Raw genomic sequence first — 560,442 nt, forward strand, 5'->3', positions numbered from 1 at the left:
ATGCCATCTTGGCTCAGTTAACTAATCTGCAATTATTTGCTGAATAAAGTATTAACCATCAGCACATTGCTGGTTGTTCAGGATGAAGGGAGTGAAAAGAAAGGAACAAGGGTTTTGCCCTCCAAGAGATTACAGTGCAGCCGGGAAGAGGAGAGAAGCGCAGGGGGGAAACAGGGAACTCACAGATTATGGCATCCGGAGCCGCTTTTCAACTCGGTGGCTGAATTGGCTTTTACTCACTCCTCTCCAGACACATTCCCCTTTGAGCTCTCATCTTTCCAGAAAGTCAGGAAAGAAGGCAGAGATCTTTCCAAAAAGAAAGCCGAGGCACGGATCGGCATTCCCACAAATCAGGGACCACCCAGGGAACAAAACTCAAGGAGGGTTAGCTAGAAGCCAGTCCCTCACCAGAAGACAACATTTCCAACTCCTCATCGTGGGGCTCTTTCTCTGCCCCCAACCCTGCTTCCCATAGGTGCGATTGCCGGCTAAGCAATGGAGAGAGGAGAGTCAAGAATGCAAAGGGCTCTGTCGGGGCAGTGGGATATGGGAGCTCAGGATATCAGCCAAGCCTTTGAAATGACTGTGTGCCCTCTAAGTGACCAGAGCTCAGAGGAGGAGGGGGGACTCAGGTTCCACATCCAAACTTAAATCATCTCCAAATGTAAAATTCACAAACAGAAACCCCTTTCCCAACAGCCACCCACTCCTTCCCAGCACTCATAATAACTTGTCTGGTAAAAGATCTGGTGCTCGCAAGTTGGAAAAGCAGGGTAGGAGTTGGAGAGGCAGGAAGGCGCTAGGCTGCAAAGACAGAAGGGGAGAGAAGTTGGCTTGGTCACACAAAGACATGGAGACAGCATGGGAGGCAGAGCAGACAATGAGCTGTAGGTGAGCTACCTGTGTGGAGGCAATGAGGTGGGTGCTTCAGTGGGAGGGTCTCAGTCTCCTATGCTGGCCTCCTGAGACCCCTGCAGGTTCCAGGGGTGATGGTGGTCTGGTCCTAGTAACAGCCTCCACTCTGCTCCTGCTTCAGTCCTGCCAGGGGGTCCAGAGCTACAGAGAGCCCGTGCTCAGGAACAGAGGGCGGCCTTCTGGGAGCAGCCAGTGATGTCACAGGCCATGAGCAGAGGAGAGAGGAGGAGGGAGGTGTGCATGGGGCTGACAGACACCGGCCCCGAGGCAGAGCAAACCACAGCCACTGACCCATTCTGTCCTTCCATGGGAAGTCCTCAGAGCCCACCTTGTGTCTACCTGCCACCATAAAGCAGGTACAGAGCCATCTTCCATGCAGGCCCCCCTGGACCCAGAGTGCACCCACTCAGGGGCCAGTACTCCTGAAGGGAATGGAGAATATGGAGATGGGGGAATTTCAGACTATATCCTCAAGGCTTGGAATGCACAGAAGCCCAAGGGGGACTTCCAGAACCACAGACAGCTTCCCAGCCAGAATGTACACGCCAGGGGTTTGGGATCAACTCCTGGGTCTTGTGTGTATTACTAGCAAAGATAAATGGGTATACAGACTGATACCGAATACTGGCCAAGTTGACCTCTAACTCTCCGAGAGAACGATGGTACATGTAGAAAAGCACGTGTCACACAGCACCAGCTCTCTCCACAGAGCATCTTCACCAATGCTCCAATTGGCTCCTTGACTGAGGTGACACCAAGGGTGAATTTTTGCCTAGAAATAGGGGGACCCTCGACTCTAGAACCCTGGCAACAGTGGTGATGGTAATGAGCCTCTAAGGGTAGTTAGGATGTAGGTGGGGTGTTTACGAGGAGGAATGCAGCTTGGTTTTTATTCTCTCCATCTCTAGATGTTAGCAGGCTCCATTCTACTAGGGATTTGGTGCTATTAAACTCTATGTTATAAATGACACTCCTGTTTCCACAGAGGACACCAAAGGTTATCTGGATCACTGTTGGGGTGGGGGAAACCAGTAGTTGGCTAGGTGGTTCTTCCGGAGTGGGATGCTGCAGGTGAAAGAAACACAGCCCTAGCGATGGAAGCTTCATGGCCACCATGGTTTTGGGCAGATCCTTCATGAAGGAATCAACACGGGAAGTCCTTTGGGTCCATTCCATACCTTGGATTCTGTGAAACCCTCTCAGAAGTCAGGCTGAAAGTAAGTAGGGTGTAGGGCAATAAGAGTAGCCCCAGAGGGTGGAAGAATGGATTTCGCTGGCCAGTGCTCTGGTTTGGGGGAGGAATGGGGTGGGTTGTTGTACATTCAGCTTGATCCTTGGATTGAGAACACTTGTTCTCAAAACAGGGCCAAATGTGTCACAGAAATGGATTTTCTGTCTTACCCCCATTTGTACTCCCCTCCTCTTCCAGCCTCCTTCAGCACCCTCAGGCTGGCCTAGAGCCCCTGGCCATGGGGGGAGACTGTAGCACGTGGCTTTTGCATCGTGGGTAGGACAGCACATACTCTAGTGCCCATAGAGCCCATTCAATCTCTGGGCAGCTGGGTCGGCTGCTCACTCTACTCAGCCATGCCTGGGTGAGAGAGGGTCCCATGGAAGTCCTGCCCTTAGTCCTCCTTTTCTGCCTCATCCCTTCCCCCCACATCTGCCCCTGATCTGGGGGCGCAAGTCCTGACCCGCTATTCTCATAGACAGCTGCATGAGGGTGGAGATAGGGGTATCAGGGGGAGAAGGGACAAGCCCTGGCAGATGGTGGTGGCAGCGATTTCCCCCATAAACTACCCTCTCCCCCCCCACCACCTTTACAACACGCTCTTGGGTCTGAACAAACAGAGTCTTTCGACCCAGAGATGATGAGGGGAGGGAAAAGAGAGGAAGGGCCCTGGCAGGGGGGCCTAGCCTGCCCAAAGGCTCAGCCACTCAGCCCTCTGCCCAGCGCACCAGACTGTTTGAGGAGCAAATATCTGCCCTCACCGTCTGACTCTCTCAACCTCCCCCACCAGGTTTGGGGCTAATTGTCCCTCATTAGCTAGGCCCAGGCTGCTACCAGCCCCCGCCATCTGCTCGAAATTATACATTAACTCAGAGGTCTTGCCACCCGCCAGCCAGGCTGTGCGCCCCTCTCCAGGCCACCCGTGGCCATTCCAGCCTGTCCCTCACCCTGATGCAGAGCCCCAACTGCTGGCTTCTTCTGCCCTCAGGACCTCCGAGTATAAAGCCCAGTGGCTGTGGGAAAAGATCTGTCCTCAGGAGAGGTGGCAGGAAGTCCCCTGCCCTCCTCAAGGGGCCAGAAGACAAGACAGGCTCGTGCGTAAAGCTGGAGAGGGCAGGGCGCAGCCAGTGCGGAGTCCGGGGCGGGCGGCTTTGGTCTGACGCCTCACCGGGGGTTTCTCGCACTCACGGGGGGAGGTAACACCAATTCCAGGCTGTTTCCACCCCTCTCTGTGGCATCTGTTAGTAGGCTGTGGGGTTCTGTCTCGCATCTTCCCTCTCTCCAGCAAGCACCATCTCATACCAACCCTCAGCTTTCCAGAGCGCACTGTTAACCGCCACCTCTCCAAAATCCCTCTCTGGGAGCGCCTGCCTCCTGGTTTAAGGTCACTAGTTTCCTTGCTACAAAAACATGGGGAATCTTCAAGTGCTCTGGATATTCCTAGGCTTGACATTGAATTTGCAACCCCTCCTCACCCTCAAAACTTGATGTAGTCATCCTGCTCTCCCCACCCTGACCCTGCTCTTTTTCACTCAGTTTCTACAACGCTATCTGGCTCCCTCCCTCCCAATGCGCCTGGGAGGCAGTGAAGAGCCCATCCTCACAACTGTGGCTTTGAACTGGGGCACAGAAAATGCCCCTCTTGCCCAACCTCCTTTTTACCATGAGCCCCTAGCTTCTGAGCTCAACCCTTCCCCATGTTTCTCTCAGGACTGGGCTTCGCTGGGTAGGGTGGGGAATCTGCACTCCCCTGGAGAGAGCCGGAGAGTTCAAACGTTAGAACCAAGTGCCTAGGGAGGCCAGGCAAGGAAACCCACGGGGACGTGAAGGGCAGGCGAGGAAGAGCCCAGCCCAGAGCCACCGGGACCAGCACTGCGCGCGCCTCAGACCCCAGCCGACCGGGGCGCTCAGATAATGCTCTGCGCGCAGCCTGTGGCGTGCGTGTTTGGGTCCGCATGCGCACCAGCCCTGCCAGTGGGGAAGGGCACCAGCCCTGGGGAAGGCGCTGCGCTCGGGCTGGGCCTTCACACCCACCCAGTGACCTGAAATCCAGTCTGTTCCCAGGAGACCGGCAGCTCCATGCTCCCCAAAGCTTCCCTCCTCACCCCCCCCCCCCTCCCCCCGCCAGGTTGCAAGGGGTAGGGGATCTGGGAAGGCAGAATAGCAGGCCAGGGTTTTAAGTACACTTGATAACCTTTATGTTTTTAGAGCAGTGCTAGATTTACAGAGAGCTTTCAAAGATAATACAGAGAGTCCTCATATACCTCACACCCAGGTTCCCTGATTATTAATATCTTACATTAATATTGTATATTTGTGGTAATTAATAAACCAACATTGATATGTTATTATTAGCTAAAACCTATTCTGTATTCAGATTTCCTCAGGTTTTCCCCTTTCCGGGAGCCATCCAGGACCCCGCTTTACATTTACCTGCCATGTATCCTTGGGCTTCTCTTGGCTGTGACAATTTCTGTTTCTTTTCTTGTTTTTGGTAACTTTGAAAATGTTGTAGAACTTCCTTCCATTGGGATTTGTCTGATTTCTTTTTTTTTTTTTTTTTTTTTTTGAGAGAGAGAGAGGGTGTGCACATGGGTGTGTGCAAGTTGGGAAGAGGGGGAGAGAGCGCGCACGCGCGCACTCGAAATTCCCAAGCAGCCTCTTTGTTCAGCACAGAGCCTGTTGCGGGCTCCACCCCAGGACTCTGGGATCATGACCTGAGCTGAACTGGACTACCCAGGAGTCCCTAATGTTTTCCTAATGGTTACACTGGGCTTATGAGTTTTGAGGAAGACCAGAAAAGGTAAGTGCCATTCTCATCACATTATGGTAAGGGTACATGTTGTCAGGGACTCCCGGGTGGCTCAGTCGGTTAAGCTTCCGACTTTGGCTCAGGTCATGATCTTGCAGTTTGTGGGTTCAAGCCCCGCGTCGGGCTTGTACTGACAGCTCAGAGCCTGGAGCCTGTTTCAGATTCTGTGTCTTCCTCTCTCTGCCCCTCCCCCCTCCCCCTCCTCCCCCTCCCCTGCTTGTGCTCTGTCTCTCTCTCCCCCCCCCCCCTCAAAAATAAATTTTTTAAAAAAGGGTACATGCTGTCAAATGACGGATCTCTCTTGATGTTGACCTTGATCACCTGGCTGAGGTAGCGTTTGTCAGGTGTCTCCACTGAAGTTACTCATGTGCCTCCTTTCCGTACAGTGCTTTTCTGAAGAAAGTCCTCACACGTGAGGGGGGAGTTATGTTTTCAGCTCAAGGGTGGAGTATCCACATAAATCGTTGGGATTTCTGCTGCCCAGGAGATTTCTCTCTTCCCTCTCATTTATTTATTCAATAATTTCTTTATATCAATATGGATTTGTGGATAATTATTTTATTCTTTGCATTATAATCCAGCGTACTACTTTATTTTGTTGCTCAAATTGTTCCAACTTTGGCCATTAGGGGCTCTTTCAGTTTGACCCCTGTATCCCTTTGGCATAGCCCCATTATTGTGGAGTTTGGTTTTTATCTCGAGCCTGTGTGTGTGTTTCCTTACTTTTTGGCGCTGGAAGAGGACCCAGGCTTATCTTGTATATTTCCTGCCCCAGGGCTAGACTCAGCCATTTCTCCGGGAATCCTGGGACCTTTTGTTGAAGAATGGTGTGAGAAATAAAGATCTGGTACTAGATAACGTTTGCTGCTATTGGGGTATCAAGTGTTTCGAGGTTCTCTCAGGTGACAGAGCAGAGAAATGGATGTGCGTGGACTAACCAGTGTCTATAGACATGTCTATAAATAGTTCTATATGTAACCATTTGAATCTATATTAAACTACACGCATTTAACTAAATGTGATGTCTCCAGCTCTGATCCATTATTACATGGATCCTCCCCTCCTAGTTTCTGTGAACTCTTGCATAATATTGATGTACAACTTACTTTCTGTTCGTCTTACAGACTCCACTCATTTCCAAAGATACCTAAATCAGCACCTTTTCCCCCACTCCCTTCACTGAAGCTGTTCCACACATTTGCAATACAGTTAGATTATTTTGTCACATTCTGGATTTCGTCTTAGGAGCCCCTGACTTCTACATCATTTTTTAAAAGTTTGCATACATTAAGGTTCACTCTTTGTGCTAGAAAGTGCTATAGTATGTGATAAATGCATACTGTTATGTATCCACAAGTATAGTTATTGTACAGAGTAGTTTCACCACCCTGAGAAATCCTCAGTGCTCCACCTATTCAACCCTCCTCCCTGCCCCCAAGCCCCTGGCAACCACTGATCTTTTTACTATCACTATAGTTTTGCCTTTTCTAGAATGCCGTGTAAGGGAGCCATGCAGTATATAGCCTTTTCAGACTGGCTTCTTTAACTTAGCAATATGCATTTAAGTTTCCACCATGTCTTTTCACCGCTTGATAGCTTATTTCTTTTTAGTGCTGAATAATATTCCACTGTCTATATATACCACAGTTTCTCTCTCCATTCACCTATTGAAGGACATCTTGCTTGCTTTCAAGATTTGGCAATTATGACTGAAGCTGCTACAAACATCTATGTGCAGGGTTTTTTGTGGACGTAAACTTTTAGCTCCTTTTGGTAAATAACAAGGAGCACAATTGCTGGACCATAGAGTAAGAGTAGTTTTGTAAGTAACTGCCAAACTGCCTTCCAAAGTGGCTGTACCATTTTGCATCCCACCAACAATGACTGAGTTTTTGTTGCTCTGCGTCTTTTCTAACGTTTGGTGTTGTCAGTGGTCCAGAGTTTGGCAATTCTGTGTTGTGGTATCTCATTATTGTTTAAATTTGCATTTCCCTGATGACCTGTGATGTGCATTATCTTGTCATATGCTTATTTGCCGTCTGTGTATATTTTTTGGTTGGGGGGGGGTCTGTTAAGGTCTTTGGCCCATTTTTTCATCAGATTGTCTCTTATCGTTGAGTTTTAAGTGTTCTTTGGATATTTTGGATAATGGTCCTTTATCAGATGTGTCTTTGGCAAATATTTTCTAACAGTTTGTGGCTTATCTTCTAATTTTTTGACATTGTCAAAATTTGCGATGTTGTTGACAATAAAATTGAAAATTTTATTTTCAATTGTAATAAAATCCAGTTTATCAATTATTTCTTTTGTGGATCGTATTTTAGATGTTGTATCTAAAAAGATATCACCATACTTATAGACTTCATTTTTTTAGAGCAGTTTTAAGTTCACAGCAAAATTAAGAGGAAGGCACAGGAATTTCCTGCAGACCCCCTACCCTCCACAAGGCATAGCCTCCCCTATTTTCAGTATCCCCCATTTGTTACAACTGATGAACCTAAGCTGTAGATTGTGTGGATATTCTTTATCAGGTTGAAGTAGTTTCTCTGTAATCCTAGTTTCCTGAGAGTTTTTATCATGAATGGATTTTGTTAAATGCTTTTTCTACGTCAGTTGGTACAACTTTTTTTATTCTTTAGCCTACTGATGTGGTGGATCATATTGATTAATCTTTAAAATGTTGAACCAGCTTTGCATACCTGGAATAAATCCACTTGGTCACGGTGTACAATTCTTTTTATACATTACTGGGTTCAGTTTGCTGATATTTTGTTGAGGATATGTTAATAAGACATATTGGTCTTCAGTTTTCCTTTCTTTTATGTCTTTATCTCCTTGGGTATTAGGGTAATTAATGTTGGTCTCCTACATTGAGTTAGGAGGTGTTCCCTCAGATAGCCAACTTTGAGAATGAAGGCATAGTCTGTAACTATAGTTACAGTAACTGTAGTCTGTGTAGTTAGAGTAACTATAGTCTGTAACAAGCGGATGTAACTCAGGCTGAAAGAGACACACAAAGCTCGTCTCCTGTAAGTGCATCCAGGGCAGTTCGACTCAGTAATTAACAGTGGGACCTTTCTATCCATCAAACCTCAATTCCTATCCTATCCCTGCTATGTTAACGGCATGATCTTGGACCAATTCACTGTTAATTTAACAAATGATTATTGAACACCTACTATGTGCCAGACACTGGGGATAGTGGCAGGGAATAGTCAGAGAAAGACGCTTACCATGTGATTTCACTCATATGTGGAATTTAAGAAACAAAACAAATGAGCAAGGGAAAAGAAAATAAGAGAAAGAGAGAGAGAGAAACAAGCCAAGAAACAGACTACAGAGAACAAACTTATGGTTACCAGAGAGAAAGGGGGGTGGGTGAAACAGATGATGGGGGATTAAGTAATGTACTTGTCAGGGCGCCTGGGTGGCTCAGTCGGTTAAGCAGTTAAGCTTTTGATTCTTGATTTCAGCTCAGATCATGATCTCATGGTTCATGATTAGTTCAAGCCCCCAGTTCAAGTCTGCTTCGGATTCTCTCTCTGCCCCTCCCCTCCCATGCTGCCCCACACGCTCTGTCTCTCAAAATAAGTAAACACACTTTAAATGAAATAAAAGAAAAAAGAAGTACACTTATGATGAGCACTGGGTTATGTATGGAATTATTGAATCACTATATTGTGCTTCTGAAACTAATAAAACACTGTATGTTAACTATACTGGAATTAAAATTTAAATTAAATTAAATTAAATTAAGAATATAGGGGAGCCTGGGTGGCTCAGTAGGTTTATTATCCGACTCTTGATGTCGGCTCAGGACTTGACCTCATGGGTAGTGGGATCGAGCCCTGTGTTGGGCTCTGCACTGACAGTGCAGAGCCTGCTTGGGATTCTCTCGCTACCCCTCTCTCTGCCCCTCCCTCAATCGCGCGTGCTCTCTCTCTCAAAATAAAGAAATAAACTTTAAAAAAAATTAAAAAAGAAAAAGACTAATCCTAGCCCTCTTGGAACGTGTCTTTTTTTTTTGGCTTACATCTTAAAAATTTCTGTGCTTCAGTTTCCACATCTTTAAAATGGGACTATGGTAGTACCTACCTTGTAGGACTGTTGTATTATATAAGTTAATATACATAAAGAACATTCTATATGAGTATTATATTATTATTGTTATTACTGTTATTACCACTACTGTTGTATGCCAGTAAGTAATACCATTATCTGTTGACTGAGTTCAGTAGTTCTAGTCTAGGAAATTCCTAGTGCCCCCCGCCCCCCACTTGTTGCCCTTACTCTGCACTCCTGTCATTTCTGCCTATATGCTTCTTCAGTTGACCCTCCTGATCTCTGGGCGCATGAAGCCTATTGTATGAAATTCCTTCTCTGACCTAGAGTTACCTTACTGGGAGGTAGTTGAGTGGCTATCTTTCTGCTGCCTTTGAAATACACTAAAAGTTTTGCATTTTTGAAAGGGAGGGGGTGAGGAACAAAAGTCATCAGTGATCCAAGGTCTTTGCTTGTATGTTTTCTGAAGGTTGTGGGCGCTTGGTCGGGCCTAGGACAGAGTGAGAGGGGACTGTGTTACTTTAATCTAGCCATCACTGAAACTAGATCTGTAACAAGTCCTACGTGAGAGAGCTCAGTGCTCCCACTTGGGTAACTTTCCACTGCTTTGCAAGACCAAAGGCAATGGGGAGAAAACTCCCTCCCTAAGGATAAGGATCTTACCTCTGTCCCAGAAATCCAGAGCTCTTAATCTTTTTTTTTTTTTTTAATGTTTATTTATTTTTGAGACAGAGAGAGACAGAACATGAGCAGGGGAGGGGCAGAGAGAAAGGGAGATACAGAATCCGAAACAGGCTCCAGGCTCCGAGCCGTCAGCACAGAGCCCGACGCAGGGCTCGAACTCACGAACTGTGAGATCATGACCTGAGCCGAAGTCGGACGCTTAACCGACTGAGCCACCCAGGCGCCCCAAGAGCTCTTAATCTTTAATGTGCCTCCAAAGACCTCCCAAGCAACACCTGCTCGGGCCAACAGAAGTCACTACCCTATCCAGAGATCAAGCTATGTAAAGACAGGTGGTTGTAAAGAAAGTCTCATTATTGTCTCTGGCTTGGCACCATCAGACACAATAACCAGACTCTGGATGGTCCATGGTCCCAGGTTTCATTGTCAGCCCACCTGGCATCCCCTTTGCCACCATCCTCAGCTCACCTGGACCATCCTTTCTGGTCCTCGGGTCCACTCACTCTTGGTTCTACATCAAACTGCCCTCACTTTCAAGTCTCCACTATCTGGAATCAATGATTTTAGCCTTCCCTGCATTGCAACACATTCCCCGCCCCCCCCCCCCACCTTCTTTTTTTCCTGGAAGACATGCAGCACTAATGCTTAGGGGAAGCCTCTGTTTATTCTCTAGTTTGCTTTCCTTCTCCCACTCCCCAGCATGTAGAGCGCCCACTGCAGCCCTGATTTACTCCACCCACTATGCCGCTTTCTCTTCAGTCACCTGGCACCTTGAGTTCTTTCTGTCTCTTAGTTTTCATTATATTTTTTTATAATTCAATGTATAATAATAATTGCTCCAACCAAACGGTGGTTGGAGAGAAAGCTGGGTATTGCTGCTTGACCCCGCTGAGATCAGTCACTTGGGAGCCTGGCAGATGGAGGAGGCGGCCCTCTGTGTCTGCAGGCGGGCTCCCCCTGCAGCCTGCCCAGCGCAATGCGTTTGGTGCGGACAGCCTGACAGTAGCTATGGGTGACCCAGAAAGATCCCATCTCACCTGAAAGCCTGAGCAGAGTGACTGTCAGGGGAGTGAGCAGTAGGTCAGAAGGGTCAAAGAAGATACACACTTGGGAATGACTTGGCCGCTGCGAGCGCCCTGAAGCACCAGGTCCCCTCCAACCCCACTTTCTCCCAGATCTACTCCCCACATCTTGCATCACGTGTCTTTCTGCCTCCAGGGATGGAATTGAAAAGACAGACTCTGGAACCCAACAGAGTAAAATCTTTGGGGTATTATCGTCACTGTTAGAGGAAGCAGGTTTGAGAATAGAATTCCCCCCTCATTTTTTTTTTTTTTCAAAAGAAAGCAGGGAATTTATTTTAAAACAACCAGTACAAGTATCAGCCAAATTATCTAATATAAATGCCCAAAGGTATTAATCTTGGTAACTCAGAAAAGAAAATTGTAATTATGTAGGATCAGTAAAAATGTTGATTTTACCTCTGGTGATTTTCTTTTTCCATCGCATGAAAATATACATGACATAAAGCTTACCACTTTAACCATTTCTTAAATGTGTGTAAGTGTGCAGTTCAGTGGCATTAAGCCCATTCACAATGTCATATCATCACTCTCCATTTCCAGAACTTTTCATCATCCTAATTTCTGCACCCATTAAATAGTAATTCTGCATTCCTCCCTCCCCCAAGCCTTGGAGCTCCACACTACTTTCTCTCCATGAATTTGCCTATTCTGGGCACCACGTGTAAGTGGGATCATGCAATATTTGTCCTTTTATGTCTGGCTCATTTCGTTTGGCGTGATGTTTTTGAGAAGGAAGCTCTTGAACGTGCTTCCATGTTCCCTCCTCCTCATTACCTTGGTGTCAAAAACTTAAAGCTGTTTTGGGGATTGCTGCTGGAGGCTTGAGGAAGAATGGAGGTGTCAGTTTATGAAGATAATGGGTAAAAACAAAGCAAGTCTGTAAAGATGTCAGTGTATGAAACAAGAGCCAATGCCCTTATAGGTCTGAGTTCATATATCTTGAGTACTGGGAGAACCCCAGCTGAGAGAGAAGACAAGGCCAGAGACTGTAACAAAATACCACAAACTGGGAGGCTTAAACAACATAAATTTATCTTCTCATAGTTCTGGAGGCTAGAAGTCTGACATCAAGGTGTAAGCAGGGCCACGCTGCCTCTGCGGCTCTGGGGCAGGACCTGTCTTAGGTCTTTCTCCAAGCTTCTGGTAGTTCATTGGCTTGTGGCTGCATAACTCCCGTGTTCACATGGTGTTCTTCCCGTGTATCTATCTCCTCGCAAGGCATTTTTCATTAGGACACCTGTCATATTGGTGTCTACCATACTCCGGGATGACCTAATTTTAATGAAACTACATCTACAATGACCCTGTCTCCACGTACAGTCACATTCTAAGGTATTGGGGGCAAGGGCTTCATCACATGAATTTTGTGGGGGACACAGTTCAACCCATAGCAAGACCGATTCCATTGTTTCAATCAGAACCTTTCCTAAGGTAACCTCTGAGCACTGAGGCCTGGAGAGAGATAATTAGGCCAGGAAGGACCTAAGGTAAGGAGGAGATCAGGAGCTATCCAGGGTCCATATGATAAAAAGTCCTCCAGTTAACTGACTGCATCCTGCAAACACCTTGACCATCCTATGACATCTGGAATATGTGACTTGGGATGGAGAAAGAGGATGTGAGCTAAGCACTGGGCACGCCCTGCCAACAAGGCTTTGCTGGGCAGCCAGAGGGGAGTATTTGGCCATCAAGAGGGGGCAAAAGCCCTGGATGTGGGGATAGAGCTGGAACAAGCAAGGACTATTAAAGCAAATCTCCTCCTTAAAAATCATTCCCAGGAGTTCCAAACCTTCTCAGATATTGTCAGCTCTGCCTGAACCCAAGAGGGAATTTAGAGGAGATTCCCTCTAATCTCGCTGTGTAGGAACAGAAAATTCTTTGGCAGAAAAAGGACAATCAAGTTGGAGAAAATGGAAAAAAATTTCCCAAGGAGCTAGATAAGTTTCTGTAGGAGGAGCACAGAGAATTGCCACAGCGGCTGGCAACAATGACTCACCTCACCAGCATTTTTTTTCTAGGACTGAAATAAAAAGGATCATTTGATGGGGAAAATAAAAGATAAGCAGGAAGGCTTGTGAAGTAAGAAACATGGGCAGATAAATAAGGTGAATGTTATTAAATGGAAGTCTTTGACAAAGACTTCAACCTTTGGGTGGGGTGGGATGGACTCCTAAGGCTTCCAAAACAATGCTTCGTGAATAGATTAGCTGATAGAAGGATTAAGATCTTGAATTTAGTAGTCAAACGGAGCTGAGCTGGAATCCTGTCCTGAGCCTCAATGTTATTGTCTTTACAATGGAAACATTCCCCCATGGGATTATTTTAGCAATTTCAGGAGATAATATAATATATTCAAAATACCTAGTACTATGCCTCCTACATTGTAGAGACTGAATAAAAGGTAGTGTTTGTAATTTACAGAAGCACCAACAGAAGGCAACAAGAAGCTTCCTTGTTACCAAAAACGATGAACATGTGGGTTACGCAGGCATACTGAAGTGATGTCATACAAAATCAGGCTAAACAAACAGCTCAAGTGGGAAAGAGTCTTCTGCAGTTTTTCTAGGCTGATGGTTTACAATCACATGGGGCTCACTCCTATTCATTCTCCCTCATCTGGGTGGATGCTGAGCTAAAAGCTAGAAAGGTGTAGCTATCAATCATTCTGCCACTGGGGAGAAGCAATTTGCTCTTTTTCCATGGTGTTCTCTGGATTGTGCTGGCCAGTAGGCAGGGCTGGTGCAACTGAGTCCTGCAGAGTGGCCACAACACTGTCTGAATGAGTGATCAGGGCTGAATTTCTGGGCTTTTCTATAGCATTGTAAGCCGGCACCCCCCAGAGGAGTGCTGACTCTTAAAAATGCTCTCCCTACAGAGGCTGGGGGTGGGAGGGAGGTGAGGTCCTCTGTGAGCACCCAAACACTTCAACATTGCCTTGTTGGAGAAAAACTCTTCAGTACCACCTGCTTCCTAACCTCCTAACCAATTACAACCCTTTTCTCTTAGCATTTATTATGCTCCCACTATGGTTTTTTCTTTTTTTATAATTTTTTTTTAGTTTATTTATTTATTTATTTATTTATTTTTTAATTTTTTTTTTCAACGTTTTTTATTTATTTTTGGGACAGAGAGAGACAGAGCATGAACGGGGGAGGGGCAGAGAGAGAGGGAGACACAGAATCGGAAACAGGCTCCAGGCTCCAAGCCATCAGCCCAGAGCCTGACGCGGGGCTCGAACTCACAGACCGCGAGATTATTTATTTATTTTGAGAGAGACAGAGACACCAGGAGTGCAGGAGGGGCGGAGAGAGAGAGAGGGAGAGAGAGAATCTCAAGCAGACTCTGCACGGTCAGCACAGAGCCCGACATGGGGCTTGAACCCATGAAACCGTGAGATCATGATCTGAGCCGAAACCAAGAGGAGGACACTTAACCAACTGAGCCACCCAGGCGCCCCTGCTCCCACTATGTTTTGACTCTTTTTCTGTCTCTTGCATTTCCTGGCCCTAAAAAAGTTCTTATATTTTAGGTTGAAAGTCTTAAGAGAAAAAAGCTTGGGGGTGGACTTTTTGTATTGGGGGTGTCTGATTACAATGTGTTTGTTTTTAGTTTGGGGAAAAAGACAAAGTCATTTAGGAAGGTGAAGGAATCATAAGCAAGAAGAAAGAGGAATGAGAGGAAGAGAGGAAGGAAGGGAAATGAATGATTAGGGGTGTCTGGGCAGCAGTAAACATTAGGGTAAGTGAAAGATTTTTCCACTGGTCTGTCATAGCTAGGAAGAAGAAGTTTGTCCCACATCTTAGAGAAGAGCAGCCTGGAGATCTAACCTCACTGGAATCCCATGGATAATAATTCCTGGGAAGAGAAGCCACCTTAATCTTTCCAGGGGAACTCAAACATTCAGATGTAAAGTGTCTAAAGTTACAGTTAAAATGAACTGACATCCTCGCATTTGCCCCTAAATCTGAGAATCCAGAGTTCAGGAGAGTTAGTGGCCTTGTCCTGCCCACAAGCTCTAGATGGGAGTGGAAACATTTATGTTTGTTTGGCTATCACAGTGAGAAAGGTTGAAAGCCACAGGTTCAAGTAGAACTTGGTTTGGAGCAGAGGTCTGAGACGGGGAGAACAGAGTGATTTGCTAACCTCTTGTTAGAGTTTGGGTCCCAAATGATTAAGTTGGACTAGGGTACTCGAAGAATAAAGAGTTTACTCTTTTAAGATTTGTATTTTATCTGTTGGTTTACAATTATGAATTTCTAAGCTCTGGGAGCAGGAGAATTTTCCCAAGGTTAAATCTCTCACCCTCCTATCTCATTTTGGATTAGGATAGCATGTAAATGGCTACAATCCCAAAAGATGCACTGAAGGGAGACAAATGAAATGATTCACAGTACCTCTAGAATTGTTGCTATGGATGTGATTGGTAAAATAAAAAGCTCCTGGAATACAGGAGAATATCTTCATGACAAATGCCAAATATACATAATTTAAAATGCCAGCCCCCATTAGAAATTAGGGAAATGCAAATTAAGACAATAATGAGATACTGTCGTGGGAGTCTAACTTGGTACAACCACTTTGGAAAAAGTTTGGCATTATTCACCAGGGTTAAAGATATTCACAACCTATGGCCCCCTCTTACTCCCCCAAAGAAATTCATGTGCATGAATTTTTGTTTATAATATCTAAGAATTATATACAATACTGTTCTAGACACTGTTTCTGTGTTTTCAAACAATCCAAACTTAGAGGCATAAAACTCCCACCATTTTGTTACACTTATGGATTCTGTAAGTCCGGAGTTCAGAAAGAAAGGACCTAAAGAAGATTGCTTGTCTCAGCTCTGTAATGTCCGTGGCTTCTGCTGCGAGGCTCAGAGGCTGTGACTCAGTGGTGAGGGGCTTGAGTCATCCCTGTTCTGGCTGTTGATGCCAGCTATTGACAGGAATTCAGCTGGGGCTAGGGACCAAAACACCTGAACGCAGCTTCTCTGTGCTTTCTCATAGCATGGTAGCTATGTTCTGAGTACAAGCATCCCAAAAGAGCAAGGTGGAGGACATACAGGGCATATTTTATGAAGTGACTTAAGAAATCAGTTTTGCTGTAGTCTATGGGCAGAGGCAGAGTAAAGGTTCACCCAGATTCCAAGGGAGGGGACATAGATTCCACCTCTTACTGGGAGGAATGTCAAGGTCACTTTGTAAAAGGACCGCGTATGTTGAGAGATACGTCTGTGGCCATCCTTTGGAAAATACAATCTGCCATAAGCCAAATGTCCGTCAACAGTAGAATGGATAGATTGTGGTGTATTTGTTACAATGGCACACCATATGACAATGAAGATGAACAAACCCCAGCTACATGAAAGGACAGGGATGAATCCCACAAACGTAATGTTGAGTAGAAAAAGCCACACAAAGGAATGCATATTGTTTAATTTCAGTTATAAATTTGTAAAAACACGAGCAAAATTACGGTGTTTTGCGATCCATGCTCAGAGAGAGCAATAATTAGGAGAGAGGGTTCCGGGGATGCTGCTGTCATTTTCTCAGCTTGGGTGATAGGTAATTAATTACACTGGCGTTCACTTTGTGATAAATCATTAAGTTGTACATTTTTGTTTGGGGGACTTTCCTGTGTGTTATATTTCACAATAAAATAAGAAAGTGATTTCTATAATTATATGTGATTCTTTCAAAATAAGAAATGAATCTCTTGGCACTGAGAACTAGGTTTATTTGAAAAAGAATTCATTATGAACATTAGAAACAATAGCCAGAAAACTGACACATCATTAAACTCTATTAAAAATTCTGTTGAGGGGGCGCCTGGGTGGCTCAGTCGGTTGAGCGTCCAACTTCAGCTTAAGTCATGATCTCATGGTTTGTGGGTTCAAGCACTGCATCGGGCTCTGTGCTGACAGCTCAGAGCCTGGAGCCTGCTTTGGATTCTGTGTCTCTCCCTCTCTCCACCCCTCCCTTGCCCGTGTTCTGTCTCTCTCAAAAATAAAAATAAATGTTAAAAAATTTTTTAAAAATTATTTTGGGTTATTTTAATATATATATATATTTTAATGTTTATTTTTGAGAGAGAGAGAGAAAGAGAGAGAGAGAGAGAGAGAGAGAAAACAAGTGGGGGAGGGGCAGAGAGAGGGAGACACAGAATCCGAGGCAGCCTCCAAGCTCTGAGCTGTCAGCACAGAGCCGGATGCAGGACCTGGACTCACAAACAGCGAGATCATGATCTAAGCCAAAGTCAGATGCTTAACCAACTGAGCCCCCCCAGGTGCCCCTGTTGGGTTATTTTTAATGTAGGTATGTCTTCTTGTCTCGTTATAATCAATATGTAGAACTCTTTCATGTCCTGGGCACTATGCAGATAGTTTACACACATGTCATTTTAATAGCTACCTAGTATTTCATTGTGTTTACATACCACATATTTTCTTAACTATTTTCATATCTTTGGGGCTGTAGTGACTTAAAATTTTCAAGATCATCATCATCGTCATCACTTTTACCAAACTTATTAAGAGCTCCCTAGATCCCAGGCACTGTAAGTAGAACTTTTTATTCATTGTCTCATTTAACATCACAACAACCTAATGAGACAGGTTCTATTTTTATTCCTATTTTACAGATGAGGAAACTGAGACTTGAAGAGGTTAAGCAACTTAGACATTTTGCAAAGTACAAGTTTCGCAAACAGTTCATACTCTGGCAATCACATCCCAGCGCCCTTACTCTCTACCCCTTTGTCAGAATACTTGATTTGGACTCCTCCCACCCTGACCTGGAACATTTTTTTTCCTTGGGATTTCCCAAAGTGGAACTGCCAAGTTAAACGTCTTAAGCAATTTTAGAAGGCTCTTATACATCTTCCAGATTATTCTCCATACACTCCAAACCCATTTAAAATGACATTGGGAGAGTTTAGTGAAAGTTCAGGGTCACGTCAGGTTTAGGGAATCCAATTATACAGCCTCTCCATATACCTTCCCCTAGCAAAATGGTACGTGCCGGTGAATGATTTAGCATTATTCTCCACACTCGACCCACTTAGAATATTATAGGTCTTGTTTTCCCTTTCTTACATGTTTTGCTTGACTGTCAGTACCTGGAGTTAGATATTTTGCCCTCTTTTTTCAAGCATATTTTTTTTCCTTTATAATGATTGCAGCTTCCTTTCAAACTCTTGCTGAATTACTAACCAATAGGATTTCTTTAGGTTTTATGTGAACTTTTTATAAGAAAGAGCCACATTTCTGCATTTCTTCCAAAACTCTGCTAAAAACATCACCCATTATATTACTCATTGATTGCTCTTTAGATACGAGTCATGTAATGAAAACTTTCTAGAATGCAATGTCAAGGGAAAAGTTTGTCTCTTCCCACAAAATAATATGCTTCCTTTAGTCAGAGAGTGAGACACATATAACCTTAATGTGTCTTTTTTAATTTTTGCCTTTGTTGCAAATACCTCTCATCCAAATTTGAAGTTCAGCCATCATAATTATCCCATCCCAATTTTCTAATATTAGAATGTAAGCTCCCAGAAGGCAGAGATTTTGTCCCTTTTCTTCCTTGTTGCAGGGAAAGAGCTCCAGGCAGAGGGAAACTGCTCAAAGGGCTTGCACCGAAAAAGAGAGAGAGAGAGAAAAAAAAAAGGAATGTAAACATCACATAACTCTATGGTTGTTTAGCCTGTTTCAATTGCAGCATAAAGCAACATCCTGTCCTCTGAAGTACTCTTAAGAGAGCAAACTCTATTAACTGCTCTCCACTGAACAACAGGGTGTAGTATAATTTTAGAATTATCTTGCCTTTTCATAAAATCATTTCTTATTGGAATTTATGCCACTCTCGGATGCATGAAACAAAGACTTGGGTGAAGAGGAAAGTGAGGTGATTTTTCTGACATCAAAATGTCCCTGTGGAATTATGTGGAATGTGACTGTACTATTTGACTTGAAATAGCTTTCTTTCGAGTGAATTAAGCTGGGAGAAATCCCGAACAGAGTACCTGAAAAAAAAAAAAATGCATGGATCGTCCTGAAGTTCGAGCCCCTTCAAGCTGCCACCTGAACCCTGGCCTCTTGCCTTAGCTCCACCCCTGCTCTTTCACCCTCATCAGATGACAAGCCTGCCTGGACTCTGGTCACTTAACTCTGGCAGCTCCAAACCCCCCACATTCCAGTTGCCCTGTCTCTGTTCCCCAAGCCCAGTGCCCAGTTCCCAAGTCCTCATGTTTCCCCTACATTCCGCACCATCATCTCTCCCCTAGATCCCAACCTCTTGCAAGTGGGGCCTCTTTGTCATTCTGGCCCCTCAGCTCTGGCCGTTGACACTGGCTGTCCTGGTGGGGACTGCTGGCTATTCCAGGCCACAGACCTCCCTGGAAAGGGTCTCCTCATCAATCCCGGAGTCACTGCTTCCACAGGAACGCATCCTGTCTGCTGTCTCCCAAGTTCTCCTGACTTTGTGTAGAAGATTGAGAACATCCAACGTGACCACCTCATTGTCTTTCTTCTCTTCCACAAAATGTTTCTGCATCATTACATAATCCCTCTTCCTTTGCTCTTGACTTTAAAGGACAGTTCTGTTAGAGTCCCTGTTAATGTACAGAAGAGCTGCAACCAGCCGGGGCCTTTGGGTGACTGTGCGGCTGGGCTGCTATGTGAGAGAGAATTACACCTCTGTATTATTTAAGTCACTGAATAATTGTTGTTTCTTTTGCTTCTGCAGCTGGCCAACCCTGCCTAAGCAGAGGGAAAACTAAAGTTAAGGTATATGTGGTTGCCAGGGTTCAAGAAGAGGTGGAGACACAGACGATTGCTGGCAGGAGTTAAATCAGATTCACACCTCAGTTGAACTGCCTTGTGTCTGGACTTGTCCGCTGATAATACCCCCCACTATAGTCCCCAACTTCCACCTTAAACACCCCAACATTCTCAATTTCGATTTCTAGCAAACACAAAAAGGGGCACCTGGGTGGCTCAGTCGGTTGAGCTTCCGACTTCAGTGCAGGTCATGATCTCATGGTTTGTGGGTTTGAGCCCCACACCGGGCTCGCTGCTGTCAGCACAAAGCCTGCTTTGGATCCTCTGTCTCTCTCTCTCTCTGCCCCACCCCTGTTCGTGCTGTCTCTCAAAAATAAATTTTATTTATTTATTTATTTTAAATGTTCATATTTGAGAGACAGAGATAGAGACAGAGAGAGAGAGAGAAAGCAGAGGAGGGGCAGAGAGAGAGGGAGACACAGAATCCAAAGCAGGCTCCAGGCTCCGAGCTGTCAGCACAGAGCCTGATGCGGGTCTCGAACTCATGAACTGCGAGATCATGACCTGAGCTGAAGTCGGACGCTTAACCGACTGAGCCACCCAGGCACCCCATCTCAAAAATAAATTTAAAAAAAGGGGCGCCTGGGTGGCTCAGTTGGTTGGGCGGCCGACTGCAGCTCAGGTCATGATCTTGTGGTCTGTGAGTTCAAGCCCCTCATCGGGCTCTGTGCTGACAGCTCAGAGCCTGGAGCCTGCTTCCAATTCTGTGTCTCCCACTCTCTCTGCTTCTTCCCTGCTTGCTCTCTGTCTCTGTCTCTCTCTCTCTTTCAAAAATAATAAACATTAAAAAAATTTTTTTAATAAAGAAATTAATTAATTAAAAAACTTTCAAAAAAAGTTTTTTTTTTTTAAAGCAAAGTGGCATAATGCAAACTTAAAAAAAAAAGAAAACACAAAAAACTATGTGATGAAATATGGGAAGAAAAGAGAAGGTAAATAAGGTATCTCAGTCATTCATACAGACTGAATACTTCCATTTAATTCAAAATACACTCACTACACTCACTAAATAAGAGTGCTTATTCTTTTTTTTTTTAATTTTTTTTTAACATTTATTTATTTTTGAGACAGAGAGAGACAGAGCATGAATGGGGGAGGGTCAGAGAGAGAGGGAGACACAGAATCTGAAATAGGCTCCAGGCTCTGAGCGGTCAGCACAGAGCCTGACGCGGGGCTTGAACTCACGGACCGTGAGATCATGACCTGAGCTGAAGTCGGACGCTCAACCGACTGAGCCACCCAGGCGCCCCTAAGAGTGCTTATTCTTTACAAGGCTGTGCCAGGTCTGTAGGGAACACAAAAACTAACAAGATGCAGAGGAGCCTGTTATCAAAAGGCTCACTGGCCAGTACAACCGTTGCACAAATAACTGTGACACAGGAAGAGTATAGTACACACAATTGGAAAGGTATGACCCGAGGGGTCTAGGGATACAGGGGAGGTAGAAGTCATTTCTAATTGCAGGTGTCGCAGAAGATTTTATAGGAAAAGCTGTGTCTGCACCGAATGGAAGGGCAATCCAAGTGGAGGGAATTGGGTATATTTAGACTGAGTTTTCTAGTGCTGCTAGAGCCGCTGCGGCCACGGTGAGCAACATAGGGCAGTGCAACACGTGGTTCTGGCTCAGTGACTAGAAGGCTTTTCCATAGGCAGAGAAGGTGGACAAGTGGAGGAAGTCCGCATTCCCTCCCCTCCACAGAGGCAGGGCCTTTCATAGAGGAGGTTACAGTCCAGAGACCGCAGAGATGAAAGACAGGCTTTCTGCTTTTGGCTTTTTTAGTCTGGAAAGCATGAAGGGACAATATTCTTCCTTGAGGAAGGAAATGGGGCTTAGAAATAGGCCAGGGGCGTCTGGGTGGTTCAGTCAGTTAAGCATCCGACTCAGGTCAGGTCATGATCTCATGGTTTGTGAGTTCGAGCCCCGCATCGGGCTCTGTGCTGACAGCTCAGAGCCTGCAGCCTGCTTCGGATTCTGTGTGTGTCTCTCTCTCTGCCCCTCCCCGCCTCTCACTCTCTTAATAAAAATTAAAAAATTAAAAAAAAAAAAAAAAAGAAATAGGCCAGAGTTCTAGGGAGGGCAGACCAGGGCCAGAAGCAAAGAAGATGTCCAGTGCTCGGGCCTGCCCCAGCATCCATTCTGGAATCCTTCTCCATTGTCAATCTAAGGGCCTTCTCAGCCTCCCCTGGAGCAACGTGAAGCCTAGGCCAGAGACTTTGGGAAGACTTTTGCTTTCCTGGTAAAAATGGGCAGGTATTTTTGGTACTGGTCTTTTTTCTCTTTCTTGCCTTCTTCTCACAGTGTCTGGACCTGAAGCAGCTATTTTGCAACCACAAGGGAAAAGCTAACAGGATTACAAAGATACCACCCTGAGATGGTTGAGCCTCTAAACAAATAACCTCCAACCTCTTGATCTGTGAAAGAAAAAAGTATACGCTTAATCTATGGTTCCTCTAGTTTGCTATGACTTGCTCGAATGTTCCTAACTCTTGAGTTGGCTAGCCAGAGACTCCAGGACTTGAGGACAGAGAAGAGGAATCCTTGGGTTCCATCCCTGCTTGACCATCTCAGGTTGCAGGGAGGAGACAGATTCAGAGCAGCAAGCTGCTCTGTGATAAAGATGGCCCCTCTGGGACGGTCCTTATGCTTTTTTTCTTAGAGGTTTGAGTAGGGCAGGGAGGTCCAAGGTGACAAAACTCAACAGTGGTTAAAATGATGGCTGTAGCAGGAGAAAAATCAATATACAATTATCTAAGGCTGCTGAGAACCCAGAGGCGTTGATTAATGGCATTTGGGAAAATGGAATTAAGGTTGGTCTTGCCATTACATGACAACAAAACAGGGTACAAAGTTCATGCACTAACTGAAATTTTGTAACTTTTGCCCAAAGAATTAATATAGTTGCATAAATGTGTATTACATCTTTTGAAATCCTTGACATTGACTTACTATATAGACAGGGCAAATTGGGAAGCGCACATGATCTTTCTTAAGTTGATAGGAATTTTGTCCTAAGGTTTGTAAAGTTTGAGAAATAATGTCTAAGTCTCAAGCACAGGATAATTTCTCTTTCTTTCTTTCTTTCTTTCTTTCTTCCTTTTTTCAAACAGGACTTAAGTTCTACTTTTAATGTTATAAACTTATTTTGTTGTTTCTTAAGTTTTTTTTTTTTAAGGGTGCCTTAAGCATTTTAATCATGTTTGGACTACACAAGGAATATAGAAATCACTTAATTTAAAAACTTATGTAGAAAATTATGGCATCAGATATTCAAGTGTAATCAAGATTCAAGGTCAATCACCTACACTAGTGCAGTGTAATAATACATTAGTCACTAGCCTCATGGAGTTATTTAAACTTAAATTAATTGAACTTAAATAACAATAAAAACTCAGCTCCTCAGTTGCATTAGCTGAATTTCTTTCTTTCTTTTTTTTTAATGTTTATTTATTTTTGAGAGAGAGACAGAGACGGAGTGTGAGCGGGGGGAGGGGCAGAGAGAGGGAGGCACAGAATGTGAAGCAGGCTCCAGGCTCTGAGTTGTCAGCACACAGCCCAATGTGGGGCTTGAGCTCAAATTGTGAGATCATGACCTGAGCTGAAGTCAGACGCTCAACCAACTGAGCCACCCAGGTGCCCCTGCACTGGCTGAATTTCAAGTGCTCATTAGCCACGTGTAGCTGGTGACTACTGTGTTGGGCAGAGCATATACAGAATATTTCCATCATCGCAGAAAGTTCTTCTGATCAGGGCTGATCTGGACAACTTGGGTTTGGAGGCTTTTCTTTTAAGTAAACATACAGTGAAACTTTGTACCGGTCAGTTTGGACTGCCATAACAACATACTACAAAATGGGTGGCTTAAAAACCAGAAACATGTTCTCATAACTCTGGAGGCTAGAAGTCCAAGATTAAGGTGTCAGAGTTGTCTGGTGAGAAGTCTCCTTCTGGCTTGCAGACGGCCATCTTCTCCCTGTGCCCTCCAATGGTCTTTCCTCTGTGCGCCTGCAGGGAGAAAGAAAGAGATCTGGTCTCTTCCTCTTCTTCCTCTTTTTTTTTTTTTTTTTTTAACGTTTATTTATTTTTGAGAGAGAGAGCGTGTGCATATGAGTGGGGGAGGGGCAGAGAGAGAGGGGGAGACACAGAATCTGAAGCAGTCTCCGGGCTCCAAGCACAAAGCCCGACGCAGGGCTTGAACTCACAAACCATGAGATCATGACCTGGGCTAAAGTCAGACACTTAACCCACTGGGCTACCCCGGGGCCTCTAGTCTCTTTTTCTTCTTTTTTTTTTTTTTAATTTTTTTTTCAACGTTTTTTTTTTTATTTATTTTTGGGACAGAGAGAGACAGAGCATGAACGGGGGAGGGGCAGAGAGAGAGGGAGACGCAGAATCGGAAACAGGCTCCAGGCTCCGAGCCATCAGCCCAGAGCCTGACGCGGGGCTCGAACTCACGGACCGCGAGATCGTGACCTGGCTGAAGTCGGATGCTTAACCGACTGCGCCACCCAGGCGCCCCTCTTTTTCTTCTTAAAAGGACACGAATCCTATGAGATGAGGGCCTTATTCTTTCGACTTCACTTAACATTAATTCCTTCCATAAAGTCCCTGTCTCCAAATTCAGTCACACCAGGGGTTTAGGCTTCAACGTATGAATCTGGGGGAGACACAATTCCTTCCACAATAAACATACAAAACAAAGAGGCGGAGAAAAGGAAGAGAAGGAAGAGAAGGAAGAAAAGCAGATCAGGGCCAGATTATAAGGGCCTCATGTGCTATGCTGTGGGGTTGAAAGTACCCTGAAACAGAAAGGGAGCCACTGCAGTGTTGAGGAGGGTTTCTGTGTCACTGGGATTTGCATTTTATTTCATTTATTTTTCATTTTTAATGTTTATTTTTGAGAGAGAGAGCACAAGCAGGGGAGGGGCAGAGAGGGAGGGAGACAAAGAATCTGAAGCAGGCTCCAGACTCTGAGCTGTCAGCACAGAACCCAACACGGGGCTCAAACTTGAGGCTTGAACTCATGAACTGCGAGATCATGACCTGACCTGAGGTCCGACACTCAACCCAGATACTGAGCCACCCAAGCGCCACTGGGATTTGCGTTTTGAAAGAATACCAGGTAACAGTGTGGATGATGGGTTGAAGTTGGAGGTGCATCAGGGAGAATGGAGGCAGGGTTACTCTAGTGCTGAGATTTCTCCTGTTTCCCTCAAGGAAGGTTACTGGAGAGTTGAAAACTCCTTCTTTGCCCAGCCTCCAGATCCTACAAGTGCAGGAGGAGGGCATGCTTGGTCACCTTAGAAGTCGGTTGGTTACATAGTTAACAGCAGACTATGGTCAGAAAGTTCTGGGTTCAAATTTTGATCCATCCCTTATTTGTTATTGACCTAAAGTTGGCTGCTTACCTTTTCTAAGCATTATGTCCTTTGTAGAAAGAGATTGATCATATCCATTTCAAAGGGCTGGTCTACAGATTAAAACATGTGAGGCAGATAAAAGCATTTATTTATTTTTAAAAATTTTTCAATGTTTATTTATTTTTGAGAGACAGAGAGAGACAGAGGAAGGGGTGGGGGCAGAGAGAGAGACACAGAGTCCAATGCAGGCTCTAGGCTCTGATCTGTCAGCACAGAGCCTGATGCGGGGCTTGGACCCACAAACTGAGAGATCATGACCTGAGCCGAAGTTGGATGTTTAACCGACTGAGCCAACTAGGTGTCCTAGATAAAAGCATTTAGCACAAAGTCTGTTGTTATTTATTTATTTATTTATTTATTTATTTCCCCTCCCCTAGTATAAAGTCTGGTGCTTATGTTTAGTGCTTAATATATTTTGGCTAATATTACTACCAGGATATATTTCCTAAATTTGCTCTCGAAGGAATACAGGAAGCAGGGTGTTTTGTTTGTTTGTTTAAATGAGTCTTGTCTGTCTCTAGACTCTGTGTGTGTGTGTGTGTGTGTGTGTGTGTGTGTGTGTGTGTGTGCCGCGTGCACCACACAGGAGTTACCTTTAAGGATTTCAAAGTCTCTTTCTCTCTTTTTTGCAAGTGGCTCCACTTATTTGAGTGAATAGCTTGTAAATAAATCATTGGTAAACATTACAAAATTAAATACCTTTTCAAAATCTTGCCAGTATACACAAAATTCACAAACATACTAGATCCTTTAAAAAATAAAATACATACAGAGCAGCCATGATATAAAATGCCTGACCCCTGTCTGGGGCCAGGGCCACCTAGAGACATCTTACAGCAGGTGTTTCTGCGGGGAGGTGGAAATGGGGGCTTTTAGATGGAAGGAAGTTTGTACTCTGGCCTTTTACCCCATCTGCTTGCATCTGACTTTTGATCCTTTTTCAAGGAGCTGCTACATGACTGAGAGAGGTGGCTCAGGTGCCCCAGGCTTAGTTCCAAGCAAGGGGTTGGGGTGCACCATTAGGACCAGGAGCCTCACTATATTACACTAGGGGAAACCAGAGATTCAATCTCTACCATGTTTCTAAAACAGCAAATGCTGCTCTATCAACTTTCTTGAGAGAAGGTGAGGATTTCTCACCTCTACACCTGCTCGGTACTGCGTTCACCCACTGCCTCTGGTCTAATGCTGCCCAGGCACAGAAGTGACCAGAATCTACTTCTAAGGAAGATCAAAGTCTCTTTCCTTCCTGTAAAGGCAAAGTGAGCATGAGCTTTAGAGTCACAAGAACTGGTGTCAAATCCTTTCTCTGCCACTTACTTGCTCTGTGACCTTCAACAAACATCCTCCATGAGGCTCTAGCTCCTTATAGGTAAAATCAACATGATAATACTTTGGTCTCATTCATTTATTAACAAATATTGGCCGACCAGCTATGTTGAATTCCCAGACATTGGGTTGGGGATTCCACTGTCAATAAATCAGACTGAGTCTGATGACATTTTAGAGGGCAAAGAGACAATTACGTTCCAATCTGATAAGTGCTTTGATAAACCAAAAATAGGAGGCAAGAGAACTAAACCTGTCATCTTCTCAATGCCTTTCAGGGGAGAAAGGGGAGAATGGTTTCCAAGTAGGAAGTTGAAGGATATGGAGGTGGTAGTCACGTGGAGTGAGAAGGGTGGAGAGGAGGACAAAGGGGTGGAAAGAGCGATCCAGGCAGACACAAAAGTATGTGCAAAGGCCTGGAGACAAGTGTTTCCTTGAAAGACCAAAACCAAGTTCACTTGGTCTGTTAGCTGTTTGAAGGGTAGAGCTGTGACAGGAGATCTGGGGTGAATAAATCACATGAGGGAATCAAGGAGAAGAGAAATGAGCAGATCTGCATTTTAGAAATGCCACTTTGACTACCGTAGCAAGAATGGATGGGGTATAGGTAGGGAAGACTGGCATCGGGGATCTCTAGGATAAGCCTGGTGCAGTAGTAGTTCAGGTAAAAATAAGCCAAGTTTAAGCAATAGGATATATTAAATAATCATCATAAAAGTTTAACAGAGAGATGATCCAGACAGTGTTCTATGTGTTTAACATTTACTAATTCATATAATCTTCAAGACCAGAACAACCCTAGGAAGAAGGTCCTATTATCATCTTTATTTGACAGAGGAGACAGCCATCGAACAGAGATACATATAACTTACTCAAGGTTATACAATGTTGGGATGTGAACCCAGGTGGTCAGTTTCTGGGGCCTGTGTGCTTGACTGTGCCGCTGTGGATCTAACATTTCAGAGGTTGACTAGGAAGTGAGGAATGAGAAAGGGGAGGTGTCACTGATGATCTCCAGATTTCTGGTTTGCAACTGGGTAACTTCTGGTGTCATTATTGGGGCTGTGACAAGTACTAGGGAAGAGCAGGTTTGAGAGGAAAGATAATGAGTTTCTTGTGAGACATGTTGAATTTGAATTCCCAAGGTACTAGGTTATTATTATTGAACATAGGATCTGCAGCTGAAGAAAGATTTAGACAGGAGCTATATACCTATATTTAGGAATCCTCAGCATGCAGCCAGGGGAGTGGCTAAGATGTCTTAGGAAGAATGTTTCAATGATTATTTATTTTTGAAAGGGGGGGGCGGGCAGTTGGAGAGGGAGACATAAATCTGCCCAGAGCTGTCTGCCCAGAGCCTGACGCAGGGCTTGAACTCACGAACCATGAGGTCACGGCCTGAGCTGAAGTTGGATGCTCAACCAACTAAGCCACCCAGGTGCCCCAGGAATGTTTCAAATGAGAAAGGAAGACGCTTTGAGAAGAACCCAGAGGAACATCAATATCAAGTAGAAGCAAAAGAAATCATTCACAATGGCGATGAGGAGGAGCAGCTAGATAGATGGGAGGAATACAAGGAATGTGGGAAGGAAAAAGGCATTTGGAGGAGCAAATAGTGTCACATGTTACGGAGGAGGTGTGAGGTGCGAGAAGGAGGAGGTCAGTATTGACCTTGGAGAGAACAGTTTCAGCAAATTGATAAGAGCAATAGTCAGAGTGCCAGTGTGCTGACAATTGAATGCAGGGTGAGGATATAGAAAGCAACAAAGAATTTCACAGAGAGGGTTTGTCTGTGAAGGGAGGAGGAGAGCTATCGAAAGAGGGACGTGGAGAAAGGGAAGATTTATTTAATTATTTTCACTATGCAAGAAATTGGGAGAATATTTAAATGCTAATAAGAAGAATCCAGATAAACTGAGAAGCTGTAAAAACAGGAGAGAGAATTATCTATTAAGAGAGTTCTTGACAAGGTGGAGGGGGGGTGGATCCAGAACATAGATAGAGGGGTTAGCCTAAGCAGTAGGGGGACGTTTTTCTTTGTAATGAGGAAGAAGGAGAGGGATGAGAAAAAAGGTAAGGTTTCAGATTTGGTGTGGGAAATGGAGGCAGTTCTCGATGGCTTTTATTCTCTCTCAAGTAGAAGGCCTATCACTATCTGAGAGTGTGGGAGCCAGTGGAGTTGGGAGTTAAGAGGGAAATAGAGAAGGTTTAAAACAGACTCACTGCTATTTATTTTATTTTTAAGTTCATTTATTTACTTTCAGAGAATCCCAAGCAGGCTCTGCACTGTCAGCACAGAACTCGACGTGGGGCTCCATCTCATGAACTGTGAGATCATGACCTGAGCCAAAATCGAGAGTCGGAGGCTTAACTGACTGAGCCACCCAGGTGCCCCTTATTTTATTTTTTAATATATATATATTTGCAACCTCCCTCTCCCTCCAGACTCACTGATTTTTAGGGCAGTGAAACTACTCTGCATGACATCATAAAAGTCCATATGTCATTATACATTTGTCCAAACCCACAGAATGTACATCAAGAGTGAACCCTAATGTAAATTATGTCCTCTGGGTGATTGTTATGTGTCAGCATAGGTTCATCCACTGTAGAAAGTGCACCACTCCGGTGAGGGGTATTGATAATGGCGGAGGCTATGCATGTGTATGGTCTGGGAGCATATGGGAAATCTCTACCTTTCCCTTACTACTGCTTTAAACCTAAAACTGCTCTCAAAAAATAAACTGAACAACAGCAGCAACCAGACCTAGCGACCAAAGTGACTGAGGAAACAGAAGAACTCCAGGCAATGTGGGAGGGCCCATGAATTCACTGTGGCACCAATGTGCGCATTTGTGTGTTTTCTGTAGCTAAGTGGTAGGTTTGGAGAAGGCAGAAGGATCTAGAATTGGAGTTGTGACAGGTAGGTCGGATGGAAGACAATGGGAATTAGAGATGAGGACACTGAGAAGAGAGAGCAAAATGACAAGAGTCTAACCAAGGATCCAGGAGAAAGCAAAAGGGAACAGATTACAAAGATAGAGAGGTTCAGGGACTTTGAATTCTATGTAAAATTAAGTAACAGTGTGTGATCGGCAGCGTCTAAGATGATCCCCAGTGATCCTGCCTCCTAGTATTTATGCCCCTGGATAATCCTCTCCCCTTGAGAGTAGGCTGAACCAAATGACTTTTCTAAGGAACAGCATACAGCAAAAGCAAAAGCGATGGGATGTTACTTCTGAGATTAGGTTCAAAAAGACTCTGGCTTGCTTGTCTTCTCTTGCTCTCTCACTTGCCTGCTCTGATAGAAACCAGCTACCAGGTGAGCTGCCCTATGGAGAGGCCCACTAACAAGGAACTGAGGCCCTCAGTCCAATGCTCTTGAGGAACTGAATCCTGCCAATGACCATGTGAATGAATTTGGAAGTAGAGCCTCTGTCAGCTAACAGACCTGCATGAGAACCCAACTCCCGATGATACCTTGATTACCGCCTTGTGAAAGACCTCGAGGCAAAGGTATTCAGCTAAGCCACGCAGAGATTATAAATGATCATTGTTTAATACCTAAGTTTTGGGGTAAATTGTTATGCAGCAATAGATAAGACAAGGTGTAAGAGAAGTAACTAAGTGAGAAAGTAGAAAGGACAGCAATTATGATCAGAGAATGGGGTATCTTGGAGTTCACAATTTCAGCTATGGAACAATTGCCATACTTTATCTGTACTGAACAGGGTGGCTAAACGGGGTGTACAGAGGTGAAGTTCACTGAAGATGAGGTAAAGGAGCTGAGAGGCCAGGGTATTGGACAAGTCAGGCTCATAAATGTTGAAATCATTCAGGATCACCGGGTGGAGAAGCATGCGCCAGGTGTTGATTTCAACGAATGACAAGGTGGCAGTTAAGGCAGAGAAGACAAGAACCTTAATGAGGTAAGAGTGGTATAAATCTGGTGGAATGAGCCTTCACAAAGTTGTTGTTGTTTTTCTGGAGAGGGTAGCAAGTTAATGGTATGGAAAGGGCAGCACTAAGGATCTAGGAAGATTGGTGGCCCCACTGGGATATGTGAAGTGTGGAAGTATAGACAACCTCTTCTCAAAAGAGCTACAGGTGAAGTGGTATCCTCAATGCGGAGCCAGGTTTGAAGATTAAGATTAAACAGCATAAGGTCCTTGGCTCCACGTAGTGAGCACTTGACGGATTATTAGTTGCCTTTAAACATTCACTTAAACATTTGTATGTCCTTGCTCCGCACGCCTCTCCCCCAATCTCTTTATTCAGAAGAGACTAGGGCCAGGTTAAGGGATGGGATCAGGTGGTTGGAACCGGCATGGATCTTCACAAGCGATCAAGGGGACTGCCTCCTCTAGGCCCAGGGAGAGCTTGTACCATGGCTTTCCCTAACCTTCATTGGCGAAGCTGAGAAGAGCCCGAAAACGAGGGCCATTCTCTCCCGTGCACAGGGCACATCACCGCCTAAGAGAGATCTATCCTCCCCCCCTCCCCCAACATTAATCGAGAACCTTGCAAGTGCCGACACCTGCGACACAAACACGAGAGAGATACACTCCCAACTACAGGAAGGGTGCCTGGCCGCGTTCCGTCAACGCCAGCATCCGCAGATTTAACGATGCTCAGACTTTTCCAAGTCCTCCCCACACTTTTAGCTGACGTAAAATGTCGGAATTAGGTGTGCAGCCTGTACGGAGATTGTTCAGATCCTCGCCTCCTTGGCTCCGGATTCCCCAAACCGCGGTCCCCAATCCGGGTGCGCCCTCCTGGAACTCAGCAGTACACGTGGGCTCCCCGCTGGCCCGCGGGGCGGGGCGCAATGGGCGGGACTAGACTGGAAGGAGAGGCTGTCCCCGCCCCCGGTGCTCCCATGGCCCCCCGCGCCCCGCGGCCAGATGCTGACGTGTCCTTTCCTTCCCACTACACCTCCCGACACTACCTACTACGGCTGCCCCGGAAGTCCCGCCTCATACATAACCCGTCACCGCAAATCAGCTCTTTCAGCGCTTCCTGGAGCTTGCCACCCGTTTTGGGACTAAGGGGCGGGGCTCCGGGATCAGGGTGCCTATTGGCTTGAGGTCCGGCGGGCTCTGGGTGCTAATTGGCTGGAGGGCGGTGGCGCTCTGGCACGCTTGCGCGGCGAGTAGAACGTGTGGCGGCGGCGGAGAACGCGTCCCCTCTTTCGCTCTCAGTCCCGCTGCTGCTCTTGTGAGCGCCTGCCGCGTCCGTGCCGTCCATTGCCCGAAACCCGTCGCCTGCCAGCTCCCTGCCGCGGCGGCCTCCCACCAACACCGACACCCACATTGACACCTCCAAGCCGGCCCACCGCCTTACTTGCTGCCTTTCTATCTCTACACATGGCCTCCTCCGCGCAGAGCGGCGGCACCTCCGGGGGACCCGCGGTCCCCACCGTGCAGCGGGGCATCGTCAAGATGGTGAGAGCGGGGACCCGGACACTGACCCCACCGCCCGCCTCCGGGCGGGTTTTGGCGCTGGCTCTTCTTCCCCTTCCGCCAGTCTGCGTGGTCTCCTAGATCCCTTCTTCTACCCCTTTTCTCGCTTTTCACCCATTCTCGGAATTCCCTTCCTAGACGGAACCCGACACGGTCTCCCCTTGGTACTTTGCTTCCCGGACACCCTGGCATCAGGGGTCACAGTGATTTCCGTGGTCGCGGCATTCAGATCTGCTGTTTACTAGGACAGATCGATTACTTAATTGATTAACGGAGATAATAAATTGATATCTGCCCTCCCATCCCCCCGTTCTTCTGTTTGTTTTGACATCTGCTGAGCAGTTTGCAGCTTTTCGAGATCCTGACATCCGCTCTTCTCTGAAACTAAGCACTTGGCCATCTTGAAGATTTTCAGTTTCCACCGACGCTCACTTAACTCCCAAGTTTTCTGGCTCTTTGGCCCTCATATTCCGTCTTTTTCTCTCCACCTCTGGTGTCAAGTGTGCAATCCCAAGAGCTTTTAGTATTTGTGTTCCCTCTCCCTTTGACCCTTAAATGTTAGGCCAGTAGAAATCTTAGAGATCATTATTGTTCCTCCACCTCTTACGCCTAAGGAGACTGGTTTGAAGAGGGCAGTGACTTGCCTAAGGTCATCGCATGGTGGTGGCTTGGATTAGGGCCAGGACCAGAGCCCCAAGTGTTCGGATTCCCAGTCCACCGCGGTAACACTTGATTCTGCCTGATTTTTATATACCCTCACTCTCTAAATTCTTGAATTTTGAATTTAAAACCCTGCAAGGCTCATTTTTAAAAATTTACTGCCAACTCCATGATAATTTTGTAGTATAAATTCTTATTGTCACTTGTCTCCTCTTTTCTCTCCCAAATGCTCCCAAATCCAGGAACTTGACATTTCTTGGTTAACAGATTTTCCATTTGTGATGACCACAGACTAATAGATTTCATTTCAGACTTCAATACTGACTTCCTTCTGGAACAACAGATATTCTTTGTGACATTTTCACCCAAAGCTCCACAGTTTTTTGTAGTTGCAGGAAGTTTAAAGAACATTTTGTTTTCTTGGCTCATTGTCAGGGTTAAAATGTTCTTTAGCTTGCATGTTGTGTGTGTGTGTGTAAAAATTAGATTTTGAGATTTTTCTCCCCAGCCTGATTCTCATGTGTTCATTTCTTGGGTGATATTCTGCCACCAGTTGAAATTTCCAAGGTTTTCAGTATTGTTTCCCCCTTTATACATAATTGGAGAGTCAGAATTTATTAGAAACTGATTGAGAAGGGAATTTCCAAGGTTCACATATTTTCCCTTCTTTGAAATATTGATCTGACCCATGAGTAGATCCTTTTAAATTAGCTTTTTCATTTGCACTGATCTTTCCCTTCACCATAAGGACACAGCATTGCTTGGCTGTCTGGTGGTGCGATTGGCAGCATTGAGTGGATCTGAGTGTTTTCCTTTGCTAAGGCTTGAACTTTTCTTAAAGGTCCCTCTCATCTGTGGCGTGGGAATGAGGCTGAACATGTTTTTGTTTCTACCAATGCTAGAGGCTTCCAGGGTATCTGGATTCTATGAGGTGACCATGCCTGACAGATTACCCCCATGGATACTGAATATCAACATCACTTGTTTATTAAGGGTCACGTCTTGTGCTGAGTGTCCTGTTTATATTATTTCATTTGTAACACCTAACAAGTAGACAGCATTTTTGGCTGCATTTTACAGATGTGTAATCTGAGGTTTAGAAAGACTAGTTCACACAAGGACAGGCACTTTTTATTGGTAATAAGAGGCAGAGATGAGACTTGAACCCAGGCCTGTCTACCAAAGCATGTACTGTTTGACATGCTATGCTGCTTCTGCCTCCAGGGCAAGACTTTATAATGTGGAGGGTGGGGCCAGTGATGTATGACCACAAAATTGCAGGAAAGTGAAGCTGACTGTAATCAAGTTAAGGAAAGATTAGATGTTACTCCTTGCCTTATCCTCGAGCTGTTATTGTGGTCAGAGGCTTCATTATGTGCTTAGGAGAGTAGTGTGGAAGACACATTTGAATCTGGGAGGAAGCTTTTATTTTAATTTATTTATTTATTTGGGAGGAAGCTTTTAAAATTCAGCCATTGAGTAGTCTATACTGCTGTTTTTTTTTTTTTTGTTTTTTTTTTTTTTTTTCCTGTGACCAAACTGCAGGGATGGGTGGGTGAGTTGAAGTAGGGATTAGGGGAGGGAAGCTGGATGAACTGCAGAGTGACTGGCCGATTTATGCCAGGTGTAGAAGCCTTCTCTGGAATGAAAAATCGACCACTGGAAAATTGCTCTGTGTGAAGCTCTTCTGCTAAGCAAAGTTTTATTTTCCTGGAGAGTCATCATTTCCAGTGGTACTAGGAACTGCTTTGTAAGAAGTCCAGAAAGGAAGATGGAGCTCTGTGACAGGAAAGTGAGAAGGAAATAATAGTTTGAAGAATTGGAAAATAGTAGTTACTGCCACTGGGAGAAGGCTGGAAACCGGAACACTGACTAACCAGAGGTGTGCTTTTCAGGGTGAGCCCTCCACATGTGTCTGCACTCGGGCCGAGTTGCAGGTCTGAAATGGTCTAGGGATGAGCTTTGCTGCAGTGAAGAGGAAAAGTCCTTCCTCTGTTTGAGGGGGCAAAACTCGGATTATAGGGCCACGGAAGGTGCAAGTTTCTAGTAAGTCCTTTGTTACTTTTTTAAGGTTAAAGAAGAATGAACTTGGGAATCAAGTTGTAAAAAAAAATCTTTGCATTTGACCAGTTTTTAAAAACGATGGCGAAGGTAGAGGCTCTGTCTGCTCTGAGAGTGGGAGCAAGGGGACAGAAACAGAGTTGGTTCTGGAATGTGTTTAAGGAGGAAGTGGGCAGTAAGTTGACACAAGCATTTTGGAGCTGTTCTGTTACTGAAAAGGCAGGATGATGGAAAAACTGAAGGTGGATTTATATTTCTTGAGTTGGGATGAGACTGGCAGGTGTGTGGGCAGACAAAATATAACCTGGAAAAGTAAATGTCTTTGTCAAGTCAGATACTGTTTTCTCAAAATCCTGAAAGATTCTAACTCTGGATTTCTTTGAATGATATGCTAGACTTTCTGTTATCTCAGCAGATTATTTTCAGCACATGTTAAATGGATGAGGTTGAGAGAAGTCTTGGGGTACTTAGTATAGAATTTGGTCACCACACTTAGCAGCTATTAGAGATGGCTGTTTTCTCTGGTTTTATGCACCTGATTTCCTTTCTGTTTTGAGGTTAGAGCCCTTTTCTATGTCTTTTCACCCTAATTTCCCCATCTAACTTGTGTTTGTGTGTCTTTCCAAGCAGGAGCACATGGATTGCTTTCAGGACAGCAGAGTGAGTCTGCCATGGTTCTTGAAGCTGTGTGCTTAGCAGAAGTGGCTATGGAAGCAGCATATCTGCACCTGCTTATGGTGTAAAAGGCCAGAGAGAGGACAGTGCGAAAGCTCAGTGCATTTCACCCCACCGCATTTAATTGCCTAAGGAGAAAGGAATCCCTCTGCCAGTCTTTGGTTTTGTGCTAAGAACCAAGATTCTCACTGGAAGACTAAGGCAGAGGGTCATCCAAAGGAGAAGATGGCCACAAGTTTCCTCCTTCAATGGGAATTGTGCTGCCAGGTTGTTCTAAAGTGGGAGGTAGGCTTCCTGGTGAGTAGCTTAGTGGAAATTTCTCCAGTGTACAGCTTGTAGGAAATGCTGTCTGTAATTTAGATCTTAGGTTTCTGAACTAAGAAGTATGTGTCTTTCCAGAGTGTAGTGGGGACAAAAGTAGTAGTCCGTTGATCTGCTCCTTCCTACGTGCACTTAGCTCATGCAGACTGAAAGAAAAAAAAAAACACATCTTTCCTAAGCTACTTAAAATAGTCTTATTCTGCTACTCAAAGGGACAAGGTGGCTGAATAATATTTTAGTAGAGCCATTTGCAAAGAACTAGGTAGAATAGGATGGCAGGCTTTTCCCTATAGTCTTTTTTTTTTTTTTTTTTTAATTTTTTTTTCAACGTTTTTTATTTATTCTTGGGACAGAGAGAGACAGAGCATGAACGGGGGAGGGGCAGAGAGAGAGGGAGACACAGAATCGGAAACAGGCTCCAGGCTCCGAGCCATCAGCCCAGAGCCCGACGCGGGGCTCGAACTCACGGACCGCGAGATCGTGACCTGGCTGAAGTCGGACGCTTAACCGACTGCGCCACCCAGGCGCCCCCCTATAGTCTTAAAATTGCCCACATCTCAGCAGGTGAGCATGGTGGCTTCCAATCAAGATTGCGAGTAAAAGAGTACTAAGTTTTTACTGTATCTTAAATGTTTTCTGTCATTTTTTTTCTGTATGAAAAGGAAGCATCCAGCTGGCTCTAGTCATGCTAACAGTGGCTGCTGCCATGTACTAACTAATGGTACAGAATGATGAGCAATCATACTTCCTTTCTTTCTTGAACAAATTGTGCATCTAGCTTTGTGTGGGTATTGGAGAAACAGTAGTAAAAAGTAGACCAGATTCCTGCCCTTATGGTTTATGAAGGAGACAGACAATAAACAAGTAAACAAGACATGCACGATATTATGAGAGAGTGATTTCAGGTAGGGGAATGGGACGGGGTGGTTGGGACTAAGAGAAGGAGTGGCTCCGTTAGATAAGGTGTTTAGGAAAGGTTAAAAAAATGCTGTTCGTCAGCATTTGTGCTGAGATCTGATGGACAACAAAGAATCAACCGTAGGAGAAGGGTGTTCTTGGTAGAGAGAACAGCAAGTGCAAAAGCTGTAGGGTCCCCATGGATGTTTATCTTCAGTATTTTTGTAGTATCTCTTTAATTTCTTCAAGTTCAGGGTGCCACATAAGTGGTATGGGTTTAACGTGAGCTATTCATTTGTGTTTTAAGGTGATAGAAGGCAAAAACAGCGCAGGTGGTTGTTCTGGTACCTTGGTGAGATCAGTATCTGACATTAACTTCACTAAATACATGTAAACAGTGGAGAACTGATAAAAAAAAAAAATTGTTGTTGGTCATAGTCATGTCTCTTAAGGGGCCAAGACTAAGCTTTTTCGACTTCCGGTCAGCCAGTCCTGTGTATTCCTAAGGTTACCATCTTTCAACGAAAGGTACTTAGCTGAAAAGATAAATGCCAAGAGCAGGCTCAATGAGAGTTAAATAGCATGCAGAACTTGTCCTTGTTTATATTTCTGTTAGCATTTTATTGCTACATGGAATAGTCTGCTGCTCTGGCCTCTGGCAGTACTTTTTAAAAAAAATTTTTTTTAATGTTTATTTATCTTAGAGACAGAGAGAGCACAAGTGGGGGAGAGGCAGAGAGAATCAGAGACAGAATCTGAAACAGGCTGCAGGCTCTGAGCTGTCAGCACAGAGCCCAATGCAGGGCTCGAACTCACAAACTAAGAAGTCGAGCTGAAGTCGTACATTTAACCGACTGAGCCACCTAGTTGCCCCCCTCTGGCACCACTTTTAACCTAGCAAGCTGTAAGGAACAGTGATGGTGAAGCACAGAGTAGCGTGCTTCAGAGCTCAAACTAATGGTCAGAAAGGAACTAGCTCATGCACAGTGTGGCTTATTATCATGAGGGAAGACTCCTAAGGTTTGGTGGTGATCGGTGCTGGTAATAAATGGGCAAATGATTTAAAAAAAATTTTTTTTTTTACATTTATTTATTTTTGAGAAACAGAGTAAGACAAAGCATGAGCAGGGGAGGGGGCAGAGAGAGAAGGAGACACAGAATCCGAAGCAGGCTCCAGGCTCTGAGCAAGCTGTCAGCACAGAGCCTGATGCGGGGCTTGAACCCACGAACTGTGAGATCATGACCTGAGCTGAAGTCGGATGCTTAACCGACTGAGCCACCCAGGCACCCCTAAATGGGCAAATGATTTGGTGGAGTCTATGCCTCAGTTTACTTGGAGGGTGAAATTTGGGAAATGAGTGAAGGTTCCAAGGCCTTTTGTGTACCCACTTTCCAGTGGGTTAGCGGTCTAGCTGACAGGTGTGGTTCTAGCAGGGGGTGCAGTAGATATTCTTTGGAATCTGGTCTTTGGATTTATTTTATTTCATTTCTCCCAGGAACAGCATAGCTAGTAAATATTGTAGGAAATTCTTTGTCTTATTCAGGACAAGGAATGAAGGGATTCAACTCTTAAGGGGCTTAATGTAGCTTTTCCTCTTATTTCTTGTTGGGAAATGGATAGACACCCAGTTTCTGTTGCTAATTCCTCTCTTGGGAGACTGACATATGCTTTTTGTTTTTACAGCACAAATTAATGCAGAATCACAGGTTGTGAACATTTGATGCAGATGGAGTGTTGTGGGATTTCACTTTCAGTGAGACTCAATATGATACACTAATGTTTTTTACACTTAGCTCTGATGTTTGGGGAAAAAAACAGTGGTTTCTGTTGGCATTTTTTCAAAATTAGGAAGGAAAACAACTTCTAGGTGAACATCATATGAAAATTTAGGTGACATTTTCACATGTCATTTTTGAGATGTTCAGTCAGTGATATAAACTGGACTTGGCACATTGTCTCCGTTTACAAGCTTATGACGAGTGATTTAAGGCATCATCTCCTCTCTTTATGCCTTAACACATTTTGAGGTGCTTTGGGTTCTCTCTGTGTGGGAAGTAGTCTCCTTGGGATGGGCTTGTAACACCAACCTCCTGTGTAAGGGGAGGAATTGAGGAGACTGGAGAATCTGTGCTTAAAGTTAATAAACTTTATTAATTTATTAACATTAATATGAATTTATTAACATTAATTTATTAACTAATTTCTTAACATTGTCTCTGGGAAGCAACCTGGCAGAGAAGAGAGATCGTTGGCCTAGGATTCAGGGGATACAAGTTCTAGCCCAGATGCTGCTATTCTCCACTTGGGTGATGTGGGGTAAGACATTTCACCTCTCAGTCTCCCTCCCTTCCTCCCTCCTTTCCTTCCTAGCTTATTTATTTCAAAAGAGAGAGCGAGAGCGAGCAAGTGGGTACGGGGCAGAGAGGGGGAGAGAGGATCCCAAGTAGGCTCTGTGCTGTCAGTGCAGAGCCTCGCGCAGGGCTCAAACCACAAACTGAGATCCGTTACCTGAGCTGAAATCAAGAGTCAGATGCTTAACTGACTGAGCCGCTTGGGTGCCCCTCAGACTCTTTCTTTTTTAAACGAAGTGGTAAACCTGTTGTCTCTAAGTTCCCAACAGTCCCAAAGGCTGTGATTGTATAAGAAACCTTACAATGCATGTCTTTTAGGCATGATGAACCCAAACTGAGAAATCTACCTTATGGTAGGCTTCACTCTGAGTTGCTGCTTATTCTGCATGAAACATGTTTTCTGTTCCTGTTGCTTGTTTTTTTTTTTTCTTTTTTTTTGAGACAGTAGATTATGAAATATGAAATGTGGTAATGTGGTTTTTGTAGTGTGGAAGACGAGAGTTAAAATTTGAATCAGACTAAGTGATTGGATAGTGGACCGGGTTGAAGGTGGATAGAAATGAGCTAGGGAGGTTCCTGGCTTCAGTAGTGGTATCAGGATAGACTAGTGGGAGTGCTTGTTGGGGACCTAGAGAAACATGCCAGTGGTGGGTTTTAATCACACAGTCTCACCTCTGCATTGGAACACCCTGACATTCTCCTGGGGCTATAAGTCTTGAATTGAGAAGGGTAGAGATGAGGAGGGCACCCTGGGAACCTGTAGCTCATGGGGAGAGTTTATTCTGGCCCTGCTCTTAATTGGAGGAATCTCGGGGGGCTTGGTAGGGTTCTTAGCTTTTTCACACTTCAAGGCTGAAACTTCTTCCTGTAGGTGATCCTAATTGTCTTTTGCAGATCTTTTCCACTTTGTTTAATGTGCAAGTATAGGAATCATAATCTGTTCTTGGTAGTTCCTCACATGGTTTCTTTTCTTTTGAATTTATTTTTTACTGTATGCTTTCTTAAATCCTTTCTGAGAGTAGATTTAGAGAGAAGCCTCCCAGTGATTTCCTGAACAGATCCATGCTTCAGGACCACCTAGAAGGGCCTTTCAGAGGCACAGAAATAGAATCTCTGTGAGTGTGGCCTGGGAATCTGTTTTTTTTAAAAGCCTCTCCTAAGTGTTTCTGAAAGAGTCGTTTTTTGGTTGGATCTGGGGACTGGCATTTGAGACCCACTGATCTTGTTTAACTCCTTTTCTGTATGTAGTTGAAGGGGCAGGACACAAATGACAGAAGGAACATAGTGTGTGGGGGGCGGGTACATCAGAATTTAATGAGGGGAGGATACTAGTTTCGCTTTCTTTTTAGCACTTATCTTGATGGCTGCCAGGACACTTTGCATTGCTTTTAATCTGTACTTCAGTATTAGGCTGATATCCTCAGGGGTCTGTTTACAGTGACTCCGAGATCATATTCTTGGGTCATAACTGACAGCTGAGAAGTTGTTGTTTTCTATGCCTGATTTAGGCCATATGCTCATTTTAACACTCATCTGCCACTTTTCCTTTTATTTGCTTAGGTTCCTAGGATCTTCCTATAATTTGGCGCCAATAACTTGGCACATTATTACTCTGGAAGTCTTTAGTGTCCTCTACAAACATGATTCTGTGCTGCTCACTTTCTGCTTTTGTAATCCTTGGGAGCCACACACTTAGGCCTTCTGGTTTGTCTCTATCCTGTTTCTTGTTTATAAGCCCCATTGTTAACAACCTCAGTAAAACCCCAAATGACCTCTTTGGTGGTCTCAGTTTTTACTTTTTATTCCACTTGTTTGTCTCATATGGAAATAAAATTTTCTTTATAATTCTCAAGTCTTTGAAGTCCTTATGATTAAGGGTTACATCTACAATTCCCTTTGTGGCTTTTCCTTGTTTTGAGCAGCAGTTTCCTAGTTCATCCCTGAATTCCTTCAGAATGTTCAGGTGAATGCCAACTAGCATTAATTATTTAATAATTACCAGTATTTAAGTTTTGGACTTAAAACCTGCTCATAAGATTTCAAATAGCGTAGAAGTATGTAAATTAAATATAAAAATCTCCCTCTGACCTTCTCGGTTTTCTGTCATTCATTCTCATTCCCCTAAGAAAATGTGTTTCCAAACTTTTCATGCAGAAATGTAATACATGCTCCCTCTTTTTAAGAAACAGAAATGGGGTGATAATATATGTTTCCTGCAACTTTAAAAAAAATTGTCATGGCTATCTATTATATCTCATTATAGATCCTACCTCATTCTTTAATGGTTGCAGAGTATTCCATCATTTGGGTGTATTTACTTACCCACTTTTTTGCTGATGTATGTTTTAAGTTTTTCATGATTCTAAACACTGCTACACTGACTGAATGTTGTTTTTACATCTTTGTGTTCTTGTTATTGGCATTTCTGTAAGATACATTCCTGGAAGTGCAGTTGCTGGTACGCTTTAATATCAGTTAATGGTTTTGGTAGTTGTAGGAGGACTTTACTTAAACTTAACCTGTTTATTTCTTACAAATACCATCTTAGATAAAATTTAGGGCAAAATACAGCTTAATATCTTATTATTCATTAATCACTGCATGTTTGGTAGTCCTGTTTCTCCAGGGTATCCTTGAAAACCATTTTATCTCTTTGGCAGAGGGCAGGGCTTAACCACCTGGGGATCATTAAATAACTCCTTTTTACTTGCTTGAAGACCTTCAATTGTTTCAAGGTCCTGGTGTTTATTTATTTATTTAAATGTTTATTTATTTTTGAGAGAGAGAGAGACACAGAGTGTAAGTGGGGGAGGGGCAGAGAGAGAGGGAGGCACAGAATGGGAAGCAGGCTCCAGGCTCTGAGCTGTCAGCACAGAGCCTGATGCGGGGCTCAAACTCATGAACCGCGAGATCATGACCTCAACCGAAGTCGGATGCTTAACCGACTGAGCTATGCAAGCATCCCAAGGTCCTGGCATTTAAAGGAGAGTAGGCTCTTTGACCTTTGGCCTCATCTGCTTTTTCTGGGTTCTAGAGAGCTCCATGACTAAGGAAGTGTGCAGCTACTGAGCTACAGATGACATGAGGAGGTGAGAGGCAAGGTCATGTGGGAGGTTTGACTTTCCTGTGGCCTGGTACACAGCTTTTCCTCCTTTTTCTTCTCGGATGAGAAGGTGGGGATGGGAGGTGGTGGTAAGCATGACCACATCCTGTATGGGGAAACTGCCATTTTTAGAGTTGTTTGGAGAGACTGAACCAGGGGAGTTAGTGTTGGCAGCCTCTCAGTCAAGTGCTGATCCCAACCTTGGTGTTATGGGTTACCTCAGGTTTGCTGGGCTTCAGATGTGTGTGTATTCCTACCATGGTTTTGGCATGGGAACACTGCCTCTGCTTCTATTTCGTTTGAAAATCTTTTGGCAATCAACTATTCTAAAAATTGGAGTATTATTTTATTAAAGAAACTTTTTAATGTTTATTTTTGAGAGAGAGAGAGAGAGCACAAGGCGGGGAGGTGCAGAGATTGAGAGAGACAGAGACAGAGGATCTGAAGTGGGTTCTGCTCTGACAGCAGAGTGTGATGCAGGGCTCGAACTCAGAAACCGTGAGATCAGGACCTGAGCTGAAGTCGGATGCTCAAATCACTGAGCCACCCAGGCACCCCTGAAATATTATTTTTAAAGCAAACTTAGTATCACTGTCGACAATGGGAAACCAGTGTTGCTTGCCATACCTAGAAAGTACCTTAAAAAATGCACAATGAAAACAAAGTGTTATTAAATTCTAGCTTGGTATGGTGTTTTGCAGAAGGCTATGAAGAAAGTTTAACAAGTGATGAAGATGTGCTAAAGGCTTCTTGCCACCAGACTGGAACTTTCTTCTTCATTTAATAGGAATGACTGAAGGAGAATTGGAAAGGGGACAGTTCTTATGTGTGTGTAAATATTAAATTCTGGTATATATAGCTGTTTTTCACTGCGTTGTAAAACATTTTCTATTTTCTTTATCCCCAAGGGGAACCAAATAATCCAAATTTGTTTGGGGGTTTTTTGGTTCTCTATGCCAGTTCCCTAAACCTCCAGTCTCCCAGCAGGAACATAAATTAGTTATTTGCAAGGAACAGCTCCTTTACCTGGCCTTGGCACCTTTGTAATGACAGGGCAGCTTCCATCCCAGTCTGCCTGGGCTCTTGCTGTTCACACCTGTTGTCTTGGCATAATTATCAGTAACACCTCTTTTCACTTCAGAGTATGTGATTCCAGTGATGAAATGGATGTTTACTGTGCTTAGTAAGAGCAGTTAAATCTGGGAGAGTGTGGGGTCACAAAGTTCACAGAGACCTAAATAAACAGAAGGTAGGTGTTTCTGTAAATCTAGCAACTAGGATGGCTGAGGGGAGGGTCTCATGGCTAAGGAAAGCCTTTAATGGAGAGTAGGCAGCCTAGGCTTGAGACCTCAGGTTATGTGCTTGGTTCCGGGTAAAGCTTTGGTCTGATGAAATTTTAGTTGTCAGTCTTATTAAAATGTTGCTGTTAAATAGAGGTAGGTAGCTTTGTTTTATGGTGGAAAGGGGAACTTGTGAATTTAAGTATTGATGTTTTTTGGAGAATGGACACATTGGAAAATCAAATGTCATATTTTCATATCCATTTGTTTTAAAAATCTTTTCTGGAAAGGTGGTGAAAGTGACAGGTCTTGACAGAGGCAGAGGAATAAAATGGGTGAGATGAAAGGCAGGAGAAATGGCTAAGTACAGGTGGGAATACTCAGATGGTCTTGAAAGCAGCTGTGAGTAATCTGGATGCAATGTGTAAGGTTAAGGCAACTTGCCTAAAGTGACTAAGCGTTGCTGGAAGTTTGTAGTAGAGAAAGGAACAAGAAGCGAGGCTCTGAGTCTTTGTTCCTAGTCTCTGGGATGGGAGGTTAGTGAACTTTTAAACTTTATGAATTCTGTTCCAGGAGAGGGAAAATCCATTGTTTTATAGCCTTTAATACCAGGGGCATTTTTATTTTTGGTAACAACCCAAAACAGTGAATTACTATGCCAAGTGTAATTTATCTGCTTACCTAATAGGACTCTCCAAGGTCTTCATGAAAAGTGGTGCATTCTTTCCCTCCCTCCCTTTCCTTCCCTCTGTGGAAGGGGGGACTCTGGAGTGCCTGGGTCCTGGAATCCTGCTGAGATCTATTATTCTGTGTGCAGTAATTGCTTGTGTTATTACTCCTGGCAGGTGAGCCCTTTCACAGCCCAGAGGCCAGGAGGTTGCCTCTATTACTTTAAAGCCCAGTTATCTTGTTAAACTCCTCTCTTGTGAGAGCTTTAGAATCTCCTGAGACCTCCCGCAGGCTCTCTGTGGGGCACAGGCCCAGCTCCTGCCTGGGTAAGCCCTGCCCTGCCCCAGTGTCAGTCATCAGATTCTAGCTCTGGAGGAATAACTTTCCTTTACGTGGCCAAGCAGCTATAGGGCTGTTGGCTCGACTGCTTGGTTTCCATTTAATTCTTAAGTGTTCCCTTATCAGTGCTCTTGATGAGAGTATCTTTTCTGTCTCTTGTGTGGTAGAAAATGCGTTTCTTTGATTGTCAACAGGAGAAGCTGAAAGCCAATGTAGGGACAATAAGAAGCTTGGGACTTAGATTATCTGAGGGACAAGAACTTAGAAAATTGGTTTTTGAAAGTGGTTGATGGTACTGCTGAAAGTAAAGATGCTCTGTGTCTGTGAGCTGTCCGTAAACTTGGATTTGAAATTTCTATGCTTTATATGTTAAAGAACTGTATTTATTTTGTTATTCATTAGAGAGTGTGCTCCCCCAAAGGTGAGGGGAATCAGAGAGCTGGACTTTATGGTTAGCATAGGATATGTAGAATATTATGGATGTTTTTAATAAAAATGGAGGGGCAGTACCTGCAGTGAAGATAATGCAAGGAAATTCCAGATAGGCTAGATACCTTCTATTTAGCTTCTTGAGGAGGTATGCAAATCTGTGCCTTGTGCTGGAGGATGGAGGGGCTAGGCTGGGCCACCAGCAGGTAGTAGGGTGATCTCCAGGTGTGTTCGATGATAGGAGACTTCCATTTTTAATCCCCCATCATAGTTTTCCTAGGATTTTAATTATAAGAATCCTGGGATGGTGCATTAATTTAGCAATAAAGGACTCTGAAATGTTTATGGTAGATTTGTGATTTGTACTTTATTTTGACATCTAAAATTGACCATGAACGTTTCAAATAGGAAAAGTTTCCAAACAAATCTGGAAAATAAAATGGGAAAATTAATGTTTTTCATGGGTAGCATAGAAATTGAAGTGCATCCTAAGTTCTGCAGTCAGTCCTGTATATAAATCAAAATAAACGTATTAGATGTCCTTTAGAGATGATTCACTCTGAATAGTGCTGAGTATTCTGCTTTATAAGCTGGCATCCCTATTGCTGTAAGTTCATTCTGAGGAAAAATGCATAGGACTTCGTGGAAACAAGCCTGAGAAATACTCAAGGTACTAATCTTCATTTCTCTTGGGTATTTCGGGATCTCTGGTGTGCTTTCATTTAGCTGTTTCTAGTGTCAGCCCTCTTAACTCTCCTTATCATTGGACTATGATGTGACCTATTGTACTCAGGGCCACTATGCCAGCAGTGCTGTGAGAAGTCAGGGATGGCAGCCACGGGAGCTGCCCTCTGGCCGCTGCCTCGCTGGATCAGGAATCATGGGGGTACTTCCCTCCTTCCTCTGAGCATTGGTCCTGAGGAGGAAGGAGTCAGAGTGGGGATGAGGGCTGGATGGATCCAGTAACTGAGGAGCTCCTGGAATGCACTCCCAGGCTTCTCCACCCTACCTTGGCCACTGCTGGTTCACCTCTCAGTTACTGCGCAGAGGAGGGGAGGTCTTGTTTGCGATCAGGAACAACTTTTTCTTGGGTTTCCTTAAGAGAAGAAGCCTGTGTCTTTGGGGAGTTGCCTCCACTACCTGTGGTGAACACACAGAAGTTCAAGAGGCATATGATCTTCAACCCTCCTCTTATATGACTATCCGTATGCAATAGTTCTGAAATGCAGAGTGGGCATGTATATGAAATGTATGGAAACAGAAAAACTGCATCAGTTATTGAAACCCGTAAGATAGGCTGAGGCCAGATATCCTAGAAGTGTGTATTTTGAAATGTTTAAGAAAAAGTACAAATCTGTAACTTAAAAAAATTTTTTTTAATGTTTATTTATTTTTGAGAGAGAAAGAAACAGAGCGCAAGTAGAGGAAGGGCAGAGAGAGGGAGACACAGAATCTGAAGCAGGTTCCAGGCTCTGAACTGTCAACACAGAGCCCGACGCGGGGCTCAAACCCACGAAGCGTGAGATCATGACCTGAGCCAAAGTTGGAATGCTCAGTCGACTGAGCCACCCAGGCGCCCCCACAAATCAGTAACTTTTGAAAGTGCTTTTAGTGCTTTAAAATTTCTGATAGTCCCCAACCAAATCTTTGGATTAGGGCTCCTGTCCATCATTGTTTGGTAATCACTGTTACAGGTTGGGATGTGGAAAACATTCAGAAGGCACAGGCCTTGGAATTGTTAACCCTGCCCATGACCCGCACAGGAACACATCTATAATACAGTGCTTCATCAGAGTCCTAGAGTATAGAATTTGATGTTTTTAGTGGCTGCGTTGGACTCCAACTGGGATCTGGTGGTGGTGGGGGGAGGGTGGGAAAGAGTGGGGGGGGGTGGATTATGAGCCTGCTGCCAACAGCTGTGAGCAGCTGTGAGCTGGCTTGATGGTGGCCTAAGCTTGCCGGTGCCTTCTCTCAGCACTTCCGTCCCTGTCATGGTGTGTTCTTTTCCTGTCTGCTTACGTTTCTCTGTGAGTTGCTTCTCTGATGATTAAAAGGAAATAGTGTTACTTTCGTTGCTACCAGTTAAGGAATTCAAATATGTTTTTGTTACCTTAGGTATTTGGATATAGACTTTGGGGTGTAAATCTACCGAGAGATGCTTGTCTGTTAAATAAGAATAAATATAAGAATCATGGAGAATATAATCATAGATGAAATTACTGCATTTGCTTAGTGTCCCTTTGGGGGATATGGGAAATGACTGAGGAAAGTGGGAAGGCAATTGAATATTGAACAGTTAATTGGGAGATTCTCCAGTGTGGTCTGGGATATAGGTTTGAGTGGTTTCTGTTGAATCGAGTAGACTTGACAGCTCACAGGAAACAATCAATTGAGTGGTTAGAAAGGAGTCAGGTAAGACATTCTTGAAGGAGGTAACAAGGGAAATTCGACATCACGTAATAAGAGGATTGCTGAGGGAAGGGGGTGCTGAGGAAAATGTTCTCAGCAGCAGCACAGGCTTCCTAGCGGAGAATGGAACGATGCCGAGGACTTGGAGCTGCGTTATAGAGGGCAGAGAGAAGGCTGGACAAGGGACTGAACTCCGGCAGTGGAGAATACGGGATGAAGCGGACTGGGTGAGGCCATGCCTGCCTGTGGATCATGCCAAGGGGGTGGGTGGAAGGCCTTGGAGAACATTTGGGCTACCTGTTGTCATTTGGCAGAGAAATAGGAAAACAGCTGTGCGTGTGGCACGTGCTCTTGAGATCCTGGCTCTCGTTAGCTCTGGCAAAAATCCACTAAGCTAGGAGTTGTTTAAGGACAAGGACCATGTCTTGATTGTTCTTGTCCCTTCTCTCCAGAATCTGGCACTGTGCTTTTTACACAGTAGGGCCATTCATTTGTTCAAAAAACACTTATTGAATGCTGACTTTGTCTCTGGTCTTGTTTTGGGCTCGGGGGCTATCAGGGTGAGTAACATAGACCTGGTCCTTGCCGTTATAGATCTCGTAGCTTAGAGAGGAAAGCCAGTACTAAACAACTATACTATTTAGTGTTGAGATAAATTCCATGAGTAGAAGTATGGTGTAGTCAGAGAGCACACGTAGCAAGGCTTTCTGACCCAGTTCGGGGATTTGGAAGGCCTCTTTGTGGAGATAGTTTAAGCTGAATTTGCTGGAGAACATGTTTCTAAGCCAGGGAGTTAGGGTGGGGATAAAGAGGCAGGGAATTAATAACTTTATTGTGCATACCCATCACTCAAGGATCTTATTGAAATGCAGGTTCTGCTTCTGTAGGTCCTGGGTGGAATTGGTGTGTCTGCATTTCTAACAGGCTCTCCCGTGATTTCTGGCCTGTAATTTTTTTCAGAGGCTTTCTGTGCACCCTTCTCACTTCTGCCTTTTTTATTCTTTTGTTTCAATTGAAAGATGATGGGACTCAACTGAGTCATTTTTCTCTCTAGTCTGTAGCCATGGTGGCTGCAGTGACATAACTGTTCAGTGCTTTCAAGCTATAGTTGATTAGCAGTAGAGACTCTTCTTCCTGTCCCCTCCACATGCTGGCTGAAAATACTACTCTACATTTTGATGTGGACAATCCACATTGTGGAGAAGGGCAAAGGTATGGAGGACGGGAGGAGGAAATTACAGAATTTGGTTAAGAACAAAAGAAAATCCTGTGTCTTGCAAATTAACAGAATTTCTTTTGGCATCTCCCAAAACCACTCCTTGTAGATTAGAGAGGGGGGACTCAGGCATTGTTTTTGATAATCCCATTCCTCTATGATGATAAGGCCAACTCTGAGAGGTAAAGAGATTACAACCAAGATTCCAAGGCTTCACTGAAACCAAAAATGTGGATGGTGCTCTCCTCTCTTACAGAATGTTCTTAATTATTGTAACTGAACTTCCATCAGTTTTTCCTTAAAACTTTAGAGACGTTGAGGAGCTTCTGGCTTTCCTGACTATACAACCTAATTAGACCACATATGTAAATTTTTAAAATTCCCACCAGATAACTAGCATAGGAAGAAAGAGGGACTCTCTTTAAAACCCAAGATCCTTTTTGGGTGTGATAGCCTTTTTGAACTGTGTGCTTAGAGAAGGTTTCAATTCTGTGATTCCAAAGCATTTTAGGGGTGCCTGGGTGGCTCAGTTGGTTTAGCGTCTGACTCTTGATTTCAGCTCAGGTCATGATCTCACGGTTTGTGGGATCGAGCCCCATGTTGGGCTGTGTGCTGAGTGTGCAGCCTGCTTGGGTTTCTCTCTCCCTCTGCCCCTTCCGTGCTTGCGCACTCTCTTTCTCTCCCTCAAAATAAAAATAAGAAAAAATAAATTTAAACAGCAAAATCTCCAACAAAAAGCCCTGCTCACTACAGTAATTTTTCATCTTTAATATAGTGTGAGTACTTGACCTTAAGCATTTGGTAGAGGGGTCAAAATCCGTTAAGTGATAATCTTTTATGTTCCGAAGTCAATTTTTGCTTCTTTCTTTGGTAATTTTCGCACGTGACTGTTGCCCACTTTGAGATTTTCTTTTGACAACTGAAATGGATTTCTCTGAAATGACACATTTGCCTGACATACAGTTCTTCCTGAGTTCTCTTATTTCTGCATAACTGTGTCTCGATCTCTGGATCCTTGACAACAGCGGGGCTCAGCATTGAGTAGTGAGAACTTGGCTCTGCAGAGGACCATCATCCTGGGTACATCCTGGTACAGGCTTCCTGGAGATTGAGTCAGTTCCTTGATGGTGAGGCTTTATTTGTGCAGAAGTTACAACCTTGGTGTTTTATGTAAGCTATATATTAGTATATATATTAGTTTCGGTTGTACGGCATAACAGTTGGATGTATAAAATGTTCACAATAAGGCTAGTTAGAATCTGTCACCGTACATAGTTACAGATTTTTTTTTCTTGTGATGAGATCTTTTAAGCTCTCTTTGCACCTTTCAAATATGCAATACAGTAGTTGCCATGCTGTGCATTGCATCTCCACGACTTACTTTGTCTTATAATTAGAAGTTTGTACCTTTTGACTCTCTTCACCTATTTTGCCCTCTGCCACCAATTTTTGACTCCCATTTCACATATATTTAGTATTTGGGGTTTATTGGAAGTGTGCTGGGAAGACGTGTGTCCTAGCTCTGATGCCATCGTATAAGTGCCACAGTTTCCTCAGAAAGTGAGGAGAATGGTGCCTGCTCTGCTTCCTCAGAGCATGGTTGTGAGGATGCAGAGGGGTGGAGGATAGGAAGGGAAGGGAAAGGGAAGGGAAGGGAGACCAATGTGCCCTTAATGTTACTGAGTACCTGCTAGGAGTCAGGTGCCGTGAGGCGTCTCACTTAGTCATCCTCACAATCCAGAGAAGACGGTGGTCGTAGTATTGCCCTCATTTATACAGGAGGGAACATCACAGTGCTTGGAATGATTTTTACTTGAATTTGTTTTCAGACTCAAGACTGATTTCAGAGTTCACGGTCACCTGAGGCTTTGATCGCCACCACTCTTTGTCAGGGATGAAGTTCAGTGCAGACTTAGGATATGATACTTAACATTACCTTTGAGGACAAAAGTTCTGACAAACACATAACATTTACCTCTCTAGGGAGGGGGTATCTTAGCTGGCAAATGAGGAAGGTAGATTATGGGTTATTTAATCCTTTTTTTAACATATAAATAATACGAATTTAATAGTAATAACATTGGAAGTTTTTGAGCACAGACTTGTTCACTTCTTTAAGTCAATAAATTATTACTTAAGGAATTTTACATGTGGTTCCTTCCAGTGCCAACCCCTGCAGTTCCTCCAAAGTCAGAATCATAATCTTCAAAATAGCCCTTTTGAAAAGAATCAATCCATGGTTGTCACTGTCAGCCCAGGGTTCTTTCAGTTCGGCTTCTTTGATCTCCACTTGCATATGGACGTTCTTCAGATATTCCCCACCTGTAATCTTTGTGATCCAGTTCCTTTACCTTATGGTCCTAGAAGTAAAATTGTAGGAAGTACATTGATTGCTATTTTGGCAAATGATCTAAAATTATTATTCTTTAGTTCCTTCTGGTATTGAAAAGTTTTGTTTACTTCCACTCTGCTTCATGAGCCTAGCAGAAAGTGTTACAGGTCTCATTGACACCACTTCAATAAACTTGCTGTCATGGAAGCATCCCCTGTGTCTCAGTGTAGCCACTATTTAATCCTTTTTGACTGAATTCAGTTGTGGGAGAATTTCCATGATTTTGATACCTTCTTTTATACTCCTGGAGGAAATGTCCACCTTTTTCTATTGTACATACTCTTACAGTCTTTACTTGTGACTACAGTCTGAGCTGTTTTCTTCTTTTTTTTTTTTTTAAATGTTTTTAAAAGTTTATTTATTTTGAGAGAGAGGGAGAGCATGCACAGGAGGAGCAGAGAGAGAATCCCAAGCAGGCTCTTCACTGTCAGCGCAGAGCCCAACGTGGGCTCCCAACCCATGAACCGTGAGATCATGACCTGAGCCAAAATCAAGAGTCTGATGCTTAACTGACTGAGCCACCCAGGCTCCCCTCTTTTTTGTTTGTTTATTTTGAGAGTGAGTGGGCACAAGTGGGGGAAGAGCAGAGAGAGAGAGAGGGAGAGAGATAATCAGAAGCAGGCACTCTGCGTGTTGTCAGCTGTCAGCGTGGAGCCCAGTATGGGGCTCCATCTCACGAGCCACAAGATCATGACCTGAGCCGAAATCAAGAGTCTGCCACTTAACTGAATGAGCCATTCAGGTGCCCCTTGAGCCATTTCTTATAACGATATTGGCGTTATGTATTGGGTCTTTTGACCAGCCTCTGTGCTCAAGTGCTTTTATTCTCGTTTAGGTTTCGTAACAACTCTCGTGGGTATTCTTACATGTTTTGTGAACATTTGTAAATGAGGAAACTGAGGCTGATAGAGCCAATTAACCACTGACACTGCTTTGATTCTGAAACTAAATTCTTATTGTCATATACCTCTGTTCTTCTCCGATTTCGAAAAGGAGCAGTTTGTATAACTTGAAGTGGTAGTCCTGAATTTATTTTTGCTGTGCACTTGCTATTTAGACTTCCATAACACTAGTTTTTATCTCCTTTCCTTGTCATGTCATAATATATAAGAGGTTGGCAAAGTGACTCTGTAAAGGGCCAGGTAGTAAATATTTTAGGCTTTGCAGGCCATACGGTCTCTGTTGAAGCTACTCAACTCTGCTGTTCCAGTGTGAAAGCAGCCATAGACAATTATGTAAATAAATGATCTTGGCCATGTTCCAATAAAACTTTATTTATGGACACTGAAATTTGAATTTCATACTCTTTTCATATGTTACATAATACCCTTTTGATTTTTTTTTTCCCCCAGCCATTTAAAATGTAAAAACCATTTTTAGCTCTTGGGTTGTACAAAAGCAGGCAGTGGGATGGATTTGGCCAGTGGGCTGTAGTTTGCCAATCCTGTTTTTATCATTCTGGAGTTTTCTTCCTTTGTGCTTCTTTTTTGGGTGTTCTTTTGTAATATTAGACTCTTAAGTCTCTGCTTGCGTTGCATATGGTGGTATTTAACAAGTGTTGGTTTGATTTGGAGCAGTAAGCTCATGGAAGCTTTACTTGCTTAGTCTTCGACACCTGCTCTGCTGACACATAAAAATGGAGATTTTACTTGGGCAAAAGATCTAACCAGTAGGTAACTTCAGATACTGTTTTAATACACGTCAGCCCCCCCCCCCCCCCCAAAAGCTTGTTTCTACATGCAGCATGGTGGAACATCAGGATTGGGGGACTTTATGTCTAGTCCTTGCTCGGCCGTCAATACTTTATTGTAAGCAAAAGTCATTTTACTTGTTTTGCTGCAGATTTTCACCTCTAAAATACAAGGGCCTGGATGAGATCTTCTCTTAGTGGCCCTCTCTCTGTAGATGACCCTTCTGGTCCCTCTGAGATGTAAAGTCCCCAGATTTCAAACTGAGGACCTTGTGGTATAGCTGGCCCCCGGAGCAGCTGCTCACTTACACTCATCTCTGCTGGATGAGCTGGTGCGCCTGCAGCAACTGAAATGGCCTGCCATGAGTCCAGGGGCTTCCAGTTCATTGTGTTTGATTGCTGGCCCTCTAATTTAGGTTTGCCTCTTGCTGTTGCCAGAAAAAGAAAGAAGAAGCTGGCTGTGTTGGCGAGTATTCTGGGAAAGACCTCCCAGACCACACAGCTTATGTTCTTTTGGGATTGCTTGCTCTTTGTCTCAATGACTTTTTAATTTTCAAGAGATGATTCTTCTTGTGGAGGCAATGGTGCTGGCTGCCAAGAAGTTTTTTCCTGATATACTTTTTCCGAAATTTTCCACAATTTAGTTTCTCTTCAGTTACTCTTACTTTAATCCTGTTTTTTTTTTTTTAATAGTTTTTTGCTTCATGAAAATGTATTTAATAAAAGCTTTCCTACCCCATCCACAACAGCTTCTTCTTGATCCCCTGATGGTATTTTCAGGTAAAGAAGATTTCTTGTCCAGGGAAGGGTCCCTGGCCTGCTTCTCTGTCACTCTGACATATAGCCCCTGCACGTGCAACCTGGGTTGTGGCAGTTGCATGCTTCCAGATGGCACTGTGGATCTTTCAGCCCAGTGACTTTCCTCGTTCTTCTTTCTGTGCCACAGAGGGAAAGGAGTGCATTCTCATTGCTGTGTGGTTTCTCAGAAAAAGCTTCTATTGTTTTCAGCCATTTTCATCATTTTTGAGCTTTGTAGAATTTGCTGAAGTCCTGCTTCCTTCCTGTCACTTCTACCTTGTTATTTCTAGAGGACTGGAAAGTTTACAGTGGCCCTCCATTCTTTGGTGAGTCACCATGGCTGGCTTTTGCTACTGAGTCAACTGCCTTTTTTAAAACATTTTTTTGTTAGGGTTGTTCAGCTGAGCACCTAACCTTCCTGCTAGATATGGCAATCCTCTGTAGCAAAGTATATGTTTTATATCCTCAAGTTTTTGTACTTCCATGTTGGATGTTAAAAAAGTTTTTTCTTTAGAAATAAATTCACATACCATAAAATTCACCCTTTTAAAGCATACAATTCAGTGGCTTTTCCTGTATTTATACAACGTTCACCATTGTCTAATTCTAGAACATTTTCATCAGTACTGAAAAGAGAAAGAAACCGTAAACCCATCTGCTCCCCTCCCTCCAGTCTTTGGGAACCACCAATCTACTTTCTGCCTATGGGTTTGCCTATTCTGGACATTTCATAGAAATGAAATCATTAAGGGTGTAGCTGTTTCCGTCGGGCTTCTTTCACTTATTGTAATATTTTCAAGGTTCATTCATGTTGCAGTATCAATCAGTACTTCACTTCTTATTTCTGAGTAATATTCCATTTTATGGATAGGCCACATTTTATTTATCCGTTCATCACGTGATGAACATTTGGGTTATTTTCCACTCTTCTTGGCTATTATGAATAACATTGTAATGAACATTTGTGTACAAGTTTTTGTGTGGAGATACTTTATTCTCTTGGGTATATACCTAGGAGTGGAATTGCTGGGTCCTGTGCTAATGCTTTGTTAAACTTTTAAGGCACTGCCAGGCTGTTTTCCAAAATGACTGCATCACCAACAACGTATGAGGGATCTAATTTGTCCACATCCTTGCCAACACTTACTATGGTCTCACTTATTGCTTATAGCTTTCCTAGTGGCTGTGAAGTGATATGTCATTGTGGCTTAGATTTGCATTTCCATGTACTTACTGGCCATTTGTAAATCTTCTTTGGGTAAACGTATTCCTATCTTTTCCCCACTTTTTTTAAAGTTTGAGAGAGTGTGAGCAGGGGAGGGGCAGAAAGAGGGAGAGAGAGAACTCCAAGCAGGCTCTGCATGGAGCCTGATGTGGGGTTCTCATGAACTGTGAGATCATGACATGAGCTGAAATCTAGAGTCCTACACTTAACCGACTGAGCCACCCAGGCACCCCTTTCCCATTTTTAATTGCGTTGTTATTTATTTATTTTTTTTATTTATTAAAAAAAAATTTTTTTTAATGTTTATTTATTTTTGAGACAGAGAGAGAGAGAGAGCATGAACAGGGGAGGGTCAGAGAAAGAGGGAGACACAGAATCTGAAACAGGCTCCAGGCTCTGAGCTGTCAGCACAGAACCCGACGCGAGGCTCGAACCCACAGACTGCGAGATCATGACCTGAGCCGAAGTTGGATGCTTAGCCGACTGAGCCACCCAGGCAGGCGCCCCAATTGCGTCGTTTTTTAAATTGAGTTACAGTATTTCCTTATTCTAGGTACTAGACCCCTATCAGATATGTTTTGTAAATATTGTCTTTTCACTGTCTATAGTGTCCCTGAGTCACTGTTTTTTGTGTTTTTTTTTTTAAAGAGCATGCCAGCGGTGGAGAGGGGTATTGGGGGGGGGGGGAGAGAGAGAGAAAGAGAGAGTGAGTGAGTGAGTCAGGAGAGAGAGAGAGAGAGAGAGAAAGAAAATCTCAAGCAGGTTCATCATGCTCTGCACAGAGCTCATTGCGGGGCTTGATTCCATGACCCTGGGATCTTGACCCTGGGCGCTTAATGGACTGAGCCACCGAGGCACCCCTGAGTCACTGTGTTTTAATTTTGACGGCCATTTTATCTTGTTTTTGGTTACTTGTGCTTTGTAAGATGGTGTCTTATCTTAGAAATCATTACCAAATCCAAGGTCATGAAGATTTATACCTGCATTTTCTTCTAAGAGTTTTATAGTTTAACTCTTAAAGTTGGATACTTTCTGAGCTAAGTTTTGTATGTGGTATGAAGTAGAGGTCCAACTTCATTATTTTGTATGTGGATATTCAGTTTTCTAGCCCATTTTTGTTGAAAAGATTCTTTTCCCACTGAATTATCTTGGCACCCTTTTTGAAAGTCATTTGGCTGTAAACATCAGGGTTTATTTCAGGCCTTTTGGGAACATGTTAGTGTTCATCAGGTGGCTGCCCTTATTCTTTATATTAATTAGGTCTTCATATTGGCAGGTGTTGCTAAGATATTTCTCTTGAATCTTAACAGGCAGATACATATGTTAAGCTAGTTCTTCTTGAAGAGCTTAATGAGATGTTCTCAGCTAATAAGATTCCATTCTCAGGCCAAGATGATTTTTATTCTTGGTACTATGGAAAAAATACTGGCTTTACTGATATACTTAAATGGATTTCTGTACCATCACCTTCTTAACGAGTATACATGCTAAGTGTAGCATGACTAGGGTTTTCTGTAAGTTTTCTGTCTTCCTCATGTCTGTGGTCTGGGGGTTTAAGACTTATGTGCGCCAAATTGTCAGGGTCTAGTGAAGATTTAATGTGTTCTGTTGCTGGGCAACATGTTAGTGGCTGCCCATAAAGTGTTTGACTTTAGGTAACTCTCCCAATAAACCTGTATGTGGGTGTGAACAGTTTGAGTTCCCATTTTCCTTCTCAGCTGGCTTGTCTCAGCCTTTGTCACCGTCCAACTTATGCCCTGAAGCCGGGTCCTCTGAATCACACCACGTCCCTTTGCAGCCTTTATTGGCAGAGCCGAGAAATGTCTAATCCATTATCTCAATCAAACTGATTCATTGTGACAGCTGTTTTCACAAACCTCCTGCTGTATCAGGTAGGGCTAAGATCATTTTTCTAGAATATGTCATTTTATTAATATAATTGGATAAAGCAGTTACCATATGACTTGCTTTCTATGCCCTATAAATTAGCAATTAAGGATAATTACTGCATCCATGAAAGTTTGCAACGTGAATCAGTACAGCTTTGGCAGAACAATTATCCGTGACAGTTTCCTCTCAATCTTAACCTTATTCTTCTGAAATTAAAATTCTGATAAACTAACAATGTATTTTATTTACTTGTTATGTTTATTGTTTGTCTCCCCCTACTAGGATGTCCGCTCTCTAAGAGAAGATTTTTTGGTCTGTTATATTTCACTGAGTATGCCACTAGCCTGGAACGATACCTGGCACATAGTAGGCACTCATATTTGCATTGAATTAATCAATGAATAAATGAATCAGTCAATGAATAAAATTTAAAAAATTAATCCGCTTAGATGTCAGGTCTTTCACAGAGGAAAAAATGACTTGTTTTGGTGCTATAGGAGATACAGTTTAAATTTGATGTATAAACCTTGGTCTTTTTAAATTTTTTTCCAATGGAGCTACTTCTCCTTGGCTTTATTTGGTGAAGAACGTTGGATAAGAGAAGGCCATTAATATATTTTTATTGAGGAAGAAGTTGAGTAAAGACTATTGGCAAATGAGGCAGGTGAAAGGAGTTTAACAATTCTTAGAAGGAGAAATGGAGATAGCAAGAAGGAGGTGTAGTGTGTGTTGAACTATTTCAGTTCTATAAATAGTAGGAAGGAAACTAGTTCCTCTCTTATAGATAGGTCTCTTCTTTCTTAATGGTCTGCAGATGGTCTTTTCCTACTTTTCTACCAAGGCCATGCCTAAATGAGGGGGAGCAAGTTTCACTGGAGAGATGTACACGTGTCAGCCTTTTCCTCCTGGGGGGATAGGAATGGCAGTGTCTCCCACGATGAATATCTATTCTTGTTGCTTAGGAGGTTGAATTGGTGCCTGCTGCTTGAATTTGTATACTCAGTAGTATAAAAGGTGTCAAGCAACCTGTAAAGTAGAAGTCTTCTCTCTCTAATATTAATCCAAGCATTGACTGTTGTCTGAATGGCATATTTGGTGCAATAATGCAGAGATGTTCTGACAGCAGTCTTCAGAATAGCATTCAGGGAGAGGGGAAGAGGTACAAAGGAAGTTTTGCAAAATTCCTATGCACAAGTTGTTTGCCAGGGTAATAGTTATAGACCTATTGTCTCCCAGGGACCTAGGTTATTCAGTAGAGGCATTAGAGATAGCTCCTTTCTGATATTTAGGGGACAAAGGAGGGTTCTTCTCATCATTCTGTTCTTGAGCTTTTCAGTGTGGTGTGTGTTTGTTTTGTTTTGTTGGTTTTTTTTTTTATTTTTTTATTTTGTTTGCTTTTTGGTCAGACTTGAGAAATCAGGACTTTTTTTTTTTTCCTAGCGTGGGTCATTGCTCACTCATCAGGGTTTAACCTTGATCAACCAACGTGGGTTTTCTTATACGTGGGCCTTAGCTTTTCCAGCTGGGCTTACTGAGAAGCACTAGGTCTCCTGGGAGTACTTTATTACTTTTTGTGAAAAGTTGACTAAAACTGAGGTGCAGGCATTGGGGACAGATGCTCTGGTTTGTATGCTGGATGTAGTTTGGCTCTCCTCAGCCCCATTTGGAATTTGTGCGTCAGTGATTTCAAGTACAGGTACTCTGCAGTGTGCTATTCTCCTGATTATGACGAATTGACTATAAATGAATCAGATGCAGACTCTTTTCCTTTACTTCCTTTGGTGCTTCTCATTTCAGGAACCCCAGACATCCTGTGCTTTAGGATACCTGTTCTTTCCTGGCTTCACTTTGAGAGCTTGTCTTTTTTAGGGTGTCAGTTCCCAGGGATGATGCCCAGGGCATGGGTTCTCAGGAGAGGCAGTTAGAAAGGCTGTCTGGTTGGAAGCTATAGAGTTTAATTGCTGGTGACTGGTGACACTTGATCAGAAAGGATATAAATGAAGAGCAGGACTTGCCATATATAAAGAAGACCATCATTTATTATATGTGTCCTGGTATAGCCAAGGAAGAGCCATTTAGACCAAGGTATGTGCTTCAGGTATTGGTGATACTGAGGCATTCATCAGAACGCTATTTTTTTTTTAATTGGAATGTGTATATTTGTTGGACAGAGTTTCTGTAAGAAGGTAGTAGATTGGATAAATATGTTCTATTCATACAATGAAATATATAGCCATGAAAGTGAATAAACAGGTGTTTTACATCAACATGTATGAGTTTCACCAAAACAACATCAACAAAAACCCAAAACAGAAACAAAAAACAAAGGGCAAAAGAAGCAAGTGACATATGGGCACACGCAGTAGACTCACTTTATAGAGAGTTCGGAAATAGGAAAAATGAAGCTACATTGTGTAGAGATGTATACCTAGATGGTAAAACTGTACAGGAAAGTAAGGGAGGGGTGGTCATAATGGCGGTGGGGAAGGGGCTACAAGTAGAGTGGGGCACAGAAGGGAGCTTAGGTTCTAGCATGTTCTAGTTCTTCACTTGGGTGGTGGTTATTCAGTTTGCTCATTTTTTTAAGTGTACATAGGTGCTTAAATGTGCTTCTGTATTTATATTAATGTTTCATAATTTAAAGAATTAATTAAAGTGGAGAGGTGAGGGAGAAATGTCAGCTAAGCAAATGTACATAGGGGTGGCTTCCTTTCCAAGCATCGTTCCTTCACGGAGAACTCTGCGGTGCTGTGTACCGAAGGGCTCTATGTTGGCAGATCTCGCCAGCCTATCACTAATTTTTCAGCACCTATTCCTTGTTCTGAAGCGTGAGATTGGGAGTCTTTTAGATCTAGTGAAGCCAGTGCTCCAGTCCATCTGTTCATTAAATTGTGCCTTGCTGAGCAAAGACAACTTGAATAGCTTGGGTGACGTTTGTCATTTTTTTCTATACGCCTTTTCTTCTGTTCTCCCACTTGAGATCCTCCCTTCTCCCCTGCAGATATTTTAAGTTAAATCCTAGTGAGCTTCAGAGCTCTTTTGCAAGTGGGTTCTATGCCTGATGCCTTTGATTAGAGAGATAAAAGGAGCTACTGTGCTTGGGAGCTATAAGGTGCCTCTCAGAGCTAGAAGGTTTTAATCCTAGAGAGCGTGGATTTTCTGGATCACTTTGTGTGTCTCTCTTGGCCTAGACTGAGTGCTGTCCGCAAGGGACGTGTAGCATTGGGTGTACTTGGCCTCTTGTGGGTGGAGTGTAGGGGCTTCTTCCTTCAGCTTCCCCTTTTCTTAGGCCTTCCGTTGCTTGCTTCCCTCCTAAACGGGATGTGTGGGTGGAGACATTAACTTCTTAATAATTGAAAAGAGCATGGGTGGTGGTGCTTGCTGGCATGAAATTTCAGAGGTCCTTCATCTCCATGTCTCACATGCCCTTTATCCTGAACAGTCTGTTTCTTTTATGACTTTTCTGTTGTTTGTTTAATTCCTACTACTATTTCTGGGTCTGTCATTTCAGTATGTAGCCCAACATTTCCTGTGGGTGTTTCTCATAATGAAATTAAGAACAATCCCATTCGTTTATTTGAATGCCTCCAGGGTGCCAAGTATGTTGGGGATACGGTGAGGGAACACCTTACATTATGGTGAGATTACCTCTGGACCACTAATTTTCTCTTTTTCTCCCCCTCCGTAGGTCCTCTCAGGGTGTGCTATCATTGTCCGCGGACAGCCCCGTGGAGGGCCTCCTCCTGAGAGGCAGATCAACCTTAGCAACATTCGAGCTGGAAATCTTGCCCGCCGGGCAGCTGCCACACAGCCTGACGCAAAAGATACACCGGATGAGGTGGGTGCTTCCAGAGGCTTCCCTGAGGCTGTGGACCCGGGTTCTAGCCTAATGTCTTTGACTGATGCACATTTGTACTCTTTGTTTTCCTGTGTATTTTGAGTATTTTTGTGTCACAGGAACGATGACTCTGGACGCACCCGTGTGGCTGGCAGAGTTCACACACTCAACATCGCTAGCAGTGAATCCCTGGCCCAGCCTGTCTCTCCTGCCTTTTCTGCCTTTTCCGCCTTTTCCGCCTTTTCCCATAGGCTTCCCACCTCTGCACGCTTGTCGGCATTGTCACTCCTTCTCTTGGGACATAGGTTGGACTATTTCCTAGGTAGTCTCTCAGCCATTGGAGGCTGCCGTTGGTTATGGCAGCGTTCTTTTATTAATTTGTGTTTGAATTCTTCATTCACGTTCAAAATTCAGAAGGATATGGAGTGAAAAATCCAGTTCTCTCCAGGGACTACTGATGTCATTAGTGTCTTGTGTCTCCTTCCAGAGATACATTATCGCCTGTCCAAGCAGACATTCTCACTTCCATAAATGGGAGTGTATTGAATGCCTGTGCTTTATTACAGATTCCTAATCTTGGATCGATCTGTGAACCCCTTGAAATTGTTTGCAAAGTTTTGTGTAAACATGCATTGTTGAGGGAGTTTTTTGATTTATTTTTTATTTTTTAACATTCATTGTTGAGTGAGAGAGACAGGGCGTGAGTGGGGGAGGAGTAGAGAGAGGGGGAGACAAAGAATCCGAAGCAGGCTCCAGGCTCTGAGCTGTCAGCATAGAGCCCGAGGTGGGGCTCAAACCCATGAACCGTGAGATCATGACCTGAGCTGAAGTTGGACGCTTAACCCACTGAGCCACCCAGGTGCCCCAAGGGAGGGAGTTTTTAATTGGTTTCTCAAGGTAGCTTAGGGCTCAGTAATCAAGAACCATTGTGTTATGGCGATTTGAGAGACTTACGAGCTTGTCCTGCCTTCCCCTCCTTTGCCCTATCACTCTACCTCTGTCTGTGGTCTACCTTGAACTCCTTGAGTTCTTCCATCTCCTAGTAGCTGCTGTGAGTCCAAATTTGGTATGGTCTAGTCTTCTTGGCTCCTATACTTTGAAACCTCAGTTCTTGTCTCTTCTTAAGTAGTGCTTTGGCTATCATTAGAAGTGAAATTTCTGGGTTCTAATTACTTGTCCTTTCCCCAACTTGATGATGTTGGGCAAGTTTGGTAGCTCAGCTTTCCTCTGCTGTTTCCTGACGTGGAAGTAAAGAAAAAAAGGCGGTTCATGGCGGATCTTCTGTTTAAGGAAAACATGTGTTTTAAAGAATCTATAATAAAAGGGGCATTTTGTTTGAATTACAATAGTGAAGCAATATTATAGAAAATAGTGATAGAGACAACTTGCCCATAGTTCTGCTGTCAACAGTAATCCAGTTAGATTCTTGGGATAATGACAAAGTAGATCAAAGAAATTCTTTTTCATTGGTCCTCCGTCAGTGACCACAACTGTTGGGAATAGTGATAGTGTAGACATTGTTTGGGAGACTTAAACAAGATCATGTGAAGCACTTAGCACATGTCTATAATGTACTTGATGAATGTTACTTGTACTCTCTACTGCTATTTGTTAATTTGTTATAAATACTCCTAGTACTGTTAGACTTAATCCCTGAAGATTAATTCTCTCATAGCACTTTTCAAATTTTGCATGCTATAAGTGCTTTTCTTGACCAGCATTTTCAATAGTTCTTTACCTTTCAGTTGTGTGTTGTGTAACAGCTTGAGTGCTCCTGTGAGGAGAAGAGTTGACCCTGGCTGGCTAGGGCTGATCAAGTTCATTGCCCCAGAAGAAAGAAGCAATGTAGTCTCTAAGAAAGAAGGGTTGGGTTTTAATTTCCTGTTTCGTGGATGGGAATCTAGGGCAGAGAAACACAAGGCCAGTTGGAACTTGTTCTAAAATATTTTAACTGTATCCTATGTAACAGTACAATAAAATCTTACAGGAACTCTTCTAGCTGAGAGAATACTCCGTGATCTGATCCCAGCCCTTATTATAGCTTCATGTATTTATACAGTGTGGTGCTTTTTTTTTTTTTCTTCCCCCTCTTTCAGAGCAACCCTGTCTCACTAAGTTTCTCCTGGTAACTCTTCAAAGGTCCCTGAGACATGAAGTATTTGATGGCTACAGATTTCACCCTTTCTTAGCCACAGTCACTTCTTCTCTGTCCTGATAATCTAGTCTCTCTTTTCCCTGCTGTGATCTGGTTTTCTCCCCTTACTGTGCTTTTGAAGCTGCTCCGGCTCAAGGGACCAGTGATGCCCACTGATAACCCAAATCAGAAACCTGATTTCCCTTGCTGTCCCCTTGCCTTGTGACGTCCAGGCCTTTATCAAGACCTAGAGAGTCTGCCTCCTTTAAGATCTCTCTTCTCCATCCTTGAAACTTCATTACTACTCCTATTGTTCTTTGTTTCACTCTGATAGTGTGCTCGGTATGCTGAAATAATGGTGCTTCTGCCTTCAGTCTCCTCCCCTCTAACCCTTTCTCTATATGCTCCCAGATCTTTTTGAAACAAAGTTTCATTTATTCCCTTGCTAGATATTATTCTCACATTCATTCCTTGCTTATATGTCTTTCTCTGCAACACTGTAAGTTCGTCTAGGGGAAGGACCTTATCTCTCATCTCTCTTCTTGTGCCCAGTCAGTGCCCAACACAAAACTGATACACAGTGAATCAACATGTGAACAATGAGGGTAAAAAACCTGAGCGTTTCCTTTGGGGGATCAGTGGATTGTGGAATGTGGCAGTACCCTTTCTTTCTGGCTTTTTGCTGTTTTGGAGCAGGTTGTCCATTTTTTTCACATTCAGGTAGAGTCCAGGATGGTATTGCTCATTTGCTTCCCTTTGTATCACTGTCCCAAATATCATTTAGTTGCTTATTCTCTGCCTTCCCACATCATACTTCCCTCATCGTATCTTCTTTCAAAGAGGCTCAGCTCTCCCAAGCCGTGTGGCAGTAAAAGCGGCTCCACTGTATGTTCCCAGGCCTCTCTGCCCTGTTGCAGGCTAATCTCCAGTGTTGCCTAGCTACTCTAGGCAGCCTAGATACTGCATTGATGGGCATTGTGGGAATTACATACTTATTTCCCACAGATTTATTGAGTTCTGTTATGTGTGAAGCTCTGTGTTGGTTTCAGGAGAAATACAGAAATGAGTGTTAACAGTCCTGCTTTCAGTGGGCCTTTTGAGAATTAGGGTGGTAGGGTCGTGGGGCCTTGAGGGATTAGTTACATACACATGTGGCACAGTGGGTGGGGTGATAAGAAGGTGGGACAAGACGTATTGAGCACAGGGCCATGGCCAAAAGTAGCTAGTTTTAAGGATTTACACTCTCACAGTAATTCAGCAGTCCATCTGGTTCGAAGAAAAGATGGGAATTAAAAAACTCATTTCATCGTGGTAGACCTCAGACCTTGCTTGAGGCAGGGAGCAGAGTGCAAGCTGCTAGATTGCCAGCCGTTGGGCATTCTAAAGGGAACAGGGAATTTTGAGTCTCAACTACTTACTAGCCATTTGCTTCTTAGATTGAGCTCTGAGACATCGTGAAAGGACCACAGCTGTTCTTCCTATTAGGCCATTCTGGAGCTTCCTTGATAAATGCTTTGGGCAACTTTCCCATTCTTGTTCCTAGAGTTGTTCTGGGAGGCTGTGTTGGGATAGCCCTCTCTAGCAGACAGCCGTCTGCAGGCTGTCCTCCGTATGGACACTTGCACAAAGATTTGTCCTGGAATGCTCTGTTGCCCTTGTGAGGAGTGGTTTGATCAGTAGCTCTCATGGGTCCCTCAGTTGCCTCTCTTCATAGCTAGTCTTGTGCAGTTAGTGAATTTGCCCAACCCTAGATGGAACACAACTTGAGAAGGCTGGTTTAAGAAAGCAAGATTACAGAAATTAAATTCGTTTTCCTATAGGATTAAGTATATGTCCTTTCCAAGACCTAGAGCATGGCTTTCTCTTATTGCCTAGTGACTGACCAACTGTAAAACATGAGGTCCTAAGAAAAGGGTGCTCCTTCAGCAAGTCTTAAAATCTGTTAGTAATTTTGTTTAGTTGGTAGAAATTGGAGGTTTCCTCATAGGTGCTACATAGTTCCTTGTGAACTGACCCGTGATAAATGAGTTTTTAATCAAGTTCCTTTAAGATTACTTGTTTTGTCAGAGCTTATCCAAGTTTTAGGCAAAACATGTATTACTGAATTTTAGATATTTATTAGCGTGCTACTCAAAACTGAATCCTGAACATCAGACCTGTAGCCGAGGATGTTTTTTTAAGTGGATCACTAAGGTAATAAAAATGGAGGACGCTGTGCTAGTTTATTCAGTACTGTTTTTGTGATGTGGCTGATAATTGGGCTCATTTTTCAATTATTAGACTCTTTTTGGTGACAGGTGGCTGTTTTCATTTTAAGGGGGTAGAGATGGGACATGAAAATGCGGTGAACTTACTATGACCGTTGAGTAATTGGCTCTTTTGCTCTTGGGTGCTTTGAGGAGAGAGCGTTAGATGAGTGAGGATAAGCTTGTTTTTCTGTCTCTGAGAGCACTTACACAGGATCAGTTCTTCCTAGAAGCGTTCAGAACTGATGTTATACAACAGTACTAGTTTTGTGAACACCAGTCCGGCGGGTTGGTGAACTGCCATCTTTTGATTGACTTCTGGTTTCTGGGAAGTCATATGGGCGTTTTCTTTTAGAAAAGCTTGTTGGATAACTCCATGGAATAATCTTAATGGCCTGAAAAGGTTAGCAGAGGCTTCCTTCCCAGGCCAGTGATGTACTGTTTGCCTTTACTATGTGTAGCCCCAGCCCTGTGGCTCCAGGTGATTGTAACAGGCAGCGTACGCATGTTGTATATACTTTTCCTTTTTGTACTTTGCATTTTTCCTGCACGTGAGCTCCTGCAGATCATATATTCCTTGAACTCATATGCCCTCCTTCCTCATTTCTGTTCTGAGGGAACTTGGGGGCACTGAGCTAGGTCTAGACTGTAAATTCAAGTGCAGGTGGCTGCTGACACAGGACTGCTTCAGAGGAGACATCTCCCTTTGTACCATCCTAGAAGTGATGGGGTGGGGATCTGGAGGTCACATGGAGACTCCTTGGCATTATGTGGATATGTGGCTCACCTCCTGTGTCAGAGCCTTAGATGGGTGACAGGAAAGAACCACAGTTGTCAAGATGACCCCTTACCAGGACGTGTTACTGGTGTCTTCCCTAAGGTTGTGGGACCTGGGTCCCATGGGCACAGCCTCAGACTACAGCAGGAAAAGGAGATATTTTGGGGAGAATAGATCTTGCCCTTCTCAACTCTGTTGTTCTTAAAAAAGGTAGGGGGATTGGGTATAAGCAAGGCTCTTTCTTTTTTTTTTTTTTTTAAGTTTTTTTAATGTTTATTTTAGAGAGATAGAGACAGAGCATGAACGGGGGAGGGTCAGAGAGAGAGGGAGACACAGAATCTGAAGCAGGCTCCAGGCTCTGAGCCGTCAGCACAGAGCCCAACATGGGGCCCGAAACCACGTACTGTGGGATCATGATCTGAGCCGAAGTCGGATGCTTAACCGACCGAACCACCCAGGTGCGCCAGCAAAGCTGTTTCTTGAGCAGGATACTCACTCTGGGAAATAGGATCACTAGAACCTTGCACTTACTCTGACAGTGCCTTGAGCTGCTTTCAGGCTAGTTTAATAATTTGTGAAAGCACTTCGCAAACTGGAAAGAGGCAAACAAATAGAGGTAGTTGTTCTTTATGTTTTCCCTTTGACTAGGTGAGTTCCTGGAGCCTGGACTTCCCATTCAGGAGTGGGCTGATAAATATAAAGCATTTAGAGTAGTGGCTGGCTCATGGCAAGTGCTGTAAAATTATTGGCAATTATTATTCATGAAGTACACTATAGATGTGAATAGAAAGTGGTGGAGGAGAAAGTACTACTGTCAATATCTGGGAAGCTGTGAGGCCTGTTTTCAGGGCCTGTGCTAGTTAAGTCAACTGCTAGATTCTCCTTTTTTATGAGCCCCCTGAGTGTGCAATCTGTGTTGTGTGCATTTCATTTTTATATTCCCCTCAGGGCTTAGCATAGGGCCAGGGTATTGAAGGAATGAAGTTGCTTGAATGCTGATTATAGTCGGGAACTAGGCAGTTCTTACGTGACACGTTTGTTTTGTCTTTCAGCCCTGGGCATTTCCTGCCCGAGAGTTCCTTCGGAAGAAGCTGATTGGGAAGGAAGTCTGTTTCACAATAGAAAACAAGACTCCCCAGGGGCGAGAGTATGGCATGATCTACCTTGGAAAAGGTGAGTTAGCAAGGAGAAAAGGACTCCTTTCTATCTGTGTCTAAAGTTTCTCCAAAGATCTGATTTTATCTGGTGGAAGGCCAGTGTGAGTTCTGGTGGCGGGAGTTCTAGGACAGTTGGCTGTAGGTGTAATTGAAGTCCTTTGAGTACCAGAGGTCATGGTGCAAAGGTGCAGGGGATCGCTCCCGATTCCTGCTCCTTGTTTACTCCTGTGTCTGCTTTCCTGGCCTGGTTTAAATGTGTGTACTACACCATAGCATTCTTCCTTATATTAGCCATCAGCCTGTGGAACTCCGTGGCTCTGTGCTTCTAGGTCATAGTGCTAATTGAATTCCTATAGATTTCCTATTGCATCTTCTATTTCCTTTATCTGTCTTGTGGCTTTTCTTCTCCTGGGGCTTTTTAAGAAAGGAAGAGTTGTTTGGGGCTTGTGGGATTTTGCAAGCCACTTGGTTTGTAATGAAATGGAAAGAACACAGGCTTTGGAGTTTTGTAGACGTGGGTTAGAATTCTGGCTTCTGTTGGGGTGCCTAGGTGGCTCAGTCGGTTAAGCATCTGACTTCAGCTCAGGTCATGATATCGCAGTTTGAGGGTTCGAGCCCCACGTCGGGCTCTTTGCTGGCAGGCAGTTCAGAGCCTGGAGCCTGCTTTGGATTCTGTGTGTTCCTCTCTCTCTGCCCCTCCCCTGCTCACACTCTGTCTCTCTAAAAAATAAATAAACATTAAAAAAAAAAAAAAAAAGAATTCTGGCTTCAGTTACCGTGTACCCTTACTTAAATCTTAACCTTTGTAAGTTCTCGTTTCATCTGTAAGCTATTGAGAGAGTTGAAAGAGATAGTATATGTAAAACAGTTGTAAACCAGATAGTATATGCAAAACAGCAGAGTATGTACTCAGCGTATGTGCGTGGGCGCACATATACCTATTGTTTCACTGGGCCAGATGGCTCATGGGACATTAGGTGTTCTGATCTTTTTTGGATTAGGTAGAGGGAGAGGAGAGTATGATTGTGGAATGGAGTTTGGACAGAAATCGGACATAGAAAGGATTGATTGGTAGGATATTCTCCATAAAGCAGCCATTTTGGGAGTTACTTTGGGAGCAGATAGGGTTTTGTTTTGTTTTGTTTTTTTATAATCTTTGATTAAGTTCTGTGATTCTTTTTTTTTCTTTAATTTTTTTTTATTGTTTATTTATGTTTGAGAGAGAGAGTGACACAGACTGTGAGTGGGGGAGGGCCAGAGAGAGGGAGACACAGAATTGGAAGCAGGCTCCAGGCTCTGAGCTGTCAGCACAGAGCCCGACACAAGGCTCGAACCATGAACTGTGAGAGCATGACCTGAGCCAAAGTTGGACGCCCAACGAACTGAGCCACCGAGGCTCCCCAATTCTGTGATTCCTTGATGTAGTAACCTTCCTACTGAGCTGCTTTAGATAATCTTTTGACTTGGGTAGCAAGTAGTTGGAAATAAGTAAACAGGGTATGTGGCATGGCTAACAGCATCCTCTTAAGATTCTAAGTGTAGAGGTCTTAGAAAAGTGAGTTAGGGATGACCATGGAGTTGTCTTGTTTGATTTACCCAGCAGACAAACCCCCTTTTCACCCTCTCAGACAGATGGCTACCTGCTTCTCGATTGCATGGGAAACTGTAGAATTAGTCATCTTTTCAGAAAGATACAAATTTGCTTTTTACCCAAAATTCAAATAACATAGTAGGATATAAAACACTTAAGCGTTATTGTTGGATGGCTACCAGTTAGAAAGAACGGAAGACAGAAGTGCACGGTCTTCAAAATGCAATCACTCAAGGATTTTATCACCTAAAAAATTGCAATTCCACAACAGCTGGTCAGTCTTCTGTCGCCCTGCCAGAGACCTCACTGAAACTACCGAAAATGTCAGGCATAGGTAATTTCTGTAGGGACCACCTTTAAGAGTTCTTTTAAGTAAACTCAGCCTTCAGCTAAAATGGCCTAAGTATTTATGTTGAGGGAAATTGACATTTAAAGTCTTTGTTTTTAGAAAGTTTATTTTTAAAACTGACCCCAATTATAAACTGGGTTTTTAAAATAAAACCTGGTACATGGGAGGTGATCAATAAATATATACCGAAAGAATGTTTGGAATTACTTACATCTTTCAGTTTTAAAGGTTTAAATGACTTAAAGTTTAATATTTTCACTTAACTCTTTTATCTCAATGCCATTTGTAATGAAATGTAATGAAATCTCAATGCCATTTGTAATGAAAGGAACAGTGGCTTAGATAATTAGTATCCTTATGTGTATCCTATTTCATGGTTTCTCCCTTTAAATTTTTTTAATGTTTATTTATTTATTTTGATTTTCTTAAATGTTTTTATTTATTTTTGAGAAAGAGATAGTGTGTGAGCAGAGGAGGGGCAGAGAGAGAGGGAGACCCAGAATCTGAAGCAGGATCCAGGGACTGAGCTGTCAACCCAGAGCTTGATGCGGGGCTGGAACCCATGAACCTTGAGATCATGACCTGAGCTAAAGTTGGATGCTTAACCAACTGAGCCACCCAGGCGCCCCTCCTTTTTAATTTTTTAAGTTTTACTTTTTATTTTTAATTTCAAGAGTGTGTTTGTGCTGTGCGTGCTTGAAGGAGTGGCAGAGGAAGGGAGGGAGGGAGGGAGGGAGAGAATCTTAAGCAGGCTGCATGCTTGTGCACAGCCCAACATAGGACTCGATCCCACAACCCTGGGCTCATGACCTGAGCCAAAATCCAGAGTTGGACCCTCAACCAACTGAGCCAGCCAGGCGCCCTACTCACTTCTTTTTACGTCGTGGAAGAATGGTAGAATTTGGGAATTTGTGGTTGATTTAGAACTTACTGGGGAAAAAAAAAAAGATTAGTCCTCTGACATTTGGAGAAAATACAGTCCACTTGCTCAGAATATCGTCCCAATTGTGACTTGATCAGTTTTATAATTTGATAAGTAATAAGCAAAAGTCAGATCCTTGGCCTACAAATTCCCCATTTCAGTATTCTATCCACCATGTTTTGTTGCTTCCTTTGGGAGTTCAGCCCAGGGAAATGTATTTTTCTCCCTTTTGAAGGAGCAGTCAGAACTCACTTTTTAGAAGTGGGTCAGCCAACAGCCGTTTCATCGTGCTCTGTGCCAGGAAACTGAAAGCTGTTGGGTGTGCAGCTAATTGGCTGGCTTTATGACCACACATCTTGTTTGTACCTGGGCTTTCTCATGCTTTCCACCCCTCTGACCTCTTGGCACCTTACTGCTCAACTTTTTCTTTTTTTTTTTTTTTAAAGTTTATTTATTTTGAGAGAGAGTGTGTGTGCGTGATTGGGGGGAAGGGTAGAGAGAGAGGGAGAGAGAGAATCTCAAGTAGGTTCGTGCCGTCAGTCTGGAGCCCAACGTGGTGCTTGATCTCATGAACCATGAGATCGTGGCCTGTGTGGAAACTGAGAGTTGGACACTTAACTGACTAAGCCACCCAGGCACCCCTCAACTTTTCCTTTAATTGTTAAACCCTTAAAAACCCTTCCTTTTGACTTTTCGCTCTTTGGGATTCTTGTTGCTTTGAAATAACCAGTGTAATACTTGCTAATGTCAGATAGTTCTGTGTGTCTGTGTCTGGCTTCAACAGTAACCTCAGTGGAAAGGTTCTTATGATCCGTGCTCAGCCTCAGAAGCTGAGAATTCTTTTTTTTTTTTTGAGGGGGGCGGGTGGAGGGGCAGAGGGAGAAGGAGAAAGAGAATCTTAAGCAGGGTCCAGGTGCATCACAGAGCCTAATGGCAGGGTTTGATCTCAATTGTGAGATCGTGACCTGAGCCGAAATCAAGAGTCAGATGCTTGACTGCCTGAGTCACCTAAGCGCTCCAGAACCTGAGAATTCCTTGTAGAAATATCATTCATCTGAACTTTCCTTGGTAGGAAAAGAGGTTTAATTTGATTCTGTAGAAATTTGGGCAATGCTAATGGCAAGGCATTTAGGCTGGGTTTGGGGGTGGTGTGTATATTGTTAGTGCTTACAGAAGTTGATATATAGTGTATCGAATATAAATCTAAATAGAATTTTATTCTGTGCTGACATTACCTATCAGCTAGACTCCTGTGTTTGTTTATCTGGGACCTTTGTTCTCTGCCATATTAAAGATTTTTATGTGGCAATTCCTTTATCACTTTGTCTGACAAGCAGAGATTTAAGGGAATACACAGTCTGAAACCTTTTTCAATAGCATGGAAATGCAATTAATGTTTCAGGTGCCCAGGTAGAACCTAATCAGATTGGGTTTTAAGTTTAACTTCATTTTTCTTGCCTGCTGCTGTATGACAGATTAGAAACCTAGACGTTACCTCTGCCCCCGTGTCTCCCAGAGCAGGAGAAAGTCTTTGACAAACGGTGTAGCTTGTCTTGGTGTCCTCTTGGAGCAGATAATAGGACATCCTGGGAGGAATTGGACTTTCTGTGTAAAACGTGATAGACATTCCTAAACGAAGCCATATGATTGTACAGGTGTGACGACTCATTTGATTTGTTTTTAATTCCTGCTGTTGTGCTGAGTGCTGTGCTAAGAGATTTACAGACATTGTGGTTTAATTCTCACAAAAAGCCACGTGGCAGGTACTCTTCCCTATTTATAGATGAATAAATTAAGATACCGAGAGACCTTGTCTAAGCTAGTAAGTGGCAGAATTTGTATTCTGCCCCAGACCTCTGCTGCTTAGGTCAGCGTTCTTTATACTCTCCTGGGCTGCCGTATATGCCTTGTTTTCCTTCAGTCCCCAAGATTGCCTTTTGCCTGGGAGATACACAGGAAAATTGGAAACAAAGTCCTAAGAAGATTTATAGACCTTTGGGTCTTTGCGAGTAGACATTTTAGGAGAAGAGGTTTTCTGAAAAACCCAACACTGTATTGCTGCCTTGTCCAATTCTCTGGCAACATCATTCTCCTTGAAGAGCTAAGGGTTAAAGTGGTTCCATTTGAGCTCTGCTGCTGCTGGAGGGAGATTTGAATCTTGTGTTTAATTCCCTTTTTCCTCCTCAGATACCAATGGGGAAAACATTGCAGAGTCTCTGGTTGCGGAGGGTTTGGCCACCCGGAGAGAAGGCATGAGAGCTAATAAGTAAGTGTTCATTACTCTTCTGTCCCCTTCTATTCCATTGTGAGAGCTGGAGTTACTCAAGTGGGGTGGGTAGTCAGCTCTACAGTGGCTTGCTGCATTTTCTTTCCTATCCCCTGGCATACAGTGGGTAACTTCTGGTGCTCTCCTGCTTTTTGGTACATTCCTGCCCCAATGTGGATTATTCTGAGCCAGGAAGTAACTCAGCATTCATTAGTGGCATTTGACATGTATAACGCCTTTAAAAGTAGGCTTTGAGACAAGAGACTTCCATTCTTTACATTCATAAGAGCCAATAGGCTATGTCTTATACCACTGACCTTCAGTTACAGAGTATTTATCCATCCATCCCAAAAGATTTATTGAGCACTTACTATGTGCCAGGCTGTGTTCTGGGCACTGAGAGTATAGCCATGAACAGAGATAGCTTCTGCTAACATTTTAATGGGGAGACAGACAATAACCCAATAAACAAATAAATATACAATATAGCATGCACAAGAAGTAAGTGCAATAAAAAATAAAGTGAAGTGAATAAATAGAATTCAAAGCAAAAGCTGCTGCGTAGAAGAAGCGAGGGTAACTGATAAGGGCTCAATTGTTCTGTTTTTAAAATCAGGGAAAATCTGTCTCTTTCCAAAGCCTTATAAGTCTGTTTTGGTCCGTAGATCTGTAGATGGTTAAGTAATAGGTAAAACTGTATTTGTTTAGCTAATGGCAGTGTGAACTTAATGGAAATGAGTGTTAGTTATGTAAGCTTTATAGTACATGTATCGTGTTCAAGTTCACCAGTATTGGCTTGCAGTAGGATGGATTGCAGCTGGCTTTAATTAACACTTTAGTCTCTGAAAAGTGATATGTTACATCAGTAATTTGGAGGTTAAAGATGCTGTTTAAATCGTTAAGTCCTTGATATATTATATGTGACTGTTGTTGGTGCATAAAAGGCCTTAGGTAAATATTTGCATGAACTCAAGGCAAGAATGTACTTTTTGCATTCTTCCTGCCTTCATAAACTTTGGGGCCAGCCCTTTCACCATACACTTCTGAGGGTCCTTTTTAACTGCAGAAAAACATTTGCTGGAGCCTGTACTTGGGGAGTGAGCATGTGGGAATTTAATGAATAAAAACATTTGTCATAGGTGGTGTTTGGAAGCATGCTGAAGTTATATCTTAAGGACTGTTGGCATGATTATTGTTGGCAGTAGTTTTTAGGAATCCAGTTTGCAACTAGAATGAAAAATTTTTCAGAAGCCCATACCTATATTGTACCATCTCAACAAAGAAATCTCCCCTGGAGTCCCAATCTTTTTTTCTCTGAAGCTGTCTTTACTTAAATTCTCCTTTTCTCGGTTTCTATGTTTGCTTCTTTCTATCTCTGAAGTACATTTTTTTATTGAATTCTGTTTGCAATCTTGGGTCCCCAACGATGTGACTGTCCTTTTTGGGGGGAAGGGGTATACAACAGTACTGAAGACTTCTGGCTTGAGAAATTGTAGGTCAGGGATCCCTGTTCCGGTATCCCTACTGCTCATTGTGGGAGACTGAATTTATGCATACAGCCATTAATGTCACCATTAAGGTATTGAGATTGTGGAAAGGCCCTGCAGTTCACAGTTTCCTTTATCTCATGTGTGTGTGTGTGTGTGTGTGTGTGTGTGTGTGTGTGTGTGAGAGAGAGAGAGAGAGAGAGAGAGAGAGAGAGAGAGAGAGCGCGCACGTGCACACGCGCAACCGAGCTAGCGAGAGCATGCACTTTATTTTTTGGTCTATCTTTTGGCTTTCTGGCTGTTCTCCTATATATTTGGTTTCTTGCTTCATGAAGAAGGAGTCTTCCATTTTCAAAATGGAGGTTATTCAAACTGTTTTTGCTGAGCTGGTCTTATTGAATGTGTAAGTAGTTTTGGGGTGACATCTATAATAACAGTATTTGCTCTGCATTCCCCAGCCCTGTTCTGTAGACAAGAGCAGTAAGGATGATTGTTAGTCCCTTTCTTTGTGCTGTGTCCTGCTGAGCTCTGCCTGGATTCCAGTTCCTGATTCTGGGATGGTTAAATGAAGCTGTACCCCCTGGAGTGGCTTCCCTGTGAGCCACCAACTTGTTCTCTTGTAATCACTGATGGTGGCAGTACTGAGATGTGTGTTCTTTGTATCTTCTCATTAAATGCTCTTACGAGCGAATCTGTTGTTTGAGGGAACAAGTCTGGAATCCGGAAATTGCACTCATGGTGATTTTCTGGTTATAGGCTTGGGTCTGCAGCCATAGATCTGAAACGAGTGCTTTGGTATCTTCAAGGGGAGCAGATGCTGAAGAAAGAGTTCAAAGAAGAGCCTGATTTTTTTTCCTTCTTGTTGTGAACTCACTAACCCACACGTGTTTATTTTTCACGTCCTAGTCCTGAGCAGAACCGGCTTTCGGAATGTGAGGAACAAGCAAAGGCAGCTAAGAAAGGGATGTGGAGTGAGGGGAACGGTTCACATACTATTCGGGACCTCAAGTACACCATTGAGAACCCAAGGCACTTTGTGGACTCGCACCATCAGAAGCCTGTCAATGGTGAGGCTAGTGGGAAAAGACCGACATGATGCAGGGTGATTTCTGTTTGCTCTCAAGTTTCTTGAGGTTTACCAAAACTATTTTACTTGGTATCTAAAGGAATTGTTAAGAGTGCAACAACACCATGGTATATTGGAAGGTAACTTGAATGCAGTTTACATAGGTTACATCAGGTATATTTTGACAGAAGTTAGTCCTTTGCTGGTGCAGGGTAGTAAATTGCTGGTAATTTTCCACATTGGGGATCTTCCTGTTTTCTAAAAGATGCTGCTTAAATAACTTCCCTGAAATGTATATTCTGTAAAGATGTAAACACACACACACACACACACACACACACACACACACACGCTATAGTTCTTGGCCCAGGTTTGAGACCCGGTTAACTACAGACTGAGTAAAATTATTAACAGATCTGACCCATTATTTTTTTGCTGGCACCTGGTACTCAGATAAGCATCCTAGCTTACGGATAACAAAGCTCAGGGATGAGCCGTGAGATCCCAGGAAGTTCAGAAGATGGAGAAGTCAGTCTAATCTGTATTCCCAGGAGTAGTTTGTAGAAGAGTCTGTTGTGTGCACACTTGTGATCTCCCAGTGCTTTGTCACTTCTCAGAGGGAGGCTTTCTGAGGGTTTTGGGGAGATGAACCGTGTTAAATGCAGCTTGGTTGGGTATTGTTCATTCCTGGCATGACTTTTGCTAATGACTTAAGCTATTTTTTCTGTCACACAGCTATCATCGAGCATGTGCGGGACGGCAGTGTGGTCAGGGCCCTGCTCCTCCCAGATTACTACCTGGTTACGGTCATGCTGTCAGGGATCAAGGTCAGACCATACACTGGGCTATGGGGTGGATATAGGGTTTGTAGAAGCGTTCAGTGACAGGTGGATTCTTCTACTCTGGGATTTTGGACTTATTGACTCTTCCTAGTATGGGCCATTAACATTGACTAGAGTACTGTATACTGTAAGCTTTGCAGTGGGACTGTTCTCATTAGATCAAATAAGATTAGAAAATTATTTTAAAGATTTTTTAAAAAACTATTTTAAAGTACTCAGTGTCTGTTTGGAGTGGGCTGTGTGGAGAGGTTGTTGAGACCCAGAGAGACGGGAGGTTCTGATGTTTGCTGAGAATGGTTTGTCTCAATGTGGGGTATCCATTTTTGATTTTTAAAAAATCAGGAATTTAAAACCTAGGCATTGATGAATCTTTTCTTGGCAAGGGGTCATTTTCAACTATAATTTAAAATTTCCTCATGATAGTGACCTGAGTTTATTTGCCTTACCAAGAAGTCTGAGAAGATCTATTTCTAGTCACTTTTACCAATATGTTTTAAAAAAGGGGTTACAAGGCCTGATTTGAGACCTTACCTGGTTTAGCTTTGTGGAGTTTGTGGCTTTGGCTGGTTTGGTGTGGGGTGAGAGTGCCTGGCACTCACATTTAGGCTGTACTACCCACCTACTTTACCTTTGCTTTAGTGCCCAACTTTTCGACGGGAGGCAGATGGCAGTGAAACACCAGAGCCTTTTGCTGCAGAGGCCAAATTTTTCACCGAGTCTCGACTACTTCAGAGAGATGTTCAGATCATTCTGGAGAGCTGCCACAACCAAAACATCCTGGGTACCATCCTTCATCCAGTGAGTGTGCCCATGCAGACTGGGCTGTGTGCGGTTGGATGGGGGTGGGGGCGTGGGGTGTGCATTTGGTGTTTGATGGCCTGTGGTTTGCTTCTCTTCTTTTTCTCTGTATTTAAGAGCCATTTAAAGATCTTGGCAGGATCATCATCTGATTTTTGAGACATTTTCTAGGGAGATATTAGTTAGCTGATAGAGTTGGACAAATCTGCTGAACTACTACTCACTTTTAGAAAGTGGATCTCAACTTTTGAGTTCGTAAGAAGAGGAGCTCTTGACATTTCCTCAAGTGTTGGTCCTTGATGTTGAGAAGAGAAAGTTGCGAGGCTGCCACACAGGTGAGAAGTGGCACTGAAACGTGTGGAATAGGATTGCTGAGGTTTATATGTAGGTCTAGAAGGTAGCTTTTTAAAGTATTGGTAGAACTATGATGAGGAATCCTTTCTATGGAAAAATTACTTTGTGTACCCCAGGCCTAATCCAGTTACCTCCTGACTCTGCTTTTGAGTCGGAAATAGGTTCTTTATGTTATTTTAGTTGTGATTATCCGTTCTACCTGGGCATAGACTTTGGTAGGTGGATTTCTCCCGGAAAGGAAATGACCTTGTTTTATAACACCCAAGTGTAAATGCATTTTCATTATTGTTCCCTATGTCCAGTACAGAATAAACTCCGGTTCCTCTTATTCTTTGGCTGGAGAATTCTTTCATGATGGCCGTTGTGGAAGGCTGGGACACTTGGTTTGGAGTGTGCCAGGGTCATGTCTGTTTCTTCTGGAGTACTCGCTGTCTGCCGGGGCCCTACCAGATGGCTCTGTGGCACAGTAGAATGGGAGTTGTAATTCATTGGGCAAAATGCAGCTGAAGTTACTCCTTTCCTGAGCCTGTTCTTCAGCTCTCTCCTTATGAAAAGGGGAGTAAGTGCTGATCTTAGGGAAGGAAATAATGAGGTGTAATCTCTACTAAAGATTAACATCCTCCTCTGCCCACAAGAAGAGCTATTGAAACGTCAATTCCATTCAATGCCATTAACATTTATCTTACTCCTGTTAAGTGAGAGTTACTGTGTTAGGTGTTGTGGGGATGGGAAGCCAAGGCTGTTAGGAGGAGCCGCAGAGTGGGGTGTCTCATCTTGGGGCTGGTTTCCTAATGAGAGAAACTCTACCCTCTCCTTTCCTTCCTTCCTTCCTTCCTTCCTTCCTTCCTTCCTTCCTTCCTTCCTTCCTTCCTTCCTTCTTCAGTGAACCGCAGTATAAATTGTGGCTGTTAATTTCAGAAGTCTAGAGAAATGGATTCTCTTATGCCTGCCTTTTCATGTGCCTTGTTTTTCAGAATGGCAACATCACAGAGCTCCTCCTGAAGGAAGGTTTTGCACGCTGTGTGGATTGGTCGATTGCAGTTTATACTCGGGGAGCAGAAAAGCTGAGGGCAGCTGAGAGGTAAGGTCTGTTAGGGAAGCCTTCTAGCCCAGGGATCTTATTTAGGATTTTTAGGGAAAGAAATCTATTGGTCTTTTCTCCCCTATCTGTGTCAGTATTTGTTACATTTCAGTAACGGATTAAGGAAATTCCACAAAAGGGTAGGATCTTACAGAGGAGTGGTTTACTTGTAAGTCTTTAGTTGTCTGATTCTCTGCTGTACATTGAGGGCCTAGATTTTCACTTAGAAATTGTTCTTCACCAGATTTGCTGCTTTAATGTTTTTGGGTCACTTTTTGTCCAAGCATCTCACTTAAATTCTGGATTTTAGGCATTTGGAATGAAATAGCTTGAGGCTCGTTTGAAGATGATGCAGTCACTTACTGGCTGCTCCCTAACAGGCAGGCTGGAGCCAGGGGTAGGATGGAAACATAGAGCCTGTGGGTCCTAAAACAGGACCGTTCAGTGTTGTTATGAAGCCTCATGCCCTCATTTATTGAAGCACGTGTCAATTAAAAATGCTAATGCAACTATGAGATACTGTTGTCATGTTTTCAGCTTGGTGCCTCATGGTTAAAGCAGATGTAGAAGAAACTTATTTCCAGGAAAACAGTAGTCGATATTCCAAAGATTAGGTGGCTGTTTCAAGTATTGAGGTCAAGAATTTCTGGGCGTAGGTGAATTTCATTCACTTGACAGGGTAAATGGAAGACCATGAAGCAGGTAGCAAGAGTAGGTGAATAGAGATGATATTTGGGGAAAGTCCTGGCCACCATCTCCCAGGGTGCATTTAAGCAGAACACCACCAACCACTGATGACAATGATTCACTCTCAAGGTGTGTTGTATGGCTTGTTTCAGAATCATAGAATTATAATGGTCTGGATAACTTTACATTTTTGGCCTTTGAGGTACACAGCTCAGAGATACACAAGAACATGAATTGTATGACCATAATTTTCTTCCCTTGGATCTTTCATATCCTTCTTTGCCTATAAGCAGAAATAGTTGTAACTTTTTATAAAAGTAGATTATAATCTGGGCCATTAGATATGGCGTATCTGATTTAAAAACACCATGGTTCTATAACATTTTTTTAGTCTTTATGTTCCACAGCTAAATTCAAAAGATAAAATACTCTTACAAATACAGCTTTCCAAATACCTCTGATTATTCTGTGATGCTCAGAATTTTTTTTTTGTTTTCAGAAAACCCTGTAAATCCATTATTCTAAATATAATTTTCGTTGATAATTTTTTTTTGCATTAAGGTCCTGCCTCTCTTTGAAGAAAGTGAGTACAATGGCAGTAGTATCTACATGTTTTATAACATCTGTAGATTTTATGGATTTTTAGGAGGGCACATCATTAAAAAACAGGTTTAGACTAAGGAATGCAAATCATATCTCAATAATATGTGATTACTTGCCTGCTGTTTTGCATGCTGTATTTGACTTGCTTGCATTGTTAAATCTCTATCAAAGTATTTTATGTATTTTACAGCCACTACATGCTACTTTGTCTTTTTCTCCTTTTAGTGCTTCTTTTAAAAAGTGGCAGTACTGTTTTCAGAAATAATCATTCCTTTCCCTTTGACCTGTATCCGTTTATTTGTAAAGACTTGTAATTACAAAACACAAAAAGCTTATTTGTAAATCTAGCTGCTCATTGGCTTTAAAAAATTTTTGCACATATTCCATTTCCCTCTCTTAGCCTGACTGAAAAAAATGCCTGATGGTTTTAGTACCATGAAACAGATTTTTGCCAACAAGTTTTTGCACTTTTGTCAGTGAACTCCTAGTGGCTTCTTATCCCTTTTCTTACTCTTCAGGTGTACTACAAAGGTGATTTGGTTAGCTGATAGTCTTTTTTTAAATTCAAATGGAAATTGAGCAGGCCTATGCTTTTTAAAAAAATACATTTGTTTGTTTGGATGTGGGTGTTCTTCCCACTTGAGAGCAGTTGCTCTGTGTTTGTCATTCCAGTGCGTGGCATTTACTAGTCACTGAGGAGATGCTGGATAAGCTAAAGAGCTGATTCAAGGTGGACTTGCACTGTCCGGGCTAGAAAGGCTGCACACCTAGATCCCGGTCAGCCAGCCAGGGGCGTGTATGTCTTGGATGCCAGTTGCGGTACACTTCTTGTTGCTTTCATACTCTGTTCTGGTTTGACCGGTGGCCTTTCCCTTGGGTGTCGTGTCTCTGAGTTAGAGAAGGATGCTGTACTCTTTGCTCCCATGGTGATGGCGGGTTCCATTTGCTGACCTATTCTGTCTGAATGATGTGCATCCTTGTTTTTGTTGCCAGGTTTGCCAAGGAACGCAGGCTGAGAATATGGAGAGACTATGTGGCTCCTACTGCTAATTTGGACCAAAAGGACAAGCAGTTTGTTGCCAAGGTGAGTCATTCTCAGCGTCTTGAGATGCATAGTGGACATTGTCAGGCTAGTGACAATACAGTGATCTCTGAACCATCAAGCCAGGCCTGGAAGCATTTCTGTTTTAAGGCAAGCCAGTGGTGTGTGGATTGTGTGTGTAAGGGTTGTGTACATCCATGTGTTTATTGCAGGGGAATTAGAAACCATAAGAACTTGTCATAAATTTGCGTAACTTCATTAGGAGTTCATGAGTTAAAGTTGTGGACCTTGCCACCTTGAAAGATCGCTCATATTGTAGGGCTTCTATTTGCCTAGCAAATGGCTTTCTCTTAGAGTTCCCATGTCAAAGTGTGTGTGACCTCAGGTTTCTCTTCTTTCTGTTTTGGGACTCTCGTGGTTTTGAGTTTTTTCTCACGTGATGTTTTTTTCCAGAGAGCTCTCCTGAAGTGTCCTGGGATGGATTCCTTTGACAGGAACTAGTGCTACTCAGTAGATTGGGTCCATCAGCAGTGCTGAGTGTTTTCTTCATTGCTGGCTTTGGTACCGTGAGCGGTAGACCTGTTTTCCTCACTTTACCAAAGTGCTGTCATGTTTTCCAATCTATTTTTACTTTTGGCAAGAGATGCTTTAAGCTTTGTTTTCCTGAACTAAAAGAAGTTAATTAACATATCTATATCTGCTGAGAGGTGGCTGTCCCAAATGAGTTGAAGATGGAATACCACTAGGTGGCGCTGTCAGCCTAAAAAATCCAGGACTGGTTTCTCTTCGAATGGTCAAATTTTAACAGTCTCTGAGGAATTGGCTGAATTTCTTCACTTTCTTTTTTATGATGCCCAAAGCAATAAGTCACAGAGTGCTCAAGTGGCTTCCTTCCTTCTTGTCGTAGGTGGTCTCCAGGCAGCTGTCAGGTTAACCATAATTGGGTCTTTGAGACCTAACCATAATTAGGTCTTTTATCCTATTTAGGGAAAAGTTCCTGGTTGGATACTCCCCCATGCATCTTCCAAGTCTTGGTACAGACCAGAATGAACCCCTGCTTCCTTTCTGTGTGAGGACCGGTCGCACTAGCTTGGAAACTTGGACATGGCTGTTCTACCTAATTGGAACTTACTTGGTTTTGCTTATGTTTCCTGTCATCTGTTCTAAGACTGTAGCTACACGGTGAAAGGGCGATCATTCACTCAGCAAGGGAGGCATGTCTTCTGTTTTTCACCATCATCACTCTGAGAGGGTCTGATATTTGTGATATAGATGAGGCTTAGGAGGGTCCCCGTATCTTGTACTGTCCCTGCTAGACCGTCTTCAGTTGAAACTGAGTTTATAGAGGGGTGCCTGGGTGGCTCAGTCGGTTTAAGCGTCCGACTTTGGCTCAGGTCATGATCTCATGTTTCGTGAGTTCGAGCCCCACGTCAGGCTCTGTGCTGACAGCTCAGAGTCTGTAGCCTGCTTTGGATTCTGTGTCTCCTTGTCTCTCTGTCCCTCCCCTGCTCATATTCTGTCTCTCTGTCTCTCAAAAATAAATAGACATTAAAAAACAAAAAAGAAACTGAGTTTATAAGAGAAACCCAGAAAATTTTGCAAGGTTTTAGGCTTTTGCTGGTCAAGGAACTAATGCATTGCTGAAAAAAGAAATTTGAAAGAGTAGATGATTGAGTCAGTAGCTTTGTATTTTTCTTAAATATGACTTTATTGGTAACTAGAGAAGAGCTGGCACATTTTCTCCTGGTTGTTTTTTTTGTTTTATTTTTTGTTTTGTTTGTTTGTTTATTTGTTTTAATCTAGGATCCCAGGATATGTATATATGTTTTGTTTTAAAACAGAGTGAGGCTTTCTTCGTTACAATGAAGTTTCATTTGTTAAAATGCTGAGTAGAGGAAATTGCCTCTAAAAACCATCTGAGGGTTAAGGGGAATAGCCATTCTCCTGTAAGTATCTTTAATATAAATTTAGGTCATTTGGATATAGGCCTGCTTCTAGAGTAGAGAGAAATGTAGGTAGGTAGGTAGGTAAATGGTTTCAAAACTTCTTGAGTTTTAGAAATTCTTCAGCATTATTATTATTTTTTTAAATAGAAAGCATGAAAAGGAGAAGGAAAAACACTCATACTAGATGAAACTACTATCACACAGACTTTTTTTTTTAAGTTGATTACACTGTTTATCCCAGCGGTTGACAGATGATGGCCCATGGGCCAAGCCTGGCCCTCCACTTGTTTTTGTATGGTCTGTGAAGTATGGGTGGATTTTACGTCGAAAAAAATGTTTTGTGGCACATGAAAATTATATGAAATTTAAATTTCAGTGACATGAATACATTGGAACATACCATGTCTGTCCATTTCCATGTTGTCTGTAGCTGTTTTTGTAATACAGTGGCAGAGGTGAGTAGTTGTGACAGAGACCAGAATCGTCTGCAACGCCTAAAATATTTGATATCTGGCCCTGTACAGAAAAGTGTGCTGACCCTTGATCCTTCCCAGTCCTATTCGTAGTGCCTTGATAGGATATAAGGCGCTTGAGCCAGAATGTAAATCAAGGCATTGCTTCTTTCATCAAGAAAAGCTTGCTACAGAAAAAATACCAGCAATGTTCTCAGTGATGTGGTTGATTTATGTTCTGGTACAAGCTCCTACTCTCATTGCAGGCTGGCAACCACTTTTGAGTAGTACTGAGCTATATTCTTTTGTATATAATTTTTAAGTTTTTATACTTTTATTTTTAATGCATAAAAGTTTAAAGAACTCTGTGGGCTTATTAAGAAATGTACTAGTCTGTTTTCCTTTTTCTTGAGGCAGCCATTTTCAGTTCTTGGCTAGTCCGTATCTTTGAATAAAATGTTTATGTTGCCTTCTTAATTTTTCAGTTTTAGGCACAACCCTTTTCCTTCATACCGTGGAAGATGAGGATTCACATGGGTGTGCATGTATTTTTCCTAATCCTTGCAATAGGACTATATTCTAATTCTGGTTCAATGTTTACTTTGCAAATGCTAATAACTACTGAGCCCTATAGCATATTGTGGCTACTTTTCATTTTCTGCAGAACTTTTTGTTTGCCCTGGATTTAATAATTTTAAAAGTTTGTTTTTTTAATGAACTTATTAATTCAACCCCTAGACTCTACCTAAATCTTCTCTAAAGACATTGATTCAGCCTGTTAATTTTATCTTTTTCAATTATATTTTCCAGGAACCTTGTGACCTATACCAATCTGGACTAGTTCTTTTGTTCTTCTTCTCACTGTTCTGGAGCTGTCATCTTTGGATATCTTCACCATTTGCCTCTGAAACCATTCTGATTTCTCCTCCTCAGATGATTTGGTTTTTCTTTCCGCAAGGTCTTAGCACTTGCTTTTTTATCCTGAAATTTCTCAGTGGTGCACTGTTTTAGCCATATGTGAGCGTATTCTTTTTAGTTTTAGCTCTTTGTGTCTGGTCTGGGAACTTTAACTATTTTGTTGTTGATTTCCAACTAGCTTCTCTGCTATTTTCTGGTACTCCTGTTTGGATTTTTGACTTTGTTGACTGGTCTTCTAATTTTTGCCTCCTGTTTTCATCTTTGTCTTTTGTTCTTCCTAAATTTCTTCGTATTTACCTTTTAGCCCTGCTACCAAATGTTTTCTTTATGATACTGTATTTTAAGACCTTTCTGGTCTTTGCTCCTCTGAATGGCTCTCATTTTTATTGAAATGTAGTTGGCATACAGTATTATATTAGTATCAGGTATATAACATAGTGATTCAACAGTTGTATACATCAGTGCTTACTGTGATAAGAGTAGTTACCATCCATCATCATATGAAGTTATTACAACATTATTGACTATATTTCCTATGCTGTACTTTCTATCCTCATTATTTATTTCTTTTATAACCTCAAGTTTGTACCTCTTAATCCTTTTCACCTATTTTGCCTTTACCATTTCCCTTACTTTCCCTTACATTACCCTCTGGCAACCACCAACTTGTTCTCTGTATTTATGAGTCTGTTTCTGTCTTGATTGTTTGCTTGTTCACTTGTGTTTTTTTGTTTGTTTGTTTGTTTTTTTAGATTCAATCTAAAAAGCGAAATCATATTGTACTTGTATTTTTCTAACTGTTTCATTTAGCATGATACCCTCTAGATCCATTCCTGTTGTTGTGAATGGCCATCTTTTTATGGTGCAGTAATATTCCACATCATATATATAGTATATATATGTATATCTCACATCTTTATCCATTCATCTATCAGTGGGCACTTAGGTTGCTTCTATATCTTGGCTGTTATAAAGCTGCAATAAGCAGGAGCGCATATATCTTTTCAAATTAGTGTTTTTATTTTCTTTGAGTAAATAGCCAGACATGGAATTACTGGGTTGTATGGTATTTCTAGTTTTGATTTTTTTTTTTTTTTGAGGACCCGCCATACTGTTTTCCACTGTGGCGGCACCAATTTACATTCCCACCACTAATGCACGAGGGTTCCCTTTCCTCTGCATCCTCTCCAACATTTGTTATTTCTTGCCTTTTTTTTTTAATGTTTACTTATTTGTGACAGAGAGAGAAAGAGAGAGAGAGACAGACAGACAGAGCATGAGCGGGGGAGGGGCAGAGAGAGAGGGAGACAGAATCCGAAGCAGGCTCCAGGCTCTGAGCTGTCAGCACAGAGCTGAACTCACAGACTGTGAGATCAGGACCTGAGCTGAAGTCGGACGCTCAACCGACTGAGCCATCCAGGCGCCCCACCCCCCTTGTCTTTTTGATACTAGCCATTCTGACAGGTGTGAGGTAATATCTCATTGTAGTTCTGATTGGCATTTTCCTGGTGATGAGTGATGTTGGGCATCTTTTCATGTGTCTGTTGGCCATCTGTATGTCTTCTTTGGAGAAATGTTGTTCAAATCCTCTGCCCATTTTTAAATTGTATTATTTTTTGGTGTTGAATTCTATGGAGTTCTTTATATATTTTGGATATTAATCCCTTATCAGATATTTTATTTGCAAATACCTTCTCTTATTTGGTAGTTTGCCTTTTCATTTTCTTGATGATTTCCTTTGCTATGTAAAAAGCTTTTTAACTTGATGTAGTCCTAATAGTTTGTTTTGCTTTTGTTTCCCATGCCTGAGGAGACAGATCCAGAGAAAAATACTGCTAAGGTTGATGTCCAAGAGATTACTCTGTGTGTGTGTGTGTGTGTGTGTGTGTGTGTGTGTGTGTGTTTTAGACTTTTATGGTTTCAGGTCTTCCATTTAGGTCTTTAATCTATTTTGAGTTTATTTTTGTGTGTAGTGTAAGGAAGTGGTTTATTTCATTCTTTTTGCATGTAGCTGACCAGTTTTTCCAACACTGTTTACTGAAGAGACCATCTTTATTGTATATTCTTTTTTCCTTTGTTGTAGATTAATTGATCACATAAGCATGAATTTATTTTGGGGCTCTTTATTCCATTCTGTTGATTTATGTGTCTATCTTGTTATTTTTTAATAGTAATATCACTTCTTCCAGAGATAAAATATCTTCTATTAACTTTCTGAAGAATCATAATTTTTTGAAAAATTTCCTTGCATAGTCTATATTTTCCATGTTGTTTTTAATTCTCTTCGGTTATTTTGGTCTCTTATTTTTCATATTAGAGGCTTTCCTTAGATGCCTGGCGATCTTTGGTTATCTTTCTTATTTAAGAATGAGGTCTCAAACACTGGGTTAAAATTAGTGAACCTATATATGGGAATTATGGTATATATCTTAAAATCCAGGTGCTTCTTACATAAACCAAGTCTAGGTTTTGGTCCCATTTTCATCTCTACTTGAGATTCCTGATTTGACAGTTTCTTTGTCTTGGTGGGTGGGGGAAGTCTGCAGTATAAATCAGGTTGGCTATTATGTTTTCTTATCACTGGCTCAGGATTTAGCTTTTGTGAATCTGTGAAGTCTGTTACCACTCATCCATCTGCTTTCTAGCTTCCAGTGTTTTGTTGCCATAGTCTTTTCTCCCATTATATTTGTCCTATTGGACTTAGGGCCAACAACAACAACAAAATCCCTTTATTTTTGTTTAAAGGTATTTAGGGAGGGCGCCAAAGTAAATGTTTGAGCTTGCTTTAGTTTGTTCATAATGTTCCATTGTGAGCCTGCATAATTTATGTAACCAGTCCCCAATAGGTCGATATTCATATAGTGTATAATTTTTCCATTATTTAGAAAACGGAATAAATCTCTATGTAAATGGCAATTATTTCCATAAGAATGTTTTCCAGCATATTTGCCAAATAGTTTTCCAGGAATGTTAACCATGTATTTCCCTATGTGTGTTCATTTTCTAATATGTTGTAGAACATAGGTTGACCAATTTTTTCTTAAAGGACCATATAGTAAATATTTTACATTTGGTGGGCCATGTAGTCTCTGTTGAAGCTATGCGACTTTGCTACCATAGCGAGAAAAGAGACTAGAGACAGTAGTATGTAAGTGAATGGGCCTGTTTACGTTCTAATAAAACTTTATGTTCAACAGCAGGCAGTGGGCTAGATGGCCCTTGGGCCATAGTTTGCCATCCTCTGTTGTAGAGCACGGGATACTACCTTATAGCCAGTAGGAAAAAAAGTGATCTGCAATTCTTTTCATAACCTAGAATCCAGCGGTTTTGTAGTCATATACCTGATTTAAAATGTCTGTTAATACTGTGCTACTTTTTCAAGAGAACCTAGAGGTGTCCTAAGGTGCCCTGGGACTTCACAAACACTCTGACCGTCCTACAAGTTTTTGCTAAAGGATACTTCTCTGAGGCTCATGTGACTGTAAGGCCTGAACAAATCGTGGTTCTCTCTTTCGCAGTCGCCTGCCCTGTCCCCTAGAAGTTAATTGTATAGGGAGCAGCTAAATAGCCTGAAAAGCCTGCAAAAGGTAACCTGAACTCTTGAACTGGGTGCCTCTCAGGTCCTGTAGGTGATTTTGGGAACTGATACTGTAGATGAGATGTGCTGGCCAAGAGTCTCACTTCTGAGAAACTTGAAACTCAACAAAGTATTGATACATGGTGTCTACTGAAAGAATGTGTTCCATCCTCTGCTTAAACTGTGTCACTTTTTAAGGAAGGAAATGCAAGCGAGGGCTCTCCTTGTCTCTCCAGGTTAGCAGAGAAGCATGTTCACTTCACAGCGATTAGCTGAGCCTGCTTGAGACTTTTGTGCCTGTCGTGGCTTGCCAGTTTCCTGCCTGCCTTCCCTGTGGCGTTTTAGCTGAACTGTGCTGTTTGTAGCCATATGGTCCCCTGAGCACGTGGCTTGGCTTCCCTGTCCCTGCTGCTGGATTCTTGGGCCTTGCTGATTTTATAGACCTGAATAACACTCAGGGGTGGTGGCAGGGCTGGGGAGTGACAGCATGTCTTCAGGAGGTGGAGTCTTCTCACTGCCCTGCCTGGTTAGAGGACTCTTGCTCAGTTCTCTTACCAAGTGATTGCTTAGAGCCCTTCTGCTTTGGGAAGAAGCAGAAGAATGAGAAGTGGTTCCTGCTTTCAAGGAGCTTGCCCTCTAGGGCTCCATCTGGGAGATTACTCTAAGTAGTTAACTGTCTGGACTTGTGGCCACGTGCAGTTTTGGAGGTCAGGTTGAAGCTATCCATGGATGCACACAGTGGACTCTAGGACTTACTTGGTGTGGCCCTGATAGCTTTTTGCTGTGCTTCTGGTCCTAGCTCTGAATGGAGTTCACTATCATGTCTCTCGGAGATGGTTTTTAAGCAAAGACACCTTTTAATATTTTTGGCATTATTTAGACTCTTCTGTTATGTTTGCATTTGGTAACGTGATGAGAATTTCCTGGGCTTCGGCCATAGGGCTTTCAGGTGAAGAGGAAGTTCTGGGGATGGTTTGGTTTGGAAGGTGACCTCTGCACCAAAAAGAGATCAAGACTTGGTTTGTAGCTTACATTAGTAAACTGATTTGCTGATAAGAAAATAAAAATTGAATTAGAAAAGATTTGTAAAAAACACTTACCTGGCCTTTTCAATTCAATAAAATAAAAAATTTTATTTTTTAGAACAAGTTTTAGATTCACAGAAAAATTGGGCAGATGGGGCAGAGTTCCCACATTACCCCTGCCCTCATCCCAGTTTGCTCTGCTCCCTGACAGGAGTATGGTGCAGTTATTATAGTTAGCGTACCGGTATTGGTATGTTATTATCAACTGAGGTCCATACTTTAGTCGGATTTCCTTAGTTTTTCTCTAATCTCTGTTTTTCTGTTCCAGAATCTCCTCTACCATGGCACACTCGATTTAGTTGTCATGTCTTGTTAGGGCCCTTTTGGATGTGGCAGTCTCTCGGACTTCCCTTGCCTTTTTTTTTTTTTTTTTTTAATGTTTATTTATTTTTGAGAGAGAGAGCGAGCGAGGGAGGGGCAGAGAGCTTCAAGCAGGCTTCTGTGCTGAAAGCACAGAGCCCGACATGGGGCTCAAACTCCCAAATTGTGAGATGATGACCTGAGCCCAAGTCTGATGCTTAACTAACTGAGCCACCCAGGTGCCCTGGACTTCTTTTGCTTTTGATGACCGTGACAGTTTTGAGAAGTGCTGGGCGGACATGTTGAAGAGTGCCCCATCTGTTGGAATCTGTCTGATGCCTGGTTTCCTTTTAAGTATTTACTATTGACTAGTCTGCTTGCTCATGCTCAGGTGCCTGGACTTATTTGTATCAAGACATTGTCATGCTTAGTATTTTGTCAAGGGTACAGGCTGGCAGCTGTACCCTTCTGGGGAACAGCTCCAGGCCACTGCTGTAACAGTTGTGGCGTACTTTTAGTCGCTTCCTTTTAGTTGCTTCCGGTGCTGCTTCAGTTGTGTTTCCATGATTAGCTTTGGGGAGATGAGACCTAGCATACAGTCGTAGGGAGTAGGAGAAGCAGCCCAGTGTCATGATTTCAGATTTGGTGTCCCATTCTCAGTGGCCCCGTCAAAGCCATTCCTTGGTGGCATCCATAGAAGCCCCAGTGTGCGCTGATGGTCCTTTTATTTTTGTCCAGCACTGATAATTTAGGCAGCTTTGGGAGTATTGGTAGTTGCGTTTGGGGAGCTATTCTGAGGATCTCTGAAGCTCAGGAAACTGTTGGCTCTTTTTGCTCATTTTATATATGCTGCAGGGGTTTATGAAGCTGAACAGTAGTTTCTTGGCCTCCCAGTGAGCACGGTGGACAGGCTCTGCAGATGGGGAGTGTGGCAGCTGGCCAGAGATGGGAATGGATGTCGCTTGCCCCTGACAGAACTCCGCAGTTCTCTTGACTTGTGGCAGCCCTTAGCCTACACTCATCATCATTAAGCCACTCATTTTTTCCTTTTACAGCTGGAACTTCAAGAAATGGAGACATTGGGTTTAGGTCTAGTGTTTCGAGTCCAGCTAGTGACTTTGTGCAGACTTCTGCACCTGTCCCTTAGGTTATCTCCTGGAGTGTGTGGTATGGTAGGTGTGTATAGGGGTGGGCTGATTAAGGATCTATTGGCTTGTGGAGAGAGTGAGCGATGTAGACATACATGGACTTATCCAGGTGAAAAGCACCGTAAGAAATATCACGGTTATAAATGCGGTCTGCAACAGTGCTGATGAGTAGGCTTTGAACAGTAATCCACTCTGCATTTTACTTATTGCACAGTACGTGACTATAACCACTATTTTATTGCTTCTTCCGTGTCTCTGCTCAGGAGCTGCTTGTTCTCTGGACAGTAATGACACAATTTAAAGAGGAATAAAAAGTCGTAAGCCTCACTTATACACACATGGGCACACACACACATGCACTCACCACACACCTCTTCATCCAAAAGCCGGGCCTCGTTCAGTTGCCAGCATCAGAGCGTGCAGTTCCTGAAGAGGAGGTTTCTAATCAGGGAGATGCCGAGCAGAGAGGCTGTTGCCGAGGCCTGAAATTTACAGCTCTAAGAATCCATTTGCTGCCGCTGCTGCTAACACATTATAAGGGGTGACGAATGCCAGTAACTTATCACAGGGGTACGCTTAGATCTTCACGTTCTATAATCGGGGTGAAGATGTGAGCACTACGATGCTTTCCCTGGTTTTATTCCTCTCTGAGCACAACTAGGGGGTGGGGAATGTCTAGATATTTCTCACATCTTGATTATGGGAATTTCCCTATGTTTTTGGCACTTGATAATTTAATAAGAGTTTTGGTGGGAGAGGAATGTGTAACTCTGTCCATCATTGAGATTTAGCAAATACTGTGAGGTGTGTGCATTGGAGATGGTGGTCCTGTACTTTTGAGGGAGGAGCAGTGTTGATTTGCTATACTAGCTACTTTGCTTGGTGTGGCTTTATGGAATTTTTCTTCTCTTTGGTTTGAAGGTAGGATAGCAGAATAGCATGTATCTTGGATTCTTTGGCCCATGAATGTTTTATCATCCATTTTATGATACTTCTCCTTTTACCCAAATGTGGGATTTTGAAGAATAGAGAAATCATTAGCTGTGGTCTGTCTCTTTTGTGCAGTTGTCCAAGCTGCTACTGGTGCCTTTAGGGAGTGGGAGGAAGATTCCATCGTGATGGGCATTTTTGCTTGGCATTAATGTCTAGATGGCAATGGGAAGGTGTGTTTTTTCTTTCTGTTAGTGAATCTGTATTTTTGGTTGTACCTTCTGGGCTGTTTTCTAAGTCCTACATGATTGGGCTGGTGTAAGGGGCTCTTTGATTTGGAGGGTCCTATAGACGTTGGTACCACCCATATGCAGGTAACCAGCCCTGACCTTGTGGTCCTCATGTCACCCACCACAGCTCATGCTTTTGATTGCCTGGGGACTTGACTAATTTTTTCTGGCCAGGTGAGTTTTGGGTTCTGGCTGTCTGGGTTTTAGTGTTTAGCCTTTGCGATTCTCAGATCTATCAAAAAGGTTAAAGCAGAATGGCTGTGGCAATTTTAGACTAGCTTTTCTAGTCTAACTAACCTACTAACTAACTAACTAACCAACCTACATTGAGGTTTGCAAGTTAATCTTACGTACTTGAAAATTAAAAATACCCTCTCTCCTAATCTACACTGTTGGTTCTCAGACCTTTCATTACTCTTCTGATCACTGGCCTGTTTTTCCCTGCACTTGCTGCTCATTACTTATGGTAGAACCTGGGGATGCCTTCCCATCTGCCAGTCATAGTCAGCCTTCCATGGACTACAGCTTGATTCCAACTGTCATCTTTCTTTTTTCATTCATTCTGTCTGATGGTGCTTTTTTTCCTGCTATTTCCTGTCATGTATAATTTCTCACTTGGTTCAGATTGTTCGTTAAATCAGTCTTTTCTTTCTGGTATGTGGTTGGTTGGTTCTTTGGAACAGCCATTTTTTGGGGGTGGGGGGCAGGAGTCTGCAAGTAAATGGGTGTATTCTGTTTTAAAAGATATGAAGCCTTCTAGAGAATAGTGAGGGCTCTTTTAGGATACTTATCAGTGTGATATCCACCATAGCAAAGGCGAGTCTAGCTCCTTTTGTTTCTTGCTTGAAAGAGGAGGGAAATTTTGCGAGTCTGCCCTCACTGTGGCAGCTGACCTTGTAGTTTGTTCAGCTGCCTGTTGGCTCCTGATGGGGCCTGATTGAAGCCTGGAAGAGTTGGTTTTGATTCTGCAGACAAAGTGGATGGTGACAGTGATATGTAGTCAATAGCTACCTTGTAAAAAAGTATTACTGGTTTAAAAAAAACCAAACAAACAAAATAAAACCCCCCAAAAAACCCCTGAATAGCCTTGTAACAACAGGCTCTGAATATAATCAGGTGAATTGTAGACCACTAGCTGAATTACGGGTTCTAGTTGTAACCCTGATGTGATCCTAGGCCAGTTTCAGTGCGATTTTATTCTGTACACCTTGGTGGAATGTTCTAATAATCTCCTCAGAGGAATATTTGTGCTTTTGCACTTTGAATAGATATCTTTGGAAGTTACCCAAGAGTGGAAGTTAATCTTTTTTAGCTGAGAGTGGGCTCCAGTGTTTCTGATACTGGGGTCTAAAACAAAGTTGCCCATAGTAGTGCTCTGAAAAGTTGGCTTTTAGAGTAGTTGAAGTAATATATTAGCAATTTAATGTTTCTGCCCCGAGATTAACAGCTGAGCCTCTCCTTTACCATGCTGTGATGACAATTCTTTTTGCCCTTCACTTGCCTTTGATTTTTCTGCTCTCTTTTGGGGCATCCTGTTTTGGTTCTTACCTAGTGCTGATATCTTCTATCCAGCCCTTGCTTCATCTCCTAGATTCACACTGAGTAAGGAATTTTGATTTTAGAATCTGTTTCAAGGAAAATCATGAATAACATGTAGAGACGAGATTTCCAGTTTGTAAGCTTTGTAGTTAACTACATGTCTTGGTCAGTTAACTTCACATCTTTGTGAACGATACAGATTTTGCCTCATAGGGAAATCATAATAAGGTCTTTGGGGACTGATAATTATAGCATTGTTCTCTCCAACATTGTTGTACCGTGAAGGATGATATTGAAATGCCCCAAATGGCTATTGATCTGACTTTTCTCCTTATGACTGTGGTGGGTCTTTCTCCTTAGCATGTGTGCTATGAGGTGGGCCATCTGAGCAGGTCTGAGCATTTTTGCCTCTTGCCCACAGGTGATGCAGGTGCTGAATGCAGATGCCATTGTTGTGAAGCTGAACTCTGGTGACTACAAGACCATCCACCTGTCCAGCATTCGACCACCGAGGCTGGAAGGGGAGAATACACAGGTGAGAATGGGGAAGGAGTGGAGCCTCTTTTCAAAAATCAAAAGGAAGGAGCTGGAGAATACTTAAATATGGTACATATGTGTGAGAATGCTCACAGACGATATTTTAATTCTCCAAAGTATTATTTCCTAGTATCTGCAGCCTGGCTGGGCAGATGTCAGTTTCTTCTGAACCACATTCACTGATCTGCTTTGTTTTGGGTGGGCATTGCTGGCATTCTGCTCTAAGGGGCTTGAGAGGGGTTAGGGCCAGGATACATGAGGCGGCAGTAAGTTTTGTTAACAAGATTTTCTTCTCTGAGAATAAGGAGAGGAGAAGGTCTATATCTCATGTGTATGAATGGAAGGCCTGTTTCTACTGGTCATTTTGATTTGAAAGTTCTGTATGTTTTTGTTCGAGGAAGAAATGAATCTTGGCGTATGTATTCTCTGGGGTCACCTGCTTCGTCTGTTGCAAGTGGTAACTGAAATTATTAGTTATACTGTTTTGTGCTATTTGTTGGATCTTTTGGCAGCAAAGGTGCTTCCCTAACCAATGTGTATTATTGGGGTATATCAGTTTTGAGAAATACTTAGGAAGAAAACTATTGAGTTGGTAGTCTGCAGGCAGTTTTGCTGTAAATTTTCTGCTCATTTTCTTTCCATTGTTATGAGTGGTGAGAAGTTGGAGATACAGACTGAAGTTTTTGTTGAATTACTTGTTTGGTGATATCTTGTTTTTACAGACCACTTTCCAACTTTTATTTTTGCCTTCTCGTGAAACTACAGTGTGTAACTGGTTATAGAACTGGGTCCATTGTGAGAGCTGGTGCCACAGGCAGGTGTTTGGACAGTTTTCGGAAATTAAACACAGCATGGTTTACGTTAGTGCTCTGTGCTTTAATTTATCCCTTTTGTAGTTCTAAAGAGGAGAAATTTGCTTTTCTGATGTTTTGCACGTATACATGTCTTGGTGCATTTACAAGTTTAAATTCATGCCCTGTTTTCATTTGCATGAGAGTTTACAGACAGCCCATAAGAGTAAAATAAAAATATCGTGATTGTCTTTTGAATCTGATTGTGCGTAAGAAACACATACAGGAGGGGTTCTTTGAATGTCTGGCCAATCAGTTCGTTCTCTCTTTTAGTCCCCCCACAGAGGAGGCAATTTAATGCGGCAAATGGTATTGTGGTAAGGTTGAGAATTTAAATGCATGAAAGTCTAGAAATGCCAAAATAAGGTTCTCTCAGTAACTGTAGCTGTGCCTCATTGCACAGAGTAAATAGACATCTCCAGTTTTATCAGTATTGGGAGTACTCCACGATTCGCATCTGTGCCATGCAGTTGGAATTAAGGTTCCCACGGCAACCACAACTTTGAAATTCTTGAACGTTAATTTTTGTGCCTGCCTCATTGGCCAAAGCATTATGTTAATGTAGACTGTGTAGCTGAATTTCAAGCAGGTTTTAGGAGGGTGGGGATGTTATAGCTCAGGTAAGGTAATAGCAGGTGTTCAAGAGTAGGAACTACTACTGAGAATTTTTAGCTTTTCCAGGAGCCTTTGGAACTCTTCAGGGGGTAATGGATGGATTTTTCCCTTAGCCTACTGGATAATGGGAAGTTGTTGGAATATATTCCCTAGTTTAGGCAGAGTCCTGTTTATAGAATTCCTTGTTCTTTACCAAGGAAGGTTATTTCTCACTTTGTGTTTAATTTTATTTTTAACTTCTGTTCACTCCAGAGATCTTACACCATTTTAAGGAAGTTTGAAGTAAGGCTTAGCTGTAAGAGTCTACAATATACGGCTTAGATGAAGTGAAGAATGATTTTTCTTATTTCTTCATTAAATTCCTTTCAAAGATTTTAATGAGGCAGTCACGTAAGACATAAGTTAACATAATGCACTCTGAGTACATTGGCGCAGGGTGCCGTGAAGAACCCAGCTACAGTGGGCACTCGGGAGTCTCCCCAGGAGCAACTAAGGTTCCTCTGTTGAGTGTTCACGGATGAGAAGTTAGTGGATGGAAGAAAGGGCGCTCTAGACAAACACCGACTGCTCCCTAGATCTATAATGCAAGCCACACAAATGAACTATATTTGTTATTTAAAATTATCTGGTAGCTATATTAAAACCATCAATTTTAATGCATTTTATTTTACCTGATATATCCAAAACAGTATTATTTCAACACTTAATGAATGGAAAAAGTTAATGAGAGATTTTACTTAATTTGATATTTAGTAAGTCTTTGAAATCTGGGGTATAGTTTTATACTCGGAACACATTTCAGTTTGTTTTAGTGTATTTCTAGAGCTCAGTAGCCACCTGTTGGTAGTGGCTTCTTAGAATGGACAGCATAGATTGAGAAATTCAAATGAATGCCGTTGATAAGTATTTACCAGGTATCTGCTTTGCAGCAGATGCTATGGGAATGCAGCAGGGAAAAAACTTTCATGGAATCACCCTCATGGAACTTTAATTTAAAACCTAGTAGGGGAGATACACAAGTAATTCCATTTATGTGAAATGCTATGAAAGAAAAGTTTAGAATTTATAAGAATGTACAATCTGGGAAGGCTTCCTGGAGGAAGTGATGTGTAAAGTATAAAGCCTCAAGGGTGACTAGGACTGAGCTAGGTAAAATGTGGGGAGAAGATAGTTCCTGACAGAAATGGCAGTAATGACAAGAGTTGGGTGAGTTTGGGAAGAGGGAATAATAGGCACTGTGGATAGTGCATGAGGGGTACGATGCCTGTGGTACAAAGTGTAGGCAGGGCCAGATCACACTTGTCCTGTCAGCATCTCGGGATACTCAGAGACTATGGGGTATTTTGTATGACTGGAATAGAGGGTAGTTAATGCTAGGGAGTAGTAAGAAATGGGTTTGGGAGTTAGGCAGGGGCCACATGCTGAAAACGTGTGCCATACTTTTAGATTTTTGTGTGAAGAATTTTAAACTAGGCAATGGCATGTTTGGATTTGAGTACTCTTGCGTTGGTGGCTTGCATTTACAAAACATGAAAGTAATTTGCATTTATAAGGGAAGATCATGCTAGATGAAAACTCATCTGTAGGAAGGAGTTGTGGTGTTTCTTTTGCTAAGCCCCAGTTGACCACGGCCCTGGGGGCAAATGGAGTGCTGACTAGGAACTTGTGGATGTTGTTCTAGCAATTTCTATACAGGAGGATTCAGAGTTCTTTCCTTTCTACTAAAAGAATTCCCCAGATCTGTGCTTACTTTAAAGTTATCAGAGATTTACAACGTGGGTCTCGGAAAGTAAATCACCCGGGGATCCCAGTGAATCCATAACTTCATGTATGTAATGACTGGGAGAGCAGGCATCTGCTTGGAGTCTTTGGTTTTTAATATTCTTTACTGTATACCATCTGTTCTTGTAGCTACAAGGGGAGTCCAGTCAAATACTCAAGGCATAGATGTTGGGGCCGGGACCTCTGTTAACCCATATGGTGCCCTTGTGCAAATTAGAGAGGGGTGCCCCCTTCTTCCAGGGCACCCCTTGTCGGGGCACATGGCTTGGCGAGCAGAATGGCGGTTGAATTTCAGCTCCCATTCAGCCTCTGTCTCCTTGGCCAGTGCCCTTGTGCACAAGAATATATGGCTGTCCTAGTTAGAACAGGGCTGATTAGAATCTCCAGTGAAAATGTTGGTATGTTTGGGGAATTGAAATGGTCTTGTAGTTGCAGAAATGCAGCACGCTTGAGGATTGTCCGGAGACGACGGATGGACTGCGGAGGGCCTCAGATGAGACACTTAGATTGCCTTCTGCCTCATCTGGGGGAAACTTTCTGAAGATGATTGACTTTGAAATGGAGAAAAAGATAATCTTACAGTTTATGGTTTTGGAGCCTGCTGTATGGTATTAGAGCAGAGTGGGAGAAGGTGCAGGTTAAGGAACTGGAGGAGCAGGTGAACAGGGAAGCGAAAGTGTTAGCATGACCTTCCTCAAGGGCAGGCAGATGGCGGGCAGTGTCTCCTGCTGCGGGCTAGGCCTCCCTACAAGCTCCCAGATGATGACCCAATGGGGCTTGCCCTTCAAGTTAGGAAGGGAAGATTCTTTTAATGGTTATCTTCCCCAAACCCTAACAACTCTAAAAACCTGTCATCGACTTAATATAGATCTTCCAAGACATCTATACATTGTGGGGATAGTAGGGCAAATTGGATTTTCCTTTTTTGAACACAGAGACAAGTTCATTTCTCTTAAATTATACATGAAGGCAAGGAGGTTTTGCCCAAGGCTAGCCGTATACTCCACTCCCCTTTTTTGGGTAACTTTGTGATGCAGCCAGAGGAAGGGCTCTGGACAAAACAGCATGATCAAAGGACCTGTTTTCATCCTAGGCAGCTGCTTTCCAGTAATATCCAGGAATTCATGGGTAGCCATTGCTCCCAGAGTTTGGTTAAAACTGAACTTTTTGCTGGAAAGTTTGTCAGGAGAGTTAAAAGCAAGGATGTGTAATATTTTCCTCAAAGATTACAGTTAGATAGATGCCTGATGCTGTTGATTCTATTTCTGTGGCATTGATGCTTCTGGATTATTTAGGGTGAATCCAGTGTCAACTCTTTGCGATCTTAACTCCTTCAGGCTGAGGGCCATTTTGGACACCGATGTGTGGTGTTCCTGAGTACCTAAACACGTATCAGGGTTTCTCTAAAGGTACACTGGAGTTTGTTTTATGCAGTTGTTTGCCGCAGAGAGACAAGTGCTAAGTGTTGGAGGAAGACTGTGGCTTTTCTGAGCTACTGCCTTAGAGGAGACAACACACTGTGTAATCCCAGGACTTCTAGAGAGCACTTGACTTTGATCCGGCATTGGAAAACATAATGCTCCTGGTGCCCAGGGCTGCCATGGCTTTGTGTCACACTTGGAGTGTTAATGACAAAAGATACCCCTCTGGCATCTGATGAAGGGGCTGACTTTTTCCCCCTTAAAGTTGGTTTGGCCTGCGTAGTGCTGTTGTGGTGGACAAAGATATAGAGCTGGAATTTACCTCGAAAAAGGTACATGATTTACCCAACGCCCAGGTGTTAAGTGTAGAAAGTTTGCTTTCAGTTGCAAGGCTTTTTTTTCCTCAAACTCCTGTCTATAGAGTCTCTCTCTCCCTCTTTCACACATGCGTGTACACACACACACACACACACACACACACACCCCCTTCAGCTTGGGCCTCTGGGAAGTGTGGAAACCTGAAGGTGGAGCCTTTCCCCTGACCTCACAAACCTATGCTTTCAGTTTGTATTTGATTCTATCACCTTATCTTTCAGCCTCCTCCCTGTGGAATTTACCACATAAATGTTCTTTCACAGCGGGCCTCTAAATATTTAGTCGTGGGCACCAGAGGATCAGTTTTGTTAAAGCTGTAATCTGCCTAATCTCCCAGTGTCCTTGCTGCCTTTTTTGGGGGTGTTTGTTTCCCAGGCCCGACCCCACGGGGTCTCTTCTGTAGGCAGTCATGGTTGACAAGCTGCAGGTAGGCCCGTTAGTGATGCCCTGGGATTCCTAAGGGCGTTTTCTCAGAGGCAGGGCAGTTTCGGGTGCTAATAACTCCATTTGTTGTACAGGGCCCCAGGGTGCTTTGCCATTTAGACACGATTAAAAGCGGTTCTCAACCTATTCCCTTCAGTTGAGATTTTTGAAAGCAAGATGACTGGTCCCTCTGGACCCTAAAGCAGACGATGCTGCCACTGAGATGCACACCAACAGAGAGCTGTGGGGCCGCAGTCCCTAAGTGAAGCCAGGGCAAACCAATAAACCCACTGACTGTGATCTCGCGCATGGGACTGGGAGCATAAGGCAAATAGCAAATTAGAGCGGACTCCAGCTTGGCATTAAGGACCTTGGAGAAAAGCAAAAGCTCTTTGAAATGGATATAGCATTTCACCGGTTTCCAATGGAGAGACTTGGGGACTGCAGCAATGTGATCAAAAGACGTAGAATATGTCAGAGCTCTGGCAGAGGCATTCTGTACCAGTTTCCGATTTGTTTGATCTGGGCGTTTTTGAGAAGAACACTTGAAACCTTCTTTGTGAGAGGATTGAAAAAAATTACCATTCGGAGACTGTGGGTGGGTCTTAGCTCATCTATTTAAGATTCAGGATGTACGTACTCTGTCATTTTTAAAAGATTAATTCCTGTTCCTCTGCTGGGGAGGGCACTGGGGACAAGCCTGACTCTTCTTGAGGTCAAGACATTTGCTATCTGGGTAGATAGCAGGGTTCCTCAAAATGTGAATTATAACTGGGAAAAGACAGCAATTGCCTGTTTCCCTTTGATTTACCTTCTTCTCCATATTACTACTTACATTTTCTTTTGTTTCCTTTAGTTAATGCATCCCCTTTCTCATGATTTTGCCTATCCCCTTCCAATAATTTTTGTAGGATTTGAACAGTCTCGTGGGGCCTGGTGCTTAATCCTTCCCCGAACCGTGTGCATTTACCTTTTTCAATCCATCTTCCTCTCTTTCTTCTCTCTCCATTTAATCATCACTATTACACAGTTCTATATTTTCAATTTATCTAAATCTTCCGAGTGCTGGCGTGTTCATATTTCTTGCCTCTTTTCAGTCCTGTGAGCTGCAGTAATTCTCTGTTGTTTCCAGAGTTGGCAGCGCTATCATATTTACTGTCCTGTGACCATTTACCATAGCTGCTGTGCTGAGGTAACTGTCTTTCTTGCCCTGGTTCTTGAAAGCTCCTTTAGGCCAGAGATTTCCATACCCACAGTCTTTCCCTCCTCTGTCTCATCCTGTACTGTTACTTATGTCCAGCCCGCTTTTGGTTACAAAGCCTAAACTCCACTGTGAGCCAGAGTGGAACTGGTTTTCTCAGCTTCATACCCCTCTCTTTCAGAATCTTGCAGAGTGCTGTGAATGCAGCAGGTGTTTAGTCAATGTTTATATCAAAAATTACGCTGAGGCTTAAGACCTAATGCATGTATTGCTTTTGAGTGGTATCATTGTTATCCAATCCATTTGCTGCCTATAGTCATTCCAAGTTGAGGCAGCGTGTCCTGGTGTTGAAAGGTCCTGGGAGGGAGTGTTTTTTTCTCCTTCCTAATTGGATTGCTTGTTGTTGTTTTTTAATGTTTGTTTATTTTTGAGAGAGAGAGAGCACGTGCACAACAAGTGAAGGAGGGGCGCGCACACACACACACACACACACACACACACACACAGAGAGAGAGAGAGAGAGAGAGAGAGAGAGAGAGAGAGAGAGAGAGAGAGAGAATGTGAAGCAAGCTCCAGGCTAGGAGCTATCAGTGCAGAGCCTGATGCGGGCTCAAACCCATGAATCGTGAGGTCATGACCTGAGCTAAAGTCGGACACTTAACCAACTGATCCACCCAGGTGCCCCTTGGATTGTTTGTTTTGATAGCCAGGTTACCCATGGCTTCCTTTTCTGTAGGCACTTCCTCTTTCCCACTCCCAGGTTTCAACCTAGTTGATGCATTTGGATTGCCTAGCCCTGCCCCTTTCTGAGCCCTGGTTTTCCTCATACTGGCATTCCATTAGCACAGTATGGACTGGGTTCAGTCCACCAGAGGGGCTAATCTCAGGATTTTAAGTGATTTTGCCGTTGGTCCCCAATTGCCTTTCTTTTAACACCTCCACCCTTATTCAGGCTTTCCCAGATATCTTTCCTTCGTGGCAGTCCAGGTGTCTTGATTCATTGGAGTTTTTAGGTGCACTTTTTCCCCAAAGGCTATATATTTTTTTACTGTTGTCGACCTTGTTGGTTGTCAGATTATTTCTTTGCTTGGAACTAATTTTAAAATCAATTAGAGAGCTTTCCCTTCATCTTTCTCCTTTTATTTATGAGGTACTGATTGCAGAGCTACCTACACTGTGTTTAGATAAATTACTTTTTTTTTTTTTTTCCCCCCGCATAACATTTATATTCAAGGCAAGTTTAGTGCAGTCATCAGTGCTTTCGACTTCTGCAGGCCAGGGCTGTAGGTTTCATTCCTTGGTGGGCTAATTAGCTTTTTACTTGGAAAATTTGAGTTAGTTCAAAAACCAAACATTTCAGATCCTCATGTCTTATAGGTGCTATGGATCTAGGAAGTTATTTTTATTAGGGAAGTGTTGATAATTTTAGAAACGGAATTTCTAATCTTGACCATTTGGTGTATGTTGTGGTCACAAGGTGGATTTCAGACCAGATGATAGATTATGGAGGAAGAAGCCTCATTTCATGTCACTGCTTTGGAAAAGGCTTTTCAGAACTGAAACTAGAAGGGGAAGCTGAAGGACACAGATGCTTGCTTTTTTTCCTAGTAAATGACAGGTCTATTGCTTAGGCATATTTTTGATGTCACTTTTTATTTCAGCCCTTCTTTGAAAAGCTCCGGTCACTTTCTGGGTTGTTCACATTTCAGAGGCCTTCATTTCACCATCTAGTCTGGTTTTGGCTGCAGATGCCTTTGCCTGGTTCATTGTTGTGTGGTGGCCACCCTGGCACATTGCTGTCCCACAGGAGGGTCTCTAGAGAGAGAGAGGCCAGTTGATAATGCTCTCCCTTATCCGTGTTTCACTGCATTGGGTCCTTTGTGAGGCTGAGTGGAAATCTCCTCTTTATGTGGCATCTGCTGCGTTTTTGTGTTCAGACGCTGGTCCCAAAATTTGGTTCCTTCTGCTGTCCTGCTGATTCTGGATAACCCACACAGTGGCTGCCTGTAATTTCTAGTTTCTGCTTTGTAAAATGCTTTTTCTCTTCCCCACTCCCTCCCCGCCCTTCCCTACTAGGTTTTTCCAGTTTGGTTTTTCTGCATCAGGTAGATTCCTCATTTCTTCATATCTGTTGCTAGCTCACTTCCTGGCACATAGTTGATACTTACATGTTTGTTGCATAATGGCTTATTTCATTCTCACTGGCTGTCTTTTCACTCCTTGTTCATAATTTGGGAATGGGGTATGGGCAGAATACACCAACACTTGATTTTCGGAGTCTGTAGCTCTACCATTGGTAGGACATTTTTCTCATCCTTACTAGGGAGGCTGATAGGATTGTTTGATTTTCTGTGGAGTTATCTTTTGTAAGGTGGCCTGGAATTAGGAGAAAGCCACATTCTTATTCATATGGAGCTGCCTTTAGCATCTGCTTATCCAGCTGGAGGGGCTTGTTTTAGAAACACTGCCTTGCAGAAAGCTGTAGGTGGATCTCTGTGGAAGGGCTGCTGATGTGTTGCATGCCCTGGGCTCCCTTTGCAGCCTGCCTGCTCCCTCGGGCTCTGGCTGGAGGCTGGTCCCTATGGGTGGGATGCAGTCTGTACTGTCCACCCTGTTCTTCTCAGACCCTTTTTCCTTTTTACCTCTTAGCTCAGCTGCTGTGCGTAAGCGCACTGTATTCCGCATGGGGGAACTGGCAGGTGGCTCCGTTTTCTGGTTTTGGCCACTGGGACAGCCAGGAGTATCAAACCAGTTTGTTCTTTAAGAAGAGGGAGACTTGGGGTCCCTGGGTGGCTCATTCGGTTAAGCGTCTGACTTCGGCTCAGGTCTTGATCTTGCGGTTTGTGCGTCGGGCTCTGTGCTGACAGCTCAGAGCCTGGAGCCTATTTCGGATTCTGTGTCTCCCTCTCTCTCTGCCCTTCTCCCACTTGTGCTCTGTATCTCTCTCTCTCTCTCTCTCTCTCTCTCTCTCTCTCTCAAAAATAAATAAAATGTAAAAAAAAGAAGAGGGAGACTTGACATCACTCAAAGCAGCTTCTTTTATTTATTTCTTATAGAGGAGAAAGAAGTTATCCCAGTCCTTTGCTATTCTTTGAGTGTGTATTAAACTAACAGCTCAGTGTTTTCCTCAGGAAAACATCCAGGGTTCCTCCCTGTCATTTGGGCCGGGCTCTGTCTCGCTTTCGCAGATTGCGTTGTGGTGCGGCCGCCTCACTGTTAAAGCTTTTTGGCTTCACCGCCTACCCCCACCCCCTTCCAGTCCTCTTCTCTTGGAGGAGTGAATGGCTCTTTCAGTCTAGACACTCCTGTTTGCATACCAAGTTATAATTATTCTGGAGGTGCTTATACTCAGTAATAGCAGAGTTCAGAAAAATGTCCGCTTCCCAATTGAAAAATCATTAAGCTGCTTTCAGTTTGTACCAGCGTTTGGGCTCCATGTTGTTGTTGTTTTTTCTTCAAGTAGAATTAACATAGTTCCAGGTGTACAATATAATGATTCAACAGTTTTGTACATTGCTCAGCGCTCATCAGGGTAAGTATAGCCTTAAGCCCCGTTCTCTCTTTCTCCCATCCTCGCACCCACCTCCCATTTGGCAACCACCACTTTGTTCTCTGTAATAAGAGTCATTCGTGTTGTTGTTGTTGTTGTTCTTTTTCTTTTTTCCTTTGTTTCTTAAATTCCAGTGAAATCATATGGTATTTGTCTTTCTCTTACTTATTTCACTTAACATTATTTTCTCTAGTTCCTTCCTCCATGTTGTTGCAAATGGCAAGATTTCATGCTCTTATGGCTGGATAATATTCTTTTGTGTGTGTGTGTGTGTGTGTGTGTGTGTGTGTGTGTGTATCTGACATCTCTATCCATTCATCTCTGGATGGACACTTGGGCTGCTCCCATTATTTGGCTATTGTAAATAATGCTGCAGTAAACATAGGGGTGCATGTATCTTTTTGAATTAGTGTTTTTATTCTCTTTGGGTAAATACCCAGTAGTGTAATTACTGGATCATATGGCACTTGTATTTTTAATTTTTTTGAGGAATCTCTGTACTGATTTCCACGGTGGAAATGTTATTATCCATGTTATTATTAGGTATCCATAAAATACAGCAGGTAGGGGATAATCATTGGAGCTCTGTTAGGATAGAGACATCTCTCTCTAAAAGATACAGATTGGTCCCAGGTATCTGACATGGTAGATGGAACCTGACAAACTGAAAATTCAGTGTAAAAATCCTACAGCCTTTCATTTCTTACCCTCATTACCCAGCGAGAAATGAATTCTGAGGGCAGAAGCTGATGGTGTTGAAGATCTCTGTCCTGGAATGTAATCGAATGTGCTCAGGTGGAAACATGCTCTCTCCTTGCTGCTGTGCCCGCCTCAGAGTTGGCTGCCTGCAGACTTGGGCCTGATGCGGCTCCTTTCTCCTCAAGCACAGTATTTTCCCCACCTTTGGTTCTCCCGAGTTTTAATACAGGCCGGTGCCTGTTCTTTTGTTTGTTTACTTTTGTGTTTTGACTTGGAAAGCTTTCTGAAGTACCTGAATGGTAAGAGTATTGATTTGTGCTTCTGCTACTTTAGCTTTCATTCTGATTTCTTTCAGTTAATCTCCACCCCCAGCTCACTGCCCACCCCCCCCCCCCACTATAGTTCTTCCCATCCCCCCCCCCCCGCCCCCCCCATTATGTCTCTCCTCAAGTACAGAGAGAGAGTTTGTAAACTTTGGTTTGGATGAAGAAGTCGCTTCCGGCACACACAGTTTGGTCACTCCATTACCTGTTGCTGCACTCCTCACACAGGAGCTTGTGGCTGCTCCCTGTGCCCCCCTGCTCTTCAGTGTTACTCTGACAATCTCTGTGCTATATTTTGGATGCTGCATGAGCCTGTGAGTGAATGCTTACCATTGTTGAAGTTCACTGTTGCCCTTAGCTGCCTTGCTTTGGGGTTCACTTGCTTTGGAGTGGCACCTTTAACCTGAATTCAGTAAAAATATTGATAGCAGCCAAACTGGATTGCTCTAGTTTTCTTGGATAACCACATTTAATTGCTTATTAAATATAATTTTATGTTCTAGGAAACTGCATTTGCTCAATTTAAGCTAGGCCGATATCCTTCTGCTCCTAGAATTTACATAAATTGATACCTTCATTGGTCAAATACCTAAATCTATACCTGATTGATACTGATTTGAAGAAGTTGCCTCACTGATTGCTTTAGAGTCTTTGCCTTCATTTTATTAAAAAAAATTTTTTTTTTAATGTTTATTTTTGAGACAGCGCGCGAGCAGTGGAGGGGCAGAAAGAGAGGGAGACAGAATCTGAAGCAGGCTTCAGGCTCTGAGCTGTCAGCACAGAGCCCGATGCGGGGCTCGAACCCGTGAACCGTAAGATCACGACCTGAGCTAAAGTCAGATACTCAACTGACTGAGCCTCCTAGGCGCCCCAAGTCTTTGCCTTTTAATGAGTGCTTGAGCCTGTACAGTGTGCTTGCAGTAGGACAGAGTTTTCCTTCTTTTGGCTTCTTTGTGTTAAAATGTTATTCATGACACTTGCTGGAGAACAGTAAGATACACCTAATTCATAACCGTTGTGATAGGTGTAGGGGCCAACAATGGGGTTTGGCAGTGGGGAAAGAGCTTGGGTTCTGAGTCCAGAAAGGAAAAGTGGGAATTTGTCATCAAGGAGCAGGGTGGGGTTGGGGTGGTGGAGGATGAGGAACCCAATTAGATATCCAGAGTAATCAGATATTGAGGGTGGGCAAATTGGGCTAAACTGACTTAGCAGGATTCTTGGCAGAATTGGACAATGCAGAGATGAACAGAGTTCCCAAAAGTCAGGGCCCTAGCTGAGAAGGGAGTTCAGAGGAGCCTGAGTAGAATTTGGTCAAGGAGAGAATCTTGGTCATTTGTGGTGTCAAGTTTTACCCTTGCTATCTGTAACTAGTGGTAGAAAGTCCACTTCTTGAGAGACTGTAAGGTCCTCCTCCTTGGTGCCTGTGGGAGAAAACAGGCTTTAGACCATTGCAGCTTCGGATACTTTCCCCAGCTGCTTTCTTGCTCCGTCTTTCGCTGCCATCTTTAGACTTTTCCCTCTCTCTAGCTTGCTCCTCAGTATTAGTATCTTTGGCGGTGGGCAGGAGTAATAGGGAGCAAAGACCTAAGGCAATGGTTTTATTTTCCTTTTTTCCTTTAACCGTAACTCCACAATGACCATGTCTTTTCTGCCCGGCTGTAATCTCCTGCCATGGCTAGTTCAGGGACGCAGAGCCCCGCATCATAGTAGAGTCCCTGAATTTGATGCTGCAGGAGACTTGGGGATGTGAAATCTAAGGAAGCAGTTTTGGACTCTCCCATCCTCGTGCTTGCATATCTTACAGCATCGCGGTGGTACTGAAGTGCCTGGAGTCCAGAAGCTGGGCAGTAGGAACTCCTCCCTTGCTCTTTCTGGCTGCCATTTGACTCTGATACATCTCTCTCTCCCTCTGTCCCCTTCCCTGTTAGGAAAATGATGCTTGTGTGTGTGGTTCTAAGGTATCCCCTGATAGGAAGTTCTACAAGGGGCACATCATTTGATTGTTAACTGTTAAGTTCACTTACAGTATGGCTGCTAACACTGTTGCTTCTCGTTTGCTACAAACAAGCTCTGTCTTTCTGGGTTTGCCCAAGATTCCAGCAAGGACAGAGATTGAGTGGATCCCTGTTGATGCCATGTCTTTTGATTGAATAGCAACCTTGGAATGCGTACAGGGTTCTGCCCCTGCCCTCTCCTCCTTGTTTCCCTTCCCCTGCCCCGCCCTAGCTCAGATACAAAGGTGTGTGCCCCTTTGAGTCACCATGAAATCCAAGTGAGAGCATTTCTCCTAGAGTAGAGGCTAAGTCAGTTTTTCCTAGGGTATGGTTTGTAAGCTACTTGTGTTAGAATCCCTGTGGTTAGAGCCTGGTGGGTTCATTTTTCACACTTGCCAGGTGTTTCCATTGTACTTCCACTTGAGGCTACTGTTCTAGATTAGTGTTCCTAGCAGTAGGAAGGTGGAGCTTTACCAAGGCTGGCTGTCCAGGATTTTGGTCACTGAGAATATAATTTTTCTTTCCAGAACCAGACTTAGATGTGGTAACATCTCTGCTGTTTCCTGTGTGAGCTTTTCTTCCCCCCAGGTCCCAGAGCCAACCGCAAACCAGATATATCTCTTCTTAGCTTAGAACATCTCCTGAGGATTCTGACGAAAGGAGATAGGAGAGTTCTGTCTGAAGACATTTATCTGCGTCAGAGAGCAGGGCTCTTTGGGGAATAGTGGAGTTTCTTGGGGTTTATTACATACGATTTGAGCCAATGTTAAGTTTAGGTGGGGCCTGTTCACAGTTTCTGGGTGAATTTCATGACAAAAAAATGAAAAGATTTATGAAGTGCCTTGTTAGATCTGGTTCACACCTCACGTGCCATCATATTAACTGAACTTGGTACGCGGAGGAAAGGGTGCAGGGTAAAGAATGTGCTTGCCTTGGGCGTGTGCAAGCAGCCCTCAAATGGCTGGTACGTAATGGCACATACGGAGGGCCAGAGCCTGACTGCCGTTCAGGATACAGCACAGCAGAATCCTGGAGTGCCTTCTGAGTCGTGACAGGTGCACAGCAGTGCGTGGTGCAGGTGTAGTGTTGGGCGATGATGACTCTGTATTAAGACTGATGAGGGAGGAGGAAAGCTTGTCCATTTTTTAAGGCCTTACAGAAGGTCTTCTCAGCTTAGCTGCTTTCTAGGGCTAGCTCAGAGCTTTACAGGCTGTGAAATGCTGTCTGTTAGACTGGTTAACTGATTTCGGCTAAAGGAACTCACAAAGATGTGATTTATAAGTCCGTTTGTGGATTTATTAATTTATGATGCAAAGTCCAACTGCCAAACAGACCAGGATGTTCTGATGGGTGAAAGTGTTCTCTTTCTTGTGGAGGAAGTTGGTTTATTGTTTACAGAATTAGAGTAAAGGGGATTGCTGGAGACCGAGGAAGGCGGAGGGGCCCTGGATGCCTGTGTGGCCCAGGTCCATTTCCATCCCTGTCAGGTCAGGAAACTTGAGGCTTGGGAAGACCAGAGTTTGCTCAAGGCTTTTTCTCTGGTAAGTGGAGGAACCAGGATTCTAACAGAGGTCTGTGTTACCTGTCTCCAGATGTGCTGCGTGGACTTTCATGTTGCTGTACACTCCCATTTTCCAGAATTTCTGTCATCTGCCAGAAGCTGCAGCTGGTTGTCTTTGTTTAGCTTTCTTATTTCAATGTATTTTTACAAATTAAAGTATTTCCTGCAACCATTTTGGAGGTACCATACTTTATATCAGGAGATTCTAATTTATACTTCGAACGAATGTTTAACATCAGAAAAATATATCTCCATATTCTTGTCTCCTGTATGAAGTTTTTCTGGTAATAATCTTGCTGTTTAGAATGGTCAGGCCATTCCTATGAAGAGAGAAGAGATTGGATAATAAGGACTCTGAACACCAGTCCTTTTTGTACAGCCCTGTGAGCATTTGCTTGTATATACTTCATTATTTTCAATATTTTTTTATTAAAAAATTTTTTTCAGTGTTTATTTATTTTTGAGAGAGAGAGAGAGAGAGCATGAGCGAGAGAGGGGCAGAGAGAGGGAGACACAGAATCCAAAGCAGGCTCCAGGCTCTGAGCTGTCAGCACAGAGCCCGATGTGGGGCTCAAACTCACGAACCGTGAGACCATGACCTGAGCCGAAGTCAGACGCTTAACCGACTGAGCCACCCAGGCGCCCCCATTATTTTCAATATTTAATGTTAATTTATTAAACCCATTAGATGGATGGCTTAGGCTTCTGATTTCATCTAAATTTTCCACCTTAAATATTTTTTCCTTATTGTAGGTGATACATTTATTTACTAAGTTTTGGGAAATTTAAAGAAGAAAACACAAATTTAAATCTTACCATCTAGGGGCAGCATCACCACTGTTAATATCACGGCCTTCTCACCTGCTTCTTCGTGTTCGTGCTTCATAACTGAGCATTTCTGTTGGCCTTTAAAAAATTTCCAAGGTTATTAAGTAACCTCCACACCCAACGTGGGCTCAAACTCACAACCCTGAGATCCAGAGTCTCATGCTCTACTGACTGAGCCAGCAAGGCGCCCCTCCAGAACATGATTTTTAATGACTGTGCAGTTTTTAAAAATGTGGATGTACCAAATCTGTTTCCACTAATTTTTCTGTGTATAAAATATTTTGAATTTTTATAGCTGTTATATCTACATTCTTAAAAGAGAAAATTTGCCTCAAAGAATGAAAAGTATGAAAAGGTCCGCTCAGATCGGAGGTAGCTCTTGGGCAAGTTGTGCTGTAGTACAACATAAGATACATGTTCCCACAGGGGCTGATATTTAGCCCCACTGGCAGTACACTCTCTAATCAGCTAATTCCTTATCTATTTGTGTTATTTAGAAGCAGGCTGTGATCCAGGCCCTTTGTGTTTGTTGCCAGGATGGCTCTCTCCCCCCAGCTGAACTTGCTGCATCTGAAATAAAGGGTAGGGTAGATGGTAAATCTTCTCCCGGGGACCACTGCTCTTTTCTGTTGCCCAGACTGGGATCTGGTGAGACACTTTAATGGGAACACAGAGGCTCCCGTGGCAGCTTTGTGAGTGCAGCCTGCAGTATTTGTTTCATCCCCTGAGCTGCTCTGTCAGTGACTTCCACAGTGCCATGTGCTTGTGAGTATCGGCACAATTACATTGCACCCTATTGTGATTAAAAACAATTTTCCCACAAATAAGTGTATGTAAAACAGCTATATTTAATTAAAAAGCAACAGCACTGATGTCCAGCGGATACTAAAATCACGATTGCTAATTTAAAGGAATATACCAGGCCCCATCTTGAGGAGGGGGATGCTGCCCGCTCAAGGTAGGCAGGAAACGAGTCAAATGGGATTTCTGCACAACCCTTCTGCCTGTCTGTGTGGGGAAACCTGAGCACTGGCAACAGAGTCTTGTTTGATCACAAGAAGTGGAATGGTATTTACAGGGAGTTAGGGCTCAAATTGTTGAGGCTGTAAGCTACAGTCGGCATCACAAATATTCTTTCAGGCAAAAAGGCAGCCGTTGACAAATGCAGACGCAGATACAGTGAACTATCTGTGTTCCGTGTCACTCAGCAATTGAAGTGCTGCATTCTTTATTGGCTAAAAACTGGTTTGGTGCCTTGGGAGCATAGAGCGTCTTACGATACACCAACCCAGAAGTTACAGTAACTCTCTGCATGGCTACCATCTTTATGGCATAATCAGAAGACACTCTCAGAGCCTCTAAACTGTTCACATGCACAATTTTGCATTCTTTTTTCTGATGATTTTTTTGTCTTTTCTCTGAAGGTTAGTACTTGCTGTTGGCAGACCCCCACCCCCAAGCTGAGGACTGGCACGTTTCCTTACTCCCAGCGTGTTGTCCCAGCAGCTGGCAGTATAGCTCTGGCCGCACATGAAGCTGTTTCTTTAAGGATCACCTGTGTGTGTGGGAGAACTCCATCAGTAGAAGGTTAGAGGGCCCCAAATGAAAGTTACGTATATTTACAGTTTTTTTAAACTCTGATCCTTTTCATATCTGTCCTTCAGAGAGGATCATCTCTTCAGATAAATGTGGTCTAGGGACCCCAGGAGACTAGGGAGAACGGAGGGAGAAGAGCTGAGTCACTGGTCTCTGACTGTAGGAGGTGCTCTGTATGACCCCAGGGGTGGTCTTCACTCTTTTCACGGCTGCCTTCCTGCTTCTACTTGATAAACTCTCCCTGTTCCCCTCCAGCTGTCTCTGCAGAGCCAGCTGTAAGAGCCAGTAGAGGGCTTTGGAAGGGCACTTACGGGGTTAGTTGTGTTGAGTGGAGATATTTTAATTTGTGCACAGGTGTGTAGCTTGGAGTGGCATTGGCTCCCTCTGGTTTGATTCCAATGAAACTGGGAGTGCTGGGTTTGTGCTGAAGTGTCTGCAATTTCAGGAAGGGAAAGAATGAGTTCAGGGCTGGTGATCATCTTGTGATATTGTGTCATTCATATGGGCCCTTCCCCATGGTTCTGAAGAAGAAATTAGTATATTGGTCATTTGAAAAAGTAATTTTAACTCCTAGACACCCTGCTACACTTGAGTAACTTCTGGAAAGTGTAATATTTTACCCAAATCCCATTAAATGCTAGGCACTCTTTCTACATTCCCTTTACTGTCCTTTAACTGATTAGTGAAATATTTATGTGGACCCAGAAGGCTGATTTATTTATTTTATTGTCTTTTTTAATAACTTGCCTCTCCCTCATGCTGGGTGCTTTCTGAGACCCAGACAACCACCATGATTTCTTCTGCCCTCCCTTGGCCTGTATCCGCAGGGAACTGATTTTAGCTTTCCTGGCTTTGATGAAGCCTCTAGCTGTCCCTCCCCCTAGGTGGGTGGTAATAAATCCACCCCAGATGCCTCCACCAACGGACAGTGTAACTCATTTTAGGGTATATAGCAGATCAGCGGATAAGACTCAGCATTCTTTCTACCCCCGCAGATCCTAGGGAAAACCATGGAAGAGATGCCACATGTGAGAATGGACTTGGACCTCTTGCTCTGGGAGCCTTTCTTGTCCTAGGTCTGGGGGGTTGGGCCATGGTTAGTTCGTTGGCCAAGGTGCTTTAGAAATTTTTTTTTTAATTTTTTAAAGTTTATTTATTTATTTTGAGCAAGTGAGAGGGAGAGCTGGGGAGGGGCAGAGAGGGAGAGCGAGCAAGCGAGCATGAATTCCAAGCAGGGCTCCTTGCTGTCAGTGCAGAGCCTGATACGGGGAGATCATGACCTGAGCTGAAATCAAGAGTCAGATGCTTAACCCACTGAGCCACCCAGGTGCCCCCAAGGTGCTTTAGAAATTCTTAACCACATGCCTCTGTCTGGGTAATCAGGCAATCGCTGATGAGGGTGGTTTCTGAGATGTTGCTCTGGAAATAGATGACAGAACTTGGGGACCAAATCCTAAAATCATGGTGGTAAAAGATTGGTCAGAAGAGAGCCTCTGAGTGGGGAGATACACTTTTCACAGTGCACTTAATCCCCCCAGCCCTTCATGTTTGCCAGCATAAAGCATGTGACGTACCTTCCTGGCAGATCCCTCCTTGGTGAGCCCGTGCTCAAGTTGCTCTCCGTAATTAAATTCTCACTGTTGCCTGCAAGCTCAGGTCTCAGGTGTTGTTTTAAGGTTCAGGGCAAATCAGGTTTCTGTATTTCCTGCTCTAAGGCTAATTGGCTGCATTTGTTGGTAATGGACACATGTCTGGCTGTGTGTGGGGAGGGAGGGGTATCTTTTACTCATCAAGCATCTTTTGAATACAAAACGCTAACAGAAAAAGACAGTAGCTTGGGTATTTTTTGAACATTAACTTTTTTATGTGTTGATTTGGAATCATGGAATGAAAAGCACACACAGCTTGGAACCCAATAAAAGATTAATGGGAAACAAAACCATGAACTCATCAGTGTCTCAACTCCACTGAATTACAGTCTCAAAGAATCACAGTAACTCATCTGTGTGCCCTGGATACAACCGATTATTGCCTGCTTCGGGTCTGACTCTAGCAACATGGCTCAATCAGCAGGGCAATGCGGAGTGAAAATGTTAAGTGTCGATGCTTTTAATGCAGAGGTTCTCAAGCCTTGGCTGCACATCAGCATCACCTAGGGATCTCTTAAAAATCCTACGTGCCTCAAGTCTACTGAATCAGAATTTTTAAGTGTGTAGGGTCCAGCTGGCGTTTTTCTTTCTTTTTTCTTCCCCTTTCTCAGATACTCCTGATGAGCAACTACGGTTGAGAACCTCCTTTGTCTGTGTCCTGGGTGGCTGTGGGAGTGGAGATCTGAGTGGATTGATTCTGAGTGAGGCCTTAAGATTAAAAGTGATGGCATCTAGCCCAGATAAAATCGTGTAGATGTAAATCTTGTTAAACTTACCTTACGAATTGTTTAAAGTAATCTTGTTCTTCTACACATTGGGGAATTTTAACTTATTCCATAATAAAGATGTCATAGTCACTCATTTTTGAAATGACAAGTTTAAATATTTCCTTTCTGGAAAGCTATTCCCTTATAAAGCATTATTCCATATTCTTGTCACTTCTGGAGGTAGGGAGAGAAAATCATCATCATAGTTGTGATATTGTGATTTATAATAAGAAATATATATTTGGTCTTCCTCCCTATTCCTGGCACAGAGCTATTAAAACCCTTGGAAGTTCTTAAGCGGTGAGAGCGATGCAGGTGTCATTTGTATTGTTAATGAGGTGACTTTGGGAAAGCACTTGAGGATGGGGGCTGGTTGCCCGGAGAACGAACATGTCATCCAGAGTATTGGAACTTGGAGTCCCATCCACAGAGGGGAGAGGGGCGAGCAGCCAGTGATCTAATCACTTGTGCCTATATGATGAAGCCTCCATAAAAACTCTAAGGGATTGAGTTTGGAGAGGATCTGGGTTGGTGAACAGGTGAACGCTGGGTGAGAGTGGTGCACTTAGGGCATGGAACCTCCTCGCTCTTTCCCATACCTCATCCATCTGGCTGTTCCCAGGTTTATATCTTTTATAATAAACTGGTAATCTAGGAAGGGAAGTGATTCTCTGAGTTCTGTGCGCTGCTCCAGAAAATTAATTGAACCCAAGGAGGGAGTTGTTGGAAGCTCCAGTTTACATCTGTTCAGTCAAAAGCACAGGTAAACCACCTAGACTTGCAGTTGGCATCTGAAGGTAGCCGGGGGCAGTGCGAGAGTATGGAGCCCTTAATCTGTGGAAGCTGACATTATCTCCAGGTAGATTGTGTCTGTCAAAATTGCTAAGTTGTAGGACACCCAGCTGGTTTCAGAGAATTGCTTGTTAGTGTGGTGCCACCCCCCCTCCCTCTACGTAAGAATTGGTATGAACCTTGTTAATATGGTCTGACTCTTGTGTTCCGTGGTTTGGGCTAGAAGTTGCCTTAAGAACTGGCAGAAACTTATCTGGGAAACTAACTCTTCTTAGTAATTCTCATAACTTATACAGATACCTGGGTGGGTGTTTCATCTCCTGTTCTGTGTATAATGAACTTCCTCAAGAAATAAAATGACTTTAAAATTTGTTTTAATGTTTATTCATTTTTGAGAGAGAGAGAGACAGAGTGCAGGTGGGGGAGGGGCAGAGAGAGAGGGAGACACAGAATCAGAAGCAGGCCCCAGGCTCCGAGGTGTCGGCACAGAGCCTGACGTGGGACTCGAACCCACAAACCGTGAGATCATGACCTAAGCCGAAGTTGGACACTTAACTGACTGAGCCACCCAGGTGCCCCTAAAATGACTCTTTTAAATTTTGAATGTGATTTTATTTTTCCTGTTTTTATAAGCTAGGTCCTTGAAATGCCCTTTTCATGAAAGTTTATTTTTTGTTTGTTCCTTGTTTGTAACGTAGTTTGTTAAGTTAGAGCATTACATTAAAATTACCTGTGGAACTTTAACAAAGAAAAATACCAACCCTCAGGCCCCCACCAGAACAGTGAGTCAAAGTCTCTGGGAGTGGAGCACAGGCATTGATTGTACCACAGGCGATGCTAGTTCCCAAACAGGATCACTAACCGCTATTTGAGTATTGTGTGCTGGTCTGCCGCTTGAGCAGCCCTTCATCCTCCCTCCTCTATTTTTCTAACATTATCTCCAGGTAGATTTATTTTTTTGTGATAGCCCCGTGAGGGAGACCTAATCATTTCTCTTCTGCAGGTGATTTTAAAAGGCCCTCCTCTTGTTAGGATGGAACACCATAGACTCTTTTACTTTGAACTTTGCCTTTAATAAATGGTAATTCTGTACCTTATTTAGTGTTTTTTTTTGGCGGGGGGAGCTCAGGTCTCTCTAAAAGCCTTATAATTAATCCTCACAGCCCTTCCCTAGAGTCAAGTAAGGGATTCTTTTTTGTTAAAGATAATACCCTGAAATTGCTGGGCCTTGCTATCTTGGTCTCAATTTTTCTCAACTTGAATCTACCCCTACTGGGCTGGACAGGTTCCCAGATTGCCTTTTTGGTAATTTGAGCAGTAAGATTTACCACCTAGGTTTTCCTTAGCCAGAAGGTAGGTCCTCTAAGGCCTCCAGAAAGATACTCTTTGTAATCTTTGGTGAAGAGATCTACTTGATGGGCAGCTGCTGGCTGGGCTTGGATAGTCATAGATGAAGGATGTTCTGATGTTAAGGTGAGTGTGTGAAATTGGGCATGAAGGCTGGACGGCACCAAGGCAGAACCAGTGAGACCAGAGGACAACGTGTGCCACCACGATGTGTCTCTGGCTGATGTTTAAATTGCCTCAAATTAATGGGTATTTCTCATTCTCCATTGTGGTGTCACCAAAGGGCTGAATTAGTGTCATTTTCAGCAGCTTTGAGCTTCTGAACTGTCATTCTCCTTGAGGGTCATGAGGGGTAGTAACCCAGCATTTCACTTTCGGAAAAGGCAAGAAACTTCTCTGGAGGGCTTGTTTAGAGTTATTCCAGTTCTACTGAACCCTACTCATCTTCGTTTTGCCTGCGATGCCTTTTTTGTTTTAACCTATAGTAAGAAGTTCACGTTAACTCCTATCTGTCGCACTTAAAAGAGCAAAGGTATTGAGGTGGTGGGGAGAGTATGGCAAGCACCATGTACTTTTTCTTGCATGTAAGTGCCTTACAAACATGGCTCATAGGAACGTTTTCCATGTCTAATCATTTTCTAGCAGTGTAGTTGTTCAGGTGCTTACTTGGTCCTTGCCTTGAGCAATGCATTGTTGCATTGTGTTGGGGATGAGGAGGGCTGCAAAGATCTGCAAGGTGAAGCCCCTCTGGTCAAATGCAGTTTGGTAGCAGGAATAACTGAAGCATATGTTAAGGTAGTATATGCTGCAGGGCTGGGAAGGGTACAACCCAAGTGCTGTGGGGATTCAAAGAAGAGAGAAATCTCGTTTGACTTATTCTTTACCGCTTGGATTCTGGTGGTGGTCCTGCTTGTACCCCATCGTGAGGTACAAACCCAAACACGGGCCATTCACAGATTCTCACTGGGCAGGGTGGTGGAGGTGTAACATGTTGTAAACCTCCACACTCGAATTCTGCCTCAGGGATTTCTGTCTGTTTTTTCCATTTAAACCCTTCAGTCAAATCCAGCTTTGCAGGAGCCAACCTCCTATCCAAACAGCTATTAACTTTCCTCTTGGGGGAAAGAAAAAGATAGATTCCAAAGATTGATGGAGAGCTTGATACCAGGGATGGAACTGACTCGCAAGCTCGTCAAAAGCCCCAGAAACTGCAAAGTGTTGGTCATCAGTTGTATGTTTTCGCTTTGAAGAGGTGTCTCTGCAGTGTACAAGAACTTGAGTCTGCAAGGTGTTCTCTCTTGAAGCTCTGCCTTTTACCTAGACATTTTGTGAAGGCCACTCCTCAGGCAGCCCTTGTCGTTTTGCTGAATGTCAGCAAGCATTGACTGTCACCACTCTGATGCTGGGGAGGAAGGTGATGCTTTTACTTTCTCGCAAAATAGCCCCCGGCCTTTTGGTAACTCTGCACTTAAAGGTCAGCACCCTCTCTTTCCTTCTCTTGTCTCCTCTGTCCTCACTCTCATCTTTATAACCTGTTCCTTCTGGAAGCTGTTTTTGAAAAAAGCACTGGAGCTATATTTTAAAGAGCATCGCTTCGGCAAATCTGAAGGTTCTAATGTTGACTGTGAGCTTGAGGTGGTCACCTTGTTCCTCAGGAGGAAGTTCATGATTCATGATTTTTGGCTCATGGAAGAAAGTAGCATTGATTTTTGGGGGGTGGGGGGGTTTGACTGAAGCCGTGTATGATTATCATTCTTGGATTATTTCACAGCAAGAATATATTGTGATCTTGAATAGCTGTCTCACTGAAATCAGCCAAGGCAATCATGGTGGTTTTAGCGGTAGGATCTTTACCTCTTATTGCCCCGTTTCATTTCCCAGGCCTTGCACCTGTCTTTATCGACTGGCATGTAAATTGCACATAGATACAAATATTTTTCAAATGTGTAATGATGATGCTACTTTTAATGAAGAACCTAGAGTTGCTGTAAAAACTCCTTTTAAATTAAGTTTGTCTGTGGTGATTTTTAATGATAGTAGATTATAATACATCTTTCATGATGGTGATTAAGTTGTAAGTTTAGTCAAACATCTGTTTATTTAAGCAAAGTGATCATGAATATTCCCATTGCAATTAACACTGATTTAGGGAAGATCTGTATTTATAATTAATAGATATTGAAGGTGTGCTAAGTATACTTAGGTTTCTGTTCTTTCCTATTCTTCAATGTCCTTTTAATTTTGTTCTTTTTGTACTGAACTTATAATATTAAAAAAAAAATATCCATGTACTCTGATGAAACGCTCACTTGCTAAGTTAGTCACAGTTTATTTTGTACAGCCATATGTGGCCAAGGTTAGATTTGTTGCATGTACAGTGAACATAAATGTTAGTGCCTGATAGGGGCCCCCCATTTTTTTTCTGTCTCTTGGCCTGTCCTGCATGTGGAACATTTTGAACTGGGCTACTCAGGTTCCCATGTGAATATGTAAATAATGATGTGCTCATTTTCCCTTAGCTGTCCTATGTTCTCTCTCAAAGGAACCGTCTCTGTGTGATTATCTTTTCCCTTTTTTGTGTTTAAGAAAATAATGTACTTGATGATGACTTCTAATCTTGGTCTCATTCCTGTAAAATGCAGAAGTGTAAGTGCAGAAAGAGAAGTGATTTCTAAAGAATACAAAATAAATAGTGGGAAGAGAGCGTTGGGAGAGATAATAAATATTCCTGTCTATAAAAACATACCCGTAACTTCCCTGAATGCTTAAGTGGCCACTTGGAGTCCATTTAAATTCTAAGATGACCACATGTGTAACTGATTTTTTTTCTAAATTCTGTCTCATTTGCATCTTGCAAATTATGTAATCCCTGAGCAGGATTTCCTTTTTAAAACTTCTATTATGTTCATAAACTGATACTTAGGAAGATTAATTCCAAGAACCTTCAACTATGTAAAAATAGTACTGTTAATCCTTTAAACACCCTTGATAAGTAGAAAGATACTCATGAGATGAGGTGTTCACTCAACTGTGTGAAGATTTGGGAAAAGGATGGAAACAAGGGACTTCATTTGTTCAACTCTTTTTCTGTTGTTTTTACTGTTTTGTTTTGGTAGCAGCTTTAAGACTGTTGCTGTTTTGGGGTGCCTGGGTGGCTCTGTCGGTTAAGCTGCTGACTCTTGATTTTGGCTCAGGTAATGATCTCACAGTTCATGGGATCAAGCCCTGCTTCAGGCTCAGAGCTGACAGCTCGGAGCCTGCTTCCAATTTTCTCTCTCTGTCCTCTCTGCCCCTTCCTCACTTGTGTACGCTCTCCTTCAGAATAAATAAATAAACTTAAAAGATAAAAAAAGACTGTTGCTGTATCTTATTTTCAGAATTTTACTGCTTTGTTTACCAGAATTTCTGAGTAGTATGCTTATTGATTGTAACATTGTCATCAATGACTCGTAATGGTGGAGGGAGACATCTTCTTAACACAAGGGTGAAGTAAATTGGGATTAGGTATCTTTCACTATCTGTACAGTTAAAATTGGTGCACACTTTCTGCTTGCCTTCCAAGGGCTGCCACAGATTGTGTAATGGTGATTTTATCTTCTTTTGCTTACTGAATGGCTTCTTCACGGACATAAATAGTTAAGTCTCTGATGACTCTTCCGACTCATGAAACCTTGTATAGTCTGATAAAATGCTGATTGTCAAAGATAGACCTGAAGGGCCTCAGCCATTCAAGGGTCTGAATGTTTGGGGGAGGTATCAGGCCCCAGGGCCTCCAGCAGAGCCCCTAACTTCAGCTCCTGTCTGTCTGGTCTCCTAGCATGTGCTCCGGTATTGAGAAGGCTTTGAGGCCATGATGGAGTACTCCGCTTTATCTGCTGAGAAGGCTGCAATTGTGTGCGCACTGTGTGTGCTGCTGTTGTAACTTACAAGCTCAGGGGGGAAACAGTAGGGACTACTTGAAAGGGAATGGTCGTGGGTTAAGAATTGTGTATCTTCAGAATTTTTTTTTTTTTCTTTGTTTGATGGCATTAGTCTCTGCCTGCTGTTGGGTGATGCTTTGTAATTTTACAGATACTTTTAAAAAATGTATAGCTTGACCATATCGTTTTACAGAATCGGGTAGAGGTCTTAATTTAATTTTCTTACACATTTCATTCAGCTCTTTCTTGCCAGCCCAACTAGCTTTTGAGCCCTCGCCCTTGTGGTCTTACAGTCATTTCCATAACAACCGGTTGTTGTGCCTCAAACTCCAGGGATTGTGATTTGAGGTGGGAGTGAATAGCAGGAACCAATGAATGCTTAAATGAGAAATCTGTTTGTAATGTCACAGACTCATCAGAGGAGGGCATGAGAGGTGGAAAAGAAGAATGGAAACACAGACGTCCTGCTGGCAGATTGGAAGTTTCCCTCCTTCCCAGTTTTCTGTGCCTTATTTCATTGGGAGATGCTTCTTATTGCTTTATGTGGCTGGCCTTTTCTTTACTATTCCTTTCATCCTGTGAACATTCATGCTTTGCATGCAGTAATGTTTCGGGCTAGACAACTGAAGTCTGGCTTTGGTAGTACAAAAATACCCATTTATGATCTGGCTTGTGTAGCTTTGTTGATGTCCAGTCTTTCCTTTCAGTCCGTGCCACTTTTAGTGAGTTGCAGAAATGGCTAATACAGGCAGCTAACGTGCAGTCTTGGCTCCTGAGTAGTCAGCCTGTGTGGGTAATGTTTGACTATAGGTAGCCACTAAAACTTGAAGGTAAAGTGCCCTGGACTTCTTTGCTAGCACATTTTGCTCTGTGTTATCTTTGGTATTAAAATAACTTTTTAAAAACCTTTGTTGGAATAATTGAATGAACACTTTAAGAATGGTTTTGCACTCAGTACACATGAGATGTCCTTTGATTGTGTATGTGGAGGATGTGGCTTGGGTGGCAGCGTTAAATTTTATAGAAATGAAGGGAAAAGGAAAATGTGATTTGCAGGCTGCTTTCCAGGTTGGCCAAGTTCGTCAAATTGACAAACATCTCTGTTCCTTTGAAAATTATAGACATTCTGGTATACCCTATCATTAAATGAATCGTCGAAGGCCCTGTGCCCTATGCTGTGGATATAAATAGCGCACGTGGCTGTAGAGAGGACTCTGTTAAGTGTAAGATTGCCTGTGGCAATTCCTGCCCTGTCTCTCTGAGGAATTGTGGAGTTGAAATCATTTTTCTTCTGTTTTTTTACTCCTGTAGATCACCAACACCTGTACTAACACAGCCAATTACTATGACACGCTGTTTCTTTTCCAGACTCACAGGGTATATTCCAAGGAATTGGCATTAGATATTGAGGGATGCTTCTTGTGAGAATTTGTTCTCTGGACATGAATGATTTCTCTAGCTACAGTCTTGGAGGGAAATTAAAAGTCTAGTAACCCCAAAACTTCATGTCTAGGTTGGAAGATCTTTGAGAAAGTTTTTTTTCCTAACTGACAGCAGTTATCAGAGCCTGGTTGACATATTTGACAATACTGAACATTAGTGGTTTGAGAAAATGACGATTACTTGTGTAGTCCCACAGCGTGTTGTTTTCTTACAAGGATGAATTTTTCAGGGCATGCCACTGTAATAACTTTTAGCAGGGCTTTAGCTAAAGGCAACTGATGTCTTTCCATTATCAATGTCACCATATAGTATTGTCACTTAGTTGGGCTTTCTGTCCTTTTTCAACTTTTATTTGACTAATCTGGAAAGAAACTGTGTGTTGTAGATGGTATAACAGTGTACCTCGCTGATTGTAGAATTAATATATTTTTGTATGATGATGGCCAAATGTAGGTACCGCCCTCCTTCCTTACTCTTTTCTGTGTATGTGTTGTATTGCTTTGGATTAGGAAACTTCTTGGCCCTTTATATCTTAAATGTTTGGTTATCAGCTGTCTAAGTCACTGTTGTGGTAACTTGTTCCTTTCACCTTGTTAATGGCCCAGTGGAAACACAAGCTTACATGACAACAGGATGTTGAAGTGAGAACCTGGCACTCAAGAGAGTCATTCCATCTTGGCTGCACTGTGCCTATAATTCCTTTGCTTTCCTGACCTGGGTTCCTGTATCTTTGTGTTGACATGTTGTCTCCTCCCTTCTGATTCCATGCAAGCAGATATGAATACTTGGTAATATGATTTCTGTGACGAGGTCTCTGCATCTTTTCTTAGGATGTCCCCCGTGAGCAGAGCTGGCGCACATAGTTATGTACTTCCAGAGCACTGACTGCCACCCTGCTGGAGGTACTGCTCCATGACCGTGCCAGTCAGGGGGATGCTGGCAGTTATTTGTGTGAACTGGTAGCCATTAAGTCTGTTAACCCACGGCTATATGGCAGAAGTAATTTTAAGATCAATTTATAAGTTTTCAAAATATACCCTAACAGTATGCAGGAGAATTAAGCTAAGTACCCAGTGAAGAATAGAAGAGTCTAAATATGTTTTTCTTTCTCTAAATCATAATCTAGTTGAACAAGCTTGAACATACATACAAAAAGTTTTTAAAAGAAGTGTCTTATGAAGCATTCTTATTTCTGTAGAAAAGGATTTCATAGGACTGTATGGGTTGTTAGAAATTTCATAGGACATAGGGTTGTTAGAAATTGCTGTAGTTAAGAGACAGAAGAGAGTGTTTCAAGTGGGTTAGAGCATGTTGGCTTTAGTAGAAGAAATGGCATTTTAGTAGGACTGGAAGGGTAGGTGGGTTTTTCTTTTTTTAAGATTTTTTTTTTTAATATTAAATAATCTCTATACATAACATGGGGCTCGAACTCACAACCCTGAGATCAAGAGTCGCAAGCTCTACTGCTTGTGCCAGCCAGGCACCTCTAAAAAGGTTTTTCTACATCAGGGGCCCCCAAATCATGAATGTCCAGCGAATCATGGAGCGACTTAAAAAATACAAAGAGCAACAGTAACAGTCTGGTGTAGCACCCACCTTAATTAAAAACAAGATATCTGGGGTGAGGGGAGACATACAGACAGGGATATACATCAAAAATTTCCCCCCTGTTGATTCAGATGTATATCTAGCTTTAAGAAGGTAAGCTTGGAAATTTTGCTTAGAACCAAAATTGAAAGTTCTCAAAAGCTACACTGTGGGTAGTTTTGGCTTCATTCTGTGGGCTGAGAGGCCTTTGAAGATTTTAGAGCAGGCATTTGTGATCAAAGAGAGGGGTTAGGAATATTCATCTTGTGGCAGAATGCAGGTTAGATCGAAGAAGACCCTACAGTGGAGGGTCACTGAGGTGGCTTTTGGTGGGATTAATGATGAAGGGAAAGTCGGAATCAGGTAGTAGACACGGGCAAGGAAAGGATGCTGCAAGAATATTCTTGCTATGAAAAGTCAGCAGAGTTTGTTGGCACATTGAATTTGGGAGGGAATAGTTAAGCTGTATGTCAGTGGATATGAATTTGTCAGTACAGACGTAAGATTTTGATGCTGGGAGGTAAGAATTTAGGTAATGGATATTGGGGCGGCTGGGTGGCTCAGTGGGTTAAGTGTCCGACTTGGGCTCAGGTCATGATCTCATGGTTTGTGAATTCGAGACCCGCATCAGGCTCTGTGCCGACAGCTCGGAGCCTGGAGCCTGCTTTGGATTCTGTGCCTCCTCCTAATCTGTTACATTAGGTAATAAATAGAAGTAGAGCTGGTTTGAGAGACTGGGTAACCACAGGAAGTTCAGCTTCGGAGACGTTAGCACAACCTACAAGAGGGAGTGTTCACACGTGGAGTGAGAAATAAGTGAGGGGTAGCTTGGTAAAATGTGTGGCAACAAACATTTTTTGACTGACCTAAGTTGAGGTTTATTGTTAACCCAATGATCGTGCTGCAGATGGGCTGGAAAATAAGTCTTGAGAAGACTTGGGAGTTGGAGGATTTGGAGGCACTCAGTGTGCTGGTTCCCATGAGTGAAAAGATTCAGAGCTGGCCGCTGGTGCGAGTGATGAGGAAGATTCAGGAAATATAAACCCACAGCCCTCTGTCTGAGATCTCCTTAAGGGTCTGATGTTTCTGAACTCCGAAGTTTTTGGATTTGAGAAAGGTTATATTACATGGTACAGGTATGGTATGTTAATTGTACAGTACCCTTAGTGGAGTTGTGGGTAGCAACCCTATAATTAAACACGTTAATAGATCTGCGGTGAAATGTGAATATTCACACGAAATGGGATTAAAGACTTGAAAGTAGTCGTGCATCTGTCAGGTCAGGTTTTGCAGCAACTCAGTTCTAGTTAGGTTAAGTTTTACAGTCTTTTGGTTTTTAGAGCTTTTTGGAGGTCAAATTGTGGATAAGAGATATTTAAGCCTGTAGTCTGAATTGTGAATTGGTAGCCGTAAAGTCTGCTCTTTTTTTGACCTTTGACAGTCACCATCACCACCTATACCTCTTAACCCCTAAACCAGAGACTGACAGAAAGTGAAAGGTATGATGTGGGAAATTTCCTTAAAAGGATGAATTTGTACTAGTATCATTGCACCCTATACTCTTCTTCCCTTCCATTTAAGTGTCCTCCTGCTGAGCTGTGTGTAATAATGGTACTATGTGTTAGTAGTAGAATTTTTCTAGCTTATCAATGGCCCTGTTGAGGGCAGACCATTCCAAGTGTTTTGATGTTACTGAAGCCAATCTAAAGAATTAGAAAACACAAGCAGACAAATCCATTTTAAGTGGTGCTGGGGTTTTATTTCTGTGGTAGCATTTTTTTTTTTTTTTTGGTCCGAGCCTCTTGTTGAAAGGGGAAAAAGCAACCTAGATTGCCGTTCATAGATGGTCCGATTTGGTTCAAAAGAAGCATTCTTAGTTTCCCTGGATGGCTTTCACAGATTTTTGCTTTTTGCTCTGGATGCTGAGACACTTGGTATCCTAGCCCATTAGCTAGGTGGTATGCATCGTTGAGAATATCAGGTGAGGAGTGGAAGCTTGCCTTTCTGACGGTGCATTGCCCATGTTAAACTGTGTACCATTCCCATTGTTTTCTCTGATTTTATGTATTATTTGAGGGATGGATTAGATGGGGAAGGTTTTCCAAGGCAGACTAAACTACTGATTGGGAGGGGGAGGGAAGGAACTTGGTGGAGGGAACCTTAGGTTATAGATTTTGTTTGGCCTATGGACATTCTTTCTAGAGAGACTGGCCTCAATGTCCTCATTTGTTTGAAAGATAATGGTGTGGGGTTCTGTGTGACTCACAGCAATATCCCTGCTCTGGCAAATCCTTGGCTAGGGTAGGTTTTGGAAAATAAGAAGTGTCCTTGCAGTTTTCCAAGATTGTTGTTATGAACAAATGACCCTATTGCATTCCCTAGTTCCTCAGCACCCTCTGGACACTGGCCTAGTCATGGGCAATTGGCTGTCCAAATAGCGTGAGCGGGTTTGCAGCCCGAGCTCTTAGTGAGGACGAGGCACAGCGCTTCCCCAGCTGACTGCTCTCGGGAGCATTACCCAGTGTGCAGCTGTTGCCTGAATCACAAGTAGCATCCGAGTGCAAGGCTGGCACTTGTCCCACTCCCCTTCCTTTCTACTTGCTGCTCTGTGAATATCTGATCGACGGGGCTGTGTGTTGGCTGGGATCCAGCTAAGCCAGCCATGTTGTTAGATGTAGCGTTTTAGCCTTTCCCCTTCTCATGTTCTTGTTTTTTGTCAATATCCTAAGATATTGTCTTCCAGATAGAACTGGAGAGTTTATTACAGCAGGAATTGTACCGGTTGTGCTGGTCTCCATATGTCGAAGGAGTGGTTTTCATTCTGCTCTCTGGTGTCCTGTGGTTTCTAAAAATGAGCGCGCAGAAATTTGGAGGGGGTAGGTATGTTGGTAAACCTGTGGGCGGAGTTTTGTTGTAGAGCCATCAGAATGCTTATATTCACAAACCACCCAATGACATATTTTATTAAATACCTCTTGTGTACCAGATATGGGAAATCTAAGGATGAACCTGACCACTTTCTTCTAGGATACCAGCCAGCCTCTCATTGCTGGACAGGCTGCTCTGCTTGCTCCTCGGTGGTTCTACTGGTGAACTCTGGGCTTATGGACTCTATTCTGGGATGGGGGGTGGGAGCAGGAGCAGAAGAAGAGTTTAGAGAGAAGAAGGTAGGGGTTGGCACATTTTCTTTTGTCTATAAGGGGCTACATGGTAAATAGTTTAAGTAAATATTAAGCTTTGTGGGCCATATAATGTGTCACAACTACTCAATTCTTTGAAACGCCCACCTGCACACAGACACACACCCACCCCTCCATGTAAAAAACATTTTCAGCTCACATACCATACAAAAATAGATGGTGAGAACTGGCCAGTGGGCAGGAGCCTGCCCAGCTCTCTGTATAAGGTTTTGGGCATTGGCCTCCTTCCTGCCGCTGTCCCCCCTCCCCCCGCTGTTGCTCTCTCAGGAGCGTCTCTTTGAAGACGGCTGGCTTAGCATTGATCGGGAACTGTTTTTTGTTTCGGTTTTTGGTTTTGTTTTCCCCCTGCACTCTTGTTTGTGTGGTTTGGCAGCTTCGAGATAAACATGGTATTGACCCAGTGATCTTAACTCACTCTCAGCTTTTTTAGGGACAAATAGCAACCCCCTTCAGGGCTTCCGAGGACCAAAGGTTCAGTGCCTGCGCCTGGATATTGAATTCTTGTCAGGTGTCTAAACTCAAGAGTTTGGTGTAGAAGAGCCTGGGTTCAGAACGACCTGTTTTACATTCTTACTGGAGAATGTTGTGCTTTTGGGAAGGTAATTTGGATGGAAATTTTTACTAACAGCCATAATGGTAATAGGAAACAGTGGACTTTAATCTCTCAAAGAGCAGAGGTAGTACACAACAGGCTCATTGGAGCCTTGGATGCTGGAAGCCAGATGTTGTATGTAGATGTGTTGGGCATGAAAATTGAGATGTTGATTTTTTCTTAAAAAAATTTTTTTTTTTTTTAATTTAAAAAGTCCCTTCTACCCACATTCCCTGGTCCTGAGCCCCAAACCAAATCCTTTTTTATTCTGTTCACAAGTATTGGTTCTATAACAGGGCTGTGCTAAGTGTAGGACAGGAAAGTCTCCTAGGGTAACTAGATGCATAGTGCTCCTCACTTCTCTCTTTCTTTTTTAAGTTTATTTTGAGAGAGCGAGCGAGCATGCGAGAGGGAGCACGAGTCGGGGAGGGGCAGAGAGGGAGGGAAAGAGAGAATCCCAAGCAGGCTCCGTGCTGTCAGTACCGAGCCCAGCGTGGGGCTCAAACTCACAAACTGTGCCAGGTGCCCCTGCTCCTCATTTTTGATAAATATTTTGATTCTTTGGAAGAAAATCCAAAATGTGTAACAGTCTGGTTCCTAGATTTTCCTTCCCCCAATATTGCATTCCTTAAGGTACTGTGTGTTGTGTCCTGCCTACTTAGGACTCAAAATTTTCCTGATACTGAAAAGCATTTCAACTCTTTATGTATCTTGTCTCCTGAACCCTGTATGCTAATAAAATTTTTAACAGTTGATTCCTGCTAAAATGGTTACTTCCCTTTGTTATATCTCACCTATCCTGATCACAGTGAGAAAAGTAGAATTTTGACTCCTGAAGATCTAAAATAAATATCTTCCCCCAAATTTGCCTTTAGTAGAGGCCCCTGGAACCCTCAGAGCCTATTTATTCACATTTTATTCACATTTAGCCCAAAGTAGATTATCAATTAGAAGCGAATTGGATCTAGCAGCCTTAAAGCAAGATAGGAAGCAGAGAAAGATAAAACAGACACTAGACTTTCTGAGTATGTGTGTCATTATGTATCACGTTTTTTTTCTGTTTTGAGAACAGAAAATGATTTCACTGTTGGAATTGTATAGATTATCTTCTTGAGTGAAAATAAGGTTCAGGTTGAGGAGGTCAGGTAGAAGAAAAGAATTCTGCTTTCCTAACATGAGCTGTCATTCTTTGGAAGATCCTATTCTGCCTCTGACTGGATGTTTTGTTGCATTTCACTGCAGCATTAGTATGGATGCTGGGACCAAATTTCCTGTAGCCTTTATTTATTTAGTTTGATGGTTTGTTTATTTATTTAGCTAAGTTCTGTTGCAGTAACAAAGCTCCGGGGCTTGTAAAAAGTAGAGGTGTATATTTCACACTCACATATCCAGGATAGGTAAGCTGTGGCTCTGATCATGTACTTTTCACTTTGGGACTCAGGCTGATAGATCATTCATTATCTGGGATCTTACCAGTATCCTACTGGGGGGAAAGACAGACATGGCAACCAGGAGCTGACTCTCTCATTTCAGTGGCCATTCCTGAGTTCACCAGGACAGTGATGAATAATCCTTCCCCAGGGAAGGGTTCTATAAGCTACATGGCCAAGCTTGACAGTGAGGTGGGAGATTATTATCCTCTCCCAGAGAGAGAGAGACACACACACAATATTTTGAAACAATACCACAGACTTGATCGATGGCCAGACTTCTCCAGCCCCAAATGGAGAACCAACCCATATACCTTCGCTCTGGGGAGAAATGTCCAACTACTTTTGGCCTGCAAAAATTCCCACTGGTCTGATGGGTCAGTAATCATAAGCATTAAAAGCCTCAGGGAATATATTATTCAAGTTGTGGGTCTAATTTTCAATAGCATTTTTACTTTTAGAGAAGTTCAGTTTTACACCTGAAGAAATCCCTCTGGGTCCAAGGGCTTGTTCTGATTTGCATATCTGTACTTAGCTCTGGGGCCGAGTTGTAGGGGTGATCTCCATAACCAACAAAAACAATTGGAATATCTTCCATCTGCCACCAACTTGTATTTTGTGTGAATGATGCCAAGAAGTATATTTTTTAACTGATATCTACTTCCTGTTACCTAAAATACTGGAGTAGATTCCTGCTTACTTATTTAGTACAGCATTGTTTATATTGGGTACCATTGTTTATTTGGGGTATCATGCATCCTAAGAGGACTAACGTCTTCTTCTTCCACAGCCAGTAGAGTAACAACTAAATGCCTACCTCTGTGCAGTTGTAGTGTGGAGACATCTGATTGAAGCTGAACCAAAAGGAAGTTCTGTTTGGAAGGGTTGTTCCCCCTCCCGCCACCCCCACCTTTCCCCTCATTCCCTATCTTTGCAGGAGAAGAATAACGTTTGGTGGTTTGACATGAGCCAAGTGCTGACGTTAAAACCCGCTATCTCATCTGACCACATCTTTTACCCTTGCCAGCCAATCTGAGCATCAGAAGTTGAATCTGTCTTGTTTCAGAGACTTCTCAAAATACAGCCCTGCTGATGCCAGGTGGCCATAGGTGCTTTATATCTTGGGAGTGAAATTTAAAATCCCTTGATGCTGGTGAGGAGGAGGGTGGATGCTGAGTTTCTGTCTCTGTGCCCTTCAGAACGTGTGGCAGTTGCTGCTCTCGTTTGACGTGGTGGCTCTGGCGCTGTCTGAGAGCGGAAGCTGCTAGATTCAGACTGGCTCCCTGTAGGATAATGAATTGTCATGCCTCTGCTGATTATCTAACAAGTTTGTACAACGTGTAACACAAGCTGACAAGACAAACAATTTTATTAATTTAAGCCTGGGGATAATGGGATTGCAGCGCTATATGAATGTAGGAGTTTTACCCACAAATATGGGAGTATGCTACCCCACAAATACTTGTATTCTGGGTTTGGTAATGGAATAGTTTTATTAATCTTTAAAAAACATTAGTCCTCAATAAAATAATATTCATTTGAATTTGAATTGAAAAATACTTATGAATGTTCAGGGATTTGTGGAGCTCAAATAAAATGAGCTCTTGTGTCAGCCTTTGAAGTATTAGAGCTGATAAATGCCGGTGGGCAGTAGATAAACTTTGGTTTTTACAAACCAATTACAACTGCAGGAGCTTTTGTCTTAAATCCGTCTGGAGTTTGGTCTTCAGTTGGGCAAGTGCTGGGGCCTTTGGGGAGATGGATTCTCTTTTTATGGCCTCTGATCTGCAATATTTTCATTTCAAATTCTCTAATGTTCTTATATATGAATGCCACAGTTTGAGGTAGTTGAATCTTGGATTGTTGACTAGAAGTGATTAACCTTGTTTATGAGAGGAATTCATCATCCAGGAGAAACTGGGTAGGTCTAGGTAGATAAGAAAGAGGTTTCTTGTGAACTGTGTGTACACCGATTTTTGGGTTCTGAGAGAAAATGTTCCCAGCATGGAAAATGATCTAGCATAAGAACCAAGGAGTTTCAGAATCTGTAAGAGTACACAAATGTAGGATAATAACTTCAGCAAGAGTGGTTACATTACAGAGCTTCAGAGACCATAGCAGTGGGCTTTTCCTTTCAGGACTTTGGGTAAAGAAAGTAGCGGGCTCTTGTCATTTGGGTAGCCTACCAACACGCAGACATTTAGAGAGTGTAGGCTATAAGATGTGCCAAGTTGATGCGGCAGGCAATCAAGAATTTAGGACACTGGCATTAACAAAAAGTCAGTTAAAAAAAAACCCAGCCACTAAATTTAAAGCAGCAAGAGATTGAGGCTTTTGGAATAATTCACTGTTTACACCCCAACATTGTGATGTCACTGCCTGTTAGCCCTCCTTCCCTCTCTCCTTGCACCTCCTTCACAACATCTGCTTAATAGCAGCTTATATACAGTTGACCATTGAAAGCATGGGTTTGAATTACTACACAGGTCCACTTACACAAGGGTTGTTTTCAATAAATATAGTACAGTACTGCAAATGTATTTTAGCTTGTATATTTTTTTAAGTTTTTAAATATTTATTAAAAATTTTTTTAATGTTTATTTTTGAGAGAGAGAGAGAGAGCACACGTGCACGAGTGAGGGAGGGGCAGAGAGAGAGAGAGAGAGGGAGAGGGAGGGAGGGAGGGAGACCCAGAATCGGAAGCAGGCTCCAGGCTCTGAGCTATCAGCACAGAGCCCGACGCGGGGCTTGAACTCAGGAACTGTGAGATCATGACCTGAGCCGAAGTCGGAGGTTCAACCGACTGAGCCACCCAGGTGCCCCTATTTAAAATTTTTTTAAATATTTATTTACTTTTGAGAGAGCCAGGGACAGAGAGTGAGGGGGGAAGGCAGAGAGAGAGTGAGGTACAGAATCTGGAGCAGACTCCAGGCTCTGAGCTGTCAGAGCAGAGCCCAACACAGGGCTCAAATTCACAGACCACGAGATTATAACCTGAGCCAAAGTTGGATGCTCAACTGACTGAGCCACCCAGGTGCCCCAATGTTTGTTTATTTCACACACACACACACACACACACACACACACACACACACATTGTGAGTGGGGGAGGGGCAGAGAGAGAGGGAGACACAATCCGAAGCAGGCTCTAGGCTCCGAGCTGTCAGCACAGAGCCTGACTCAGGGCTTAAACCCAGGAGCTGTGGTATCATGACCTGAGCCCAGGCGCCCCTCTTGTATGGTTTTCTTAACACTTTTTTTTTCTAGCTTACTTTATTGTAAGAATACAGCATATAATACTTATAGCCTACAACATATGTGATAATTGAGTGTTATTAGCGGCTCTGGCCAACAATAAGCTATTATTAAGTTTTGGAGAGCCAAAAGTTACACATGGATTTTTCAACTGCAGTGGGATGGTCAGCATCGCTGATCCCCACATTGTTCAAGAGTCAGCTGTACTTCAGACTTGTGTGTTGTTGTTAAAGCAGATCGGGGGCAGTAGGGAGTACAGGTATGTTCTGTAAGTGCGTTTTGTAGAACTAAAAAAAATTCACAGACTAGAGAATAGTTGTCAGTGTGATTCCCATTTTGTCTTTATTCTTCTGAAGCAGAAGCTGTGTTCCCAGAATACGTAGCCTCTGTCTCTTACAGTGTCCTTCCCCTGCTCCTTGTGTTTTCGTGCATGTCTTCAGTTTCTTCTTACCACCCAGCAGCTGCACTAGCCATTCCTCTGAGATTCTTACCCTCCAAGTGGCAATACAGAGGGGGCAATACAGCTGGGCTTCCCCAACTCGAATACTTGCTCCAAAACAAATTTATATGCAGCTTCATTTTTAAGAGGTGGAACTGCCAGCTGCTACCAGAAATAACAATATATTTGCCTGGTGGTAGAAATTTCAAGTAATTTCCAGATTCTACTCCCAGTGCTAATAAAAGTTATTCTTTGTCTAAGTGTAAATGGTATTACTCTGCCAATCTTTGCCACTTTCTGAAAACTTTTTTTAAAGAAACTCTTTAAATTGAGACTAAACATCTAGTTGTGTGTTAAGTGCAGTAATCTTAAGTGTATAGCTTGATGAATTTTTAGGTGTGTATATACCCATGTATCCAGCACCCAGATAGATATAGAATATTTTCCTATCCTAGAACATTCCCATTCTCAGTATTTTTCTGTGCCACAAGGTAACCATCGTTCTGATTCTCTATCATCACCAATTAGTTGTGTCTATTCTTGAACTTTATGGAATCCTGCATTAGGTGCCCTTTTGATTTTGGCTGTTTTCGTGGGAACATTATGCCTCTGAGATTTATGCATGTTGTTACATGTGTCAGTAGTTGTTCTTTTGTGTATAATATTCCATTGTATTAATAAACTGTACTCTATGTATTCTCTTATTAATGGACAGTTGCATTGTTTCCAGCTTGGATCTATTATGATAAAGATGCTAATGAGCATTCTTGTATGTGTTTTGGTGAATATGCACACTGATTTCTCCTAGTGCATACCTCAGAATGGTATTGTTGGGTCATAAGGCTGATGAATGTGGATGGATTTAGGCTTTTTTTTTTTTTTTTTTTTTTTTTTTTTTTTAATTTGCAGCTTCATTAATCTGTTTGGCTGATTTATTACTTGGGATACCAGATGGTGAATGGCAAAGGAATGGACTTTAAAGAACTGGACTAGTGTATGTCTGAAACCAGCCTACCACTAGCTCTGAGGCATTAAAAGGATAACAAAATCTGTGTTTGAATCTCTAAAATGGACGCTATAATGATGACTTCTCTTAATTATTGTGTAGTAAATGAGGTTTAATTAAGATAATACATAGGAGACATGTAACAAACGTTCCCGTGTTTTTTGTTGGTTTTGTTTACTTTTTAGGGAAATCTGATTACCTGATGATAGGCAAGTAAAAGTGTTTGACTTTAACACTAATAATTTTGAACTTTCCTAGCTTTGCCTGGGACAGTCATCTTTGTGCATTCATGACAATAGGAAAAATGAGTCAAGAGGTTAATGTATAACTTTGTCAGTCTCAAAAGGCACCTCTCTGCTATATGGTTTGTCATTCTGTCTTCCCTTTGCCATTATTGAGGGATAAGCCTCTGCAAACTCTTACCTAATTATCTCTATATCCGATGGTTCTTCTGAGTGCTAGCTTTTTGTCCAACAGCTTCCCCTTCTTTAGTTGTTTCTTCATACCTTCAAGCATTGAGACCCTGTGTGTCCAGGCATTTAATAATTGCTGGTATTGTGACATTATGGACTTGATGAACTAGAAACTGCGTTATAATTGCAAACTATATTCTGGACAAATTTGTATGTCATCGCAATTTCAGTTTATAGCACAATATACTTTTTAGAGCACATTTAAAAAGTACAAAAAGATTTCAGAAATAGATTCCAAGTGGTTTATTGCTCTCCATATATACCTTAACTAGGGCTTCTTGAAATCACTGTTTTCATCATGTCTCCATATGGTTTTCTAGGCCATCTACCACTACCGTTTTGGCCATCAAGTATAAGATCAGCCTGCTGAAGAATTTTGAATATTTTGCCTGACTCTAACTATAATTCAGCTTCTACTAAGTTAATCGTCCCCAAACCCAAACAAATTTCTTTTTTTGTGAGGGGTGAAGGTTTTGGGGGAGGAAAGTGCTATTACCATGTACATGTGAATTCCTGTAGAAAGCAAATCCCCAGACTTGAGTGGTTAATAACTAATGCTGGCCACGGCTATCATTTGACCAGTTGCAGTTTTGTGGATTAGTTTTGGTGAATTTCAAGGTGGGTAAGCTGTGGCCATCATCTCACCTGGTATACTGGGGTACTTTACCTCCTCGATTCGCTGAGGAAATGTCAACTAAGAGCAGAAAGCTAAACAAAGAAGTACTTAATATGCCAAGGATAGAAGATTTACGGAGACCTAGATATTTAAAATAAACACATAGTCCTACTTAAACTGTTCTGTAACATTCAACAATCTCTTCCATCCTTATATTCTAGAAGTCGTCAGCCTTACGAACCTGAAAGTTCTAGTTTTGATGAAATTTCTTTATCCATGGTTCAAAGTTAGCATGTATCTGGTTCTACTGATCCTTTGACCTCATTCTCCACACCCCTGTTTCCTTGAAAGCTGTTAAAATTAGCTACATCTCCCTGCTAGAAGCAAGTTCTTCCTCTTATTTGTTCAAAGCCCTTGTGTCTTTAAATTATCCTGTTTCAGTTTTTCTTTGAAGGCACATCTTTTGTAGAGCAGGTGTGTTTGGTATATCCAAAGCTTTGTACCTAGGTACATTGTTGTTCAAAACTATTGGCTGTTTTTGAGTATCCTCAAGAATTGTGTCCCAGAAATTAATTGATTTAAATTAAAAAAAATTTTTTTAATGTCTGTTTATTTTTGAGAGAGAGAGAGAGGGGAAGCACAAGCAGGGGAGGGGCAGAGAGAGAGAGAGAGAGAGAGAGGGAGAGAGAGAGAGAGGGAGACATAGAGACATAGAATCTGAAACGGGCCTCAGGTTCTGTGCTGTCAGCGCAGAGCCCGATGCCTGATGCGGGGCCTGAACTTCCAAACTGCGACATCATGACCTGAGCCAAAGTTGGAAGCTTAACTGACTGAGCCACACAGGCGCTCCAGAAATTAATTGATTTAAGATTAAATTGTGGGTCTTTGGTATTGATGCTTAGAAATATCGAGGACTCTCGTTTGTGATTATCCTTATATTATGGTGTAAAGAGCTTTGGTGTGAAGAGACCGTAACCCTTCCTTGATATTCTGCAGTCACAGGTGAAAACTCCTAACCTCAAAGAGCTTGGTTTCCTTATCTGTAAATGGAAGGGTTTGGAGTCGACTGGGAAGAGCATGGAAATGTCCTCAGGGGTCAGATTGGTAACTATTAGTTTGCTGGGGTTGCAGTGACAACATACCGCAGACTAAGCAGCTTAAACCACAGAAATTTATTTTCTCACAGTTCCGGACGCTGAAAGTCCACGGACGATCAAGGTGGTGTTGAATTTGAGTTCTTCTGAGGCCTCTCTCCTTGGCTTGCACGTGGCTGCCCACTTTTCACACAGTCGTCCACCTGTGCATGTGTGACCCTGGTGTCTCTGTGTCCTAACCTCTTCTTCGTATAAGGACACCAGTCACATCAGGCGAGTGCTCACCCTACTGACCTCATTTTAACCTAATCACCTCTTAAAAGGTCCTATCTCCAAATATAGCCACATTAGCATGTGAATTGGGCTTAGCACATGAATTTGGGGTAGCTATAATTTAGGTCATAACAGTAACCTCAATTGACCAGGCAGGTTAGAGTCCAGCAGAGAGAAGACTTTACGTTAGATGTTATGTTTGCAGCAATGACTGAGTCCCAGGTTAGGCTTGACACATCATGCTGACTGTCATCTGCAGAAGGCTAGACATTCTTAAGTAAATTCTAAGTTGAACTCATGACGATTTCAAGTTTGTAAAATCCTCTTTCTTTTTAAGGAATAATAGAGAAAAAAATGAGATGTGCAGTGACATCCTATCTTTTGTTGGGGCCAAGTAGTCAAACTCAATAAAGATGTGGGTGGCTTCACAAAAAGTACATAATCTTCATCAGAGTAGTCACCCTTGTTAAGCTCTGTTTAAGGAAAGGTTTTAAAGCAAGAGTCAAACTTTGTATCTGAAAATGTTCGCTGTAGCATGATCTCTCAGAAAAAGTAGTAGTAGTCTAAATAGCTAGAAATAAGGGCTAGGTTAAATAAATTCGGGAATATCAGTGGTCCATTAAGGTTTTCTTAAATTGAATTATTACTTTTTTTTAGTACAGTGTAGAAACCTTACGGGTACAGTTTGTTGAACTTTTACATTTGTGTATAACCATGCATTGCAATTCTGTATCTATGAAAATGATAAAGATTATGTGTCTACTGGGAAGACTAGGATACAGTGTTAAGGGATCAAAAAAGCAGAGATCATTCTATTTGTGCTACAATTACAATTGTACAAAAGTATAAGCTTAGAGTAGGACTGAAGGGGAACTGTTTTTAGGGCACAGTTAAACAGTTGTGTTTGTATAAAAAGTAGAATGATTTTTTTTTTTTCATTTTCATTTCCTTTAAGGTTTTCTTTTAACGGGATTTGTCTGTATAACTGACTCTATTTCAAAGATGAATTTTGATGAGGAAGTGTCACCTTAAGGCTTTCCTGCATTGGGCCTCTCTCATGCTGTGGGTAACTATAATGTATCTTTTGAGTTCCTCTGAAACAGTAGTTCTCAACCTCTTTGATTTGAGGACTCTTGTATAGTAAATTTATTGAGGGCCCAAAGAACTTTTATTCATATGGATTATCTCTATTGATACCTACTGTTTTAGAAAATGAGACATTTAAAAATATTTAATTCATTAAAAACAACAGTAATAAGCCTGTCACATTGACACATTTTTTATGAAAAATATTTTCAAAAAAAATTGAAGAGTGACTTTACTTTTATTTTGCAAATCTGCTTAATGTGTGGCTTAATAGATTACTGCTGGACTCTCACGTGCTTCTGTATTTTCTCTCTTTCAATGTGTTATTTGGTTGAAACATTTGAAAAATTGTAACCTCACACACATCAGTAGTTGGAAAGGGAGGAAGAGAGAGGAGCTGGGGGTTTTGGTCACATTTGAGAGCTGCACTAAAACAACGGGAGATATTTCCCAAGGGACATTGTCAGCCACACTGAATATACCACCTGAACCTTGTAGAAAGCTTTTGACTTGAAGTCGGCTATAGATTGTGGGCGGCACTGTTGATAAAGAAAAGGTACGATCTGTAAATCAATAGCTTGTGACAGTCCGCTTAAGTTGTTCACTTGGAGTTGAAACTTAGATGAAAGTATTCACCTGAAAGAGCGAATATGCTCTCTAATTATACTTAGGGAAGATAAATTCCTGGAATTGTTAGCCTACCACCGTTATCGGGGAACAGCAATACTCTCTCTATAATTGTGTATCCTGTGAGTCCCTTGTTTAATGTCTAACATGAGCTGTTTTTCTGAACATTTGAGACTCTGCCACCATTAAGTTTTATAAATACAGCACTGGTTCCCAAACATGTTCAGGCGGCAAAACTCCTAGAACTCACTGTATATGGACATGTTTAATGCTGTCGTTTTAGTTCAGGGTAATTCTCCAGGTAGGAAATGTATTATACACGAGTTATATAAAATCAAACGTATGTGTGTACCAGAATATGCATTCTGTTAATAGTAATTAATGTAATATAGTAGTAATAATGACTTGATATTGGGCATTGGTTTATTGCCATTTGATGTTTGATAGCAGATACTCTTTTATTATTAAAGAAAAATTTAGGGACAAAAATCTCAAATGAAGCTATTCTATTTATTGACTTAATTTTTGATAACATTATTTTAAGTGATTATGCCACTTTTTCTGTATTCTGTTTTGGAAGCACTAGTATTCTAGAAAAGCTACTGAAATGTTGTCAAGGCCTATTAAGTCTAATTTCAAATACTAATATACCTATGGAGTAGAACTTAATTCCAGTATGAATGTTAGGGCTTTTGCAACAGTAATCTGAACGTCGCGATGGACTTTTTCCTTGTTGGTATATATATTTTTAATAATCTAATGATACTTTATTTAAAAAAATTTTTTTTAGATATTCATTTTTGGAAGAGAGACAGAGTGTGAGCAGGGGAGGGACAGAGAGAGAGAGGGAGACACAGAATCCCAAGCAGGCTCCAGGCTCTGAGCTGTCAGCACAGGGCCCGATGCGGGGCTCAAACTCACAACTGAGCCACCCAGGCACCCCTTCCCTGGTGGTATTGAAGAATTTCATTTCTTTTGCTAGAGGACAGCTCTCCTATACTTTGCCCAGTCCTACATAATGGGTCCTTTGGCATTTCCTTTGGTTAGCTCCATTGAGTAGGTGCAGTGTGTGTGCGCATGCGTGAGGTACTTGAATAGGGAGATTTGGCTTTTTCATGGTCCTTAACTCTGGAAGGAACTCCGCAGTCTCACTAGGTTTCTGATGTTGCTGGAGGGTGGTTGCTGCCAAAGGCTTCCTCTGTCCTGGCCCGCCATCTTCAGTTTGCTTGGTGGAGAGTCAGATGACAAAACCAAGCCTTGGCACGCATGTAGCACGCTGTGATTTTTATCAGAATGTATTTCTATGTTTGCGTATTTGAGCTAGTATTCGGAAATCTTATCCTGATTTCCCTTTTGCATTTCTGTGTCAAGTGAAAGATTTGGGATCAGAAAAAGAGTAATTTTTAAGTTGGTACCAAATGATGTTTCTAGGACTGGTTTGTAGGATCAGATGTGAGTTTTTCAAATTGGAACCTTTTCTAATGGGCCCCTGGGAAATGTCTTAGCTAAATTGCAACAGTGACTGGCGAAGTCGATCGAGGTAAATTGCTCCCATTGCTGAGGGTTCGGAAACCAGGCAGTCAAAGCTAAAATTCCTGGGGAAATCGGGCAGAACTATTGCAGATGGTTTCCCCCTTGAATGGAGAAGGGGGCTGGTGTCACTGTTGATGAATGAGAGGAGATTAAAGCCTGACTTTGTGATGAATTTGTAACATGGTCTTTGGGAAACTAAAGAGAAATTTATGAAAAGACCGTTAGAATCATTTAGGTAATTCTTTTCAATATTGACTATAAATGAATCTGAGAACACACCATGAGAATATTGGATGTCTAGTAGTTTGCATTACAGAAAAGTAGCACCAAGAAACATTGTCGTGTATACCTTCAGTGAACTCAGAGGTGGAGGGATTCTCCAGATTATTTTTAATATCTGTTTAGTTAACTACTGAGCACTTTGCATTTAGAAAAATGAACCTGGCTGTTTTTGACTGTTCATGGTAATTATGTTAAAATAGAGGTCATCAAGAAAGTACTTGTGATTGGTTTCCTGATGGCCTGGCTTATGTCTTTCACAGGTACCTACTGTATATTTGAGAAAGTCCTTTAATCTCCCTGCAAAATGGGAATAATAGTAAATCACAAAATTTTGTGACATTGGGCTTTTTGTAATTGATAAAACTCTGTACTACAACATCTATCTGTCCATTGTGGTGAATCTCTAGTAAAGTACAGACAACACTAAATTAAGGACCAGGCTTAAATCCTTAAAGTAACCATTTCGAGACGGAGGCCTTCTGAGATATGGCTCATTGAATTGGTGGGGTACCTCGTGAATGTCTGGGAACACAACCTTTGTGCGTTCTGTCAGTGAAGTTTCTTATGTGATAGTTCTGTCTCTCGGAAATACTTACTTTGCAGATGTTTTTGAAGCTCAAATCTTTTGTTTATCTAGGAGGATAAAGGACTTGATGGCTCCCTGAGTTGATGAAAATTGTGTAACTGTCACTTGCAAGGGCTGAACTTCATATACTTCAGGTTTGCAGCTCTCCCAGTCTCTAAGGTCATTTTTTGGACCTGTTTTTTGTTCCTTTTTTAAACATTTGGTTGCGTATTCAGTATTCACATCTTAGTGTTGCTTGGATGAACTTGTCATCATATGATTAGAAAACCATAATTCATGTTTTATGTCAAAGGTGGAAGTTGTCACAGAATCACTCTGATATCAACTCTTTGCCTTCAAGAGTTAAGACTGTGAATTACTGATGGGTTGATTTTGGTTTGTGTAAATCCTCCTTTTACAGATCACTCCTTAATAATTAGTACCTTTCTCTACTGCCTCCCAGGAGTGTTCTTGCCTGGAATTTGGTGCAAGGAAATATTTTCCTGTTTTCCTCACCATTCCTCTCTCCATTTCTATTTAGTCTGAGTTCCTCCAGGCTCTAGTGCCTATGTTCTGTGGTTTGTAAAGTGTTGTGTACTTTTATAGCCTCTATAAATAACAAAATATAGCTCGTGGCAGTAACACTGTGGCACCCTACATGTTTAGAGAAAGACAGGAAGAGAGAGACATACGTATCTTGGGTACAGAATGTCTAGCATACAAATCTGTTCATCTCACACACATCAGTATTGATTCCAAGTTTTGTTCATTTGTAAGTAAATGACATCCCTTGATCTTTGGGACATTTAATGGAGAAAAACTGGTTGTGATGCTGTGGTTTCTCACTACTCTGTCCCCCTTTTAACATAGCAGAGATGAAGAGGGTTAAGGCTGGTTGCTAGCATGGTGAGCTTTCCATCCAGATGTTCGTGAGCTAGGGGCCCAGCTTCCTATCCTGGTCTTCTGTTTTTCTCTTCAGTGGATCACTACAGGTGTCATCACATATTTAGGAGATGTGAAGAAGCTAGAAGCTAGAAGTGATTTCTATTAGCCCTGTCAATATAGTTTGATAAAATGCAAATGGCTTTAAAAAGGGTAGACTTCCAATTAAAAGGCTCCAGCAGGGAGTCTGTTTTGATAATGAAAGTGATTAAGAAGTCTCTATTTTTTTCTATTGGTATGAATGTTCAGCTAAAATGGCTTGGTTTTCTCTCTGTAATTGGACTTTGCTAATGGGGATCTAATAACTCTGAGGTTCTCATGATTTTAGCAAATCTCTTAGCTATCTTTGGTGATCAGTGCTGGGGACCAAGACACAATTTCTGGATGATAGTGGTGTATAGGATTCCTTTTCTCCCTCATTCTAAGAAATCAACAAGAGTTCATGTTTCCTTCGTTTCTTCTTTTTATTAATTTTTTTAATGTATGTTTATTTTTGAGAGAGAGAGAGTGAGTATGAGCGGGGGAAGGGCAGAGAGAGAAGAGAGAGGGAGACACAGAATCCGAAGCAGGCTCCAGGCTGTGAACTGTCAGCACAGAGCCCGATGTGGGGCTTAAACTCATGAGCTATGAGATTATGACCTGAGTCGAAGTCGGATGCCCAACTGACTGAGCCACCCAGGTGCCCCAATGTTTATATTCTTTAATTCTCTAATCTGAGTGCATCCTAGATTAAAGTCATACATATATAGTTTATCAGTGTTTATGTTTCGAATTGCCTTCCAAAGCTGCAGTTTAGAGGCTTAGAAGCAGTGGTTTTGATGTGTGAAGGGGAAGGACTGAACAACAGAGCTATGGAATTCATTGCAGATGAGGCTGTATCTGAGACCTAATTTCTACAAGTGTTTTAGTCTTCGAACCCTTTCTTCCATACATAGCCCCAAGGAGGAACATGAAAGAGGATATTCTGGTCAAACTGTGTTGAAGAAGTGAATATACTATCGCATAATCTGGGACATACATGTATTGAGCTAGAACAGTTGTTAGAGATGGGTTGCCCTGTTTATCTCTCAGCACCTCATTAACAGCCTGTCACCCTCCCAGTTTTCCTTAATAGGGTCCTTGTTTTTGTTATCTTTGATTTTAATAAAAGTCTGTCCTTTCACTGTCTATTTTTCTACCTTGTTCATTGCTCATTTCCAAAGGACCTAGGTGTTTGTTTTGTATCACTTTCCCTTATAACGAACTTGTGAGGCAGAGTATGCTTCTCTAGTAGGACAGGATTATAAAGGCATTACAAAGGAAATAACTGTCCTGAGTATGCTCCCTGACTCAGAATGGTCTCCTAATTTGCTTTGTTATTTAGATTCATGATCTTTTTGTTTCTTGCTCCCTGCCCCCCCCCCCTTTTTTTGATGGCGCATCTGGATTTTGGGGACCTCTTGATTTGCATTCCAAAATCTCTTACCTTACATTGTGGCCTTGTCTGTGTAGCTATCTGAATAGAATCTATGGGGACTATTACAGAACAAAGGTTTTCTCTAATCTTGATATTTGAAGCGTACTTTTTAATAAAATGATAAAACTGACTAAAGATTTGCAGGTGATTCGTCTTGACTTTGTGTGAACATTCCTGTGGTTGGAAGAGTCATTTTTCTCTGGTTTCAAACTTGAATAGATGATGTTCATATTCTCTGTAGCCAATTAAATATAGGGGAGTTGTGGTTTTTAAATTTAAATATCAGAATGACAAATTACAGTGGAGTTGTATCCCATTGGGAACTGCGGTCTAAGGTCAGAGTATGGGATAAAAGTTGCGTATAGTAAAAATGGCCCATGAAAAATCTCTATATAGTCATTTTGCACAAACAAGAGTGCTTTAGGAAGGTCAGATACATTGTGTGGGACCAGGAACAGTTTAAAATCAAGTTTTTGTTTGTTTGTTTCATCCCCCTCTCAGTGTCAGCTGGCTAGATAGCTAACAATATATAAACATATAAAATATATGGCAAATTCTTTGTCTTCTTTGCGCCTCTGGAATTCACAAGGAATTGCCCCTGAAGGAGTAAATCCCAGAAGATTCATGTTAGGTATAGGAGCGGGAAATAGGGACAGATAAAGTCTTGGTACTGTTGGTGAAATTGTGTCAGCTGCAGACCCACAATTAACAGTGGTCAAGAGCGAGGCCTTGGGCTTGTTTCAAGAGGCCCAGAAACATGAGGTGGAATGTTCTTAAGAAGTGCCAGTGCTGTACTTGCTTCAGCAGCACATATACTAAAAAAGAAGTACCAGTGCTAAACAACTGAACTCTTTGTCTGAATGGTGGCTAATCAGAAGTCTGTGCTGTCTTGCCACAGGTCAGACAGGTGTATGTTCTTTGCCCAGGGCTGGCTGGAAAGGTGTTTGCCCATCTGTGTTGGATTCTTTGCGCCATTACTGGGTGACTTCTACCTAGGGTGTTGAGTTATTGCTGAATTCTGAGGGCTGTTTTGGTTTCTCTCTAGCAGCATGTCCAGTTGTAGCTGCTTATTTTTCTGCCAGCCCCTTCCTGGTTCCTCATTTGTTAGGTATATTCTGACCAGGTTCTATTCCTTGTCCGTTTATTTATTTATTCTATTAGGTCTATTCTACGTATCTTGTTCTTGAGTAGATATGTCAAAATGTCCTTTCTTTTTCTGGTATAATGTTGGCAGAGTTTATATATATATGTATGTGTGTATATGTGTGCGCATATCTCATATGGAATTCCGTGTGTCGGTATCTTCTTGTGTCTTTTCTATTCCTTTTGCATTACAGAGGCGGCTGTATTAACTGGAACAATGCCCTTTTGTAGCCCACTACTGGAGTGTGTGTTGCTTAATCCTCTCTTGCTTTTTAAACTCTCAGCCTGTGATGAATTAAATAGTTTTTGACTCTTCCTGATAAGGGTATTTATGGGTCAGACTGGCAGAATTCCACAGAAGCACATTAGTGTCTTCTCTGAGTGGAAGCATTTATGTAGAGGCATCCTTCTGAATGGAGGGAAATGGAAATGCTTTGGGACCTCTTGCTGCCTCTGGGCTGCCTAGCCTTTCAGCTTTGTTCCACTCACCTTCACCAGAGTGCAAGATGCCAGTCAGCGAATACCAGGTCTTAAACCTGTAGGCCGGTGTCATTCATGCTTCATTGCCCAGATATTTCTTTAGTTGCTTTGTAGAACTTAAATACTTTTCAATGCCATGTTAGTTGTTGAGGGGATACAAAGGTGTTTCTGAAAGTAGAGTCGGGGGGGGTGGTATGTGGGTGAGTCAAGATAAAATACAAATAAAGACAGTGCAAAGTAGATTAACAGTGTTTTAGGAGAGGCACAAAAGCAACAAACCAATGAAAATCAGAGCAAGAAAGAGGTTTGAAGGTTGGGAAGTATATAGCTTGATAGTGCTGGTACTAATGATAAATAGAACGTACCATTTTGCATTTCCTCCGCTATGCCAGATATTCGGTAAGAGTTTTCCTGCCCTAATTCTACACAAAGCCGAGCCCTGTGAGGTGAAGGTTTTATCATCCTTTTTTTTTTTTTTTTTTTTTTTTTTGGGCATGTGGGAAAACTGAGGCTAGGGAAGGAAGGTCACGTTACTTGTGCAAGGTCAAACTACTGTTAAGGGAAACACCTAGGAGTAGAATCCAGGCTTGTATCAAGGGTTGTACTTGCAACGACTACATCTTACTGTTTAAATTCTCTTGATTTTTCAATTCAGTGTTCATCTAGGTCACCAGTTCTTTCAATTAAAAAAAGTGTGGTGAAATGAATGTGTTGAGTAATTTGTGTTGTGCTAAATGCTTATTGCTATTTCATGCTATACACTTAATTGCTTCTATATGTTTATTGCTTAATTACATAAAATGCAGTAGTCCCTTCATCATCTTTCTGCAAAACTGCTCCTTATTTATTATGACTTAAACCAATAAAAAAAAAAAAAAGCAAGAGTATGTGCTACCTTTAAATTTTGGTGGCCAGAATTCTTGTAATGTTTTCTTTATGAATGCACTGATCCCTCATTGGCTAAAGCATGTGTCTGGTGAGAATGCAACTATTCAGGATCGAAGCATGAAACAGCTGTCACTGTGTAGCATCTTTTCCAGGCACCAGGTTGACGTCTGGATTCAGTATTTTGGTGCAAGAGAAATGGGTCTTGGTAATCGTGTTGTGATAGGATCATACATCAAACAGAGCTGGGGGCTGTGTGTCTCTGCCAATTGCCTTCTGATCATTATTCACTCTGAGTTAACGCAAAGAAAATGATCAGCTTGGGGCCACAGGCGCATTCTCGGCATATACATACTATTGGTTTCCCAAAGGACCAAATTTAAGTTTCTTTATTTTCCCTAGATTGGTATAAGTGATTTGGATGATGTTTGGCCAAGCTGTAAACTAGATAGGTATTTTCTATCTTCTTAGTTTCCTTCTGGTTGGCACAGATAGTTTTAACTATTTGAGGTCCACTTGCTGGTAGAGTGATTATACTTGATATAAATGATATGTAATGAACATAAAGGTGGGAATAGCTATAAAGTGAACTTGCCAATAAGATTTTTTTAACTGTGTTAGATGAAAAATAAAGCTTTGCATTTATAAAGTAATCCTGCCTTCTTGACCTTATTGGAAATATACCTCATTTCTTTAATTCTTAAAAAATATGTCCGCTTTTTAATTTAACATGTCAGATTTAAGGATGAAACTTATTGTTGTAACTGATGGCTTTTAATGACTTATAAGATAATAGTGCATCTTACAACAAGTGGAATCTTGAATTTGATTAAATTTGATAGCTCTGCTCACCATTACTTGGTTCTAACCTCCACTGTGATCTCGGTTTCTGTTGACTTGGTAAATTGCTTAGTAGATTTGGGACACAACACCTGAGTTCTTTTGGTTCTGGCCTGTCTGTTTAGTTAAAAAGATATGTTTCTCACTTTTATCATTGGGTGCTTTCCTACCCACTGGATACTTTTTTTTAATACTTCAGAGTTTTTGTGACATTTGAAAATTGTATGTGATGGAAAAGATGCTGGCTAATATAAACACTCCAGAAATGTAGTCTTCATAAATGTAATCAGTGCAGATGGACATTAGAGGAGGGGAGTGGAGTGTATATTTTAGTGATAATTTATTTGGATTTAATCCTGTTTACCAAGATAAAGAGTAGTAGCTGTGTCCTTGAATCTCAGAGAGGCAGAGACCTAAAGGAGACTGTGAACATGTCTTTTCTCACAAGTCAAAATTAGATTTAAGTTCTTCTAATGAATGGTCCTTTTCCACATAAACAAAGGTTGAGTATTTCCTCACCAGTTCTGTAAGATTATTTTCCTATGTTTGTGGTACTTTTACCACAGATAGTGGACTTTGTGCCCTTAGTTCTAAAGAGATGCTAAATAGATAGATAGATAGATAGATAAAACTTAAAAAAAAAAACAACACCATGATGCAATGTTTTTGTCCCCTGCCCTGCTTATGGATGGTAATTTTTAGGATTGGAAGAAATGGATGGTGTTAGATCTAGTATCTCTGTTCATGCCATATCTAGATCCAGCCCTAAAACATTAATCACATTTTATACATTGTTATAAATCAGCAAAAAAATTCACCCAGTCTCTCATCTGTGCCACCAGCATGCTCACAGATGTAAAGGTATGTTAGAGGTCCATTTTGACACTGTCGTTTACAGGCTGCCTAAAAATAAATTATGAAACATACAGTTTCCATTTTTTTAATTACCAGGTAATTTACTCAACAGACATCTCCAGGCACTGTCTGGCAAGCAAATCATATGAACCAGATACCTTTATTTGATCCATTTGTATTGATAGCAGAATGAATCCTCTGTGATCTGTGCATCTGAGAGGTCATTTGAATATCTGGTGATTTATGTCTTGGCCTTCAGTTTTTCTTCCTTAGTGACATAATGGGTTTAATCACTTAATTTCAGTTAATAAGTATTTCACTATTTAACAAATCTTTTTTTTTTTTGTATTTGAAAATCTAGAGGATAGAAATCACATTTTTAGTGTGTTCGTATTATGCTAAGTTTATTTGATTGGTATGCACTAGACACTGTGTGGAAGAGAAGAATGAGCTGTGGTGATATCCTTCACTCTTAGCCCTATAAGAATGCAAGAGTACATTCTAAAAGTGGTATTATGCGTACGTGTAATTGAGTGTATATGTAAACATGTTAAAGATCATGAAACACCTTTGTAATAATGATGGCTCAGAAGGACAAGACTTAATATTCCTGTAGAAGCGCATTCACTTCTGACCTAGATGAAACTTTTTTCCCCCTTTCTGGTTGTAAAAGCACATGTAGTCCCTGACTTATGATGGCTGAACTTAAAAAATTTCTACTTTATGATGATCCGGTAGAAACTGTACTTAGAATTTTGATCTTTTCCCGGGCCAGTGATATGCCCTAAAATAATCTCTGGTGATGCTGGGCAGCAAGCTGCATCTCCCAGTCGGCCACTCGGTCACGGAGGTAAATGACCAATATACTTACAAATGTTCTGCACTCATACAGCCATTCTGGTTTTCACTTGCTGTACAGTATTGAATACATTACATGAGTGTTCTGAGCATGTTTAAGGTAGGCTAGGCTCAACTATGATATTCAGTAGGTTAGATCTTTTAAATGTGTTTTTGTCTTACTATATTTTCAGTTTATGAGGGGTTTATCAGGTTGTAACCCTGTTGTAAATTGAGGAAGATTTGTAGATTCTTACCCCCTAAACTTCAGGCAGTGTATTTGAGAATGAAAATTGTTAATTCCTCGCAGGATGGATGGAATAAGGGTCAGGGATATCTGTTGCAAACATAATTTGGAAATTAGAAAAGAACAAAAAGGATTTCATTAGCCATATTGAATTTCTTTTGATTGAAAACTAGATGGCCGCAAGTGTGTGCTTCGGGAAAATATTTCTTGCTACATTAACTAAAATTTCATTCTCCCTTGTTACTGCCTCCTTGAAGAGAACTGTACTATGTTAGATGTTTGCCCCCACCCCCGTCGTGTATTGAACTGTGTTTTCCCAAAAGATAAAGTTCTAATAACTGAGTATCTGTGGATACGACATTATTTGTAAAAAGGGTCTTTGCAAATGTAATCAAGTTAAGATGAGGTCATGCCAGATTAGGCTGGGCCCTGGATCCTACTCATAAGAAGGCCGGTCACACACAGATGGAAGAAGGCCATGTGACCACAGAGGCAGAGATGGGAGTGATGTGGCTATAAGCCAAGCACTGCTGGCAACCACCAGAATCTGGAGGATTGAAGGAAGGATTCTTCCCTAGAGATTTTGGAGGGAGCTTCACCTTGCTGCCTACACTTTGATTTCGGAATTTAGGCTCTTAACTGTGAGAGAATAAATTCATGTTTTAATTCACCAGATGTGATAATTTCTAATGGTAGCCATAGGAAACTAACGCCTATGGGTTCTCCTCACCCCCATTTTTTTTTACATCCTGTATCTTGTAAGTAAGAATGGCTTTTCTTTTTTCTTCTATAACAAAACCACAACATGTGGTTGTTTTTTTTTTTTTTTTTTTTTTTTTCAGGGAACATCAGGTATGGCAAGGCGTGTTAATTTGGAATTTAAAAATGTGTTGCTTTGAAATGCTTTCGTCAATCTGGCATTTTAAATTAACTGGCATTCTGGAAACTGTGGGGGCTAATTTCTAAATATTATTATCCCTCCTGTGGACAAGATGGCCCTTCATGTTTCATTCTGGGTGTACCCTGGTCGCCCTAGTGACATTAGGAAACATTTTTTCTAGCTTCTCTGCTTGTAGTTCTTCCAAAGCATCTGTCTCATTTCCAAGCCTCTTGTTATTCTGAGTGTTGGCACTGGTGAAATTTAGTTGGGAGTGATGAATGTAGAACAGAGGTTGGCATCTTATGAGTTGTGCGGTGTCTGTTTCTCTCATGTGACTTTTGCATATGGTCATGGGCAAACCGTCTCCCAGCTCTTGTTTCTAGAAAATAAGAATGGCCGTTTAGATTAAATTAATTTAGTGGGTGTAATTGTTTTTAAAGGGTTAAGTAAAAATTCAAAAGACCTTAACAAATTTTATGTATCTCTCTCTTAACTTCGGATGATTGTGACCTTTATATATGTTACTTTATATTCTGATATTTACAACCGTTCATGCAACCACTTTTTCCCCTGTTTTTATTAACAGCTTAATTGGGATATAATGGATAGTCAGGAAAACTGCCCATATTTAAAGTACATATTTTGGTAAATTTTGAGAAACGTGTATACCTATCAAATCTCTACAATCAAGATAGTGAACATGTTCATTCTCCCCCAGTTTTTCTTATGCCCGTTTGTATCTCTTCCCATATATCCTCCAGTCGTTGATCTGCATTCTGTTACTATAATTTGCATTTTCCGGAGTTTTGTATAAATGAAACCATACAGTATCTGTTCTTTTTTAAATCTGACTTCTTTCGCTCAGCATACTTCGAGATCCGTCTGTATTGTGGTGTGCTGTCAGTACTTCATTCCTTTTATTGCTAAGTAGTATTCTAATGTAGGTCCATACCATGGCTTATCTCTTTGCTTGTTGGTGGCCACTGGGTTGTTTCTGCTTGTTTTCCAGTTTTTGGCAATTTACGTATAAAGCTTCTATAAACATTTGGATAGATTTCCATAGATTTCCTTTGGATATATGTCTTCTCATCTTACGGGTAAATAGCCTGGAGTGTGGGGTGGTTGGACCATTACAGTAGGGGTAGGCATCATTCTTTCTAATGCTTTCTTACGGTTCTTTCCCTGTCCTCAGGTGGTTGATACTTTCTGCACACTCCTGTGCTAATCAGTAGTATGCTCAAGGGGGACCCTGTGTGAATCTCAGCAATTCTCTGTTCTGCTCTCTTCTCCCTCTTGATGTGTGCCATGATCATACTCGAGCTGTCTAGGTCTTCCCAGACCCCCCACCCTCACCCCAACATGCCAAACCTCTTTCTAGGCGGTAAGCAATGGTTGGGCTCATTTATGTCCTGTCTTTTAGGGATTGTTGTCCTTTGTTGACTGTTTTCTAGCCTATTGAAAACCATGTTTCAGAATGTTTTTGTGTTTTTGGCTGTTTTAAGCAGAAGGAAAGATTTGATCCTTGTTCCATCTTGGTTGGAAATGGAAGTTCCACATTTTTCTTTATTTAAGGCACTTTAAAATTTTAATGCACATACACATATTCCATTGTTCTCATATCTAATTTTCTAATTATTCCCTCGTTCCAGATTTCAGTTTTTCTTTCTTTCTTTCTTTTTTTTTTTTAGTTTTTAATGTTTATTTTTGAGACAGAGACAGAGAGACAGAGAATGAGTGGGGGAGGGGCAGACACACACACACACACACACACACACACACACACACACACACACACACACACACACACAAAATCTAAAGTAAGTTCTAGGCTCCAAGCTGTTAGCACAGAGCGCTCGAACACACAAACTGCTAGATCATGACCTGAGGCAAAGTCAGAAACTCAGGTGACTAAGCCACCCAGGTGCCCCTAGTTTTTCTTAATAGTACTAAACGTATACCTTTTCATCCTATTTAGGATACTTATTTATTTATTTACTTACTCAGAGTTAATTAACATACAGTGTAGTCTTGACTTCAGAAGTAGAACCCAGTGATTCATCTCTTACATATGACACCCAGTGCTCATCCTGAAGACTGTCCTTCTTAAGGCCCGTCACCCATTTAACCTGCCACCTCATCATCCCCATCAACCCTGTTTTGTTCTCTGTATTTGAGTCTCTTACATTGCCTTCCTCTGTTTTTATCTTATTTTTCCTTCCCTTCCCCTATGTTCATCTGTTAAGTTTCTCAAATTCCACATATGAGTAAAATCATATGATGTCTGTCTTCTCTGACTGACTTATTTCGCTTAGCATAATACCCTCCAGTTCTATCCACATTGTTGCAAATGGCACAATTTCTTTCTTTTTCATCACCAAGTAGTATTCCGTTGCATATATATATACACCACATCTTCTTAATCCATTCATCAGTTGATTGCTGTTTGGACTCTTTCCATAATTTGGCTGTTGTTGATAGCACTACTATATACATTGGGGTGCATGTGCCCCTTTGAATCAGCATTTTTGTATCCTTTGGATAAATTCCTAATAGTGCAATTGCTGGGTCGTAGGGTAGTTCTATTAATTTTTTGAGGAACCTCCACACTGTTTTCCAGAGTGGCTGCACCAGTTTTCATTCGCACAAACAGTGCAGTAGGTTTCCCTTTCTCCACTCCTTGCCGACATAGAACTATATTCTCAAAGTGGGTCAATAGGCCAAAGGATATATAAGCTAATTTTCAGACAGCATCCCATAAATACTTAAACTGTTGTACATGTAATTTGGTTTTGTCATGATTTTTGTTAGATTTCTTAGATTAGCAGGACCTTAGAATTGTTTTCATTTGCATATAATATTGCTAATAAGGATGTACACTTTATGTTTTACATTTCATTTACCTTTGTGTATACTTTTTATCTCCCTTGATTACTTTTTTTTTTTAACGTTTATTTATTTTTGAGACAGAGAGAGACAGAGCATGAACAGGGGAGGGTCAGAGAGAGAGGGAGACACAGAATCTGAAACAGGCTCCAGGCTCTGAGCTGTCAGCACAGAGCCCGACGCGGGGCTTGAACTCACGGACCGCAAGATCGTGACCTGAGCCGAAGTCGGCCGCTTAACCGACTGAGCCACCCAGGCGCCCCGATTACTTTTTTTTTTTAATTTTTTAAATGTTTTATTTATTTTTGAGACAGAGAGAGGTAGACCATGAGCAGGGGAGGGGCAGAGAGAGAGGGAGACACAGAATCCAAAGCAGGCTCCAGGCTCCGAGCTGTCAGCACAGAGCCGACACGGGGCTCGAACTCACAAACTGTGAGATCATGACCTGAGCCGAAGTCAGGAGCTTAACCGACTGAACCACCCAGGTGCCCCTCCCTTGATTACTTTTAAAGCAGAATAATTATTTTATTGACTATATGTATTTTTCTGGTGTGGCTTTCAGATGGGTTTCGCTATTGGCTATTTTTCTATATTTGGGTATTTTGTTTTTCAATACATTTCATTTTGTAAAACTTTTTTAGAGTATTGATCATTTTATGTCATAAACTCATTGTCTTCCCATAGCTGGGATTAAAATGAATCTTTCTCCGTCCTGTCCTTCATTCATTTGTTTTAGTGCTTAATTATGTGATGCAACTGGAGCCTTATTGCAGTGCCTTTCGAAACAAGCAAAGCTCTTGTTAGAAACCAACTTTCTTGACATAGAAGTGACTGGTATCCCAGTTCATTCCATCCCAGCTCAAACCATCTTTTTAAAACTGCTTGTTGAAACCCTGGTTTTTTATTCCACAAGCTGCTTCTCTGAAACAGCCATATAGATATTCTGGAAGCCTACTCCCTAGTGATGAAACACAGAAGTTTAATCATTCCTAAAAATGAAAATTGGCTTTCACATGGACATTGGCCATTGCTTGAGACGGCTAGAATCCCCCCGAGTATTGTGAATATGTGTATGTAGAGTACGTGTGCACGTTTCCTTAAATTGCTAGCTGCTACTTGGAACTCTCAAGTGGCTTAGGGTTGAGTAGCCATAACAAATATTTTTGGGTGGCTCCTAAGGTACCAGATACTGCTTCTGAGTACTTGACATATATTATAGATTTAATCCTAATAACAGTATGTGTTTGAAAGGATTTATGCTCAACAGTTACAGATAAGGAAACTGAGGCACAGATAGTTTAGTAAACTTGCCCAAGATAATGCCACTAAACAAGTATCAGCTAGGAAAGTTTGAAGCAAGAAAAATTAATTCTCTGACATTATTCTTCATTTTAAGTGTGTGACTGCAGTATAGAATTACAAAATAGAAGGACGAATAGTTAGAAACCATACATTTGGTCGGGGTCCAAAAAAGTCAAAAAAGTTCACAGTCACAAAGTACAGGTTTCCTGACCAAGTGAGACTCAGCATACTGACTGCCGAGTATGAGCAGGATGCTGTAAATACACTATGAAGCTCAAATGGTGCCATACAAAATGTGCCTGTTCTAGTTTGCTTTTTCTTTGAAACTAGAACTTTTTTTAAATAGGCAACTAAACATTGTTAGGATAGTAATCTGTATCATTTTAGTAGAACTTTACTGGTCTACATAAGAGGAACTTACTGGCTATATAATGATCAGGTACGTCTAACTCCCACTTTCTAATGAGCACATGAATTTATAGCGACTCTTTCATTCTGTGGCCAAACTAGCATACAATCTTCATTTCATTGGCTCTTGTCTGGTTGTTCTAGGGCAAAGCCTGGTGGAATCTGAGTAATTCATTTGTTTGGGCTGACCTTTAATGCACGGCATAGCATTTGAAATCGCTCTAATAAAAGGATATGCCAATTTTCCTCCTGATTTTTATGCACCAACTTTGATTATCTGTTGAAACTAAAGTTTATATTTATCTTGTTTAAGATTCAGTGATTTGTTGTTGTTTTAAGAAGATGGGAAATACATGGGGCAGTGATGCTTTAAATTAGAAGATAAACGTGTTTGAAGTTTTGTATCCTGGAGGCCAGACCATGTAGGGTGTAGGTTCCAGGGCAAAAAATAAGAATAAATAAAGATATTTATTAATTTTAATAAAATATTCCTATTACCCAGGAACTAATTCTTCTCCTCCTACTGTTCATACATTTCCTGGGGATAGTGTAGCAAAGGCCTGTAAGTATAAGTGGTAAGTAAAATGTGTGAAAATGGTATTACCTGTATAAATGGGTGTAGTGAAGAAGATAAGGAGAGAGACGTTGTGTGTATGTGTATATTCCAGTTACTGTGCTCTTTAGACATCCAAGTGCAGGGGATAGTGTGAAACAGTGGGTATTTCTTAAAACCAACAGTTCAGGCATTTATGGCCAAGCCACAGGAGTGAGGATGTTGGGGTAGTGTTCACTCTTCCAGGCTAGTGCTTATGCAAAACAAGGCTCCATTTAACTTTCAACTCAAAAAAGAAATTTCTGTTCAGGGACAGTTTAGTTTTAAGAATGTGATGACCTTTTATCCTCTGGGATCTGTGGATTCAGGGAAGGCACATTACTCTTCTCTTCTCATCCACAGAATTGTAATACCTTTCTGTTGTAGTCTTCACATCCACCTGCTAATTTTTAGCCTACTAGGGCCCATTTTATCCTTGTTCACAGATAGTGAATTTTATAACTATTAAGTTGTTATATGCAGGCACCCGGCTTGGTAAGAAGAAAGTCAGAGTTGTAGATTTGTCTTATGATCAAGCCCTCCTTATTTCCCCATAATGAGTGGAAAACCATCCCTATGAAGAGGAAGTGAGACCTTCAGAGACCTTCATAAGGCAGAAGGAATTGAATTTAGGAAAAAGCTATGTTATTGTTAGATTGATACCTTAATGTGATATACAAAATACTATCTTGGAGTTGTCAGAAATAAACATTGAAAAACTCTCAGGAAGAGTTGATACAATCGTTCAACTTGAGGGGGAGGGTTCAGTAGAAGCTACTTTGGGATTGAGATTCTTTTAGCCTTGTAGCACAGACTTGGTTGTTCATTCCTCTTGCTTACCAGGATAAATGCAAGAGCAAGTTCGGTTGTCTGTATTTGGGGAAAGAGCCAGGAATGGGCAGTAGTGAAAGGATAGCTACTGTAATGCATGAGATTGGATTTTAGGTTCTTGATTTCAAAAACACATATTCATAGTATACTGTAGAAGAGAATGCATTTTAGGGTTTTGAAAGGGAAAGCTCAATGTATTTGTTAGCTTACACAAGAAAATTGGTTGACTTTGAGATTTTTATTTTATGGCAGAGTAATTTTTGACTGTAGCAGAGCACATAATGAACCTTCATACATTTCGTGAGGGAGAGGAGAAAGACCTTGTGTTTTGGTGGTTTATTATGTGTATTCCTAAAGACCCTGCCTACAATTAGGTATCCTCATTCCTTGCATTTGCTATTGCTCGGCTTTGTGTCTCGTAGCTCTGTCAAGCTTCCTCAGAAGTTTGCATTTGATGTTAAGTTTTGCCCCTTACCCTCCAGGTAGGGTTTCTTGACCCTAACTGGTCATGTGTGTCTACCCTCTTGCCTGTCCCATTTATGTGTGTCTTCAAATTATTTGCCTTGTCATTGTTAACAGTAATTTCTAAATTGAGTGCTGTATGTAGAAAGAGGACAATTCCTAGTCAGACTGACCTGGGTTTCAAGTCTGTTTCTGTAGATTTAGTAGTGACTAACCTTGCAGGAGTTATTTAATATATTTGAGCTCTGCCTTCCTTATTTGTAAAGTCATAGTGTTGAAATCTTAGTCTTTGGAATATTAAATGGGTCATACATAGTGCCTGTGCATATTGGGCATTCAGATATTATGTAGTTATCTAATAATTATTTTTGTCCATCACGCTTATTTAGTAACTCTGACTCACTTTGGGTCCCTAAATAAGAAAGTGCCTAAAAGCAGCTTCTGGCTTTTCATTTATTGTACATCCACCTCCCCTGAGAGCTGCCAGCTGCTTCCCTTAGGTCTGATGATTTTTTTTTCCCTGTTGAAAGACTTATATTAATAATCTTGGCTTATATTTTGAATGGCCTATTCTCAAGTGTCATTTTAAGTTGATTTGTTATGCTAATGCCTTAAATAATGAATGTGCTTCCTAATTACTCCATATGTAATAAGGCAAGGTACCGACCTGCGTACTTGCATACCACAATTTCTATGCAAAAAAAAACCCCTTAGCTCAGCTTTGCACCATTGGGGGGATTATTGCAGCACATAAAGAAATCTGTTCTCTCTTGGACATGAATGGTAGTGACATATTCCACTAGAGTAAATCATGAAAGCTAGGAATACATGGTTGTTGGAGTCATTTAAAATTGGTTTGGACAGTGTGCTGTTGAACAGAACACCTTTTGAGTAGTTTTGGTTCTAATTATATCTCTCTGCACCAGGATAACAGCCTAACTGGCTTCCTTACCTCCAGTTGTCCATCTTCTAATCCAGTACTATATATGACTGCTAGATCAGTCTTTCTGAAATATACCTCTGATTCCATCACCCACCTTGTCCTAAACTTTCCTGGACAAAAGGGCCAAACTTCTAAGGTCCCATGATGTGGCCTAAGCTTCTAAGCTTATTTGGTATAATATTCTTTATATACTATGTGTTTTTAGACTAGCTTTTAATGGGGGGAAGTTTGAAATATGTAGGGACAGTTTTTTTGTGTATGTCATTGGCGGCATTTTTAGTGGGTGAGGGCTAAATGTGCTAGATGGGACAGTCCTTACTGAAGATTTGACCTAGGAGTGGCTGTGGTGTACTCAATGAGCAGCAGTATGGCACAGTTTCGACAGACTGGGTGGTGGTTTTCCGTACATGCTTCATGCTTTCTTTATACTTTTCCTAATGTGCCTCCAGCCTGGAATACTCTTTTCCCTCATCTGTATACCAGTGTTACCCCCTCGTCAATATTCAGACAGATAGGACCATCTCCACAAAGCTTCTTCAGATCCTTTGTGTCAGAAGTAATCTCTCGTGCTGAGTTGCCATAGCATTTTATCCATAAACATAAACGTAATTTGGTTTATGGTACCATTTTCTACTTTGCATTGTAGGTACCTGCCTCATCTCTATTACTAGACTTCTAGCTCCTTTTGAACATAGATTATGTGTTTGATTCATGCTTGTATCCCCCGCATATGCAGCATGATTCCTTGTAGGTCATGAACACTTGTTTTACTTAGGTAGATAAAGGCTTTTGTTCCTGCCTGGAATTGCTGCTAGTTACTTGCAAATCCCCGGTAAAGGGGCTGAAGCATTTTGTGGTAGTTTTGGTTTCTCGTGTTTCATATGTTTTATAATCATTCCCAGATCATACTGACTAAAGTGTGGTAGCTTCTACTTGTGAAATCTTGCCAACATATGAAACAATTAGAAAATTGTTTCATCTTTCAGTGCGTAGGATCATATTCTCTGAAGGAAGCAGTATGATGGAGTCAGAAGTCCTTTCACCGGTTAGGATAATGCAGTGTCAAAATGGTCAGTGTTCTAATGTACATGTGTCCAGGCTCCTAATGTTACAGCATTTGAGGCCCAGTGAGGCAACACCATGAATCCCAGTGGAAATAATTTCAGCATTGTCGTATTTGTTTTCTTCCAAATCTGAAACTTGTACTTAAAATCACCTGCCTCTTCCTTTGTAATTTTTCTTCTTGACATAATGAAAGCCAATCCCAGTGTTCTGTTTACGGTTTAATTCACTAATCATAATGACACCATTAGTCTTTCTTATCTCTTTTGCTAGAATTGTTTCAGTGCTTTAAGTGACAATGAGAAGAAGAAATCCTTAATTTTAGATCCCTTTTTGTCCAGTTGGGTCATTTCGATCAGAGCAACAGGCTATAAGTAGTTCATGAGGAATGGGTTTCACAGTGCACCAGGATTTAGTAGCCTAAGCCACCCTGTGGAGGAAAAGTGAGTTCTTTATGATTCTGGCAGCATTTAGAATCCTACTGCACTACAGAGAACTCAGGTTTTATGACCTCTCTGTTAGGCTGCCATGCAGAGAAACTCTAATATTGCACAGTCAGTGAGAAAGTTTACTAAGTTTGTTCTGGTGAACATCAGAGAGTAAAAAACTAGGACCAGTTATAGGGAAACATATTTAAGTTTACTATGAAAAAACAACTTTCTAAGCAAGGTGTTTAGTAAGAGAGTGGGCTGCCCCCCAGCCGGGAAGTTTCTTTTCACGGAAGGCATTTACACATGGGTTGAATAACCAACCGTACAATAGGAATGGTGTGGAGGGGATTTGACAGGAGGCTAGATGTAAGTTTTGGAGTTTCTGTTCAGCCCATGGACCTTGTGATTCTGTGGTTTATAAATTCATGAAAATGACAAGACTGATTGATTTTACCATGGGAACAACACATTTGACCTATCTTTTCCTACGTTCGTTCATTACAAGTGAGGTAGCTGGTTTTTGTTGGAAGTTTGCCTTCACCGTATGACAATGGTGTTTTTTCCTCCTTGTTCATTATACTGATCAGTATAATTGAATTATAGAATTCATCAAGAAAAATGGAAACTGGTTTATTGCCTATGATTCTGAATTTCCTAAGTCCAGTTATGCCAAGTTGGTGGAGCAAAGATAATAGCAGCGTTTTGGGCCTCTTAGGAGAAGGAGGAAAATTTTTTGTTCCTTTGAATTTTCATTTGGAATAGAAGGCAGGGTCTGAACCTTATATACTGGTTTGATTTATAAGTCCTACTTTTTAATCCCAGGAATGACTTTTGGCTAGCCTTAGAGCAAATTAGCCAGATGCTTATATATTTGATAGAGCTTTCTCTTCTGTTATTAATCATTAAAGTAAAAGCAATCATAATGAAATGTCATTGCAGTAATAGTGAAAATATTCCAAAGCATGTTCAGATTTGTAATCTCAAATACATGAGAATGATTGCTTTGATTATTCACAGTAATTTCATACAGGAGAAACCCCCATGATATTGAAATTAGGGAATTATTTACAGAACCTAGACCAGATTCCCTTTTTCTACTTATATAATGAGTTCCCATAAAAGTTACCTGGGGTTTAGAGACTAGTTATCTAAGTTCTGACCGGGTGTTTGTTTGGTTGTTTTTGGTATCTTTGTGATCAAGCTGTAGTTCTGTGATCCAACTCAGAGCTGCACATCTTTTATAAAGGAAGGCAGACAATAGTTTCCTGCCCTGCCTGTCAGGATCCTCAGTGACTGTTCTTAGTCTAATACCTATTTACCTGTCTGATTTCCTGTTGGTTTTTGATTGCCTGTCTCAGGCCAGGGAGATTAATTTAAGCGCACTGACCTCCTTTGTGGTTGTTGAGGATGATTACCATTGAGGTCTAATTTGTTTTCCAGGGAGAAAAGGGAAGTTAATTTTAAAAGATCTTAATCAGAATAGCATTTCCTATGATTATATGTGTATGAGTTTGAACACCAGTACTAGGGTCCTACATTCTGACATTAGTCTGCATGCTTTTTGCCAGGAACTTTGATAAAGATACCTGGAATTCAGATGAGATGTGTAGTTCCTTTGAGATTAAGACACCTTTAAACAGCTTGGGGAGCTTATTTTTCTATTTAAACTTCATTCTGTCATAGGTTACAATCCTTTGGGTTATTAGTTTGCTGAAAATAGACTTAGTTTGCTGAAAATAGCCAACTTAATTGGCTACTGTACAAAATAATGATTTTTAATTTGGCAAGAGAGTCATAATTCAATCAGGCTGTTAGGTTTTAAAGTTGTATGAAAATAAGAAAAGGTAACTAAAACCCCACTTGGACCACTGTTCCTCTGTAACTACAGGTCTGTAGACTTCTTTTTGTGATTGTGGCTTGTACACACTGGAGCTTCTGACCATCATGTGTAGCTGGAGGGGGAAGTATCTGTCCCACCTCTGAGGAGTGTCAGTGACCATTTCATTGGCCTGGAATGAGTTTTTACAGCTGCTCTGCGTTTATTTGCTATAGAAATGCCAAGGACTGCAACTGCCCAGCAGAGGCATTATCTTCTTCTTCTTGACTTTCGATTTTCCTATTTTGCTAAATGTGAGAGCGATCTATTGGGGTGGCATAGTAATGTTTTTGGCCAGTCATCTTCTCTTTAATTCAACAGAGATATGATATTTCAGGAGAGTGGGGACTTCTGGTAAGCATCTGCTTATAGAATACTGGGGAGGGAAATTCATTCTGGCTATATTTTCTCTAAAGGGTAGTTATCACTTCACCTTCTGAGGCATACGTGAGTCACTTTCCAGTGTGGTGCTCGTTTTCACTTGAGTGTGGACTGCTATGGTGACTCTTCCCAGCAGACATTGAACCAGATGTGCCTGCTATTACAGAAGTGATGTCTGACAGCTGCAACCTAACCTTTAATATCTTTCTGCTATTTCAGCCACTTTAGACTTTTGAAGCCTTATTAGATATGAGCAATTTTTGCCCAAAGAAACAGGCTTCCTATTCCCAGTGATTGACAAGATACTGGTCAGCAGACAGTGATTAACAGTATGCTGTGATTCCCATTTTCCTCTGATGAGTATTGGTGGCAACAGACTAACAGCAGCTTTGTGCTATAGCACAGTCATTTGGTGTCACAGGGAGATAGATAGAATTCCTTCTAGTTTTAGCTTTTATATGCTTGCACTTTACTGTGAAGGATGTTGAGTGCTCTTAACACCTTGATATTAAGGTTGCCAAAACTAAAGGGATAAGCCAAGCATACTTGCATGTTCCTCAGGACTCTTGTAGTGGCTGCACTTGGACTTTAGTTATTCTTTTTATTATTCTTTTATATTGTATATCCTTTTCAATTTTATATTGTATATCCTCTTGTTATTCTTTAACTTCATGTGACATTTCACGAAAGAAACTTCTCTTCAATCAGGTGTTTATTGAGCACCTACTGTGCCTGGGTCTTTGTGCAGTATTGAAGACTTCTTAAATTTTCACAGATTTCGTTGTAACTTTACTCATGTTTTAAAATATTGGAATTTGAATTTGGGTAACTAGTTATTCGTTAAAATGGGAACATACACTCATTATTTTACTTTGATATTTTTGTATACTGGTAAGAAACATGTTAAATCGAAATCCTTGGATTCTTAGTAGATGTTTATGGCTTAATGCAACCATATCTAGATGGGTATTTCTAGGTATAAAGAAAGCAAAGCAAACAGAAAGAACTGACTTATGTTGAATTTCAGCATGTGAGTTATATTGTGGTGACCCAGGCTCTTGATATATATTAATTGATTTAAACTTCAGATTATCATCTCAGAATTCTTCCTCCCCCCACTGGGGAAGCCTTCATCCTTGGTTTCACGTGTTGCCCAAGTGTTTGGGCTCCCTGTTTCAAATGTCACTCTCCAGTCTGTTGTTCCACACTGTTGCTCATTTGGTCTTTGTGAAGTTCAAATCCCGTCATTCTTCTTCCCAAAAAGTTTTCTTTGTTTCTATACTCCACGGGTTAACACCTATCTGGCAAACAACATTAGGCCCTCCGTGATCTGTCCTTGGCTCCTTGTCCGGCGTCACTTCCTTTTTCAACTCTTTATTCCTTCCTGTTGCTTCTCTTATCCCTCCCTCTGGAGAACTGGAGAAAAAAAGTGCCCCTCCTCCTTCTGACATCATTGCTTCTTAGCACAAACAACTCATTCCTCAGAAGTTAAGCAAACAAACAAGGGCACCTGGCTGGCCCAGTTGGTAGAGCTTGCAGTTCTTAATCTTGGGTATAGAGATTACTTAAAAATAAAATCTGTTAAAAAACAAACAAACAAAAAAACCCAACAACATATAATTTAAGAATAGTAGATAGGCCTTCAATCTGGAGTAGTTTACAGGACATTTGTTCGAGCCCAGACATACCCCCACGCCCCACCCTTGATTTTGTGAAAACTGGGGAAATCTTTACCCAAACTTCACAGACTTGTGTTTTCGAACCTCTTGTATATGTAGTAAAATTGGCAGAAAGGCCAGATATATGAGGATGTGAATGAAGCAGGGAAATTTTTTTTAAAAGGTTCTTTTTATTGAAATGGAGAGTATTGGGAGAGGATAGTTTTTAGAGAAAGCCATGAGCAGTGTGAGAGCAAAAAGAAGAAAAGAAAGCTAGTAATTATGAAAAGGAGGCTGACCTAAAGGAAGGCATTTTAATTGACCAGTGGAAGGGAGGGATGGGTTAGTCAAAGTAGAAATTAATTGGAAGGTGAATAGCACATGGAAAAAGTGGGGAGACATGAAGCCCTCCTCCAGGATTGTTTAATGACTACTTGGAGTGGATTCCCGATTATACCGAGACAGAGTGATATTGATTCATCTTGTGAATTCTGGTGCAAGCTATTCAAAGAGGAAAGAAAGAAAATTCTTTATACAAGTTTATTAGTAGTGAGATGACATTCCTTTAAGACATATCATCCATGGCGACCCTGGGGAACTCAGCCATCTAATAAGCCTTTTGGCCTAAAAGTAATTTAACAATTCTGTATCTTTCTGGGTGACTAAAATTGCTAGATGTTCGGTAGTCGTGAAATTTTGTTAACATTCTTGCTGTTGAATTGATTTTTAATGTTTATTTACAAAACCTCAAATGTGTGTCCAAAGCCTTGAATGCTTTCCCAGAGCTATCCATTGTACACTCCCTAGATATGAAATATCAATTTTACAGGCTAGCGAAATGGTATTTAATGGTGGCTGACAGGATAGTGTTTAAGGACAATATGTATTTGGATACTTAAATTTTTCTATTATCTGACTCTTGGCACAGATCATTGAATTTAAGTTGTACTGAGATTGCCGAAGATCTGGCTGCCTTAATAGCCCAAGCTATGCAGCATGTTTATTTAGTTTCGGGATCTTCCTTTGCCTTTCAGCTTTCTAAGCATATAGAAAATAAAATAAAACAATTTTGGTTTCTACCTTCACATCTACTTGCATTAGAACAAATGTTTAAAAAATGTGAGGGACATTTTCAGGACGCTTCCTGAAGCCTGGGGCATACCAGTTTTTTTTGTGATTTGTTGACATCAGGTTTGTTTGTTTCTCTAATATTTGCCTTCCTTGGTTATACTTGACGACCAAAGGTTTTATCGCGTTTCACCTTAAAATTTTGAAGTTATTTGGTAAATCTACAGCTTTAAAGGATATTTTGTTTCATACCTATACATTATATCTTGAATTTCTTTTTAAATTGATTACTGTGGGGCGCCTGGGTGGCTCAGTCGGTTAAGCGTCCGACTTCAGCTCAGGTCACGATCTCACGGTCCGTGAGTTCGAGCCCCGCATCGGGCTCTGGGCTGATGGCTCAGAGCCTGGAGCCTGCTTCCGATTCTGTGTCCCCCTCTCTCTCTGCCCCTCCCCTGTTCATGCTCTGTCTCTCTCTGTCTCTCAAAAATAAATAAACGTTAAAAAAAATTAAAAAAAAAATAAATTGATTACTGTATTTTAGGCGTATGCAACGCCATCTTAATGACTCCTTGGATAATATACATTTTTCAATTAGATAAGTAAATGAAATCTTCTGAGTTACTGAGCATGACTCACTTAAAATCTCATTTGGAATGATTTCTCTTTCTACCCTTTGTTAACCATATATCCTGCTGGTTTGTGGCACTGGGACTTTGCACAGGAGGTAAACCATGAAGTTTAGTTTTGTGGATAACAGCCCCTTCTCAATACAAAGACTATGGATCTCTTTCCTTTTCGCTTTTCCTTTGATCTGTTTTTGGCTTCACTTTCATCCAATGCTGTAGGTTTCTTAGCTGTTTATTTTTTCTTAGAAAAGTGTGAGCACATGAGTTAAACTGCAGGGAATTTTGGAGTGATTTAATGGATGTGAATTCCTATACATAACCCATATGGGTTGTCTGAATAAGAAGCCCCTTTATGATAGGCCCATGTTTGCATATTTGCTTAGAGGATCTCCACTGTATCCTTGTGGTGGTGCCTGTGATACACAGTGTAAGCTTCCCATCATTGCCATGTATCCATCTGCTCATCGGAACACTTTCTACTTACTCCTCTGCCCTTGCCACTCATAATTCTTAAATTATAACCTCAGTGTGGAATGGGGAGGGAAAATATCTGGTAGCATTGAAGACTATATAAACCTGTTGGGGAAATGTGATGAAAAGGAAGCAAAGCCATCATTGTTTTCTTAATCCCTTATATCCTCTCTCCTCTTGAACAGTTTTTTTATTGGTGCTAAATTAAGTAATGATAATTGGTTAAATGTATGAGGATATAGTTTAAAGGCATTAGAAGTAGGAAGAGAGAAAGTATGTAGCTCCCCACTGTAATGTTCCTGGAATACTGCAAATAAAAATGACTATTGGTAAATCAATTTATGCTTTAGAAGCAATGGGAAAATACCTTTGTAAAGAAATGATTTTTAAAGTTTTCTGTGTAGAGAGAAGAATCTTTTTAATAATGCAAATAATCACTGTAGCATTTTTTCCCCGTTGGGAGATAGATAGATATATATATCTATAGATATAGATATAGATATAGATATAGATATAGATATAGATATCTATATCTATAGATATATCTATAGATATAGATATAGATATAGATATAGATATAGATTTTTTTTTCCTCCTGTAAATTTCAATCTGTGCTACTTGATTTCAGTTTGGATTGATCAACTAAATGTTTGTGGATCGATAAAGAAAATAGGACAAAGTGATGTGATTTACTAAGTTTGAACACATCACTATTTGGAGATTCAGTCTATGTTCTTTGAAAATAATCCCAGGCAAAAACTTTATTGCTAAAACCTAAATTTATCTTTTATTATTATTTTTTTAATGTTTTATTTTATTTTGAGAGAGCGTCAGTGGGGGAGGGACAGAGAGAAGGGGTACAGAAAATCCAAAGCAGGCTCTGCGCTGACAGCAGAGAGCCCGATGTGGGGTTGGAACTGAGGAACCATGAGATCGTGACTTGAGCCGAAGTGGGACGCTTAACAGGTTAAACCACCCAGGTAACTCGCTAATACCTACAATTTAAATATTTCCTGTGGATTAAGCCCCACTAAATTGTGTCTCATCTGTTCAAAATCCATGTAGATGGGGTCCTATTATTTTATATTTAAATTCTGATTTTGCAGTTTGAATAGAAGTTCTAGAAAAGGTTGGACAGATTTGAGGGGACAGTGGAGGTACTAAGGTTGTAGGTGATAATGGTTTCGGTGAGCGGTGGGGCACAGTTTCCTGTCACTGCCTCATCAGTGCCTGGTTCTCTCTGGTATTTCTAGTATTGGACAGAGTTGACTTTGGATTTTTAAGGGTGTATGGCTTTGTTGACAGGGATATTGGTTATTCATTTGAGTTCTTTGAGAAACTATTGATTAGTGTTGATATTTTAATTTCTTACAAGTGTTTCTTATCTGCTTGCAGATAAGAAGGCATCTCTACTTTTGAAATTTGTTTCTTTTCTCTCTGTTCTTCCTGTCCTGCCTCCCTAGCTCCCAATTTGGATTAAAACTTAAACAGCCTAGGCCTGGAAGACAGAAGACATTTACACAGTTGCAGATTTATTATCTTTGGATTTTTAAAAATTAGCTTTTTAAAGGTTCCCTTTACATTTTTTAAGTTTCCAAGTAGTGCCCATATCTCTGCAGACTGAAGGAGGGGAAGGCAAAGGAGTTACACTCATCAAAACATTTTCTGAACAAATCTGTCTTCTGTTTCCTTCCATGACCTGATTTAATGAAGATATTTTCACCTCAGAGGACCATCTCAGGAGTACCGTATAGTGTCATTATCAGGTGAATGGGTGTGGGTTTTGCCCTTGCTTAAATGGGAGTGCTACATCATGGCATATTTTCAAGGAGTCATAGGGAATTGACCCATTTTATCTAACAGTTAACACACTGATGGGCATTTATAGCTAGAAGGAACATCATTTAGATCCAGCCACTTCCCCGCCCCAGAGGAGGAAATTGAAGCCCAGAGAGATTAAGTAATTTTATTCAACAAACATTAATTGAGCATGCACCATATGTTAGACCTAGTACTAGGTGCTGGGGGCTACAGCGATGAGTAAGTGTAAGTCCCTCTTGGAGATAAATACATAGTGCTTAGATCATATAGTTTGTAATTAGCAGGTCAGGAAGTAGAATATTTATGAATCCTTCATATTCAATCAAGTCTTTCTATATTAATATGATAAAAAAATTATGTCATCCTTCTGTTCATTCTTCTACTTTCATTAAATCCTTTAATAAAGATTTTCATTTATTTATTTTTAGAACAAAGTTCAGCATTCTCTCTTTGACATCAATACTGCTTAGCTCCTACTCTTTCTTGAAAGATTAGCGTACAGTAACCATCTACATTTATTCAAGCCCCTAAAATCTGACCAAAACTACTCCAGCTGAAGCCATCGCCATGTCTAGTTTTTATCTTGACGCATGTATTGTCCTATCTTCTTAAAACTTTCCATTGGGTTATTGATGCTCTGATTGTCCTACCTCTTTTCCTTTTTAATTTCCCTTAGAGTTTCATCTGCCCACTTCTTATTCCCCAAATGGGCCATATGTTTGCAGAACTTCTAGAAACTGGTCATTCTTCAAGAGTTAGGATTCTTGAGGAGAGGTTATTCTAGCTGTCTGACCTTTTTAAGATTTTGGGTACTTCCATCTCTTTTCATACCACCTATTTCCCAATCCTGTAATGTTATGCTTTGCATACCAAGTTTTCTTTGATTTTTTTCTCAAGAACTGGGACCATTTTCTCCAGAAACTGGCACGTGATAATGATTTTTAAAAATGTAGTTTATTGCAGAATGATTTCTCCCTAGCTCAGGCCACCCCTCCCTTCCCCAGCAGTCCGTCCCTCTGTTTCTCTTTCCAGCTCTCTGCTGGGCTCCATGAGCTGTGTTGCTGCCAGGAAACAGCTTGTGGTGGTTCTCTGTTAATGGTGGATTTATAGTTTTATGAATTGCCAGTATATTAAGTAAGAAGCTTAAACACAACCCTTAGTTACACTCAAATCGATTGGCAAACCTTTTTTAAAAATTCATAAATTATATGTGCATAAACTTGAGCCTTCATCTGTCTGATTAAATCTGCATTCGTAATTAGTGTGAGACAAACGAAATTTTTTACAGCCAAAAGAAGGGTGTTTCCAGTTCTCACTATGGTTGAGAATATCCTACATGATGGTATTTTTTCCATACGTAATTATAACCTAAACATTTATGGTACATTTGTCCTGGGCAGCACTCCATCCTACAAAGGACAGTTTCTGTCCTTAAGGAAATATAGTGTACTGTAATTTAAAAAAAGAGTATGCAGATTGATTTTCCCCAATGCCTTGTTAATGTGGCCATGATAGTTCTTTTGGGCCTGTTATCAAGCTGATCCATTTGCTGAGTTAGAGTATTTTTCTCTTGCTCCTCCACTTCGTTTGGGTTGCTGACCCTTCATCCTTTGCTCTACGCTTGTCCTTGATTAAAATTAGATCAATAAAGCTAAATCAAGGTAAAAAGTGGAATTTCCTCAGGAGTATAAGGGATCATATATTACAATTAAACTGTTGAGAAGGAAATATTAGATGGTTTTTTGTTTTGTTTTTACTTACAGCCTTTTATTTCTGATTAGGACTGATAAACTCAATGGGTTATTCCCTGTGGTTTGAAAGTATGGAGGGAGGTGAAATGGATCTTTAAGCTGGTGTTTCTGAATTTTTTGTTTTGTTTTGTTTTCCTGTAACCTCCTAGTCTCGGGTTGTGTTCAGATCTCAAAAGATTTATTAGGTGAACATTCTGTAGCTAAGTGGCAAGATGTTCTGGCTTCTCATTAGCGGTGACCCTGGGTAGTTTTCTCATATTCAGCAACATTTGTTAGGAGCCACCCAGCATTCTTGTCACCGAGTGGTGAGGCCGAGCTGGAGTTCTGGGTGAGGAGGTCACCTTGCATATATCTCTCTAGGTTGGGGGGCGGGGGGGAGTGCTTTGTAGGGAATGTTCAGGCTAATTGTGATTTCCCTCTTCTTTTTGTACACGAACTCTACTCTTACAGGACAAAATGCTTAGTGGTTGGAAGAAGGAAAATGGCTTTTTCTCCTTCCCTAAAGAAGGAGGAGCATACGGGGTCCTTATGCCTTGTAATAGGATCCAGTAGCTATGCATTGTGGAATCAGAGTTCAGCTTTTGCCCCTGGCATTTTCTACTGGTGGGACCTAGGGTGTAAATTACACTGAGCCTCATTCCCTTACTCTGTTGAATTAATTGTTTTTGAGGATTAAATACAGTTGGTTTAAAAAGGTGAGTATGATGCGGTTTTAACCTGGAGTTATAACCTATGAGATATAAGAAGTCTATGCACTGACTTGGGAGAGATGTGCCATGAAAAAAAAAGAATATTTGGTTAGAGAGCTCAGAAAAGGTTTCCTGATAGGGGTGGATGGCATTTGAACATGGCCTTTCAGAATTTTTGTCATTTTAGTAAGATTCTTTCTTTATTTTTTTTATTTTTATTTTTTAAAATATTCATTTATTGTTGAGAGACAGAGTGTGAGCAGGGAAGGGGCAGAGAGAGAGGGAGACACAGAATCTGAAGCAAGTTCCAGGCTCTGGGCTGTCAGCACAGAGCCTGATGTGGGGCTCGAACTCAGGAACTGTGAGATTGTGACCTGAGCTGAAGTCAGATGCTTAACCACCCAGATGCCCCTGTAAGCAGATTCTTTAGTGCTGAGATAGCAGTCCCATCCAGGCAGAAGATATAATATATAAAAAGACGAAGAGAAGATTCCATTGTGGTTCTTGTTCAGGAAGGAAACAGTTTGGGATATAGTTGTTGGGATGAGAACTGGGCTAACATGTTTGATTATACCCATAAATAGTGACCCAGTAATCTCTCTCTCTTTTTTTTTTTTTTTTGTTTTTTTGTTTTTTTTGTTCCCCTAACCAGAGATCAGGATTCATATGTAAACTCTCATGTTAACTTGGAATTTGATAGCATGCTGATGTTTCTCCCAGATTATAGAAATCAGTCTGTTGCCTTGAATGAGCTCTAGTTTTTTCTTGTGGTAAAAAACCCCTGACTTAAAATTTACCATCTTCTATATTTTTTAAGGGTACAAGTCAGAAGGGATAAGTATATTCACATTGTTGGGGGACAGATCTCTAGAAATTAATTTTGTAGAATTGAAGCTCTATGCCCATTAAATAATTTTCCCCCTTTCCCCTCAGGTCCCTGGTAACCAGTGAGCTCCACTTTTTTTTTTTTTTTTTTTTTTTTTTTTTTTTTTGGCTGATGACATGAGAGAAGTTTCTAGAATCCATTCAGTAACCTTCTATGATAAAATCTATAATATCAAATCTGGTGTTATTTTTCTCATTCTTCCATCTTGCTATAGAAATATGACATGTTGTTGGTGTTCTATGCCTGTGAGTCTGGCCATGCCTACTAGCCCTCACTTTATTCCATTCCTCTTTGTGCTGTAGCAACCACCTTGATACATTGAAGGTTTTTACTTTTCCATCTTTACTTACCATGATCCCAACGCATGAAACCATGAATGGAGCCTTGCCGTAGTTGAGCTTTTTAAGATCACAGGAGGATTCACTATACAGAAGAGCATTTAACAACATATCAGGTAGAAAAAGGTTTAGGGTACATTGTTCTCATTGCTTAAATTTTATGTTAACTTCATGGATTAGGCATGTACTGGCTTAGAAATCTCTTTAGTGTACTGTTTGTGTTACCAGCTAAATCTTTCAAGCATTTCTCTCCATCATCTGTTTTAACAATGGAAGCCTTTCTTGTGCACCCCTTCCATTTTTCTTGTTTTTCTACATTGTAGATGGTCCTGATATGTGGGTACTGCCGGGTGCCAGTAGTCTAGAACAGGTCAGAGACAGTATTCTCTGGGGAAAGTGTTGGTTAAAGAGACTGGAACTATCTGGTGTTTGCACGTTTCTTTGTCCAGTTATATAGTGAAGAGGCTTTTGGCCATTGTCTTAGGGGATGGAAACCATACCAGTTATTTTAGCAGATAAACCTGATATAAGAAATTATTAATCAGGTATGAGAATACTAAAACGGCAGAAAGAGAGCACTAAGGCTCACATAGTGGTTGGTGTTCATTATGAGATGCACCTACCATCTGTAGGGCTGGGAGGACAAATAAGAGACCAGAATATGAAAACTTAGAAATTTGAAGGATGGACCCATTGGAAGGGGGACGCAGACCTCTGTTGAGCTGAGGTTTGTGTCTCTAAACTTGAAGGAGAAGCACCACGGAGGAGGGGCTGCCAGTTGATCGGTTCTGGAGAATGTGAGGAGGTGTGCTGAGACTTCTTCTGGGAGCGTTGGGAAAACTGTAAGCTGGAATCAGTTACCGCCACTGGAACAGACCACCATTGCTGAGAGGAGGAAGTGTGGCTCTGGAGTAGCCGACAGGAATAGGAAAGAGTTTGTCCCTTCTTCCTGTCCATTCTCCTGCTAACATCCCCTACTGGCAGAGCCTAACAGGGAACCAGCTGGCAAAGCAGAAACGTGCTTTGGCAGTTTTCCCATCTCAGCATCACAAAGTGGAATTTAAAAAAGGTTAGATTTAAAACTGAGTGACAGTAGGTTCGTAACTGGCACAAATAGTGCATCCAACTTAATCTCGATGAGCTTCCCGGGAGCTGGTGGCTTTGGGTGGGCATGCAGTACATGTTGAAATTAATTGACCTTTTCAGGTCTGTGGGGGATTGAGTGTGGAACCAGATGGGAGCGAAAAGCCTGTGGGTAATCTGTCAGTCTTGCCACCTCACTGGTATCGAGGCAGATGAAAGAGAGGAAGTAGTATGGGCTCTGGGGCCAGACAGCTCTTTTTTGGGATCTTCTGCTCTGACGTGTGTTGTCTTGGGCATGTTTTTCCTCTGGGTGTCTAACCTCTCAGTTGAGCAAAGCTAGTAATTCCAGTTTAATTGGTTGCTGTGGGGATTGGAAACGAGTTTTAAAGTACCAGGCACACAGTAGGCACTCACATCTTTGGGATGTTTATTTTTCTTTTTAACAAAGTGTTGTAGAAATTCGGGAGTGGAGCCAGCCCCTTGTGTTGGGGAGTGAAGTCAGAAGGTCAGCACTAGGAACCGCATGTGGTGGTCACGATGGGATGGTGATGTGATTGACATAAAAATGTTAAATAGGCACAGTTAAAGTTTCATTGATCAATTTAGAGTGACATTACATAATATAGGAGCTTAAACTGCATTCTCAGTGACCAAGATACCAGCCTCAGATCCACGACACAAATGGCCATGGATGACAACTACTGTTGCAGACAGAGTGGGAGGCTCCCCACCCACACCCTCTTTTACCTGACTCTTCTGGGGATCTGGTCACTTGCCTGTTTGTTCATCAGGTGCAAATGGCTGGTACAGAATAACCTCAACCCCTTCCTGACTCTGTTAGTTCCAGATTGGGTGAAAGTACAGTCTCTTTCCTAGCAGCAGCCTCTAGAGGTCTGGATTCCGTTTTGTCAAGGTCTCCTCCTGCAGTAGGGCAAGGTATAATGTCTACATAAAGAAATTGCCTTGCCAGTTTGGGGCTGGACATGCATGTCTGTGCTGTTCATAGGGCTGGGAACTTGATTTGTCCATATTTCTCCATGGTGGTAGTGGGTGATAAATGTTGTAGTTTTCTGATTGATGACAGGTAGACCAGAGAGTAAAAGAGAGTCATCTTCGTTCTGTAGGGTTAGAATGATATCTGTCCTGAAAAGTCACAGGCCTCATTTTAGTGAATGAAACCCAGACTGAGCGTACTTTGAATTTGGTAGATAAAATATGTGGCACTAGACCTGACAGCCTGATTTAGACCTTGGAGTGATGCAACTGGCAAGTCAGAAACTCAGTGTCTAAAGGGAGACCTTAAGCTGCTCACTTACATAATTCAGTCTGGGGTTTTGAAATGCACCGCAATTTATTGCACAAATTTGACTGGAAATCTGGCTCAATTGAAGGTTCCACTGGCACTAGCTAAATAATGGTGTCCTATCCAGCATCATTTTCCCTCTGTGTTGTTCCAGGAAGAAACTTTAATAATTATTTTTTAATATGGTGAAGAAGGAAAGGCATTCACAAAGAAACCTTTCTCTAACAAAAAATTATCTTCTGACTGGGCTTCCCTAATCGTGTGGTCTGTTACAGAGAAAATTAGTTTCCTATTGTAAGAGATTTATTTTCTTTTCCTCCTTTTCCTTCCTCCTCTTCTAGAACTGTGGGAGGGCTTGTGGCACATCACCATGCTGGATGGGTTTCATCTGGCATGTAGCCTGTACTTTAAGTAACGGGGTTGTCTCTTCGGAGGGCATCGGCTCTCCATTTTTAGCCTGGGATGAAGGGTAAGAAATGTGGGAGAAGATTTCTCCATTACTAGAAAACATGATTTGGGGCCAACTGGTTAATTATGAGCTTCCAGTGAAAAGGAAAGCAGTTCCAGAAGGGAAGAGCCAGTTGTGATATACCCGTCCCTGCTGGTTTCCATTACCTCGCAGACCTCCAGGCCTGCTTTTGTCCTTGAAGATTCTTTCTCCCTGCTCCATTTTCCCTTCTGCCTTTAAACTCTGGTTTCTTATTTGCAGACGTTTTGTGTTCCTTCCATTGAAGGGGTTTCCCATGTTAACATTGATTCGTGTTTGTAATCGATCTTCAGAACTACTAGCTCAGTAGAAAGAGGCCCTGCTAGAGAGTCACTGATTATTTTTTATTTCCTCCCAGCTCCATTTGCTCATTTGAACAGCACACAGAGTGCGTCATTCAGCATAACTTTGCACCTGTTAGGATCGTTGCACATCAGTCTCCAGAACACAGGAAGGGCCCTGCGGTCTTCCTGGGCCTTCTCTTTTCTTCTGTCTCAACCATCACAAAGCCCACCCCAGCACATGCCCTTGACTAGGCTTAAGTTTAATCTCAAATGTATGAATTTGGGGCGGGACACTGGTGCTTTCGATTCCACATTAGGAAATCTGCTTTTATATTGTACGTTTACTATCATTTATTTTTGTGTTGAGCTGCCACACTTGATATTTTTAAAATATCAGTTCAGTTTTACTTAAATTCTGAATGGTACTGTAGGTGTGCTCTGATTTCTCGTAACCATTAGCTAATGATCAAGTGTATTCTTTTACCTACAAAGATTGTAAGTAATAGAATTCATTGTGTCACACATGCAGAGAGAACAGAAGAATGCTTTAAATTCTTAGCCAAGTCAAAAGAGGGCAGACTGATTTTGGATTTTGTATATTTGTTTTTTTCTAACATTACACGCTGAGAATTAGAGTATTACTTTTGCATTACTGCTTACAGAGAGCCTAGATTTTATATGTGTACAGTGAGATATCTAGCCTGGAACATTTTTAATCATTATTCAGTAATAGAATTTGTGGAGTATAGCATATTACTTGGTAATATTAGCCGGAAGGTAGAGACATTAGAAATAGCTCATATTCAAGTAGTGCTCTATGAGAGGCATTCATTCCGCTAACAACGGTATGAACCTACAGTGATATTGCCCTGCTCCCTCCCACCCTTTGTAAATTCACTTTGATATTTATTAACCAGTTCCATTTATTCCTATAATTGCAAGAACTGTAGGGGCGCCTGAGTGGCTCAGTCAGTTAAGCGTTCGACTTGGCTCAGGTCATGATCTCGCGGTTTGTGAGTTCAAGCCCCATGTCGGGCTCTGTGCTGACAGCTCAGAGCCTGGAGCCTGCTTTGGATTCTGTGTCTCTTCCTCTCTCTGCCCCTCCCGTACTCATGCTCTGTCTGTCTATCAATAATAAATAAACATTTAAAAAAATTTTTTTAAATAAAAAATATTGTAAGAAGTGTAGTTTGAGTTTAAAAAAATGAATCTTTTATTCCCCCATTTTATTCTCTCAGCATGTTGAATTTTCTAGGAATATGGCACTATGCTAGGCACTTTCTGAGCAGTATAAAGATTTTTTTTCTCTTATAGCGATCTTCCCTCATGTGGTCTGGTAGGGAAGATAAGACCTATATGGAGTAATTAAATTACGGTAATACAAGGCAGAAAGTGATTAGTGCTGTAACTTTGGCTTATCTCTTCTGTCTCTTGACATTTTAACTCTTGTTAACATCCATGTTAGATGTTGTAAAACTTAACTCAGCTAAGTAGCTTTGCTTCTCTGTAGCACTGAAAGTATAGATTTGGTTTTCCCGTGGAATTTATATTACCTGAGATGTTCCTTGATTGTGAACTTAGAGTTGCTTCAATTTGTACTAATATATCTATCCCTTGTATGATTTTTACAGAGTTTTGAAATAATTTTGCCTGCTTTTCCCTCTTTTCACCTGCGTAATGCCAGGTAATTCTTAAATTGCTGATTCTTCGGAGGAAACTGAGGCAGATGAGCAGCCAGGAGCTGCAGGTGCCAGAATCATTGTTTAGAGCCCGGCTTTTTATTCTATTGATCAGCAGCAAGCTGCTCACTTACTCTTGATCATTTCTTGCCATCAAATGCTTGAGGAATGTTTGAATTCAAGGTCCAGGGCAGCCCTTTCGTCTCTGACTTCAGGAATAGTGAACTTGAGCTTTGTTCTCTTCAAGGATCCGATGCCCTTTCTGTCTCATTATCCAAGTCTTATCAGCAGAATCCTCACTATTCCTCTAGGAAAGGTGGCACAGACGTAGTTCCCCCTTGGAGCAGACTTCTATTTTCAGAGCAGTTGGTGAGTGGGGGAAAAGATTTTGCCCTCTTACTTGTTGGAAGCCGTCCTTGTGCGAGGAGAACATGACAGGGCAGGACTCCAGAGTCTTTTTTATTTTCAGTTTTCTTCCCGGGTCTGGGACCAGCTCTGCTGTGGGTTACACAGCTTCTTCCTTGTGAGCACTGGTGTTCTCACCTTGTGAGCACTGGTGTTGAGGTCTGTGAGGGGTAGTGCTGTTCCTTTATATCACTCTCTCCTATGCCTGCAGAAGTATTTGTAGCTAAGTGAAGGGACCCCATATGGTTTGCCGCTTGGATAATGGTTTTGGAGCATCTTAGAGCCTTTACCGTATTTATTCTTAAAGTCTTGACAGGGTCTTGGGGGAAAAAAGGACCTGATATTTGGCCTCCCCCCGTACACCCTCCTTTCCCTCTCTCGGCCTTACTGCATCTGAGCAATAAATAGCAAGTACTTCTGAAAATGCTCCTAGTTGGCTAATGTAATTGAGTAGAAGAACAGTCTCCAGAGACATTTTTCCCCCTTTCATGATGGTCTTGAAAATGGTACTTTAATTTGGGGATGTGCAAGTTCCTGTGGAACATAATCATATGCTATGCACTGCAGATGACGGGTGAGTCCCTTCAAGGACATGAGGCTGCCTAAATATGCTCTGCTTCTTTCCCTCTTTGGATACTGTGAAGCCGTTTTCCTGGCAGGTTGCCAGAAGACATTTGTAACTGGGCCTGTCTTGGGGAATTGTCACTTCCTCTCTTTTGCTGTCACCGTGGCTAGTCTAGGTCTAGACCACTGTGTGTCCGAGGACGGGGCAGACAGGAGAGAGGATATGCCTACTTTTGCTGTTCCCTGCCAAGGGGAAGGTTGGTTTTCTCTCTTGATTCTCAGATTCCACATTTGGTCTTCCTGTAGCAGACTTGAGGAATATTTGAAAATCTTGTTTTGCCACCATTACTAGAATGTTTCAAGTTGCCTTATCTGTTTAGAAGTTCAAGAAGTATATTGAGTTACCTCCAACTACATATACAGAGATACATCTGAATTCCCTAGTTTTTTAGTTGTTTATTTTGTTTAACCATTTGACATTAATCAAACACTTCATTATTGCTTCTGACTTTTAAACCTTTAACCTCCCTTTACTTGCCATTGTTTTAAGTGGGGCTAGGTGCTCAAAATATATACAGCAGCATTTCTCGAAAGTGTGGTCCACAGACCTTCTTGCTACTTTCTAAAAATACAGAATTAAGGAAATCACATACCAGCCTTACTGAATCACAGTATCTGGTGTGGGCCTGGCAGTCTGCATGTTTACAAGCTCCCAGAGGAGACTTAGGCACACCAAAATGTGACAACCGCTGGTAGGTGGTGATTGCTTTTTGGAAGTAACAAGCCAAGAGTACAGTGTCCTCCCCACCAGCAGTAAGCATGGGCCTCTGAGATAGCTGGGTCCACAGTCCTGGTTCTGCTGTTACCTGTTACATGAGCTAGGAATGTTCCTGTTCCTTGCTGTAAAATTGGGATCCTGATCCTTGCCACCATCCAGGTAGCACTGCTGTCAGCATTCAGCCTGCTCGATAGCATTGTTATTGTAGGTGTCATAGGGTGTCATTGTAGGGGAGGAAAGTTTTCCTTCCCCTCTAGGGTCCCTGTGTGGGTCTGAAAATTAAACTGACAAAGATAGATTATAAGGAGAAAGACATACAGATTTATTTAATGTAAGACTTATGTGACATGGAAGCTTTCATAAGGAGATAACGATGCTAAGAAACAGACCTGAGTATTTTTATGCTGGGTCAGTGAAGAATGGATTGCCTGGTAGAAATATGATGGGTGAGAGAATACGAGGGAAGTGTCAAGGCCTGTTGGTTTTGATTCTTCACAATGTCATCTTTTCTTTGGAAATAAGGATGCTCTTTTCCTTCCCCCGAATATAGGAAGGCATCTCCCCCATGAGGTTTTATGACCTGTTGGAGGTGAGAAGAATAGGGATAAGTTCAAAATGACCTTCCTATTTCTGTTGTTTTCTCAGACTCCTTCTACTTGAACCCCATCATTAACAATAGTATTTATTATTATACCTTAAATTCCGGTGGGTTGTTTTTTTTTTTAATGTTTATTTATTTTTGAGAGAGACAGAGGGAGAGACAGAGCAGGGCAGGGGCAGAGAGAGAGGGAGACAGAGAATCCCAGGCAGGCTCTGCATTGTCAGCACAGAGCCCGATGTGGAGCTCGAACCCATGAGTTGTGAGAGCATGACCTGAGCCGAAAAGAAGAGTAGGACACTTAACCGACTGAGCTACCCACGTGCCCCAAATTCCAGTGTTTTTATACATGTTATTAGATCCTTAAACATGAGATCAGCAAGGTCAAATATAATTGTCAGAAAAATTAAGAAAAATTGAGGGTCCTATGAAAACAGTGGAACTTCAGGGGCATAATCATGGGGGTGAAAGTGTAGCCCTTCTAATCTTATACCTCTGCATTTTTATAATCACTTTTTTTTCTAATTTGATTTTCTAATTTGATTTTTTTTTTCTAATTTGATTTCTATTGTTTACCATCCCCTCTTTGCCTCATGGAGATATGTATGAAATGTATTGCCTTGTGAATTTAAGACTTAACTCAGACCGTGTCTCTTTAATAGACCCTATTTACCTTTGATTGGCAGGGTGAAATGGAGCTAATTAGGAATTAAACACCTTTTTTTCTACAAAACAACTCCTGGAGAAATGTTTGGATATACGAACTTTCTCTGTATGGTCCTTTAGGTAGAATGGTACAAACTCTCTTCCATTTGGCCAAGTTTTGAACCTTTCCCCAGGTGCCGACTGTCGCTTTCAAGTTAGCTGACCACGTTTATTAAAAATATGCTACTCTGTGTTAAGGACCATAAAACAGTGGATAATCCATGTGGATTCTGTCTCCTGGCTGCCAAGGGAATTGAAAGGTTCTTGATTGTAAATATGCCCAGGGCATGTGGTAATGTTCCTATGTTCAGTCTATAATTCAAATGGAAATAGGAGCCTCTGTTTATCAAAATGCATGTGTGTCAGGGCAGCTGGGACTGGCCATTACTTACTGTTGGAAATTTTATCCATTTTAATCTGATCATGTCTGTTCTTATTTTAGTTCAACGGTCATTTTTAAAAAATCTTCATAGAGTACAGTTCTGCTTGGCTACTTTAATTAATATTATTATAGTTCAGGTCTCCTATTAAAAACAAAAATCAAACTTCTTTTTGACCCTGGTTACTTGAGAGCACATTTGTAGTTAAATTTTTCCCTTCTGTCTCATGGAAGGATATATCTATGAACTTATTTTCTTTTTGAGGGACAAAATGGAATTTAATTCATTTTTTATGAGGAAAAGAATGGGTGTTTGTTTCATATTTTATTCCTGTGCAGTAAAGTATTCCCTGAGCAAAGGGAAAATGTTGACTAAGCAAAGTTTGGGGTTTGCTATCCCTAAACATTTTTTGCTTAAGAAACATTCCAACATTGTTGAATAATCCAGTAGGCATTCCTTTCTCGGCCTTGGTATTATACAACATGTGCTTCAGGCCCTCTTTTTTTTCTTTTTCTTTTTCTTTTTCTTTTTCTTTTTCTTTTTCTTTTTCTTTTTCTTTTTCTTTTTCTTTTTCTTTTTCTTTTTCTTTTCCTTTTCCTTTTCCTTTTCCTGTTCCTGTTCCTGTTCCTGTTCCTGTTCCTGTTCCTGTTCCTGTTCCTGTTTCTTTCTCTTTTTCTTTTAAAGACAGAAAACCTCACAGAGATAGTTGGAAGTGCCATGTACTCATTCTCAAACCCATTCTTTCCCTCTGTTCCTTTTTTTCCCCACTGCCCATCTCACATCAGTAACCACTGTCTTTGATTTCTTTGCATTTTATACTTTTGTTGCTTATATGCCTCTATGTTGCTTGCGTGTGGTTTTAGTCAGTATTTAAGTGGGATTTTACTGTAGCATTTTACAACTTGCTTTTCCTACTCAATATTTTTTGAAATTTGTTCATTTGTTGGGTTGCTTTAATTTAGCATAACAGCTCTGTGGTATTTGACTCTGGGGTCGTACCATAAACATTGTTACTGTGAGTGTTGTTATATTTGCTTGCACATATGAGACTTTTCTAGGGTATATACCCACCTCTAAGTAGAATTTCCTAATTATAGAGGTGCATATCTTCAACTTTAACCAAATGATGACAAGTAGCACCGTCTCAAGATGCCATAGTATTTGAGCCATTTTTTACTCCCCATCTGTGGTTAACAGGGCATTTGCATTTCCCCACGTTCTCACCTTAAAATTTTTGCCAATGTAGTGGATCATAATTTACTTAATTTCCCTGATGATTAATTAAAAATTACTTTTTTCATGCATTTAGTGTCCAGTTGGAGTTTTTTCGTGAAATGCCTGTTTATACCTTTTGTCAGTTCTCCTGTTGGATTGTTTCTTTTCTTCTTATTGAATTGTTACAGTTCTTACTTTCTTTACAGAGCAAATCGGAGTAATCAGAGTATCCAGTGATTCTTACACCGCATCTACCGACCTGACAGTATTTGCATGCACACACCTGAGCTGAATTACGGTGTAAAGAAAGCCGCTCCCACCTTGCCTATTCAAGGACATTGCTTTGGAAGTTCTGTCCTCTCTCTTCTACATTGTCAGGTCTTTGCTCTCTGCTGGACCATTGCCTGTCTTTTCTCCTATCGAAAATGGAAAACGGAAGTACTTTCTCTTTGCCCTGCCTCCTCTGCCAGCTGCCACGTAATCCCTTCAGACTCCTTTGTGGCACAGCTTTCAAAAGCATTGCATGTGCTTGCTTTTTCCAGTCCTTCACTTCCCATTCCTGGTTCCAGTCAGCCTTCCGCCCCCGCTGCTCACCCAGAACTCTTCTTGTCCAGTTACTGATGGACGACCTCTACTTAGCTTAATGCATCATGCAAATCTTAGTGTCGACCCCCGCCCCCGCCCTGGTTTGCTGCACTTGACACCATTGGTCATTTCCTCCTTCTCAATTCACTTTCTTTTTCTGGCTTCTAGGGCCTAATGCTCCGGTAGTTTCCTCCTACTTAGCTCACTGAGTGCTCCTTCTCACTCTCCTTTTACAAATTCCTCTCTTAGCCCTTTTTAATGTTATAATGTCTCAAGGCTCAGTCCTCAAGTCCTTTTCAGACTCATGGCTTTAAACACCACCTATGTGCCAGTCACTCCCAAATGTGTACCTTCAGTTCAGAGCTTTCCTCCCAACTCCACCCTTGTTTATCCAGCCTGTAGACTTGGAAGCTAGCATGTTAGGAACTAAACTCCTGATCATCTCCTCTGATGACCCCACCCGTTTTTCCTTTTGCTCACCTAAAAACCCTTGCAGTCATCCTTGGCTCCTTCCTTTCACACCTCTCATGCCTTCTGTCAGAATATTTCCCGATTCTGATCCCTTCTTACCTCCTTCACTGCTCCCTCCTTGATGTAATCTGCCACCATTTGCTGCCCAGATTACTGTCCCAGTCTCCTAATGGATCTCTTTTTGCTTTACCCTTTTCTTGCTATAGTGTCTATTATCAACAGAGTGGTCAGAGTAACCTTTACAGATGTTAAGTCAGATGTGTGTCTTCAACTCCGATTGCTCTTCCCTTGTGCATGCTGCCATAGCTGCAGTGGTGTCTTCGCTGTTCCTTGAACCCACTCAGGGTCTTGGCTTTGGCTGTTTTCCCCGTCTTTCTCCAGATGGCTCAACCCCATACCTTCTTCGAGGCTTTGTTTTTAACAGACCCTGATCACATTACAACTGTGGCTCTGCACTCCAGCTCCCTCTCATCCTGCTCTGCTTTTTCTATATCTGTTTCAGTTATCAGCTACTAAGTGTTTGTGCTTTGGCCTGTCACTTTGTTCATGAAGTCTTTTCACTAAGGAACTGCTTTAATTTTAGTGGAACCACATTTATTAGTCTTTTTTTTTTTTTTTTTCTTTTTTGCCTCATGGTTCCTCCCCCCACCCCCTTATTTTAAAGTTTATTCACTTATTTTTGAGAGCGTATGAGAGGGAGCGAGAGACTCCCAAGGAGACTCTATACCCAGCTCAGTGTGGATCCCGATATGGGGCTTGATGCCACGACTGGGAGATCACGACCTGAGCCTAAATCAAGAGTCAACTGACTGAGCCACCTAGGTGCCCTGGTTTGTATTTTTTCAGGTCTTGTTTAAGAAATCCTGGAGCATCCCTAGGGATATTAGATATTTGAGTTACAGGATGAGCTAGATAAAATTTGGTTTCAGGTTGAGGCCCAAAACTAGGGGGTTGAATATAAGGCCTTGATTGGAGGTCTCTTTCATTCCCTCTAAGTTAGCATTGAGCGACGTTTTGGCAATAAGCCAAATAACTCCTGTAAAAATGCCAGGTGTGTCTTTAGATGCTAAGATTTGGGTGTTGGGCCTCCCTTTCCAAACCAGTGAGAGGTATAGATAATTAAAGTTATCTCTAATGTAGGAGTCATTTCAGGGTCTATATGTACCATGTCCTTTCTCAGGATGAACAGTGATTACAGTACATACTGGTTTGTGTATTATCTGTCCACCAGATAAAGCAAGAATTCTCTTCTATTTTTATTTTTTTAAAAATATTTCTGTGTAAATTAGATTCTAAACTAGACAGTCCTTTTTATCAGGCAAGATTCTGCTAAAGTCCTGTTTTCTCAGAATACATTCCATACCTCAATTGCCTCCTAGAGATTTCAGAGGCTTTTATGTACCTGGTAATTTGGAGGAATTGCTTTTATTTTGTGGTTTCCTAGGGACTTCTAATATCTCTCTTGTAAGATGTTTGCAGATGTCAATAGCTACTAGCTCTGAAGGGTTAGAGTAACAAGATCATTCTATTTTCACTTCTGATACCTTGTTTTCTGCTTGTGCTATTAGTTCTTTCCCAGCTTCATGAGAGACATGTAATCAGACTCTGAAGTTGACCGTTTTTTGATTGGGATATTTGTTGGTATAGTATTTACTTTTCCTTCATTCTTTGAGAGCATTTTGTCTTGGGTCAGTCCTGTTGATTCTTTCTTATTCAGACAGTCCTTTCCTTTCCTTTCCTTTCCTTTCCTTTCCTTTCCTTTCCTTTCCTTTCCTTTCCTTTCCTTGCTTTTCTTACAATGTTTGTGTATTTATTTTGAGAGCAAGAGAGGGAGAGTGAGACCATGAGCAGGGAAAGTGGGGAGAGAGAAAGAGAAAGAGAGAGAAACTCAAGCAGGCCCCACGCTGTCAGCACAGAGCCCTGATTGATCTCCTGAACCATGAGATCATGACCTGAGTCAAAATCAAAGAGTTGGATGCTTAACCGACTGAGCCACCCAGGCGCCCCCAGACAGCCATTTTCATTCATTTAGGTGTACCTCATCTCGTGACCTTCATCTGAATTCTTGATAAAACCGTATCTCTTAGCTTTTGTTCATTGTTTTGGAGTTCCAGTCAAGTGATACTGCCTTGTGATCTCTTGGGTGTTTCAGAAAAAGTAGAGTAAGGTTCATACATTCAGGTTCTGTGACAGATCATGAGGCTAAGCAAGGTAAATGTCCATACTTTGTTCAGTTCACTTTTTAAGATACTGTTCACTTAGGCTTGTGTAATTATACAGCTACTCTCTGTAAATAGGTTGTCCTCTATTGTGTGGTAAATATGAATATGCTGGCACTTCTTCATTCCTGAGGGCTTATTTTGATAACCATTGATTTTGTCTGTATGAAAAATCCTGTTCATTATTGGCACCTAGAATCTTCTGTCTAGCCAGCATTCTTTTTGTATCATTGAGTGTCATCATAAGCTCTGTTTTATGACTTATATATTATACTTGGCACCTCTGTCATGACTCAAAATTTTGATTGGACTGCCTGGATATTTATAAAATATCTGTAACCCTGTATATCTGCCCTGTATTACCCAGAACTCCCTCTACCTGGGCAACTCTCATGTATTCCATTTCCCCTTTTCTTTTTCCTGTAAGAAAAAGTTCAGTTCGGTGTTACTGTTTCTTTAAAGATTTTCATATTCAGGGCCATACCTCACTTATTCGGCAGTGATCATGACACCCCAGGGCTTTGGTCAGGGTATGGCCATCGATGTTCCTGTTAAGAGCATGTGGAGGCTCACACATCCAAGAAGGAATAGAAACTTGGGTTCATTTCTGAACGTGCCTCCTTAACTTCCAAGAAGAGTACCATAATGCTGCTGCTGCCTTTTGGTCACTGTTGTTTGAACCAGAAGAATTAGAAGGCAGTTAGATGACGAATGTGAAGCTCACACTCAAATTATATGTATTCTCATAAGTGGTTTATCATGGCGATATCAATGAATTGAAATGTTTAAGTAATGTGTTCTGGACACCAAAGCTTGATCAGGGTCTAGGAGGAAACACCTATTTCAGTTCCCTTGACCTCAATCTTATCATTAGGATTAGTTTAAATATGGGGTATTAAAATGATAAAGATTCTTTATTTACGAGGAGTTGGCTATTTATGAGAAGAAATAATTTGAATGCTTCTTTGAGTGTGGAATGGATTATAAAGAGATCTTGTTTTGTCAGAGGTGTAATAGATGGTAAAGGTAAGGCCGGGGGAGCTACCTAACTGTACAGGATGGTAAGCAACAGCACACCTCTGGGTCAGGAGTTCGTCCTTGATTTTCTTCTTTATTTGTGAATTTTCCCTCCAGTGTTAATGGTCCAGGAGATTCTGAAATCTGTACATAGTCTTCTTCTAGCTTGGTTGCGTTTTGTGTGTTGTGTGTGTGTGTGTGTATATCTCTCTCTCTCTCTCTCTCTCTATATATATATATATATATATATATATATATGTCATTTTTCATATTTCTTTTGTATTTAGTTCATCCAGCCATTACTTGAGTATGAGGGGAGGTACTGTACTTGGCTCTAGGGTCACAGAATAACAAGTGGATGGGATTTCTGTTCTTTTGGAACTTCTGGGTTAGCTGGGGAGAGACATTAAAGTAATCATAGCAAGTGATCTAGCTAGCATCTCCCTGTTTCTTTTAACATCCTCCACCCCTCCATTCTCCCCATCAAAAGGTAAACTTTTCTAGACTCCATGTATGTGTCACCATGAGTTAGAATATTGGATTCTTTTTTTATCCGCTGTATCCATTCTGTTAATTCATTTCTTAAAATGCTTCTCATATCTCTTCAGTTTCCTACCCATTCCCTCTTCTGTCAAGTCCCTCTAGAACTTTCTCTCATATTCCCCAAGTTCTGTGCTTAGAATAGTAACCCTTTTGGGGAGAAGTCTGGGGCCTGTGAGATAATGAAAGAATTGTGTATGTCCATATTCATGCATGTGAGTGTTGTGTTGAAATACTATTTATTCCTGCCTCCTTTAGCTTGTTCTGTTTTTTAAACTCTAATTTTCTTCCTAGTTTTTTCTTACCCTGTAAACTCACATTAATTCAGTGAAACCTTGTCAGTGAAACATTTCCTGATTACTTCTTTCTTTCCACTTCCCTGAACTCTGATAGCACTTAGTCCCTAGTCTATATCACAGTTTAGCACTTACTCAAAACTGCTTTGTGTTGCCATTTCATATCTTTTCTTGTGTTACTCTGTTAGGTTGCAAATATTTTGAATCTAGGATTATAACCTGTATTTACAGAGAGCTTTGTATGGGTCTGTTGGTTGGTAGGTGCTTAATAACGGCTTACAGAATAATGGAACTAGATTCATAGTGTATCTATGAATATTTGGAGGGCCCTAATACTCACTGAGCTTCTTCTGTACCACAGTTAATACAGGTGATGACCACTTAGGTTGTTTCCAGGTTGGGTAACTATAAACATTCCATTAGTTATTATTTATTTATTAAAAACATTTTTTTAATGTTTATTTTTGAGAGACAGAGTGTGAGCAGGGGAGGGGCAGAGAGAGAGAGAGAGAGAGAGGGAGGGAGGGAGGGAGGGAGGAAGGGAGAGAGGAAGGGAGGAAGAGGGAGACACAGAATCCAAAGCAGGCTCCAAGCTCTGAGGTGTCAACACAGAGCCCCACGCGGGGCTAGAACTCATGGACCACAAGATCATGACCTGAGCTGAAGTCAGACGCTTAACCTGCTGAGTCACCCAGGAGCCCCTCCATTAGTTATTTTTGAGTCTATCGTGTGAAAAAGATAATCTTATTCCCTATAAAATACTTCATCCAAATATTTATTAATTATTTACGGTGTATCTAGCACTTAGTATCTGTGATATGAGGAGGCAGTATATTTCCAACGTAGCATATTTCAGATGTATTCCAGTGTCTGGTTTTATTGGCTGTGTTCATTTGCCTGTTTTTTGTTTTTTGTTTTTCATTCCTGATGTGATACTTTGTTTTTCTTTTAGGATAAGAACAAGAAACTTCGTCCCCTATATGACATCCCCTACATGTTTGAAGCTCGGGAATTTCTTCGAAAGAAGCTTATTGGGAAAAAGGTAAAGGATGACAGAAACATATTTGCAAATTGTTGGGGATCATCGTAAGCTGGGCCCTCGTCATGGAATCCCAGAGACCTGCACATGACATTCGTCCACCAAGTCAAGTGGAATTACTTTCGATACGAAGAGGGGCGTGTCTGTGTATCGGGAAGTGGTATCCCATGGGAGAAATTGAAAATTGGGGCCCTGACCGCAGTGTGATTGCCAAAGTCCTCACAGCATGCTCTTTCCAGGGTCCAGGCTCAATTCCAGTTTCAATAATTGCATATTGCCCTGAGCTTCATTTACTTGGCTCTCTCGTTCCCTTCAGCCACCTCCATTAAAAGTCGGTGCTGCGGGATATGCTATTGAAGGAAAGTTTCCGATTTTTTTCTGCCTCCCTTACTTCTGAGGGATAGGTTAGCTGTTGAGAAGAGGGGCTCTCCTGGATTGGGAGCGTGCTTCCTGAAGTGAACTGTGGTGCATATGCCTCCTCCACTTCTTCGGCTTTTGTCATATTTCCTGGAGCTTCTGCTGCAAGTGTGAGGGGAGTCGTGTGTGGTTTCCCAGGAGTTCCTGCGAAGCCTTTGGTGCAGCACATTGACTTTCTAGTCTAGTGCAACAGCTCAGAGACCCTAAGAGTGCATTTCCTTGTGTTCTTAGAGCATAATTGTGACCAGCTGCAGAACTTGCCATTCTGGGAGGCTGAGAGTGAGCCTCTCTGAGCATTCCCTTATTTTCCCTGCCCTCCCCACCGTCAATATTCTGGGCAGGTGTCTGTGTCCTTGATGAACAAAGGAAATGAATGGCGTCGTTCCTTTGATGGCAGTTGATGGAAATCTGTTCAAGGAGAGACTGTGATTTGTCTTTTCTGTACTTTGCTTCAGTGAGGGTTGTTCTGGAAAATACCTTGTTTTGGGTTGATTTTTCCTATATCTTCAGAAAGATAAGGCCATTCTGCTGTATATCTGGCCTTAACACATTAATGCCACATTAGCATTCTTTACCTAAATGCAGATTTTTAATGATGTGACAGGTTTGATAAGGCTCTGGCTTTTGAACCAGTGCCAAAGTAGTCTTTCATAAACATAAGCAATTTTTATTGTATACCATACTCACTAGACATATAAATTATAACAGAGATTTTGAAGTTGGCGTGAGATGAAACTGCTAATTTTGAAACAGAGAAACTAAACTGGATTTCCTAAAATGAACGTTAAATCTCCTCAGGTTCCTTCAGAGAATAGGCTCATTTGTCATTGTATAAAACTTGACAGAATGCTGTATTCATTCATGAAGTGTAGTGCGAATGATGGCTTTAAGCCTCTTTCAATTTCTAGATCTCCTGTTATCTGATCTAATGTCGACATCTCTATTTCACCAAGTGTATATCCTATCATTCATTTACTGGCTCATAAACAATAGCATAGAGGCAAACAAGGAATTCCCTCAAAAGTGTGGATTTCTATTGAAATCCATCCAAAATCATCTCGAAAGGAGTGGTGGCGCATATTTGATTCCTGTGCAGCTGTTTGCGTGGCGTGTGTTCTGACATCCACCTGGTTTCTTTAATAGTGCCCTTGCCTGATTCTGTTTCATCCCTGGGAGCATCGATCACAGCTATTGCAGCCAATGCTGAGTGGTCCTAGAAGGTTAGCCCAGGGTTCTGCTCTCAGAACCTGTCCAGGCCTCTGTAAAGACCTCTGTCTGTGGATAGAAGGACTGACCTCAAGTGTCAGATATGATGGCAATTCTTAAGCAATTAGGTTCCTTCTTGGTGGGAGAAGCGTTGTTTACTGGTTCTTCTGCATAAGAGTGATTGGATTCTATTTGTGCCGAGCCCAAGTTTTGTCCCCCACGGTGACATTGTATAAATGATGAATACCGTATCCCAGCGTGGGGAGTAGGATGCTGCTCAGCTCTGCTGGGCCGGAACATTCCTGATGCAAACTGCTTTTCCTGACTCACCACCTGAAACCTCTTGCCTGTCTTCTGGGCCCATCAGTTGCGACAGCGAACACCCATGTTTACTCTCGAGTCTGGGAGCAGGCAGGGCAGTTGCTGCCTCAGGGGGGTGGCTAGCACATCATTGCACATTTCTGCCAATTCCCTTCAGACCTCTGCAGCTGTTCAGCATGGCACATGGTGATTAAGAGGCACCGAGAGGGAGCATGTGTGCCTATGTGCCTCTGTGCACGAAAGCTGATTAGGGCAGCCTGTCACAGCTTAAGCAAGATAATGGAGGTAAAATCATCTTTTCTGCCCAGACTATTATTTGACCATCCCAGAGAGTCTATAATATGACAGTTTTGAGGAGTTTCTAGAATGTAGAGAAATAAGATTGAAGGTAAACTGCTGAGGTGCTTTGTTGGGTTCAGTGGTCTCTATTTCAGTTATGGAAATTCACTTCAATTCATTCCCAAGGTGTAATTCTGGCTAAGTGCCTTAATTAGTGGAACCATGCACCTCTCTGAGCCTTGGTTTCATCACTTGTGAACTAGGAATATTATTTGCCTTCCCCTGTCTCCTGGGATTGTTACCAGAATCTAGGATATTAGCCTTTCATATTTTTCCAGATGCCAGTCTGTTGTGGTGTTGTGTTTAATAATGCTGCTTCTTATAGAATCTAGCACAGCCTCCCCTTTTCAGTTATCAATTTTTTTTTAACTGGCTCTGAGGTCAAGAGATGTGAATCAGTGTGCAACTAATTTGACTGCCATCAGCCCATTGCACAGATTTTTCTTTTTAGATTATCTCTCTTTTTTAAAATTTATTATTATTATTTTAAACATTTATTTATTATTCAGAGACAGAGAATGAGCATGGGGGGGTCAGAGAGAGGGGGAGACACAGAATCCGAAGGAGGCTCCAGGCTCTGAGCTGTCAGCACAGAGCCCGACGTGGGGCTCGAACTCACAAACCAAGAGATCATGACCTGAGCCAAAGTCGGACGCTTAACTGACTGAGCCACCCAGGCGCCCCCAGCCCATTGCACAGATTTGAGTAGTATTGGTTGGATGTGGTGTCAAGTTTCCAACTTCCACAAAATGATTGCCTGCTCGGGCATTTGTGTATGTGTAAAGTGTGTATGTGTTGTGTAAAGTGTATGTTTGTGTGTGTGTTCTCTGGATGAGAGAGACGTAGAAGGATACGTGTGTATCTTGGAAGTGTTTCAGAAGCTGTCTGACTTGCCATACTGCCTGGTAGAATTCCCTCCCCATCCTCTGTTTACCATCTGCCATCTGTGCTTTCACTGAAATCTTGACTAAGGAATATGCATGGTGAAGAACTGTCTTGTTACTTTCTTCTGGGGTTCTTCATGGCCCCAATATAGTGGAGAAATGGAATCCATGGTAACTTCCACACGTCTTTCAGTTTTGTGGTGTGATATCCTAGGTGTGTATAAGATGGTGAGAATGATGTCCTCCAAAAATAACCAGGGCTGCAGCCTTCTTCTAGCAGCGGGAGCAGTGTCTTTCTGTGTATATATATTTTTCTTCCTTAGAGAAGGTCAGTCTATTGAAAGGAAGAGTGTGGGTGCCTAAGTCATTTTGTTCTCAGTGGAGGAAGGTAATGGTAACTGGGATCTTCACTGGGAATTTTCTCCCAGCCACCTCATAGAATCTCGAAAGTAGAATCTCAAAATATTTTAAGTCTATGTAATACAGCATTTACAGATGACTTTTAAGTCACTGTAACTCCTGTCCCTTAATTGCACAGTTTCCATCACCATGGGAACTGTTGCATTCAGACTTGTAACTTGTTTGGACAGTTGAGGGGTCAAAAATGGACAGGTGGAAGAGATGGAATCGCAAGAAGCAAGAGTGCATGGAGGCTTCGGCCCTGGCATTATATGCTCAGTCCAGGCTCTCCTATCTCCACTGAAAATTGAGCATTTTTCTTGATAAATGCAGACACTTGGAAAGTTACTGGGATATAAATAATACCAGGAGTTATTTCAAATTCATACTGCTTTAGATGATTCTTCTCTTTTGGAAAGTTTGTACTTTTCTTCCTGAAGTTCGTACTTTTGGGGAACTCCTTGGGGTAGCTGGAAACGATCTTCATGTCCACCAGACTCAAATCCGTCATGTCCAAAACCAAAGTTGTGATATCCTGTCAGAAAATTGGGGCTCCTCCCGTGTTCTGGAAGTCATGCCTCTCTGTTGCTGTTGGAGACATCTTTGACACCCTCTCTTCCTTAACCCCCTTATTCCAGTCCCTCACCAACTCCTGCTGTGTAGATATGTGCATTTCCTCTTCCTTCCATTGTACTGCTGCTGTCTTGTCTTAGATCTCCTCTCACTGAGGCTCCTGGAACTTTTTTTAGTGCTTTTCCCATAGCCACTCTTTCCCATTGCAGTCCATTCTCCACCTGCAGCTACTGGGAGCTTTACCAATGACAGTAACATTGTGCTCTGCCATTGCCTAAGGCTTTGGCTTCTCATTGCTTCCTTTGGCTTACTAGGTCCTGCATAATGTGGTTCCATCCTGCTTCCCAGAAAGAAGCTCCTACCCCTTTTCTGATCCACCTCCTGGCCCGCTTTCTGGCATTCCATTAGGTTTCTGAACTACATTATGCTCCCTCTCACTTCAGGGCTTTTGCACTTGGAATTTGTTCTGTTTGGGATACCCACTTTGTCCTCCTTTCCCCTTCCTTATTAATCTCACAATTATCCTTCAGATTTAATTTAAACTTGACTTTGTGGAGAAAGTCGACCCCCCTTTTCTAATATTTTCTTCACAGTTTTTCACATCTTAATGTATTTGAGAGATTCTCTGTTACTATCTCTCTCTTGTTAGATTCATTATATTAGGCCAACTGGGGCCCACATCTGTTTTGCTCAGTACATGCAGTTTATGATGCACAGTAGGTGCTCAATAAATTTCTTCCAAATTAATTAACTTTAGGGGAAAATGGGAGCAATGGGATGAAGGCTGTGTGGATCCAGATGTGAATATATTAAGGGTGGTAGGAACTGGCCCTACCTGATTTGCCTAGGGTTAGCCAGCTGTGGAAGACGTGGCACGAGATTATCTCTTCGTGGCAGGACTCTCGAGTCAACCTGGAAATGGTTGATACTACATATAAATGACCTTCCCTCTATTTCTGGGTTAATGTGCTTTGAGAACCGGTTGGTGACCCCACTACTGTTAATAGCCTTATTTCCTTAGGATGCCAACTATAGATGAAGATGTGGCTTGTTCGCAATTTGGTGAATACTTACATATGATTTTCATGCTGTTCCAATTTGTACTGTGAGCTAGACAGACTTCTTGGGACACTTTACATAACGCTCATTCAAGCTTAACAGGGTCAGAGCTGTCATTCATTGTCCTTTGTGGTAAGCACTGAGTATTTAATTTTACTTAATTTACTTAATTTTACTCCATCCCAAGATGTATCATTCCTAATTTTACAGGTAAAGAAACTAAAGCTCATAGAAATTAAGTGTTTTATCTAGGTGTCTATGCATTTCATTGCTGTGCTAAATTAAGGGTCTAGAAAGGCCCACCACCATGTTGTGTTACTGAATAATGTAGATACATAGGGTCATGGTCCTCTTTGGGGTAACATCAGTTCTTGTATATAACACATACCTGGCATACTACAAGAAGTTGATTTCTGTAGCTGTAGGATCCTAGTCTACAGATCTCAGCAGGTGATAAGAGCACCATAGATCAGCCCTTTGAATGCCTTCAGCCCTCTAGACATGATCTCATTAGTCTTTGAGATGTCCCTGTGAAGTGATGTTTCATCAAATTGTTCTTCGGAGAAACCTATGTCAGATTACATGTTCTTCTGCTGGTTACACAGACAATGTGAGGCCATAGGTAACATTGCTAAGCCAATGTTGAGGCTTGATTTCCTTTTCTCTTTGATCTCTTGGCATAGGTGTGACTTGGGAGCATCTGGGAGAAAGGAGAGGTCAGGTTGCTTTTTCATCTTGGCCCAAAGCCAGGGAGTAGTTGAGGCGCACTCAGTGCTCCTTCCCCTGTGCAAGGACAGATCTCTGAAGGTACCTGGAGGAACATTCCTTAGCAGAAGCAGTTTTTCACTCAACTTTTGGAAGCTCTTCAAGGACCTGGAGCTTTCTTGAGGAGGAACTCCTTCACTCCTTGCTTGTTATTTAACAGGGCCATCCTTTTCCTTAAAAACACATCTAAGTTCTGTCTTTTGCAGTGTGTTACTTAATCAGCTGTGTTGAGTGCAAAGCTGGAAGTCAGCGGATTTTTGTTCTTAATTACCTGCGATGTATTTTAGTTTGGTTTTTATAAACATTTCCTTCGTCATCTCCTCATTTTCCACTTCATATTAATTTGATTCACTCATGATATGGAAAAGTCCTTTACATTAGTGATCAAAATAGGCCCTGAGGTTGTGAATGAGTTGTGATTTAAATTGACAGGTTTATACGAGGTTGCTTGTCCTTGCCTTCTCTGGGCCAGCTGTTACCATCAACATGGCTGTAAATTTTTTGAATAAATGACTGTAGATATTCACCAAATCCAGAGATGACTTGAATGACTTATAATTTCTGACTGCTTTTTTCTAGTAAGACTTCTCCCACCTAGGCATGAAGGCAATGTGTCAGGATGCATTGGAGACCAAGGGTCATCTACATGCCCTTTACCTTATGGACTTTGGGAATGATCCTTGATTCGTTAGCTCACTTATCTAGTGAAAGTAATTAACAAAACTGTAGAGTTGTCTGTTTCTGAAAATTTGGCCGTTCTCGGCAAGGTAGCTTTCTGCCTGCTGCCACCTAAATGCCTTTTAAGTAATGAGTTCTTGAATGTTTTATGTGCGGCTTTTGAAAAGTACCTCTGCGCTTTCAGGGCCGTCAGGGTGTGTAGCTGAGCACATTGCTTCTTGGTGAAAGTGTGGTATTTGTATGATGTACATTGTAATATCCTCTTCAAAAAGCATCTGTCTCTAAGTTAAATGAAAAAAACTAAAACCTTCAACTGCATTCCTGGAAATTTCTGTATGTTCACCTGTGGGAAATGATTCATTAGCTGCCAGAATCCTCGAGATTCTCCGATCTGGGTAATACTCTTATGTTGTTCTGCTTATTATTAAAGACTCTTCCCTGGACTCCCAAGTTGCTCACAGTTTTCTGGTGAAAGTTCTTCTGTTTAGAACATGATTTGTGGTCAGTCTCTCTTAAGCCACCCACTCCAGATCTTTTTGGCTAGGTTTCTGAAATGTCGTCCTTGGGGCTGGAACTTTCCATGCTTATTCTCTGCAAACTAGGATTTTATTTTAGGGGGAGATTTGTGCTGAATCAGCTCAGCTGTGTTTGGGGGTAGGGAGAGGACAGCCTTTTTTTCCCTCTTTAAAAATAACCCTTATGTGCCAAAAACCTTACAAAATGTGCTGAATTGCAAATCTTCGAACGTCCTATACCTCCTGGTTTACAGAGACTAGATTCTTTTGCACTTGCGCTCTGTGACAGTGTACAGAATATCTCATGTTGTAGATGAGTATAAAGTGGGATGGGGTATAGATGTACTCAACTGGAAAAGGAACTCGACTCTTGCTATCTTTCTCAATATTATTTTCTCCAATAGTTTCATCTTAAAAGGACCTATAGAGAGATAGTGCATGTAACTTTTCTAACAACAAAAAATTCTTAAGAAAACATCCTGTACATGTTTGCAAAATAATACATCATTGAGAATCGGTGAATTCCATTTTTAAGCACTGACTTTCCAGGGTTTCCTTCTCTGTGACCTCTCTTGTTGATTTGTTTGTGTTTTTTACATTCGGAGAGTTAGGCTAATAATTCTGGTTACTTGCATGTTTCTTTGCCGAGGGTGTAACCAACCTGCGTATGTACAAGAAGGCAGTGTATACAGTGTCTGTTGGTTCTAAGGTGGAGATTTCATCAACTCCTCACATCCGGGTGATAGAAATGGTGTTTTTGGACTATATCTTCATAATTAGGGTCGTGTAGTTGTAAGCTCCTTGTTTTAATGTGTTTAAAGTCTGAGTGAAGTCTTTTGCTCTTATCTGAAACAAGTTCATTTATTGATACCTGGAACTGCCTTCTTGTTTTCGCTTGCTAGTTAACTTTTCTCTGGCAAGTTTTCAGGTATTCCTAAAGTGTTGCAATGTTATTTCATGAGGATTGCTGGCTTGGGCAGTCTTTCCTGGTATTTTCATGGTGATAGGTGTAGTGGGCTCTGTAGTTTGCTGCACCCCGGTTCATGTCCATTTGGAACCTCAGAAGGTGATCTTATGTGGAAATCGTTCCTTGCAGATGTAATTGAAGTTGAAATGAGATCATACTGGATTTGTGTGGGCCCTACACTCAATGACTGGTGCCCCTTTCAGAAGAGGATGGGACACGGAGGCCAACAGAAAGCCATGTGATAGCGGACGTTGGAGATTGAAGTGAGGTAGTTGCGAGTCAAGAAACGCCAAGGATGGCCAGGAGCCACCAGGAGCTGGGAAGAGGCAAGGGAGGATTCTTTCCTGCAGCCTTCAAAGGAGGAGCATGGCCCTGTCAACACATTGATTTCAAACCTGAAATATTCACGAGGAAAATAGTTTAGCTTCTTCATGTGTCTGACCACTTGGCTCTTGGTTAGAGTTCTCGTTCCTGGGTTTGTACCTTGGTAATGACCTGCTCTGCAAAATTAATCCAAAGGAAAGGGTCTGAATGTTCTTTTCACTTCTCGTCCCCTCCCTGCCTGTGTTGTCTTGCTTTTTTATCTTTGCATTTATTCTTTTGTCATTACTTACCTTGGTTTATGCATTTGCTGTAGAATAATTGATACTTGAGAGCACGTTTCTAGTTTTGTCAGTAGGCTCATCCTGACACTTGTCCCGTTTCCCTTCCTTGGAGGATGAATGCTGCTGTCCACTTAAGAAGGCTTCCATAGCCAGGGCCTCTGTGGCTTCTACTTCAGTAATTAGCAGCATTTTGAAATATGGCGTGCTCTGGGAGGAATCATTCCTGGCAATAGCTTTTGATGAACCATGCTCATCCCATTCAAGGGTGATGAATAGGACATTAGGAATAATTACAAGTCTGTATTCTGGAGCACCATGTCTAACGTTTTGCCTGCAGAGCTATGCATGAATTTCTTTCTGTAACGATAGGAATCTCAGGCTTTGTCTTCAACCAGGCCTTTTTGAGCCAGGTATTTTTTTCTGCAACTGCCTTTTCTCTTCTTCTGGTTTCAACAAGTGTTTGGATTGGGCTGTGCTGGGCAGATGAGCAGTTAGTCATCTTCTGAAGACAAAGGTCAAGTCGACTTACTCTCTTTGAGGACTCAGTCCTTGAAACTTCGGTGATGCCTAATTGCTTGATATGTTAAGAAGGCCAGGAGTGGTAGCCTAGTGAAATCAATTCATTTTTATTCATTTACCGGATATTTTTTTGAGCAACTACTATGTGGCGTACCTTATTCTAGGCATTTGGGGTAGAGCCTTACAAACTCCTGTTCTCGTGGAGTTTTAGAAGAGGTACGTATGATTATTAGGTACCTTCATGGAGGTAAGGTCAAGATGAATAAAATATCATCTGTGTCACCAGTTGCTTACAGTCTAACTGGGACAAGATTACGTCAAAATGGGTGAAGTTGAATAGGAACATATTTGAAGAACTGGCGAGATAGCAGAAATGTGTCTCTTGGCGGTATTAGCTTAATACTAATATGAATTATACAGACGATAGTTGTCTGTCAGAAGCAGGAGAGGTCTTAACCTGCTGTGTGACCTTATCCACTTACAGGTTTCCACTACCACATGTACTGCTGACACTCGCATGTGAATATTTCCACTCATAACTTCTTTCTCCTCCTACAGACGTTTCTAGCTGCTGACCACTGGTTACTCAAATACAGATTCCAGTAAATAGGTGACATCTATTACATCCAAAATGTAGCTCATGGCCTCCATATGATTTTTCATCCCTGCCCACAAACTGTCTTGATTACCTTTGCTGTTGGTCTTAAATAATGTCTCCCCTGTCCATTGTCCTGAACTTTAGAGTCTGCGATGTCCTTATCCTAAGTTCGCCTGATTCTGCCACGGTTATCTTTTTCAAATCCTCCTTTTCACAATACTCCCAGTGACTGTTAGTCTCTTTGCTGCTTATATTATATCTCAATTTAATTATTGCAGCTCCACCTTAGGTGGTTGGCCTGCTCCTTCTGGTCTTTGCACACTTTCATGTTACTGTCAGACTGCCTTCTGTATGCACACTCCTGATCCTTTCACAAACTCTGGGGATCTCCAGATGCCTCCAGTAAGACATCTAATTCCTTAAGTGAACGTACAATCAAAGGCGGTTGTGTATAAAATACTGTAATGCCATTTCCAGGCTTCCTATTGTACGTTCATAGAGTGTGTCACAAAGAATTTCTCACCATTCTGTGGACACGGCCCAGCCCTTTCACACCCTCCTGCCTTCACACTTGTTTCTCTTTAAGCATCTTCCCAATGTCCTGTATTCCAGGCTCCCCATGTGAAGTTTGGGCTCTCCAGCCTCCTTGCATACTTTTGTGCCCACTTCTCCTGGAGCATTTTCCCAGTCTGACCTCCCTCTCCCAGCCCTACAGGGCAGAGAGTTTACCTTACTTTTTGTTCAGCTTGCAGTCCCTGACGTCGGGAATCTGGTTTGATCCCCATCAAGTCTTCACAGAAGAGGTTGGATTTGTCCTGTATCTAGGAGGTCTTAAAGATTGGGGAGAAGGGAAGCAAAAATAAGATAAAAACGGAGAGGCAGACACTCCATAAGAGACTCTTAAATGCGGAGAACAAACTGAGGGTTGCTGGTCGGGTAGTGGGTGGAGGGCCAGGCTAAATGGTCGATGGGCATTAAGGAGGGCACTTGTTGGGATGAGCACTGGGCATTGCATGTAAATGATGAATCACTAAATTCTGTTCCTGAAATCGTTATGCTATGTGTTAACTAACTTGGACTTAAACATTTAAAAACAAGAAAGGTTGGGGATATGTAGATATACGAAGAAGGGATGCAGAGAGCTCACATTATAGTTCTAAGCCAGGGAGCTGGTTTCCTTGTCGCCTGCTTTCTTTAATTTCCTCCTCCTGAGAGACTTTGAGCCTGGCTTCAGTGAAACTCTAGGCACGGTGTTGTCTGAGAGACAAAGGCATTAAAAATATGTAGCATAAGTATATGTTTTGTCTCTTGAAAAAGAGAAATGAATCATGATTGTGAACTCACCTCCCCACCTGGCTCGGTGCCTAGTGCGGCCTGCCCCTCACTGCCAGGCTGCTCTTTGACGTTTTTGTGCTGCTGCCTGAGCAGTCCTTCCTGGGTGCTAGAGGTCTGGTCTGGGGCTGTTTCTGTGACTTTACTTCATAGTCAAAAGTGTGCAGTATTTGTAATTTGTTCTCTTTTAAATTGATTTGACAGGGATTTAGTGGGCAAAATTAATATTTTTTTTATTTGAGTCTCCATTATTTTAAAACTTGGTGGCCCCTGACTACTCGCTGCTCTTCCCATCCTCCCCGACTTGGGGTTCATAATGTCCCTAGTCTCCAATAATAGTTTGAATGAATTGAAAGTAAGTTGCTGACTTGCTCCACTTTGCCATTTCTGCAGTATATGGGGTACCTTTTAGCCTGGCAGTTTCCTGCTGAGCCCAGCTCCTCGGAGCCTGGCAGGCTCAAACTCTGATGGTAGAGGGCTGAGAAAGGAGAGACCAGTTAGAGCATCTGACTTCTCCCTGCTAAGCCAGGTTTCTGCCACTTCTAAACCTCTGGCCCTTCTTTATATTTAAAAAAAATTAAAAAAAAAAAAAAAAAAAAAGGCGGGGAAGGGAAGAAAATACGGAATTAGAAGAAAGAAAGGAAGAAGATCCCAGAAGTGACTTGATCACTGGTTAGAAATTAGGTGAACAAGTTTTGGTGAAATGGTACCTACCACATGGCAGCTGGTGAAGTTCTTGTTTTTTTATTGACTCTCAACAGCTAAGAGATGTAATCTTAAGTGTATGGTCTGAGTGTTCACAAAGCCTCTGTTTCTTCATTTGTAAATTGGACAGGATATTTTGACAGCTGTGATTTCTTAGGTGCACTAGTGTAGGGAGGGAACGGTAGCAGAGCTGTATGAGGAGTAACTTTTGGACAGGACAGAAAGAAACTGTTTTAAGTTCCTCGGGATGGAAATACAAACTAGTATCTGAAAAGCAGGCCTCCAGCCTTTTCTACAGCTTATCAGCCCACGTTACAGTGAAGAGGTAGGACATTTCTGTCATCTCAGAGGCAGGAAGACACGGCAGCTAAAGCTTGTGTATGTTCATATTCTTACGCTACGCACGAATTCCTTTCTTTCAGTGTGCCTTATTTGCTTAAATTGTGAGATGCGAAGGAATGGAGTGGATGGAAAATACATCCTCTAAAAAGATGATCTTACTAAAAAAATCCAGAAAGGCTCAATTAGTCATCGTAGTATATCCAATCAGACTCTGGTATAACCACATTTACTGATAAATGTGTATTTTTCCTAGTAGAGACTCTGGGGCGGGGGAGCACCACAGAGAAGCTGGCAGATTTCCATGGCCTGAGCTGGCTTCACTTCACAGGGTGGGCTGAAGGTAGAAAAGCTTGGGCACCTGGAGCCCCAGACCTGAAGTGCATCTTATCCTGACTCCATGACCTTGGATGCATTCTTTTATATTAGCTCTTAGTTTCCTTATCGTGAAAGGGGAGCGAACTGCCAATCCCAAAGATCTGTTCCTAAACCCAGTAGTGAAGATTTTTTTTTTGTCCCGTTAGCACTGATTGACCTACCTGATGCTTTTATATTTCTGTAAGTTTCATCTTTTGCTACCAAAGGTTTATTTTAAATATCAATGAATGTGAATACCTGTGGTAGGCAAAATGATAAGATTAAGGAGGTTATGTGTGTAAGACACACACACCTGAGTCTTGTGACCACTGGGTGATTCTTTATACTAAGAGCAGTGAATGTCAGGAGACTGTTGGCGAGCTGCCATATAAATCTTTACCTACCGCCTCTATGAAGCAGCTCTAATTAGCTTTTACCTACCAGCTCTCTCCCTCCTCAAGAGAAGACTAGGAAATTGAATTCATTCTTTTCCTGTTTGTGCTTATGTGACTGAGTTATAGTTAGAGCATCTTTTATGTCTTTTCATCTGAAATGTTGGGTCTGAATGGTTATGGTTCGGGTTACAGTCTGGTTTACCAGTGGGGCAAGGGCCTCTTCTCTCCTTTTTTAGGACCTATGTCTTCAAATGATTTTCTCCCTTTTGAGAGCTGGTGTTTGTTTCCTTCCATCATTCATCAATTCACTAAATTTTGAAATGATGGCTTTAGAAGCCAAATCCATCAGAATGATTGATTCTCTGACGTCTCGGTCTGGCACTGTTTCCGCACTTCCACACTGTCCACCAGGTTCTCTCGTGGCCAGCGGTGCCGCCAGCTGTGTGGAAGAAAGGTAGCACGTGGTTTGAACTCTCCATATGTGAAGTTCTTGAAGATGAAAGACAAAGAGGAATCGTGTTGTTGCTCTTCTGCTCTTCGGGTTTGGTGGTCACTAATCATAACCTTCCAAAGGGAAAATCGTAATGGGATCGCAAAATGTATTAGACTTAAAAGCTATTTTCTCTACCAGTGGAGAATGAAAGTGGTGTTGATAGTCTCTTTATCCCTCCCTTTACGGACACAAAGTTCCTCTGCTTTTCCTTTTCTCTCTAACCTCCTTGTTGTTTTCCTTCCTCCCTCGATTTAGTCTTCCTTTCCCCTTCCATTTCTCTGCCTTCCATTTTCCATCCCCCTCCTCAAAGGTGCATAGACCTTCAACACGAGCAACTTCAAAATTCATAGCCTGTAGTTGCTCTCATCTTCCAGTACACACACCCCATCTGCCGTACTGTCTGACTTGGCCGTGGCAGTGGATCCCTGGGACCTTTCTGGCCTTACGAGGAAAAAAGTGATTTGCTAAATGTCATTTTTTCTTGTTTCTGTTCTTCCTCTCAGCAGCATGAAACTTGGTTCAGTACCAGAGTTGCTGGAGCATTTGCTTCTCTGAACAAGGTCCACTTAGTTCGCTTGATGGTTCCAGGTTCTCTTTGGGCTTGGGTCCTCTTGGACGAACATGAAAATTTCCAGGCTAGATAATAATTGTGGTACATTCAAGACTCTTGAGTGCTTTAATTGTCATTTCTTAGTGTTTTGGGAAAAGGGAAGACACGAACGAGGAAGCAATTGCCAGTCACTTTTTTCAGTCTGATTTCCCTTCGCACAGGGTTTCTAGTTGATGGGCCAGGGTATGTGTGTCCTTGCTAGACGTTCTAATGCCACCACTGCTTGGTGCTGCCCCAAGTACAAGTATGAGTGAGGGACTTGAGCATTGTATCCACAGGAAAAGAGAAACTATTTGGATGGCTCAAGAAGCCTTGGGAAGCTGGTTGCGTGGCTTAACTTCCTGGAATTCACGTTCACGTTTGTTTTTTCCTTGGCTGCATGTCATCATCCCTGTCCTCCAAATCGTGTGTGTCCAGGGTGATGAGTAGCAGTGCAGAGTTGATGGCTCTGGGTCTTGCTCTTTCCCTTCCTTCAGAGACGCTTTGTGTTGGTGTGATTTCCATGACAAGGCAAAGATACTTTTCCTTATAGGGTTTTTTAAATTTAATTTTTAAACAGCCAGGAAGACAGAATTCAAAACGTTTTTGTGGTTTTATTTGACATAGCAAGTTCTTTACTTTAAAAAAAAAAAATAGATGTAGATATCAGTTTTAGAAAGCACATATATGGATAAAGTAGTGATTCTTTTTTTATTTCCTCCTAAAGATTTTCATAGTCAAATCAAGAAACTAAATGCTTTTGGTTGCTTCATTTGCTGAAATAGAAATTTGGAAGTCATTTGGCAAGATAGCCAGTGCGGAAACCTAGGATATTTTTTGACAGACTATTGTATAAAATAGGCAGACATTTAAATTAGTTAACATATCTTTTATCTTTTAGACACTTTTATTTACTAGGAAACCAATAACATTGATTTAAGTTTTTCCCTTTTCTTTTTGGTATGGTGTTCACCTCTTATATTGATTATTTTGAGTAGGTAATTTGTTTCATTTATTTCAAAACTCAAATGATAATAAAGGGTATACAGTTGGGAGAGCTCCCTTCTACCCTCCCCTGGTCCTTTGCTAATTCAGTTTTACCTTCTCAAACAACCATTATTACTATTTCCTTGTGAATCTTTCCAGAGATATTTTAGGCCTATATAGGCAGATGTTTGTGGGTGGGTGGATGTTCTTCTCCCTTTTAACACAAATGCTAGCATCATAAATACAGTTAAAATTTTGTACAGATAACCAGAAATAGTATCCTTGCATTTGTATTTATGTGTTTAAAAGTACTAAATGGTTGTTGTTGATCTGCACAATTTAGGGAAAGCTTAGAATCTTCCTACAAAATTTCAGCCTAGTTTTCTTTGCGGCCATAATTTTCCTCCTTGAAAATGTAATTATGCATTCTGCTAATATTGGTGATATTGTCCATTCTATTTTGGTTATGATACTGTATTTTGGTTTTGGTGTTGTGTTACAAATAACATTTACTGCCTATTTTGTCAGTCACAAAAGCAACACTGATTGTCTCTTCTAAAAATATATTTAAAAAAAAGAAGAAAGAAAGAAAGAAATTAAAGCAAAAGGAAACTACTACCCAGGGGTAGTATCTATTAATACTTGAGTGTATATATTCCAGTCTTCTTTTTATATATTTGGGTATTTGCATAATTTTCAACTTAGCTTGTAATTGTGTGGTACTTACTGTTTTGTAACCTTCACTATGATGGTTTCCCTGTGCCCTTAGACTTCTACCTGAGATACTTTTGTCATTTAATATCAAGTGAATGTTTAATCAATATCTTAATGTTGGCTATTTGTAGTGGTTTAGCATATGGACTTTGGAACCAAACAGACATGGGTTTGAATCTCTGGGGTAGCATTGCCTAACACAGACCTGTCATGAGCATTAAGTGAGGTACTATATGTGAAGCATTAGGTACAATGTTTGGCATATCATCAGAACTCAATCGATAATTGCAAACTACTGAGTCAGGGCTTAGGAAAATTAAGAACAGGGAGCAGTATATAATATGACGACCACAACGAACTGGTTCTAGTCTCTGTCTTGATAAGGTTGATTGAGAGCTAGAGAGAGGGGCAACTGAAAAGGCAACACGTGGGAAAGTGGGGAGGAATAGAGAGTGAATTTTTATGAGAAACAGCAGCCAGCATTCTCTTTTGCTTAGGGCCCTGTTGCCTTCAAAGCCAGTCTAACAAGTTTAAAGTCTATTGCTTGCCCTTCTTCTTAAGATTGTCTTTTTGAGCCTAGGTGTTCTTTGGCCCTTGACTGGGTTGGCCCTGACTTGGGTGCCTGACTTAGTGAGGAAGTGGGAGTGGGCGTGGGTAAGCAAGAGCTTGGAGAGAACTTTACGTGCTGTTTCCTTCTTTTCTGAGAATTCTGGTATGTTTTTCACAGCCTGATAGAGTTCCCATGGGAACTGGCAGGAGCTCTGATGAGAATTTAATTTACTGTGACCCAAAGGAAGGGAAATAAAGAGACAAGTATGCCCCATCCAGCAAATCCCCCCACCCCCTTCTTTCTGAAATCCCACACTTGAAGCTAAAAATTGAGAAGTCTCCTTCTAAACTTACCTATTCAACCATACCGTTTGATCATTAGAACTAAATGTTGGATACCCTGCCTTTCCGCCCTCCAAACGAAAGCTCAATTAATTAATTCAGTATTTCAAAATATTATTTATTTGACACTTTTTCTTTTAAAAGATTTGACACTTTTTCTTTTAAAAGCTGGACTGTTAACTTGAAGAGTAGTTAATTCAGATACTCATTAAATTTGAAGTAATGCTGTGAAGCGTTTATTTCTAATTCCATAGGCAGTACCTTTTGTTTAAAGTACCGCACCTGATGCTTCAAGTGAGAGTTCTCTTAAGATTTGTATTATAGAGTGATGATTTTTGGTCGTGCATCTTTTTTTTTTTTTTAATATTTTTTAACGTTTATTCATCTTTGAGACAGAGAGAGACAGAGCATGAATGGGGGAAGGTCAGAGAGAGAGGGAGACACAGAATCTGAAACAGGCTCCAGGCTCTGGGCTGTCAGCACAGAGCCCGACATGGGGCTCGAACTCACGGACCGCGAGATCATGACCTGAGCCGAAGTCGGACGCCCAACCGACTGAGCCACCCAGGCGCCCCTGGTCGTGCATATCTTTAGTCAACACTTAAGCAACTGAGGATTTACTGGTGCTACATATGGAAAATGAAGTACAAATGCTGCTTTATTTTATTATTTTTTTAAATGTAGGCAAACTGGCTATACAGATACGGTGTCATAGTGTAATTTTTCCATACTGTTACTTTCGTTTCCATTGATTCTAAATGGTGTCCTTTTTTACTGTTTAGTGCATAATAACCAAACGTTTGATTGAAATAAATGACCAGATCTTCTGTACATCCTCAGCCCTGTTGTCATTTATCATTGCAGGAAAATTGCCACTTTGAATCTGTCATAGAAAGGCAGTTATAAGAAAACTTCATTAAAAAAAGTAGTGAGGTTTTATTTTGTTTTTGTAAACATCTAAGCCAAATTCCCTCATGTAATTAAACCTATTTCTCTCCTTGGTCATTGGACACAGAACAAGTGTCCGAGGCCACCTCAGTGATGGCCTTCATGTTATCTGAAACTTCATAAGCCTATTTTAAGGGCTAAACCAACTCAGGTTTAGGATTGAGTCCCTTTGGCCAGATAGCCTGGAATGTGAATTCTGATTTCATTCATTTTCACTGTGTTAATCACTTCACCTGTTTTTGTCGTCATTGTGGTAGAGCTAGCATTCCCACTGCTAGGAAAAGAGGAAGGATTCCTTTGCAATTTCCACAGATACAAATCCTTTTTCTTTCTTTCTTTCTTTCTTTCTTTCTTTCTTTCTTTCTTTCTTTCTTTCTTCCTTCCTTCCTTCCTTCCTTCCTTCCTTCCTTCCTTCCTTCCTTTTTCTTTTTCTTTCTTTCTTTTCTTTCTTTCTTTCTTTCTTTCTTTCTTTCTTTCTTTCTTTCTTTCTTTCTTTCTTTCTTTCTTTTTTGAGTGAGAGAGAGAGACAGACAGACCAGGTGCCAGCAGGGGAGGAGCAGAGAGAGAGGGAGACACAGAATCTGAAGCAGGCTCCAGGCTCCGAGCTGTCAGCACAGAGCCCGACACGGGGCTCGAACTCAAAAAACTGTGAGATCATGACCTGAGTGGAAGTCAGATGCTTAACCAACTGAGCCACCCAGGCGCCACCATTTTTATTTAAGTTTGCATTAAAAAATGATTGCGGAATGGAGTGTCTTCATTTTGGGTGGTTCTGACATCTTGCTACTGTTTATCATCCTGTTCCTTTAGTTCTCAACTTTGAAAGCTTTGCAAACCTCTAATCTTGAACTTTTTTGTGAATAACCCCGGTGACTTCCATCTTCGGTTGTGATTTGCCAGATTTTTTACCTGTGTTTGGGAGGAACGTTATACAGTTACCATTGATTTGTAAGTTATTTTTGAAAATAAGGAAGTAGGAGCATATGAATGCTGAATAAAAATTGGTCAGTAATAAAAATTGGTCAGTTGATTACAAGCCTTGCGAAGACTTACGTAGAGACAGCGAATTTAGTCTCCTCCGTTATCAGTGACACACAGGTTACTGCTTTCAGGAATGTCCCTAATGCTACCTTAGATTATACTTTAACATGATGATTTCTTGTTTTTCTTCTATGGTTATTTTTTTTTCCTGGTTATAAAAGCAGTATATGTTCATTATAAATTTGGGAAATATGAAGGAAAAATAAAATCATTTCAAATTACTGTTAACATTTTGGGGTATTTTTTCTGAACTTCTGTTTCTACCAGAATCAAACTATATGGCCTCATTCTTTTTCAATTTACACTGTAACCTGAACATCTCCCCACATCCTTCAATGAACTTTTAATGTAATAATTTCAATGACTGTCATTTTATTCCATGGTTGTATGATAATTTATTACACCAATTTGTTCACCTTATTTATTTATTTATTTTTTATTTATTTATTTATTTATTTTACCTATGACAGTATGATTTTTATTTTGTTTTAATAAATAGGTCATACCATATGGTAGAATTAAATAGATTCACTGAGCTTACAGATTCACAGACTTCCTCATCTGGGAGTATCTAAAGTTTAAAAGAGTTATTCCATTCTGTTAATCCATGGTGGTAGGTGCTATTTTTAGATAGGATTTGGTCATTTAAGAAGTGTAATAGCTTCCCACCCCTTCAGCCCTGTGCGTTTTATCTCATTCAGAAATTCAACCTTGTATGTTTCCCGAGACTTTAATTCTCTAATGGTAAATATGAATTTTAGTCCCTTTTTTCCTTGGATTTCTTTTAACCTTGCTCAATTTTTTGACCTTCCATTATCCTCTTCATTATTTAAAAGTAACGTAGCAACAAAGTAATCTTGTAGTTTTATTTTTGATTTGCTTGTATTATAGATTAGTGGGGATAGCTGTAAATGGGTGCTATTGGAAGAGCCAGAGTCAGTAACAAGCTGGAGGCCTCTCTCAGCCATCTCATGAACTACCTTTCAGCCACCTGCATTGTATCACCCATTTATTTTAAGAGTAGCTTCTTAAATGACTCAGACTTGGAAGATTTTTGGGCTAGCTGTCCTAGACTGTAATTCTCTCTAGGCATATAAGACTTAATTTACTGAAATGACTTCATTTTACTGTGGATTACTGTTCTTATACTTTCAGATTTTATTTGCTCTGATATTTAGGGTCTAGTCATAACTCTTGCATTGAATTGCTGTTCAAATGTGGGGGATTCACATAAGTCCACTGAATCTGCTTTCTCTTGTATAGTGGTATGTGTTTGCCCTAGGGGATACTGCAGTCCCTTTCATTCTGATTTTAAATGATTTTAAATGGCATTCATTTACTTTATCCCTTCAAATCTCAATCAACTAATTGTTAGAATTTAAAAATGAAATCTTTATATAACATTAATCTTAATAATTTTTTTAAAAGTAACTTATTATACAGATAATGTTCTATTTCCACTCTCCGTAAGCTAGCCTAATTCCCGATTGTATGACTTCGCTATTTTGATTTCTTTGGCCAGGGGAAGATTTTATTTTTAAGTAATCTCTACACCCAACTTGGGGCTCGAACTCACAACCCCAAGATCAAGAGTTACATGCGCCACCAACTGAGCCAGCCAGGCCCCTGCTTTGGCCGTTTTGTATTGTAGAAAGCTGCCCTTGCATGATTTGGGGACATGTTATTTAACCTGAGTAATTGTCATGGTTGTTGATGTTATTGTAGCTTCCTCCTGCTCTACTGTCCAACCTCCTCTGAGCAGTTGGACAAAATATTCTCCCAATGTTCAAGGGAAGCAAAAGTGAAGGGGGAGTGGTTCTCAGTTATAGGTGTCAATTGATCACTAATATATAGTGGAATTATTAAAAGTTGGTTTTATTCATTCTTTTTAGATTTGGGAGTTGCTTATTAGATCAACTTCAGTTAATTCTTCTCTGTTCTGCTTTCTGTTTGCTCCAGATCAGAGTATCTCAAATATGCCTACTATTTCTTACTAACTTTGGGATTTTTTTTTTTTTTTTGGTTTTTGTACCCCATAGTTATCATTGAATATTTTAACGATTTAATTGCTGTATCATGTCTATCGTGATGATTACTTGCAGGAATTTTAGCAGATGTCACTAAGAATACTCATTTTATTCGATATGAGACAGCATCTCAATTTATAGCCTTCTATCAATTATAACCCTTTTTTTTTAATGCAGATTCTACTTGTAAATGAATCTCTTAATTTAAACATGCCTATGCATATTGGCTTATCTTTTACAGAGAAAATAGAGACAGCATACTATGGACCAATCCTCTCTATTTCAGCACTTAATTAATCTGAAATTTTAGTGTGGTTCTTTAATCTATTTAATGCATTTCTCTTTGGTTTGATTTCGTGTGTATGTATATGCTTGTGTACACACATAAAAATATATGGAGTTTCACTTGCTCTTTTTCTAATATAGTAAGTTTGATTTCTTTTTCCTACACCTATTGGTTGTTCAAAAGTACACTTTAAGTGATTGGACTTTAGATGATCGTTTTGAGATTGTTTGAAAAGTCTCCCTGTAGTTTAGTTTGCACGAAGGTCTTGGCCAGTGGTTGCAGTAAAGTCTTGTTGATAGGTGGAAACTTCAATTGCTGGTTTTCTAGTGTTTGGAGGTTGGTATTGTTCTGTCATCTTGGTGGTCCTGTCAGGAGTGGCTCAAAGTTTTGGCTTTGTTCTTATTTCCCATGGAGTTGTCTATAATTTATGTGGTAATTCTTTATTTGGCAGCATATTTTAAAATATCACTGCCTTCTTAGGCTGGTCTTTCAATGATCAGATTAATTTATAGCTCAAAAAATTATCTAATGAGTAAACCAACTGTCCTGTTCTTGGGATGACATCTCATGGACGGAGAGATAGAGACTTTTCTTTTTCTTTTCTTTTAATTTTTTTTTAATTTACATTCAAATTAGTTAGCATATAGTGCAACAATGATTTCAGGAGTAGATTCCTTAGTGCCCTTTACCCATTTAGCCCATCCCCCCTCCCACAACCCCTCCAGCAACCCTCAGTTCTCCATATTTATGAGTCTCTTATGTTTTGTCCCCCTCCCTGTTTTTATATTAGTTTTGCTTCCTTTCCCTTATGTTCATCTGTTTTGTCTCTTCATGTCCTCATATGAGTGAAGTCATATGATGTTTGTCTTTCTCTGACTAACTAATCTCACTTAGCATAATACCCTCCAGTTCCATCCACGTAGTTGCAAATGGCAAGATTTCATTCTTTTTGATTGCCAAGTAATACTCCATTGTATATATAAACCACATTTTCTTTATCCATTCATCCATCAATGGACATTTGGTCTCTTTCCATACTTTGGCTATTGTTGATAGTGCTGCTATAAACATGGGGGTGCATGTGTCCCTTCGAAACAGCACACCTGTATCCCATGGATAAATGCCTAGTAGTGCAATTGCTGGGTTGTAGGGTAGTTCTATTTTTAGTTTTTTTAGAAACCTCCATACTGTTTTCCAGAGTGGCTGCACCAGCTTGCATTCCCAGAGACTTCTTTAGTAGCACAAGAACAAAAAGTCTTCCCATACAAAACTATGGAGGAAAGTTCATTGGGTCTTTCTGTTTATTCCTGTACTACTATGCTAGGAAGAATTTGTTACTAGTTTTTCCACTGTGGACTCTTAGAGGTAGAGGCAGGAGAGGCATTGGGTCAGCTGATAGGAAGAGCATCATTTAGAATTTGCCACACGTGACACATCAGGGAGAAATGCATTGCTATGTATACCAAGGATGTGGGCAAACAGGCTAAATAATGAAAATGTAAGAGTCCTGAATCCTGAATTATAGTCCAGTTCATTTCAAGTGAGATGAGTGTATGCAAGGAAAGTAGAAGCACATAAAAGCTGTAGGGATTGTAATTTTTGGAAGAATCTTTTGGCATCCTAAACAGTGGTGTTATACTGTTTGTCCTGAGCAAATGACCTGTTGTGAGGAAGTTTGCTTTCCTCTGAAGTGGCTGTTTGATTGGTTGATCATTTGGACCATCCCCTGAGACTTAGTCACCAAAAGATTTCTTTTTTTTTTTTTCCTTTTTAAAAAGTGTTTGTTTATTTTGAAAGAGAAAGAGCATGCAGGGGAGGGTCACAGAGAGGGAGAGAGAATCCCAAGCAGGCTCCACACTGTCAGCACAGAACCTGACACAGGACTTGATCTTGCAAATGGTGAGATCACGACCTGAGCTGATATCAAGAGTCCGACACTAAATTGAGCCACCCAAGCGCCCTGACGAAAGAGTGGCTTTTTTTTAAAAGATGGATTTGGTTGAGGTTCTGAAGTGAATGGGTTAGGAAATTAAAATAGTTCTCTTATACGTTTTGATTCTGATGCCTTAGCTGTTTTGGTTAATGATAAGTCTTCTGCTAATGGCATCAGTTAGTCTCTCAACTGATTCTCAAGCCATTTCATGGTGGTATAAAAACTAAGATTATTGCTATCATAATAAAATCTTATTAGAGTGGTTCTCAATGCACTTTCTGTTTTTATAGCTGCAGTCTCAAATGTGTATCTTCATGGACAAACAAAATTGGTATACACACACAGTACATCTACTCTGTCATAAAAAGACATCAAGTACTGACAGAGAACAACCTGGATAATCATTAAACGCATTATACCATGTGAAAGAAGTAAGACACAGAAGACCATTTACTGTACGTTTTCCATTTATATGAAATGTCCAGAAAAGACAAACTCAAGGAGACAGTAGATTAATGGTTCCCAGGAGCTAGGGGAAAGGAGTGAATTGGGAGTGGCTGCTTAATGGATAAAGGGTTTCTTTTTTCGTGATGAAAGTGTCCTGGAGTTAGATAATGGTGATGGCTGCACAGCGTTGTGAATATACCAAAACCCACTACATCGGTATACTGTCTCAAAGATGAGAAGGTACCTCTGCATGTTGGTGGAATGGCTGATGAATGAATGACAAGGAACACTTGGTATTTGTTTCTTGATGCTCTTGCTGGTTGGCATTTTATACAATGAGTTAAGTAGTGGATGGATGGTAAGGGAGGCGGCTGAAATGTATGAGGAGTCCCCTCATTAATGGAAATATATACTTGTGCAACGACTTGATAATTCATGGAAAGTGCTGTTGGATAATCACTTTTAAGTTTGACATTTGGTTAATGTGTGATTGATTCCATTCATTTTGGTATGTTCACTATCTTTCAGCTAAACTTGGTTTTGAAAATCTCTGGCTGTCCTTTTTGGAGACTAGTTACTAGATTGTTGCCTAGGTGTAGATAACAAGCTTTATACTTTGAGATTTTCTGTTATAGACATGAATGTAGGAGTTAAAGGTATAATAGGGCAGTGACTCGAGGCAGTTTATTGGTATACTGAACATATTTTACCATATTTTATTATCTTCAGATTATTTGCTGCTATGAGACGGTGTTCCATTACCACCAATTGTTGGCTCATGATGTCACAGCCTTCGCTAATCTATGCAAGACATTATACTAAAACAGGAAACCCCATGGGCTGACATCAGTTTTCATTGACGGTACTGTGACGATTTAGGAAATGAATTCAGTTTGTTGCAGTGGGAAGTCTGTGCTCCTTGTCTGCTTTACCAATGGGAAATAGGATCAGGACGTGAACTGGGGATGGGGCATAGCCGTTCAGACAGAAGTAGCTCTTGGCCTTAGAACTAAAGAAAGAATAGCAGGTTAGCCTTCTGCAAAAATACTGGGGCTTAGTGAATGGTCAATTGGCAGAGTACGATTTTGTATCTTTCATCCACTATTCCTCAGCTATATGGAGGGCGGTAGTTAGGTATGATATCAACCAGTAGTATCGGACTTGTCAGTGATCAGCATGCCCAAATGCAGTTTCTTGTTACGTGACAAGTAGAGAAAGCATATGGCAGGCAGGTGGTGGCTGCAGCATCATTATCAGCTCACAGTGAGGTTGGCAGTTCATTTGCAGATAGTGATGCCCACCTGCCATGGAAACAGGACACCACTGGGCACCCGGAAGCCCTCATGATTGTGTCCTCCTAATAGTGTTTAGCCTGCCCTGTATAATTCTTATTGGTTGGCAGACGCTACTGAACGGTGACTCTGGCCTCAGCCTGGGAACTAGTGTGATGTAATAGATATTCAGCATTGAAGTGTATCTGGTTATGAGCAGGCCAGTTTGTTGTTTGTTTCTGTTAATAAAGGTACATATTTTCTTTTGTATATTTAATTGCAACTAGCCATTTGCTTTCTTAAATTTAATATTCTTTTTTCTCTTCCAAATGTACCTTACAAATTTCAATCTTAGACATTCGTGCTGTGAAAATCTGGAGTACCCTATAATTGTACCTTTGTTAGGTATATTCCTCCAGATTCTGTTTCTGTGTCTTGAATTCCCCCAAATGGGATTGTATTATATGTTCCAGTGAGCATTTGCTTTTTCATTTGGACATGTTTGCAAAGCAGAATATGTAGATCTCCCTTGTTTTCAACAGCTATAGGAAATTTATTGAGAAGTGCTGGTAATACACTGAGGGAAAAAATAGCCATGGCCACTACCAACTTGGAACTGATGGGCTGCTGTGAGGGTTAGATCATAACTTTTAAGTATGTGTTTGTGCTAAACTACCATGAATGTAAAGGACAGGGCACTTGTATATACATCTTTGTTACTGTAGACTAAATTCCGAAAAGTGGAATTGCTGGGTCAAAGGACATCTCTGTAATACGTGTTAGTACAGTTGTCAGTTTGACCTCCATAGATGTTATATACCAATTTAGGTTTCTGCCAGTAGTTGGAAAATACCACTTAGTGAAGCACATGAAAATTGAAGATTCATTAGATAAAAGCGTGGGCAATAGTGATTAGATTCAGCGGGTGAACTAGACAGAGGTAGAAAAATTGTGGTGGGGCACATTGAAAATTCCCTGGAAGTCTAGATGTACACTTGACAGTTCTCCAAGGGAGGTCTATTCCTCCTGGAGGAAATGTGTCCAAGCACAACACATCCAAAATTATTTGACAATTTTATAGGAAGTCAATGAGCTGTAGATTACTCTGTCTTACTCTGTGACTGCCTCTGAGAAATGGTGAAGCAGGTAACATTTAGTTAGACTTGTGGTACCTAGACATGCAGCTTGAATTGGCTCTTCTTTTTAGAAAATAGGAAAATACATAAAGGTATTTTATGTCCTAAGAAGCATGGAATAATTTGTCGTCCATGACTACCTGAGACTTCTCCTTTATTTAAATGGATTATTGGACACAACTTCTCATTATTATTGCCTTTGGGTAAACATCTGTTTTCTGGGAATGTGAAATGAGATTCTGGAGTTAGCTAGGTCTGAGATAGGAGTTGTCTGACCTTTGCCTGGCTTATGCTGCTAAGTTACGGTCTAATGGAATGTGTTTGAGTAGAAAATCCTAAGCCCCCTCCCACCCCACCCCACCCCATACGCATTTAATTGTGGTAAAATGGGCATTACAAAAAATTTATCATTGTAACCATTTTTAAGTGTACTGTTTGGTTGCATGACAATACTCAACACTACCAAACTCCAGAACCTTTTCATCATGCGAAGCTGAAACTATGTACCCATTTAACAACACCTCCCCATCCCCTTCTGCCTCTAGACCTAGCAACCACCATTCTACTTTGTTTCTTTGAGTTTGACTACTCTACATATCCCATTTAAATGGAACCATACAATATTTCTTTTTGTGACTGGCTTTTTTCACTTAGTATAATGTCCTTGAGGTTCCTCCAAGTAATAATAGCATGTGTCAGAATTCCCTTCCTTTTTAAGGCTGAATAATATCCCATTGTACGTATATACCACATTTCGTTTATCCAGTCAGTCGTCAGTGGACATTTTGGTTGCGTCCGCTTTTTGGTTATTGTGAATAATGCTGCTGTGAACATGGGATAGAAATATCTCTGAGACCCTGCTTTGAATTCTTTTTGATTGAATAATATACCCGGAAGTAGAACTGCTGGTTCTTATGGTAATTCTGTTTTTAATTTTTTGAGGCACCTGAGCAATATTTCTCCTTCGTGTCTCTTGATACGTTAGCAGCGGAGACTGAGGAAATAGAAGTCTCAGAGGTTTCTTTGTCTATACAGCTGCCTAGAGCTTAGCTTCGTGAATTTAGGCTGTCAGGTGTGCAAATGATGCATTTAACCTAGGTTTATCATTCATTGTTATGTTCACCTGGTTTCTAAATATGTATTTGTGTTTGTGGGCTGGGGAGTTGGCTGTGTGCATATAAACTGTTTTGTTTTGTTTTTTTAAACAGTGACTACAGTACAAATCGAGAGACCTGAATTTGGAGGTGGACACAGACGCCATGCGGGATGGTCTCTGATCACTGTGTGTGTAGTTTCAGGCATTGACCTCAGTTGTCTTTGCTCTGCGCACGCTGTGCCTTTGATCAAGAAACTTTGTTTCATTTAGTAGGCCTCTATTTTCTCTGTGAAATACAGGGAGAGGGTGGTGTGTCTAAAGGAAAAAGACCTAGAATGTTAACTTCTATCTTGGAATCTTTTCTTAGCATCAAAACCAAGAATAATTTATATAAATACAGAAGAGCTGGATCCTTTGGCTATTTTTCTTTGTGCCATTGGCAGGCATTCCTTAAGAATTATTATATTTTTCTTCATAATTCTCCTTGGAGGTCATGACTTACTTCTTTTAGTCCAATTCACCATTCTAACTTTGGGCTTTAGTTAATTTACCTGAATATGTCTTCCCTTTGTCTGAGTGACTCCTAAATGCCAGCTCATGGGTATGCTGGAGAAACGGGTGTGCTTTGAGCTGTAGTGAACGCAGGATGGCTTTTCTGTACTGGCTTTGCTCACCCAAGCAACACCCAGCCTCCAGAGCAACAGGGATTTATTGGAAGTCTTGACAGAGTGAATATGTTAGCCCCCACTTTTATTGCTTAGGTTCTCCAGTTCGGCCTTTTGGTGAGTGGAGACATTTTCTTCATTGACTGGCGTATATTTGCAGGGAAAATGTAACCTTTTGTTTTTATCCGTGTCTTAATAATACCCTCTTTTCCCCCAGTAATTCTTCTCAGATGCCATTAAGCAAATCCTCTTTCTTCGTATCCCTGAGCCTCTCGGTTTTAGTACAGCTCTTGTTTTAAAGACTGAGTGACACTGTGTATTCTACACAAAGGCATACATATCTCTGTATATTTGTGCTGCTTGTGTGGCTGGAACTCCTCCAGGGAGAATTCTGGACAAAATGATTTAATTTTCCCTGACTGCTGCTGACCTTGGAAATTTTGGACACCAATGCCTGTGACTGACACTTGTGCAGGGGAGGAAAAAGACCCTCACATGACTTCCATCCTCCAGACGAAAGCAGTGGGAGATGGTAGCTCTGATGAGGAGTGAGAAGAGCCTTACGGAGACACGAGGTTCAGTTTCCGGTATTGCTTCTAGGGCCCTAGCGTTCTTTGTTAGGGATATGATGGCATTCTAGTTAGGTATGGGGGTGAGTTATATGATGATACGGTAATGAGTAAGAGGATGGAGCGTTTGCGCAAACACTGATTACACTTTTTGCATATATTGCCTGCTTGTAAGGACTGAAGATTCAGAGGATTAATGAAAATACTAGCAGCTGTGCGATTCATATAGTAGTCTCTCTGTTTTTCTCTGTGATCCTCATCAGTTTTACTTGAAATACTTTCAGTTGTCAAAACTGTACTTTCCTGATTTTTATATGTGCCCATTATTTACCTCACACATAAACTAAGGAATATTTTGAGACCATTTGAATACTATGGTTGTCAAGTTGTTATCACTACTTCTAGTAATCTTTGCCAGTCTCAAATGGGTCCTTATATGTATTGCTTTCACATGTACATGTGGATCTCATGCCTGTGTATGCTTTTAATTAAATATTTGCCAAACTGAATGCTTATCAGGAAGCAGTGATGTCCACTTAAATGAATGCCTGATGTCGGGAGAGACTCTCAGCCTCTCCACAGGCCCTGTATTAAGCTGGATTTCTACCTTTCCTCTCAGAATAGATAAAAGCATCTTCCCATCCAGCAAGGTGGTAGGGGGTAAGGAGTTCATTTTGTCAGAAATACATCAAATAAGAATGCTCCTCAACTCTGTGCTTACAGAGGTTTGTAAGCACTGTAGGTTAACATTCCATTGATGAAAATGGAATATGCTCACAATAGTTCTGACTCTGGGTGTGTGGGGGGGAGTTGGGAAGAGTAATTGTAGATGGAGGAGAGCCACGTGAATGTATGTGAATAAACAACCAGCCTTAACACCTAATTACGGTGATTTCAAAGGGGGGTGTTACACAGTACATCTAGGCTGGATTGGAGAGGTAGGAAGGGAGGGTTGTTGTTTCCTTATCTTTGCAGTGTAGATGTATAATTTTTTGTCATTATATCTGTAAATTGTTTAGGTTTCCCAGTTTGGCCTTTTGTAAAAATTGTTTTAAGAGAGATCAGAGCTCAGCGATGTCCTAATGAGACCCAAATTTCAGCCTTTTTATTGTGGTTATAAAAATAAATAGTTCTCATCTACCAAGTGATCATTTTCTCTCTAGTAATCAATACTCAGCAGAAATACTAATCACAAAAGTAGATTATTGCCTTAACCTGAGTTTCTAGGCACCATCCATCCATTAGAATAAATTCCAACCTCTTAGGGTAAAGAATTCTAGAATTAATGTCAGCAAATCGAGGATAAATAAAATTCAGCCATTGAATTGATAGAAGTTGCCGAAAAGTACCCTCATCAAATACAGAACAGATTTCACAATGATAGTCATAAATTAAAGGGTTTTTTTTTTTTTTCCTTTCTACAAATTTATCCTCCCACCTGAAATTTTTTTTAGGAACTGAAAGTTCTAAAGCTTTCTAGTTTAGTCGGGTAACAGTTTTAAAAGAAAATGAAGGATAAACATTTTATTTTTATATCTGGTTTTTCATGCCATGTTTGTTCGTATTTGGTTTAAGAGTGTTTACAGGGATTCATAAAATGTAACAGAAGCTCACAGGAGAAAATTGAGAAAGAATCACAAAAGGGAGGATTATATAATAGAGGAACGAGGCCTTAGCCTCTTTAAGACTGCTGTGCCTTCAGGGAGAGTATAGGCTCACACAGTCCCGTGTGGCGACTTAAGAGCCTTGGGTGGCTCTCGAGCACTTGAATGGACCTGGTCCTGATTGAGATGTGCTGGACCTGCAAAATACACAGCAGATTCCAAAGACTTCATATCAAAGAAAGAAAATAATATCAATATCTTTTTCATATTGGTTATTTGTTGATAGGATGTTTTGTACAGTGTTAGTTAAATATTAAACATAATTTCATCTATTTTTCCTTTTTTCGATGTTGCTAACTAGAAAATGTGAATGTGTATATGTTGCTCTCATTTGTGATTCACTGTTTTTCTTGTGACCTCGTGCTGTCTAGGACAAGGTTAGTTTGATGTCCTCTTATGAGGATTGAGTGGCTCCACAAGCACTTGTCTCTGAGTAGCTTGGCTGGGGGTTGGGGGTGGGGTGGTGGCGGGAGGCCGAGAGCATGCCCAGAAGCAGGACCTAGAGACTCCTTAGCAATTTGTTTTGAAGCTCATCCTATATTGAGGTGAATGGGTGATTAAAATTTGTTTCAAAATTAAAAATATATGTGTATCAGATTTTTACAATAAATACATAAGGTGGTTTTTAGCACGGAGAGAAGATTAAGAATATATAAATATTGATGAGTGTTGTGGAAGGTCCTGTTTTATACAGAGCAAAGGGAGACTGATCTCTGTGTTCATTGTCTTCCTAATTTAGTAAGGCAAGGAGTATCCTCTCAAAATACTTCTAGTTAACCTATTAATTAATTGAGATTATTCCCCACACTCTGCTTTAATTATCTTTGGTAAATAAAATCTCCAATAACTGGTACCTGCAAAATTAATCCGGAAAATGTGTAAATAAATACAAAATAGTGTATCATTCTTTAAAATAAGCCCTACTTATCTCTAAGTTGGGATGAATATGTATGAAGTACATATTCTTGTTTGCTGTGGCTCCTTAAGGAGAAAAGTATATTTAATTGAGCCTTTCTACCTAATGATTTCAGTAGTCTAATGATTTCAGTCAACATGCATCTTATTTATGCATATATGTATGTATTCATGTATTTATTTATCTCACATACACTTATTTAGCACTTACTTTGTGCCAGGCTCTCCTCTAAGAAAATCAGTACGTGTTTATCTGAACATAACTGACACATAGAGCTTACTCGGAATCCGGCCGTGTTCTAAATGCCTTGTGTATACGAATGCATTTCTTCCTGTAACTGTGAGGTAGGCAGAGTTATCCATGTTAAACTGAAGCACAGAGAAGTTAGGTAACTTATCTTAATTCACACAGCTCTTATGTAGAATTGCTGGGAACCAAACCTTTGCAGCCTGGTGACTCCAGAGTCCATGCTCCTATTTAAGCTGTATAAAATAGTGTTCTACTTACTTTTCTCTCCCAGGTGCATCAGCTGGACTTGCCCAGATGATGATATTGTCTTTTCTGGGGTTCATAGAAGCTTTTCATAACTACCTGGAAATTCTGTCATGAGAGTGATGGGTCATTTAAGAGCTTATTTCCAGAGGCAGGGTATTTATTATGGCTCTTTGTGAATTTATGATTGGCTGTGTGGAATAGTGGGCGGGATTATATGGTAATTATGCAAAAGAGCCTTATATAACAGCCTTATATTAATACTAAACTCAGGCTGTGACCTCGAAATGTTGTAGATATGCAGTTGTTTTTCTCCCTTCTTTATCCTTTATACATAGTTCAGATTTTGTCATTTTGTCATTTCATTATCACCATCATAAGGCCTGTGAAGGTCTTTGGTAATTTGATTTTTTTAGAGATCAGATGTATGAAGAATACACATCCATAGATCCTCAGAATTCTTTAGGTGTGGCCCAAAGCTATTCTGTTGAACTAAATTACTTCCATACTTTATAAGGTTGTGATTTAAATTTCGTCTTAAGTTTTCATCTTCATTCCTCTGAAAGGTCCTTGAAATTCCTTTGAAGGAAAATTCCACAATCTAATGGACTAAGGATGAATCAAATTAGATTACCTGCTTTTCTTTGAAAACATCTTTGAGAAACCAATAATATGGGAAACTACATGTATTTTGCTTACTTAACCTGTTAGAGGAGGGGCTGTGATTAAAGCTTCATCCGATTTCAAAATACTCTTCTCCCCCACGTTTTGTTTTTTTATTAAAAAAATTTTTTTTTAATGTTTATTTTTGAGAGGGGGCGAAAGACAGAGCACGAGTGGGGAAGAAGCAGAGAGAAAGAGGGGGCACAGAATCCAAAGCAGGCCCCAGGCTCTGAGTTGTCAGCACAGAACCAGATGCGGGGCTCGAACCCACAAACCATGAGATCATGACTTGAGCCGAAGTCGAACACTTAACCGACTGAGCCACCCAGGCAATTTGTTATATAAAACCCCAGAAAGGTCAACAACTTGACAAAGTGGTCCTCAAAACTGAACCTTCTCATTTCAAAGGTGTTCTTTAGAATTTTCTGTCTGAAAGGGCTCCTGACTACATATATCCATTCACACAACAGATGTTTGTTTACAGTATGCCCTCCAGCCACTGTACAGGCCCTGTAACAACAGTTTTAGTAAAAGGCATGGCCTGCCTTCTCCTGGAGCTTACAATCTATGTGTTCCAGTTTACTGTAGTAAAGGTAAGGTAGGAATTACAAAGGTCCAAGAAAACACCATAGTATACACCATAACTGGCTAAGTTATCTTTTGAAATCCGAGAGTTGAGTGATACTCTAGAGTTCTAACCCAGTGGTTTAATTTTCCAGGTGAAAAAGGGGGACCCAAAGATGGGATGGGACTCTTTTATAACAGAACCAAGCAAGAGCCTAGGGCTCCTTGGAGTCATTGCTCCAAGATCAGAGATCAGGCCCTTTGTGTTAGGAACATGTAAAATACTTGTATACTAAACATTCTAGGAGTACCTTCGCTTGAAAAATGAGGAACCTGTCTGCATTCACCTGCTACTTTTTAACTCCTGCCGTTCCGTATGTACTCAACCCACAAGCACAAAACTCAGGTTATCTTTTATTCAGTTAAAGACCTTGCTAAGATTTACAATTTTGATTGAAACTGTTGAAATTGTGGCTCTTTTTCAAGTGATTGACAAGTCAGTGATGAGTATCTAGAGATGGCTCCAAGGTAGAGAAATAGATCTCGGTATCCACAGGAGAGGGACATAAATGCTAATTACACATTGACTTTAAATCTTGGTTTGTCATAGCTGCCTGCAGGTATGTGTCTTGGCTGTGGGCTGTTCTCAGGGCTTCATTTGTATTTGAGATTTACTTTAATAATGTTGCCTCCCCAATGAGCTCTTTAATCTCGTATTTTCAGTTCTTTTTCTAGATAAAGGAAAAAATTGGGAGATGAATATAATTATTAATTCTTTAGGTTATTGAGGATTAAAGTTTTGTTTGGTCTTCCCACTTAATTTTCCTGAAAGACTGTTTTTGGGATAGGGTGCCTTTTGGCCTTCTGAATTGGAAGATGGTCAGGTGTTCGTTTTTATTATCATTACCATCACTCCCCCCCCCCGTCTGTCCCCCCCTCCCCCAACATCATCAGCATTACTCATATGGCCTTCTGGATGAATTTTTGTAGCGCCTGTCATTCCTTGGCTTGTCCTTGGCCTGTATTAACTCTCACCAGCTGCATACAGGGAAACTATTAAAACCTCTTTGTTGGGAAAAACAAAAAACAAAAAAACCCCTCTTTGTTGGAGGTACTAGTTGTTAGAACCCATCCTGCCCTGCTCCCATCTGATCATATCCCTCACATTTACCTGTCTACTTAGCTTTCGACAAGTTGATGAGACCTAGAAGTAATTCCAGTGTATACAACTGACTTTAGGAGTCTTCTATATATCTTCTTCTTGTCTCTGTTGTTGTATTATGACAGCACTTCTCATAAGAAAGATTTACCTTACCTTCAGCCCTTAATTGGCTTTCTCTCCAGTAGGGCTCCCTGTTGCTTTTAAACCGTTATTAGATGGAGCATTCAAGTGAGTGATCTGACAGTCCGAATTTTGAGGCAGCTGTCCTTTTCAAAATTTCCGTATTCATTTTTAAAATGAGTTTTTGAGGAACAGACAGATTGAAAGGATTTTAATGGTGCTCACCAGCACTGAGCTGAACTTGAGGTCTATGCAATATGCTGTCTTCGAGCTGATCAGTGAGAACTAAAGACATGTTTAGAAAACAAGATTCTGGACTTTCTGACTGTGAGGATGGCTTCAGGATGCTTGATCCAATGTATTTTCGGTGCAGATGTGTAAACCTTGGCCATGGCCAAAACCAGGTATATATCTTAATTCTATAAACCAGACCCTGTATGTTTGTTAAAGGACACCACATACTTGTTTCTTCTTCTTAAAAGTTTTCATAAAGAAAGATCATTGCTCCGTGTGTCTGTATCCATATATTGTCTATTAGGATTAAACAACTTTCTCATTTTAGGTTCCTAGCTTCCTAATCTCTTTGTTGTGTTTGTTCACTTTTTTGGTGTTGGAGACTCATTTAATGAGGACACTCAAGACCTGGCCTGGACAGAGTGGGGAGTGCCCTGGAATTGGTCAGGCAGGCAGGCAAGGCATGTGGGTAGCAGGCCCACACCTGACCCCAGGAAGGGATGTCAGGTGGTGGGGAGTGGCTCAGGCAGGTAGACCCACCAGCGGGCCTGAAAGCCCTTAAAGGAGTATCTAAGCCAGGTGGTGAGTGCCCAGGCCAGAGCTTAGTCCAAGGAGGCAGGGCTGGGTTTGGGTGGGGGCTCCCAGGGCCGAGGGACTGACATTGCCAGGAGCCTACCCGAGTTGTGTCTGGAACTCAGGGCGTGTCTGCCAGATGGACTCAGGTAGCTTCTGGAGGCAGCTGTCGAGGTGGTCCTTCTCCTCCAGGTGGTCCAGACAGGAGTTGGATCTGGTCCAAGGTGGAGTTAATGGCAGCATATTTCTGCCATTGTCCTCACCTTCTGCACCTGCCTCCACTGGCGCTCCCAGCTCCCTGTTGGGTCCTGACATTGTGGTCTTATGTGCCATGCCCGGCTGAAGGTAGAGGGGTCGGATGGAATGTGGGGCCACCCTAAACTGTTTGTATGCATATCTTTTTTTCAAAATTAAAAAAATTTTCTGGTGCCTTCAAGCCTTCCCCCTCAAAACTTCCTAACTGCAGCTCTTGGTACTGAGTGTAGTTAGCTGTGTCATTTTATCTACATGCAGTGATACCAGTCCCAAGCATCCTTGTGATTGTCATCTTGTTTGTTCTCCTTAATGTTTCTTAACTTGGTTCTAGAGTAGTTATGGTAGACTGAAATTATGTGCAGTTTTTCTGTAGAGACATTTCATATTAAAAAAAAAAGCAGATCATCAGGGGTGTTGAAAAGGTTAAAGAACTGTTTTACATAATGTTATCTAGGAGTCCTGCAGGAATATGGCCAACCTCTTCTCTGTCAAGTGTAACTTCCGTGGGACCTTCAATGTTTTGCCATTTGACTTTCTCTTTTGGTGTTAACCTTTTTTTTTTTTTTTTTAAATTTTTAGAGCAGTTTTAAGTTCATAGCAAAATAGAAGGTACGGAGCGTTCCCATATATGCCCTACCTCTACACAGCCTTCCCCACTATCATTATCCCCCACCAAAGTGGTACATTTGTTACAACTGATGAACCTACATTGATACATCATCAGCTAAAGACCGTATTTTAACTTTAGGGTTCACTCTCAGTATTCCACGTTCCATGGATTTTGAGAAAGGTATAATGGTATGTATCTATCATTATTGTATGATGCAGAACAGTTTCACTGCCCTAAAAATCCCCTTGTGCCTTTCCTGTTTTTCCCTGTCTCTTCCCTCTATCCCCTGGCAACCTCTGATCTCACTGTCTTTATCATTTTGCCTTTTCCAGAATGTCACATAGTTGGAACCATATGATATGTAGCTTTTTTCAGGTTAGCTTCTTTCTCTTAGTAATATGCATTTAAGATTCCACTATGTCTTTTCATACCACGATAGCTCCTTTCTTTTTAGTGCCGAATAATACTCCTTTATCTGGATGTACCACAGTTAATTTATATATTCATCTACTGAAGGACACCTTAGTTGCTTCCAAATTTTGGCAGTTATGAGTAAAGATGCTATAAACATGCTTATGCAGGTTTTTGCATGAACATAAGTTGCAGCTTATTTGGATAAATACCAAGGCATGTGATAGTTGGAACATATGGTAAAATATGTTTAGTTTTGTGAGAAACCACCAAACTGCCTTTCAAAGTAGCTGTGCTGTTTCGCATCCCCATTAACCATGAATGAGAACTTCTGCTCCTCCACAGCCACACCGGCATTTGTTGTCAGTGTTCGGATTTTGGCAGTCCTGATGTAGCTCTAGCTCTTCAGTGTTGTGATTTGTATTCCCCGAGTGATAGGTGATGTAGAGCATCGTTGCCTTCTGAAGGTCTTTGGTGAGATATCCAGGTCTTAGGCCCATTTTTAAATCAGGTTGTTCCATTTTCTCACTGTTGAATTTTAAGACTTCTTTGCATATCTTGTTTCACAGTCCTCTGTCAGATAAAGACTTTTGCAGATATTTTCTCCCAGCCTGTGGTTCAGCTATCTTTTAATTGTTATTTTTTAAAATGTTAATCCCAGAAAAACTGAGTGAGGTGATCCTTGACAACTGGGCAGGCCCACCTGACTGCTAGTGAGCTGTGTTGCAAACTCTCAGCCTAAACTCCCTTGCTTCTCTGTTTTCAGGTCAATGTGACTGTGGACTACATTAGACCAGCCAGCCCAGCCACAGAGACGGTGCCTGCCTTTTCAGAGCGGACATGTGCCACCGTTACCATTGGAGGAATGTGAGTGTTGTAACTGGCAGGGGCTCAACCACAGCTACGAGTTGTGCTCATTTAAGTGTCTCCTTCCTATCCTCCCTCATTTCCTTTCTGTTGCTCTTAACACAGTGGTTTATAATTGTTATGTCTGTGTAGCACTTTACATTTGCAAAGCATTTTATAATCATTCATTAGCTAATCATATTCTTTCATTATTGTCATTTAAGATTTATTGGGCTCTGTGTGCTTGGCACTATGTAGCATATATTATTACTATTAATAATGCCATTTATTGAGTGTCAGTCAGGCCCTAGGTACTATCTGACATTAGGTAGAAAAATTATCTGCACATTAGTTTAGGAAGTTCAATTACGGACCAGAAAAGGGGGGGTGGAGAGGGGAAGAAGAAGAAAAAGAAGAGTTCATTGGGCATTTTCTTTATATAGATGTCTGTAATCAGTAGATGATGGGGACTTTCTTTCTCTTCTGTGCTGGCTGTATCCTGTTATATTCCAGAGTCTCTTGGGAACTTGGTTGATGAACAGTTTTTAAAGGGAGGTATCTGATGGGGGAAGAAGGAAGCGTGCAGCCTGCTGGGCCATGCCCCCAGTAGTAATTCTTACTCTGCATAAAATACACCAGCATGATAATTGTTTCCATCTCTAGTTAACAATCTTAAATGCTGTTTGTTACCAAACTGGTATTTTTCTTCTCTTTTACGGGGGTATAGTGGAGGAGAAGAAAAGAATAGGTTTCTTCTCAAAACAGGGATTGTCTTATTGAAAGTACAATGGAGCCCATTAGGAGAAACACCTCTAAGCCACAGCATTCTTCTGAAAGAGAGGACCTTGTAGCTAATTTACCTTCTAGAAACTCTCCTACCAAATAGGAGCCTTCTCTGCTCATCCGTGCTGTCACGCTTGAAAATAATTATTTTTTAGCCATTGTTATCACTCCTGTATTTATGTAAACATTACTGTTCACACAACCATCAGAGACTTCGTGGAGAGGAGCTCAGTATAGGATTTTGTTGTCATTACCTTAACACCATCACAAGTGACATGTTTTGTTAGCAGAATCTTGACAAATAAGATGATTTTGAAATGGGAGAGACTAGGACATAGTTTGGTCATTTTTCTGCCTGTTTAACTTGCAGTAATGATTATTGCCACTTTGTCACCACTTCTTAGGAGTTACGTGCATGCTACTCTACTATGGAGAGCTGGAAAGTTAGTATTCTTATATGTTAAAATTTTAACTGTCACGAGGAATCACCTCAGTAGATAACAGCTCTTATTATCTAATTACTGGTAAAAACAAAAGCATCACTACTGTAGAAATGCACACCTTTATTTTTGGTAGATGGTTTCCATTCATTTCAGCAATCCATTAAAGTGGATTATTTCATTTAGTTAGCACTGAGGTGTATTTTTAAAGTAAATTTACACTGCTTAAATATTACATATTCTGGGGATGCCTGGGTGGTGGCTCTGTCGGTTAAGCGTCTGACTCTTGACTTGGACTCAGGTCATCATCTCAGGGTCAAGAGATCGAGCCTTGTGTCAGGCTCTTTGCTGTTGTGGAGCCTGCTTAAGATTCTCTCTCTGCCTCTGCCCCTCCATGTGCATGCACTCTCTCTCAAAAATTTACATATTCTGAGTGTGTTATGGGGATTTTTTTTAATACAGGACAGTTTGAAACAGCTAGTTTAAAAATTCCATAGTAGGGTATTATGGGCATGCTCCATGCCAGGACACCTTGAGGTTTCAACTGTGTTGATCTTGACTTTGTTGGAGATTACTCCTTCAGGCTAACATGTCTCTCTACAAAGGCTAAGTGACTGTTCTAGCCAAGGTTTTGGTCTGTAATGAAGCCTTCATAAGAAGTTATCAGCCTTTGGGGCACCTGGGTGGCTCAGTCGGTTAAGCGGCCGACTTCGGCTCAGGTCATGATCTCGCGGTCCGTGGGTTCCAGCCCCGCGTCGGGCTCTGTGCTGACAGCTCAGAGCCTGGAGCCTGTTTCACATTCTGTGTCCCCCTCTCTCTGACCCTCCCCTGTTCATGCTCTGTCTCTCTCTGTCTCAAAAATAAATAAACGTTAAAAAAAATTAAAAAAAAAAAAGTTATCAGCCTTTTTTTCGATTTGGTTGGTCAACACAGGTTGATTGTCTTTTTTTTTCTTTCTTTTTTTTTAAGTTTATTTTTTGAGGGAGAGAGAAAGCATGCGCACGCGCACAGGTTGGGGAGGGCAGAGAGAGGAGGGGACAGAGAATTGGAAGCAGGCTCCATGCTGACAGCAGAGAGCCTGATGTGGGGCTTGAACTCACTAACTGTGAGATCATGACCTGAGCCCAAGTCAGACACTCAACTGACTGAGCCACCCAGGTGCCCCCACAAGTTGATTGGTCTTAATTGACAGGAAAGATTGTCTGTACTTCAGGTTCTTGGCAGAGATGATAACCTTGACTTTACCTCTCAGTTCTTGTAACTGGAATATAAAAAGTACTATTTTTGTATGATTTACCAAAGTATTGACCAGTGTGTCGATTCTTCTGGGTCCCTTAATTGTCTCCTTGGATAAGATCACCCTAAGCAGGGTGCCTGGAAAGCATTATGAGTTACTTTATAGAGTTGTTTCTACTAACTAGACTTTGTGAAGCAGTTACTGGTGTGCATTCAGGGGAAATAACTGAGATTTACTGATACTTTGGAGAGAAACTCTCACTAGACAGTAAGCTCCCTGAAGATAGGGATTTTTGTCATTTACATTCCCTTTTGTAGTCTTAGTATTCAACATATGGTAGGAGTTTCAATAAATTTTTGAATTATTTATTGTATTGCAGAGTGTCCCTTTATGAAGCATAACAGGAATACTTAGATGTCTCATTACCTGGGACACTTATTTCTGTTGAGCCCTGAGTTTGTTGTTACGTAATCAGTACTGGAAAAGTTATATTAGATAGTTTTCATTTTTTGTTTGGTTATTGGGACATCATTGCTTAAAGATAGGTCATGCCTGGAAAATGAACATTTTAATGCTTCTTACACTTTTTATGTTTCAGTCGTACTCATAGCTTCTCTTTATTTTCCCTTTGCCTTGATTGTGTTTTATTATTTTTCTGAATTTTCTGTACTTTGGCAGTCAATCCAAATAAAATTGTACAAAAGTTGTATGAATAAATAATAATGTTCAAATACTCAGCTTCTATTCAGAATTTAGGTATACTAACAGTCTTCTGAGTGTAATGGTTAACTATTCAAAAACATTGGCTAGAGAAGGGATTTTTTTTTAAGTTTATTTATTTATTTTGATAGAGAAGGCATGAGCAGGGGAGGGGCAGGGAGAGAGGGAGAGAATCCCAAGTAGGCTCCACACTGTCAGCGCAGAGCTCAATGTGGAGCTCGATCTCACCAACCATGAGATCATGACCTGAGTCAAAATTAAGAGAGTGACACTTAACCAACTGAGCCACCCAAGTGCCCTGAGAAGGAATTTTTTTTTAATCTAAAATACTTTCATTTCATTTTAAGCATTAAAATGTGCATATATTTCTGAATCTTTGATACATGGGAAGAGTAGATCAACTATTTGATAACATGAAAAATTGCACAGTTTCCTTTTTAGAAGGAGTTTCTAAAAGAAACTCTTAAAAGGAGTTTCCTTTTTAGAAGCTGGCAGCTAAGAGCCTGGAGCCTGCTTCAGATCCTGTGTCTCCCTCTCTGTGTGCCCCTTCCCTGCTTGCACTCTCTCTCTCAAAAATAAATAAACATTAATAAAAAAGGAGTACTTGAAAACACTGATTATCAAACCCTAGATTTTTGTGATTTACACCCCCCTCATTTATTTTGCAACCATTTTATTTTTTATTTATTTATTTATTTTTTTAATTTTTTTTTTCAACGTTTATTTATTTTTGGGACAGAGAGAGACAGAGCATGAACGGGGGAGGGGCAGAGAGAGAGGGAGACACAGAATCGGAAACAGGCTCCAGGCTCTGAGCCATCAGCCCAGAGCCTGACGCGGGGCTCGAACTCATGGACTGCGAGATCGTGACCTGGCTGAAGTCGGACGCCCAACCGACTGCGCCACCCAGGCGCCCCTGCAACCATTTTAAAGCCGTTCATCTTATTGAACCTTTTCAAAGTATTCAGCTGTTTTCATAAACACATGTTTTTTGTGTACTCATATTTCAATTAACAAAATATTTGATGAAGTACATAATTAAAAATAAGAAGCATAACCAGTATATATAGTTTTGCAGACAGAAACAAATGGCTCAACAGGTTGGGACAGAAGTGCACAGGTGTCTGAGTGGTCCTCAGTCATTCTGTTTGGCATCAGCTGAAATCCTAGAATTTGTGGGTCAGTTCAGGGAAGGTTAGGGGAGCTCCTGTAGTAATGCTGTCTGGGAAAGACAGTCTTTGTTCAAACTTGTTACAATGTAGAATTATCCTCTGTAGGCTTATACACCTACATGTGGGCTTTCTTAACATCTAGAGGCTTTCCTGTTATTCAAGAGATCAGCTGGGCTCTGGCTGTGGAAGAGCTTCTCTCAAGCTGCTGATCGTAGGGTAATGAGGAGAAGGAGGCAGATGAGATGGAGTCGCTCTCAGTTATTTCAAAGCAGATTTTTAAGTGTATTTCACATGCTAAAGTGTGTGAATTGTCTGTATCCTCAACAGGGTTCGGTCTAGTCCTTCTTTTTCTTTTTGGTGTATGAGAGGAGGTTGAGTCACAGGATCTCTGTGAGGCACCTCTGGTGTGACCGTCTTCTGCTCCCATCTCTTGCCCTCTAGAGAATCAATGGAAACGAGGTTCATCATTCCTCTAATAGATTAACATTTTTTTCTTGATTAACTTCACTGTAGAGTTGGCAAGAGTTGTTATCTGTTAATCAAAACAGTTTAAATAAAAAATAAAAAGATCAAACTTCGAGTTGTTTCTCATTCTCTGGCTCCCGGGCTGGGAATTAGCTGAGCCTTTTAGGCCTGGTTTGTGACATGAAGCTGTCAAGATGGCGCTTCCTGTTAATTACTTTTTATTGTATTTAAGACACTTAAATAACTCTTCTTGTGATTTAGTCTTCTATGTAATTAGCTTCAGTGATTAAAATCTCATTCTTTCTTTATTGTCAGAGCCTTCTTGAAGAGTGAGATTTTTCTGGGGTGACCTTTTCTTGTGCTGGACTTCCCAATTACTTGGAGCTCCAATTTGGCGAACGCATATGAGAATCTATTAACTAGTTGCTCACTTCTTTCTGCATGTCACCTTTTCAAAGAAAGGTCTTAAAATTTTTTCACGTTTATAAGGGGGCACCTAAAATATATAACTTAGGGGGTTAAACCTCACATACTCACATGAATACTTATCACCACTCCAACCCTGGAAAATTGTAACGGGTCCAGCAAATGCAGTACCACTAAGATACTTCCCAGTGGTTTCCATTATGTGAAGTATTTCACAATGGTAGGAGACCGTGGACATGACCTGTTTTTGGAAAGTAAAGAATGGCATATAGATGGAAGCGTACAATAGGAATAGTTGGAAAATGCCTGTTTTTGTACAATGTCATTTTGGCGGCGAGGGGGGGGGTGATTTTTTCCCTGACATTCTTTTTGAAACCATGTTTCCCTCTACTGCTTTCCTGCACTGCCTTTGTGCTGTCTTTGAATCTTGCATAGGCACTGCTCCCTTGATGTCCACACAAGTATGAGGCCTTGCTGCCAGAGGTATTGTCGAAGATCTTTTGGGCTTGGGACATCTTAGTTACCGCTTTGTTCTAGTGACTATCATCCAGCAGCCTCAAAGCCATCCTGTGAACTTTTTTTGTGTCTCTTTGGATTCTTCCTAGATAGAGCTCATCCGTTATTAGATTTCTATAAACCAGACAGTCAGACTTGTAGCGAATGAGACTTCTGCTTCTGGTTTTCTATGGCTTTGGTTCTGGTTCGCAGGAATACTTCTTTCTTCAAGTGTTCTATTAAGTGACTGAAGCTTGAAGTCAGGTCTTGTCCTTCTTCTAGAATAATCCTTTTCTAATCCTAGTTTGGTTTTCCTCGGCCACAGTAGAATTAAGTGTCCTATAATCCCCAGCGTTTCTGGCTTGAGTTCTGTAGCTTTAAGGCTTTCACAATCAGACCAAACCTCCTCTCTCTTGAGTTTTCAAATCTTAAAACATACTAATATCTGACTTTCAGGCTAAACATAGGAAGAAAGTGGCCTCTTGAAACCCTATTTTCGGGACTAGGGTTTTGACTTAAGAGTTGCCTGCACCATCCCGAAGGCACTCTTTTAGCGCCTGAAGAAGTGCGGAGACCTTATTAATGTCACTGACTGGGCCATGAGGTAGAAACTGTCTGGTTGCCAGCCCTTTTCTCAAGATTTATTCCTTATACTTTATCAGATTTATTGGGGGCTTTTTACCCCCCATTTTTTCCTGCTATGAAGGAAAAGGGACACATCAGAATAAGGGTCCCCCTGGGGCCTTTAATTAGAAACACCTAACCTCCCCCGCCCCCAATTAAAAATATGTTAGATTGTTTACTGGAGCTCATAGGCTGTTTGATTTGTGTAATTGCTTCTGCTGTGTTTGGTAGAAGTATGTCTATCCACCATCCTGAAGACACTGGAAGCTTCTGTGGCATTTAGTTTAGAATACCATGGAAAGAAATCGTTGAATAACTGGGTCTGTCTCCTGCTAGCTCAGTCAGGTATAGTGATCATTTTAAGAGACTGGTTCATAAAAGCACTTTAAGAAGGACCTTACCTATTGCAATGGGGGTAGGGTGGGAATCAGGAAAATACTCAGTTTCAGACAGATCACTCTCTCATATGTTTTGTGGCTATCTATGGAAATTTCATGCTACCAAATGTTATTCCTTTAAAGACCTCTTGGTTTCAGTTTACTGTATTATCTTCATCTCTATATGGAAGTTCAGTTAAGCTTTTCGTGAGAGAATCCTTGGATCATCTGAATCAGCAGAATCCATTGCTCAGCTCTGTGTTTTCCCTGTACCTGTCTACCAAGAACAGTAGATTTGTGTTTATTCCTTCAAGGAATATTTGAACACCTACTGGGTGCCGGGCACTGGGAATATAGCAACGAATGAAGCAACAAACAGTTGCACCCGATGAGGTTCTCCCAAATGCTCTTCTTTCTTGGGATTTCTTGGCACTGATTCGTGCAGCCTCAAGCATCCTTGTGGGTATTCGCTGGCTTTGCTGCCCTCAGAACCTTGTTTATGTAGTTTTGCGTTAAGGAACACAAGTGACTTTATTTAAACAGTGCCTGAAAATGTTGTTTTCTGTTCAGTTTTGCCAGGGACTTGTAGAGACTTTACTGCTCAGAAATAGGATAAAATAAAATGAAACATAGTTCTTCTTTATATCGTTTTTAGATGAATCAGTAAGTCATTTTGTCAATAGACAAAATGAGATGCTAGAGTGACTACTCACTGGCACCCATCTGCCCTTTTCCTCCTCACATTATAGTTCCTGGTTCATTCAGTGTACGTACAGCTCTGTGAATGCTGACAGCTCCCCTGTGGTTCCCATCCTGCTGCATGTTCGCTTTGGGGCTTAAAGCACTGCTGACTTTCCCCACTGCCTCCCAGAGATGCTTGCATAGAAGTATAGACGCTAACTTCTTTGCAGTGTCTGCTTTTCACTCTTGGACCAGTTATCCTTATAACTTTCAATGAAAAAATGTTTGAGTTTAAGCCATATGTATTTACTTCCTTACCTAAAAGATGAATATTTTTGAATGCACTGTTACTTCCATCCTTGAACCCCCAATTTTGTTATATTATTTAAGTTTTACCATTAGTGAACTTTATAAAGTTCAGTTACTGTTTCTGATTAACTTTACAGAGTATTTCCCCCTCTGAAAGATTACAGAGTTAGAATGCTACCTTTTTCTGACTCCTCATTCCTTTTAAAAGTTTTTCTATTTCAAGGGGCACCCTTGGGTGGCTCAGTCGGTTAAGCATCGGACTTTGGATTAGGTCATGATCTCATGGTTTGTGAGTTTGAGCCCCAGGTTGGGCTCTGTGCAGACAGCTCGGAGCCGGAGCCTGCTTCATATTCTGTGTCTCCCTCTCTGCCTCTCCCCTGCTCACGCGCTCTCTCTCTCTCTCTCTCTCTCTCTCAAAAATAAATAAATGTTAAAAAACATTTTAAAAAAGATAAAAAAATTTTTTCTATTTCAGATTTATTTGCATTTATTGTTTTCTCTTCTGTCAGTGTAATTGTCTTCTAAGCTTTGCTTGTAAGTTGATCCAAAAATTTTACCCTCCACCTACCCCTGCATAACAGTTTTAAGTTGGTTCAAGTAGGATAGCGTGAGAAGACACACACACAAAGAAATCCTGTGTCATTATATCCCCAGGGAAATGATGAGTGAATTCCGTGTGTGTGTGTCTCTGATGTGTGTGTGTCCATCTCTTTCTCCATTTTGGGCTTCTTCATATGCACCTGCCCCTTGTATCTCAGTTCCTTCTTTTTGTTGTATTCCCTTTTCATTTGGTGAAGAACCTTGATTTTACATGTGTGGGTGGTAAAGTTTCTGAATTTCTGCATGTCTGAAAATGTCTTAATTTTGTCCATATTCCTGATTGCTAGTTTCAGTATGAAATTCTAGCTTCAAAACTGTTTTCCCAAGAGCTATGAAAGCACGTTGTTCTATTGCTTTATCAGTGTTTATGAGAATTCAATTTCCATTCCTTTAAATCTCCATTTTTTTTTTTTTTTCAGTCTCTGGAAGCTTTTACAATTTTCTGTTTATCTTTGGTTTTCTGAAAATTTATTAAAACATTTCTAGTGTGTCCTTTTTCCTGCATACTCAGTGGGCCAAAAACACTCATGTCTTCCTTCAACTTGGAGATTTTTTTCCTATTCTTTCTTGAATTATTTTCTTTCTCTCTCTTTTGACTCTGACTCCGGAAATTCTATCAGTATTGTATCTTATGCTTCATATATGTGTAAATTTTCTTTCGTTTTTTAAAGACCTCCTTTGCATTTTGTTCTATATAGAAGGAACTGTCTTCAATGTTATCTTTTGGATTGCTTAACCAACCAGCCATGCATATTTTCCCTCACACGCACCCTTAATTCATTCATCTCATTCATTTACTTACTCATTAGTTCATTTATCAAGCAGTTATAAAATGCTTGGTATGTACTAAGTACTGTGTTAAATATCAGGAATGTATTGGTAGTTCTAAAACTGAAATGATTTCTTCTGCTATGAAATTTACAGAGACTGTTCTCTTAACCTAGCTTATTTTAATTGTTTATTTCAGCGTTCATATTAAAATTTTTTGTGAAGTGTTTTAATAGCAGCCTGTTCTTAGTCCATGAACATAATACTTTCTCTGTCTCTGAGAGTATTATTTCAAAATTTAAAAACTGGGGCACCTGGGTGATTCAGTCAGTTAAGCGTCTGACTCTTGATTTCGGCCCAGGTCATGATCTCACAGTTTGTGGGATCAATCCCCATGTCCGTCTGTATACTAATAACTCAGTCTGCTTGGGATTCTCTTTCTCTCCCTCTCTCTGCCCCTCACCCCCCTCAAAATAAATGAACATTTAAACAATTTTTAAAAACCCTCTTCCATTGGATTATCCCCCATGACTAATTGTTCTGTTTATTTTGTTCCATTTCTCTCATAAATCCTCAAATATTTGGGGAGCCTTGATTTATATGTATGCAGGAAGGACCAGATGGGAGTTGGCATGGTGTGCCTCTGTAGGTGTATTTACCTGCTTCCCCAAGGCATCTCTTTATGAAAGGACATAGGTGAGAAGGAAGTATCAGAGGCAGCCCTCCTTTGGGGTGCCTGAAAGTGTTTGGACCTGGAACGTAGAAGAAACAGGCAATTTTCAGACCCCGCTAAAATTGTCAAAGCAAACGCTGAGTTCCTTGGCTGGTAAAGAGCTTACGTGTACTTGACTGGGTGAGGTGAGAAGGGGATGTGTTGTGCTTGTCTGACCGTGTCAGATGCTGTGCCTCTGCACTTCTTAAGGCTACAACCTCCAGCAGAGGTCCTTTGCCAGTTAAGTCACCTACCTTCTGTTCTAAGAACCTGTGTTTCTGTGAAGTGACTTGTCCTATACATGACCTTGGTAATCTGGGGACTCTTACTGGCATAATGTTGAAATTGTGTTGGTGTAGAAACAATATTCCCATATAGTTTAAAATATTGAATCTATAAGGGGTAAGCCTTCTCACATTTAAAGTGAGAGCTTTAACAATACAGAGACTTATACAAAGAAAAATCTCAGAATGTGAAGTTGAGAAATCTACAACAGTGTTTTCCTTTGGTGTAAGTCATGACTGCTTTAGTGTCTTCAGAAACCTTTATGCTTTCTGCTTGGTTAACCTTGATAGCACCCTGCAAGGGTAGTTGGAAAAGCTGTGAAGACTCTTCTTCCAGTCTTTGACGGTGGATTAATGAAGTCTACAGCTTGATTCAGATTTTATATTGTGATTATAATGGTGTCTATTGGAAACAAAGCCCCTCTAGATGGAGAGCCCTGGGGTTTAAGGCTACTCTGCCATTAGATATTTAACTGTAGCCCTGTTTATATTAGGGTTGTTTTTGCTAGTACTTGGACTAGAAACTTCCACTGGGTTTAAGTAGTCTGCCCATAATCCAGTTTTTCTTCTTAAGCCCTGTTTGTCGAGGAGTTTTAGGTGGTTTCCTGGATTGTGAACTATTCAGGAACACACATAAAAGTAGTGATTTAAGAAATGCCTCTACTTGCCGGTAGATTATTTCTTGGGTATTTGCCAAGGGTCAGAACCCTCTGCTCTTAATAACTTCGTGGGCATCATAGGGACAGGAAAGAGGCTGGCTGATCCAGCTCTTTTGAATGAAGGTCCTGATTAATTGCTCAGATGATGTTCCCAAAGTCTCCTCGCTGTGGTGCTTTGTATTTTGTCAATAAAGGCCCTTGGGGTGCTGCCAGTTCTCCACCAATCAGATCCCATCTGCTTTCTGTCTTTCAGGATTTGTGCAAACTTTCTGATATGCTGTTAACACACTTTCTTGTTTTCTAGCACCGTTAGAGCTCTATTCTTGTCCATATCTGTCTTTTCTGTCATTTCAGTGGGACCTTGTAAAGAATGTCATGTGGACATAAGTTCTCAGTCTGCCATTCTGACCTCCCTCAAGCATTCTTTCTTCTTTCAGATAATGCAATTGATGTGATAAGGAGAGGGGACATTTGACATGGTTACCAATAAGCAAAGATCCTGTGTCTTTCATATGCCATTTTTTAGCACCTTTCTCTTTATAATTCCCGTGGCCAGCATAGTACAAAGTGATAAGGTAAATAGGACTGGATTTTTTATAGATTTCTTCTCTCTCCTGGTAGTGATGCTGCTTAACAGCGATTTGCTCCAGTTCATTCTGAGTGATTTTTTTTTTTTTGATAATATTGTAACCTTTCTAAAAGTTTAGAAAATGAAGGGAAATTACCCATTATTTAGTTATGCTAATATAATAGTTATTGTGTGGGGGTTACTCCTTTTGAGTGCTGGTTATTTTTTAAGAATTTAGTGTAGGAACAGGTAAATTGACTACTTTGCCTAGTGCTGACAAGAAGTCTAAGGCAAGTGATAAAAGTAGGCTTTGGAGATGAACAGATGTGAAGTAAAACCTCAGCTCTGCTCCTGGATAGCTGTCCGTGTTGGGCCTTAGCTTTTTATTATATAATTTAGATATAATAATCTCACACGTCATGGGGTAGTTGCGAGGATTAAATGTACTAATGCATTTAAAATGCTCAGTGTATTTACTAAGACTTACCAGTTCTCACATCAGCCCAAGCTTCTGGAGTGGACTGGTCACTATTGATCCAATTTTGTATCTAGTGGCTTCTGCCCTTTATCTCTTTTTAAAAGTAAGTAAGTAAGTTAGTTAGTTATTTTAGAGAGAAAGCATGTGTGTGAGCAGGGATTGGGCAGAGGGGGAGAGAGACTCTTAAGCAAGCTCCACACTCAGCATGGAGCCTGACACAGAGCTTGACCCCACGACCCTGGGATCATGATCTGAGCCAAAACTAAGAGTCAGACACTCAACCAACTGAACCACCCAGGCACCTCTATTTAGTATGTGTTTGAATAATCTCTACACCCAACATGGGGCTTGAACTCATGACCCTGAGGTCAAGATTCGTGTGCTCTGCCAACCTAGCCATCCAGGCACCACCTTTCCTTTCTCTCTTTGTGCTTTCTTGCACACTTCTGGCCATTTGTTTCCATTTAAACTTCTTTCTTAAGGATTTTTCTTGAGCGTTTATATTCCATCCTCTTCTTAGTCTTTACAACTCTTCCTGGCCAAGCTCATCCACTTATAAAACTGCTACTTCACAGAATGTTCTACGTAGTAGGTGAAAGAAGATATAGGAAATGCCGAAACAAAATGCCTCATTGGATTATGCCTTAGCTTTTGTAGTAGTCCATTTTTATTGTTCCATGGCAGGCCCTTGGGTTGGATTTATCTCTTCTCTCACTTGGATTTATCTCTTTTGTCACTTTTTAAATTGTCATGGTGGCTAACTTACATCCATTTTTCCTCTAAATCTTAAATGTGTACTATGTTAACCCAGTAATGATTGATAAGTACTTCCATAAAGATAGAAGTGATATTCACGAGTAAGTTTTTTGTTTGTTTGCTTTATTTTTATTTTTATTTTTTTGAGAGAGAGCGGGGGTGGGAGGGAGTGAACGGGCGGCAGAGAGAGAGAGAGAGAGAAAGAGAGAGAATCCCAGATGGCAAAGGGAGGGGAAGAGAGAGAAGTAGGGCTCGCCCAAAGCGGGGCTCGTGCTCACCCCATGTGGGTGGGACTCAAGCTCACAAACTGTGAGATCATGACCTGAGCCGAAGTCAGATGTTTAACAACTGAGCCACCCAGGCACCCGTGAGTAAGTAAGTTTTAATGTTTCAAGAAGTTTAAAACAGATACAATTTATCCTTTAATAAAGGTAATTTATTGAAAATGTCTTTCGGGGCTCCTTGGTGGCTCAGTGATTTAAGCAACTGACTTCGTCTCAGGTCATGATCTCACGGTTTGTGGGTTCAAGCCTTGTGTTGGGCTCTGTGTTGACAGCTCAGAGCCTGGAGCCTGCCTGACTCGGATTCTGTCTCCTTCTCTGTTTCTCCCCCTCACGTTCACTCTCTCTCAAAAATAAGTAAATAAACATTAAAGGAAGGAAGGAAGGAAAGAAGGAAGGAAGGAAGAAAAGAAAAGAAAAAAGAAAAGAAAAGAAAAAGAGAGAGAATGCTGTTCAAATCAGGAGGTGTGCTAGCAAGCAACCTACCTAGGTACTGTCCTCTAGGTAGTGATCTGCCGATCTGCATATCTGAAGTGATTGAAAAGGCAGAGGGCTACTAACCTTAAGTGTTTTAGGAAGTGCTATTCTATACCCCCCATCTGAACAGTTCTCCTGAACTTTATATATTGTGTGGAACTTACTGAATGACCCTCTCTGTTGTGATGCCCTTGTGAATTTTTGTGCCATCAGTAAAAACATGTTGATAACAAGTACAACTTGGAGAGCATTAGGAAATAGTTGAATCTTTGAAGTCAATGTGTATGATAGCTAGGAGATGTTTAATAATAACATGAACTTCACAACAGGTTAAGGAAAGTTGGGACTGCCTTCTATCAAGTTTCCATTATGGCTTTTACATGCAGCTTTTTTAGATCTCTGATATATCTGCTTACATATCAACTGTGACTCAGCAGACCACTGCTTTAATGGGAGCTTCTATTGTGTTAAAAGTGTGATTTATAAACCATCACATATCAGGTCAGCAGCAAGGGGAATTATATTAAGGTTCTTAGACCGTCTCTTCTTTCCCCCGCACCACCACCCCCCCCCCCCCCCCCACCATCATCTCGGCATTGTTTGCAAAATCACTTTTTCTTTTAAGACGCAACTATGCAGAGCATTTATTCTGGTCACCACTTTCTCAAAAAACTCCCTCTGAAACTGTTCTTCCGTTTGTCACTTAGCACAGGCTGTGGCTGTGGCGAGATCAGACCCTTGAGTGAGGGTTGACCACAAAGGCTTTGTGGTGGCTTACTGTATTTCAAAGCCAAGAACCAGAATAACCCTGCCCTCCCTGAAAGGTAGGAGAGAAGAAATTTCAAACCCGTTAGCCTTTTTGTGGGGCTCATTTGTTGCTTATACTAGAGCTAAGAATCATCTAGTGAAAAAGTATTATGTCTTCTCATTCTGAGAGGAAAACGTTGACCACCAGAAGACAATTTGGTTTTGACTCAGTTTTCTAAGCGGAGACTCATTTCTAGAACTTTTACTTGCAGAAGTCCTAAACTTTATTTATGCAGTGAAAGTCTCAAGCAGTTACTGTATTCTAAACTGTAGCCACACTGACTTTGGGCCTGGTCCTGTTGCTAATGGATTCTGGGGAACAAGAACGCCACTCGCCTTTTCCCGTGGTGCCAGCTGGCTGGGTTGTAGACTATAAACCATAACGGGACAGGTAGTGGAATTCTTTACTGGGCCCTTTTTTGCCTTGTGACCCATATGACAAAACTTCTCTTGAGCTTCCACCCTAGGAAGCAACCTATGCGAAGATAATTTTTCTAGCTTCTTTAGATTGATTGGGCTTTGTAAAAGAACATAGAGTTACTCTTTTGCTTTTAGTCACTTCGTATTTCTCAGAGCAGAATGACAACCTTCCAGACCCTACAGTATTCTTTTGAACTTCTTCCTGTAAACAAAGCAATGTTTATGTATCACAACATTCGCATGAACTACCGAGGACTTGAAAATGACTCTCTGGGGCTACCCTATCCTCACTTTGGTCTTTACTAGACCTCTGTGATTTGGCTGGTTCGACCTTCACTGTCAGAGCAGATCATTCCAGATGCCATTATGTAATTTTCTGTCTTGGGGTATGTGTTTGTGTGGGCGGGTGGTTTTGTTTTGTTTTTAAGTGGTGTTTAATGTCAGGCTAATAATAACCTGGGTACGTAGGCCTGGTTTTGTCATAATGGCCACGAGTTTGCTTATTTGTCCCTGTTCCCCTGAAAGGCGGAAAACTGCCCCCTCCCCAAGTGATGCCTACATTTTAGAGGGGCCTCTGGTCATCTCAGCTGCCTAGAAAATCCTGCATGCCAACCGGCAGTTCTAGTCTGAAGAGACAAAGATGAGGAATCTGAGGAATCTTCTCTCTGGTTGCTCTCACGACGACCCATTACTCGTCTTCCTGTGACCTAAGTTGAACCAATAGGGATGAATTTGCTGTTCCTAAACCAATTCCAAAAATTGGTCTATGCTTGCCCATAGTTCTTAGGTTCTCATTCTTCAGGGAGTGCCAGGTTCTTCATCACATTTATGATTCTCGGGGCTTTAAGTTGTGCTAGGTCATTCTTGGTCCCTTGAAATTTGGAAAAAGAATATATTAGTTCAACTTTCCTTTCTGGGCAGTTTTTCTCAAAACTATATGAGAGAATCACCTGGGGCACTTAAAAAAAGTAATGGTGCCCCATATTTAAAATCTAGGTACCCATATTTGTTCTTCTAAAATTGCTTTTCTTCACCCCTAGAGGTTCTGGGTTTATTGGCCTGGCATAGGGCCTGGCATTGGTGTTTTGAATAGTGATTCTAATGTGCAGCCAGTATTAATAAGCACTATGAAAGGAAGTCTAGAAGAAATAGGAGGTTCCAAAACCAACATTCTTCTCTATTCTCAGGTAAGTACAGATGTGGATAATAGGAAGAATAAGAGAAACTTTGTAAATGTACATTTTCTCAGATCAGTTTGGTCCCTAAGCAGAGCCTTTTTTACCTCCACTAATTTCTCCTGTACCAACTCTGCTTAGAATAAAGTACAGAGTGGCAGAGCAGTGTAGGGGCTGAAGGGCTAATGGTTATTTCTAGCTCTGCCTTCAGCATGTAGAATGACCTTGGGAAGTCATTCATTCACCCTCTTTGCCTCAGGTCCTTATCTGACCTTTTTTGAGAGAGAAAGTGGCATAAACAGTATTGCTAATATTCTTTCTTAATCTCTTAGGATCTCTTTTGAGTAATCTAAGTTTCTTTAAACCTCTTGCCAGGCTCTTAAGAAAGAGGACTTTGACTAGGGGTGTGACTAGGGATGTGATCAGGGGTGAGAGTACCAGCAACAGTGAAGCCGCAAGTTTTCCCATTGGCTTTAAAGTCTAGCCGTGGATTTTTGTGTTTTCCAGAGCAATAAACACCTTTATTACATGACCGAGGATAGAAGGGAGAAGGATTCATTTGCCTTTCAGGACTTTGCTTTTCCTCAGATAGAGCTCTGAGTCCTTGCCCTCTAGCACATAGCCGTGGGCTCAGCTACACTGGCCTGGTCTTGAAGTGATGCAGGGAAGATGCATGCCCTGCTGGAACTGCTCCTCCACAAGACTGCTGCTTTTGACATTCTCTTTCCTTTCATCATATTTCTTCTGAATTGTGTTTGATCGTGTTTTGTTTAAAATCTCTTCCTCCACGATAGTCAGCTCGGCCCCTTTCTCACGGCCCAGGGACAGCGCCTAGTGGGACTCGTACCACTGTCAGTAGGGTGTGCCGTCTTCCCTGGGGTTTTGGTGCTGACTGGTTTATCGGTGGCTTGCGTTCCTTGTTTTCCCCCTGCAACACTTGGAGCCCCGGGAAAAGTTCCCCACGTTCAGCCTCAAGGCATCGCACTTCTTCCTGCCTCCCCGAGCCTGCACTGTGTGTATGTGGCCTGGCCGATCTTGGTCCTGGCAGCGGGTGTCCCAACTCATACTTCCTTTTCTTATGGTAGGGCTTTCTCTTGCTCTGGTCTTGTGGTGCTTGTGCCCGTTGTCCCGATATGCCCATCGCTCTCAGCATTGGCTGTGAAAGAGCTAGCCATGGATTTTCCCCTCCCCAGGATTTTGATGGTAAGTGCTTAGTTTACTTCAAAGTCCGTGGATTTGCAGAATCAGACTTGACCCAGATAGTTAACTCTTAGTGATCACTGGCAGTTGAGTCAGTGGCCTCTTTGCCATTAGCCGCTGGCGTGACCTCAAATGAAAATGTTTACCTGAGGTAGCAACGTACATCATTGGAGAGAGCTTTGAATTTAGACCTAATATTCTTTTTTTTACCTCTGTCTGTAATTATCAAATTCATAGAATTTCCTCTAGTTGGCAACTGTTTTTGTATTGTTTTGTTTTTTAATTTTCTCCTTAAGAGGAAGTCTTTGGCAGTGTAAAGTGTTAATGTCTTTGTTCGTGTTGGTAGTTTGTTGCTAACTAACCCAAACTGTATTTTTAAATGCTTTTGGGAACCAAGGAAATTCAAGTATAATCTGTCCATTTGGTAGACACAATAAATGCCAGTTGTGGGGTTTATTAAAGACTCAAGCCAATAGGTAAATATTTAAGAAGCCCTGGAGTTTGTTGTTTTTGTTTTGGGGTGTAGATTGATGCGTCTGAAATTAATGATGTATGTTTTGGTGATTGAGGCATAATTATGTGGCAGCCTTTAGTTTAAACTAATATTTACCTCAAGTGATTTGCTGTTTCATGCTGACGCCCTTCTAGAAACAACACATTTTTGGCCCTGGCTGTTTTCTTACATGCCTTTCTATTTTTATAAATAATGTTAATCTGGTATACACAGGTGTAACAAAGTAGCCAGTGCCATAATGTTAAACATTTTGAATATTACCTGATTATAACACATAAGAATTTGCATTATATCCCCCGGTCTTAGAGAATTCTTCAAGACTTGTTTTCAGGGAGAGATGTCAATCTTGACTTACAGTAGGTTGGCAGAGAGGCGGAGGGTCTGGAACAAGAAGTATTCCTGTTTTGGTTTGGATTGTTTGAATTGGAGCTATTTTCCTTACCTTACCTGCATTGATGAGCTTGTGTGTTGAGAGCCTGTGGTTGAAAATCTTTGCCTGTAACTTTCAGCCCCAGCATCTCCTTGGCAACATTTGTTTTTCTAACCAGTGCACCGCGCCAGGGTAGAACCTTAACTAGTGAGTAGAAGCCTCTGGAGGCTGTGTTTTTCCCATTCAGAAACTGAGTAGGTCTAGGTAGGTCAGAACCTTGCCCACCTGAGCCAGCTCCATGTTTTTCACCAGGCTTTATCTTGGAGTATTCGTTGAGGGCTTTTATTTTTCACACTGGTAGATTATGTCCAGCAATAAGATAGTACTCATTGTGGATGAGGAGATAGTTCATTGGTGTCCTCTCACATCCTACCCTCTTCCCCCTCATGCAGCACTCCCCAGTTTACCTTCCATCTTAATATCTGAGTAGTCTTTTTCTGGAAAGTATGCTTTATTTATGGCAGCTCCAAAAAGCATGAGCTGAAGAACGAGTTCACTTTTCCTTGAGTCTGGCAGGGATAGTGGGACTGTAATCAGAATGTGCTTATTCTAAAATTTTTCTAGATTAAACCTCTTTCCTGGGCAATAAAGTGTTAACGGCACCTCTCCCCCAACACACATACACACCCCGCAGCCAAAATAAAAAAATAAATTTGGCTAGCGTCAGGACTTACTTCTCCGTCTTGTCTTTAGGAAGTTATTCACCTCTCGATTCTGTTCCCTGAGATTTTGAGATGATAATTTCCTATTCTTGACAGAATGTATATGTTACCCACTCTCTCTTTCTCCTGTAATAACAAAATTGCTGTGATAGCCAACCAGTCAGTTTAAAAAAAAAAAATCAGGTAATTCATTTCTAAATTGGAACTTGTTTCTTTCTAATCAGCCTTGTAATGTATTACAGACATCACTCTCAGCATTGGCTACAGAAGTGATTTAATGCTGGGTTTTAATGACTCCTTCATTAATCCTGGTATTCTGGGATTTATCATTCACTGGCCTTTGACCAGTGGAAATGATGAAAACTTTGATTTCATGCATATTGGATAACACTGGACTGTTGCCGCTGGAGCCATGAATCTTGCCTCTGCAGTGGCATGTGTGATTGGGAGTGCCACGGATGGATGGCTGCTCTCCCAGGCCAGGCGCTGCTGCTGAAGCGGTGAGCACGATGTCTTTATCGGCTCAGGGTGACCTCTTCCCAGGACCGCTGGACTGCAAGTAGGAGTCTGCTCTGATAGCTTCATCTGCTGGACTGGTCTCTCGACTTGTGAAGTCAGGCTCACCCTTTCAGCTATTTCCTGAAAGATCCTTGCTTTGAGAATGTGTGTCTTAATGTATGCAACTTAGAATACTTTTTTTCTCCTAGTAAAATAGATTTTGTTTTGTTCTCACAACAACTTCATGAGGTGACATTCATGGTGCTGTAAGTCCAGCTTCCATACAACGTTTCTCTTGCTGCTTGCTGCTACTCCTGCTGCAGAGAGGACAGTGTTGGTTGCTTTCCTTGCTCTTCCTGGTAGCATTGTGAATGTTTCCTGGAAGAGGGGGGTTCATTTATGTACTATTAGTCTTGGGGTTGGAGTGTAATACCCTAAGTATATGTCAGGTGTGCACCCACCACCCCCCCCCCCCACGCCAGTGCTGAGGAGAGAGAAAGTCACGTACTTTAATCTTCACAGAGGCTCATGGGTTACCAAGTGCCTCCTCAGTTTATCTTGAACACATTGATGAGCTTGATAAAACTTCAGTCAGTGCCGAGTGAAGATCACATGGGAGGATTATTAAAAAGGAGCTAAATATTTTTGCACTGTGTAACACTTAACTCTGGTGAGCATGTCCCCTTTAACTGCATGTGCTGGGTGTCATAGGAAGTGACCTTTATTATTATTATTTTTTTAAATAGGCTCCACATCCAACATCTCAGGGTTGAATTCACAACCCTGAGATCAAAAGTTGCATGCTATACTTACTGAGCCAGCCAGGTGCCCCAGCAAATGACCTTTTAAAGTCCTCCTTGGGCACACTTGGGTGGTGCAGTTGGTTAAGCATCCAACGCTTGATCTCGGCTCAGGTCACGATCTCACGGTTCTTGAGTTCGAGCCCTCAATTGGGCTCTGCAACAGACAACACAGAGCCTGCTTGGGATTCTTCCTTTCTCTCCCTCTCTGTTCGTCCTCTTCTCTCTCTCTCTCTCTCTCTCTCTCTCTCTCTCTCTCTCTCTCTCTCTCTCTCTCTTTCTCTCTCTCTTTCTCTCTTTCTCTCTTTCTCTCTTTCTCTCTTTCTCTCTCTCTCTCTCTCCCTCTCTCTCAAAATAAATAAATAAACTTAAAAAAAATAATAAAGGTCTCCTTAAAAGGGGGCACATGGGTGGCTTAGTTGGTTGAGTGTTCAACTCTTGGTCTCAGCTTATCTTGATCTCGGGATTGTGAGTTCAAGCCCCGTGTGGGCCCAGCATGGAGCCTATTAAAAAAAAATAGTTCTCCTTAAAAAGCAGTACCTTAAGGCGGGAGTGGCAAACCTTTTCTGTACAGGACCAGATAGTAAATATTTTAGCTTTAAAAGCCACGTGGTCTGTGTTATAACTCTTTGACTCTGCCTTTGCAGTGCAAAAGCAACCACAGACAATATGCAAACAAATGGGTGTGGCTATGTTCCAATAAAACTTTAATTAAAAACACACTATGAGTCTGCAAGCCTTGTTCTAGGGACTCATGCTATGGAAGAATGAATAGATGCCTATAGAACAAGTGATTAGACCAGGTATCCAAATGTTAGTAAAAATGAATCCTCATGACTTAAGGAAGGTATTTCTGTATAGCAGCATCACATGCCAATGCCAAAACCGTTACGCGTAAAAATTTTAAGATGGAGGAGAAATCGAAAGAAATCTCTCTCCAAAAGTGGCTCTAATGATGCAACATTCTCTGTTGAATCCATTTGTAGGGAGTATAGCTTGAGGACAAATATTTTTGAAATGTGTTTTAAACAGTACTTCTAGATTAATAAATGTTTTAAATAAATATTCGATGATTTCACTTATATCCAAAGAGTTATATATTCAAAATGATCAAGAAACTCTTCCCACCTTCCCCCCCTCCCCCCCCCCCCCCCATCCAGGAAACCTGGTGTCCCTTTATGTGCCACTACATCTCTTGTGATGTTTTCTCTTGACCCCTACCAGAAGCTCACTTTCTGCGGAAATGTTGGTTTTGGAAATTGTTTCCAGTATAATCTGATGGTTTTTCACTTCCTTCTAGTTGAACTGTCTCTACACCAGTCACTGGCGATAGAACAATTCACTTCCTCTGTTTGGTGGCACAGTATCCATTCTACTTCTAACTGATTGTGTTTTTCCAGTTACTTGGTCCTAGGAGCATGTCCTTGTTTTTCTAGGTGTCTGATTCCCATTTTTTGTATAATGCTACCTTGGGTCTGTCTAGAACACCCGAGTTTGTAAAACAGCAGCGTCTTTCCTATTAGTGTTGTATTATTTGCTACCCATTTAATTTTATGATTTCTTTCTTTTTGCCTTTCTCCCTTTTGTCACTGTCCCCAGACCAGCCCTGATTTAACCATATGTCTTCCCTCTTGAAATTTTCAGCCTAATCTAGTTCAAGGAAACACTGCCCTGCATAGTAGTTTTGCCAGCATCCTAGAGACAGATTTTCTTTTTGTTCAGCATGCCCCTTTTCAGATGCATCTGGAATAACAGCTGTATTCCCGTTCCTGAATAAAATATTTTAGGAAAGCGACTCATGGTAAAGCACCTGGACTCTTAAGCGAGATTGGGGGTAAACTCCAGATCAGATCCATCACCAGCAGGGTGGGAGGATCAATTTTTATGGGGTGGAGATAGACCACGCGAATAAGGATATGACTGAACTGGTGTTATGAGAGCGCCATTTGTATCTGCTCAATGTAAGGGATTAGATAATCTGTCATTATGCTAATTCTGGGTAACAGATGGTGGAGAGTTCTGCATCTCAACAGCAGTATTCACCATGGGGGAAATTAGCTTGCACCCAGATCAGCAGTCAGGCAGGAATTCCATTGAGAGATGAACACTACTGGTGATTACATTAGTGTGTCCCTCAAAGGACATCCGCACATATGCTGGCTTTCTTGAATTTCCCTGTAGTTTACTTACCCTTGCCCATTGCCCTTTCTAAGTTACCAGACCTCTTTGCTCCTATCTATAAAGGATTGGAGGTGGTTTCTCTCCATTTGGTTAATTTAAGAAGATCAGGATTAGAAGTAGGTTAGGTAAATGTGGCTCAAAGCGTTAGCATATTGCATATGTCTTTCAGAGAAAAGATGCCATACAGCTATCGAAAACAGTGCTGATTGTCAGTCTTTAGAAATGAACTTCGGAGGTGAAATGAGAAGCAGGAAAATGAATGTGCTCTTTCTGAGTACCGTACTTTGCCTTTGATATATATGTATTTAAAAGACATAATTAAGTCCTTTGGCTTCACATTCTCTAAGAGTCCATCTTGATCATGCTGTTTTTTCCCTCTGTAAATGATTTCCCTTCGGTATTTTGTTATGCAGAGCTTCGATCATTATCAACTTTATTTCTCTTTGCTTATCCCTCCTCCTACCTTACCGTATACCTGCTTTCCATTACCATTTGTATGTCCTACTCTTATTTCAAAACTATTATGTTTAATACTAATGCTGATTAAAAATGGTGGCTTTCAAACTTGTGTGCCCCAGAATCACCTGTGTAGCTTATTAAAAAGCACCCCAGGCAGTGGAACAGACCCAGCTTATGTTTTGCTCCCTAAAGTACTGTCGTCTTTCAGCTGATTTTATTTCCTTTTGTATCAGTCTGTGACGTAGTGAGCTTGGACAGAAGCCAAGAATCTAGACTAGGATCATTGTGAAGAATTGTCCGGGTTGATCGGTCAGCTGTCAGAATTGATCACTGCTCATACAGGGTGTAGTTCCAGATGTACTTTACATAGGCATGGTATTGAGGGTTAATGGGTTGGTAAATTGGATTATGCGCCTTTGTTCAAAAAGGGGTGTGAACATTTTGGACTGGGATGCCTAAAAGTCGGGGCAAGGCGGGAACAAGCCATCCATAGCTTTAGTTCTCACCGGAGCTGAAATAACTGAGGATGTTTGATCCTGCCTTGGTGACTTTTGGGGACTTGGTAGAAGCGGTTTAATTAGGAAGGTGTGGTGGATTCCTTTATTTGTTAACAAATTCCCTTTCCTATTCTGTTCTTTCCTATTTACTTTTGCCCTCATTCCACTCCTTGTACTCAACAACTCAGACCTAAATCAATTCAGTGGCCTTCTTGATAAGCCTTTTCTAACTGCAGGTTTTCCCATCTCCATTTCTTCCTGCATAATGCTGCCGGCTTAATTTAACATAAATGCTCTTTTCATGTTAGTTCCACAATAGCTATTTTAGATTTCACAGCTATCTTCAGTCAAGCCCCCTACTCTCTTCTCTCGCCCCTCATTCTCAGCAGACAGCCCCATCTCCTACAGTATGGAGAAAACATGGGCTTATCTGGAAAATGCCTGAAACTTGTTCTCGCAGCTGCAAACTTGTCTTCCCCCTGCTTGCTTTCTTATCTCCTGCCTTCCCATCTCCATGGAAGATTTCAGCCTCTTTCTTCCCAAACGAAGTTTTCTGCATACACGCTCTCAATTCTCTCTTTTGGTCTCCTTAGGGATTTTGTGCCATCAGTTATTAGCCCCTTTCTTTTTAACTAATTTTTAAAAAGTATCCTCCAATTCTCTGTCTTTATTATAGCAAATCTTCTCCTTTTCTTCATAGCCAAGTTAGTTAAAAGAGTTAAAAGAAATTTTAATTCTGCTTCCATTTGCTCTTCATTCCTTTACAGTCTGCTTTGACCCTTCCAAATCATTGAAACTGAGCTGACCTAGGAGACCAAAGTTTCCCTCAAGGACACTTCTCAATCCTTGCTTGTACTTGATCTCCGCAGTACTTAAAACTTATCACAATCTTTTAAAAATTTTTTTAGTACAGCATATTTGATTGGATTCTCTCTGTGACTCTGATTACTTCTCTTCAGCCCACTTTTGAGTACTCCTTAAATATTTGTGCTTTCCAGGCTTCCCTCCCTGTCAGTCTTCTTAACCCCACTGCAGCCTCCACAGGTGATCTCATTCATCCCATTGCTTCGGTTTTCATGTAGATACTGCTGATTCCCAAACCTAGGTCTCTAGCCCAGTTCTTATCACCTGGATCCCCCCACCAGTATATCCAACTACTTACTGCACCTCACTGCTTAGAAACCAAAACCCGGTATGGCTAAAACTGAGCTCATGTTCTCCCCTTTAAAAAGCTATTCCTTTACTTGCATGATCCCACATCTTGATTGATGGTGCCACCGCTTAGACAGTCTTGTGTTCCACGAATCAAAGTGTCATCTTTATATCCCTCTCTCTCAATCTGCATACCTGATTATCTACTGACATATATCAGGTTCGTTCCAGCATTTTCCTCCTCACTACCTGGTTTATGCTGTCTCCATACTGACCTTCCTGTTTCTAGTCTTACTCTTTTCTGATCCATTTTCCACACTACTGCTGCAATTGGCTTTGTGTTCCACAAATCTGATTGTTATTCTCCTGCTTAAAAGTCTTCATTAATCATCCACGGCCTTTAGGATTAATACAAACCCGTGATCTGGCCCTTGCTTACCTCTCCATGTTTATATTTAACATTCCCTGGCTCTCATCCATCATTTTTGTGGAAAAGAAACACAACTTAAACTGACTGTTCTTGAAATCATTCTGTTCTCCGTGCCTGAAAATACATTTCTCCTAGCCAGCTCCTTCTCCTCCTTCAGCATGTCACTTCTTAGGGAGGCTTTACCTTAGGTACCCTGCCAGAACCACATCCTAACTGGGCATCTGTCTATATGCTTCCTCAGCACCCTGTGCTTACCTGTTGTAATGTTCACGGTGCTTACAACCCTAGGTCATCAGTGTCTCTCTCTCCCTCTTTTTTTTATTCCTAGTACATACTATAATTTTTGCCACATACTGGGTCTTTGAACACATGTTTAAATACCTTCCATGGCTCCCTACGGGTTATCTCCTTTCTAGACTCGCCTGGGTAGACCCGAAATGCAGATGTTCTCCGTCTCATGGGGAACCATTTAGATTTTTAGCTTTGTCTAGGACCCTAGAGGTTCTTCAATTTAGTCCCCTTGGTATGATAGAACAGAAAAATAGGACTTAAAAGGTAAACATCTTTTCTGAGGTTTCTTCTAATTAAAGCAAGAATTGAAACCAAGGTCTCATGATTGCAATCTAAGTGAAACTCAACTTCGTTTATATGTAATCCCTAAATTGTACCTTTTCATTTAGTAGGCCAAATGAACGTAACATGTTTGTTTTACTTTTCTACTTTGGTTTATGTTTCTTTTTCTTTTTTCCTTTTTTCTTTGTGGTCTATTCAGCAGATTCATTCTTGAGTACATTGATGTGCCAGGCACTGGAAATAAAGTAGTGAATACTGTGAAGAGAAATCTGGCTTTGGCGGGGGGCAGGAACTTATATTTCAGTGGTGGCAAGCAAATAAATAGAATGTGTAGAAATACGTAGGTGGTCATTAGAGCTATACAGAAAATAGGGGCGCCTGGCTGGCTCAGTCAGTTAAGTGCCTGACTCTTGATTTCAGCTCAGGTCATGATCTCGTGGTTCATGGGATCTAGCCTTACATTGGGCTGTGCTCAGAGTGTAGAGCTTACTTAGCATTCTGTCTCTCCTTCTCTCTCTGCCCCTCCCCTGCTCGTGCGTGCTCGCTCGCCCTCTCTTGCTCTCTTTCTCTCTCAAAATAAATAAACATTTTTTTTTTTTTTTTAATGCTATACAAAAAATAAAGCTAGAGCAGGGTAGAGGAGGTAGGTACTCCGGGGTTGGAAGGAGGCAGATTTTCAGTAAGGTACTCAGGCCTCACTGATAGATGACAAGAGCAAAGACCTGAATGAGGTGAAGGAGCAAGTGCTAGGACGGCAAAGAGAACCCCAGGGACAAAAGGTCTTGTGGTGTAAGTGTGCCTGGTTAGAAAGAATGCATCGTGGCTGGAGCAGAGGGAGCGAAGGTGGGAGCAGTGAGAGATGAGGTCAGCAAGATAAGGAAGGGCGTAGCTGACCGTGTAGCCACTACAAGTATTTGGCTTTTACACTGAATGAGATAGAAGCCATTGTGAAGTTTTGAACAGAGGAGTGGTGGCAAGTTTTGTTGACTTCAATCTTCAAAGGATGTATCCCTTCAAATAATATTCTGGATGAAAATTATTCTGATTGAGAATGGAACTTTGAGTCTTTGGTGCTTTTCTTTGTAGTAAGTTTAAGTTCTGTTGACTTTTTCTTTAACTTCTATTTTGAGGTAATTATATATTCACAGAAGTTGCAGCAGTAGTACACAGGTCCATCCCATGGACCCTTCAGCCAGCAGGCCCCCCTGCAAAGGTTGTATCTTTCATAATTAGAGGAAAATCTCAAAGCCAGGCATCGGTGCTGTGTGTGTGTGTGTGTAAATCTCTGACCTTTTATCACGTGTGTAGATCCATGTGCCCACCATCCACAATCAAGACACAAAACTGTTCAGTCATCGAAGGATCTCCCTTGTTCTGCCACCATGCCTTTCCGCTCCCAACATCCATGACAGCCAGTATTCCATTTTCCATCTCTTTGTCATTTCAAGAACATTATATAAATGGAATCATACAGTGTGTGATCCATTGAGGTTGACCGTTTTCATTTAGCATAACGCCCTGGAGATCCATCCTAGTTCTGTGTAGCTGTAGTTTTTCCAATCTTTTTTTTTTTAATTTTTTTTAATGTTTATTTATTTTTGACAGAGAGAGACAGACAGACAGAACATGAGCGGGGGAGGGGCAGAGAGAGAGGGAGACACAGAATCCAAAGCGGGCTCCAGGCTCTGAGCTGTCCGCGCAGAGCCCGATGCGGGGCTCGAACCCACAGACCGCGAGATCATGACCTGAGCTGAAGTCGGACGCTCACCTGACTAAGCCACCCAGGTGTCCCCCCCCCCCCCTTTTTTTTTAAATTTTTTAGTTTTTCTAATCTTTATATGAAACTGGGGGCAGGTTGTCATGGTGGAAAGATGCCTGTTTTATGACTTGAGACCTGAGTTCTAGTCCAGGTCACTCACTAAATAGTTTACAATATCTCTGAATCTCACATTAGCAATCTGTAAAATGAGGGACTTGGAGTAGAACACTAAGACCCTTTAAGCTCTAAACACTGTAATTATAATGAGTGAAGTATTTCTGATATGTCCTTATAGTCTATAGTAATGAAGTCTACCTCTCTTGTTAATATTTACTGTGCAACAATCTTCTATAATCTCAAAAGGGCTACTAAAGAAACATCTCATAATTGTTTTATTGACGTGTTACTGCTACTTACATTACTCAAGTGTAAGCCTGATAGGTCAAAATAGTACCTGGCAAACTATGAAAATGTAAAGGTGACTCTGATTTTTTTTTCCCCACTGTGTTCAGTGATAAGATCAGTAGTAAACCTACTCTGCATAATCTAGTGAGCCACAGAGGTGCAAGAAATGTAATAAATTCCTGTTAGATGACAGCTCTACTCTTGAATCAGTTGTTTGAACACATTTCTATTAATGAGTTAAGTCAGTTTCTTGCCACTGAAAAAAGCACGTCACTGAAGTAAAAAGATTGATCAGGAAGTGGTAGTTCATTTTTAAATTATGTCTAGCTCGCATACATTCTATCTAGTCTCATCTACTCCCTTTTTTTATAGATACAGAAACTGGTACAGGCTTAGCTCCTTTACAAGAGTTTAAACAGCCAGAGAGCTGGGGTAAGAACCGAGATCCTCTGCCCTGAATCACTGCTCTGTGCCATGAGTTCTTTATGAAACAAGCTCATAATTGCTCTCTATGGCCGCAAAGGGCTGGAGGAAGTGAGAAACATTAAGTGGCTTTCACTATTGAAGAATAAATAAAAATGCTGTGTGTAACTTCTCTCAGAGAATTGATCAACATTTATTCTTAACATTTCTTTTTTTACCATATTCATCTGTTTTGCTGTGTTATCCTGTCTCTTCACTCATTTTTTATAATTTAGATGAAGATCCTTTTGCCCCATGAAAGTGTTGATATGAGATAATGTCTTGTGTTAGACCCTCCTTTAAAAAAAAAAAAAAGAGAAACTCAGCCACACTGTCAGTGTCTTTTTAAGAAAGTCGGTTTCCGGGCGCCTGGGTGGCACAGTCGGTTAAGCGTCCGACTTCAGCCAGGTCACGATCTCGCGGTCCGTGAGTTCGAGCCCCGCGTCAGGCTCTGGGCTGATGGCTCAGAGCCTGGAGCCTGTTTCCGATTCTGTGTCTCCCTCTCTCTCTGCCCCTCCCCCGTTCATGCTCTGTCTCTCTCTGTCCCAAAAATAAATAAAAAATGTTGAAGAAAAAAAAAAATTAAAAAAAAAAAAAAAAAAAGGAAAAAAAAAAAAGAAAGTCGGTTTCCTCTTGTGTGCATTTTGGAAAGCAAACAGACCAGATAAACTAAGCTAAAATGGAATGGTTATAGTTCCTAATGATAAATTTTGGACCTGTTAAGCATTTTACCACCTCTAATTTGTTTTTTGTTTGTTTGTTTGTTTTCATTAAAATGAATGTAGTTGGGACATCATTTTTGTTTAGAAACTCAAATGAAGTAACTGGTAGAGTATCTCTTTCACTAACAGCAGACCTACTTTACATTTACCCATGTTCATTCATTGTTAGAAGCACTTATAATTGATCCTTACACCTAAATGTAGTAATATCTTTATAACAGCATAGATACAGGTTTTCTTGACTTTAAAATATTCACCTTTCATATATTACATGCTTTAATATGTTTATGAACGTTCCTAAACTAACTTTTATTTCTTCTCCCAGTGGCTGTATCCTCATTCCATCCATACCTAGCTTCTCATCTTCTCCTGCACTTCTCCTTTTCTTTAGCAGGGTGACTGGAACTGTTGGGTTACAGGTTGGTTGGGGACCTGAATTTAGTATTCAGGTTCAGATCACACCAATAAGTCCTTACCCAGCTCGTAGTGCAGGCAAGATAGAGTCGTCCTCCCTCCCTGAGTACCTAAGCAAAAGCTTAAGGATTAGTGCTGCCCCACCACCTGCCTTGGAATCTGTGAAGGGGTGACATTTGGATGATACAGTGGGACTCTGGGAAGAGAGCACCCTTGTGTGGCCTTTGTTGGGCCTACAGACTTCCGCAGGCCTTAGTACAAGCACCTACCTTTCACCCTAGGCTTTGGCTCCCAGGTTTCCTTGTTTAGAGGACACTGTGACCTGTGTAACCCATGCTTAGGGACTTTGTCTTTAAACTCTTGGGAATGCAACTTCATGCTGTCAGTTAAATCCATTAAGGTGCTCTTGGTTGCAAGGAACAGCAGTAAGTTGTCCTAAAAAAGATGATAGGTTGGGAAGTTATGAGGAGCTAAGAAAACTGACCGAAGGCCAGAGCATCAGACTTGGATAATAAATGGGGATCAGGGCAGCTCCAAAGGGTCAAGAACCAAGAAACAGGGTAGTCTTTACTTTGGTGCAATGTGGCTCGAACACCATCATCATCTGCATGGGATGCTGCCCCAGGGGCAAGACACCATTGTAAATGAATTCTGATTGCCTCCTCTCCTTCGCATCACTCCCGAGGCAGGAGTCTGTAATTGACAGAGCCATTGTCAATGTTTTCATGCGCTGGCTGCTAGGGACATAGTAGGCATCTGATGATTTTCATCTTCCATGGTACAAAGTTCCAACAACGGTATATTGCTTTCTGTTAAAAGGGGATGGCAATTGTCTAACGTGTGAATATTTGTCTTTCAAACATGTATAAAGACCACGCACAAAAGTATGGAATGGCTGCGATCATCGTTTGTAGCAGGACCTCTTCTGGGTCAGTGAATTAATTCGTGAGTCCAGGACAGTGGTAGGGGAAAGAGCCCCCTGAGTGACTATACAAATTCAGTTAATGCCCCCCACTATTACCGAGGGAGTGAAGTTTGAGGACATTCGCACCATACACCTCTGTCCATGCCTCCCACACTGCTCTTTTGCAAAATGTTCAATTCTTAAGGGAAAGGGGAGCATAGAAAATAGGAGATGAAGAAAGCGTACTTAGGTTTACAATGTGCATTTTTACCTTGTGTTGGAATATATATTGAGAGAAAAGTCATCAGACATTTTGAATCATTTCTCCCTGTCCCCCCAAAAAAGTCCTCTGAATGCCTAGAAGACAATTATTATCATAATTGTACTTAATTATTATAATTAAATGTTTAGTATGTATTTTAGCTAATGTTAGTAATAGAGTGATCAATTTATAATATGTGGCTAGATTTTTTTTTAACGTTCGGCTAAATTTTGGAAATAGACTGAGAATCCGAAGGATCTTAGATGCCCATAGTGGTGGCATCACTCTCTGCATTTCTTTAGACAACCCATTTAAAAATATTCAGTTTCTCTCTGGGTCTGTCTTTATCTGTTTTTGGTGGGTTTTGGATTGGTTTATCTCTCTGGACATTTTTTGCTCAAAAATTCTATGACTCAGTTATTACTTTGTTTTCATCTAATGCCCACAGAACGCCCTGGGAACTCAAGAGTGAAATCAGTCAGCTAGCCAATAAATATTTATTAAGTGTCTACTAAGTGGCACATTTTGGACTGGTAAGGAATATGATCTAGTTAGGAAGACCAGATTCATACACAAAGGAAGAAAATAAGATACAGCGGTGCAAAGATGAGTGCAAAATGAGTGGTGCAGCCAACAGCATATAGACGGGGAGAATGCAAGACTCTTGGTAGCTAAGACGATTGAGCAGAAGATTGAAAGGCATTTAATGGAATAGGTGTAGAGAGATATACCAAGGCTCTGTTGCAGAATGCCTTTAATAGTCTGACCCGAGGGGTGCCTGGGTGGCTCAGTCGGTTAAGCGTCCGACTTCGGCTCAGGTCATGATCTCGCGGTCCGTGAGTTCGAGCCCCGCGTCGGGCTCTGTGCTGACGGCTCAGAGCCTGGAGCCTGCTTTGGATTCTGTGTCTCCCTCTCTCTCTGACCCTCCCCCGTTCATGCTCTGTCTCCGTCTCAAAAATACATAAACATTAAAAAAAATTAAAAAAAAATAGTCTGTGACTCGAATCTGTGGCACTGTTTAGTCAAAGGAAAACGAATTGGAATAAAAAATCTGGCTTCTAGTCACGGCTCTGACATGTAGAAACAGGATTGTTTGTGGTAAGTCTGAAACTGTTTACTGTTTATACATACCATCTCTGCATTGCAAGCAGGAGTAGATTAACGTGCGTTAAAGGCCTATCCTATAGTAAACTCCCAGTAGATGTTCGTTAAATCCGAAATTATTTTGAGTGAAAATCAAAGAAATAGTTCTGTCATCTGATGCTTCTAGCATGAGGTCTGGGTAAGGTGGTTAGCAAGATCCTTTTCATCACTGAAATGCCAAGTCTCTGTGCATAGCCTTTCTTGGTTACAACTTGTCGCTTATGACCTTTATAAACTTTCTGTGCCTCATGTTTCTCATCTGCAAAATAGGGATGATGAGAGTTCCTAACCCATCAGGATTTTGTGACCATTAAGTGGTTTTAATAAATGTGTCAAGTGTCTTAGAATAGTACTAAAAACAGAGTCAGTCTCCTCTCTTTCCCTCTAACCATTTTCTTTCTCCTAACCCTCTCCTCCTCTTTCCTTCTCTCTCTCTTTGTGTCCCCCTTTTCTCCTTCCCCTCCATTATCATTGTTTCATATATGATAACTTAATATTTCTCCGTATTGGGTATTTTCAAACAAAAGCTCTCTTATGATTGTGGTGGGCTTGAGAATGAGGATTATTCTCCAGACCTATGCTTTCAGAGGCTTCAGCGAGCACAGTGTTTGAAATTGGTGGGCACTGCAAGGGTGGCGGGGAGGGGGCGGTGATGTAAGAAGCCCAGGTGAGAGGCAGTGGGACCTGCAACTGGGGTAGAAAGAAAGGAAAGAAAGCATTCATTAGGGAAACTTGGAGACTTGAGTTCAGTTTTGACAACTAATTTTATGTGGAAGTAAAAGACGTCAGGCCAAGGGGACTGGGAGTACGATGGCCCTACAGTTGGAGACGTTAGGAGAATGAGCTGATTTAGTAGATTTTAGAAAAGCTTAATCTGGGGAAGGGAGTGTTATTTTTGAAATGCTGAGTTTTACATGGTGATGAGTCATATGAATTCACATGTCCTGTGGATAGTTGGAAATGTAACCGCATGGCATATTCAGCATTGAGGGGACCAGTTTGGCTGGACTGCGAGTACATATTTGTTAGACAGTTTATTTTCTTCAAGCCAGATCCAATACTTAATTGCTTAATTGTTTTTGAAGGATCTGTTTATCTCTTGGGAAAGAAGCATGCTTGTCTCATAGAGGGAGTGTAACTTTGGGTACATACTCCAGGTTCTGTCCTGTAGTTGAAGGGAGATTCAGAAAAGTCCATGCATGCAGTTTCTGTCTATTAAACAGACATTTTTTTTCTTCACTGTTCTTCTTGTCTTATTTTGAGGGTTGCAGATTGGGGAAAATATTAGATATTTAATGGTGGACATCATTTTATTTTAACTTATACTTAATATGCCCCTCATACGTCATCCAAGGTTCATCATTGTCCCAACTTCCTCAGAAATGACTGGTAAGCGCAGCGATACTCAGAGGAGCTGGCATAATAGAGTATAATACCAGTTTTCCTTGTCTTATAAAGCCGTAACCATGATATTGCTGAGTAAATGAAACTATCACGTAAGAGGTGGCAATAAGATGACAGTTATTGAAGAAATCCCGGGGGGGGGGGGGTGCAGAATAAAATTGTCTATTTAGTAAGCATAACTATTTTATGTAACTATTTGATGTTATGCTTCTTCCCCCTCCTTTTCTAAATCACTTTGACCCATATTTTTCAACACTCTTCTCTCCACTAGCCAGAGTTACAAAGTGGGTTACATGTTTAATTCTACTGCTTCCAAGTATATTTCTGTTGTATTTTCCTAAGTTATTCTTTCAGGAGATCGAGACTAGGTATGATCTTGTGTAGGGCATGAGTGCAAATAAGGCAATGGGCATGATAAGGCTCAGACACGTTGAAGTAGAGAATTACCTATTCTTGACAGGTTGAATATGAAGTGACATCTCTTCATCCCCCACTTTTGAAACCCTGGTCCCTAGATAGCTTTGCTTCTATTTTTCTTCCTAAATCGAAGAGTACTTACTGTTGGTTGCTCATTGAAACATGGCTGAAGCTCTGAGAGGCCCCTCTGAAGGTAGAGAGGCTTTGTCAGTACTCAGGAGTAAGCCTGTTATTAGTAATGAAGTTTTGATGGATGTGTGCTGTGGGCATTCAAGGACTTACCTGTCTACAAAACAGTAATTTATTCATGGAATGATCTTTGTTCTTTTTCTTTCCCCTCTGTCTTCCCTTTCTCCTTCCCTCCCTCCCTCCCTCCCTCCCTCCCTCCTTCCTTTCCTGTCTTTCTTTCTTCCTTTCTGCCAGCCTTGTTTATGGGCCTTCTTTGGTTTCATTTGAATTATGTATCCTTTTGAATTCTTCAAACTGAAGTACGTCTCTATCAGTGTTCACTCTTTCCTTCCGCATCCTCCTCCCCCTGAGGAAGAATGATTAGTATTCATTAAAGTATAAAGAAAATACAGTCGTTCCCAAGAGTTCTTGATTTTCATATCTCAACTCTAGTCTTTAGAAAATGCTCTCATCGGCAGAACAGTTGTGTTTAGAACCTGTACATAATCTGAATGCTCATTAAATGTGAACTAAAACTTATCAGAGAGTTTTGTTCAGAAGAGTGAGTTGTTTTCCTTCATTTGCTTCTAGGGTGTTCAGGTCAGTCCCATTCCATAGTTGGTCGTGCTTGAGTCTGGCTTGCTTCTCTGTGGGTCACGCTGTGTCTTATGTTTCACATAACCACAGCTGGGTAGGTGGATCTCAGAGTCTGGACCAAGGATGTCAAATCTTAAGACTCCAGGTACCTTAATATAGCCCATGATAACCACTGCTTTTCTCCTCATTTCACCCTCATCTCTGGCTAAGCCTGTCTAGGGACATCGAGGCATTTGAATCTTCCTCTTTGTTCTCAATTTGTGTCATGAATTCTGAGAAAGTCTCTAGCCACTCTTCAGGTCCTTTGGTGGTCATCCTGGTAACAGGACTTTTTAAACAGAAAAAGGAGCCTTTGAGAGTAAAATGATTAAAAAATCTATTTTAGTTATTTTTAGAATTACATTAGTTCAAAGGGGGAGTGAAAAAATAGGGAATATGGTAGGAGAGAGATTTGGTAAATCTATAAAGGATGTTGTGCCACCTCAGATGTTTCTAATTATTGATGCTTCTAAAACAGAATCTCCTGTCTACATATGCTGCTTGGTTATGTGGGAAGTGCCTCCTGGATGTATTTTAAGAAAAATGTGGATGTGGGGTGCATCATTGTTCCAGATTCATGGGACCTCAGTCATTGGAGATTGGAGGATGAAGGACTGTGGGTGCAAGGGGCAATGTGTGATCCATTGGAGACTTACTTACGAGTTTTCAGAAGCTACTTGTTGCTCTGTAAGACTTTTTCCTAGTTTGAGGCCTGGTTGAAAAACAGTAACATGATAAAAGAGACCTATTCATTGCCCATTGTCTGTAGATGCCTCTCATCTAGAATTTCACTCTTGCCCTTTATAGCCGTATTTTGTCAGCCTATAAAAACTAAGTCTATCTCAAGCCTGAAATTGTCAGGTTCCTGCCTCAAAGGGCATAGATATTAGAGGTCTTAGTGTGAACTTGTAAAGAAGATCTAAAGGGAGCCTGGCTTTTGGGCCTGTTAGCCATTAATCATTTTCCCCACTTCTGCACTATCTTTTAGAGTGGAGAGCCAACCATAGGATTAAAGGTGGACCTAATATTCTGAAGAAAACAGATTTCTCATCCTTGCTGCTTTCTGCCTACGTGTTAAATCCTGTGGTGACCTCTCCCTCCTTCCTCTTTTCTCTTACCTGTTTGCAAAGAAAGACGTCAGCACCCTTTAACTTCTCTGTGGTTCAGCCCCACAGTAGAACATCCCTATGTAGCTGAGGAAAAGTGAGATGTGCCATCTGGTATGTTAGAAATCAATATTGGAACCCTGTCAGCCGGGGATCTCCATCCCAGCACTTACGAGAAAGCCTGTCTTTATGGCAGAGGTACAGCCAATATGAAAAGAACGTGAAGGCAGTTTTTTGGCTTTAAGACATTGGACTCTTTGAGGGGTCATGGGGTGACAGGGGGCCAGGCGACATGCCTGATGTCTTGTTGCATCCATGTTCTCACAATGAATAGCCATGGGGTGCATGTTGTGCTCAGTTTATGAAATTTGACTACAGGGCCTTGAAGTTACTGTAAACATTGTATGGAAAGTGTGTGTGTGTGTGTGTGTGTGTGTGTGTGTGTGTGTGTGTGTGTGAAATATGAACCTTTGACAACATTGTGACTTTTGTAAATGAATTGAGCTGTTGATTATCTTTCAACCCTTTGTTTAGCCTTGACTAGAATATAGTGTAGAGCCATTTCTTTATAGGCTTACATTATTCTGGATATGCGTCCACGTGTATGTTTGCTTTGAGGAAAATATTCCACTTTTGCAATTGCCATGGACAGCTCAGTGACTGATAAAATGTAGATGTTTTCTAAGTGGTAAATGTTAAGCTCCAACAGCTAGATGAAGATCTGTGAGCCAGAGCCATTGAGAGTTATCTGTTATTCCTATTCAGATGCATGCATGTGAGCAAGTGTATGTAATGGTATTACTGTCCATGCCCACTCTTGAAGTACTTACCCATGTAAACCCAGGTTCTGTTTTGGGGGATTTTGTTTTGTTTTATTCATTAAGAAAATTATTTTTTAACTTATTTTAGAGAGAAAGCATGAGTGGGGGAAAGGAGCTGAGAATGGGGGGGTAGGGAGAGAGGAAGAGAGGGAGAGGGAGAGGGAGAGGGAGAGGGAAAGAGGGAGAGGGAGAGGGAGAGGGAGAGAGAGAGAGAGAGAGAGAGAGAGAGAGAGAGAGAATCCCAAGCAGGCTCCACGCTCAGCACAGAGCCCCATGTAGGGCTCAATCCCATGATCCTGGGATCATGGCCTGAGCCCAAATCAAGAGCAGGTGCTTAACCCACTGAGCCACTGAGGTGCCCCACCCAGGTTCTGTTTTATCAAGTGATGCATTCCCTTTAAATTAGTTCTACTGTTAGGACCAAATCCTGGAAGTCACAGAATGTGTGAGACAGTGTGTGTATGTATGTATGTATGTATGTATGTATGTATGTATGTATGTATGTATATAGCAAAGGTTATTCATATAAATAAAACTGTTAAGGATAATGGAATACAGGTTTCTTGCTGTCAGAAGAAAAGGAAGAAAATGAAAATGAATGCTGTAGTGTTAGGAGTAGGATTGTTGGTATCTTTGTAAACTCCTGGTATATTAGTTCAGGTTCTCTAAAAAGCTGATGCCAAGACAGAATTAGACATGAAAGAGGTTAATTGGGGAAGACCCTTTTGAGGGAAAATGGGAAGGGAGCTGAAAGAGGCTGGGAGTGCCATCAGACTGCAGTGCAGGTCTAATCTCTGTGGCAAAGGGTGCGAGGAAAGGAAGGTTGAATTGGAAAAGTCTAATTGGCCAAGTTCTAAGAGAGTTACCATAAAGCCAACAAGGAGTCCTCAAGCCAGAGTTGCCATCAGAGGAGTCCCACATCTCTCAGCAATAGGCCTGCCTTGGTATCTGCTGTGCTCGGTCTAGGAGCAGCTGGTGGGAAGCATAGCCTTAGCTGAAACAGTGATGGATTTCAGAGCACAGCAGCTGGGACTGTCAGTCAATTACACTTCCTGCAGTTAGAGATCCGAGAGGCACATTTTCATGACTGCCGCACATGGTTTTCAGTAGTTACAGATTGATATAGAAATAAATGTATAGAAATAAAGATGTGAATGTAGGCTATTTAGATAAATGGCTAATTTCAGAGCTGCAGAAAACCGTACAAGATAAGCCTGGAATATGTTGTTCTACCAGAAATCAAGGAAGTACTCAAGGAATGATGGGGGTGGAGGCATGTCCATAGGAAACAGAAACCAGCTTGACATGGCCCCCACTGGCCAAATTGGAAATAATTTCAACATTACAACAAATAATGATAGTAATGGATTATGACTTTAAATGAAATGATATTCCATGACATTGTATTGATATAATTAAACAAATGAATAACTTGGGAGTTTGAGGGATGAAAATTACATAATTCAAAGGGTCTCCTCAAAAAATACCTATCAATTATAAACAGAAAATGAGTAACTACAGTGGCGAAACCTGATAATACCCTAACTGTGTGATCAAAGTGAACGTTGTCAGTAAACTATACATTTCATAGGAGGCCAAGGGAACAGAACAGTACATCCATCACTTCTGTGGTATTCCTGCCAAAACTGCATCACTTGTATCTGATCACAAAGAAATATTGGACACACCAAAATAACTGACCTATACTCTTTAAAAGTGTTAAGGCCTTGGGGTAGCCTAAGAAAGATTAAGGAACTGTTCTAGACTAAGGAGACATGGATCTTTCCCCCCACCAAGTATTCCATTGGAATAATTGGCAAAATTTGAGTAGAGTTTGTGGATTAGGTGGCAGTGATGTGTCCTTCTTTTCATTTCATGTTTTGACTTTGTAGGAAAATATCCTGGTTTGTAGGAAGTGCACACTAAAAGTTTTGAGGGTGAGGGTATAACAGGTTGGTTACTCTCAAATGGATCAAAGGAGGGCATTTCTTTGTTACAGCGAGTCCAACTTTCCTGTAACTTTGTTTCAAAATTACACACATAAACACTGCTAAGTTGGGACATTCTTAAACAATTATCTGACTTATCAGTGTCTTGGGGTAGGGGCTAGGCAAAATGTCATCAATTATAAACTACTGTAATTCAAATCTGCTTTTGAAGAATCCTCTTCTCATGTGTAGGCCTAGAACACCTGTTCACCATGTTGGCAGAATATAGTACCCGGTGGTTTCAAATGTATCTTACAATGGGAAAGCGTGAGCTTTTTGCAACCTGCTTACTGTGGAAACAAGTGGGTAGGGAAGATGTCAACTACCTGGGGACCTTTTGAGAAAGCCTGTATGTGAGGCCTATGTTGCTTGTGTTTGTATCAGGAATACCCGATCATGCCTGATGGAGATGGTTCACTATTACCAGAATATAAATTTATCTTTTAGTTTGAAGAAGCGTTTCGGTCCCAGCACTAATTCCTTGTATTTCTAGCTGATACAGAGAGATGATTTCCTGTTAGACTTCCAAGGCTGTTAGGTCCCTTTTTGTATGCTGATTGTGAATTATCCATTCGAGCCAGACATGTGTAATTGGAGTAGAATTACTGATACACTCAAGAAAGCAGAACTTATAAATTTGTCTAAAGCAGCCTAATGCCATAGCACACAATTTAATGTTCTCTTTTTTCCACTGGGCAACTGATGAATACACCAGTGTCAGGTTATGAGCCATCGTTGGCCAAGGGGAAAATCTCCGGACCTTTCATTAGTGGCCAAAAGAAGTGAATGAGAGCATCAAGTACATGGATCTAGGCTAATTCCATTTTTTTGTCTCTCTCCCTCTCATTCTCTTTAATTTCAAATTTTAGATAATGGGGAGGAGAAAGACAAAAGCTAGTAAGGCACATAGAAAGCTTTTGTCCTTAACTCTATGCAAGGCAAGCATGGCTAATAGATGCTTAGGATAATAATTTTCCAGGGCTATATTTCCGAAGTGATTAGGTGTTTTTCTGATAATCCAAATGGTATCTCAACATTTTCAGGAGGTATTAAAATAAAATTAAATGTGATTTTGCCACATTTAAGAAGTTATCCCGGGGTGCCTTTGTGGCTTAGTCAGTTAAGCACCCGACTTCGGCTCAGGTCATGATCTCGCAGCCTGTGGGTTCAAACCCTGCTTCAGGCTCTGCGCTGGCAGCTCAGAGCCTGGAGCCTGCTTCGGATTCTGTGTCTGCCTCTCTCTGCCCCTTCCCTGCTCCTACTCTGTCTCTCAAAAATAAATAAAAGATAAAAAAACAAATAAATAAAAAGTTATCCTAAGTAAACTAAGTTCATTCAGGAAATATTTACTGCCTACTTTATGCCAAGTATTGTACTAGACACTTGGATACAGAAATATGCAGCCCTTGCCCTCTTAGACCTCCTAATTTAGAAAGGAAGATAGACAGTCAATTTATAATTGTAAGATGGTGTAATGAATTCTCACAAGGGAGCACACACCAAGAAAAAAATACATTTGATGTTATTTTCACATGCTTGGCTTGTAGTAAATACCCAACAATGACAGCTGTTATTATTTCATGTGCTTTTACTCTCCTTGCTGCTCACTAATCACCAGCACCACTGTCCCTTCAGGAGAAATCTGTAATTAGGGATAAGAAGTGAACAGAATGTAGCTACTAACCCTCTAAGCTGTGGAGAGAAGGGAAAGGCTGGTCGTGGGCAGGCTGTGGAGTGGGAATCTGAGGCCTTACCTGGTTCATCTAAGAATGTCTGTTAGCTGATAGGTTACAGAAGGGAAGGTTTGTGCCCTTGGTTCTCTGCTGGCTGTGCAGGTACTCAAGTTCAGTTCTGTAAATTGATTTGAACAGCAGTAACACGAGTGGATCATTAAACATTTGTACTGTTTTGCTTTGTTTCTCTATCTCTTCATGTAGAAGTGTATTTGTGTGAATCTCTTCTTGCCTGTTCAGTCATTCCAGCTTTCTTCTCCAAACCCTGTGTGTTGACTATAAAATGTGAATGCGCTGTAGTTCGAAATGCAGTAACAAATAGGTGTTTGTTCTTCAGGCATTTCAAATCCCCGAGACCTCTCAACCTGCCACAGGTGGGGGTGTCCCCGTTCTCCTCTCTGGCCTGTGGGTGGGTGGAGCCACCCTCCTGCCCTTTTGGGGGCTTTCTGGTAACACCCTCAATTAATTCTCACCATATAGCAATACCTACAGCTGCTGACTCTGGGCTGTTGGCATTCTCCATGCAGCCAAACCCCACTCTGTGATAATGACAGTGTGTGCCAGCACGCTTCTGCAGTGACTCAGGAGACAGGGTGGCCAGCAAAGCAGCCTCTTTGTGGGAGTGGATTTTGAGAAGTGCTAATTCCGCGGCGGTTTGGAGATATTAATATCGTGCTGGCAGTAGATAAACAGGCAGCAGAGGGGCACATAATGAGAGAGAATCAGCCATAGCATCTTTTCCTATTTTCTCTACCCTCACATATTCTGTTCTTCTTTTAAAAAAGTAATTTCCTGGGTTTCGATGAAGAGAGCCCTTCAGTGGCTTAAATATGCACATAGGGTGGTTAGTCCAGTCACCAGCATCTCGAGTCTGAGGTTCTAAGAACACCAGTGTGTTAAGAGTTAACTACGTTTCCAAACAACACTAGATCCTAGCATATGGTACGGTAGCCTATTGCTTACCCTACCTCCTCCCTGAAGGGCAGTCAACCAGATGGTTTGAGTGGGGCCTTTGGTGTAACTATGACAGGCACAAAGGAAGATATAACCACCACTCTCCCCCAACAGTATCATGCCTCTTGTCTTCCAGTGCTGGCTACAGGTAATTTTTGAAAATTCGGTTTTGCAGTTTGCAGCTTGTTTTTGCTTCACATCAAAGGTTCCTTTCCAGCTTGGGGAGGAACCAGGCGGATCTGCCGCATTAGTTGTCTGAGCGTCATTTCCAGTGTACGCTCTAGTTAGAGTACGAACCACGTGACACCTCGTATTCTACTGAAGAAAAGAGGATTCAACACATTCGAGAATTGCTTGAAGCAGGAGTCTACTTAGAATATTCCTGTAGTCCTAAAAGGACTTTTATCTGGAGTATTGCTCCAAAGCTGCTCATCTCAGATTTTACATGTTTTGCTTTATTTGCTCCCCCATCTCGTGCCATTTCTTCATAATGGACTCTCATTCCACCACAGTAACCCTCCCTCCCAAATCCATTCATAGCCTTACCTTCTAGAAGCCCCCTTTAGTGGGAGAACCACTGTCAGGAGTTCTGAGGAGAAGAGAATTACTGGGGGTGTTATGTTAGACTAACTTTTCTAACATTGCCAAGCTGGAATAAGGCATTTTCTAGTTATACTATAGGCTAGAAAGGAGATTTTAAGAAATTTAGGTCATGCTTTTATGTGTTCTGTTTTTTATCTGTGTGCTTGATATTTTAGAGCAGACTTTTCTTGAGGGTAGTGGCTTGTTTATAACATTCTGTAAATAGCCCTGTCTAATGTGGGCTTTTTACAGATATTTTCTGCTGGTTCTTATGTATGGATTGATATAGCATCTGACTGTAGTAACCAGAAAGATGCTGAGCTAGGGAACTTTGTTATTCTACCTTTCATTTGGATTTCTAGCCTTAACAACTCACTGGTCTTGAAATCCTTGGCTTCTCCCTCCCCGTGTCAGGATGCGTTAAGACCTCCAGGTGCTAACTGTTATTATTTCTGTTGACTGAGCCCCATGTGTACCTCTAGTGCTCACTGACCTATCTTTTCTGTTGCAGAAACATTGCTGAGGCCCTCGTCAGCAAAGGCCTAGCCACAGTGATCCGATACCGGCAGGATGATGACCAGCGGTCCTCGCACTACGATGAACTGCTTGCTGCAGAGGCCAGGTGAGATGAGTAATTATTAAAGTGAACACAGTGGGACCCACAGCCCCACTTTTTTCTTTCCCACTATCCTGCCCATCCCTGAGCAGAATGTAATGGCAAGCAATATGCTGGGAAAGCTTATAGTATGCTTTTATCCCAGTTTTTCCCCATCAGAAGAAAAGGGGCACCCTTGAAATGTGCTGTGTAACCTTGATGAAGTACTACTTGGGCCTCCGTTGTTTTTAAATCTGCAAAATAAGCATATATCAGATATGATCTTATTTAGATGTAAAATGACTCCTAGGTGAGAACATAATTGTATAAGATATTTTTACCACCACCATCCTGTCATTCCCTGGGACTAACAATGAATCTTCGCCTCTGTGTGCAGGACATTTGCCTCAGGTTCTTACCTCCAGAGACCTCTGCTCCCCAGCCCCTCCCATTTATCACCTCTCAACCTTTTGTCATGTACAAAGGAAATGAAAACATTTATTAGGAAATGAGTTTTGGTTTCACACTTCTGACAGCTGGCAGGAGAGCACTTGAGAAGCCTTGTGACATTTTACTCTTGTCCTTGATCCCTGTGGCCGGTTGCCCCAAGCACATGCGTACTGCTCAGAGTTATTTCTTACCAATGACATTGCTTATGGCTCTTACTCACAGAGACTTCTGTCACTGGGTGGTGCTGGTAGTTTAGTGATTCCCAGATTTCCCAGGAAAGAGCAAAAAACGAGCTTCTCTCGGTGAACTGACTTGGGTAGTTCAGCAGACTGTTTGGTCTCAAACAAAATATAGCCCATATTTCAAAGAGGTGCATGCCGCACTCAGCCACTTACTTAGTTCTAGAAGTTTGGTAGTTACCAGGCTGTGCTCTACAGTTTGAGGGGGAATGGGTTTGGGCACATGTTATCTACACTTCAGACTTCGTCATTGAGATCACTTCTTTTGCTCTTTGGCCCAGAACATTGCCCTGATATGTGACATTTACCTCTAACACTGTGTCACATCCTGATGGATAGAGCATCTGTCGAATGTCACACAGAATGTCAGCTAAGAAATCAGTCTGTCAGACTGTTGTGGCGTTTTGGATTCTTTCTTGTGGGCTTTTCCCAATAGGCCCTGTCTAAAATCTGATTCATGAACACAAAGAGTTCAGCGAAAACACCGATATCTTTGGTTATTTAAGGTACTTTAATGGCCAGCATAAAATAACATGATATATGGTCCATAATTGGTGTTTCTCTTAATCCTTCCTCAGTTCCTCCTCCTTGACCTGCCTATATTATCACTAAGGCAGCCTGGCTGAAAGAACCCATAGGGGGAAATGTGGCTTCATATCTCTGAGTACTATTTGATAACCTAGCTCTTCTAGGAAATGGACAGTAATTACACTGTACTTTGGTGGGACTCGGAGGGTGAGTCTGTGCTCAGCCTACATGGGTGGGCTCAGCCAGGCCTAGTGGTAACTTGAAAAATAGATTTATGGATTCCCAGCATAGCAAGAGCACTAAGCAACACAGTAGGATCTAGACTCCTGTTTTCTGCCCCTGGGTCACTCTGCCACTAGTGAATATTTGTGACAGGCAGATAGATAGACATGAAAATAATTTGCATAGATGCTCTGGAAAGGGAGTCCACAAGAGGCTTTCTGTTTCTTTTTATTTATTTATTTTTTTTTTACCTTTTTTTTTTTTTTGAAAGTAAGCTATACATACCCAATGTGGGGGCTTAAACTCACAATTCTGAGATCAAGAGTCGCATGCTCTACCAACTAAGCTAGCCAGCTGCCCTAACAAGCTTTCTTACGCTGTTGGAAATAGCTACGTCATGCTAGTTTAATGAGTATGCATAGATGGTGACATTTGTACAGATTATGTTGTAAATATTTTCAGTTTTTATTTAAATTTCAGTTAACATACAGTATAATATTAGTTTCAAGTGTACAATATAGTGATTCAACACTTCCATACATCACCTGGTGCTTGTCACAAGTGTACTCTTTAATCCCCATCACCTATTCAACACACCCTCCCACCCACCCACTCACTCTGCTCACCATCAGTTTGGTCTCTGTAGTTAAGAGTCTGTTTTTTTGTTTGCCTCCCTCTTTCCCCCACCCCTTTGCTCATTCATTTTGTTTCTTAAATTCAACATATGAGTAAAATCCTATGGTATTTGTCTTTCTCTGACCAATTTTGCTTAGCATAATACTCTCTAGCTCTCGCCATGTCATTGCAAGTGGGAAGGTTTCATTCTTTTTATGGCTGAGGGATATTACATCGTGTATTTGTCCACCACTTCTTCATTCATCAATCATTGGACACTTGGGCTGTTTCCATAACTTGGCTGTTGTAGATAATGCTGCTCTAAACATCAGAGTGCATGTATCCCTTTGAACTAGTATTTTTGTATTCTTTGGGTAAATACCTAGTAGTGTAATTGCTGGATTATAGGGTAGTTCTGTTTTTAACTTTTTGAGGAACCCTCCATTCTGTTTCCCAGGATGGCTGCACCAGTTGGCATTCCCGCCAACAGTGCAAGAGGATTCCCCTTTCTCCACACCCTCACCAATACCCGTTGTTTCTTGTGTTGTTGATTTTAGCCATTCTGACAGGTGCAAGATGATCTCTGTTTGTAGTTTTGATTTACATTTCCCTGATGATAAGTAATGTTGAGCATCTTTTCATGTATCTGTTGACCATGTGTTTGCCTTCTTTGGAGAAATGTCTATTCATGACCCTGCCCATTTTTTAATTGGATTGTTTGTTTCTTGGGTGTTGAGGATAGTGAAATTTTTTAACTTTGAGGTTTTAAGAAGAAAACAGCCTCTTTAGCACTCATTTTAAGCGGAATCAATGTAACAACATGCTTGTCTGCTAAAGCAGTGAGCAGCCTAGAGATAATTGTGTTGAGCCATTGCTTTCAGACTGATGGTAGAAAAACTGGCTTCGGGGTCATTGCAGTGTTGCAGGTTGAGTAAACAGAAAGGAATTAACCACTTCCCCAAACCTGTGAGGCACTGCCATAAGGCAGTACAGACCTCATAAAAAATTAGGAGAAATGGCCAGCGTGAACTGTGAGTCTTCCTTTAAAGCCGTATTGTTAGCGAGCCCCAGGAGGGCGGCCCTGTGCCATCTTCTAGACACTGACTCCCAGCGAGGTGAATGAAGATCCGAGAAAGACTGGAACACCTGCCAGATGGGAATGGGGGTTTTGTAGCTATTAAAAAATAGTTTCAGTGCAGAACGTACCTTCCCCCCTTTTTAGTGGTAGAGTTGACCCCGCTTATTTAAGACCACCTGTTTTCTGGCACTCCGCTTTATTTTAGTTTGCTTTCGCTTTGAAGCACTCCGTTCCGCCATGATACTCTCCCCATGTTGCCTTAGCGTTCTTACTTGGTTCTGTCACGATACAGCATGTCAGAGCTCGTTTTACATGCTTCTGCTGCCCCTTATCCTGCCTGTCCATTGAATATTATCTGTGGGTAAGGTTATTTTCCCCTAGATAGATTAGCTGTTTTTCCAGTTGAACTCTGCCTTATAATTTTATGCCCCTGTCTATGCAGATCCTCCACCTCCCTCCTTAGTGTCCTCTGCAGATCTCATTAGTGAGATGTTTACTCCTTTCCTGGGCCCTGAATAGAACCCCTAAACAAGAATGGCTTCGGTGTTGACCTCGAGTCTCTCACCGTATGGACTGTCACTTAACTGTCTTTTGATTATCACCCTTCAGCTACTTTTTAGTCTTTGGTGATTGTCTGCTGAACCCAGCCAATTTGAATTAATTTCCCAAGTCCAATTTCTTGAGGTACTGTATCTAATGCTTTAGCAAAGGCCAAATTAGTAACATCTGCTATATTCCTATCAGTCTTTCATCCTGGAACTTGTTGGGTAAATAATATGTGGGCGAAGGTAACGAAGCAAGGCCAGTACTTTATGTTAGCCCTTCCCCACGAGGGTGTTGACTCCAACAGATTACTTTGTCCCTGACCCCTGGCGTCCTGTCCCCGGGGCTGTCACTAGTGGTATTGGCAGTGGCACACAGTGCTCTTCCTTGGACTTTGCTTTCCACGGCACTGCTTGGCCATTAATCCTTTTAGAGAAGCATAAGCTTTGGGGAAAGGGCAGCCTGCTAACTCAGCGGACTCCTTGGGTCAGCGCAGCGCAGGAGTTGATGAGCTTTCTCGGGGCTCTGCAGCCACTGCTTTCCCCGCAAGGGGGTATATTCTGCCATCCTTCCTCAGACCATCTGATTGGAGCTCAGGGAGTGATGTGTTATGTGCGTCCTGGGAAGCCAGGAAAGAGAGAGAGGAAGAAGAGTTTGAAGTTTGCCTGTCGCTTTCAGACCTTACCTGCCAGAAACAGGCTCACACCACTTAGGCAACTGTGTTCAGTGTGCCGACCCTTTGAGGCCCCTTCATTCACATGCCTCTCAGCCTTTGGGAAACCCTCATTATGTCTCAAATCCCTGGCATATTTGGAGGAAAGCACATCTTTTTTGTTGAAAGGATGAATAAACCCCTAATCCCAATAGGTACCTTCCTTTCCACTTTAGTTGTCTGTCATCGGCTGCCTCCTCCCTCATTACCTTGTGTCCTGGCAAGATAAGGTTTTGGCATTTTGCTGGTACTCTCCCACCTCGCTTCTCTCATGGACTCCATTGAAAAATTGTTGATTTTTTTCCCCCAGAGTTCTAAGAGCTCCAGTGTGTGTGCTTCGTGTTTTTAATTTAAAAAACAAAAAACAAAAAAAAAACCCTTATATACAGCTGACCCACACTTTGTGTTGACACTCCTGTACTTGGTTCCCCCTATTAGGGTCCTCGTATGGGCTCCTTTGAGAGTCTGATGCATCATTTCTTTTCAGCACCATCCTAATTTTTCATCTCCATATTGACTTTCCAACATTTTCTGTTCCCATTTTATTTCAGTATTTCTCACTCAGCTGGCTCCCTGAATTACTTGGCTTGATGGGTGTTCTAAACTTAAGGTGGGACTTTTGACTCCTTCAGAGAATCTGTCTCGTATCCTTTTGAGGTATTTCCAAGATACTGAGTCATTATTGGGACCCTCCTCATTTTCTCTCCTATTCTAGCTTGTGTATTTGATATGACGCATCCAGTTTAATTTGAAGTGGGCCAGAATGTGAATTTCCTTAGTGTTCTAAGAGGTCTTCCAAGTGGGGTTTTGCTTAGCTTGTTACGGGCACTGAAGATGAGCTGGTAATGCTTGGAGTCGCATCAAAGCCTGGCTGTGTGCCTTGTTTTCCTTGGATGTCCAGACCCGGAGGATATCATCTGTGTACACTCTCCTAAAGTTACCAGTAACTTTATTTAAAAACGTAATATTTTAAAATTTCCTAGAAACTGTTAGAATCTGCAGCTTGTGGCAGGAAAACACAGAAGTTATGTTAGCTCAGTGTTGGGACTTTATTCCTTTAAGGCACCTTTTACTTCTAAGATTTTGTAATTTCAACATAAGGATGTATATATTCAGAAAAGAAATTGATGCCCTGGCTTGACTGTTGGAAAGCAATTGCATCGAACAGTCTAGTGTCTGAGCAGACTTAAATGAATTTAGATTCATTCTGGACATACATAATGAGGTTAGGGTTATCTCGGGAGAAGAAAAAAGGGCAGGCTCTCCCTTATCTTTCGGTGTGTATTCTCTGTCTCACCCGGCACACTGCAGACTTAGAAACCTGGCGCTGTCCCCGTCGTTGAAAGGCGAGCACAGCCTGCCCCCGCTGCAGCTCCGCCGGGGCTCCCTGTCTCCCCAGTCTCCACACGGACTCATTTTTCTCATTGAACAAACCTTGCAACATGCCCTTGCCTCAAAAATGAAAACAAAACAGCTAGTGCTCCTGCCTTGCTGACTTTTGCACGTCTAATCTCCAAACCCCATAAACACCAGCCCTTGATTAAAATCCTATCCAATAGCTTTTGTGTTTGCCTAGTATGGTTGACAGCTCCCTCCCTGTTGCAGACTTCTCTCTCCTTGAACCTCTAGGAAATCTGTGCTGGCATTGCCACCACAGACCGGTCAGAAGGCTAGAACTTGCTCTTTCCTGGGCCAATATCAGTTAGCCATTTCAGAGAGAAACTGAAGTAACATTCTCTCTGGGTGATGCAGTTACTGGGGGCTGAGAGGGGCTTACTAATGTCCGTGCATCTCCACTGAAGGGCTTTCAGTACCACTGACAAGAACCGCAGGTACCACAGGAGCTGCAGGTCTCCTACTCCTGATTTAACCGTAGCAGCTCCACTTTTTCCCTGACTTATAGGAGTTTTTCCCCAAAATTTTGATAGGTGAAAAGAAGAAATTTTCAGCTGTTTCTTGGAAAAAATACAAAACTTTTGGACAAGGTCCCTTCTCTCTGTATGTTTAATTTAACTGGCATTTACAGTATTGGTTCTGAATGAAATGTGAAGACTTAACTCACCAGCACTTTCCATTGCTACGTTAAAACCTCTGGCTTTAGGATTTTGAAATGGAAGAGCTCGGCACTGCTGGTTTGACACAGTTCCGATTTGTTAAATCTCTTAATAAAAATCAAGTTTCATCTCTATACCAATCCAGTGAGAAAATTGATGTTGAGTTGTATGTTTTGAAATTTTAAAACTAATAAATCCTATCACAGTGTATAGATTATATGAGTTAACCAGTTCTCGAAGAAAACAAATCATTCCTCTCCTGGGAATAGTTGTTCAAGGCAGGTTTATCTTGGATGTGATGGCTTTGCATTCATTTCTTCTCTCCATTCTCATTTTCTTGAGTATATCCTGGGTCCCAGGCATTGGGGATAATAGTAATGAAGAAAAAAGATAATAGACTCAAGCCTTACAAAGCATGTAATCTCAGAGGGACCGACGTTAAATAACTTTAATAATACCTCTGGATATTGCGATTTTCCTATTTCTTCTCTTTTCCTCCTGTTTTCTTAGCCCCTCCTCTTTTCTCCCTGTCCGTTATTAACACTGCCTGCCTTACATCTTCTTTTATTCTGTCTCTCATTTCTATTAAATTTTCCCATGAGAGCATTTCCCTGAAATTCATCTCTTCTATCCAGCCTCTGTTCTTATCTTTTTGATAGTTTAATGGTACAGCTTTAAATAAACCAAGATTTCTCACTTTCAATCTAATGACCTCAACAAGTGAAAATTTCTCTTTGAATAAAACTAGGTCCTACTGAATATTGTTAGAAACAGAGCTTCGATTGAAAGTTTTCTTCTTTCCTTTACTGTTTAATCGTAGAATTGTGTAATCGGGGTGTCGTTGGGTTTTTAGCCCGAGTATCCTAGAAAGCTGGAGCCAGGTGAATGATCTGTACTCCCCACTCAGCTGCACTACGTCATGCCTGTGCAGGTTGGAGGCCAGCACAGAGAAAGGGGCTGCTCTTTCTCCTCAGTATCCTAGTGGCGTCCTTTCTTTTTTGACCCTGGAAGTATACACCCGACTACATGTTGTCTTTGCAGTTAGGTGTCATGGTTATGAGGTTGTTCGTGGGATTCAGCACATGTCAGTTGGGGGGTGGTTCACTGTTGGGGAATAGGGTAGACTTGCTATTACAAGTAGATGCCGGAACGGAAAATGCATGAAAAGAACTGGTGTGGGGAAGTGATTTGACGATACAGCTGAATGTGGGGAAATTTAGCTTTTCCCTTTCTTCAGAGAAGATGATGCACTCAACATCCAAATAGCAGTAATCAATCTGCATTTAAAGCAACACAAATGGCTACTTCGAGAGAGCTGTGTTTCCAGATAGTTTTCTCCCTCAGGATATTAGGAGGATCTGCTCAGCCTCTTTATTGTATCCTTCTCTTCCCTCCCTGCCCCCAGTTCCTTCTGGTAGAACTCAAGCTGTGAGATATCTTGATGACCACTGTGAGGGGTTGGGGACGGTTGGAACCCATTAGGGGTTTTTTTGCTATGTTATACACAAAGCCCCGGCTGGTTCTACAGGTCAGGGTCAAATAATGAACTCATAATAAATCTTCCTCGCCCAGTCTTGGCTGTAATCCTTGGTGTGCTCTGGTTATATTCATTCAGAGGAAGTTCTGGAGTTATCTTTCTAGGTAATCCGATTTGTCTGCACATACCACAGAGTGGCTTACCTTCTCACTGTCCTCTTGGCTAAGAGGCTCGTGCTCCTTTCACACAACACCTAAATATATGGTTTCAAAATATGTTTCAGACATATTTCAAAAAAACATTTGAAGATTATTTTATTGGAAATGTAATTTTAATCCAAAATGAATTGTAACAGTAAAGTGAGAACACTTGACATTGACCCTTGACTCTTTCGAATGCCTTACAAGTTGACTCCCTAACCCATTGGTTCTCAAAGTATGATCTTCCAACCTGCAATGCCATGCTCACTTAGAAACTTTTTATAAAGGTGAATTTACAGACTTACCCAAAATTTCCCCCACCCCAGACCTATTAAATCAGAAACCCTGGAGTTGAGTCCCAGCAATCTCTTAGAACATACACCTTGGGTGATTGTGGTACACACTAAAATTTGAGAAGCACTGCCCAATTCCTGACCACTGTAAAATAAGTCGAAATAGGTGTCCTTTTATGGAAGATTAATAATCTTTATTATAATTGGAATTAAGATTATGGTTCTCAGTAATAGAGAACAAGCCAGGGAATGGAGAAGCTTTGGATTCCTTTGGATTCCGCTGCCTCGTAGGGCCTTCTCTGTGATCACAGCCGTCCTTGTTCTCCGTCAAGCCAGGTAAACAGCTGCCTGTTCCCTTCGACTCTTGTCTCTGTCCCCTTCCTCATACTCTGCATTCATGGCTCCTTAATTTGATTCCTTCAGGGTAGCCTCCACCAGCTCTTGGCTAATTTAATGTGAAGTCATCTTGAGGGTTGCTGTGCTTTGCTTGATTTGGCTCATCTGCAATGTCAGGTGGTTGAGTGGGTTGGAGAGCTGAGTCTCTATTACCAACATCCCTATCCTACTTTTGCTCTAATCCTTGGAAATCTCTCAGGATGACTGTAGTTGGAATAATTAATCACTGATACATCAATGTGCAGAATTTTATAGCTGCTTGTGAAGAGGAAATCTGCTTCATAGTTTTCTTTGCAGGATTCTTTGCATCTAAATTTCTTATAAACTCTCTTGTGCACTTTTGTTTTATCTTGGGCTGCCCCTGACTCTCCCCCTCCAGCTTTGGGCACAGAAGTTCAGAAGAATTACTTCCCATTCCTCTTGCTTCTGCATCAGGTTCAGAGAGCCAGATCTCTAGTGGAACAGCAATGAATCTTTCCTAGTAGGTCCCAGTAAATGTAGCTCACATTGGAAAAACCATTTTCTAAACAGTGAGTCTGTTGCTTTTCACTCAGTCAAAAGACACATTAAAGCTTTCTCTGATTTTTTTTTTTTCATGTTACAGTGACAAATATTTCATCAAGTACATTGGGGATAAAAACAAACACATGGTTTCGTGGGGATCTGGATGAGCAATTAAATCATTACAAATATAGTTGTAAGAGTGGAGATAAGGTAGGTATCTGGGAGGCATAGGGAAGAAGCACCTAAATCAAAGAGGTCTTATCCCCTGAGTCCATGAGGTGAGGCATGTTATGCTGGTTCACCTTTTGGCAAAAGGAGATGGAAACCACTATCAATATTTGTTGCCTAATGACACAGTGTATGTGTCCACTTGTATGAATTTATCCTAAAGAATGATTGGGCAAGCACCCAACAGTTTATTTAAGTTATTCCTGGGGCACCTGGGTGGCTCAGTCGTTGAGCCTCCGACTTCTCAGGTCATGATCTCACAGCTTATGAGTTCGAGCCCTGTGTCAGGCTCTCTGCTGACAGCTCAGAGCCCGGAGCCTGCTTCAGATTCTGTGTCCCCCTCTCTTCTGCCCCTCCCCTGCTTGTGCTCACTCGCTCTCTCTCTCTCTCTCTTTCTCAAAAATGAAAAGAAAAAAAAATTTTCTAATTTTAAGGAAAAGTTATTTCTCATGACATCATTTATAATAGTATTATATTCACATAAGCAGCTAGCAATAGGTGATCAATTAAATTATGGAGTTTGCATCCATGTGATGAATTTATCTTCAGCGATTAAAATGATGTAAAAAGTAACATAAGGAAGTATTCATTTCGTTATCATTTCTAGCAGAAAAAAGAGACTACAAAACTATTCTGCAATTTTCTTTCTTTTTTAATGTTAGTTTTGAGAGACAGAGCATGAGTGGGGGAGGGGCAGAGAGAAGAGAGAGACATAGAATCCAAAGCAGGCTCCAGGCTCTGAACTGTCAGCACAGAGCTGCACGCTGGGCTCGAACTCAGAGACCACGAGATCATGACCTGAGCTGAAGTCAGATGCTTAACTGGCTGAGCCACCCAGGTGCCCCTGTTCTGCAATTTTCTTAAAAGTATAAGTGGATGGGTGTGTGTATCAGCACTTAGAAACTATGTCAGTGGTGCTTCCATCTTGGAATAAAATTATGGATCGTTTCACCAGTTTTTATTTCTAATGGCCATGTATTGCCTTTGTGATCAAGAAAGTTTTAAAAGCAGTTATCGTTGGGGCAGTTTTGAGCTGTCATTGCTTCTGATCTGACCTTTTTTTGTGGCCTTGTCCTTTCAAAAAGACTTTAGACTGATACTGACCATTTCTACCCAGCTCTCCCAGTCCTTTGGTCCTAATCTAGGACAATGGAGTTTGCTTGTGTTCCCCGGCAGTCTAGCACTGGGATAGCTTTTCTCTGATAGTCGGCTGACATGGAGCTCACAATCTGCCTCCCTCCCCTACCCCCCTTACCTAAGCTCTGCAGATCTGTTGTCACGCCTGGCACAATAGCGTGTGTCTTGGTTTCTTCTTATGTTAGTTTTAGATGAGATGATGGCTAAGAGTTCTTTGTTATTTGCTTTAATGCCTTATAATACCTACTGACTCATTAGTCTGCCTGCCTCCCCTTGACCATAGGATTCAGTTTTCTCATTTCCAGTCTGTGTGCTCTCCATCTTTTCTGTCTCTCTTATCAGTAATTCTGATTTCGTTGAAAATCCAGCTGCATAATCTTAGCACCCCCACCTACCATTGTGCACCTGTGCCTGCTCTGTATCTTATTTCCTGAGTGTCAGGACCCTGTTGTTTTCTCCAGCTGCCAAGGAACCAGTAGAAAGGCCAAAGGAATTGTTTGTCGCTGCTGTGTTTCATTGATATCTATATTTGGTTCATGCTGAAACACTGTATTCACCAATGTGACCTCAAGCACAGTGAGAGGTGCTTTAGAAGTTTAGCAAGTTATTTACTCTTTGTTCTGCTTTTTAACCTTTTCTGTTGGAATTGTTTTCTTTTCCTTTCAGTCATCTATCCGGTATTGTCTGGTAGGAATTTCATACAACCCTGCCACTTTGTTCTGTTTCATTGTTTATGGTGATCAGAGCTTTGCTCTCACTTCACTGCCCATCTCCTCTGGTCCTCGACGTACTTCTGCTTGTGTTCAGAGGCCAGGCTGTAAGCTCCTCTGCCTGCACCATTCCAGGGAGCGAAACCAATATGCCTAAGAATGGGAGCATAGATCATGAAACTGTATCCAAGAGAGTCAGCAAGCCTCACTCTTTTGCCCTACAGTCACTTGGGCGTTATCCTGGTCTCCAATTTGAAATATTTTCAACATTCTACATTAGTCAGTCACCAGTCATTTGTTCAGCTTTACTTGGCAAACAATAACGGAACTGGATGACCCTGAGTTTATAACGATGTGAACATAGCCTCTGTGTCAAATACTGTCACAAATCTTACGGACAGACTCCTAACCCTCAAAGGGCCAGAAGTTCTACCTATAAGAAATGAAGAGGAGCACATGGTGAACTTTGAAAGTAGCGTGTTACCTTCCATGATGGCGTGCTGACCCGAGTGACACGCGCACTCACGTTGATAAAATGTAATGACTATATATATTTGAGTACGATTCTACTATCCTTTCATAGAGACGCCCAGCATACAAACTGCAGCTTACCTAGGACCCCAGGTTAAGTATCACTGATGTGGTAACTGATTAATGCTTGGGGTGAGCTTGTTGCTACGGATACATTGTAACTCTCTTCATTCTGTAGTTCAGACCTGCCTGGGCACATGTAATGAATAACTTTCACTCATGAGGCCTGGAGACAGTGGGCCTACTTGGATGGGAAGGAGTAACACGGGAAGCATGTGAAGACATAAACTGCGAATGTATGGTAGAGGCCCACAAACACCAAGCATTGTATTTCTCACTGGACATCACAGGCCGGTGGTCTTTGTTTTGGGTGTAAAAGGAAGGCAGCAGTATGGCGAAATGGATTTTTCTGGGGAAGTCGTGCAGCAGTGTGTGCAGTCAAATCAGCGTGACGTGCAGTATCAAAAGGGATTGAGCCAGTGAAAAGTTTCCTGATGTTGGGGCGCCTGAGTGGCTCTGTCAGTTAAGCGTCCAGCTCTTGATTTTGGCGCAGGTTATGCTCGCACGATTTGTGAGAGCTGGCTCCATGCTGGCAGCGCAGAGCCTGCTTTGGGATTCACCCCTCTCCCTCTTTCCCTCTTTCCCTCTCAGCTCCTCCCCCTGCTTGTGTACACATGTTCTCTCCCTCTCTCTCAAAATAAATATTGAAAACAAAAAAAAAAAAACCTGTTGAAGTTTCCTGATGTTATCTTGGAATAAATTGCTGAGGACCTGGCACACTAGGGTTACAAAAGGACCAAGTGAGTACAGATAGGACGGAAGAGGGGGGCCTTGGTGGCTCCGTCGGGTGAGCATGTGACTCTTGATTTGGGCTCAGGTTAAGATTGCACGGTTCGTGAGATGGAGCCAGAGCACGCGGTCCGCTTGAGATTCTCTCTCCCTCTCTTTCTGCCCCTCCCCTGTGCACAATCTCTCTCTCTCTCAAAATAAAGAAATAAACCAAAAAAAAAAAAAAAGAAGAAGAAGAAGAAGAAGGAAGGAAGTATTGGGTGTAGGTGATGAAGCCGAAGCAATTAAGAAACATTTTGGTTCCTAGTTACCGAGAAAGCGTTGTTAAAGGGAAATTGTGGATTCAGGAACTCCTGATCTCTCTCACTTCTACAGCCTCCCTTGCCTCATCATCCCCCTGCTACCTCTCTGTTATATGCCATTTCTATAATCCACCACTTTGTTTTCTTTAGATCTCTTTTATGTATGAAAGCAGTTGTTATGAAACTGTGTGGGAAGTTGCTGTTCCCCAGAAAAATTCACGTGTGTAATTCTACCCTTTCAGGGTAGTTTATAGATAGTCCCATCCTAAGTATGAGGCTCATTTAAGTCCCCCACTTAAGAATTCCTTTTTTTTTAAAGTTTATTTATTTGTTTTGAGAGAGAGCGAGCTAGTGAGCGAGTGGGGGAGGGGCAGAGAGGGTGGGAGAGAGAGAATCCCAAGCAGGCTCCACACTGTCAGCACAGAGCCCATTGTGGGGCTCGAACCCATGAAACTGTGAGATCATGACCTGAGCCAAAACCAAGAGTTGGATACTTAACCAACTGAGCCACCCAGGCACCCCCCCACCCCAACTTAAGAATTTCTGATGAGACAACTGTTTTATGATTGGGTCAGGTTGAGTCTAACTGTAAAGCCTTGACTTTCTTTGTAATCACTCAAAAATATTCATTCAAAATAACAGTCTACCACCATTGATTTGGAATTAAGACCGTGGTCCGTTTATGGCACAGGATGAACTGTTACATGTCATAACTGCCTTGGAGAGGTTTGGGCCCTAGGTTTTTCTGCCTTAGCATGGAATCCCAAAACCTTAGCGCAAACTCTGTTCCTTTGCATCAAGAGTGATGATATTCTCTGGGGTGCCTGGATGGCTCAGTCAGTTAAGCGTCCGACTTTGGCTTGTATCATGATCTCACAGTTCGTGAGCTCGAGCCCCACGTCGGGTTCTGTGCTGACAGCTCAGAGCCTGGAGCCTGCTTCAGATTCTGTCTCCTCTCTCTGCCCCTCCCCTGCTCATACTCTGCCTCTCTCTCTCAAAAATAAACAAACATTTAAAAAAAAAAAAAGTGCTAAGATTCTAATCCTGTGGTGTTGAGGCAGTGGAGGTAATCTCAGTGTTCTCACCTGTCTTTGCAAAGTTCATGTTTTTACTTCTAGTAGGGAGATAGTAACATCTCATACATGAGATTTTCAAACTTTGCTGTTTAAAGAAAGGAAAGTGTTGGGGCGCCTGGGTGGCTCAGTCGGTTAAGCATCTGATTCTTGGTTTCAGCTCAGGTTATGATCTCACGGTTTCAAGAGTTCAAATCCCAGGTCAGGCTCTGCACTGGCAGCGTGGAGTTTGCTTGGGATTCTCTCTCCTTCTCTCTTTGCCCCTCCCCCAACTCATGCTGTCTCTGTCTCTCTCAAATTATAAACAAACTAAAAAAAAAAAGAAAGAAAAAGGAAGAAAGAAAAAAAAGAAAAAAATGTTTTCCAATGATTGGAATGGGATTCCTCTCCAATACTGTGGCTTCTAGAAGCACCCTAGAAAGCTGAGTTTTCATCCCTCTTCTGCCCTGTTACCCCTTTGTATGTATGTGGATATATACTCCCTTTTCCTGTCTGGTGATGATTTCTGTCCATTATCAACACTGCTTGGCTTTGCCATATTTGTACTGCTGCTTCTGCGAGGAGCAGGCTGTGTTCTGCCCCACTGCTTCCTTTCTCCTGGCTGGCCGGAGCACCAGCCTGCTTTTGTGAGAAAGCAGCTATTAAGCAGACACAGCAGGAGAAAGTTTAGAAGTCAGGAGTTTCATTCCTTGCCTAATGAAAAGGGATGTTGAGCTGTGGTTGCAGCCTGCAGGGAGAGGGAGAGGGAGAGGGAGTGGGAGTGTGGGGAGGGGAGTCAGGTGTTTGCTCTGTGGAGTAGGTTTCAGTGGAAGCAAACCTGCTATTTCACTACCGTCCCAGGTCTCAAAGACCAAGCTTCCCAAACCTATCCCAGGGAAACCTGGTCACATGAGATGCAGGGAGGCCCCACTGAGAGGTAGTGACAGAGCAGTGGAAGCTGAATCTCCCCTTCATTTACCATTTATGCAGTGGTTAACAGGCAGTCATGTCACTGTCCTTAGAATCCTGTAACAAGATGTATGTTCTATGTCCTTCGGCAAAGAACCGTGGCAAGCCCGCTACTCTTGGTGTTTGCTCCTTTCCTCTTTGAGGCGCATACATGAATTTCTACACTGGGCACTTTCCCCGGATGCTCTCCTGAGAAGCTCTTGCTGTGGCATCAGGCTTGTCTGCAGGGATGCCTCCCAGGTCATTTCTGGAGCAGTTTGAGAACAGGACCCAAAGCAGCCTCAGCACAGGGAAGGAGACCCAAGCTGAATTAGACCATGTAGCTAATTTCTCAGAGAACCCTCGTACTTTGCAGTCTGGGTCCGGTGCACCACATCCGCTTTAGAGTGCTTCCTAGGTGGGCATTATTTGACTCAGTGTTTACAAATTCTTAACTTTCATTTTGCCACTGTTTTCTTAAGAGCTAACAGAACTGTTGCTCAGTTTATATATAATGATGTTAAAATACTGCTTTCTTGCTGCCTTTTGAATGTGCCTGAAACTGATCTGATTTAGCACTCATAAATCTGGTAAGATTAAGCCTTTGAAGATTTTTCCAAAATCAATGTCTAAATGCAAATAAATATCTGATAGGTAGAACATAAAGTTTTTCTTTTTTTCAAAAATTTTTATTAATACTTAATTCTAAAGAATTTTTTTGTTTTTTTTTAATGTTTAATTTTTGAGAGAGAGAGAGAGACAAAGCATGAGCTTTGGAGCAGAGAGAGAAAAAATGGAGACACAGAATCCGAAGCAGGCTCCAGGCTCTGAGTTGCCAGCACAGAGCCCGATGTGGAGCTTGAATTCATGGATTGTGAGTTGATGACCTGAGCCAAAGTCTGACACTTAACTGAGCCACCCAGGCGCCCCAAGAATTTTGGTTTTTAAATGTCATATGTACACTATTATTCATGTGTTCTGGCTTTAGAGTACTATTTTTTCTCCCTCAAGCATGCTGAATCTTGGTTAAGTCCTGGATTTCTGCTTTGGGCACAAAACTACTTTGGGGTCACTAAAGGAAAACAGAATTTTTGGTTTATCACCTCACTGCTTTTGCCTCGAGAACCTTTGTTTTCTAACTTACTGCCCAGGCCGTGTTCTTTTTTCCTTGTAGTTTATGAAATGCTCTCCAGCCCCCTTGAAAGGCCACAAGTTCAGCCGTGCTGTCACATGAACCCGTCTGTTTATAGGGCAGGTCCATTTATTTTGGTTGTCCTTGTTGTTAGAAGAGGATAAGGCTGTAGGCATTTTGTGGCCCCAGAGGACTTGCAGAAGGCTTAGCAGGCCTCGCCTTAAAGGAAGGTGAGTTATAATCAGGGCTTGCCTGAGCTTGCCTCGCCTCACTGAGGCTTCTTGTTCTTAAGGCTGCTCCTTTGAGTGTATGGTAGCAAAATGAGGAGAGCCTGTTGGGGGCAGAGGCTGTATGCTGGACTTTGTGGGGTAGAAGAGTCACGTTTGTTGCTGGCTTGAAGCCACTGATTTTCCATATAACCATCCTCCTGTCCTCGGCCCTTAGATTGCAAATCCCAAGGTTCTAGAAGCACAGCTTGAAAACCAGCCCCGTTGTGGTCACTTAACACATTCCCTAAACTATAAATTACTGGACTAATTTGCAAATGGAAAATTCTGACCCATTTGCAATTTCTAAGGCTGAAGCCCTGGATTCAAGTTCAAGAAGAGCCTTGGGAATTCAGGGGAACAATGAGGCGCTTTCATTCAGTTAGCAGCGCAGGTCAGAGTGACTGTTCTGCTTTGCTTTTCCTGTTCAACATCTGTACTTTCATTTCTTACCCTCTTCATGGAATAGAAAGTATAGACGGTATGGAAACCATTGTTCTTTCGGAATAGAAGGCATTTCAGATTAGTTGAATGGGAGATCCCCAGGGTTGGAGGAAGGGGCAAGTGGTAGATGGTAACAGCTCAAGTATGTAAGAACTAAGACAATGCCACTTTGCACAGAGAAACAGCCACCCCATTTGATTAGTGTGATTTAAAAGTTAGGACCTAAAAGTAACCCCTGCTGAGTGCTGCCTTTGCTTCTTGTCATTAATAAGTGACAACCTGAGTGGGGGGAAGGTCCACTGTGGTTGCTGGTGTGTAGTGTGAAGGTCCAACATACTTGTCCTGGTCTGGACAGTTTTCTCTGCACTTTGGAATTCAAAAACTCTAAAAAGGCTAGTCTGCAGAGTGGGTACACCCCCGAATCTCTACTTTTTATTCTCTAAACTCAAAAATGTTACTTGCTTTGGCCTGGAGTCTGGCAGTAGAGAGATAGGTCTTATCTAATAGTGTAGCGAGGTCTTGTTCCCTGGTCCTTCACTGTTACATGAGTGATCACACCCAGTGATGCTTAGGCTTCTGTCTCTGAAGCTACCACTCAAGGGATTAGGAGGTAAAAGATGAGAGATTGCAGCAAACCAACCAGTGGTCAGATGTGTGACAGAGTCCCCTGCTAAATCCGGTTATTATAACCTGTAACTGATTTAAAATGAGGCTTAATGTCAATTATGTAGCCTTTGCTAATTTTCCCCCACTGTTAGAAATGACTTCTGTACAGTGTTTCTTCATTCAGGGCAACTTATCTTTTTACCTGGGAGGAACTTATTTCCATTAGAATTGGAACACTAGCTGCATATTTTGCATTTAAAATGTTTCATGTGATTAAACGCAGAGAGAAACATTATTACTTCTGTTTCTTAGGAGTGTGCTCTTCCAACTGATTCTTCTTTTGTGCCTGGAACAATGCCTTTAATTTGGAAACAAGTTCAGGAGCTCTTTCTGATTACCAGTCACACCGTTAGCTGAAACTAGCCGCCAACTACTTGTAACTGGGCTTAGCAGAGCAGGCTTGTCTTCTCCCCTCCACCAAACGCTCCTGCGGAGACCGGCTCCTCAGCAGTGTGACTTGTGTGGTGATAGACCCTCCATGTGAATGACCTCTCTTCTCACCCCTTTTTCCCGCCCTCCTACCCCTTCCTGATGTGATTTGTATATTAATCGGGTTGTCTCTTCTTCCTTTACAGAGCTATTAAGAATGGCAAAGGACTGCATAGCAAGAAGGAAGTGCCTATCCACCGTGTCGCAGACATATCTGGGGTGAGTTGTGTCCCTGAATAGAGCTGTGTGGCTCAGAGGCGCCAAGAGCTTGGCTGCTTACTCACCAAAGGACTTCAGCTTATGTGTTTTCTGTAGCTCATTTGTTTTTAGACACAGAATGTGAATTTTTCCAGGGCTGCTGCTTATCATCTATGGAGATCCTGTTTTATATTCTGAAAAGGCAGAATTCAAACTAGGGCATAAAACCTCCGTCTATCTCTTCACCTGAATTGGTACTGTGTTGCTTTTCCATTTTGTTTTAATGATTAGGAGATATTAGAAGATATTTCTTCCCAATTGTAGTAAAAAAAAAAAAATTACCTCCTTTTTAAATCCCTGTTTAATTCCCCAGATGACTGGAAAGTCTTACTGGGAAAAGGTCAAGTGTAGATTTTAGGACAGCCTTAAAAATTAGTTGTCATCTCCTTGTGGCTTCTTTTCCCTCCGGTTGCTTCGAAATGGGAGGAAGGTGTGTGCTTCCTGTGAGCTAATACACACAGATGACACAGAAGGATGGAAGGCACGAATACTTTTGAGCTCCCAAAGGGCTGTGTCCAAATGACTACTCAGTGAATAGGACTTTACCCTTCCACGTTTAGGATCTCTTGACTGAAGAAGATACCTTTGTTAGTTGAGAGGGTTTATTCATTTATTCAACAAGTATTTGAGGGGCGCCTGGGTGGCTCAGTCGGTTAAGCGGCCGACTTCGGCTCAGGTCATGATCTCGCGGTCCGTGAGTTCGAGCCCCGCGTCGGGCTCTGTGCTGACAGCTCAGAGCCTGGAGCCTGTTTCAGATTCTGTGTCTCCCTCTCTCTTACCCTCCCCCGTTCATGCTCTGTCTCTCTCTGTCTCAAAAATAAAATAAACGTTAAAAAAAAAAAAATTAAAAAAAAAACCAAGTATTTGAATACCTGCTGTGTCTGAACTGCTCTGAGCACTTAAGGATGTAACAGTGAACAAAACTGATAAAAGTCCTTACCTGCAAGTGGGAAAGGGAAACAGCAGTGTCAGGTAGCAGCAATGAAGAGAAACAGAACTGGGTTAGGGAAGAGTGAATGGCTCAGGTGTGGATTTCATCAGGTGCCCAGGGAAAGTTCGTTGGCTCATCACTTCACCTTCTGCTCTTGGGACACACACCATCCATTTCAACTCCACAGTAACTTAACAGTTAAGGAGGGGATCCAGGTCATGTATAGGGGGCATCACATCGCCCAGGGGAGATGACAGAGGAGCAGCTAGTAAATCTTAGCTTGCATTCTCAGGGAGCTTGCCTTGGGCACCCAGAAGAAAATACTCCTATAAACAAGCTTCTAGATCACAGCCTAGCCCACAGCAGTGATGGATTAGAGTGTATTATCTTCTTGTTATGTTGTGTTCCCAAGCCTGGCTGAGACTTTGCTTGTTGTTCCTTGTGATTGTGTATTATAAATGTGTCTGGCCAGCAGTCCCTTGCCTAGGTATAGCAGTACCACGTTCATTTTAAGCATTGGTATTCCGTTGAGCTTTTCTTACTCTGTAACCAGTCACTGCAGACTAGAGTAAATAGTGTTCCCTGTGTTGAGTAGACTTTTGTTAAAAAGTTGTGCCTCTGCTTAATGAATGAGGTATGTTGATATACGTTCTTCGTAGCTAAGATTCCTCTGAAGCCCAGAAACCTGGTGGCTAAGGTGTATCTGCTAAGGCTCCTTGTTAACAGGTGTGATTCCTGGCGTGCTGGTATTAGGCCTGTTTTCCCTGTGGCTTACCTTGCTGAGTTATTGTTGGCATATGTAATAATTGCTGCATGTGTCTCTTGTGGCATTCTCAACAATATTTTCCTTAATATTCTTTTGTTGAAGATGTTGAAGATGTAATCAAAGGGCAATTTTTTGGCTGTTCAACCGCAGGGAGAAAGGAGTTATAAATAATTGTTTTGGAAAACACAATGGTGACTCCTTTATACCCGGGCCAGATGTGCCCATCCAAAAACTTATGTCAGCTCTACACTTCGAGGCTTTCTGGAAGATGAATTAAACCTTGGGGATATTGTTCCCTTTTGGCCTGTGGAGTTCATGTTCTTGCTCACATTTCCCACTGGCAGTGAGGTAAAGTCCTCGGCAGGTATTTGAGATGGAGGCACATTTGCTTCAGGGCTGTGCTTTTGGCACCTGCCAGCGTAGTGTCCTAATGATGTTTATTGCCATCTTTAAATCTCATGTTTATACCTTGTTGTGTTTTGGTGTTTTCTTGTGTTTTCCTTTTTGCAGCAACGGTCTTAATGAAACTTGTCTTCATTTTTTTTCTTCCTATTTTTTCGCTCCCCCCTTCCCAACTATAGCTCATTTTTATACATATCTTTATTTTCTTTTCTGTATTGATATTGGAGAATTGGTTTGTTCTTAGCGTTATTTAAAAATACATGTGAGTTATATCTCCCTCAGTTACCGCATAAATAAAAAAAAAAGAGAAAGCTTGAACAAGTGGGAGAAAGTGAAAAGGCTGTTCCATTTAAATAGATGTCAGAATGACCTTGTCTGCCTCCATCACACATGATTCAGCTCTGAGTACAGGCTTTTTTTTTTTTTTTTTTAAGTGCCCTCTGTAATAGAGGAGTTTTTCTCTGTTTCTAACCTCCTCTTCTTTCCGTCACCATGTTGTGTTAAGTATGTGTGTGTGTTGGGTTCCCTTGTGCCCTTTAAGTGAGATGAATGGCTTTTCAGCTTCCTGAAGCATGTTGGCCACGTTACTGTCCAACCGACAGGTGAGTGCATAGGGTCAGACAGGCAGATAGCTTACAGGTGGATCAAGACAAAACACCCCCAATAAGGGCAATGAAATACACGCGTGTATAATGGTTTTGTAAGAGTTTCTGAATCTTTTTTTTTTTTCTTTTTTCTTTTTTCTTTTTAACTGGGTCTCTTTACCTTTCATTGCTCCCCCTCTTAGTTGCAGGTCATGATAAATGGAAGTGTTTGTTGAGGTGATCAGACATGCAATATACTGCCAAAATAGCTTAGTATGATCCGATATGTATGCATAATGCCTTTTCTCATCCCAGTACACATCCTTGGAATGAAAACAAAAGACATATATAAGCTCATCACATTTTGTCTCCTAAACACACCCAAGAAATGTGCTATACAGAAGATGTTGCGTCATGATTAAATTTGTTCTAGGCTTCATGGTCTCCAGCTTTTAGCATTGAGTTTCTCCCATTGTCCATACCTCTTCTCTTACATTTTCAGAGATGGTTTCATCGTGTAAAAGTCCAGAGAGTATCTTAACAGGCCTTGTATGAAGACTCAGCACGTGTAAGGCCGCTTGGCTGACTTCCTGTGGTGGGAAGGGAGTAATCCCAGCACAGGAGTGGGAAGAAGAGTGTCTGCTTTGGGCAGAGAGACACTGGCCTCTGGGCAGTGAAGCCAGGAGGACTTTTCGTATCTGCTCCTTCCCGGGGCTGGACTGGATGCCTGCCTAGTGGCTACTTGACACGTTTTTCAACTTTGTGTTGTGCTCCACCATTAGAGCCTCTTGTACCACTTCCCATATTGTGACCTTGTTATGGTTTTTTGATTTTTGTAAAATGTTGTTAGCTCCCAACTTTTGGGTGGTTCTTTTGTCTGTTGTTTTTTTGTTAATACGGGGATTCTTGCCATTAATGTCAGCGGAGTGCTGTATTTTCCACAAGGTACACGCATCTGTGGATACCACCAACTGAGTGAACCCCACCTTTTGGACAGGGGTTTGTTAAACTTGGCTTTTCTGCATCATTTGCATCTGGTTTCAGGGTAACCACTAAGGTAAAAAAATATGGCCAGTCTGGTAATTTGGATCCTGAAGAAATTACTAGTTTCCTTTATTTCTCATTTTTCAAGATGAAGGAAGTGTGGTATTTTAAGTCATTGTTGTCCTTTCTGTAATCCTCTGGTTTCCCTCGAGGCCAGGATGTTCCTATGAATTTGAAACCAACTAAGAATTTGACAGACTTGGCACTAGATCTGATTTGATTTGGAGGATGGTTACGTGGTGGTTATTTCACTTCGTAGGTTCGCGTTTTTATTCTTCGAGGGGTTTGTTTTTCCTTGATCCCATCTCCGCTCCCTCCCTCACGGGCAGACAAAAGTTGGGATGTGCGTGTCAGTGGAATATAAGGCTGTTTCTTATCTTAGGTTTGTTATTGTTTTTGCTGTAGCCTGCTCTGTAATAAATACGATCTCCTGCAGATACAGAATGTAAAACAGGCAATAAAATGGGGCTGGTGCATGGCTTACTGTTGTTCTGGTAAATCAGACAAATCAATTACAGTTCTGAGGAGCTCCCCACTCCTCAGGTTGCAGCCAGCACACTACTTCTTCCTGCGCACCACCCCCCCCCCCCCAAACTCCTTTTCCGTTTGTGTGGGACCAGTACTCAGTGAGTCACACTGTCTGTTTCCTCTTCCTCCATTTCCTGCCGTGTCTGTTCTTTCCTCTCTGGTGTGTGAGGAGTCTGGAACTCTGTTGACAGCCGTGCAAGATGACAGAGCCTGGGCCAGCCTCCTGTCCTCTCCAGTTGTACTTCTGCAGGTCCCTGGGTAGAGTTTCCCTTCTCTGAATGTCTCTGCCTCTTCATGATATGGGGTCATGGCAAGTCCTCTGTTCATATGGCTGTTGTTTGCTCTCCTTCCTTGCCTTCAGTAAAGCCCTGTGTCTTTTTTTTCTGTTAGCTGCTGCTGTGTTCACTTGGACTTTGGTTCCTTGCTCATGTTACACACGCACTTTCTTATAATCTCCTCTCTCCATGATGATTTCGTTGGACGTGCATAGTATTAATGATAAGAATTTCCTTAAAGCAGGGGCCTGGAATGATCCAAAGACTAGCTCTGGGGGTAGGAGGTAGAGGGTGAAATTTGGGGGTCCCTCTTGCTGTTCATTTCATTGTGAAATGAACACTTGGGGAATTGACCAATGAGATTCTAACTTGCAAATATAAAGGATCAAAGTGTTCCTTTAAAATAAATAAATCGGATTTTTTTCCCTCATCTCCTCCTGACCTTTCCCATCAGCTCCTAGTTTTTCAGTGCCTTTTTGTACTTGAATAGCACTGTCCTCTTTCCCTTGGGGTATTTAAGCTATCCTCCTTTTGTAAAACACTAGGGTCTCTTTAAAGAAGTAATCTTTCCCTAACTACCCATGGTGTTGGGCATCAGTGGAAGAGGTAAATAATAATATTCTTTTTGGCTAAAGAAAAGTTAAAACTGGTTTGTCCACTAAGAAGGTGAAAGCCGCTCCCATCACCCAGAGACTTTGTTAGTTAGGTCTGTGTTAAATTAGTTTCCCTTTCATGTCTTACTGGCCCACGTTGTTTAGATGGTATTCTTGTATTATTCCAGTCTTTTACAGCTACCTTTCTGTTCTGTCTCATCACTGTACCTTAATGGCACCATTGCTCATTTCTTGTTTGTTTTTTGTTTCAATAGCCCTTCCCGCTTTTACTCTCCCTTAGCCTCGAATTTCGTTCTGATGTCCCTTTTATACCAACCACACAAGGCCAAGGCCTATGGTTCTGCCCCGTGGGCTTCTGTGACCTGGAGGGTTGCTTAGCACTAGAGCTCTATTCACACGTAGCCATGGCCCCACAGCTCGGCTCTGCATTTGCCACCCTGGGGAAATCCCATAGATACCCTCCCTGTCTGCTGAACTTGTTCTCTAGAGCAAGCATGATACGCTCCGTAAATATGATGGCCCCTTGTGGGGAAGCCATGATTAGTCCTGGCGGTGGGTTCCCACAATTGTTTTCTCGCATCTCTCCTGTATATTTGGAAGCTCGAGTTGTTGCCAGTTTAGGGGAAGGCACTACTCCTCTGTCCCCTTCTTCCCCTATTCCCATTCAAGGTTCTTGAACTTCAAGTGGACTGCAGTATGCTGCTCACTGACTTGGATTCTCGCAGCACAGAAACCTGTACCGCAGCCTCCACAGCACAAGATACCTGTGATGCCAGAGTGGCAGCTACTCTAGAAGTGTCTCAGCTACTAAGGAAGCGAAGGGTCTTTTCTTTTCTCTTCACCTTTTTCCTCTCCTCCCCTCCAGAGATGGATGTTGTTAAGGTGACCTTGATTGTGTCAGGGTAGTTGGCTTCAGCTAGCTGCTCTCCCTAACAGTTGAGGGCATCGCTTCATTGTCTTTTGTCCATTGTCCCTTTCAGCCATAGTCCTGTGTGGCCACTTCAGGTTTTTTGAAGCTCTCTATTCAAACTCCCCAGAACTGCAGGGGTGTCCCCTTCTCCTTCTAATGAAATTCGAAAGCAGTGGGCATCGGAGAGAAGCCTTTCTCAAATTGAACAAGTTTCTCAATAAAAACCTGGAAAGAAATGCTGGAATTGTTTCAAGACTGTATTTCAGCATTTAGCAGTTTGTGATGTTATGTTTAAGGCACCTCCTTTGACCAATTTAATCCACCTTTCACTGAGTTCTGTTCCTTTTATGTGTGCATCCATGGTTTTGTTAGTGGCGATAAGTTTTTTTCGTTTTTTGTTTGTTTGTTTGTTTGTTTGTTTGTTTGTTTGTTTGTTTTGCACCATAGGGCACTAAATTTAGGACATAGTATCTCACCTCCTTTAGTTGAGAGTGTCAGGAGAGATTGTTAAAGACTTTGGGACAGGCACAACGATTACTCAGTATTCTTTCACTGGAATGCTGAGTTCTGCCTGGTAATTCCTTTGGGGTTATCTGATTCTGTCAAGTCTGCTCCTTTGTAGCTGGGCTGTTTTGTACCTCTGCGGAGAGAGAATGTAACTTGTGAAGGCCTGAGGTAATGCAAATGATTTCATTCTTGTACAGATGTGGTCCTGTACATATGACACAATTGATTTCTACCCTGTAAGAGAAATGGTTTCAAATGTTACATTTTCACCCTGTGGTCTTTCACTCTACAGTTTTGAGTCTTTAGAAAATTAATCTCGACATCCTAGTTGCGTATGTTTATCCAGTCCTCAGATTCTCTTTTGAGTAAGTTGTAATGTCTTATTGGTTCCCTCATTAATTAGTGGGTAAAAATAAAATACTTGATGTTTTCATTGTATATTTGTATTAAAGTCATGATTTTCCCTTTTTGAAAACTATTCTTTCAAGAGGGAAAGCAGTTGCAGAAACGAGAGAAATTAAAAAAAACAATTTATAAATTGGGCATTAAGAGATCAATTATGTGCTTTGAAAAGTCTTTGTTTTATTACCTGCTGTCTACCTAGAAATGTGAAGTGTCCTTTGGTTGTGAAAGTAATTTGTTTAAAAAAGTTCTAAAGTGAATGTCTCTTTCATCTACAGAATGCCTGGTTCCATGCCTGTACCTTACTTGGCCTACCATTTTGTTCACCAGTAGGCTTTTCTTATAGAAATTTCAGGCAGCATGGCCAATTGAGGTGTAGAGATTGGACATTGAAGACAGGGCACAGTTTGACATTTGCTGAGTGTGTCCCAGCTGTGCAATTCAACACCTCTGAAGAAATGTTTGATCAAGTGACTTGCCCAGAGGTGGAACACTGTCAAAGACAGTCATTCTTTATTTGTTGCTTCTGAGAGTAAAGTTTCTTCTTTCCAAAATAATCACACTTGATATGTCACTGCACTGAATTCTGTTTTCAGGAAGTTTTCTGCCACAGATTTTTCTAGTTCCCTTCTGATTCCTTATTTAACTTATGACTTAACACATAGGAATGCATGCAACTGAGCCTCTTAGAAGCAGGGTCCTAGCCTTCAATCAAGTGTCCTGAGCTATAATAATGACTTTTTACTTTCTTCCTTTGTTCAACAGAAGGAGAAAGGGAATTGAGGAAGTTCAGGAGCACTTTTTTCCAAACAAAATGACTTCTCTTTCCAAAGGGAGTGGCCTGGAGCCTAGATTTGGCTCTCACTGGTTCATGCTCTCGAGTTTTCCCATTCTCTGGGTGCATGTGGATCTTGTTCTTTGATTCTATTTCATGGATCCAAATTGGTTAAATGAGCCCATTACAGGCTTGGCTAAATGAATGTTAGCATATTTTGAAGGCAGTTGATAGAATTTTTGCTTCCCAGGTTCAGGTGTATGGTTGGGTTGTCTCCTCTGTCCCATGGCTGCTGAGTGATGTGATAGATCTTGAAATGTTTCTGCCCAGCCCTGGCTTCACTCTCCACTTCACCATCATAACACTACTTAGCCCTAGATTGAACTCATTTTGCCCTGTGGCTGTTGCTTATATAAACATCTCAAAGTAAGTCATTTTTACTAACATAGACAATTGTGCTTACTCGTATTTTAAGGCTTTATTTAGCACGCTTCTAACATATTCCCTAGAGAATATGTTGTACAGAATTTTGGACACTCTTTGCAGTGTTGACGTCCAGATAAATATCCTTGAATCAGGGCTCAGGGTCGGCTTGAAATTACCTAGTAATTTTGTGCCTCAGTTCTTTAGGAAATGGTGTTTTCAGGAAGAAATGATAAAAATTCCTAATACGGTATCAGCTCTGGGAGGTGTCTGAGAATATAAGCTATTACCAAGGTTCTGAATTTGTCGTTCTGTTGATAATACATTACTGCAGCATGTCCAGATACTTTACCCACTGTAGAGACCGTTTATTTTCTTTTACGTCATATGCAGTCTGTCCCTGTTTCAGTTTCTCCATTCCGACTGACTTTGTTATTAATTGGCATTTCTTGAACAGCATTTCTTCTTCTGGGAGTGCTGTCTCTTCTCTTCTCCTGACCATGCCTTTCTCCTCTTCCACGGTATCTCTTTTCTCCCAGGCAGTTTCCCCTTTTTATCCTCACTGCCTTCTGATCATGCCTTTCTTTAGCATTTCCATGATCACTCATTACCATGATATTGTGTTTGTTGGTGTATCGATTGTTAGCTATTCTCAACCTGACGCGTGCAGTGGTTTTCCTCACTCGTTTCTAAACTCCTAAGAACGGAGACCTTTTTTGCATCTCTTCACAGAGCCTAGTTTAGATTTGATTTGCCAAGCAGTGACCTAAAGCAGTATGATACTGTTTTGGGAAAAATATGTGACCCTGGCTACTAGGTATAAGGTTAACTGTGGTGGTTAGTACCTAGACAGGCTAGTAGCAAGAGTACAGATTTATTAGAATATAGTGACGCTATGGAGTCACGAGCAGTAGCATGGGTCCAATATCTGATCGCCCAAGCTCAAATCCTGGCTCCATTCTTATTACTTTGCCACCTTGAGGAAGTTATTTAACCCCTCCATGCTGTGGTTTTTCCACTGTAAAGTGAATAATGCCCTTACCTCAATAGGTCACCGTGTGATTGAATGTGTTAACCCATGCAGAGTACTTACAGCAGTTGACGCAATGAGAGCTCAGCAGAGGGCAGTGGTTCACATGGTGGTGGTGATTATTATTAAATTGTTGAGCATGCTGTTGAGCCTATAGAAAGTCCTCTATAGAAGATAACTACCATCATCATCATCAGTTGTATTCTAAACCCTTATCCAGTTCAAGTCCCAGATCATAGCCCTCCCTCTTCTGAGTTCTTTTACCGCCTCTTTATCTTTTGAGACATTTAACATATGCCATCTGGCCTGTTTTTTAAGTGCATTTGTCATGTTGAGTCAGTGAATGAGTGATCAAACAATAAGTATTATATTGAGTGCTTCTTATGTGTCAGACACGATGCTGGGTGTTAAGGACATAACATTGAACAAGACAGTTACAGTCCTTATAAGATGTACATGATTCTTTCTATAATTACAGTTGTGCTAGTAGTGAGTATGTGTGCTCAGGGCCATAGCTTATTCAGTGTGGTCAGAAAAAATCTTTTAAGTGATTTAAAAATGAGGCCTTTTAAGTGATTTAAAAATGGGGTGTCTGGGTGGCTCAGTCAGTTGAGCATCTGACTCTTGGTTTGGCTCAGGTCATGATCTCATGGGATCGAGCCCCACATTGGACTCTGCACCCCGAGCGTGGAGCCTGCTTGGGATTCTCTCTCCATATCTCTCTCTCTCTCTCTCTCTCTCTCTGCCTCTCCCCCCTGTCAAAATTAATAAATAAACTCTAAAAATGAATGAGCCTAAAGAAGGAGTTTTTCAAGGATCTTGTTCAGAGCTAAAGAATGAAGAAACTATGTACGGGAAGGTCCTGAGCTAGGAAGTTGCTTGGGTTCAAAAGGCAAGGCCATTATTGCTGAAATGTGAGGATTAAGGTGATAAATGATTGAAACATTTACAGTTTATGATCCTTGAGGAAAAATTTTGAAATTTCTCTGAAGAATCACGAGAAATCATTGACAATGGAGTGGAGTAATTAGGTCAGCATTTTATAATTATATATCTTCCCCTCCCCCACCCCACTGCCCTCACCTTAGCTGCTCTGTGGAGATAGACTTGAACCAAGAGTGGTGTTAGGATGCTGGTTACCAGGGGTAAACAACTGGGTGTCACAAGACAGTGGTTGAGGAGAGATAAAATTTGAGATCCAGTTTGGCGGTAGAATTGGTAGAACTTGACCATTGCTTGCATCAGGGCAATGAAACTGGGTGTCATGTGTGAGCACCCTAAATGCTCTGAGTACAAATAACTGGTGATCGGTGGTGCTGCTTTCCCATGTGGTAAACATTGATGGTGCAGATTTGGGGGGAAAATTAAGAATTTTTGGACGTGTTAAAGTTGCGGTACCCATGAGCCATTCACATGGTCCAGATCCCCGAAAATTGGCCTGCGCTTCGTGCATGAACTTACAACTGTTGGGGATACACACACACACACAGACACACACAGACACACACACACACAAAATTCCCAGAGAATATTAAGAGAAGAGTCCCTAGGCCAAGCCCCTTGTTTCCAAAATTTAAAGATCATACATGGTGGGGGGAGGCGGGGGGCATTACCTGCCAGAGAAACTTGAAAAGGTGGTTCCTGAGCTGTCAGAGGAAACTCCTAGAAACTGAGAGGAGAGAGCCTTACAACACAAGACTTGATTGTGCTGCTTCAAGGTCAAGAAAGATGAAGGTTGAGAACTGTCCAGTGGATTTAATAACACCAGTTACTGGTGATTTTAGAGCAGTTTCCGTGAAATGAATGGGCATAGGGAATAAGAGCTGATGTCCTCTTAACTGGACTATCCCCAGGAACAAGGTCTTACAGCTCTATGCTTTCACTTTTAGGAGTTTCCTAGGAATAGTAAATAGATAAATGTGTATAATGATGGTGTCTGTGTAGTTTTCAATCAGTGAGAAACGCAAAGCATTCATAATTACGTATGCTCTCATAGAGAAAGACAGGACAGTGATGTGAGGTCCTCCAAATTTCTTCGGGTATCTTGATCAAAACTCTTTGAATTCTCTGCCATCACCCATGCATTCTGGGGTACATCGTTTCCATTGGTAGGTTAGATCCTTAGAGTCTTACTTCTAGAATCCCGATACAACATCCACATGTGATTACGTCATCCCAGGATTGCATAGTCACTAGGGTAGGCAGGGTTAAATCTGTAATTTTCTTTGGGAAGTATTAGAATTCTCCAGTACACTCAAAACACTACATTTCTTTTTTTTTTTTTTTCTTAATGTTTATTTATTTGTAAGAGAGACAGAGAGACAGAGCATGAGTGGGGGAGAGGCAGAGAGAGAGGAAGACACAGAATCCGAAGTAGGCTCCAGAATCCGAGCTTTCAGCACACAGCCTGATGCAGGGCTCGAACTCACGAACCGCAAGATCGTGGCCTGAGCCGAAGTTGGATGCTTAACCGATTAAGCAACCCAGGTGCCCCAAAACACTATGTTTCTAACTACCCTTTTCTAAAAGAGTAGTTTCATTATGACTTAAGCCTTTTATCACTTGAGAAAAATGTTGAATTTGGCTCAAAAACTGGAGAGACAGTTATCTGATCTGATTCAGCTCTGCCCAGATAAACTCACAGTCAGCACTGAATGTTAATTTATTTTCTTTTGAAAACAAAAACTTACACATTTTTATACCACAAATTATGTGTCAAAATTTTTGGCTTTAAATGCAGCAAATATGTTGGGGTGCCTGGGTGGCTCAGTCGGTTAAGTGTCTGACTTCGGCTCAGGTCATGATCTTGCAGTTTGTGAGTTCGAGCTCTGCGTCGGGCTCTGTGCTGACCGCTCAGAGCCTGGAACCTGCTTCAGATTCTGTGTCTCCCTGTCTCTCTGCCGCTCCCCTGCTCACGCTCTGTCTCTCTCTGTCTCTCAATAATAAATAAACGTTAAAAAAAAAATTAAATGCAGCAAATATAAATAAGCCAAAGGAAGAAAATGACCTGTACCACTACTCTAAAAATTGAAAATTTTCAATAAAAATACATCTATTTACCAAAATGTGGGTTTATGTTAAAATTTCTTTGTTTTATTCATAGTTTTTTTTTAATTTTTTTAAAATGTGTATTTACTTTTGAGAGAGAATGTGTGTGCAAGCAGGGGAAGGTCAGAGAGAGGGGGGAGACACAGAATCCGAAGCAGACCCCAGGCTCTCAGTTGTCTGCACAGAGTCCTAAGCAGGGCTCGAACTCACCAACCATGAGATCATGACCTGAGCTGAAGTTCTGTGCTTAACCAACTGAGCCACCCAGGGGCCCCTAAAAATTTTTTTTTCTGCCCACTTTGCCCCTTTTTTAAATGATGTAAGCTATTTTTAGGAGAGAAACTTTAGTGCCTTGAACAGTGCCTGGCACATAGTAGGTGCTTAATTACTTTTTCCAGGGGCGCCTGGATGGCGCAGTCGGTTAAGCGTCCGACTTCAGCCAGGTCACGATCTCGCGGTCCGTGAGTTCGAGCCCCGCGTCGGGCTCTGGGCTGATGGCTCGGAGCCTGGAGCCTGTTTCCGATTCTGTGTCTCCCTCTCTCTCTGCCCCTCCCCCATTCATGCTCTGTCTCTCTCTGTCCCAAAAATAAATAAAAAACGTTGAAAAAAAAAAATTTAATTACTTTTTCCAGTAAATTATATTTTTCCAAATGAATGTCTTTTTGAACATATTTTTAATTAATTAATTTATTTATTTTTAATTTTATTTATTTTGGGGAGAGTGCTAGCAGGGGAGGGTCAGAGAGAGGAGGGTGGAGGATCTGAAGCAGGCACTACACTGACAGAAGTGAGCCCAGAGTGGGACTCGCGCTCATGAACTGCAGATCATGACCTGAGCCAAAGTAGGACATTTGACTGACTGAGCCACCCAGGTGCCCCTTGAACCATGCTTATAATGTCTACCTGGTGTTATGTCTTCTTGATACACTATAATTTATTTCATCAGCTTAAGATTCTGGGATATTTAGTTTATTTGGATTGTTTTTGCCTTTCATAAACATTTGATTCCTTTAGCTAATTTATAGTCTGTAATTATTTTCTTAGAACAATCCCATCAATTAGAAACTTAAGCAAAAGGAGAACATATAGTTTTTTTTAAACATTAGCATCTGTAAATCTTTTTTGAGTTAAATGATAGGTTTTTGGTTTGATACATTCTTCTTCAAAACACTGATCACCTGTCTTAATTATTAATAAATGTTTACTAGGGCACCTGAATGCACAGTCAGTTGAGTGTCTAACTCTTGATTTCGGCTCAGGTGATGATGTCACAGTTTTTGAGATCAAGGCCCGCTTCAGGCTCTGCACAGAGCGCTGAGCCTCCTTGGGATTCTCTCTCTCCCTTTCTCTGTCTCTCTCACTGAGAATAAATAAACATTTCAAAAAATAATAAACTTTTACCAAATTAGTTGCCATTTCTCTCTGTGTCTCAAAAACTAGAACTTTCTCTTCCACATTTAAAAATTATCTATTTTTGTTAACTCTTTTAAAATGTGGGTTTCAAGAAAACAAATTAGACCTAATAAAAAAACTTTAAGATTCACTGGATCTAAATTGGTATGCCTCCAGGCAGAAATGTTCAACTTTAGTCCTCTAATTTTTTATAATATTTCTTTTGATTTTAAATTTTATGTCACAGGTTGCTGATTTTTTTCTGTCCCCTATTTTTTTCTGAAGTTCTTATCTCAGGTGGGGTAGAGTTTAGCATGCCATTAATTTCCTTACCCCTGAGTTCTTGATTTGCCCATGAAATGAAACCTGTGCTTCATTAGACTGTCTTTTAAATTCTTTACTCTGCACATAGTATTTTAATTATCTCTCAAGCCATTTTCTGCTTCTGTAATAAATTCTTACCTCTTGCCTATAGAGACTTTGGAAGTGATAAAAATTGATCTGAAACTTTTAAAGAAAAATATATTTCAAACCTGTTAGTTATTTTTTTTCAATGTTTATTTTTTGTGACAGAGAGAGACCACGTGTGAGCGAGGGAGGGGCAGAGGGAGAGGGAGACACAGAATCTGAAGCAGGCTCCAGGCTGTCAGCAAAGAGCCCAATGCAGTGCTCCAACTCACAGACTATAAGATCATGAGCTGAGCCAAAGTCGGACACTTAACCGATTGAGCCGCCCAGATGCCCCGTTAGTCTTTGTTTTTAGTCGTGGTCTTATAATTGACATCCAGAACAGTAGACTGGTTGGTGTGCTTTGTTCTAGATTCTCATTGTCACTAACCATGTGTAAGCTGTGTTTTTAGATCAGTTGCATGTCCTTTTTCCAAAAATGTTCAGGATGTCTACTGTGGTTTTCCTATAAAAAGAGTCATCACTTCATTCTTAGAAAAGTAACAGCACAGTGTTTTTTTAATGTAAATGGTCTTTTTCTGTTATCATTGGTTGTGCTTATTTTTACCAGTTTAAAATAGAAATGGCACCTTTATATTTTTAAATAAATTTAATACTTTATTACAAATTAGATGTCTACAATTCGGATAAATAACATGTTTTTTTGAGAAATATTTAACCTGAAAATAATTGGAAGATAAGTCTTCCAGTGTGTTAAGCTCCTCTAGATACCTTATTACTATGCTGATGGATAATGAAAGGAATTTATCTGTTGACTCAGAGTACTTATGAAGAGAATAGTGTTTCAAATGAGCAATACTATATTTACTTACCTGACCTCAGACAGTGAAGACATTTTTATGAAATACAATTTTTATTATTATTATTATTATTATTATTATTATTATTATTTTAATAGAAAGGAAGTAAACCAAGAAAGAGGAAGTTGTGGATCTAGAAAATACAACCCAGGATAGGATGTGAAGGGAATTTCCAGGGTCTTGGTGAAGAGAAGACCCAGGACATCCATTGTGCCGCAGGCCCCACAGGCCACCTTGCAGAAGTCAGCAGGAGGAAGGAGGGGAGCATGCGGGGGCGGGGGGGGGGGGGCTGTAATGTAACAAAGTCTTAATGAACACTGAATATCGGTTTAAGAAAAATCGTAATAATTTGTTGGGAAGTTAGAATATGGAGAAGTGGGAAAAGGGGTTGTTCGGGATGGGGGAAAGAAGGTGGGGTTTATTTTAGAAACTTTTCTGGACCTCACAAATTCCAAATCATAAGTTTGAGATAGTTCTGTGGACCGGCAGACTTGAGGAAGGACGTTCCTTGGCACGCCGCCTCCATGGGCTCCACACCTCATCCAAGTTAGAGAAAGTGGATTGAAGGTCAGATAAAAGCAACCTTGGGTTGTTGATAGTTTATTCTAATTAGGTAAATAGTTACTTCTCCCACCATCTGCTCTTTCTATGCTAAACTTACAGTCCATAAAAGAAAAAAGTCCTGTAGAATAAGCCAAGGGCGTTGTATTTTCTATTGATGATAAAAATGCAGATTTTTCCGCTAAAAGGCAATGACTTCATTTCTAAAGGTTAAATTGAATGGTTATCACAGTATAATTTTAGCTGGTTAAATTTGGGAAATTGAAAGTCATTCAATAAAAGAATAATCTCTGAGCCAGTATAGAATTCTCATTTGATAGAGAATTGGATATTATTTTATTCACAGTAAGCCGTATCACATGATTTTATTTCAAGGTAGGAAAAAAATGTCAATGGAGATATGTACTTAGTAGTACTTTATTTGAACAAAACATTTCCTCTGTATAGCCAATTGAGGATGACCTCAGGCTTTCCTTTAGCTATTACCCAAGAATTAATACTTTCTTATGCTGCTTTTGGGAGACTGATAAGACTTTTTTTTCCTTCCTGTAACCCCATGATTTGTCTCATCTAAACTATTTTCTGCTTGAATTTTTAAAAATACTTTAATTCATTGAATAGTTAGATAAAGTAGTTTATCTGAAGCATAACAAGTGTTTCATTTTGAACTGGTTACCCTGAGCTACTTACAAATTCGTTGACTAGGGAAAAAAGTTTTCTTAAGTTAAAAATTAAAATATTTCATAGTCTAGGCCAATTTTTTCATTTTTAAAATTTGGGTATAATTTATATACCTAAAATGTATCATTTGTAGTTTCTAATTCTATGAGTTTTGATAAACATGTACATTTTGAGAACCAATGAATACATGTAATCATCACCATAGTCAAGACAATGGAACTATTGCATCATCCCAGAAAAATCTTCTGTCCCCTGGGAGTCATCCTGTAGCCCTTCCCCTAGTCCCTGGTGGCCGCTGATCTACTTTCTGTCCTTACAGCTTAACTTCGTGACATGTCACATAAAGGGAACCATGCTTTTGAGATCCGTCCATGTTGTTGACTACATCCTTGTTACTGCAGAGTAGCATTCCATTGTGTGAGTGGGCTGCAGCTGGTTTCTCCATCCCCTGTTGAGGGAGCTTAAAAGCTATTTCCAGCTTGAGGTGATTACGGATGAAGTCCAGACAATATTCTGGGGCTCCCTAATCTATTTCTGTAATGCGACTTGACTTTTTTCTCAGTTAGGCTGCCATGATTGTCCATCAGAATGCTGCTTTGCCCATTTTTCTTCTAAGCACAGGCAGTGTCTTCTCATCACCAAGCACATCACCAAGAGCTGCTTTCTTTTATCAGTATTGGACCTTTTGGGAAAAAAAATAGGTGGTAGACAAGACCAAGCAAATAGAAATATTTATGGACACCTGTCCTTTGCAGGGTTCCTGAGGGCGACAGGCACATCCTTAAAGTTTCAAGTCTGATTGCAGAGAAATATCTTTTCCTCCATATTTGGGACATGAAGCCACACTTGCGCTGACATGCTCTGCGGCTTTCGTACAGTTTGAGAAGTTCCTTCTGCCCTTTGATCTGTCCTTGGTTTGCAAGTTTGGAAGCTTTGCTTAGCCGGGTCGTCCTAACGTAATAATTGGTAGAGGGGTAAAGTCAGGGAGGAAAACGGAAGGTTGTGTTCTCTGTTGAGGGTGCCACCCATTGGAGCACCAGCCTCCTGAGCTCAAAGCTGTCTTCCAGCTCCGTGCTCCTGCAGTTGTCCTCTTGCTTCATGCTCCCAGGAGTGGAGCCCAGGGCACAAGACATTGTTTCTCCTGCGCTCTGCCATGTTGGAGGCCTGAGTGAGGTTTAGTGCCAAGGAGGTAAATAGTGGAGGAAACTATAAACTACAGACAGCACTTAATGAAAGATTATTGATGGCCTGGCTGTAGCGCCTTTTTTTTTCTTGTTTCCTTATAATTTTGTGTTGTAGTCAAAGTGTTTTTCTCTAGGTTCTCTGCTATGTTCACTTCATTCCTGTTAAACTTGCACCTCACTGATGTTTCTGCCCCCGGTTCCCTCATACACACCTCACCAAGAAACATCAATAACCAACCAGGGAAGGTTGGTTGCAAATTTTAAGTGCTTTGTTGTAATGTTGGAGCTGGATGGCACTCCCAAGTATCTCCCCCGGGGCCCCATTTTTATCTAGAGATTATCGCTCTGTACGTACAGCTGCTTCCTCACAGAGAACCATAGCCTCATTCTGTGAATTGAAATGTCAACTGGGGCCATAGAGCCCAGGTTGTGAGAAAGAGGAAGAGTGTGGAGTGATGGATGACTTTCTTGCCCTTCTAGTAGGGGATGTACTACTTTTTTGTCTTCCACACAGCTGCAGGAAAAATCCTCCTGGTGTGAGGAGCCCTGAAAAGTTCTATCTCTGTGGCGATGCGTTGTCACAATATGCCTTAAAACGTGAGTGTGCTTGGATCCTGTCCTTAGCTATTCTGATCTCCCCGTTCTTTTTTCCCTCCGTATCTGTTACCTGTTCTTTTGTATACACAGATTCTGCCACTTCAGTATTATGATTGGTTGCACCCAGACAGCATTGTGCTCTGGGGCCCTTTAGCCCACAGAGTCCTCCTTTGCTGGAGGGGGCGAAAGTCAGGCAGCTTCGGTCAGGTTGGTGGGCTTCTTTCAAATTGAGTTGCTCAACCGCTAGTGGAGCACCCCCTCGGTACCCTAATAAGCTCTACACGTGTTTGTTTTTAGTTCTTTTTGCTGTGATGTTAATCTAAGAGCGACTGTGATGATGAAAACCAATTAGCAGTTCCCTTTTGAGACCTGCTCACGATAATCCTGATTAATGGTTAACTAATAGGTTTACTCTGATTCCCATTTCCCTGCACCGTTTTGTGTGTTGGGATGTTTGCTTCTCGCCAGTAACTGTTACTGTTAATGCCTACTCTATGGATATTTTCAGTGGAAAAATCCTAGAATTCACTTTGCTAAACTTCTAGTACAATCTGACAGCCTCAACCCTGTTCCAGAATTCACAGAACTTTGATCTATCTAAATTGTGCTCTTCTAGGATGCAGAGGCCGCGGGTGTCTGAGTAGTGTACAGTGGAGCTGTCCTATGCCTGCCACGCCTCTGCCTTGCCCCTGCCTTGCCCCTGCCTTGCCCCTGCCTTGCCCCTGCCCTCTTCTGCCCCCAGCCTGCCCGCTCTCCCAAACTTGATAATTCATTGTACTAAATGATCTTAAATGTGTTTGCTTACACAGCGCAGGTACTTTGTAGAGACAAGTTGCAGTCTAACTGCTGAAGGGAGTTTCTTACAGGCATTGACATATGTGCCTGCACTTGGAAGAGGTTTAGCCTAACGGGCCGGAAGTGAGGACAGCCTAGGAGTATATAATGATGGTGTCTTTATAACCTTTCCCTCTCCCTCAGGGTCATCCTGCCTTTCTTTGGGGTCATTCCAAACCCCGTTCTTATAAGTTGGAGGTATAGATATCAACATCCTTTGAAATGAAGTCACCCCAGGCACATTTGTTGCATCATTACTTTCTCAATTTCAAGGTTTATTGAGGAGGCAGAAACATTCCTTAAAGAGATGCCATCCACGATAGCAAGTTAAATGTAGCTAATGCAACCTAAAATTAGCTTTTCTAGGATTACAGGAAAATGCTTATGTATGTTTTGTTTTGGAGCACAGGTGATGTGAAAACTAGCAGTGCAACAAAAAAAGACCCACCTGCTCAGAAGTACAGTTGCTTCTTGATTATTTACACCAGTGGAGGGGAATATTGGTACAGAAAACTATAGCTAATTTATCTGCTTGGATTCTCAAAGCCTTGAGCCAATGTCAGGCCAGGTAACTATGGCAAGTAGATTCCCAGGCCTCATGTACATGAGTCACAACATGGAAAACCTGAGGATGAGAGTCTCTGCAACCAGACTTCAAAACAGAAGTATTTGATACTGAATATTCTTACCTCGAAACGAGCCTTCTGTGCCAGAAGTCTGAACGTTGTTATCTCTTTAAATCTGAGGCCTATAATTTTTAAATTTAAAAATACATTTTGGAGTACAATGTTATAAAGAAACCTTTGGTTTCACTAAATCTCACTAGGTCCTCCTTCAGGATTATTGGAGACTGTCAAATGTCATGTTAATGGTGTCATTTGAACTTTCTCACTTTACTGTCCTTAAGGTCCACCTGGCATCTTCAACTCTTCAGTGGACCTAAACTGCTCTTTATTTTACTGTTACTCATAATCTAGTTTCTCTTACTTACCTAGTGTTGAAACCTTAGAAAGGAGTGTGAAAGACTGAAAAGCACATGGCTGTACGTACTTGCACGGGCTCTTTGGAAAGCCAGAGTTTAGCCACGTTCAGTCAATTTTATGGTGATAACAGTCAGAACTTCTAAAATAAATAAATCCCATAGCTAAATTGGCAGGGAATGGTTTATGGCTACATCACCTGAGGGAACTTGTCAGTCTGACTTACCAGTCTTTTCATTTGAGCCACTGAAACAAATTTTCAGGTTTTTAAGAACTTTTGTATTGAAAAGGAACATGCCAAGCAAAGGAAGCAGTCGATATGACAAGGAAAGACAGACACCATTGTCTGCCTGGGATGGGGATTTGAAAGAGCTGACATCCTCTGGTGCTTACATTCAGTTTAGTTGACTTTATAAGAATTTTTTATTCTTAAAAATCTATGAACTTGAATAAAATTTCCATCTTTTCCCTTAACGGGTGGTTCATAGGCATATCATCTTCAAGCCTTTGGAACACTTGCCTCAAGAGGATAAGGGAGCTCCGTGTCTTGTCTTGCAGTTTGGCCTCTGGAAGTAAATACGGACAGTTGTGGTAGGCTTTTAAAATTTGTTTTCATGCCTTCAGTTGTCGTCTTTGGCTTTCACTTCTAATCTTTGTCATAATCAGTGGCATGTCACATTCTCTTTGCCATCTTCCCATATGTTGTCTCTGGATTAGGACTGTTAAATTGTAGATTGAAACTTAGGAGGAGTCAGGAACATGTATTTTGTTTTATTACATGGCTGATAGTCAGGTACCTTTTGTTTCTCCTTGGTTCCCGGTCTGAGAAATTATCTCTCTTGATAAAGTAGGTAATCCTCTAGCAAAATAGGATGAGAGTCTGCTCCAACTTTCTTTTTGTATTAATATCCGTGTGTGTGTGTGTGTGTGTGTGTGTGTGTGTGTGTGTGTTGCTGTTATTCCTATAAGCACCTTTCTTTCCCTCCAGATAAATACATCCATAAGACAATGAGCAAAAGTCTGTTTCTGAAAAATATAGATGACTGCAGTTTTGAAGGGAAAGGCCCTCTCTTCAGAGACATTAAGTTGCCTCGTGATTTGCGATAATCAATTTGATAATTGTTGTTGACTTACTGGCTCAGCTCATGAATAATGTCCCAGATTTAGACTAGTGTGGCAAAAGGATTTTAATCAGGTAGTGCTTTCTTTCTCATGGAGCATTTGTCTTGCTTGACTGTTCTGGACTTCCGCCAACTGCCAGAAAGGCATTGTCCCGCTGTATATGTATAGTAGGATATGTGTTGCTTAAGTGTTCACTGGGGGAGTTCCCAGCCCACTAAAGCTCGTTGTTACCTTACCTTTTACCAGTGTGCCATTAGAGACACCGAGAATGATGACTGTCTCTCCTTTTCTCTGAGAATCTGTTTGAAGGGAAGGATGAATCTCATTACTATAAATATTGTTTTCATCGCAGCCTACCTCACTGCTTCTGAATGAGAGGAGCCCCCTTTGGCTGCTGTGAAAGCTCTCAAATACTTGATGGCTTGTTAAATTTTCATTATCTAATGTGCATTAATTTAGATACAATAGCTCTGTTGCTAGGAGCAGAGTTAGAAAGGAAGAGCTTGGCGAGTGCAGACTGCTTGTGTCGCAGGAGTCAGGAAAGTGTGCAGAGCTTGCTGTCCTCAGAAGGAGTTGCCAGTTCTGCTGGCTGGGCTGAAAACCTTGGAAATTCTGACATCCGCGGACTATTCCCCCAGCACATGCAGTGTGATGTTTTGATTCTTGCTTACTCTATCATTTGTCTAATTAGCTTGAGAGAGAGTGAAAGCTGAGTTCTGTAGCTGATAGCTCTGAGGTTCAAAATGTCCGTGATTTGGTTACTCTTGACTACTCTTGACAGTAGAGTGCGTGCACTTTGTGTTTTGTGCATGAAAAAAGTTTTAAAGTGCTATGCAGTTTTGTGTGTTTTTCTTGTTTCTATAATTATTCATGCTGACTTGATGTGATATAGGTCCCCATGAACATGTCCTACTGTTAGAGATTTCCCAGGCTGGGAACAGGAACAGTGTGCCCAGGTCCCAGCTCACCCCTGAAAAGCTTGTAGAATAAGCCTTGCTGTACAGACACCCAAAGAAGGCTGCACTCTTCACGTTCAAAAACAGTGAGCTCTGAATCAACATAACCTACTGAAGATTAAAGGCGAACTACTTTGAGTTTCTTGGGAAGGGGCTTTTGGTAACAGCCTGGGAGTCACTTTTTTTTTTTTTTAATGATAATTAAAGGTTAAATTAACCTCCAAGGAACGTTAGTATTGGTCTTCTCCCCTCAATTTATGTTGAAGGGAGAAAAGCCCTTTTTTCCATCCTGTGAGGAGTGACATTTTCATTTAAAAGCACTTTCCTAACTTGTGTATCCATTGAGTGCATAGGAACAGAATCGAGGAAAGCACACGGAATGTTCTGGAAGCCTCTGATTAACTATCTTTCTTCTGTCGACATCACATGGGTATCTTGCCTATGTCGTAGTTTCAGAATAGTCTGATCTTCTAGGGTTATTTGCCGACGAGCTTCCTGTGGTCTGCCAGACTTTCTGCCCTAGAACAGAGAGAAAGAATCATTTGCTCAGATTCTATTACTTTTTTCTAACGATTCTTTTCTTTTATCCACCAGGATACCCAAAAAGCAAAGCAGTTTCTGCCCTTCCTTCAGCGGGCAGGTCGTTCGGAAGCTGTGGTGGAATATGTCTTCAGTGGTTCTCGTCTCAAGCTGTATTTGCCAAAGGAAACTTGCCTTATCACATTCTTGCTTGCGGGTAAGTCTTGTGTGTTCTGTGTCCTGATAATTCTTGCTGGGGCTCAGAAGTCCTGCATGGAGGTCATGTGCCTTCCTTTCCCTTGTGTTGTGGATAGGACCTTGAACCTATCTGGGTGTTTTAGTCTCTAATTGAGATGTGAACACAAAATTTGTAGATCTGACCCCTCTGTTACGGCAGACCCAGCACTGCCCTCTCCCTGTTCCTCATTTCTACCAACCACAGGATAGAAGAGTAGAGTAGCTTAAAAGTAGCTTAAAAATGTATCCTTGCACAGCCTGAGTGAAGGGAATTCCAGACAAAGGAAAATCTTGATGGAATTCGCACAGTGGTTATTTCCCATCTGGGGTAGACAACGCCTGTCATGTTAGTCGTGTGCAATCACCCAAAGGGCTGACATACCCTCCCCTCGTATCTCCCTAGGCAGTGCCCTTTGTCTCTCTTTTATTCTTTTCAGGTGTCGTTAGGATCCAAATCTTTTGTGAAAACTCAGACATGACATTACCTTCGCAGACTCCTGCATCTATAGTATTTCTCTGTCGCACTAAGTTTGACACGCAAGGGCAAGCCACCCTTTCTTTGCTGACTGACCGTGCATCTCTCTTACCCTATCTTTTCTTCTAGTAGCTTAATATTTCACAACCCAGTAAGACTCTGTATCAACTGTGCTCTTCGAGCAATTTACATTTATGCATTCAAGGAGCAGACTGCTTTATTTCTTCCCTGATGGCAGATAATAAAGTTACTTATTTCTAGTGAGTACTTCGCAGAGACTGTGCTCTTTGAGAGAAAGTGTCATTTTACTTCAACGCCCCACACTCCAATCCTGTACACACAAGCATTCACTCCCTCACAAAGGACATATTCCGCCGTGTCCTCCTGGTGCACGTCGCCTTTTCTGTTGCTACTCTGTTCCCTCAGCACTCCTTCTGTTGGATTCTTGAGTAGAATTTGTCACGGGGGAAGAGAAATGGGAGCCACACTTGCTGTCCCCTGCCAGATTGCCTCAGCCTCCTTTTCCTAGAAGGCACCGAGAGTTTCTTCTCTGGATAAGGGCCTCCCCCAGGCCCTCACTAAATGGGTTGTTATGTGAGATAAATCACTCACCAAACACATGGCCGTGACGCTCACTGCTGCTGCTGGGCCGCCACTTCTGGCTGAGGCTCTCTCTCATACTCTTTCGAAGGTAATGATCACTGCACAGCTCTGCAGGCTTTCTGAAGGGACTAATTGAAGTACGACATGAAGCTCAGAGGCAGCTGCAGAAAGGAAGGACCAAACCAAACCCGTACCTTACTGGAGGGCTGTGCTCTTGTGAGTGTGGCAGGGGTACACCGAGGGGTAGTGTGGCAGTGTGTGAGGGAGGCCATCTGTGCCCTTTGCTTAAGATTTCCGGAGCGGAGAAGTTTCTTATCAGTGAATTCTTGTTGTTACAGAGTTTGAAGTATATATTCAGCTTCTCCTTCTGTCTGTACCTACAAAACAAAAGTGTCCTCTTTGGCAGTGTGGAGCTTTATCCCTGAGGTGAACAAGAGAAAAAGGATCATTCTTTCTGGGAAGCTTGGCCATGGGTTTATAGGGGAAAGAAAACATTGAAGCTCTGGCTTCTAAACTCAAAACGACCTGACTGGAGCCGGCTCAGAGCTTAGACCTATCCTGGCTGGATTTTTTCCGCAGAACCCTTCTGGTTGTACTTTCTTTCCCATGGAGCATTTGTCTTGCTTGACTGTTCTGGACTTTAGCCACCTGCCAGAAAGGCATTGTCCTGCTATATATGTATAGTAGAATATGTGTTGCTTGAGTGTTCACTGGGGCAGTTTCCAACCCACTGAAACCCAGACTCATGCAGCCTGGTCACTCGCCTCTGCAGCAGCCAGTTCCTGTGTGGACTTGGCATTATTCTAAGCTTAGCAATTCAAAAGACAGTGCCTGCATTAACATATATTTTGAAAGATAGATTACCAAGGAAAATACATGATAAAATAGAAGCTTTTACAGTTTTCTCCTGCCATACTATATGCGGTTATATTCCGCATCTTCTGGTTTCTTTAGAAACCTAGCAAGGATACAGGACGGTGAAAAGTTGTAAGAGCATGCAAGCCTCGGTTTGAATCTGCACAAGCAGGTGACTTCAGGGAGGTTTTTACTCCCTTGAAGCCTGAGTTTACACTTCAGTTAACTAGAGAGTGTTTGTTGCCTCTTGGGATTTTTGTGAGGGTTTAATGACATGTACAGAGAGTTCAGAACAAGCCTGTCATAAAGTGGATTATCCCATAAATATGTTTCCTTCCCCTTCCTCTCACAAAGACTTGGTGAATTCATTCACAAGTAGAGCTTTTCTTAACTCTTACATGGAATGGTATACTTATACAGTGCGAGTGCACAGGGCTCTGGCTCTACCGTGGGGACGCTGACCTACCCGAAATGGAAATAAACCAAGGAAAGTTACTGTTCTAGCCTCCTGCTGAATGAGCAGAAAGCTCACTGAAGGAAAGGCCCCTGGCTTTTTTCCCTTTGAGTTTAGAGCAAGCAACTCTACATCCTGGTAAGACGTGGTCCTGGGTGTCAGGACACTCTAGAGGGAAGACAGACATGCAGACAAACTGCAGTATTGGGCACTAGGTGAGAGAAGTATTTACAAGGCACACAAGTAATACAGAGGAGGGAATAAGTGGTTACGTAGACAGAGATCAGAGATGGCCTCCCTGAGCAGCTGATACCTGAGCTGTGTTTTGAAGGACAGATGAGAGTTTGCAGTGCTGGCACAGGAGGGGCAAAGGAGGAAGAGCCACGTTCTAAAAACAAAGGTGTAGAGGTTTGATATATCTCGGTGTGTCAGACAACTGTGACCCCTTTGGTCTTGGTGGAGTATGAAGAGTTGAGGGGTTCGGGTGGGATGAGGGTGCGAATGCAGACGGGATATACCGTGGACCTGCAGAGTCACTCAGGGTATTGGGCAAGAGAGTGACATGCTCACACCTGTGTTAAAGGAAGTTTATTTTGGTGAATACATTGGAGTAAATGAGGCTGGAGGCTGAGAAAGCAGTTAAGAAGCAAGAGGGGTGGGTAGAGGCCTAAAATCTGGCAGTGAAGAAGAGGAGAGGTCGGAATAATATTTAGGAGAAAGACTTGGTAATTCAGGGAAGGACTGGATTTTGGGGGGTCAGAAATGGGGGTGTCATTGAGGGTAGGAGGGAAGTAACTCATCCAAGGCTCGAGTGTTTGGGCACATTGGGACGTCCACCAGCACGGGCAACACGAAAGTAAGAATTGGTTTTAGGAACAGATAATTGGTGGTCAGAGGATTAGGCGGAGAATCCTGGGAGTAATGTTCAGGAAGCCAAGAGAGGAAAGAATTCCAAGGAGTCAGCAGGGTCAGATTTTACCTAAAATATCAAGTCGGTAAAAACTTTGAAGCAGTTTTATACTGTTTATCAATTAGTAAGTCACAGATGACCTTTGTCGGTGCGATTTCATCAGACTTGATTCAGCTAAAGTCAGATTACAGGCGATTAGGGTGTAAATGTGGGAAATGAGGAACAAAATCAAAAATAGAGTGCTCGTTACAAAAGTCTCACAGAGAATGCAAAAGGAATGCATAAAAATGAAAGCTAAAGGGTCACAGTAACAACCTAAGGATGTCAGCGACTTGAATGCTTTTATAACCATAATTCTTTCTCAAGACTAGAACAGAACCTGGCTTGTAATTGGAGAAGCTATTCAGTATACCTATTGTTTTCTTTCTTTCTTTCTTTCTTTCTTTCTTTCTTTCTTTCTTTCTTTTCTTTTTCTTTCTTTCTTTCTTTCTTAATGTTTATTATTCATTTGGAGAGAGACTGTGAGTAGGGGAGGGACAGGGAGAGAGGGGCACAGAGGATCTGTAGCAGGCTCCGTGCTGACAGCAGAGACCCCAATGCGGGGTTGAACTCACGAACTGTGAGATCATGACCTGAGCCAAAGTTGGATGCTTAACTGACTGAGCCACCCAGGCACCCCCCGGGTGGTTTTCATAACACCAATTACAGAAGGTAAAAACTTAACAAAATCTTCTTGGCAAATGAGGATATGAAAAGCATGGATGAGAAAATATCATAGGGAGCATGAGATGCACTCATGCATGAATTCTGAGGACAAGAAATGAAGAAAGGCTGCAAGGAAATTATTAGCAGAGCAATGACCTAAAGGAGACCGAAGGAACGAGATGGATAGAGAACAGGGAGGAGGGAGTGTCCTTAGAGGAGGGGACCCTTGGTCCCCTGAGACACCAACTACAAAGAACACTGAACGTGGGTGTAGACACAGATGCAACATTCACACTGTGGGGCAGTTCACCTGGTTCAGTGAACCTCGTTGCACGGCTTTGCAGGTGAGGGTGGATGTGCCCTACATCATGGAAAAATGGCTTTCTGCTGGAAACAATGTCTCTCTGCAGCCAGGAGGGAGTTTGCGCTGTGATTCTCAAGGGGAAAGTCAAGGGAATTGTTCAGCAATCCCATATGTGCTGCTCTCATTAATCCCAGCCTTTTCAGAGAGCCCTCTGGACTTCAAGGTGGGCTGGATACTTTCCATTTTCATGTGGCCTTTTTTGGGCAGACGGCCCCGCAGCTTGATAGGGAGTGGCATTTGGCCCAAGCCAGCTGGCCTTTCTGTCACGGTTCCTGCACCCCTGTATGCGGAATGGTTGCTTGGTCAGATGGGATGGCAGGTGGGGCTGGGCAAAGTCAGCTGTAGCTAACAGGTCAGTGCCTCCTGATAGCTATCGCCCTTTAGTCCTTTGAGCACCTGGCTTAGGTTTGGTCGGTGAGCAGGTGACCTCACACCATCAGAACGGAGACTGTTGACGGTCCCTCTGCTTGCTGCTGTGGCCTCCTCCTGTGCATACTTATTTCTTTCACGGACGCGATCACAGTCAGGTCTTGTCTTGAGTTCGCAGAGAAGCCAAGATGCCTGGGCAGCCTGCATTTGTTTAAGAGCATCCTTTTTCCTATCCAGCATTTAGTGCACTCCGTGCTTTTCCTTCCATTAGAACAAAAGCAGTTTACCCCCACTCTTTGGTTTTCATTTCTTTTCACTTGTCATGTGTTTCACATTTTAGTTTCCTTGTCTGAAGGGACAAGTGAGGTGCACATATTTGCAGATCACTTAGCCTTTGATTCGCATTTTTATTTAATGGCACCAGTGGGCATGGAGAGTGTGTCATTGCTATGACCTTTATAGTACATTGCCTCATTTTGAATGACTTTCTTAGCTCTGGGGTATCTGGGTCATGGTAAAGGCATGTAGTCCTGTTGACTAAGCAGAGCCAAGTATCCAGGTAGTGCTGGTAAACAAATGCCCGAATTATAAAAGAAGAATAATTTGAGGTTGCAGTGCAGAGTAATCCAGGTAGTCTTATATCAGGTTATTTGGTATCTTTCGCTAACTCAGTGAGCTCACCCCATTTGCATTTCCTTGTTCCTGAAGCTAGGACAGCAATACGTATGAGGAATTGTGGACTCGGGTAGGTTTGGAGTGTGGATGCCAGTCATCTTGGTTGGAACTCATGGTACAAATCACCTAGAAGGCAGCAGCCACCTGGCAGGGGGTTCCCATGTAGATCACAGTAGGTGACTTTTAATTAACCAGTTACCTAGTCATATGAAACAAGACTAGAAAATGAGACTTCCCTTTGCCTGCCCTTTGGCATTTTTCAATTTCTCTCTCTCTCTCTCTCTCTCTGTCTCTGATTACAACTTCCCAGTGCAGCTGCATTATGACAAGGAAGGCAGTGAAAAAAGTTTCTAGATATCTAGGGTTTGATAAATTTTGATGTGCATGGTGGGTGAGCTAAAGGTTCGACCGTGTGTCCTTCCACCCTGAATGTCTTTCAGTAAAGTAGCTCATGTCCTTTCTTTTTAACGCCTCTTCTCCACAACCAGTTCTAATAGGAATAACAACTGTCTGTTTCTCAGTAGACCAAAAACTTCAAATGAGAGAGAAAAGGGAAGGTGAACAGGAATATCATCCCCATCTCCTGGCCCCAGGAATGGTGGATCCCCATTGATTACCAGTGCCTCACCAAATTACACAATTAAAACCGATGTATGTTTGAGTGAGAAATCCCATTCTGCTATCACAGAGGTGCTAATGAATCAGGCTGTTACGTGGTTGTGTTTGCTGGGCTTCTATCCTTAATTAAGCAATTACGGGGTCTGCTGATACTTATGAATTCCTTTCAGATGCTTTAATTGAATTGCAACTTAATGGGTATTTGTAAAGTGGGGTATTCTCTCTCTTGGGACGTGGCCAGTTTGATTCTGTCTCCACCGCCTACTTGCTTTCAGTTGGGTCCCAGTACCGGAAATGGGCAGCTTGACATGCCCATTTCTGGAGCTGCACTAGTTCTTCACTCTTAAAGATACCATTGTATGAATTTTATGAATTATGTTCATGTCAGGATGTCCTGGAGGGCCACTCGTGAGGAAAACATTAGCGCAATAAACGGGTTAGGGGAGCCTTTTTTAATGAGGCCAAGATTTTGTAAGCCCACTATAAGAAAAAGCAGTCTTTGATAGGTAGATTATGGGCGATGCATAAATTAATATGACAGTTTCTGCTTCCCTGAATAGCTTTTAGTCTAATAGTGTAGACAGCTATGTGCAAAACTTGAGCAAGGAAAAATAAAAAGGAGTTGTGAAAAGCATAGGCAACGTACTAGGAGAGTGCAGAGGAAAAAAACAATTAATTGGGGAATGGCAGAGACTTCACAAGAGAGGTGGCATTTGAACATCCAAGATCGGGAGCATTTCTTTTGGCAAGCTAGGTGTGATTGATCTAGGCAAAACGACTTAGCCTATATTATTAGTTCTCAGGAAGAGTAGCCTGAAAGAAGTGGTTTTGTACAGGCGCGTAAACCTCCTTCACTGCCCTCCTGCCATTGAGTGTTCAGTGAGTGCTCTCCCCGCGGCTGCTGGTCTCTGCACGTATACGATACCACCAGCCATGTCACGTGGATGAACGTGCAGGCCTACCAAGATAGCCTGATTATATCCCATCTTTAGATCATGAATCATCCCCAGAATGAGCCTCATCATGTTTGTGGGTCATTCAATGGCATGGCTATTTAATAATTTATTTCCACTTTGCATTGGCTAGGAATTTAGAAATACATAAGTTCCAGCCTTCAAGCAAAGTAGTTGTGTCTACTGAAGTAAAGAATGTATAGACATGAAGAAAAAAATACATGCTTAAGAAGGCTAAGAGTAGGGGAAGCATGCTTTAAAAACTGTACAAATGAAAACCGCTCCTGATTTTTCTAAAATAATCATGTACATTGTGATACTGTCAGGAAGGCTAAGGCAATCCTGGTTTACAACCCAGCAGTACAACATCCGAAGAGGAGTGGAGCTGAGTGCTGGTTCAGCGCAAGGCAGGGGAGGCCTAGGGTATGATACTCCATCCAAGGACCACCTTTTTAGGAAGGATGTCAGCAGATTGCAGAAGGATCAGAGGAGAGTGAGCAGGACGGTAAGAGACCTAGAAATGCCAGGACCTGAGGACTAGTCGTAGGTATCAGAGGAGACTCCCAGGATGTAATGGGTATTTCAGGGTCCAGAGGCAGAGATTCAGTCTATTCAGTAGCCATTTCAATTTTTTTTTTTTTTTTTTTTTTTGGAGTCAGTAATAAATAAAGACATCAATAAAAATAAGATTTGTTCAGCATGGTTTAATGGCAGTCACAGACCTGGGAGCTAAAACTCTTAAAGACAAATTCTTGCTCTGCTCTCCTGCTTCCTGGTTAATTATTTCCATCCGACTGGTCTGCTTATCTTAGTATGATGCTGGGACCTGGAGGTGAGGGAGACAGCAAGGCCCACATGGCAGTTCTGTGCCAGCCTGTCTAGAGACCAGCAACCGAAGGGAAGCATGTTAGCGGTGCACAACCTTCTGTGGAGCCCAGCAGACTGCCGAGGGTGGCGCAGCCTCCTAACTGGGATGCTTAGCCCTCGCCCTCTCGGGTGGGTTTTCTGTGCCAAGAAGAGAAAGATGTTGATTTATCCTCAGCTGTTACGGGATGGGCTCATTCACTCCCTCTGGATGGATGGGTCAAAATTAAGAGAAAAGAATCCTTTCCTCCCAAATCTTTGGACTTTTGCCTTCTACTGTTGGTTTTTACTCTTGGTGCTTTTGAGTTTTAATAATAGTTGAGACAAGAGAAAAAATATCCTGGATGGGAATTGGACTGATTCCATGCAAAGCTAATAAGAGCTAGTAGAGTGGTACAAAAGGGTCAGACCTGGGAGCTTTTCCTTCAGGGTTCCTTTTCTGTTCCTTCTCCCCCCGCTCCTACTTGACCATTCTTTCTGGGTCGGTTACAGGTTATGTAGGCTGCCTTCCACCTGGTGGGCCTGGTGGGCCTGGTGGGCCTGGTGGGGAGGGACTGGGAAGCTGCTCTCTGCTGGAGCGTTTCCAGTACCAGCACCTGTCTCTGGTTGTGCCCAGATACCTCCGTTCTAAGTCCGTCCTTGTGTTTACCAGAAAAGTACATGTCAGTGTGGGTTTTCATTGTCATCTTGTTAGCCTGTTGGCATTTGCCAGCAGCCATTTAGTAGTAGTGGTGGTAAGCAGCAACATCCAGGGTTGGGCTACTCTCCACTCCCCCTGCCCTGTGGGGTGTCTATTTGGCCAGCCTAATAGTAGAAAATGGCAGGACCTGGATGTGAGAGAGGGCGTATAAATGGTGTGGTAATTTGAAATTAAAGGGAAATGCTTTGAAATCTGGTAATGGGCAGCCCCGGGGTGAACAGTACACACTGCCTATAAGACTTCATCCTGGTTGCTATGGGAACCACCTCTCACATCCCCTTTTCAAGCAGAGCTATGACTGGGTTTAAAAAAAAAACATAGTTCCTCATCATGAAAAACTATCTTTGCCCCCAAACCCTAGATCATTGCTCACCTTGGATTCCTTTCAGAAAATTTTCCTGAGGCTTCCCCAACCTGGTGGACTGTCTGTGCCACTCTGTGCCTGGCCCTTGATATAAAATTTGAATGAATGGCACTAACACTAACATGAGAATTAGAACACACTGGGTGCCCGGTGTGGGTAGCTGGCCCTACCTAGCACACCCTTGTGTTGCCCCTGAGTGGACGCCACAGGTGTTTACTCAAGGAGCTGGGTAGAACCACTGGCCCCATGATACATATCCTCAGGCCCCATGTATGTGGGGCTCCAAGGAAGCCCAAAGATCTGCCCTTAGTCTCACTGCCATGGGATTGGTCCCGGATTCTGATGTAGGGCTGCCAAGCACAGAACTTGTGGGAGCAAGAACAATTCACAGAAGTTCCTTTCATATCTGAGAGACATCTGAGACACAACTACATTCTCTGTCGTGTTCTTTCGCCATTTGCACTTTCCCCCATTTATTTAAATTACCATGTTAACCCAGACTATTAAGTTTGGTTGTGTGTGTGTGTGTGTGTGCGCGTGCGCACGCGCACGTGTGTGTTTTGTTTTTGCTTTTTTAACCACCCTTTGCCTAGGATAAAATAAATGAAGTCTACATCTCTGTTCAGTAGCCTTTGAGTCCTGGACATATGGCTCCCTTCACGGTTGGCTTATAGGCTTCTAAGTGGGCTCTGGAGAAACTTTGTTTAAGCTTTTTGGATTCCCTGTAGTTTTTCCTTATTATATCCGTGCTTTGCAACAGTAGTCCTGACTAAACCCTAGTAACTCCCGTGCTTACCTTCACTATATGTAGGAAGTTACTTAAATTGACTACTTTGTCTACAATGGGTAGAGAAGTTCCCGTTTCCCTGCCCTGGTGTGCCTCCTTCTCCTGAGCTTGTACATCTGCTAGTGATTTTTCTAGGGTTAATTTGGGTGTTTTTATTTTTAAATTGGAACATGGTGTCTGTCTCTTCTCTGTGTGTGTTTTGGATGCAGCCCCTGTGCTAGGCATGCGGTTATTAACTCTACTGATACACCAGTTCACTCATTAGCATTTGCATTTTAAATTACAAGCTAGAGCAGACGACATTTATGCTATATTTGTACCATTGCCTTCTTCATGAATGATGTCGTATGTGCAGGGAATTCAGAAATAACTCCTCTAGGGCCCTGATGTATTTTAGTCTCTTTCAGCTATTTCTTTTTCACTCTTGATTCTCATTGTTTGATAGGGATTTTTTTTATTCTGTTCTAAGTTTAGACCTATTTGTGAGTGCTACTGATTGGGAAGTGCTAATGACAACCCAACCCTTTGTATCAAAATAGGCATATTGCACAGAGTGGCCACCTTTCCCTTTCGCATTGTGCTCCTGGTAAGCAGTGCGCTTTGATTAGAAAGGAGGGAATTTTCTCCTCCACCGTTTGGTGGGCGAGAAGACATGGTAAAGGGCACTTGTTCTTGCTTGTATTCATGCTCAGATCTCTCCTTTTTATAGTTGATTAGTCCACGGTTATTTGTTAAACCTATTATTGCATGGTGCTGCATGGGGAAGAAAGGGAAACTGTATGCCTTCACGGAGCTGATTTTTGACAAGAAGCACATTTAGATTGCACTAAGGACAGCACATACTTTAATATATGAGACCAGGTTAGAGGTGGCCTTTTTAAGTTTAAGTTCAGTCCTCTTGGGGGAACTATTGCTATTGGCACATGGTGACTTCAGCACCTCGGGCACAAGAACCAAATCAGAAATGCCCACACATGGGGGCGCCCGGGTGGCTCAGTCAGCTACGCATCCGACTCCAACTCAGGTTATGATCTCACGGTTTGTGGGTTTAAGCCCCGTGTCAGGCTCTGTGCTGACTGCTCAGCCTGGAGCCTGTTTCAGATTCTGTGTCTCCTTCTCCTTCTTCCCCTCCCCTTCTTGCATTCTGTCTCTCTCTCTCTCTCTCTCTTTCAAAAATTAATAAACATTACCCCCAAAAAATAAAAAAATTAAAAAAAAGAAAGAAATGCACAGCCATGGATCATGGACCTGGGAGTGGAACCTTCCTAGGCTTAGGCGTGCCCAGATTAGCTTAAGCTAGTGTTTGGCTGGTTTCTGGCAGGAGATTAGGGGCAGAACTCTGGTACGTAGGTCTGTGTTCATGCCATCGTGCTGTTTCTTTGTGGTCTTCAAGTTTGATTCTCTTGAGTTCTGTCACAGGGACCCTTCCATTTGGTGAAATCTAACTTAAAACATCATGAAAAGTCCCGGGAAGTCGTATGGGAAGTTGTGCATTCTGGGTAAGCAAGCAAAAAATTTTCCAACTAATATAAACAATTTCTGTTCCCTCCCTCCCCACCGTCCTTCTCACTGGAGATCTCCTCTCATGTAGTCATCATTCTGCAAAGTAGCTGCTGGAATAACCAAAACATGAAGAGTTGCATTTGAAGCTCGTGATCCAAGTACAGATGTGTTAGTTTAGAACCTGATCCCACTAAGGTGTGTCATTGTCACACATGGCATTTCATACAATAATAAAAGAAATTGCATGGTAATGGCATTTTTATTTTAAATGTTTGTTTATTTTTGAGAGAGAGAGGGAGACAGAGCATGAGCAGGGAAGGGGCACAGAGGGGGGGGGGTGGGCACAGAATCTGAAGTAGGCTCCAGGCTCTGAGCTGTCAGCACAGAGCTCAACACGGGACTCGAACTCAAAGATCGCAAGATCATGACCTGAGCCAATGTTGGACGCTCAACCTACTGAGCCACCCAGGCGCCCCATGCGGTAATGACATTTTAAGCCTACTCTCCTGTTGACCCATTTCATGCTATGAGACTGGCCTCATGGTAAAAACTGCCACATCACATTTACTCCTTATTCCCTTAGCAAACAGGGTTACCCTATGAATGAGTGCTTAATAACTTCTTTCCAGTTCCAAGTCCTACTTCACATTTGATACAGCTCTGTATATTTTTCCTTGATTCTGTTAATTAGCCTTGTAATAAATTCTTACCTAGAAATCTGCTGATTCAGTGTTCTCCAGGAAACTCAGACCAACCACTACAAACATTGCAATCAGATCTCCAAATGGGCTTTGTTGTCTTGAGGGCCCCATAGGCCTCTGAGGGGTCCTTCCATTTAAACATGTAAGAGTTCAGGGACAGTTCTCCCTCACAACTTTACTTTAGTTCCTTTCCCAAAAACCAAAGACATATGAAGTCCTTTGGGAAAGCTCATGGACAAGACAATGTTAACGAAGAATTCTTACCTACTCTGTATTCCTTTTTTTCATAGAGATGGTCCCTGTTGGGCACATCCATTGTTTGCTGTGTACTTTAGTGGCGTGAGCTCTGGACTCCAAATCCACGGGCCTCTGCGCCTCAGTGTTTTCTTCTAGCCTTTAGTGTCTTTTAGTCTCTGTGCCTTTTACCTGGCAAAACTGCTCTCCATGAACGAAGTTGGGCCTAACAGAGTGTGCACAAATAGCATGGAGGAGATGGGGGGAATCCCTGGTGACTGGCGAGTGGTAAGGCTGGAGCCACCTGTGCAGGCAGATGACGGTGCATTTGGTTGTCGGTGGCAGGCATCTAGAGGGTTCTTTCGGTAGCATTTGTAAATGCTGCTTAATGATGCTGTTGGAGGCAGTTGAGACAAACCACTCAGTAAAGAACCGAGGAGTTCCCACACACTGTCTTTTGTGTTTTCATTGCATGTGTTATCCAGGTGAAGGGCTGATTGCTGCCAGTCACTCCCTGTCCTGCTGAGCTGGCGCTTCCGAGGGGAGGGCTGGGGCTGCCTGTGCTCCCCCAGCTGCCTAGCCATCCGTCCCTCTCGTGCTTCTCTGCACCTTCCTCCACTACGTCGTTGGCTTCTGACAGAAACCTTGAATTAAGTGGGTTAGGAATAAACTGCTTGAATGCGTTTGTGCAAGATAGCTTCTCTCACCAGCTATCTGAAGTGCTTTTTGAAATACACGGGAGCCCTTTGTAAGCTGCTTTATAAGCTGTGAAGTCCATTGTTGCTACTCTCTGCAGCCAGAGTGTCTCTAACCTAAGTGATGTCGACTTGGCTCCGGTCCAGGGTTTGGGATTGGAAACTCGCGTAAGCAGCAAAGCCGCCCACCAGAGTCACTAGCAGCTGTTGCAGGTTGGAGGATTTGCAGAAATTGAGATTGCTGTTCCCAGATATTGGCACTTGCCTGGTGATGAATGACCGAGTCTGTGCGAGGGGACTCTGTATGCTTTCCTTCGGACTTTTCTTCTCAGCCATCTATTGTGGCGCCTGCTCAATGGCCCCGTTGTGGAGGAGGGCGGCTGAATGAAGGGGTGAGTGGCCTGCCTCTGCCGCCATTCCCTCCCTCAATTGGCCTCAACTGAGACATTAATAATAGCTCTTTGATCCCTTGAACTGGTTCTTGGGGCAGGAATTTTCATGGCACCATAGCACAGATGCCAAGGGCTAAGAATCTAACCTCCAGAGGGTAGAGAAATGAACTTCACCTGAAAGAGTATGATGTGAACTTCGTTTTGATTACTCCGGTGTCTTTTGCCTTAACCTGCCTTTCTGTGCTAGCATAGCCAGAGAGGTAAGACCAAAGACCAGAAGTTTAATGTGATGAAGTTGTTAACCGCTAGTGTGTTTATTTCTGATAGGATTGCCCAACAGTGAAATTTTTAGAGGGTGGTGCCACTTTGTCTAATTTCTTCTTATCACGTGTACTTATGCATATTTATATATGCATATGCTGAAACCAGTGTTAGAATGTTATCTTCGTAGAGATTAAACTGCAAAAAAATCAGCACGAAAGGCCTCCATAAGAGACCTCCACCCTCCTAACTTCCAGTCTCCCTCTCATGTCACCTTTTTATTTCATAGCAGTTGCCATTATCTGGAACTACTGGTTCATTCATTTGCTTTTTTGTTGACTCATTATATCACCAGAATGCAAGATACTTGAAGGCAGGAACCTTGTCTCACCTTATAGCTGTTGAAACCCTGTAGCGGTTCCTAAAACAGTGCCTGACCCACAGGTAGCACTCAGTAGACAGTTCTTGGATGAATGAATGAACAAAACACTGAAGTTTCTGGGCTAATACTTAGCTTACTTGAAAATTCAGAAAACAAAATACCTTCTTTCCCTTAGAGAATGAGCACTAGAGCCACAACAGCCCTAAAATAGCAAAGAGAGCACCGAACTGGATGTCTGTGTGGAGAACTAGATTAAGGCTGAGAACTGTCCCCACAGTCCCATAGCCTCTCTGGGCCTTGGGTTTTTTCACTGAGTTGAGGGAGTGGATTATGTTTCTTTAGGGTTCATAGCAGGTCTGAATCACTAATAATAATAGCTTCAACTTATTGGAAATTTATGCTGTGGGTTAATTCATTTAATCCTTACCACAGCCATATTTGCTGGATATCATTAACATCTCCATTTCATAAATGAGAAACTGAGGCCTAGAGAAGTTCATTACGTTGCTAAATAAGCAGTGCACATTTTCTGGATCATGTTGTATATGCTGTCGTTTAAATGCAGTGCCCAAATTGACATTGAACCTATTGTTCCCAAGGTCTTAACCTCGTCTGTTTCTCCCGTCTTCCCTGCTTTTATTGCATCTGCCGATGTTCTCTTGTTGGGGGTTACCCAAAGAAAGGTTAAGGGGACATTGGTAGTGGCTCTCTTTAGAAAATGTAGTAATGAGGTTATGATATCTTAGTTGTTTCGGACTTTGAATTGTTTTCCGGCCCTCCAGATGACGCCAGTAGGATCCCATCTGAGATGAGAGCATGGAGGCGACATGCGATTGTGGAGCAGCAGGCGGGTCAGACCTGTGGGATGGGTTTATGAGCTGGGGCATTTATGGACAAATTAAACTTTAGCCCTGAGTAAGCAAAGTCCTAAGCCAGTTATTACTGCTCTGGCACTTCTAATGGGTCCTATGCAACCCTTATAAATTATTCAGCTGCTTTCCTAATGAAGCCTAGTCCTGGTGGTACTTAAGCACAGCTTAGAACAGGTTAGAGGGAGAGGATATTTGCTGACCATTGGGGAACCCTCCTTTCTAACTTGGAGATGAAAAGGTTAAACGGGCTACTTGGAGTAGCAGACTTTTGAGAGATAATACATGAAACTGGTGTTGAAATGTTAACATTGTAGACTAACAAAGAGCTTTCCTCTGAGGAGATGCCTGCTTAGGTTCCCTGGACTGACCCGATGCACCCTTCACAGTGTCTTGACTCTGGTGATTCAGTGCCCCAGGATAATCCAACATTTAAGCATCGCAAGTTGTTGGGATTTAAAAAAAAACAATGATAATTCCTATGACTTTATTTTGGTATAACTTCAAATTTATAGAAAAATTAGACAGTAATACAGAGATCTTCCATTTACTTGTCCCATTTGCTATCAGTATATTTTTAGAATCAGAAGATTTTTGCCAGATTGCCTCTCCTATCTGTTAAACAGCATAAAATAATTGCTTCCATTCCATACAGAACACACTTTAAAAAAGAAAAAAAAGCTTGTGTGTCACCTTACTTGCTCCCTTGCCACAACCATGGTATTGCCCCAGTTTGGAAGGTGGGCTGCGGCAATTGTAGATCCTGGCTTTCCCAGGGAAACTCTTGCTTTCAAGTGCTGTGGTCAGAGTTCAAGCCTAGTGTCAGGCCAGTGGATCTTTCTGGTTCAAAAGATATCCTTATAGCAGCTTTGGGCCCTGTCAGGCTCAGCTGTTTCCAGGGATGAGCGAACAGAAGGAGCACATCCGTCAGTTAGCCCTGTCTGTGCGCCACTGGGAGCCAGCACCCCCTCGTACCTCTGCATGCTTGCTGTCTTGAGCTTTTCGTGCTGCCCCTAGAAATGATGGGGGCTTTACAATCTGACTTCCTTTCTGATTTCTCTAAATAACGGATCAGATTAAAGCAAAATGATTCCTCCATATATACCGCCAAGCATGTTTGGGTTCGATTTTTTAAAGGTGCTCTTCAAATATCAGTGATTTCTTGATGAAGTTTGCATTTATCTGCATTCCAAGCTGCTGCGAGCTGCAGGACTTCACAGAAAGGAATCTCAAGGCTGATGCTTCCCAACGTGCCCGCTCAAAAGCATGATAACTCCTATTCGAGGACCCTGACTGTCTCATGTTTCATGGCACAACATTTTAAAGGTCTCTTTTCTCTTCGCTTTCAACTTTGCACATTCTTATCATATTTGCTCTTCTGCATCCACTCTTCCGGAATTTTCACCAAAATGAAAGCCATGTTGGTATGTGTACTCGTCCTCGCTGATTGTGTCTCTTTCGATTGCACTAGACTGTGGTTTTTTCATTCATTGGTGAATGGCCTTGATTTTTTAACAGCAAGAAGTATCATAATAGTGATGCCAGTGTTAATAGCATTTGTTCATCGTAGTCAAGCATTTTGCCCCCGTTGGTTGCCATGATCCTGCAGGGGACTTCAGCGAGATTGTCACCTTTGGTACAGCAGGATGTTATTTGGCTTAGGAGGGTTGAGATAGGAAGCCTAATTATATGGGAATAAAATAGGTGAAAGGTGAGATTGCAATACTTTAAAGGAAAGTTGATAATAGAAAGTTCACCGGACAGAGAACCGAACCGGAACCAGGAACACCTGGTTCTCATCCAGACTTTACTGCTCACTGGATTGCTTTTAACAGGGTTCACACAGGTGTCTGCCCCTACTTCTATGACTCCCGTTGGCTGTACTTTTATAGGCTCTGTCCCACTGTTATTAACCCCAAGACATTGTCCCAGCTCTGTGGCCTTGGATTCTATTAAATGATAGCCGACATTCTTTCAAGCCCTAAAACTTTCAAGGGCCCTTCTTTCAGGGGCCCTTATGAGCCCTTACTCTTACTCTTGCATTTTGAGTTTGAAATCAAGTCAGCTGGCCAGTAAATTGAGTTGACAAAGTTTTCACCTTGATATAAATGTAATCTATGTGAGTAGGAGTTGACAACGTCGAAGACAGCCAATGTCTTCTCTCAGTTCATCAGATAAACACTCTAACTGGATGACAGACCTCAGTTTTAAAGTATCCTGGGCTTAAAGGTGAGCTAGCCAAAGGCTAATGCTAATGCCATCGATCCAGTTCTCAGAAGAGCAATTAGGACCCTAATGAGATGAGGACCAAGGGTTTCTGGGATAGCACCAGAGAGAAGTTGAGAAGCTGCCTTACCAGCTTCCTTGAAGGCAAGCCGCTTGTTTGGGATGCACCCTTTGCTCACACATCTCCCCTGTATTCATGTAGGACGTAGGCCCCGACATGGCCCAGCTGCCTTATGTTTCTCGTTCTCTTCTTGGTGGGATTATACATTCACTGTGCCTGAGCATTGGCTTTATCTGGAATTTGTTTTTCTTCACGTGCCCATTTTTTAAAGCTACAAATTTCAACACTTAAGCTGAGAAATACTTACGGGTAAAATTCCATTAGAATGCTGGTTCGCCCACTTCACACATGAGGTATATTAAGGGTTCACCTTTAGCAACAACCCAATTAGTAATTGCCAATACCGCTTATGTGCGGTGTGGGATTGTTAACAGTTGCTATGAGAACCTTCAGTTTTGCATTCCCTGACTCACTTTACATGAACAATGCAAATGTGAAGAGATTTGAAGTGGGGGGGAGATGATAAGACGCGGAGCTGGCAAATAAATGAAGCTGTTCTTTCTTGAATCATTTTGAGTGGTAAGTTCTCAGTGATCATTCAGTTCTTCCGCCTCCTGCCCTTGTGGTAGTTTGTTTTCCCTAAATCTTTAAGAAGGAAGTAAAATAGTTTGACCTTTATTTGCATTGAGCTTCAAAACAGTTCAAGTTCAATACTTAGCAGGAAGATTGCCTTTAATGAGCTACGTTTAGAGGAGGTGGATTTTAATCTCTTAATGTTTGGAAGGAGATGAGATGCCCGTACACAGTGAGAAAGTTTGCAGCCTTATCTATTATATTTGAAACTGAATCACTCTCCCAGCAGCATTTAAGAACAACAACAACAAAAAACTGCGTGGGTTTCTTTTTGTTGTTGTTGTTTTATTTTTGGGGGGCAAAAAAGCATCTCATCTATAGCATGTGCCTATGTGTGGAATCTTGAATTAAAAAAAAAAAAAAAAAAAACCCACTCAAGTAGCTCAGAAGTCCTCTTTCCTTGTTTTGGACTTCATCTGAGAAAGAAATTCTGGTTCCAGACCAAGCTCCTTCTCTTCCTTCCCAGCTCCCTCCCCTCCTCAGGGTGAAGTGTGGGTTAGAGTCTCTAAAGAAGGAAAAGGTGCTTCCTCAGCCTTTGTCAGCGCTAATCGCCAGCTGTCTTTAGTGCTCTGTCACTTTGTTTTTTCTTTCCCTTGTTATTTGGTGGGCCTGGTTTTATGCTGAATAGAAGAAGATAGAAGATAAAGAGTGCTTAGTTATCCCTCCTCCTTCCTCTCGTTCCCTGTCCTCTCCTTGCACCTGAAAAAGGATTATAATGCTAGGGTGGACATTCTTGGTTTGCATTTTGGAGCAGGAGCTTTATAGGAGGGCCTGTAGTCAGCATCCAATGGGAACTGGCTGTACTGACCACTTGTTGGTGTGAGTAGTAATGTGCCCTCAGAGTCCCAGGATGGTTCCCCGGCACTTCCAGATATAGCTTGAAATCTCATCAGTCCCAGTGAGTTCTAGCATAGAGCTTCTCAAATTTGTTCAGTAGGTCTGATGCAGGGCCAGAGAGTGTGCTTGTCTATCAAGGTCCCTGGTGATGTCATTGCTGCTAATTTGCAGACCACTATTGAATGGAAATGGTCTAGACTCTCTTCTTGTTTTGTTGTTCCTTGGACTTGGATATTAGGAAATATCAATTGCACACACAAAACCTTAGTGGCTAAGAGGTCAGGTTTTAGAGCCAGTCCCCATCTAGTCGAGTTTAGGCTCCCCACTTGCTAGATATTTGAAACTCTGTTTCCCCATTTAAGAAGTAGGGGCTGAAATGGTGTTACTGTGTGATCAGCAAGTCATTCGCGGTACTTCTTATCCAGGGACCAGCAAAACACTATGTGGCCATTTTGCATGCATACGTGATGCATGATTTGAATTCTGTTCACAGAAATGCCATCTGGGGCACCTTATCCTTGTGATATCTGAGGGCAGTCCTGTACTTGAACCAGGGCCATACTTGGCTTCCTCTCTCATCCATGAATGTAGAACTGTGTTCTGAATGTTATGTTCCTTTCCTCCTCTTCACATGAGTCCTTGTTTATTTTGCTGTTGGTGTTTAAAGTTTATTTATTTTGAGAGAGAGAGAGAACTCAAGCGGGGGATGGTGGGGAGAGCCCAAGCAGGCTCTGTACTGTCAGTGCAGAACCCTAACTGTGAGATCATGACCTGAGCTGATATCAAGAGTGGGAAGCTTAACCAACTGAGCCACCCAGGCGCCCCAGCCCTTGCTTGTTAAGAGGTGTGGGACCCTTAGTGCAGCATCCTAAGCTGGTCAGTCGTTGTGGCCTCATCTTCTGGAGCTGTAATGGATGTTTCCTGCCTTGATACCTATATTAAAATTCTCTGTGTGGAACAGCAAAATGGGGAAGTTAGCCCTCCATGAAGGATACCCAAGCATTGTTTTCAGTAGCAACGGTAGTTGCCGATTGAATCTCAAATATGTAAGGTTATACACTCTCTAACAATAGAGGTTCTGTGTCTGCAAAGGAATTCTTTCTAGAGAATAACGTTGATTTATTCAGGACAGAATGTGATGGTTAAAAGTAGAAGATGGAAATGTGGGGCTGAAATGGTTGAAAGGCATGCCCAAGATCATAGGGCCTTTCACACATCCTGGTCCCTTCCTTAGTAGTGAGTGTAGGAACCTCAGCAAATGTCCTCAGGTGTCCTCTTGAATTATGGGGTGGCGGGGGACTTTTTCTAGGAGAAGATTCCTTGGTTCTTATTTGGGCCCGCATGTTGGAAAATCCACATTTGCCACGTTGAAGTGTAGCTGGCTTCTATTCGTCCTTCACTTCTCAGCTTCTCATTTTTTCCCAGAGAACTTTGCTGACTCCTGGACTAGAGTAAGCCATTCCTTCTTAGGTGTTCCTAAAGTTCCCTGTAGTTCCCTTCCTTATGTTTTTATGCAAGCCTTCTCTAATAGATGCTAAACTTCCGGAGTCTTTGTGTTGCTTGTCTCTCTTGTGTTCCTGGTGTTTAACACTGTGGTGCCTGGCACATAGCAGGCACTCAATAAATATGTGTTGAGTCAAGTGGAAACTTCATCTACTTCTGGAGCCCTGCATTCTTCAGTGGAAAATAGCAAGAAAGTGATGCATATTCTTACATACAGTCTCATCATATAGCAGCTTTGATGCTCATTTCTGTTGGATCTCATTTCCAAGATACTTGTGGAGTTTTGTTCGGTAGTTGTATTTGTGGCACCAACGTGCATTTGTAATGCTCTTGGGAGCATATCCTGCCTCCAGGAACTGGGATTGTACATGAGTAAAAATCATCACTGATTTCCAAAGAGCAGGCATCAGCCACAGAGGGTGCAACATGATGGAGTAAGCTCAGGGAACAGGAGAAAGCAAACTTCACTTAGAAACTACTAGCTGTAGGCTAAAACCTCAGAACTCGTAGCTTTCCTGCATTTTTCAGACCCTATAGCCTTTGTGACCCCTGGAGATTCCTGAGCAGATCCATCAGGCAGGGAGGAAAGCAGCTCTGTTGGATTTTATCGCTTTTTGCTTTAGCTTTCCATGCTACACGACAACAACAACAATCCAGGTTTTTTCTGAAGTTGCCTATCAAAATTGAAAGTGTCAGATACCCAATATTTTGAGGCCAGTAATTAACTAGAACATTTTTATTTATGTCGACGCCTGTAAAACATCTTTATCAATATAATCTTGACCTTTTTTCCTAGTATGGATGATTGTAACGCAAATAAGAAGAGCATACAGTTAAAAGAGAAGAAAGCATCTGTGATTAAAGTGATTGACTTACTCAGCAGTTTCCTCTCCCTCCGCTGTTCAGGGGCCATGTGCTAGAATGTTCTCTTCTTTCCCATTGAACTTTTCTTCCCTCCAACTTTACCACCCACGCAAACTTCTCATTCAGAGATTCCTCTTCCAATCTTTTGTAGTTTCAATCCCATTTCTTCTTTATTTACCTCAGTTACTTTTCTTTTTCCTGCCCCTAGTTTTTTTTCTCTCCCACTTGCTTCTAAGAAGGAAACCTTTCTTTTGCGTGGCTTGTGAACTAGTGCCTATGCGCTCAGTGCTTTTACATGGATTGTTCATTTAATCTCCCTTAACTTTGTCAATCTGCCCTTTATTTAATTTACTGTCACAATGATAGTTTGGGGGATAGTAAAAGAAATCAAGGAAAAGTTTTATATGCTTTGAATCAAATGAAATGTTTTCCCTCATACCATCAGTGAATCCTTTTCACTTACATCTGAAGCTATTGGAAAGCAAGTCTTGTTAATTTTCATTTATTCAGAGGCTGCTTATCCAATTTGGCAATTATCACTTCCTTCTCTGCACTCTCCTGCTGCTACTCTTATCTTAGCCTTTTCACTGTTCCTCCTCCACCATAGGGAAGGAGAGGGGAAAGGAAAGAAAATTTAAACAGTAAATGTTGCTCCTTATTTTTAATTAGATTTTTCTGAGGCAATATGTAAAAACTGACAACACTTAGGTTCAGGAAATTGGATTGACTTTCTCAGATTCACTGTCTTATAAGTATCTATTGGTTTTGTGGGCAGACATGGATTGACTGATTGATGTAGACGAGAAGTTACAAGGGGCAACTAGAAGAGTGCCACCCGATGTAATGAACCTGGAGAACCTGTCTTCCTTCCTCCCTCCCTCCCTCCCTCCCTTCTTTCCTTCCTTCGCACAGGTATTTACTGAATGTGCACTGTGTTCCAGGGACACAGCAGTGAACAGGACAAAAGCCCACCTCCATGGCGCTGATGGTGGGTTTTTGTATGGCGTTGCAGTACTGACGATCTGACCTATGGAACTGCGTATCTTCCTTCCCGCCACAATGCAGCACACGATCCTCCTGAGAGCAGGAGCCTTTGTTATTACCTTCTCAAGTAAGATTGTCAGTCTTTCCTTCGTTTCTGCTGGATTTCTTCTGTGTGATTAAACAGTGGCGCTGCTGGATACTTGAAGCAAGGGTTGAGAGAGACCCTGGGGAGACTTATTTCATCCTCTAATCTCTTAGTCTTCAATTTTGTCCCTCTTCCCCTGGAAGCTCAGTCTCCATCCATGTGACCACTCTCCAAGAGCGTTGTGTTTGTGTTGGCAGAAGTTAGGATCTGGAGAGCAATGCTTCTTATGGATTAATTGCCAAAGTAATTATATTGTAAAATAATACGCGTGATTGATACTTAATATATCCCTCTCTAGGGAGCTGGAGAGCTTCACTGATTTGGAGAGATGAGCCAGTTGCTTGTTTAGGAGCAGAGCTTTGTGTGAAAAGCCAAATTAATAGCCTGGACGTGAAAGCGGGAGCAGATACTGGCAGATGATTAGAGGTTAACCACCTTCACCATAAAGGGTGTTGTACCAGGAAGGAGCCCACTGGTTACACTCAAGAAATGTAAATCTCTTGGGGGTACCTGGGTGGCTGAGTCAGTTAAGCATCCAGCTTCAACTCAGGTCATGATCTCACAGTTCGTGAGTTCGAGCCCCATGTCGGGCTCTATGCTGACAGCTCAGTGCCTGGAGCCTGCTTCAGATTCTGTGTCTCCCTCTCTCTCTGTTCCTCCCTCGTTCACACTCACGCTCTCTGTCTCTGTCTCCCAACAAAAACTGAATAAATGCTTAAAAAAGAAAAGAAAGAAATGTAAATCTCCAGGAGGTGATAAGAAGAGGTAGTTCTCTTGCCGAGAAGCGGCGTCTCTAGTATCTGCACTGGGGTTGCTTGATCCGGACTCCACCCCCCCCCCCCCCCCCCCCCCGGCCCTCCTGCTGCCACAGCTGGCGCTGACTTGAAGGGTACTGGCTCCGAGCAGCAGCTCTGTAAAGTCTCTCTTCTTTCTTGTCGGGAAGAGCACATACAGCCTCTCGGTGTGGGCGACGTCCACATAACGAGAGCGCCTTATTTATTTTGGGCCCATGAGCTTGCGTAACGTGCCTATTTAACACCCTCCTAAAAGCGCTTTTCAGCACATGAGCAAGTAAGGAAGCCCACTAAATCCTGCCTCTTCTGGGCACAGTGGGCTGTTTAAGGTTGTTCCTGCCGCTGTGTATTTATGGACAGGGGCTGGAGTTATGACATTTATCTCTGTTGGTTGGGGCACTGATATATAACTGCCTGTGGCTCCCGTGGAGAGCGGCACCTTATCTCGAGAGGGAGCTGTGAGAGCACGCCTGTAACTCATCCTGCCAGCCTCTGCGGCCATCAGTGTTGGAAACCACTTCACCCACCTGCTGGGGGCGGGGGGAGGGGCACACAGTCATGCTTACAAGGGAGACTTTGGTGAAAAATTATCTAGGGTTTAAAAGCGCAAGAGAGGGAAACATCGCTCCAAATAAGCTCTCCTCAGGGTGGCCTGTTTTGACCTGCTTCCTGGCACGCTCTTCCTTCTCTGTGTTTAGCCATATAGATTCGGGTTGTTTTTAAAGAAAAGTTTGAGCGATTTCTTTTCTTTGCTGTGTTTTTGTTCTTAGGAAGTACGTGGTAATTAATGAACATGTGGGAAATAGAAAAATTAAAAATGAACAAACACATAGTAAACACTGATATGGAGACATACCAGTCTCCAACATTTGCGTGTAAGTACTTTCCCATTGTGTTCTCAGCCTATTCCCTGCCTTCTCTGAGAGCCAAGAAAGACTTGGTTTGATCTCCAGATCTGATGCACAGGCCCTCAGTAGCTTGGATTAACTTGTCTGTTTCTGTGCCCTGAAAATATAGGATTGGTAAATTTAAAGGAGATTAAAAACAAAACTGAATAGAGAATTGGGTAGAAGCCAGGCTGAGTCCTGTTGTTATATTGTCCTTGGTCCTGGCCCTTGGAATTTGTGGTTGAGCAGAAATTTAGGGCTCCTTTTGAACTTTTGAGACCCAGCCTTTTAAGGACCAACAGCCACCCCATTTCTTGGACATACTATCAGGGATCCTTAGTGTATAGAATCAGTTTTTTCTAATCTTCCTTCCCAGACAGGATTCTAGTCTCTTGTGAGTCTTTCTGCTTCTGTTCTCATGACCCTCCTGATCTGCCTTCCATGTACCAGAGAGACCTTTCTAAAATGTACATCTGCTCCTGTCATTCCCCTGCTTGTGACTTCTCGGTAGTTTCTTTGCCTTCAAAATAAGGCATTTATGGCCGTCTGGGACCTGAGCCCTGCTCACCTTTAGAGCTTTTCCACCCTTCACCCCCACCAAACCTCTTCCTGAGCAGAGGCACTTGAAGTATCCAGAACCAGCCATGCTGACCTCGGCGCTGTACACATTCTGCTCGCTCAGGTTGGAGTGTCTGGTCCCTTCTCTCCTTCCATCATCACCCCTTCACCCCCAGGAGTCCGGCTCAGGTGTGTGCTTTCCGGGAAAGCTTAGTTTAACATCCTGACTATCTGTGCACATGTCTGTCTGTTGCTCTAACCTGTATGTTCCTTGTTCATCTCTTCTGTATGAACATATGCCCAGCCCTTAGCCCAGTGCCTGGCCTGGAGGAGGAATAGGAGGAATGCGTCCCATGTATGCTGAATGAATGGAACAGTGCTCGATTTTCATACGGTAATTGCCTGCCAGGTCTCTGCTACCATTTGCTTCCTCTGGGACTGTGGGTGCTCCATGAAATCCAGAGCCCAGGCACCCCACTTCTTTCAGTTTCTCCACTGTGTGCAGTAAAACCGTGGAAGATATTTCAGATGGCATCCAAAGGAGTGACAAGTTTGTGTTGGCAAAGATAGCATACATGTGAAATCCATTTAAATTGGTGAGGAAATGAGGCAAGGATGAGGTTACAGAATGGAAGTTCATGTGAGAAGACACAGTGAGGGAAAGCTCCGTGGAGAGCCTGGAGGCTCAGCAGAGACCTGAGGGCTGTTGCCTGGTCCACCAGTGATGATTACGGAGTTCGAAGGACAGAAACAAACCACAGTTGAGGGCAAATCAACTTGTCATCCTAGGCCTGGGCACTCCGGGTTTGGTGCTACATGTGTAGCACCCATGTGTGTGTGCAATTTTTGCTGTCTTCTCCCTGGAGGCCCCACCTCCCTTACTTTACCGTATGTCACTCCTCATCTGTCACATTATACAATTTGCTTGTTTATTATCTTTTTCCTCCATGAAAGCAGGAATTCCTTTCTCTCCATTCACCACCATAGAGGGAAACCTAGCACCTAGGACATCGCCTAGTCCATGGTGGGTCTTGAATCAATAGAAACCTTTTCCCTAAAAAAGGAAATGTAGGATAGGAGACCGTATAGAAAACGAGCATTTACCAGTCTGCCACTCATTGTTCTGTGGCCAGGGGAACTGGAGATAATGAAAATGCATGCTCCTGAAGTTCTGTTCCCAGCTCCCCAAGAAAATAAGTCTAAGTTCAGTTTTTCTTCAAAGTTGTCTTGCCATGTTAAACCCACCACTCTGAGCCATGGGAATAGAGAGGCGACGGTGTTGGGACCACATCAGCACCATGTTTGGAGCCAACGGTAATTCGCTAACTAGTTTCCTCTCCTGCAGAGGTTCTCGGCGTCCTGTCTGGAACTTGCCCTGCTGGAAGCCCAGTCCTTCTCATGTGCTGTCCCTGTGCGGGTGGTGGCCAATTAAATGGCCATCTCATTGTGAAAATGCCTGTACGGAATTGAAACTCATTCCCTTATCTCGTTCTTCTGATGCCACACCTGCATCTTGTTGACTTAAAACAGAGACAGAGAATATGACCTCCTAAATTTTCTGTTTCTGGCCATTCATTGTGTTCCTTGGAAAGCTGTAGTTTCCATTCCTTTTGGTATGTACTTTTTAAACAGCAACAAAATTATGGGCTTGTCCTCGCTAGTCTTGGCTGTACGGTAGAGGTGGTGGGTCTTCGAGAGCAGGATTGCTCATGATTCTGAGAGTAAGAAGGGTGGGGTGAGAATAATGGCGGCAGGTAACTGTTGTGATTGGCGGCGTTTGGCTGCTGCTTCACCGGTGCAGGGCTCTGTGTTGAAGGCTAGGGGGCAGGAGGATGCATGGGGAACCATGTGGACCAGCAGGCCCCAGCTGAATCTACTTGAAGTCCAGTAGTATAAGGCCTGTCCATATTCAAGAGTCAGGTCACCTATGGGAAGCTTCCTCCCTATCAAATCACCCGGTCCTTGCTGCAGAGGGGTTTAGGATAAAGTGGTTTTCTCTTCTGAATTACTTTAGTAGGCACTTACTTTTCCCCCAACATTGTTAAATGCTACATAAATAGTAGCTTATCTGATTTAATATGTATAATAACCCTATAATGCATTTCGACTTTTATCTCTTTCGTAGGTAAAGAAACTGATACCAGTTGGCTGTGTAAATGGCACCCCTGGAATGAATTGGGGCCTTGCAGGCACAGCCATGCATGGGGGCCCTGAGAAGCACAACTAGGGCTAACCCTGAACTACTTTGAGTGTCAGAGTTGGCAGGCAGGTTACTGACAAGAGTCCTGTAAGACCAGAGTTCGGGTTCCTTCTGAACACGTCGTTTTAAAGAGACTATTTTATGTCATTTTCATCCATTCTTATGTATCCAGAGTGCTTGCTTCTTCTCTGTGGAACTGTGGCTGTTCCACTTTAAAACAGGCAAGTGGCCCTTTCCTGAAGCATCAGTCGCCTTTCATGCCTTCCCTCAGGTCTGTGCAGAATGCATAGGTGAGAGGGGTGCCTGGGTGGCTCAGTCAGTGGAGCGTCCAACTTCGGCTCAGGTCATGATCTTGCAGCTCGTGAGTTCAAGCCCCACATCGGGCTCTGTGCTGCCAGCTCGGAGCCTGGAGCCTGCTTTGGATTCTGTGTCTCCCTGTCTCTCTGCCCCTAACCCACTCGCATTCTGTCTGTCTCTCTCAAAAATAAATAAACATTAAAAAAAAAAAAAAAAGAAAAGAATGCATAGGTGAGGAGCTGTGGGGAGAGTAAACTGTGGGTCCACGTTCTGGAGGCATCAAGCATGAGTGCCAGACTAGAACCAGTGACTTCTTGGCCGCCTGGTGTGTGTCTGCACACACAGGAAATGTGACTGCAGGTGTGAGTTGAGGGTAGAGGGATAGAGAGAGAGCATGTAGCACGCTGGCATGTTCGCTGATTGCCACTGTTATTACAGATCTAAGGCAGTGTTGAATTAGCCAATTAATAGAAATGAATATGCCGTTGGAAACTACGTTTGTGTGGGGCTTTTTGTTGTTGGTGGTAAATTGGCTAATTTAACACCATCCTAGAATGGTAGCGATTGTAATGGCAGCAGCCCACGAGTTCAGGAGAAGGTGGGGGTGATTCCCTCCAGAGCTTCCTTGGGCATTTCCACATGCCCTGCGCTCTTATTCTGTGAGGCAATGGGGTAAGCCGTATCTGCACATCAGCTGGCAGTGGCGTTTTGGACTCCACAGGATGCTGGCCAGACCTTCGTTGTCATGGGGGTGCCACTTAGGAGTTGTTCCCTTGGCACACTATGTTGCCATCGTTTTTATATACACATTCCTACACATATAGCTGTTAGTATATTTATTCATCCTGGATGCCATTCTAACAGTGACTCTCCATTTCACTCAAAGTAAAAACTAGAGTTTTTATTGTGGCCTCCAAGTATGGCCCATCTACCCCCCCCACCCCCCCACCCCCAGTGTATGTATTCCCAACATGTGCAATTATGCTTGTCATGTGATAGGTGCTTGGTAAATATTTGTTGAATGAACAAATTCTGACTAGCCACAGTGCTCCCCCATGATGGGGAGATCTAGAAAGCTGTGTTGGCAGTCAGGTGGCAAGTGTAGATTTTCACTTCATCCTCAGTACTTTGCAAACACCAACCAATGGAAAAGTCCCTTCGTGTTCTGCCTCCCTCCCCCAACCCCTTCTTCCCCAGAAGCCTGCCATCTATCCTCATCAGTTGGAGAGAGAGGTAGAAATAGACCTGCTTCTCAAGCTGCTGCCCATTTGTGCTCTGGAGCTGACTGGTGGGGAGATCAGGGCCAACAGTGCCTTTGCTTCTGTCACTTTCTCCTTTCCCAGTCCCACATGGCAGTATCTGGGCCAGTATAACGGCTGCTGGCTGAGACACCCTGTTTTTCTCACCTTTCTAGAATGGATCCTCATTACTGATTCCTAGCCATACTGGAGGCATGGACTTTACCTAAGACAGTTTACTGTGTGGGGTCGCCTGGATAGGCATTACTGGTCTTTGTCACTAAATGCCATTAGCAGCTCCCCTCCTTCCAGCCATTACAGCAACCAAAAATGTCCCCTACAGATTTTCAGACTCCCTTTGGAGCTGATACTGCTTCTAAGACCCACTAATCACCAGGTGAAGAAGAAAGAAAATATATCTATCTAGAAAATGAGGGGTTACAGAAGTTTTGCTGAGCATCATACTTTTTTTTTTTTTTTTTTTTTTTTTTTGAGGCCCTGGCTGAGGTTAAATAAAGATGAATTAATAATGAAGTCAAATCAGACTCATCCCATTCAGCTATCCTCTACAGCCCTAGGGGCATCACTTGCTGAGAAAATACACATTAAATCTGTATTCACCATGATCCTTTTGTGTTGATCTGTGCAGCAAAATGGACCAGGTTGCCATCTATATTCACATCTTCTCAGAGTTATATTTTAGGAGGGAGATTAGGGCCAGACTCTGAGAGCCTTTAAAGGATTATATCAGATGCCGCAGTGTTACAGTGAAATTGGAACGAAGGCTCAACTTCTGAGAGGCTCGATACTAGGCTGCCAGTTGCCCACGAACATCCTGGAATGGAGTTTAGGGGAATCCCAAGAGGCGATAGTCCCAGGATGGACTTGGGGGCATAGAGAGGTCCTTGTCAGAGGTGCCTCAGTCAACTTCCCTTTTTTCTGTCCAGAGAAGCATTCATTAAATGCATCCTCATCCCTTCAAACCATGTAAACCCACACACACGTGGGCCCTCTCTAGGTTTCCCACAGTCAGAGCATTTTATCCAGATAGTTATTGGATATAATGAGAAATATATACTTAACCTGCTTTGCAGGATTAGGTAATTAAGGAGCGTGAAGTTTGAACGTATTACTGAATATACTTCTAAAATCTTGTTACAATCAGTGGCAGTTTTTTTCAGACACTAACTACAAATGGTGTTTACTTACAAATATTTTTTCTCTTTTTTACAAATGGAGCTACATGATGATGAGGTCTAGATTCAGGTATCTTCATTCTGAGCTGCATGAAAAGCAAGCTGAAGTAAGAAAATAGAAGAAAGTTTAGGGTGATAACAAATAAAATTAAATCCTTTGATTGCCGCTGTAACAAACACGTGCAAAAAGTACTCGTTTTCAAGAAAGGAAAAAAAGCAAAACCTAAAACCAAAACAACCAAAGTTTAAATACCACTTTTGCCACGTGAAATTGTCTAATCAGCCTCATTTTCTTCTATTGACATCATCAGCTTCTGTTTGTTCTGATGCTTCATTTTTAGTATCTTTATGGGCTTATGAAAGCAGAAAGATTCCCTGGGTTGGAACAAGCTTCTCTACCATTTCCTGTGGGCCCATTCTCAACCAAAATAAATCAACACAAATGCCAGTGTCTGCTCTCTTGCCAGGCCTCTGAGACCTCCTTGGAAGAAAAAGGTATATCTTATCAAGCTCGGTGAAATCAACAAGCAGATTTAACCCAGAATACCCTCCTGCAGCAACACTGTTCCCCTTTGGGGACAGCAGGGCATCATACCAGCACCACTGATAGCTGATTGGCCTGCTCGTTCTCAGCACATAACCTATGAGCTGCAGGGATCTGATCCTGTAAGCTTATTAAGATCATTTTGCATAACTTTTAGAAATTAAGAGAGTATAGAGGCGCCTGTGTGGCTCAGTTGGTTAAGCATCCGACTTTTGGTTTCAGCTCAGGTCATGATCTCACAGTTTGTGAGTTCAAGCCCTGCATCAGGGTCTGTGCTAACAGCAAGGATTCTCTTGGGATTCATTCTCTCTCTCTCTCTCTCTCTCTCTCTCTCTCTCTCTCTCTCTCTTTCTTTCTCTGCCCCTCCCCCACTCACTGTCTCAAAATAAACTTTAAACAAATTTTTTTAAAGAAATTAAGAGAGTATAAAGGTAGGATAACTACATTGTGCATAATGTATTCCTTTTCTCATTGTGATTAAAAAGAAAAATAATTCCAGAGAGTTCTAATGTAAAGCCGTAGTACTTTTAACGTAAAGGAGTATGATGGATTCTCCTACTACTTGGAATTGCTGTGCTAGGAGGAAGATGGGGAAAGGGAATGAATATAGTCAAATAAATTAAGCCTCGAAACCCAGATAGTGCTGTGTAAGCAAGCTGACTACAAATCAAACAGAGAAGTGTTTGCTGAAGAATATGTGATCTTAGTTGAGGCTGAACAAAACCAGCCTCTTTGTACATATGTGTATATTTCTCTTGACATGTGCAAAGTCTGCAGTCCCAGATCGCTTTGGCAAAAAGCATCCGCCATCCATGAAGAAGAAAACTGCAGAGCAGATTTCCCCGGATAGCAAAGAGTAATCTTTGTCAAATGTAGATAAGCCTGTTGGCAAAGAGTAGATTGGACTTTTTTTCTGTATGGTTTTTCTGGCTTTAAGGATCCCCAGATTTCCTGTGTTTGCTTATTGTTTTTAATATGTGAGTTTTATTTCTTAACATTGTTCTGGCTAGCATATATCAACCTGAAAGATCAAGTCCTGGTGTGGGTCGCAGTGATCAAGCCCGGTATGTTTGTTAATCAGGCCCATCATGCAGGCAACTTCTGTCAGCCTTTCTGGAGAAAGTACTAAAAACCGTCCAGCTTCTCATTTTACAGAGGAGGAAACAGAGGCACAAAGAAATGGAATGGCATTGTCATGGTCACAAACTCTTTGTAATACAGTGGGGGTTTCATCCCATGGACTTGTAACTCTACAGCTTGCATTCTGCAATAACACATTTCCTAACTTAAAACCTTTTTTGAACAGATTGCTTCCAACTCAGAGCCAAAGCTACTTTAAGCAGCAGTTCAAATGATACTGTGATCTCTTGGAGTCTATAGAAAACTTGGGAGTAGAGCATATTTTCCTTCTCAGAACCTCAAGTCAAATCAACAATTACTTTATAGCTTATTCTGATGATTGCATTCTATTTGATCTATTTTTCTCTAAGTTGTTCAACAGCCTTAGGCCAAAATCATTATGTTCTGACCTGAACAAGGAGATTGGGGCAGCTGGATTTGAAACTGTGAAATGCAAAGCATGAATAGGGTACAGCAAGTCATTGTCTTGGGATGAGTGTAGATGGTGAGTGAGGGAGCACTGGTGGGTAAGACTGGAGCTGTGTATTTCTCAATGGGGGGGCCAGAGAGGCATCTTGGGTGGAATGTTTACTCCTTGTCTGGACTTGCCATGAATTGCAGGATGTTGAACATCTTATCCTCCCCCCAGAAATACCACAGCACCCTTTGCTAGTGCGAGCACTGAGCACATCAGTAGACCGAGCAGTCCCACAGCAAGAGCTCCCAGAGGATGTTGCACGGTCCCCAGTGAGAAATCTGTTGTTTGGTACCACGGGTGGAGAAGGCGAAAGGTAGAAACTGAGGGAACACTGCAAACTCACTGTCCTGATTCAGGACCTTGCAGTATCCTTTTCAGTAGGATCAGTGTTTACTGACCGTGACATCCAGAGAGCGCACCCCCGTGCCACCCTGATGCCTCATGTACAAGTTAGTGGCGGGAATGGGAGTGATGAAAAAAATGTTTGCTGAAATCACAATAGGGAAAAAATCCGTAAGGAATGTAATTTCTGTTTTCATGTAACTATCACTTGTTGCTATCTGTGCTGTAGCTTTCTGGGAGCCTGAATAACGGCAGCTTGATGTACTCTCTTCCTGAATTCCCAGCTGTTGTCTGTTCTTCATGCTTCACAAACCTCAGTCAGAAACAAGTCCTGGCAGCAAGGAGATGCAGGCCCTTTCTTCCCATGTAGCACCCTGCCCCTCCTGGCTGATCATTACTCCTGTCATGCTTGTCAGAGTCAACAGTATCCTCAAATTATGTTTATCTGCACTAAACATGCTTTTCCATTAGATGCAGTTTAGTCTGCATTAACTAAATTTCCTAAAAATGTTTCTAAGAGGGCCAACAGGTATTTTGGGTGTTATTTGATCTTTGTCAGCAGTGTGGCTTCTTTTTTTTTTAAGAGCACAAGTGGGGCAAGGGCAGAGAGAGAGAGAGAGAGAGAGAGAGAGAGAAAATCTCAAGCAGGCTCCACATTGGGTGTGGAGTTCAGTGCAGGACTCAGTCTCACAACCCTGAGATCACGTCCTGAGCCAAAGTCATTCAGTGGACTGACTGAGCCACCTAGGCAAGTATGGCTGTTTTTAAGCAGTGGTTTAGACCATGGTTAAATATGCTAAAATTTATCAAGACCATTATCCTCTAGAAGTATCCATTTGTGTAATAATACGTACTTCCTGGGTGTTTTCCCATTCACCCCCCCACCCCCCAGATGTTTATCACAGTGCTGTGAGGTAGGGAGGGCAGTTGTCACTATGTAACAAGTGAAAAAACATGGAGACTCAGAAAAGTTGTTTCTTGGCCAAGGTCACACAGCTTAATTAAGGATGGAACTGGCACTTACTCCTCCACTATTTCCTCCCTCTCCTTTTCAGAGACTGAGGGAGGAGACCAATTTGATTTGTCCTCTTTGGATGTCAGAACAATGTTTCTTTTTTTAAAAGAATATTTTAAGCTTTTCAATTCCGATCTTCCATTGAGACAAGTTCTTTATTCTGCTGCCAACGAATTGTGACCTCCTGTCAATCAAATATATCTGTCCCTCTTTAACCCACTCTACTTGTGGTTTTGAAAGTTGTCTCAGTAACAGAGACCTGCAGTGCGTGTTGCCTGATGTATGTATGTAATGTGGGGAAAAGCCATTTCCATAGGAGTAGGAAGTTAACACATTTTGGAAACTGCAGATGAATTCTAAAACAAGGCCCCTTTTTACTCTTTCAGCCTCCTTTGGATTTCTCTGCAGAGGTTTGATAATTAGACGTTGACACAGGGAAGTTTAAGTTATGATAATGGTTCTCAAATAGATCATAATTTTAATTAAAAAGAAATCTGATAACATGAAAAGCTATGTTTACATATTAGTTATACATACAGAGTGTTTGAATAATTATTATCTGTTTTGACTTTATGAAATGGTAACAAAATTTGTTGGGACAAAGAATGCATAGGAGGCAGTTGTGTCCTACTAAGCCAGTTGTTCCTTTTCTGACTCAGAGGTGAGTTGTGGGAGGAAGATTTGTGCTTTTCCAGGGATCGGCTCTCATACAGCCTGACCTGGTCTGTGGTTCCTAGAAGGGACTCGTGTGCCTTCCCAGGACACACATGCAGACCTTGTTCTTGTTCCTCCTCCCAAATGCCACAGCACCTTTCTGCCATTTTAAACACTGGGAGTTTACTACCACCCCCACAGATTTCCTTGATGTATGTTCCTCTGGCCAGTTATTATTCTTGATATTCTTAAAGAATTACAAGAGTAAAAATGCCAAGGTTGACCCCTCTACAAGTCCTCATGGTGTCCCCTGCTGCCTGTGTCATCGCATGATCCTTCTAAGTGTATTATCATTGCATTGCCTAGTAATTGTTTCTTTGTCTGGCGTTTTGATACCTGGGACCTCGTAGAGACTCAGTAGGTTGGTGATCTGTTGGTCAGCCTAACCAACCACCCTGTCCTAAGGAAAAAGGTCATTGTGGAGTGTCCCTGTCTCTAGTCAGTCACTGTGAGCACCTTAAACCAGGGCAGGAGGTTGGGCTGAGCTTGTTTTCGTCTTCTACCAGATCTCCAAGCAAGCAGAACCTGCAAACTCATGTGGGAGGTGGGGCATAGGAAAGAGTAAATGATCTAGCAGACAGGACACTCAGTGTCTGATCCTGGTTCCACTCCCTCGTATATAAAACCAGAGTGGTGGACAAAGATAATCTCAGGGTCTCTTAACTCCCGCTTTGGGAATTCTGTGATACATCCCTTTTTGAGGAAGACACTTTACTGTATTCATGACAAATGTGGGTTTGTAATGGCCCAAAGTCTGGATCTTCCATTTATAAACCCTGTGGCCAAGGACAAGGTATTCAGCCTCTCTTTGCCTTAGTTATCTCATCTGTAAATTAAAGTGCTGTCTGGTGCCTAACAACAGAAGTTAACACATTGTTATAGTAGCTGTCGCTGCTGTATTCATTTCTTTGTGATGAGTCCATATTCTCTTGATATACATCGAAAAAACTATATGTAAGCCTAGCTATGTAAGTCACCCACCCCAACCCCCCATCTTCTGTGGAGCACTGGGTGTTAACCCTTTCTGGTATTTTAACATTGACTCCGGATTCTTGCCTATTTGAGTATTTTTTTTCCCACTTTGCTAATCCTTTTTTTTTTTTTTTTTTTTTTTTAATTTTATTCAGATCCAAGTTGGTTAACATATAGTGCAATAATGATTTCAGGAGTAGAATTTAGTGACTCATCACTTACATATAAAACCTGGTGCTCATCCCGACGAGTGCCCTCGTTAATGCCCATCACCCATTTAGCCCCACTCCCCACCCACCTCCCATCCAGCAACCCTCAGTTTGTCCTCTGTATTTAAGAGTCTCCTGTGGTTTGCCTCCCCCTCTGTTTTTCATCTTCTTTTTCCTTCCCTTCCCCTATTCTCATCTGTTTTGTTTCTTAAATTTTTCTCATCTGATTCATATGAAGTAAGTAGATCTTCAGTATCTTCACCTCAGTTGAGAATAAACACCCTGATTAGGCCCTAGTGTACACTGTCATCACTTGATCATTTTCACAGGACCACAGGGACAATGAACTCCAGTACTTAACATTCCTTCATTCCTTCAACAGTCTTGATGGAGCTTTCGCCCATGGCCAGGCCACCCTTTGCAGGCACTCATTTTGCTGGAATTCAGCTCTGAGTTGTTCAGATGTCACCTTACCCTGTAGCTCAGTTTCCTTGCTTTTTGGGGTGGTCTTGAGCTTTCTACACATCTAAGAAAACTACAGGCCTTCTCTCTCAAAAATGCCTCATATGTGAGGAGAGAAGAAAGGGTGTGGCCAGCTGAGGAAAGAGAAGGCCTTGAAAAAGCACTGTTATTCGAAAGGGGAAATGGTTTTAAATGGCCGGCATGTCTGCTGGAAGAGGGACATTAAAGGCTAGTTGGAAAAGTCAGATACCCCAGTCTTTGAAGGGCCCTGTATCTGCAAGGTTGCTTACATTGTACCTCCGAGATAAGTCGTTGACAACTTTGAGTCACGGCCATTCTTACTGAATTTGAATCCAAAGAAGACTGTCTGTCTTCTCTTCAGAAAATATGTGCACACAGAGATCTCATACAATTTCATTAGATTCACAAACACTAGCCTCTCCCCCAAGCCCATCATTGACCACCCGCCACCCCCCGCCCCCACCCCAGGCTGGGAACTCCTGAGGTAAGATCTAGGAAGAAATGAATGGTGGGTAGCGCATTGTCATTTTAAAAATTTTAGGTATGACTATTACGCAGTAAGGCACACACAAGTATATATCTTGATTAATTTTTTTGAGAGAGAGAACATGAGCAGGAGAGGGGCAGAGAGGTGGGGGTGGGAGGGAGAGAGTCTTAAGCAGGCTCTATTCCCAGCACCGAGCCCAACACAGGACCATGATGAGATCATGATCTGAGCCAAAATCAAGAGTTGACTGAGCTCAACCGACTGAGCCACCTAGGCAACCCCAGCTTAATTAATTTTATGTGTATAAAAATATACATATAACCCAAAGTCAGGTAACCTCTATGTACATCAAAATATAGAATAATCCTAGCACCTGGGCACATGGATGGCTCAGTCAGTTAAGCATCTGACTTCGGCTCGGGTCATGATCTCATGATTCATGAATTGGAGCCCTGCATCAGGCTCTCTGCTATCAGCACAAAGCCATCTTCGGATCCTCTGTCCCCCCCCCCCCACCCCCGCCCCTCCCCTGCTTGCATTGTCCATCTCAAAATAAATAACTTTAGAAAAAAAATACCTCTAGCACCCCAGCATGCTCTTTCATGGCCATTCTCTCCAAGATAACCAGTATTCTGGCTTTTTTCACCAAAGATTAGTTTTTACCTGTTTTGGACTTCATGCCTGGAATCCTAATCCTATTTTACCCAGCTAATTGTCTGTGAGATTCATCCTTGTTGTTAAATGTGGTGTCTTTCCTTTTTCATTGCAGTATTTTTAAGCAGTCAGTTTTACCACAGTATCAAGACTTAGATTAGAGAGGATCCAAACTTAGGTCAACAAGTGTGGCTAGGAGGCAATTGCCATTGACCTCCTAAGACATATGGGAACCTGAACTAGGCTGCAAGGTGGGAATGAAGATGGAAGAACAGATCTGAGAACTATTTAGGAGGGTTCTAATCTATACAGTTTTGTTGGTTACTTGATAATAGAGGATGGAGAAGAAAGAGGACAGTTTTCTGGTTTGCAAATAATAGAACATTTGTAGGTAACCTTCATTACTAGGTCAGTTTTGATACCTTGAATATTAGTTGCCTTTGGATTTTTGCAGATCCAAATGAATTAATAGAAAGGTCAGAATTAGAGATGAAAATTTTAAGAGTCATCAGTTTATAGTGGATTTTGAAGCCCAAGGAGTGAATTTAATTGCCTAGGAGTTGGGTTTAGAGTAGGAAACCGCTAAAAACAGACCACCGTGAAGTTGCAAGGCTTAAGGAAGGGTCAGGAGAAGAGGGTCCAACAGCAGAGGCTTGGAGAAGCAGGAGAGCACCAGGAGAAAGGGTTAACAAAGAAGCCAAGCCAAGGGCAAGGTCCATGTCACAGAGTCCTTAGATTTGGGAAGAGGAGGCTTTGAAGGTACTTAAGGTCAAGTGTTCTATAGCACCTCTCTTCCTGCCCCTCCTGTAGCTTTGTATGGTGTCTGTATAGATGCCTGTCTGCACTGAACTATGTGGATTTCAAGGGAGAGGGGCCATGTTCTTTCCATTCCTCATGACTCCAAAATCTACCAGGGTAGACCTCATACCTAGTAAGTGGTCACTAAATGTCCAGGTTGCACTTGTGTCTAAGACAGCCCTGAATTGGATGACCTTCCCTGATCTGACCGCCTGCATCTCCTTGGGGACTGTCTTGCTGAGGGAGTGTGGGCACAGCAGCCAGGCTGAGTTGTGTGCCTGCCTTTTGGCAGGGGACAGAGATGGGTTTAAAGCCCAGCTCCGCAGAGGCTTCAGGGCAGTGAGCAGTGCCGCTCTCTGGGAACGCCCTCCTCTTCCAGCAAGCTACGTGGCTCCTTTGGTTACATAAGATGTGTGTGTTCTGGCAGGGAAGAGCTGCCTGAGTGAGTGTTTAGCAGAAATGATTTGTGTGGAGTTATTTTGAGACCCCAGGGGAGGGAATGGCAGCCAAACCCTGCAGTATTTTAAACCGCATCACTCATCTACAGAGATTAATACATTACAGAGTCTCAGCCAGCACTCCGGTAACAGGGAAATAAGAATGCTAGGGCCCTATCAAATTGTTAAGTGCCAGTTCTCCCAGTATACACAAGGTGACTGCAGGCATTTGGACGGAACTTGGTGTCTCGAGATTCCCCCATACTTCTTTGACCTTGTCCTCCCTGAAGACAGGAGTTGGGCAGGTTTCCTCCTGTGGGGTCGGCCTGGGCTCACTTTGGATCTGCAGTCTGATTGTGCTCTCCTCCACTGTATAGGGAGCAAGTTGGTTTTCTAAGAGAGAAGTGAGCCCACTTTCTTTGTGGCAGCCCAAATTACAACGTCATTTAGGTGATTGAGCTTCTTTCTTGTGGTTCCAGGCTGGCTGGGAGAAATCCCTCCTTCCCCTTCCAAAAGCACTCACCTTTTCTCCTGACTCAAGGATGCACAGCTGTCTGCTAAGGGTGGGTGAAGAACAGAACATAGAATTTTCCAGCTTAGTGACAGCCTCCATATGAAACACTTAACCTGTTTTTTTCTCTTGCCTATTCTGTGAAATTTGCCTCATCGCTCCCCACCCTTTTATTGACAACTGTCCTCTTTGCCATTCAGGAGCTGGTGTCTCCCTTGGATGGCTATCTGATATGGAAAGGGCCTTCTTTCCCCCACTGCATCCACAGTTGTAGAGCCAAAGAATTCCTTGCACCGGGAAATCTAATTGCCTTCTGACCCAGTGGGATCCATTTGGGCTGGAGGACATCTAGGCCCTTGCTAGACCGCAGAGAGTCCCCAGAAAGAAAGAACCCTATCCATAACTGTCCACTTTGTTTCATATTTTTAGAAGACATACAATTACTTTAATGACAAAAACTATGGAAACGAAAAAGTGTAGTTACATAAGTGGCGATCACAAAGTATACAGCTTCCCAGAGTCCACAAAATTCTCTACAAAGACGTGCACCTTGACATATTTCTTTTGATTTAGGTACCTCACCACAAGCCTGATCTACCCCAGCACTGGGCACAACGGGAAGATGTGGAGGGGAGCACTACTTGCAGCTGGGGCGGGGGTGGGGGCGAGAAAGGAGAGATCCGCTCCCCCAAGGAGCCAGTAACCATAAGACTTCAGCTGATGGCGTCTCCTTCCTCTTGTGATGCTGGACGAGACCTGCCTGGCGGGGAATGGGGCTGGGGAGTGGTGGAGAGGAACAAGAAACAAGTGAGGAGGCACGAATAAGCCAGCACCTGGGGAAGTTTTCAGGTTGGTGAAAGGGAGCTGGCAAGCAGCCTAGCGCTTTGGATGAGACGTGCAGGCCATGAGGCGGAAGGGGGGCTCCTCTCTCCTTATTCCCGGGAATGAAACTGCATTCTCCTGTGTGCTGTGCCGAGGGCTCCACCCATTCCTGTCTCTGGGCACTGCCACAGAAGACACTCCCCCTGAGTGTACGTGTGCCCGTTGGTGGGTGCAGCCCCAGTGTCCTTCTCCCCACAAAGACCAGTTTCTGATCTGGGCCCCGTCACAACAGATGCTCTCTCCTGCCATAGGCTCGGACACGTGCGCTCAACCCTCGGAGACGGCCCCTGCTGTTTCTTCGCTGCTACCCCCTCAGTCTGCCTTCCTCCTCTCCCCCTTTCCAGCCCCACCCCCTGCCCTCTTTCCGTGAGCCAGTGAGCACACGCGAGTGCACACACACGGCACAGACACGCGCGCCCTGGGTTGTGGCGGCACCGGGAGTCACCATCCGGCAATGTGCTCGACTGCGAGCAGTGTTCGGGAAGTTTAGAGCCCCGTCCCTCCCTCAACACTCGACCCCGCCTTCCTCACCTGTCACGCCCTTACTGCCAATCACGACGTTTGGCAAGCTTCTCGTCCAGGGACCTGTGCGGCCCTTCAGTTGTGCAGTAAGCAGCACACCACAGCAGCTCTCTTCTCCCTTGAAGACGGGCACAGCCTGATGAGGCAGGTTACTATCTCCCATTCGGCTGCAACAGATCAGGAAGCTTGTCTGTCGGGTACCTGGTTTTCCCTCTCGCTGCCCTCCCTTCTCGCCCGCTTTTCAACTGAAGCTTTGCATCCAGCATCCCAGTTCAAATCCTGGTGCTTTGGTGTCCTGTTGCCACACTGAGACGGGAGCTGAAAAGCCTCAATTCAATGCAAGTCGTGCATTCACCGTCCCACTGGCCACGGTGATGACCGAAAGAGTCATTTCTGCAGCGTCGCATCAGTGGGAAGTAAAGGATACAGAAATCCTGTTCTTTCCCTTGGGTCTCCCAAACAGGGAAAATAATCACTTCAGTAGGACACTCTCCCTGAATTCGGCAAAGTGGATTCTAGGCAGGGTTTGGATCTGCTGTTCCTTTTTATCCCCGAGAGCCCGGTGAATGAGAGAAGGAAATGAATAGACTGCTTGTCACAATACCACCAGGGTCTCCACAGCGCCTGGGGCTGCTGCTGAGAGACAGAGAATGGAAATGGGCTGGAATGGAGGCCGTGGCGGCAGGCGGCCTTCCATGGGCCAGGCTCCACCTCTCCCACACGGTCCCTCGAGGGCTTCCCTTCTCCCTCAGCCCAGGGATTCCTCCCGCACCAATGGAGCTGTCGGCACTGCTGCAGCGTCCTGCCCGGAGCAAAAGTCCACTTCTGCCTGCTCACGGGGAGGCAGGGCTGGTACGTGGGCTGTCCACACCCCTCCCCAGTCAATCCCACAAAGGCAGAGGTCACACTCAAAGGTGGCTCTCGAGAGCGTGTAAGAAGAGACATCCCCACCGCACGTGCCCCACCACCCCGTCAAAATTTTAATTAAGTCAACTAGAAAGACATTTCCTGTTTGACAACACCCTTAATATTACCTGGATTAAAAGAGGGAAGCGAGTAGAAGGGTAGGAAATCAAAACCCGTGTCTTGTGAGGACCTTGCAGTGTTTAGCCTGGAGGAAATAAGACAGAGGAACTAGAGGTATTGTCTTCACATATTTGAGGGGCCGTTGAGTGGGTCATGGATGTCTTCTGTGGTCCCAAGGAATTGGGCCAGATTTTAGGCCTGGAATGTCAAGATTGTGGAGTTCTGATTTTATAATAAACTACAGGAAGCCACTGGCAGAGTTCTGAGCAGCATATTATGCTTTAGGAAGAGTGATTTGCTAGCTATGTGTAGGAAGAGTCTGTGTAGGGCAAAATGGAAAGCAGGCAGACAGATCAGAAGATTCTTGCCTGGAAGTGACAGGAGCCTGAACGAGCAGAGTTACGTTGACGATGGAGAAGGTTCCTTGGACTGAACAACAACCTTGGAGGTGAAGTTCATGGAATTGCCAAGAGGTAGCAGTTGCTGAGTTATATAGTGAAAGGGACAAATCTAAGATAGGTGAGGTTTTTAGAACAGGAGGACAATAGTAACAAAACCAGAAGGAGACAAGGGGAGAAGAGGAAGAGGAGTTTGGTTTTAGACATGCTGAATTCCAGATATTGGCAGGACCCTCCCAGGGAACATGTCTGTGAAACATTTGGGATTGGGTCTGTGGCTTAGAGGATAATTCGTGGGTTCTGCAGGATCACAATGATGGAGAACGTGAAAATAGATGGGCCTTCCAAGAGATAGTGCAGAGCATAAAAAGAAGGGACAGCAGAAGACAAGACAGGCAGCCCAGAGAGCTAGGACACCAGTCGAGAGAAGCAAAGCCAGGAAATAGTTGCACTACAGGACCATTGCACGGTGTTGAATGCCATGTAGAGATCTAGTAGGGCTCCCACCGAGAAGAGATTATTAGATTTGTGAGTGAGGAGGTTACTTTTCCAAGTAGTTTTAGTAGAAAGATAAAGTCTGAGTACAAAATCATAGGAGCGAAGGCTTTCTGTACAAGGAGTGTAATAGTGCGAGTATATTGTCAGCGAGTGGAGAGAGAAGCCATTGTGGGAAGGAACAAAGAATGGCAAGTCTGGAAATTTCAAGTTTTGTGCTTGTGGGGTGTATGTTTTGAATGGGGAAATCTGAGTCTGGGGGAGGAGAGTGGGAATAAAGAGGAAAGATCTCACGTACAGGAGTGGGGCATTCCTAGAATGAGGTGCAGGAAAGGAAGATTGAGGGCCTACACCTGTGGTTAATGCCACCTGCCTCAGCCACTCTCCTTTGAGCCACGTTTCCTTTCCTTTTGCCTGCTCTGTTGCATGACCGTAGGCTTTGTTAGGTATTGTTTTTATTACTTAGGGTATTCTTTCACTGTCACCTACACTGATGTTCTAGTTCTGGGAAGTTGATCTCTGCCTTGGGTAGATTTTCTTTTAACCAGCATACAGCTTCCCTTTAAGCAGGAATTGGCAGACTTTCTCCATAAAGGGCCATGTAGTAAATGTTTTAGGCTTTCTGGGCCAGATAGTCTCTCTCACAAATATTCAACTCACTGTTGTACCATGAAAGAAGCCATAGACAACAAATGAGCGTGGCCATGTTCCAGTAAAATTTCATTTATGGAGACTGAAATTTAAATTTCATGTAATTTTCACATGTCACAATTTTTTTTTAACCATTCAAAAAATGTAAAAACCATTCTTAAGCTCATGAGTTGTACAAAAGTAGGCAGCGGGCTGGATTTAGTCTACAGGAAGTTGTCTGCTGACCTCTTTTATGTTATACTAATCAAAAACAACAACAACAACAACAAAAACCATTCTTCACCCACAGCCTGGAATTTAAGATACTTTTCTGGATAGAATGTATTTGTATGTCAGGATCAGCCTATGCTCTTGAAGAATCTTGATCTTTCAGAATTCCTTTTCCTTTTTTGCTTCTTTTTATTTATTTTTACCTTACCTCAGTAAGGTAAAGGGCTCTTAGAGATTCTCTGCTTTCAAGAGTTTTATTCATTCTCATTGGTCTGGGGGTCTTAGTATTCCTGACACTAGCTGATTTCTTTTTCTCCAGTTCTGCTAGCTGAGTATACTAACCTCTAGACATTTGGATTTCACTTGCCTCAGGAGGAGAAGCTCAGAACAATTTTCTGTGAGTGAAGGCTCAAGAAGGGCAATAGTTTGGAAGCACACTCCACACATTCTCAGAAGCATTTTGTTCAAATAACACAACACAACTTGGTTTAGAAAGTCACTCTAAATTTATTCAAGTAAGTAGCTTTTACATTTGGCTGCCAGGTGTGTGTCAGGATACCTTCTGGAAGCTTGTACTTGCAAGATCCACGTGGGTATTTCCTGTGGCTTTCTCCCCACCCTGTAGCTATTCTCTATCAGCCTGGACAGTACATTCAAATTCTCTTCTTTAGGTATTAACATGGAACTTAAGAGACCAAGATTAGAATTCTTCAGTGCCAAAAATGAAAGGGGGAAAAAATACATCTAAGTTTTATTTGATTCAAAGATAAAGATACATGTTTAAAATAAGTCAGGAAAAGCAAAAGTTGAGGTTCTCATAGAAACCAACTCCTCCTCGTTGCTCAGACATGGGGTTTATGCTCATTGGGTGCTGTCTCCATGGTGCCACGGTGTTACATAAAAGCTTGAGCCATGTTGATTTCTTGTCATCGGAAAGACCATCGTGGCCCTTGCTTTTGACCTCCAGTGCTTTTTCTTTGTAATGTCCATATGAGGCTGTTGTGTTGATATGGATACTGATGAGAAACTCAAGGGGACAGTTGGGGGTCGGCACAGTTCTTTCCTATGCCCGCTTGTTTCATTGCTTTCTGAGTTGATGGCAATATTATTGCAGCTACTGCTTATAGCAAACCCAAAACAAATATGTGTATTGGGAAGCAGACAGCCTGCCGTCTCCAACCTGCCCCCCCCCCTTTCCAAACACCCCCAGAGACAGCCTGGCTAGATTGCTGACAGCCATGCTCTTGGGATGCCCCGGGGAGGGAAAGGCCTTGTTAACCAGTGAGAGTTCTTCCTCCCTTTAAAAATCATTGTTTTCAGATCCTGCTCTGCAATGGGAAGAATTCTGAAAGGTTGTTCTGATGCTGGCCAAATTGTTATCTACTGCACGAGCTCCGTCTGAATTTTTTTTTTTTTTTTCCCTTTTGGAAGTAGTTCTTTGGTGTCTAAACTTAATGATAAATAAAGCTTGGTGAAGCCAGTTCACCATGGACTGAGCACCAGAAATCCAATAGAAGGCCTCTAAGCCACTTGTTCCTTGTCTCCTCCTTGGAAGTGGGCAGTGGTTTAGCATTTAACACTCATTCGCCTTAAAATCCTAGAAATGATATTCGATTTCCTTATGAACTCACCAAGTGTTCTGCATAGGACATTGTTATAACAGGTTTGTGGCATCTATTTCTGTTAGGTTTAACCTGTTTGGCATTCATTTAGCAAAACAGTTATTGAGTAGCTCCTCTATTCCAGATGCTGGGTGTACACAGAGAACTGGCATTTACCATACCTCAAATAATCGTTGAGTGGGGATCCACCATTAACAGGCTAACAACAGCTAGAGATGAGACCTCAGAAGTCAGCCCTGTCCTTGTGGTATCATACCCATGACTTGTATCAGAGAAATTTAAGGCACGTTTAAAGCCAAGCACTGTACAATAGTCCCTCTTTATCCACAGAGGAATTGTTCCACAACCCCCAGTGGATGCTTGAAAAACGCTGGTCGAACCAAACTCTATATATACTATGGTTTTTTTCCTTTACATACATATCTATGATAAACTTTAGTATGTAAATTAGGCACAGTAGGAGATTTACAACAGCAATAAAATAGAACAATTATAACAATATTCTATAATAAAAGTTATGTGCACATGGTCTCAGAATACCTTATTGTACTATACTCACGCTTGTGATGATGTGAGATGATAAAATGCCTACACGGTAAGATGAGTTAGGGTGAATGATGCAGGCACTGTGACGTAACGTTAGGCTACTGGTGACCTGACAGTACCGCAGAAGTGGGGTCACCTGCTTCTGGGCTGCATTGGACCATGGGTAACTGGAACCACAGAAAGTGGAACCAGGTGGTGGGGAGACTACTGTACCTCTTTTCTGCAGGTGCCTCTCCTTCACCCCCTTCCTTTCTTCAAAGGAAGTCGCAGTTCCCATCGCCTTATGAAGGAAGACTGGGTCATATTGCTTCTCTTCCCAATTAACTTCAGTTTCTCGTCTTTCAACAAATGCATCACACATTACCAAATCAGAGCAGCCCAATAAAAGTCTACCTTAACAGTCGGAATCATGAACTAAAAACAGCTTCAGTCTCAGCTCTTAACCGGTTCTGAGTCCCTGACTACAATTACCTGAGGAGTTGGATCTCTTTAATTAGGATCCCTTCATTCTTCTTTTATCCTTTATTCTGATCACTGAAAGAGCTTTAGCAGTGACATATTCCAAAATTGGCCCACAAGATGCTGCCTCCCCGGAGGTAATAACATAGCAGTTTAGAGAACAAGGGAGAGAAGAAAGAATTTGAGACAATACAAAATCCTTGTTTTATTTCTGACCCTTTCAATACAAATCGAGGCCTCCTATCATGTAGAACTCTTAGGAACTGGTCTACGATTTGCCTTGCTTTGGGGCCATTTTAGGAAATGGAGGACCAGCTGGCCCTAATGGGATGGTTTGCAGTTCTCAGTTGTTAACTGATTCATGGACAGCATTTGCAGTTTGAGGTCTCCAAATTAATTCTGATTTAAACCTTATGAGAGAGAACTCAGATAAGCTTCTGGTGCATGAGATGTGTTACATTTCTGAGAACTAACAATGTGGTGTGCTAATTTGGTTTTATACGTATATGCAGGTGATAACCACGTTCCTTAAAATTAGGCAGATGGCCTGTCTGCCTCAGCATTTTGTGCCATTGGTGTGAGAGTTCTGGATTTTGTTCTTGATGCTTAGGGAAGAAACAGCTGTCTAAACTTTGTTAACACCAAAGAATATTTGGTTTGGTTTGGTTTTGAAATTGACTTGAACACAGTTAAGTGTTCCTTTTCTTAGGCTATATAAGGAGACTTATTCTCTGTACATAGTGGGGTTTTTTAATTTGTGTTTTGGTTTTTGGTGGGGGCGGGGAAGGCTGGCAGGGCAAAGTATAGAAATGGAACTAATTGAATCCGGGGGTAAAAATCTCTACTGAGAGTCTGTGAATTATAAATTGGCTTGTAAATTGGCTAGCTGCAGCAGCAGGAACTCAGGCAAAGGTATTGGAGTGCAGTCAGTGTGACAGGAAGCTTATTTTGGTGTTCTTTCTGTGCCTTGCCTTGTCCTTGACGTTTACTCCAGGGGACTGTGTATTTAAAAAGGGAGACGTGTCTACAGTTTCCATCTGGGAAACGTTTACAGCATTCTTACCTAGGGTCTTAAAGGTGAAGGATGAAGGTGTCCTGCTAGATGAGATAGTGTAGTCTTCTGTCCCTTTCCCACCTGTCACCCGGCTCTGTACTCAGCTCCACTTAAGCTGTCAGCCAGGCAGGTGGCACATACTAGCAGATAAAGCCAGTTTTTGTTCTGAAAGTCCCACCAGGACAACCATTTTATCAGGTTTGATCAACAAAAGAAAATGTGTTGGAATTTCAGGGAGGGGTGCCTGGGTGGCTCAGTCGGTTGAACATCCAACTTTGGCTTGGGTCATGATCTCAGAGTTCATGGGTTCGAGGCCCACATCATGCTCTATGCTGACAGCTCAGAGCCTGGAGCCTGCTTCAGATTCTGTGTCTCCCTTGCTCTCTGCCCCTCCCCTGCTTGCTCGCTCTCTCTCTCTCTCTCTCTCTCAAAAATAAACATTTAAAAACATTTTAATTTCAGGGAGCAGCATTTAAAGCAGAGATATTTAAATTTGAATATTATTCAAGAAATCATTCCCAAAATATAGAAAATAAAATAACAGTTCCCTGGGCTGGGCTGCTTTCTCATAAGTAGAAGGATGGGCTTAGTAGCCACATTTCAGTTTCAGGGTCAAATAACAGCATTTCCATTTCAATTGGGAAACTTATTTATAACCCACTAGTCATCCCCACGCTTGGTTTTTCTGATATTTTGTCCAGATTTCTCTTTCTCCTAATAATTACACCCCCCGTCTTCAAACTAAGCATTTTCCCTCCTTTCTCGTGTTTACACCTTTCAAATATTTGCAGATTGTTATCCTGTCACCCTCTTAGTCACCACTTAGCTGAACTGTACAGATTTAGCACCTTTTATCTTCCCTTTGAAGGCAGGCCTCCCCGCCCCTGAGTCATTTTCCACTGCTCCCTTGAAATGTGCTCCAGTTTTCTGTATTTCCATGTGGCCACAGAGCTTCCTCCGGCTGAACGTGGGGTTATCAGTGGGGATGTTTCCCTCCTTTGTTGTATCGGAAACTGAACATCTTTGCGGTGCCCCGTCCTCAAGTCTTGCTGGCATTGCCGGTCCGCGCTGACCTCCTCCTCTGTTTCAGCTGCGTCCCAAGTGTGCCAATCCAAAGACCAGCAGGGTAGATGCGTGTAGCTGTGCTTGCCTTTTTTCCTCGAAGTGTTATGTAACCTTGGGAAAGTGGGATGTATGCAGTCAGGGATTCCTTCGGCCCTTCTCCTGGTATTTGTATAATGTCTACATTAACCCTGCCAGTTCATTAGCCATTTCCTTTTCTGTGTATTTAGTTTTTTTTCAGGAGTGTTTTCACTAATATTCATTTAGTCAACATTTGCTGAGGATCTCCAGTGCCACTGTGTGCTATAGCTGGTGTATTGGATGCGGGAGAGAATAAAGTCTGAATGACAACAGTACCCAGTCTAAGAAGCGATTTAGTTTTAGTTTTATTTGGGTTGCCAATACCAGGTTCTCACGTAGGCTTGCTCATGGTTGCAGTAAAGGGAGAGCAGATTTCTGGGAATATCTGTGAAAATCTAACGGGATGTAAGCTAAGGCCCAGGATCCTGTCAGATCCTGGAATCTGGAAGGTGACTGTGGGTCTGAGGTTGCCCCAGGCACTCAACAGTAGCTCTCCAGTGGTAGTGCTCCAGTGTCCCCTCTGCATAGATTGCCTCCTTCCTCTGGCTCCTGATGGGCCTGTGTTGTGCACACTGCTGGATTCAAATTCCAGAAAGAGAATCTTACTGGCTCACCTATAGCTCCCGTTTCTATTTGGACAGAGCCTTTTCTCCTCTGCCAACCTGACTGTAGATTGGCCACCCCTGAATCGTGTACAGCAGCAACTCTTTTCTCCCCCCAGCCCCCTGTCAGTCCCCCACTCTCAGCTCTGACCTCCATCCCCAATTTGCAGTGAGGGGAGGGGACAGACACCCGGAACAAGGGCTAGGAAACGTAGTTGCCTGATGCCTTAGCAAGGGACTTGACATGGTGAGCCCCGCGATCGGCTTGTCCAGCACATTCTACCAACAGTCTCCCAGACACACGTGTCTGCCTAGCACAGTCCAGTTACCACATGCTGTTTCTTAACAGTATGTAGCCTGGTAGGTTTAATAGGAAATTCAGTCACCAGTAACATACCTTGCACGATGATAGACAAATACAATGTTTTCATGCTGGTAATTAAGCGTGATTGGCCCAAAGTCTGTCTTTTTCATCATTGAGCCCTCCGCTTCCAGCACAGTGCCTAGCCCGGCGCAGGCACTGATACGTATTTGTGAAATGGAAGGAGGGACCATCTGCTGAGTGAACTGTGGCATTTTTAAGTATCGTAAGTAGGCGGACGGGAAAGAGTATGTCTGCGTGCCTCTGGAGCCCTCCCTCAGTAACGTCCGGCGCAGCAGTGAGCACACTGGACGGGAAGTGAGTACCGTTGACTAATCCTTCCAATTGGTTATTGTTTCCTCTAGAGTTTTGTTTCCTTTAGCTAATCCCTGGTCTCTTGTTTGCTGGACAAAGTGCCATTGGGAAGCTGTCACTTCTAGCCAAGGCAGATTGCCACACACTTCCCTTTAGCTCCCAATAAAGGTAAAAGCAAACACACTTTGAGCCCAGAGGCTTAATTGTCATAAAACTCACCTACAATGTTAAATATTCAGAGCGATACATGACTCTCACATAGCCATCAATAGAATCTCTCATATAGCCATTATCGTATCACTAACAAGAATTTGTACTTCTTGTTCCAAAGCTGACTGACCAAAGTGTTTGTGTTAATTGACCTAGTTAGTCAATGTCTCTGAATGTATAATTTCTTTTTAATAGAATGCTCTATAGCCCGGCATTTTACATTTGAAAGGGGGCATCCTGAACTCCAGAAGTCAAGTCTCGGGTGAGGAATCTCAGAAGGGCTCAGTCAAAATTGCAGGATTTCATCGCCAGGGGAGACCTCAGAGCTCCTTTATTTCATAGAGACCATGAAGCCCCAAAAGGTTTCATACTTCGTCACTGGCAGAGCAGAAACCAGAACCATGGTATGCTCATAGCTAGTGATGCATTTTATCTTCCTAAACCATACAAAATCAGGCACATCCTCTTTTTTATTTTAAATAGTCTTGGGCAACCATCATATCCCAGAAAGCTTAAAAAAGATATGAAAAATAATGGGTTTTTAGCTATAGGCAGATAGGTCTGTGGGGCTTAAAAGAGGTCAAGGAGCCATATGGATAAGAAGGGTGTGTGTCTTATCTGTCCTTCACGGACATCAGCCAAAAAGCCCCACAGGTTACAGTATCTTTCTTCACTCTGGCACACCCCATTGTCGGCAAAGAAAATGTTTTAAGAATGTTTGGGAATTTTTTCATATCTTTGTGTGTTTTTTTTTTTAAACCAAATATTTTTGTTTTTTGAATGACTTGTGAGTGTCAGGAGTCAGTTTGGCAGTTAACCTGTACCTGCGGCATTTGAAGCACAGCAAAGTTTATATGTTCTTATCAGCAGGCAGGCAGCGCTGCACCAGTGCATTGTCAGAAAAAGCAGCTAGTAGCAGTAATATGCACAATCCAGAATTACGGGCACTTTCTCACCTGGCTAGGGAGAAGTTCTGGAACTCCAGTGATACATCATTTCATACGTCCAGTCTTGGGAGATCTCCATTGCTATGTGGCTCAGTGGCTGCAGCCCGGGGTTTGCCTTCCGAGAACCCGACTTTCCTTCCCTTGATCTGTTTTCTTTAATTCTTTTTCCTTCTTTTCTTTCTTTCCCTTTTCTTTCCTTTTTCTCTCTTCTTCTCCCCCCTCCTTCCTTCCCTCCCTCCCCACCGTATTGGTAACAGAGGAACACCAGGTACACCAGCCCCGTCATGCAATCTTTGTTTGAATAAAGGTGCAGCATGGACGGGGTTTACTTATTGGCCAGGCTCTTAGGAAAAGAGGGCCAGGCAGAGCGCTTCCTGCTGGCAGCGTGTCTTTACCTGGTATTCAGCAGCAACAGCTGTCTTTCTGGGTTTAGAATATTAACACTTGTTTGGTTTCCTCTCTGTTGGTGGATAGCATATTTTTTGCCCTATTCCTTTTTCCCTTGGGACACAAAAGCAAGTCCAGAAACTGATAAATAAACATTCAGCATAGCCTTTGAACTCTTGCTGAGGGCCCTGACCCACTAGAGGCTTAATTCAATGTCATAACCATCATTTTTTCTCTTTAATGAAACAGAACAGAAAGACCATTGTTTTGTGGAAACTTTGTTATATAAAAGTGTATATACCCATATGTAAATGTATATATGGGCCCTAATAAAATTAAAAGCTAGAAAACACTCAGCTGCACAGTTCTTTACAAGCAGAAGTAGATTCTGCCTCTCCCTTCTCAGTCCCTGTTGTGACATCCTTCCTAGCCACCCCCTCCATCCCCCCAAGTCTAGCAATTCCCCTGCCCCTGAGTGTGGAAGCCACTACTATGGCGGCCCCGGTGCCAAGCACCCCTCTGCCTTACGTCCAGACACCAGCTGTGCCTGGACTTCCTGACCCTGCTCAACAAGAAATGGAGGACACCAGGGGCACCTGGGTGGCTCAGTTGGTTGAGCATCCGACTTCGGCTCAGGTCATGATCTCGCGGTTTGTGAGTTCGAGCCCCGCGTCGGGCTCTGTGCTGACAGCTCAGAGCCTGGAGCCTGCTTTGGATTCTGTGTCTCCCTCTCTCTACCCCTTCCCTGTTCATTCTCTGTCTCTCAAAAGTGAATAAACGTTAAAAAACATTAAAAAAAAAAGAAAGAAAGAAATGGCGGACCCCAGGCCCCAGACTCCTGCCTAGTCTCTGTGACAGGTTGTAATGCTCTCTAGTTACAGTGGTAGTGAACTCCAAAACTGGGCTTTGTCTCGATAGTTTAGCATCTGCCAATTCGGGGTTCATATAACCACTTAGTAGCTTTCAGGCCGTAGTGATTTCAGGCCTTAGATCTATTCACAGATAGCAGGTACTCAGTAAAATATTCATTTAACACCTCTCTTTTCCTCTTAGCTCTCATACCTAGGTTCCCACTTCCATTGGATATGTTTTTAAGATACAATGTCTCCCTGTCAGTCCTGAGCTGAGATGTGACCGAGCTGAGACGGGTTTTGACTGAGAAGGGGTTACTTCAGAGGAGCCCAGTCAGAGAGAAGTGGGAGAACACCCAGAAGAAAAGGAAATCAATGATAAAAGCAGAGATAATACTCTTGTTCTCAGGCAACTTTTCTGTTCCCTCCTTTCTTTTACCTACCTGCCCGATGGGAATTAATGTGCATTGATGTGTTTACTTTTTCCCCACTTAACAAGGTGTAGGGAGACCACTTACTTCTGCTTCTTCCTCTTGAAGAACTGGATGGAGCCAGGCTGCTGGCAGCTGGGGGAACAGATGAGAAAGGCCCTTCTTTGCCTCTGAATCTGCTTGGAGTGGCTGAGTTTTGGTCACCACAGGCCCAAGGGTCTCTCTCTCCTGAAAGACATTTTGACTCCATTTCTGCTCGACTTGAAGGCTTGTTGAGCCATCTTGTTTTCTGGATTTAATCACTTGGTGGTCTCCCAGAAATCAGAGAGGACTACTGGGATCTCTAGATTTCTTGAGATTTCTGAATACCAAGGTCGTGACATCAGAGTAGAGTAGGTACATCTGCTCAAACAGTGAGACCAGGAAATCTTCTGTGCCTTTTTCGTGCAGTCTTTCCCCCAATTCCTGCCACCCAGTAAGTGTCCCAGCCTCCTCCCGGTTCCGGTCCCCAGTTCATAACCACCCCACCAACAGCACTCAGCACAGCCCCCCACCCAAATGGCTGCTAAGGGTCAGAAGCGTACTGGAAACGTATTTTAGCATTATTCCTGTTTTGCAGCAAAGCCTTATCTATGGGTCTGTGGCCAGAAAGTTCAATAGAATTGTTTATTTCTCTCTCTCTGACAATTCTGTTCTTGCTTAATTTGCAGATAGAAAATGAAAAGTGATTTTGCCTGTTGATGCTGTAGAAACCATGGGCTGACTTTCATTCAGTTTTACTCTAGCCCCATCTCTCCCTTCTGGGTTACGTCTCAGGCTCTTTGGCTCTGAGTTTATTGGTCTCTTTTACCAAAAAATCAGTTCCACTTTTCCCACACAGCCTGGCACTGAAGTGCCCAGAACGAGGCAGCCCTAGAGATCTCACCCATGAGATGCTCGGGTAGGGCCTTCAGCTGTCCCATCCTTGCACAGCTGGGCGAGTGGCCTGGCCACCAGCCCAAGCCGTTGTCCTGCTGCAGTTGCTATCCTTCTGCTGCTCTCCCTCTCTGGTGTTTCCTTTGATGTGATGTATTCCTTTTGTGAGGCCTCAAGGCTTGGAGGGAAAGCTCTGTTCTTGAGCTTCTGAAAACCCGAGATATAAACTATTCCCTTTCCTCTGAGCTTCATGACCTTGAATCTGTACTGTGGCCAGAAACATGAGCCGCCACCTGGCTTCGTCCATAAGAGACGCATGTTCTGTCCCAGCAGTGGGGGCCCCTTTGCCCAAAGGCTTCCTGGCAAGTGTGTGCAGTTGCCTAGACACCTTGCTTCTTTGCCTCCTGTGCCAAATCTCTTGTACCGGCACCCAAGGCCATTTGGAAAATGCCTTGGGAGGTAACGCCTCCCAATTCTGCCTTATTGCAGCAGGAGAGACCAGCAGTGATTCAGAGACCTGGGCATAGATGCATCCTCCGCCATATTTTGATCATTTCCTTTTATTCTGTCTCTAGCCTACTTCAACGTTTTGTCTCACAATTACAGTTGCAGTACGAATTTTTTGGAAATACTGTGTAAGTAACTCAGATATCTAAATGTGACGTATCTCATGGTCTATCACTGATGACCACTGTCAGTGATCTAACACTGATGATCACTGTTGCAAAATGAATGACTGAATCAAAGAGAGAAAGAAAAGGCAATCTGAGTTGGTTAGTGAGCACCCGTGTTGTATAAAAGACCATCTTTGGATATAAAGAAGTGTGAAGAATGGGATCCTCAGGGATCTTATAGGCTAGGTATGGAGTGAAAGACAGCTGAGGTTATGAGCGTGGTGATTGCTATAAATAGTAATAATAATATTAATAATAATGGTAAAACCATAAGAGTTAAAATGTATTCTACTTCTCCATAGGCCAGGCATTGTGCCCCTACATGTTTTTACATACATAATCTCTCCTAGTTCACACAACAACCATGGGAGGCAGATACATTATTCTACCGGTTTTACAAATAGAACAACTGAGGCTTTGAGTGGTTCAGCAGCTTGGCTAAGGTCACAAAGCGAATACGTGATAGAATTAGGATGTGAATCCAGGTCTGTCTGGTTCCAGACACCTAATACTTCATCAGTATTCTGTTTTTTCTGTTACTCATTCTGAATGAAAAACTGATGGTACTATTGTCCAGAATATAGCCAGAGGACAGCAGGGGAAGCTTATGAAGAGAAAAATGACACCGAGTTAACACTTGTGAAATTTGACGTGAAAGCCAGATAGTAAAGAGAAAATGTCTAGGAGTCCACTGGAATGACTCTCAGAAGGCAGAGTGGCTGGGGATAGCAGTACGATTTAGGTGAGAGAGCCATTTAGATAAGCGATGGTGAAGCCGGTGAGACCTTGGGACTGTAAGGGGGTGCATCCCACATCCGGGTGTGCCTGTGCTCCCCACACGTCTTATTTGGAACTCCCCAGGTCTCTTGCTGATTCCCAGATGCTATGGCCGGGAGCTCACCTCCCCTGCCCCCTCTAATCACCGCTGCCCTGGTGATGGTTGGGTTTTCCCTCTACAGCATCTTATCTCTGATGTGATGGCATTCTGATCTAAGTCCTGCCCTGTCGAAAGTGTCAGGGCGGTGTCCCATCCTTGCTGGACACTAGGCCGACCAGGCCCCTTTTCATCACAGATTCTCCTTTTCTCCTGACACAGGCATCGAATGCCCCAGAGGAGCCCGAAACCTCCCAGGCTTGGTGCAAGAGGGAGAGCCTTTCAGTGAGGAAGCCACACTTTTCACCAAGGAGCTGGTGCTGCAGCGAGAGGTGGGACATCTTACGGTTGCTTCTTGTGTGAAGAGGGGTGAGAAAACGGGGCTCCCTTGGTCTCGTGCTTTCCTGCCACGTCAGAGATGAGTCTGACATTTTTCTGGTGCTCGGCCTTCCTCATCCACCATCCATTCTGTGTCTGCCCACATCCTGCTTCCTTGAGCCCTGCGTCATTGGCCAGCCACCCCCAGACAGCCCCCCGCCACCGGTGTCCTGGGATTGTGTGCTGAAACACCAAGCCGGCCTAGGCAGCATCCTGAGGCAGAGGGCTTACGGCTCTGTAGCCCTCCTCCTTGGCGAATCAGCCCGCGCTGCCTGCCTCCAGCTGGATTTAGAAGCTTGACTAACCCTGTCAGGGGCCAATTTTCTTTGAACATTTATTTGTATCTTTGAGTAATTGCATTTTATGTAGCGGGTTTTCTGACTTAATTTAATTGTATTTCTGTTTCTGCCCGTTGGCCTGGCTCTTGCAGGCGGGAGTTAGGCTTCTCATCTGCTGCGGTGTCCATCTACCTGCTAATTTTTATCAAGTCATAGTCAACTGATACATCTTCTTTCCAGGAGTATTGCAGTCATTCATCCTGCTAGGTGGGCACAAGAAAGGAACAGTGGGGGAGTGTGCTGGGCTCAGGCTGAGGATTTCAGATCTGCCTTTGTCCTCATTTCTTTTGCAATCAAACCCATAGGGTCCCGTTAGCTTTCATGCAATATCATGATATGCAAGAGCTAAAAGATTATGGGGTCCTAGAGGTTAGCTCGCTCGTGGGGCTTTGTAGATCCTTGAGATCAGACGTGTGGGCTTGGGGATGTTTCTCATTTGGATTTGAATCGCCAGTGAGTATATTGGGTACTAGAGGCACAAGAGAGCAGGCTAGCCCAGGATGCTGTGTGGGACTGCCCAGACCTGTAGAAAACCACCTCTTTGACTTCTGGCTGAACGACACTATTTGTTTTTGGTTGCCACCTCTTGGGGATTTTTTTTAGCACTTACCTTTCCATTTTGTGAAAGAAAATGGGGTGGCAAAAGGAATCCTGAATTCTTAGTTCAACATAGATGGATTCCATTTCCCAAAATGAACTGCAACAACCTGGGCATTGCATAGGCTGTGCTGGCCGTCTGTATAGTAGGGCGGGGGCAGGAGTGCCGGACCCCTTCATGCCTCCTCAGTCTCACACTGACCCGTTTATTTGTGCTGAGATGCATTCATGTTTGTGAAGAAGAAATCCTCATGCAGAGTGCCTTCCCCCTTCCCCTCTATTTTGTAACTGCCCAGTGTAGTTTGAATTCTTGTCGGTTAAAGATAAGCCCCTGCAGGAAAAGTATTTTAAAAATCCAAATAGTCCAGTTGTCTATCAGAAGCTGTTGCAATTTGGAGCACAGTAATTAGGTAGACGGGGCAAATATTTTGGAATTTCCTCTGGGTGGACCTTTGGGGAATGACCTACAGAGCAGCTCTGTGACGGGAAAAACAGGTCCACCCAAGGTCTGCGACTTAAAGTCATCACAGAAGTAGCCACGACAGACATCCGGTGGTCGTGCTTTGGACGGAGTGAGGAAAGGCCCTCGTGGGGTTCTCTGAGACTTTTCGTTAGTAACGTCCTCGTCACTTCCTAGCTGCGCCACATTTCTGTGTCGCCCTCCCCGTTGGTCACCGTTGTCCTCCCCTGTTGTTTCACGGCTCCTGAAGTTTCTTTCCCTTTCTTTTTCAACTCTCATTTCCCCAGCCACTTTTCTTCTGATCCCATTTTCTGGCCCGCTGGTGCCATCCAAAGAGCACAAGGGGTCAGAGAGAATACTGGCCACTAAGTGGAATGAGTGGGCCGAAAGCTCTTTTATTCTCTTAGTATCGTGACCTTACCTTTGTCTGTACATTTGCTGGTATTTGATTGTTGAAAAAAGATAAATTTTCCCCCATCTTCTTTGATGCCCCTGACGTGTGAGTTTGCAGATCTTGGTCTAATCCAGATTTGATATGTGGCTTTCTTGGTTGTAGCACCCCAGTTTTGCAGAGCCCTAAGTCGGGAGTCTCTTGATAAAGAAACTTTCTGCGTTTTCTTAGCTGCTTATATGATTGCCCGGCCTGACTGTTTTGAAAGGTCTTTCCAGAGGGAAGAGGAGTATGGCTTAAACTCAGGACAGCTTGAAGTTTTAACTAAAGGAACCGGTTTTAACCTGTTCCCTTGGGCATTTCCCTTCATATCACACGTGTAAACTGTTTTCTTGACAGTGTAGGAGTGAAGAGTGGTTTTTGTTTTGTTCTAAGTCGCTTTTACCTGTATTTTTATTCCATACATTGTCCTGGGCACATGTCTCTTTGCCTCTTCCTTCCACCCCACTTGGATCTAGGAAAGCCTGATGGATTGGCATTCCTGGATGTGGAGATCCCTCCCGCCCTGAGGAGGAAGCACCGTGCCGCTGTACGGATGCCTGAGTGTGCGTTCACAGCCTCTCACCTCACATAGCTCTTACCTTCAGGGCAGCCTCCACAGCACCCCATTCCACTCCAGGTGCTCTTCGGGAGCCAAGCCGCTGTTGTGATGGCCGCGGTTGGACAGGCTTTTGGTACCTTGTGCCAATCCCCTTGGTAATCAGACTTGGTCAGGTAATCAGGTATTGGCGATGATGTGATCGTCCTTGACCCTGCCCCATCCCTCCCCTTTATGTTTTTCTTTTTCTTATCTTAGTTTTGACCGGGATCTCTCTACCCTCTGCCTCGTTTTCCCAGTTACTATAAACTGGCAGAATCCAATAGGAAGGGAGAAACACACAGATTTCATGATTTCACAGCACATCCCAGGCCCCCACAACGGCATGTCCGTCGAGTTAGACTCACATGCATAAACCTGTAAACTGACTGGAGAAGGACGTGTAGTGGGGGAGAGACTATAACGGGCACGCCCCTAGGTCAGCCCACCTGCCAGGGAGCAGACAGAAAGCTGAGGTGCAGGTGCCTGACTCCCTGCTTACGAAATACATTGTCTTGGCTTTGGGTGGCCAGAGCACAAATTGCTACGTGCCTCTCCGTTTGGGGGGAAGAGAGAGTTGTAGTCTTTCTGTCCCATAGCCTCATGTGGAGCTTGCCAGAGTCTCACACAAGTCTCTTCTCTACATTTCAGATGGCCCCCATTATCTGGACACCCGATAGCCGTTCTTTCCTTTAGTGTGTTTTACGGTGACACCAGTTAGCACAGAGCTACTGACATTCCTGGCCACCACTCAGCTCCATCTTCCTGTCTTTCCGGTCACCTTTCATTGTATTTCTTCTTTTTTTTCCCATTTTTCTACGTGCTCCTTCTCCTTAGCCATCGGTTCCCATTGTCTTTTGTTCCTTCCCCTGAGCTAGGAGTCTGGGAGGACTGTTCCAGGTCAGTGGTCTGGGTGTTCTGACATTCTTGCTCCCGGGCAAGAAGAAGAGCAGTTTAGACACCAGCTTGTTACTGGACTTTTTGTGGCCAAAGCAGCCAAGGAACTCTGAAAGCACGTCACACTTAGAGGAAATCCAGGTAGCTCAACAGTTCTTCCTCAGCCTGACTCAGTTAGTATATAGCAGGGGTGGGCAAAGTCGGCCCACTGCCAGTTTTCATGAATAAAGTGCTACTGAAACATTGCCACACTGTGGCTCCTCTCATACTCTAACAGCAGAGTTGAGTAGTTACGACAGAGGCCATGTAGCTCACAAAATCTTAAATATTTACTTATCTGTCTTTTTAGCACAAGAAGTGTGCTGACCCTTGCTGTACAGAGTATGCTGAGTTGGTTGGTTTTTTACCTTGTTGTAGCCTGAAAATGACAATTTACTCTCAACATCCCCTGCCTTTGAGGCTGGGCTACTTCTGGGCCACCCAATGTGAGGTCATCGTGTCCCTTGCTGTAGTTGTGACTGTGATCTATATGAGGGCTGTGTCCCACTGCATGGCATGAGCTGGTGATACTCTTTCTGCTCCCGCCCATACAGCTGCCTCTTTCAGGCAATTCCCTGCCACCCTGCCAAGGACAGGAAGATCTGGTGAATTGTGCCCATCGCTAGCATCTTCCCAGAAGTAGTGGTGAGACAGAGCGTTAGGGAATGGGTAGATAACTGGCTTCAATTTCCTGTTTCTGCACTCCAGGTATCATGTGGTTCTGGGAAAGTGGTTCTTTCCTGCCTTGGTATTCCTGTCTAAAACACTGATCTCACAATCCAAAGCCTTCGTCTTCCCTTTGAGACCCTTCCTGTGAATAAATAGTCATCTGGGATCTCTTCACACCTCGCCAGAAGGCCAGCTAGCCAGCATTCACTCACTGACCAGCCGCTGCCTGTACAGTAACGTGGTCGATGTCAGGAAAACCTGCGCTCTTAGAGAAGGGGCTCTGAGGTATTAAAAGAGATCAGTGCCACAATTTAACCCTCTTCACAGTTCCAGGCTATAAGAGGTACATTTCCCTGGGGCAGGATGTGGGATGTATAGAGGTTTGGTGATCATTTCCAAGACCTTTCTCAGTGACCCCTTTGTCCTCCTGAGATCTCAGAAATTACCCTTTGCTGCTGCCTGGAAAATGTCCTCATGCTGGACAGCCTGAGCCGAAAACTGGCTGATTCCCTGACCTATTTCCCTTCTTCCTGCTGGCATCGAAAGGGAGGATGCCCCCCTGGGGAGCTCCTGCTGCAGCTTGCAGTGGCCAGGGCGTAGTCCTAGATCCCCTCTCTCCCACTACCCCCCCTGCTTTTTTGTAAACAGAGATGCACAAAAGCCTCACAAGCAACTGGTACTGTCCGAAGAACATGTATTTACATTTCAGAGGAATGTGGACTTGGCAGTGAATATTGGTGCGTATTTATGGAGAGATGTGCGTCTGGGAGAGAAAACTTAGAATAAAAGGAAAATTATTTCTTGTTTTTTTGTTTTTAGTGCCAAATGTGCTGCATCTTGTCTGAGAAAGATAATAATTGGTCTAAGCAGTTTCCCGTTGATTGAAACTGTTTCTGCACATTTCCCTCACAGTGCTGTGGTATATGCTCACACCCTTCCTGTTCCCGTCTGTCAGTGCGGGTCCCTTCCTGGCCAGGAGACACACGGGAGGGGGAACAGTAGCAAAGTTAGATCTCTGGATCAAAGCACTAACGATAGTTCAAGCCACGGGGAAACCCAGAAGGGCAAAGGACACCTGGTGCGGGTAAGGCCAATGAAACACTGCTCACAGACTCTCCCTGGGTCCCGTAACTCTCACTGAGCCACAACTAGTCACCTGCCGGGAAGGTGAGCCAGCTGTCTACCAACGTTTCACTTACTTGCAAAGGACACCCTATTCTAGATGATGTCTGCCACTGCCCAGGGAAGAAGGAATGCAGTAAGGTCACCTTTCTAAACTGCTCTCTTCCCTGTGACGTGTTAAAGGCTGTTGGAAGCTAAGGCTTTACTTTTCCCTCCCCACACACTCTTAATGGTTCATCACCCACCAGTGTTCTTTCAGTTTGTTTTCCGTTTAAGGCTATTTTCTCTGAAGAGGGCTCAGGTAATGACCTCCTATCTTAATAATGATCAGGTTTTCCATTTATATAGTGTTTTCTAGTGTAAAAGTGCTTACACATGCAATGTTTCATTTTAATCTCAAAGCAAACCTACATGAGAAATATTATCTCAGTTTCCCAGTTCAGGAAACTGACATGCACAGTGATCTGCCTCTGTTCACAGAGCTTGTTGTAGAGCAGATACCAACACCCAAATGTCTGCATTCCAAATCGGGTGCTTTTTCTTCCCCAGATTTTGCCCATTTTTCTATTAGAATGTGGTCATTCTTTTAGCAGTATTATATCATTTCTCAACCCTCAAATATCTGGAGCTAATTAATTTATGAAGGACTTCCCTAAAGGTCCAGCAGTTAAACTAAGAGTTCATCTTCAGTAAAGAACCACTGAGTCTGATTCTGGATGCTCACAGGACTCCAGAGGGATCTGAGGGATTTGCTGTGGCCACACCTTCCCAAAATATTTATTCTCTTCTTGTCACAGTTTTTACAGCTTTTGGTTGCCTGATCCTGCTTCATCTGTTGTTTGACTTCTGCGGGCCTTCCTTTTTTAAATAATGATTCCTCTCTGGTGTATCTTGCTCCATTTCTGCTGGATCATATATAATCCATATTCCTATTTCTAATCTCTCTTAAGACACAGATCTAAGTAAGTCCCTCACTTATAAATCTATGCTTCCCCACTGCCTCTGGGCTAAAGTCTCATTTCCTTAGTTGACATATAGCCTTGATTACCTCCCCAGCTCCATGTCTCATCACTACTCGTTTCACTGACCTTCCTGTACTCACAGTTCCCGGTACACACCTTCCCGTTTCATCTCTCACATTCTTTAGATAGACCCAAGCTCCCCACCCTGTAGATCAACCATCCTCCTTCTTTGATTTCTTGTTCGTACCTACCTGTCCTTCAAGATAAACCTTCTCTGGGAAGCTTTGCCTTGGTCTCCCAGACTGGCTGAGATGCCCTTCCTTTGGTCCCCACAGCATCCTGTGCACACATCTGTCCTTCACTGACCGATGTTGTTGAAAGGATCTGCCTGTGTGTTAAGTCTCCGCACTAGATTCTAAGCTTCTCAAGGACAGGATCCATGCTTTTGTCTTTGTGGTCTTTGTACTTTGCCTGGCGTACAAGAGATACTTAATAGATTCGTTAAGTCAACTATTATATATGTTGTCCTTTATAGTTCTTTGGGAAAGCTCTTTAAGGTCACCATTTGTGGGTCAGGGAGGAAGCCTTGAGTATTAAGGCTGGACACATAGCTGCTAATTCAGGAGCTTCTCATTGAAAAAGTGCATTGCCAAGCCTGACTCTGCTTACGAGGGGACCCTGACATTCCTTGGTCTCCCTGGCAGTCCCACCAGGATACTTAAAGGTAATGAGATAATGATGTGTGAGTGTTTTGAAAAACGTCCAGTGTTCAAATTGAAGTCATTAGTGCCCCTGTATCATTCTCCCAGGAGGCTACTCGTCTCTTCCCCTCCCTGTATATTTCCCATCCTTTGCTTTTGTGGATCAAACTATTAAGTGAGATGATGGGTTTATTTTGAAGTTCCAGTCAACAAATTCCTGTTCAGTGATATGCTGTAAGCACCATGTGAATACCAGGCTCTTACCTGCCCACTTACAGCCTCTTCATTTCTGGGCTCGTGGCCCTTGCCAGGTATTTCTAAAAGCCCTAGAAGGAAAGCCCTCGATTCCCATTCCAGCCCCTAAATGAAAATGGCATCACAATGAGAAGAGATGAGGGAAAAATGAAGAGTGGGGGATCCTGTCACATTGCCCTGTTTTTCCCTTCCCTGGCTGCTAGGTCTCCCCTATCAGCTTTTCTACCCGTCGGGTAGCCGGTCACCAGTAGCCTTCCGAAGCTAGCTCAGCAGCATGTGCTGATAGGTGCCAGCAGTGTGCTGGCTCCGGTGGGATTCCTCTCTGCAGAGCTGCTGGCTCAGCTGGGCTGTTGTCTGTTTCCCTATTCTTCTGCTTAGAACTTTCATAGCCAGTCAAGCATAGAATTGCATCCATTCTTCTGAAATAGCTGCTGGGCCTAATTTGTCATTGGCTTGGCCAAGATCCTATTACCTGTAATTATGTCATACAGGCTGACTGGCAAAGTTTGCAGGCCTCACTGCCCTCCCGAGACCAGTGTTCACATCCCAGCCTGGCTGTTGGGAGTGGGGAGAGAACAAAATGGAGTCAGATTTAGGACCACAAGAGATTTGGCCTCCTTGGGACATGTAGGAACATCTCAAGGATAGAATTCCATCTCAGGGAAGAAAATCCTTTTCGGTGGAGGGATTCTTCCTTTCCCCGGGGAATTGGTCCTTACTAACTACTATACTCTTCCTTAAGAGATTTTGAGGTTTCCTCTGCCGGTTCAATTTGTTCTTACCAGTAAAAGGAAATAGGAAGTATAGCCCTTAGACCTGACAGACTCTGTTTCCCCCAGAAGCAAGTGCCTTGTCATTGCCAAGGCACCTTTACTTTACTTCTAACCCCCGCCACTCTGAGAGTAAAGATTTTGTAAAAGGCTCAAACATGACTTCCTCTTACATCTTTCCACTAGAATGGTCCCCAGTACTTACTTTGAACTTCATCTAAATTGAACCTGGAAGTGAGTATAGTGGGCACTGATTGCCACTGGAGAGTGTATTTATTGGTTCGCTACAAGATTATCATTACAAACACAAGGTCATGAAAATCCTTCAAACCGAGCTTCGCTAAGCTCCTGCCACCTATGGTATTCAATACTATCTGCCTATCTGACATAAAATTCTTTATGAGCCATCCCTGTGGATGACAGCTATTGCCAGGCACATCCTGGTCTACCTTCTGTATAGCTATGTAGAGCCTGTGACCCAGAACAAATGGAAAAATTCTGTCAGGAGGGAAGAGATTTCTGGACTCCTCATAGGTGGATTATGCTAGGAGAGCTGGGTGCCATTTATTTTAATTTGGATGTATCATATGCCCCTAGTAATAACTCCTGGTTTGTCTTACCTCTTCAATCATCCTGAATTTTCACTGCTTCTTGAGCTTTGGCAAGGGTTCTCTTTAAAAAAGAAAAAAAAGGAAGCTAATATTCTTAGTATAATAACAAAGGCTGAAGAAAAACAGCTCCAAATTTTTGTTTTTCAGATGAAATCCCTTATTTATGAAGTCTGTCCATTTCCTTCTGGGAGCCTAATTTGGAAAATAATTCTGTCTTCTGACTAGCAGATCATATTTACTTTCCACACTAAAGATGACCTCATGCAGACCTGCTCACTCTCTGTTTCCAGAAGAACTTCACATGGGACCCCAACACATTGGCCAGCACCCACGTGGACTTGAATGTGAGCTTTCATGCTGGCATGTTTGGGGATCTTCAGGCATCATGTCTCCCTTTTCAATCCTAACCGTTCTCAGACACACCCACTGCCTGAACGTTACTATCTTCTCCTTGGAATTATATAATGCAACTGATAATCTTTTTAGAACACAGCCCTTACTATACAATAGCTGGGCTGTCAAAGCTGCGAGCAAGGAGTAAGCAGATTGTACATTTCATTTGCTCTCCAGGTAATAGTAACTCTCTGGTGTCTCACGTGTGACTCCTCCAAGGACACAGTGGTGACTGTTCTAGTGGATGAGCCAACCTTAACCCTGCCCTCTTCTTATCGATAGCACGCCCACCTCTTGTGTCTGTTGCCAAGGACTAGACGAGATCTTCTGTGTTCCAAATCTGGCTTTATTGATGAACTTCCCTCTTGCCACTCCACCTGTGACAGTTTCTGGTCAGCTGAACTTAAATGGATTTTGAAAATGAAAGTGACCAATGGTCTGTTAGGAAATGCTGTGGTGCATGAAATAAGATTATGAACAAGCTTGAGAATTAACAGCAGATACCCTAACCTGGTCTAAACAACATGTGTCACTTACTCAGGAAAGATAAGTTCATTCTTAGACCCATATGCAGAACATTTAAGGACATCTTTCCTTTTCCGGTCACTTAAAAACTCTTGTCAGTAACATGTGCGGAATCAGACCTGCGTTCTTGTTCCAACCTCACCATTTACTGAATGACCTTGGACATGATCCTTAGCTTCTCTAAATCCAGGGCAATCTCAGTGCATAATAGAATTCAACAGAATGGTGCCCCTTGGGTTGTACAACAGTCCTGCTAACCCAGCTGCCTCACCTACAACAAAGGTACCTTCTCTGTAGGGTGATTGTAGAAATAATGTATACATGTGAAATTCCCAACACTGGTGCCCTGGTGAATAGTAAATACTTGGTTAACAACAGCTTGTCATCATTTTTATCATGAATGAAAATTCTTCTCTCGGAGTTTAGCTAAAATCTAGGATTAGAACTTCAGCATGTGTGGATAAACCACGATATGAAGAGTAGGGAGGTAGGCAGGTCACAGGCATGTGTGTTGGGAACAGCATTCATATTAGAATCAGCAAAGAACAAAGGTTAGTCTTCTCCAGTGCTCTTTACACTCCAGTCCCATGTATTTAAGCTAGTAGTGGCACGTAAGCATGCTCCCCCCGTCTAGCACCCATGGCAGATGTTTCTGGTCACAGGGCTGCTCTGGCTCAGGGCTCAGAATCTGCTCAAAACAGGGTTCCTAGGAGCTACTACCAGTTGAGTGGATTTGGTACTCGCACCGATACCTATTGGCCATTCTTGTTCCAAGCTCTCAAAAATTGTCTGAGTACCATCGGGGGTTGGGGGGGGAGGGGAGGGTGGGGCTGGTTGGCTCAGTCAGTTAAGTGTCCAGCTCTTGATTTCAGCTCAGGTCGTGATCTTGCCATTCGTGAGATCAAGCCTGGCATCAGGCTCTGCACTGGCAGCATGGAGCCTACTTGGGATATTCTCTCTCTCTCTCTCTCTCTCTCTCTCTCTCTCCCCCCGCCCTTCTCTCCCTTCCTCCCTCCCTCTCCCTATCCTTCCTGCACTTGCTCGCTCTCTCAAAATAAACAAACATTAAAAAAAAAAAAAGTTTTTAAAATAAATAAATAAATACCATCTGGGGTTAGCCGGTCATTTTTCTATGAAGATTGAGGAAACAGGGTCTTTTGCCTCTGCTTCTGCATGGTCCTACACTTGGGAAGCTCTTCTTTCTAGGCAGTGTCACATTGAGTGGAAAAGTAAAGGTCTGGAGGTAATGCCGACAGAGTCCTAACCTATGCACAGAGCCTCTTCTAGACTTAACTATGGACAGATAAGGCCAAACATCACCAAGAGCCAGGAAGCCAAGATTCTACACATACCTCACAGATATCTAAGAAATAACGGCTTAAGTATCTTTGCCATGCAGTTGAACTGCCACACGGGTATTTAGAGGATGTTCTGCCAATACTCAGGGCTCTCTGTGACTTACACAGGACTTCTGACCTTGCTCATTTCCTGATGTCACTGTGACCTGAAAATAAGGAATACAGGGATGACCTCTCTAGATCGTAGCTGGCCCAGGCTTCCCTGTCCTCTGATGGAATAGCATTTGCTCTTTTTTGTCCCCTTACCACCTTACCATGGCCACAGCAGTCTACAATTGCCATAGGTTTATCTTTGATCTGTATTAAATTGGAGAGTTGGAGGATAGTGGAGTGCCAGGCAGGAGCTCTAAAGAGAGATCTAGGTGTTAACCAGGATTGAAAAGGACCAGAAAAGGACCCAAGATGAATCCCTTGGGACAGTCACTGCAGCAAGAACAAAAGCTGTCTATTGAGCCAGGAAGGAAGAGTTGAAAGGAAACAGCTTCACTGTGCCATTTTTCTTTCCAGGTTAGCATAATGCCTCCCTCTTCTCCCTTTGCCTTCTCTCGATGCAGTGGAATCCTATCTAGTGGTACCAGAAGACGGTCTTGGCATTGAATGCACAGCTAGAAGTGGAGATTTTGCAGGTAAAACCCAACAGGTGCCTCCTCCACTACCAGTACCCTGTATAAGCCACTTCACATGTCTCTACAGTGCTGGTGGTTGGTGCTGGATGCTATTACCTCTGGTTAAATAAATCTAAAACTACCGACCCAGGATTTTTATAGCAATGCTGCAACCCTATATGAGGAAATGCAACAAATAGTCCATTACCGCTGATTGGATATGGATTTTTGGCCTGGCCACTTGCCACTCGGTAATTTTAGAATAGGGTCACTTTCGGAATTGGAAGGTTCCTTGTAGGAGGGTACTGGTATTTGCTAAATAGTGTTTCTTATCTTCGTGCCTTCTCACCACCATGCTCCCACCTCCCGAGTGTAGGGCCAGTCTCTCTGTCTGCTTGGCAGAGACGGCCACAGCTCATCCTTCATCAGTTTACAGGGCTGCAGACGTGGCCATTTCCAAACGCCCAGGGTGCACTTAACCACTTCCTCCTTCTAATATCAGCACTTCCACTCTAAACACATCAGCAGCTTTGTAACTTGCATTTTATTTTGCTCTACGTTTTGGCCCTTCAGGTTATTTGTGGGAGGAAGGTGAGGGGACCGGCAAAATGTGTTGTCGCAGATTTCAGAATTACACAATTACACCCTGAGTCATTGTCTCTGGAGAATCATTTAAGCAAGAGTGCCAAGAGCGTCCTGAAGGGCTCTCACTCTGGTCACATGTGGGTTTTAAAGGTTGGGTTCTCTTTCATATTTGATACATGACTACCTACTTGATTTCAGCATCTGCAGAATGGGAGGGCTCAGCCCTGTTCTGCCTGGAGAGAGCTGAAAGGTAATTACTAAGGCACGGAGCACAGGATTGTCCCGCTCACACAGACGGTGAATAAGCACACACGGGCTGAGGGTCCCGTGGTTGCTTTGTTGTTCTCCTCACCTGCATCTGAACAGGAAACCTGTGGTCCTAGAGCCTGAGATCTGACCACTCTTTACCTCATGGGCTTAGCTCTCATCGGTTTTCCCTTTTCTCTCTGCCATAAAATCTGTCTGTTACGTTGCCCTTTTCTTGACATGACTTTGGTTCTGATAAGCAGTATGCCCTAAACAGAAGCCGTCCCAAAGCACTGAGTGGTTCTCACAGTCTTCCTTGTAGCCAGCTGGTTGGACTAAGCCCTCAAAATCAGACACAAAACGCATATCTTCCTGTTATAAGTTCTTATGCCTATCTGTTGTAACAGTGTGGACTGGTTCTCTGGGTGAGATTGATTTACATACAGTTTGTCATCTTGCCTGTTTGTGGGTGGTCATCGTCCCAGGCTTCAGGTCAGACCTCTCACATTTTGGCCCCGGCCTCTGATCTTTATGAGAGGTCTTTCCACCCAGGGTGTTTCAGAGGATAGGCTTGAAACCCCAGAAGCCATGATCTTTGTTATTATCAAGTATGATGCAAGACAGTTCTACTTTATCAGCGTCCCGCCTCGCTTTTTTTGGCATTCGACCCAGGGCTGAGGGTCAGTGTGGCAAAGCTGGAGTTTGCCCTTGAAGCTTTTGATTCTTGTTTCCCCATCCAGAATTATAGTCAGTTGTTGAGCTAGCCCAGCTAGACACCACTCAAGTACGACAACTTCAAAAATTTATGAGGCCCTGGGACCCATAGTCCCTCTCAACATACAGACTTCTAGCCTTGCATCAAGGGAAGCCATATGGTTTCACATGCCCTGTTGCCCTGATGAGGCACAGCGCCATGAAGCGCAGAGGGAAGGCCCTGGGACTGCTCTCGGTGGCCAGCCCTTCAAGGTGTGAGGAAGGGCTCTTCGTGACACATTCACACATGCACCCAAGCATGCCTAACACCCAGTGACGGGGAGACCAGCTCGGGGAACATGCAGCCTTCTCACCCTGCCCACACTTCTTTTCATCTGTCCTTCCTCCCTGATGGCTTTCACCCTCCCGGTTGTGTTTCTGTAATTTGTACAGTATCGTTGAGAGGTGTTGAAGAGATCAATAGCAATTCACCTTTTCCCTTATTGATTAAAGTGATGGCAAGTAAAAATGGCAGGCACTACCAATTCATTCATCATGAGCTGGCCATTTCCTACCAGGCCACCAGTGACCTCTCTGCCTGTTAGTTGCTGAGCCACAGCTTAGATTGCACTGGTTTCTAGGCTGCTTTAATGGGAATGAGAGAACCACTGTCTTTGGCTCCTACAATCAAAGCTGAGTGAGGAAGGAGACTGCAGGTAATGAGCAAGAAAATGACTGTGGAACCCGTTCTTCAACTCCGTGGCTTTATTTGAGGGGTTCACCACACGTGCTATACTCTCAGGAAGAGGCAGCCTGAGAGCAGATGATGGACATCACTGCCTCTCCCCAGTTCTTCCAAAGGGCACCGCCTTCCTTTATTATCCTACACAATGTAAACTGAGTGTGGTGCGTGAAAAGTCCGTGATGCCTGTGAACTAGTTCCGTTTTTGCTGAGCGTGCAGAGGTTTGTCATTCCCTCTGAGACTTCAGGTAGTTAACTATGGCTCACCCTGGGGGAATATGGGGTGCCTGGGGTTGCGCTTGAGTCAGGGGTGAAGGAAGGGTTGGTTCTTCTACTTAGGAAGAAGGGTCTGCGTCTACCAAGGGATGGAGAATGCAGACAGTTCTTAACCACTTCTCAACTCCAGAAACAAGCACGGGAAGAATGTGTGTGTGTGTGTGTGTGTGTGTGTGTGTGTGTGTGTGTGTGTGTGGTGGTGGTGGTGGTGGTGGTGGTGGTGGTGGTGGTGGTGTGTGTGTGTTGTTGTTGTTGTTCTGTTCTCCCTCAATGGAAATACCCTCTGACTCTCTGTTGAGAAAGGTGATAGAGACACAACCCATGACATTTCAGGTGCCATGCACTAAAGAGCTCATTTTTAAAGCTGTGTGTCAAATGGCATACTTCTTGCTTCACTCACCTGGTGGTATAGGGCTCTTAAAAGGGAAGTTAGCACTGACCACAAGGGCAAAACTCGGTTAACTTAGCTGCTTTTCTCTTTATGTACCATAGTTTGAATTTTGTTGGTTCTCTGACGCATACGCACACAGAAGCAGCTGGTGCCCACCGCACCCAGCAAGGTCGCTCAGCGCCGTGGAGGGGCTGGGAGAGCGGGAGTCTGCTGCCTGGCTCAGCATGAACCAACTCCCAGAAACTGCTGTCTGCAGCATTTTGGCTGAGGGGGAAGTACACTGGGGGGCCACCTGGAAGCTTACCCTGTTCCGTGACCTCCACCCAGCAAAGGAAGCCACTCACCTGAGTGGGCAGTTAATGGTGACGAGCGGGACTTGCAGTTCCCCAGAGCTGGTCATTGCCATCAGGGAGCTTGCAGTCTTTTGCGTCAGCCCAAGTACACAGCCAAGCTTCCAGAAGAGCACTGCCATCGCAGTCCTGTCTCCTGAGTGCCCAGTGGGTTTAGGTCACTATTTTGGATGCCCCTCTCCCAGTAGGGAGATTTCGCTAGAAACCCAGTGTCACTATGTCAGGTAGCTCTGCAGTCTGCAGATGCCAGACCTGGAGAAGGCAGCCAGCTCTCTGTGAAGCTGGTTAATTACATGTGAAGCTGCCAGCAGGATGATTGTTCTTTTCCCATGGATCATTAATAAAGCATTCTGGCCTGCGTGGATGGGGCAGGGGAAGTCTCTGACAATTCCGTCACCTTCTTCGGCTTTGTTGGACAGGTCTTCCTCCCTTTCAGTCTAAAGTATTCAAAATGGCTGGGAATGAGGAGAGGCAGGGGAAAGAAAAATCTGTTTCCGTGTAATGAACACGTTTTTCTCCTCTAAGATGGAAAGTGGCCCCCGGCTTTCAGATTGTCTTGGCAGCCAGAGTACAAAGGGTTCAAGGCCTGCCATGGGTGGGAAGTGCTAGTGGCTCGGCTCCTAATATTTGCAGCAAACTACTAGCCGGACCTGATTTGGAGACGAGGCAGCTAGGGCAGCAGGTGGCAAACAGCCCTGCCCCACTGGGGCCCAAGATTGGCGCCATCTTCTTCTGTCAGCCAAGGCAGCCCCATTCCTGCTATGCCTGAGCACAGAAAGCATTTGTGGTGTTTTAGAAACTCCTTTTTAGGCAAAGATGGAAGAAGACAAAGCAAATATAATATGGGAAACCCAATGTAGTTAGAAATAGTTTCCTGTCAAACAACCTAAAGTAGAGCTGTTCCTTTGGTTAGAAGAATTTAGAATATACATTTCTCCATAGAGCATTGAATGCAGATATTAAAAATGGATTATAAATAGAAATAAACATGACCCATGCAGTTTCCAAGGACTTGAGTATACAGCCTTCAGAATACTGAACTAGAGCCTTTGATAGCTATCCGGGCTCTATAGGTTACACAGTCCAATCGAAACAGTGCCCAGTAGTTGAGAAAACTAAGGCATGAAGAAGGTAATTATATGGACACATTCACATAGTAAGTCGTGGGAGAGTTAACATCTCCACGTTTCCATTGTATTGATCTTACCTGCACCCTCCCACCAGCCTCCCAGACAGCCACCTGTTCATCCACCGGCAGTATAGGTAATAATAGAAGGCTGTGACAGTGGCATATAAAAAGGGAGTGGGGTGTACCTGACAGAGGCGGACAGGAGAGGTGAACACGTGCATTCTCTAAATTGTATTATTTTAGTGAGAAAAGGACGCAAGGCTAAGTCAGAGGAGGAAGTTACCCAGGGCCTCAGCATTCTGTAAAGAGGACTCTTACTAGACAGGGGTGCAGAGAGAACGCACACAGGATGAGAAGCCATGCCAGAGAGGGAGGAGTACAGGTGTCTGACAAGCCTGGAATTTTCCATTGCTTTTCCTGATCAGCGATCATAGAAAAGCTGTTATCTTTTCATGCCAAAATCTGAGCTTCAAAAAAGCCCCAAAGAAACAACCAAGGAGTACTAAACCATTTTAAGTTGAGGGGCTTGCTTTTTCCTTGGGGGTGGGGAGGCTTATTGTTTTGCTGCCTCCCCCCTGCCCGCCCCAACTGAGAGTTGCAGGGCAGTGATGAAACTTACTGCCCACTAACTCCTTGGGCAGGACTCCAGCTCAGGCACTGTTTCCTGGTCACTTTCTGCCAGGACACAGAGTGGGCCCCTGGGCATCATCCCTTGCGCCCAGTGTCCTGTGCTGTTAGGCCTGCTCCCTCATTCTCTCAGGAGGCAGATCCAAAAGCCATGACATGTTAGCAGGCTCTGGGCCTTGCCCCCACCCTGTAGCTGAGACTGGTTACCCGTTTCGTTAGCAGTGACGTCTGTATGTCTTTCAAGGGCTTGTCAAGTGGGGGAGGAACAAATCACATTTTCCGGCAATTTAATTTTATTAACTCTGATTTTTTCCCCCCCTTTTCCAAAGCACAGCTAAATGGAGCTAAACATACACACGAGGGCTATATTTAGTCCTGATGGTGTGGTAGAGTAGGGAAGGCACAAACAGAGGTTTATCTGCTACCTAGTAAACACAGGGAGGTGTCAGGGCTAGAGAATTCAATAGTAATAATAAGCATTTGTATGATGCAATGACAACTTTGATACAGGGCATAATTTTCCGGGGATTGCTATTAATTGTGCTTCTGCCTGTGAGCGGCCCCCTAGTGAGGGGCTTGGAACACCACGCAGAGTTAAGCTATATTAAACATCAATTAAAACAGCGTAAAATAGAAACCAAATAAAATCTGCAAAGGTCAGAGTGGCTGTGAATGGGCAGACAAGGCCTTGAGGGAGAGGGGTTAGGGCCTGCTGAGTCTAGTATACTGGGGCGCTCACACTTCCAGTTGCTCGGAGCTGCTTTGAGTTCCTCGGTTTATTTAGTAGGTTTGCCGGAGAGTGCATGATGGTACCCTCTGGCTTCCCCCCACTCAATTCTTCCCCAAAGGGGTCTCAAAAACAACTCATTGTGGCCAGCAAGAAACGTGAGAAGACAACCAGAGTCTACCCCCACCATCCAGTAGGACTTTCTGCAGTGATGGAAACGTTCCTTATCTGCGTTGTTCAGTAGAGTAACCACTAGCCACTTACGGATATTGAGCACTTGAAATGTGGTTGGTGCAACTCAGGCACAGGATCTTTAATAAAATTTTAATTTAAATAGCCACATGTGGCCAGTGGCTGCCATACTGGACAACACAGGACTCTAGACAGTCCTCGCCCACAGTAAATACTCAGGCAGCGAGTGATGTGCACCGCACTCTTCTTCCTGAAACAACCTCCACCTTCCTCCCCGCCCCAGACCCCTGAATGTGTAATGTTTTTTGGGTTTTTTTTTTTTTTTATACCCAATCCTCCCATACTCTCAACTTTAGCTTCTAGATTCTTTGATAAGGGCCACACACAATGCCAAGAAATGAGAAAGGCCAGTGCCTGCATCAGACCAGACAGCCATGGCCTTATCCTTGTACCCTTCTCTCCTGGCATCCCCCAGTCAAGCTAAGAGTAGGTGTTTCTCACTCCCCCAGACAGAAAAGAAGGGAGTGGTTCTGGATCTCTGGCTAAATGAAGATCACAGATCTGTGGTGCTATCACTGTTCCCACTGAACATCTGATTCAGTTGCTGAGTCTGACCCTTGCATTCTCCAGAACTAGGGGACTGTAAAATTCCCAGGTCATCCAGGAAACTCAAAGCTGACATTCTTTAGTCCTTTGGCACCTAAACTGAAAATACCTCTTCCAGTAGCTTTTGAAACACTTGTTGAACGCTTAGAATGGATCCATTCATTGGAATGACATAGCTAGTGTAGTCAAACAAAGCACTGTACTTGTAATAAAACATCCCATGTGTAAGTCCTGGCTCCTCCATTTACTAAATCCGCGACCTTGACAAAAATCATTTAACCTCCCTGAGGCTTCATCTTCCCACATAAAAATAAGCGTGCCAGATTAAATGACCTCTAGGACTGAGCGGACCTAGAAAAGAGATCCGGAGAAAGACACCCTAATTGCCGCGAAGTCCTGTGTCTCCGCTCAGTTTCCCCTGTCCAATGTCAAGCCTGCATTTCAAGCACCCCCTTTCCTGAGTCCTCCAGGATGCCTCACCTGTGTCAGTTAGCACTGACTCAGACTTGGAAGTTGTCCAGTAGCGCAGACACACCCTGAGCCAGCCATCACCTCCTGTGGTTATTATCGCACTCACGTGAACCTCTAGGAGTCCCAGACAGTCCCCCAAATTACTTTGAGTCATCCTCAGAGTTGGCATTTTGGCCCTTTGTGGAAAGAAGGCAAGAGGTTTCTTGGTTTGGGCAGTGGGTCCGTAAAGCAAAAGAGGGGCTGGGGAGTTACCAACTCCTGTGTGCCAGTCATCCTGGCTGGCCGGTTGTTTGCCAGCCCCCCTCCACCCAGCCGTCACTAGTTACTGCTCCGGGGACTGTCCCCAGCCGCCCAGAGCCCCTGTGGAGCCGCCTGCTCTGCACAGCTCACAGAGGGCCTGTAGCATCTCTAATTGAAGAGCTGGTGAGCGGACGCCCTCAGTGGAGGTATTTTTAGCTGCCGTGATACAGCCTCATCTTTTCTGCTGGATGTTTTGTTTAGTTATTTTTCTTTTTAAATAAAATAAATAAGTAAAATTGAAGGCTGTGGTCCCAAACCCTAGTGCCAACGCCCAAGAAGTTTTGGCACACCCCCTCACCACAGGCCTAATTAATCCTGTCTAAGACCAGGTACTGAAGCTCTGAGTTTGCCAGAATATTAGGCCAGAGAGACAGGGTGTACAGAAGGGAGAAGAGCTAGAAATAGAGAGGAGGCATAATGCAGGCTGGCCTGGTGCGAGGTGCGGAGGGCCTTCTGAGCGGCCTGGGCAGCTGGGAACAACTCTTTGCAGGCCTCTTAGACCTTTGATGGATCTTAGGGATCGAGTGAGCGGGCCTCAACTCCTTAGGTTATGCAGTGGGTCCAGTTCTGTACCTTGCTGACGTAGTGCTTTTGTGTTTCTTCTCTTTATCCTGTTCTGTGACTTGTCACCTTTTCCTTGGCTTTTTTATTAGATACCATGTGATCAGGGGCTAAAAGACATTCAAGGAACTTGCATCAGACCCCTTAGCAGGATCCTGGATTGAGGGGGCAGTGGTTCTCAACCCTGGCTGCACACTGAAATCATGGAGTATGGGAGGTTTAGGAAGGATACTCCTACCTGAGCCTCCCTTCAAAGATTCCGGCTTCATCAAGAACCAGCTTTTTCTGTTAAGATTCCCCAGGTATATTAGGTGATACCAAGGAATAGTTTGTTGATGTTATTGGGTGTGATAATGGCTTTGTGGTTATGTAAGAAAATGGCTGTGTTTTTTAGAGATGCATACTGAAGTACGGAAAGGTGAAATGACGTCATGTCTGGGATAATGCTTTAAAATACATCAGCAAAGAAAAAAGGGGGATAGATTAGGCAGATATGACTGTTTCAATGATTGCTGAATCTGGATGTTGATATATGGGAGTTCATTACTATTCTCTAATTTCAGTGTTTCAAACTTTTCAGATCAAAGGTTTTTTTAGTAAAACATGTTTTTTAAAAAACTTAGAATCTCTCCAGGTGATTGTAGTGTTCAGCTAAGGTTGAAAACCAGTGGCTTCAAAGATTAAATTTGGATCCCCACACCCTAGGTCAGCTCTGATTTGGGGCTTTGGATAACCTTAAGAGTGACCCTTCAGGGTAAGTTCCCATAAGTAATCTGGACCGTCAACTCTCAAGTAGGTGAGAAACGGGATGGGCACAAGGAACAAATTACACCCGTGTCTAGAATCAGACTTCAGAGTGGAAGACTAGACAGCTTTGTCTGTTCTACTGAGGGACTTCGGTGTCACCCAGCCCTGAAAGCTGTTGCGCTTCGTGGTTTATTTGCCTCGTCCCTTGCCAGCCAGCACCCCTGCACACCACCCCGAAGACCTCTGTCCTCACACCAGGGATATAAAAGACAGCTACGTTGTGATACATGCACAGGAAGGAGGGCCCTGATTTCTGCAGTGTTCAGCACTTCACCAAGTGGGATTTTGCTAAAGCCGGGGTGGGGGGAGAGGCGGCTGAAATTGCACCTCCCTGCCCTTCCCAGGAGTGCACGTGCTGTCAGTTCTGCATGCAAGTGTGTGAAGGCTCTTCTGTGTCCTCAGGTGCCTGTCCCAACTCCCAAGCAGTATTTGACTCTGGCCGCTCAGCAGGTGGGGTAAACAGAAGCTTGCTGCAGCCAAACTAAATGGTGCTCGGGAGCTCAGGCTGGGAGTTTCCATGCTACGTTGAAATGCCACAGCCTGGCTTAGCGTCCTGACTTAGCACCTCCCCATTCGTGAGCAAGCTGCTGGCCGCCCTTCTTTATTCAGGGGGCTTTGGGATTTATACCTGTAAACAAGTCTGTGTGAAGCCGAGGGAAAGCTACAGGCACCCCAGGGTCACTCAGTCACCCCAAAGCTTTGCTACCAGTAGTATTTACTGAGAGTCTGGGTGCCCTTCTTCCTCCTCCCTGGGGAAGACTTGAACAGTCCTTTCAGGAAATGCCAGCTTGAGAGAGGTGCAGAAGTCACCCCCTGCGCCTCTGTAGGAGGGCCCAGAGCATCTGTCTTTCCCCAGGGTCTGAGTCACTATTGGTCCTACCACTGTCAAGTGCCTACATCCAGAATTCAAACAGGGAGTTTCTTCCTCTGCCCGCTCGTAAGAACAAGTAGCCTCAGAGGCACTAAAATTGAAAACTCCAAGCCATGTGGCCTTCACTGGACTGTTTGGATGGGAGGAGGCAGAAGCGTTCCCTGTTGCTCTCATTGCCTCCTGGTACGGATCTCCCGTTGCCGCCACCCTTGGGCTATCCATCATATTATTTGCCCCGCTACAGGGAACTCTTCAAGGGCGAGGACCAAGTCTCTCATCTCCATTGTTCCTCAGCACCTGGCACAGTGCCAGTCACCGTACTGGCTCTAAATAAGCATATAGATGAGTAAGTGAACCAAAGGAGGGTTATGGCAGGGAATGCCAGTAGGCCAAGGGTCAGAAACCTGGCATTTTCAAAAGTTGTTTCTCATTCATTTGAGCTTATGAACCTGAACTGTGTGGCGATCTGGGCCCTGCCTGAGTTAGCTTGCAGAGCAGCCTGTGTGACCAGGGAAGGTTTCTGACGGGTAATGGCTAGAGAGAAACACGCTATTCGGTTCTCTTTCCACTTTCCTTTGGAATAAATGGTAGTCTACCTGCGCCTTGGTTTCTCCCATTTGATATTCATGGGCCTCTGAGCAATCTGTCCCCTCTCTCTCCCACCTGGGGCTCCAAGGAGGGTGGCATGTTTGTAGGAGGGTTTCCCTTTGTTTTTCCAGGGCAGTTAGTCAATTGATACTTGGCCAGCTCTCATGGAAGTTACTCCTTCTGAACCTTAATGAAACCTCAGGGGCACTAGCTCAGCTAAAGCAAAACAATGTATAAGAAGTGCTTCTGTAGTTAGTGACAGGACTGTCCTCCCTGTCAGAAACCAGTGTGACCACTGAGTCGTCCCCTGCTCCTTCCAGACTCTAGAGCAGAGGCTCTAATCCTGGGCCTGCCCTTTAATCACCTGGATGTATTTTTAAAATATCAAAATCCTGTCCCTACCCCTAGAGATGCTGCTGTATTTGATCTAGAGTCAGAACGTTGGTATTTCTTAACAGCTCCTCGGTGCTGGCAGTATATACTTGGGACCGAGAACCACTGTCTCAGAGAGTCTTCACTAGTAGGGGCTGTAACAGCACTTGAACATTCTAGCCCCCCCACCACCAAGGAGGGTGGAAGAGAAGAGCATGTGTTTGCCTTTTCTGCGCACCCCGTCGCCTTCCTTAGCTGGTTCTGAGACCCCGTTCCCAGGCTGTGCAATTGATGGCGCAGTGCTGCCGCATGCCCCGCCCTCACCGCTCACACTCTCTCTCACTCGGCCCGCCGCTCTTAACCTTGGGCAGGTGACCAGAGCAGAGATAAATATCTGGGGACAGTGGTTCGATTTTTTTTCAGAGGGCATTAGTGAGGGAGAACAATCCAGAACTGGCTGTGCAATCGAAGATGAATATTTCCCTTAAGATTTTAGCTCAAAGAATGCTTGCCCACCGGCTCCCAAATATCACACCCCATCCTTCAGGAGCAGAAGAGTCTGCATTAGCAGTGAGAAGCAAGGCCAGACACGAGTTGAAATCCCAGACAGCTTCCTACCCTCCTTCCATATCTTGTCAGATATTTCAAGCTTTAAGGCCTCATTTGTGCTCTGCCTACTTGGCTGGCTGTTCTTGCACTTGAGCGGCTTGTTTGCCTGGACAGGTCCAAGCTGTCTGGGCCATCAGCAGCTGCACCTCCTCCCTCGCGCCTTCTGTCTGAGCCAACCTTGATTCACAGTAGTGCAGATGGCCCCAGCCTCATCCAGCGACGTCTGCCACTCCCATCCCTCTCCTGCCCCGCTTTCCCCTAGACGAAGGGGCTGGGCCACACCTTGCCCGCAGGTCAACCTGGGGCTCAGCTGAAGACCACTCTTAGTTCGTGCTCTGGCATATTAACCTAGGAAACATGACAACAACTTTACCTGAAGCACATAAGACAAGGGTGCGGCAGGGCCTGAGTTCACGTTGTGTAGAAAATACTTTTCAGCCTGCCTCAGAACTAATCTGTTTTTGCAAACATGCTTTAGTTCCACCCACTCTGCTTCCTGAGTATTACTGGGAGCTGAGAGAGACGGAGGGGAGCGATGGTGCCAGATAGCACCTTTCCTTCTTCTCCTTCCCTTTCCTCCCTTAAATGTAGACTTGACAACCTCTTGGTGAGCCACCTCTCAGCTCTGCAGTCCAGTTCAAGGTGCTGAAAGGTGGTGCCCTGTGATACACCATTGTTACCAATCCGTTTCCTTCTCCTTGTCCCTCTCCAAGAGAGATGAAGTGATGGGGAACAAATGTGAGAGGGGTTGTGGGTGACCTTGTACAGAAGAAGGCTGTGCTGAAGTAGCCCTGGGGCCTCACTCTGCCTTTCCCCACGGTAGCTCACTGCTGAGCCCGTGGGCAAGGCACAGGGTGTTCCATCTAGTAGGTTCTCTCTGAGAGAGACCCACACCCATACCCTCTAGCAACAGCCGGCAGCAGGGAGGGAGCACTACTCCACCTGTGTGGCTTGGGATGGGGCACACAAAGCAAATAAACCAGCTTATTTCCGTCATGTGTAAACCTAAGGGACCCCAGCAGCTTTGGAATGCCATTGGTTTAGCAGTACTAATATCCACATGATTCATCCTGAGGCTTACTTAGCTGTTACATTATTTCAAGGCTTTTTTTTTTCCTATGGAGAAAACTGTCCCTATCCTAGGCTGCTTACACAGGAACATAAGCCCCCAAAGCCAACTGTTTTTATAGGGGAATATCAGACCTGAGATATATTATCCTCTAGGGTGTTTTCTTCAAGGTAAGGATGTTTTTAATCCTTAATAATGATAAAACATCTCTGCTGGCACCCAACAGCCAATAACATACTGACTAAAGAAAACAGAGGCTACTTGAAGAGGTATCTGCTTTTATCTCCATAGTTCCAGGCCAGGCTTTTGGTGAGTGCTCTCTGTCCTAGCGAACATTGGGGCCATGTGGGTGAAATGGGATCAAGGGGCCTTATTCCACTCCAAATGTCATGGCTACCTACAACCTAGATATGGGGTCGGTTCTCTTCTGCCCCACTTGTCAGGTAAGGAAGAAAAGATCCTTTGGCATAGTCACTTACCCAGGAACCTTTTGTTTCTCTGATGCCACGTGATAGGTATCACCAAGCTGGTCAATTTCATGTTCTTCATGGCTTCCCTGTAGCATTATATGTTGTTCTAGCTTTCTGCTACCGTTGCTGCTTAACCTCCTAACCACAGGAAATCTACTCTTTTGGATCTCTTGTTGTCTACTATGACCACATCTTAGTGACAGGCCTGCTTTTGTTTTTGATCCACAAATTCTAGTCAGTTAACACTGCTGGACTGAGAATGACTCATGGGCACTCTCATGAGTCAGGTTCTCAAGTCCAGGTTCTTGAGTTGGGTCCCAAGGACCCAAATTGACAGTATTTGAAAGTAACCATCAGATTTGTAGCCAGAAACCTATGGCAGTTGCACCGCCACCCCATCCCCAATTATATGAACGAGAACGGCCCTGGAGTTGCCCAACTCCAGTCAGGGAGACAGCAGAGCTCCAGAGGGGGGTGCTGCCTTTCCTTCCTGCTGGGTCCCTCATAACATAAGAGCAAGTTCAGAGGCTTGGAGACTGGGATAGGAAGCTTCTGCCCCCATCTTCTGCCCTCTGTACTCACTGTGGCACTGCCTGCCTGTAAACCTGCCACAGCTCCCAGACCTGCTCGTGCTGCCTCTGTCACCTGGGTGTCCGCTCGATGCCAGGATGCCCTGGACCTGAGAGGGTGCGTAAGGATGACTGCTAAGTGCTCAGGAAGATTTTTCCTGTTGTCTCAGTACAGGGCTACCTCTCAGCCTCCAGGTGTAGCATTCACTAAGGTTTTAGACCTGAGAGATGGCTTTATTCTCCCAGGGGACAAATGGGGAAAAGACTCCACAGGGGACATTTCCGGGGTCTTAATCCCAAATGGAAAAACCCACTGCCACGCTCTTGGTGTCTCCTACTCTACGCAGCACACCTGATTGATTCCACCTCAGGCCATTTCACGGCGGCAGCACTACTCATGGGCAAAATCCTCACCCCCGTGGCAGTCTGTAAACTGGAGCAGTAAGGCCTCAACTTCCAGAATGGAAAGGAGATGGAATGACCTCGTGGGGGTGACAGGTACAGCACAGCCAGCATTTATTTGGGTTGTTGATTTCCACATACGAAATGGTTCTGGTTGCTACTGGACTCCCTTGCCTCTGTGTGATGGCCGCGTTCCGTATCAACCGTGGCATTCGTGCGGGGACGGGGGAGAGAAAGCTTTGCTTTTGCTGGCACCTGAAAATGGTTCTCCAGGCAGCACGGAGTTGCCAATGGGGAACTGCTGAAGTGGCACTCCGGAGAATCACCAGGGAGACCCCTCTATCTCCTGCCAAGCCAACCAAACCCTGCCCGTGCAACACTCTGAATCACACCTCTCCGCAGCTTCGTTCCTCCTTCCCCAGCTCAGCACACTGCGCCGCCTTACGGGAAAGTCCTGGGTGTCAGCAAGAGAGGCATATGAGGAGAAATGAACCGATGCAGGAAGGGGGAGTGCCGCTCAGTCATCTTTTAAGTAGAAAGGAAAAGGTCATCAGAGCCGTACGGGGCCTGGGTTGGATTATCGTTGACTCTGCCTTGCCGTAGCAAAGGGGCCAGCACCGGGCACAGCACCGGGCACTGCCAGCCCCATCCAGCTGCTGACAGCCCAAGCACAAAGAAACGCGTGCTCTGTGTACACAAATGGGTCTGCGTGTCAGCGTGAGCCCATTTTTAGCCCTTGCCCGGGAAGGGCGGCCCGTGACATAGTAATTTAATTAAATTTGCCTCCCTCCATGGCCCACATATTTGAAGAGGTTTGGGGGGAAATGAATCTGGCTGAGGAACATTACCCTGCCGCTCTGGCACTGCCCCAGAGCCCAGCCGCAGGACCATAAAGGGTCTTGCCATCCTGAATACGGCCCAGGGCATCTGTCTGCACCGCAGGCTCTCTGGCCGGGCTGCCTGCTGGCACATCTGGCAAGGCAGCCTCTGGAAGCACTCCGTCTCCATCACAGGGAAGCCACCGGGGGCAAAACAAGGGGACTCCCCACCCCCTACTCAAGACCTGCCGGCAGCAGCCTCAGCAAAAACTAGGGCCGCAGTATTAGCTTTCCCCACTGATTCAGTGTCTAAGAAGGGAGAGGGCAGAACGGGAGGGCACCACAGCCTGGGTAATGGCTGTCACCCCGATTTCCACGTCAGCCCACATCCTTGTACTTCTGCCCTGGAAATGATCCATATTTAGGGGCCGGAATTGATTCCAGTGAACTTCTCACCATGTTTCACATCTCAGATGCTCGTCAGTTTTTGTCCAAGGTGTCTGAGCTCAACCCACCCCCACAGTCCACACCCCAAGACCTCCCCCTGCTTTCCAACCAGCCAGGGCTTGTCTTGCATTGAGTCCATCACTCCTCTGGAGGCACCAAAGCTTTCACTTTCTCTTTTCCCTCTTGTCCAGAGTTCCCGCCCTTCTCTTATCAGTAACCTCTAACCTCTTACTCAGCCTTTCATATCCTAGGTCAGCAGTACCGTGCCTGCTGGAAAAGAGCATTCTTTCTCCTTCTCTTTCTCGCTCTCTACCAAGAGCACATCCTCCTGGCTGGCTAATCTCTCCTGCGTAATGATAGCAGCACCTCCGAGAGAAAGGGAATTTCTCTGGCACAGTTTGTCTCAACACCAGCAGAACACAGGCTGTTGCTTAGGAGTGGGAATCATTAGAGTCAGGCCATTATTGGAGGGGACCAGCCTCTAGGGGAGCTAGCAGAAATTACCACTCCTTAATAGACAAAAACTCATTTGCTTGAAGCCCCCGCCCTCCTCTTTATTTCTCTGCGTTCTCCACCTCCCTTCTCTTCCCAGCTTTGAAGTCAAAAAAGAGAGGTAACGCTATCCCATCCAAGATGGCAAATTTCTGCTAAATTAACTTGGTTAAAAGATCCTTGGTTGAAAGCGGCTGTTCTTTTAGAATGTTTCTACTGGGACTTGGCTTAAAACCATCACGAAGGAGACAGATTCTAATTAAATGTATGCGATAAAATTATAGCCAGGACCACTCCATTTCCCAACAGAGGATTTGTTGATATGGGGGAAGAGGAGACATTTAGTAGCCTCTTAGACTCTGTTTCAGGGAAGGCTCCGAGTCAACCTGGGCCGTCTAAGCTTTCCCCGCAAGGGTCCCCTCGCTTACACAGTACTGGGGAAGGCAAGCGACGTGGAAGCAGGACTCCAGACTTCTCTGCTTGTCAGTGGTCATCTTGACCTTGAACAGACCTCTAACATGATTTAGCTTCTGTATGCCTTCCCTGCACAGGGATACGAGTTCTTTACCTCACAGCTTTTTTTTTTGCTCTTGTGAGGGAAGGGGGAATGGCATAAGCAACAAATGTTCCTTTTAATGTATTACCCGTTTGGGCTGCCATCAGAACTCACATGCCTTGGAACATCTGTGGTTGAAGAGAAAGGAAAAGTTGCCTGATTCCTCAGCGCTAGCTGTTTGAATGAAGTCACGAGTGGTCACCATCTCAGAGCATTAAGCACAGATAAGGTACTGGTGTGAAAGGCCTTCCCCTTCTCTTCCTGGAAGCAAACTGTAAGGGATCGTACCAAATTGCAAACTCCAGGGGCGCTAATCACTTTGTGGTTTCTGTAAATGGCACCCGCCGGATTTGTCAGTCACCGTGGCGCTGTTGGTGTTCAGCAGTGCTGGGTTGAGAACCCAGACACCAGAGATCTGGTCTCTGCATCACCAGCTATGTGACACCTAGGAAAGTCCCCTGGACTTCATTTTCCTCATAAGTAAAATAAGGGGGTTCAGTTAGATTCTCTGAGTTAACTTGGAAATTCCCTTCCCGGTTTCCACATCTCTGAATTTTGAAGCTATAAACCATCACTCTGTCCTCAGTGTCTTGCCACCCCAAGGTTGGCCAGCCTTGATGACACCCCCGGGATGTGAAGGTGCCCTCGACGGACATGATACCACTGGTCAGAAGAGATGTGGACTTACAACAGGAATGTGGCATAGGGACTAAGGAAAGGGAAAGCTACCCTGCAGGCACAGCAGGCTGAGACAAGAAGAGTATGGAATAGGCCAGTTCCTTATTCTTCTTGTTTTCAGGCTTCTCTGTAGCTTCAGAGCCTTCTTCTGACACACATGCATACGATACACCCAGTACGTGCAGTCACTTCCCTCATCAGAGTAACAAAATGAAATGCAAACATGCTTCAAGATATCTCAGCCTTGTCATGTGTCTCCAAGCCCCCTCCTCATTTCTAATTAAAAAATTAGAATTCCCTGATTCCTTTAGCAGTCTCTTCCTTGGCCCTCCCTCCTTTCTTATTCCAGACTCTCCCACTCCATCCCCTTAAAGAGATGAATTGGAAGAATATGCTGTCATGTCAGAAGGAAGCCATTGTCAAGTCTCACAGCAGAGCTAATAGGATAAAGTATTATCCGACTTCCCTTAAGTCCAGAAATTAAGTCTTCTTGCAATGGTAATAGATTATAACTTGTAACCACTGCAGCTGGTAGGCTGCAGGAACAGGCTGTGTATATCTGAGGCCTCAGCTCCATTTCTGGGCCTGTGCTGGGCCTTTTGTGAGGGACACACTGAGCATTCCTGCAAACACTGCTGCCCTATCCGTGCAAGGAACTGCCTCTGCGGAGAGCTGTCTGTAACTCATTCAGTTCACCTACAGGGCGGAATCTGAGTGGGAGAAGCTGCCTGAATGGTCTTAATGAACCTGGATGAGTAGATAGGAGAAGGGAAGGAGCCAGACCCTTGAAGACTCTAGGAAGAAGTAGCCGGAGGCCAAGAAACCAAACTTTGCATAGGGAACAGTTAGTGTGTGGAAGCTCTTCTCAGTCATCCGTGCTGACTCATTGAGCAGGTCGAGTGATTTAATCTAGTGACTACATCAGCACCAGTGCAGACATGGGGAAACCAGAGGTGAGACCTTAAAGGAACTTTCAGACACTATAGATGAAGGAGTTGCCTTGGAAGAGAAAACGCATGAGGACTGTCGGAAGAAAGAGCCATCAATCTTCTAGAGTGGAACGATCTTGCAAAGATGGCCTAGGTCCTATGATGGCAGATGACTGTACTCAGATGGGGATTATAGAGGGAAACACCCTGATATAAGAGTTATTGGGGCACCTGGGTGGCTCAGATGGTTGAGTGTCTGACTTTGGCTCAGGTCATGATCTCACAGTTTGTGAGTTCAAGCCCTGTGTCAGGCTCTGTGCTGACAGCTCAGAGCCTGGAGCCTGGTTCGGATTCTGTGTCTCATTCCCTCTCTGCCCTTCCCCCACTCACACTCTGTCTCTCTCTCTCTCTCAAAAATAAATAAACATTAAAAAAATGTTACTGGAGGGTGCTACTTATTAGTGGGGTTATAAGGAGGTGAGTGAGTATTAAAGAAACTAGTGGACCAAGGACTGTTCCTTTGGCATTTGGTAATAAAATCTCTAGTATTGTTCTAGTATCGTTCCTAGGTGCACAGAATGAATGACCATGAAAGGCTAACTACTACTCTGCTCCATCTAGTCCCCACACCTGGCAATAGAGCAGCCTTTCCTCTCCATGCTTCCCTACTGGAGGGTCGGAAATCTTGATGGGGTAAGTTAGGGAAGACACCATCATCTCAAATGCTAACACTGTTTGACAGGAGAGCTTCTCCCAGAGATGGCCCCCATAGGCCTCAGCCTAATCTCTCTGACTCACTGCCAGGGTCCATGTCCTCATTTTTATGGAAAAACACAATTTATGTAATACCCTCCCTCTGGAGTAATACTCTTTTCGTAGATCCGCAGTGACTTGCACCCACTTCTCTCTCCCTGTCTTTGCCCTCATAGAAATGAGGAACCAGGTTCAGTGCAGACCCCTGAGTGAGCCGGTCAGGGTCCAGATTGGGTTACGGTCCTAAGGACTGGGCTGTTTCCCCCTGGCAGTTGGCCAGCCTGCAGGATAGAGAACAGGACTGTTGTGGGTGGTTTGGCCCAAGTACTGACAGCAGAGCTGGCATGTACCGGAGCACAAAACCTGTGATCGTCCGAAAATCGAATTCTAGCCACTCATTAGGAAATCAGAATGCTTTCTCTCTTAGACTTCTCTTGGAAAGTTGATCTCCCTGCTTTTCTTCTCCTCTGTCCCATGCCACGGATATCGGACTGGTCCTCCCCCATCCAGGGTCCAGCCAGCCTCTTGCTTCCTAGGACAGCGGAATCTCCCTGGCTTTCCTCCTTAACTGCATTGCAGACCCTTAGCCTGTCTATCTGCCATATAGCTCCATTCTGCTCTCACTTGCTCAAATTCTGGTCTTCTTTTCTGCCCTTTAATTCTGCTTTGAAGCCCCAGTAGCTCCTCTCTGTCCTGCCTTCTCCCTCCAGGTGCCTCAGCCCTCCCCTGCCCTACCCTTGGTAAGGCACCCTGACAGAAAAACAGGGATAGGTGGAAAAGCCTCCAGGAAGCTTATCCTCTTAGGCAAGGAACAAGGTTTCTTAGGTAAAGGATTCCTGGCCCAGCCCTCAGCTTGTGCATCACCACCAACAGCAGCGCCTTTCCTTTCTTCTGGCTTAGCGCAAGGAAAGGTAATCTCTTCCGGGACGGAAACGGCACCTTGGGCCAGCTGGAGAGCTGGATTAGGGAACAGAGCACAAGGCACTGGTTTCCTGGAGGGAAAAGTACAACCCCTCTTTCCCTCTGGGCCTGGCCTTGGTTACATGGTACTGTCCCCCTGTCCCCAACTTCTGAGTAAGCATCGTTCCTCTCTGGAATAGCTCAATAATGTTCTCTCTGGGCACAGATGAGGTTCTAGAATCGAGGTGGTAGTGACTGGGGGCTGGTCAGTTGGTCCTTATGTTTGTCATCAGATAACTACCAACAATACAGCGTTACTACGTGATGCCAGTCACCACTCTTAAGTATGACTTTATACATATAATTTCAGTTTTCACAACAACCTGTGAAGCCGTGAGATCGTAAATACTAATATGTCCATTTTACATATGAATAAACTGAGTATTTATCCAAAGTCACACAGGTAGTAAGCGATGGAGCTGAGATTCAACCCAGGAAGACCAGATCCAAAGTCTGTACTTGTAAGCACTATGCTATATTGCTTTATAGATATGTAAATCTCACTGATGTGGTTCCTGAAGCATTTGTCGCTGCTTCAAGAAGCAATTTGCTTCATTTGAAATTTAACGCAAAAATGAAAACAACCTTAATTCACTGCCCAAACCCTTCTCACCCCTTCAGGGGTAAAGGGTGTTTTCTGAATGCATGAAGACCAGGAGAGGTGCTTTTGAGCCAAAAACTGCCTTGTGGTTTAGCTGAGGCAGGATTTAGAAATGGCGTGAACAGTGCCCGCATTAGCCGATGGCATGGAGTGCTGAGCGCCAGCAGAGGAGATAAAATCAGACATATGTTTGGATATAAATGTTCTCTCTCTCTTCTTCTTCTTCTTCTCTAATTTTAATCCCCTGCTGCTTTGTTGCAGTAAAATGTTAGGGCCTTAATTGTGGGCTCTTGCCCCCTGAGGTAGTAGTCTGGGCTGTGTAAGGCCCCCCTTAGCCCTGTCCTAGTCTCTGTCCATCTCCACAGAAGGAAGCCAGAACTCTCCACTGTCAATGGCCATGGACTCTGGACCTCTTCCCCACCAATAACAGGAATTGTTTTGCCAGGGACTCTTTACTACCTTGTTCTACCCAGCACCCAGCAAGTTCTTGGCTTCAATATATGTTAAACAGCCCTGATAAAGCCAGTGTCTCTAGACCTTAGAAACTGTCCTGTCTACTCTCCCTTCTTTGATAATAAGATGCAGCGGAACACCGAAGAGCGTTAAAAGGCCTGGAGCAGATTATGGGAGTGGCAGCCACAGCATGGCACTTACAGAGCTGGGGCTGGGGTAGGTACAGTGGAGGAGAGACGTTAAGGACCCCACCCCCACCCCCACCCCCCGACAGTCTCATTGTTGAGCCAAATAAGCAGAAACCATTCCACTGTGGAGAACTTGCTCTGGTAGGTGCTTTAAGACCTCTGTCAATCCTCAACTCTGCAGAGCTTCCAAGGCTGAGGATGGGAGAAGGCCAAGCTACCTTTCCCTTTGTGAACACCCTGCCTGGTCTAACGTCACCCTTTCTCCAGCAGCCGTCTGCCACTGAACCTCCGAATCGGAAGCTGTTATGTACAGTCCTGAGGATCTAACCCCTTAGTGAGCACACGTGGCCCTTTGGCCAGCTCTGGGGCCCCCTGTGGTCAGAATTCTGGTCAGACCTTGGGGGGCAGTACAGCCAGTTCTGAAGGAGATTGAGCACCCCAAAAAGGAGAAGAGAACACAGCGATATCTGGAGGAAGGTCCCATTTTTACTGCACGGTGGCGGGGAAAGAAATAGGTTCCTGATAGCCCAGAAGAGCCTGAGTGAGGAAGGCACATTTGACTTGGGAGTCCAGAGATCTTGGTTTCAGTGCCACCTCTTCCACTGACTAGCAGTGTGACCTTGGAGAGATCTTTCAGTTTCTCTGGTGCTGTTTCCTTGACCATAAAATGTAAAAGGATTAGACTAAATGATCTTTCATGGCCCTTAGAAAATTCTTTAACTCCATATAATCAGCAGCAGTCTTTCCCTCTAATGTGTTGCTACAAACTACTCCCCTGAAGAGCTACCAACCCATGTCCCATAGCTTGGCCGTCAGGCCTGAGGATGAGTCACCAACACAGCATGAAAGCCTGCACTTTCGGTGCTCATGGGACTCCTCTCTGAAAAGCTGTCCCAGGTGCCTGCTACAAAGGAGGCAATACCCACCATTACGGCAATGGAGGTTTGCTGCTGTAAAAGCTGAAACGGTGCCCAGCTCAAAGAGTGGGCCCAGAGCAGAAAGGAACTACCCTTGCAGCCCTAAGGACACTTAAACCCAAGAACCAGATCTCAGTCTCCCCCACCTCCTTTCAGGTTTCTTCTGGAAAGCGCTTCTCCCTCAGATCCCAAGATGGCAACACACTCAGCCCCCAGGACAATGTTTGTTCTTAGGACTCTTCCCCAGGAATGTTTTAGGACCATTTCTGTACCCCTCCCCTCAGACCTCTGGTTCAGCCACAGACCCTTCATCATTCCAGAGCGACTGTACAATCCCTAACTATCCAAATAGCTGCCAAAAAAGGTTAGGAAACCTGGCCCCACATCCTCTGTTTCTGAAGCAGCCACTTTGTCCACAGTTGCCAATGAATGTGTACCCAGGAAGCTGTTCTGAACAGCCTGAGTTGTCTTGTGGTGCTGGGAAAGGGATAATTTCTTGCTTTTTCAGCTGGTCCTGGCCAAGTCCCACCCTTTACTCTGCTGCAGTTTTCTCGTGTTATCGGGGGTAGCTACGGCGGTAAAAGGAGAGCCAGAGGGAACGTGTATTTGGAGCCTGGAAATGTGAGTGACAGTTTCTAAAGGTGTGCCATGCATGCACGCATGCTACCACAAACACTGAGACCCAGAAAGGACACATATCTACCCAGGGGATTAAGAATTGGCCCTTTTCTTAGCCAACTGCTGCAAAGTGCTGCCTGCCTCTCTCCCTGTTCAGTGCCAGGGAGATCACACCCACTCAGTCCCGATTCCCTGCATTAGTATAAAAACGCTGAGGAGACGCAGGGTCCCGGTTCATGCAGCCTCCCTGGACGTCAGTACTCGGTAAGCATCAGGAGACAGACACCCACCACCACCGAGACATGTTTGACTATTCAGCACCCAGAGAACAGAAGGAACGCTGCCTGTGGGAAGTTTAAGCCAAACAGCATTATTGCAGACCTCTTAAATCCAGGTCCCCCAGGGTCTCTGGGTAGATAGAGGTGGTGCTGCCTGACCAGCAGCTTCTGCTGAGGTGGCATTTAACTTCTGGCCTGGTCCCAGGAGCTGAGGCTGACCCATTTCCCCTGCTTTTCCAGGGCATCAGGAATTTGGTTCTACCCCCAACAAAGCCAGGGACTAACACACTTAGCTTTTGGAAGGTGCACTAGAATTGGGGTGCTTTTTATTTAAGCTAAGGAAAGACTGTTGACAGCTTTAGCATTTTCCCATACTTGAAAGAAATTTAACATTGTCTTCCCCTCCCACCTTACGTCTCCCCTCCCTTTGCCTTTTTTTCTTTAAATAGAAATGACTTGGTTAATGCTTATAAGGATCTATAGGACCTTATTCAATTTAACCCTTTGGGGACATTGGATTAAAAATTGAACAATATTTATTAAAATACAAAAATACACTTTTCTCACATTACAATCAGTGTTCTTTTGTTGGCATTCCCCCCCACCCACCCATCCCACCCCTTTCAAATCTGAACCCTTTATTTCTTTTTAAAGCTAAAATAATAAATGAAAGAAGTTACAGCATTAAATGGACCAGAATAACAGAGATCTCTGCCTTCCCCGCCCACGCCCACCCTTTCTCCTCCACCTCCTCCTGAGGTCGGCCTGGGAGAGGGAAGCCTTCCCCCCACTGTGCCACGTTCCACAGGACTCCTTGCAGAACTCACTTCTTGTGTGCATGTATATCACTTTTGTTTTAACTGTGGATTCACATCTTTTTTGTGAACCATCCTGTTTAGTAAAGGCTTCATTGTACTTGAAATGAGCCTGTGCCCTTTTTCTCTCTCCACTCATGTTCTGCCCCCACCCCATCACCACAACCAGTTGACATCAGCTGTAATAATCCCTAATGAATCAGCATTTAGAATAGTCACCAAATCACAAGCATGAGAAAAGCTTCCACTCCCCCAAGCTCCCCAATCCCAGCCTCTCCTCCTTCTCCACCTTAAAACAAACAAAACCTTTATAAAAAATCATAAAATGCCATCATTGTCTACAATCATTTGTCAGATACCGGGAACAACAGGTGGACATGGCACCATGCTAATTTATGGCCTCCTGTGAATACATTCTCTCTGCTTCTGCTCTCCCTTCCCACCCCCCCTCTGTGGCCGCACCCCCTTGGGGGGGGGGCCTCCTCCCCCTCAAGGGAAACCCTGAATAGACACATGCCCTGCAGAGAGTGGGTTAAACCCATCTGCAGGAATCTGGTGCAATGTGAAAGCATTTGACTGAGAGCTACGCCAGCCCCCTTCCTTCTCTGCTCCTTCCCGAGGCGCGCTGTCAGGCGGGGCACGCGCGTGTCCCAGTGCACAAACCAAGGAGCCTTGTGCACATGGACAGACGGAAAGACCGAGCCCCTTTAAGGAGTCATTTAAATTTTGGTGGTTTTCCTGTTTAAAATACATTTACAGATCTATCTTCCCCTTGGCCTCTGAAGAAAAAAAAAAATTATTGCCTCTCAACACTTCAGCACAGTACAAATTCTCGGTGCTTTTTTTTGTATCTCTTTTTAAAATAAATTTGCAAAGACAGCTCTCAGCTTAAGAAAGGTGTCTATAGAAATGGGTATTCCTGTATGCTGTGAAGCATCTTCTAAAAAATGACAGTCTACCCCCACCCCCACCCCACCCCTCAGCAGCCCACACCCTACCTCTTTAGGGATATTTGTTGTTGTTTTAGTTTATCTTAGGAGTTTCAGCCTGGTATCAGAAATCCCTTCTGGCATCATAGCAAGTTGACTTGTGGCTTCTACCCCACAACGTTCCCAAGAACCCCACTCCCCCCTTTAAATAGAACTTACAAGTTAGAAAATAGTTTTGTTTTGAATTTTTGTTTTTAAATTTTAATATAATCTGTTTCTTTTACCAGCCCGTAGATTTAATATAGAAGCATATACAAGAAAAAGTCTCTCCCCACTCTGTACAAAAGTTGCTGTCTTGTGTGTGTGTGTGTGTGTGTGTGTGTGTGTGTGTGTGTGTGCATTCTATTGCATTTTGTAAGTTTTTGGGGGGAGGGGAGTCATATTTGAGTTTCCTGTACCTTGTCCTTAGTATGGGTCTGAATTATATAAGGTTCAGAGATTGTGGTGACTGCGGGGTGCAGAGAGTTCCCCAGGCTGTTTTCTGTCCAGTGGGCCCCATGTGCTGGTTTGTAGGTGTTGTAGTTAATATGGTCATGAATTGTGGGCAGCACTACTGCCCCCTCACCTGATACACCGGACGGAGCTGCTGTTGCTGCCGCAGACGCCGCCGCTGGGATGTCTTCGTCCACCTGGATGATCTCAACTGTCCGGGCGGCTGTGACTGTACTCCTCTGCTGGTGCCGCTTACGAAGTTTGTAGAAGACAATCAACATGGCGGCAGCTAGCAGAGTCACTGCCACAAAGCAGCCGATGATGATCTTGGTGGTCTTCATGACTTCATCCAGGCTGGTCTGCATCTTATCATTGGTGTCTGTCGCGGGTACCTGCTTGGGCACACGGGTGGTCTGAATGAGCACCGTGGTGGTGGTGGTATATGCCGGCTGATAACCAGTGGACGTCGTAGGAACAGGCTTGTACTTGCGCGTCGTATCCTCAGGTGAGATCTCAGTGGTCTCCACTGTGACTGTGGTGAAGAAGCTGTAGTTGGAGGTGTTGAGCTCGGCCGTGCTCACGTTGAGGTAGGCCGAGGCGTTGGAGTTGCCTGCCACGTTGGTCACCATGCAAGTGTATACCCCGGTGTCTGAGAGCAGCACGTGGGAAAAGTTCAAGGTGCCGTCGTTGAGGACAGAGATCCTCGGGTGGCGGGAGGCGTGGCTGAGCACTGTCCCATTGGGCAGCAGCCACTTCACGGAGGACATCGGGGGAGTCCGACACTTAAGTTCCGCCATCCGACCCTCGGAGATGTTGAGATCCCGAGGGGCATCCATGATGAAGGGGGCAGAGCACTGGAAGGAGGCCTGGTCCACCTCCACCAGGTAGCGGCCACGCATGTGCAGGGGAGCATGACAGCGGCCGCAGCAGGTAGAATTGGTGGGTATGTACTCCCGAAGCCACCAGGCTAGCCACAGAATGTCACAATCGCAGTTCCAAGGATTGTGGTGTAGGTGCAACTCCACAAGGTACCTCAGTGGGGTGAAGAGGTCATGGGGCAAAGAAGAGAGGTTATTGTGGGCCAGGTTGAGTTCCACAAGTGAGGCCAGCCCATCAAAAGCGTTCCGCTCAATCAGGCTGACCTGTGAGTTCATGACCCATAGCTTCTTGAGGGAGCTGAGGCCGTGGAAGGAGCCAGGCCTGATCTCAGGGAAGTGGTTCCCTGACATCTCCAGCTCCTCCAGCCCCACCAGGGGGGTCAGATTGGGCATATCTTTAATGTTGCACATGCCCAGGTTCAGGTACTTGAGGTTGAACAGTCCCTCAAAAGCGCCCTCAGAGATGTACTCCAGCTTCTTGAGCTCCCCCAAGTCCAAGCGCATGAGGGAGGGCACCCGGTTGAAGGCGTAAGAGGGGATGCTTTCTATGGGGTTGTTGCGAAGCCAGAGCTCCCGCAGCTTGGACAGGTACTCAAAGGCCCCGCTGGGGATGACTGTCAGCCAGTTGTCAAACAGCTCCAGGGTGTTGAGGCTGGCCAGGCCGTTGAAGGCCCCCACCTCGATCTGCCGGATGGAGTTCCTGCCCAGCTGCAGGACCTCCAGGTGGTGGAGGTGGCGAAAGGTGTCGGCCTGGATCATCTGGATATTGTTTTCCATGAGGTTGAGGTACCGGGTGTTGGAGGGAATACCCTGAGGGACCTCGGAGAGGCCCCGACGGGTGCACACCACCTTGCTGAACTGGTTACTGCACGAGCAAACGGATGGGCAGTTCTGGGGCCCGGCGGAGGCGGCAGCGGCGATGGCTGCACACAGAATCCACACTTGCGCCGTGAGGTAGACGACGGGGAGCAGGACGGCATTCCAGGTGTGGTGCACAGTTACCTGCCACAAGAGCTTCATGGTGTGGCACGTTCATAATTCACCATCGCCTGGGATTTTGGCTCGGAAAGGAGAACCAGCCCTACCCCGGCTTAAATGAGCTAGGAGCTCCTCTTTCCATCTGGAGAAGGAGGTGGGGAGGGGGCGATTAGAGAGACGGAGCGGACCGGCGGAATAAAAGCATGCCCAACTAAAGCGTGGCCCCTGTCTCCAGCCCCCCTCAAGGCAAGCCCTCGGAAAGCCGAGACTTTCTCTCCCCCGCGGCAACCATCCCCACCCAGTGAGTCGCTGTCACCTACCTCGGAAGGAAGGAATTGGCGTGGTGTCCTTAAGCGTTCTCCACGGGAGCCGGCCACGTCGTTGCCATTCTTACTTCTTAGTTTTAATTAACAAAACGGGGGGAGGGGGGGAGTGGAGGGGGCGGGGAGGGCGGAGGGGAGGGGAGGGGAGGGGAGGGGTGGGGGAGACAAAATGGCTTCTAGTAAATCCGGAGCAGGCTACGGCGAAGCAGCGGAGTTGAGGCGCGCCGGGGAGAGCCGAGGCCCGGCGGGCTATGCAGGTGCATGCCCCCCCCTCAGCGCGAGGAGCGGCGCCACCAGCGCTTCCCTGCTTTGTCCTTGGACCCTGGCACCGGCTCGCACCAGCCACGGGGGAAGCCGCTTCATCGCCGGAGCGTGCCTCCGGCGCCCCCAGCCCGCTCCCGCGGCTGCCACCCGGCGGGGGTGAGGGGGCGCCCCGAAGCCTCCCAGGCCGCGTTCTCTCGCTCGCTCGCTCGCTCGCTCGCTGCTGCGCTGCCCCCTCTCCTTGTGTCGGCGGTTCCGGCCGGAGGCAGCTGATGCAGTCGTTCGCCCGCGGGGCTGCGAGAGTTAAGAGGAGGTGTTCGCGGCTCCTTCGCCCTCCCCAGACACACACCCCCTTCTTTGCTCGCCTCTTCTCTCAAGGGTTAAAAAGACCAAAACTGGGCTTAGTTTCCCAGCCCGCCGTCTGCCGGCGCGAGGAGCAGCAGTCCGTCCAGCCCCCTGAGGGTCAGCGGCGTGGAGGCAGCGCCGGGACCAGGTCCGCCGGCCGGAGAAGCGCGCGGCGGCCGGGTCGCGCCCGCACCGCAGGCCCCTTCAGGGAGTCCGGGGGCGGGCGCGGGTCCGGCGGCGGCGGCGGCGGCCGCAGCCCCCGGTGGCGCGCAACCTCCCGCCGCCGCCCGCCGCAGCCGGGCCCCCGGCGCGCCGCCGGCTCTGGCTTTGTGCGGAGGGAGCGAGTTCCGGGCTTTGGCTCGCGGCGCCTTCAGTGGCTGCGCCGCCCGCGGACTGCTGCAGCGGCCCGAGCGCCGGCGGTGGCGTGAGCAGCGGGGGTCGCGGCTGCGGGGAACGCTCCGGAGCCCGAGAACATGGTCCGCGCTGGCTAGCGGCGGCGGCGGCGGCAGCAGCAGCAGCGGGGCCCCTGCGCTCGGCGCCCACCGTCTCCTCCTCGCGCCGGGCTCGCGGTGTTGCAGGCAGCAGCCACGCAGACTGCTCTCTCATCCTTTTGTCCTTCAGTCAGAACGTGAATGTACTGCTGACGCATACTGTTCTGGGGAGAAGATTAGCGTGATGCAGTGCTCTTATGTATTAACACCGCTCCCCCTCCGCCGCCTGCCCTCGAGGGGTTAACGCCGGCGCCTTCCAGCGCCGCGCAGCCCCGAGCTCCGCGCCTCCGTCCGACTCCCTCCCTCCCTTCCTTCCTTCCTTCCTCCCTTCCTTCCTTCCTTCCTTCCTTCCTCCTTCCTCTCTCTCCCCCACCCCCCACCCCCCTCCCCGGCGCTTCCTCCCCGCCCCCTTTAGGCGAGGGGAGCGGAGCGGGCGAACGAGCCGGAGTGAGCGTCAAGTGAGGGGCCGCGCGCAAGTCGCAGGCGTTCGCAGCTATTTTGGTCCAGCCGAGGGAGCCGCCGGGTGGCCGCTGATAGGCTGGAGCGGCGGGGCTGCTGCGGGAGAGACCGCGGTCCGTGCCCCGCCCCGCCCCCGGGCGCCGGGCCCCCTCCGGCTCCGGACGCGGTGGGCTCCGGGGCCCGGGAAGCGGGTGGCGCGGCGGGGTTGCTGCAGTTGGCCGGCCTCCCGCCCGGTCCGCGTCATCCTCACCCCCGCCGACTGCTGACGGGGCGCCTGGCCGCGCGCGGCCCGGGCAGCATACGCAGAGTTCGGAGATGCACGGTGGGGACGCGGGGGCGGCTGGGGCCTCTTGGAGCCAGAAGACCGAGAGCCTGGGCTCCGCGGGCCGCCCCGCGCTGCCGCACAGATGCACATTCGTCCTGCGCCCCCCCTCCCCCCGCCCTCGCAAATTTTCTCACCCTTCCTCGGTTTTAACTTTTAAATGGTAGTTTTCTTGATGAGGGCTGCAGGGAGGGCAAATGGTGGAAGGAAAGGCCAAGTGTGGGGACCCCGGGGAATGACGACCCGGGACAGCACAGCAGCCGGCAGGCAAGATTGAGGTGAACTACCAGAAACCAGGGGAGAACCCGTTCATTCACGAGCGGCAGCCACCGCTTCTCACTCTTCGCAGCCCAGTGTCGCCCTTTCTCTTCCCCAAGCCTTGAGAAAGGTGGGTCTTAAACCTTCCGCCCGAGGGCTTCACTAGCTGTTCTGTGTTGCTGGGTCTCAGTGAGAACTGCGTAGCAACCTGCTTCTCCTTGTGGCGAAGAGACCCTGGGGCATCTGACAGCCCAGTGTAGGAGAACAGGACTAGGTCAGCCTTTTCCCACCCCCGAAAAAGACTGCCCTTTTCTCTGCTTTGTGGGGGTGGAGCCATCTGTGGCTAAGCCCTGGGAAGCCCGTAGAATATGGCATTGGCTCAGTATTGCTTCTTTTCAGGCGCTGCCTCCAGACTCTTCTCCGTGTGCCCCCACCCCTCCACCTGGGCAAGCTTGCTTGTTAAACCCCTGTCACCTGCTTGTGGGCTAATCCTGAAGAATGAGGAGGTCCTGGATTTCTCAGCTCTGAGTTCAACCACGCTCGTATCTCGGGATTGCCTGCTACCCAGTAACCTGGGCAAGGAGTTCTTGAATTCCTGGAAACAGTTCTGTTGTAGGAAAGCTGGATTCCCCATTGTTTACCAAGACCTTTTGATCATGCATTTGCAGTCAAATAACAACTTTAGTCGTTCATATGCTGCCTTAAAATTACGTAGTAAATGGCGGAGCCAAGATGTGAACCCTGGGAGAGGGCAGATGTGTAGGAACTTGAGCATGGAAGTGATTCCCCAGTTTGCTCCCAGTGGATGAGAATCCAGGTTTCACTCATGTACTTCAAAAGTCATTTACTAGGATGCTTATCTACTACTGCTCTACCATACTAAGCATAGATGCTTGGGTGGATGGCTGTGGACATAAAGATGTCTATCTGGATCTGTCCTCGTTCAGTCTTTGTTTATCAAGTGAAGTAATTGCCAGAGTTGTCTCCATTTTACAGACGGAGGTACTGAGCACAGGCGGGCAAATAACACGTTCAAGGTGGTACGTCCACAAAGCAACAGAGCCAACATTTCAGTCTGGTCTCCTTACCCTGAGCCCAGTGTTTTCATCGCTAACGGAAATGTCCATTGTGTCTGCACTGCAGAGAGTAAATGGCAGAAGCAAAGTTGGGGGAAAGACTGTATTAAAAAGTTCAGTCAAGGCTATATGAGAGAAATAGAACGAAGGGTGGGGGAGGAGGGGCTGAGAAAATACATTCTTTAACTTGTTTACTCACAATAACTAATCAAGAGAAAGAATGAGAGAAATGGAGGTAGATCAACCCTGATACCAGGCTTTATCTGGGCTCTTGAGTGGCTCCTTTTGCTCTCTTTACTAAAGCTTCATCTGTACGTCATCAGCTTCAAACAGGGCCTCCCCCCTTAGAGATCCAGGGAATGTAAACCTATCCTGATAGGGATCTGTGGAGGAGAATCAGAAGCTTACTGGTGGGAGGTTCCTCTCCTGGCCACAGCTGGCATTGAGCCCGTAGCATGCCAGAGGACACCCTGGCCAGAGTCTGATAGCACCCTGGAGTACATGGCTGCCCCTACCTCCTCAGGCAAAAGAGGGGCTCTGCCCAGACTGGTTTCCTGCCAGTGTAGGCAAACTCAGACCCCATCTGTTCACTCCAGGCACTGCCAATGAAAGGTTATGCCCCCATACTGTGTAGGTGGATGGAAGGGTGGGCTACCTCGGATCAAACCAGTACTGAGTAATGAGGTTGTCTCCCAGGAAATATTTGCGAGTGATGGATGAACACGAACACGCCAGGGTTGGTGTTGGAGTTCTAGACGGGGCTGCTTTGCCCTCTGTAGGCCCGCTGAGCTGAGCGAGCACCGTAGAAGCTACAGACTAGACTGAGGAGGCTGTGGGGCCATGGCAGCACACGGCCCTTCTGAACTGTGAGTGGCGCTGAAACCTCTAATCCTGTAACCTGCGTATCATTTAGCCGTCGCCTGTTGCTCTTCGTGGCCCTGGTTCCGACAGCTTCCTCGGTTTGGAATGGTGCAACCAGGAAACGAAGAGAAGAAGAGTGCTTAAACTGTGAGAGGAAGAGAAGGAAGAAACACTGAGTCGAGAATGTTTCCACTTGTGGTTTCAGAGAGAGACTGGTGTCATGAAGTGATGAGGCAAGGCCCTTGTCAGCAACGTGGCACCTGCCCTGAGATTGGGAGACCCGAGTTCTGGGTTTTCTGCCACTGACTAGACAATGTGACAGATCTTAAAACAGCTCTAAACAGTTTAAGAAAATAGACTAGAATGTTCCTTCCAGCTCTTTCCGGCTCTCATAGTCCCTGATTCCCACCTCTTCTCAGATACGTAGCTCTGTGGAGAAAGTTGATCCATTGGGATAGTAGCCAAGTCTTGGAAATGAGCCACAAAGTTGAAGAGAACGCTTCCTTTAGTTTAACGTAGAGATCTACATTGCCAGAGCAGAGTAGATCGCACTTTGTCTTCCCAGCTACTGAAAAGGCTCATAGATCACAGAATATTAAAGATACTTTGGAGATCAGCTGGACTCAACCTCCCACTAATATCATTAATCAAGTTCAGAGAAGCTTAGTGACTTACATAAAGCCACACGACTAGTACCAGAGTCTGTCATTTCTGAGCTCCTTCCCTCAATCAGGACGACAGTGTTTTGGCATTTAAGCCTGGGGCTTGAAGATTTTTCCGAACACCTGTCTTCTGTCGTCTTATGTGCAGGTGGTATCCTTAGACCTTGTTGGACTGGGACAAAGATAGGTCTTCACTAGAGCCAGTCTGCCATTCTGAGTGACTTTGGAATCCTAATAAGAAATGAAAGAAATGGTCATTCAGGGGACTGACTCTAAGAGGACCCTGGACTACCTCACTCAGCCAGGATAATTGGGCTCCTGGTAAATCCCAGAGCAGACTACTCCCCACCCTGACATGGATCCCTGAGGCATTATCTTGAGCAGCCACTAGATGTCCATAATGCCTCATAGGGTTTGCCAGGAGTGAGCAGTCTTCGGCAGGGTACTACTTTGGCCCCCGATAGGCTTTTGGGCCCCTTAAGGTAGGTCCCTCAGTGGTAGAAAGATCACATATGCTCTGAAACCCTGGTTCCTGTTTTCAATACTGTTGGGCTGCCAACCCTACTTAAGCACTTTTTCCATGTTTATACTTTTTATTCTTCCATGTGAGTGAGGAACCGAGCAAGAGCAGACAGAGGAGGAGAAGGTATTTGGGAAACAAGAAGAAAGGAAAAGAAAAAAATAGCATGGGAATCATCCTCCACAAAGGGAAGGAAAGACATCAGTTGATTGGTGAATCAGCAATAACAAAATAGTGTAGGAAACAGTCTGTATGGAAATAGTCACCTCCTCCTACCCAAGGCAATGAACACATGTTGTCTATCCGCTCCCTCCTGCGTTTGCATCTCTCTCTCACACCCGTGTATGCAAATACCCCTTCAGGGTCAGTAGGTCATGAAATTTCTGTTTAGTGGATAAAGTCACCATTGTGATAGTAATAAATAATAATAATAATAATAATAATAATAATAATAATAATAATGTTTTTCTTGACTGCTCCTTTAGTGAAGCTGTGGGTATGCTATTACTACCCATAGTTGTGACGGAAATGGATTTCATTCCTTGAGCCCGGCGATTCAAGGTGACACAGTTGTTCTAGAATTACCTACTCTTCCAGGTGCCCTCAGAATCCACTGTTCTTTTCCCCCAAGAACTCTGTTCCTTAAGGAAATAAGAAGAAAGTGCACAGAAAAGCACTTTCTCTACAGATCCCATCCAGAGCAATTTGCAAAAACCTGAGCAAAGAACAAGATGCTTAATGAGAAGGGCAGAAGAAACTATAAAATAGTAGGGACTTTCCCTCTCCAGAGGCTAGTTTACCGGGGCTTACGATTTCTTTGTGGGCTGCCAGGCCTGAGTGAAGGGAGAAACCTCCCAACGCCCCCCCCCCTACGCCCCCCATGGCCTCCTCTTTTAGAGAAGGTGGTTTGGTGCCTATTTTAGCCACAGTCTCCTGTGTGTTCAAACAGACCAGAAGCCTTAGAAATGTTCACCTCTGCAGGTACACTGGCCCATGATAGGCTCTTGTGTTCTGTCCTTCTGTTTAATTCCCTTTGGATAGCGGTAAGCGTAATGATGTCAGCAGCATCTCCTTGGGAGTTTGTAGGTACTTGGCACTGTTCTCACACATTTAATCCTCACACGTAAGGTGTGGTGGGTGCCATTGTGTTCTCTATTTTGCAGATGAATTTAAGAAGCTTTCTTAGGATCACAGAACTAGTAAGTGACTGTAGCAGTTTCTTGAGGCTGTCATAACAAATTACCACACATTCGGTGGCTTAACATCAGAAATTTGTTCTCTCGCAGTTCTAGAGGCTAAAATTGCAAAATCTGGCAAGGCCACGATCCCTCCAAGGGCCCTAGGGGAGAATCTGTTCCTTGCCTCTTCCAGCTTCTGGTGACTGTCGCATTCCTTGACTTGTGGCCGCATCACTTCAGTCTCTGCCTGTGTGGTCATGTTGACTCCTCTTCCGTCGGTCTCCTCTTTGTGACTTACAAGGACACTTGTTGGATTTACAGCTGATCTAGGTAATCCACGGTGATCTCATCACAGGATCCTTAACTTAATCATATCTGCAAAGACCCTTTTTCCGAATAGGGTGATACTCGCAAGTCCGGGGGTTAGGATGTGGATATCTCTTTCCGAGGCTCATTCAGCTTACTATAGTGACAGAGCCAGGTTTCAATCTCAGATCTGTCTAGTGCCCAAATTCTAAATCACTGCCATGTGCCACTTGAGAGGAAGAGAAAGGTAGGGGTGCCTGAGTGGCTCAGTGGCTTAAGCGTCTGACTCTTGATTTCAGCTCAGGTCATGATCTCACAGTTCGAGAGATTGAACCCTACATCAGGCTCGGCGCTGATGGTGAGGGGCCTGCTTGGGATCCCGCTCTCTCCCTCCCCTGCTTGCGTGCGGGCTCTCTCTTTCTCTCTCTCTCAAAATAAATGAACATTTTTTTAAAAAGAGGAAGAGAAAGGGAAGGGCACGTCTGACAACCAGCAGGTGACTCCTCCACATACCTGTGCTTGAGGGACAGAGGAGCAGACTACGATCTGTACAGCCACTGGGAAGGAAGGGAGTCCCCCCTCAGTCAGCTCAACAGTTAGGACATAACACATGAGCCAACTGGAGGGGGCAGGCTGACTAGACAAACCTGAGGAGTCTGCATCCTGTTAAGTTCTTTTTGCTTCTCATGATTCCTTTTCTTGGTAATTTGCTCACTCTTCCTTTACATGGCCTCTAGATTTTATCCCAAAGATCTTAGAACGAACTTAAGCATTTACCAGTAATGGTGGAAGTACCTTTTGACATTATTACAAAAATTTGTTTCACCTGTAATCTTGAGCTTCCTGCTCATTGGAGATTAAGAGACCAGATCGGAGTCCCGCAGATACAGACATGGGACCGGGAACTATATGTAGAATGGCCTTTCGAGTATTGCTGCCATAAATTTGATCCTTCATCAGGTCCATGCCTGCAGTTAACCTTTCCACAGACAAACGCGCCATGGGTGTATGCATTTATTCATATTTTGGTTGCGAGAAGCCCAAACAATTTTTTGTCCCAAACTGAATCCCACAAGGTACATTAGGGCATGGGGGGAGGCGGCGGATGTATGTGTGCTTGTGCGTGTGCTAGTGGGCATTGTAGTGATGGTTGTGAAAGTATCCTGGAGTGAGAGGCCTGGGTTCAAATCCTGTTCTGCCTCTTGCACACTGCGTATAGAAGTTACTTCTTTAAGGCTCAGATTCTTCATATGTAGAGTGGGATTCATAACTACATTTACTGTGTGGTATTATTGGACTAGAAGGAAGTAAGGGCAAACAGTCAATCTTAGCTCATTGTAGCAGCAGCAGCTATTATTTTCTAACATGGAAACTAGTGTAGAAACAAAATATTGTATCCAAAGTCAGTTATTGAGACAATCCTTTTTTTTCTCCCCTGCCCTCCAGGACTTACCTGTTCTTGGTATCAGATCTTATTTAGACCTTGTAATTCTACATTAAAGATAATAAGATGATTTTTGTTGTTTTTACCAGTTAATTTTTTCTTTTAACTTGGAGATAGTTTTTTGATTTACAGGTCAAAAATAGTTCTGGTGTACCCTCTACTTGGTTTCCCCTAATGTAAACATATGACCATAGAACATTCCTTCAGATCTAAGAAATGAACCTATTAAAGGCATAGATTTTTCCTCTTGCCTTCTCCAGTGTATTCTCCATAGGTGCCAAATTGATCTTTGTGACAGCCTATCAAATTGTTAACGATTTGCTGAAAATGCCCCGGGTCTTCCCTTCCTAATTCAAACGATAACCCAACTGCTTACCGTAGACCCCAGGCCCTACGCCATCATTGCCTTGCCTGCACCTCTACCCTCATTTTGATCATCTTCCTCATTCCCTACACTTCAGCTGTACAGCTCTTCATTCTTCCCTTGGAATGGTCTAAGCTGGTTCTCTCCTTTAGGGTGTTTGCTCTCTCTCTCCTCTACCTGGAATGTTCTTCCCCTGTTCTTTAGGTGGTTAACTCCTTCCAGAGCACGTTTCTTCTGAGAGACTTTCCATGACTCCCTTGTCTAACCTAGTCCTACCACTCACGGTCACATTACTGGTTTTACATTCTTATCTTGTTTGACCTGATCTGGAATCACCTTGTTTACGTGTTTGTTCGCTTGTTTATTACACATCCCCATGAAAGCAGAGGCCCTTCCCATCTTCTACCTCCGTCATAGTAGTACATTATTTCAGAGGAAACAGGAATATTCTTTGGCCCATGTGAATAAGAGCTGAGAGTGAGAGTTTTCTTGGCAGTTGTGGTACGTGAGGGCTGAGCCGAAGAGTGAGTATAGGTGCACAGATACACTTCACTGTGCTCGGGCACGCATATGCCTGTCACTTTCAAATTTGCTAAAGTGCATTTTCTCCAAAGGGAGTGGGGGCTGTTGAGCCTGAAATAGGGAACACCAGGACAGTAAGATCAAATGCTTTGAAAGTGGCTGTGCCAACGCTTTTTGCTAATTAAAGAATGTTAGGACAATCACCACTAGCAGCAGTAAAGGGCGCCCCATTACCTCGCTTTATGGAGAGCTGGGTAAATTTAAAGGCAGCTATAAATATCCCACTGAGTGCCTGAGCTAGAGCACAGTCGGGAGGCATCCAGCCGGGCAGTGAGAGGAGCCCCGCGCTTCTGTCCAGGGTCCTCAACTCTATCAGCTGTCAGTCCCCAAATTCTGCATGACTAAAGAATAGGCGATTCCATCAACAAAGTCATGATTTAAAACGCTCAGGGCGAAGACAAAGCAAACAGCTGTGTGGGGAGTCTGACTGGGAGCCTCAGCCACCTGGGTCCCTCTCGGGCTTTGTCACTGACTTCCTTTCCCTTTGGCCCTGAGGGAACATATTTCTTGCTGTCGTGACTCCATTTTCCTCAACTATGGGTGTGTCACAGAGGGTTTTTTTTATGGTCCCGTGGCTTTGAGCTATCCTCCTGGGAATATTCTAGAGCCCCTGACAGAGCCGCTCACTGCTCCGTGAGGGGGGAAACTTAAAGTTTAGAAAGTGTGAACAAGAGAAGAATATACTTCTTGATGCTCACCCGACGGAATTTCTGACTGAATTTGAGAACGGAATTAGAGAATTGGAAAAGCTCAGGTTGGAACTTTTCCTGTGTCTTAATCTGTTCAGTTTAGCTTAAAACCTGTTGTGTCCTTTTCAGCACTTGCTTGAGTCCCTTGTGTGGTCTCCAAGCCACTGTGATGATCCCCTCGGTTTGCAGAGCCGTGCCATTTTGCCACTGCCTCCTCTCTGCCGGCCCGCTCCATCTGTCGTTCGGTTTCTTTGTGGGTCAGCATCTGCAGCCGTCAAGCTGCCTCGCGCAACTTGTTCATTGTTTTCAGTTCCGTGCTGCCAGCTTCAGCTATGGCTAGAGTTTTCCCGGTTCTGGTTGGCGTGGCCTTACTGGTTCACCATCCACTACTGGCCTAGTGATGTGGGTTCGTTTGATCTCATCTAAGGAGCTTCAGAGATAGAACTGGAGGGACCCTAATGGAAATACGGGCTTTTGTCTCTCAGTTGCCGTTGTGACCGTCCTCACCCCACCAGATCCCTGAGCAGGACAGGCTCTTTACCCGCAGAAGTGGAGGGGAGTGCACACTGGGAGCACCAGGAGACCAGCCGGGAGCTCACGCCCCTGGCTTCCCCGTGAGTCATCAAGCGACTAGTGGGGGGTTGGCTGACACCCAGGTTCCCAGACGCTGCATCCCTCTCTCATTCTGATGCAAGCCTCTCCGGGAGTTAGGCCTCCCCAGCCCCCAGCCTGGTCTTGGTCCGTGTTTTTAAATGGCGTCCTATGTGCCCGTGTCTCCAGTGGGAGTCACCTTTATGTCTAGAGGAATTAGGGGTAGATGAACATGAAATACGGATCCTAGCACCCTCCACTCCTCTCACAAATTTAGAAAGAGTTAGAATTCCTCGGTTGGTTGGTCAGTTGGCCCCCTCACACTCACATTCTCTCTCTTACACTTGTTGTCTCTCTCTGTTCTGGATTTGGCCCGAACTGATAGGTAGATTTGTCTGTTTATACACAGAAGCAACATGACTCCCTTGAAACTTAAGCTTCGTGATGCCAGAATATCACCCCCTGGCCACGAATCCCCACCTTTCAGGTTTTGCCTCGCCACCAGCCAGGAGTGCCAGGCAGTGTGCTCTCAGGAACCTGTCGCGTTGGTCTACTTTAAACTACTTCTCTGAAGGACACGAGACTGAAATGGCGCTGCTTCTGATGAGGGCAACTTTGGTGGGGCTGCCAGCTTAGGATCTGGAAGCCTCCTGTCGTGATATGTGGGACACTGGCACCTTGCTAGGAGGAGCCCTCATTCGTGTCACTTTCTCGGTGACTAGGGCCAGTCTGTGTGGCGGTCCGGCGAGGCTGCTGGATCTGTATTCGGCGCACAAGCCACGGGGGGAGAAGAGTCTGTTAGGAGCCCTGCCAGCCAGTAACTCTGAAAGGATTCTTTGTGTAAGTGAGTCGTCTCTGGGCTGGAGAAGGGGCTGCCTGCCCCACCCCACCCCCCACTGGCCTCTCTGGCCTAGCAACTTGGTGGTGCTTTGGAGCTGGCACCCAGCCTTTGGGATCCCTCCCCAAGAGGAGGCCATCTTGGCGTCGCAGGTACACGGAGCAACTTCACCTTCGCCCCTCGTGCCGTGGCTTCTGGCAGTCTGCCTCCACATACCAGTCCGTGGGATCTATTTCAAGCCACGCGTGTGCCCACGAGACAGTACGTGAAAGAGAGACGAACGCGAAAAGACCACGCAACCAACAAATTGGGGGCGTTCTAATTCTCTGGCGGAAACCTCAGATAGGAAGATACAGACTGTGTCCACCACCGTGCTGCCCTGGTCCGTCCGTCTCTCAGCCAGCAGGACGCTTTGTTGGCCTGAGCCTCCTCAATTTCCTAGCCGATGAAAGTGGTCTTCTGCTCCTATGTCTGCAAAGGGGCAGGAATAAGACCCTCTGCTCCCGTGTAGCTGGCAGCTGCAGGGTAGACTCCTTTACCAACTTGAGACCAAGACGGGCTCCTACTCTGATAGGCCAGGCCCCTCTCTGGCCTTCGGCACCACCATCAACAGCCTTACCCCGTTTTCAGTGCCGCTCAGGGAGTTGGCTCCCCGCCAGCTCCTGCCTCCACCCGATTCTGCCTCTTTAAGAATGTTATTTGTTATTAATGAGTCTTCCAGACACATAACCTTGACTCACTTGCTTAGGTGAACGAGACCGTTCTCATTAAATACTGTTTTCTAGGAAGAGGAAGAATTAAGTAAGTATTGAATTTTTCTAAAGCCTCACATGTGAGCCTGGAGCACAGTAGCACACTGGCAGGGGAGGCAGAGGAGGAACGTCTTAGTCTTTGACCCCCAAAACGTCTCCATGTCAAGCCGCGTCTTAGAGAAGCCAAGAGATTGGCTGAAGTTTGGCTCATGGAGCCCATCTCAGAGGTGACCCCAGTTCTCCCTGCCCCCTCATTTCGGCCCTGCTGGCTTCCTCTGTTCCTGTCTCCTTTGCCAAGGCTGAAACCCCTTTATATCTCATTTGCCCTAATTATTTCAAGTATATCAATCAAGGGCCCAGGGTCCAACTCTTTGGACAAAGATATGAAAAATAGTTGCCCATTTTTTAGTCTACCGTAAATTATGTACCTGTACTAAACATTCCAATACTTTGTAAAGAGTGTCCGTTAGATAGGCCAGTGTAACCAGATAAATCCTTTTTTGTTTTTAAAAGCATCTAGAAGGGCTGTGGAGCTGAGAAAGACTGTGTCTGGGGCCCAGAAACCGGCAGAGTAGCGTGTCCTGCACTGGCCTGTCTTAGCCTCCCCTGAGGAATGTTTGGCCCCCAAAAGGAGCAGGCGTTGCCCCACTCAAGTCCCCACCCACAGACTCCGGACCATCTTATGTGGATATTCGGAGAAGTAAACCCAGGGAGATACCTCCGTTCAGCGGGAGGAGCATTTTCCCCAAACCCAGCTCCCATCTCCAGTGCTCTGCTCCCACACTTGAGCCAGTGGCACCTGTGGCTTGTGTGTTATCCACTTCTCCGCTCAGTGCGGCCCAGGAGCTTTGCCGCCCCGATGTGTAGCACAGGAAGATTATTGAAGCCCCATCCGCAAAGGGACGAGGAAGCTTTTGAAGAAATGGGCTTTGGAGACAAATGCAGCCCTGCCTCTCTCCTAGAGCCCTTTGTTCTCTCCCCTCCCCCGCCTCAGGTCAGATGAGCAGAAATTATGAAAGCCGGTGACCAAGGAATTCTCTGCGTGGGCCCCGTGTATAGGCAACGTGCTTATTTTTAAAAACTTTTCCTTCCTTTCTCTCACCTTGCTGAAGTCACTCATTGTTTTTGCCCCCAAAAGGTAATAAAAGCATTTAGAATAAAGAAGGAGGCTTGTCTTCCCTTTCTCCTCTGTTGCCCCACCTTTTATTCCTTCTCTCAATCCTATTCCCAAAACTTAGAGTTAAGAGAACCTTCAAGAAAGGACGGCTTTGCTCTCATCCTCAGCCTTTCCCCCATTCAGTCCTTTTTCCACATAGTTCACATGGAGTAGAAGGAGTGTGCCTGTTTGTGCACTGATGGGTCTCCTTCAGTTATTGGGTACTTTTGTGTCTGTGGCCTGCTAATGCCATTTGAGTTTCTGAAATCCTTATTTTGCAAATCCACTTGTGTCTTGGGTTTAGCTCCCGATTACAGGATTAGCAGAGATTATAGGGTCTGTCTGATGTCTTCTCCAAGCTTTCTATCAGATTTATGGCTACGAATTGAGAAATTCATGCAATGATAAATTGGAAACTAGAGGCAGACACAGACTTATAGACTGCTGGGGAAAAAAAGAGAAAGAATCTCTCGTAAAGAACTGGAGTGGGAACCCAGCTCCCATCTGATATCCCTGATATTTGGATCAGAATCCCTTAAGAACCTAGAAACCTAGACTTGCTAATTGTCCCTTCACAGCTATGTTGGATCACCTGTGCCCTCTTTTCTAGACAGACTTCCTGAACCCTGGCCACCCGAGTCGTTGCATCCAGAAAGAATAAAGCTCTAAGCCAAGGCTCTGGGTGACTTCCTTTACTAAGAGCTGTCCTGTCATCAGCAGTTCCTGTGGCCTTGATCTTGTCAGTGCACATTACATCGCTCTCCTGCTCTCCACTGAGGAGCCCAAGAGGCTGAAAAAAAGAGAGATGGGCTTGGGATACAGAGCAGGCCCTGTGACTCAGACATATTAGGGGATGCAGCTACCTAGTTTTGCTGTGAAAGCTGTAAAAAAGACATGTCACCATGGAAAAGGCTCATGGTATTTAGGCTGTAGATGGTTTATCCTGCAAGTAATAGAACATCCAGGCAGGAGATTTATTATCTTATATAAAAAGTCGATCCCAAAGTAGGGCAGCTCCAGGGTAGGTTTGACTGAGATGTGGCTCCAGGTCAGAATGGACACCTTGGTTCTTTCCATCTTTTCTGATGTGCCATTCTGTCAGCATGACCGCAAGTTTCTTTCTTGGCTGCAAAATGGTTGCCATAGCTCCAGGCATTACATGCTCACATACCAATCTCCAAAGGCAAGAGAAACACAGGTTTTTATTTTATTCCTCCTCTTTTTTAAAAACAAAACATCCTTCCCCGCATGATTTCTTTTATTTTATTATCCAGATTTGGATGACACTTCTTTTTAGTGTTTTTAATCTTTAAAAAATATTTATTTATTTATTTATTTATTTTGAGAGAGAGAGAGAGTGTGTGCGTGCACACAAGCGGGGGAGGGGTAGAGGCAGAGGGGGACAGAGGATCTGAAACGGGCTCTGAGCTGAGAGCAGTAAGCACAGTGCAGGGCCGTTACTCACAAACTGTGAGATCACGACCTGAGTCAAAGTCAGATGCTTAACCCAGGGCCACCCAGGGGCCTGGATGACACTTCTAAACCCTTGTGTGATTGGCTGAGACCAGGCATACATAGTGTCCATGAATCTGCAGTCAGATGCTCTAGCACTGAGGTATACTCCCATGGGGTCCGTGAATTTGGATGGGAAGAAAATTACATCTTTATTATTAACCTCTACCTCAAACTTAGTATTTCCTTTCAACATGAACGTAAGCAACAAGTCATAGTAAAACTAGTGTATCTATGACTTTATCACCAGTGGGAGTCAGATATTTTCCTATCACATCATAATAGTAGCAGGAATTCCAAAATATTGTTCACTCTTATCATTGCTTTAAAATTACAATTTTTAGGGGCGCCTGAGTGCCTCAGTCGGTTGAGCATCCAACGCTGGATCTCTGCTCAGGTCACGATCCTGGCATTGTGGGATCAAGCCTTGCGTCAGTCTCCATGCTGGGCTTAGAGCCTGCTTAAGATTCTCTCTCCCCACCTCTGCCACTTTCCCCTGCTTGCGCTCTTTCTATCTAAAATAGAAAATAGGTAGGTAGGTAGATAGATAGAAAGATAGACATTATAATTTTTAGACCTTTTGTTTGATCTTGTTATTTAGTGTGTTAATAAAGCACATGTATTTACTATATCCTGATTTTGGTAGCTTTTAAAAAATATTTTAATAACTTTTGGTATAATTGGCTTCCTTTCCAATCCTGAATATTGGAATCTATTCTTTGAAGGGGTCCATAGACTTCCCTCCCTCCCTGCCAGAGAAGTCCATGGCCATAAAAAAATAGCTTAGATTCAGCATTTTCCTGAGTCACCTACAGATGTCACAAGAAAAAAATGATAAGGCAGTTAGTTGCCAGCAAGGAGAAGGGGAGATGACCACTGGATGGGCAATCAGTGAGCAGCCCTAATGCCACTGAGTGGTTCCTTCCCTGGTATTGCCTACCTATATTCATTTCACAACAGTGTCTCCCAAACTTCAGGTATTTTTATACCATTTATGTCATGTCACCAAATCCAGGTACCCCCATACTATTATTTCCTTAATACTTTTCTTTAAATCTCTTTATTTTTTTCTGGTATTCGTCATTTTAAAGGAAACCTCCTTAAATGGAAATGTGTCACTTACCATAGATGAAAGGAAACCTTAAACGTATATACAAAGAGTAAGAACACAGAACAGTGTTACTGAATTCTGGCTAAAGCCTATGTGCCCACCTGGCTCCGAGCCTGAGGTGTGCCCTCTTTTTGTTAAAGACAGGTTAGCACTAAACCAAAACTTTCTCCTTAATTTAATCAGAAGAGTTGAGGAATAACCGGTTATTGTTTTATGCCCTGTCACCCACTTAAAATAATTCAGTTCCCTGGGAAAAGCAGGCTTATGACAGACCCCTCATCTTATGAGGTTAGTATCACTTATGTTTCTGAACACATGTCATCTCTTAAAGATCAGTGCTTTTTAAGAGCTCACAAGCCACATCTCAACAACTGGTTCTGGGATTTGGTCCAGGACAGACTGTAAGCTTTGTTACCTGTGGTTCTTGAATTCACCGTTTTTCCTTTTCTTTGCCCTGATCCTTTTTCCCCTTTTCAAAGGTCAGACTAGCATTTGCCTGTCTCCTCGCTGCCAGCATCCCTTCTCTGTGATCCTGAAAGCGTATCGACTGTAATCCGGCAACTTTTGGTTAACTGATTAGGCTTGCTGTTATGCAATGGGACTTTAAGGGGGAAAGCATCAGTCTTGGAACCCCATGGCAGGAGAAGCAGAAGAGCCCCAAAGCTCGAAGAGAAGTGAACTAGATGAGCAAAGGCCCTAAAAGTCAGACTGCTGCTCCAGAGCGGTGCCGGGCCCTGGTCCCGGTGAGCGACGCGCGTGCAAGAGAGGGGCTGGGGCGGAGCATGCAACTTCAAGGTTCAGAGCCAAGGGTTGGAGTTCAGGTGTTTGAGGGCTAGAAGGAAGTTCAGATCTAGTCTCATCCCATGAGGAAACACAAGCTCAGAGAAGTTAAGTGGCTAACGTGACAGTCACACTGATATAAAGTAATGGCAGAGCTAAGATCAGGACCCAGGGGCTATTTCCACTCATTATCTTAAGACTCATGTCCTTCTGCCCAGTGTTAAAATTGGTCTGGGGTCACGGTCCCACCTTCCCTTCCTCACTTGTCACTGCCTCACCCCTTCTTCCTCACTTTCCCCATGCTCCTAACGGTGGAGCAGCACTCAAGCCCTCTCATTTCTGGGACCTTCTAGGACTTGTGTTGAAGCTGACAGAGGACCCAGACCTCTCGTTTATGCAATTCTTTTTGCCTACAGGCAGCCCTTAAGACAGGGGAGGTGGGAAGGAAACCCCAAGTGCAGGGGTGAGCACTTCTTTCTCTGCTCTCTTACCTCCTCCCATCAAGGTTCTAGCTGACAGGTATGGTGGGATCTGAGGTCTGCATTCGTCTTCTTTCCTGTTCTTTTCTGGACCTCAGAGAACACAAGAGGTAGACAGACGCTCTTGGTTGGGGAAGGATGAGCACACAGCTGCGATTTCCAGGGCCTAAGCTAGAGAGATGGTAGTGATTTTTTTTTTTTTTTTTTTTTTAATTTAGGAAACCCTGTTGAGAAAGACAGGTTGACACTTGCTGACCATGCTCATGCAGAATTTCTCCTGGAGCTGCTAGTCGTGTGCATGTTTACGAGTGGAGTATGTCTTGTGGGCATGTTTCTTTGCGTGTGCACTGCCATCCCCAAGCAGGCCTCACACGCATCACGCCCCAACTGAGCGCTTTTCTTAATGGTTTGAAGCACAAATGTTATTGTCTTTGAGTTAAGTGGTTCAATTAGCGCTGATTGGAAAGAGTGGGATGAACTGGGGAAACATGCAGCCTGTTTGTTAACAGCCAGGGGAATGAACGGAGGGAAGGAGGGAGGGGTGTTGGCGCTGAACACTGCTTCCGGGGGAGCCTGGCCCACGCCATGGCTTTGGGGCAGAGCTGCCATGACCAATTTTTGTTTGGAGGTCAAGAAAGCAGAAAGCTATCGGGAGAGGGGTAGCGTGGAGTTCTCGAGCAATGCGGAGTGGATGTGTATCATCCCTGCTGCTGTAAGAGATCTTGGCGTCCCCACAGAAACTATTCATTGCTCGGCCGCGTACCGCCTCACCCCACCAGCTTGGGGCCGCACCCTTGCCGTTAGTGGAGAATGCTCTCTCTGGTTTGCAGAACCTTATTCCAGCTGTTGGCATGGGTGTCTGTCTTGCTGCCTCCCAGAGAACAGGACATTTGGGGAGGCTAAGCAGGACTGCAGAGCCTTTCAGAGCTTCGAAGCAACCTCAGATACCTTGCCCCTGTAGTCATTCCTGGGAGTAGACGTGGGGCCGGAACCTCACCCCTGATCTGCTCCCTCTCCGGTCTTTCTTTTTTGCTACCCTAACAGGAGCAAATCCAGCATCATTACAAACCTTAGAATTGATCATTCTTCCCTTTCCATCCAGGTCTTTTGCATAAGACCTGTGTACTGTGCATTGTACTGTGGAGGGCTCGGTGATTGATCTGTCACTCTGCCGTGACCCCCAGAAGGTCTCCTCTTTCCACTCTGGGTAACAGACGGTGTGGCTACTCCCTGCTTTTATCCTCCAGCCCTTCCTCATTTCCCCACGCTACCCCTGTTCCTTCAGGGCCTCCCACAGAGGACAGCTTTCTCTTTAGGTGCCACCCTGACACAAGGCCCAGCAGCCCCCTCTTCCTTCTCTCTCCTCTTGGGCCCACTAGGGTTCTAACCACACACCACCCCTCAACTCGCAGATAAGACCAGAAGACCTGAGGAGCTTTGAGACTAATGACATGTCTGTGCAGCAGGATAGCATGAGGGTTAGCAACAGGGACTCAGGAATCACACCTGCTTTTCAGTTCCAGCCCTGCCACTCACTGGCTGCATGGCCTTAGACCTAAGGCTCTGAACCTCTTTAACCTTCAGTGTCCTCCTTATTTATAAAATGGGGGTATAATTAGTAAGTAGAATTATGGGAGGAAAGTCGCCAGAGAGCCCTAGGTGTAGGAAGGGATAGCATGGTGAGGTCAGGGGAGCAGTGGGTCTCTGGTAGGGATGTGAACGTGAAGGATGTTCTGAAATGATGCCGTCGGTTCATCCAGTGAAAGCTTGGCCGGATCCAGGGAGGCCAGGGTAAACACACACAGAGAAAAGGTTTCCCAGAGCGCACTGCATTCTGTAGTGAGGACACCTTCTGCCCCCGGCAGATGGCTCAGGTACCATATGATTGGTCCCATCCACTTTTCATAAGGAAGCTGAACCAAGAGCTGGTACACACACGTGTGTGCGCGCATGTGTGTGTAAGACCAGTGAACAGAAGGAGATGTTTACTGAGTTCACCCTTTTCTTGCTCTCCTTTTTCTTTTTGGCATGTGGAAAATTGTTTGAATACCCCTATGGACATGAAGAATTTATGCACAAACCACTGTTTTCTGGTGATCTTACCTCCATTTGTATATCATTTATAGGCCGATTGAGTCAGTGTGACCCTGCAGGTCCTGAAGAATCCCCACACCTCATCGTTCCCCTGCTGACCCCCTTCCCCAAACAACGTACCCCTAGAGCCTGCACTCTCACACCAAGGAAAGAGAGCCGGTCTAAGTTTTGCCTTCACCAACTTGAGCAATTCAGTTACTGTGCCATTTTGGGGAGATCATTGGTGCCCAGCCATCCAGCCAGAAGACCTTACTGCTATATAAAACCTGGGGAGTTGGACCCCAAGCAAGTTCCATGTGCCCTTGAGATGTCCAGGGGTTTTGCCATCAGAGCAGTCTAGGAAGAAAGTTCACTTTGGCCTCAGGTTCCTAGCTGATTTTTTTTTTGGTCCTCCCTCACACCATTTTCCCCTGGTCTTTGGGCCCAAATCCCTCTTCCATTTATCACGTCGCCCGCAAATCCGCTTTCTGTGCTGCTGCCAAGATCCTTCTCTGCATTCCCACAGCCATCTACCTGTGACCCAGCCCGCCTTCCCCAGAGAGTTTCTATAATTACTTGAGAGAACCATTGTTCCAAGAAGATAGGCAGAGCTGCCGAGTTGAGGGGCTCCGGGAGGACACAGCCGAGTCAGCCCTCCCAGGCAGAGGGAGAACGTCATTTCCTAGATATTTCTAAGCTCTTCTCTGCCTTGTCTCCATATTTAACATAGACTCTTAACCCCATATCCATCTGTGAGTGCATGTAAATGGCAGTAGCTTTGCTTTTCTGGAAGCCTTGGGTCCAGCAGATATGAAGGAAGAGGGGTCTGGGTTTCCAGAAGGGAGAATTCAGACCTTGTCCTTCTCTGGATCTGCCCTGCCTCAAGAGCTTCCCCCAGGCTCTCACCATAGGGCTTTCCTTCTCAAAAGCACTCGCCAAATCCTTACGCACTGGCATAGTACAAGTTTAAGTTTCTGCCCCTGGGTCTCTCTGCCCTTTCTAAAACTTGGGCAGAGGCCCAGAAGGCATGCTTATCACATTTGAGATGAATAAGATTGTGTTGTGTTAGAAAACCAAGGTTCAAAATTTCTTACAAGTATGGAGAGAGATGGGCTGCAAGTTACAACGTGAAATGTAATTTACCAGTTGTGACAAATGCCAAGTCCTGTGCTTAAGTTCAGAAAATCGGTTACACAATTACAAGATGAAGGTGACCTAGCTTGACAACCGTTCATTTGAAAATTACCCCAGGGGGTTTTGTTTACTACAGACTGTACACTAACAACAGTGCAAAGTGACTGATAAAAATTGCATTAATACAGAAATAGTATAGATCGAAGGAGGCAATTATTCTGCTTTGCTTAAGTAACATCTGGGACATTGTGTTCAGCTCTGAGCTTTGCGATTTTAGGGAGTTCTTGATAGCATTCCTGGGAAAGGACGGGGTGGTGTAGTGAGTGGGATCCAGGTTCGAGGAGTAATGGAAACCACTGGAGATGGAAAGAAGGGACGAAGCTAACATAAATAATAGGAATGGTGGTTTCACAGACGGAGGCAGGGAATGGGCACTTTTTGTGCACTTGCTATTGCTAAACACTGTGCTAGTCACGCTCATAATTCTCATGTAATCCTCAAGGCGGTCCTCGGAGCTGAGAGGCATTTGGGCTTAGAGAAGGTCTTATTTCCTGGGTAAATAAGAAAAGGGGCTCAGATTTTGTTCCAAGTGGCTCCATACTACAACACTTTGGCCAGTAGGGGCAAATACAGGTTGGTGGGTTTCAACTTGAAAGAGGACTTTTCTAAAGCAGAATGGATTCTTAAGTGGAGCACCCCCTGGTGTGGAATACTTTGATAGAAGCTCATCATCTCCCAGAGTTGTGAGGAGGACATCCATCCACACTGCGGGGGTGGGGGGAGATCACGATGACTTTTGGTTCAGATGGGGTGTTCTGGAATTCCCTCAGGCTCTCTGAGGGCAGCATCGGGCACAGGAGAACTGCTAGGCGGGGGCGGGGCAAGGCTAGAACTGCCAGCGCCCCTTCTTCTGCCTGGGCTCACAGATTACAGGCCGCTTACGCCAGCCTTTGCCCAGTGCCCCCGTTTGCTAGTCTCAGAACCCGAACAGGGTCTCTTCCTGGCAGCCCATCTGTAAGGGCCAGAACCTGCCCTCCTCCCCTTTCTGACTCCGTCGTCACAGCTTGTCTTCCTACCCAGGAATGGGCATTTTGAAGAGGCTCCCTCCTGTCTCCTTTTCCCCATCTGTGCAGCCTCTTTTGCGGCAGCGTCCAGCAAGGGGGGGGGGGGGGGGGGTACCGCCATCCTCACCCCAGACAGGATTGTCTTCCGAGCCAGGGATGTCGACGAGGCCTGTGCGTGTATCTGCATGCTCACGCCGCAGCCTGATCGATGCCTGTCAGAACTGAGCATCAGAGTGACAGCCACACGCCGGGCTGTTTGCTGAACACAACGCGTCCGTCAAGGGAAATCAGACGAAATCCATCTCCTTGTCCAAAGCCTGGCCCGATGGGCTGTGTCTGGAATGCCATTCTTCTATCCCACCCTACTTTGTGCCCTGAAAATCATTCCCCCTGGATTTCAGTGTTACATTGATGGGCCTCCTGGGGCAGGAGAATTACGGTCAATAAAATGAGGCGAAGATACCAATACAGTAGCCACTAGCTCTAAACTGGATGTCCCCTTTAGGGACATCCAGTTTAGAGCTAGTGGCTACTGTATGGACAGTACAGGTCTAATAAATACACAGAGTTATCTTGAATTGATTGGTATAAAATAGAGCATAAATCGGATTTGATTTAAAATTTTGCAGATGTATTTTGAGTAGGGCATGACCAGATTGAATGGTATGTGGGATATAGGACTGGCATTCTAGACACAGCCCATGGTAGACAAGGGTCTCTGTAGAAGGTCTCATTAGAGAGGCAATTATGAGGTTTTAAGGCTTTCAAATTGACAAGGACAAGTGTTGGCAAAGGTTCTGTGTTTGTAAACCATTTGGGGCTGTGAGAATCTCTGTCACCCTGTGTCTTGGCAGTAAGCCAGCTAGCTGCTTCTCTTTCCTCTCCCCGAAGCCTCTTTATCCCATACAAGCCTGTACCTGAACCTTCACGAAGACCCTCTCTAACCCTCAGCCACGCCAGCACTGGCATTTCCCAAGGCTGCCGGCTCTTAACAGAGGAACTCTCCTGTTGCCCACCTCTGGCAGCCGCTGTGCCAGGTAGTTCTCTCCCCTACGCCTGCCCTCCCATCAGGGGTCTGAATGGCTCGCAGGTGTCAAAGAAAAATGTTGCAGGAGGCCAATCACTCTGGAAGGGAATTTTTTTTTTTCTACCAGCTAGAAGACTGGAACACAAAATTGTTCAAAAGACAAAAATGGGATGTCTGGATGGTGAGGGAAAGAGGTCAATCAGCCCAGGAGCAGGAGGGTGGAACACAGCAGCTGAGAAAAATGAGGTGTTTTGGGGGGCGGCGGGGGGGGGGGTCGTCAAACCAGCAAGCAGAGGGTGGGGATCCTGGACGAATGGGAGACTGAGGAGAAGCCAGAGTTTCGGGGTGGCCTCTCGCTGCTGCTGCTGGTCCTTAAAGGGCCTTTCAGGCTTGGGAAGGATTCTCTAATATTGCTTCCCCGGTGGGCGTGCCCGAGGGAATCAGCCCCCCACCTGGGCCTCCTCGCCCCACACTGCCCTACTTGAGCAAGCGCAGCTCTCCCACCCCAGGCCTGCGGAGCGCAGCAGTCAAAGCTTTATTACCCACACACAGGAGCCGCTCTGCAATAAAATAAAATAAACCAAGGTAATGGGAATGGCTGGTGCAGGGGGCGGCCCCCCCAGAGAGCTGAGCCCATTGCTGCCCCTCTTCTCAGCGCCACTGATCACCATTAAGGCGGCTGTCAGTAAGGCATCCGCCGTCCCCTGGGCCTCCTTTCCAGGGCTGAGCGAGTGACCCCACGCAGTGGTCAGTCGTAGGAGCAACAGCAGCTGTACACGAACGTCCTTGTTCAGCGCGCCGTAGACCGCAGGCCTTGGGGCCGCCTCCTCCTCCTCCGGGCAGTAAGACAGGGAATTTCACCTCCTGAGGCAAGCCAGGGTAGGGAGGAAAGGAGTTCTGCCCTGAGATGACCTCAAGACAAGCCTTTATAACAGCCTCTGCTGTCTATACCTGGGGTAAGTGCCCGGTAACACAGAACTAGCTGCAGGAGGGGAAGTCGTGGACCTACAAGTGCCCCAAGGGAGGTGGAGGGAGGCACAAGCACCTGGCTGACCGTCCTCCCGGGGTCCCCACCTCGCATGTGCATTGTTCTGCACAGCAGATATTTATGCCTTGCACGGACGGTGGCATTAGCAGTGGTTCAAAGTCTCTAGTAATTTTCATTTTGTCACACGGCATATCTGGCCCTTTGACCAGAGAGCTTTTAAATTCCTCCTCCCTGGCCCTTTCTTCTCCCCGTCTCCCTGGCTCCTCCATCCCCGGCTTGATCCAGACTTGTTGATGAGCCTCAGCTTTCCCCCCCACACACGAGGCACTAAATCTTGCCTGCCTGCCTCCCGACCCACCATCATTTCCCGAGCTCACCTACGCCCATGAATGCTTAATTTAAAACTTCTGCTGCCGCGCAGCAGTTTGTAATTCTGAGGCCGCTTTCAACAGAGGAAACAAAATGGGCTGATGAATGTACTCAGAAAGGTGAGCAGAAAACCATCCAGCATTTCTGTGACGTGGGGAAAGGCTTTTCTTAACCATTTAGCTTAATAGGATGGATATCTGCAGTGTAGAGTAATTCTAAGAGGATGGATATCTGCCTGATCCATTGGCCTGTGGGGTGGTTATGAGTTTAAAATTTTCTCATCTCCCCAGCAATAAATTCTCTGGGCTTTTCAATTGTCAACTTAGTTTTCAGTGGGGCAGCCGGAAGGGATTTTGTTTGGGTCAAAGGGTTAAAAAGGCAGATCCAGTCAGGTTGGGAGGCAGGCAGGTGTACCTGGCGTGGCTCATCCTTCATCTGCAGCTTCTCCGCCGCCTGCACTCCTCCCCCGGCACCTCCGTCGGACCACAGTTTCCCTGTGCTTATCGTCTCTGCGTGGCTCATGTTCCACCGCGGGGATCTAAAGGAGCCCCTGGGCCTTCAGAGGTTAGAGCCCCGCTGCGGGTGTCTGCGCTAGCGTTCGGATTGCGAGGGGATGGCGAGGGGATGCCCTAGCCCGGCCACCTCCAGATGCAGGCCCAAGAGAAGGGCTCGCAGCCTGCAGCTCTCCCAGGCAGGCAGGGACCTGGTGATGAGTTCCCAGGGCTGGGTTCATGCTGAGCAACCAGCGGAGAGTAGCTGCAACGAGTCCCAGAGGGTAATGAGCCTAGAACGCGGCTAACTGGAGTACTCAGCATGGGATCATTGGGGAAACAAGCTCAGGCAAATCTGTGCAGAGGGGAATCAAGGCTTTCCTAATGACTTTCTTCCTTTATACTGACATATTACCTCTCTGCCCAAGAGCACAGCAGCCGGGGCCAGTGGGAAGACAGATGACTCTCCTTAGGTCCACTTCCTGGCCTTTCTCAGCATGCCTTCCTCCCCTGCTCCCAGCTCCTGATGGCCTCCTACTCCCTGGGTCAGAGCTTCAGGAACTCCCAGAACCTAGGACTGTGACTCTCCTGGATGTCAGTGAATCGTTCTGCCCACTGAGTAGTGACAAGAGTCAGGCTCTGAAATCAGGAAGGATTATGTTCAAATTCTGGCTTCTCTCCTTACCAATGACCTTGGATACATTCTTTAGCCTCTCGGCCCCTGTCTCCTTGTCAGTAAAGTGAGACTAAAAATAACCACTTCACAAAAAGGCTATGAGGATTAACTAAGGCAACATGCTTGTCTGGGAACCTAATTCGTTGTGTGGTATACAGCAGGTACTCAATAAATGTTAATTCCCTTCCCTCTTCCCTATAGTGAGGAGCTGCTGGTCTTCCCTTCAGATGTGGCAGTGGGAACTGCAGAACCTTCTTGCCTGGAGTGTTCATGATCTACCCAGTGCCCAGCCTAGCTGTCTGACAGAGGCTGTGTTGAGGGCAGTAGCTGGAAGGGCCCAGCCCTAACGTGGTGGGCCCTCGGAGCAGGGCTTTGTCCCGGTACTGTATGCCAGGGACTGTTTGGATCAGTAATAGAAGAAAAGCTTTGTTTCTCTCTGAGATTATCTTCCCTTTATGTTCTTTGAAGCAAACATTCTTAAAAGCGAAGACAAATCAGTAGATAAGTGCCAGTGATTGGCATCTGGGTCTTTTCATTCAGTCCATTTAACAAACATGTAATGACCTGTATGTCAGGTGCCATGTCAGGACTTGGGACCACAAAGTCAAGTGCCATGTGGCTATGTTTTCTGCCATCAAGGAGTTGGATGGCAGGCTCAAGAGCTCATCAGGAACCCAGAGTACAGGGTGATACATGTTCTGGGACTCACAGGATTCCCTTGGGGCACAACTAAGAGTTCAGGAAAGATTTCCTGGAGGAAGTATCACTTAGGCCAAACTGTTAACGGTGAGTAGGCATCAGCCAAACCAAGGGTAGAAGGACATGCATTCCAGAGAGATACTAACGCATCAGTTTGGAATTACATTCAGTTGCTGAAAACAGTTCAGAAACAGCAGTTGCTTACACAAGATTAAAGTTTACTTCTTTCTCATGAAAAACGTCCAGAGATAGACAGTCTTGGACTGGTACAGTGACCTCAGTGTCAACAGGGATCCACGTCCCCTCCTCCTTCTGGAGTAATGGATCCAAATCCATTTCTTAGCACGCATGGATTCATTCTCAAGGTCAAGGAGCCTGTGGGGCCCCACCTATCCACACCTTCCTTCCAGTTAGGACGCCGAAAGAAAAGGGGGAAGCCCATGGTGGCAAATGCTTTCAGAAGTCCCACTCAAAAATATCAGCTAAATCTCAGCGGTGTGACCAATGAGAGAGGGACCGACTTTTAGCTGGCCACACCAATACCTGGACTAAAAGGATGCCTGTTACTAAGAAGAAAAGAATGGAAACTGGGAGGTCTGTGCCACAGAGCCCGTGTGACATGACATTTCAGGATCTGTTTAGGAAACACCTAGTTCATTCTGCCTCGTTCCTTTCCTGCCACTAATACTTTTCCCTCTCGCTTTTGCTGTCACTCCAGTGGCTTTAGGTACTTTCAAGAGGTAACTGCAAAGCCCAAAACAGTGTGAGGAGCCCATGGCCCAGGGAGTTGGGGAAAGACAGGGAAGAAGAGGGAATGTGGCCTCGGTGCGGAGAAGCAGAGGAGTCAACACACCCGTGCCGGCCCACGCCCTTCGTTCCTGGTCTTTTCCTGGGCAGAGGTGGCCCGGACCAGCTGCAGACCACAGAGAGGTTTGGGAGGGCTTATGACATCTGAGAGCTCCACTCAGACGGTACAAGCAGTGCCATAGTTTCACTGTCAGTAGCAATAAATGAGCAGTGAGGAAGCCCAGCCTCGACCCCCAGAAGAGGACAGGGGCCGGAACCAGGGTCATTGACCAGGCGATCTGGCCTCTGGCATACCGCACTTATTCCAATCTGGGCTATGTGTGCTCAGATCGTATAATGGGTGGCTTTTACCCACAAGCCTTCCTTTGTATTGCAGAGAGGCCACAAAGATCCAGGTCATACAGAGCAAGGACTCAGTTTGCCCGTGTGACAGGAGGGTGAGCACACAACAGCCCTTGCCCACTGGCACTGCTGGAACAGGAAGACTGTATCATCTGTATATTAGCCAAAGGCCTATGATTTTTCCCTGAGAGAACCAAAGTTTGGTCACTCTATAACCGAGGTGCCCTCAAAATACATTTCTGTTCTCACCATCTGTGCTTAACCCAGGAAGAAGCACCAACATTGTCTACCGGACATTCTCCTGAGAACTTTGTGTATAATAACTCATTTAAACCTCACATTTTCCTTAGGAGGGAGGTATTCATTTTCACTGCTCCCGTGTTAAACTTCGAATCTGAAGCACAGGCTTAAAATAACTCGTCCAGGTTACTAAACAGTAGAGGCCAAGTTTGAATCCAGAAAGTCTGGCTTCAGAGTAACCATCGTGCAGTTCTGCCAATGGATGAGGTGCCCCAAATCAGGAGGAAATGTCGGAATGGAGACAGGCAGGTGGAGGTAGGACCAGACACAAAGCACCGTGCCTGTCTGTTATGCAGGGAATAAGTGAAAGTCATGCTAGGGGACCCTGCCCGGTAAAGGCTCTTCTCTTTCTGACTCCCTTGTCTTCTCCCCTCTTTGCTTTCTGACTCCAATCAGCATGATCCATTGACCAGCTACACCACACTTGTCTGTTTCTTCTCATTCCTGCGTCCCAACTATTGTCACTGTACCAGGACTTCTGTGCATCTTGTTTAGGTTCCCATCCTTCCCTTCCTGCCTTCCTAAGGATGTACAGAACCCACCCCCGATCCATCTGTCCCAGATCTGTATTAGAAGGGGCTGGGCTCTGACCCATCCCATCACCCTATCCCTCAAGGTCACCCTCCTGAGCTTTTCTTCTGAGCAGATTGCACCTCTTCCTGGCCTCTGCTGTCTCTGCCACCTTCCCTCTCCCTCAGTATCTGCTTATACCTCCACTGACCTCAGCCTCCCTTTTTGTCCTGAAATTCTACCTCACTCCTGCTTTCACTCCACCATCCATGACTATTTCTGAAGTATGATCCAGGTCATTCCACATGCTAGAGCGTGTTTGCCTGGCCCCACCTGTGATGTCCTGCCTGGCCCCTCCCTGAAGTATCCCCACTGTCTAGCCCTCAGAGTTGGCGTGCTCCTGTGAACCCCTCCAGTGCCTGCCGTCTGTGCTACCATTCGGTGGTCATGGGTTTTACATGGCATTTTGTCACTAGTCGACATGAGGCAGCTTCGTTGTGTCTTCTCAACTGAAGCTCTTTGAAGACAGAAGTTATTTTTTGTCCGTTTGCATCTATTGCAATGCCTAATGCAGTGCTTTTCTACTTAGGAGATGCCAAATAGCTATTTCTCGGTTGGTTGATTACAATAAGTCCTAGGTCTCTTTACACATCCTTAATGATTTTTATACATTGCAGTTCCTTCAACATCTGTCTTTCCATTTTGAAGAATCCTAATCATTTTTGGATGTTCTCTTCTCTTTAATCAGCTCAACTGGGCATCCCTGGTCCTTCTCCAGCCCTGCTGTATCTTTCCAGAGATGCAAGGCTGAACCACAATGATCTCCCCTTGCAGGGTACATTGTACTCTATTATAACTATAACCTGCACTTTCTGCTGCTTGCCTGGCCTTGGAAGCTGTCTTTGTTAGGGAAGCTCTGGACAGCAACCAGGAACATAGCCATGTGGAAGGTGTTGCCCAGAAACAAAAGAGCCCTGCCAAGCACAGTCGCCCAGGAGCCCCCTCCATCAAGCCCCTTCTAGCACTGCCTAGAATCCTGATGCTTGGGCAATGACGTGGGGACTAGGTGTGGGTGCAAAAGAAACAGGCAACAGCCTCACTTGGAGGGCATAATGTAAAAGCTCATGGATTACAAGAGCAGTCTAGTTGATTCAGGACTTAACGTGAGCACTGAAGATGGAGTTGTTAGAAAGAGTGAATTAGGGAAGGCTTCCTGGAAGGTATAAGTGGTGTGGGGGAGTTGCCCCTTGGACACATCTTCACACATTTTCTCTCGGCACTCCTGGGCAGAAACTTCCTGAAGTGGGGGTTCTCTCAGCAATCCCTTACCGGTAAACGGCCAGACATCTCTCTGAGTATGCTCCGCACCTCTGCTCCTCCCTTGGCGGTGCGGGGGCCGCTGCATGTCTGACTTTTCCGGCTGTGATGTAGGGTTGTGGCCTCAGGGACCAGCCGGGCTACAGGAGGCGGGTTGGGCAGCTCACTCGGCAGGCAGATCAGCTGAGCCAGAGCAAGGGGGGCTGGATTAGAGGAAATGAAGTTGGTGAGAAGGGGAGTATGGTGTACTTCGAGAAGATTCACGGTACTGAGAATCTCTCCTCATAGCCCTTCTTTTTCTTTTCATGCTCCTTACGGCATGCCTTTTACTACCTGACTAAGACAGAGGATGGTGCTGGCCTTTCCTTTTTTTTCTTTTTTTTTTTTTTTTTTCCTGCTCTTGACCTTCCCACTGTCTGTTTTCCTGCCCACTGGCTCCAGGCAGCAGCTCAGGAGCAGTGGGCAATTGAGAGCATCTTCAAATAGCATTAAAAGAAACCCAATTGCTTAAATAATGTTTACGTCGAGTGTCAGGGTGGGGGCAGGGATCTCAAAGCTTTTCCCCCCCGAGGACACTAACAGAAAGTCTATGGCGGGAGAAGCTGCGTTGACAGCAGTGGCTGCAGCCACACTGTCTTCTGTCAGAAGAGCCTGGAGCAGGCACCTCCGCCTAGGAAAGCGTTAGGCTCACCACGCTTCCTCCAAAACCAAAGGTATTGTCTTAAAAGCGTAATTGTGCCTTCCAGAAGTCTTAGCCAAAGATGCTGAGCATCTTCATTTCCTGTCTCCATTTCAGAGCACACCTACGTTGGGAGCACTCCCCGTGTGGAGCAGAGAGCAGGTGTCAGTGGAATTCTGCTTAGTGTAACCAAACTGGAGGGTGGAGCAGGGCAAATGAGGCCACCCTCATTTGGAGGAACCCCATTCGGAGGAACACAGGATAGCTGCTCCCTGCCTGAGAACAGGACAAGATCAGCCTGAGCAAATAGTAGGGCTGAGGGGCCACCCATTAGCTCCTGGGACCTCATTAAGCTGAGTTGTGTTCGGCACGTTTGGTTGAAATGGGGGAGAGAGAAATAATTGTGACTAATGGCGCTTTGAGTCCTGTCAAGAGGATGGGCAGAGAGTCATGTCAGCAGCTAAGCTGCTGACCCATCCTATGTATTGTCCTTTCCTACCACTAATACTTTTCCCTCTCTCGCCTTTGCTGTCACTCCAGTGGCTTTGGGTACTTTCAGGAGGTAACTACAAATGTAGCCCAAAACAGCATGAGGAGTCCATGGCCCAGGGAGTTGGGGAAAGACAGGGAAGAAGAGGGAATGTGGCCTCGGTGCGGAGAAGCAGAGGAGTCAACACACCCGTGCCGGCCCACGCCCTTCGTTCCTGGTCTTTTCCTGAGCAGAGATGGCCCGGACCAGCTGCAGACCACAGAGAGGTTTGGGAGGGCTTATGACATCTGAGAGCTCCACTCAGACGGTACAAGCAGTGCCATAGTTTCACTGTCAGTAGCAATAAATGAGCAGTGAGGAAGCTCAGCCTCGACCCCCAGAAGAGGGCAGGGGCCGGGACCAGGGTCATTGACCAGGCGATCTGGCCTCTGGCATACCGCACTTATTCCAATCTGGGCTATGTGTGCTCAGACCGTATAATGGGTGGCTTCTACCCACAGGCCCTTCTTTGTATTACGGAGAGGCCACAGAGATCACAGGCCCTCCAGGTCATACTGAGCAAGGGCCTCGTTTGCCCACATGACTGGAGGGTGAGCACACAACAGCCCTCGCCCACTGGCACTGCTGGAAGAGGACGACTGTATCATCTGAAAGGATTTTTTTATTTTCCTTACCGTGTTGAAATAGGTTTGAGACAGACTTTGGGAACGTGCATGAAACACAAGCAGAGTCCCTGAAGAGGCCCAGATCTCCTCTCCACTGGGCCTAAGAGAGCAGCCCCTGAGTGTGGTGAGAGGGGAGCAGGGGGCTTTCTCTGTGGCCTGTCCAGGAGTGTGGATCACAGGACTTCTGCCGGCCCTACCGCTTTGCCTCCCTGTGAATCGGAAAGGGGTGCCTGCCGAGGACAGCAGGCCCAGGGCCAGCTTCCTGCTGGCATGCGAAGGCAGCTGGATTTTAAGGAAGAATACGGATGAACACAGGGGCAGGGGGAAATAAATTGCCTGGCTCCTAGCTGCAAGTGTAGGATTTTTATCTGTTCCGAATTCTTTTCTCTTGTGCCTTTCTCTGGCCTGCAAGAGGGATTAGTGTCCATGCACCTATTCCAAGAGACCAGGTGATAATGAAAGAGAAAGAGCTCCACATCCCCTTTCCCCTAGCATAGGACATCCCTGCCACAACCTGACCGCATTTTAGTGGCCCCCGTGGCCACAGCCCAGTTCTGAGAACTCTGAAGTGACTGAGCTTGTCCAAGCTCCAGATTCCCTTAAACCTAACAGCAGTGGCCTTTCCCCAAAGATTTCCCTGTTCTCCTAGAAGGACCTGAGACCTGCCCACACTGGCAAGTGACTTGTAGCTTGAGGCTTTCTCAGCCCTGCGCTCAGATGTTCCCTCAGGCGACTGAGTCCTAACTGGGACACCTACCCCCTGGCTTGGAGGACTTAGCAGACAGGCTCTGGGGTCCTGTCCTGTCCTCTTAGCTCTTCCTCTGGCTGTCTCGTGTCTGCTTTTGCTCTTCACCCCTTCCTTGCTGAGGGATGGTGGCCAGGAGTGGTGGATGTGTAGGAGACCAGAGGGAGGCATACACAGCTGCTGCCTGTGTTCATGCCTGGATAAATAGAGGAATCCATCCTCGCTCCAGTTATATTCAGTACAGGCAAAGCCAAGTGCGAAACAGCCCCTTCTGCTCGTGACGTCTGGGAGCCTCTGAGTCATCAGTGCTGGCTGCACTGACCAAAAGCCAGTTTCTGCCCCTCCGGGCTCCTATGAGCAGACCTGCTGTGACAGGGGCATCTGTGGGAACATCCCTGTCACCTTAGAGAGGTTCTCGAAACAGGCCTTCTCCCAATTTGTTCAGCGCCACTGGATTTCCCCAAAGACCGTTTTCTGTCCCAGGAACTTTCCTTCTCCAAGTTGACTGCCAGTAATCTGGAGAAGCTAAGACCTCTTACCTTTCATCATCTGCTCACTGAATGCCTCCCGTGTGCCGGTAACAAGACATTAATAAGTGCCCATTATGATACTGTAATTAGTAGTGGCATGTGGGGGAAAGCATTGCTAAGTAAATAATGTAATAGTTTGAGTGAAATCCCATCAGTGCAGAATCTTCATGGGCTGGGTAGGAGTTCACAGGTGCCGTAATAGAAGGAGCGTTCTAGCCGGGGGAAGAGCGTGTACAGAGGCCTGAAACGATGCGTCGTGTGTGTGGAGCTGGCGTTGGTTTGGCGTGACCAGAGCAAAGTAACGAGGGCCACAATGGTGGAAGGTGAGACCAGTAAGAACCCAGTGGTAAGAAGCTTATACTCTGCTGTGCTGAGGAATTTGGACTTCAGCAGAGAGCAGGGAAGGGTCTCAACAGCAGCAGAAGGGATCAGGTTTGGATTTTCTGGTTAAGTAACCCAAACGCACAGTAACTGTGCGCTTACTATCTACCAGACTCTTCCTGAGTATTTAACTAGAATCAGTTTATTTATTCTTTAGTAAAAATCATTGAAGTAGGCACCATTATTATGCCCATTTGACCACTTAGGGTCCCACAGCTAATAAGTAGTTGAGCAAGGCTTGACTCCAGGTGGTCCGGCTCCCCAGCCTGTCTCTGACCATCGTGCTGCACTGCCTGTGATAAGCCTCACTGCAGCATTGTGGAGGGGCCATTAGGGACACTGGTGGCAGGGATACCGGTGAAGGGGACTGTCCCCCAAAGGTAGGACCTGAACTCAAGGAGTGGCAGTGAGGATAAAGAAGAGAGGAAGAATTCAAGCGACGTTTATGAAGTAGAATTAGTGTGATCCGGAGATTGAGTGTGAATATATAAGGGAGCCAAGGATGACTCCCAAGCTTCTCGTGCTGCTGACTGGGATAAGAAATGCAGGTGGAGGCACAGGTTTTATAGTGACGATAGTAGATTCGGAATTAGACTCGTCACATTTGAAAGTTGTCAGGTTGGAGCTGAATTCTGAAGAGAGGTCCGGACTGGAAATAAAAGTCATGGTGTCCTATAACTCCGAGAGCAGTGAAAAATGGGGGCTGTGCAGCTTAAAGTGGCCCCCTGGTAAATATCCGTATTCAAGGGGCATGTTGTTGGGAAAGAATTCACGATTGAAACTAAGAGCAGGGAGAAGAAGCCACGATTGAGAATCACAGAGGCCTAAAAAAAAAAAAAAAAAAAAAAAAGGTTAAAGTGGAAGAGGGCTTCTTAGCTTGGTTAGATCATTCAAAAGGTCAAAATCGATGACATGTGAGAAGAAATTGTTAAAATTACAGTTGCGAGGTCTCGAGTGACTTAGAAGTCGCAGTTCCATTGCAGTATTGATAGCGGTGAACCATCGCAATGGATGGGGAAGAAAAAGAGAGTTGAGGAAATACTCTGGGTAAGGAGAAATAGGTTGACTGGGTGGGATAGGAGGTCAAGGCAAGGTTTTCTCGGATGGGCAAGATATTCATAGGCAGAGAGGTGGATGGGAGAGGGGATTGGAATGGTGACAGTATGTGAGAGGTGACTGGTAGGTGCCCGAGGAAGCCAAAGAGGGTGTGATCTAGAGCTAGGTTTCTTTTTCTCTGGGGTGGGAAGGAAAGAAGTAATTATGGGGGCGCCTGGGTGGCTCAGTCGGTTAAGTGGCTGACTTCGGCTCAGGTCATGATCTCGCGGTCCGTGAGTTCAGCCCCCGCGTCGGGCTCTGTGCTGACAGCTCAGAGCCTGGAGCCTGTTTCAGATTCTGTGTCTCCCTCTCTCTGACCCTCCCCCGTTCATGCTCTGTCTCTCTGCCTCAAAAATAAATAAACGTTAAAAAAATTTTTTTTTTAAAAAGAAAGAAGTAATTATGAATGACAACATAGGAGCTTTTTAAAAGCAAGATGCGGGTCCCCATAGACACCCACAGCAGTTCAGGTAAAGAAGCCGGAGAGCTGGAGTCAGCAAAGCAGAGGGCGCCTGTCCAGAGTGGGCCTCGGGATCAGGGGGACACACAGGTCCTCATAAAGGGGGAAGTGGCATTTTAACTCGACCTGATTGAACAATATTCGATTACTTTCAGACCAGGTCAGACATTTGATAGCCACATGTAGTTAGTTATTCCATGTCATACATACACTGATTTGCCCTGACAAGAGGCCAACCTTCCTCTCGCCGCTAGCCCGGTCCCCACAGGGCTCGGGTACAGCCTGAGGTACTCTGGCTGGGCTTTGGAAAACGCCACCGTGGCTGCCTCCGTGGCCCACGCCAAGGTTTGGGATGAAGAACTGCATGGGGGCACCTGATGAACAGCAGTCTTGTCTTCACTGCTCTTTTGGGCTGGCGCTGCTCTTCTCCATGTCAGCCAAGGAGGATGAGAGGAGCTGGGCCACTCGGTGTGCCCCACGGTCTGAAGGAGTTCCAAAGCTTGGCTCGGTCTCAGGAAACCTGTGGGGAAGGGTGCCACCAGGGGTGCCCTGGACAGGGGTGCAGAATGAGGGCTTCCTGATTCAGGGTCATTCCTGCATGAGTCTCAGAGAAGAGAGAGTTAAATCTCCTTCCAGCCTTTAGCCCCGGGTTTTCCTGAGAAGATGAACAATCTACTTTCCTCATTGTCTGCACCAAAGGAACAGATTGCGTCAGTTTATAAACTGTGTTACCGCCTGCAAAGGCCTGGAGTCAGCAGGTTTGCATTTCCCGGCAGACTCCGACGATGCTGATCACTTTGGCTGCCGCCTCTCTGCCTCAGGCAGGACCAGGAGCTGCCCCCCCCCCCTACTCATCCCACCCCTCATCCCTGAGGTATTCTGGGAGAGGAAGAAGCCCTGAACTTCTAGCTGAGCCATCTTGTTCTGTGCTCAGGCCTTCCATCAATTTCCAGGAGCTTCTTGACCCCTCCGGCCACCGTGCCGACTCGGGCCTGATTTCCAGGCATTCCTAGGGCTTTGGCTTGGGCCAGCACATGGATGTCCGAGGGAGGTTTTCTGGAGAACAGTTGGCACTGTGGGCTGGACTTGAAAGAGTCATCTGATCTGGAGGTGCCGCGGGGTTAGGAGCAGGGGCGCTGATGGGGACCAGAGCGCTGCTTCTCCAGCACAGGGGAGATTTGTACTGCTGCCTGCCTCTCCTCTGCCCACTCCCTGCCAGCAGCTGCCGGTAATGAGACCCAGGAGGCATTTCATGGGCACTGCCTCTCCAGCTCCCAGAGCGTTACATTATTAATTGCAGTGTGGTAACGTTCGTCGTCTCTGAGAGACGTTGCTGTGTCTGCGCGTGCCTGTGAGTGGCGGGCACACGTTGGCTGTGTTAAGCTGCTACTATATTAAGGTGAGGTGTCTCTTCAAGTTCACAGCTCTAGCTGTGGCAGCACGTTACAGCCTTCATGCAGCATCAGTGATGGTGGAAAACCAGCTCTGCGGCGATGCGGCTACCTCTGTGTAACAGGCAAGGAGTCTCCGGTGCAGTCTGGCTGCTCTGGATCACTGCTCACATTCTGGCAGAAAAGTGGTGGGAGGCGTGGGTTCGGAAGAGGCTGGAGTGCCCTTTGTGCCTCTCTGCAAGTTTTCCTGCGGGGCCCGAGGGTTCGCAGGGGGCTTCTCTGCTTGCCCTTCTGTCTCCTCAGCCCCCAGTCGTACTGGTACACCATCAGTGCCACCACCCAGCCCCGACTGTCCCCTCAGCTAGTTCACAGCCGAGAGCACCCTAAAACCTTGGTTCTGCTCTCATTTGTGTGTGAGGAGACTGAGCCTGGAGGGGACGTGACCCGCGTCCTCCCGGCCCAGATCACAGTTCCAGTCAGTCCGGTGCTTTTTCTTTGTTCCTCGGTGCCTTGTCATCCAATCTTCCTTCCTGCCGTGTTCCTAGTTTCAGGCTTTTTCCCATACTTGTTGCTGGTGGCTTTGGGGGTGTTGAAAGCAGGCCTGTGGCCAGACAGTATGTGGGAAGGATAGAGGCTTCTGCCTGTCATTAAGGCCCCTGATGTCACCTCCCCAGAGGCAGCCCTGAGCAGTCTGCTCTCTGCCTTCTAGAGGAACTCGCAGCCTGTATAACCTCCATCGCCGTCACCTGTGCGGGAAGTCTTCGTTTCCAAGGGCCCCAGGGCAGGGGTGTCCTGTGCCACTGCTCTTGTCTACCTGGCTTCACCTGTCCTGCCGGAGGCGGCCCACCTCCCCTGGAGGAGAGAGCATCCCCTCGCTATTTTCCAGGCATTCCTCAGCCTCCCAACCGAAGAGGCTGGCTAAAGAACAGTCCTCTCCTGCGCTCAGGCACTGTGCCTAGAGGTGGGGCTGGCACACTTGGGGAGATCGTACCTTTTCTCCATCCTCTTGACACACAAAAAAGGAAGGTGGGTACATAAGTATGGGATCTCCCTGCCCTCCCCCATTGCCAGTCGCCTCTGTGCTGTACCTCCTTTGGCTGCCCTGAGTCACCAGTGGAGCGTGCAGCCCCCTGCTGTGTCTCCTCCTCTGCTCAACACTTCAGAGTTTCTTTGCCCTGAGCGCCCCTAGCTGCCTTGTTCAAGTTTGCCTTTCAGTGGAGGCAGCCTCCAGTGCCTTCTCCCTCCCCTGGCCCAAACCTCACCAAGACCCAAAGGAGGCTGCAGGAGGACCTGTGTCTTTTCAGCCTTGCCCCAGACTTGGAACCACTAGTCATCCAATATGGTTCCTGGAGCAGGAGAGGTAGGACAGCTACCTGAACCCCCAGGGCAGTCAGAATTTCCTCTGTGGTCTTATGGTGAGCTCTGAAGTGACCAATCTCTCTCTCTCTCTCTCTCTCTCTCTCCCTCTCCCCCTCTCTCCCTCTCTCCCTCTCCCTCCCCCCCCCCCCACACACATACACATATACTTTACATAAGGTTTCAGAATCTGAAGGCTTAGTGGCTGGGAAGGAGCAGGACAAGTTGAGAAAGAGGAGTAGTATCCATAAGACCCTCAGCCCCTGGGTGGCTTTCACTTCCCTTCCTGTGACCCCATGCACCGTTCTAACCCTGCGCTGCACCCCAGGCCCAGAATGTGCCACACTGCCTAGAGAGAAAGATGACTCAGACCCCACTGCCTGCCTGATGGAGTAGTTCCTAAGAAGCTGGACAGAATCCAAACAAGGGAAAGGAAGGGCAGTGTGGAAGAGGGGAGCAGGACAGGGACCGAGTATATTTCTGGAGGCCAAGGCACTCCAGCCACTAAGGAAAGAACTATAGGCAATGAAACAAATTCATGGCCACCACAGCTTCTCTCCTCACTTGTTCTCAGCCACGGAGAGCGAGCCAGAGCCGCTCCAGTTCTCCCCTTTCCTCCTTTCCCTTCTCCCCTTCCTCACGCACCCGCAGCTGGGAAGGGTGAGACCACAGCCCGGCTGGGTGGGCACTGAGGTGTGTGTGCTGCCTGGGCACGGGAGCTCTTCCTCAGTAATTAGGAGACATGCAAATTAACAGCCTGTGCCGTTTGTATTAATTTGGTAAATAAGCCAGAACAATTTCATTAGTGGCACATTAACGTGCTTGGGAGCAGGAGAACGTGTCCCACTGTGAGGCAGCGGGCCCGCCGGCTGCCCCAGCCCACGGACAGGCCGAGTCCAGTGTGTCCAGCTGCTCTCCCGCTGGGTGCGGCTGGCCGGGCCGCGTCCCCTCCCCTTGGCCCTGTGGCAGAGAGAGACGCGCCCCCCCCCTCGACTGAGCAGAACAGCACCTGGTTATTCAGCTGGGTGTGAGGACAATCACACATTAGCTCTTCCCATCGGCCCACACTTGCCTTCCCTCCACTCTGTATTTTGCATGAGGCCCCCTGGGTGTAAGAAACCCAAACCTTCTAGATGGAGGGAAAGCTAAGGGGATGGAGCTCAGCCCGAGCAGGGCTGCTGCTGGCCCGTATTAGCTGAAGGGAAGAGGAAGCAGTTTTATGTTACTTCCTTGGATACATAGGATCCGCTTCTCTTTTTACGGACAAGAAAACTGGCTAGGAGAGGAGAGTTTGTGGGACTTCCCAAAAACCCCAGCCAGAGCTAGGATTTGAGCCCAAGTCTGTCTGACTCCATGATCCATGCTCTTCCTGCCATCTCATTGCCCGGTCACTACACCCAGCTCTGGGGAAGACGCGGGGGGGAGAAAAAGCTTTGATCCCCCTTGGAGCAAACAACCTAGTTGAAGAATAAAGATATTTGGAAATAAAATAACTGGCCCTACTATGAAGTAAAAAGTTGATGCTGATGATGATGATGACGATGAAGCACTTATGTGTCCAGTAATCTTCTACATGCTTAGTGTATGTATTAGCTCATTTAATCATAACAAATCCTTTGAGATAGGGAATATTGCAATGCCAGTTTTACAGTAAACAAGGACACAGGGACACCTGGGTGGCTCAGTCGGTTAAGCGGCCGACTTTGGCTCAGGTCATGATCTCACAGCCCGTGAGTTCGAGCCCCGCGTCGGGCTCTGTGCTGACAGCTCAGAGCCTGGAACCTGTTTCAGATTCTGTGTCTCCCTCTCTCTGACCCTCCCCTGTTCATGCTCTGTCTCTCTCTGTCTCAAAAATAATAAAATAAATAAATAAATAAATAAATAAATAAACGTTAAAAAAAAAACAAGGACACAGAAGGTTAAGTGACTTGCCAAAGGTCACATAGGTGGGAGGTGGATTTGAACTGAGGCAGTCTGGCTCCACAGGCTGCGCTCTTAACCTCTGTGCTGTACACTCCCCTCTAAATGCCAAAGGGTGGGTGAGCCTATAGGTGTCCACAGAGTGGTTGACTTGGGGATGGGTTCGGGAAGCCTTCACAGGAAGGTGGTACTGAAGCTGGAAGAGCTCAGCTCACAGGGCCCAGTTCGGACCAAAGATCCGCACCCGCTCCGTCTGCCTCAAGAGCACGGGGCAAGAGATGCTGGCAGATGGCCGGACCAGCCGGGGTGCCCAGTGAGGCAGCGGCACGGTGTCCTTCGGCGCCTGAGGAGCAGGTCCGACCTCAGGCGTCTCGGCCGCCCTCTTCCTCGTTCTCGCCCAGCTGCTTCCTCAGTGGGATGCCATGGCCCCCCTCAGGATCTCTCGGGAGGCCTCCTCCCCTCAGCTCTGTTTTCCTAGGCCTTAGCTTCAATATGAGCATTGAAGAGGGGAAGGAAGAGAAGAGCCTCCATCTGTTCCCTGCTGACACCGCCTGTGTCCATGTGGACACGTACTCTGTGGTACCCTAAAGGCCGGATCAGCTCACGTGTGTCCACACCGAATGCCCACGCACAAATGAAACACTCCAGCAGCCCACGGTCATCACCCAAGTCTTGAACTCCCGATGTCACATGCCATTGTAGGAGGCCTCCCAAGGGAAGCTGTCGAGTCCAAATCTCTCCCTGAAACACTCCACAAGATGCTGAAGAGACAAGTAGCAATATTGTATAGCACTTTCCGGTTTACACAACACTTGATTATAATAGCCAGAAAGAAACCGGAAGAGGTTTCCTGTGTATTTGACATGAGTGAGCCTCCCCTAACTCCTGTCTTCAGTTTGAAACAAACTTGTAGGAAATAGCTCTCCGTATACGTCTAGATAGTCAATCCTCATTCTGTGTGATTCCGTTTTTGCAAATTCACTTGCTAAAATTTACTTGTAACCCAAAATCAGTGCTCGTGGGACTTTTTTTTTTTTTTAATGTTTTATTTATTTTTGAGAGAGAAACAGAGCGCAAGTGGGGGAGGGGCAGAGAAAGAGGGAGACAGAATCTGAAGCAGGCTCCAGGCTCCGAGCTGTCAGCACAGAGCCCGACGCGGGGCTCGAACTCACGAACTGGGAGATCATGACCTGAGCCAAAGTCGGATGCCCAACCGACTGAGCCACCCAGGTGCCCCATGGGACTTTTTTGATCATTTGTGGATGTGCACTGTAGTGAAAATTCCAAGTCTGCTGGTGAGCACATCTCCCACCTGAGGCTGAAAAAGGTGCTGCACAGCCTTCTTGTTCAGCTGTCACCCCACACACAAGTGTCTTGTGGTCCTGCATTTTTCCTTTTTGTGTGTGTGCTTTCTCTTGGTGATTTTGTAGTTTAAAATGGCCTCCAAGCAGAGTGCTGAAGTGCTGTCTAGTGTTCCTAAGTGCAAGAAGACTGTGATACGCCTTAAGGAGAAAATACATGTGTTAGATAAGCTTTATTCAGGCATGAGTGATAGTGCTATTGGCTGTGGTTTCAATGTTAATGAATCATCAGTATATATTAAATAAGGTGTCTTTAAACAGAAACATGCACAGAAGAAGGTTATGTATTGGTAAGTTGATAAAAATGTGATGAGAGTCCTGCAGGAATCTAATCCTGTGTTTCCCCTGGGAGCAATGGTTCAGGATTCACTAATTCAGTGTTCATGGTGCCTTTATAGAACATAAGTACCACAAACACTGAGAATCAGCTGTATCTGTACATCTCCGTATGTATGTGTGGTTTATATGTACTTTTTAACTAAGAGAAAGTATCAAAAACCTGAGTCTTAAAGTTGATCAGAAAAATAGAGCATATACAGACATTGGTCCATGAAATGTTATAGTCAGGCTACAAATTCCTGGCAATCGATCTGAGAGAAACATGATGAACAGTGAACACTTATACCAACCTAGGACCACCATGCTTAACCCTGTGCTTGCTCCCAGTGGAACTCTCCCAGGACTAGAGAAGGGTTAAGACTTTGGTCTTCCGATTGAATTCTTTGTGCCCAGAAGGATAGACACGGCACAGGGCTTGGCTAGAGAGGTCACAAGTCAAGATACTTGGGAGTAGCCCCATCCCTCCACTGAGCCCAGCCCACCTTCCCCTGAATGCCTTTGATGGAGAAAGTACCTTGGTTGCAGCAGCCATAATGAAAGGGGAAGCAGAGACCCACAGGCTACAGTTTTATCTCCCTCTGTAACCCAAGATGGATTCGGTGAGAGGACAGTGCCCAAGGCTAGAGATTTCTTTCCTCTGTGCCTGGCTGGGCCCAGGGACTTGTCAAGCCCAAGTTAGCATATTGATTGCAGGCAGGGAGAGGCTGGTAAGTGTGAAGTCAGCCAACAGGGTTGGTAGTGTTGACCCCAGGAGTGGCTCCCAGTCACTGTGTCTGTTGCTAGTGTGAGCCCTTGAGAGGCCATCGTCTGGTTTGCAGCATCAGAGGTGAGGTGTGAATTTGGGGTTTGCTATGTGGAGTGAGGTCTAAGTGTGGGCACCTTATAGGATGAGAAGGATTGTACCTGCCTGGGTGTTTCATCAACCCGTCTCTAGGGTTCTTGCCTCCATTCTAGCAATCGGGTGCCAAGAGGATTTATGCCAGGGAGCATCAAGCTTCTTGTCACAACCACACTAGCCCACCACAGGCTTCTCAGAACTGGAAGGAGGCCGTGTGCTCAAGCAGGGCAGCTGTCCTCAGTTTTAGGAAAACGACACTTGGCTACTAACATGGCAAAAGACCAGAGGTCCAGGAATAGGGGACCTACCTACCCACCTACAGAGTCAGCTTGGAATGGATCTATATGTAGTATCTTTTTTTTTTTTTTTTTCCTAGCTCTAATAAACTCTTCATATCTGCTTCTGGGTCAGACCCCAACCTCAGGCATCATTGAACTTGCATTTCCACTTGAAGGGTTAACCGTAAGCCTTAAGTAGGAAGAGGGTGTTCAAGAAAAGGGAAAAGCCAGGGTCCTGCCTTCCTGGTCCTACCCCTTCTTCTCCCCATTGCCTTCTGTCTGCATGGCCAAGTCACCTCTGTCTACTTACAGGGTGCCATGTCCTCCACATCTCTCCCTGCTCTCTTCCCTCTCCTTCCCTCCGCTCTCCTCTCTAACCCTCTGCCCTGGGCTGCTGCTGCTGGCTCCAGCCCAGGCTTCAAAGAATTCCCAGGTATTTAGACATTCATTTTATTGCTTAATCGAGCTTGAAGCTGTTTAAATTAATACAAGTTTTCATATTTGGCAGCAAAGACTTTTACAAGCCCCTTTTAGCAGAGAAAGGAGGAGGTTGAGGAGAATCAAAGAAGAAATTCACCCTGGGCCATTGCCTTCATGAGGTGGAAGCAGATCAGCTACCACAAGGGCCAAGGCATCAAGGCCACCCTCTTGGAGGAGCAGAGTCAGTACTGGGGTTCGGGGTCTTGGAGAGGCCCTCAGTGGAGGAGGCTCAGATGCCCCCGAGCCCTGCAGGGATCCCTGAGGGTTCTGAGGTTCCGCCACAGCATAAGGCCCCAAAGACTGGCCTGATGGTAGTGACTACACCCTTCTAGTCACTCCCTGTCAGGAGCAGCCCCCCGCTGTGGTCACCCCACAAATGCCCTCGTGTGTTAGTAAACTCCCTGTTCACATCCTTCTGCCCACCTGCCCCCTTCCCTCCTCTCCTTGCCTGGCTCTCATCCAGCCATTTTCATCACCTCTGTTAAGCATTAATTCCTTCAGCTGTACACCCCTCTCCCCAGGGATTGTCTTGCTTCCCCAGGGCCTGCCTGTCTTCCTAGAAGAGCCGGGGGTGGGTGGGCGCTAAAGAAGAGTGGGATGTTCCCAGAGCTATGTCTGCTGCTTGTCTCACTCCCGATCCCCAGGCTGCACTCACACGCACACGGCTAACGCAGACTCGCTTGCTTAAGCTAAGGGGAGCCGAGTTTACCCTAGGAGCTGTCTGCCAAAAGATCTGAGGAGAAGGGAGTTTTGAAGTTGCTTGGTCAGTGACGTATCTGTAAGGATGATTCTGGGGTGTGAGAGGCTAGAACGCGTAGGTCCCACTCACAACTGAAGCGAAGGGTTCTAAGAGGGTCAGCAGTGCTGGAGCTCCAGTGAGCTCTTGCTCTTGTGCCTAATGCGCTCCTGTCCTGTGGTGTGAACGCCCTGGCGGCTGGCCAGGGCCTCCCCCTGCAGGCTGACACACCCTTTCTCTGTTCCCCAGGTAGAGGTGGAGGTGGAGAGCATGGACAAGGCCGGGAACTTCATCGGCTGGCTGCACATCGATGGCGCCAACCTGTCCGTCTTGCTGGTGGAGCACTCACTCTCCAAGGTCCACTTCACTGCTGAGCGCAGCTCCTACTACAAATCCCTGCTGTCTGCTGAGGAGGCCGCCAAGCAGAAGAAAGAAAAGGTACGGGTGTGGAATCGGCCTGGCCGGGGAGGAGGTGGGCGCCACCCCAGAGCTCAGACTTCCCGCCTTCCCGCCCCTCCCAACACCACTGCCTCCACACAACAGACAGAGCGGTCATCCCCCACCTGAGGGACCCCGGTTGGTGTTGGTCTCAGACCCCACGTCAGGAGCCACACGTGACCGAGGGAGAGGCTGCCAGCTTAGGCTTCGTCAGCCACAGGCCTCCTCTGGTGGACCTGGTGGAGGAGAAAGCTGTCTGGAAGGTGACCTTGGAGCCATGAGAGGAGTGCCTGGGAGAGCCCCTTGTGAGCAGGAGACTGGGGAGTCCTCCCTTCGCCAGCCCGGACCCTTCTTTGCTGCCCTCGGAGCAGCTGGGCGACCCGCAGCCCACTTCTGAATTTCTTTCGCATCGCCCTGCAGGGAAGCCCATTTTGGAAGCTACCCCAGGAGATGCATAAAGCTGTTAGGACAGCAGATTTATAGCCCATCAGTCTCTGCAGACACTGCATTGAAGAGACAAGGGGGGTGGGTCGGAAAGCAGCTTTTGGAAACAAATGGACGATTAAGGAACCCAGTGGTTTGGTGGTGGGAGCTGGGCTTGGCACCCCCCAACTCAGCCTGTCGCCACTGACTTATAGTCCAGCCCTGATAATGGGGATAAATCAGCCGGCCACCAATTTGTCAGGGCTTCTCTGAGCTTGAGGAGGATTTCATGGGACAGCCGTGCTGAGCCATAAATTTGTTCCAGGAATAAACGTTTCCTTCCCCATGGGGCAGCCATCTGGCTTGCAACTCGCCTCCCAAAGTCAAGGCCCAGACACCTACCAAAAGGAGTAGGGGGCATCAGGGCCCAGAGGCTCCTCATTCTCTTCCAACCCAGAGCAGCCACCTCCTCACTGGGTCCTTCCCAGCTGTCTTCCTTCAGGCACTGGCCCAGGGACTCCTGCCTAGATCTCTCTGTCTTTTCTTCCCGTCCCCTGGGGATTGGGACAGGTGACCAACCCTAATGAGAGTGGAAGAACTGTAGGGAGTGGTGACCCACAAATCTTGGGACAGGTGAGAGGGACTGTCCCTGTCTTGGAGGAATAGGCCACCATGAGGCCTCTGAGGACACTTCCACCCTTCCTTGTCCCAATTCTGGTCACAGTAAACCCCGTCTTCCTAGAGTGATGGGGAAGCAGGCAACCTTAGCCCCTACTGCAAAGGAGCTTCCTCTTGGCTTTCCTGTTAGTGAGAGCTGAACTTAAGACTGCCAGCCCCGTGTCCTGTGCCTACTGAAGGGAAAGGCTGAGACGTGGTGCTGGGGCCTTGTGTGCAAAGGGCTGAACCTTCACCAAAGAATTAGCAGCAGGGGGTCAGCGTGGCAAGCACCGGCCTCTAAAGCCCAGATTCTGAAAGCGTCTCTGCCCCCAGGCCCTGCTCCCTTAGTCACTCAGCATACGAGCCTCTTCAGGTCTGAGTGCCCCTCTGTTCTCTGAGATTAGAGACCCCAAAGGGACCCAAGAGAAGACAGAGGGGAATCTGGCCTGAGGTGGAGGAATGGGTGCCTTGCTGGGTGTTGTACTGGGCACCACTATTTCCCACGCAGTGGATTTGTCTGAAAGAGCCCAGGTCATCGTTTCACTCTTGCCACATGATGATGTTGAGGAGTAATTACCAGTGATTAATTACTTCCACAGGCTGCGTGGTTTTGTTCCAGTCCAATTAAAATGCAGTGCGCTACTCAGTGCAAGAGCCTGCCTGCCTGCTGGGTCCCTGTCCCGCACATCCCATCCTCTTCGGGGGGTCGTGGCAGAACCTAGTATGCCTTGCCTCTTCCGGTGGGGCTGGTTCCCAGGAGCGGTGTGTGTGTGTGTGTGTGTGTGTGTGTGTGTGTGTGTGTGTGTGTGTGTAGCACTGCAGCCCCCTCAGAGTTGGCTGGACTCAGATGAGAGAATTTGGTAGTTGCTGCATATCTGAGGTATTCCCAGGATGGAGGCAAGGATCTCCAACCTTGCCTCACTTGTGACCCCATGAGGGCTGCCTTAGCTGTCCGGAGACAGGCACATGTGGCTAAGGGATCATGGTGGTACCTGTGAGCTAACCAAGGAAAGGTAATGCTGAGAGATTTTGTGAGACTAAGAGCATGCAGATGTCTTTGGGGAATGTGATTATATGTGTGCACATTTGTTAGCGGATCTGAGGGAACCTGGCAATGCTAGCTTCCCTTCCATGAGAACTTAGCTGCCTCCCTGCTGGGCCTGATTCCTCCCTGTGCCCTGCAGACTTCTCTCCTCATGAAGATGCTGGTTGGGCCCTCCTCTTCCTCTACAGGAAGCTAATGCCAGGTTACCCCCTCCTCCTCCAGGAATCCTGGGCGGGTCTGTGGACCAAAGAGGGAAACACAGATGGCAGGCACCAGAACTGCCCTCCCTCCCCGGCCCCCCCTTCTGCCCCAGCAGAGCCCTGGACAGGGCTGAGTTGGCCATTGATCGCCTTTTATTGAGCTTGTCTTCCCCACTGAGATCTTGAAGGCCTCCACAACCCTGGCCCCGAGCCAGCCCCACCCTTGGAGCCTATTGAGCGGAGATATTAAATAGGATTTAGAAAGGAAGGCCTCCAGCCAGTGGAGCCTCAGTTCACATCCCCCGTCTCCTGCCAGAAAGAGGATCTGGGACTCCCTGGGGAGGGAGTACAGGAAAGAGGGAGGGCCAGGGACGGGTGAGGACAGGAAGAGAGAGCCTATGCCCCTGACCTGGCCCCACAATGTAGACAGGAACTGGCATGACAGAGCAGCAATAGAACAGAGAAGGGAGGAAGGAGCCGCCTCCCTTGCCCATTCCCCCACCTAGGTCTAAGGCCAGGGTCACGGAGGGGTTCCCAAGGGGCCCCGCCTCAGGACACAGTGCCATCCTGGCCCCCAGCCTGACCACAAACCCTACCACGAATCAGAGGAGCTGGGAAAGGCCTTTCCACATTAATGCAGTCCGGAGGTTTTCCCAGAGCAAAGCAGAGCCCTCTTGGGTGGGTCTCCCAGCATGCCTAGGCCCTGCTGCTTAGACCCAGTTCAGGCTTGCCTGCACCGAAGGCCAAGAGCATTCCCAGCTTCAGCGTCCCATCCTCCGGTCAGCATCTTGGCCACGCAGGTCCTTCCCCAGCTCTTCCATCTGCCCAGAGCCTGGGGGGAGAGCCATAAGGCACTGATTCTGTGCACACACAATTACTGTTCTCTCTGGAAGGGGTCTTTGGGTCTTCTTTGTCATCGCCCCATGGGTCCAGGATGAGGAGCATCCCTCCTGGGAATTCCCCAAAACAGGCTCCTTGGCAGAGGTCTGAACTGTGAGAGGGCTAGGGATGGCTATAGGGAAGTGGCACCCGTCTGGCAGGTGCCTGCCAGTGTGTCTGTCCCCTCTGCCCCAGTTTGCAGAAAGGCAACATAAGCCATTATGGGCAAAACGTGCCCTTGTTCTAAGGGTGGGCCAAGCTCTCAGCTGACTGTCTCCTTCCCACCAAGAAGCCACCTAGCCGGGCTACGTTTACCGGCTTGCTGGTGGCTAGGTCCCAGGGAACAGATGGTCACCTCCATCTCCTGAGGGAAACCTGCAGGGCTCCACTATTCAAGGGGCCAAGCCAGCTCCCTCTTAGAAATGGAGTTCCTTTATCTGAGGAGCAGCTCTCCCTGTCCTACCCTTTGGCAATCTCATGCTTCTGGTGTCTTTTCACCTTGACAGGCAGCGGGGGGGGGGGGGGGGGGGGGGGGGGGGGGGGGGTACACCCTGCTGTGCCCCTCCTACCAGTGAGCTGTGGGACCTTGTCACTGGACTGGCCCCACTGCCACACTCCTTGTGGGAGCAAGAGGCCTGCAGGCCGTCCCTGAGGCTTTTGTTTGCATCATCCGTGACCTCCAGCTTGCTGCCCACCTGAGCCTGCCTGCAGAGGAGCTCCACCCTTCTCCCCAAGGAGGAAACCTGATGCTGTCGCCCAAGGCGCATTTACTTGAGGAGTCATTAGCAGTTCCTGCTCCCCCGCTGTCAGTCTGTTCCCAATTCATCACCACCGCTGAGGAGACTCCTTCCCCACAACCCCCACAGCCTAGGGAAGCAGGGCAGGGTTAGGATGGAGCCCAGAACGGCTCTGAGCCTCAGGCCCACTCCAGGCCAACGTCTGAGACGTGCTGGCTGCACCTGGGAGGGAGCCAGAAGAGTGAGGTAGATGGGAGAAGGGCCCACTGCCTGGGGGTGGGGCAGAAGGAAGGCTGAGGGGTTGGAGGGAGGGTAGGTACTGGCTGGTGGGGGGAGGCGGCACTTGGCTTCAGCTTAGTTGAGGCAGTACTGACAGTCCTGTGTCTCAGTGAGAGTCCTGTCGGTCCTCGAGCTGCAGAGGTCCCAGAGAGGCTAGGACTGACTGAGTCGTCACCCCCCTGGGGAACTTTCCCCTAGCAGGGCCCAGAGAGAAAGTCTACCTCAACAGGATGTGGGCCTTGGAACGGGAAGTAACCGTGGGTGGTCCCCCAGAGTGCTCCCAGCAGTCTGTGCCATGGCCTCCAATGGGAGAGGCCCTTTCACAGGGAAGTCCGAAGGCTAGAGACGCCCTTGGGCCAGGAGTCTCTGATCTGACTGAGTTGAAGTCCTGCTCTCTGCCTCCTTTCCCGTGGCCACCAGTCCTCGGCACGTGGAAAGCAGAGGTGTCCAGATGCCAGGGATTAAGGGGGCAGCTGCGCCGGGACTGGTGCTGGGAGAGAGTGAGAGGGGAGACCTGTTTGGGTTAGAGTCTGACCTCAGATGGCAGAAGGCAAGGGCACTACTGCGTGTGGCTGGCCGAGGTTTGGGCCCGGGTGACGTCTCTCCCATCCCCCTCGGCCGTTCCCTGGCAGCCTCCCTCGGGCTCAGCCCCTGTTGCTCATTCCAGTTCTCAGGGCCCTGGTCCTCAGTGTCCCCTTCCAGTGGAAGAGTGCTCGCACCGCATGAGAGGCAGGAGCGTAGCCTCTGCAGGTGGGACCCAAGAAGGTTCAGTAATTCAGACATCCCTGTCCTTGGGTTGCTTCCTCGTGCCATCCAGGGATCCGCAGGTCAGCTGAGTGATTCTGCGGTCATGTGGCACAGCCCACAGGTTCCAGGGGCCTCTTCCCTCTTGCAAGGAAGAAAAGGAGATGCAGGAGGTCTGTGGCTTGACTGAAGTCAAACAGCAAATTGAAGGACAAGAGCCCACATCTCCCACCTACAACCTTTCCCTCTGTGTCTAGAGGCCCGGTCAATGCCAAAATGTCCCCTTGAGGACCTTGAAGCTTGAAGATCTCTAGCACCTGGGTGTCCAGGTTCAGATCCTGGTCCTGCTACTTCTAGCAAGCCTGGGTGCCTCTGGTCCCTCCTTTCTAAAACAGGGTAATGTTAATACTTACTCAAAGGGTTGTCGTACGGATTAAAGGAATTAATACTTGGAGAATGTTTAGAATGGCGCCTGGCACCTAGTAAGCATGTATGTTTTGGCTAATACTTTTATTACCCCCTGTTCTTGTGTGACTGTGGGACTCCGTGTGTGGTCCAGTCCCTCACCCCCTTCTTGCTGCTCAACTGGACAGCCCCGCCCTCTCCTGCTCTGACAGGCTTCACTACCGGGATAATCTCCTGGCCGCGGGATCGGACTTGATGCACCGTCACATCGAATCAGCTTCTGAGCCGCTGCAGCCCTGACAGTGCAGGGCCAGGGGAGGAGGAGAAAGGCGAGGGGTGGAGGGGAGTGGCCCAGCTTCTGAGCTGGGGTCAGAGCAACCTGCTTGAGGTGAGGACACAGAAGTTGCTGAGGCAAGGCATTCCTGAACAGTGACAAGCCCTCCCCTCCGTGGCCCGGGGCTGTCACTTGGAGAGCTTCGGAGTGCCATGGCCCTGGGCGGTGCGAAGGCCTCAAGAGTTCAGAGTGACCCCTACTGAGTGATGTCAGAGTGGGAAGTGGGGTCCCAGAACCGCTGCGACACCAAGGTTCTCACGCTCTGGTTTGCATGAGGATTGCCTGGGAGTCTGCTTTGGTTTGCTTCACTTTCTCTGGGTGCAGTTACAACAGACCCTAACTTGACATACCTGCGTTGGGACCCAGGGACCAGCATTTTTAATAAGCTCCCCAGTTGCTTCTGACACCTGCCAGAATTTGAGAGCTGATCAATCAGAAGAATTTCAGAGTACCCTCCTTACCCACTCAGACATACGAGAGGTCTAGGGACTCAGGCCAGTGTGACGTGAGTGCCCTGTGATGACCTCCGCACTCCTTCACCCCAGGGGTGACCCCACTTGCCCAAAGACCTTTTCCTGTGTTTTTTCTGGCTTCACTTCTAAACCTCCCACCCCCCACCCTTTGCTGCCCGCACATGCAGGTCTGGGCCCACTATGAGGAGCAGCCCGTGGAGGAGGTAGCGCCCGTGCTAGAGGAGAAGGAGCGCTCGGCCAGCTACAAGCCCGTGTTTGTGACGGAGATCACTGACGACCTGCATTTCTACGTGCAGGATGTGGAGACCGGTGAGTATGCTACCTCCAGAACCCACTCTGCTCAGTGGGAGGGAGGGGCACAGCCCACACGTTCCGGGGACCTCTCCCAGTCTGTGGCTGCTCCCCATCCCCCGGGCCCCGTGCGCTGCTCTGGGGCTCATTACATGCACTGCCAGTGAGCCCTGGCATGGGCAAGGCCAAGCAGGTCCTCTGAGGGCTGGTGAGGTAGCCTGTCTTGTCTAGGTGGTATTTGGAGATGCTCAGGAAATTGTTTTGCTCTCGGACACTCCTGGCTGGGCTGGGCGTGGGGATTTGTAGCCCTCGGAGTGTATCAGGAAGCAAAGAACAGATTGTCTCTATGTGTGGTCAGGAAGCACAAACCAGCTTCACTTGGCCCTCCTCCCCCTCAGCTTCCTTGGGAAGGCAGCAGGAGGAGAGGAGCCTGGGCTTTTTTTCTCTGGGGCTTCTCCTTCTCTAGAGGTTACCATAGCCCTGAGTGGTAGTCAGTTGCCATGGAAACAGGCGGCGCTCTAGGGAAGTCATCCCCGGGCAATCTTTCTGAAGGACCCTCTCTCTCCATCCTCCTTCCTCCTGCCTTCAAGTGATGTACACTGTGGCCAGGGCCTTCTCTGCAGAGACCTCAGGCTTCTGGAGCAGAGAGGACGGTAGAGGTCACTCTCACGGTGGTGGCCCTGTGACCCCTCTAGATGGACTTCCTACCCCCACTGCATTTGCTCTGTCTACCCTGACCTCCCTCCTCTCATTGATAGCCTGTGCAGGGAACCATTTTAGTTGAGGGCAAAAGAAAAGGCTTTTTAGAGCTGCCTCTGCGTCCAAGGAGCCCCATCCTTGCAAAGCAGAGGGGCCCGAAGATGTCACTGGCACCCAAGGCAGTCCTGTGGGTGGCAGGGTACGGCTCTGCCTGGCCTCCTGTGCCCCCTGCCAGGCCCACTCCAGATCATCAGTCTCATGCCAGCCACTTCCCCTCTAATGATATTTCCCAGGCAGCTGCTTTTGTGGCGATGTTATTTCACCGAGGAAAACCAACCTTTCCAAGCCCTCGTCTGGCTGTACTTGGGAGGGGGGAAAGCTAGCAGGCGGAGAGATGGGCTGATGAGCCTTCAGGATTAGGTTCCCCTTGAGGTCAGCTGCAGTCCTGCTGCACAGTGGCCTGGCATTGCCAGGTCTGGGTGGTGTGACGAGGAAAGGAGTCTTTCAGTGGTGGCCTGGGTAGGAAGGAGATCGGTTTCTGAGCACAGGAGCCAGAAAGGATGGCCCTCAGGAAGCTCAGGGGAAAGGGAACTCAAAGAAGGCCCTGCCCAAGGGACAGCAGCTCCCTGGCCGGCTCTACCTGGCCTCTGCATCCTGTGAGGTAGGACCCACCTTGGATAAGACCAGGTCCTGAAGTCTCGAGGGGACAAAACTTGAGGGTTCAAAGCCTTCGGCCACATAGTCTCTGTAATTTCAGAGGCTTCCTGTGCATGCCCTCTACCCTGCCAGCTGTCTCTGCAGCTGTAGGGAGCCAGGACCCTGTAGCAAGTGGTGGCCAAGGCAGAAAATACGGCCAAAGGAAACAAGGGGGAAACCATGTATTCTTGGAACATTGGAGAAGGGAGTGAGGCGCTTGTTGGCACGCCACCTGGAGGGCTGCAGTGGGCTCCAGAGAAAACCCTGACCTCAGTTGGTTCCATAAAATCCATGAAAATAAACTTCAGCATGTACAGCCTCCCTCTTCTGAAACCTTTCATCCTCTCTTAGGGGACATCCTCTTGCCCTGTCTCTCTTCTCTTAATTAAAGCCTGCCTTCAGGAAGGATCTAATGAAATGATGAAAGCATTGCCATTAGCTGTAAATGACCAGCCAGACTCTGTGCAAGGACCTGTTTGCGGGAGGCAAAGTCTGCTTCTGTTGCCTTGGAGCAAAAAAATAAAAAATAAAAATAGACCACGTATAGAAGGAATTTGTCTGTGTAGAGGGTGTACTGCTGGGTGGGGGAAGGGCAACTGCTTCTTCACAAAAGTCTGTGTTCTGAAACCGAGACTCATGAATGCTGGGACAGTGGGCTATGCAGAGGCCCACGAGTGGACACGTCCTTGTGTGCCTACGCAGAGTGCATCCTCGATACAGTTGAATTCTTAAGCACCCTCCATGCGGCAGATTTACTAGACCTTGAAAGAGTAAACAGAACCAAGTGAGCAATGGTCTGTGCCCTGAAGGAGCTCACAGTGTAGTGGCAGACACATAAACCCAGACAGGGAACGTATAAGGCCAACTGTGACAAGTGTGCCAAAAGCCAACATGTGTTAGGCACCTGTTACAGTGTGGCTTCGGGCCCTGGAGGTGGAGAGAAGAATCCTGTACCCACACCACACGAACCCAGCTACCCTCACCTCAGAGAGCAAAGGGGGCACGGCAGGGCTTGATGCAGAGCTAGAATCAGGGCCAAGAGGGATGGAAGGGTAAAGCCACTGGGGACCGGTGCTTAGCGGCATGGGGGGTGGGGACACAACAGGAAGGAGCAAGGAGGGAACCTGAGAGGACCCTAGGTGTTGCCAAACCTGGTGATGACCAGCTGACGAGTGGCAGGGACTCAGGATTTGGGAAGGACCAGCAGGAAAGAGCAAGGGATTCAGTAAGATAGGCAGGGAAGGAGACGTCTCCCCTAGTCGAAGAGGGCCCCGGGTTGGGCTGAGAGCTTGGAACCCCAGCCTGGAAATACCAAAGTTTGCTTTTGCATGTACTTCACAGGGTGAGCGAGGTCAGAGTAGCCTGAGGCCCTTTCCTTGTCCAGGGTTGGGTGGGGGCCATCCCTCATTTCTGTGTTTCCCCCTGGGAGACATAGCAAAGAGTGGCTGCTGTCAGTCACCGCCTCTGTGACCCAGGCCGGGGCCAGCCCTTGTAGGAATTAAGCTGGGCTGCTTCCACCCAGAACGAGGCTGGTTGGCTTTGCTTCACACCCCCACGCTTTCTCCACCTCCTTAAGCAGAGCCCGCCCAAGGAACATTCCCGAGGGCTGCCACTGCCACGGCCAGTAGGTTGGAGAGCCGAGGTTGGAAGGAAGACTGTGTGCCTCTGAGGTGTCAGCAAGCCCCTGTTGCACTTTGGAAGACCACATGAACCTCTTGAGCAGATGCCACAGAGGACTTCCCTACGGAATGGGGCAAGCCAGTGCCACGGGCGACCTACAGAATTCCACAAGCTGCCTGCTCCCCGGCCCCATCTAGAGAACATGGCGCCCAGGTCTCACTACCTCTTCCTCCCCTACAGGCACCCAGCTAGAGAAGCTGATGGAGAACATGCGAAACGACATCGCCAGCCACCCTCCTGTCGAAGGCTCCTATGCCCCCCGCCGGGGAGAATTCTGTATTGCCAAGTTTGTAGATGGAGAATGGTAAGCCACTTGTACCTGAGCAGAGCAAAGAGTCTTAAGCAGGAGCAGTTGCAGGTCTGTCCTCAGGGCACAGGCCTACAGAGCTACCAGGTAGACTTCAGGCATTTGCCTTAGCCACCTGGTTTCACTGGGCGGTGGTTGTTGACCTTGGCCAGCTCTCCGGCGTGGGCCTCTTCATGGCCTGCAGCCCATCTGGGGCCTGTGATTTTCCTGCAGCCCAGTCAAGCCTCTGGAGTATAGAAGTGGTGTCTCTCCTCAATCCTGGGAAACCCTGTCGGGGGAGCCCTAGCTGGCTGGCTGGGACTGACACTCCCCTTACCCCACACAGGAGAAATGATGTCACGTGGGGTGGTGAGGGCAGAGGCTGGTTCTCAGTGAGCCCAGATCAGCCACCCCACCCTCCACCCTGGCTGTCTGGGACATGAGCAGGCGCACTCACAGGCTGCAGGAAGGTCACTCACGTCTGATCTACCAAGAGTAGGGCCCATGGCTTTCCCTGGGTGACGAAGTGACTTGGATGTGTTCCCTGCTGCGGCCTCCCAGACAGATCTGCCGGCTAATTACAGCTGCTGTTTAGTGTGCTGGGTTTAAACAGCAGACATCAATCTAGTCATTAGTCTTGTTGCTTTATGCCCCAAGGACACATTAATCTGCTTCACATGCTCCCTTCTCCCTCCCTCTGCTCCCAGCTATGCTCTGATTCCATTAGATGGTGGCCACAGCGCCGCGAGCCTAGGCCTTAGTGGAGTCTGAGAACTGCCCTCTGTGACCCCCTTGGGTGTTCACTCTGAGCCCTGGGCAGGGAAATGGTGTATCCCAGCCCTGCTATCACTGAGGCTCCAGGGAGGCCAGACTCTTCAGGGCTCTCCCTTGAGCTCTTCCCACAATGCCATTGCAGGTACCGCGCCCGAGTGGAGAAAGTCGAGTCTCCTGCCAGAGTGCACGTCTTCTACATTGACTATGGCAATGTGAGTGTGGGAGACCGGGAAGTGGATGAGTAGGCAAGGGAGGGGCGCCAGGTGGCTGCCAAGGGCCATTCAGCACAGTAGTCCCCTAGGTCAAGTCCCTCTGACCTCTCAAAGGTCCCTCGGAGCTGTGAAACCACTTGCTGATAGAACAGTGAGCATGTGGGCATCTCTACTGTTCGTGGAACAAGTCACTGACCCCTGAGCGACTGGGCCAAACTGATGTCTCTGGTCAAAGGTTTTTGAGAGCTGAGAAGTCTCCTTTCCAGGCCCCACGGATGAGTGCCCAGCCACACCCACGGTTCCTCATCTTCTGCCCAACCTCTCTGAAGAAAGGGCCGGTGGAGGCCCTCCACACCCCACGGTTCCTGGTCCTCAGGCTTGACTAGGTGCTTGTGTGCCAATTCCCAGGACATTCCCCAAACCAAGGCTTTCTGGGAAGGGAGTCACAAGGTGGCTGCACCTGGGAGTCTGTCGACAGTTCTGGGGGATTCCCTCTGGGGAAAAGCAAGTAGGAGAGAAGGTTGTAGTTCAGAACCATGCCACTCCCGAGGCGTGACGATGGTCACCTGCTTTCCTCAGGGACTAAGGTTGAGGGTCGATTAGCAGCAGCCCAGAGTTGGGCCATGCTCCCAACCTGCCACCAGGGGATACACAAAAGAAGAGGTCCTGCCAGGTCGCAGGACTGTAGGGCCCCTTGTCTAGGTGTGCTTTCCCAGCAGAGCGCCCCCTGGCCAGTGGAAACATATTCAAGGAACCCATGTCCCAGAGGGAAGGCGTTGGAAAAAAACAGAGGTAGAGGTTAGTTAGATACCAGTTATCAAACCGATTATTTTTGTAGAGCCACCAGGTGTGCCAACACCGGGCCCAGGGTGAGAAGGTGTGAGTCACGGCCGACCGCCTACTGCAGGGGCGAGCGGGGCATGTTCCCCCAAGACGTCACTGACTGGGCAAGCCTGTGCACAGGGCTGAGTGGAAGCAAGTCATGGTGGGAGGACCTGAGTTAGAACTCTCAGAGGCCCAGCCACCAGAGTTGTCCTGTGAGAGCCAAGGGGGCATCGAGTGTGTGATGTTCTTGGCCCGATGTGTCCTCTACAGAGAGAGATCCTGCCATCCACCCGCCTGGGTACCCTGCCACCTGCCTTCAGCACTCGTGTGCTGCCTGCTCAAGCCACAGAGTATGCCTTCGCCTTCATCCAGGTGCCCCAGGACGTGAGTCTACACATCTTCCTTCCTTCCTTCCTTCCTTCCTTCCTTCCTTCCTTCCTTCCTTCCTTCCAAAGGACATGTCCAGTGGCACTCAGCCACTGATGCGGCCCTCACAGACTGACAGGAGAAGGTGGAAACAGTGACGAATGGTCTGTTAGCGACGGGACTCGAGAGATGAGAGCGACCAAGGAAGTTGAGGGAAGTTGCCACAGAGGAGGGGGCATCAGAGCGTCCAAACTGGTTCTTCAGATGGATGGGCCCGGTGGGCCAGGGCACTTTGGGCAAAGACTGGTCCACACAGTCGGAAGTCAGGGACCTTGTGGGCAGTGGCAAGACATGAGAAGGGAAAGGCCTGGGGGTTGGGGAAGGGTTTTCAGCAGAGGTGTGACGTGGTCAAATCTGGTTCTGAAAGTTCCTTCAGGGGGCGTTGTCAGACTGGATGGAGTAGTGGGAAGCAACTTGGAAATCCAGGCTAGAGACAGTGACAGCCAAACCGGGGCCACGCCCGTAGGGGCCAGGTCTCAGCGCCCTCTGTGGATGGGATGCGGGAAATGAGGAACAGAAGGTGACTGGATTTCTTATGTGTGGCTGTGTTGCTGTTGGCCAAGATGTGGGGACGAGAAGGAGGAAATTAGGAGCTGTAGGAGCTCCAGGCGTCTTGATAGTGTTCAGTTTGGAAAGCAAGAAGCCCTGGAATCGCGGATTCATAGCTAAAAGCATGGGCACCTACAGGGTGAGCGTGTGGAAGACAGGATGGGGAGGAGAGCGAGGCTTGGCAAGTGCTAGCCTTCAGCAATCCAGGGACGAAGAACCTGAGGCAGAATGTGCATCCAGAGAGGAGAACATGTGCTCAGAGTCAAGAGCCACCCAGTTCCCAGAAGCAGGGAGCTGGTCTGCAGTGTCCAGCTCCCCAGGGAGGTCAGGCTCAGGCTTGGCGGGTACCCTTGGCTCTGGCACCGAGGGAGGTCCCTGGTGCTCAGAGCAAGCAGTCTGAAAGCCTGGTTGGAGCTGCCGCCAGATGCAGGGTGCTGAGGAGCAAACAGTAGGGTCAGGAATTTGCGCCATAGAACATTTCCTGCCTTTTCATGAAATTTGCTGAAGGGCAGAAGAGAAACAGTAGGAGAAGAGGGTGACAAAATAGGTCAAGGGGCCGTCTCTGGGGGGAGGGAGATGTGAGTGTGGAGAGAGCCTGAGAGGCCAGTGAATGCACCAGAGCAGGGACTGTGTGGGGTTGGTATGCTGGAGCACAGTCCTGCAGAGGTGGGGGATGACGGGAGCCAGGGTGGCCAGTGGAGGTTAGTTGGGGATGGTCAAAAGCCACTTTTTCTCCGAGACACAAGGCAGGTGGGCACGGTACTGGGGTGGGGGATAGGGATGGGATGTATGCAGGAGGCGTGGCAGGGAGGGAAAGGACAAGATCAGGAGAGGGGGCACTTTGTATCCCAAGGCTGTTTCCTTCCTTGTTAGGATCTGAGCAGGGAATGAGATGCTGGCACCTGCTGGACACTTGCTTGGAGGAGGTCCATGAGCAGGACCTGGGGTCCACGTGGCTATCTTTCAAGTTTGCACTTCTCTCTCCCATTTATCTGCATGCAACTCTGCCCCAGGAGGACGCTCGAACAGACGCCGTGGACAGTGTGGTGCGGGATATCCAGAACACTCAGTGCCTGCTCAACGTGGAACACCTGAGCGCTGGCTGCCCTCACGTCACCCTGCAGTTTGCTGATTCCAAGGGGGATGTGGGGCTGGGCTTGGTGAAGGAGGGACTGGTCATGGTGGAGGTGCGCAAGGAGAAACAGTTCCAGAAAGTGGTACGTGATGTGGAGGTGGGCTACCAGCATAGGGGCAGGCTCCTAATGCCTCCCCACTACCGTCACAGAGGGGCTGGGGGCTGCACCAACAGCCGGTGAGGGAGCAGGGGACCCTCCATCTTGCTGCTCCTGCTGGGGAAAGATAATGGATTTGGGTTTGTTGGAGTTTTTAAAAAAAAAAAAAAAAAAAAAAAGCTAATTACATCCCAAATTAATTGGCTGCAGGCTTGGCTGAGAATGCAGCGGTAAATTTGAGCCGGGGGGGGGGGGGGGGGGGGAGGGGGGGGGGTTGTCCCTGTGCATGTGCCTCTAGGGGGCAGGCTGGAAGGCCTTGCCAAGGGTGCCGGAGGTCCATAGCCTGTCACTGCCTCTCCCTTTCTCACTTCCCTCTCCCATACCCTGCCGGGTCCGTAGCCAGCTCCTTGCACACAGGGCCACCTGAAGCCAGGCTCGGCTGGGATGGGGCCCCGAGGGACTCTGCCCCTCCAGCCCTCCAGCCAGTCTGAACAGCTCCCAGGGCTTGGAGCCTGGCCTGAGACCTCTGATCATGAGATGAGTTGAGCGCCCCCAGCCATGCTGGCTTCACGGGGCAAACCATGAGGGGCTGGTGGGCACCTAGGAACTACCTGCACTTGCTGGGAGTTGGGAAGGGCACCTCTCAAGTCAGGATAGGCTGGTGGGAAGCGTGTGCCCTCGTGCAGCGCCCAGCTGAGAGGAGGGATGAGAGCCAGTGGCGCTCAAACGAGCGTTCCCTCTCCGTTGTGCCTGTTGCTTCGCCTTTTCCCAGGCCTCTTTTTCTCCCCCTCTGAGTCCGTGGCACTGGTCATACAGGGCTGTAATTCATTTGGAACAAGACCCCACTGTGAATTGCTACCATGTCTGTGGACAGAAGTGTGACACCCTTAGTCCTCTCACTAGAGACTCCCGGTGTCTTGAGATTGCCCTGGGAGTTAGCGTAAGTTTCCCTATAGAATTTTGAGATCTCCCTGTCTCCCCTGTGAAGCTACCCATAATGTCTCTGGTGTCTAGAACATTCCTTTGCCCAGCATCTGAGATAAACACTCTACGTGTGTTCACTCATTCATTCATTCATTCATTCAACAAGCATTTATGGAGGGCCTACATATCTCCATGAACAAGAGGCACCATTTCTGCCCTGTGGAGCCTCCATTCAAGCATGAGTTGACAAAAACAGCAACTAGATGAATGAAATTGAATGTTAGGAGATAAATGCAATGGAAAAAGAGAAGATAGAAATAAAGGATATCAGGAGTGTGCGGGAAGAGGTGATTGGAATTTTCCATGGGGTCATTTCATTAGGCTTTCATTGAGGCTTCATTAAGAAGGTGATGCTTTACCAAAGACCTGAAGGAGCAGGATAGGTAGCCAAGTAGACCTGAGGGGAAGAGCATTTCAGGCAGACAGAACAGCCAGCACAGAGTCAAGGAACAGCAAGGAGGCCAGTGTGATGGTGCACTTTGAACCTTATTCTCAGGGAGCTGGTGATCCACTGAGCAGGAGAGTGGTGCAGACCAGACCTGGGCAGTCTCCAGGGTCATTCTTGCTGCTCAGTTGCAAATACCCACTTTGTGACCTCCCTTTCTTCCCTTGTCCCTCCAGATCACAGAGTACCTGAACGCCCAGGAGTCAGCCAAGAGTGCTAGGGTGAGTTTTCGCCTCTGGGTCTCCAGGGAGGAGCTGAGGAAAGCAGCTTAGCAGGGCCCACCTCCCTGACAGTCGCTTTCTGTCTTCTCACAGCTGAACCTGTGGCGCTATGGGGACTTCCGGGCCGATGACGCTGATGAGTTTGGCTACAGCCGCTAAGGAGGGAATCGGGTCTGGCCCTCAGCCCCACTCACACCAGTACCTCCTCCTCTGCAGGGAGGGTGTTTTCAGCTCCAGACCCCAGATCAGGGGTGTAGATTGGGTCCAGCTTTGCTTCAGTGTATGGAAATGTCTCGTGGGGCGGCATCTGGGCTGGGGGTGGGGTGGGTGAACCCGAGGCTTTCAGGAGGCAGGCCATTGTCTTCTGAGATGACAGGCACTGCCATCCACAGTCTCTCCCAGCTGATTTTGTGTTTTTATTTGGAGGTTTGTTTTTTTTAAAAAGTTGTCCGCAAATCAGGAAGAAACATGAAAGACTTTGTCCTAACATAGGGCGTGACCCTGACACCCAAAGCCAGCTGCCTGCTGGTACCCCACTTCCGTCCCAGATGGCCCTTCTTCCCAGTTCTCTGTCCGGCTGTTGATTATGTGATTCCTCTGATACGTCCATTCTCAAATGCCAGCCTGTCTACATCTGCCCCCTACCAGCCCTCCCCACTTCTGTATTTAAAGCTTTTGAGGCCCAATAAAATAGTACCTGCTGTCTGCAGTCCTTATTGGTCATGGTGGAGCCCAGAGCCTGGAATCTCGGCAGCCCCCACAGGAGGAGACTTGGGCACGTGAACGACCCCCGACGTAGTCATCCACATCCCTGGCCACAGCTCTGGAATCACAGCCAGCCCGGAAAGCAGGGCCATTCTTCAGAGTCATGGGCAACTCCTGGGGCCCAGGAGGCATGATGGCACCATGACCATCATGCAGAAGGCTGGAGATCTCCTATTTTAATGCATCAGTCCAGGCCCCCTGCTGCACATGGCTGCCCTCAAGGGCCGTGGAGATTTAGAGCAGCTTGGCAAGCAGTGCCCAGGACCGGCCACACATGGAAGGCCAGGCTCAGTCTTAACCGGTCCCCTGCAGAGAGTCACTAGTCCTGTCCTTTGCCAAGTTCTGCCAGAGCCCCAGCGGGAGCCAGAGGGGACTCTTCCCCTCTCCTGCTGTGGCTGGGGTAAAAGGCTAACGCCACACAGGCTGGCACAACAAGGGGTAAGAGTGGGGGCCCGGTGCCTGCCCAGCTCCCTCCACAATGTGTGTTCATTGGCAAATGGAGCTGGAAGACCAGGTTGGGTCCAAGAGGAGTCATGGCTGTCTGCTGAGGAGATCCTGGGTCTCAAGGTTATTAGTGTTTGCTCTGTTTGACTTAATGAGGTTATCCCCCAGGTGGAGCTGGCCACAGAGCTCAGAAGACCCAGGCTGCTCCTAGCCCCTGAGGGAGGAGGGAGGCTTGAGAGCAGCCCCTGTGGTGTGCAGTGAGGAGCCTGTTATGCTGCTCAGGGAGTGCCAGGGAGAGAAAGCTGTGTGACGAGGAGGTCACCACTACCAGCTGTTTCCCATGACTTTGTACAGCCTGTGATGGGGCCTGAGAAGTCAGCGGGAGTGTGAATGTCCCCGTCTGTCCCCACTCCTGGAGAAGCTGTCCTGCCCCAGCAGGTAAGCTCACTCCCCGTGGTGCCACATTTTCTTCTCCTGCATCATGGAGGTTTGTCATGGAGAAGACAATGCCCATCTCACCCATTTTTCTACCTCCTGGTATGGTCGAGAGCTGGATCGGCGTGTGTTACCCGGGAGCACAATCAGCAGAGGGGTGAGGTGCCAGCCCGCCCTTTTGTAAAAGGGTCTGAAATCATCTCACTGTCTCCACAGTTGCCTTGGTTACATCTGTGCCCAAGGATAAACCCTCCATGGTTCTGCAATTGTAATGATGCCCGAACCTTCCCACTTCTTTTCTTCTCTTGCAAGTCTGGTTTAGACAAAGGTCAAACCATTCACCAGGCCTGAGGACGCTGCTGCCACTTCCTCTTAGTGTCTGTTGAGTTCCTGGGGTCTGTCGTGGTGGGGTGGGACTGAGGCGAGCCGAGCCGAGCCAGGCACCCAGCATGCCCAATCTCGGGGGGCACTCAGAGTGTGCGGGTGCCTTGGAGGCTTTGCCTTTTGCCTGTAGTCGAGACCAGTCAGCATCAGCACTTGCACAAGTAGCACCAAAAACCCCCCTCAGAGTTCCTTCCCCCGCTGGAGTTACAAAACATGTTCCCCCATCCACCTCTCACTTAAACACCAAAACCTCTTGAGCACCTATTATCCATCTGTCCACCCACCCGCCAAGCCTGGATTAAGAGCCAGCTACCGGCATAACACTGGGTCCAGTGGGTGCCAAGCCTGTCTCCACGGGCTCGAGGGGCGTGCACGACTGCTGTGGAGCAGTGGGCAGTACTCCAGGACGGGCTGAGGCCCCGGCCCAGTGACCAGGGGGATGTCACAGAGGAGGAGGGCAGAGTCGAAGCTCACAGGTGACAGGAGAGCAGCATTGCTAACCTGGACAGGCTCTGGAAGTTTCCCGTCTCTGAAGGCTGATGCATCAGAGCCCAGGGCTTAGTCTAGCCACCAGGGAAGGATTGCCACCCAAGACCATCCCTGGTCTGGGCCAGTAGGGGAGGTGGGGTAGGGGGTGGAGGGAAGGGTTTGTGCAACTGCCTCTACTTTATTTATGGTTTTGATTATGTCTGCATTCCAGGAAGAGCCGATGCACCCCTTTTCTTGAAGTAGCCCGTGTTGGGAAGCAACAGGGAGGGGCCAGAGAGCTAGTGCCTCAAGAGTGGTTATTGATGTCCTAATTACAAGAGGATGCTAATTTAATTTGAACCTAATTACAGTGCACTACCCTGGGTGGCATGTGTTTTAATAATTAACGTCCTTCAGATGCGTAGGAGTATAATAATATTTACACTGGGTTGGCTAGCAGCCTGGGGAGGCGGGCTGGGGGCCCATACGTCACCCTCCCCCCAGACAGCTTGGCTGCTAGCAGGTGGGGAAGATGGCGTACAAGTCTTGGTTGGCTAGTATCTTGTCATCCTTCCCAGAGAATATGCTTGGGCCTCATTTCCAGCCACTTCCTTGACCCAGCAGGCTGCTCTGCTCTGTGGGGTTCCAGGCTGGAGCCCTGAAACAACATGGTGACTGTGACTGTGACACCTGCCTTCCTTCCCACCCCAGGCCGAGCCATGCAGATGAGGGCCCCATCTGGCTGCCCCTGCCTGCCTGGACCCATCCTGGGGAAGGGCTTGTTCAGGCAGGAGGAAAGAGCTGCTTAGTTTTTCCTCCTTCTCTTTTTACTGGTAACACTTAGAAGGATGTACACATTCAGCAAAGGGCCCAAATTACAAGGGTACCACTCCAGTTTTCACAAAGTGAACATACCCTATGTAAACACACCAATCAAAAAATAGAACATCACCAGCCCCTCCTAAGCTTGCTCCTCAGTCACTGTCACCCTCAAAGGCAGCCCCTCTCTTGACCTTTATCCCAGTAGATGTTTCGTCTGTTTTATTTGTTGCGTTTTATTTTTCAATTTTGCCTGGTTTTAAATTTTTCAAAGGTGGAGTCCTGCGGGATGTATTATGTGCCTGCCTTCTCCCATTCAATACATGTGTGGGCTGTGTCCTTGTTAGCTTCGTTTTGGTGTGTGCATTCTTGTTCTGTATGTTCTATTGTCTGAATACACCACTTCTTGGTTGTTAGGAAGAAGTCAGATGCTCAACAATCTGCTAGAGCCAGAGCTGTGCCAGTCCCTAAAGGAGAAATCTGCTCATCCTAATTATGCATCAGGGGGACAGGAGGTGAAACTAGATGAGATGGGGTAGCAAGATGACAGGGCAGGGCAGTTCCACCCACTACAAACATGGAATCGTGTGGTTGCCAGTGTGGCTCCCATGCCCAGTCTCTCAGAGCTCCCAGAGGTGGGGGAAGGGTCTGTCAGCAAGTTCTAGAAGCCAAGCAGACGAACCAGGGGCTTAAGAGATGACCTGAGGGAACTTCAGTATCTACCAAGAAAGCTCTCTAGGCCGGTGCTTCTCAAAGTGTGGCTGGTAGACCAGCTTGCTCAGAATCACCTGGAATGCTTGTTAAAATGCAGCTTCCAAAAAAGTGCCAGGACCCACTGGGAGTGGGGGTGTGACTGGACCATCCATCACAGCGGGAGGACAACGGGTAATGTGTGTGGAGTTGATAAAACAAGAACTGGCCTATTGTTTAGCAATAAAAAATCCAACAGAAAATCTAAAATAGATGATTAAAAGCGGTTGCCTGTAGGTGACAGCTGGGACTTGGAGTGCTTATTATAACTCCCTGTGTACCAGTTCTTTCACCATAGGTGAGCATTTCTGATTCTTCTCATTATCAGGTAAATATGTATGTATCACTTCCCATTCCAGAGCCACTCCCTCAATTCTGGTGGTCCAGGGCCTGGGAATCTGCCCTGTGAACAAGCTGCCTGGGTGATTCTGAGGATTGCTCAAGTTCCAAGAATTGGCTCTCACTGTCCAAACTCATTTTACAAGATAAGGAAGGAGACCTAGTGACTTGCCCAAGGTCATCCAGCTTCTTTGTGGCAGGGCCAGGAATAGAAGATGGGTCCCTGGCCTATGTTCTCTACATCATGGCCTTCACCTTGGTGGGTGTCTGTCTCAGTGGGCCTGGTCCCCAGAGATGTGAGGGAGGAGCCGAGGACCTGGTTCAGTTGAAGGAAGCGAGAGTGCCTTGCCTGGGTGCAGGCGGGCGACCCCTCCAGCAAGCAGAACACTTACGACGTTGCTTCGTGCGGAGCCAATGCAGGGACCAGCACATGCAGAATGCCACTGCTCCTGCTGTCCTGCCATCAGCAACATCCTTCAGTTGTTTCCTCCGTAGCAATGGGTCTGCCCTGAGCCCGCAGCCCCCTGAACAGTCAGGCACTTAGCATTTACTGAGCTCCTTCCTACTAGCTCGAGGCACTGTTCTAAGTGCTAAGATAAAGAGAGGAATCCGCCCTCGCATCATGCGTTTACAGTCTACTGAGGACAGCAGATACTGGTGGTAGAAAAGCCCAGTTAGCTTTACTGACTTTAACTTTACACAGTTAGCTATGTACAAATGCGGTGGCATTAGCTTGTCAAGTTGACTGTGCGTGCCCCGTGAGCCAGCAGTTCCCTCCTGGTTCTGCGGCCAAGGGCTACTTGCACGTGGGAGAACCACCACCATCGCCAGAAGTCCCATACCAGAATGTTCACTGCAGTTCTGTTTCTACTAACACAAAAACAGCAAGGTGTATATACTTACAAGGGTATGTTATTCAACGAAAATGAATTACGGCCACACAGAACCACGTGGGATAAATCTTAGAAACAATAAAGTACATCTCCGACGACTTCATACCATACGATGCCATTATTATAAAGTTCAAAACCAAGCAATACCCTGCTTACATACACATGTATACTGAGTGATCATGTAACTAACGGGATGTGTTTGAGAGTATAAAGGGGCACAAATCCTTACATTTGGGCCACAAACTGGCACTTTTTTGAGCAAACTGGGACACATGGACACCTTTGAAATATGTAATGAAGTACAAACCAAAAAGTAAAGGGATGATAAAACACAAAAGTCTGGATGGTGATCCTCCCCAGCTGGGGCAAGGGAAGGAAGTCAGGGGACGTAAGTTACTAGGAATGTTCTAGCTCTTGGTCTGGGAAGTTGGCCCATAGATGTTTATTACATTATTAATTAATAAGGTGGTGTGGGAGCTTGAAGGAGAAAACATTTTTTCCTAGGAGTTACAGTTAGAGAAACCTCAAATAGGAGCACTTCAGTCCACTGAGGAAAGTTATGGAAGGTTTTTCAAGGACAAGGTGACTCAGTCGGTTACCAGATGTCAAATGGGTCTAGTTGAGGGGACACACTGGGCAAAGCTTTCTCCTGACTGGTGGAACTGTTAAGACTGCCTGCCTGGGTTCCAGTGTAGCGTGTGGCCATGCACTGCAATGACAAGAGCTCAGGCCAGGCCCTGGGTGCTGACCAGCTGAGGTCCTGCCACCTCTTTGGGAAAAAGCAGCCAGTGTAGGTGGGGAAGGCCTGCAGAAGACACTTCAGGGCTCCCAGATCATTTTTCAAGTTGTGTAATTTTAAGGTACACAAATCTTAAGAATACAGTTTGTGGGGGGTTATAAATCTAAACTTCCCTGGAACCGCTCAGATCACACTGTAGAACATCAGCATCCCAGAAGGCTCCTTGATGGCCCCTCTCTTCTGCCTCCCCCCCACCCCCACCCAATACACACAAAAAATGTAATGACAGAACTATGTCACCATAGTTGTGGTTGCTCTTGGTGCCAGGGTCTTTCAAAAGACATTTTTTCCAAGAGCAGTCCTGGGGATGTGAAGGGGCCACAACAGTCTCCAGGGACCTTTTTGAAAGCACCTAACCTGGGACTAGGACACCGGGAAGGATGGCGGCCTCCCAGCTCCACCACGGCTGCCTCAGGACCTTGGACAAGGCCAGCAGGAGGCCACAGTCCCTGTCCCTGCTGCCCGAGGGCATTGGCTGCTGCCACCCTGGCAGCACAGATCCATCATCCCAGCTCGATGGAGTCGTTCTCTGCCCTGGGCCCTGCCACTGTGCCCTGGGAGTGGGTGACATTGATGCGGTTCAGTGAGCAGGCGGCCCCAATCCATAGCGGTCATCTGGGAGCCTGGGCCTAGGACGTCGGCTCGCCCTCTACTCTGGGGCAGATCTCCGGTGCTCTTCTGCAACCACCCAAGTGCCAGTTCAGGCCAGGTGAGTGTGGCTCGGGCACAGAATCCGAGGCATTAACATTTCGTGTTCCCAGCTGTCTGCGTGGAAGCAGGAGAAGCCAAAGCTGCGGTCACCCCACCGTCAGCAGTACCTGTTCGCACCCTCGGCCCACCACGGCCAGCCGGGTCTGAGCCTCAGACGCCTCCCAGGAGGCAGTGGCGTCGATGGGGCAGGGTGCCCAGCGGTCCTCCCTCCCGTCCGCCGCAGGCAGCTGCCCCGGCAGGCTGCACACTCTCCAGCCCGTCCTGCTGCGCTTGGTTCAGGGTTTGGGTTTCAGAGAATTCCTTGCTGAGCCTCAGGCTGCATTCAAAGATGGAGTCGCTAGAGAGATGTCAACCAGATTAGTAATTATTAGGCTGAGTTGATGCCGGTAGAGAACGTGGAAATGAGATTTACCTCAAGGAGTCAGTACACCATCGTGGATGAGGACCCGGCTTTAAGGGCGGACAGGCTGGAGGGTCTGCCCTGGCTTGCCTCCTACTTGTGGAGTGCCCTTGGGCAAGCTCATTAACCCTCTGAGGCTGTTTTCTCACCTGAAAACTGAAGATAAAAAGTTCCTGGCTTACAGTCGCTGTCAGAATTCAGTGAGGTGTATTTTGTAAAGCCTGTTGCTCAGGGCCCAGCACAGACCCGGTGTTCGGTGATGGCTGCCGTTACAGCTCAGGGGGAACCCGGTGCGGGCAGCCCACCTGCGTCTGCGTGGCCCGAACCTGGCACTCAGCCGGGAGTTGGGAGAGCCCAGAACTGTTTGGTGAAAGGAACTAGCAAAGATGCTACCAAACCCAGAGTCCAAGAGGCCCCCTTCTGTCGTGAGAGCACCGCGGGGTTCTGGCCGGACGGGAGCCAGGGTGTGGGAGGAGGGCCCGGGAGCTGAGGTCACTTGGCCGAGTCCTGTCTGTCTCCGGCGGGGCCCTAACCCTCCCCACTCCAGGGGCAGAGGGGTGGGGGTGGGAGTCACGTACACCGGATCTGGTGGCCTGGGCTGGGCCTGCAGCTGAGTCAGCCCACGTGTGCTGAGCACGTGCAATGCGCCGAAGACGCAACAACAAACAGAACAGAGGCCCGGGCTCCATGGACGAACCAGGGCACGTGTCCGTACTCCTCTGGGCATGCGGAGACTGCAACCAGCCGAAAGTTACGCACGGACACCTTGCCTCAGAGCTAAACTCTGGACCTGGTAGGCAGAAGGAAAAGATGGTGGGAGAGGTTGGCTGTCCGTGTAGGTGTCTCTTAGCAGCCGATCTGATTAGCAGACCTGATAACATGCCACAGAAAATGACTCCCGCTGACATGGGTGAGGGGTGGTGGGCAGAGAGTGGGGTCGGGGGAGCTCGTGGCAGGAATCCCAGCGCTCGGGGTTACCAGGGCACCATGCCAGGTAGGAAATACGAACACCTATGTGTAGGTACTTCTAGAAGCCCCCCTCACGTCCACCAAAAGCCTGGGGTCAGAGGAGCACACTCCAGGACGCCACAATGCGTGACTGTTGGGGCATTCCCGTTTGGCAGGGTAGCAGAGACCAGGAGAGGTCATGGTCTGATCCAGAACCATAAAGGACATGAGAGCATCGGAAGCCTCGTGGAGGCCCACCATGGTGGCCAGTTATGTGGTCTCCTAGCCCCCTAAGGGGAGAGAGGCCTGTGTCGGCAAGTCAGGTCTGGGGCTGGATTCCATCCCTCCAGCTGTGAACATCTGGGGAGGGCAGGCCCCAAGGGGCCACAGCACACCCACTCAGGGAGGTTCAGTGGGAGGGCGGGAGCAGCAATCATCACTAGGAACTGGCCTGGCCTCATCTTGCCCGATCTGTAGAGGGCAGCTCCCAGGGTAAGACCTGAGGCAAAGATCTCAAATAGTACCAGGAGATCGATTGATAGTGACTCCCTGGGGTGCTATGTAGAAAAGGATTCCGAGGTCATGCCAGAAAGTCCACTATAATCAATTACTGATACCTACCAAGAGAGTGGAAAAGAGGGGTCATCGTGTGTGTCCCATATATTTGCTATCCTTGTCTTGGCGCTTTACGGGAAAGGGATTCAGGAATCCTCTGACCTCATCAAAGCAGGGCTCACTTCCTTCACATCCCTGACAGCAGGCATTAGCTTCCGCTTGAAGAGAGGACTGGAAACTCCTTCTCAAGGCAGTGGTGCCCCACCTAGTTGGTTCTTACCCTGTTCCTGAGCCGTGTTCCAGTCATGAAGAATGTGTTGCGGTTTAACAAACATGAGCTAAGCAACTACTCTCCTGGGCACAAAAGACCCACAACTGGGCCAGTCAAGTCCCCTGCCCTATCAGTGGGTGTCGTCTGAGAATATCTGACTCTCGTCAACTTTAGTAGGACTGATTTTCTTTGGGAGGGAGAGGCACCTAAAGGAAAGACGGGGAGTTCCCCAACAGCAGGAAGAGTTGAGCCCCTAACCCTGAAAGTATCTGAGCCCCTTGGGCCTTGGGAATTTCCTGAAGATCGGCCTTCCATTTTCCTGTGGAGGAGGCAGGACTTTCAGGTCAGCAGGCCCTGGAACAGTGCTTCTTAAACTTGAACATGCTTATAACTCATCTGGGGATCTTATAAAACACAGGTTCACATCCAGTAGGCCTGAGGTAAGGCCAGGATTCTGCATCTCTAACAAGCTCCCTGAAAGGCGTTCAGGCAGTGGGAGCAAGCCCTCCCCACTCCCCTTTTCCGAGCCTACTGGGAGGAGGTAGGCAGAGAAGCTACCCGGCCCCCAGAGAGGGTGCAGTGAGGCCGACTCAGACTAAGGCCTGAGTTTGGAGACAGGCAGAGAAAACGATTCATGCTCCACAGAGCCAGAAATCGGAGGGAACGAACCAGATACTGACTTGGCTCTCCAGGCTGGTTGAAGTCTCTCCTCTAGGAGTGCTAGGCACAACAGCGAGAGCAGCAGACCTACAAGATGGAGTGTAGGGTCTCTGGTCTACAAGCCCCGTTGTCATCATGACATTAGCGACAGCTAACAATTACGTGCTGGCTTAAGTACTAATAGGTAGCCTTATGAGAGAAGGACTTTTTGCCCCCATTTTACAGATAATCTCCAGAAGACGGGCCATGTGTTACCAATTTATGTGTCCCTAACCCTGGCACAGTATTTGTCAGCAGTATGTAGTCAATAAATGATTTATGAATGAATGAATGAATGACTAAAGTGCAGCTCAGCCCAGGCAGAGGGTATTGCATTGGAACCAGGCCCAGAGAGAGAATGGGAAACAAGGCTGGAGCCCTCAGAATTCCACATCCACCCCCCCCCCCCCCACCCACCCCTTACCTTCCCACCAGGCCTGGCAGGACTCCATCGGAACAGGTCAGCTTAGGAACCTGTGGCCAGACTTTACTTGTTGGACAAAGAGAAATCCCTAAGCCTCATTGTACCGGGTTGATGATTCCCTAGTTCTTTTTGGAAATTTCTAAGCCCGGGTCCACTGTGCTGAGGCAGGCAGGGCAGCACCTGGCAAAGTTTAGGGCTAGTCAGGCTCTCATTATCCAAATTGCCTGAAATATGGACCTCTTTCCTTGTGCCAGGCTCTGTGCCAAGCACATCACATGCCTGCTTCCCACAGCCACGTTCCTGTGGTCCAAGGTCGTACGTTGGTCCAAGGTCGCAGACTGAGGTGGACCGCTAACTCCGGCGACCACGCCCATACTCGAGAAACAGCGCCCCCTAGGGGACAGGACGAAGCGGTGGGGAGACCAGACTTGGAGGTGGGCAGCCGGGTGCCACCGAGGGCTGGCAGTCCGTGCCCTGTTGTGGTCAGCGACCCAGGAGAGAGGCTATGAAAGACCGTGCTTCCGAGGACACTCGCTGCTGGCGTGCGAGCAAAGCTTAGGGGATCACTGGCCTGGTTTTTGCAGGGGCTCTTCTGTGCCTTCCACATCACAATTCCGTAGAGCCTCAGAACCGGAAATCATCATCCCCCCATTTTACAGATGAATTAGCAGAACTAATTGGGAGCGGGGCCGGGGTGGGGGGGGGGGGGGCCCGGTCCGGCTCCCGGCATCGGAGTCCCCGGCCCGCCGCCTCCTCCTCGCCGGTCCCCCGTCCCCCTCCGCAGACGGAGTCGAACCAGTAGCGGCTCGACGGGGCGTGGGGCGCGCCAGGCCAGCCTGGACGCTTCGCCCTCGCGGACGCCCCGGGCCCCACCTCGGGTCGGGCGGCAGGTCCGGGGTGCGGGGGCTGCGGCGGCCTGGAGCCTCCCCGCCGGGTGCGTCCTGGATGCTGCCCCCTCGCGGTGGGGCCCGACCCGCGCAACCGAGGGCAGCTGCCGCTCCGAGCCACCTGGCCCTTCGCTGCGCGCGCGCCCCGCCTGGCCGCTCGAGATGCGGGGGGGGGGGGGGCCCGGAGGCCCAGGCGGCAGCCGCGGGCGCGCGGGAAACCGGCGCTCTCTGGGGCGGCCGAGGGACCCTCGACCCCAGCCCCAGAGAAACCCACCGTCTCCTGGTTTCTCTACCAGTCCCTCTCCCTGAGGTCTCTGGACGCTTTCTAAAATTGTCCTTGCTCTCCCCTCTTCCTCCTCCCCATCCCGGCCTCACGTTCTCCATTCCTGTCCCAGGAACTGTGATGCAGGCACCTAATTTCCCCCCATTCCCCACTCTCGACTGTCAATAATCCCTCCCGCTCATCAGGGTTACAGAGACACAAATAATCCCAACGGTTCTAAAAATACGGTTCCCGGATCGGCAGCATCAGCATCATTTGGGAACTTGTTACAGATGCAAGCTCTCAGGCTCCACCTCAGACCTGCTGGAACAAAAATACTGTGTGGAGCCCAGCCGGTGACTGTGATGCACACCCAAGCCTGAGAGCCGCTGATCTAAACGTGCATTCGTTTATTCATTCATCACCAGACTTTTGCAGTTCGGCCAGTGGAGAAGGAGCCCCCTGAAGCCCCAAGGTGCCCCACCAGCTGTCCATGCGGAGATGCTGTCAATAGCTTTGGGATGGGAGACAGTGCAAACCAGGGAATCAGGAGTCGGGAAGGAGGCCCCAGGTCCAGGCCAGGAGGAAAGTGAATGGCTGCTAAGGGTTCCTCTGGGACAGGGTGTAGGAGAAGCCCCCTGGGTTTGCCTTCTGCACTCACAGCACCCAGCATCTAAGCTGTAGGGGCGGGGAAGCGAGCCTCTCTGCATCTGGCAAGCAAGGATAGTCTCTGGAGCCTCAGGAGTCTTGCCCCTAACAGAGAGGAGGTAGTCTGGGGGGGGGGGGGGGGTTGGGGTGGTGGTGGCAGTCATTCATCTCCCAAAAGTAAGCACTCCCATGGGCTGTCCATCTGAGAAGAAACCCGGACCAAGGGATTCAATGTGGAAAAGGTCAAAGTTCTGAAGGGGAAACTTTAAGTGGAGGGAACGAGGAATCCTAAGCTATGTGGGTCAGGCCAGTGGGGCTTAACAACAACCCAGAGTCAGTTTCCCTTGGCTGCATTCTGGTAGGCAGGACACCAGAGAGGTGGGGATACATCGCACCCTCCCTCTGGCCGGGTGGAAGGGGATGGGACTCCTGTGTCCGGCCTTGAAGAGGACTTCAAACGGGGATGAAGCCACACCCCACCCAGCTCCAAATTATGGCATCACGCGGAACCTAATGTTGTTTGATGGCATTTTGGGTGCCCCAGAACCCCGCCTGCCATGAAGTGATGGCTGTTATTTATGCCTCGGCCCCGCTCTGATCTCAGGGAAAATATCTCATCATAAATTGGCATGCCATGGCAAACAATTAAAAGAGAAAAATAAACCTCAGTGCAATCTCAGGGTGCTTGGAAATGAGGAATTACAAGGTGGTGGCATGAAAAAATTATATAAAAATCTATTTTTACATCACAATAATGTGCTTTTATACGGGTAGTAATTTCTGGATGTGCAATAAAGTGGCTTTTACATCAGGCAGAATCAGAGTTTATAGGCAATTGGTGCTTTTATCTGGGAAAATATAACTCACCCATCCCCACACCATCCATCCTGCAGGCAGCAGGCCTCATCTTCCCCAGAACCATCAGTATTGAGGAAATAATTATGCAATTAAAGTGTCAGCCCTCTGGCCCCCATATCTCCCAAGGCATCTTCCAACTTCTGTTATTGACTCTTCCCCCAAAGATGGCACAGCCCCTGGGTCCAGAACAGGGTGGAGGATCACTGTCCCATTGGGCTAGAAAGGATCCCAGGGCTTAGAGGAACCTAAGTGCCCCCCCCACCCCCACCCAGGGCCAGCAAGCACTCCACAGACACTGAAGGTCTGCTACCGGCCAGGCACCGGGCTAAGAACCTAGGAAGCTGCGACCCCAGGTTTGGGGTCTGCCTGGCTTGGAGAGCTTGCAATCTGGCGACAGTCACGCTGTGGGCAAGGGGATGGAAGTTGTGACAGGTAAACCCAGGGAGCCAAAGAGGCGCAAAGGAGCTTGGGGTGGGGTGGGGTAAAGCGTGGCGCTGAATCCGAGGCCTCCATTGGAGAGGGGGCAAGTGAGATAGGAAGGTATGAAGATAAGTGTGTCCGAGAGGGCAGGCCCCAGGCCAGGGGTGTCTCCAGTGGGACACGGGGGCAGGCACAGGAGAGGGAAGAGTAGCCGTCCTCACATGCCGAATGCCACAACTGGCCTTCACTGTCACCTAGTCTAAGCCAGCATTTGATGTATTCTTTTAAAATATCACTGGGGCTCCTGGGTGGCTCAGTCAGTTGAGCGTCTGACTTCGGCTCAGGTCATGATCTCGCAGTCCGTGAGTTCGAGCCCCGCGTCGGGCTCTGTGCTGACAGCTCAGAGCCTGGAACCTGTTTCGGATTCTGTGTCTCCCTCTCTCTCTGACCCTCCCCGTTCATGCTCTGTCTCTCTCTGTCTCAAAAATAAATAAATGTTAAAAAAAAAAATTAAAAAAAAAAAATCAGACCCTGGGGGTGCCCGGTGACTCAGTCAGTTAAGCATCTGACTCTTGATTTTGGCTCAGGTCATGATCTCAGAGTCCTGAGATTGAGCCCTACATCCGGCTCCACGCCACTGAGCGTGGAGCCTACTTTAGAGTCTCTCTCTCCCTTTCTCTCTGTCCCTCCCCCAGGTGTTTCTCTCTCTCTCTAAAATAAAATACTGGGGGTGGGAGGGTAGGGAGGGTCAGTGATGGGTATTGAGGAGGGCACCTTTTGGGATGAGCACTGGGTGTTGTACGGAAACCAATTTGACAATAAACTTCATATATTGAAAAAATAAAATAAAATAAAATAAAATAAAATAAAATACTAAAAAAATAAATAAACAAAAAATAAAATGTCAGACACTGTATCGTCTGTCAGGTAACACATTTCATTCAAGAAAGGCATATCATGTGGGCACCTGGGTGGCTCAGTCGGTTGAGCATCCGACTTCAGTTCAGGTCATGATCTCGCAGTCTGTGAGTTCGAGCCCCGCGTCGGGCTCTGTGCTGACAGCTCAGAGCCTGGAGCCTGCTTCAGATTCTGTGTCTCCCTCTCTCTCTGCCCCTCCCCTGCTCATGCTCTGTCTCTCTCTGTCTCAAAAATAAATAAAAAAAATTTTAATAAAAAAAAAAAAAGAAAAGAAAGGCATATGCATACATGAAGGTGAACGAGTCGAGTTTCGGGAAGTCAACAAGAAATGAAGCAGGATCCCAGGGCTGGCAAGAGAAAGGATCTGTCACCACCCCAGAGGAGGACAAGGAGCGGGGGCAGTAGCTGAATGAAGAAGGCCACCAGACAGGTGACAAGACTCGCTTTCACCTGAAAAGATGAAAAAAAAGAAGGCCGAAGGGAATGAGGCAGGCTTTGACGGAAGTGGGGAGCCAAGGGAAAACCCTGCTTCACTCTTCAACCCTAGCCCTAACCCGGGCTTCCAGTCTCCCATGGTCGCCCCCAACCTGAAGCCAGCCATCAGGGATGCTGGCTGGTGCTTCCCAGACAGACCCGCCTCAGGGCAGAGAGCAGGGTGGAGAGCAGATCTGGAAACAGATCCACGTGCAAACAGAAGACAGCCAGCACTAGCGAAGAGTAGCAATCACTGGACAGTCTGATAATCTGGCCAAAATGTAACAGGAAACCAATGACTGTGACTAATATTTCCATGCAGTGAAACTTGGTAGATTTTCTCCTCTCACATTTTTGGTTCCCCAGAGCCCATCCTCAGTGGGAGCCTCGGCAGTCTTATCTGACATCATGCACGGTTTCACGACCGGGGAACCTGTGTGACATGGTGGAAAAGAATTCACACAGTAGTGTCGATGGGGTGTAGACAGACATGGCCTTTATGGCGAGTGAAGTGACGGTCCCGAGGAAATGTGGGCTCTGCCTACCCTGAGGTCCAGCGTTTCTGCTCCTGGCATGGGCGCCAAAGAAATCCTCACGCACAGTCTCAGAAGGGGCCAGGCAGTATCCCTTGCGGTGGTGACAGGTGGAGGGCCCCTCCCTGGGAGGCTGGCCGGGTAACCTGCGCTGGAAGCAAATGGCTGGCACTCTGCAAACAGCAAGGAGTCGTGGTCCTCAAAGCGGTGTTGAGGAAGAGCAGGAAGAATGCGATCCAGAATTCTGAAGCACGCAGATAAGATTAAAAACACGCGCACACGCGCACACAAACATTTTGCAAGCGCTTTTACAAACCCAACGCTGTTGAATGGCTAGCTTTCAGACGAGAGGCGGAGGAGGGCACTGGCAGTGAACGCGGGTAAATAACACCCCGAGCAGAGAGAAGACTTCATGGATTCAATCAGAGCAGCTTTGCTATATGACCTTGGCATGCGCTCTGCTGCCTCATCTTTAAAGGAAACAGTAACAAATAGATCCCAAGGCTTTGCTCCGCTGCCTCATCTTTAAAGGAAACAGTAACAGGGGCGCCTGGGTGGCGCAGTCGGTTAAGCGTCCGACTTCAGCCAGGTCACGATCTCGCGGTCCGTGAGTTCGAGCCCCGCGTCAGGCTCTGGGCTGATGGCTCGGAGCCTGGAGCCTGTTTCCGATTCTGTGTCTCCCTCTCTCTCTGCCCCTCCCCCGTTCATGCTCTGTCTCTCTCTCTCTGTTCCAAAAATAAATAAAAAACGTTGAAAAAAAAAAATTAAAGGAAACAGTAACAAATAGATCCCAAGGCATCTTTATGAGACCAGATGCTGATTGGGGGTGGGCCACGGGGGGGTCCCGACCATGCAGGAGGCGGCCCGTGGAGTCAACACGCACCGGGGTTGACCAGAGCGGTGACAAAGGCCCTCAACGCAAAAATAGGTCTCACCACGCACCGGGGTTGACCAGAGCGGTGACAAAGGCCCTCAACGCAAAAATAGGTCTCACCGCCTGGCCTGGCACAGGACCGACAAGCCACCGTTCCTTTCGTAAAGCCTCTTCTCCACTAAAATGCAAAATATGCCCCCCTCCCACCAGCCCATTTTGCTGTCAGCAGTCATTAACAGGTTCAGTCATGAACTCCCGCACTGGTTTGAATTTGCCTATAGGATCAGCTTCCTCTCACCTGAAAAGCTGAAAAAAGAGGCCTGAGGGCTGAGTGGCGAGCCTGATACACTTCGATGGAGAAAAGAGTGAGCGTCAAGGAGGACCACTCGAGGTGGGTAGGGTAGTAGAGCAGGGGGCTTGGGCTCTCCAGGGAAGGTTCCTCAGTTCGAAAAGTGTCCCACACGGAAGCAGGAGAGGTGATGACAAGCATGAGTTTTGCCAAGGAGCTTCGGGGGCCCTGAGGCGTCAGCTTACACTTGGCTCCTGAGTAGGGTAGGGGCCGTCCTCGTCTGCAGCTTGCACCTCCGCGAGCTTCTGCCCGGACTTCTCCGCCCCTGCCGCCGCTGTTCATTCCCTCCCTTCTCTGCCCGGGTGGCCACACATTCCAGAAGGCTGAGACACCTTTGATTTTAATCCTCTTTCTGCCTATTTCTTCCTTTTTTCTGGCTTCCTGGCCAGTGGGAGGAGAAGAGCTTTCTGGAAGCCTTTCCTCTGTGCTCAGGGCTCGGACGTAGCCACGCTTCTTCTCATCTGCACCTGCCCTGGGAGGTGAGTGAGCAGCTCAGCACAGAAGCAGCTCTGGGGCAAACAGCTTCTTCCAGGAACCTCGTGCCCTCTGACCTTGACGACCTATAGCCAAGGAAGAGAAGCAGGGAAGAGAAGCAGCACCTCCACGAGTGCCTGGCTGTAGTGGAAGAGTGCTCCCCCAAAGGGTATGTCCAAGTCCTGACCCCTGGTCCCCATGAATGTGACCTGATATGGAAATGGGCCTTTGCAGATAGGATTCGATTTGTACTTGAACGAAGGAAGGCTCTCAGGATGAGATCCTCCTGGACTCAGGGTGGGCCCTGAATCCAGTGCCTGGTGTCTTGTAAGAGAAAGGAGAGGGAGATGTGAGACAGAGAAAGCCGTGTGAAGAAGACAGTGCGGAAGAGAAAAATCACTCTCCGTCCGTCCCTCTGGGTTCTTAGCCGAGCCCCCTGTAATAAAAGACAGATGAACAAGAGAGAAACAAACGCAAGCTTACTAACATGCATTTACACGGGAGAGACGCAGGGGAAACTGAGTCACTCCCAAAGTGCCTTAGAATTCGGGATTAAATACCATCCTAAAAGGGGGAAAAGGGCAGGGGGAGGCCGGCCTCCCAGGGGAGACTAGACAGAGGGGCCCTTAGAAAACAAGAGGAGAGTATGCTAGTTTGTGACAAAGTCTGTTTGGGTATAGTGTCACTTCTAGTGTCCTCTCCTGCGACGAGAGTCACTCTCCCCTGATGAACCCCCCAGAAAGAGGATTCGTGTTAACTGAGTGTCTTCTGGAGGGTGTATGTTTAGGCGGATGAGAAAGCCTCTCCCTGCATTTGCCATTTTCAAGTGCCTGCAGCTCAAAATAATCAATATGCCAAAGCAGCATATTTCGGGGTGGCAGGTCCTGAGCTCCGACAGTCGTATTTTGGATTCTGCCACCCTCAGCAGGCAGAGAGGGAGATCAGAGCTGTGCCAGCACAAGCCAAGGACCAGAGGCCCCCAGACTAGAAGAGGCAAGGAATTCTCCCCTAGAGCTTTCCCTTACGGAGAGCAGGGCCCTGCTGATTTGACAGAAAAGGGAAACTGAGGCACCAGAGCCACCTCTGCTCTCCTTGGGCATGAAGGGCCAGGCCCACAGTCGCACCTGACAGGGCATAGACAGGGCGGCAGCCAGGCTCCTGCCCCCCAGCTGATGCCCTCGTCCTCCTTCACGATGCCAGCCCTCCCCAATGCTCTGTCTGGGGCCAGAGGGCAAGGAGCACAGAGCAGTGTGGGAGCACCCCTGAGCCAGGACCCCTGGCTGCCCCCCTCCGCCGCACCCCCCCACAGCCCCTCTCCCCTCTGCCTTGCCCTCGGAAGACGAGGGCAGTGCGCAGCCTGTGTGCCCCATGGTGATTTCATGCTCCATAAGATGGGCAATCAAAAATAATAGACACACAGCAGCCTGCCCGGGGCCTGCCGCTGCAGCGGGCCATGCTGAGGCGGCTGCCTGCAACATAAACCAGTCCCCAGGCCTGGTGGGGAGAAATAACAGCATCAGCGAGGAGCCGGAGCCGCGTCTTGGCCTGCAAAGCCCCAGCCAATAAGCGGGCTAAAAATAAGCAGTGTGCCCTCCTTTCCCCGTGGCTCTGGTTTCTCCTGTCCCTGTCCGGACAGGTGTCTGTCTGCCGCACAGCCGCCCTGGCTGGGGCGCCCGAGTCCGCCAGCACTGGCAAAGAGAGGAGGAGGGGAAAGGCAGGGGGTTCCTCTGGCTCCAGGGGGGCTCCCTGTGGGACTTTGGCCGGGTCATCTGGCCCCAGGCTGCTTCCTGTCAGCTCTGAGCATCGAGCCACTGGTGAAAGACACTTTCTGAGCAGCATGATGAAGCTGGGCACCTACGGAGCCCGAAGAGAAAGCCCCTGGGGTCCACGTGTCTGCACTTGGTGGGGAAGTATGTGTAGAACCCCCCCCCCCCTTCTCTGACTCTCTTCTGGGTTTTGTTTGCTTGGTTGTTTGGGTTTTGTTTGTTTTTCTTTTCCCTCTGGCTCTCTTTGAACACCGCCTGTGACCCACAGAAAGGAGACCCCAGTGGGCACTGGGCTGCTGGCTCTTCCAAGAGCCTTTAGCGGTGCCCAGCGTGAATGCCCGTGCCTCTAAAGACTGAAGTTTTTCTTTTTTAATTTTCAGACAAAGGATGAAAAATTTTAGTGAGGAATTGGGTGAGGGGGGGTTCTGGAAAACATTCCCCTGGGGCCAGGAGGCGAGACGCAGACTTCTCTCAGTTATGCTGCTATGGCTGAAACACACAGTTCAGTGATGCCTCCTTTGAAACAGTGGGAATGTGAGTCCCACAGAGATGTTCCTAATGGTGCCTTTTCCTCACACGTCTGTCTCCTCCCACCTCAGGATCGTGCACGCCCCTGCCCACCGCTGGCTCCAGCTGGCCACGGGTTCCCAGCATGTCTTACCTGGAGGATTGCCAAATCCCTCTGACATCTTCCTGTCTTCAACCCCGTCCCCCTTAAGTCCCTTCTCCAGCTTAAAAAAATGTCAAGGGGTGCCCAAACTGCTTGGCCTGACTAGCACCCCATCTTTTCATCCCATTCTGCCTTTGCAGTTCTCACTTTCTAGAACACCCCACTCTACTTTTGCTATCTCTTGAATCCCTACTAATCTTTCAAAGCCAAGTTCCCGTGTCATCTTCTATCCCCAATTCATCCCAAAGAAAAATCAGTCACTCCTCCTCTTTGTGTCCCACAGCTTCTATCACAGTGCCTCTGTTTCCAATTACAAGTCCTGGCTTGTGTATCGCCCCCGCTGGCTGGCTGGATCCTGAGGGGCCTGACTGACAACAGTGCCTGGCACATGATAGGTGTCTAAGAAATGCAGCCAAGCCATAGTTGACCTGCAGACCCACGATATAAATGTTTTTTGCAACAAGCTGCCGAAGTTTTTTTAGGGTGCCTTGTTACACAGCACTACTGTGCCGAGAGCTGACTGAGACACATGGGTCAGTACATGGAGAGTGGAGTGTTTGGGACTGAGTGTACAGGACGAGCACAAAACTAGTCCACCGGCAGGGTGAGTGCTGGGAGCCAATGTCGGGTGGGGGGTAAGGGTGCTCTCAGTGGGGTGAGACTGCCCAGCTTCAAGTCCTGGTTCTGCCCCTTGCTGCCCTGTGTGTGTCTCTGGGCAAGTGACTCATTTTCCTCATCTATAAAATAGGGGTGGTAATAAAAGCCTCTGTCTCATGGGGCTGCTGTGCCGAACGACAACAAGCCAGTGCCTGGCGCTCAGCAAGGGCTCCACGAGTGGTCGTGGTCGCTGTTAACGATTATGACTAATTGTGATTGATCCTCATCTGCCCCTCCTTCCCTGGTCTGGCGGTCCCGCCCCCCTCCCCCCTCTGCGCTGTCCATCAAGAGCAGCGCCAGGGAGGGAGGCAATTTTCCTCTGTCGTTTTTCATGGTTTCTCTTGAACTTTGATGTCTCACAAGGGGCTGGCAGCAGCCTGTGCCCTGTCTTCCCGCAGCAGGGCCGAGCGTGGTTCCAGCTCCCTGCTCAGAGCGCGCGCGGTGAAAGTCAAAGCGCAGGGAGGCGGGGCTTGACCAAAGCAAGGGACGGAGAGCGGGAGGTGGCACGGATGGTGACAACTTCATCTTCCCGGCTCTTTTGAGTCGTGTAGGCCCGTTCCAGGACGCCCGGCTTCTAGAGATGGACAAGAGGCTTGAAGTCTCCACTTGGCCCGCGTGGCGGTCACATCAGCAGACAGTCATGCTACCACTTCCTCAGGAAGCAGAAGCCGTGGGGTTTGGGACACAGGAAATATCTGAGCAAGTCACAGCATCACATACTGACAGGACTCTCAAAGCCACCCAGCCGCAGATCGCATGAGGAAGGGATCCCGGAACCTTCCAGGCAACATCTGAGAGGGGCTGGAAGGATGGCCAGGGCTTGAATAAGTGGAGATGAGGGCACACAGAGGCATCCTGGGCACCCCAGGACTCACCCTGTGCAGAAAGCTGGGACTGGCTCATTACTGCCACACCAGCTGTCCCCTCGCAGACTCTTCCAGGAGGGGCCGGGCCTCACCAGCAACCTCCTTCTGGGTTAAGCTGGGGATGATTCCCAGAGAGACCCCCCCGCTACGGGCTGCCATTCGCCAGGTCTCCTGGGACCCCAAAGCCAGACGTAGGAGACGGAGGAGGACCCGAGTCCCGTAGACATCGGGCGTCTCCAGGCGCTGGTGCTCGTGTGAACAGGACTCCCCCAAATCCCGACCCCCACCGTGGCCACAGCATGAGATGGGGCGTCAGCAGAAAGATGGGCTGGAAGAATACTGGCCAGAGAGTCTTCGGGCCTGAGCCGAACTAACTGGCTGACCCGGAGCCGGCCACTGCCCCGCGGGGAAAGTGAGGGCACCGCCATCTTCCCTTTCCCAGCTGGGCCCCGGCAATGAAAGAGAAACACCTGGAAATGCAGCAGAAGGTCAGGGTGGGGGAGGAGGCAGATGTTAATGCAGGGCAGCTTCCTCCTCTTCTAGAAAGGATTCCAGGCACACAGCCCTCCCCAGGGGGAAGCAGCATCTCTCTAGACCCATCTGTACCCTCCACAACTGGCAGCAGTGAGGCCAGCATACTAATAATAACAGCAAACACGCAGCATTCACAATGTGCTAAACCTTGCTCTAAACGCTTCCTATGTATCTACCCATTTACCGTCACACCCTATTTTGCAGATGTGGAAGCTGAAGCTCAGAGAGGTTGAGTCACTTGCCCAAGGTCACACAGCTAGTGAGAGACAAGGTCAGATTTGGACCTGGCCATGATTATAACCCCTCTCTTATGCTGCCTCTGCTCCTCAGTAAACCCCAGGACCCTCAGAACAACTCTCTCGCCCAGAACTGGAAAGACTGAGACAAAGCAAGGCCCCACGTGTGCCAGGAAGCAGTTTTCTCTGTGTGGTGCTCATTCGAATCGCCCAGAGTAACTTGGGGCAAGGACAGGGTGGGGAGCAGGGATGAGAAAGACAGGCACACTAAATGGACTGAAACAAAGAGATGCACGAGGAACTAAGAGCAAACGAGAAGCCAGAGAAGGGACCGGAAGGTGCTCCTGAGAGCATTTTGAAGGGAAGGAAAGAGAAGGGCCCTGGAGAGACAGACAGGAAGCGGCAAACTGGCCCCAGCAGGGCGCAGCCACCCCTCAGAGGCCCGGGCCCTCTCCTTGGCTCACGTATCTGGCTGTCGGCTCTCACCGAGGCTCCACCAACCTTGAGGGAAAGCACGCAGGCTGGGGGACTTGCGGTATCAGACGTGGGGGCTTCGTCTGTCACTCATGAAGGGACTCTCTGCCAAGGACGTGAGCGTTGCTCTCACACCTGCAGTGCCGGGCTGGCGGGGAAGAGGAGGACTGGGTGGGGGGAGGCAGGGCAGCATCAGGGACCGACCACACACCACATACTGTCTCTTTGCATCCTGGACTCACCGGACAGGGATGATGGGGACTGGCCACCCCCCCCCCCCCCCCTGCGGCTCACTCACTCCCCTGTCTGGCGGCTGATGCTGGCTGAGGTTGGAATCTTGGATGAACAGCTCCATGTGGCCTTCCTGTGTGGTCTCTTCGCAGCACCGCAGCCAAGTGAATATCTGGGGAAGGGTGTTCTGGGCAGAGGGAGCTGCCAGTGCAAAGGCCCCGAGGTTTGGGACAAAACCAAAGATCTTCTAGGTTTGAGATTTGAAATATACATCTCTACCTCTGTAAGGGCAGGTTCTTCCAGAGATGGGCAAAGGGAGGACCAAACAGCCTAGACCAAGCCTCCGCTTTGGGGTCAAGCCTTTAGGTCAGCAGGTGTCTGCCCACTGCAACCCCTCAAGGGGAAGCAGGCCCGTGTCTCACCCCACACGAACTCAATAGCTTCCCAAAGGGCTCATTTCAGGACAAAGAGAAGGCTGGTCCCAAAGACAGACAAATCCAGGTTTCCATCCTCCATGACAGATTGGCTTTTAATCTGAAAAGAACACCTTTCCAATATTCCCACATTTGAAGTCCAGTCTTTCTAGTAACCTCTACGTACTTACTCCTTTTTTTTTTTTTTTTTTTTTTTTTTTTGAGGCCACTATACCTGTGAAACCCTTTGAAGAATGATGGTTATCACCACCTTTTGCAATTTGGGAACTGAATTTCAGAGAGGGCAATTCCCATCCCCAGGGCCACATGGCCAGTCCCTCCTCCTCCCCATCCTCTTTGCACTGAGAGGCTGTGTATCTTTGGCCAAATGACTGGCCCTCAAATCCTCAGGTGGCCCCCTGGGAAATGGGACTACGCCCACTTCCCAGGCCGGTGTGGTGAAGACCAGCGAGGTAAGAGGACCCGGCACAGGACAGACGCTCCATAGATTGTCAGTATTATAACTGCTCTCGCCCTGCGGATGAGAAAGTGGGCTCAGGGTCTATCAGAGGCAGCGGTCACTCCCACTCAGTTTGGCCGCCGGGTCCCAAGGGGACGCACAAGGGCGCGTGCTGGCGGCAGGGGGTCTCCGGCTTGGCGTTGGGCTCCTCCGGGCTCTCTGACCACTTTCCATCTTCCCTTTCTTCACGAGCTGCAATAGTTTAACAACCTCGGGAGTGAAAAAAGATAGCTGGGGGAGCAAATGTGGAATAGCTTAAATTAAAATTAAATTGAAATAAATTACATTAAATGGGCAACTCTCCGGCGCTCATCTCTCAGGCCAAATTATTGTGAGGCACTCTGGCCACAGAGGAGCCCGCCCCGGTTAGGGGGTTCTGGAGCTTTCCGGGCGGCGGCCTGGAGGCCAGAGGTGCAGTGCGGCCCTCAGCAACCCGCCCGCCCCCTCGGCGGCTGCGGCCTCGGCTCCCGGCCGAGGGCGGTGCTGGGGGAGCAAGCCGGCCACGCCCCTCGCCCATTCACCCCGCCCGCTCCCGCCGCGGATCCCAGCAGAGCGGAGACTTGAATCCGAGACAGCCGATCCCCAGCCGCAGGTCCCTGGGCTGGGCGGTGCGTGTCCGGTTGGCAGCAGTGGGGTTTAGAGCATCCACTCTACCCCTTGGGGTTCTGAGGCCTAAATGATACTGCCGTGCTCTGCCCCGCGGGACACGCGCCCCTCGCCTCCCCCTTCCCTCCCAGTGGCCCCCGGCGCTTCAGGCCAAAGCAGACCAGACTCCAGGTCAGGTACAGGGGCGGGCGTTCCTTCAGCTTCCCATCAAAGCCCCTCAGGGTCCAAGAGTGGAGAAAAACTTGCCACAAGCACAGGATTTCTTTCAAGGACCAGTTTTGAGTGAAAAATGCACGTGCATTTTGCATTCTGTCTCGTAACGTATTCACGTTTATTTTAATGTATAATGTTTTACAGTGTTTACCAATGAGTAAGACTGACATGGCCAGAGGCTGTGCCCCTTGATCCTGAATCTTCCTGTGTGAGAACCAGCCTCACAGTCCGTCTTCACCCCCAAACTCACCCTCCCCAGGCTGGAATCCTAGAAGGTGGGAAAAATCCCAGAGTCAAAACCAAGGGCATTTGCAACATGGATGAGCCAAGGACATTATGCTAAGTGAAGTAAGCCAGTCACAAAAGGACGAACACTGACAAGATTCCACTCACATGAGATACTTAGGCTAGTCGAATTCATAGAGACAGAAAAGTAGAATGGTGCTTGCCAGGGACAGGGGAGGAGGCGTTATTGTTTCATGGATACACAGTGTCAGATTTGCAAATTGAGAACATTCTGGAGATGGATGGCACAACAGTGTGAATGTCCTTCATACAGCTGTTCTGTACACACAAAAATGGTTACCATGTTAAAATGTATGTTACCTAGGTTTTACCACAATTAAACAAAAATGAAGGCATCCAGGGTCAGAGAGGTTAACAAGCCAGAGTTTTACTGCAAGGCAGGAACAGGGACAGATTCAGGGGCAAGGGGCTGACCCTCCTTTCCCTAAAGCACCCTAGGGACGCCTGGGTGGCTCATTCTTGATCTTGGTTTGGGTCTTGATCTCACAGTTCATGACTTCCAGGCCCACCTCGGGCTCGGCACTGACAGTGCAGAGGCTGCTTGAGATCCTCTCTCTCCCTCTCTCTCTGCCCCTCCCCTGCACGCTGGCTCTCTGTCTCTCAAAATAAATAATATAAACATTAAAAAAAAAAAGAAGACCCTGTCCCTGTCCTGTTCCCTAAGGAGGTGGCAGTAGATAAGACCTCTGGCCACCTGGGTCGCCCCCCAACATTGGGGCCGGAGGGACCTCTGGAAAGCAACCATCCCAATCCCTGAATTTTACAGATAAGGAAACTGAGGCCGAGGGAGGGGGATCCATCTCTGCAAGCCACACGGCTAGTATCCAGACTAGAAGGAGAGTTCTGAGGGGTGAGTCCTCTGAGGGAGAGAGTCCTCCAGCAGCTAGAAAGGTCCAGGGTGAGGCAAGCAAAGCCTTTCCTCCCACTGCCCCCACCCACAACTTCTAAAAGGGTGCAAATAACCCTTGTCCCCTCCCCAAGCTGCAAGGAGGCTGATTAATTAATTAACCCTCGTTAAGGGACCAGGCACAGGCTAATCGACTATAGGCATTCTCATTATTATTTTTAATCAGACTTTGCAATTTTATAGCTCCCATCACCCCGGGCTATCAAGTGTCTCTGGAAGTTAATTAAGCCTGCCAGGGATGGGCTCAGGAGGGAGGAGGAGGCAAGGGGCTGCACTATGCGGGGAGAGCCGGGGGATCAGGGTTCCCTTCAGGCTAGCCCAAGCCTACAGGGGAGGCAGAGAATGAGCAGGAATAAGGACAGGAGAGGGTGCCCAGCTCCAGTCTCTGATTCTCACTCAGGGAAGGCCTCCTGCTCTCAGTTTACCTCTCTGAGTAGTGGGGATAATTAGGAGCAAGAGACAGAGAGCAGTCATTTCATCAACAAATACATCCGGGGTGTGTCAGGCCTGACCTGGAGCTGGAGATAAGTGAAGGGTGCAGGCGTGGTCCACCCCACTCAGCGCTCCCTGGTCCGATTGGGATGAGATTGGGACCGTGATACTTGGATGGCCCATGCTCTGGCTGGGATGAACAGCTGTAAACGTTCTGGGAATCCTGGGTGTCTGGGGGAGGGGGGCTCCCTGCCAGGCAGCACAGCCACCACCATGTGGGCCCCCAGCCTGTGAGGTCTGCCCCCAAGCCTGCCCGGAGCCCTCTCTATGGAAGCAGCAGCAGGAAGGAACTGCCACAGAGTTAGGGTGTTTGGGACAAAATAGACAGCAGGGGAATGGGAACCCAGGGGACTGAGAATATTAATCCTGGCCATCCAGGCAGGGCCTCCAGCTCCCACACTTACAAATGGGGCTCCACCTTCTCAGCTGCCCGACACAGCAGGTGACACTGGAGGGCTCTGTCCGGGACCCAGGGATGTGAGTCGTGGTAGTCAGGACCACTCAGGAAAGCAAGACCCCACCAGGCACCCCGGGGCTGTGTCACCCCTTAGAACTCGCCTTGTCACATTAAGGTGTCTAAGGACCCTTCTTCCTGGCTCTGTCTACTCTGGGATCTGACAGGCCCAGCTCTTCTGTGGAGGGAGAGCTGAAGGGAGCTTTCTGTAAAGACAGCAAAAGGATTCCCCGAAAGCGGCCTGCACGAGAGCCATATATGGTTTGCTGTCAGTTACCACATTATGCACAAAAACCAATGGACTGTATACGAATCATTCTGATAGAGATATAGAGATTTCTCTATCAGAGTTTGAGTTTGCTTCAATACATGAATCTGTTCATTTTAGAGATTATATAAAAAATAAATCTAAAGTATCCATTGACGAAACTGTCTTGTCCCTCCCCATCTCCAATGGGAGCCACTATCATGATTTTGGTGTGGATGCTTCAGATTGAAAAAATGTGTATTTTTAAATCTATTAGATAGACCAACTATGTATGTATATATGCACACACACACACACACATATATACATATATACACACATATATACATATATATAGACATATATACATATATGTATATACACACGTATATATAGTATTGCTTTGGGTGTGTGCTTTTAAAAAATATAAATTGTATCATATATATTCTGTATAGGGAAGGAAAAATAATTTTCCTTCTATCCTTCTAGGTTCTTGGCTGAGACCCTTCTGTAAGAGATGAAGAGGAGAAAACCTGGGGTGGCTGCGTGGCTCAGTTGGTTAAGCATCCGACTTAGGCTCTGGTCGTGATCTTGCGCTTCGTGTGTGGGCTTGAGGCCCACGTCGGGCTCTGTGCTGACAGCTCAGATTCTGTGTCTCTCTGTTCCGATTCTGTGTCGGATTCTGTGTCTCTCTGTCTCTCTGCCCCTCCCCCCTAGCGCTCTGTCTTTCTCTCTCTCTCTCTCTCTCTCTCTCTCTCACCCTCTCAAAAATACATAAACATTAAAAAAACAAAAAAGAGGAGAAAACCAAATGTAATTATTTAGGTCCAGAGTCCCACAAGGATACAAGACTCAAAGAAGTGAACTGAGCGGGAAACTTTTATATCTTTCAGACGAAGAAACAATACATTTGTGAAGAATGGAAAAAACAAAGGTGTTCAGCCCCGGGGAAGTGTAGTAGTGAACAAGTAACAAGGTTTATTTATCCACCCTCTCGGCCCTAAATCCTCTCTGTGACTCTGTGAGAAGGATGCCTCCCACCTTCCTGTACAGGGTGAGTACCTTTCACGTGGGACATTTACTTCCTGCTTCCAGAGGGACAAAGGAGGGTCAGAGTGTTTCTCTTGCACTAGCTGTTTTTCAAGTACCTGTAATTCAATTTTTTTTTTTAACGTTTATTTATTTTTGAGACAGAGAGAGACAGAGCATGAACGGGGGAGGGGCAGAGAGAGAGGGAGACACAGAATCGGAAGCAGGCTCCAGGCTCTGAGCCATCAGCCCAGAGCCCGACGCGGGGCTCGAACTCACGGACCGCGAGATCGTGACCTGAGCTGAAGTCGGTCGCTTAACCGACTGAGCCACCCAGGCACCCCTCAAGTACCTGTAATTCAAAATAATCAATATGCCAAAGTGGCATACGATAGGGTGACATATTCTGCAACTGACTTTTTCACTCACTGTATATATATATACGGGGCTCAAACCCACAGACAGCGAGATCATGACCCGAGGCAAAGTCGGATGCTCAACCTACTGAGCCACCCGGGCACCCTTCACTCACTGTTATGTATGTATTTTAAGTTTGTTTGTTTGTTTATGTTTCTTTATTTTTGAGAGAGAGAGCATGGGAGAGAGAGCAGAGAGAGAGGAAGACAGAGAATCAATCCCAAGCAGTCTCTGCACTGACGGCAAGGACTGGGCCAGGCTCCCCACCCACTGATACTTCTCGCATCTGTATACATTGATACATTTAAACCTCCTTCATTCTTTTTGGCTGCAGGGTCATCTTCTGTCCTAAGAATACAGCACATCGTATTGCTCTCTACCACTAATTTGCTATTTTAAAAATGCCTCAGTGATCATTCTTGCACATACCTCAGTGCACACGCGTGTGCACACTCACCAGGGCCGGACACACAGAATGACTAGGTTATAGGATGTGCACATATGCCACTTTGAGCAGACCCCGTCAAGCCACTCTCCCAAGTGGCTGTACCAGTTCACGCCCCTCCTGAGCACACCCCTTTCATACTCCCTCACTAGCACTTGGTATTACAAAACAAGATTTTTTTATGCCAAGCTGCTGCTGAAAAACAGTGGAGTTCTGATTCACATTTCCTTGATCACTCCTGGGGTTAAGCATCTTTTGTTTATCAGTCATTTATATTTTCTCTTTTGTGAATTGCATACTTCGATCCATTGTTCATTTTTTTCTATTGGGTGGTTTTTCTTTTTCCCTGCTGATTTCTAAATGTTCTACAAATGCTAGATTTTCATTCCTTTTCTATATATTTAAAATGTTTGTCATCAGTGTGTGGATTGCCTTTTAAGTGTGTTTATGGTATTTTGTACCAAAATTTTTTATTTTGATTTGTCAAGTTTCCTTTATGTAAAAATCTCCCTTATGATTTGGTTTGTAGACTTTGTGTCTTGTTTAAATAAGCCTTCCTTACTGGAAAGTAAAAAAGATGGTCTTTTATAATTTATTCTAATATTTTTAAAGTTGTCCTTCTACATTTAAGTCTTTAATTCATCTGGAGTATTTTTTAATTGCAATGCTATACTCAGAAGTACATTTCCCAGGGGTGCCTGTGTGGCTCAGTCGGTTGACATCTAACTCTTGATTTTGTTTCAGGTCATGATCTCAAGGTTTGTGAGTTTAGCCCCAAATTCGGCTCTGCACTGACAGCTGCGGAGCCTGCTCGAGATTCTCCGTCTCCCTTCTCTCTGACCCTACCCCACTGGAGTACTCATGCTCTCTCTCTTTCTCTTTCTCTCGAAAATAAATTTAAAAAAAAAAAAAAAAAAAAAAAGAACTACATTTCCCAGTCTCCTTTGCAGCTAGGGGCTCCCATGGAACCTAGCTCTGGTGGTGGAGTCGGAAGCAAGAAGCAAGCAGTCTGTGAGGATTTGGGGGGAAGGTTTACTTTCCTGCCACAGACATTGCCCTTTTCTCTTTCTCACTTCTTTCTTTCACTGCCTGGAATGTGGGTGTGTTGTTTTGGTCACAAGAATTTCAGAATTAGTTTGTCAAGTTGCGCAGAAAAATGTCTTTGGAAGTTTAACTAGGATTTGTATCAACTTTGAGCAACAGAGACAGATACATTTTAAATAATAAAATGGTGGGCCACCTGAGTGACTCAGTCCGTTGAGTGGCCAGCTCTTGATTTCAGCTCAGGTTATGATCCCAGGATCTTGGGATCAAGCCCTGTGTCAGGCTCTGCACTGAGCCCAGAGCCTGCTTAAGATTCTCTCTCTTCCTCCCTCTGTCCCCTCCCTGCTCACCCCCCCCAAAATAAAAACATTGAAAAAGTAAAAAATGAAATAAAATTGTTAGTGTCGCATATTTAGTAAATCCACAGAATGAAGACCAAAACTGGTACAGAGATGCCCATGATGTCAACAAGACATCGAGCTTTCTTCTTTCTTCTCTACTTTTATTGGTGTGTGGCTTTTATGCTGTTGCACCCAGGATGTGCTGTACCCTAGGCATGTCATCTTAATAGCCAGGCAAACTAATGAACTAGGAAAAACCTAATAACAAACATCCAAGACCCATATGGAATCTTCCCACCCATGAACATGGTATAGCTTTTATTTGTTCAGCTCTTTTCTTGCACATTCTTTTGGAACGACCCTACTTGATCATTGAGTGATTAATATTTTTGTATGTGTGTTTACAAGTGGGAGGGACCTCTGGCTTTCCCATGTGCTTTCTGGGTCTAGGTCTAGGGTCAGGTTGATCTCAGAAAATGAGATTGAGACTCCCATCTCCTTCTGGACTCTGGAAAGTTTATACAAGATGGGATATTCTTTAATAATTAGAAGGTTTGGTTGAACTCCTCAAATACCATCTGGGTCTAGTACTTTTTGAATTTGGCCCCTGAACCATTTCTATTTTTTCTCTGTTTAATTGGTCTATGTGGGTATTTCACTTGTTCTTGGGCCTATTTTTGTCATTATTTTTGCATAGTTTTTCACATTTATTAGTGAAATATTGTATTTTTTTTTACATGTTTAAAATCACTTCTTTCTGTACTTATATCCATTTTTTTCACTCTTAATGCTGTTTGTTCAGGGTTTTTACTTTTTTCTCTGCTTGGCTAAAGTAGCACTTGCCTAAAGTTTTCTGTATTAATAATGATTTTAAAGAGCCATGTTTTATATTTGTTGAACAATTCCTGTACTGTTTTTCTCTTTCCTTGAATCTTTTTTTATCATTGTTAATTCTTTCACTTTATTTGCATTACTTTTGTTGTTTTCCACCACCCCCCCCCCCCAGATTCTTAATTTGAAAGCACAATTCATTTATTTTTTACTTTCTTACTATCAAAAAAATGTATTAAAAAAAATTTTTTTAACATTTATTCATTTCTGAGAGACAGAGAGAGACAGAGCACTAGCAGGGGAGGGGCAGAGAGTGAGGAAGACACAGAATCCAAAGTACACTCCAGACTCCGAGCTGTCAGCACAGAGCCCGATGTGGGGCGGGAACTCATTAACCGTGAGATCATGACCTGAGCAGAAGCAGGACACTTGACCTACTGAGCCACCCAGGCGCCCCTCAAACAAATGTATTAAGACTATAACTTTTCCTCTAAGTATGACTTGGCTATATGCCACAAGTTTTATAGTCTCTCATATTGTTCAGTTATAAATAGTTTATAACTTTGGGTTTTCTGTTTTGTTTCTGTTTTGTTAACTTATTTAGATGTCATAAATGCTTGCACCTTGAAATATACTTTGGTTGATATTAATATTGTTAGTTTTTAATAGATCTTATTACTATCAATCTGACCATATACATTTATAGATAATATAATTTTTTCTCATAGAAATTTCTTAGGCTTGGGGCGCCTGGGTGGCTCAGTCGGTTAAACGTCCGACTTCAGCTCAGGTCACGATCTCCCGGTCCGTGAGTTCGAGCCCCGCATCAGGCTCTGGGCTGATGGCTCAGAGCCTGGAGCCTGCTTCCGATTCTGTGTCTCCCTCTCTCTCTGCCCCTCCCCCGTTCATGCTCTGTCTCCCTCTGTCTCAAAAATAAATAAACGTTAAAAAAATTTTTTTAAAAAGAAATTTCTTAGGCTTTTCTCTTTATTCTTCTTAAATTATACAAAGATGTGTCAGGTTATGAAGTTGTAACAGTGGGCCCTTTCAACCTGAAACTAATATTTTCCTTAAGTTTTGGGAAATTTCATATCTGTATTTCTACTCTGTACTCCATTAAATATAACCTTCTCTCTAATCACTTTTTTTGTTTTCTGAATACCTAGTAAGTGGATGTTGGAATTCCAGATTTGTTCTCCATGGTTTGCATCTTTTCTCTTATGATTTACATAGCTTTATACCTTCTACCACATTCTGGAAGAATTCTTTGTCTCCATCTTCAAGCTCACTGATTTGCTTTTCAACTGAGTCTCTTCTGTTATTTCCACTTACTGAATGTATTATATATATATATGTATATATATGTTTTTTTCTTTTTATTTTTAAGGTTTTATAATCTCTACACCCAACATGGGGCTTAAACTCATGACCCTGAGATCAAGTTGCACGTTCCACTGACTGGGCCAGCCAGGTTCCCCTTCAATATATTTTTTAATTTATATTTTTAATTTATGTAATATCCTATTAAATATTGTTCAAAATAGACTTTTTATTTCATGGATGCCTTATCTTTTTGTTCCTTTGAAAATATCTTCAATATTTATTTTAAAATTCTCTTCTGGGGGCACCTGGATGGCTCCGTCGGTTGAGCGTGCGACTTTGGTTCAGGTCATGATCTCACAGCTCATGGGTTCGAGCCCCGCATCGGGTTCTTTGCTGACAGCTCGGAGCCTGGAGCCTGCTTCAGATTCTGTGTCTCCCTCTCTCTCTGCCCCTAACCCACTCTCATTCTGTCTCTATCTCTCTCAAAGATGAATAAACATTAAAAAAAATTTTTAGGGGCGCCTGGGTGGCTTGGTCGGTTGGGCGTCCTTCAGCTCAGGTCATGATCTCACGGTCCGTGAGTTCGAGCCCCGCATCGGGCTCTGTGCTGACAGCTCAGAGCCTGGAGCCTGCTTCCAATTCTGTGTCTCCCTCTCTCTCTGACCCTCCCCCATTCATGCTCTGTCTCCCTCTGTCTCAAAAATAAGTAAACGTTAAAAAAAAAAATTAAAAAAAAATTTTTTTTTAAATAATAAAATAAATAAATAAATAAAATAAAATTCTCTCCTGCCCGTTCTATTAACTGCTTCCTTGGGTATCATCCTTCCATTTGTTGTTGTAGTCACCAGGTATGGCTTTCCTCAAATGTTTGCAGGAAGCTTCTGGATCTGTATGAATCTCCAGCCTTGAGAAAGGGGCAGGAAACAATTGTTTTCAATGAGTGGGAAGGGCAGGGGAACATACACAATCAGAAAAGGGTTTCTGGGTTGTTGTCTTCCTTTGCAGTGCTCCCTTCCTGTTTCTCCCACCCAACAGCCCTATTTTACAGCCTAAGCTCTCACACTCATTCCTCCACCTGAGACGAATACCTAGATAATTGCTGCCAGACCCAAAGTGTTGTGCTTGTGCGTGCATGTGCATGCGTGTGCCCATGTGTGTGTGCACCTGAGTGTGTGTCTGGAAGCTTCAGCCAATCGCCAGTTGTCCCTGGTTCTTTTTGCTCCCAGGATTTGCCTCCTCTGGTCATGAGGCTCCTTCTGGTGCTTAAGAGACATACTAAGATATGTTTTCTAGTTAACCGTTTTTAGTCAATTTGTCCTTTCAATATATAGATTTAAGTCTTCTCTTATTTCAGGGAAAAGCTTTCTTTATTTCTTAAATAACTTTTTCTGTTCCATTGTTCTGGTTTCCTCCTCTGGGGACTGTGATCACATGACGTTGAACTGCTGTTGCCTGACTTACATATCTGTCATTTTCTCTCCAATGTTTAAAATCACTTTCTTTATTTCCACTTTATTTTGTTTTCTTTTTCTCATTTATACAGTGTCTATTGTCTTTTGCGCTCCTTGTTTTTTAGTCCTAAATCTGGAAATCGTTTTGTCTTTTCTATTCTGGGAACTGGAGTGGGATTTACATTTTAGCAGGATTGCTGTGGCTGCCCTGGTGGGAGCGGGGGGTGGGGGGGGGAGGCTGGAGCATTGGGAATTAGGGAGGAAGCTGGAGGCCGGTCAGGAGACTTGCAGATGACCTATTTGGAAATGAGGCGACTTGGAATGAAGGGTAGAGATGGAAATTGTTAGAAGTATTGATTTGGGGATATGTTTTGAAGGTATCACTGACAGAATATGCTGTTGGATTTGATATAGAATCGGAGAGACAGCTCTGGGAATTTGCTTTGGGGTGTGTTAACCTGGGATTTCTATTAGATGTGCCATCAGAAGAGGCAATTGGATATTTGAATCTGGAGGTAGAGGAGAGGTTGGGGCTTGCGATAAAGATTTGGAAGGCCTCAGCATACGGTTTTTAAAGTCTTGGGACTGGAAGAAATCACTTGGAAAATGACAGGGGGAGAGAGAAGAAGTCTGAGCAGGAGCCTTGGAGCCCTCCAGCATTTACAGGTCACTGAGGAGGATCCAGCCCAGAAGTCTGCAAAGGAGCAGCTGGTGAAGTAAGACTAGGAGAGTCAGGAGGGGTAAACAGCTGTGTGGCTTACTGCTGGGGGACAACGAATCCCAGGACTGAGACATCACCACGGGAAGTAGCTGATGACCTCGTATTATTTCCCGATTAGATGGAAGAACAAATGGATCCATCCTCTTTGCTCTTTCTTCCCTCCTTCCCTCCCTTCCTGAATAATCCAGTCCAAAAGCCATCAGGTACAGCTGGGCCAGGTAGGTATCCATGGTTGGGGGTGGAGGGGGCCAGCCTGACACAGGGTGTAAGAACCTGAGAGGGATGATGAGGGCATCTGTGGGGGTGGGGGAGCTGGGCTGCCAGCATCAATACAAGAGTGGTTACGAATGGGGTGCCTGGTGGCTCGGTCGGTTGAGCATCTAGCTTTTGATTTCGGCTCAGGTCATGATCTCGTGGATCCTGGGATCAAGCCCCACATTGGGCTCTGCGCTGACAGCATGGAGCCTGCTTGGGATTCTCTCTCCCACTCTCCCTCTCTGTCTCTCTCTCTCTCAAAATAAATAAATAAACTTTTTTTTTTTTTTTTTTTTTTTTTTTTTTTTAACGTTTGAGAGACAGAGAGTGAGCAAAAGAGGGGCAGAGAGAGACAGGGTCAGAGAGTCTGAAACGGGCTCCATGCTGACTGCAGAGAGCCCAGTGTGGGGCTCAAACTCACAAACAGTGAAATCGTGACTTGAGCCGAAGTTGAATCCTTAACCAACTGAGCACCCAGGCACCCCAAAAAACAAACTTTTTTTTTTTTTTTTAAAGAAGAAGATTGGTTAGGTATGAGGATTCATCAAACAAGCAATGGGGTAATGGGATTCAGGGTTCTCACAGGTGGCAAAAAGTTATAAATATAAAAAGGATAAAATTAGAAAGAATCCTATTAGATGTAGAAACAAAGATAGATGAAAATTTGTGTAGAAAGATTTCCTAATTCTCTCCATTGAGAGGCCTGGGAGCAGTACCATCCAAAATCAAAGAGCACACCGAGTGCCAGATCTTGGTTTCTAAATACCACTGTCCCCTAAAAGGAACCAGAGTTGCTTGGAGAAATGGCTGATTCCAAGACTGGAGTAGGAAAAGCACAAGATAAGCCTTGAACATCTTGTACCAGAAAGTAAAGAAGTTCTCAAAACATGTCAAAGGGACGAAGAAGCCAGCTGGATGAACTCTCACTCATCAAGTCTGGGGCTATTGGAGCATCAAATTAAATAATAATAACAGTGGATTATAACCCAGTGAATAAAGTAGGATTCCATGAGCCTATACTGATAGAAAGAAGCAGGGTGGGGGACAATGACAAAGCTCTTCGTTATAATCAAATGCCAACTAAAACATATGGAAGGAATGATGGAATTAGAAAAATTGGCAACTCTCATAATAATAATGAACTCAACCAGGAAATGTCAATGGATGCTAAAACTTGTGAGTGAAAGTTTGAAGAGGACGTTACAGAGCTTCAAAATACTTATTGATTACCAAGAAGAAAAGAACAGCTTTCAATGCAGAAACCTAGCAGTCCCTACCTCAGTCAACTAATCAAGGTTAACATCATCAGCGATGGCACAAATGGAAATCACGTAACACCTGCCAGGACTCAAGACGAAGGATGCAGAATCACCTCTGAGCTACTACCAAAGTTGCATAACCTGAATCTAATTGTGAGGAGATATTGACCAAATCCCAATCGAGGTATGCTGTACAAAATAGCTGGGCTGTTATCTTCAACACTGTCAAGGTCCAGGGGCACCTGGATGGTTCAGTCAGATAAGCGTCTGACTTCGGCTCAGGTCATGACCTCACAGTTCGTGGGTTCGAGCCCCTCACTGGGCTCTTGTGCTGACAGCTCAGGGCCTGGAGCCTGCTTCAGATTCTGTGTCTCCCTCTCTCTCTGCCTCGTCTCCCCCCGCCCCCCAAAAGTAAATAAACATTAAAAATTTTTTTTTTAACTGTCAAGATCCTGTAGGTAAGGAACTATTCTAGACTGAAGGAGTCATTGCAACTAAGTGACACACACAATTCTGGATTGGATCCTTTTGATAGAAAAGACATTATTGAGACAACCAGTGAAACTTGAATGAAATGTGCAAATTAGGTGGTGGTGATGTATCCATGTAAATTTCATTTTGCTGGTGGATGTAGGAGAATGTCCTTGTCTGTAGGAAATGTTCACTGAAGTATTCTTGGCTGATGGGCATCAGGTCAGCAACTTATATTCAAGGAGTTCAAGAAAAAGAAAGTTTATCATACTGTTCTTGCACTTTTTCTTTATGCTTGAAATATTTGAAAAGAAAACGACAAACAAAGACAACGAAAGGGGGCACCTGGGTAGCTCAGTCTGTTAAGTATCTGACTCCTGATCTCAGCTCAGGTCGTGATCTTATGGTTCATTGGATCGAGCCCTGCATCAGGCTCTGCAACAGCGTGGAGCCTGCTTGGGATTCTCTCTCTCCCTCTTTCTCTCTGCCCTTCTCTGCTCACTTGCACTCTCTCTCTCTCTCTCTCAAAACAAATAAATAAGCATTAAAAAAAAAAAAGGCACATGAAAGAATGCACGGATGAGAAAGCCAGCAGACAAATCAAGACAGTGGACCATTGTAGGGGTGCCTGGGTGGCTGAGTTGTTTAAGCATCCGACTCTTGATTTCGGCTCAGGTCATGATCGCACAGTTGTGAGATTGAACCCTGCATGGGCTGAGCTGAAAGCCTGCTTAAAATTCCTTCTCTCCGCTCCTCCCCCCGCCCCCGCTCTCTCTAAAATTAAAAAAAAAAAAAAATAGTGGACCATTGTATGGTACAACTGACGAGGTTTCCTCAGTATGTCAGTGAGATGAAAAAGGGCAGGATTCAGGGGGAGGGGCTAAGCTAGGCAAAAGGGTTATAAGAGACACAATAAACCAGTGTGGATCCTGATTTCAACAAAAGAGCTGTAAAAAAGACACTTTAAAGTCACTCAGGGAAATCTGAACAAGGACTATCAGATATTACTAAGTAATTCTTGCTAATATTTAAAATGTGAAAAGCCATTGGGATTACGTGAGAAAATGTGCTTTCTCCCCCTAGATGCACATTCGAGCACATGGAAGCAAAATAACATGAGCCCTGGGGTTGGCTTTAAAATACTCCAGGAAAAGGGGCACCTGCCTGGCTCAGTTGGTAGAGCATGTTGACTCTTGATCTCGGGGTTGTAAGTTCGAGCCCCACACTGAGTGTAGAGATTACTTAAAAATAAAAAATTTCAAAAATAAAATAAAATACTTCAGAAAAAGGGGACAGAACAATCCAGTAGAGAGAAACTTTGGATAATTGTTGAATCTGGGTGGTGGGTATTATATTAGGCAGCTCGGGCTGCCGCAACAAAATACCACAGCCTTACACAACAGAAATTTATTTCCTCGCAGTTGTGGAGGCTAGAAGTCCAAGATCAAGGTGTTGGCAAGTTTGGTTCTTCTGAGGCCTCTCTGCTGGGCTTGCAGGTGCAGCCTCCTTGCTGGTCTTCACACAGTCATCCTTGGTCTGTGCTGTGTCCTCATCACCTCTCCTTCTGAGGACACTAGTCATATTGAGTTAGGGACCACCCATATAACCTCCTTTTACCTTAGTTACCTCTTTAAAGGCCCTGTCTCCGAATATGGTCACATCCTGAAGGATTGGGGGTTAGGGCTCCAACATATGAATTTGGGAGGGGGGCAGGGACACCAGGCAATTTACAACAGGCAGATGGGATTTTATTAGACCATTCTCTCGCTTTGGTGAATACTTAATTCTTCAAACTAAAACCTGTTTCATAATAAAAACGAATGCAGAACCAGAAAGCGAAGCTAGCCAGTGTAGATGGATCTTTTGAGGAGTTCTGCTGCAGAAGATGTCGGAGAAATGAGGCCATGCCTGGAGGTGGGCTATGAGGTCAAGGGAGTATTTTTTTTTCTTTAAAAATTACTGTTATTATGGCATATTTGTATGCTAATAGGAAAGATCCAATAGGGAGAAAATTTTGATGTACAATGGAAGAGAGAGGGGATAATTGCAGTGGAAAACCTTTGGGTTGGCAGAAGGTCTGGAATATTCTGATTGGGAGGGAGTGCTGCCCATCTCCGTGTCCCCTTAGGGAGGAAGGCAGACTGTGGGAGGCAGCTGCGCAGTGGGAAGCGGGAATCCTCTCCCAAGTGATTATGTGTCCTCAGTGAAACATGAAGCAAGGGCATCCATCAGCTGAAGGTGAGGAGAGTGGCCTGAGCAGGGAAATGTAGAAGGAATGCCAGGAATTAGTGAGCTCCTCTTTGAGGGTCAGAGCTTTGATCTGCAAATATTGTCTCCCAATCTGTAGCTCGACTTCATCCTTTCAAAGCGGTTTCTCTCCGAACTACAGTTTTCAGTTTCTTTTTTATTTGGAAATCCAGAGTCCGACGCTTAACCAACTGGGCCACCCAGGCACCCTTACAGTTTTCAGTTTCAATGAAATCTAATTTGCCAATTGTTCCTTTTCTAGGTCCTCCTTTTGGTGTTAAGCCTAAGAACTTTTGGCTTAGCCCCAGATCCTGCAGGTTTTCTCCCATATTTTTCCTGAAATTTTTATAGTTTTTACATGTCACAAGGAAGCACGTGATTCGTCTTGAGTTACTTTCCGTTTAAGGGGTGAGACCCAGCTCAAGGTTCATTTCTTGGCCTATGCGTGTTGCTTCAGCATTTGTTGAAAGGGCAATCTCTCCTCATTGAATTGATTTTGCACTTGTGTAAAAGTGTCTACAGACCACCATCTTTGTGTCGGGTCTATTTGGGGGCTCTCTATTCTGTTCCGTTGATCTATATGTCTAGCCCTTTGGCAATATTACACAGTATTAGTTACTTTACCTATATACTAAGCCTTAATGTTGGGTAGGATGATTCCTCCCACCTTATTATTCTTTTTCAAGATTATTTTAGCTCCTAGAGGGACTTTTGCATTCCATATAAACTTTAGAATAAGCTTGTCTGTTTCTGCAAAAAAATCTTGCTGGGATCTTAATAGAAATTGCAATAAACCTATAGATCAATTTGTCGAGAGCTGACATCTTCACTGTGTTGAGTCTTCCAATCTATGAACACAGTATGTCTCCCCAAGTATTTGGGTCTTGTTTGATTTCTTTTATCAGCTTTTCAACATACTAACGGAGCCAAGGTGGGGCAGAGATTAAGTGTTGCATCTGATGTCTTGCACTGGAAGCTTGGTGCAATTTTCAAGAAGAAAATTACTACGAATTGGTGAAGACCTTGAACAAGTTTGACTAAAAGAATTTTCATAGTCTGGTTGAGAGTGGATTGTTCCCGAGTCACTCATTTTCTGCTGGGGCAAAAAACCCCAAAGAGGGTGAGCTGGGGGCCAGGCATGAAGGAGGAAGGGACCCCTTTGCAGGCAGCTAGGGATTTGCCACCAGCTTCCAGGATGGGCTGAAGGGGCAAGGCGTCTGGATCGTGGAACCGGGCCTTGGGGACCAAAGGGGGCCAGAGGACTCGGCCAGGCCCTCGCCCCCGGTTCTACCCTGGCTTTGCAGGGACCCTCAGTCCTCCTACCCAGGCTGAGCCTCCCGCCGGCTCCGGGTCGCTGGGGCCAGGACGCACCGCGCAGTAGCTGGAGGCCCCACGAGAGGGCGCCCGAGCTCAGCGCCTGCGGTGGAGGCAGGCGCGGGGCTGCCGAAGGACCGAGGGGGCGACCCGCTACCGGCCCGGCGGGTCCCGGCAAGCCATGCCCTTCAAGAGGATAAGCTTTGGTTGAGAAACACAGCAGAGCCCTAACAAGTTTTTGTTGATTGAATGAATGCATTATAAACTCAGTTACACTGAGAAATTCGAGGTTTAACTTATATCCCCACCCTATTCCATCCCCAGATCTTTACATCTTAAAAGAAGACTCTGGAAGACAGCAATTCTCGCTCAGAGCTTTGTGCTCTCTCTTTGGAGAAGAAGCGTCCGAAGGATGGCGTGGGTGGTGGGAGCAGCGATCAGGTCCCACCGGCCCTGTGTTACCGTCTCTACTCAAAGGTGCAGCTAGGATGGCCCCAGGCCCCAGGGAATTTCCTTACCCTGAACCAGTGTGTTTCAGGTTAATGACAACACCTCAGGGCCAGAGGGAAGGTGAGGTGTCACCTGGGCAGGGTAAATTGCTTCAACCCCCCTCTCCCCTCTGCCGCCCCAAGGACTCTCCTTCCCTTACCCCCACCCCTGGTTCAGACACAGGTTGGTTGTGGCTGTTCAACCCTCCCTGTCTTGGGCATTTCTTCTCCAAGAGGCCTCCTTAAAGAGCTCCCCCTGATGCCCCTCCGTTGTTGTGATGGCAGAGCAGAGCTTGTAGTTCTGTAGACCCAAGTTCAAATCCTTGTTAACCAGCTGGGTGATGTGTGGCAGGTTACTGTTAAAAAACAAAATCCAACCGAGTAAATCTGAACGTCTAATTGGCTTTATTAAGAGATTCCTGAATAGGTCAGCATCTCCTCTAGCAAGTAGAGAGATGTTCCGAGGAGTCGTACAAAATAGGTTTTTATAGGAAGGAGGGTGGGGTTAAGAAGTTATTGGAAAAAGAAAAGAAAGGATTGTTTCAGGCTAGGACTTCCTTCTGGGGGGAAGGGATGGGCAGGGCTTTTATCATGCAGATTATTTCACTAGGGCTGATCAGAAAATTAAGATCGACTTTTATTTATTTTTATTTTATTTTAATTTATTTTAATGTTTATGTATTTTTGAGAGCGAGAGAAAGAGCGCGAGCGGGGGAAGGGCAGAGAGAGGGAGACACAGAATCTGAAGCAGGCTCCAGGCTGCTGTTCGCACAGAGCTCGACTCGGGGGCTCCAAACTCAGGAACCATGAGATCATGACCTGAGCCCAAGTCCTTTTACTGAAATAAAAAAATAAAAGGTCACATTCCTGGAATAGTTTGAAACTGTAGTTGTGGCTTGTAAGACCATGGCGTAGTATGCTTAAAGCCCCGAGCTTATGTGCAGCTAAATAGTCATGCAGGAACAAGGAGAGAATGAAGATATTTTCAGACATAGCAAGACGCAGAGAATTTACCTCCCATGGGATGTACCTCACAAAGAAAGAGCGACTCAGCGAGACACGAACCCAGAGGAAGACATGGGGCACCACAACAGACGTGGATCAAATATGTTCGTAAATTCAATGAACTGCCAACTTCAAAAAGAAAGGTTTTGTGATTTTAAAGAGGTGAAACTTGGGGCTCCTGGGTGACTCAGTCGGTTGGGCGTCCAATTCTTGCTCAAGTCATGGTCTTGCAGCTCCTGAGTTCGAGCCCTGCATCAGGCTCTGCTCTGACAGTGGGGAGCCTGCTTAGGATTCTCTCTCCCTCTCCTTCTTTCTCTGCCCCTTCCTGCCTCTCTCTCTCTCTCTCTCTCAAAATAAATAAATAAACTTAAAAAAATGGGGCGCCTGGGTGGCTCAGTCAGTTAAGGGTCCAACTTCGGCTCATGAGTTGGAGACCCACGTCAGGCTCTGTGCTGACACGTCAGAGCCTGGCGCCTGCTTAGGATTCTGCGTCTCTCTCGCTCTCTGCCCCTGCCCTCCTAATGCTCTGTCTTGTCTCTCTCTCAAAAATAAGAAAAATTTTAAAAAATAAAAAAAATTAAAAATCATCTTAAAAATTAAAAAGGTGAAACTTAAATGCTAAAAGGACAGTAAAAACAGGGCCGGACAGGAAGTTGCCGACTCAGCAGGTCCCAAAAGGCCACACCACAAACTGACAGTGGTGGGGGGTGGGCAGCGGCTGATCCAGCCCCTGGCTTCCTCAAAGGACTCAGGAACTAGCAGCCCCCACACAGCTGAGACTGGGTGTGACGGGTGGGGGTAAACAGGGGTAAGCGGTTGAAAGCTCTTTAGGAACCAGCTAGACCCCTGGATCTCAGCCCACCCCCATGCCCCCCACTCCACGCTCCAACTGCTGGGCCAAGCCCGCTCCCACACTGGCAGGGGTCTGGGGGATTACTTTGGGATGGAGAAAACCAGGTAGGAGGGATGAAGACTGAATCCGAGGAAAAAGGAATTCAGTTAATATATGCTTTATGAATGCAGAAACTGCCTTGCCTTCTTCCCCACAAGCTCCCCAAGAAGAAAGAGTGAAAAAGGTGTCACACTGGGCCTACACCCGGAGGTCCATCCAGAGGGCCCTGTGGGCTCAGGGCTTCCAGACAGCTTTGTGGCTCTGGCTCTCGGTCGTTAACACACAAGCAAGGATCGTCAGCATCTGAGAAAGCCTCGAACGTGAAAGACAGGGGCCAAAACAGCATTAGAAAGCAGCCGGCACAAACAGACTAGGAAATCAGAAGACAAAGATAATAGAGCTATCAGAAATACCCTTGGAGGCAAAAGAGGTTTCACATCCATGAAATGAGAACAGGAGGCAGTTCCGTTTCTTACCAAGGTGCTGAACTGGCACAGCTTCTGGCTCCCTCTGTAGAAATCGGTGCCAGAGAAACTTTATGGGGAGAACACCAAGAAGGCTCTGAGGACCCCTGGGGGCCACTGGACTTGCTGTCTTGCTTCTCCCCTGCCATCACTTGGGGACAAATGGTGTCTGCTCTGTGCATAGATGCTGTGACTCAGACTTTTCTGGTCCAGGGGTCGGCGGGAGTGAAATGGAAGGCCTCCACCTGTGAGCAGCTGAGAAAAATAGAGACGAATTATCCCTGGGTGGTCTTCTCCCCGCCCCTCACTCTGCAAACCCCAGAGCTGGTAAATTATGATCTAAGAAGTATCACCTCCTAAGGCTGCTTTCCCTGGGAAGAAGGGTGTGTGTGTGTGTGTGCGCGTGTGTGCATGTGCGTGTGCGTGTGTGTGTCCCTGATATAAGAAGTTGTTTTGCAGGGTGAGCGCTGAGGTTTTCTGATGTCTGCGGCTCTCCACCCGAAGTCTCATCTGCCCCACACCCACCCCCGCCCACAGAGCTAATGGGGACTGACAAGCACAAAAGTCTGGGTGTCCTCTGTGCCTGACAGAGTAGCCAGAACCCCAGGGGAAAACGAACACCGAGAAGAACAAATATTTCAAAAGAAAAACAACATATTGGATTTCAGATTCCATCAGAGGCATAAATATTAGAACAGATGGGCCAAATTTTCTAATTAGCCTCATAAACATAGAAAGATAAAGGAAGATATTAGTAACATGAAACAAAATAAGAAAACAAGAAAGAACCAAGCAGAAACACAGAATTGGGGATGAAAAATGTAATAGCTAAAATATAATATTAGATACCGAAAATGTAAGAGTTAACAGAATAGCCAGGGTTTTTACAGGCTGAAGAGTGAATTGGAGGGTCGGGCTGAGGAAATCCTCAAGAAGGAAGATGGAAAGGACAAAGAAATAGAAAATAGAGAAGAGAGGAGAAGAGTCAGTTAGGTGTCCCACTCTTTTTTTTTTTTAATTTTTTAAAAATGTTTTTATTTATTTTTGAGAGAGAGAGAGAGAAAGAGAGAGAGAGATAGCACATGAGTAGGGGAGAGGCAGAGAGAGACACACACACACACACAGAATCCAAAGCAGGCTTCAGGCTCTGAGCTGTCAGCATAGAGCCCCACGCAGGGCTCAAACTCACAAGCTGTGAGATCATGACCTGAGCCAAAGTCAGACGCTCAACTGACTGAGCCACACAGTCGCCCCAAACGTCCCACTCTTGATGTGGGCTCAGGTCATGATCTCCTGGTTCATGGGTTCGAGCCCCTCATTGGGCTCTGTGCTGACAGCATGGAGCCTTTTTGGGATTCTCTCTCTCCCTCTCTCTTTACCCACCCCCCACTCACATGCTCTCTCTCTCTCTCTCTCTCAGAATAAATAAACTTTAAAAAAGAAAATAGGGAGGTGCCTGGGTGGCTCAGGTGGTTAAGCATCCAACTTCAGCTCAGGTCATGATCTCGTGGGTTCCAGTCCCACATCAGGCTCTGTGCTGACAGCTCAGAGCCTGGAGCCTGCTTCGGATTCTCTGTGTGTGTGTGTCTCTCTCTCTACCTCTCCCCTGCTCACACTCTGTCTCTTTCTCTCAAAAATAAACAAACATTAAAATTTTTTTTTGAAGGGAGAAGTGTCCAAGAATTACGGCTACTCTATCTACCACACTGGGGGCGGATTTTTCTTCTCAATGCGTCCTGCGTGGGATGCACGAAGATTGACGACTTCCATCAATTTCAGAAAATTCTCAGCTGTAATCTCTCCCATTCTCTATTTTCTCCTCTTGGACTCTTGTCAGACATCTACCAGATTACCTCGTGATATCTTTTAACCCCTTTTCCAGTTTCTGTGCCCTCGTCTGTCCTAGATTATTGGCGATTCCTCATCCTGATCCTACAGTTCACTAGCCTCTCAACTGTCTTCAGTTGGGTCCAATCTGCTAGTCAGCCCTGAACTTTTTGTTTTAAAATGATATCTTTCATTTCTCAAAGTACTGTGTGCGTGTCAGCGTTGGTCAGCTCCCCCCAGGTTTTGATAATCTTCCACTGGTAGCCCAGTTTTGTCATTCAGGCTCTCACTCATCCAAGCCACCCAGGCGCCCCCAGATTTTATTTTTAAGTAACCTCTACACCCAATGTGAGCCTTCAACCCACAGCCTCAAGATCAAGTGTCACATGCTCCCCCAATAGAGCCAGCCAGGCTCCCCTGGAGATTTTTTATTATGAGCTCTCATGGATAGATATTAAAGATATTAATCTGTGGGGATCTTTGGGCCCTACCTGAGGATGAATTTCTCCAGAGAAGGTTTGCGTTTGCTTTTTCTAGCATGCCGAGGGATGTACTGAACCAAGGCCGTAGTCACCTGAGCCATCTCTGAGGGTCCCCGCTTATCGTAGGTGTTTTGAGTTTAGGTCATCTTTGCTGCTGGCCAAAACGTTATCGTGCATCACTTCCAAGCATGGACATTTGCACTCAGGGTGATCCCATCTGTCCCACATGCTTATAATGTCACACTTTGGTTTCAGCTCCCATGGTCCCCTGGAGATTTCACTTACTCTTGCAGGATAGATATGATGGTGGCAACAAGACATGGCAGGTATAATACCCTCCTTCTGCTACTTCCAGAAGTGAACGTCCTAGGAATTATTTACTACGAAAATATCCAGAAGAAAAAAAACAGAACTAACAAAAGAACTCAGCGAAGTTGCTGAGTTTGACATAAAAAAAAAAACCAAACCCATAATAGTTCTATACACAGGTAATAACCAATTAGAAAATATAACAGAGGGGCGCCTGGGTGGCTCAGTCGGTTAAGCGTCCGACTTCAGCTCAGGTCACGATCTCGCGGTCCGTGAGTTCGAGCCCTGCGTTGGGCTCTGGGCTGATGGCTCAGAGCCTGAAGCCTGTTTCTGATTCTGTGTCTCCCTCTCTCTCTGCCCCTCCCCCATTCATGCTCTGTCTCTCTCTGTCCCAAAAATAAATAAACGTTAAAAAAAAAAATTAAAAAAAAAAAAAAGAAAATATAACAGAAAAAATGTCATTCACAATTGCAATAAACTTTAAGATACTTAGGAATAAATCTAACAAAAGATATGCGAGACCTTTATGGAGAAAAATCACAAAATATCACTGAAGAACATAAAAGAAGATCTGAATAAATGGAGATTTTTAAATGTTCATAGGCAATATTCATGGGTTGGAAGATACTATCATAAAGGTGTCAGCTCTTCTGAATTTAATCTATAAATCCCATACAGTACAAATGAAAATTCCTGTGAAATTTTTTGTGGTGCTTGACAAGCTTTTTTAAATATTAATATGGAAGACCAAAAAAAAAAAAAAAAAAAAGAAAGAGAAAAAGGAAAGCTAAGATAATTGTGAAGGGGTGTAACAAGGGTGGGGGCGGGAAGGGGGGAAGTTTCCATACAAGATATGAAGATTTATTATAAAGTCGTACTAAGACATTGCGGTATTAGCCCAGGGACCGAAAAGTAGCTTCACGGATGCAAATTGACTAGAGTCCAGAAAATAAACTCACTCATATTTGGAAACCTGATATATGAGAGAGGCTGCATTACATTAGCAGGGAAAAGAAGGACTATTTAATAAATGAGGCTGGCACAAATGATGATCTTTATTGGATAATCAGTCATCGTAGATACCATACAGAAACTCTTTGTAGATTGAAGACTTTAATGTGAAAAACAAAACTTTGTAATTCTTAGAAGAAAGCAGAGTAGAATATCTTTGTGATTTCAGGTTGGGAAGAGAAGGATATCTTAAGACACAAAACCTCCCAATTATAGAAAATGATTGATAAATTTGACCTCATTAAATTTAAAAACTCTTGTACAACAAAAGATACTATGAACGCAGTTAAAGACAAAACACAAATTGGAGAAATTTCTTTTTCCCTCTCTGCTGGAATGATTTTAATTTTTGTCATTTCATAGTTACTGGGTGTCAACCGTACCCTCACTATAGGAAGAAGAAGGGTATTTTCTTTTTTTTTTTTACCTTTCTTTTTAATTTTTTAAAATTTACATACAAATTAGCATATAGTGCCACAATGATTTCAGGAGTAGATTCCTTAGTGCCCTTTACCCATTTAGCCCATCCCCCCTCCCACAACCCCTCCCGTGACCCTCAGTTTGTTCTCCATACTTGTGAGTCTCTTCTGTTTTGTCCCCCTCCCTGGTTTTATATTATTTTTGTTTCCCTTCCCTTATGCTCATCTGTTTTGTCTCTTAAAGTCCTCATATGAGTGAAGTCATAGGATTTTTGTCTTTCTCTGACTAATTTCACTTAGCGTAATACCCTCCAGTTCCATCCACGTAGTTGCAAATGGCAAGATTTCATTCTTTTTGATTGCCGAGTAATACTCCATTGTATGTATATACCACATTTTTATCCATTCACCCATCGATGGACATTTGGGCTCTTTCCATACTTTGGCTACTGTTGATAGTGCTGCTGTAAACATGGGGGTGCATGTGCCCCTTCAAAACAGCATACCTGTATCCCTTGGATAAATACCTAGTAGTGTAATTGCTGGGTCGTAAGGTAGTTCTATTTTTAGTTTTTTGAGGAACCTCCATACTGTTTTCCAGAGTGGCTGCACCAGCTTGCATTCCCAGAGAAATTTTTTGCAATGCAAATAACCAGCAATGAGTTAGCATCTAGAATATATTAAAAAGTCCTACAAGTTTTGTTTTGAAGTTTATTTATTTTGAGAGAGAGAATGAGTGGGGGAGGGGCAGAGAGAGGGAGAGAGAGATCCCAAGCAGGCTCCACACTGTCAGTGCAGGGCTCGATGGGGTGGAGGAGGGGAGCTCAAAGGCATGGACCATAAGATCATGTCCAGAGCCGAAGTCAGACACTACCAATTGAGCCACCGGGGGGCCACTTACAAGTTGTTCTTTTAAAAGACACAGGGGCACCTGGGTGCTCACTCTGTTAAGGGTCCATGGAACTTCGGCTCAGGTCATGACCTCACAGCTTGTGAGTACGAGTGTCACATCCGGCTCTCCACTGTCAGCACAGAGCCTGCTCTTCTGGTCCCCTCCGCTTCCTTGTCTCTCTGCCCCTCCCCTGCTCTCTCTCTCTCTCTCTCTCTCTCTGTCTTTCAAAAATCAAGATTAAAAAAAGTAAATAAAAAGGCACAATAAAACATGGCAAATGATGCAAATAGGCATTTCAAATCGTAAGGTCCCTGGGGCGCCTGGGTGGCTCAGTCTGTTAGGCGTCTGAATTCAGTTCAGGTCATGATCTTGCGGTTCATGAGTTCGAGCCCCGCATCAGGCACTGTGCTGACAGCTCAGAGCCTGGAGCCTGCTTCAGATTCTGTGTCTCTCTCTCTCTGCCTCTCCCCCACTTGTACTCTGTCTCTCTCTCTCTCTCTCAAAGATAAATAAACACTAAAAAAAACAATCAAATCGTAAGGGCCCAGATGGTCAATAAGCCAACCTGAAAAACTTCTTGACATCAAAAGTAATCAGAAAATTGCACATTAAATATATGCCAAGACATCCTCAGATATTAAACATCTAGTATTAACACATGTTTACACTTAAAAACATTTTTTTTTTAACATTTTATTTATTTTGAGAGACAGAGAGAGAGCAAGAGCAGGGGAAGGGCAGAGAGAGAGGAAGACACAGAATCCAAAGCAGGCTCCAGGCTCTGAGCTGTCAGCACAGAACCCGACGCGGGGCTCGAACTCACAAACCGCGAGCTCCTGACCTGGGCTGAAATCGGATGCTCAACCTACTGACCCACCCAGGCGCCCCGTGTTTACACTTTTAAGGGTGCAAGCCGGTATAATCACTTTCAAGAGCAATTTGGGAAAATCTAGCGATGCTGAGGGCTATGTCCTTACACCCAGCAATCCTCCCCCTGGGCGTAACTCCTAGGAAAATCATTATGCATGTGCGTCATTATGCATGTGCGTAAGGAGACCGCAAACAGAAATGCTCACCCCAGCACTGTTTGTAATAATGAAAAACTGGAATCACGTGAGGATGGATAACCGAATACAGAGCCACTTTTACAGTAAATGCAAGAGCTACATATATCGACGTGGATGCCTCTAAAACCAGCGTCTCAATCAAGCAAATTATAGAAAAATGCACGCTGTCTGATGCCGTTTATAAAAAGTTCCAGAATATGCAAAACTAGCGTGCATATGGTTTATGGTTATGGTTACTACATAAACTTGTGGGAAAAGTATAAAAACATGGATGGGAAGTCAGTACAAAAAAATGTTAAAAATTGATAAAGCTGAGTATTTGATAAAGTGGGCACATGGGTATTTCATTATAGCATTCTCTTTACTTGTCTCGGTTTTTGAAATATTTATTTTTGAAATAAAAAGAGCACTCCATAGCTGGGGGTGGGGGACGGATTCAAGAGGGGCAACGCCCCGCTGGTGGCTTTGGCAGTGGGGGAGGGAGAGGTGGCAGGTGGCTGGGGGAGGGGTGTGGAGAGATGGGGACAGAAGGTGGGATTTAGATTTGTCCCTGTGGATGTGGCTATGTTTTTGCTTTGTTTTGTTTTGTCTTGAACACTATGTGGATGGGGAGGCTCGGTAAAAATGTTAAAGTCGGACAATTTCAAGGGTTGCCACTAAGGTAGCACAGCGCTGGCCTGGGTATAAATCCATTCAGTGGTTTTGTTGGCAACCCGGTCGTAATTCCACTGCTGTTCAAACCCATGTGCAGGGAGACCCACGCGAGGACCTTCAGTGTGGCAGCCATCCCCGTGTGCCACCAAAGGCGGATGGATAAGTAGTCTGTGTGGAACCCTATCATACCTATTTTAGGTCTTTGCCAGACTAATCCCTTGAAATCTTGAGAAGCTTAACTAAAAAGCTTCTGCACAGCAAAAGAAACCATCAACAGAATGAGAAGCAACCTACAGCATGGGAGAAGATATTTGTACATCCTATATCCGATAAGGGGTTAATACTCAAAATATATGAAGAACTCGTAGAACTGAATAGCAAACAAAAACAAAAACAAAAAACCCAATTAAAAAATGGGCAGAGGAACTGAATAGACATTTTCCCAAAGAAGACATACGGATGGCCAACAAGTGCATGAAAAGGTGCTCACCATCACTGGTCATCAGGGAAACGCTAATCAAAACTGCAATGAGGTGTGAGCGTGAGGTATGCAATGAGGTATGACCTCACGCCTATGACAAGGGCGACCATAAAAAAAGACAAGAGGTAAGTGTTAGGGAGCATGTGGGGAAAGAGAACCCTTGTCCACTGTTGGTGGCAATGCACATGGTGCAGCCACTGCGGAAAGCAGTACGGAGGGTTTTCAAAAAATTACACATAGAACTCCCTATGATCCAGCAATCACACTTCTGGGTTTATTTTCAAAGGAAATGAAAGCAGGGTATCAAAGAGATATCTGCACTCCCGTATCCATTGCAACACTATTCACAATAGCCAAGATATGGAGACAACCTATGTGTTCACCAACAGGTAAACGGATAAAAAAGATGTGAATATATAAATATATATATATATATACAGTGGCATAGTATGCAAATTTGCAACCACGTAGATGGCCTTGAGGGCACCATGCTAGGTGAAATAAGTCAGACGGAGAAAGACAAATACTGCATGGTATCACTGACATGCGGAATCTCAAATTAAAAAGGTCAAATTGATAGAAACAGAGAGTAGAAAAGTCAGTTGCCAGGGGCTGGGGGGAGGGGAAGTAGGGAGAGTAAAAGATACAAACTTTCAGCCATAAGATGAATGAGGCCGAAGGATCCAATGTATAACATAGTGACTATAGCTGATAACACTGAATTGTATAATTGAAGTTTGCTGAGAGCAGACTTTACATGTTCTTATAAAAAAGAAAATAAGCAGGGGCACCTGGCTGGCTCAGTCGGTAGAGCATGTGACTCTTGATCCCGGGATCATGAGTTTGAGCCCCACATTGGGTGTAGAGATTACTTAAAAAAATAAAATCTAAAATATATATATATGTGTGTGTGTGTGTGTGTGTGTGTGTGTGTGTGTGGTGATGGGTGTGTTAATTAACTAGATGGGAGGACTCCGTTCACAATGTATACATATATCAAATCATCACAATGGACGCCTTAAATATCTTTTAATTTTATTTGCTGATGCCTTTCAATAAAGCTAAAGAGAGGGAAACTATCCATTTTCCCATGATATGAAAATGCGAATACGCGTGTATAGTCATTTGTCATCTGACTCTTCTTGTGGTGGCCTTTGCCTTACAGACTTTTAAAAAGTTTCTACATAGCCGAATCTATCAATCTTTTTTTTTTTTTTTTAAATTAAGTAATCTCTATGCCCAACATGGAGCTTGAACTCAAGACCCCAAGGTCGACAGTCACGCTCTACCCAAGGAGCCAGCCAGGTGCCCCCATCAATCTTTTCTTTTATGGCGTTTAGGTTTTCTTTTGTACTTTAAAAGATTCTCTTCACTTTGAGTTCTAAAAACTTCTCCTATGGTTAAAAAAAAAAAAAAGAGATCAATATATACCAATATGAGTAGATCTCAAATAGTGTTTAGCGAAAAAAAAACCAAGGCGCCTAATGATATGTGCAGCATAACAGCAGTTTATGTAAATAAAAACTGCAAAAACAGTTACATATTTTCTGTGAACACAGTTATGTACATAAAATGCATTTTTAACAATTGGAAGGAACTCACCAAATTCATCACAGTGTTCCTCCTGGTGGTGGGAGGAGATTAGAATGGGGTGGATGTGGAAGTCAGGAGAGACATTAGCTTTATTTGTTATGCTACATTGTCTCAGTAAAGGACACTGTATTCGTATGTTATTTATATACGTTTTAAAGGTGTAAACATAAAATGCAAGAAAGAAAAGCAATAATGCCAAGATGTTTTACAGAGGTCATTTCTTGGGGGCCAGAGTATAGACAATGACATCTTTTTCCTTGCATTTGTTGGGTATTATTTTCATAAAAGATTTGAACTGTTTGCCATTCAGGGAGGTGAGGAAGAGCAAATAAAGTATTGCATATAGGACAGTTTGTACGTAAGCAAAGGTGTGTTATAATAATACAGTCCCAATACATATTTGCTGATTTGGAGGTAGCGAAAGGGCCACAGCCGCTTTGGAGACGTAGAGCAGAAACCGGACTCTTCTGCTGTGCTGGGGACGGAGGCACGGGTGTGTGGGTGAAGGGGGGTGCTGGCAACTCAGCCGGGTGGGAGTGGGGTTGATTGTTGTCAAGAACCCAGGCTTTTGAGTAAGACTCGCTTGGGTTCAATTTCTTACTCTGCCTCTAAGTGGCTGTATATATTTCAGGCACATCACTTAAGCTGTCTGAGCCTCAGTTTCCTCAGCTGTCAAATGGGGGTAATAATGCTTACTTTGCAGAGGTGCTAGTAATCACTGACCCAGCTCTGGAAATCTTAAACTTGTTTAGTACTGTCCTACAAATACCCACCGCCATTAAGGGTTCAGAATCCTGTCCCCTTTTTCTGGGGCTTGAAAAGGGTATGGAAACGTCGGGGGGGGGGGGGGCGGGGGCGGGGAGGGGCTACACGGTGTAGCATTTAGGCAGGAAAGCCAAAAGGCGAATCCTGTAAAGCATTGCCTCTGCTGGTGGCCATCAGCCCAGGGTGAATGCTGGTGGAAAGGGCAGTGATGTGGTGGATGTGGGTGCACGTGGGTGTAATTATCAGAATGGAGGAGAGGTGCTCCCAGGCAATGACTCAGCCCCCGCTGGGTGCCAGTGTTTCAAATAACCCTCCCTGTAGTGGGTTCGGCCGAGTCTACCCCTTGAGCCCTTCCTTTTCACGTAAGGCTCCTCCTCTTCTTAGGAAACTACTTGCAGGAAAAGCCTTCTTCCTCCTCTTTCCTTTCAGAATAACACTTGATGGCTCATCAACCTAGAGCTAGTTGCCTCTCTGGGAAGGTATAAGCCCCCTCCCCTTCTGGAGCAGCAAAAGAAGGGCAGGCAAAGGGAAGAAAGCCTGAACTCTCACCCCTGCAGCAAAGGGAACTGAGACCGTGCGACGCCTGGCAGGTGGCAGGTGCCCACCAAGTTATTGTAGCCAAAGTGCCTTTCTCCAAACACTGGATAAGCAAGTGATATTAATAAGAACCCGACACATTGAAGAACTGCTGATTTAAACAAAGTTAAACAGGGGCACCTGGGTGGCTCAGTCGGTTGAGCGGCTGACTTCGGCTCAGGTCATGATCTCACAGCTCGAAGGCTCGTGAGTTCGAGCCCCACATCAGGCTCTATGTTGACAGCTCAGAGCCTGGAGCCTGCTTCGGATTCTGTGTCTCCCTCTCTCTCTGCCCTCCCCTGCTCATGTTCTGTCTCTCTCTCTCAAAAAAATAAAATAAACATTAAAAAAAATAAATAAAAAATAAACAAAGTTAAACAGGTCGATTGAGCGATTTGCCTGAATCTTTAAATTCTACTGCTCCTTGTGGGTTCCCAAGGAGGATTTTACACAAAAGGACTGCACGCTCTTCCCTTAACTTCTGCACCGTGGGGCTCTGGTCCAAGGAGTACATGCTAAGTGTCTCGTGGACGTAGAGTCCCAGACACCATGTCAGAAATAGGTGATGTAATCGGATTACAGCAATTGTGATGATCGTTTTTTGCCTTATGAAGCCTGGGCTTTCAGACTGTGGCTGACGGTTGGGGGGCCACCAGGCCCAAGCTCCCAATTTCATCATCTTGGGATGGATGGGTGATTATTAATTGTGGAGGGAGGGGACAAGGCGGGGCTTCCATATTTGAATCATCCGGAGAACTTCTTCAGGCCACACCACCTTCACCTCCCTCTCCCCACCTGTCTGAGCACCCCAGGGCCTCATGCATTCCCCCCTGAATCTCTAGCTGGCAAATACAGGGCCTGGTGCAAAGTAGGTGCTCAGCACATGTTGTTTTAACCAGAGTAGAGTTCTTTACTGGGGCATAGTTTTGGTGTTTGTTTTGTTTTGTTGTTTTTTGCTTTCTTTCATGTAGGCCTAATGCCCAGCACAGAGCCCAGTACTCCAGGTCATGAACTCAGGACCCCGAATTCAAGACCTGAGCAGAGATCAAGTGTTGGACGCCTAACCAACTGAGCCACCCAGGCGTCCATCCCTACCTGGGCATAGTTTTTAAAGAATTTTCTTATTTCTAGGGTGAGGTAGATTAAAGTTTCTAAAGATTTGAAAAATAGATGATTGTATTTGGCTAGGTGGGGGGATATATTTTTCAACATTTATTTAAAAATTTTTTTTTAACGTTTTTATTTTTGAGACAGAGAGAGACAGAGCATGAACAGGGGAGGGTCAGTGAGAGGGAGACACAGAATCTGAAACAGGCTCCAGGCTCTGAGCTGTCAGCACAGAGCCCTACGTGGGGCTTGAACTCACGCACCGCGAGATCATGACCCGAGCCGAAGTCGGCCGCTTAACCGACTGAGCCACCCAGGCGCCCCTCAACATTTATTTAATGAGGGGTGCCTGGGTGGCTCAGTCGGTTAAGCAACTGACTTCGGCTCGGGTCATGATCTCACGGTGCGTGGGTTTGAGCCCCTCATCGGGTTCTGTGCTGACAGCTCGGAGCCTGGAGCCTGCTTCAGATTCTGTGTCTCCCTCTCACTGACCCTCCCCCACTTGTGCTCTGTCTCTGTCTCTCTGTCTCTCTCTCAAAAATAAATTACAAAAATGTAAAAAAAATTAAAAAAAAAACATTTATTTAATGAAAAATTTCAGACATAAATAAGAGTAGAGGAAATTGTTTGACGAACCCAGTGATGAGATTTTGCTCACAAGATTAGGTCAGCTTCTAACTTGAGTGGGACTTATAAGCTAAGATTTTAAAAAAATGTTCATTCATTTATTTTGAGAGAGAAACAGAGAGCATGAGAGCAGGGAAGGGGCAGAGAGAGCGGGGAGAGAATCCTGATGCAGGCCTCGATCCCACAAAACATGTGATCATGACCTGGGCCGAGATCAAGAGTCGGACACTTAACCGACTGAGTCACCCAGGGGCTCCCAAGACCTTTTTTAGTTAAACTTTTTATTTTGAGATAACTGTAGGCTCACAGGCACCTGTGGAGATGATCCAGAGAGATCTCGTGTGCCCTTTACTCAGCTTCCTACAGTGGTAACATCTTAGCAAACTATAGCCCAAAATCACAACCAGGAAAGTGACTTTGATACAATCTACTGATGCTGTAATTTTCCCAGTTTTACATGTACCTGTGTGTGTGTGTGTGTGTGTGTGTGTGTGTTTAGTTAGGTGTACACAATTCCATCACATGTGTAGCTTCGTGTATCTACCACAACAGTCTATCTATCCCCAGAGAACAGATCTATCCCCATAAGGATCCCCTTCTCTCACACCTCCAGGCAGGGGTTTTGAGTGTTTCGTGTGAGAGATTAAGGAGAGGGAGGCAAAAAAAAAGGACAGGACCTAGTACGACAAAATAAGAAATATACGTTTGATCTCTGCCCTGGTTCCTGGCACAGAGCTTCTAAAACCCTTGTAACTTCCTAAGAGATAGGAATGCTAAGAGCATCTTTTTTTCTAACATTTGGTATTTGACCTAGAGCTCCTATAGCCCTAAGAATATCCTGGGTGATAAGAGTGTTTTCTTTTTTTTTTTTCTTCAATATATGAAATTTATTGTCAAATTGGTTTCCATACAACACCCAGTGCTCATCCCAACAGGTGCCCTCAATACCCATCACCCACCCTCCCTTCCCTCCCACCCCCCATCAACCCTCAGTTTGTTCTCAGTTTTTAACAGTCTCTTATGCTTTGGCTCTCTCCCACTCTAACCTCTTTTTTTTTTTTTTTTTTCCTCCCCCTCCCCCATGGGTTTCTGTTAAGTTTCTCAGGATCCACATAAGAGTGAAACCATATGGTATCTGTCTTTCTCTGTATGGCTTATTTCACTTAGCATCACACTCTCCAGTTCCATCCACGTTGCTACAAAGGGCCATATTTTGTTCTTTCTCATTGCCACGTAGTACTCCATTGTGTATATAAACCACAATTTCTTTATCCATTCATCAGTGGATGGACATTTAGGCTCTTTCCACAATTTGGCTATTGTTGAGAGTGCTGCTATAAACCTTGGGGTACAAGTGCCCCTATGCATCAGTACTCCTGTATCCCTTGGGTAAATTCCTAGCAGTGCTATTGCTGGGTCATAGGGTAGGTCTATTTTTAATTTTTTGAGGAACCTCCACACTGTTTTCCAGAGTGGCTGCACCAGTTTGCATTCCCACCAACAGTGCAAGAGGGTTCCCGTTTCTCCACATCCTCGCCAGCATCTATAGTCTCCTGATTTGTTCATTTTGGCGACTCTGACTGGTGTGAGGTGATATCTGAGTGTGGTTTTGATTTGTATTTCCCTGATGAGGAGCGACGTGGAGCATCTTTTCATGTGCCTGTTGGCCACCCGGATGTCTTCTTTAGAGAAGTGTCTATTCATGTTTTCTGCCCATTTCTTCACTGGGTTATATGTTTTTCGGCTGTGGAGTTTGGTGAGCTCTTTATAGATTTTGGATACTAGTCCTTTGTCCAATATGTCATTTGCAAATATCTTTTCCCATTCCGTTGGTTGCCTTTTAGTTTTATTGGTTGTTTCCTTTGCTGTGCAGAAGCTTTTTATCTTCATAAGGTCCCAGTAATTCATTTTTGCTTTTAATTCCCTTGCCTTTGGGGATGTGTCGAGTAAGAGATTGCTACGGCTGAGGTCAGAGAGGTCTTTTCCTGCTTTCTCCTCTAGGGTTTTGATGGTTTCCTGTCTCACATTCGGGTCCTTTACCCATTTTGAGTTTATTTTTGTGAATGGTGTGAGAAAGTGGTCTAGTTTCAACCTTCTGCATGTTGCTGTCCAGTTCTCCCAGCACCATTTGTTAAAGAGACTTTTTTCCATTGGATGTTCTTTCCTGCTTTGTCAAAGATTAGTTGGCCATATGTTTGTGGGTCTAGTTCTGGGGTTTCTATTCTATTCCATTGGTCTATGTGTCTGTTTTTGTGCCAATACCATGCTGTCTTGATGATTACAGCTTTGTAGAACTGATACATGAATTCAGCAAAGTTGCAGGATACAAAATCAATGTACAGAAATCAGTTACATTCTTATACACTAATAATGAAGCAACAGAAAGACAAATAAAGAAACTGATCCCATTCACAATTGCACCAAGAAGCATAAAATACCTAGGAATAAATCTAACCAAAGATGTAAAAGATCTGTATGCTGAAAACTATAGAAAGCTTATGAAGGTAATTGAAGAAGATATAAAGAAATGGAAAGACATTCCCTGCTCATGGATTGGAAGAATAAATATTGTCAAAATATCAATACTACCCAAAGCTATCTACACATTCAATGCAATCCCAATCAAAATTGCACCAGCATTCTTCTCGAAGCTAGAACAAGCAATCCTAAAATTCATATGGAACCATAAAAGGCCCTGAATAGCCAAAGTAATTTTGAAGAAGACAAAAGCAGGAGGCATCACAATCCCAGACTTTAGCCTCTACTACAAAGCTGTAATCATCACGATAAGAGTGTTTTCTTATTCTAATGAGACTCTTGGTGGGCTCTTGGGTGGGGGCTGGCCGGAAAGAAAACCAAGCCACGATTAAAAGCTTAGGACTTTCCACCCATCTCCCATCCTCCAGAGAAGGGAGAAGGGTTGGCGATTAGGTGAGTCACTGATCTGGCCTACAGGATGAAGCCTCCACAAAATCCCTGAAGTATGGGGTTCGGAGAGCCTCCAGGTTCGTGAACACATCCTCTTGCTGGGAGAGTGACATACTCCAACTCCGTAGGGACAGAATCTCCTACATTTGGGACTCTTCTGCACCCCACCTGAGGACCTCTTCTTCTGATTGTTATCCGTATCCCCCATCATTTCCTTTGTAACAAACCAGCAAACATAAGCAAGTGTTTCCTGCATCCTAGGCTGACATAACAAGGTATCGAACGTGAGGAAAGGTTACGGGAACCCTCAGTTTGTAGCCAAGTTGGACAGAAGTGGGAGTAACCTGGGACCTACTACTTGTGATGGGTGTCTGAGAGGGGAACAGTCTGGTGGGGCTGAGCCCTCAGCCTGCGGGGTCAGTGGTAACTCCAGGCAGTTAGGGTCAGAGTTGAATTCTGGAACACCCAGTTGTGACCAGAGAGCTGGAGAATGCTTCATCGGGGATAAACTGCTTCCCCCACCAAATTTGGTGTCCGAAAGTGTTGAGCAGGAAGAAGAAGCAGTGAGTGTTTCGTCCTCTGAGGCAGCTGCAGTGCGAGAAGAACTTTGTGGAAAGAACAGGGAAGATTAAAGGGATTTTAGGTGTGCAGTGAGTGGTATGGCTCCCCCATTTCCCCCCAAATCTAAAGAATCACCCATCAATTTGTTTAGAGTTGGATTTGGCTGGGAAGGGCGTGCTGAGGTACTGATTTGGGTTCAAATGAAATCTCAGCTGATCACCACCACTGCCTGGGCAGGAGGTATCGTCTCCGTGTCTGAGGGCAGAGAAGAGATCGAACCGAAAAGGACTTATCCAAGGTCACACAGCATGCAGGCAACAGGCTCTGGAAAAATGCAGGTTTGGAACGCACTGCTCCCTGGGCTCATGTCTGGCTGAGTCTGTCAAGACAAAACTGGAGGCGGGGAGCCTGGGTGGCTCAGTGGATCAAGCATCTGACTCTTGATTTTGGCTCAGGTCATGATCTCATGGTTCATGAGTTCGAGCCCCAGGTCAGGGCTCAGATGGTGCGGAGCCTGCGTGGGATTCTCTCTCCTTCCCTCTGTCTCTGCCCCGCACCCCCCCATCCCACCCCACCCCTGCGCTCTCTAAATAGAGATAAATAAACTTTAAGAAAAAACAAGACAGGGACCCCTGGGTGGCTCAGTCAGTTAAGCATCGAACTTCGGCTCAGGTCATGAACTCGTGGTCTGTGGGTTTGAGCCCCATGTCTGGCTCTGTGCAGACAGCTTGGAGTCCAGAGCCTGCTTCGGATTCCGGATCTCTCTCTCTCTCTGCCCCTCCCCTGCTCACACTCTCTCTCTTTCTCTTTCGAAAATAAATAAATATTTAAAAAAAATTTTTTAAGAAAAAACAACACAGAAACAGAAACAAACTCAAAGGGGCCCAGAGGGAATGCCTGCTTAACCCAGCTCTACCCCTTCCCGGGGATCCCCCAGGGAACAGAGCCACCCCCAAGTCACCCTCGACTTGTGTCCTGCTCTCATCCCCACATCTTGTGAATCAGGGTGTCCTGTGCCTCAATGCATCTTAAACCCTTCTCATCACCTCCACCATAACCACCGCAGTCAAGCCTCATCACCTCCTGATGGATTATTTTGCAAAAGCCTCCTAAACAGTTTTTTTAATGTTTTATTTATTTTTGAGGGTGGGGAGGGGCAGATACCAAGGGAGACACAGAATCAGAAGCAGGCTCCAGGCTCTGAGCTGTCAGCACAGCGCCCGCCGCGGGGCTCGAACCCACAGACCATGAGATCGTGACCTGAGCCCAAGTCAGACGCTTAACCGACTGAGCCACCCAGGTGCCCCTAAACAGTTTTATTTTTTAAAGTAAACTCTACCCCCAACATGGGACTCGAACCCACAACTCCAACATCAAGAGGCCCATGCTCTACCACCTGAGCCAGCCAGGAGCCCCCCCATAGTTTCTTTGCTTCAACTGTCCTCCAGCCTGAGTGAGCTAAGTCAGGGGTTGGCCAGCTACTGCCTGCAGGCCAAATCTGGTCCATGAGCTAAAAGTGATTTTTACGTTATTAATTGTTCGGGAAAAAACTGCCAAGAATAATATTTTCTGACACATGAGAATACGAAATTCAGGTTCTATTGTCCCTCAGTATATTTTATTGGAACACAGTCACACTCATATGTTTCTATATCGCCCGCCGCTGCTTCCGCAGAGCTGAATAGTCACCACGGAGATCAGACGGCCGGCAAAGTCTAAAACCTTCACTACCAGGGCCTTACAGAAAATGTCTGCTGACATCACGACCCTTCTCCAGTCTCTTCAGTGGGCCTCTTCTTCCTCTCAGAGGGAGATCTGCAGTCCCAAAGGCCCCCACCCACCTCTCTGACTCATCTCCTGTCCTGTGTCTCCCCCACTATCACACTTCGTCATGCTAGGTCCCCTCCCCCCATTCATTGTGCACTCTAGAACCTTTCCTCCTCAGAAGCGCCGTTTCTCTGTCGCAGTGCTCCTGTGCTCTTTCCAGGACTGACTCATTTTTCTCCAGCTGTCCACTTCAGTGTCGCTTCTTCAGAGGGGCCTTCCTTGTCCACTCCGGCCCCATCCCTGTTACTCCGTCTCGTTCCCTGCTTATTTCCTTCATTGCACTTTTGCCTACTTGCTTACTTCCTGTCCCCTGCACCAGGGCACAAGCTCCATCTGGGCAGAGCACATATTAGATGCCCGATGATTGTTGGCTAAAAATGAATGAATGAATGTCTGTATGAACGTGAAGCCTTTCTTGGCCCAGGAGCTGTGTGCCCATTTCCCTAGCAGGGTGGCCCCTGTCTCATAGATGGACATATTCCCACCAGCTCCTCCTTAGTGTTTTTTTCTCCTCTTGGCCCCACTGCTGTTATTAACCACCATGACTTTCTTTTATTTAGTTAGTTATTTTTAATTTTAATGTTTATTTTTGAGAGAGAGAGAGCATGAGCAGGGGAGGGGCAGAGAGAGGGAGACCGAAGATCTAAAGCAGGCTCCATTCTGTCACCAGAGAGCCCAACAGGGCTCAGATCCACAAACCGTGAGATCATGACCTGAGCCAAAGTCAGACCCTTAACTGACTGAGCCACCCAGGCGCCCTGTGAATTTCTTTTACAAAGAAGTTGTTAGCCTCAAGGTCATTCTGCAAGAACCAAGGAGACGGTGGGTACTTAACCAGTTTAAGGAAGAAATGTTTCCCCTTCTCAACAGGTGAAAAGGTTCCTTCTTTTATCATCAAGGGCCCCAGGGATGCCTGGGCAGCTCAGTCGATCAAGCGTCCGACTTGGGCTCAAGTCATGATCTCGCAGTTTGTGGGTTCAAGCCCTGCATTGGTCTCTGTGCTGACAGCTCAGAGCCTGGAGCCTCCTTCAGATCCTGTATCTCTCTCTCTCTCTCTCTCTCTCTGCTTCTCCCCCGCTTGTGCTCTGTCTCTCTCTGTCTCTTAAAAATAAATAAACGTTAAAAAATATTAAAAAAAAAGAGCCCCAATCCATAAAAAAGATTAGTCATGGAAACATTCGCGTTTAGCGACTGGCACAAACATAAAAAGTTTCAACTCACTTCTAAGTAACAGAAAGCAGCCTCAGCCAATGGACCCAGAAAATTGCAATGTCATAGGCAGACTGGGGTATGTATATGTGAAAGGCACGGTGGCCAGGGTAGATTCGCGAGATTATCCCACAATAAAAAAATAATATTCACGCCTGCAACCAATATCTCACTGTATCTTAACTAACCAGATTTGATGTAAAAAATTTAAAAAGGAAGAAAAAAACCCAATCCCCAAAGCTCGCTGTCTGAAAACAACACAACTCCATTTCTTTCTCACATTACACTTCCATCCTGGGTTGGCAGAGACCTTCGAACATGGAACCCGGGAACCCAGGACGGCAGAGCAGCCGCCATCTTGACTGTTGCCCGTTTCTGGGCCAAAAAGAGACCTTCAAATGCTCTGACCGAGAAGGGCAGAGCGCTTCCGCTCATCAGCCAGAGCTAGTCCCAGTCACGAGGGACAGGAGAGCAATCCCATCCTGTGCCTGGAAGGCAGAGGGTTGGGAGTATTTGATGAACAGCAGTGACAACCACACAGGGTGAAGAAAATTTGTTCTCTTTAGAGGAAAAATAAGACCAGGGAAGGGGAAGGGAGGGCAAGGAAGGTAGGAGGTGAGAAGAAAGGCCTCAGAGGCTCCCACGGGCCTGCCAGTCAGCCCAGCACTCCGGTCACACTTGTTTGTTCACCTGGGCTGTAAATTTCTGTGTGTCATCCATTGTCACGGTGTTTGAAAAGCTGCTTATGCCCTAGTCTTCAACTACTCTTTACTCTTACACATGTATAGCACCCTTCCAAATGGGTGAGTCACAGCAATGCTCCTCGGGTAAAATTATTCTCCAAGCTCTGGCTTCAGTGAGCAACAGCATATAATCCCTGGGCAACCCACGACACCAAGGCATGAACTCAGGAACAGGCACAGGGGCTGACAGTGTTTCACACACACCTACCAGTAACGACGGCAGATCAGTAAAGGCCGCCTCTGGTTTCTCGTTGGGGCTGACCCTAAACCGTGTTTTCCACTTACGTCCAACCCTTCCAGCTCGGTGGGGACCTTCTTTTGGAGCAGTGTTGTTCACCACAACTTTCTGCAACGATGGAAATGTTCCGCACCCGCACTGTCCAGTAGGGTAGCCTAGCCGCCAGCCAGATGTGGCTATTGAGCACGGGCAATGTGGCTAATGAGACCAAAGGGCTGAGTTTTGAAGTTTGCTTAATGTCGAGGAGTTTAAAATTGAATAAATATTCCACGTGACTAGTGTCCACTGTATTGTACAGCACAGCTTTCAGGAAGAAAAAAAAAAAAAAAAACAAACCTGCAGCTTGTATTCAGCCTTATCTTTGCTTTGCCAAGAAAAAGATAGCACTGGGCCAGGAAGACCAATACGAAAGCCGGTCGTGGTGTGTTTGATTCCAATACCTCCTCCTGACTCACACAGCCTTGCTTCAGATCTCTTATCCGGGGAAGATGTCCAGACTGTTCCTTATGTGAGTGGCCTCTCATTGGATGCGAGGGGCGGACTGCTGACCAAGGGCTACGCTTCCGGCGGCGGGCTGCCTAGAAGACTCTACCGAGTGTTTGAAGGAGCAGAGGCGATTGGCTAAGCCTAGCAGTCTGCCTTCCCTGGGATTTGAAAAGGGCCAGCCAATCAGCAGTGAGAGGAGAGCCGGAGCAGACCAATGGAAACAAGAGAGACCGGTGTTCCTGACCCCTGCGCCGGTTCAAATCCCTGTTCCCAACCATAGATCCTTAAACAAACATGCAGCTAAAGTACCCTTTCCCCGAAGGTGGACTGAGTGACTATTTGTTCTTCGCTTCGAAAGATATTAAGTGACTAAAATTCCTCCAATTCGGGGTCTCCCAACTTGGCACCATTGGCATTTGGTGCTAGATGATTCTTTGTTGTGGGGCTGACCTGTGCATTGCAGCATCTTTGGCTTCTATGTGCTGGGTGCCTGTAGCACTGCCCGCCCACCCCCTGCCAGTCACGATAACTAAAAATGTCTCCAGACATTGCCAAATGACCCCTGGTGGGGGAAGGGGGACAAAAAGCTTCACTCCCCGCCCCCTGGAGAATTAACTCTCCGACACTGTATCCCAAGTCGACCTCTTCTGGCCTCCTTGAGGACAAAAAGATAAAAGCAGCCGTTTATTCCTAGCAAATTCACAGCTCTCCCTCCCTCTCTTCTCCAGGCTAAATAAAGATAGCTTTTTTAGTCTTTTTCCTAGAGTCTGTTTCACAGATATTGATGGCGACATCTAAAGATGAGGCTGGAACCATTTGGTTGAGAGGGACTCTGTTCCCTTAACTCTACCTATTTATAGAGACAGAGGAACAGACACATCCACGCAGCCCTGCGACACTGGCAGCTCCCTGGTCAAGGAAATAGCACCTCGGAGCTCAGTGCTGGGCTGAGCCGTTCTTCGTTCCTCTCGTTCTCCTGTTCTCCTCGTGAGCTGATTCAGACCCGCTAAGCCATCAAATTGCTAATTTACAAAAAAAAGAGGGAAATGATCCTTCAAGCCATCGACATTCATCTCTTGCCATCCCTCTGAATATTCCAATTGTTTCTGCCATCGCTCCACTTGCTATTCTCAGAGAAACCTCAAACTCAACCAAAACCAACCTCCTGGTCTTCTTCCTCAAACCCATGGCTGTTGCCAGTGTTTTCTACTGTATCCACCTAGTTTCTCAAATCAGAAGCCTGGGAGTCATCCTCTGAAAGGATGTGAAAGGAAAAGACTGATACAAGAGTCTGCAGAGGGAAACAGTGGCCAACTCATGGAGGGTTTTGTGTGCTGTTGCTAAGGCTTTTCCTTGTCGATGGCTGCCTCCCCTTCCTCATCAGCCATTTCCTCGCTAACTTGCCACAGTTTGACTTGCGTCCCATCTGGCCACTCTAAATGCTTCTACTGTATTCACATATCCCACCCACGGGGAGGGGTTTATAAAGGGTGTGTACATCAGAGGGTCACAAATCTCGGGGCCATCTTGGAATTCTACCTCCCAGCCCCTAGTGCTGTACCCCGCTGCCCCTATTTCAAACTCAACATTCTTGGAGACGAATGCTCTCCTAAACTGACTCCATGTTTCAACCTCACCATTTAAGGAAATGAGGCAATGGCACAGACTGTTAGCTCTAAATCCCTCGTCTTTTATAGAAACAGAATCCGCTTCTACCATAGCTGATATCACAGCATTTTTAGCTGGGTAGTTAGAAAAGGCCGCTTAGAAAGCAAAGACCACGGGGTACCTGGGTGGCTCAGCTGGTTAACCATCCGACTCTTGATTTCAGCTCAGGTGATGATCTCGCGGTTTGTGAGTTCGAGCCCTGAGTCGGGCTCTGTGCTAATGGTGCAGAGCCTGCTTGGCATTTCCTCTCTCTCCCTCTCTCTGCCTTGCACTCTCTCTCTCTCTCTAAAAATAAATAAACTTAAAAAAGAAAAGAAAACAGAGACCACACTTCTTAGCATCTCTTGCAACCAGGTGTGACCATAAGACGAATTTCTGCACAATGGAATATAAGTGGAAGTGATGAGTGGCAGCTATAAGGAATCCTCCTCAAGTGACCCTAGCTCTTGGCTTTTGCCAGTTCTTCATTCCTTTCTCCATGTGGATACTGGAACTCAAGTGCCACCACCTGGTACCATGAGAATAAAGACCACGCCCCAGGATGGCAGATGAGTGAGTTTGCAGAAGCCTTGGTCTCCAAGAACTTTGTGGAACAGAGCTGCCCTCCCAGCTTGGAACTGCAGGCCTCTGGACCTACAACAGGTAGAGAAATAAAGAAAAAAAATGGCTTTTGTTTAAGCCATTGTTGATTTGAGTGTCTGATACTCAGAGTTAAATATAATCCTAACCAACACAGGGGTTATTTCTTCAGTCCCACTAGACTTGAAAACTTAAATTTATTTTTCTTCCCTCAAGCCTCTAATCTCTTGTGCCCACCAAGGCCCTAAATCCTGTTTGATTCTTCCTTTGCGCTTCACCTCACATTCATCCTTTCTTTTCAATTTCCACTGCATGTTCTGATCCCAGCCTCTTCTCCTGATTCCATCTCTCTCCCTCCAAGAAAGGCTGCAAAACCCCCAGATTCCTCAGGGATCATATTCATCATGTCACTCCCCGTCCTTAAACCCTAAAACCTGGGTTCCTGTTGTGCTTCATAGGATGAAGACCCAACATTTCACCCTGTCATTAAACAGTTCTGATGGTATAGTCCCAACACTTTCAGCTTCTCCTTCCTCCCATACAGATCTCCCCAACATCCAGAGAGTCCCCCAGACAGCCCATTTTGTCCTTTACTTTGTGCTGGAGATCCTCAGCCCTGGTGGCACATTAGAATCATCAAGAGCCATTGAACATGACTAGCGCCCAGCATGTTAGCTCTCAATACATGAAGGTGTTCTCTCCTGTGAGCCACAGAGCAGCTCCACTGGAGGCAGGTACTCTCACCATTCTACGGAAGAGAAAACAAGAAACTTAGGAAGTTCACGACATCATTCCTGGTCAGATGGCCCGCGAGTCAGGAGCCAGGATTTCAACAGAAAGGACTTCCCTCTACACCCTCTAAACTACTGGATAGTCTTTTGTATTATATTACAGATAATTACAAATTAAAAATAGTTTCTAATAGCACGGAACATGATTATTTGCCAATAAATCACAAAGTACAAATGAACATTTAAAAACTACAGATGTCTGGTCCTCACCCGAGACCAGCAGAATCTGAATTTCTTGGGAGTGGGGTCTGAATATGTTTATATCATCTTCAGATTTCTCCCAAGGTGATTCTAAGGTGCAGCCGGAATTGAGACCCACTGCTTTATACAGTCGCTCTCATCTACCTGTCTTCCTTTCATGCCCTCCCTCCACTCCAGGCCCTACTTATCTTTCGGGGTTCAGTCCAAGTGTCAGCATGTAGCTAGCCGGCTTTCTCCAGCCCGAGTGATCCCTTTTCTGAATGTTGGTTGCAAAACTTGTCCACACCAGCTGAGCTGGCACCTCTTCTACCTCTCGGTCTGAATCCAGCCCTTGGTTTCATGCCACTGCATTCTTGGCAGGTTTCCCAAATTTAATCATTTGCTGCTCAGCTACCCCCACCTCTGCCCCAAAGAGCAGCAAGCACAATTGCTCCTCTATCAGAAGCAAGACCTGAACTTAGGTGCCTGCAAAGTCATAGCCTTGGCTAAGCGCTCCCCCCTCTGCAACTGGAAGCCAGGAAGATACGGGGAAATAGACTGTGGTTAAGTGGAAGGAGGACCAGCACAGTGGAGGAGACAAATGTGGACAAGGGTTTTCCAGGACTCTCAGATTCAGATGTGGAGGCTGGCAAAATGATGATGGGGCTGATGATGCCTCTAGAGAACACGTTGGACTCATGTACTGGGTAATATTGAGAGCAAAGCCTGGGCAGGGCCTGGGATAATATTTGATGGTCAAGGAATAGGAACTGAGAAGCTAATTTGAGTAAAAGGGTCATGTGACCAATTAAAGTTGTTGAAAAACTGAATAAATAATGGATTTTCACTTGTGTTACTGGAAGAATTTAGGGGCTATGGCATCCTTGCTTAGTACAGGAGGCTGCCAGACAAGAGAGGCTAGGAAGGCATGAGATGGAGGGCCGGATGGGGAGGAAAGGACCCATGGCCAATAGAGGTCCAGCCAGCCAGAGGTCAAATCCAAAAAGAACTGCCCACTCTGCCACTTGCCCACCTACAGCCCTCAGGTTCAAGGATCTTGGGGCTCCGGTTGGCTGGGCCAATTTTTAGTGAAGACAAGAGTACGGCTAGGTCTCCATATCTGTGCTGACAACCCTGCTTGATTATTCCATTCTACCATGAAGCAGGTGAAGAAAAGAGTCTTAGGGAGGGGGCATCACATGTCATGAGTTACATGATGACTCAATGGCCAAACTGGGATTTGAAGCCAATTTCCTTTTCTTTTTTTAAAAAAAATTTTTAAAAATGTTTTTATTTTATTTTTGAGAGAAAGACAGACAGAGTATGAGCAGGGGAGGGACAGAGAGAGAGGGAGACACAGAATCTGAAGCAGGGTCCAGGTTCTGAGCCATTAGCACAGAGCCTGACGCGGGGCTCAGACTAACGAGCTGTGAGATCATGACCTGAGCCGAAGTCAGACTCTTAACCGACTGAGCCACCCAGGCACCCCGAAGCCAATTCTCTTAATTCCCAGCCCAGTGCTCTTTCTTCTTGACTCTGTGGCCAAGTTAGTCACTTTGCCTTTGCAGGGCTCAGAACAAGGCCTCCAGTGGGAGACTGGAGGTCTCTCCTCCTGCCCTCTCTGTGTTCAGCAGGAGGTCCCAGGTCTTCTCTGACTGAACCTGTTCCTGCAAATGAAGTGGAAGCTGAGTGTAACACAGCAGCCTCCGGGGAGACAGCTGGCAGGTTCCTCCCTAGATCACTGGCTTTCTGGTCCCATTGCCATTAACATGACACAGTAAGGTCAGCCACTGCTTTCGGGGCCCCGTGGGAAGCCCGGCATGAAGATCAGCTCTGCAATGAAACCCGCTGCCCACAGGACAAACAATATCTTGATCTTCCCAGGCTTGGGGTAGAGGAAGGCAAAGTCTATTCCAAAGTGTAATTGTATGGGAAAGGCCAAAGTGGCCAACGTATCAAAGGGATCTTTCCAAGGAACATGCCATTCCTACAGCTCTGCTGGGGGAAGTCATGACCATTTAAGTTCAAGCAACCCCCCACCCCTACTGGGGCCTCCTCCAGCCCAGCTGACCAGACCAGTGGGGGATGTCCGACCCAAGGGTTGTAGATCTCTGCACATCCCAGGAACCGAGAGGTGGACTGGGTCAACCTGGGCTAGCCAGGAACCTTGGTATTCACTCGGGTCCTCAGATTCTCCCCTTGTTAGTAATTTGAACTGGAGCTTGAAGAGAAAGCCAGAACGAAGCAAGTGACAAGCGAGTTGCTGAGCAGTCTTCCAGGCAGCACGCCAACACGGGATCTTGCAGCTCCTGATGCTTTGGGGGCTGCGAGACAGCCCAGGCAGTCAACAGAGCTCCCCTGGATCCCAAACAGCCCTCCAGGTCCCCCTTGCGTCCCAGTGTCCGCCACTTCTGAACACAGCCAGAATATCCTTACTGCCTTACCCACGCACGTCTCTTCACAACCCGGCCGGTTACCTGTGGCAGCAGGAGTGAGCCCCCATCACCAGTGCGGCAATGGCAGCAGAGACGCACTTGTGCAGAGGTGCATCTGGGGGGCAGAGTAGGGTGCTGTTGCTCCTCTCTGCGAGAACCCCTCCAGTCCCCACCTTGGAGGAGAGGGAGTGCTACATTAGGGGATCTGGCAGGCCCGTGGGGACTTACAGTCTGAAAAAAATAGATATGCCCACCAGCCTGGGATGCACAGCCGAGACAGTCTCTGGAAGCAAAGCGGCCAGGGTGGAGCTGGGCCAAGAATGAGAGAGTCACAGGCCTGCATGTGTGTGAAGGGGGCTGGTAGCTGCCACATTTTCCCTGGCGGGGACAGAGCCCCTCCCTCACTCCGAGGGCCCAGTTTATTGTTGTTCACTGAGTAACATGCTGCTGCGGGCCCAGATGAGACTAGGGTCTGTCCTATCATTGCAAGACACAGGCTTTCCTGCCAAACAGCTGATTGGGCAGATTGCGGCTTTGCCCCCATGGGTCTCTTCCTTCCCTCACTTCCCCCTCATCCTCCCAGGTTGCCAAACATACTCTGCTCTTTCCCCCAGAGTAGAAGGAAAGTGAGAAAGATGCTCTCCCAGGGCCTCCCTCCTGAGGGTGGAGAGGAACGGGGCGTCTGCACACTGACATTTCTGAGGTCTCTCAGCCCTGACCAGCAGAGAGATCCCCGTCAGCATCATTGTCCGTCTCAGGCCAGGCCCTCGGCTGAGAGATGACGAGCAGACCTGCCGAGTTCAGTTCAGCATGTTCTGTGGGGCTGGGCTGGGCACGGCTGGGCTATGTGGGGCACACGGAGGTGGGCAAGACCCAGTTTTGGCTCTGAGAAGTTACAGCCCAGCAGGGAGATGTGTGGCTTACAGAGAACGGTAATTCAGGACAGAATACGACCGATGCCATGAGAGCTCCTCCAGGGGATCCAGGGACTAAGGATGGGTGAGTTCATACCCCCAGGGATTAGAGGAGCCTGCATAGAGGAGCTGGCATTTGACCCAGGCCTTGGGGACCATGTGGCCTTTGACTCTTTGTGGAGAGATAGATGGAAATAGTGGGACCAGGGCAGGAGGCTCCCAAAAGAGGGACTATCAATCTTTGGTTTACCCACGATGAATATTAGCTGCTGTGCCAGGCACTGTGCCAGGAGCTGCTGGGGGAACAGAGTGCCACATGGTCCCTGTCATGGTCCAGAAGGGAGCTGGACAGGTAAATGGAGGCCGCAGCTCAGTGAGACAGGAGCTGTGTGAGAGAGGGCAGGGGTGGGGGGAGAACTGACCAGACAGCCCTAGTGCGTGTCCCCCTAGGAAATAAGCCTAGAGACAAGGAGACAGAGCCAGACCCTGCTACCCTACTTGATTGAATTAGAAGGCACTAGAAACCTGCACTGAGGTTTTGGTCAGAGGCTGATAATGTGAAGGAAAAGAGCACAACCTTTTTGAGGCTAGGGCACTTCATGCCACTATTTTCCCAGTGTCCCTTGATGAGTTCTCCCCAAAGATGTCACTAAGGAGTGTGTATATGTTAGGGAGTGTGGGTTTGTTCACTGCTAAGAGAACCACCCACAGCAGGGCAGGGGCAGGAACAGGGAATGCCATTTCTCCAGCACATTCCAGGTACCATCTCTTGTCATCTCCACGACAGCCTATGGAGTGGGCTTCATGACCCCGTTTTACAGATGAGGCTACTGCAGCTCAGAGAGGGAAAGTCACATGCAGAGGGGGGGACACACAGCTCACAAAGGTTAGGGCCAGGCCTGTCCTCTCCAAACCTTGTTCTTTGGTTCCTACTGGATGGGGACAGCTGGATTTGTCCACGAAGGTCAGTGCATGGTCGCCTGTTCATCACCTCTGTAGCCAAGAGGAGAAAAGGCCAAGAGGAGGGTACGTGGGTGTGTATCTGTATGAGAAGCATCACCCCCACCCTTGCTGTGGGAAGGGGCTTGGGAGCTGTGTGAACCAAGTCACTGTCGTGAGCGCTGCGCACACGCGCAGAGACAGCGTCCTTGGGGAACGTGTCCCTAAATCCCAGGCACACCCTCTCGCCCACGTCCCCCAGCCAAGAAAGAGCAAAGGCGAGACATGCCGAGGGCGTAATGAACCGGAGACCCCTCTGCACCCCTTATTAGATTCCTGAATGGTGTCTGGGAAGCAGGGGAAGGCTGTGCCCTCTCAAATAACACTCCCTGCTGCCCGACCTACACTCAGGTTCGAGAGGGAGCCTGCGAGCACCACCCCCCACCCCAGCGCGCGCGCGGCCTTCGCGCTCGGAGAAGAGCGCCTCTGCGCGCCGCCTCCCCGCCTCCTCCAACAGCCCAAGGCTAAGCGCTTGCTATTTCGATCCAGAGCAGCGCTCTCCTCACCCTCGGAGAGGCTGAGTCAAGGGCCCAGTAAGGGGAGGTGGGAGAACTAATAAGGAGCCTCTCAAGCCGGGTGCTCACGTTTCAGGCACATCTCCTTTCTGAGTGCCGAGCCCTGCCGAAGGCGGGAGAGGGATATCGCTCAGAAAAGTCGGTCGCACCCCAGCCCAAACGATTTTGGAGCCTGGCCCCCAGACAACAACCCTGGCCCCCAGTCGTTTTGTCCTAAATCAGTCCTCCTCCCCAGATGCTAGAGTACCGTGGCGCCAAAGTGTGACCTCGCCCACTCCCAGCCGGGGGTGGGGGGTGGGGGGGGTGGGGGGGTGGGGACGGGTGTTGGGGGCGCTGGAGGCTGCTGTGTCCCTGCAGCCCCCACCTCGAGGGGTCTGTGTGCGGCCAGAGGAGAAAGCGCAGGGGGTGCACCTGCCTCTTGGGCGAAACACCTTCCTCTCTGGTCCGCATGTGTGGGTGAGGATAGGCGCGTGGAGGGAGGGCGCCCGGCGGGGCAGCCTTGCGGGGTCGGAGGGCCCGGGGTGGGGGGTGGAGGGAATTCGTCCTTGAACCTCAGCAAGGCAGGAGGCCTTGACCTGTCCTTTTACCCTGGGGATTTGGCTACACACACCCCAGCAGGTCCCTGGAAGCGCCGGAACGCAGGGAGAGCCTGCCAGAAGGTAGATAGACCTAGGTGTGGTGTGCGTGTGCGTGTGCGTGTGTGTGTCTATCTGTTAGTGTGCGCGCGTGCAAGGCGAGAGGGTCTCCGCGTACCCCGCACCCTCTCTCAGGGATTCTATATTTTCCCTTCCTTTGTTCTCGAAATAGTAGGCTAGCGCGGACCGCGCTGCCCAGAGAAGGGGTGGGGGCCGTTGCGCGCTCGCTCTCGCGCGCCGGAGTTAGCTGCAGGGTTACAAACAGTCTCTCCCTGCTCCCCCGGCCTGAATTAATGTGTTACTATTTTGGGCGCGCCAGTGTTTCCAGGGGAAACCTAATGACGCAATGACGTCAATGCAGGTCAGCAGCAGACTCTCCGGGAGGGCGGGCGGGCTCCCGGCTTTCAGGCTCGGCGCAGTCTACTGGCGGGAGGGCGCCGGCGAGGTGGCGAGGGCGGCGGGCGCGGGGGCGCGGGAACCCCGGCCAGGCCCAGGGACCAGAGGGCGCCCCCTCCCAGCGCCCGGACCCGGGTAACTTCCCGCAACCCGGGACGGAGTTTCTCCTTTGCCCACGGACATGAGGCGGCATGGAGGGCAAGCGGGGTAACCCCCACTCCCACCCTACCTTTATCCAGGGGGAGCCAGAGGAGCCAGCAGGTCCGGACTCGCTGAGGGGGCTCCACGCCGGGCTTCCCACGCACAGGTACGCTCAGGTCCTCAGGGTGTCCCCAGCATGGGGAGGGAGACCTTCACATTCACTCCTGTCCACATTCCTCTCGTGTTCTGGACCCTAACTGGGAGTTCAGTGGAAGGACAAGTGGTGTCTGAGACCTACCCCCTTCGCCTGTGTTCCCCCACTCTTTCTGAGCGTAGGAGCTGACTGACTGCTCCTCTCCAGTACCTTCGCAGGTCCAAGGCTAGAACTGGGGCTCCCCACTGGCTATGCCTCTCTTGGAGGCGCCATGTGAGGCCAGGGAGCTAAATGGGAAGGACGTCCAGGCCAGACGGGCTGTGGGGATCGGAGACTGGAATGGGAGCCTCGGCAGCCTGGAGGGGGGCGGGTATTGCCCGTGTGCAAGGTGCATGTATGGGACTGCTTGCTTGGTCTGTGCCTGGTCTGGGATCGCACCCTGTGTGTCCATGGGGTGTATATGTGCGCACTCACAGAAGTCTGCTGTGTGTGCTTGCCGGTGCCATACGTGTGAGAACACATCCCACACCTCTCCTTGGCCTGCAGCCGGGGCACCTGCCCGGGGTGTAGGGAGCCAGGGAGGGGCCAACTCAGGTCCAGGGTCTTTTCCCTGCTCATCTCCCACAGTTGTCCCAGATTGCACCCTACCCCCAGCTGGGCGGTGGCCGGCTTTCACCTCACTGGCTACAGCTTCGGGCTACTGCAGACTTCTCAAAGCTCAACCTGCCTTCTTGCCCCACCTCATTTGTACCCTTGCCTCCTTGGAGCGTCAGTGGAAGAGGAGGAAATCGCTTTCTATCCGCCCCTTCTCACCTGGGGTGAAAGGCTCTGGCTACACTGACTGCTCTCCGTCCCGCTTGGCGGCCCGCCGCTCTCTGTTTTCAGCACCAGGGTCCGGACAGCTCCACGCCCTCCCCAGCGCCACCTCTTTCCTCATCAGGGCAGAGCTCAGGGCCTAGGAATGAGCACCCCTTGCTCTGGCCTTTCTGATCTCTCCCCGCCCCCAACGTACACAAGTCTGGTCCTTGCCTCCCCATCCCGATCTCTGACCTGTGCCCGGGTGCTTGAAGGGGCAAAACCATCCTGCAAAATCTCTGAAGCTGACTGGCAGGCATCACCATGTTGCCTGGGGCCTGGCTTCCTTCAAGGGTAGTGACTCGGATCAGAGGCTGCCAAGGCCGTGCTACAAGCTCCCCTTCCTACCTCAGTTCATTAAAATAAATAAATAAGGCCAGATTCGTTCCCCAAAAGAGGAGCCAGCTTTCAGAAGGTGCTGGTGGGGTCCAGGATTTTCTGGATTCCTTAAACACAATTAGTGGCCCCTGATATCACCTTCCAGACAGTCTCACAGCCCTGCCCATTCCTCTTTTCCTAAATCCAGGCATCACCTGGTGGAGGGGGGTAGGGATGAATCCTGCCCACCTCTCTACTTCCCCCAGCAGTCAGAGAGTATTCGGCTAATGTCGTGGCTTTGGGGGCTCTGGATAGGGTGATGTCTATGTGAGTTCTCACTGGACCGTCAGAGAAGCCCCAAAAGGCGTTTTTGTGGTGACACAGTTCTGTGTAGACCACACTTGCTGGGCTGTGGCCACACAGAAACCTCTGGAATAGCCCCCACCCCCCACTCTCCCCCAAGTGGAATCTAGGACACAGCAAATCTACTTGTGGCTCTCCATTCCTGGATTCCTTTGGCTGATGAACGCACCAAAGATGTCCCAGACACCTCTCTCCCCCTTGCTCAGGTATTGTCTTACTGTCATCCCAACTCCTCCAGGCAGAGCAGACAGGGTCTTTGTCATGCCCCAGCTGATTTAGGGATGGATGAAGGAAGCCAAGGAGAAGTCCTCTCTTTCCGTCCTGCCCCACCCTGTTTCAGAGACCTTTGGCAAGTTGGAGACTATGACCCCCTTTCTCTCCATGAGAATCAGAACACTCTCCTCCCTAGATATTCTCCTCTCTCAGGCAGCAGAGATTAGGCCAACCTTGTCATATCTGACCCAGGGGCAGATGTTGTCTTTCTCCTACTGAGCCCAGAGCACTAGAGGAGGTCTGGGCTTGCGGGGGGAGGGTGCCTCTTTACAGAAGCTCTGGGACCTGGAGGGAGGCATACACACTGTCAGCAGGAAATGGCCTTTTCTCTGAAGTAGGCATTGTTCTGCTTGCTGCTAAGCTATCAGAGTGAGGAGAGGGGGGAAAAACCACAGAAAACAAAAAACAAAACACAGTCTAGGGACAAGGGAAGGAGAGGCAGTCATCCCAATCCAGTGGCACTTCCTTCTTACAGGGTAGAAGCCTAAGAAGAGATCCTATGACATCTTCAGTTTCCATGGGTCTCAAAGGGGGGTCAGGAAACAGCTGTTTTCCCAAAGGAATTAATTTTCATGATAGAGCTGTGTGTGACTCGGTTAAGGAGGTGGCAGCATGGGCGAACTATGCGAACAGCCAGGGGACATGCCTACCACCGAAGGACAGTGCCCACTGCCCCACACCCTTCCCCTCACACCCCAGAGTCTCTGCAGCCAAAATTTGTTCCTCTGGGAGGCAGCAAACTCCCACCATCTGCCTAGCCCCACGCCTGGCTACTTTCCAAGCTTCCCTGGCTCCCTGGCCTCCTTCTGTGCTCAGCTGGGTAACATCTGGCTGTGGTCTCAGGGGAAGGCTGGCCAAGGTCAGGCAGAGAGAGAGGTGTTTACCCTGTGGATCTGAGCCCGGCTTCTCCTCCAGTTGTGTGGAGCCAGGACCTAGGGAGGAGAGCTGGGAAAGGTGAGTGGCCCCACCCGGCCGGAAGCCTGCACCTGACATTGCACTGGGCATTGGGGAGATCCCAGGTCTCCGAGGTTGTCCTTGCCTGACTGCAGGCATCATGGGCCAGAGGAGCTTCTGGTCCCACTCACCAGGGTCAGATGCTCAGCAGGGAGCTGGACTAACTCAGCACCTCTCCTAAGACAAGAGACCAAATTCTCCTGTCAGCCCCATGCTGATTCTTAAGCAAGTCCTTATGATGTGCCTTATTCTCTCCATCTGAATGATGGGGATTAACTGAAGCAAAGATGGTCCCCACTGAAAGTAGACTTGTTCTGAGCATGCCTGACTCTTGCATGAGCACCTGAAATCAGAGATAACTCCTAAAGAGCTGGCTCCTAAAATATATGGGTTCCTGAGAGGCTCAGCATGCCTTGGGGAATGGGAGAGGATGATTCTAGGTCCAAGGGTAACTTTACAGGCCACAGTCTCAGCCTCTCCCTGTGGGGAGAAGCCCAAGCCTCATCATTCAGGAATCAGGGACTCACTGCTATTAGAGAAGTGCCCATGGGAAGCCTGTGTGAAGAATAGCTCTGGGCTGCCCAAAATCACACAGCTCTAATACCCAGCTTAGGGCTGGAGCTGGAAGCCCCATTCTCCCAAACAAAAGAACAGGAGAGTTAAATGGAAATAGTCCTAAAGTTTACTCTTAAGGCCAAGAAGCTCAGAGTATTCGCCCCTACAAGGAATCTTGTGGAGGCCCCCTGATCACCTCACTGTCCAACAGTGGGACCCCTGGGCCCAGCTTGGACTGAGACAAGATCTAAGTGAACTGGGACAAGGTTACTGTGTTCTCTTCTCTATGAGAAGCTTCCCAGGGGGCATGGATCTCACGCCAAGGCCAATCTTTGGGTTTCACAGCCCTTACAGAGGTGAGACTAGGAGGGCTTTGCCTCAGCACAGGGGAGCAATCCCCATGGGCAGGGCTTCTTCCTCCCTGAGGCTGTGGGTCACAGGGTTGGTGCTGACAGTGGGTTTGGGAGAGCGTTGACCCAGCCCTATCCCTCCTGTCTGTGTGACCTTGGACTTGTCATTTCTCTGCACAGCATGAGAACAGAGATAAAGCATCTGTCACGGCCCCTCACAGGAGTTAGTCTGACAAGATACTGCGAAGATAAGTGTAGGGGGTGAGTGGGTAAGAGATTACTGACCCTGAGAGCCTGAGAAGACCCCAGGATGCCGTCTCCCCAAATGCTGTCGGGCCAAGTTCTGTTGTCAGGGTCTCATTCATACCCTGTGCCTGGAAGTTCAGCACCACCATTCAGGAATACAAGGAGGACCCTCCCCCCAGAATAGGGATTTAGAGTATAAAGCAATAGAACCCACAGTCTTACTAAGCCCTCCCTGTTCTGGCCACTTCCTATTCACCTACTGGGGAAGGAGAGGCTCCCTGTCCTGAACGGTATGAGACGGTTGAACATACAACACTGATGATGCACAGCTGAGGCGGGCAGTTCATTTGTCACACACGGTCACAGCACAGGGGAGGAACACCATATGCCATGCACGACTGCACGAGGGTCGCCCTCGGGAGCTGCACTTGGGAGCAGTGAGCCAGCAGGGCTCTGTTGTGGCCCCTGATTCTCGCATGAGGTCGTGATGGGCTTGTTTGGGTAATTTCTTGGGCTGGCAGGGAGGTGAAACCCATCAGGTTGAAGAGCGGGTGGCGTGCAGCTAGGGGCGCTAAGCTGAGCGGAGAGGCTTTCTGCCTGAGCGGGGAGCATCTAGAGAGAGCAGAGAAACTCACGGTTAGGCCTTTGGGACCCGAAGTTCTTGGCATTTTAGACCTTATAATACAACGTCTCGGGTCCTGTGCCTGATCTCAATTCACCTTCATGACACCCTGTGAGATAGTTACATTTCACAGATGAGGAAATGGAGGCCGGGTAATAAGCCACAACCCATCAGATCAGGCTGGGTGCCGATGTCTCCTGGCTCCATAGCTCATGCCCTCTCTGTGCTGTCCGTCCGTGAGAACACCCACAAACTGCAGCTACTTCTCAAAAGAAGGCACTGTGAGTGGGGCTGGCCCCGGGCAATCTGGCCATCTCCAGATGCCCCGAGAAAGCCTTTTCCCTCTTCAGGGCAGGATTCTCTGCAGCTTCGCCTCTAATTGGGTCGTAACTAGAGAGAACCTAAGGCCCGCTTCGGGTCTTCTAGATTCTGGACGGTGGAGCCGGCGGGCGGATTTGCATATTAAGTCATTGGCGTTTCCATTCTGATGGTGAAGGTGAGGACGAGGCATGGGTTGAGCTGACCAGACTGGTGGGGGAAAACTGGCTTCCAGCCCAGCTCCTTAATCACTGTGTGGCTTTGGGTAAATTCATCCTTCTCTGGGCTCAGACTTCTCAGCAGTACCCAGAGGGGGTTGGTTGAACGCCAAGGCTCTTTCAGCTTTGTTGTGCTGTGAACCTCAAGGACTCTAACTGTAGCGATACAAAGCTCCATCCACGCAGATAGAGGCATTTGAAGCAGGTGACAGGAAAGCAGTTTTGTTCCTGTAGAGCCAGGGAGAGTCACGTGGATTTAGTTCCTTGGGGTGACTAGATGGTGGGATGCTGGGAGTGTGAATCAAGGCCCTCCCCCAGCCCCCGATCCCCAGCTTACCTGTCCCAGGGAATTGCTGAGCTTTGCTGGCCCAGGCCTATTTCCAGAAGATGCTCCGGGGACACAAAAATTGGTGTAATTTTGCCATCTGGGAGCCCTGAAGCCCCCAGCCCAGGCTCAGCTCAGCCAGGCAGGCCCTCACCAGAGCAGTGGTGGCCTCCTGCTTTAGGCCCGTCTCCCCCCAAGGAACACTTTTTATTCCTTTTAACACCTTCCTTCTTCTCCTGGAGGCTTGCTGGATTCAGCAAATACATATGCAGGCTGCCCGGTTACATTTTAAGTTCAGATAAATACAGAAAAAATGTAACTGTAACTCAATATAAGTGTGCTCAAGGCTTCCCTGGTACAGAGAACCTGCCCCCAGCCTTGAGGCCCTGGGGCTCCGCTGCCTCCAGGGACAGGAGTGTGTTATCTTGGTCTGGGGCCTTTGTATATGCATTTATGATGCTGATAAAACAGATAATAATAATGATAACAGCAGCTAAGGAAACGGAGCCCAAGCTCATGCAGCTGGAGGTGGCAGGCTGGACTTGAACCTGCATTTTTGGTATACTTTATTTTTTTATTTGAGAGAGAGAGAAAGCATGAGTGAGAGTGGGGGAGAGAGGCAGAGGGAGAGAGAGACAATCCCAAGCAGGATTCATATTCAGTGCAGAGTCCAACATGGGCCCCATCCCACGACCCTGAGATCATGACCTGGGTCGAAACCAAGAATCGGCCACTCGGCCAACTGAGCCACCCAGGAGCCCCAAACCTCCATTTTTTGGCGTTCGTTTTGTGCCTTTCCCACAGCACGAGCATAGACTTGCAGAGACAGCTCGGAAGAGAGGAGTCTGGCACGAGCCTGCAGGCTCCTTGCCGTGGGTCAGGTGGCCGCGCTGCAGTGCGTACAGAAGACAGCGGGTGGGCCCTGTCCCTGCACAGCGCTGACCAGCCCACCGTGCGGCATCCAGGCTGCAGGCCAGGCCGCTTTGCAGGGGTTGTGTTCGATTCCACCTCTCGGTCGGCCTGTGAGTGCAAGCCCTCGTGACGTCCCCTCTGGCGGCCTGGGCTGCTACAGAACCATCTGCTTCCTAGCTGGGCCTGCAGCTGGGAGCTCATGCGTGACAGAGATTTCTCCTGGCGAGGGGCCTCTGAAGCCAACCTGATAGGTGGGGAACCAAGTGGGCACCACGCATCAGAGGGGTGAAGACAGGCGCCCGAGGGCACTTTTCCCAATTCCGTTTCCCAATTCCGTTCGGGGCGTCTCCACTAAAATTGGGGTTAGGGAGGGCATGTACTTGTAATCTCATCTTAGAGATGAAGCTCGATTAACTTCTTCAAGATGATACAGTACATAACTGGAGAGCCAGGCCTGGGATCTGACTTCACACCTACTCTGTATCCTGGACTCATGATCCCTCAACTCCACAGCCATTCCTTGGAGGCAGAGCGTGAGAACAATGGCTCTCAACTCTGGCTGCCTATTTAGGGTCACCTGGGAGCTTTAAAACACACAGGTGCAAACCCTAGTGATTCTGGTGAGGGTGGGGCCCGGGCATCGCCAGGTGTTAAAAGCTCCCCAGGTGATTCTAATGAGCATCCGGGGTTGAGATTCGGCACCGAGGAAGTGAGAGATGCCATAGCGTAGGGGCTCCCCGATTTACTGTGCACTGGAATCAGCTGAGAATCTTTAAAATATGGCCACCCGGCTCCCTCCCCTAGATATTATGATGTAATATATCGTGCACCCTGGGCATCGGGATATTTTTTGAAGCTCTCTGGGTGATTCTAATAGTCAGCCAAGTTTGGAAACCATTGGTGTAGGATATGGCCTTGCTTTTCCGAGTGTGGTCTGCAGACCAGCAGCGTCGAGACCACGTGGGAGCAGCGTGTTGGAACTGCGGAGCCTCAGGCCCCACTCTGGACCTATTGAGTCGGAATCTGCATTTTAACAAGTAATTTGGATGCACATTCAAATTCGGCCTGAGGAGTGATGTGAGGAAGAGGCAGATGAGGGTATAATTTTTTTAATCAAACCGTCTGCTCCTTCATTTGTTCGGCCATTTACTGGTAATCACAGAGCACTTGCTATGTGTTAGCAACTGCCGGGCACCTCTCATTCAAAGATAAATAAGGAGGCTAGGGGTGAGGCAAGAACATAGCTGTCAGCACACGAGGGTACGTGTAAGCATAAAGGGCACACTGCACAAGCATATAAGAAAGGATGCCCTTCACTGTCTGAGAAGCAAAGGACTCATCTTGTAGGGCAGGCATGTCCAGAGGCTGCCGTGCAGGATGAAGAGTGTTCTGTGCCCTTATGAGGAGCCTCAGCTTTAGCTGTGGACGATGAGGTGCCTGTGGAGGCTTTAGGTAAGAAGGAATAGAATGTCATGGTTCAGATTGGTTTTCTAAAGAGAACTTTAGAAAAGTAAGTGGGAAAACTAGACTAGAGGGAACCTGGTGGCCACGGAGACCAAATGGGACTGTTAGAAAGACACCGAAAAGTCTAAAACAGGGTGGAGAGGAGGGCCGGGTTTGAGAGATGGTTCTGAAAGGGGCCGATTGCATATGAAGTGGGAGGGAGCAAAGTTGATCATGATCCTCAGGTGCGCTGTTTGTGGACCTCGGGGGAGGTGGCACCACTGAGTGGGATAAAGAACACAGGAGGCCAAGCATGTTTGGACAGGCTGAGAGGCAGCTGTGCATTTGACAGTGGAGCTAAGGAGAGGAGTCGAGGCTGGCTGCACATCTGGGAGTCAACAGCATCCAAGGGTTGTTGAAGCCATAAGCGGGAGATCATTTGGTGTTGGAAAGGGAGAGGAGGGGGATACACAGAACACCGGGGCCATACTACTTACGGGAAGATAGGAGGAGGAAGAAAGAAAAGGGGAAGGAGGGTAGAGATGTGGGAAAGATCCAGCAAAGACAGACTTGAAAGAACGGATCAGAAAGGGAAAAAGAACACTAAGAGGATGCCTAAAAATAAAAACAGACATTCAGGAAAAAGAGCACATGGTTCATGGAGTAAAACGCTACAGAGAATTTAGGAGATGAAGACTGAAAATAGGAGTTGATAATTAGGTCATTGGAGACCCTGTGGTCCAGTGGCAGGGTGATGACAAGGACCAGACTGCAGTGGGTCAAGGGTACTGAGCAGGAAGTCACAGGAAGTGTAGATTAATCTCCAGCATCAGTGGGAAGAGAGGGGGAGACAGATTGGTGGCTTAGAAGAGAAGTAGGACAAAGGGGCTTTTGTCTCCTGCTTAGGTTGGAAAAGATGAGGCAGTTTCTGAGCTGAGAGGAAAGAGCTAAAAGTAGTTAAAGATGCAGAGGGAGAGAAGATCACCAGAAGGATCTTAGAGGCACTGGGGAGACATGATTCAGAACAGAGAGAGGAATTCATCTTGGTGAGAGAAGAGGGACATTCAAGTGGTTCCCAGTAATGTTCTCTATGTTCTCTGACCGGGGGCCGGTCATCCCCTGACAGCCAGGACAAAGTAGTATCCTGGGCAGCCTCGGGGACACCCGAGGTTCTGGGGAGCAGGAGAGAAGAGGCAGAACCAGCCAGGGGGAGACCCACATCTGCAGTAGTCCCAGCAGCCTACACTGCTTTGCATATTTCCCAGCCATAGTAGCCCAGTTGGGTGAGAGACTAGAGATGGCTGGTTTCCTTCAAGTTTGAGGATTCATTAGGCTGAAGGGCAAGTAAGGAAGGGCATCAAGAGTACCGTGGAGAACAGTGTTGACACCATCATTTTGAGAGTCAAGTTTTCCCGCCCTTCTCAGGAAGGTCAAGTGCAGGGGCAGTCAATCCCACCCATTCAGTGAACCTCTTACATGGGGGTGGGGACTAACAGAGCTGCTGATATCTTGGCTCAGCCAGTTCTATTCACAAAGAGGAAGCCCCCACGGATGCCAGAAGCAGTGGCTGCTCTATATCCACCGGCCCAGGTGGTTCTAGAGACTAGGGAATGCCTGATTCCCCTGCCCTCCCGCCAGCTCCTGAAGGGATCAGAGGATCAGAGGGTTGGAAGGAAGCTTAGCAATGATCTAGTCCAGTGGTTCAGAAGCGGTGACCCTTGGGGGCATTTTGCAAGCACAGGGAGGGCATTTCTGATTGTCACAATGATTAGAGGCACACACTGACACTGAGTGGGTGGAGGCCAGAGATGCCTGTCCTCTTGCAACGTGAGAGACAGTCCTGCACAGAAGAGGCTTGTCTCACATCTCCCATGGCTTTCAAATGCCTTGCTAAGCAGTAGAAACCTGATCATAATTATCTTTGAACTCTGGTTTACATATAAACACAGTTGAATTTGCTAAGAAGGTCTCTGTATATAAATCAAGGAGAGATTGTGCTTCGGAACTTCACCAAGAGTCGTGTGTGAGTTTGGAAAATCAAATCTCTGAAGGCAAAGCTCCCGCAGTAATTGAGCATTGAAACGACACACCTGTGTCAGTGTGCATTGGCATCAGTTGCATTCACGATTATTCTACATATAGATGCAAACATCTCACTATCTCCTTCTATTATGCATCATCATGCCTGAGCGTTTACATATTCCTGTATTGTGTGTGTCCTTTTTATTTTCATATTTCAATTAGGGGGTTGTATTGATTTTTCAAAAACATGTTTTTTTAAGTAGGTGTTACTCTCTGTTACTTTATTTCAGCATGGTAAAGAGACTGTTATCAAATATTTGCTATAAAAGCGGGTGTTTTTAACTCTAGCAGAATTTTTAAAAATCTAGCCTTATCTCTTGACCAGTGAGTTGAATTCTCTCTACAGCAACTCTAACTGCTGGTTGTCCAGATCTGCTGGAACATTTCCAGGTCAGGGAGCCCATGACCTCTCCAGGTAATCCATCTCATCATCAGAAAGATGGCTGAGCTGGGAGGTGAAAAAAGTAATTGCATGTAAGGAGCTGAACCTGTCATTGAGTGTCCTACACCCTCTCACTTGTCCTACTCATGTCCTCTGAAGCTACTTTGAAAGTGTTAGTCCTTCTATATGAGATCTTTCTGATATTTGTGGGTGTAGGATGCACAACCCCCATTGCAAGCCCCCCATCATCTCTTCTTTTCCAGACAGAACGTTTGTAACACCTCACTGTTCTGTGTGTGACATGATTTTTGTGTACTTTGTTACCCTGGCCAAGCATACTAAGCATGAGGGGTTCAGAGAGATCAGTAGGTTCCCTTCTGTTCACAGATATTTTACAGACAGTTGACCGATGCCATTTACTGTGCTCAGCTCTGGGGACACATTGATGATTGGGAAACAGCTGTTGTCCCTAGGAGCTCAGCCAGTGGTGAAACAGTCACATGAAATGGCAGATTGAATGTGTTCCGATCTCCTTTCTCTCTCAAGACCCCTCTAGACTTAAAGGGAGAAGGTTTTCTTTAAAAAATATTAACAGACAATGATGAGAGACCATCAGCAGATGAGAGGTTTCCACAAAATTCTAGAAGATTAAGAGTTGGTGAAGGTATGGAATGGCGCAGAAGAGAAGTGGAGAAAGCATGAGCTTACAGAGCTCAAGGAAGGGGATGTGGAACAGAAGGGGCTTATTTGCCCCTAGAGAACCCCTGAGAACTGGTCCCCAAAGGACCAGGTGCAGCAAAAGGCAAGAATGAGAGCTGGTACCACAATAGGGAGATTCACTGAAAGTCTGTTTATATAAAGGTTGACCCCTGACAACAAAATATTTACAGCCAGGGCACTGGAGTCTTCTTCTCAGGAAAGTTGAGTGATCTCGGAAAACAAGCACATGAGGGTCCCCACATAACAACCAGATCTAACTAGGAACCCAAAACCAAACTCAGCCACTGAGAAAAACCCACCCGTGCATGCACCGCTCCCAAATGACATTTCAATGTCTTGTTCTTAAATATATGAATGGATAAAGATAATCCACTCCAAGGAGATCTCCAACACAATGAAACTGAGGGGAACACAGAGAAAGAGAAAACCCCTGAGGAAATGGGAAAACCATAAGAAACTAAAAACAAACACAACCTCTAATTAACGTCCACAGAGACAGGAACAAAGAGGAAAACTCAGAGGACAAAGAAAGAGTGCTTGGAAATAAAAACGTTTTGAAAATGGCTGCCAAAACAAAATATTGAATAGGAGCTAAGATGAAGGAAAGTGGAAGATGAAAATTCAGTAGATCTGGCGGATAAATTTGAGGAAATGTCCCGGAAGCAGACTAACAAGACTGATGGAAAAGATGATAGCAATGAAAAGAGAATCGATCTGGCCATTCAAATTGGACTAATAGGAGTTCCAGAAAGAGAGAATAGAGAACACTGAGGGCAGAAAACTCAGATCAATAATATAGGAAAATTCTCAACCTAAAAGTGTAGAGGTCTCTACAGAGTTCACCGAGTCCATTCCAGAGCACAGAATAAAAACAGACCCACAGCAGTGTATGTCCACTTTAAATTTCAGTATATTGGGGATGAAGAGAATAACCAAAAATCTTCAGAGTGAAAATACAAAATCTCAGCAAATGTTTCATTGGCATGAGAATTCCAAATGGCAACACTGGATGCCAGAATGCAGAGGAACCAGACCTTCAAAATTAAGAAAGAAAGTAATTTTTTTAAGTTTATTTATTTATTTTGAGAGAGAGAGAGAGCAAGAGAGAGCACACATGCACACACACAAGTGGGGGAGGGGCAGAGAGAGAGGGAGAGAGAGAATCCCAAGTAGGTTCAGCACCGTGAACGAGGAGCCCAGTGAGGGGCTCGATCCCACCAACGGTGAGATCATGACCTGAGCAGAAATCAAGAGTCAGACTCTCAACAACAGACTGAGCCACACCGGCACCCAGAGAAAAAGTAATTTTAATCCAAGTTTCAACTATCAGACAAATTGTCCAGTGTCAGGGTAAAACAAAAACATTTTTCACAAATATAAGAGCTCAGCACCCATTTAAGGAAGTTACCAATAATGTGCTCCACAAAAAAGGGAATGAGGCAAGAAAGGCAGAAAGAAAAATAGAGAAACAGTGGCTCCAATCTGGAGAGCAGTCAGAAGAAACCCCAGGCGGGTGGCTATGCAGTGAGCCCAGGGAGCTGTGTCCAGCTTGGAGCCTCAGGACAGGGGGCTCATGGCAGGGGTCTCCTGGTAAAAGGGAGGTTCCAGAGACTACCTGGGGTGCCAGAATTTCTGAAGAAAGCATGGAAAATTCTTACAGGGGATCATGACAAAAATTAAATAAGGACAGCCAGAAATTCCTAGAAAAACAAAAATCTACACACCCAAATAAAATTTAATCTTTGTATCCTAATGGAGTCTGCAATCACCATGTTTACGTGGCTGCAGTAATGTAAACACTATTTAACCAAAGGTGGTTAGAATAGATAGAATGGGAGAGGCCACGTGTGGGCAGTATAATAGAACTGAGCCCTCGTCTTTTATATAAAAGGTAAAATGATGTATGCATTTGACGAATCAAGACATAACTTTATAAATGTGTATATAGAGATAAGACAGTAAATAGCCAAAGAAATGGCTTCAAGAGTTAATAAAAGTGTTTGCCTTCAGGAAATGGGACGGGGGCTTGGGAGAGGTGGCCCTGTGGTGATGTCTTCTACTCATTATCAGCCTTTTGATGCAATTTGATTTTTTAACCATATGCATGTATTGGTTGAACACACACACACACACACACACACACACTCATTCATTCATTTAAAACCCTCCAATCAAGATGTCAGTGGTGAGCAACACGCTCCGAGTGAAGAAACACACACGGTAGGCCCCGAGGTTGGGGGTCGTTAGGATTGCTGGCACAGGCTTAGGTATTATTAGAGCAGAGTCCAAAATGGGCTGTGGGGAAATCGGAGATGGCTGAGTGGGGCCAGGCAGGTCACGGGAAGCCCTGTAGACCCTGTCAGGAGCTTGGACTTCATCCTGGTGTCAGGGGGGAGCCACTCATTTTAAGAAGGAAAATGACATGTTTGACTTTGTGTTTTGGAAATACACCTTGATAGCAATAATTCTGGAAGCTGGGTCTAGAAGGGTCAGGCATGGAGAAGGAAGATCCACGTAAGAGGAGATTGACATAACCCAGGTGAAAAGTCTATGAGGCGCTGAATCAGGACAACAGATGGGGTGGAGGGAGGCAAACTAAGACAAATATTTAGAAGGTAAATTTGTGGCAGGACTTAACTGACTGAAGGGCGGGAAGAGGAAGAGGGAGGAGGGGAGAGGTGGGTGGATGGTGGCACACGTCCCTAAGACGGAACGGAAGTTTGGTCGTAGAGATGATTCAGTTTTGAATGTGCTGAGCTGAGGAGCTTGCAGGAAACCCAATGGGAATGTCTAGGAAGCTGTTGGATATACAAATAGATGCTCTGGGGAAAGGTCAATCCTGGAGCCATGGACTTGGGAGACATCAGCCTGTGGTGGACAATCGGGGTGGTGGTCCAAACAAAGCATCCAGTCAGAAAAGCAGGGGACCAAGAACAAAAATCTAGATGTTAGCATTTTAAGGCCATGCTGATAATGCCCTGGATAAGTTGAGCATCTTTTCATATATTCATGAACCATTTTTGTTTCCTCTTCTGTGATATACCTATTTTGTGTCTTGATCATTTTTCTATTTATTTCAAAGCAAATCCATCATCTAGCTTAATGATAAAACTATAGAAAGATTCCCATTAGACCAAGGAGCAGTTAGATTAAGTGTTAACTAAAGCAGTTAAATAAGGGAAAGAACTGAAGCACCAAATTAGAAAACAGGAAGTAAAATTGTATCAGTAACGTAAAGTGATGTGATTACATAACTTGAAAACCCAGGAGAATCAATGCAAAAAAGTGCAAATTGTAAGAATTCTATGGGATTGCTGATGCAAAATTAAAACAGCGAGTTAGGGGCACCCGTTGGCTCAGTTGGTTAAGCATCCAACTCTTGGTTTCCACTCAGTCATGATCTCTTGGTTAGCGAGTTCGAGCCCCACCTTGGACTCTATGCTGACAGCATGGAGCCTGGTTGGGATTCTCTCTCTCTCCCTCTTACTCTACCCCACCCCCCACTCTCTCCCTCTCAAATAAATAAATAAATAAATAAAATGCTAAGTTAATAACATTCCTATATAAAACAACCAGGAGTTAAAAAATATAATGGAAGCAGGGGCGCCTGGGTGGCTCAGTTGGTTGGGCGTCCGACTTCAGCTCAGGTCACGATCTCGCGGTCCGTGAGTTCGAGCCCCGCGTCGGGCTCTGGGCTGACAGCTTAGAGCCCGGAGCCTGTTTCAGATTCTGTGTCTCCCTCTCTCTCTGCCCCTCCCCTGTTCATACTCTGTCTCTCTCTGTCTCAAAAATAAATAAACGTTAAAAAAAAATTAAAAATATATATATAATGGAAGGGAAAACCCAGTTGTAATAGCAATAAAAGGACAGGTCCATATGAAGAATTTTAAAACATTTTTGGGGAATACAATAAGAGAACTTACCGAATAGAGTGAAAAACCTCCTTCTTGAATTGGAAATGTTGATCTTAAGCATTCTAAAGATGTTAATTCTTCCTAAATTATGCTGCATTTTTAAATATCTAGATGATTTTTTTTCTTAAAGTCAGACAAGCTTATTCTCATATTCATATGGAACAATAAACATACACAAGTGGCCAGGAAATTCTCATAAAAAGGAGCCTTGAGAAGAGATCAGCTCAGCCTCATGTGTAAACATAATTAAAATGGAAAGGTATTGGAGAATATTCAGTCAGATCAATAGAGCAGAATAAAGGGGCCAGACACAGGCACAAAGTTATATGAGAATTTAGAATAACAGAAAATAACATTTCATATTAGAAGGGAAAAGACAGACGGTTCAATGAGTAAAAGTTGATTCCTACTTCACTCTTTACATCAAAATAATGCAGCAAGTGTGTACAAGTTAAAACAGGCATGAAGGTCGCCTGGGTGATTCAATCAGTTAAGCATCTGACTTCAGCTCAGGTCACGGTCTCACCGTTCATGAGTTCGAGCCCTGGGTCAAGCTCTGTGCTGACAGCTCAGAGCCTGGAGCCTGCTTCGGATTCTGTGTCTCCCTCTCTCCCTGCCCCTTCCCTGCTCACACACTCTCTCTTTCAAAAACAAAAAAGATTTTAAAAAATTAAAAAAAAAAAAAATTAAGGCATAAAGCCACTAGAATAAAATAGGGAGCATCACAAAGTATTATGTAATTTTATATATATATATATATATATATATATATATATATATATATACACAAATAAATACCTTGGAGGAGGGAGAGAACTTATACAACAAAAGACTATCTCATATCTATTACATAGTAAATCAACTATGCAAAAGTAAGATACATCTGCATGGAAAAATCACATACCAGCATGATCAAACAACAAATGACAAATTCCAAAAAGACATCTGCAAACATATATGGCAGACAGATGCTTACTTTTTCTGCAGAAAGAGTCACTATCCATCAATATAAAAATGAAAAATTTAGAAAAAATGGGCAAAGGATAAGAGTAAAGTTTCATAAAGCAAAATTCATTGGTCTTATACATGTGAGATGTTCAACCTCACTTATAATAAGGAAAATACAAATTAAAATCACATTTATTTACCCATTAAAACTCAGCAAAGATCAAAAATAGCATCGTTGTCTTGGCAAGGACGGGGGGCCACTCATGTGTATTGATGAGAGCCTGGGTTGGTGTAACCAGGATGTATGGACAAGGGGAAAAAGGAAGGGCAGGACAGTTTGTAAAGCATGCTGCCTGCCGTTTGCGTTTAAAAAGATAAACACATATATTTTGTATAGACACAAAGCAGCTTTGGAAGAACACACAAGACACGTTTCCTTCCTTCCTTCCTTCCTTCCTTCCTTCCTTCCTTCCTTCCTTCTTTCCTTCCTTCCTCCCTCCCTTCTTTCTTTCCTTCCCTCCCTTCTCTCCTTCCTTTCCTCCTTCCTTCCTTCTTTCCTATCTACCTTTCCTCTTTCCTTCCTTTTTTAAAAAACAGAAATAAAGAGTGGCGCCTGGGTGGCTCAGTCGGTTAAGCATCCGACTTTGGCTCAGGTCATGATCTCACGGTTTGTGAGTTCCAGCCCCGCGTCCGGCTCTGTGCTGACAGCTGGATCCTGCTTTGGATTCTGTCTCCTTCTCTCTCTGCCCCTCCCCACGTGTGCTCCGTTTCTCTGTCTCTCAAAAATAAGTAAATGTAAAAAAAAAATTTTTTTAAACAGAAATAATTGTATTCTTCCAATTATAAAAGTAATATTTGCTTCTCACAAAAAAAGAATTAGAAAATACAGAAAGAGGTCAAAAAACCATGAGAGCACCTTCAGTCTTACCACTCTGAAATCATAATGAACAGTTGGTTTTTTCTGACACATTTTTTTTGAAATGGTATTCTACTTTGTGCACTATTTTTTTTTTTAATTTTTTTTTTTAAGGTTTTTTATTTATTTTTGAGACAGAGAGAGACAGAGCATGAACGGGGGAGGGGCAGAGAGAGAGGGAGACACAGAATCGGAAGCAGGCTCCAGGCTCTGAGCCGTCAGCCCAGAGCCCGACGCGGGGCTCGAACTCACAGACCGCGAGATCGTGACCTGAGCTGAAGTCGGACGCTTAACCGACTGAGCCACCCAGGCGCCCCTGTGCACTATTTTTAATCTGATTTTTCGCACTCAATAGCATCTCTTTTCATATCATTAAACGTGATATTTGTATCATAATGATATTTACATAACATTAAACATGATATTGACATCATAAATACATCATCATTTTGAATGTGTGGATGTCTCATAACTCATGTAAGCTAACTATTAACCAATATTTGGGACATTTCCAGTGTTTTATGGCTGTAGGCAATAATGTGATAAACAGCCATGTACGAACATTTTTGTGAACGTGAATATGTCTATCTATATGAAAAATTCTTTCAAAATTGAATTGTTGAGTAACGTATAAGCATATTTTAAAGGCCTCTTGTCAAATTGCCCCCAGAGTGCTTGGAACAGTCTACCCTCTACCCCATATAGGAGAGACCTCCTCACCCTGCCTTAAGCACTAACAATCTTTTTAATCTTTGCTATTGTTATAGGTGGAAAAGCAAATCTCATTTCTAAAAAAATTTTTTAATGTTTATTTTTGAGAGAGACAGCACAAGCAGGGGAGGGGCAGAGAGAGAGGGAGACACAGAATCAGAAGCAGGCTCCAGGCTCTGAGCTGTCAGCACAGAGCCCGATGCTGGGCTCGAACTCACAAACCGTGAGATCCAGACGTGGGCCGAAGTCGGACGCTTGACCGACTGAGCCACCCAGGCACCCTGCAAACCTCATTTCTAAAAAAAAAGAATTGCATTTCTTTGATTATCAGTGGAATTGAACATCTTTTATGCAGTCATTGCTGATTTATAAACCTTGCTTATTCTCCTACTGGGACGGTCAGCATTTGTATTCCTTTCTAAGAGCAATTTATATATTTAGGAAATTTGTGTGTCATATTGCAAATATTTTTTTTATTTGAAATTTTTACTTGAATGTGTATAATGTTTAAAACTTTTTCTTTTGGAAATTTTCAGACATATATAAAAGAAGGCTGAGGGGCACCTGGGTGGATCAGTCGGTTAAACATCCAACTCTTGATTTCAACTCAGGTCGTGATCTCACCATTCGTGGGATCAAGCCCCGTGTGGGGCTCGGTGGTGAGTGTGGAGCCTGCTTGAGATTCTCTCTCTCCCTCTCTCTCTCTCTCTGGCCTCCCCCACTAACATGCTGGCTCACTCACTCTCTCTCTCAAAATAAATAAATAAACTTAAAAAAAAAAGCCTTATAATAAAGTGCACCTCTGCATATCCATCACCCAGCTTCAACCATTATCAACATTCAGCTGGTTTTGATTCATCTGTATCCTTCCCCCTCCCCCTCCCATTATTTTGAAGCAAATCCCAGTCATCATATAATGTCATCTGTAAATATTTTAATTACATAGTGTCTTTGACATATGGACATTTTTAACATTTCAGTAAGTCACATCCACTCAGAAAACAGTCTTCATGAAATCCCAGCACCATTTCTTGAATTGCACATTCTTTCCCCCACCGACTAGGAATACCAACCGGATTTTCTGTTCCATTCCTTTGATCTGCCTGTTCTTTCTGACACTAATACCTTACTGCTGCAATTACATAGCTTTGAGATGTATTTGTTCGTGTTTGATATGACAAGTGTCGGGGACATTCACATTCAGGCTTGTTTTTCTTCAAATTTTCTTATGTACCTCCTCACATGTGTTCATCCAAATTAACGTGAAATTTATTTTATCAACTTCTATTCAAAAACACAATTGAGATTTTGATTACAATTATGGAAAGGTACAGACGAGTTTGAGGAAGATTGACACTTTTACAGTATCGAGTCTTCTTATCTTGAAACCAAGTATGGCCCCCTGTTTATTTGAATTGTTGAGTAAAGTGTGAGAGCTTTTCTTCATGAAAGTCCTGCACTCTTCTTAAGATTCCTCCCTAATACTTTACATTTTGGTTGCTATTGTGAATGCAACCTTTTTCCCCACTATATTTTCTAACTGGTTGTTACTGCTATATAAAAAGCCAATAAATTGTTCTATATTTCTTTTGTAATTACCTGTCCTATTAGGCTCTTATTAATTATCATAATTTGGGGCTCAGTCAGTTGAGCATCCGACTTCGGCTCAGGTCATGATCTCGCGGTTTGTGAGTTCGAGCCCTGCGTCGGGCTCTGTGCTGACAGCTCGGAGCCTGGAGCCTGCTTCGGCTTCTGTGTCTCCCTCTCTCTCTGCCCCTCCCCTTCTGATGCTCTGTCTTTCTCTCTCTCAAAAATAATAAACATTAAAATTTTTTTTAAAAAATAATTATAATAATTTTCGCTTGAGGGGTGCCTGGGTGGCTCAGTCAGTTGAACATCTATCTGACTTTTGATTTCGGCTCGGGTCATGATCCCAGGGTTATGGAATGGAGCTCTATGCTCAGCATGGAGCCTCCTTAAGATTCTCTCTCTCCCTCTCTCTCTCTCTCTCTCTGTCCCCCCCCCCCAAGCTCGCTCTCTCTCTAAAATAAATGAAGAGAATTAATTAATTAATTAAAAAATAATTTTCGCTTGATCCTCAAGTTTTCTACAAAGTCCATCAGGTTTTTGACTCTCTCTTTCCAATAATTCTATCACTTGGTTTTCTTTTTTCCTCGAAGTTGACTAGAACTTACACACAGTATCTTGTGACAACTGTAATCAAGGACATCCTTGTGTAGTCGTGGGGTAGTGTTTCATCTTTAAGCATGACATTAGTTGCTGGTATAGATATGTGTTTTATCCCACTTTGGAATTACCCCTCTATTCCTAGTTTGTTAAGAGGGTTCTGAAAAAATATATATGTATATGTATACTTATATGTATATGTATACGTATATGTATACATATACATATACATATAACGTATACATATACATACATATATACACACATATATATATACGATATTTTGTCAAATACCTTTGGGCACCCACCAAATGATAATACAATTTTCTCCTTTAATCTACTCATGAGATAAGCTGCATTAATAGATTTCTTAATGACCGTCTTCAAATTCCTGGAATAAACTTCACTTTGTCATTTATACTGTTTTTATTACTCTTCTGCTGGATTCTATTTGTAATATTTTTTCCCGTTAAAGTTGGTATGCGAGACAGCAGATAACTCTTTCGAAAAGCTTAGCTGAGAAGGGGAGGAAAGAGAACAGAAGCACAAGAGACTCAGAAATAAGGAACTCTGTGTTTTGAGCATATTACTGGGCTTTGGGGACACAGACAGGGGAGAGGAAGAACTTGCAGAGTTAAGAGAAAGAGGATGTGACTGGCCCATAGGTTTGGGCGGAGAGCACAGGCAGCGGGGTCAACACACCAGGGGCCAGGCGGCTGGGTGCAGAGAGAGGGGCAGCCCCCGCAGAGGCTGCTGGGAAAGAGGGCAGGGCAGGTGAGGTAGGGCCAAATCAGACGGAGCAGGTTATGGTTGGGGGCCTCAGTTGTCATGGAGGTTAAGGAAGTGAGGTTGTCTTCCCGTGTTGGTGGGTGAGGGCTGAAGGCAGATCGTGAAAGCCCAGAACAGTCGCTGAGAGGAACAGAGGCAAATCAAAGGATCGTCGTGAGATGCCTAGGCCCCCTGAGGTTAAAGACCTGGATTTTTTGTGGCATCAGTTTGCAAGATTATGTAGTTATTTTTTGTAGGAGCTCTGAGGGGGCAGAATAGGATTGTGGGGCCCACACAAGGCTGGGCTCTTGACGGGTGACTGTGGAAGCAGAAGATGGGGCCACAGAGCTGAGCAGGTCCCCCAAGTCAGCAGTGGTGACAGGAAGGAGCTGGGAGGACATACACAAGTTGATCCCTCCCTGAGATGGCCCATATCATTTGTCTTTGTTTTGGTCTCCACCTTGAGGCAAAAATTTCCACTTTTGCCCTGTCGCAAACAAACAGAATGCAGCATGGCTAGAGCCAGATAACTTACGTAACTGATTTCATGCTCTGCCACGTTTTTGACAGTTACAAAAAGTCTGTGCCGTTGGGACATTATGTTGGGACCACAGGGAGTATGTTCTGATGTGGGGGGAACATGGGGATGGGGGAGGGCACCCGAGCCCCTGCTCCCCACACGGGGGCTGTTAGGGAGAGGTTCAGGTGGTCTGGCAAGCAGGCCCGGCCGGGCAGGGCAGTGAAGCTGCTGGCCTGGTGACCCGGAGCCGGGGGACTGGTGGGGACAGGGCAGCTGGGGGCCAGCCAAGGGTATGAGTGCCCAAGGGGAGCCGGGGGTGAAAGGCCGGCGGATGAGCATGTCCAAGCCCAGGAGGCTGGCCTGATGAATGAGCCTGCCGCAAGGAAACTGAGGACACCCCAAATGAAGCCGGGGCTGGAGTGGACGGGGAGACAGGGAGCTGGGACGGAGGTCTCAGCGAGTGCGGGGAGTGTGCAGGGAGCTGGGGGGTGGCAGCACCGAGGAGGGGGGTGGTCGGCTGGAAGGCCACCCTGCAGAGGAGGGATGAGGGGTGTGTGAAGGCTGCAATGGGGAGGGAGGAGAACGCCGACTCACCTGAGCCCTGTGACTGAGCCTGACATGCCCTCCTGAGGAGGATGAAGCCGAGTGGGGCCCCAGCTGATGCCATCAGGGTTGGGGTATACATACACCCAGGTCCCCAGAGGGACAGCAGCCTGACTTCCAGAGAGGACGTGACCTGTAGGCACCGCCTTCCCCATTTTGCAAGAGCTGAGCCCAGGGGCCTCTCTCTGCCCTCCCTGCTGAAGGCAGCCTCTGGGTGGCTTGGTAAAGTGTCCAGACTTGAATGTGGCCTTGCACAGGGATGGAACACCCTTCCAGGTAGGACCAAGGAGCTCTGTCTCCATTTCATAATGGTTCAAGCCCTGTCTCTCCTTCCTGGCATGTTCTTTGGGGGCTGCCCCCTCACAAATGAAAGAGGGGTGTAGTAGGTATGGATTGGCTTCTGACGGACTGGGTTCAAATCCTGAGCGTACCATTGTACCCTTGGGCAAGTGACTGTCTGTTTCCAGATTTCTTACTTGCGGAAAAAAAAAAAAAAGAGTCTATGTGTCACTGGCGGAGCCCCCCCCCCCCCCCCCCCCCCCCCCCCCCCCCCGCCTGGTTCTGCAGGAAGCTGATCCTGGAGGTTTATTAGGGAGTGCTCTCAGATCCACACCCGGGAGGGGAGGGCCCTTCAGAGCTGTCCCGAGTCAGGAGCTGATGCGGTTTGCCTTGGGAAGGAGACAGGACTAGGCAAGGTGAACGCTCTTCAGTCAAGGACAATTCTGGAAGAAGGATGGGGACTGTCAGGGTGGCAGCAGCTGGGAAAAGAAGTCCTTCAGTGGTAAATCCAGTCCTGGGCTCAGCCCCCACGTGGATCGGTTGACTGGGGGGAGCCATGAACCCCTGACTATCGCGAAAAGTTGAGACACCCTTTCTGAAGTGACAGTCTAGTTTCTATCTTCCCAAAGGGCTCTGTGATCCCAATTTTTAAAAACCATTACTTCAGGGTCTCATTCCAAGTGGAGAAGGGGCTTCCTTCACCTTCTCACCCCATAGTCTGCTTTTCCCCAGCTGGTCATGTCTGGGAAGCCCCTTCTAGACCGCTAATACCCTGGCCCTCTGAGCCCCCTCCTCCAATCCTGTAACCACCTCGCCAGTCCTAACCTAAGAGGCCGGGAGGGAGCCTGAAATGGGTGTGGACCTCGGTGTAAAACATCTGGATATAAGCCCTAATCCTGCCACTCACCATCTATATGGCCTCGAGCAAGATTCTTGACCTCTGTGAGCCTTAGTTTCCTCACCTGTGCAATGGGAATAATTATACCTACATGATAACTACATTCTGAAGATGAATTGAATGAGGTGGCTTAGGGACGTGCCCTGCATAGCACATGGAAAAGAGTAATTCACACGACGAAAATCGTTTTCTTCCGAGATTCAATCATACTCTCCCTTTCCCTATCTGCCTCTCCTAGCACGTCTGAGCATAACTGGATGATGCCTCAAAACCTGTATGGTTTAAATCCAAGGGCTCCCCACCCTGGGACCCCCATCCGCAGTCCCCGAGTAGAGGCTGGAGCCCTCAGCAGGTTCCCTTGCTCCCGAGCTCCTGAGAAAACTCCTGATGGGTGAGAACCCCAAGCTCCTCAAGCATTCGCAAGGGGCCTTCCCACCCCGCTCTCCTGGCGGTGCTTGGTAGTGGGCAGAGCAGGGATTACTTCTCCATCTTCCAGAAGCAGAAGTGCATTCCACCCAGCAGCGCCTTCACCCACCATCCTCTTCGGCTGCTACAGTCCTTCCGTATCCCTTCCCTTGACCTGTAAACTCCTAACCAATGTGGGTAAATACCTGCGCCTCTCTGCTCTCCCCCTCCGCCCTTCCCCACAGCCCCTCAGCTCTCTGTGGGCTCCGAAGTTTCCTTCCCCTCAGGTGGCTCGCCTCGGGGAGGTCCACTCTTCCCCAAAGCCCAGCTGGCATTCGGATCTGCTCGCTCCCTGTTTCTTCCCCCATCTAAAACGGTTTTTTATTGTTTGCTGGACGTTACGGATGAGATGCTGTAGGTGGCCTAGTTTGTGTTTTCTTCCTTTAAAGAGTGTTGAGTTTTGTCCTAGTGGACATTATAGATGGATCCTCTTGGTCCTACCAGGCTGGTACTTTTCTTTCCCGTGGTTTTTTTTTTTTTTTTGGGGGGGGGGGCTTTTGTCTTAGAGTATGGCATGCTTGTTAGCCCTAAGGTGGTCCCTTTCTGGAATCACACCCGAATGATCAAGTACTTCCTGAGATCTCTCTGGTTTTTGCTGGACTGGAACCCCGTGCATAAGCCCTGCAGGACCCATAGTAGCTCAGGACAGCAGCCACCCTGCTGGGCTTTGTGGAGTCCCGCCCTGTGCAGAGCAGCCCAGTCCTCAACCGAGCTCCGTGGGGAGCCCCCGTAGATGCCACGCTCTCCGTCCAGGACCCTCTCTATGTGTCATTTTCCTCTGCTAAGGCTTCCATAACAAAGTACCACAAGCTGGCTTGACAGAAAGTTACTGCTTACAGTCATGGAGACTGGAAATACCAGAGCAAGGTGTCTCTGTGTATCCAAATTTCCTCTTCCTTCTTTTTTTTTTTTTAACTGCTTAACTGCTTATCTATTTTTGAGAGAGAGAGAGAGCACAAGTTGGGGAGGGGGAGAGAGAGAGGGAGACACAGAATCCGAAGCAGGCTCCAGCCTCTGAGCCGTCAGCACCGAGCCCGACGCGGGGCTCGAACTCACAAACCGTGAGATTCGGACCTGAGCCAAAGTTGGACGCTTAACCGCCTGAGCCACCCGGGCGCCCCTCATGTATGCCTTTTCTGTCAATAAGGACAGCCCTGTGCTGCCTGTCACCCAGTGACTGAAAGCAGTGACTTCATGTGTTTCATTGTTGAATTCAGGAGGGTAAGTCCAGTCCTAGGGACTCCCTCGTGCTGCCAGTGGAAGTCCAAGGCCAGCTTTCCCCCTTCTGTGCCCCAGGTCAGGGGTCAGCATTACTCTCCACGCCAAACACTTCCCTCACCCACACCTGTGAGGGTCCGGTCTTCTTTCCCTCACACCACAGTCAGGCTGTGGCTGTCAGCAGATGGCAAGTGAACTTTGGCCTTGCTGGCTCCAAGTGTCCCTCCCAGTGCTGCCCTGGTCTGCTCACCCTGTAGACCTGAGATGGGGACCAGGTGGCAAATACCTTCCCTTTCATTTTCCTCACTGCCTTTTCCTCCCTTGCCTTTATTTGCTGCCTGAGGAAGAAGAAAATCAAATTCCCACGGGAGGTAGTCTTGATAGGGAGACAGGCAGAGAAAAAGAGAGGTGAGGACAGAAGGGGGAAGACAAAGGCCTAGAGATCTTCCACCAGAAGGCAAGTGGGGGGGGGGGGGGAGGAGGGAAAGGAAGCGAGGGAGGGGGACAGGGGACCAGGGCAGTGGCTGGCTTTTCTTCAGGGCTTCACATGGGCCTATGCTTTGGGCCCCGAGTCTGGGTATGACATCAGGAGAGTAAGAAACACAATCCAGCCTCCCAGGCAGCATAGGGGCCTGGGGTCCCAGCTCACTAATAGTAGAGAAGACCCAAAGGCAGGTTTATTCCCTGACCGTGGGTGGAGAGGGGTCGGCAGTAATTTTCCAGGGCCTGACATACTCTTGTTCGGCAACCGCCCACTGCCGAGTCAAGAACCGCAGCCCGGGAGGCTGTGCTGGTCACCAGAAGACTTCCTGGCAGCCTGGAAGGAGATCACAGTGTGGTGACCGAGTCCGGAGCCAGAGGGAGGGGATGGGCCCTCCCTCTTCCGGGAGCAGGCCTCCTCCCTCAGGAGCCGGAAAACTGGCCTGAGCTTCTGTTCCCATTTCCCTGCCTCCAGATTCCCTCCAGACCAGCTTTTCTACTTGCTGACCACCAGCTCCCAGTTACTTGGACACATCAGCGCCCTCAGTTCCGAGCCCCAGTCCATCTCCAAGGGCCTCTCCAGGCAGGCCGATTAGCACAACTTCCCGGACCCCTCCTCGGGAGCCGCATATCCCCACCTGTGCCATTTTATGTTGCTCCCGCTACGTTCGGAGGGCGATGCTCCCGGGCCTGGTCTCCACCTGGAAATGCGAAGGAGAGGGATCTCTTTGCACACGTGGACATCTGACCTTTGGAGAAACGTTCTTTCTCCTTGCGGTCAGATCCCGGAGAGCCCCGGTGTGACGGCTTTCAGATTTTGAGGCCCTGTCCTCAGGGTCCAGGTTCCCGGAGACAGAATTCAGATGGGTAGAGTGGGTGTAGGAGGTTGCATTTCTATTAGCATCAGAAAGAAACAAATCAGGAAACTCTAAGATTATTTATAGAATGAAATTCTATAAACTGCAGCACCTCAATTCATGCACTATTCAGGGTATACAATAGTTATTTTTATCTAAATTATTTCCTGAATGAGAATAAGACTCAGATGTTAAACAACTGTTACTCTATTTAGTTTCATTTTATGGTTAATGAAACTATGAGGACAATAAGAACTTACAATCGACCAGAAAATATTATTACTGCGCTGATAAAAAAAAGAATGGTCCATAAATTAATGAGTAAAACTTGAATAAGAAATATTTCTATTCTAACATGAGAGAGGAAAATGTGAATATTAAAGGGGGAGAATGACAAGGGACAGCTCGTTACCAAGCAGGTGACAAATCAAGAAGTATGAAGCTAAGGGGCGCTGGGGGGGGGCTCAGTCGGTTGAGTGTCTGACTCTTGATTTCAGCTCAGGTCAGGATCACAGGGTCGTGGGATCGAGCCCCACATCAGGGTCCACACTGAGCATGGAGCCTGCTTAAGATTCTCTCTCTCTCTCTCTCTCTCTCTCTCTCTCTCTCTCTCTCCTCTGCCCCTCTCCCCCACTCATGCTCTCTCTCTCTCTCTCTTCAAAATAAAAAAATAAATAAAATTAAAATAAAAAATAGAAATATGAAGATAAAATGAAACAAGACATATGAAAGGTGGTTCAGCAGGTGAGGAAGTCACAATGTAAAAATGCCTCACGTTTAGCCGGAGTTCTTGGCGTGGGTATAGATCGGATGCGTATGTGAGGATGCCATCTCCTGGAACTCTCTGGGAAGCGGGGGTCATCTGGGGTGGTGACAGCTGTCGCAGAAAAACACAGCCCTCCCTCCCTCCCTCGTTTCTTCCTTGCTCTATTCCATCAACGCTGACTGTGGGTGCTGGGCATACAACAGCCAACAAGACAGACAAGACGTCTGTCCTCAGGGGTTTACAGTCCAGTGGGACAGGCAGACATTAAGCAAGCAAACAACAAATCACGCTCATAAATATATATTTACAAAAGGACATGAAGTGCTGGGAAGAAGTTCGGGGTGCTATGCAACAGACCCCACAGTGGATTTCACTTGGGGGCTCAGGGAAGGTCGGTTAGAGGGAGAGATAACGAGGCTCCGCGCTGCAGGCTGAGTGGGGGTCCTCCAGGCGGAGCAGCAGGGCGGGCGCTCCCGGCAGAGGGGACAGACAAGGGCAAGGTCCCGAGGCAAGCTCGGCGGTTCAAGGAGCTGGAAGAAAGCCAGTGTGGCGAGAGGGACAGACTGATGCAGGAGGAGCCCTGGGGGCTAGGGAGGGGCAGGTGATGGAGTTTTAACGGGTGGTAAGAAACCACTTAAGGATATTTTTTCAGCAGGGGAGGGACTTGAGATTTACATTTAAATAAGATTACTGTGGCTGCGGAGAGGCGAGTGGGTGTGGAGTGCGTAGGTGGGAGGCTACTGTGGTCCACAAGGTCATGGGGGCAGGGGCGGCTCTAGGGCTGGGGCAGCAAGTGGGTGGATTCAAAATGCATTTCGCAGTTTGAAATTGAGACCTAGTTGAAATGGGGGGTGAGGAAGTGGAGGTGCCTGCGTGAGGATCCCCTGTGTGTCTGAAACTCTCCTGTTTTACAGTTAAGGGGCGCTAGTGCTGACCTCTGAGAGGGGCGCAGTGACACTCCCACAGCCAACCTGTCAAATGGGAAGACCCCGCCCTACCCCAGGGCACTGTGCTGCCTCCCCCGCCCCCTCCCTGGGCCGGACGCTCCTCCTGTCCTCGGAGCTGCCAGGCAAGGTTGCACTCCTGTTGACCCCCTCGGCCCAGCCAGGGCTGCGGGACCAGTGTCCTGGCGGCCTCCACACACCAAACTAGAGCATGCGGGAGGTGTCTGCATGCACCCCTCCCTTCCCCCCACTTTGTTTCTCCTCTCTGGGTGTCCTCCAGCTTCTATTTCCGCCTCCCTCTGTCCCTTCTGCCCTTCACATATCATGGTCACTGTCAACTCGTACACCTTGAGAGCCGAAGGTGACCCTGAATGTGGTGGGGCTTCCACACCTGTTTATTAAATCGGACCGTGTGTTATAAGTGATCCAACCACCTCGCATTCTCTGTTGGCCCCTCCGTCCTCGTGGCTGGGACCCCTCTCCCAGCCTCCCAGACAACCTATTACGTTGTCATGAATCTGCTGCCTCAGTCCCCCACCTTTCGGGTCAGGTCCCCATTATCTCTCAGCAGAATTGTTGTAAAGCCTCTGACTACCCCCCCTCCCCCGTGCCTCCCTGCTCCATCATTTCGCAGATTTTTTTCTACTCAGAACCTCAGGGGCTGCCCACAGCCTGCTGGAGCATTGCCAGCTCCTCAGCCTGAAGACAACTTTTGGCCTTTTTCCCCAGCGCTGCTCCCACAAGGCCTCTGTGATGAAGCCTCCCAGGCTCCTTGTCCTCACCCCCACCCAGCCCGGGCACCCCCGCAGCCCTGGAACCCTCCCCAGGCACCCATCGATGCCCGCCTTGCCCAACACTGTCTGCGCCGGTGCCCTTGGCAGAGGTGTCCCAGGAAGGAGATGGGGCTCCCAGGGAGGCCGATGAGCTCGGTGCAGGCTGAGTTTTGTTTGAGGGACTCAGGGCATCCAGGAGGCCACATCTGTATTTCCTTTCTGGGCTGGGAACTCCCAGAGGGCAGAGTCCACGGTTGGCTCAGGTTGGCTCATCCCTGCACACACTCAGTTAACATCTGCCAAGTAAACAAGTGAGGGGCAAATCAATGGCCCGAGGCCTGTGCTGGGGGATTCAGGAAAGGGATTGAGGAATCTGAGCGAAGGGTCGGTCCCGTCTGGGCAGTGTGCCAGGCAGAGGGGCCAGGAGGACAGCAGGAGCTCCAGCCTCCCCACCCCCACCCTGCTGGTGGGTGTCACCCTCTCCCTTCAGCAGGAGAGAGGCCCAAGGAAAGCATTTCAGCTGGTCCAACAGCCTGCATGACACAAGCAGAAGCAGGGGCGAGAAGCCGAAGCCCTCTTCCTCTGAGCCATCTCATTCTTCATGCTCTCCAGATCCAAACAGGGACCCTGGGAAGGTGAGAATCTCAGCAACGTACACAGCTTATTGCCAGAGGGGTGAGGCGCCGGGATCAGAATAGCTCGGCCAGTCTTGGTGTTGGGGGTCGGCGTGCACGCTCAGAGACACTTTTGGAGGCAGAGCCTGGGACTGACTGGAAATGGGGCGCACGGTGGGGAGGCACAGTTGCCTCGGACGAGCTCACTTAGGGCTGAGGGTAGAGGGAGAGCAGAGACACAGGGCTGCCCGCCAGGCCCCCAGGATGCTCTGGAACTGGGGGGGGGGGGGGCAGAGAGATGAGGAGCAGTCAACACTCCGGATGCAACCAGAAAGGAGCGGCCAGTGGGGCAGTAGGTGCAGGGAGGGCATTCCTGGAGCCCAGGAAGAAGGTGTTTCCAGGAGGACAGAGTGACCGACTGTGTCCAAGGCTGTCTGTAGGTCAGTGAGATGAGCTCTGAGAATCAACCACAGGGCCTAGCAGTGTGGACATCACGTGACCTTGACAGGAGTGGTCTGGGGACAAAAGTGATTGCAGGGGGTTCAGGAGAGAGTGTAGGGTTGGGGGGGGGGGGCGGTGGAGTAGCAAATACACTCTGAGGAGTTTTGCCTTCAAGGTGGGCAGTAGCTAGAGCCTCTCCAACTGTGCAGCCACAGGAGGGCTGTTGTAGGGTGGCGATACCTGGGAGGGGAGCACTGACCATCCAGTAGGGAGCAAGTGATAGCCTGCTGACATCCATGGGGTGGTCCGAGGGGCGGGATTCAGGTGTAGGGGAGCGGTGAGTCTTAGGCAGGAGCAGGTGGCTCACCAAAGATCAGAAGGGGAGGAGGTCAAGGGTCACGGGTGGGGGCAGGTGGAAGCAGGTAGAAAGATTTGGTAGCAGGAGCATGAGATGTTTCCATTTGACCCAGACACAGGGTGTTAGGCCCACTTTAGAGGTGAGGAAACTGAGGTACAGAGCTTGCCCTGAGACTGGAAGGCAGCAGAAACTGCCCTAGTGGGAGGAGGGCAGAGACTGGGAAGGAAGGGATGGAAGGGACCATCACAGTGGTCTAGCCGGGCTGTATCCTGGAGGCAAAGGGCAGAAAGAGCTGCATGGGCTTTAAGGTCAGAGGGTCCAGTTGAAGCTGGGTCTCAGCCACTCACTAGCTGCAGTTAAACAGGTCAGTCTCAGCTCCCTCCCCTGGAAGGGGGTGTTACCTGCATCTACTTCCTCAGGTCACCGTGAGAAACAAAGGAGCAGCACCGAGCTGGCTTCTAGTGAGCCCCTCACGCACGAATGGAAGTGCCTTAAACGCAGGCGTCAGCGGAGCCTTGGAGGAGGGGGCCTTCAGTGATGCCAAAGACCGAGCACCCTAGGATGCGGTGGGCGGTGGGCAGCGGGCGGAGGAGCCCTGTGCAAGTGGGGAGGGCCTGGGCTTACTCCCTGTGGGCCTGCGTGTGGTCCAGTCACCAAGGCCTGCGTGGTTCCGCTCCAACCCACCAAGTGTGCCTCCCCCACCTCAGTGTTGTCCTCTTGCTGGTTCTGGCACAGGCTGCAGCTGGGGAAGTGGGGCAGGAGGGGCAGGAGGGAGTGGAGTCCCCAGAGAGATCCCGAGGGAACCCTGCTGGGAGAGGGGCAGAGCCGGAGGGCCCCCCCGGAGAAGCCCAAGCTCAAAGCTGGCTAGGGGGGGCGTCTTCTCCCCATATGAAGACCCCCGAAGCAGACAGCTGGCCCTGTCCTCCCTGTCCTCGAGATGTAGCTGCCTGCCACCTGGAGTCACCACCGGGTCTGGATTCCCCGGGCCAGTGGCTCAGCAGCGAGGAAGGGGAGGCCTGCTCCCTGGGCAGGAAAGAGCCTCCTTCTCTTCCTCCTGAGAGCCAGCTCGAGTCCCAGCCTCTCTGAAGCTCAGGCCTACCCGTGCAGCAGCAGCATGGATACCTGTCCAGGTAGGACACTCTCAGAGCCTTGGCCGTGCAGTGCTCTCCCCTACAGACTGCCCTGTGGCCACAGGCTCTCATGGCCACAGGCTCTCATCTATGGCCACCGGTCTCACATTTTGGTCTCTCTCCTGGACCAGCCTGCAGAGCAGGCCCGGTGTCTCCAGGTGGCCTCTGTTTACAAGCCTGGGTTGGAAGTCTGGGAAGGCATGAGGCCCACTTTCTCTGGCAGGACCCAATGCCTCCTTGGCTCCTTCAGGAAAAGCCCAGCACAAACCATCCCATCCTGAGCTCTGCAGTGGACCCACGGGCAAAGCCACCCATTCTGTGGACCTACAAGGTTCAATGTGCTAGGACTTCCTCCACTCCTGGGTGACTGTGGCCCCCGGGGGGTCCTCCAGGTAAGGCAGATAAGTCCCAAGCCAGGCTGGCTCAGGGACTTCTGGGAAATTTCGCTGACTTCCCTTATTATGGAAGCAGGAGGGCACTGAGATGGGGGGAAGGGGCTTGTCTGCTGCCTTTGTGGAGCTACTCATTTGAACCCGGGCCGGGGACGTTTCATCAGGCTAAGCCAGCTCGAACCGCCTCCAAGCCCTGCTTTCCCGGTAACAACAGCATCTGCTGAAAGCAGAAGGCATTGTCAGAACAGACTGAGGGCCCATGCCTGCAAGTTCAAAGTGGTCTGTCCCCAGAGGTCTCATCTAAGATGACATCTTCTCGGGACTGGTGTTTTGTGACTCTTGGGGAGTCCCCAGTGGGAGCTGGGCACACTGATGCTGTGGACCAAGGACGGTGCTTTGGTCCGTGTGGGCCCGCCCCTCAGCAAGCATGGAGGCTTCACAAGGACCCCGTGTCAGACTGACTATCTGACTGCACCTCAGTCACAGCAGGAGGCTAAAATGCTCCAAGGTCAAAGAGAATCCGGGGAGGCTTGGGCCCTGAAGGGGAGCCGGTGCAGGTTCAAGCAGTCCCTTGCCTGGGAGTGCACTGCAATCCCAGATCTTCCAGGGGAGGCCCCCTACAAACCCCAGGTAAGAACCAGGTTGTGACCTTGGGTGGGTGGAGGGAGGGATTACGACGGGATTTCTGCTTCCCACCTGCTTCCTGGGGCTCTCAGCTCCCTTCTTCCCTCTCCTCCTTTCAGGTCCTGGCTCTGCCTCCCCACGGATCCAGGGATCCAGCCAGCTGAGCCCTGGAGGGGTGCACCCACCTTCCCCTCCTGCCCTCCTGCCGGAGGAGAGCTGCAGTCTCCTTTGGATCTTTTTGCGGTCTGGGCTTGCTGTTCCTCTCAACAGTAGTCAGGAAGCCCTTACCCCAAAAAGTATCTGCGGGAGGCCTTGTCTACAGGGGTGATGCCCCCCGAAAGGGTCCAGGTGTGTCACAGACGAGGGACAGCAACAAGTGGGAGTCATCAACCTAGCTTTCCCTTAGAGCTGCTGGTTGGCCTCAGGACAAACGCTGAGCCTCTCTGTGCCTCAGTGCTCTGCTACACATTTAATCATTTATCTGTGCACAGTGTCTAGTGGGAGGTTCCATCAGGTAAGGAAAAAACAAGAGTGGCTCGATTAAAGGTGTGGACACTGTGGTGGTGGCTTTGCTCCCAGCCTGCTATCTCCTATTTGTAGACCATCTAGCTCCCTCTGGGCTCCTTTTGGGGAATTGCCTCTCCCACCCCATGGGCACGCCTGGTGGGATTGTCACTCAAAGCACCTTGCCTTGTCCTGCCCCCTCGGATAGGAGACCCAAGACAGGCCTGGGAATTGGAATCCTGATGGAGGGACGCAAGATTGGGAACAAACTGATCCCAGCAGCTGTGCTAAAGAGAAGACTGAGCTTGGGCCTTCTGCGTCCCCTGAACTGCCTAGCATCCGCCCTTTCTTAGCCTGGACCTTCAAGTGCCCCCCTCCTGAATCTGGCGAACCACCCCCAAATCCTTCCGATAAAATCCTCATTGCTGTAGTTAAGCAGTCAATATCGTTGCTTGCTTCGGGATACAGAGACCTCTAGGGGCAGGAGGTGGGATTGCTTACCCCGGAGAAGGGGAGGGGGGTGGCTGGCCTGGGGGCTTGTTACCATCCCTGGGGAGGCTCACATGGCGTCAGCCCCTAGGGGACAGGGGACAGAGCAGACGCCCCTAGGGGACAGGGGACAGAGCAGAGGGCTAGGACCACATACAAGGCCTGGGTTAGGGCCCAAGGAAACATTCCCAAAGGTGAGAACAACATTGGGATGGACAGAGCAGGACCTACACAATGTGCAGAAGTTTAAAATAAAGGAACACAGGGTCTTTGCTTTCTTTATCTGGGGATTTCCTTATCTGGAATCCTTCTACCCAGCCCTGGGGAGCTACTGTGCCTGGGCAGCCCAAGGTGGGGGACACGATCTGAGGCCTCCCCAGGCCTGCTTCCTGCTACAGGTCACAACACAGCCACAACCTGCGAGAAACAAGGCAGCAGGAGGTTTCCTTCCTTATGCAGAAGCCGCCAAGAGGCAAGTCTAAGCCAACACCAACACATGAACTGGTGTGTGGCCCACACTGAGTTCAAAGGTGCTGATGGATCCTAAGTGGGGCTGTGGGTTCACTGTGGGGATTCAGGAAGAAGGGCTGGGTGTATGGGGACCTGTAGCAATTGTCTCAGTGAGGTCAACTGAGACCCCCCCCTAGATGCAGCCAGACGTGAGTGGGAGAAGGCAGGATGGTGACAGGCTGCAGGGCTGACCAATGCCTGTGACTGTGAAACTCCCTCCCCTGGTGCTACCCTGACCTCCCATTCCCACCCAGCTGCTGGCTGGGCCTGGCTTGGCCACCTGCCCGGCAACATGCCTTGGGGGGAATGTGTGTGCAGCTCAAGGGTGGCATCGTGTGGTCATAATGAGGTAGTGCACCCCACAGCCTCCAAAGTGCTCCACTTCTAGGTCGCTCCACCAGAGAGACCCTGGGCTGGACTCTGCTCTAGGAGGGCAAGGTCTACAGATTTTCTCACAGAACCAGAGTTTCTTTGAGAAGCAGTCCTGAGAGCTGTAGCGGCTGAGAGGGATGGTGGAGAGAAGAGAGAGTGGCCACAAGGAGTGGTCACCGCCCTAGAAAGGCAGGCCCCCGACTGAGCCCAGGAGTGTCAGCTCTGGGGAGGCACCGGCTTGCTGCCTGTGCATTGTGACGTCTCTGCATTTGTGCGCATGTGTCCATCTGGCAATACGTTGTTTGACTGAAACCAGCCATGGTTGCGTGCCCCCTACCTAACCCACCCAAGCAGATGGGAGGTGTGCTGAGAGCCTGAGGGTTGAAGTCAACAAGGATGTGGGGGTGGAGGAGTAAGTCTGCTAAAAGGCTGAGCCTTTGGGAGAGGGAGGAAGGAGAGGGGGAAGTGGCCTGGAAAGGGCAAAAGAAAGTCAAGAAAGGAACAGAAGAGAGGGGGAGAGCGCGCGACGACATGGAAAGTCTCTCCAGGTGGCTGGTGTCCCCCAGCAGCGCCCGGCGAGCCATCCTTCTGATCCACGCTGGGCCACCCTGCCGGAGTGTCCTTGCACGGGTCCACTTCCTTCTCTGGGCTGCTACTTCTGCACCTGTAAAATGAGACAAAGTGCTGGATTCGTTCTCTCAGCCATCTCCTCCCCTCCCAGGCCACCTCCCCGGCAGGCGAGGATGGGGGCCCAGCAGCGGTCCCTGAGGCGGGGAGCCGTTGAGGGCACCGGAGGGTGTGCCGGCCGAGGGTGGGGGCAGGCTGAGCGTGAACACCAGGCTCTGGGAAGAAGGAGTCAGAGAAATTACCAGTAATGAAAACCTGTAAGTTTCTCCAAAATACCATTTGAATAGAAATGTCAAGTGCACCTGGAGTTATTACACCCTGGAATCCGAATGACATATAGTCCGATATACCAACGTGGTAATATTCCCGAGCGTGTATGGCAATACGGCCGTGCATTAATCTTGCCTTTCTCCACCGTGAGCTTGCTCATCCCACGGGGCCTACAGAGCCTCCTTTGTTCTTCCCAGAGGTGGCTTCATGCCGATGGGGCCTGTGTAGTCGCAGCGGGAGGACCAACGTGCTCCCAGAATGGAGCTCTTGTGTCAGTAGCGGGGGCATGGACAGTTGTCACTTGGTGCTTTCATTTTTGCCCAATCTGGAGTGTGACCTAGTCCCCTGGAAGCTGCTAGGCCTGACCACCAGCCCCTCCCTTCTCCGCCACCCTCCCACTCTATCCTTTCCTTCTCCCACTCCTCCTTCCCCGTCTCTTCTTTCCCAGCAGCTAGGCCTTGTTCTGCCAAGGATACCCTCAGACATGGTTCTTCCCTTTGAGAGCCCCTATGGGTAGTGGGTACTCATCCTGCTGGCTATGCTCCTTAGCTGCAGGGTTTGGGGCTGGGAAGGGGGAGCAGATCGTTGCATGAGCTGGAAGCAGCACGGTTAGTGGTTGGTGGGCAGGGGGCTTTCAGAATAGGGACAGAACATCCAGGCCAGCACTTCAGGATGGACCCTGGGCTTGTCGTACCTACAGCGTAGCCCGTGCCCGTCCCCAGGATGTAAAGCCACATTTGCTCTTAGAGTAGGAAATCTTCTGGACTCCTTTTAAGGAAGTGGGATTTTTAAGGTCAAGGTTGCACAGTTTGCACAATGCAGGAATCCCTTCCCAAACCCCATACTCCTGTGCTCAGCCTTGTAGGACAACAGGTCGAGAAGTGTGGTCCCGGTACCAGCAGCTTCAGCATTACCTGGGATCTTATTAGAAATGCACATTTTCCGGGCACCTGGGTGGCTCAGTCAGTTGGGTATCTGACTTGATTTCAGCTCAGGTCAGGACCTCACGGTTTGTGGGTTTGAGCCCCGCGTCAGGCTCTACGCGGACAGTGTGGAGCCTGCTTGGGATTCTGTCTCCCTCTCTCTCTCTCTCTGCCCCTCTCCTGTTCTCTCTTTCTCTCTCAAAAATAAATAAATAAACATAAAAAAAAAAAGAAATGTACATTCTCAGGTCCCGGTGCCAAGGGTGTGCTGGAGATGCTTTGTATCACCTTGGGAAAACCGGTGGTACGCGTTCCCTCCCTAGTTCCACATTTAGTGACAGTCACATTGGGGGGCTCGAAATCAGCCACTGTAATATTTACACGAGGGGAATATTTACACGAGGGGAATCGGCAAACACTACAAATCTGTGCGTATTTTACTTTCTGAGACGTTTCCAGAACCCCATCGGGCCCCATCCAGACCTACTGAATCAGAAACCCTGATTTCTGATTCTGGCAGTGCCCAGAAATCTGCGTTTTAATAAGCTTTTCAGGTGATTCTGATGCACAAATTTGAGAACCCTTGTGTAGTTGGTTAGCGCTGGTGGGAATATGAGAGAGACTGGAGGAATCTAGAGGTTGGGAATAAAAAAGGCTGGAGCCTTTAGCTGGAGCTATCAAAGTAGCCAAGGAGTAAGGTTTTGCAAGGGAAACTTTGGGGGAAGGTAAAGAAAGAAGAAAGTAAACCAGACACTGGGCCTTCCCTCCGGGCAAAAGGGCAGCCGACATTTGGCAGGAGGCCCTCCGGGACAGAGGTGAGCCCTCCAGCCCCCGCGCCGGGAAGAGGTGCTGGGGAGGTCTGGGGGCAGCCTACTTTGAATGCTCTGGTTTTTCCAGATATCTGGATGAGGGAGACCAACTAATCGATCGCTCTGAGTCACGAGATCAGGAGGGCATGGAATAATTGGCTGGAAAAATGCCCCTCCGGATGATATTTCTGCAACTAAGAAAAAGACATTTACAAGCAGTCTGTTGGAGATACAAAGAAGGGAAATTCTGACAGAGAAAATGGAAAATCACAGCACCATATCCGTTACTGCTCATGTAAATGTGTGCAAAATGCCATGGGAAATTTCTTTCCTTTTTCCAATTTTGAAATATTTCAAACATACAGAAAAATATAAGGAGTAATATAACAAAAGCCTTGCACCCACCACCAGAAATAGCAAATGTGAACTTAGGGCCACGTTCATGTCGGATTCTTTAAAAAAAAAAAAAAAAAAAACCAACCTTACGAACATGGCACAGTCCCCTTTGTCTCCCTTTCCCTTCCTCCAAAGATGCAGGAGCTATCCTAAAATTGATGGATATTCTTCTCGTACATATGTTCATACTTTATCACATATGAATTACTCATACATTACACCTAGCAAGGTTTGGAGTGCTTCTTAATTTCCATAAGTGGTATCACACTGAACCTATCACTCTGGAACTCACTTTTTTATCACCTAACATGATGCTTCTAAGGTCTGCTCATGTGGCTGCAGGAAATCCAACTCATGCATTTTAACTCATGAATAACAATAAACTGTATAAATAGACCACAATTCATCCATCAACCATTGGACATTGAAGTTCTTTCTTTTTCTTTTTCTTTCTTTCTTTCTTTCTTTCTTTCTTTCTCTTTTCTTTTCTTTCTTTCTTTCTTTCTTTCTTTCTTTCTTTCTTTCTTTCTTTCTTTCTTTCATCTCTACACCCAACGTGGGGCTCGAACTTATGACCCTGAGATCAAGAGTCACCTGGTCTTCCGACTGAGCTAGACAGGCGCCCCAACTGAAGTTATTTCTAATTTTTCACTGTCCCAAGTGATTCTGCGGTGAATATCCTTGAACTTGTTTTTCTAGAGTAT

General features: G+C 45.1%; 2 protein-coding genes, 2 long non-coding RNA genes, 1 other non-coding gene and 1 pseudogene across 5 annotated transcripts; 1 reads left to right on the forward strand and 5 right to left on the reverse strand.

Annotated features, from left to right (window-relative positions):
• Positions 1-31,518: 31,518 nt before the first annotated feature.
• Positions 31,519-452,206, forward strand: SND1 (staphylococcal nuclease and tudor domain containing 1). Its single transcript, XM_019452638.2, has 24 exons — positions 31,519-31,819; positions 59,932-60,081; positions 66,292-66,412; positions 71,446-71,524; positions 73,918-74,078; positions 74,813-74,904; positions 75,559-75,717; positions 77,046-77,152; positions 79,436-79,526; positions 92,091-92,204; positions 182,007-182,096; positions 218,590-218,690; positions 260,171-260,281; positions 278,346-278,418; positions 300,866-301,007; positions 354,744-354,853; positions 435,813-436,001; positions 442,345-442,486; positions 445,724-445,847; positions 446,746-446,815; positions 447,911-448,024; positions 449,629-449,832; positions 451,453-451,497; positions 451,591-452,206. The coding sequence occupies exons 1-24, from the start codon at positions 31,742-31,744 to the stop codon at positions 451,654-451,656; spliced, it is 2,733 nt and encodes a 910-aa protein (XP_019308183.1). The 5' UTR covers positions 31,519-31,741; the 3' UTR covers positions 451,657-452,206.
• On the reverse strand, positions 50,737-50,849 carry LOC128775790 (small nucleolar RNA SNORA1). Its single transcript, XR_008420762.1, has one exon. It is a non-coding gene; the product is annotated as a small nucleolar RNA SNORA1 (small nucleolar RNA).
• On the reverse strand, positions 216,545-216,862 carry LOC109268855 (bublin coiled-coil protein-like; annotated as a pseudogene).
• LOC109268941 (uncharacterized) lies at positions 316,233-331,053 on the reverse strand. The gene is made up of 2 exons (XR_002080850.2): positions 330,197-331,053; positions 316,233-317,441 (listed from the first exon to the last, which is right to left on the reverse strand). It is a non-coding gene; the product is annotated as an uncharacterized LOC109268941 (long non-coding RNA).
• Positions 343,614-352,341, reverse strand: LOC128775696 (uncharacterized). Its single transcript, XR_008420646.1, has 2 exons — positions 350,399-352,341; positions 343,614-348,529 (listed from the first exon to the last, which is right to left on the reverse strand). It is a non-coding gene; the product is annotated as an uncharacterized LOC128775696 (long non-coding RNA).
• LRRC4 (leucine rich repeat containing 4) lies at positions 390,545-393,097 on the reverse strand. The gene is made up of 2 exons (XM_053898360.1): positions 392,983-393,097; positions 390,545-392,804 (listed from the first exon to the last, which is right to left on the reverse strand). Exon 2 carries the CDS (start codon positions 392,702-392,704, stop codon positions 390,752-390,754), a length of 1,953 nt encoding a protein of 650 aa, XP_053754335.1. The 5' UTR covers positions 392,705-392,804; positions 392,983-393,097; the 3' UTR covers positions 390,545-390,751.
• Positions 452,207-560,442: the final 108,236 nt, after the last annotated feature.

The sequence above is a fragment of the Panthera pardus genome, unplaced genomic scaffold, assembly GCF_024362965.1.
Source record: "Panthera pardus isolate Hobbes unplaced genomic scaffold, ASM2436296v1 HiC_scaffold_8, whole genome shotgun sequence".
Taxonomy (NCBI): Eukaryota; Metazoa; Chordata; class Mammalia; order Carnivora; family Felidae; genus Panthera; species Panthera pardus.

What these genes read in the sequence shown, in the direction of transcription:
- LRRC4 (XM_053898360.1), bottom strand. Translation starts at nt 392,704, where the DNA reads ATGAAGCTCTTGTGGCAGGTAACTGTGCACCACACCTGGAATGCCGTC.
- SND1 (XM_019452638.2), top strand. Translation starts at nt 31,742, where the DNA reads ATGGCCTCCTCCGCGCAGAGCGGCGGCACCTCCGGGGGACCCGCGGTC. An exon ending in GAAGGCATGAGAGCTAATAA is followed by an intron (nt 71,525 to 73,917) that starts GTAAGTGTTCAT and finishes TTCACGTCCTAG; the next exon opens with TCCTGAGCAGAACCGGCTTT. An exon ending in CGTGCAGGATGTGGAGACCG is followed by an intron (nt 442,487 to 445,723) that starts GTGAGTATGCTA and finishes CCTCCCCTACAG; the next exon opens with GCACCCAGCTAGAGAAGCTG.